Source organism: Lissotriton vulgaris, chromosome 7 (genome assembly GCF_964263255.1).
Source record: "Lissotriton vulgaris chromosome 7, aLisVul1.2, whole genome shotgun sequence".
Taxonomy (NCBI): Eukaryota; Metazoa; Chordata; class Amphibia; order Caudata; family Salamandridae; genus Lissotriton; species Lissotriton vulgaris.
This window is the reverse complement of record NC_141695.1, coordinates 1,627,962,803-1,628,539,518: the sequence shown is the minus strand read 5'-3', so window position 1 is coordinate 1,628,539,518 and position 576,716 is coordinate 1,627,962,803. Positions and strand designations below refer to the sequence as shown.

Here is a 576,716-nt window from a genome sequence, read left to right as displayed (position 1 = left end):
TTCTTGTTGTGATTCTCAATGTCTGGCATTCAATCATCTGAAATGGATGTATGATGTTAAAACACGATCAAAATGATCACTTCTTGCGCTATAGGGAGCTGGACTTAGGAATAGTAAGATTTACTATTCCAACTCCAGCCTACGTACAGTAGGGAAGGTGTTGGAATAGTAAATCTACTATTCCTTAGTCTAGAGCGCCCTCCAGCGCAAGTCGTGGTAACGACTTGCGTTGTAAAAGACGCATCGTAATAACACTGTGGTGTTTTGACCGCGTTGTAAAGAATGTTTACCATCTGAAATACATGATGGATCAACTAAAGTCTTCTCATGGACTTAATTGATATTTGGTCAGAAAATTGTCCTTAGCTGTTTGGATTGAACCAACTTCACTAGTGTACCCCCTGTCTGTCATGTGCTCTTTCAATAGACAAATCATTGAGAATAGAGGTTAACATTTCCAGTGAAGCATCTTGAATTGTAAGCTGTTGTGCAAGCGGTGTCACCGTAGAGGCCAGAACGTTTTGTATAGTGATCATTGTGGCTGATGTGGGAGTATATGTTGTTTTAGGCTAGGGTGCATTTAGGTGTGGTGCTGCGGCCAGGGCGACTGAAGCTGGAATCTTCGGATCACAGTTAAATCGCCGGCGGCAGATTAGCCCAGCACCATGTGACTCTGGGCAATAGCTTGCTTAATCTTCCTGACAGCCCCCAGCGCCTGGAGACCCTTACGGGTGATTGTTCGCGCTTTACAAATGTGGATTATTATTATTATAATATAGGGGCGGATAGTAATTCCGCGTTCTCTTTGGTAGCATGTAATTCACTGAGCCCATGTTTATAGCTGAATTGGAATTTATTGGCTTTTGAAAAGAAGTATGCCCCCTCAGGTACACTTGCTGTTATGATTGCTTGGTCTCATTATCAGATGATGAAAAATCCAGATGCCTTGTGGGCATTGGTCTGGCATTCAAGGTCCGTAGCTGCTCCCAAATTCTAGGACATTCACTTGGGTTCATTAAGCCCTCATGAATCAGAGTCCTGTTCCCATCCAATGGATCCGAAGCATTTGATGTTACAGATCTTTTCACCGGAGAACGATTGAAGTACTTAGGGATAGACAGTTTTCCTTTTTAAAGTGTTCTTTGGAGCATAAACAGGAGTTTTGTGTGTGAGGTCATGGGTTGGAGAAGGCGATATCTGCTCTTTCCGTGCAGAAATAAACAACAACCCTCTGTCTCAGAGGCCTTCCTTTAGAAAGAGACATGTCCATGGTGAAATAGAGAAACATGAGTCAAGAATCAGAAATAGATAAATACAAAAATAAAAAAGAACAACTAAGTGAATAGTAAAAAATAAGATAATGTAAATAATACTTAATATATAACATTTCATAAGTGGATTTTGCCTAACCAGAGATAAGGACATTGAGAGCTTGAAATACAGGAGGGGTTTGTTTTAAGTGAGTGTCCAAACAACATTTTTTTGCAAAATAAACAGGAAGTCTAGCATTTTGCAAAATCAAATAATTATAGCACCTATCTTGCTATCCTACATTCTCACATTTCTCCTAAAAACAGTACTCCACATGGGTGGGTAGCATACCAAGAAGACCAGGAGAGAGCCAACACTGCAACCCCGTCAAGTGATAACTTTATGAAGCAAAAATCAAAATCTCTATGAAGCAAAAATCAAACCAACGTGCCATTGGGGATAAATAGTATTTAGGTCCAGGGATATCCGACATAACAGGAACCCTACTATCCACAGAAAATTGAAAAAAACAGAAACTGGGGAGAATCCATTGAGGTGTGTTATGCATGGATCATGCCATATTTTGTTTCCCAGAATGTCCTGCAAAATGCAGCTAAAAGTTTAGTTTGCTCAACGTTGTTTGGCACATTTATTTGAATTTTGGTGGGGCACAAATGAAACAATTAACAGTTTATTTTACCAATAGTGCAATGTGCACCATACATCATTAAACAGTCAATAGTGTAACAGGTTACGATCCATCTTGACAGACAAACATCCCAGGGAACCAAAACTTTGTGGAAAAACATATGATACAATATATTTATCCCTTTTCTAGCTTTCAGGAAGAAGCAGAGGGAGAGCTAGGCTGAACTACACAATATATTCAGCTCTACCCTGAGCCTCGCTAATGAAAGCCAATGTTTTTTGATGTTAGTACAGGACAAAGCCCTATTGTTTCCAAATCTGCTTACCATACTGTTCTGTACAGAAGTAGGTTTTCCAATGGCTTACACCATGGGTACTCGCAAACATTTGCCCAGGGACCACAACGTACAGTCTGTGGTGTGACCGAGCCCCACACTGATGCCAGCAGGGTGACGGTAGGGAGCCTGGGTGGGTCAGGGATTGTGTAAGGAGGTCTAAAAAAAATTAAATAAACAGGCAAGCATTTATTTTCAGGTTAATAAATACTTGCCTGTTTTTTAAATATTTTTTTCTGAATATTAGTGTTCAGCAACTAAACAGCAGCTGGTGCTGCTGTACACCTGGGGGGCTGCATGTAAAAGTCAAGAAGGCCGCAAGCGCCCCCTGGACCGTAGTTTGAGTATCACTGGCTCATATCAACCATAGTTTGGATCACCACATTGATGCAGGAAACTTCCATGTGTACATAGATGTAAACCTTATGGCTAGCAAAATATGGGCGACAAGTGTCTCTGAAGACATAGGGAGAGGATCATCTGAATTGTCCACTGTGTCACCGAGCAACAGGATCACCAAGTCCATCCGTATATGAATGCCTGAGACATCCTTGAGGTGAGATAACATGTCTTTCCTACAAATTCCGACAGCTCTATAGGAGCACCTCATATGGACACCTGTGAATCGTACATCAATTTCTTTGCATTGGTAACATATTGAAAGCTGTCCTCCAACAAGAGAATTGACTAGGATGTGCTTTGTAAATAACAATACACACAAAGAGACATACATACATACATACATATATACATACATACATATAAACATATATTATTGTGACATCTTTTGGAGTTGTCGGTACGCTTCTTCTGATTGGTTTTTGCTGGGATTGATACTTTGGGCACTGTGACTGTCAATCAATGTCACATTGCTTCTGAGCTTCCCCTGTAATTAGTTCACTTACAAAATGAGGTTAAAGTGAATACACCCAACTGTCCTGCCTAACTTTCCAGTGAAGAAGTATTACGACATCACAGGGAATTTCACAGTGGTGTGAAAATTGAATCACACACGTAGGCTCGAGTGGATATTGGCGCAACCGTTATTGTTTTGCACCATTGTGAGCAGGTTAGCTGCAGTTTAAAATCATGCACTAACATATGTCAGAGCAATGGATATGGACATGCAGAAAATCCTACTTTAAACATTAGCTATGTCACCAGAAAGTGTACCCTGCAAAGTCACAGGTTTGTATTGTAATAAATATGTAAATAAGTGTGCCCCTCCAGGGAATAACTGTCAGATGCTGTTTGTCACTGATTAGATAAAGTAGCATTTTCATTAGACCTGGCTTAACGGTGAATATGTGTCTATTTTTACATTTTTACAGAGTAAAATCATAGACACTTAAAAATGAATTTCAATAATTTATCAATAATCTAGTTCAGTGATTGACCTACATTTCTGTTATCCCAGGGGGAAATTAACTTTAAAAAATACAGTTTCTGTTTCCTTTGAGCCTAGTAAAGTTAAACCACTCTTGGAACAACACATTGGAAGCACACATTCCAAATATATGTGAAGAGTTGTGCTACCTGGAAAGAAAACAGTAACTTCAAAAGGCACGAAGACTATTTAAGGTCAAACCCTGAAATATTTGGCTGAGACACACCATTTTGGAGGGTACAGGAATTGTCCAAGAAATATTTTCTTCTCAAACTAGAATCCTTCTGTTACTTTGCATTGCCTTTTAATGTGAGTTACGCCCTCACAAGGAAAAAACATACCTTGAATAAAAGTCATATGAGGTACTGGCAAACCACTTTTCATATTAGAAATTTAATTTTGCCAATTTTTCACAAAAGTTTGCAAAATGTCATAAAAAATTATGACATTTTGTACAATTCATGAGGGATGGGCTTGAAGATTCACAAAACAGAAGTTTTTTCATCCAGATTCGTTTCTCAGAAATATGTTTCAGACCACACTAGACGAGACAGATCAGCAAGACAGGATTTTTCCTCATTTGTATAGGGCTCGATCTAGGAAGTGGATCAGAAATTCTTAGAGGGAACCCTGACTTGTGGCCATTTTGGAAAAAGGCATCAGCAAAGATTACAGGTGCATGTGATAGGAAGGTCTGAAAGACAGTCATATTCAGACTAATAGCGAGCAGGAACAAGGCCCAAAGTCTTTCCATGATAGATGTGACCTGGCTGGCAATAAATTGCTAGTTTGTCCCACACTGAGCTTCTTCCACTGGAGTTCAATGATACCACTCGCTTAAGATGTTTAAAAATGTACTCATCTCCTGAAAAGTAAACTGGAGTGGAGTGGTGTGGCTCACTGGTTGTGGAGTGGTGTGGCTCACTGGTTAGAGGCGGCAGACCCGGGAGCAGAAGTCGGCCAGGACCAGAGTTCAATTCCTGACGCGTCAGGGTCGTGGACTTGGGTCAGCGGACTCAATATTTCTCGCTTCGGTGCCTACTCTAATCAGGGGTCCCACTCGGCAACTCTGGGCATTAGCTTGCCTAATCTCCACAACGGCCCCCACAACGCCGGGGATGTCTGGCTCCACCTTGGGGACTCCCAGCAGGGACCATCCCACAGGGAAAGCCAGGACGGGTTCCCCAGCGTTATACAGCGCCAGGAAACCTACGGGTAGCAGTGCGCTTTACAAGCTCAAACATTAATTAAACTGCACTCCATTATCAGTAAGTAAGGTTTCAGGAATGCCTGCAAATGAAAATTCATTACTCAAAACCTCTATCACCCTTATAATCTTCCAAGGAATGTAAGACCAACCAAGCTAGCGCAGTTTGTGAATGCCTACCTTGACACTGTTCTGTAATCGAAGAGTGTAATGTAGTCAAGACTGCAATGCCCATTGGCTCATTGTGGAGCCGGGCATCATCCTTACTGCGGGCAGAACTACAGTGTTTGCCGCCTGTACTGCAGAATTCAAGCACCATCTTCAATTGGGGCAGTATTTGGAAGTTAGCTGCCTTATTACCAGCTGACACTGATGTCAGGCACCATCTTTGGGAGAAAAGTTGTCAAGTGTCTATCCTCCTGTTTTGCTTCACTTCTCTGTGTACTCAAGTCTTTCCCATTCCTGTTTTCTGCAGCACCATATCATTTGGATCTGCTCACAGGAGACACCTCAAGCAAGTATGGAAAGGGGCGACCATTCGGTCCCCCCGAACGTATGGTTGAGTACCACGAGCCCCCCGGGAAGCCATTTTTGGGCGGGAGGCGAGCCTCGGCTGGTATGCCCGAAGCGGCGTAGCCGGGGCGCGTTTTTTCCCGCCCTTAGAGTGGGCTGGCCTAGACACGGACGCGGCCGGCCACGCCCTAGGGGCAGGCAGGGGCGGGTTTACGCCCGCCCTGAAGACGGATAAAAGGAGCAACAAGCCAAGAACGCATCCTCTTGTTCCTGTGCTCTGAAGCTGCACCCCCTCGCTGCACGTGAGCTCGAGACGGAACGAAGAGCCAATTTTGAGTGTGGTAATCTTTCTCGTTTATTTTACAGATACTCTGTTGGAGAATGCCTAAGAAGGTCGGAAAGCGAATGACTACCGACCAGATGCTGCGTGTTCTTATGAAGGAGGTGACTGACCTAAAGAAGCGAATGGCGGAGAAAGATGGCGAAGAGGGACCGAAACGTCCGTTGGCCGGAACTGCTCCGGGAGGAAAAGGCAAGAGGCCCAGAAGGGGAGCAGCTGGAGGGGACATCCCGGTTCCCTGCACCCCACTCCAAGAGCCAACTCCGGTGCCGGCGGAGGGGAATCCGATTCCCATGGTGGTCACCCCTGTGTCCGGCGAGGATATGCCGCCCGAGCTGGCAGCACAATTAGCAGCGTGGTTGGGAAAAAATAACGAGGGCGCCACGGCTGATGACGCACGGGTTTTGATGAGGCAACTGCGTGAAACAAGAGAGGCGGCGAAGGCAGCATCGCCAGTTATCGCGCCGGCCGCGGCAGGAGGAAAGCCACCTGGGATAGGCTCAGCCGCAGATACAGCTTCCGGTTCAGGTAAGCGGCCATTGCCGATTGCGAGGGATGAGTCTGCCCCGTCACGAAGGGAAAAGTTGGGTCAACATGTCCCTCTAGCTATTAAGGAGAAGATATGGGCAGATGAGTATGTAAACATCTTCTCGTTGCTTACCGATCATTATGAGATGGAATATGTTAAGAGCCAAGAGGAGCTCATGCATCCGGGTGTTTGGCGCGCAAAGATGGCCGCCTTCAAGGTAAATGAAAACATTGGCAATTGGGGCAAAGCATGGGGGATTTTTACATCCATCCTGGGCGAACGTAGGCCCGAATTGCTGTCTGAATTGCCGATTTATCAGTCACGGATCATGGGGTATTCTGTGTCGCATGGGGGCAATCAGTGGTTCTGTTACGATAATATTTTCAGAAAAGCGAAAGAACATGATAAAAACTTAACTTGGGATTGTTACGATTCTGTGTCTTGGTCAAAAATGGCGGATACTGGTATGTTGAATTTGCCATTGGTGGGGAGTAATGGGGGGGAGTCCTCCCGCCAATATTCTGGGACCCCCTTTCGATCAGGCGCGAGTAACGAATGCCACTCCAGGCCGAACGGCACCACAGGTAAAAAGGGGAGTTGTTGGAATTTTAACAGGGGAAAATGTACGAGGCCCCAGGGGTCATGCAAATTTAGGCACGAATGTAGTGGGTGTGGGCAAGCGTCCCATCCTGAGTCCATGTGCAGAGCCAAAACGGGTGATAACGGGGGTAGAGGAGGCGCCAAACAGGTCTTAAATAGTCCGAGGGGCGCCTTTACCTACTCCGATTGATACCATGGCAATGATTCCTTGGCTCAGCGAATACCCGGATCACGCTTCCGCTGGGGTGTTGCGAAACGGGTTTTCATATGGTTTCCGCATCCCAGTGGGGGAGTTTCAGGGTTTAGCGAAATGTAAAAACCAAATATCAGTCTTGCAGCACACGACCGTGGTACAAGAGAAGATTGGGAAAGAGGTGGCTCGAGGTCGAGTCGCCGGTCCGTTTCACGTTCCACCGGTCGCCAACTTTGTTTGTTCCCCTTTAGGGGTGGTCCCCAAGAAGGACCCGGGTGAGTTTCGGCTGATACATAATTTGTCGGCCCCACGTGGTCTTTCCGTAAATGATGCGATAGACCCGGCAGTATGTTCAGTACGGTATGCATCTTTCGATGAGGCCGTAGCCATATTGAATCGCCTAGGGCCCGGTGCGCTGATGGCAAAATCTGATATCGAGTCAGCGTTCCGGTTGCTCCCGGTACATCCAGACGATCAGCGTCTTCTTGGTTTCAAGTTTCAGGGACACTATTACATGGATAGATGTATGCCAATGGGGTGCTCTATATCTTGTTCCTATTTTGAGCAGTTCAGTTGTTTCCTGCAATGGGTCTTCACAAGGAAGACGGGGTTTCATCAGGTTATGCATTATCTCGATGACTTTTTGTTTCTAGGGGCAGCCGGGGATCCGGAATGTGGTCAGGCCTTGAATGAATTTTGTGCCTTAATGAATCATTTTGGTGTGCCATTGGCACCCGGTAAGACAGTGGGTCCTTCGACTTGCCTGGAGTTTCTGGGGATCGAGCTCGACTCGGAGGAGGGTTGTTTTCGTTTACCAAGAGAAAAAGTGCTCAGGTTCAGGGCATCCCTGGAGACGTGTATTAGTCAGTCTAAGGTTAAGTTGCAGCAATTACAACAATTGGTGGGACAGCTGAATTTTGCCCTGAGAATAATGCCGATGGCCCGCCCCTTTTCCCGCTCGATCGCTCAGGCCATGGTCGGCCTGAAGGAGGGTCACCATCGCACGAGGCTTTCGGCCGAGGTTCGCCAGGACATGCGCATTTGGTTAGCATTTCTGGCGGATTTCAATGGTCGAGTTGTCTGGAACAAACCGGCGGTATCCTCTGAGGAGCTGGGCCTGTGGACAGACTCGGCAGGGAGCATTGGTTTTGGCGCCATATTTGGCACACAATGGTCAGCTCAAAAATGGCCGTCATGGTGGCATGAGGGTGGGCTGACGAGTAACATTGCTTTTCTTGAACTGTTCCCCATTCTGGTGGCCCTGAAAACTTGGCCGGAGGGGTTGAGAGATCACTCTGTGGTATTCTGGTCTGATAACATGACCGTGGTTGAGTGTATCAATAGCCAGGCGGCACGATGCAAATGGATCCTGAGGCTGCTCAAAGAAATTGTCTTGTTATGTATGCAATTGAATGTCCTATTTAAAGCAAGACACGTGCCGGGGGTGATGAACCAAGCGGCTGATGCGCTTTCTCGTTTCCGTATGCAGGCCTTCTGGGGTTTTCTGCCCACAGCGGACCCGGTGGCGGCACCCTTTCCCGAAGCTCTCTGGTCTCTCGGTGCCCCGAACTACGAAACCTCGTGGGAGAGAGTTTAGCACCCAGGACAAGGAAGGCATATGAAGGGGCGTTCCGTTCCTATTTGGCCTTTTTGGGGACTACTGGAGAGGAGCTTTGGGGCCAGGAGGAGTGGGTGGTAAATTTTTTGCTGTCTTTACATCAGGCAGGCAAATCTGTGGCTACGGCCCAGAGGCATCGGGTAGCCATTTCCTTTGTGGCAAGGGCTTATGGGATCCAGGACCCGACAGCGTCTTTCGTTGTACAAAAAGCGCTACGTGGGTGGCAACGCCTTGAGGGTCGCAGAGTAGATGAAAGGCGCCCGATAGGTCTGGATAGGTTGGCCCTGTTATTATCTGTACTCCCTTCAACGTGTTCATCCCAGTATGAAACAGTGTTATTCCGAGCCGCTTTTGCGCTGGCATTCCATGGGGCTATGCGGGTAAGCGAACTAGTGGCGAGGAACAAGCGGGATGTGACGGGGGGACTGTGCCGAGAGCACGTTCAGTCAGAGGGGAGACAATGTCCATCTCATTTGTCAGGTCCAAGTCCGACCAGGGGGCGGTGGGGGACTGCATAATCATACAAAGGATTCCCGGGTCCTCCATGTGCCCAGTAAGTTGCGTGGAGGAATATTTAGCGCAAAGGGTGGCATTATGGGGGGGGGACCTTGTTGAGACACGCTGACACCACCCCATTGACGAGGTTTCAGTTTCAGCGGGTGCTTGCGATGTCAATTTCCGCTGCGGGCTTGAACCCCGGCGAGTTTGGGACCCATTCCTTTCGGATAGGGGCTGCTACTGAGGCTACAGCCAGGGGTCTGAATGTCGAACAAGTTAAACGAGTGGGGCGTTGGTCCTCGAACTGTTATAAAAGGTATGTGCGGTTGCACATGTTGTGAAGCTGTAATGATGTACTCACGCTTCTTGTTTTTGTTTGGTTTTCAGTTGCGCAAGCCTACGAGGTGGGGCGGACTGTGCAGTCGACCCAACACCGGGTCAGCGGTCAGACATCACCGGCTGTGAAAAAGGAGGTGTGGGTCGTGGGCCACTCATACGTGAGGCGGGCCGCGACGTATTCAAAGCAGGTGACATGATTCACGTGGCTGGGGAATACGGGTACAGTGTGTCCTTCTACGGAAAGGGCGGGCTCTGTATTGACCAATTTCAATCATTTTTTGAGGGTTTATTAGGGCGGACGAGGTCACCGCCGGCTATAGTCATAGTACATCTCGGAGGCAACGATTTGGTGTCCACTGGTAGACGACTACTTCTTGAGGCAATGCTTTCCACTGTAAGTTGGATAGCGAGAAGAGTTCCAGGGTGCACAATCGCATGGTCCCATTTGATCCCGCGAAAAGTGTGGCGGGGGGCTCTTTCAGTTTCTGCTCTGAATCATTCAGTAAGGAAGATTAATAATAAAGTGAGTCGATTGTTCCGTTCAGGTACACTGCATTCTATTTCGCATGGTTGTATTATAGGGGACAGTATGTATTTGGGTGATGGTGTTCATTTGTCCCGGGTCGGGAACGAGTTACTCATAGGAGACCTGATAGCTTGGCTGGGGACTTTAAGACATGACCTTTAGGTAGGAGTGTGTGGGGGGTCCGGATAGCCGGTCAACTATCCGGCCTGTGGCGGTAAGGTCATGATCGGTGAGCACTAATTGGTAGATCCCTATGAGTGGGCGTCACCCATTACGGATGGGAGCGCTCGAGGGAGGTGGCCATTGGCCCCTCAACGGGTAGGCGGTCCCTTCTAAGGATGGGACGCCGAAAGGAAAGGAAAGGCGGTCAAGGCCCCTTCCTGGGTAGGAGGGGCTACAGCCCCCTCCTGGGGAATTTCCCGGGGCCAGGATATCTGCGACGGCAGATGTGGTAAGTTGTGTGGGGTTTGGGAGGGGGTCTACGCTACCTTCTAGATACCTCACACGAGTCCTCGGACGACCTTTAAGTGGCGTCGAGTTTATTGGGGCCCCCGTCAAGTCAAGGGAAATTGGTAGTTGCACTTGAGGTACACCTCTGTGCGGTCGCCCCTCACAAGTGAGGGGGATATTTCTGGTTTAGGGATCTTGACACCGGTTACGACCTTGCCGTTGGCCCTTAAACGTTAGGATGTACAATTTCAAAATGTCAAGTTAATGTTTTGTAGGATGTTAGTTCGGCTAGGAGAACCTTTGTATTAGAGAATATGTTAAGGTGAGCCAAACATCGCAATGTGGTAATGAAATTGTACATAATATGAAACTGTTATTTTAATGTTTTAATTTTGTTTCATATTTTAATAAATACGGCCGGGAGGGTCACTCCCTCCCGTCTTCCAAAAGTTCAGAACTGTTTCCGGTTTCCCATCCTTGGGGAGTGTGTTGAGAGGGGGTGGCGGGTATCTCGGCCATATGGAAAGGGGCGACCATTCGGTCCCCCTGAACGTATGGTTGAGTACCACGAGCCCCCCGGGAAGCCATTTTTGGGCGGGAGGCGAGCCTCGGCTGGTATGCCCGAAGCGGCGTAGCCGGGGCGCGTTTTTTCCCGCCCTTAGAGTGGGCTGGCCTAGACACGGACGCGGCCGGCCACGCCCTAGGGGCAGGCAGGGGCGGGTTTACGCCCGCCCTGAAGACGGATAAAAGGAGCAACAAGCCAAGAACGCATCCTCTTGTTCCTGTGCTCTGAAGCTGCACCCCCTCGCTGCACGTGAGCTCGAGACGGAACGAAGAGCCAATTTTGACCCACCCACCGGCCCCTGAGGACAGCCAGTTGTTTTGAATAAAGCTTTGATGTGGTAATTCTATTTTTTGCAGGTTGTGGTGATGGTCGTGTTATTTTGAATATGCAATAAAGAATGGTCAGCTACAGTATGTTTTTCAAATAAAGTTATTCTGCACTAATATTTGATCAGTAATCACATATGAAATGGTCATGGTGTTTTGTAATTGAGTGATTTTAGCTAAATTGTCGTATTTATTTTTGGTCGGGCGGAAAGGTCATGATCGGTGAGCACTAATTGGTAGATCCCTATGAGTGGGCGTCACCCATTACGGATGGGAGCGCTCGAGGGAGGTGGCCATTGGCCCCTCAACGGGTAGGCGGTCCCTTCTAAGGATGGGACGCCGAAAGGAAAGGAAAGGCGGTCAAGGCCCCTTCCTGGGTAGGAGGGGCTACAGCCCCCTCCTGGGGAATTTCCCGGGGCCAGGATATCTGCGACGGCAGATGTGGTAAGTTGTGTGGGGTTTGGGAGGGGGTCTACGCTACCTTCTAGATACCTCACACGAGTCCTCGGACGACCTTTAAGTGGCGTCGAGTTTATTGGGGCCCCCGTCAAGTCAAGGGAAATTGGTAGTTGCACTTGAGGTACACCTCTGTGCGGTCGCCCCTCACAAGTGAGGGGGATATTTCTGGTTTAGGGATCTTGACACCGGTTACGACCTTGCCGTTGGCCCTTAAACGTTAGGATGTACAATTTCAAAATGTCAAGTTAATGTTTTGTAGGATGTTAGTTCGGCTAGGAGAACCTTTGTATTAGAGAATATGTTAAGGTGAGTCAAACATCGCAATGTGGTAATGAAATTGTACATAATATGAAACTGTTATTTTAATGTTTTAATTTTGTTTCATATTTTAATAAATACGGCCGGGAGGGTCACTCCCTCCCGTCTTCCAAAAGTTCAGAACTGTTTCCGGTTTCCCATCCTTGGGGAGTGTGTTGAGAGGGGGTGGCGGGTATCTCGGCCATATTGTATTGCATTTACTTAACTCTTGCAAGCAGTTTCAATTACGAAGACTGTAAACCTTTGAATGGATTTTTCTGTGTATACTGTGTTCCATTTAGCAGCTATTATTCTTTCGATCTATTGGCTTGGAGATTCTGCTGGTCTGTGTTGTGGCATAGTTTTGATGATAATCAACCATTCTTGGTGAAATGATACAGTCATTTGCTAGCATTGAGTGCTTCAAGTATGGCAGCTTCAAACATGTTCCAGCCACTGCAATTCTTATGAAACAAAGGTGATCCAATTCTACCCTGGAAATGATGGAAACAGATTTTTGACTCATAATTATTAGCTGTAGGTGGTGAAAAATCGTCTGAGGTCAGGAAACAAGCTGTCTTACTCCATAACCTTGGTGTGAAGGGTAGAAATATATGGACATTTAGATGAAATTCAATTAGGAACTGCAGAAGGTGATCCTAGTAATGTTTATGAAATGTCAGTTTGTATGCAGGGACAACATTTTGAGTCAAAAATTAATGTGGTCCTAGAAAGACACAAGTTTTTCACAAGGGCTCAAGAGAAAACGTCAAAGATTGGAAATTAAACTTGTATTTACTGTCAAACGTCATGATACCTTGTCCATTGTATAATGTGAGGTTGCTAATAACATCTGCTGTCAGCAAATCTGTTTTGTTAAAAAATAAAAAAAAGCCAAAAAAATAAAAAGATTGGATAATACGTAGCTTCCTTGAAGACACTGGTGCAAACTGTGATTTTGATAATCGTATTGACTTAGAGACCAGTTATTGAGGTGGCCAATAACCACAGAGTGCAGGACAAGCTTTTTACTTTTCCTGCATTTTTTGAAATTGATGGTAAGAATGGTCTTGTAGAATCAGGATCATCTTATATCATGATCGGAAATAAGAATCCAGATAGTATATTTGGAGGGGAGGTCATAGAATTGTCTCCTCTCGATAATAATCCTATTGGCTATTGTTATGAGAAAAATGATTTCCTGAGTTTTTCTGTAATGAAAATTCGGTTTGAAGACAAGAAAACTGTGGGGCAGGTGTATGTGGCCAGACACAGTGAAAATATACTGGGATCGAGACACCAGGGTAATATAGGAATAACATTGAATCCTTATTCACTGCAGTGTGTGAGACTGGTGTCGCATTGTGAGATGCCATGTACATTTATGGATGAGATCCTGAGTGTGTTTGATGAGAAATTGGTCATGGTAAAGCAATTTGAACATAAGGTCATATTGAAATAAAGGTCAGTTCCGTGTGCATATAAGATGAGGAAGGTACAGCATATGATGTTGCAACCAGTTAAGGAGGAACAACAGACATTGCTTGATATTAGATTGATTGAGGAGGCTTGGCCCTGTAGTATTGGCACCAAAGGATGGTGGTAAGAAGATAAGAATGCATGGGATTCTCAGAAGATTGAACAAACTCATTTGGGTGGATTGCCATCCAGTTTTCAATATGTCTGAAACCTTGGCTTTGATAAAAGATGCAAAGTTTTTTAGAGTGAAGGACCTGTCATCAGCCTACCATCAGGTTCCACTACATCCAGAGTCGAGGCATCTTACATCATTCTTGACTCCCTCGGGGACTTGCACATTTATCAAAATACCTTTTGGCATGGCTTTGGCTGCAGCATGCTTCCATAGGGTGATAAGGAGGATATTGGAAGGTCTCTCTATGGTGTTAGTCCTTCAGGATGACATTGTGGTTTATGGGAAGGATTAGAGAGAATATGATGCAATACTCAGATCTGTTTTTATAAATTACGAGAAGCAGACTTACTTTTAAAAAGAAAAATTTAGATTAGGGTACCAACAGTTACGTATCTTGGTCACACTATATCTGGTTAAGGAGTCAGTCCTAAGTTAGATTTGGCTAAAAGCATTGTACATGCACCCATACCAGTCAACAAGGACCAAGCTCGTTCCTTCCTTTGGCTGGCAGAATTTTTTTCTAAACTTATTGCCAGTTTTTCTAGGCTGTCACTACCATTAAGAACGTTGTTAAAGGAAAATGTGAAGTTTGACTAGACTATTGACTGTGAAGCAGCGTTCAAATGTATAAAGAAGAATACTGGAGCTTTACCAACATTTGGTCATTTTGACCCTTGAAAGAAAGTTGTTGGGGATTGGGTGCAGTATTGACTCAACATGTGGATGGGAAAGAGAGGGTAGTAGCATTTGCATCGGGCTCTCTTAAGGGTGCAGAGGAACGTTATTCAGTTATTGAGCATGAGGCACTGCCAGTTTATTGGTCAGTATTGCACTTAAAATTTCACTTATGGAGATCACCCTTCATTCTGAGGCCTTCTCGTCTTCCTACGACACAAATTTCACCTGCAGGTCATCTAATTTTATTTCACCTAGATTAAAAAGGTGGAAGGAGGGCCTAACAGAATTTAATTTTGTTGTGGAATACTTCCCTGGATCTAAAAATTACACTGCTAATTGCTTGCCATATTACCTATTGAGAGTGACAGTACATTGAATGATGGATGTTTGGTGGGATGGATAGGTGAGAATATGGTAAATGATGGTGAGTGGACTGATGACTTAGTGAAGAATGAAGTGTTGCAAGTGCTGAAGGGATAAATATTAAAAGGATGGCTATAATTTAAGACTGTATCTCTGGAGTTGAAGGGATTCTCGAATGTGCTTGAGGAACTTTGCATTTGGAATGACAAGATGTGGAGGGGTGACACAGAAATTCCTTTGGTAGCCTGAGGAAAAAACTGGTCAATCTAGCACCATGGTCATCTGGATAGAAACATGAGCAAGTCTAGACTTTGTGAGTGGTCTTGGTGGTATGAATGGATCACAATGTTGAATCTGTTTTTATACAGTGTTTGGTATTTGTTCAAAATTACAAGAACAAAATTGGTACATAATGCACTCTTAGCCCCAGTGGAGATTTTGTCCAAGCCATGGACGAAAGTAGGTCTTCACATTGCAGGAACATTTGATTTGTTAGCCCATAATGAGAGGTTTGTATTCTTGTTGGTAGATTACACATCAAACTGGGTAGCAACCAGGTGTGTGCCTGGAGGGGATGCAAGTGTGGGGATAGAGTTTTTGTGTGAAGGTATTCCTGAAACCCTAATAACTGATAATGGGGTGCAGTTTATTTCTCAGGAGATGAGTACATTTTTATCAGGATTGTCAGTAAAACATCTGAAGACAGCGTTGTTCTTTCCTAAAGCCAATGGACTAGCAGAAAGGATGACCAGGTTGGAGAAAAGTTGTGTTCAGGGGGCAGTGGACAGGACAGGAAGCTGTCATTGAAGGAAGTTTTACTTGCGATATGGTGAGCTTTTAACCTACTTACCTATTTAGTAGAGTTTCTTCAGTGTAACACACTCCTTCACTCAAAATAAGTAAATGATCCTCATTGACTACAGGCTTTTATCTTGCACTGCTGAAGAAAAATAAGAACTAAAAAATACAGAACTAAGCAAGAACCCAGGACTTGGGCAAAGAACACATTAATCTCTGTTGTGAAACTGCTTCGGCTGCTACAAAATTCCTTTTTGTCCCATTCAGAGTTTTTGGTGTCAAAGCTGAAGACTTTGAGAGGAGCCTGAAAATAGTGTATCAGACTAGACGATCGCAAAAAAAAAATTCTGTGTATCAGAGGTCTTCCTTTAGAAGGAGACGTCCATGCTAAAATAGATACATTTAAAATAAAAAAAGAACAATTAAGTGAATAGAAAATAAATGAATAAATGAGATATGATGAATCTGAATTAAAACATAACAGTGGGTACTGCATAAAAAGAGAGAAGGACTTTGAGTAGTGGAAGAACAGGTGAGTTTTACTGTAAGTAACTGTCTAAATACACATTTTTTGCTTACTCGCTTAAAACACACAGGAAGTCAAAAAGTTTGCAAAATCAAATGATAATAGCATCTTCCCGACCATTATGTATTCACGCGTTTCTCTTTAAAAAAAAGTACTCCACATGTCTAGGTAGGCATATCAAACTGGACAAGAGAGAGTTAGTCTGCAGCCCCCTCAAATGTTCTAAGAAGCAAAAACTGTACCAAAGTACCATGGGGGATAAATGCAGTATTTAGGTACAGGGACAGCTGACAACACAGGAGCCTTACAATTCACAAACAATTATGAAAATGATAAACTCAGGTGAATCCATTGAGGTGTGGATGAATGGATCATATCATATTATGTTTCCCAAAATGGCCTGCAAATTACAGCTAACAAATACAATTTTCTCAACATTGTTTGACAACTTTAAATTTCAAGGGGAGAAATTGAACAACTAACAGCTTATTTTACCAATAGCACAAGCGGGAGCTGGATTTGGCAGAAAGACTGGAGAGATGGGAAAATATGTCTAGGAGGAATAACATTAGGACCCTAGAACTAAAGGAGGGGTTGGAAGGAGCTAACCTAAAGTCTTACGTTGTTAACATCCTGACCAATGCCTTCCCGCAGATTGCGTCCGCCTCAGTCTGGGATGTAGAAATACAGCGAATGCACAGAGACCCCTTTAGGCTAAATCCTGCTCGGAAAAAACCCAGAAAGATCTGGTATTCATACAGTCTTACACTCTTAAAGAGCAGCTTTTGGGGACGGCTCTTAAACTTGAGTCTATTCAGGTGCAAGGTGCCTCCTTCAGAGTTCGTTCAGATATCTCCCGGGTTACTGAGGACAGAAGATGGGAGCTGGGAAAAAGGATGGATGCTCTAAAGGATTTAGGGGCCCAGGTGCAGTTGCGTTTTACAGCTTTTCTGAAAGTAGTCCTCGCAAATAGGATGTATAACTTTAGGTTTCCGGAGGAGGTAGACAGTTTTTTGGCACAACATAATGTAGATGTCTGAGGGGGTCAGGGATCCGGCATCCATTATTTCCTTTCTTTAAAGTTATCTATACTAATATAATAAAGAGAGAGCCCAAACCTTTGAGGCGGGTAATCTCAGGAACCACAGCACCAATCACAACACCCAATACAGCGTTGGAAAGGGCAGTTGCAGCAGAAGGACATAGGCTATGCAGACGCCCACCATATACATTTAAAAGGTAAACGAACCATGCCAGCAAAGTAGTCCCTTGTGGGCATGTCTGTGTTGTGCTGTGGGCGTGTGCTGGGGGCGTGACAAACGATGGGGGCGTGTGGTACGTTCCGCCCTTCATGCCATGCCTCATATCGTGTACTGTGGGCGTGTGCTGGGGGCGTGAGCGTGTGCAGGGTGCGGGATTACAGAAAAAAAAGCGAGCGTTGTGCCCAATATTTCATTGTTTTTTCTTCCCAGATTCTGTACATTCCAGCTCCGGGTGTCCACCCTGCTCCCTTTAAATACCCCTGCACCCCATAATCATAACCCACCCTTACTCCTTAAAATACCCCAACACCCTTAAACACTAACCCATCTTAACACTATAAATATACCCTGTACCCCAAAACCCAAACCTATCCGTAAACCCTAAAAATACCCCTGTACCCCAAAACCCAAACCTAGCCCTGAACCCTATAAATACCACTGTACCTCAAAACCCAAACATACCCCATAACCCTAAAAATACCCCTGTACCCCAACACCCAAACCTAGCCCTGAACCCTAAAAATACCCCTGTACCCTAAAACCCAAACCTAGCCATGAACCCTTAAAATACCCCCGTACCCCAAAACCCAAACCAACCCCTGAACCCTAAAAATGCCCCTATACCCCAAAACCCAAACATAGCCCTGAACCCTAAAAATACCCCTGTACCCCAAAACCCATACCTATCCCTAAACCCTAAAACTACCCCTGTACCCCATAACCAAAAACTATATCTGAACCCTTAAAATACCCAAACACCCCAAAACATATACCTCAGTACCCCAAAACATATACCCCTATACCCATACTTACCATATCCAAACATTAAAAAAACATGCTTTTACCAATCATGTATTTACAACGAATTTCGTTGTAAATGTATGCGTGGTAAAAGCATATAAAATGTAATGCCATGCGTTATAATGGCATTGCGGAGTCATGGTACTTTCGTAATGAAAGTATGCGGAGTGATGGTATGCGGAAAGAAAGTTGCGGAATAATGGGTGTTTACCCTCCCCCAGTAAGTACATAGATGGCACTACGGCCCACATCCCCAGCAACATACTCATATTTTTTCACCACCGATTTGAAAAATGCACAGGTCTCTTTCATTGATGGCCAGCACCGACATACACTTTTAGACACACCTCCCGCCACAAGTTCTAGAATTGCGAACTTCAGAGCTGGGGAGCTACGTTCGAATCTCGGCATCAGCTCAACATCCTGTGATTCCAGGCAAATTGCTTTGTCTCCCCGTGCCTACCACAAATCTTATCTTATCTTATCTTAAGGGGGATTTCTATAGCGCTCTGACACCATGAGTTTCCTGGCGCTGATTCGGTGCTGGGAGATACGAGGGAGGGAGTCTAACCGGACTGTGTGAAGAGACTAGTTTTCAGGAGTTTTCTGAATTCGAGAAAGGAGTTAGAAGATTTAAGCAGGGGGGGGCAGAGGGTTCCAGAGTTTGGGGACCAAGTGAGCAAATCTACGACCGCTGAATTTTTTGAGTTTGATTGGGGGAGCGACTAAAAGCTGACGATGAGAAGACCGTAGGTTGCGTGCCGGACAGTAGAGGGTGATCAGGGATTTAAGAAAAGCAGGAGAGGTCCAGAAAATAGCTTTAAATGTCAGGCAGCCGATCTTAAAAGCAGCCCTCTGTTCAACCGGCAGCCAAAGGAGTTTGCAAAATACCACAAATGAATGTGTTCTTCTGTAATGTAAATTGTGCTCATGCCATGTTGTCGAGTTCGCGCTATATAATATTGCAAGGAAAAATAAAGTAGGGAAACTCGAGTTCACACACTACTGAATGCGTACTCTTAAGTGCATCAGCAGTGCACTGTGAATCGGAGCGTTTCACAGGCCTGTCACAGATAAGAAATGCTATCAAAACGAAATCCTACAAAGCAATATATTACTGGCCGGCAGCAATTCATACTTGGACAACGTCGGGACGGGCTGCTAGTGTATATATACAGAGGCGATGGGCTCTAGGCTCAAATAGGCAATACTTATTGCCAGTAGGTAGTATGGGAGGGTTCCCAAGGGGAGGGGGGTGGTTGGGGGGGTTGGGGAGTTTCAGGAGTTTTCACGTTCGTTGGTGGGGAGCATTGGGAAAAAATAAAAAAATATTTAATAAAGTCATGTGACATTACAATCTCTAGTAGCTACGGTAGAAAGTAGATCCAGTTTAATGTTGGTGGATAGTACTACCCAGGTGGGGACTCAACAACTTGAATGTCCCAGCTGGAACGTCAATGGATTGAGGGTAACTAGAAGACAACGTCTTATTTTTCAGTATTTAAGGAATAGTCCAGCAAAAATCCTTCTGCTCCAGGAGACTCATCTCATGCAAGCAGAGTGTAAAGCTTTATTTGGCAAATATAAATGGGTGGACACAATTGTCGCATTGGATCAACAATGCTGTTCAAAGGGGACAGCGATAATACTGAAGAGGAATTCTGGTTTGGAGGTAACTAAGTCCCACGTAGATTGCAAAGGACGTTGAGTCATCGCAGAGATTAAGTTTAGGGGGATAAAACAGACTTTTGTGAGCTTTTACAGGCCTAACATAGATGATATCTCCCCTCTGAATACTCTATGTTTGGCCCTCGCAGACTTCAAGGCTCCGCTCATCTTGGCTGGAGATTTTAACGTCCTGCTGGATAATAGGTTAGATAGGTCCTCCCCTCGTATTCAGATAGCTGTTCCCCGGGTAAAAGCGCATCTTCTGATCATCCTGAAAAGTTTCAACTTATGTGATGTATGGAGGAAAAAACATGGCGAGGTTAAGGAGTACTCCTTCTACAGTAAGAAGAACTCCCATTATTCTAGACTAGACTATGTATTTATGGAACAGGCTGATATCCATAGGGTCCTCTTAATTAAACACATGCCCATTCGTCTATCCGATCATTGTGCATTGGCCCTTAATCTAGACTTTCCTCCAGATTTCTCAATCAGGAGGTGGACACTGAATAGGCAGTTTCTCTTATTAACCACCACGCCTGGCTTCTTGAAATTAGAAACCGATATGTTCTTCCAGAATAATCTTGGATCTGCCCCACTCTATATCGTTCGGGATACCTTTAAGGCGTGGCTTAGAGGGACACTAAAATGGGCGGTCTCAGGCTGGGCCAGGGCAGAGAGGGAAGAAGGGGCCAATTTAGAACTGCAGATAGCAAGGGCCGAAGCCGAGCTTAGGGTAAGATCTCCTGAAGATCCGGGGTATGAGCACTGGATAAAGAAGGCGGAGGACTGCCAATTAAAATTTAAAGTAAAATCAGAAGAAATTTTGCGCCAAAAATGGGAGCTCAGTACAATGAGGGAGTTTGATCAAGGGGAAAACTGCGGCAAGCTTCTTGCTATGAAGTCTAGGTTTTTATAGAGCTAACACGTATATAAGTAAGATCAAGAAGGGCACCCAAATAATAGAGGAAAAAGATGAAATAGCCCAGGTTTTCACAGGGTTCTTTCAGGATTTATACCATAAAGATCTCCTAGGGGTTGATGAGTTTACAGACAACTGGCTTAAGGCGAAGCAACTCCTGCGGTTAACAGAGGCTAGTCAAGAATTTCTCTCTCTCTCTCAAGATATATCAGGGAGTGAGATACTGGATGTGTTAAACCTGGCCAAAAAGGGGAAAGCTGCGAGCCCAGATTCAATCCCGATCGAGGTCTATATTATGCTTCAACATGAAATCATTCCGGTCTGGCTGGTTCTGTTTAATGAAATATTAAAGGGCGCTTCTCCTCTACCTAAGTCATGGTCTGATGCAGTTATTACCCTGATCCTGAAGTCAGATAAGGACCAGCTGGAGTGTCAATCGTATCGTCCAATATCTTTATTAAATGTGGACTATAAAGTATTTGCAGGGATTTTGAAAAAACGGCTCTGCAAGATTATACTCCAGATAATCAACGAAGACCAGAAGGGTTTTCTACCGGGTAGGCAAATGTCAGAGCTGGTGTATACTCTGATTGGTTCTGTGGATCTGGCCTTAGCTTCGGGTTGCCCCATGTCAATTATTACAGTCGACGTGGCCAAAGCTTTTGACTGCGTCAACTGGCATTTTCTGGACAGAACCTTGAATGTTATGGGCTTTACTGGAGCCTTTAGAGAGGTAATCAAAAATATCTACAGCTCACCTCATGCACGCATTTTAGTTAACGGTGGTCTATCCCCGATTGTGAACATAGAACGTGGAACGAGGCAGGGTTGCCCGCTGTCCCCCATCCTATTTGATATATATTTGGAACCTTTTGCTCAGAGTTTACGGTTAAATGAAAAGATTACCTCATTTAAAGTGGGCTGGCTTGCTAGGAAACTTGCAATTTATGCAGATGATCTAGTCCTAGTCTCCTCGTGTGTGGATCTAACCCTGCATGAGCTTATAAATGAATCTGATACCTTCGGGAAGTTCTCAGGTTACGAGATCAATAAAGATAAAACAAAGTTAATGGCCTGGAATATAGCCAATCAGGGGGAAGTCTATGAGACAGAATTAAGATACCTTGGGATCACAATAACCCAAGATATCAGGAAAATTCCAACGGTGAATTTAGCTAGAATCTTAGGGGAAGTGGAGATTCTTTTAAAGAGATGACAGAACATACCATTATCACGTTATGGTCGTGTTAATCTAATTAAGATGTGTGTTCTCCCTAAACCTATCTTTTTAATAACATACCTTTGGAGTTTCCAAAAATCGAGATCCTGAAAATCCAGGGTAGGATTTCTTCCTTTATTTGGGCAGGAAGGGGGATTAGATTATCATGGAAAAAACTTAGCTACAAACTTTCACAGGGTGGTTTGGGTTTACCGGATTTTCTATTTTATTGCTGGGCCTACCAACTAAAAAATGCTCAGATGTTATTACACTCCCCGGATAAGTCCCTCATTGGTAGCATGTTTAAAGTCATGTTGGAGGGGGTGGGGGAATCTGGTTTTATGTATAAATTTGGGCCCCCCAAATTCTACAAAAAGGTGCGGCTGAATTCACTAGGGATGGCGGCCAAATTGTGGTCGGACTGTCGTTTCTGTCTTGGGCTTTCCTAATATAGCAAGTGGGCCCCTGTGTGGGGCTCTCCTGGAACACCGGACTGCCTTTTAAACGCCCTATCTTACCCATTAAAAGCAGCAGGAGTCCTGGTATGGGGGGACCTGGTACAGGACAGTAAATGTCTTCCCAGGAAATTCTGGAACCAAACCACTGCTGGTACTCTCTAGATTCAAGTACTACCAACTCACGCCATGGTGTAAGTCTCAAAGTTGGTCCGGTAGTCGGGAAGATGATATGGAAAATGATCTGCAAAACTGACCGTTAAGGAAGAAAGAAGTCACTCTTTGGTACTCCCTTGTTGTGGCTGCTGCAGAAAAAAGAATGGATAAGCCGTATCGGGTCCGGGAGAGTTACTTGCCGGATGAAGACTGAATGGAGTTATGGCAAGTATCTATTGACATGCTTTATTCCGTGAATAAATCTGCTGCTCTCAGAAGAAATCATGTTTTTTACAATACATAGGATATACTGGACCCCGCTAAAGATCTCTAAACTGAAGAGTCGTGATGCTGCAACTTGCTGGAGGTGTGGTTTTCAGAGCGCGGATGACGTCCATATTTTCACTTCCTGCCCCAGAATACATAAATTCTGATTGGATGTCGGTAAGACCATCTCCAGGGTCATGGGTCTAGAAATAGAGGTAAGCCCAATTCTTATTCTTTTTGGTGTGGTAGACAGGATGGCTGGGACATGTACTCATTCTGGGTCTCAATGAAAATTGGTGTTTTATTTGATATTGTTGGCAAGGAGGGAGATCTGCCTGTTGTGGCGACAAGAAACAACCCCTAGCTGGAATGATTGGTGGAACTCTCTTAAATATTATCGAGCCATAGACCAGAGGGTTACTATCTCAAGGGGTAGGCCTGAGTTGGGGTTATTCTGGAACTGGCTGGACGATCCCCAGACTGAAGACTAGAATATAGATCATGGCTTAAATTGGTTAGACCGAGACCTAACACACTTCCAATGATTAATACCTCTGGGTTAGCTTAAGTTGAGTATAAACGGGTAATCCCTGTTTAAAATAAATCAGCTGAGACTAAGTATCAACCAAGAGCTATTTGCGCCAGTGACAGGTCGAGAGGTGGCAGTAGCTACGGAGGTCATAGGAGGAAAAAAAATAGCGCAATCTTAACACAGCATTAGGCAGTCAATAGAGTAGAGACAAGTTATTTCCCAATGTGACTGACACACAGCTGAGAAACAAAATTGTGTGACACAACATATCAATAAAATATATGCATTGTATTTTGTCAGAACTAAAGAAGTCTCAGAGGGAAAACTAAGCTGATAAATAGCTAAACTACCCTTTATATTTAGTATCTACCCCGAGCCTCGTTGATAAGGGCCTGTACTCTTGATGTAAGCACGGAACGAAATCCTAGTTTTTCAAATCTTACCCTATTGTACACTACAGAAGTAAGTTTCCCCATTGGGTATACCCACCATAGTTTGGACTACCACATTGATGCAGGCAACTTTCATGCGTGTTGGTGAACGTAAATCTTATGGCTAGCAGAATATGGGTGAGAAGTGTATCAGATGACAAAAGGAGAGGATACGTTGAATTTTCCATCTTTATCTCAAGGCCTGTGATATCCTTGATGTGAGATGAAATTTCCCTCCTCTACATTTTAATTGCTCCACAGGAGTGGCATGTATGGGTGCCTAAGAATCGTATATCAATGTCCTTGTATTGAGTTTACATTGAATACTGCCTTCAAAAACAGACTTGACTCGAAAGTACTTTGTAAATCAATCAATCAATCGGATTAGTAGAGCGCGGCTGCTTCACCTGTGAGGGTCTTGAGGCGCTGGGAGATAGAGCCGCCTGGTCTCCTGTTTGTTGAACATCCAAGTCTTGAGATCCTTAAATAACAATACCCACAAACATGCATACATATGTACATACATATGTACATATATTATGAAAAAGAGCATCTTGGGAGTAGTCGGCCCACTTATTCTGGTTGGTTTTTGTTGGAATTGAGATTCTGGGTGCTGTGACTGCCATTCAGTGTCCCAATGTATCTGTTCATTCTCATACTTTCTTTTCCTAAAGGATTGTCTGGAGTCGTGAAGAACATTCAGGGCAAGTCTGGGAGCCAAAACCCAAATCCCATAATATTTCATGTACAAAGTATGCAATATATAGTTGATAATTTGATAAGGTCCAGCATCCATTGGCTGTGTGGATGGCATTTATGCTTCTTAAATGTAACTCTTCTTCATTTACAGTCTGCCAATCGCTAACAGTTCATACATTCTCCGAAATTCAGTTTTACATCAGGCCTCACCAGAATATGTTATGTTACAGCATTGGACATAAGTGAAATATAAGTGCAATAGCTCAGTGAGGTAAGCACCAGCAGATGTTATATGTATGTCAGTCACTGGATCAGGCTCCCGTCTAGGTTGACCTTGTCTTTCCTCCTAAGAAGGTCAATTAAATGAGAACTAATTTCTGTTCAAAATAAAAACATTCACTGTGAGTAACCTTAGGACAAGTGCTTGTTCAGGAGCAAAATGCTATTTTACATTATAAATCAACTGTAGCAGATATAGATTACTGTTGTTTCTGTCATGCATGATATGATCTTCGAGCTGATGTATAGAGATTTCTGTCAGTCCCTACGAGCAGTAGATCTCTGCAGTGTAATATTCACCTATATCTTCAGAGTGAGAGTAAAACATAGACATTGGTTCCACCTTCGAGGTTTCCTTGGCCAATGCAGAGCTCCAGACAGACCTAACATGGATTTATAACTAAAGCAAATGTTGAGTTCCTTCCATCGTTCCTCCTGACATGTCCCGCTAGTGAAACACTACTTAATACGTTTTCACTTCTGCAAGGCATAAGTCTCCAATAGGATAACACTGAAATTATCTTATTACATTTTAGAAGTATAATTGTCAATTGGGAACAGGTAGCCTTTTTGTGTTTGGTGTCATTGAAATCGAAATTTAAAATACTAGCTTATGGTGAAGTCAGATTTTAAATTACAATTCTGCATATAGCACTTTGAGAATGTTGGCATTTTCTTACCTTAGCCAGTTGATGCCTGCAGCCTGTCTCTGGGTAACATGACTAAGTGTAGTGGACAGTTGGGCTTTGTGAATTCCTCCTTGACAGACACACATAATGGGGAGCTTAGGTGTGACTGAATGAGCCATCACATGCAGGATGGGAAGGTGGAGCTGGACATAGCCCTGCCTACACTGTAATAGGTTGTGTCCTGTCTCCACACAAAGGGCTGCATACACCCTGTAGTTAGTCTGGAGCCAGGGCCAGGAAAACAGGGCACTCATGCACTTAAAAGACAAACCTCCCGAAACTTTGTCCACTTTGAAACACCAACTGGGTATATATACTGGACCCAAGGCACCACCATTTCTGTACATTTCTGGGCCTGTAGATACTCTGCCAGGATGAAGGACTGATGTGCTACTACATGGACTGCCACTCTACTGGACTACTGCTCTGAAGGAACTGTTGCCCTCTGTGCTGACTTGTTGACTGTGTCCTCTTGCCTGGGTGAGAAGGACAGGAACTGCATCTCTTGAACCCAGACCCAAGGGTGACTCCAAGGGCTAGTTGCCTGCCTCCTGATCTGAAGCTTTAGAGACATACCAGGCTTCAAACTACCTTGTACCTGTACCTGGACTCTGCCATTTGTGAGCCCAAGTGGTGCTATCCTAATCTAGGACCAGCCACGGCCCATGGAGGGAGTTTTGGTGGGGCGGAGAGGCGGGGCGGGGGAGGGACAGGGTGGGGGGTGCTAAAAACCGGAGAATGGATAATTGAAGGTAAGTAAACAATTTAATTAATTAATCAAATTTCGTAGCGCGCCCTGCATCGCAAAATGTGATGCAGGGTGTGCTACGAAATTTGTTTTATTAATTAAATTGTTTACTTACCTTCATTTATCCATACTCCGGTTTTTAGCAACCCCGCCCCACCTTTCCGCCCCACCGAAACTCCCTCCACGGGCCGTGGCTGTCCAGGACCCTTGGAAAGTGGGCGTAGGGTGCTCTTCCTGCCTCTGTGGATCCAGCAGAACCGAGGCATCTCCTATGCTGTGCAGTCCAAACCTGAGCAGATCCAATGCATCGCTGCTGCTGTGAGGATTTGACCCATCACAAAGATCCGAATCGCATTGCAGCCCTTTGGAACCAACTCATCACCTGACTGCGTGATGCATCCAAGGCTCAGGCCCTCGCATCTCATCAATGACAGCGTTGACAACAACGTTGGAAACCGTAGTGCAGCCTCACAGCTCTTCAGAACCAATGCATTGCCCCGACTGTGTGCCGCTTCCTTGACGCCAGACTTTACACCGCAAGCTCTGTCGACACTATCCTCAGTGAGAACGGAGGCCCTTGCATCAAGCCCTCACCGCATCTCTGAACAAAAGCATTGCTTAAATTGTGTGATGCATCTTTAACGCTGACCCTGTCACCAGGCAGGTCACTCCCCTCACTGCCATGCAGCCCCCTGTGTGACCTGAGCTCCCTTGTGCTGCTGCCACTCGTTTTTGTTGTATCTACTGCCCGCACTGTTCTGTAATTTTACCACAGTGTACCACAGTGCTCCCTCAATTTTTCTCTACCTGCTTCCAGCCTTGTGCTCCCTTGCCCCCCTTGTGTTGCTGCCACTTGTTTTTGGTTTTTGTGCCTACTGCCTGCTTTATCTCATGGTGGACCATATCGACGGCGGCCTTCGATACGGTCCACCATGAGATATTGGTGGACCGGTTGAGGGCTGCAGGGATTCAGGGCAAAGCACTTAAGATCTTGAAGGCCTTCCTTTCTAACAGAACTCAGATAGTGACACTGGATGACCAAGAATCCTGCCCGTTCATGCTTCCTTGTGGGGTGCCCCAGGGCTCTTCACTGAGTCCAACGCTCTTTAACGTTTATGTCTCCTCCTTAGCACCCGTGATCAGAGCCTTTGGTTTTCACCTAACCTCATACGCAGACGACACACAGATTGTGGTGTCGCTGCTACCAGGAGATGAGGAAAGCACGGCTAGCAGATTTAAAGACTGCATGCTTGCGGTCAGTGATTGGATGGCAGGGAATTGCCTAAAACTGAACTCGGCTAAGACCGAAGTTCTCCCGTTTTTTGGGCCAAGGAGAACTTTTGGTCTCCGAGTTGGTGGCCGGAAGAACTGGGCACCCCTCCCGCACCAGCCGCAAAGGTTAAAAACCTCGGGGTCCTAATGGATGAAGAACTATCCTTTAGGCCTCAAGTAAATGCACTGTCCTCAGCTACTTACTTTGTTCTAAAGACTCTTCGCAAGATCCTGCCCTTTCTTCCAGACGAGCATAGGAAAATGGCAATATCAGGATTAATCCTGTCTCGACTGGATTACTGCAACGGATTACTGCTTAGTGCTCAACAGGGTCTTTTAAATAAATTACAAACGCTGCAAAATGCAGCAGCCCGCTTGATTACGGCACTCCCAAATTCGCGTCGTTCGCCCACGAGCTGGTGAAACTGCACTGGCTGCCTGTGCGCAAACGCATTGCATTTAAGGCACTATGTCTGGTCTTTAAGGCCTTGAAAGGGCTGGGTCCGCAGTGCATGACCCAGTACTTCCAATGGTACAAACCTGTAAGATCACTGAGATCAAACAATCAAGTGCTGATAGTGATCCCAAGAATTAAAAAAGCCCGCTGAGGAGGCAGAAGTTTCTCCTTGGGAGCAGCAAAAGCCTGGAACGCCCTGCCAGCGGACATCAGACAGATACCAGATCTGATGTCCTTTCGGAAGGTACTGAAAACTTGGCTATTCAGGCAATAAGCAGGCTAGCTTTCCGGGAGTGGTCAACCAGCGCCAGGACACCATTTGGTAACAGTGCGCTTTATAAATGTTGAAAATAAAGAAATAAATAAATAAACTGTTTTACTGTGCCCCCCTGTCTTTCTTTTCCTTTTTTTCCACCCTTTGCCCCTTTTTCTCGTGCCTCTATTTTTTCCCTTGTGTCCCCTTGCCTTCTGTGACCCCCGCCCACTCTCCCCTTCAGGATTCCCGCAGCTGAGACCCCTGTGACCAGCCCTCTACAAGCCCATTCGCCACCCCGCCACCCTGCTCCCGCCTCCCAGCTGCTCCTCCCTCCCACATCCCCTCATATGGAGCCCGCACATCGGCCGCGCGATGGCACGCCTAAGGCAAGCCCATCTGCGCCCATCCATGCCTGGACCGCGCACAGCACCAGGGGCCAGATGTAGGTGGCCATTTACCGACCGGTAACGGCCGATTTCGGCCGTTACCGACTGGTAAATGGTCATTCCATATGTAGGTGGCCTATTTTACCGATTCGGTAAATTTACCGAATCGGTAAATTTTCCGAATCGGTATTTTTACCGATTTGGTAATTTTGAAATGTAGGTGGGACTCTTCTGAGTCCCACAGGCCTTACTGAATCGGTATTTTACCACCCAATCCAAGTGCATGCACACCTATGGCATGTGACAGACAGACATGCCCTTAGGGCATGTCTGTGTGCCACATGTCACACATGCCTTAAATCGGGGTGCTAGAGGGTGTCAAAGTGACACCCCCTGCACCCTTGCAAAATTTGGTATTTACCGAATCGGTAAATACCAATTCGGTAATGCCCATTGATTCCTATGGGCTTCAATGCCCATAGGAATCAATGGGCATTACGGAATCGGTATTTACCTATTCGGTAAATACCAAATTTTGCAAGGGTGCAGGGGGTGTCACTTTGACACCCTCTAGCACCCCGATTTAAGGCATGTGTGACATGTGGCACACAGACATGCCCTAAGGGCATGTCTGTCTGTCACATGCCATAGGTGTGCATGCACTTGGATTGGGTGGTAAAATACCGATTCAGTAAGGCCTGTGGGACTCAGAAGAGTCCCACCTACTGATTCTATCTACATCTCCCCCCTTCTACTTTACCGATTCATAAATACCGAATCGGTAAAATTCGGTATTTATGAATCGGTAAAATATACTTACCTACATCTGGCCCCAGGACCCCTGGCCCCCACAAACACCACGATGCCCACCTCCACTACAACTCCAGCACCCTCCACTAACTCAACGCCGGACGATCACGCACCTGCTGCCTGGCCACCCCGAAGCACACCCAAGGACACTTTTCCTGCCGGAACTGAGGCTTCAACAGCATCCGGCCTGCCAAGCCACCCACCGAAGAACCCAACTTCCTCAGATGCATCCTGCTCAACACCTGCTCCGCCCGCAAACATGCCATCGAAGTCTGGGACCTACTCAATACCTACACCCCAGATATCGCCCTCCTGGCGGAGACCTGACATCACCATAGCCATCTCGGAAGGCTAAAGATCACCCGCAAGGACCGCACCAACGGAACAGAGGGAGGAATTGCCATCGTCCACAGAAACACTCTCAAAATCTCGACAGACACCAACGACACCCTCAACACCACCCTCAGTGGCACCCTCATCTACAGACCTCCCGGACCCTGGATGCAGTTCAGCGACTCCATCGCCAACTTTATCAGCACACAAGCCCTCGCCACCATGGACTACATCCTCCTTGGGGACCTGTACTTCCACCTCGAGAACAACAATGACCCCAACACCTCCACCCTGATCGACAACCTCGGAAACCTCGGACTGCCACAACACCCACCCACTCCGCCGGCCACGCGCTCAACCCCATCTTCTCAGCAAGCACCCACGTCTTCTTCAATCCCACCACCGAACTCCACTGGACCGACCATTGCTTCATCCACTTAACCTTCCAGTAACCCACCACACACCAACGCACCCAGAAGATGCCTCACCGAAGCTGGAGCAAGGTCACCGAGGACCAGCTAACTACCGCCCTCACCCACAACCCACCCGCAGACCCGACCGACCTCGACGCCGCAGCCCAAGACTATGGATCGACAACTGCGCCAACACCCTTGCCCCGCTCAAGAAGCCCCTTACACCCACATCAGCAAGAGAGCCAGCTTGTGCACCAAAGACCTCCAGGCCTCCAAGCGAACCTGCCAAAAGCTAGGAAAAAAACTGGACCCGCGAAACAACACCGGACAGCTACACAGCGCACAGGAACGCTACTCGCCAACACCACCACCTCATTAGATCCGAAAAAAGAACCGCCTTCAAAGACCGCCTAGGCAACAACGCACACAACAGCAAAGAGCTCTTCAGCATCATGAAGGAACTCTCCAACCCCAGCTCCAACACTTCTTCAATCGCAACATCACAGACATCCACAACAGCTTCGACGTCGTCACAGCCCGGGCAACCGCCAACAGCCCCGCTCCCATGACCACCACATGCACCAACCGCCTGCTCGCCTGGACCAACATCAAGAACGGCAACACCATCAAGATCATGAACACCGTCCACTCCGGATCCCGGAAGACCCCTGCATACACCACATCTTCAACAAAGCAATGCAGCACCATCGCACCCACCTCTGGAAAATCATCAACATCTCCTTCGAGACAGCAACCTTACCGGAGAGCTGGAAGCACGCAGATCTCAACACCTTACTCAAGAAACCCAAGGCAGACCCCAAGGACCTCAAGAAATTCCGATCCATCTCCTTGCTCCTGTTCCCGGCAAAGGTCATCAAAAAGGCCGTCAACAAACAACTGACCAGCTTCCTCAAAGAGAATAACATCTTGGATCCGTCCCAGTCCGGGTTACGCAGCAACCACAGCACAGAAACTGCCCTCATCGCCTCCACAGACGACATCAGGACCCTGCTCAACAACGGAGAAACCACGGCCCTCATCCTCCTGGACCTATCAGCGGCCTTCGACGCGGTTTGCCACCGCACACTAAAAGCATGCCTCCACGATGCACGAATCAAAGAAAAGGCACTGGGCTGGATCACCTCCTTCCTCTCTAGCAAAACTCAGAGCATTCGCCTCTCCTCCTTTCGGTCCGAAGCCACCAAAATCATCTACGGCGTACCCCAAGGCTCATCCCTCAGCCCCACATTGTTGAACGTTTACATGGCTCCGCTCACCCATGTCGACCGTCGGCACAAACTCAACATCATCTCCTATGCCAACGACACCCAGCTGATCCTCACCCACACCAACGACCCCCACACCGCCAAAACCAACCTCCACGAAGGAATGAAGGCCGCCGCCGACTGGATAAGAAACAGCCGACTGAAGCTGAACTCGGACAAGACGGAGGTCCTCATCCTCAGTCCCACCCCCTTGGCCTGGGATGACTCCTGGTGGCCGACTGCACTAGGAGCACCTCCTACACCCACCGACCATGCACGCAACCTAGGGGTCATATCGACTCTACCCTCTCATGACAAAACAGGTCAATGCCGTCTCCTCCTGCTTCAACACCCTCCGCATGCTTCGCAGGATCTTCAAGTGGATCCCCAACAAAACTGTTTCTGAGCCTTGGCCAGGCTCAGAAACAGGAGCCACAGCACCAAAGTGAGGAAAGGGAGAGGTTCCACTTTGCAGCAGTTAAAGTTGGGTGTATTCATTTTACTTGTATCCAGATGCAGAGCCCCATTTGAGGTCAGTGGCTTGAGCATGGGGCATTCTACAGAACTTAAAAGGGCAGGGTATTTCTGAGCTCAGAATTATCATATCAATAACCAGACAAATTCAATATGCACAGAGCAATCCCACAAGGTTCATATTTGTCTTCCTATGTGAACCTGCATCTCATCGCTGTTTATTGATCTCTGATGGCAATTAGAAAGGGGTTTTGGTGGGCGAACAGTCACTTCCACCTATGTTCATCAATCCTTTAGGAGTTAAAAAGTTTGCACAGAAGCTATTGTGTTTCGGTTTGGTAGCTAAATGTGGCCTGATAGGAATATGCGGCAAAACAGTTTAGCCAAGCTGTATAGCATCAAGCGATGCTATGTCGCATGGCTAAACTAAAAATCAAAAAAGCTTTTGATGTGGTCTATGTCATTTTATAGGCATGCACAACAAACATGTGCACGCCTATAAAATTACACAGGTGCTTTTTTAGCTTTGTTAGTAGTCCAAGTTGGATCAGTAATTAAAAAATAAAATGTGTAAAAGTGTTCTTTATTTTTAAAAATGGATGTTGGGAGGAGCAACACCTGGAGGGTATGAAGCAACACGTGGTGCTCCGGTGGGGCGGTAGAAACCAATCAATCAATCACTGCATTTGTAAAGCGTGCTACATACCCAAGAGAGTCTCAAGGCGCTGGGGAGGGCGGTACTGATCGAAGAGCCAGGTCTTGAGGAGTCTTCTGAAGGCCAGAAGGTCCTGGGTCTGTCGTAGGATGGTGGGGATACTGTTCCAGGTTTTGGCAGCGAGGTAGGAGAAGGATCTGCCGCCGGTGGTGGTTTTCTGGATGCGGGGGACTGTGGCGAGGGCGAGGTTGGCTGAGCGGAGGTTTCAGGTGGGGGTGTGGAAGCTGAGTCGGTTGTTGAGGTAGGTGGGTCCGGTGTTGTGTAGTGCTTTGTGTGCGTGGATGAGGAGTTTGAAGGTGATCCTTTTGTTGACGGGGAGCCAGTGAAGGCCTCTCAGGTGGGGTGTGATGTGGCTGCGGCGGGGGACGTCGAGGATGAGTCGGGCCGAGGCGTTCTGGATTCGTTGGAGTCATCTCAGGAGCTTGTTTGTTGTTCCTGAGTAGAGGGCGTTCCCGTAGTCGAGTCTGTTGGTGATGAGGGCCTGGGTGACGGTTTTTCCCATGTCGAGGGGGATCCATTTGAAGATCCTGTGGAGCATGCAGAGGGTGTTGAAGCAGGACACGGAGACGGCGTTGACTTGCCTGGTCATGGAGAGAGTGGAGTCGAGGATGACCCCCAGGTTGCGTGCGTGGTCCGTGGGTTCCGGGGCTGTGCCTTGCGATGTGGCCCACTAAGAGTCGTCCCAGGCTGATGGGGTGAGCCCGAGAATGAGGACTTCCCTCTTGTCTGAGTTCAGCTTCAGTCTGCCTTCCTTCATCCAGTCAGCTACGGCTTTCATTCCTCTCTGGAGGTTGGCTTTTGCGGTGTGGGGGTCTTCAGTGAGGGATATGATCAGCTGGGTGTCGTCAGCGTAGGAGATGATGTTGAGGTTGTGTTGTCGTGCGACGTGGGCGAGAGGTGCCATGTTGATATTGAACAGTGTTGGGCTGAGGGAGGATCCTTGTGGGACACCGCAGATGATCTTGGTGGTTTTGGAGCGGAAGGGTGGGAGGCGGTCGCTCTGGGTTCTGCCAGAGAGGAAGGATGTGGTCCAGGCCAGGGCCTTCTCTTGGATACCGGCGTGGTGGTGGCGTGCTGATAGGGTGCGGTGGCAGACCGTGTCGAAGGCTGCTGATAGGTCTAGGAAGATGAGGGCGGCTGTTTCTCCTTTGTCCATCAGGGTCCTGATGTCGTCAGTGGCGGCAATGAGGGCGGTCTCGGTGCTGTGGTTGCTGCGAAAACCGGATTGGGAAGGGTCCAGGATGTTGTTGTCTTCAAGGTAGCGGGTCAGCTGTTTGTTGACGATCTTCTCCGTCACTTTTGCCGGGAATGTGAGCAGGGATATGGGCCAGAAGTTCTTGAGGTCCTTGGGGTTTGCCTTGGGCTTTTTCAGAAGGGTGTTGATCTCGGCGTGCTTCCAGCTTTCTCGGAAGGTTGCTGTCTTGAAGGAGCAGTTGATTATTTTCCAGAGGTGGGGCGCGATTGTTGTGCTGGCTTTGTTGAAGACGTGGTGAGGGCAGGGGTCCGATGGGGATCCGGAGTGGATGGAGTTCATGGTTTTGATGGTGTCTTCGTTGCTGACGCTGGACCAGATGGTCAGGCGACTGGTGCGGGTGGTAGTCGCAGGGGTGGTGGACTCGGTGGTGGGTGCGGGGGGGTCAGAGTTGAAGCTGTTGTGGATGTCGGTGATCTTGCGGTGGAAGAAGGTGGCCAGGGAGTCGCACAGGTCTTGTGATGGCGGGATGTCGTTGGTGTTGGAGCTGGGGTTGGAGATTTCTTTCACAATGCTGAAGAGCTCTTTGGTGTTGTGTGCGTTGTTGTCTAGGCGGTCTTGAAGGTGGTCTTCTTGGCGGTCCTGATGAGTTGGTGTTGTCTGCAGGTGACACTCTTGAGGGCTGTGTGGTTGTCTGGTGTTTGGTCGTGGAGCCATTTCTTCTCCAACTTCCGACAGGTGTGCTTGGAGATCCAGAGGTCCTCGGTGAACTAGGCGGCTTTCTTGTTGGTGTGGTTGGTTGTGGGGGTCTTGAGAGGGGCGAGGGTGTTGGCGCAGTCGTTGATTCACTGTGTGAGGTTGGTCGTGGCGGTGTCTGGGTCGGTGGGGTCTGTGGGTGGTCTCAGGGCGAGGGCGGTGGTCAGTTGGTCCTCGGTGACCTTTCCCCAGCAGCGGCGTGGTAGCTGTTGGGTTCTGTGGTGAGTGGTGGGTTTCATGAAAGTGAAGTGGACGCATCTGTGGTCGGTCCAGTGGGGTTTGGTGGTGTGGTTGAAGGAGACGTGGGGGCTTGCGGAGAAGATGGGGTCGAGCGTGTGTCCAGCGGCGTGAGTAGGTGTCATTACGAGCTGTTTGAGTCCGAGGTTGGCGATGTTGTCGATCAGGGCGGTGGTGTTGGCGTTGTTGTTGTTCTCGAGGTGGAAGTTCAGGTCCCCGAGGAGGATGTAGTCAGTGGAAGCGAGGGCGTGGCAGCTGATGAGGTCTGCGATGGTGTCGCTGCATTCGACACAGTCTGCCACAGCACCCTTTTACAACGCCTCAGAAACATCGGAATTCAAGGAAAGGCACTGGAATGGATCACCTCGTTCCTCACCGGAAGAACCCAGAGAGTCCGCCTCCCACCATTCAAGTCCGAGGCATCTGAAATCATCTGCGGCGTACCACAAGGATCCTCACTCAGTCCCACCCTCTTCAACGTATACATGAGCCCCCTCGCGGCCATAGCCCGCCAACACAACCTCAACATCATCTCTTACGCGGATGACACTCAACTGATCCTATCTCTCACCAAGGACCCCAGCACCGCCAAAACTAACCTACACGAAGGAATGAAAGAAGTCGCCGAATGGATGAAACAAAGCCGTCTGAAACTGAACTCAGACAAAACAGAAGTCCTCATCTTAGGTAAATCCCCCTCTGCATGGGACGACTCTTGGTGGCCGGAAGCCCTCGGAAAAGCACCCATCCCGACAGACCACGCACGGAACCTAGGCGTCATCCTGGATTCTTCACTCTCAATGAACAGACAAGTTAACGCCGTATCCTCTTCCTGCTTCAACATTCTTCGCATGCTCAGAAAAACATTTCGCTGGATCCCCTCCGAAACAAGGAAAACAGTCACCCACGCTCTAGTCACGAGCCGACTGGACTACGGTAACACCCTCTACGCAGGTACCACCGCTAAACTCCAGAAAAAACTACAACGAATCCAAAACGCCTCAGCCAGGCTCATATTAGACATCCCACGCAACGAACACATCTCCGGTCACCTTAAAGACCTCCATTGGCTACCCGTCAATAAGAGGATTACTTTCCGACTGCTTACCCACGCACACAAATCACTCTACGACATCGGACCAGACTGCCTCAACTCTCGACTGTCCTTCTACACCCCCTCCCGCCAACTTCGCTCTTCCAGCCAAGCCTTCGCCACTGTACCTCGCATCAACAAGACCACCATGGGAGGCAGATCCTTCTCATACCTGGCTGCCAAAACATGGAACTCACTCCCCGCTTACCTTCGCCTCACCCAGAATCACCTAGCGTTCAGAAAGCAGCTTAAAACGTGGATATTTGACAAATAATCCTCCTCCCCTTCCTAAGCGCCTTGAAACCCTCTGGGTATGTAGTGCGCTATATAAATATTATGACTTGACTTGACTTGACTTGGGCGTGGTCCGGGGGGTCTTTAGATGAGTGTTCCTCTGAGGGTGTTGTTGGGGTCGATGTGGATCTGGAAGTGCATGTGCTCGGCGGTGGTGAGGGTGTCGTCTGTGTTTGTTGAGATTTTGATGGAGTCTTTGTGGATGATGGCGATTCCTCCTCCCACTCTGTTGGTGTGGTCTCTGCAGGAGATCTTGTAGCCCGGTGGGATGGCTATCGCGATGTCTGGTGCTGAGGTGGCGTTCAGCCAGGTCTCTGTCAGGAAGGCGACGTCGGGGGCGGTGGAGTTTAGGAGGTCCCAGAGTTCGATGGCGTGCTTGCGAGCGGAGCGGGTGTTGAGGAGGATGCCGCGGAGGTGGTTGGGTTCTCTGGCTGTAGGTTTGGAGGGTTGGATGCTGGTGAATCTGCAGTTCCGTGGTGGAGGGCGATACCTTAGGAGCACCTATTTAAACTTGAATAACGTTTCATTGAACTCAATTCAAACACAGTCTGTGCACGGGCCAATCAAATTCTATAGTGAATCTGCAGTTCCGGGAGGTGAAGGGCCCTTGGGTGCGCTTCGGGGTGGCCCGGTAGCAGGGGTGGTCTCGTTCGGTATTGAGTGCGTGGAGGGTGCTTGCATCGTAGTGCAGTCTGGCGTTGCGGGGGATGCAGGGGGTGCGGGGTCCAGGTTTCTGGCGCTGGGCGCGGTCCAGGCAGGACGGGTGCAGACAGGGAATGGGAGGCATGCGCAATACTGAGAACTGGCGGGGCTAGGTAGTCATGTTTGCACCACGCAATGCTGTGCATTGTAGTGCAAGAGGCACTCTTATGTTCTGACAACACGTGATGACCTTTGACTACCATTATTTTAATTGACTTTGATGTTTCATTTTATTCTAGCCTGAATGTATGTCCTGCATATGCCTTGTTTCTCTTGAATATTTCTTCTCGTAGTTTGGAAGTGGGAGCTGTCACAGTAGAACAACCTCACCAAGAATAGAACTTGTGGGATGTGCATTTGAAAGCAAGAGAGAGAGAGGTGTGGAATGTACGTTTTGGTCTCAAAATGCAGTGTTATGAGCAGTGGTGCACACATGTGCATTGTGTTGAACATTGAGAGATGAAGTATGTGATGCTATAAGCAGTGGTGCACAAATGTACATTGTTTTCTACATTGAGAGATGAAGCATGTGATGGTTTAGGCAGTGGTGCACAAATGTGCATTGTGTTGTACATTGCCAAGTATTATGAAGTTCTTACTATTGGCTTTGACATGGCCTCATGTCATTGTGAAATCTGACTCTGCCTTGATTGAGCTTTTCTGCCTGCACAGACAGACTTGCAAGTTGTTTGGGTTAATCATGATCAAGGTTTGTTTTGTGAGAGATTGTTTAATGTACCCTGGAAGGCTTTCTTAAGCTTCGTTAAGATAACGGCTGGAACATGTGAATATGTAGAGGGAACATGGGAACTCCTTCTTGCTGTGGAATGCTTGCCTGGAAACTGGCCAGTTCCAGTAATTTTCCTTGGCGCAGAGGGGAAGACTCTCGAACCTTCTAGTGTGATTTGAGATCATAAAGCTGAGGGTTGTTGACTGAGTAACCGGGATTTTGGAATCCGAAAGGGGAGGGACGCGTCTACTTTGGTGCAGCGGAACCCTGGTTGCTGAGGCTCCTATCCCCGGCTGTTAAATTCCCCAGTCTGGAGTGGGCCAAGATGCAGTGTTTGCACCAGGTGAAGTGTTGAGTTTTGATTATTGCCATTGTGATGTGTGGCCAGTGGCTTTGATCATTTGAGGTGTTTTCTTTGTGATGTCTGAGTGAATCAAGATGCACATCCAAACTAATCATTTCAGCTATTTAGTGTGCATATATCTTTCTGATCTCTTGCTGGACACCCAGTATTATTTTCTTGAGTTTTACCTCATTATTTTCTACTTGTATTTCATATTACTATTAGCCATGCATGTAACTGTTGCAGTTATCAAGTGTGTTATTATTGCTTGCATATAAATATATATTTCTCTATATACATTTAAATGTTATTCATTTGGCATCTGGGAAAGCCCTTCTGTTAGGCTGCATTAGATAAATAAGATACTAAGCCTTATTCTGAAAAGAGAGTATTTGCATTTTGTAAAGTGAAACCCCTTTCTAGGTGTTGTTGTGTTTTATGTCTCCTGCTTCGCCGTGTTTGAGCCACTTTGTGGTAGTGGTCTGTATCATCTGAAAGGCGAAGCAAGACATGCATGCACAACACAACCTCTTATTCATATTTATGAAGTCATGCAAAGACACTTTGCATGGCTTTGAATATCTTCAAAAATATGGAGTACTGCAACACTGCACAAATTGTTGTGTTACGTTACTCTGCACAAGAGAGGCATTCCATGGGGGTTGCAGTGGGTTTTCCCATGCAAATCCGATGGTTTTTGACTCATTCAGATATTTACCAAACCTGGTAAACCTGGGAGTGTGCCAAATAGATACTCCTCTCAGTTGAGGAGTAACAAGGAGAAATATCTTTATTTCTCTGTTTTTTCCTCTTTCCATGTGAGCTGTGTTCTGTAGCACACATAGAAAGAGGAAAACGCTTCTATGGATTGGTTTTGTGCATGAATGTGCTCCTTCCTGCACAAAAGCAATCCCGTCTACAACACAGGCACCCTTGCATCATGGCGAAAGGGTGCCTGCGTTGACTCTGGGATGCTGAAACAATGCCAACACAGGGGGAAAGGAGAGGAATTCGTTGTATTGGAGAAATATGGCACATTCCTGCCCTTTACCTGTGACACAGAGCAGCACAGAAAGGTAACTTGCTGTGCTGCCCTGTGCCACTATTCCCATAAATATGCCCCTAAACTCCTCCATCCACGTTGCCAAAGTCCCGCACAATCTGTGTCTGCACCAAGTTTTTGATTGGATGGAAAAGAATCATTTCACCACCCCACGATTTTACTCACTACCATTTCTCCAGGAATTTTTGTAATGTATTTCCTCCTCTTTTATATGTCAACAGTGTAGAAAACATGCAAAGGAAGCATGTGGTGGAACTAGATCTGCAGATTGTTCTTCATTCTTATATGCTAAACTGAGATGTAAAATGCTGTAATATTTTTTCCTGTGCAATATAACAGGGTAACTATCAGAACAGCGAGGGCTCAGCCATGCGCGTCCCAACATCTCAAGCGCAACCATGCTTGCCTTAACCACGCTTGCCTTAACCACGCATATGCCTTAACCACACATATGCGTGGTTAAGGCAGAGAGTGGTCTAGCTGCTGGAATGAGCAGGCTGAAGAAGAAGAAGGAAGACCAAAGATAGGGAAGAACGTGATGAGGTAAAAGGGGCTGGGTTTTTAAGGGGTGGGATAGTTTCAGGGCTGGGGTTTGAGGTTGTTTTCGGGGCTGGGGAGGAGGAGTCTGGGAAGATATTTGGGCTCAGGGGGGCTTGGGGTAGTTTTTAGGGCTCGGGCGTCAGGGTAGTTTTTAAGACTCTTTGGAGGTCAGGGCAGTTTTTAGGGCTTATGGTCCTAGTTTATAGGGCTCGGGGGAGGGAGTTGGTTTTCAGGAGGGAGGGGGCTAGTTTTAGATCTCATGGCTTTGGGCCGTTTCATGGCTCAGGGCGGGGGCTGAGATCTGAGTACTGTTTATGAAAGGGGCAGATACGTTTTTAGATCCACGGGGAAAAGGTTTGGCTTGCAGGAGGGGAGGAGAAAGGGTTATTACACATACCTAATAAGTCTTAACCACACATATGTCTTATCTGTACATGCCTTAACAATGCTTTTTTTCATTGCAAAGGCATGCTTGGTAAAGGCATTCGCCCCACCACTGTTACCTGCATGGACCGCAGCTGCCGCAGAACCCTTTCATATAAAATAATAGAGGTATGGACTTATAAAATATATAAAGCTGATTTATTGTTAATAAAGTTATATGTAAATAATAAATAATATTTTGTTTTAAAATAGTGTAATAAACTTTTGTAAAAAGATTTGTTTTTAATAATTACATTAATTTAAATTGGTTCTAACTTTTGGTAACTTTTAATATCTATAAATAAATATAAATATTTTAATTTTGGTGGGTATATTTGATTTAATGTACTTAAATCAATCACAAACTTAATTCAAAATGTAATCAATATTTCTATAGTTTAATTTGCTTTTTACAATTTCCCTACATCTTACCATAGGGAGACATTAGCTCTAAGGCAGCGACCTCTGTCAACCTTCGCTTACATGTGAAAGGTTAATGGTAGTGAAGTGGTAGGGTAGTGGCAGTAGAGATGTAACTCTCCACATTTGTGATAACTTTATATTCGGAAATGATGACCAGTAAAAAAGGAGTAAAGGTGCTAAAAAGTGTAAGGTTAAATTGACATATGTAGATTTACGCACATTTAAATTTACCTTTGTGAGTTGGCCTCTATATATTTAATCACTTTATACACATGGCAAAAGACCCAGTGGGCTAGAGAATAGCTTTATGTAACCAGTCAAATTTCTTCCTAAACTTAAGCCCGGTATCCCTGAAACATGGATGCTGAGATAGCAGAGGCACGCTCTAGGTATTAATCCACACCATAGTGAAATAAATGATTAGATCAAAGGAAAGCCTTGAGTCTAGTGTTTGGGACTGGGATTGAGTACACAAGCAAGTAGTTATAAGGAATACAGGGGCATATTACCAAGCAATAGCGATAATTATCGCTATTGCTTGGTTAGAGACAAAAATTTACAGCTGAGCTACGTCGATTTTTATCGCAAATAAACCTTGGTATTACCAAGGTTTATCGCAAATGCGATAAAAATCACTGCAATGCATGAATATCGCTGAAAAGTCAGAGATATTCATGCATTACCGAGCTAATGCTCTTAGCCATGTTATCCACCTCCCATTGGATAACATGGCTAACAAGCACTGGCGTTGCCAATAGGTCTCGCAGTAGGAAAGTTGGAGCTATTACAATTGCACATAACAATGCCTTTTATTTTTATTTTGCATGTTAAAAACATAAAGGGCTTTGTCATTTACAAAACCAATATCTCCAACTTTCCTACTGCGAGACCTATTGTGCACTGCACAGTGTGTGTGAAAGTGGCACTGCGTGGGTGTGAGTGGCTTTGAGTGAGTGTTGTTGCGTGGGTGAGTGGCGTTGCATGTGTGAGTGGCGTTGCATGTGTGAGTGGCGTTGCATGTGTGAGTGGCGTTGCGTGTGTGATTTGCGTTGCGTGTGTGATTGGCATTGCGTGTGTGAGAGTGGGCTTGCGTGGGTGTGAGTGGCGTTGTGTGTCTGAAAGTGGCGCTGCGTGGGTAAAAGTGGCGCTGCGTGGGTGTGAGTGGCGTTGCGTGGGTGTGAGTGGCGTTGCGTGGGTGTGAGTGGCGTTGCGTGGGTGTGAGTGGCTTTGCGTGGGTGTGAGTGGCGTTGCGTGGGTGTGAGTGGCGTTGCGTGTGTGAGTGGCGTTGCGTGTGTGAGTGGCGTTGCGTGTGTGAGTGGCGTTGCGTGTGTGAGTGGCGCGTTGCGTGTGTGAGTGGCGCGTTGCGTGTGTGAGTGGCGCGTTGCGTGTGTGAGTGGCGCGTTGCGTGGTTGAGTGGCGCGTTGCGTGGTTGAGTGGCGTGTTGCGTGGTTGAGTGGCGTTGCGTGGTTGAGTGGCGTTGCGTGGTTGAGTGGCGTTGCGTGGTTGAGTGGCGTTGCGTGGTTGAGTGGCGTTGCGTGGTTGAGTGGCGTTGCGTGGTTGAGTGGCGTTGCGTGGTTGAGTGGCGTTGCGGCGTTGCATGGTTGAGTGGCGTTGCGGCGTTGCGTGGTTGAGTGGCGTTGCGGCGTTGCGTGGTTGAGTGGCGTTGCGTGGTTGAGTGGCGTTGCGTGGTTGAGTGGCGTTGCGTGGTTGAGTGGCGTTGCGGCGTTGCGTGGTTGAGTGGCGTTGCGGCGTTGCGTGGTTGAGTGGCGTTGCGGCGTTGCGTGGTTGAGTGGCGTTGCGTGGTTGAGTGGCGTTGCGTGGGTGTGAGTGGCGTTGCGTGTGTGAGTGGCGTTGCGTGTGTGAGTGGCGTTGCGTGTGTGAGTGGCGTTGCGTGTGTGAGTGGCGTTGCGTGTGTTGAGTGGCGTTGCGGCATTGCGTGGTTGAGTGGCGTTGCGTGGTTGAGTGGCGTTGCGTGGGTGTGAGTGGCGTTGCGTGGGTGTGAGTGGCGTTGCGTGTGTGAGTGGCGTTGCGTGTGTGAGTGGCGTTGCGTGTGTGAGTGGCGTTGCGTGTGTGAGTGGCGCGTTGCGTGTGTGAGTGGCGCGTTGCGTGTGTGAGTGGCGCGTTGCGTGTGTGAGCAGCGGGACAGCATGCCAGGTCATTTGGGGGAAGTGCGCAGAGCGGCACACTGGTGAGAGCCATAAAAGCACAGATGCAGGGGGGAAGAGCAACAGCAGGGAGACAGCTGAAGCAGCCCTGCCGCTGCGCCTTGGGGTTAAACTAACGCCAATTAAGTCATTTTCGCTGCATTCCAACACAAAAACAAGACTAAAGCGTGTGAAATGTAAGCAGAAACCGCAAGCTCTTTTTCATGGAACCAATTTAGCTCATTGGATAGTGTGTAGAGCATAAAAAGATCACAAGTAAAGCTATCAGGCTACTGTGTGTTCACCGCTAACCAAAACACTGGAGTAGATTTAAAGGAAATAAAAAGTTTTCCTAACAGTCCAGTAACTCTGAAAGGTTTAAAAACAAAAGCAAGAGTCCGTGAAAAGAAAATTCGTGAGCGCAGGGGTGGAAGACCAAATACTGTGGTAGGCGATTAGCAGTGTTGTATTGACCTCATGTCCAGCCAATGACCTCTTGGGTAACTTCGCTTCCTTAAGCAGACTAGCCCTGAAATGGCAGTACTCCTTGCAGGCAAGGATGGCAAGTCTATTTGTCTGCTCGCCGTTTGTTTGCACGCTACCCCATGAGTTAAATAGCACTTATCTAAAAGGACAGCTTTGCTCAAGTCTCTCGTTCTCTTTTCACCATGTCACGAGGCCGACACTGAGTGCCAGTTCTGGGGACACCCACAAGTTGATTCAGGAAGAATGTGAAAGTATTTCTTCGCGGCTCTGGCAGTTCACATGCTAAAGTTCACGCACTACAATATTTATTTACCATTAGTGACCGAGCATTTACAAACTGCAATGTGTACACACACTACTCTTTTGAAAATAGAAATGCTACAGCTGCGAAGCCCGAATGGAAATGTTACACACTCTGCTTTTAAAAAATATAAATGCCGCTGCGAAGCTCGTACTTTGTAGGTGCCCGCTGGATCTGTGTAGGGAGTCAGGGAGGGTTGGGCAGACCAGGGAATGGAGGACGAATAAGGAAGCATTAACACTTGCTTAAGAAAGGCTCCGTTTGTGCTCAGAGTGTGGGGACGGCTGCTAATGCGAAGCAGGAGGGGGGAAGCAATATTATAATGCCGAAGCGGAGGTCAGCACTCACAGACATTATCTTCGGTCCGTACCGTATTGATGCGGACTACGGACCCGTTTGAGTCTCCCTTTCTCCCAATGTCTATAAAAAATATAACAATCCTTGGCCACTTAAAATAAAACAAGACGGCGAGCTGGCAGCGAAGGAATAAACACAACGACGCGATGCTTCCGAGAAATGCAAGGCAGAAGCCGTCTGGCCTGCCGTGACGTTCAATAGACTGTCTGGGGAATGCGGCAGGCTGCAGCAGTCCTGTCGATACTGCGAACGCTTCCGACCAACCACCCCTCCTGCCCCCACCCAGCGTACAGACTGGTTACTGTGTAGAACCTGAAGCATGTCAGCCAGGGTCTCACATGCAAGCAGTCCTCGTTCCTCGGAATTCGAAGTGAGGGGCGGAATGAATGTAGATCACACAACGGCTTTGGGAGCGGTGTTTGGTGCGAGTTGAGTTTAGTGCCAGGAGTCCTTTCCCTACAGAGAGCGCAAGACCTAAAGAGAAATCAACTTATAAAATGGAAAGGAGTAAAGCAAACACCCTAACCCTGGAACCAGGGCAGAGATTCCAAAAGACAGCATGGCAGGGTAAAACAACAAGAAAATACGAAAAGGGAGGGGGGAGGAGAGAGTGCGATGCGAGAAGCCGGATGGGGGCGGGAGAGCCTGGAGGGGGAGCGTGAATGCGCGGATTGGGAGGGAAGCCTGATGGGGGCGGGAGAGCCTGGTGGGTGGGCGTGAATGCGAGAGAGGGGAGGTGCTGGTGTGGGAGGGGGGAGATGCTGGTGTGGGAGGAGTGCTGCTAGGGGAGGAGAAGCCGGATGGCGCGAATGCGAGAGAGGGGAGGTGCTGGTGTGGGAGGGGGGAGTTGCTGGCGTGGGAGGAGTGCTGCTAGGGGAGGACTGGGCTGGGCTTGGATGCGATGCGCGTGCATGTACACGGGCACTGCATGAAAACCGCGGGGCTGAAAGCCCTTTGGTTTGAAGATGTTTTCGCCGACATGAATTCTCGCTACGCTCGATGCGCTTGCGCGCATCGATAGGTCGCGAGACCTAAAAACTGCTCAGGCAGGTGTTAGCTTTTGGAGATATTCGCGCTTAGCGCGAATATCTCCAAGAGTTGGTAAAAGGAGATAGCGATGTTAGCGACTGTTTTCAGTCGCTAACATCTTGGCACGCCCACTTTGCATGTCATTAGTGATAAATATCACTGACATGCAAAGTGGGGCCCAAGATGATCCCTATCTCCTACTAGCTGTCGCTAACTGGTGTTAGCGACAGCTAGGTAATAGGGAGATAATTTTATCTTCGCTTTCTTGGCTTTTAAAGCCAAAAAAGCGGAGATAAACCCCCTTGATAATATGCCCCACAATTCCAATGACCTGTATGTATAAGAATGTGGTTGCAGTCTCCCAGTTTGCCAAGACTAACTCTGTTAATTCTTAACCATGGTGGTCAGTGGCGGAAAATGATGTCCCTCCTCCGCCTCCTGCAGAATGTGAAGAGGGGACCCTGAGTCTCCCATATCATACAGATATTGCTCTGCTTTTGTCTGAATGGGGGGGGGGGGGTAAAAAGGTTATAGGAGCCCCAGAATGGTTAGGGGCTATCATGCATTGCATTACGCCCCTGCTGGTAGTCGTGGGCTACTTCTAACTTTTTCGAATGTGAGCAGAACATTTTAAAGTGAGTGCCTTTCACTTATCACGGATATCAGCATATTATTGAGGGTGGAAAAATATATTTCCATAATAGCAAATAGAACTCAAATTTGTGCTGAGCTTTCAATGGAGGGTGAGAAGACACTTTATGGGACAACATGTCTCATGAGGTCTAATCCCCAATATGTAAAGTAGATGATTTTAAAGCAATGTGTGGCTATGCAGTTCAAATAACATTGATGAGGAACACCGTCGGTTTCAATTCAGAGAAAGCAAGAATCCAAAGTAAAGGAACATGATTTGGTATAAAAGGAAACCTCCTTAGTTATGTTAGAAAAAAATATATCAGAAGTAGCCATGACTGCCTGCACAGACTAGACAGAGGTATTAAATGTACACTTCCTTGCCCTTTGGCACTGGTGCTGAGAATTAACTTCAGGGTCATATTACTTCAGAACAAATCTTGGGAGAATCATTTTAGAATAAATGCAATTTCCATTGGCACCTGTAGATGGCGCTGTTGTGTTATCAAAGGGCATTACTTTTTAAATATATATTTAGAAAACAAATTAAAGCTCATTTTACTTTTTTTCTGTATGGGGGAGACCCCCACAGCCCCCATTTTAACCATTCCCTTCTCTCCTATTCTTTAGCTCTATTTATTTACTAAACCATTAACACAATTTATAGTGCAGCTATGTTATTTTCACTACCAATAATTTTATTATTTCAATGGTAATACTGCGAGATATAAATGTATTGAGCCAAAAAACAAGATCTCGCCTTTGGCACCATTGGCTCAGCACCTTCTACCCCCGGTCTCAGATGTCATGGAGGCAGTAACACGCACAAGAAGTAAACAGGGCTCAAAGTACCACGCCTGTTTACTTGATTACCATTCCTTTGCCTTCCCACAGACCCTCAGAAGAATAGAGGACGGTGTTGAGGGTCTACCGATACTAGAATGAGTCATCCCTCCTATTTCATCAAGATCAAACGTTTCAGGATGCCACCCACCCCCACTGTCATATCATGCTACCTAAGAGATAGGAAACATAAGCATCTTACAAATAAGAAACAACCTTTTACCTGTTAAAGTGGGAATGTTGGCTATTGAGGATATTCATAAAAAAGATGGTGGAGACTCCTGGAACGTGAATGTAAAGTTAATTCTGTTTGTCTTAGCCCCTTCGCTGCTAGGCCTTCCCCAATGTGCTAAGACTTTTTGTTTTTTTTGGGTACCTCACGCTTAGGCCCCTGTAACTTTTTGACCACAGAAGGTATCCACGCCACATTTGCGTCCTTTTCTACCAACGTCATGTGGATTATATAGGTACCCAGGGTTTGTGGATTTCCCTAGAGGGGACTCAGAAATTAGCCAAAATACAGCTAAATTCTGTATTTTGGGGGTAAAATGGGAAAAAAGTGCTGTAAATTAAAGCATCGAGGGGCATATTACCAACAACTAGCGATAATTATCGCTATGTTGGCTTAGCGGCAATATTTTTCTTGCCGAGCTGCGGCGATTTTTATCGCTTAGGAACCTTGCTATTATCAAGGTTTATCTCCTAAGCGATAAAAATCGGCCGAAATGCATGAATATCGCTGAAAAGTCAGCGATATTCATGCATTACCGAGCTAATGCTCTTAGCCATGTTATCCAGCTCCCATTGGATAACATGGCTAAGAACTGCTCAGGGGCAGGTGTTAGCTTTTGGAGATAATCGCGCTTAGCGCGAATATCTCCAAAAGTTGGTAATAGGATATAGCGATGTTAGCGACTGTTTCCAGTCGCTAACATCTTGGCACACCCACTGTGCATGTCATTAGTGATAAATTTCACTGACATGCAAAGCGGGGCCTAAGATGGTCACTATCTCCTACTAGCTGTCGCTAACTGGTGTTAGCGACAGCTAGGTAATAGGAAGATAATTTTATCTCCGCTTTCTTGGCTTTTAAAGCCAAAAAAGCGGAGATAAACTCCCTTGATAATATGCCCCCTTGTTTTTTACCTGCAAATGGTATCAATGAAGGTTTTGTGGGGCTGAAATCACCATTTTTCCAGGTTTTAGGGACTGACAGACTTTTGTCGGAAAACCAACATTTTTTACACAGTTTTTGCATTTTACTGGGAAATAGCATATTTTTGCTATTTTTTGTGCTTTCAACCTTCTTCCAGTTATGGTAGAAATGGGTATGAAAGCAACAATGGATCCTGGAAAACTATACATTATAGAAAATGAGAAACCATCCTGAATTCAGAAAGGGGTAATTTGTGTAGATCCTTTAAGGTTTCTTTATGGAAACTAACAGTTGAATATAGGAAAAATTGAAAATTAATTAAAAAAAACAGCCATTTGTGCAACGTTTTCGCCTGTAACTTCTTCTAATTATGACAACTAGTTGAAAGCAATATACCGTTACATCCACTGGACCTTTCTGGTTGTGGGGATATATAGGACTTGTAGGTTCACCAAGAACCCGACTAACCCACAGCCAATAACTTAGCAGCATCTTGCAATAATTTGTATTATGTACCGGGTATATAGCAATTTATTTGGGAAATATATACATGGAAAAATCGGTATGAAAGACACCTATGTATTTTTGAAATTTGAACAAAATATAAAGTTTAGAAACAGTAGATATTTGCACATTTCCAAAATTGTGAGTACCCACACTAGAATAGAATTATAGGACATTTTTCAAAGTGACTTCTTTTTTACACATTATCTTTCATTTGGAAGGCAGAAATGCATGGAAAGTCAATAGGTAATAACAGTTGCTCTACAATTCTGTAAAAATGGCACCTCACCTGTGTGGGTAGGCCTAGTGCCCGTGACAGGAAACGGCTCAAAATGCAACTGGACACACTTTATTTTTACAGTGAAATTGTAGAGTGCCTAGCCGTAGATTTTGAACCCTAGCTCTGCAGGCACCTAGGGAAATCTAGTAAACCTATATATTTTTAAAATCTAGACACTCAGGGAAATCCAGGATGGGGTGACTTGACTGGCTCTCTCCTGGCTCTCTTCTGGTTCTATTACCCAGAATCCCTTGCAAACCTCATAATCTGTCCAAAAAAACAAATTCTCCTCACATTTCTGTGGTGGAAACCTCTGGAATCTGCGTGGATCCACAAAATTGAACCCACCCTGCATACCCCAAAGTCTTCAGAGAAAAAAGGTACCTCCCTTGTTTGGTTAGGCCTAGAGCCCGGACGGACAATGGCCCAAAACGTAACGTGGACACACCACATTTTCATAGTGAAAACTGACCCTTTTTTTGCAAAGTGCCTAGCTGTAGATTTTGAACCCTAGCTCTGACACACCCCGATTGGGCTACGGTATAGGCAGATACATAATACGGTACAACAGGAATAGTATTGATACATGAGCTTAGGCAACATAGACACAGGACTACTTGTCATTAGTCTGGCCTCTGCCCAGTTTAAAGCGACCCCAGAATTACCACCATTGAAGCCCTTGTTATAAAGTTTGTAACCTCTTAATAGAATGTAATGGTATTTAGTAATATTGACACGTTCCGTTGTGACACGTAAAAAAAGTCATGCGGTACACTGGGAACCAAACTTCCCAGCATACCCAGTGGCCTCGTCACACAGCCAGTACGTGGCCCGTACAATGAGCATATCTAGCCCTGTCTCTCTTAACGTAGACTGGGGCCAGTTTTTTTTAATATGTTAGCACCTGAGTACAACAGCCAGTGTATTAAAACCCTGGATCTTATACTTGTAACCACGGATCGGTTTATGACATTACTGCTTTCCGATTCTAGTACCGAACATACACATGCATGATATAGAATACAGGGGACTACACTTCCCTGTGACGCAGTCAGTACGCGACCCCGGAAGTAGGCTTATCCATCCCAGCCTCTTCCGCGCTTGTGTGATTCGTCTTAATCATCTCGCTCCGGTCACTTATAGCGAAGAGCCGGTCGGACCCACACCAAATAGGATACACTATGGGGCAGGACCCTTGGAGGCGTAACTATGAGCATGGTTGCAGAATGCAGGTACGAGTGTAATTCTCTCCTGAACGGAGGACATATACTACTAATATTAACCTGATGCTTTGTTTTGTTTTGTTTCTCACCTTTATTTTTGTTTCATGCACAAATATGACTATATGGTGGCCTTTTTACAACTATTATGCAATAGGGTGTGACTACAGGGCTACCCCAGCATATTGTGAGGTCCCACGTGAAGTACAACCTCTCCCACAATGGAGTAAGGTTTGAAAGTTGATTGTTCTGGGTGTATGAGTTTCACGGCGAATGATAGCAGTGGTTGCCGCTTTGAGTGGATGACACGATGTCTCACAGTGATTTACACGCACTAGTATGCAGTTACTGGCAGGATGCGACAAATTGTCGCCACTACACATTTTTAACCACATAGTGGAGTGTGGTAAAGTTGAACATATTTGTTTTACAGACACCGAATAAGTGTGTTGGATGTTGTGTTCGTGGCAGCGGCACAACTCACAGCGTGAAATAACAATTGGTAAAAGAACGCTACCCTAGGTCTGGTTTTGTTCTTTTCTATCTTTCCACAGATGGAGTGATCAAAAATAAATAATAGGAAAAGGGGCAACTATTTGCCCTTATTATAAATAGTATAGGGAAATTCCCTCACTATTGTTAATTCCAGGGGGTACTACGTCATCGCCCTGAAGAAAGTCCAGCACCCTCTAGGGGCTCAAGCAGACTGAAAGATGTTGGCCCTAGGGTCCTAGGACCATAATATACCAAAGGAAAACTGGGATCTGCCTATGGATTTTTTATCTTTATTCTCCCTGGCCAAAGACTTCTCCAAGAGCTCCCTGAAATATGCTTGAGCCCACCCTGACTTTTAGGCGTCAGGGTGACCCAAAGATGAAGCATGACACCACTAAGGTGTGTGAGGGTATAATTAGCAAAAGGACTTGCTTCCTTTCCCACTTCCTAGAGGCATACTATTCGTAGCTTCACATAGGGATTTCCCATCACTGTTTGATCAGGATTCATCCAAAACAATAATTGTGGAATACGATTAAGGTATATGGGGAGTACTTTTTGTGATTAAGTCTCCTTTAATTTAACCAGTACGAAAAGGTTGCATTCTGATAAAACAAGCTGCTTAACATTCCTTCAAGACTAAGCCTGAAGGCTGCTCTCCACAGCTACCACTAGGATAGTGTTCTAATGTTGTCTCTGACCTCTTAAATCACCATAATGGTAGTTTGGACTGGTACAGGGTGCCCACTTTAATTAGTGGATAGCTTATACCATGCCAACTTCTCACACTGTACTTATCAACATCTGTTTTAAAGAGCGATAATGCTTGCCCATTAATACTCATATGTGAGAGCCCACCTGCACTTTAGAGGCAATCTCTGCCATCTTCCTGTGCTTCCAATCACACAAGGCAAACATCCCAAATTTTGATTGCATTTATATAGTGCTTACTACTCATGTCAGGGGTAATAAGAGCTAAATAAATGTTAAAAAGGGAAGAAAGAGCTTTTTTGTTTTTTAAATGCAATGACCATCCAGCGATCAAGACTTTTCTGTCAACAGCAAGGGGGAGGGGTGGAATTTGTGGTCTTGGTTCAAAAAGTGGCAGGTACTGATGAAAAACAGAAGAACATGCAACATTATATTGGCAAAATAGGGGTGGGGTGGATGGATAGCAAAGAGGGTAGCAGTCCCTGTTCCTGGCGCCCTGTCGTTTTTTATTTGTGCAGTTTTATATCAGGCAAACATGAACCAAATGCATCAGAGTGCTTTACATGAGTACCAGATCATATTACACAAAATATTGCTTTTTTAGACACAGAGAGATTAAGTGATTTGTCTAAGATCACAAGATGTTGAGCTGACGCTGGGATTTAGATCCAAAGTTGGCAGCTCAGGACATTAGGCTGCATCTCTTGACTTAGTATTGGCTGCTGTACCCACATATGTGGGCAAAATTCCCAATGTTCCCGTAATCTGAAATAGAACTAGAGTTGTGGGATTTTCTCTGATTCCTAGTCTTTAGCTTTACACTATTGTTAAAGGATTTAACAACACAGACAGATTCATGAGATTATGTGTAAGCTGTTCCATGAAGGTCTCAAGTTTGCATGGGGGGCCATAATTCTCAATGTCGCACCATGCAGGTCAGCAGTCTGCCCACACGTCGCCCTTATCAAAAACGTGGATATTGAAAATATTTTCCTATCTAATTACCATCTCCTGCTACTCATCATATTATGCCTCTGCTGGAGGACTACAGATGATGCTTCAAAAACGCCCCACTGGCTCAGAGCCAGCAGGTGAAAAATAAAACGATATACTATCATCGTTTTATTTTTTGTTTCCCGTGTCTGAGCCAGCGTGTGCAGGGAGGAGTGGTGCCGGGCCATGGGAGGGGGAGAAGGACTGGTTTGTGCACTAAAAAGTGTGCAGGTGTGCTTGGCCTGCACCTCCGGCTGACCAAACACACATGCTCACTTAGGTTTCTCCTACTGAGCTGTATTGAACATCCGGGTTGGAGATACAGCACAGACTCCCTGTCCCGAGCAGAGCGTCAAACCAGCCCACTCAGGCCAATCCCACACTGCTCTCAGAACATGAGAGCAGTGCAGGGATTGCACAGATAGTCTCTGCTGCTCTCCCAGTGTCTGCTGGGACCCAGAAGCAGCAGAACACCAAGGCGTGAGGAGCGATGCTGCCGGCAGCTTCAAGTAAGTGGTTTTTTCATTTATCAACCTCCCCCCACCTCCTCCACCCGCCCCACCACTCCTTCATTGTGTCGGCCGCCACTGCAGAGATGCCCTAAAAATTGGTCAAGTCCTTGAAAGTAATGTACATGGATTGTAACAGTGTTGAAATTGATACCTAAAACCGCTGGGATTAAGGACAAGGTGATGTCTAACAGAGTAATGGTCCTCGTGTTTTTTACTCATAAACAATTCAGTACTCTTTGCAACCCTACAGGGTGCTCTCATCTTGCACGCATTGCACCAGCACATGGTGTAGACAGTACTAAGGATGCGTCTACTGCATAACATTCCCAAACGAAGATGACACTGTAGTGTTGGATTCTTATCCATTGAGATGTGATGGCTGATCAGGCAACCAGAGGTAGCTGCATATTGACCTGCAGTGATTAACCAGCCTGTTGTGTTCTCGATTTTGGCAGTCTTTTAGAGTTTGTATAGATGGGGAAAGTTCTACTCTGCCACCTAAGTGGTGGTTTCTAGGATCATTTTGACGTTTGGTAACTACTGGTAGACCCCTGGTAGAGCCTATTTATTCACAGCAATCCTTCTGGTACATATCACCTCTGCGAGACCCATCGGGGCACACCTGGGCTTGTAGAACAAAAAGTCATGCCTCAGGCGGTTGTCTCTGAAAAATGAACGGTGAACGGGCAAAGAAAGACTTCACACTGGGCATTCATCTTGTCTGAAAGTGCACCCGCTGCACCGGAGGATTCCCTCTGGGGAATGAGATCTCAACAGGCAGGAAACTATCTCCCAATATGGAGGACAGCCCACTGTCGCGTGGTATACGATTTGCCATCTTGTTAGATCATATACCAATCAGATGTGTGTCTGTTTTGTCTACTAAAAGAGAACAGGCAGTCAGAATCCCTCGAGGTACTTGTGCTGCTGAAAATGTGTCTGGGAAAGATATGGCTTGGTAGTTCGGACTGGACAGGGTCAGAGTTGATTTGCATATAGCCAGTGTCTAACCCAGGGTGGTGCGGAGTGCAAAAAAACGATGGATTTAGGCCCAGATCCTTGTACTGGGGTGAATGTATGACATTGTTCTACATTCTGTCCATCAACTGTGTTTTTTGCAATTTTCAGCCGAGTGTGCTGGGTATACTCAGACGTGAGTCCCAGGCTCTCCACACCACTGGAGTCAAGCTATCCAGGCTGATGAAGGCTGATAGCCAGAAACCGGTCCTTGGATGCTTGATTCCGGTCTGGGAAAGACATGGCTTGGTAGTTCGGACTGGACTGTTCCCATGAGGCACAGGGTCAGAGCTGATTTGCATAGAGCCAGTGTCTAACCCAGGGTGGTGTGGAGTGCAAAAAAACGATGGATTTAGGCCCGGATCCTTGTACTGGGGTGAATGTATGACATTGTTCTACATTCTGTCCATCAACTGTTTTTTTTGCAACTTTCACCCCGAGTGTGCTGGGTATACTCAGACGTGAGTCCCAGGCTCTCCACACCACTGGAGTCAAGCTATCCAGGCTGATGAAGGCTGATAGCCAGAAACCGGTCCTTGGATGCTTGATTCCGGTCTGGGAAAGACATGGCTTGGTAGTTCGGACTGGACTGTTCCCATGAGGCACAGGGTCAGAGCTGATTTGCATATAGCCAGTGTCTAACCCAGGGTGGTGTGGAGTGCAAAAAAACGAATGATTTAGGCCCAGATCCTTGTATTGGGGTGAATGTATGACATTGTTCTACATTCTGTCCATCAACTGTGTTTTTTGCGAAAATGTGTCTGGCACGTGCCTTGTCTTGTCTATGTTATCATGCATAGGAAGTAATGGACTCTCCTCATTGATGGTGCATATTTACAAGCACCACTTAAAAGGCAGAAAACTGAGGCAACCAGAAAGAGAGAGTTTGACAACCCCATGGACTAACGAGTTAGAGGAAGTCATACTGTATAAGGGATTGAGCTAGAAGTAAAGTCAAACCATATCTGCCATCATGAAAACATCCCACAACAGAAACTACAGCGAGCAGCAGGTAGCATAGGCTTTGTGTGGTTTGCTTGTCAGCAATATTGATTGAGAAGAGATGGATGTGTTAATGAAGAAGCACTTTAATCTACCCATAAATGTGAGAAAGAATGTACATCTTCATGTCCCAAGTGGCCGATTCAACTGCCTTCCAGTAAGCTATGACTAAATATATTTCACATTCCTACAATAACAATTCTATCCAATACCACTAAATCAAGGAGATATTCCATTACTCAGCAGACATGGCAGACAGGCACAACAGAAAGAAAAAGCAACAAATCTGGGTAAAAGAGAAGTCGTTTAATCCGATGCACTTCAACATCAGGAACAGTGATTGACAATGGCACCAAATTTGAAGGATTCCCACATCAGGCAATATGCTTCAACAGCAGGAGGACAGTTCAGGTATCAACTTCAACACATAAACCATCAGAGATTTTGCGAAATGAAGGTCTAATTCATCGATGGCCAGTGAGGATATAAGGAGGAAGAGAGGAGAAGGTTTAAGGTGTAAATCCAGAATTGCATATGAAAATCAACAAAAAAGGCAACAGCATGCAAAAGAATAATAATTAAATGTCGATAAGCCAAGCAAATACCACTTGCCAAACCATTTTTCACCTTCTCTAGTCTCCTGTCTTAAGAAATGGGAAGTTACTATTTGTTGTGTACAGAGGGACAGCTGTGATGTAGTCAGAAAGAAAGCAATGGGTGGAAATTGTGGCTTGGAGTATTTGCCCCCTTCTATTTCATTTAATTTTGATTTTCTCTGCACGGCCTACAACAAATTCTTATGCACATTCAAAGTCTATCACGCACCAAGGCATCCTATTTGTTTAATGGGGTTGAAATAAGGCTTTGGAAGCCATTGTGCCACTGGCATAATTAGGGCCAAGCCTTGGTACATTGATTACTGCTTCACCCATGAAGCAGTGGATCCTTCATGCGATGGTAGGTGTCAGATGGCCTGTTGAGGCTTCCAATAAGACACTGGAACTATAGAGAATGATAAAGAGTGAGGACAGCCTTTCACATCTCCATCTCATACAATATATAATGTGAGGCAGTCTGGGAAGTAACAGCGGGAAACAGAACTGCACCAAGTTTTTGTATTCCTATAAATTACACCCTTCGAGATTCTTTTAATCAAACTCAAGCTCAACACCCTAGCCAGCCTGGCGAAGAGTTCTTTCAGAGTGAGGTTGGTACCGAAGGCCTGCAGGCCAGAACGAAGAGTCATATTGACACTGAAGGTTGAGAAATATCCTGGCACTAGAGGTAGGCTCCCTCCAAGAGTCTGCAGGTGAAGGAGTCCTACAGGCTCATGTCCAGAGATAGCTGAGAGGGAGACATTAATGGTAAGGTAGGGTATTCTCTTGTCATAAAGTGAAGCTAACCTGTGCCCAACTTGGAAGGAAAGGAGCCAAAGTGATGCAAACTCCATTCCAAGAACAAATTAAACATAACAAACGCGCTTCAGTGGTACGCCTTCCTCAGTGTAGGTGGCCGCCACGTTTTGCCTCATTAAATACATCGTCATAAACACCACGCAAGTACAGTGGGACACATAGTTTCCATGCCCAGCGAAGTTAGCAGAGGTATGTTCCTGGGGGAGGTGCTGCCTATACAGATGATGGGGGTGAATGTTTTGCCATTGTGCAACATTCCGTCCATCATCTTGTGTGTTTTGCCCATACAGGCATGCTTGCAGAATTCCGCTGCATCAACGAGGTGAGGTATTTAATGTTGTTCCGCCATTTAAACAGTCTGGGTATGCAGGCCTTGAATGAGAGGTGCTCACAGAGGGGGCTCACGTTCAATTTATGTAATGATGATGTAACACACCACTCAAGTAAGGAGGTTCATATAGTTTCTATGCCTGACCTTTGTTATGATGCTCTGCCTGACTTCCAATTACTGTGTATGACAATGTATCTAATGAGGCAAAAACGTGGCGGCCGCCAACACTGAGGAAGGCATACCACTGAAACTGGTTTGTTTTGTTATCTGTGCTAATAAATCTGAAGAAGGATTACCCCTGAGAGGGCCTGTGACTTATTTCTGGAGCGGGATATATATATATATATATATATATATTCACTGAAAAAACCATAGGTTATAGACCATATATAGTTAGGAATTCGCATTTACAAAACCTTATTTTACTCACACAAAACCATTGAAATTCCATATATAGTTAGTTGCACTAACTATATATCGCGCACCCGCAATCCACTGCTGATGATGTCACATATTACATCATTCATGACATGGTCAGTGACATCACTGATGACATCACTGATGACATCTCAAATGACATCACTGATGACATCTCAAATGACATCACTGATGACATCACTGATGACATCTCATTTGACATTACTGATCACATCACTGATGATATCATTCATGTGATAATACGATGAACCTCTTCAGACTCTAATATAACTTTAGATACAATCAGTGTAAACAGACACTCACAGACTGTCACTCATCCATGGAGTTACTCACACACCTAGTCAGTCATGCAAAGAATCAATCACACCTCCATTTCCTCAACTATACAGTTATACAAACTTTACTTATTCAAACATATACTAACACATATTTACTCTCTTATACAATCCCTGATACAAGTTCACAATGATCCATACAGCCACTCACACATTCACTGGCTCTTATGCACAGTTATTTATATATGTCAACTCTCACATGTAATGTGTTTTACATATGTACTTACTTTGACATGTAGCCCTGAGATATCCATTCACTCACCAATACACTCATGCACACAGTCAACCGCCCATACAGCTGTTTCCACATGCACTTTTGAAACCATACATCTAGTGTATCAACTGCTCACACATCTATGCACAGAGTCATACACCTCCCAGCCACCCACACACACACTCAGTCTCCCATACAAATACTTGGGCAACCAATCAATAACCCATATAGTTACTCATATAGCTACTTATCAACACATGCAACAGTTTACAGAACAACAGACATAATGATGCACAAATTAAGACAGTTTAGTCACTAACCCATGCACTCAGTGAGACACATTTAATCACTCACTCATACAGTCAGTCATGCACCTACTAAATCCTTCATCCAGACACTTATACATCCACTCATTCTTCAATATGTAAGACATATTTTAACTTTACAGAAACATACAGTCACTGGATGTTGTCATCAGTGATGTCATTTGAGATGTCATCAGTGATGTCATCAGTGATGTCACTGACCATGTCATGAATGATGTAATATGTGACATCATCAGCAGTGGATTGCGGGTGCGCGATATATAGTTAGTGCAACTAACTATATATGGAATTTCAATGGTTTTGTGTGAGTAAAATAAGGTTTTGTAAATGCGAATTCCTAACTATATATGGTCTATAACCTATGGTTTTTTCAGTGAATTTTCAAGGTTTTGTAAATGCTAATTCCTAACTATATATGGTCTATAACCTATGGTTTTTTCAGTGAATTTTCAAGGTTTTGTAAATGCTAATTCCTAACTATATATGGTCTATAGCCTATGGTTTTTTCAGTGAATATATATATATATACATACATATATAAACATATATCATCTGTATATCTATATAAATACACACATAAATGCATGCATACATATACTTATATGCATACAGATGCATGTTATTTACATGAAAGTTGAAAAAACACTAATAAAAGCAAAGCTAAAAAGCCACCTCATTACAAACAGAATGGCTTTAACTTAAATGAGGGCGAGATCTATTGCATTTTCAATGCTTGTTTACTTTGGTTCCATCAAGAAGGCATTCAGATGTGTCACACATTTGCCATAAATTCTGAATGTTAGCACTCTAGTTGCTCATTAGATCACTGTAGTAAAGCTACTGCTCACCAGGGACGTCTGCTGCTGGTATTCAAAGTGCATGTTTCAGTCTGCATGTCAGAATTTTTTTAATGAAATAGAAGAGGATTTGAGAAGTCACTCAAAATGACCCCTAATTTTTCTTTCTGAAGCACTAATCATACTTTCTATGGCAAAATTAACCCCCTCATGTTGTTCCTTTTTAAATTGAGTGTTTTCAGACTTACCACTTCATTCCAATCAAGATGGCTTCTGGTGTGCCATACTTTTGTCATAAGTAAGACTGTTAGCGCTCTAGTTGTTCTTTAGAACAGTCTGGGACATTCTGTCATTGGGCTATACTTGGGGTACATCTGGGTGATATTTGGGCTACATTTAGGCTCTTTTGTCTCTGGTGGCCATCTTGGAAGACTGTATGTCAGAATTTTTTAATGAAATTGAAGAGGGTTTGAGAAGTCACTCAAAATGTGCCCTAATTTTTCTTTCTGCAGCACTAATCATAATTCATATGGCAAAATACACCCCCTCATTTTGTTCCTTTTTAAATTAAATGTTTTAAGAGTTACCACTTTATTCCAATCAAGATGGCTTCAGGTGTGCCATACCTTTGTAATAAGTAGGACTGTTAGCGCTCTAGTTGTTCTTTAGAACACTCTGGGACATTCTGTCATTGGGCTATACTTGGGCTACATCTGGGTGATATTTGGGCTACATTTAGGCTCTTTTGTCTCTGGTGGCCATTTTGGGAGACTGCATGTCAGAATTTTTTAATGAAATAGAAGAGGATTTGAAAAGTCACTCAAAATGTGCCCTAATTTTTCTTTCTGCAGCACTAATAATACCTTCTATTGCATAATATACCCCCTCATTTTGTTCCTTTTTAAATTAAATGTTTTAAGAGTTACCACTTTATTCCCATCACGATGGCTCCAGGTGTGCTATACCTTTGTAATAAGTAGGACTGTTAGCGCTCTAGTTGTTCTTTAGAACACTCTGGGACATTCTGTCATTGGGCTATACTTGGGCTACATCTGGGTGATATTTGGGCTACATTTGGGCTCTTTTGTCTCTGGTGGCCATTTTGGGAGACTGCATGTCAGAATGTTTTAATGAAATAGAAAAGGATTTGAGAAGTCACTCAAAATGTGCCCTAATTTTTCATTCTGCAGCACTAATCATACTTTCTATGGCAAAATATACCCCCTCATGTTGTTTCTTTTTAAATTAAATGTTTTAAGAGTTACCACTTTATTCCAATCAAGATGGCTTCAGGTGTGCCATACCTTTGTAATAAGTAGGACTGTTAGCGCTCTAGTTGTTCTTTAGAACACTCTGGGACATTCTGTCATTGGGCTATACTTGGGCTTCATCTGGGTGATATTTGGGCTACATTTGGGCTCTTTTGTCTCTGGTGGCCATTTTGGGAGACTGCATGTCAGAATGTTTTAATGAAATAGAAAAGGATTTGAGAAGTCACTCAAAATGTGCCCTAATTTTTCATTCTGCAGCACTAATCATACTTTCTATGGCAAAATATACCCCCTCATGTTGTTTCTTTTTAAATTAAATGTTTTAAGAGTTACCACTTTATTCCAATCAAGATGGCTTCAGGTGTGCCATACCTTTGTAATAAGTAGGACTGTTAGCGCTCTAGTTGTTCTTTAGAACACTCTAGGAGGCTGCAGTAGAACTCAAAGGAATCAACTGACAGTCTCTGTCCTTGTTGGATGTACATGTTTTACTGAGAATGTCAGACTTAATTTTCACATGACTGAGAAAGATAATGTGAATTTTCCAGAAAATATGCTTTCAGTTTAGCTTATAGATCCCCTTCCAAACCACTGTGGGAAAATCATGAGATATTAGTTTTCTTTCAAACAATATTCATGATATCACAGCAGAAGGTTTTTTCACATGGTAAAATCACCTTAGAACCCACCACAATTCCTAAAACGAGTATGGTACCATCAACAAATGATTTATAATGTAACTAAAGTCCTAAAACCCTCTATTAACTACAATGCTTTTTAATGAGGTGCTATCATGTATATTGGTCCCAAGATAGCTGCCAACACTTCTTGGATGAAGTGCTGACAGCCAATCAGATCAGATGTGTGGTTAGGCTCCGCCCAGATATATATCTTTTTTGGAACCTAAATTACTAAAAATCCACTGGAGCACATATATTGAGACCTAGCAAAGGCACATCGGGCTAACAGTCCCTACAATTTTGCCAATTTTTGTGCAAATCCATTCAGCCGTTCGAGCTAAAAGTGAGGCCAACCGCCCTATGGAAATTAACATGGGAAAAACGCGTTTTGGGACCCCCTTTTTTCTCGGCCCCCCCTTGATGAAACCCCCCCAAATTGTCAGGGGCTGCTCAGAAACAAAATGTTCCATTTTCCTGAAAATTTCAGCCAATTCCGTCCACAAACACCAAAGTTATTAGACATAGAATTTTCAAAAATCCCATAGAGAAAAAATCCTAACTATATATACCTACTGGCGACCGCCAGCAGGTAATATATATATATATATATATATATATATATATATATATATATATATATATATATATATATATATATTCACTTAAAAAAACATAGGTTTCAGGCCTTGTATAGTTAGAAATTAGCATTTAAAAAGCCATTGAAATTGCTCCTATATAGTTAGTTGTACTAACTATATTTTGCGCGCCCGCAATCCACTGCTGATGATATCACATATTACATCATTCATGACATGGTCAGTGACATCACTGATGACATCTCAAATGACATCACTGATGACATCACTGATGACATCTCATTTGACATCACTGATGACATCACTGATGACATGATCCAGTGACTGCGTGTTTCTGTAAAGTTTAAATATGTTTTACATATTGAAGACTGAGTGGATGTATAAGTGTCTGGATGAAGAATTTAGTAGGTGCGTGACTGACTGTATGAGTGAGTGATTAAATGTGTCTTACTAAATGCATGGGTTAGTGACTAAACTGTCTGAATGTGTGCATCAGTATGTCTGTTGTTGTGTAAGCTGCTGCATGTGTTGATCAGTAGCTATATGAGTGGCTATATGGGTTATTGATTGGTTGCCCAAGTATTTGAATGGGAGACTGGGTGTGTGTGTGGGTGGCTGGGAGGTGTGTGACTCTGTGCATAGATGTGTGAGCAGTTGATTCACTAGGTGTATGAGTTCAAGAGTGCATGTGGAACAGCTATATTGGCGGTTGACTGTGTGCATGGGTGTGTTGGTGAGTGAAAGTATTTCTCAGTGCTACATGTGCAAGTAAGTACATATGTAAAACACAGTGCATGTGAGAGTTGGCATATATAAATGACTATACATGAGAGCCAGTGAATGTGCGAGTGGCTATATGGATCATTGTGTACTTGTATCAGTGATTGTATAAGAGAGTAAGTATGTGTTAGTTTTTGTTTGAATAAGTAGGGTGTTGTGTGTGTAACTGTATAGTTGAGGAAATGGAAGTGTGATTGATTCTTTGCATGACTGACTAGGTGTGTGATTAACTCCATGGATGAGTGGCAGTGTGTGAGTGTCTGTATAGGTGTATGAGTGCATATGATAGTGTTGTATTGATGTATGAGTGATTCTATGAGTGAATGAGTGAATGTGTGTGTAGCCCTAGGAATCAGTGAGTGCGTATGTAGTAACTGGTATTGGTGTGTCAATGGTTTCAAGAATGGTAGTCTGTATTTAACACTGGGTGTATCAAAGGTTATATTAGAGTGTGAGGAGGTGCATCGTATTATCACATGAATGATATCATCAGTGATGTGATCAGTGATGTCAAATGAGATGTCATCAGTGATGTCATCAGTGATGTCATTTGAGATGTCATCAGTGATGTCATCAGTGATGTCACTGACCATGTCATGAATGATGTAATATGTGACATCATCAGCAGTGGATTGCGGGTGCGCGAAAATTAGTTAGTACAACTAACTATATAGGAGCAATTTCAATGGTTTTTAAATGCTAATTCCTAACTATACAAGGCCTGAAACCTATGGTTTTTTAAGTGAATTTGTAAGGTTTTTAAAATGCTAATTCCTAACTATATAAGGCCTGAAACCTATGGTTGTTTAGGTGAAATTGCAAGGTTTTTTAAATGCTAATTCCTAACTATATCAGGCGTGAAACCTATAACTTTTTTCAATAAATTTCAAAAGTTTTGTAAATGCTGATTCTATTAGCGGATAACGTTTATATATGTTATTATCCTTCTGGGACCACCTGAGCAGCCATCTTGTTTCTCAGGAGAAGTGAGGCACAAGAGAGCACAAAACAAGAGTGGAAAATGCGAAAAGGGGGCAGGGTTGAGACACCCTGACCCCCTAGCCCTTCTCAGGGGGGTCCCAGAAATGTTTTCTTTTTAAATCGCGGGGTACGCGTACCCTATGCGTACAGTGCGCGTAATCTTTTTGCCCTTGGGGGTCCTTTTGGGACCCCCTGAGAAGGGCTAGAGGGTTGGGTGGTCTCTACCCTGCCCCCTTTCGTGTTTTCCACTCTTGTTTTGGGCTCTCTCGTACCGTACACGTACGGTGCACGTACGGTGAGCGCATATAGATATATAATTTGATCAAATTCAATTTTCTTAACAACTACTGGAGGGATTTTCACCAAATATAGAAAAGGCACTACTGCATACCTATCCCTACCATTTTGCCAAGTTTGGTGTAATTCCGTTCAGCCGTTCGGGCTGTAGCCGTGTCTAAAGGTCCCATAGAAAATGCCATTTGAAAAATTTCAAATTCAATTTTCTCAAGAACTAAAGGAGGGATTTTCACCAAACATAGCAAAGGCACATCTGCATACCAGGCCCTACCATTTTGCCAAGGTTGGTGTTATTCCATTCAGTCGTTCGGGCTGTAACCGTGTCTAAAGGTCCCTATGGAAATTAACATGGGGAAAACACTTTTTGGGACCCCCCTTTCGACCCCCGCTTGACAAATCCCCCCGAAACTTTGAGGGAAGGAGCGGAGCTGGCCAAAATTCTGGAAAATACACACAGATTCTTCAATCGGCGCCAAAGTTATTCCCAATAGAATGTTGAGCGCATATAGATATGTAATTTGCTCAAATTCATTTTCTCAACAACTACTGGAGGGATTTTCACCAAACATAGAATAGGCACTACTGCATACCTGTCCCTACCATTTTGCCAAGTTTGGTGTAATTCCGTTCAGCCGTTCGGGCTGTAGCCGTGTCTAAAGGTCCCATAGAAAATGTCATTTGAAAAATTTCAAATTCAATTTTCTCAAGAACTACTGGAGGGATTTTCACCAAACATACAAAAGGCACTGCTGCATACCAGTCCCTACCATTTTGCCAAATCTGGTATAATTCAGTTCAGCCGTTCGAGCTGTAGCCTTGTCAGAATGTCCCTATGGGAATTAACATGGGGAAAACACGTTTTGGGACCCCTGCTTGACAAATCCCCCCGGAACTTTCAGGGAAGGAGCGGAGCGCAGCGAGGCAAATTTAAGGAAAATTACAGGCAGATACCTCAATCGGCGCCAAAGTTATTCTTAATAGAATGTTCGGAATTTCCTATGGTAACTTGGTCCTAACTATATATACCTACTGGCGACCGCCAGTAGGTAATAAGGTAATATATGTAATGAATTATCTGAAAGCAACGAGCTGCAGAAAAAGTCAAGTGCCGATTTTAATTCACTGCGCAGGCGCAAATGAAATGACACACAGGCATTGTGAATCAAGCCATTAAGGAACTGTTTATAAAACACGGTCATTTCTGAAAAGCAACGTTTATTTCCCGTGAGCAAGGCTTGATACTGGAGCTGAAACGCGTTGGGACAGACAATAACTGCAGGCAGTTTTGAATATTGCACAAATAAAGCGCTTTGATTACCAAGAATCATGGCATCAATGTCTTTTTCTGGTGCAGAGAAAGGTTTGGTTGGATTGAAGGCAGGAGTTCCGTGCCTGCCACATTGAAGCCGCCCTGATTGAGCAAGAGGCCTCTTTTACGGAGCAACTTGGAGATGGTTTATGAATACTAAGAGGCCCAGCTCCCTCGTGTGTTTTCCTGGATTAAGACGGGACTTCCCAAACAAACACCAGTGAAATGCGAGGAAGGGGTGTGAGCTGGAAATGCCTTTTCAGCTCACGGATTCCGGTGGACACAAGACGCTGTGTTTAAAATTGATAACAAAGACTGCCTGCAATCTGGTGAATATGACTTTTATTTTTTGCGCACTGAAGGGGCATGTAATGAATTATCTGAAAGCAACGAGCTGCAGAAAAAGTCAAGTGCCGATTTTAATTCACTGCGCAGGCGCAAATGAAATGACACACAGGCATTGTGAATCAAGCCATTAAGGAACTGTTTATAAAACACAGTCATTTCTGAAAAGCAACGTTTATTTCCCGTGAGCAAGGCTTGATACTGGAGCTGAAACGCGTTGGGACACACAATAACTGCAGGCAGTTTTGAATATTGCACAAATAAAGCGCTTTGATTACCAAGAATCATGGCATCAATGTCTTTTTCTGGTGCAGAGAAAGGTTTGGTTGGATATATATATATATATATATATATATATATATATATATATATATATATATATATATATATATATATATATATATAGATATATAAAATCAAATCTTTGCTAGTCCTCTTCATCCAGTGAGAATTCACGGCACCACAACAAAAGTACATTTTCAAAAGTTATTTATTGGCACACCAAAGTGCAAAAAACAGGTTGTAAGGATGGTCTATTTTATATATATATATATATATATATATATTTATGTATATATGTATATATGTATTTGTTGTAAACAAAGAGGCAGGCTGTACACAAGTGTCGCTTGGGTTAGGTGCTTTATTAGGAGCAGACGTAGAAAACCCAATCAGCAAGACCGGGACCAAACGGGCATCTAACTGCCGTTGGACCGAACGCTCAACTCGTGAACGATTTATCGTGCGTGAAGCGTGACGGAGCCCTGACTATAAATCTTCAGCCCGTCAACACAGACAACAGCGCCCCTAATGCATCACAGTTAAAAGGGAAATACCATTAAAGCAGAAACGCACTATCAGCGGGCCCCACTGTTGGAAAAACCAATTTAAAAGGGAAACGTACTTGAGCTGTATTCCAACTGAAGAAATGCAGTACCACTAACATTAACACTAGCGTCATTTGAGGAAAACGGCTATAATTGGAATTAAACTTAGACTACAGTGATACACACACTTTAAAATAATTTCTTTACACAGTGTGTCACACAATTATAACTACAGACAGTATGGCAACAGTGACACACACACTATAAATTGGTGTATCACGAATATTATAGATCTACAACAGTGATACACTCACTTGTGAAAAGACTTTCATCCTGATTTATATTTTGTCTTAATATTGTTGCTTAAACTGACTATATTGCTGTAAGGATTAGTCTAAAGTGTTCATAATGAATGTAAATAATACCATCCAAGCCCCTGTCCCTTTCCTAAGTGTCCCGGGTGAACCATCCATGGAATGGGATGATTGGTGTGAGGCATTTGAGAATTACATTGTAGCGTTGGATGGCACAAAGTTTTCTGCTATCAGGAAGAAGGTTTTGCTACTGGGTGCTTTAGGGAAGGAGGGACAGAGAATCTTCAAGTATTTACCAAGTCCGCCTTTAGACATTGATGATGTTTATAAAGACGCTTTGTTTAGATTGTATACAAGATTTGCTAAGCAGGAAAATGTAGTAATGCGCAGCCTTAAATTTTACACTGCTCCTCAAAGGGAAAATGAAACAATTGATGAGTTTGTCTCTAGGTTGAGAGAACTTTCAGTGAAATGTCAGTTTGGAAACATACAGGATGAAATGATCCGTGATCAGTTAATTGTGCAATGTCTTAGCAAGAAAACACAAGAAAAATTGTGGGTAGCTAAAAAACCCACTCTGACAGAGGCTATTACTATTGCTAAAGTTGCTGAAGAGAGTGATAGATGTATGAAAGAACTGAAGAGAATACAACATGGGCATACAAATAGTCAGGAAATTGCAACTTTGCAAGGGGATGTTTCAGAAGGCATTGGTTTAATACAAGGGAGGCAAGCAAATAAAGGGGGGAAAGCCACAACCTCGTTTAATAAAAGTGGAACAACAAACAAGTTCAGACAGACCACACGTTCTTGCAACAGATGTGGTAGCCCTTTTCACCTAGCCGATTCCAAGAATTGTACAGCTTTGTCTAAAGATTGTTTGAAATGTGGGAAAAAAAGGGCATTTTGCACGTATGTGTAGAACCAATAGTTCAAGAAAGATTGCTATGGTTGAGAGTGAAACCACAGATGAGGAGGCGGAGGTAATGATGATTACAGGTGCTTGGCGCCAACAGATAACAGAAGGTGTTATTCTGTCTCGACCTAAAGCAGATTTTGAAGTGAATGGGGGTATAGTGAACCTAGTGGTGGATACCGGATCGCTTTATACTATTATCCCAAGGAAATTGTATGATTCTTCATGCACCAAATCGAATCTAATCAAATCTGACATCACTCTGAGAGGCTATCAAGGGGTGAGCATTGGTGTTCTTGGGTTCTTTGAGGCCAGTATTAAGTTTAAGGGGAGGACTACTCAAGGTAAAGTTTATGTATCCCCACATGGTCCTGCAATACTGGGATGGTTACATCAGTACGAATTAAACATTAGAGTGAATCCGAGGGCAGATCCGCCAGTAATGAGTGTAGATGGTGAAAACGAATGCTATAGCGTCCAAGGGGATTTAGAAACTATTCTCAAAAGGCATGAGAACATCTTTAGTGAGAAATTGGGAGAGGCTATTGGTTACCAACATATTATAAAAATCAAGAAGAGCGTTGCACCTGTAAAACACACCGCGAGGAAAATACCTTTATCCGCTAGGGATGAGGTCAGAAAGATAATTAAACAGTTATTGGATGATAACATAATTGAACCTGTAGAGGCTACACAGTGGTTGAGTCCAGTAGTGATCACTCAGAAACCGGACAAATCTTTGCGTTTCTGTGTGGACATGCGAAGTCTTAATAAGGCTGTGATAATGGATAACTTTCCGCTTCCCAATATAAACGAAATTGTCTTAAGTTTGGGTGGAGGAAAGATCTTCTCTAAATTGGACCTTCGCAGCGCATACCACCAGGTAAAACTTCATCCGGACTCCAAGCAATTCACATCGTTCATCACTCCGGAAGGGACTTACCAATTCAAGAGACTTCCTTTTGGCCTGTGTTCAGCAGCGAGTGCATTTCAGAGAATCATCACTGATGTTCTCAAAGACATTGAAAGAGTAGTATTTTTCCAGGACGATATCCTGATTCATGGTTTGAACATTGATGATCATAATGTAATTTTGGATAAAGTCCTAACCACTCTTTCAAGGGTTGGTTTAACGTTGCGAAGGCAGAAATGTGTATTTGCTGTTGAGGAAGTAGATTATTTGGGATACCATGTGTCTGACCGTGGGATACAACCAAAACAAGATCTTGTCAGTGCAATATGTAATGTGTCTGAACCTGATGATAAAGATAAATTGAGATCTTTTATGGGCATGGTGGAGTACTATGCAAAATTCGTAAAAATTTTTGCAGAAAAAGTAGAACCTTTGAGAATTATCTTGAGAAAAGGGAAGGGCTTTACTTGGGGAATTGAACAGAAAAATGCATTCTTGTTGATCAAACAGAATATTTTGGATGCTAATATACTTTCTAGTTTTGTACAGTCACTACACACCATTCTCACTGTAGATGCAAGCTCTGTTGGGATCGGAGCGGTTCTGACACAAAAGGGTCATGGTAAACAAAACACGGTTGCGTTTGCTTCGCGTTCTCTGACTGAGACCGAAAGAAATTACTCGGTCATAGAGCGTGAAGCATTAGCGGCTGCATGGGCAACCCGCTATTTCCGAGTGTATTTATGGGGAATCTCATTTACACTTAGAACTGACCACAAGCCCCTGTTGAAGGTTCTAGCCCCGGGGGGAATTACAAATTGCTCAGGGAGGTTGGCAAGGCTTGCAGTTAGTGTCCAAGAGTTTACATGCAATGTGGAGTACTTACCTGGTTGGTGCAACAGTGTTGCGGACTGTTTATCAAGGTTGCCAGACACTAAGATAGAGCCTAAAGAGATGGTGACCGAGAGTGTGGTCGCATTTTTAGATGACTTGGAAAGTGATTTACCCAGTTCTATATCTAAGCGGGAGTGGATGGAAGAAATGAAAAAGGATCTTGTCATGGAAAGTTTAATTAAGATGTGTAGGGAAGGTGTATCCAGGCAAAGTACGGTCTCACCTACTCTTAGGCCTTATGTTCAGTTACAAGATGAAATTTCTTTACAGGGCGAGTTCATTCTAGTGCGGGGTGAAAAATATATACCACCTGCATCTCTTAGACCCCGTATCATTGCCTTGGCGCATGAGGGCCATCTAGGCCAAACCCTCACTGGCAAACGCATTAAAGCTGACTTTTGGTGGCCGGGAATAGATGCACAGATAAAGAGTTGGGTTGAACAATGTCAGCCTTGCAAAGAATCTGAGAAGAGGTTACAGGTTCGTACAAGTAAGGATACTATGGGACAGATTGTTTCTGAGGATGGTGCGTGGCAGAAGGTTTGCGTTGACTTCATAGGTCCTTTTCATGACTTATTGGATTCTGAGAAATTTGCTTTGGTATTAGTGGATTCGGCCTCTAGGTGGGTAGAGGTTGCCTTTATGAAAAGTATCACTGCTGAATCCACTGTCAAGGTTCTTGATGAGATCTTTAGACGTGAAGGGATCCCTTCTATGGTTTTGACAGATAATGGCACACAGCTTACTTCTGCTGTTATGGAGGATTATTTTGTTTTTTTGGGTTTAAAGCATTTGCGTACTTCGCTTTACAGCCCACAAGGAAATGGACTATGCGAGAGGGTAAACAGGCTTGTTAAGGGCACTATGCAGCTTGCTTTAGCCTCAGGTTGTTCAGTACAGAAAGAAATAAAAGAAATGCTGTGGGCATACCGCACAACGATACAAAGCAACATGTCCATGACGCCTTTTGAACTCATGAGGGGGAGATCAGCGGGTACGAAACTGATTCCTACTTGGCTACATGAGAAAGTGGTGAAGGTGGGTTGCAACATCCCAAAAAATCACAGTACTTCAACTAATATAGCTGAAGGGGACTTGGTTAAAGTGAAACCAGGCGGAAATCAGAGAATGTTTAACAAATTTAGAGGGCCTTACCAAGTTAAATCGGTTGTTGGTAACTACATAAAGTTACAGAATGGACAAACTTGGAATCTCCGCAGGGTAGCACTTTACCAAAAGAAAGACAAGCCAACAATTTCAGTGCCGGCCACTAAAAAGGTTGTTGGAGAAAAGATTTGCAGACCACTTCGTAAAAGGGTTGCACCTGCTTATTTAAAAGACTTTGTGTAATATAGCTTGTTTAAGGAAGGGTGTGGGGTTACATGGTCCATTGTGATCTCGAGGGAAAACTGAGGGTTGAATGTAGTATCGTAATTTTTGTGCTTCATTTGACCTTTGCAGTATGTTGATGTAAGTTCTTGCCTAATTTGATTTTGTTACTTTCTGTTTGTTTATTGTTTAAGGAAAAGAGATGTGTTATATTCACCCTATGCCTTTATCTGCCTCAGCTTGTGTCTCGCGCTGAGCTAATGCTATGTTATTCTGTTCACGAGTTGAGCGTTCGGTCCAACGGCAGTTAGATGCCCGTTTGGTCCCGGTCTTGCTGGTTGGGTTTTCTACGTCTGCTCCTAATAAAGCACCTAACTCAAGCGACACTTGTGTACAGAATAACATAGCACGAGCTCAGCGCGAGTCACAAGCTGAGGCAGATAAAGGCATAGGGTGAATATAACAGTATTGCTAGGTATTGTTATGATTTTAACAATGATACCAGTATTTATTGTTTTAATATGAATAGTGCAATGAAATCACAATGTGGAAATTGTCGTTATAAAGCAGTTTATGTGTACTGTGTATGTACTTATACAGATATCAACTCAATTGCAACAGCTAATACTTAGAAACAGACGAAATTTGAGTCTGTCTTCTATTGCTATGCAGTGATGACTAATGGTCATGTGACCTATGATAGAAAGTGCTGTAATTGGTGTTTCACTATTTTAAATACTTTGCAATCACAAACGCTTGTATCTGGTGAGCAAGGCGACAGGTTCGCCGAAACGCCTCGGATCGCGGCACCTTTTGACACTATGCTAAAGAAAAAAGAAAAAAACTCTGCTGCATCTACCACTGAACTCGGTGTCCGTTTTTCTCCTGGGGAGTGCTGACTTGTGCGGTGCGCTGCGGGAGTGCTGGCGCATATATATATATATATATATATATATACACTTACACAAATTGGACTGTGCCACTAAAAATATTCAGACGGTGACAAATTCTCCACAGGAATAATAAAGCAAAGAGATGGATTTCACTCATTATGTGAAAAACATATATCTTATATTATTTGTTTTATTTTAAACAATTCATCCTATCATTACATACTCTCTAAATGCCTATATAAGTGCATATCTGCCTCCCTCTGTTACAAACCTTTTATCTCTGTACCAGCTGACAAAACCTCCTCTATGCATGAAACTATGTATGAAACTCTTTACGAAACTAAATACAACCTAAAGAAATACCTCCACTCAGCACTACTATTTGCCCCTGTTGGTTGAATGAATGAATGAACAAATGAATATATAGAGCGCAACTGCTCTTTCATAAGAGGCGTCCTGGCGCTTACATAAGTTGAGTAGGAACATATTTACAACTCCCCAAACAGAGCTGTCTTCACCTGTGCCTTAAACACACTTTTGCTAGAGATGGAGTGGACAAAGGGTGGAATGACATTCCAGAAACTGGGGGCCAGAAGTGAGAAGTCTCTTCCCCCAGATCTGATGTCAATAATGATCAAATAGATGCTCCTAGAGAGTTCCAGCATAAGGTAATGGAAGAATATTTCCTATGCCCACTTAACTGAAATAATATTCAAGTTGCCATTTCTCAGTGTCAATCAGTGTGATTTTTCTTGTTGGCAGGTCTATTTGTAGGTGTACTCACATCTCACACTTGGAGGGTTATTCCCCCTGAATAGGACACGTTACAAAGCAAACATTTACAACGCATGCTTTTACAACATGGTTTTTACATTGCAACATCCATTACAACGCATGATTTTACAACGCATGCCATCACAACGCATTTTTAGCAACTACATTTACAAAGCATTCTACTACAATGCATACCACGGATGTATGATGGTACAACGCGATCAAAATGATCGCGGTACATCACAACGCATCTTTTACAATGCAAGTCATTACCATGACTTGCGCTGTGGGGACTTAGGAACAGTAAGATTTACTATTCCAACTCCAGCCTACGTACAGTAGGGAAGGTGTTGGAATAGTAAATCTACTATTCCTTAGTCTAGAGCGCCCTCCAGCGCAAGTCGTGATAACGACTTTCGTTGTAAAAGACGTGTAGTGATGGCACTGCGGTGTTTTGACGGCGTTGTCCCGTCTGCTCACCCATACCACTTTTAGGGCAACAGTAGGGTAAGTGTTGTGTAGTGTAGGGGGGAAATTACTATTCCCACTCCAGTGAGTTCAACCGTAGTGTAAGTGTTGGATAGTGTAGGGGTGAAACATACTATTCCCACTCCAGTGAGTGCAACAGGAGGGTAAATGTTGGATAGTGTAGGGGTAATAATTACTATTCCTATGTACTCCAAAACACATACCCACCCGAAAACGTAAAAAATCCCCATTACTTCCCTTATAATGCGCTGTAATGGTATGCGTTGTAGTGACATGCATTGTAATGGTTGCGTTGTAATGGCATGCTATGTAATGCTGTTGCGTTGTAAAAGGCACGTTGTAAAGGTAGTGCGTTGTAATGACTGTGTTGTAATGGATGTTTCCCTTTCCCCTTCCTACAATGGTCAGTTATCTTCTGATTCCTTTCAAAGCAGAATTCTAGTACAATGCACTGCTCAGCAGAAATAGAAACCATTATTTCCACACTTGTTACATTTCGCAAAGGTTAGCATGCATTGAAAAAAACGTAAATTTGTATACTGCTATGAATGAGATTGGATATTATAGTGACCAGACAGTACTGATCAAACTGTCATTTCAAAAGTAATGAAGATGGTAGCAGGTACTGGTACTGAACATATAGGCACCTGTGTCTGCTGGAAGTACTGAGAAAGCAGGACTGACAATAACTGAAGGTGCTGATACCGGAAATACTCACTAAAGGTACCAACAAGTGGAAATACTAGTAATACTGAACACTGGAGGTATTGGCACTGGGCATACTGGTAATACTGATAATTGGAAGTACTGGTACTTTAAATACCTATAATACTGATCACTGGAGGTACTGATACTGGAAATACTGGTAATACTGATTATTGGAGGTACTGGTACTGGAAATACAGGTAATACTGATCACTGGAGGAATTAACACTGGGAATATTGGTAATACTGATTATTGGAGGTACTGGTACTGGAAATACAGGTAATACTGATCACTGGAGGAATTAACACTGGGAATATTGGTAATACTGATTATTGGAGGTGCTGGTACTGGAAATACAGGTAATACTGATCACTGGAGGAATTAACACTGGGAATATTGGTAATACTGATTATTGGAGGTACTGGTACTGGAAATACAGGTAATACTGATCACTGGAGGAATTAACACTGGGAATATTGGTAATACTGATTATTGGAGGTACTGGTACTGGAAATACAGGTAATACTGATTATTGGAGGAATTAACACTGGGAATATTGGTAATACTGATTATTGGAGGTGCTGGTACTGGAAATACAGGTAATGCTGATTATTGGAGGTACTGGTGTGTCGGGCATAGACCTCATTGGCACCAACAGTGGCAGCAGATACTGGAACTTGGAACATTAGCATTAACATTATCTTTGTGAATATATTTTCTTTGCCTTTTAGTGCTTCTAGCTCTAGAGGTTGAGGATTTTGGAATTACTATGAATCCATAACTATAGAATAAAAGGGCATACTACTAGGGTGTGACCTACCGCTGTATCGCTGCTAGTTTATTATCTGTAAATGAATACTGTACCTTATCTTGGCCGCACACATTCCGTTCCACACTGAGATGTGCAGCACTTCAGGTTTCCTTCGCACCCGCTGTCGCTATCACATGTCTGACGAGCAGCACGGAGGCAAAATATTTCAAACAATGGACATTTACCAGGTTTAGCTGAAATACAGAAGCATCAGAGACAGTGCATTCACAGTGGAGTAACAAAGTGTCATAAGCCCTAATGCGAGACAGGAACAAGACCCTCTTCTCCTGGTTTACTAGTGACATATAGCCAGATTTGATGTGTAGGAGACATCTCTACACCATAGGCTATGGTACCACTGTACCTGCTGCACTTGATAGCTACACCCCTGCCCTCCTTTGCACTTCATAAGTCAATACTTCTCAAATCAGATGACTGTATAGGCTGCCCATGAATGCACGAGTGATTACACTTTCTCCTACACCACAAGCCTTTTGTCACTTCATATTTTCAACAAGAAAAACAGAAATGAGGAAGGTAAACTGGTTATAGTTAAAAAAAGCTTACATTTATAGGTAGCTCTGTGCACCTGAGCACATTGAAGTGAGTATTATATTAGAGAATACTAGTTTGCCATCACTCTCTGAATGAAGCTCATTGTGATTGTATTGCAATTAGATTTGTATAGTGATTACTACCCATGATGAGGCGTTGACACACTTTTTATAGGCAGCACACTGCTCCGGAAGCCAAGGTTTGGGGTTAGGGCAGCGTCATTGGATACTGCACTCAGCAAACCATTCTATGCATTCACTACAGTTTCTTTGTGGTGGATTAAATTAATAGGAGTTAATTGTGATCATTAGTTGGGGTGGGATTTAACAGATGCCCGTGGGATTAATAGGTGAGCCTGGGGAGGTTTAGGCATTGTTAGGTTGCAGGGGTATGAATTTAAAAAAAGGAGAGGTTCTGACCTTATAAAGGAGTTGTGGGCACTTTGCAGAAATACATTGATAGGCATTAAGACAAACATGCATGTAATAGAGTAGGCTGTGCTCAAAGAGAAGAGGCATGAAGGGGATGGACGGGAAGGAGAGAGCCATTTGAAAGAAAAAAAGGGTGGAGACAATCAGAAAGTTTTAAGTAAAGATCAGTTTTTCATGCAAGGTTTTAGCAATATATAGGTTTTTTTTTAGATAGCATGCAATTTAAGGCAGTAAGACTGTAGAAAGAAACATTTGCATGTGAATATAGTGCTATCTATATTAGGCGTATTGGAGGGATTAGAATGAGGCAAACAGCCTGTCCACTGCCAGGCTCCTTCTAGGCCGTCATTGCAGCAAGAACAGCTGATGAGCTCAAGGGCTGAAAGTGAAATTTAACAGCTGCATCATAGTTTTGGAAATATATAATGTTTTAGGCTGTGTAAAGGAAACAGTAACCTCAAGATCATAGGAATTTAAGAAAATATATGCGTAATGAATGCAAACATTAAGCTAGCATCCTCGTCAACTTGTATGTAATTGAGAAGGTTACAGTGAGAGGCTCTACCCTTAGGTGGCCTCTTTGCATGTCTCTTTGAGGCGGGCTTGTACAAGAATTCTGATAAGATTCACTAGGTTTCGGAGGACACAAATCTCAATTTGTGAAGACACTGGGCAGTATTGAGGCAAGTGATTTCACTCAAAATAGACAGTCTTCTAAACATACAAGACAGCTTCTAGAATTACAGGACAAACACGTTTCTAAAGACACAAAGAACACAGGGTTCTGAGGCAAAGACCACATAGAGTTCAAAACTCATTAGAGGGAGACATAAACAGGCATCCACAGAGTCAGACATACCACAGGTGCTGGAAATTACCGTCTTTTGTGTGGTAATCTACCAGATTTATGCATTCACTACCTATTTTTGCAGAAATCATTTTGTTGGCATTAGCACTCTGCACATTTTACTCCTGCTCCCTATTCAAAGTATGGTAGGATTGGTATACACCTCATTGGTACCTTTAATTTGCTTATATGTCCATAGTCGATGTTATCACATGTACACAGGACCTGTAAAGTAAAGTAGCACTGTAAAATATGTCTCAGGCCTGCCATTGCAGCCTCTGTGTGAAGTTCTAAAACTGCTATTTCCATCTGGCAAAAGAAACAATTTTTCACGTTTAAGCCTTCCTTTTTAACCCCGTCCATGCTGATGACAGCCGGGAGCCGTCATGGCACACAATGCTCGTGTGCTGATGATGGCTCCCAGCCGTCATGACCGCACAGGCGCAGAATCGTGGCTGCGCCCAAGGGGTTAATACTCATAAAACACCCCTAAGGTAGGCCCTAAAGGCTCACAGGTCAAGGTGCATGGTATTTAAAAAGTGAGACATGTGTAATTAAGTTTTACATGTCCTAGCAGTGAATAGAGCCCAAAGTCATTTTTCACTTTAGCAAGGCTAGCCTCCCACAGGCTAACACTAGTTTACCTTAATACTTTTAATAAGTGAAAAATTCTGTATGGGAGTATCTAGAAAAATACTTATTATACTCATTCTAATTGTAATCTAAAATTCTCTTTAATGGTAAACTCTGATTTTAACTTACTGTTTTCGAATATGCCATTTTTAGAAAGTTGGAATTTTCCTCCCTCAACCAAATGTGCCTTTCTAACTGTGTCCAGGGTCACATTACCAAGAAAGGTCTCCGGTGGTGTGATGTGTAGTCCTCCCAAGAAGTGGATAAAAGGGCGCTGGGTGTAGGGAAGTGTACTGAGCAGTATGACCTAGGCGTCTGTACCCTGCCCCTCTGTGAGCTTCAAAGGTTGCCCTGAGGGTTGTTCCCATCCCTTTCCTTCCTACTCTGACCCTGGCATATGCAGCTCACACTTGGGGTTTCCTGCCCTCTGTTTCCCCATACAGACAGGAACCAAGACCAGGGAAAAGGTAAAAACTGATCAGATCCAGTTACAGGCTTAGACAAAGTGGTGACCTCCACCCACAGGTTGCCAATACGTATACAAGTGGTACCCTCAGAACCTGAAATTTGAATACTCCTTGTCCTGAAAAGATTCTAAAAGAGGACTGCCAGACTGTCTGCAGAAGGACATGCTTGCCCTGAATCCATGACCTCACAAGTGACTCCAAGGGTCAATTGGTTGACGTAAAGGCCATTGAAGTACTTAAGCATGCCATTCGACTTAGCTTTGCTTGCACCGTCTTTCAATAACTCACTTGGCTCCTCTGTGGAAAAATAGAGAAATTGGTGGCTTTCCAAGAAAATATCTTGGTGTTTGTAAAACTATTGAAGACATAATCAGATTTTAGGAAGTGTATTGGCGACCCAACAGGATAGAGGTCTGACTCTGCAATAGGGACATGTGCATATTTGTTTTAGAAGTTGTATTTTTGGGACATTAAATTACATCGAATGGTCTGTCACACAAGACAAATCTACTTCAGGCCATTGTTCAAATCAAGACAGAAAAGATTTGTCTCCAATCATCTGCATGAGCATGTCTGCAATGTGCGGACCAGGATTTCTTTCCCTCTCAATTGCCTGGTTGGCCTGGTGCATATCCATGCAAATCTACATTGCACCTCCACTGTCATTTTTTGGCACTACCACTACGGGTGACACCCATGGCATGGTACCGGTAGAGTGCTTGATGGTGTTGTGTTTCAACAGGTATTCTAGTTCTTTTTTAGCAGGTTCTTGTAGGTGAAATGCACATCTGCAGTACCGCTGTGCAACAGCCTGGATGTCTTCGTTAATGTGAAGTTGCACCTTCATTGTTTTGAGCCTTCCTAGGGAATTGACTCACAATTTCAGATTGCGTATTTATTTTTTAATTGATAGATATTAGTCCCATGTCAGCAACAGTTTCAAAACTAATTAGACATGCGCTGGTCAAAATACCTTGAAGAATGTGGATTGGGGCTTGCACAGACGTCTTTTTATGCTGCAAAGTCACTGTGAATGATCCTTGACTCAGCAACAGTTTGGGTGCAGGTCAGGTGTACACCTTTGTGTTTGACACTTTGAATTGCAGTACGGGTGACAAATTGTTAAATTGTTTGATTGGCATGCTGGTAATTTATTCACCACTGTCAACTACAAAGTTTATGTGGCAACCAGTGACTTTCAGTGTGATCTTGGGGCAATGTCCATATGAATTATTTTGTTTTGTTGATTCACTTGTTTTTGTTATGCATTTGTCTTCTTTGCAATCAGCAAGGCCTACGTGTGCATGTTTGTTTCTTTTTATATATAATGCTTGCACATTCCCCCTCTTCAGCGTTACTCGATGGTGACATCGAGGAACTCTTGCAGGTTGAACTTGATGACAATCGACTTTGTTTAGTTTACACCTATAGCAGTTGAGGTTGCTTTTTGTCTTTGTGAGTGTAGTAAGAATGCTTCTGGAACCTTCTGGTACCCACTTTCTTGTCTCGCCGTAACGCAATTGTTTTCTCATTTGATCTGCAAACCAACATAAAGTGGTTCTTTCTGCAATCTTTTCACTTCAATCCGATGGCTGGACATTTACTTCCCATCGTAAACACAGTTTTTCTCTCTTCGAGGATGTCAACTTACGTGCATTCACTTTATACTTGTGTTTGCTCTTCATGATTAATGCCAAGCCACCATTTCCTGCTCCAGCTTCCATTTTGGAAGCTTGTCTTTCTGCTCTTTTCTCAGTTCTTGTAGCCAGTCGTACTTTTTTCTAAGTTAAGAGTCACTCTCAATATGCGTCTTCTGAACCAATCTGAAAGACAGCTATCAATGAATCTGAGATGCATAGATTCTTTATCAGTAAACTTACTAAACTTACAGTGTTTGAAAAGCACATCAAGTCTCTCAACAAACTCATCCATAGTTTCACCAACGTGTTGTCTCGCTTAATTGAAAATGTACATTTCACAGTCCACATTGTCATTGGATTGAACTTGGCTCCTAGTGCTTATTTGATCTCATGGTACGATATTGTCCCAATCTGTGAGATTATCTTTATCACTTCTTTAACTCCATCACCAGTAACATTCTTTGAGTAGGTAATGATTTATTTAATCATTTACTTCTTCCAGAGCATCAATGAAGTCATAGAAAGTCTCAAACCATGTGGTCCATCTGGCCCCAAAACCCCGCTAACTGGTGGTATTGAACAGTGGTATTGAATGGTGTGGGGGCTTAAAATGTGGCAGGACCATTTTCCATATGTCTTGTGGCAGCAACTAGAAGGTTTTGTTATCTTGAAGGCTTTTTTAGTTGTACTGAAAGCCACTGGCTGCTGACTTACCCTGCCCTCGGCACCTTCCCTGGCGGCCAACAACCTTGCAAGCACAACCCCAGTATTTGCTCTTGAGTCACCTCGCCCGAATTTGAGGTCATGAGTCCGGTGAATATATTTTACTACATATACTTGGATGCCAAAGCCTTTTAGCATATTCGGTTTTCACAGCCTTTTATGTTGTTACCTCATTGTCATTGCCTTTAGCGTCCTACCTGGTTGTCGCTGCCTTTAGAGTTCTCTTTGTATGAACGATGGCTCAGCTCATCTGCTAGGCCTTCAACTTCACCAAGAGGACTTGTAAGGGCTGGAGTGGAGCTTGCACTCCTCAAGCCAACTGCAGAATATTTTGCACTGGCTTGGGGCTTATGTGGCATGCACAGTTGGTTGTATCTTTGCAAACTCAATCTTGTTTCTTCGGGCATGTATTCCACCTTTGTCGCCAGTTGTTGTGTCCTCCACAGCCCGGGAGCATGCACAAGAAAACGCCACACACGGAGCTCATAAACAGCATCTTTATTCATCAATTAATCAACCAAAGACATTTATAGAGCGCGCTACCTACCCGTAGGGTCTCGAGGCGCTGGGGGGGGGGTGCCGCTACTGCTCGAACAGCCAGGTCTTGAGCTTCTTCCTGAAGGAGAGGTGGTCTTGGGTCAGGCGCAGGTCGGCCGGGAGGGAGTTCCAGGTCTTGGCGGCCAGGTAGGAGAAGGATCTTCCTCCTGTGGTGGCTCTGCGGATGCGTGGGACGGCGGCGAGGGCGTGGCTGGCGGATCGGAGGTGGCGTTTGGGAGCGTAGAAGTTGATTCGGTTGTTGAGGTAGTTCGGGCCTTGGCCGTGGAGAGCTTTGTGTGCGTGGGTAAGGAGGCGGAAGGTGATTCTCTTGTTGACCGGGAGCCAGTGCAGGTCTCTTAGGTGTCCGGAGATGTGGCTGTGTCGTGGGATGTCGAGGATGAGTCTGGCTGAGGCGTTCTGGATGCGCTGGAGCCTCTTCTGGATCTTGGCGGTGGTTCCGGCGTAGAGTGCGTTGCCGTAGTCCAGTCGGCTAGTGACGAGGGCCTGGGTGACGGTCTTCCTGGTCTCTGTGGGGATCCACCGGAAGATCTTCCGCAGCATGCGCAGGATGTTGAAGCATGACGAGGAGACAGCGTTGACTTGCCTGGTCATGGAGAGGGAGGAGTCCAAGATGAAACCCAGGTTGCGTGCGTGGTCCGTCGGTTTGGGTGCGGTGCCCAGGGCGGGGGGCCACCAGGAGTCGTCCCAGGCGGAGGGCGAGGAGCCCAGGATGAGGACCTCCGTCTTATCTGTGTTCAGCTTCAGGCGGCTCATCGTCATCCACTCGGCTACCTCTCTCATCCCTTCGTGCAGGTTGGCTCTGGCGGCGGCGGGTCGTTGGTCAGGGAGAGGATCAGCTGGGTGTCGTCGGCGTAGGAGATTATGTTGAGGTTGTGTTGGTGTGCGATGGCCGCGAGGGGGCTCATGTAGACGTTGAAGAGAGTCGGGCTCAGTGAGGATCCTTGAGGGACGCCGCAGATGACTTTGGTGGCCTCTGACTTGTTCGGTGGTAGGCGGACTCTTTGTGTTCTTCCGTCGAGATTTTCATCAGCATACAACTTTCAAACTGAAACTTTTCATTATCTCATAACCATTAAGAAACACCATTAACACCTCCCAAATGATTAAGGAATTCTCTCATTGAGTCCTCCAGGGACACGGGGTCCAAATGCCCACAGCTCTAATACACTACAGAGACCAGACGAGGGTTCCGTGAGATGTAACCATGGTTACCCTTGAATGCATTACACAAGGCATTATCATCTTATCTATTTTTAGTTGGACTTATATATGTAACTACCACTGTAACAATAAACCCATCAATCTAGTCTAAATTTCTTGTATTAGCTCAGAGACATGCAAGAGGGATCAGCATAATGCACAAAAGGATGCATTAAGAAGCACAACACTTGGCACTTTATTGATACTTCATACATTAGGAGGCCACTATCCAGGGCAGAGACTCTCTATGCATTAAACACTTTCACTCTCACTAGAACATTCCTGTTTCTAACCCCCTGCACATGACTAATATGGCAATAACACAAATGCAGCATTTTGCAGGGGGTTTAGTTGGGGGGTTTGGTCAAGTGCATTTCTTTTGCTCATGCCTCTTGATTGATTTGATGATTTTATTAACTGTTACTTTTATCTACCACATTTACATGTGTATTATTGTAATGGTGATTTATTAACCCAACAATAATTGTTTTATTTAACCAAATGATCCCATCAACAAAATCAACAGGAAAACAAAGGGGAAGCATCCTCTAAACCTTTACATTGACAGACTGCCCGTCCACAGAAGCCACAGAGGGCTGATCCAAAGCCCACCCTCTCTCAACTTCTTTTTCATTTACTGAAATCATCATCTCTCACATCAAGATGATGTTAGGGTACTGCACTATTGGAAAAAGGCTTTAAAAACAGCCCCCTAACATCATCTTGATGCACGAGAAAATCAAAACTCTATCTCCTAAGTGAACATAGAAAGTACCATAGGGAGAATGAAGACAGAAGCTGCACCACTTGTGTGTGCCACACACATAGACACAAGCCATCACAAACACACAAAGGAGATTTCACAAATATTTCTCTTTGCAGCACAGTATCTTCAGCCACATACCTTTGAAAGATGGCTCACACTTGCGTCCTGTCTTCGTGAGGCAGCACTTTAGTCCTCTCGCGCACTCACTGTCTGAGCTGCAAAAATCCTTTCTGTTTTTAATGCTAGCCTCTTTGAAATGAACAATTGGGCACTTGCCAGGCCGTTCTAAATAGAAAAAGAATGGAAACAGAAGCTTAGAAAGTCCAGCATTAAAACTTTTTTTTTAGTCTTGTTATGTTCATTCATTTCATTTCTGCTATTTTCTCTTTTTAACCCCTTGCCCGCGGCCGGAATTCCGCTCCTGTGCGGCACATTCCGACTGCGGGCGTGGTCATGACGGCTGGTAGCCGTCATCAGCACACGAGCACTGTGTGCCATGACGGCTCCCAGCCGTCATCAGCATGGAAAGGGTTAAAGGATGGGGATAAATTATCCTTGGGTGCTTTGAGCAGTGAAGTCCATATTACCAAATGGAACAGACAGATCTGAGTTTGTTCTGCACTTTGTTCTTTCTAGGCTACGCTTCATGAACCTTGAGTTCATGTTCCTCATTCCAGTGAGGAGTTCCTTTGCTCAGTGGCAGTCATTGTCCAAGATGAAGGCTGAAAGGAAGGCTATTTTCTTTATATTCTTTCTACATTATAGATCTTACTTTGCTCCTCATTCCTATAATGCCATCCCACTGATTCCAACCACACTTGAATACCAAGTTTACAGAATATCTGATCAGGTCCTAAGTGTTAGAGGTGAAAGAAGGCAAGTAGATGAAGACTAAGACTTTGAGTAAGGACGAATGGATGATTACTGATGAACATTCACTAACAAGTATCAGCATCTATTGTATCGCAAGCTAACATTACTTGGCTGGTTCAAAGTTACTATTCCTTGGAGGGCTGACAGCTAAGGGGACCAAGAATGGATTGATTAAGACAGGAGCACAACTCAAACATACATTGGTGGTTAAAAAGATCAGACGCCTACGGCTGTAGTGTAACTACATAACATACCCAAGGGCTGGACTTTCCTTGCAAAGAAGCCACAAATGTAAAGTGCACTGACCTAAAGTAACATCGAAGTCCTTGAGGAGACATCAAATATTTTCAAGGTGGGTAGCTGCCAGGACGTCAGAACTACTGTCTACAAGGAACAATGGTACCATGGGGTCTTCTTTATATGTCTTAATTACTCGTGATCTATCGTAGCACAGCATAAAATAAAGTAGATAAGCGAGCCTGCAGCCTATTCTTATTCCTCTGGTTTACCGTCCCCTTGTTCTTAGTACTGTTGACCCTGGAAGTGGTCATCAATGGCATCCAGTTGGGTTAAGGACCTGTGGAACCAGAGGTCTCTTCAAAGTCCTGGCTTCACACTCTACAGTAACTGTGGAAAATACCACCTGACCTGTGAAAGGGTAAACAAAGACATGAACTACATGCATTATTTCTGATTCACTTCTCTGCAGACATGTGGTTCTTCAGCTAAATCAAAAGAGTTCAGTGTTTACTGCCAGGCTACCTGCAATCTTCCCACAAGCGGCATGATCTAGGCCCACGCAACCTCTGTGGCGTAGACTGGCACATCCCTCTACAGGCACACAATCTACTCCGGAAATTTGGACATCTTTGAGGCTGCCACTTTGAATTCAATTTATGAGGAATTCACCATGGAGGACTCATTTCGTATTGTGCCACCCTTTGACGTGAGGAGGGGTTGCATCTGCAGTCTACTAAGACACACTATTTCCATTTAGGCAATGCATTAGATGAGGCATGATTGATCTATTTCTAAGATGGGAGGAAGAGGAAGAACTTTGATATCACGAAGCAACATTGGTTAAATGACTAAGGATTGGGATGAAAGCATGGAATAAATGCAAATGTTTAATGGGTGTCCCTTAGAAGATGGTAAGAGTGATCAAATGAGTGAGTGTATCCTTTGAATTTGGTAATACAGGGCCATCCTGTATTGTCAGATTTTGCATCTCTCCTGGCCTATTATTTCACAGGCCAGAAGAAGGCGTTGTTGTTCTAGGGACACACTGATGGGGATAAGTTGCCCACCAGAAGCTGGGCAGATAACTCTTCAAATAAAAGCCATGGTCTGGGATAGCAGAAATGATTTCACTGCAACAGAAATGGGTACTCACCCTTGTGATCAGATAAAATACAAAGCAGAAGCCTGGGAGCTACCGTAGCACTTTGGATAATTCTACTAGAGGAAGAGACTGTACTACATTTTGCTCCTTTTGTAGATTTGTGCATTGAACTTATGCTTTTGTAAAGAAGCCAGACAAGTCCTGGGGGGAACTAAGACCTTCATGCGATGACAGGGAGATATTTGTCACTGTACCTCCTTTAGGGCTTAAAGCCAGAGATCTGCACAACTCTAAAATGCAGCCTGTGCTTCTGGATCACACTGACCTGCATTTCCATCTTTCTTCTGAAGTTGATCACTAAAGTACTAGGAAGAACGTTATTTTTACATAATTTGTGTGACAAGTTTGTTCCCGCTATTAGGAGCACAGAAAGTATAGGGCATCCATCCTGGGTACTTTATGACCACACTGCTACCTGTACTGTGATGTATGGGCGGATCACTGACATAATAACGAATACAAAAATATAGACTTACCAAAATATCGATGCCAAAATATAGAATGCAAAAATATCGAATTCCTTTTCACAAACAGGTAAGTACAAAAATATTGAATCAAAAATATTGTTTTAAAAAATATAGTTAGTCAAAATATCGAACTTTTTTAAATGTCTTAAAAGTAATTTAAAATTATTGAAATAATACATATAATTAACTAAAAGATACTTAAAAATACTTAAATACCTTTAAAATTATTAAATAAATAATTTATTACCATTCCAGTGAGTGCAACAGTAGGGAAAACGTTGGATAGCGTAGGGGTAAAAATTACTATTCCCACTCCAGTGAGTGCAACAGTAGGGAAAGCGTTGGATAGCGTAGGGGTAAAAATTACTATTCCCACTCCAGAGAGTGCAACAGTAGGGAAAATGTTGGATAGCGTAGGGGTACAAATTACTAAATCAATATTATATTACTTACATTCAATTCGATATTTTTCACCACTATATTCTGTACATTCAATATTTTGTCCATTCTATATTTTGACTTCGATATTTTGGTAATTCGATATTTTGAATTCGATATTTTGTCTGTTTACCGTATGGACAGATTCAATTCACATAACAGGTAATTATGCTTCCTGACAGTGCTTAATCTAGTCCTAGTAACTATTGTGTGTGTGCGAGAAAGTAGGTTCTACAAAGAGAGTTAGACTGAACGTTCTCAATAACCAAATCTGTCAAGCACAGTCAAGTGTATCTGTTTCTCAGAACCTTCATTTCTACTACACATTTCCTACCACCATCACACCACATGCTCAACAAAAAGTTGCACACTATGATCTGAACTACAAAGAGATGCCTACCAAGGCTAGATGGAAACCTAATGATGAGGTATGCCACACTAGGTGGTCGAGGCTCACTCCAGTGGAGTATTCATCTCTCACCTAGTTCTGTTGGAGCATTTTGGGAATATCCTTCTACCTTCACTCGAGCAGCGGTACTGAACTGCATGGAAGCATGTAATACTCTAGCCCTTCCTGCCACCACCAGGGGTCTTTAATGTGCGTTCGGTGCATATTTTAGCACATTTAACCAATGCCTCTTGACTTTGTTTACTGTTTTGACAGGAAGGACGTGACCAAAATTTGCTGTTGGGATATAGGAGCGTATAACTTTGTGGATTCTTGCACAAATACTTTTTTCTTGCCTCTGTTTGGATGGACCTATCTATTGTTCATTAATATGTTGATATTTGCCAAGCTGGAGATGAGTTTAAATTTGCAGAAAATATTGCAAAAGCTGAGTGTTATCCCTGTAGCCAATAGGCCATGGATGTTCATGCCTAATGCGACAGAGAGTTCGGAACAGAAATTCAAACTCCCCCGCATAAACAATTCCCAAGAGATTGTACACCAACTTGGGAGGTCCCGGCTGTGAACCTTGTTCGAGAGCTTAAAGTAAATTGTGGTGTTTTATACAGCACAAACTAGACCCAAAGGTATCAGAGCAATTTACCTGAGCACCAGTTACGTTACAGCTGGACACATTCATTTATTTTTTGTTAGGCACGGGGAGAATACGTGATTTGTCCAGAATCACAGAATGTTGAGCGTCCCTGCCGAGATTCGAACCCGGCTCCCCAGCCCTGAGGTCCACTGCCCAAACAGTTAGGCCACATCCTCAGGCTGTAAAGGTGCAAAGCTCCATTGTGGTACAGGTTGCTTTTTCTGCGTAGAGGAGAAGCAACTTTCAAACATGGCGATCATCAACTTCAGAAATTTTCCATGGGGAGTGGAAAAGCATCCAGCATGAAGCAAGAGCTTATTTAATCTAAGTGATTATTCTTTGCGTTTAGAGAGGGATAAGAAAATTCCAGCAAGGCTGAATACCAGAGGACGATCTGGCAAATCCAAACACGCTCAAGTAGACCTCACTCAATGACAGTGGCACAGAGAAAGGGGACTCCCAGTAAAACACAGACATTAGCAGGCACAAGATTGAAAACAACAAGGAATGGTAAAGCTCAAGTGGAAGAAAAAGAGGGTTACAGCAATGTTTTCACTGAATTAAAAGCTTTTACTCATTTGAGTGCAGCCTTGAGTTCATCCTACGAGTTAAGATGCTTCAGAGCTTCAAGTGGATCCCCACCACAACTAGAAGGATGGTCACCCAGTCCCTCGTCAGCAGTAGACTGGACTACGGCAATGCACTCTACGCAGGAGCCCAAGCCAAACTCCTGAAACGGCTCCAATGCATCCAGAATGCCTCCACATGCCTGATCCTCGACATCTCGCACCACAGCCACATCACACCTCACCTGAGAGACCTGCACTGGCTCCCCATCAACAAGAGGATAACCGTCAAGCTTCTCACCCACGCACACAAGGCACTCCATGACACCGGACCAGCGTACCTCAAAAGCCGACTCAGCCTCAACACCCCGTCCTGCCAGCTCCGCTCTGCAGACCACGCCCTCGCCACTGTCTCCCACATCCGAACAGTTACCGCCGGCAGCAAAACATTCTCCTACCTCGCCGCCAAGACGTGGAACACCCTACCCATCCGCCTACGGCAGACCAAAGACCTCCTAACCTTCAGGAGACTCCTCAAGACCTGGCTCTTCGAACAGTGGCAGCTTTTCCCCCTAGCTCCTTGAGACCCTCAAGGGTATGTAATGCGCTTTATAAATGCTATGATTGATTGATTGATTGCTACCTTTTTAATAGTCTCTGAGATGTTTCTATGAGACAAAGAGATCAAATTGAGAGCTTTTTATATGCATTTTCCTCTCTAGCCTGCGTAATTCTCATTTAAATGCTTTCAGCTTATTGGAAACTGAGATGCCTGAATGTGTCTGAATCTGCTATCTTTTCATGGCGTATGCATGGAAAGAATGAAGTTGCAAATAAAATAACAGTTGAAACACCACATGTTTTAGATAAGTGTGCACCACAACTTAGCAAACGCGCTGGTGGAACTGAATGCTAACACTGATGTATGCCCTGTGAGTACCCTGATTTTAAATAAGGCTGATAGGCTGACCCATGAGACTCAGTGAAAGCCTGAAAAATCTGCGTTCAATTCATAGTTCATTTTTTTGCATGTATCAAAAAGAGAAATAGAAACAACGAAAAATAGAAAGCACAGTGCCTCATATCCATTATAGTGAGAGACTTTCCTTTGTAACACCCAATGCTGCAAGTTCTAGTGAGAAAGAGGGAGAGAGAGAAAAACAGAATGAGGGTGGGAAGACTAAGAGTAAGGAAGATAGAAAAAGGAAGCGAAGAAGAGCAAAAGAGAGGGAGAGAAAGACAAGGGAAGAGAGTGTGACAGAGAAAGAAACAGAGAGAGAGAGCTATTGACCGAAGGTCAATTCTTCTAGTGCTCCAGGCAGTGGTAGAGATCACAAAGAGTCCATCTTTAGAGGGATCTCTGGGTTGAGGCACCCATAGGAGTCATCATGCCCTGATGCTAAGATATGCCAGGGTTTTGCTCAAAGTGCTCTCTGAACGTAGACATCAGATCATGTCAATGCTTCTAGAATGAGATCACCTGGAGCAAACTTGATAGTCAAAGCCTGGAAAGAACATTTCAAGCTAGGCCGAGCATCTTCCTGTATCACTAGTATACAGCCTCGGTCTGGTCTTCTTCACTGAAGCTCAAATCAATTCAAAGACTAAACCAGACTACTCACAATTTATTACAGTGGAAATGGATGAAAAGCGCAAAATTCCTGAGAGGTTTCACCCTGCAAGTCAGGACTTTTCGATGTTGCTCTATTGGTTCGACCCTACCTGGAGAAACTTACGTATTACAGTGATAGAAGACTCATCGCACAAACTAGAACTGGCACTCTCCCTTTGAAAACTATGAAAACAAAAGAAAGCAATTTACCACAGCAGAGTGTCTTTGCAGTGAAACTGAACACATCATTAGTTTTCTGGTAAGATGTCCCCCTAAATGCTAATTTCAGACGGAGTACCCTCGGATTCATTCTAGAAAAGAACTACTTGAATAGGAGCATGAATGCATTTTCTTTCTTCTAAGTGATATCTTTGAGGATGTAACTAGAAGCACAAGAAGATATTTTGCTGAAAGTTGGAACCTAAGAGAAAAGAACGTGAGAAAAAAACATAGGTACTCAATATGATCCTCTCAATGTCACTCCCGGGAACGTCAGTTCAACTGATAAACTACTTTATATGATATGTTGTATGTTTTGCTAATATACCATTGTGTATAAGGTGATTTTGGGCAGTCTTTTTATCTACTGCTTTAGATTTTTGTGATACGGCTATCCCAAGCGCATAAAGTAATCTTTGTATCGCGAAAGCACCAATAAAATACATTCAAACTCAATGCATCTAGAGCACACTGGATGCCCCATTTTGTTCACATATGTGTTGGTGGTGCTATTGTGAGATGGCATCAAACCCAGGTCTGAAATTCTAAAATGGTGCCTCCTAAAAATGTAATCTCATGAATACTTTAATCTGAACTCACATATATCCATATTGCAGTATTCAGAAAGGTACGAAGACAAAATGCTGAATTCATATGTACCTTTAGCGGGCGTCTTGCAAAACTTGTCCTTATTGTCCAAGCAGCACTTCTGAACCAGAGGGCAGTCTTCATCCTTCTGACAGAACGAATCCTTGAATTGGTCTTGAAGATTGCCCTTACGCTCGCGTGGACACACTCCAGACCTCCCTGTCAGAACACAACAGCAATAAGAGACATGCATCAGTACATTGACAATTCAGGTGTGGTTTTATATGGAGACAGAACTTGGGCAGCAGACACTGGATTCTTCACCTTGGAAGACAGCATCAGGAGGTGGGAGACAAGGAATGAGTTCAAGTTTTTATTTTTATGATAACGGAACTCTGTCGAGATCCACATAACAGTTTAGCAATAAAGTAAAAAAAGAAAAGAAACAATTTTCAATACATATTTAAATAGAAATGTCAATACAGTGTTAAAAAACATTTAAAGAAGGAAAACAATTTAAAGCAAAACATTTCGTTAGGAGGATTAAACATAGCTACAATGAAATCATAAGCAGTAAAAATACCCAGCTGAAAACACAGAGGTTTTACCCATTTTCGTCTGTGTACCATAAGGGCTGGGCAAACAAAAACTACATGGTATAAATCCTGGGGATAGAGTTTACAGAGGTCACAGATATCTGTACCACCATGCCATTTAGACAATAAACAATTCAATGGGAGTAAATCATATCTTAACAGTAAGATAAATCGCCTAACTGCATGAGGAAGATTCCAACCTAAATATGGTTGAAATTTTTTAATTTCACAAGAGTTACCGAGGGTGAACATTCCTCTCTTAGACTTTCGGATCGTACTATCAGCTCTAAAACTCAACTCCCAAGATGAGGTTTTTAAAGATAATTTTAATTGGGGAGTTGATAGTGTAAAAAGACTTTGTTCATCAATCTGTAATAGAGAAATTGCCTGTCTGAAGTTTTTTACTATAGAGGAGTAAACATTATAGGAACCCAGCAGTTCTTTTTTTATTTGAAACCTCAGGGTGCCAGGTTTTCCTTCAGCAATATAAAAAACCCATCTCACAACACTCGCCACTGCCTGGGACCGTGCACTACGTAGACCAAACTCTTGTCGCAACGATGACGTAGAGCTTGCAGTATTTACAGAGGCTAGATTACGAAGAATTCTTCCCTCAATAGAATCCAGGAATTTCCAGCATGCCATGTCCACTATTTCTAGTCCGAAGATTAGAGATGCGGGGATTTTTGCCCGATAGACTTCGAGCAATATAGAAAAATGCCTCCGACCTGTCGCTTTGTATAAGGAGATAAGACTCCTCCCTTGAGCGAGAATGAGAAAGCTGTTCCTTTCAATTGGAGGTGGCATTGCCTCACAATAACTTGCACTCTCAACTCTCTAACAAAGACAATGCCCTCACACATAGCTCTCAACCAAAAGTCTACAGAGGGTTTCTGTAGGAAGCTGGCCCTGTATATGCTACACCAAAATGAGTTATCAGGGGATTGTAAAGCGCACTACTCACAGTGAGGGTCTGAAGGCACTGGGGGGGAGGGTGGTCAATGGATCTACTTAGCTTTAGAGCCAGGTCTTAAGGGTCTTCCTTAAGGTGTTCAGGGAGGGGGCGCGTCTAATGTCTGCCAGCAGCTTGTTCCAGATCTTGGCTGCAATGTGAGAGAAGGATCTTCTGCCTGCTCTGGCTCTGAGGATGCACGGGGTTTCAGGCAGTGCAAGGTTGGTAGATCGGAGGTTTCTCTTGCGTACGTGGAAGTTGATTCTGTCGTTGAGGTATTTAGATCTGTTGTTGTGAAGGCATTTGTAGGCATGAGTGAGTATTTTGAAAGTGACTCTTTTCCCTACGAGGAGCCAGTGGAGTCTTTGTAGGTGTTGGCTGATGTGTTTGTGCCGGGGGATGTCTTAATGTCTTAAACGAGTCTGGCGGTGGTGTTCTGCATTGTCTGGAGTTTGTCGAGTAGGGACTTGTTGATGCCGGTGTTTCCATAGTCCAGTCCACTGGTGAGGAGTGCGTGGGTGACTGTCTTCCTTGATTCTGGGGGGGATCCATTTGAAGGTCTTGCAGAGGATACGGAGTGTGTTGAAACAGCTGGAGGTGACTGCGTGACCTATCGGGTCATGGTGAGTGATGAGTCGAGTTCGATGCCGAGGTTTTTGGCGTGGTCTGAGAGGGTGGGTGGGCTTCCGAGGGCGGTCGGCCACCAGGTGTTGGCCCATGCCGAGGGGTGCTTCAGAGAACAAGGACTTCAATCTTCTCTTCATTGAGCTTCAGGCAGCTGTTGGTCATCCAGACTGCGACGTCTTGCATGGGAGCTGCAGAGTGGCCTTGGTACAGGAGGGTATGGATGTCATCAGTGCGGGTGAGTAGGGCAGTCTCGGTGCTGTGGTTGCTTTGGTATATGGACTGGGCCTCCAGGGTTCCTGGCACTGGTCACGGACTATCGCAGACCGCAGATTGAGGGTCAGAGGTCTTGCACACTGCTAGAATAGAAGAATAAAACAATGATATGGGCACACTGCAAGGAGAAAGAATAAAAACAATACCGGCACAACCAGATGGCAAGCGCAGCAACGAGCACCAGCGAGGTGCGCGAGGGTTGGCGTGGTTTCGAACGCTGCCTGGGTGGGATCAGAGGCAGAACATGGCACAGCAGAGCTGCTGGGGGGAGTAGATCTCAGACCGAGAACCAGAGGTCTTGCTCACGTTCCCCTGCAGCGGCCGCCATTAAGTAGGGGAGGGAGGGGCTTGCAGCTGGGAGGTGGGGGTGGTCAGGCAGGCAGGGGTTTCAGCGGGAACGGGGGACACGAACAGCAAACAGCACAACAAACGATAGGTGGGCACAGAAGCGGGTTACACAAAATGGGCAAATATGTCAGCACAACAATAAGAGGAAACTGCTAGGAGAAAAGCATAAAAACAACAATATGGGCACACTGCTAGGAGAAAAGAATAAGACAATGATATGGGCACACTGCGAGAACAGAAAAAAACAATAACGGCAAGACCAGCAACAGGTACCACTGAGGTGCATAAGGCACGTTGTGGTCTTGAACCCTGTCTGGGTGGGATCAGAGGCAGAGCACGGCACAGTGGAGCTGCTGGGGAGGAGCAAAGCTCAGCCCGAGTGTGGACAGAGTCCACTGTAACCCCAAAGGTAGGCAGAGGTAAAAGTAGTTAGCACCTTACTCTTTATTAGTGGTAGTGTGGGCAAGAAGTAAGGCTTTATCAGAAGGTAGTTCACACACTCAAAGACTGAACTCAGACCAATTTGTTTGTATAAAATACATTATTTTGTTATTTTAGTTCTAGAATCAAGCCAAGCCTGATACAGGTAAGTGAAAAAATACTTTGCAAAATCTTATTCAGGGATTTAAAATTGAATGCAGGTCCAAATGCAGTTGAACTGCTACTAAATCCTCCATCCAAATATTTATTTATATATATCCACTCATTCATCAATGCAAATTGCTATATATATAATGCATATTTAAATAAAGAAGCAAACCAAATTCACTGGATGATGTCATCAGTGATGTCATTTGAGATGTCATCAGTGATGTCACTGACCATGTCATGAATGATCTAATATGTGACATCATCAGCAGTGCATTGCGGGTGCACAAAATATAGTTAGTCCAACTAACTATATAGGAGCAATTTCAATGGTTTTGTATGAGTGAAATGTCCAGCAAACTATAACACCCCTAAAACTTTTTTTGAGTGAATTTCAAAGTTTTTTTAAAGCTAATTCCTAACTATATAAGGCCTGAAACCTATGGTTTTTTTCAGTGCATTTCAAAGGTTTTTTTAATGCTAATTCCTAACTATATAAGGCCTGAAACCTATGGTTTTTTAAGTTAATTTGCAAGGTTTTTTAAATGCTGATTCCTAACTATATAAGGGCTGAAACCTATGGTTTTTTAAGTGAATTTGCAAGGCTTTTTAAATGCTAATTCCTAACTATATAAGGCCTGAAACTTATGGTTTTTTAAGTGAATTTTCAAGGTTTTTTAAATGCTAATTCCTAACTATCTGGCGTGAAACCTATATTTTTTTTTAAAAACTTCAAAGGTTTTGTAAATGCAAATTCTATTAGCGAATAACGTTTTTATATGTTAATATCCTTCTGGTACCACCTGAGCAGCCATCTCATTTCTCAGTAGAACTGAGGCACAAGAGAGCTCAAAACAAGAGTGGAAAACGAAAAAAGGGGGCAGGGTAGAGACTCCGTGACCCCCTAGCCCTTCTCAGGTTGTCCCAGAAGGACCCCAAGGGCAAAATTATTATTTTTTTTGTTTTTTTTATAAAATCACAGGGTACGCGCACGGTACTCGCACGGTACACGTACGTACGCGCGCCTGTACGCGTACCGTGCGCGTACGCCGCGATTTTTTGATTTTTTTAGGTCTTTTTTGTCCTTAGGGGTCCTTCCGGGACCCCCTGAGAAGGGCTAGGGGGTTGGGGGGGTCTCTACCCCGACCCCTTTTCGTGTTTTCCACTCTTGTTTTGGGTTATCTTGTGCCTCAGTTCTCCTGATAAACAAGATGGCGGCCAACTCTTCCTGGTTTGGACAGTTTGGAATGTTGACAGTCGACTGCCAGCCAATCAGGATCGCGCTCACGCACGTAAGGGTACGCGCACGTACGTGTACGGTATGCGTACGGTACGCGTACGGTGCGCGGACCCGTAAGCTCATATAGTTATATATGTGTTTTTGAACCTAATTTTCATAAAAACCACTGGAGCAATTTTCACCAAACATAGCAAAGGCACATCTGCGTACCAGTCCCTATAATTTTGCAAAGTTTGGCGTTATTCGGTTCAGCGGTTCGGGCTGTAGACTTGTCAGACCGTCCTATGGAAATTAATGTGGGGAAAACACGTTTTGGGACCCCCCTTTTTTCTCAGCCCCCACTTCACGAATCCCCCTGAAACTTTCAGGGAAGGAGTGGAACGGAGCGAGACCATTTTAAGGAAAATTACAGGCAGATTCCTCTACCGGCACCTAAGTTATTCCCAATAGAATGTTGCGGATTTCCTATGGTAGCCAATCCTAACTATATATACCTTCTGGCTATCGCCAGTAGGTAATATATATATATATATATATATATATATATATATATATATATATATATATATATATATATATATATATATATACATATATATATATATATATATATATATGTAACAATGCAGCTCCTCCTCGAATCTCTTGGCGTCTCAGGCACAGCCTCGCACACCAGCAAACAAGGGAGACGGACCACAACGAATCAGCATAAGTGAGTTTATTAGTTCACAGAGATCAGCTACGCATTTCTGGCAAGTTATGCCCTTGATCACGCTGCAACATGAACAATAGACGGAATGCTTTTTTTATGCAGTGTTAAGGAAACACCCCCTCACAATGACGTCATGCATCATGTGATAAATGAACAGTGAAAGAATACTACCACTGAAAGCTAATGCAATATAAACAGCACATATACCTGGATAAATCCATAAAATTGCGCAAGTTGATTTCAAAGGTATTGATGGTATATGTGTATACAACTACATCATAAAGGTCAAAAGAAATTAACTGTATAAATACAGAAACAGCAACATAAAATACCATAGACATATACAATGTGCCGATTGATACAGCCTTATTGTAGTGAGCCTGTAATAATTCATAGGCTATAGAATATGTGCAAATCTAGCTTAAAAACAATGGTAGATAATAAAGTGCTAAGTGAGAGTAAAATGTGTGCAAAAAGTGTGAGAGAAAAAGTGCAATAAAATTCATCAAAGAAGAGATAAAAACATCATGATATAACAAACTTCTCAGATCCCTGAGATCAGTAGATTGCATATCATCCATGAGTATAAATCATCTCTTAACAATAAATAGTATAAGAATATCAAAAATGCGTTAAAAACCCAATAAATACACCTAAATCGTAATAGAATAATATATGTACATATACAATAAAATATAAACATATATACATAAGAATCAAAAATGTGATACATAATCATGACTTAATCCCATCAATAAATAAGCAGTCGATATATATATATATTACTTATAGTTCAAATATATACACTCCTTATATTTATGCTTAAAATGTATATAGGTCATTACATATATAGCATAAGTATTTGACTAAATGCTTACAGACCTTTATTTAGTATGATCACTTATATCACAACATATAAATATGATTGTACAGAAAGTATGTGTAAAAGTTAAATATGCAATATATTACTTTAAAAAGTCATTTATACATAAATCAATATAATTAAATATAAAAAAATAATACTAATTAATTAACAAAAAAGATAAAGCAAGCAAAAGATTATATGTGTATAATATATATTTATATATATAAAGTTGATACTTAGAGGAATGAAAATAAATTATTAACTATTTTTTGTTAAATAGTATATACATACATATATGTATAACCATGTCATTAAATCCATATATAAGTAGATCAATACATCAATAACATATATGATGATTAGTGTATGATTATGAATTTACTTTCCTATAATACGATCATAATGTGTAAATCATATATATACGTGCTCGGCAGAAAGATATAAAAAATAATATTATATAAAATTTAATCAAAACTTTAATTTACAGCCAAAGCGAAAATCCTGAGTTGAAAAATATTTACCCATGCATGTACTTATGGGACTTTATCCAGAACAATTTTATATTGCCTGATTTTTTCTATATCATTTTAAAATATCTAGGTATGCATACCTTTTTGGTGTGGTCATGCATCTACATATTAACATATGTTCCTCCCACTGCAGAGGGGAAAAAATGTAACTCATTTCCCTTTGATACTTCGATTATTCAAGATGCATACTTTCCACCGCGTTACACACAATATCGGCCCCCATCACACGATCTCCCGGTGGGGAGACGATATCACACGGTGGCACGAAAACCAGCTGAGAAACACAGTAAATAGTGGCTTTCCATGTCCTTTTCCAAGGCTTTGAACTGCTGACGTCCATTGAGGGGTGTGAAAACACCCCATGACATTGGCACCAGCCTCAGCCCCCTCCTAACTCACGGTGAGGTTCTTCTGCAAGTTGGCAGTCATGAAGATGGCAGATAAATTATCTCCAGGTGGGAGGCTCAGACTATGAGCACTGGGAGGAAAATAAGGGGATAGTATGTGGCGTAACGCTCTGAGCTGCCAAGTTTTGAGCTGGGGAGCCAGGTTTCAGTGTCAGTGTTGGCCCAACAACCTGTGATTCTGGACAAATCACTCAGGGGCAGATTTATGATGCCCTTGTGCCGCAATTGCGTCACTTTATTTGACGCAACTGCGGCGCAAACAATGCGCCCTATTTACAACGTGACGCATCTAGGAGATGCATCACGTTGCAAACCCCTGCGCCATAAGGAGGCGTTCCTGCGCAGGGGGGGGCGTTCCTGCACAGGAACGCCTCCTGAAAGTGGCTGAGTGAAATCTATGAGATTTCACTCAGTCACTTTCAGGCCAATGCTCAGGGCCGTTTCTAGGTGTTGTGCCGCCCTAGGCGAGAATTAAAAAATGCCGCCCCCTCCCTTTTTCTACCATCACTCTCTCACCATTGCCTTTGTAACGTTTGGTCTTTGAGTGTCCTCCATATATTGCAGTATTATACCGCTATGTTTACTGTGTACGCTTTTGTAACCTGCACACATGTCACTTTTTCCTCCTGTAATGCACCGTTTGCTACCTATTGTATTTTGTTGGCTCACGATTGTCACTTTTGCGGCCTCATTCAATGTAACGTTTGCTTTTGTAATTTGTTCACTTGTAATGTTCTCATGTATCAGTTCTGTTCCTATTGTGAAGCGCTCTGACACCTTCGGGTAAAGTCCGCCCTATATAAAAACGCATTAATAAGGTAAGGGGTCCTCTGCTCTTAAGTTCTGCACTGTGCACACTCTCTTCGTGCTTCCTTGACCCTCCCTCCCGTGTTCTACTACTCCTCCAGGCTCCTCCAGGCTCTAGCCTCGCTCACATGCAGGGACTTGGAGATCATAGATTCATTCCATCATCACCTCACGTCCTCAGTCACAGGCCTCACAGGCCGGAGGCCTGGACATGGGGCCGCCACCAACGTCATCTTATCTACTCTCAGATGTTTTTAGCCTGCCTGGCCTGCTGCAGCAAACAGACCCGCCCCGCCCATGCCACCACCATCAAACCGTCCTCACTCGGACACAGGGCGTCACCTCATCACCCCTAAGCATGGGCGAATTTTGCGGATCTCGCGTTCGCGAATTTTGCGGATTTGCGAACTCGCAATCCGCAAAATCCGCGAATTCTTGCGAATTTGCGGATTTTTTTTTTTTGTGTTCGCAAGGATTTCTGCCAGTTCGCGAGGGTTTCGTACCAGTTCGCAATTGCGAACTTACATTTCGTCGCGCAACGGTCGCGAATTATGTTGTTTCTACGTCTGGTTCATCATCACAGGTTCCCAGCACCCTCTGTTTCACCACTGCAACCCTCTGTTACATCAATGCCACCCTCTGGTTCATCATTACTGTAGATTATGGGGGGGAAAAGCAAGCACACCATCCCTGCTTCAACTCAGATGAATTAATTTGGGGTTAGTTTATTAATGTGTCACTGTTTTAAAATTCCAGTCTGGCACCTGCTTCCTTATCTGTAATTTTGCTTTCTGTTGCAGTGCATTTTTTTTCCCCAGGACCTTCTTTGTGGCCTACTTGTAGCTATTGTATGAGCCTGCTGTGAGGGTCAGAGCAGGGTCATACAATTGTTGCAACTAGCAACTGAATTCTGGAGGGGCCCCAGTCAGGAAGCACTACCGGGAATTGTTACTAATGATGAGTTTGAACTCTTGCCCCTGCCGAGTGCTTTCACTTTTGAAAAACTCGTTTTTCTGCTATTTCGCGGGGTGCGCGGGGTGCGAACACGCGCAAGATCGGATTCGGAAGCCGCAAATTCATGCGAATATGCAATTTGTTTTTTTTGCGGCGTGTTAGTTGGCAAGGTTTTGTGCGTTTTTGCGAGCCGCTCGTAGCGCAAGACGCGAAGTTACCCTCGCGGTCGTTCAAGGGCGCAGCCATCTTGTTTGCCTGACGTATTTCCGTTTCCGGGCGCGAAGTGTAATCTCGCAAAGTCCGCGGCTTGCCAGTACAGTCTCGCGCGTGTTCGCAAGGAAAATCTCGCGCGAACTTACCCGCGCGGTCGTGAACGGGCGCGGCCATCTTGTTTCTCATTCATTGCTATGGTTCTGGGCATGGTCTTTGTATCCTCTGTCAATCTCTGCCATCCTTTGCTTGTTTGAAGTTTTTTTTTATCTATTTTACTTATTATCTATCCCTCTATTTTTCTAGCCCTATATTTTTGTGTTTACTGCTACTTTTGGTTAATTTTAAACTACTTTTGTAAACTCTTTTCTTTTCTTCTCTTCCCTATTCTATTTTCTTTATTCCTTTCCGCCCAGACCATGGTGAAGGGAGCCGGGAAGCATCCCGAGAAGGGGAAGGGTCCCGCACCCCGTGTCCGGCTCCCGTGCGGGCGTTTGAGGGGGGAGCTAGTGATGCCACGGGAGATCTTTACCCCGGAGGAGGTGGCCCAACTCATTTTTTATGTTCAGCGCCGCCTCCCCAGGACCATCATGGGAGGCGGCAAGATCAGTGCCGGGTACGGGGCCCGGGAGCGCCGGAAGCGGTGGGAGAAGGTGTGCCAGGCCATTTACCACCACTCTCGGGTCTGGCGCACCTACAACCAGGCCACCCACCGCTGGACGGATGTCCTGACCCGTGAGCGAGATCTGCTCGACCTCCTTGGCCTTGAGATCCCCGGGCTTGGTGAGTAGTAGTAGCTATGTCTTTACTACTATGTTTTCTCCTGCTGTGTTATTATATTGCAAATTTTTGTTTTTTACCAAGAGCAATAATGCTGCTCATTACATTGTAGGTACATTTTATTTCAAAATCTTCTGTGCATTTCAGGTACACTGCTCTCCTTCTCAGTAGTGTTGCTACTATGCTTATTTGTTTTAGATTTTGTGTTCATTTCATTGGCCTGTGAAATTATGTATGAGTGTAGTTGAAAGAACTGCGCAATGCTACACACTAAGGTTCAGATTTTTAATTAATTTAATTAATAGTTTGAGTATTTTAATGACTGGTGAATGTAGTAGGAAACTTTAGTGTTGTCGCTGATCTTCAATCACGATGGACTTTGGCTGTCACTTTGCGTGCTGCGGACTGCTGCCTGCCAATCCTAGGCAAACCTTTTTAGTACTTTGTTTAGTGAGTTACATAGGGTAGTTTCCAATTCGACGGTCCGCAAATCAAGCAATACTAAAGTAATGACGTAGTCGCCCACATGAGATTGGTCAATAATATATCCCGTGGAGTCGTTCCCTATTTGCTATTTCGCAAAAATATTTTGTTACTTTGTTAGTTCTTTTTTAAATGTTTGATTTGGTTGAGAAATAAATATCATCCATGTTTTCTGTTTTTCTTTCTTTCATGTTGTACATCAGCTTCCCCCAGGGGCAAGAGGAGGACACAGGAGGAGGAGGAGGGTGCTGTTGTCGATGCAGGCCAGGACCGGGCAGTCGAGGGCTCCTTTGCTGGCCCCAGTAAGTTTTAATTTTAATATAGAGTACTTATTTTTTCCTAGCGTTCCTCATTCGATTTTTTCTAAATCGTCTTTGATCTTCTTGTAGACAGGATCTAAATTCTTATCCCTATGACTCCGTGTGGTATTACTAGATTATTCTTATTAGTCTGTCTGTGTAGCTAACTAAGATTGCACATTTGGCATTTCCATTGGACTCCCATTCTAGTCAGCAATAGCTCTATGCACTGAGTGTAGTCCTCTGGGATTGTCCATAATGTCTTTTCAAGTATTCTAAATGTTTATGCTTTGACCATTGCCAACAATAAAAAGGTGAATGACCACCACCAAGAAATAATAAGATACTACTTTACTTTTGGTTTGGATAGGACAATCCATTCTACTACTGTTGCAGGGACAAATCTGCACAAACAGAACTATGGACACTAAATAATGCATCGCTTAGCTTATCAATTATAATAGGTGCTGTAACTGTTAGACTTTCCACATACCTCAGTGATAACAGACTTTGTAGTTGAACCCCCAATCTCCTTACTGACTAGATAGTGTGGCAGAGTCATTTAGCTCCCAAAGTCACCGATGGCAGAGGCACGGACTCATGCTTGCAAAAATTCGAAAACCTTTAGCTCATCCACTCTAGTCTGGAGGACCAAAAACCACAGAGTCTATTTAAGTTTAAAAGCTTTATTAAAAGTAAACACATTTATTAAATTCAAGTTTGTCATAAAAGTGAACGTGTAACTGAAAATGGAAAAGTGCTTAGTGCTGACGATTAATTGGACACATTTCTTGTGGTCGAGCCGAGCTCTCACCTGGTTTGAACTTGATCCTGCTCGTGTTCTTAGAAGTCAAGGTTCTGTCTGTTAGGAGAAAAAGTGGTGCGTGTTAAAAAGTAAAAAGCAAACATTCATCAGTTGTGCCAAAAAGTGCAGCAAGACAACAGCCTTCCCTGGAAAAAGGGACATTTTTACTCTAGAGTACACAGTCAAAAATTATTAAATTGTACACTTTTTTCACATTTCTTTCTTCCTCCTAGACCAAATATTATATAGTAGTGAGTGGTGTATTCTAACATTATTAAATGTACTTTGTAGGTGGAACATCTGGAGACGGGGCCAGCGCGGAGGTGGTGGCATTGGACGAGGAGGACAACTCTGGGGAGGAGGCGGTGCAAGTGCCGGAAAAGGACATGCCTGTGAGGGTTCACACGGTGGTGGCGGGCAGAGGTAAGCTATACATTCCTTAGTCATTGAGATTGAAGACTGCAGAGTGTGCTTTCTGCACGGGTGTATTATAAAAAAAGCAGGTAGTAGCCTCCTCTAAATGTACTTCGACTTAGCTGTGAAGTTTTTGGCGAGAAGAATCCCAATCAGATCTGAGGTGAACTTGATGGATGGGATGAACGAAAAGCGAAAGAAGGGTGTAAGTAAGTGTGGAAGCACGAGAAATGTATTGATGACTGGCAAAGAAGAATGATATGTGTTTGCTTGGTCCCCGAGGTGGCTGGGAAGGTAAGAAAATGGTATGGTGCATGGCTGGGTGAATGATGAAGCAAGGATGGGTGGAAGGAGAACAGCCTGGGTGGGTGAGACAGAAACTGTATGTGTGCAATATACTTTGAATGGATGGATGCCTGGATCATTCATGGTACTATCTGACTCTTAGATAGCATATGTGAATCTAGAGAGAGTAGACGGTCACTGGATGAACTAAGTGTTACTTTGAAGAGCATGTAACACCGCACCCGCACGTCCGTTCCAGTGTAGGAAAGGCAAGGAAAAGAAGTTGTAACGTTGTCCAAAGACTACCATGAATAGTAGCAGTAGTTTGTATTGCAACTGCAAGCACAGCATATATCCAGTTATTACGGTGGGCACTCCCTACCTCCCTTAATAACTTTAGTTTAGTAGTAGTACGTCATTCATGTGTGGGGGTATCACTGTTCACTCAATAATAAGCAAAGCACCTAAAGTCATCCCATATGTCATCAAATACATCCCATGTGAAGTGATAGATAATCAGATAATTTAGCTTCTTCATTTTCCTTTTCTAATACTCATTTGCACTGTAGGGTGAAAGCTAAATTAATTAAGCAGTAGCCCTTTTAACAGAGTATTCTCAGTGCCACCCGTAATAGAAAAGTAAGAGCTTCACCACCTGCATGAACTGGACCGGTACAGTAACGCAAGTCTGTCTCACTCACCATGGTGTGCGGCTGTTTTTCTCGGGTGCAAGTTCACTGCGCTGGCATTATGCCGGCTTGCATAAGATAACGTACCAATTTTCCTAAACAAGAGAGAAGAAGAAGAATAAGAGTGGTGTACTGTCATAGTCGACTGTAATAGAAGTCCATAGTGCTCGTAGAATTTGTTCCTTAAACTCCCACTAATGTTAGAGCAAGGATGAAGAAGTCGGAGGTTACATAGATACTGTCCTCAATAGTTATGCACTGTGCTTTCAATTTGCTACTTGTACTGTGACAACTTTCTGCTCAATCATTTTGTGTTAATCTTAAGGAGCATTGGTTACAGACTATGTCTTTCTTTTTTCATGTAGTTGCTCCTTCCAAATCCAAGACACCATCAAGGAGGAAGGAGCTGGCTCGAATGGCCCGGCAACGGAGGCTGGATGCCACTGTTGCTGAATATCGGCGGCTGGTGGCCCTGGAGGAGGAGGAGACGCAGTCTGGAACAACAACAACGTCCACTGGGACAGCTGCCTCCTCCTCCGTGCGGGCTGCCAGCCAGCGCAGTGCTCCAGCGGTACGGAGCCGGGCTACCAAAGCCAAACGCCACCGCCCAGCAGCAAAGAAAGCAGCTGCCCCTCACAGGATTTGCAAGGCACACCGGCGCCGCTTATCCCTCAGACTGTCCTACCTGGAGCAGGAGGTCCATAATTATAAGAACGTGGTGGAGGGCCTCCGCTTCGAACTTGCCACCCTCCGCAAGGAGCATGATGCCCTGGCTGCTAATTCCAACAGCACCCTGCCATAGTGTCCCTTGCCCCTTTTTTAGAGACTTTTGGGGGGTGGGAATTGGGAGTTGTGATTTTTGGGGACTTTTGAAGGACAATCGTTGGGGTTAGGGAGGGTCTTGCGGGAGATTCTTTTGTTAGGGCTATAAAAATATACTTTTTGAAACTTTATCTGACCATACCTGTTTTTTACTGCTTTTGAGTCTGGTGGGTGGGGGTTTAACATAACAGTAAGTTTGTTTTCCTGAATAGTCCTAGGACTTTAGTAGTACTACCGTCAATCAAATCTCTCGTCTCTCCTAATACTCCATTATACTACCTCCAACCAAACGCCTATCTTACCTGTAATTTCTGTTTGCAAGTAGGGCTAGGCCCAGGGCTGGCTCCACGGGAAACAGCAAATAAGGTTGGCAATCCTGGGCGGATAAAATTTCCTCATAGCGGTGGTACTAGTGGTGTGACACAGTGGCAGTTGCTTGCCTATGAAAAAAAGAAAATGAAATCTGGTTTGTCCTCCTGAGCAATACAAAGGTACAATACAGAATATAGCAGGTGACAGAAGTACACTAGAACAGTGCCACGTTGTAGCCTAACAAATGTTAAAGTATAACTAATTCGGTTGAAGTTCTTTGACATTAGCCATGGGTCTTTGTCAAGCAGAGTAAGAATATATCCTCGGATTTCTTCACCAGCCTGTTGCTATCACCTTATCCTCCCCAGCAAGTGTGTGGATTTATTGCTGTAATTTAGTCACACATCAATCAAAACCACACAGCCCGGGGGGAGAGGGTTAGGGTTTGAAAAATGGATGGGTACGGGGGTTTTTGGGAAAGGTTTTGGGAGACAAGAAAAAGTAGCACAGCATGGACGAACAATTGTGAACATAAACAAATCTTTGGGTACAAACCTATCCATCAATCTTTGAAAGTGCATACACTACTGTAACTGCATGCATGTCAGTTAAAAGTAAGTAGTACTTTCGACAACTGTGGAAGAAAGAATGCGACAGTACAGGGCGTGGGTGGAAATATTGATAACTATATTCAACATAAGGTCTCTGTAGCCAGATACCTGAGAGCCTTGCTGGTCACTATAAATCCATTCACAACAACACTCAATGGGGTTGGTCTGGAAGGTGTCAGGTTTACTCCCCGTGATCCAGTCGATGCAAATATGGTTCCACCTCCAAATGTCACCAACACCCAGAAGTGTAAACACAGGGTGTTCGAGGCATTAGGCGGGGGAGAAAAATAACAAACTAAAATAAAAAATGTGGGATGGGTAAAGGTAGGGTCAGCAGGGAAAGGATACCTGTAACAGAAGACAAGACAGGCATCAGTGAAGTGCTGTCCTAACATACAAGGGTACTCTCATATAGTCTCACTAAATAGTCTGCAAGTCTCCCGCCTACTCATGGGAAATGTAGTTTCATAGTACGGTAGGCGCTTAGGGGCTGCGTAACCTGACAGAAGGTATAGTAGATAGAAAAGGAGAAATTGCTTTTTTTCTAGGTGTCCCCTCACTCACCAGGGTTGCCCCTTGGTGACATGCTTCATCATTGGGGCCATCCCAGTCCTCTACGGCCTGGGGCGTGCTGCGACTTGCGAATTACGTAGGAGCACTTACAAATGACTATGTGTGGTGCAGATGTGATAGTGGAGTGGACTAAGTGATGTGTTAAGGGATCAATGTAGAAGCAGAGAGAGAGCCAAGAAATGCAGTCACAGTCAGAGAAAAAGGCAAGGGATACTGTATCTATGTGGTTGTAGTGGTCCTGTTGGAAGTGGTAAGTAAGTTGCCCGCAGAAAAAAAATCCTCCTATTAGCGGCACTCCTCCATTGCAGCCGACGCTTCGTCCATCGATGTTGGTCACCAGAAGACACCCTGTCCACTGCCTGCCTGATGCTGAATTGTGGCTCGCTACTGTGAAGCCTGACTCCATCCTTTTTTCCCCATTGCAGAGACTGAAACCCGGCCTGTAATTATTCAACGAAAAACAGGAAGTGATATAATATTACAACACCACTGATAAATAAATATAAGGTATGTAGGCTGTGGAGTGCAAAAAGTCACAATTTGTTTTTCCTAGTAGACAGTACAATGTTTTCGAAAGTGCGTACTCTGAGTCACCTTTTGAAGGATAAATAAGTATGGGCAAATTAATGTATCGGATCTTGCCCCTCAAGCTAGGTGTACTTGAAACTGTGTTTTAGAACAAAATTAGATCTTCCTAGCAGTGCTCCCACCCAGACCCTTACTAAAGCCAGTCGCAAAAATGTAGAAGACCCCCAATCAAATCTCAAAAAACGAGGCCTAGCAGAAAACTGGTGACAAAACTTACTTTGAAAGTAAAAGTAGGCCGAAGTACCCTAATTACCCATTACCCACCGTGGATTGCATTCAAACCACTTGCAAGCAACCAAGCAAAAGTAGCCATAGCCAGCATCGCTCCAAGACTCGAAATCCCCCCCACTCAAACACATGCAATAGAAATACTGCTAACCCTAACGAACCCTAAGTTAAGAATAGTGGCAAAGGCTTTCTTTAACTATGCCAAATCCCCCCTTTCCCACCATGGATTTTCTTTAAATGACTTGCAACCAAAATTACACATTCTCACGAGTGCTCTAAGACCCCAGAACTCAGTTTGAAAAATCTAGAACACCCCGAAACACATGCAATCCTGCTGCTAGGGCTAACCCTAACGAACGCTAAGTTACAAAAAGTGCCAAAACTAAAGGCTTTTCCGCGCGGATTTTGTCCCAACCACTTCTACCCGGTATTAGACCTTCCCAGGAATGCCCCAAGACCCGGCAACCCACCCGCCAAGAAGCGTAACACCCCCAAACAGGCCAAAAGCAAAATCTCATACTTGCAATATTTCTGGGCCTTCGGTCCAAACGCGCTGCGTAGCTAGGCCATAAGTCGGGGTTGGCACGACGGATTTCCTGAAAAGCAAATGCAATCAAGATTAGAGTGTCCCAGCAGTGCTCCCAGACCACGAAACTCACCCGCAAACAGACGGAACCCCCCCTAAGAGCACCTCAAAGGCAAGCAAGTCATCAAAAACACAAAAAAAATTCCGCCTGGGATTTGGTCCAAAACACTTTTATCCGGTATTAGAGCTTCCCAGCAATGGCCCCAGAGCCGTCAACCCAGGAGAAAACGAGTAGAAGACCCCCAAACAGCCAAAGAGCAAAAGTACAAAAATGGGGACTTAGTCACTTTTTCACAAATTTCCCAAATCACTCTGCGCGCGCTCTGCAGCTAGGCCCTAAGTCCCCTCTGCCACCATGGATTTGCTTCAAACCTCTTGCAAAGTAAAGTATATATAGCCAGCAGTGCTCCCAGACCACGAAACTCACCCACAAACACCAGGAAGCCCGCCAAACAGGCCCCCGAAAACGCTACATAGAGCAAAATGTCAGAAATAGCCAAAAAAAAAATCGGCCTGGATTTTGTCCCAACCACTTCTACCCGGTATTAGACCTTCCCAGGAATGCCCCAAGACCCGGCAACCCACCCGCCAAGAAGCGTAACACCCCCAAACAGGCCAAAAGCAAAATCTCATACTTGCAATATTTCTGGGCCTTCGGTCCAAACGCGCTGCGTAGCTAGGCCATAAGTCGGGGTTGGCACGACGGATTTCCTGAAAAGCAAATGCAATCAAGATTAGAGTGTCCCAGCAGTGCTCCCAGACCACGAAACTCACCCACAAACACCAGGAAGCCCCCCAAACAGGCCCCCGAAAACGCTACATAGAGCAAAATGTCAGAAATAGCCCCAAAAAAAAAATCGGCCTGGATTTTGTCCCAACCACTTCTACCCGGTATTAGACCTTCCCAGGAATGCCCCAAGACCCGGCAACCCACCCGCCAAGAAGCATAACACCCCCAAACAGGCCAGAAGCAAAATCTCATACTTGCAATATTTCTGGGCCTTCGGTCCAAACGCGCTGCGTAGCTAGGCCATAAGTCGGGGTTGGCACGACGGATTTCCTGAAAAGCAAATGCAATCAAGATTAGAGTGTCCCAGCAGTGCTCCCAGACCACGAAACTCACCCGCAAACACCAGGAAGCCCCCCAAACAGGCCCCCGAAAACGCTACATAGAGCAAAATGTCAGAAATAGCCAAAAAAAAAATCGGCCTGGATTTTGTCCCAACCACTTCTACCCGGTATTAGACCTTCCCAGGAATGCCCCAAGACCCGGCAACCCACCCGCCAAGAAGCATAACACCCCCAAACAGGCCAAAAGCAAAATCTCATACTTGCAATATTTCTGGGCCTTCGGTCCAAACGCGCTGCGTAGCTAGGCCATAAGTCGGGGTTGGCACGACGGATTTCCTGAAAAGCAAATGCAATCAAGATTAGAGTGTCCCAGCAGTGCTCCCAGACCACGAAACTCACCCGCAAACAGACGGAACCCCCCCTAAGAGCACCTCAAAGGCAAGCAAGTCATCAAAAACACAAAAAAAATTCCGCCTGGGATTTGGTCCAAAACACTTTTATCCGGTATTAGAGCTTCCCAGCAATGGCCCCAGAGCCGTCAACCCAGGAGAAAACGAGTAGAAGACCCCCAAACAGCCAAAGAGCAAAAGTACAAAAATGGGGACTTAGTCACTTTTTCACAAATTTCCCAAATCACTCCGCGCGCGCTCTGCAGCTAGGCCCTAAGTCCCCTCTGCCACCATGGATTTGCTTCAAACCTCTTGCAAAGTAAAGTATATATAGCCAGCAGTGCTCCCAGACCACGAAACTCACCCACAAACACCAGGAAGCCCCCCAAACAGGCCCCCGAAAACGCTACATAGAGCAAAATGTCAGAAATAGCCAAAAAAAAAATCGGCCTGGATTTTGTCCCAACCACTTCTACCCGGTATTAGACCTTCCCAGGAATGCCCCAAGACCCGGCAACCCACCCGCCAAGAAGCGTAACACCCCCAAACAGGCCAAAAGCAAAATCTCATACTTGCAATATTTCTGGGCCTTCGGTCCAAACGCGCTGCGTAGCTAGGCCATAAGTCGGGGTTGGCACGACGGATTTCCTGAAAAGCAAATGCAATCAAGATTAGAGTGTCCCAGCAGTGCTCCCAGACCACGAAACTCACCCACAAACACCAGGAAGCCCCCCAAACAGGCCCCCGAAAACGCTACATAGAGCAAAATGTCAGAAATAGCCCAAAAAAAAAAATCGGCCTGGATTTTGTCCCAACCACTTCTACCCGGTATTAGACCTTCCCAGGAATGCCCCAAGACCCGGCAACCCACCCGCCAAGAAGCATAACACCCCCAAACAGGCCAAAAGCAAAATCTCATACTTGCAATATTTCTGGGCCTTCGGTCCAAACGCGCTGCGTAGCTAGGCCATAAGTCGGGGTTGGCACGACGGATTTCCTGAAAAGCAAATGCAATCAAGATTAGAGTGTCCCAGCAATGCTCTCAGACCACGAAACTCACCCACAAACAGACGGAACCCCCCCTAAGAGCACCTCAAAGGCAAGCAAGTCATCAAAAACACAAAAAATTTTACGCCTCGGATTTGGTCCAAACCACTTTTAGTGCTTCCCAGCAATGGCCCCAGACCCGTCAACTCACCTGCAAAGAGGTAGAACAACACCCCCACAAGTGCTGAGTCTTTCTTCATTGGGCGTAAACCAGCCCTCTGCTTTGATGGAAATAGGAGTCTGGAGGAGGAGGATAGAGGAGCATGTTCTTCTGAACTTGTGAACCTGAGGAATGCAGACTGCGGCACCTTCAAATAAATTAGCAAACAAGTGAAGACAGTTCTGCTGATGGGCTTGTTTTTGTGATTATCTGATTAAAGTTTGAATTATATTAACTGTGCACAACAAAGAAAGACAGACACACAGGAATAAAAGTGAATAAGGATGAAAAAGAAAGTTATTGATTCGTTGTCTCATTTTCAGGGCTCGAAGTCGGTATCACGGTCCAGGAATAAGAATAAGGCTTCGTCATCATACTCTGCGAATTCAGCCAGGGTGAGGTCAGTGCCACCTGACAGAGTAGAAATTCCCTCATCTATGTTGCTGGCCACCTCCTCTTCATCCGGCACGCTCTCTCGTACTCTTATATCTGGTGGTATGAGGTGCTGATTCATCTTGATCATTGTTAACCTCTCCACATTTTTGGGCGAGAGGCGGCTCCGTTTGGGAGTTACAATCCCACCAGCCGCACTGAAAACCCGTTCAGAAGACACACTTGCGAGTGGGCAAGACAAGTAGTTTATAGCCAGGTTGGTGAGCTGTGGCCACAATTCTTTTTTCCCATGCCAATACGCCAATGGGTCAGAATTAACATAGACCTCTGTGGAGTCATTCAGATAGTCCTTCACCATCGACTCAAGGTCCTCCTCCAAGGTTCCTCCACTTTGCGTAGCTCTTGCTGTGCCTCTGACCTTTTGAGAACCAAACCCACGCAGAGCTAGCCAATCCTCTTCAGCCTCCAATGTTTCTGTTGTCTTTCGTGCAGATGATCCGGTTGCCGGTGTCTTTAACGGCTGAGAGGTCACTTGTGCCACAGCCACAGGTGCAGAAGTGGATTGTTTTGACTGGGGATGGCCTGCTGATGTACTGCCATTTCCTTCAATTTCCAGCCGTTCTGTTTCAAACTTCTTGGCTGACAAGGCTAGCCAACGTTTGTACTTTGTAACATCTTCATCACCAAAAGGAAAGAATGCTCTGCCTGCCAGCGCCTTTTTGTAGCGTGGATCCAGAATAGTAGCACAAATGTAATGCTGTTCTGAGTGGATCTTTTTAAGACGTTCATCACCTTGTAGGAGCTCTAATAATTGCTCAGCCAGAAGCAAAGAGTCTTTCTTTTTGTCATCTTTTCGAAACACAGAACACACCTCCTTCAGTTGGTCCTCCAGCATGTACAACAATGGGATAGCTTTTCCCAAATTAGAGTCCTCCTTGCTGACTGCACGCGTGAAGACCTCAAAAGGACGAAGCATGCGTGTTAGGCTTTCAACTATGTTCCATTGCGGCCCACCCATCCTCAGCTCCTCTATACCCTCTTTCAAGAAATATTGATCGAGTTGCGTATACTGCTCATACAGACGCTCAAGCATGTAGAAGGTTGAGTTCCAACGTGTTACCACCTCCTGGATGAGTGCTTTCACTGGCATTTGACATTGATATAGCATGCTCCTCAGCTGCTTCCGGGCCTTAAAAGAATGCCTGAAATGCTTGCAAATTTTTCGGCAGTTCTCCAATACACTGTACGCTGCACTGCGTTTATTACCCAAGAATTTTTAGACAACCAGGTTTATACAGTGCGCCAAACACGGCACTCTGAAATAGTAACCGTCCCTCATGGCCTTAACTATATTGGAGCCATTGTCCGTGGAAACATAACCAACCTTGCGTTTTAGTGGGGACAGACAGTTAAGGACCTTTGTGTTAAAGACATACAAAATGTTTTCTGCTGTGTGACGTTTCTCCAAACCAAACATGGCTAGTGTTGCATGTTTCCGAGCACCTTTAAAAACAATGTTAGTGTCAACACCTGAGTTTAGCTTTGCTTTAGCCCCTGAAAAAGAGACCCAGTGTGCAGTGATGCACATGTAATCAGCGCCTGCGCCACTGGTCCACATGTCTGTTGTCAGATGTATAGTGTGAACAGCACTCTTCTGCAAAGCTGCCCCAATCACCTTCAGAACATCTTCATGTAGTGCTGGAACCGCAACTCGGGCAAAATAGAACCGGCTAGGAACCTTCCATTTAGGGCAGAGCGCTGTCACTAATTCTAGAAAACCAACCCCTTCTACAAAAGAAAAAGGGAGAAGGTCCAGAGCTAGCATTTTAGCCAGCTTAGTGTTATACAGACGGGTCATTGGGTGGTTGCGTTCATATTGCGCTTCTGTAAACAACATCTTTTTAATGTTGCCCTGGACCAATGATTTACGGGATGATGATGATCTCTTCGACCCAGTTACGCTCGCTGATGAACTTTTCCGCATTGATGTCTCACTCTCTCCCACACTCTTAGTGTGGCTCCCATGGGGTGTGCTGCTGACATGGGAACTGGGTGTAAGTGAAGTGTTTGAATCGTCTTCTTCTACCTCCTCGTCATCAGCAGATGACAAATCAACGTTTTCATTACGTGCAATTCCGGCTTTCTTGACCGCCTCTAGGTGCGGAAACCATTCGACAGCGTGCCTTCTCTCAAGATGACCTCTCTGGCCTCCGGTACCATAGTTAGAACCAAGCTTACCACGACTAAATCGAAGCTTACAAAGGCTACAAATGGCTACGTTTTCCTTTTTTGGGCAAACACTAAAGAAGTCCCAAACTGGAGACTTGAAATGTCTTCGGGGGCCGGAGGAGGCGGCGATACTGGTGGTGGTGGTCCTGCTGCTAATGACAGATGAAGTGGAGGATGTGGATTGCCGAACTTCAGTACGTTTTGCACTTTCACCACCACGAATTGAGGTCGAGGACGAGGTGGGTACCTTCTTGCGAAGAAATATGGAAGCGGTAGGTTTTGGTGTACTACTTAACTCCAAATCTAATGATTCCATTTCCATTGCCTCCTCGCCGACATCATCATCACGCTCAGCAGCTTCTCGGGATAGGGTCAAAATGTCTCTTTGCTGCATGCCCGGTGGGGCTGCAGTGACCTTTGTGATGACTGGCTCGTCGTCATCGTGAGAGGCTTCATCACCAGCAGTATCTGTCACTTCTTGTTGAGCCTCATCACACTCCATAGGTTTGAGTTTTTGGACGACCTTCCTTTTACGCTTAGGTACCGGTGTCAGATCATGGTGTGCCTCTGCCTCACTGTCAGACCGCAGTTGTGGTTCCCAAGACAGATCACTTGCACCAGAACGAGGTGGGCTTGAAGAAGATGTAGACACCCCCCTTGATCTTTTCCTTGCTAGGGATGTGGAAGACAATGAATGATCATCAGGAGGAGTGGCTTCCAATGATACCTCAGCTTCAATGTCGATTTCCAAATGTGCCCCTACTTCGGGAGGAACAACTATTGTGGGCACTTGTGAACCTCCATGCACCTTTGCTTGCGCATCTCCTTTTGCTGCCTCTCCTTCCACATGTACTTGGGCGTGTACTTGCACATGGTGTTGTTGTTGCGGCTGTGGTTGTTCAACACTTGTCAGATGAGTTACAACAACCTGTGTTGATTCAGGGACATTGCTGCTACTTTCTTGCGATGAGCCAACATCACTGGTCGATGGTGATTGGAGAAGTACACTGACTGCCTCTGAAGCACTCAAGGGCTTTGACTTAAGTTGGCGTGGTGGTGGAGGCACTGAACCCAATGGAGCAGGGGTGCTGCTCTCAGGTTGGTCCCCAGCAGATCCTGCTGCTGCAGGCGTACTTTTTTTTTTGCTCCCAAAAAAAGTGGCGGGTGGCACACCAGCCTCCTTGGTAACTTGCTTCTTCTGCTCCTTACTAGCAACTTTCTTGCTAGAGGAGCTACGGAGAACTTTCTTTGGGGGCGGGGCCATCTTCTTCAGAGCAGGTCAGACAGCAGGCCGCAGTTGCACGAATTGTAGAGTTGTCTGAGGCCAGACGTGACGTCGCGTGACGTTATGCTGCACACACACACCGCTGCAGGACTTCTTCCTGGCACTGGTGGTTCTCTTGAGTCTTGTGCACCTAAAAAAAATGGAAGACAGAGGAACATCAGTTCAGTTATAGAGCACAAAAAAATCGAAAAACACTGCAAAATCAGCACAATCCCAATCCATCCATGCCCTCCATAATGTTTAAATTCAAGACAACCCACAGAAAGACTAGGCCCATGCAAGACTCACTACCCCTGGGCATAAATAAAGGTTGAAAAGTAGGCAAAATGGTTGGAGGCCTAACAACAAAGCCTGCATTCAAAATGGCCACTTGCCTGCCAGCACATGGCCAGTGCCTGTAGCTGCACTCAAAATGGCCACCAGCCACATGGCATGTCCCTCCCCATGAACACACCCAAAAATCGAAAAACACTGCAAAATCAGCACAATCCCATTCAATCCATGGCCTCCATGATGTTTAAATTCAAGACAACCCACAGAAATACTAGGCCCATGCAAGACTCACTACCCCTGGGCATAAATAAAGGTTGAAAAGTAGGCAAAATGGTTGGAGGCCTAACAACAAAGCCTGCATTCAAAATGGCCACTTGCCTGCCAGCACATGGCCAGTGCCTGTAGCTGCACTCAAAATGGCCACCAGCCACATGGCATGTCCCTCCCCATGAACACCCCCAAAAATCGAAAAACACTGCAAAATCAGCACAATCCCATTCCATCCATGGCCTCCATGATGTTTAAATTCAAGACAGCCCACAGAAAGACTAGGCCCATGCTAGACTCAAATACCCCTGGTGAAAAGGCCACAAGTACAGGCCCAAAAATCGAAAAACACTGCAAAATCAGCACAATCCTATTCCATCCATGGCCTCCATGATGTTTAAATTCAAGACAGCCCACAGAAAGACTAGGCCCATGCTAGACTCAAATACCCCTGGTGAAAAGGCCACAAGTACAGGCCCAAAAATCGAAAAACACTGCAAAATCAGCACAATCCCATTCAATCCATGGCCTCCATGATGTTTAAATTCAAGACAACCCACAGAAATACTAGGCCCATGCAAGACTCACTACCCCTGGGCATAAATAAAGGTTGAAAAGTAGGCAAAATGGTTGGAGGCCTAACAACAAAGCCTGCATTCAAAATGGCCACTTGCCTGCCAGCACATGGCCAGTGCCTGTAGCTGCACTCAAAATGGCCACCAGCCACATGGCATGTCCCTCCCCATGAACACCCCCAAAAATCGAAAAACACTGCAAAATCAGCACAATCCCATTCAATCCATGGCCTCCATGATGTTTAAATTCAAGACAACCCACAGAAAGACTAGGCCCATGCTAGACTCAAATACCCCTGGTGAAAAGGCCACAAGTAGCTGCCCAAAAATCGAAAAACACTGCAAAATCAGCACAATCCTATTCCATCCATGGCCTCCATGATGTTTAAATTCAAGACAGCCCACAGAAAGACTAGGCCCATGCTAGACTCAAATACCCCTGGTGAAAAGGCCACAAGTACAGGCCCAAAAATCGAAAAACACTGCAAAATCAGCACAATCCTATTCCATCCATGGCCTCCATGATGTTTAAATTCAAGACAGCCCACAGAAAGACTAGGCCCATGCTAGACTCAAATACCCCTGGTGAAAAGGCCACAAGTACAGGCCCAAAAATCGAAAAACACTGCAAAATCAGCACAATCCTATTCCATCCATGGCCTCCATGATGTTTAAATTCAAGACAGCCCACAGAAAGACTAGGCCCATGCTAGACTCAAATACCCCTGGTGAAAAGGCCACAAGTACAGGCCCAAAAATCGAAAAACACTGCAAAATCAGCACAATCCCATTCAATCCATGGCCTCCATGATGTTTAAATTCAAGACAACCCACAGAAATACTAGGCCCATGCAAGACTCACTACCCCTGGGCATAAATAAAGGTTGAAAAGTAGGCAAAATGGTTGGAGGCCTAACAACAAAGCCTGCATTCAAAATGGCCACTTGCCTGCCAGCACATGGCCAGTGCCTGTAGCTGCACTCAAAATGGCCACCAGCCACATGGCATGTCCCTCCCCATGAACACCCCCAAAAATCGAAAAACACTGCAAAATCAGCACAATCCCATTCAATCCATGGCCTCCATGATGTTTAAATTCAAGACAACCCACAGAAAGACTAGGCCCATGCTAGACTCAAATACCCCTGGTGAAAAGGCCACAAGTACAGGCCCAAAAATCGAAAAACACTGCAAAATCAGCACAATCCTATTCCATCCATGGCCTCCATGATTTTTAAATTCAAGACAGCCCACAGAAAGACTAGGCCCATGCTAGACTCAAATACCCCTGGTGAAAAGGCCACAAGTACAGGCCCAAAAATCGAAAAACACTGCAAAATCAGCACAATCCCATTCAATCCATGGCCTCCATGATGTTTAAATTCAAGACAACCCACAGAAATACTAGGCCCATGCAAGACTCACTACCCCTGGGCATAAATAAAGGTTGAAAAGTAGGCAAAATGGTTGGAGGCCTAACAACAAAGCCTGCATTCAAAATGGCCACTTGCCTGCCAGCACATGGCCAGTGCCTGTAGCTGCACTCAAAATGGCCACCAGCCACATGGCATGTCCCTCCCCATGAACACCCCCAAAAATCGAAAAACACTGCAAAATCAGCACAATCCCATTCCATCCATGGCCTCCATGATGTTTAAATTCAAGACAGCCCACAGAAAGACTAGGCCCATGCTAGACTCAAATACCCCTGGTGAAAAGGCCACAAGTACAGGCCCAAAAATCGAAAAACACTGCAAAATCAGCACAATCCCATTCCATCCATGGCCTCCATGATGTTTAAATTCAAGACAGCCCACAGAAAGACTAGGCCCATGCACCACTCACTACCCCTGGTCAAGGCCCCAACAACAGGTCAAAAATCGAAAAACACAAAATTTTACAAAAAAAAAAAATCGAAAAACACAGAAAAATCAGCACAATCCCAATTCATCTATGGCCTCCATGATGTTTAAGTTCAAGACAACCCACAGAAAGAATCAGTCCACCCACCACTGAGTACCCCTGGGCAAAAGGCCCCAAAACAGCCCAAAAATCGAAAATCCCAAAATTTTAGTTGCAGCAACTGTAATGCCCCAAACAAACTTACTTGTAAAATTTCTAATCCAACAGTGATCCAAACAAAGTCAAAAAGGCCTCAAATCCAAAGATCCAGCAGCATCCACAAAAAGTAATCCTTCCAGGTCCACATCCAAATGAAAAGTGACCAGGAGATGGACAAAGCACTGGGAGGAGCCTGCTGAACAGGAACAGGAAGTTGAAGACTATGGGGCACTTCCTTCCTCCCACCCCCCTGCCCCCTCCCCAAAATGGACTCCTCGCTAAAAAAGTGCAGGCAAATGTCAAACTAAGGAGTTATTCACATAAAAATCATCATTTCTAGAAGGTTTATGCTGCTTGCTGGTGGATTTCTTGTGCAGAATTGCAAATTTATATTTTCGCTCGCCGCATCTCAAATCTCGCAATTGCGAAGTACCGCGAGACGTGATCTCGCCGTACTCGCGTTGACAAACTATCGCTGGCAAGCCGCGATGACGTAATCGCGCTCGCCAATTCCCGCGGGATCACACAGCAAGATCCAAAATGGCGCAGCACTCGCAAACTATCGAAAAAAACAACTCGGCAAACGATGATAAACGCCGCGCGCCGCAAAAATTGTATCACCAACGCCGCGCGCCGCCAAAAAAATCCGCTCTGTGCGAATTTGCGGATTTTGCGGGAAATCCGCAAATCTCGCGGATTGCGGATTTCCCGAAAATCCGCAAAATCCGCGAGCGGAACGGATTTTCCGCCCACGCTTAATCACCCCTCACAGTGCTGCCTGCTACCCAGCTCCTGCTCACTCAGTGACAGTGTTTTTTGCGCCACTCTCCAGCGACCATGAGGACGGGCTGGGTCCGCAGTCGGAGTGGAGTAGATAACAGATAATGATTCACCCGCCAGCCTCCGCCTCATTTACAACAAATGTAGGCCAGAGTGATGAACGTCTTAAAATCCTTTGTCATCAACACTAATGTTGATGCCAATTTATGGAAAGTTACCAAAGAATCAGAAACAGCTCTCCAGCGCTCTGTGCACCGTACACAATTCAAGAAAAGCTGCAGCTGCTAAAAGTGAAAACGACATTATTTTACACATTATTCTGTTGGGAAGTCGTAAAATGGAAGCTGCTCCTCGTTTCCGCATTAATTAAATGTATCCGTCTGTAATGCAAATGGTGCTCATGTAAAGCGCTCTGATACCTTCGGATCAAGTTCTCTCTATATTAAATTGTGGGATATATTTGTTTTTATCTATAATGTGCATACGAAGAGTAAGGTGCAACAGCCACTTTCTCGTACTTGCCAAAGGCATCTAAAAGATCAGAATTCAAAAGGATTCCCTCCCTCCAGATAATATCGACTTGTAATTTTGCTAGTGCTTTGTGCACCATATGTGCAGTTTCTATGCTTTGTAAATAGCATGCATTACCGGTATGACACACCAACATCAGAAGAATGGTGTGGGGACCCACACTTACACTAATGTGTCTCGCACCCCGCTCTACACACATGCCATTAATCTGGGTGCTGCGGCGCTCGGCAGCCTCTGCTAAACGCGAAACAAGCAATTGCAAACAGACAGTCAGCAGGTGCGCTTCACTTGCACAGTGCACTCCAGACTCCACTGCATGATTACAACAAAATGCCGCCCTCATCATTTTGCCGCCCTAGGCGGCCGCCTAGTCCTGCCTAATGGCAGAAACGGCCCTGCCAATGCTGCGTTAAAACCCTGCGCCTGCTTGAAGCAGGCGTAGGTCTTGATGCAGCATTGTGTAGATGGGGCACCCCCCGAGCCTTGCTGGAGCTGCGTCGTGCTTGCGGCGCAATTCCAGCAATGCGCCACATTTCCGGCACAGATGCGTCACGCATCTGTGCCGTTTTTGCACCATGATGCGCCGCATTATAAATGCGGCGCACCATGGGTGGCGGAGCTGTGGCGCACTGTGGCGCACGTTAACTGGCGCATCCTTGGGGATGCGCCAGTTAACATAAATCTGCCCCTCAATCCTCCTGTGCTTAAAACCGAAAAAATGTATGTCCTTGTTTAATGTAACTGGTACTCAGATAAAGCGCTCTTATACCGTCGAGTCGACTTCGCGCTGCATAAAACTGCAAAGCTGACCCTTCAATTAAGAGAGGCTTTCCGAGTTATGCCGTCACCCCAGTACAGATACCACCTTGTCTCACAGAGACTCTCCTCCCGCTTACAGTCACTGCCCGTCAGACTCCGACAGTCTCCTCGGCCTCCCCTCACCCACCTGGAAGTCTCAAAAGGTAATGGGCTCTGACACGTCAGCAATGAGGCTTTGAGGCAGTACTCACCTCCCCGTGCCGCGTGGAGCACGCAGAGGGCGAGGGCCGCTGCCAGCAGCAAGAAGGATGCGCCGCACCCTGGCTTCATGGTGACGCTGTGACCCGTTTGACTGCAGGCCTCACCGAGTCTGGGCTTTTATACCCTGAAGCTGAGCTCGCGCTGCGTGCGAACCAGCGGAAAGACGCAGCTGAATAACAATTCATCGGACGTTCACCTGTCAGGCACGGGGACATTTCCTATTTCGCGATGTAGCATTCAACTCTGACAACGAATCGCACATTTTTAATTATCTTTTTGTTGGCCTTTCCACTTCCCGCATGCCTCAAGAAGCTGAAAATGACCACACTGTGCAATGGCCGCCTTGTCCTCTAAAAGTAGAAATATTCTTTTTCCAGAATGCAGGATTTTTCTGGGAAACCTCAGGATGCTGGTACCCGAGGCCCTGCTGGGGTAGGTAGACCTGAACTAGAAGCCAAGACCGGAGCTACAGTAGGTCTGCAGGAGGCAGTTGCCTTGAGCGCCCTGCTATGGCCCCAGATGGCACATAATTGCTGATGCCAGGGGAGAAGGAGCAGACAAAGCAGCAACAACACATCTTTCTTTACTGGGATGCAAATGCCTTTTTCCTAAAGCTGCTAAATGCCCACCCAAACCCACCTAACCACACTCACGCGCACACCAAGGACAGCAATAGTTAAGTTGCAAGTTTTATTAAACACATTATGACAAGACTTAAATGCAAAACTTTAAAATAAAAAAATCACAATTCTTTAACTTGTCTGTTATTAAAGTATGATAATTGGCGACACATTTTTTAAGCTCTTTCAAAATAAATGTCGAACCTGGTCTGACATGATGAGCATAGATTATATCTGAAACTATTTTAATTACAAAGTCAAAACCCCCTAGACCATGGCTTTCTGGTTTTGTCTCCAAATAAAAGTAGTAAGGAGTTGAGCCAGGCTTCAAGGTTATTTTAAGTAAGCACGGTCACTTGAAGTGCCTATCCTGTAATGGAGGCGCTTCATCTACCCATACAATACCAAAGCATGAACAATGGTGGATTTTAGCAAACCTAGACCCCAAGGAGGGGTGCCTGGTATCACCCCACACAACACAATTTATTAGAGTTGACTTTACCTGTAGTGCTCAATTTAGTAAGGATTTACCTTTGACATGAAATCGAATTATATAGCAATATTACTTTATATCCCGATGCCGGGGGCTAAAACCAGTTGTTAAAGGCTCTGAGCCCCAGTTATAGGCCTGAGCCGCAGACGAGGAACTGTAGCGAGGGAGAGGGCCTTTAACAAATGGTATAGCCCGAGGCTGGCAGGCTATAAGGCTATTAGAAAAATCCACCCACTGAGGGTAGAATGTTCTCGCTGAATAATAAAGAAACAGAAAGACACACATTGGAATGTTGGAGCAGAAGGCTTACGCCAACCATCATCATCCCGAGCCACTCCATTGTATTCAATGGAGATCCTGATAATCTAATGTTAGGGTAGGGAATATAGTCCCAAAATCTCACACAACTCGCATTGGGGTGTCCTAGTGTGTGGGGATGATGTTACAAAAGCATTACAATTGACCACAATATCCGTAAAAAAGTTGGGTGCATGTTCATTATTCTACAGAGCGCGACCATAGTCTCCTCTGACTTGGAATCATAGCAACTGCCTGGTGGCATGTGCATGTTAAAGGCCACTACAGAAGAGATTGTAGATCTATCTTTTTTCAAAGCAATCATAGATTTTAAATCACAGACAACATGCTACCAATGCCAACTAACATTTTTATCTAGTAGTTTAGCTGTGCCCCGCTTCACAAGGCCGAGCCTAAAGAAAATTGCATTGTTATAATACACTATTTAATCAGCAATCCCTTGGTCCTGTGTTAACCAGGTTTACCAAAAATTAACATTACGTTGAGGACAGTAGGATGATCTAAATGGGTCTACTTACTAGTTTATTCAAATCTGTCATGTTCCAGGAGGTAAGGTTGATTTAGAATCAGGCGTATGACTCACATCTCTGTGATTGTGGTGACAGCATTTATATAAATCAGAAAAAATGCTTAATTTAGACAAGGTTTAGTAGACAAGGTTTAGTTAGAATGACTAGGCCTCACACAGCATTGATATTAATTAGGTAAATGGAGAGCCTCTGTTACTTGCTGGCAATCTGTCATTGTCTTAGAGATGGAATAGATTTTTATGACCCCTCTCCAGGCAGCTGTTCTCCAACAAGTAGCATCGGATAGGTTGGGTGTTGAAGTGTGCTTGGAGAAGTACAGATGGAATTCATTCAGAGAAGCCAAATGAGGAATGATGAACATCTGTAACACTCTTACATAGGTTGTCAACGCAAACTCAAAACATAGCACATAGTGCATCAGAAGAGAATGTAACTGGAGCACGAGTCCATGTTAAAGCATCATATTTCATGATCTCTACAAGATTAAGCATGAGCGGGAAATCCGTTACGTTCGCGGATTTTTGGGAAATCCGCAATCCGCGAATTTTGCGGATTTCCCGCAAAATCCGCAAAAAAAATCAGCGAGCGTAACGGGTTCAAAAGTTGAACCCCCACTCATGCAACTATTTTACAATGGCGCCAGCAAGCTGCCAGCGCCATTGTAAAATAGTTACAAAGTTAGCTTGCACAGGATCCACTAGATAAAACGAAGCAGGTGCTGCTTTATTTTATCTAAGTGCTTCCTGTGCAAGCTAACTTTGTAACTATTTTACAACAGCGCTGGCAGCTTGCTGGCGCCATTGTAAAATAGTTACAGGCACAGCCTTACACAGGTCACTCAAGGGACCCCTGCGCCCTTCAGGGCGATTGCATAGTAAGTAACACACACATGGTCACTCGAACTAGTTGATGCTTAAATTCAGTGACTCATTCATTAGCCCAAAAACAATCATGAGCGTCTTCGAGGCTGGACAGGTGTGCCTCTTCCCAAATCTACAGTGGAAAATCAGCTGTGATGCTGGGTAGAGGGCGGCCTTTGCATGGTCGCTCGAACTAGTTGATGCTCAAAATCAGTGACTCATTCATTAGCCCAAAAACAATCATGAGCGTCTTCGAGGCGGGACAGGTGTGCCTCTTCCCAAATCTACTGTGGAAAATCAGCTGTGATGCTGGGTAGAGGCCTTTGCATCCTTGACTTTCATGAGCGCAATCCCCGTGCTGTTCCTGTGACCAGGAGCTTGTTTCTCTTCATATAATTGTGTTCGCACGGGTTGCTGCAAGTTCGCACGCGTTTTGTACAATTTCGCAATTTGCGAAATTGTACAAAACCCTCGCGAACTTGCAGAAACCCGTGCGAACATAAAAAAAAATCCGCAAATTCGCGAGAATTCACAGATTTTGCGGATTGCGAGTTCGCAAATCCGCAAAATTCGCGAACGCGAGATTCGCAAAATTCGCCCATACTTATACAAGATCTATATCAGTTGACTAAATTAATCATAAGTTAGGGGTCATCTGGAGAACTTCGAGCACTTTAGATAGAGTTGTAGAAGCTCAGTATTTAACTGTGAAAATAAAAAGATCAATGACAATAGTGAAATAAACAATTCGCTCTCAGCACATTTGTTTGCAAGATTTATTGGGAACCCAATCAGAATGCAATCACAATGCAATATACGTGCAGCACGGAGACCTCCGCAAAGCTTACTGAGTGCCCAATTGGCATGACAGTGCAGAGACATTTTATAGGCAGAGAACTCTACCGGATGGGCATCATAGCATACGTAACCTAAATCAGAATATGTCCTGCTGGACCAATCAATGAAGGGTGATTGTGGCATGATACCCTTTTAAGGCTCGAAGTATGTCTATACCCTAGTGTTGCTGCCCACGTGTCATCTACAAGAGCAGATTTGGGTTTTCCCCTAAAGGTGAAATCTGTGTCTCTGGTATACGTGGACTTGGCAGTTACGTACGTGACCGGCCAGGCCTGCAGGTCATGTCGACATGATTTACTGAAAATGTGCGGTTTTACAATAGCTAGCTGAAAGCTGGAAGCTGGCATGTTTATTCTCGGAAAAGCCTTGCGTTGCTTGCACGTTGCAGCTGACTGAGACTGACTGACACTCAAAATGGAGCGTGCGACCATTTTGTGGATTTCTGCTGGTGTCTTTCTTTAGTAGCTCAAAGAAGGCTATAGGCCTGAAAACATATGTATTTGGTATCATATAAATGTCCGCTTCCTCAGAGTCATGAAGGAACAAACCAACTCATCTGGAGATACATTTGCGAATATGTGCTTAGTAGTATGTACTGTTAGAAGATAAACAACCTCCATCGTATCCACGACGGCACCAGGCAGTTTAAACGTTCACTTCTTGGCCCAGATCCTTTTGTGGCCGGGCAAGCAGAGACTCCAGAAAGACCTTCCAGGCCTGAATAAAAGATTTAACTGAAGGATAAAGTTATGTGACTACAGGATTAGGTGGTGATTTGTGCATCTGGGCCAGGTCTTCAGCCAGGCTGGGCAATTTGACCTTCCAAGAGCTCTTTTCTTGTAATTCTACTCCTATTAGATCAAGTAGGCTCAAACACATTTTACGTCATTTTTTACGCTGACTGAACAGAATTTTTGGTCATACTGGTCGTGTCATCGTTAGGAATTGCCCCCTAAGGTACACTTGCTGTTATGATTGCTTGGACTCATTATCAGATGATGACAATCAAGATGTCCTGTGGGCATCGGGTGCCTTCAAGGACTGTAGCTGCTCCCAAATTCTAGGACCTTCACTTGGGTTCATTAAGCCCTCATGAATCGGAGTCCTGTTCCCATCCAATGGATCTGAAGCATTTGATGTTACAGATCTTTTCACCCGAGACCGTTTGAAGTACTTATGGATAGTCAGTTTTCCTTTTTAAAGTGTTCTTTGGAGCATAAACAGGAGTATTGTGTGTGAGATCAGGGGATGGGGAGGGCAATCTCTGCTCTTTCAGTGCAGAAATAAACAACAACGCTGTGTCTCAGAGGCCTACTTTTAGAAAGAGACATGTCCATGGTGAATTAGAAAAACATGTGTCAAAAATCAGAAATAGATGAATACAAAAATAAAAAAAGAACAACTAAGTGAATAGTAAATAAATAAATAAGATAAATATGAATAATAGTTAAAATATAACATTTCCTAAGTGGATTTTGCATACCCAGAGATAAGGACATTGAGAGCTAGAAATACAGCAGGGATGTGTCAGTCAGTCAAATTTGCTTTTTTCGAGGTTCACTCATAAAAGCATAACAATTCCATTATGATACAGTAAAATAGAGACTGGTTAAAATTTGATGTACAAGCAAGTAACTTAAAAACATAGTATAATTGCATCATAAAAATTACACATAAAATGCAGATACTCATTTAATACATTATTTTACCAGATCAGTGATCATTTAGAAAGAAGACAGACTTAGTGATCTAGGAGCTTCTGTCTAACAATCCATGCCCATCCTAAATATTTAGCAGTAGCTATTGATATAGGAAGTAAAGTGCTTGTGCGTATGATTCGTAAAGCTTCAGTACTACTAGTAGTACCGAAAGACTTACACAGTGGAGTTAACCAGATGCATCTTGGTATTACATAGCCTGAGCAAGCAAATGGAAAATGGCCAGTTCTTTCCTTATGTACTCCACATGCCGGACAATTGCTGGTAGACGGATTGCCCCACCTACCAGTCAAAGATCTAAGGGGTAGGGCACCTGCTCTAAGTTGGAAGAGGAGCTTCTTATCCCTTGGTATAGTTATAGCATCCCAATAAAGCTCTAAGCTGGGGTTGGGATTTGCTTCTAAAAATCCTCCAGCCATAGTCGAGGAGCTGGTACCACTCCAGTTTCGATAGGCCACCTTTTTTGATGGAAATAGTGCTGTCTCTGGGTGTTCCCACAGCATTTGGAGACCTAGACCACCCAGCGTTTCTCTGATTACATTTAACCAACTAACTTTATGGAAAACGTCAGACTTGATAATGTCTAGGAATCCTACCGGGAAACATCACTTACAACGCAACTTTTACAACGACATACCATTACAACGGAACTTTTACAACGCAAAAACTTTTACAACGCATGTATTTACAACGCATTTTTTTACAACGCAGGTACCTTTACAACGCATACCATTACAACGTAAGTATTGGTAAGTATATAATTATATTTTAAATGTTATATGTTTGGGGTAAAGGGGTATTTTTAGGGTTCAGGGTCAGTTTTGGGTTTTTGAGTAAAGGGGTATTTTTGGGGTTCAGGGTCAGTTTTTAGTTTTTGGGTAAAGGGGTATTTTTGGGGTTCAGGGTCAGTTTTTAGTTTTTGGGTAAAGGGGTATTTTTGGGGTTCAGGGTCAGTTTTTAGTTTTTGGGTAAAGGGGTATTTTTAGGGTTCAGGGTCAGTTTTTATTTTTTGGGTAAAGGGGTATTTTTGGTGTTCAGGGTCAGTTTTTAGTTTTTGGGTAAAGGGGTATTTTTGGGGTTCAGGGTCAGTTTTTAGTTTTTGGGTAAAGGGGTATTTTTGGGGTTCAGGGTCAGTTTCTAGTTTTTGGGTAAAGGGGTATTTTTAGGGTTAAGGGTCAGTTTTTAGTTTTTTGGGTAAAGGGGTATTTTTGGGGTTCAGGGTCAGTTTTTAGTTTTTGGGTAAAGGGGTATTTTTGGGGTTCAGGGTCAGTTTTTAATTTTTGGGTAAAGGGGTTTTTTTGGGGTTCCGGGTCAGTTTTTAGTTTTTGGGTAAAGGGGTATTTTTAGGGTTCAGGGTCAGTTTTTAGTTTTTGGGTAAAGGGGTATTTTTGGGGTTCAGGGTCAGTTTTTAGTTTTTGGGTAAAGGGGTATTTTTGGGGTTCAGGGTCAGTTTTTAGTTTTTGGGTAAAGGGGTATTTTCGGGTTTCAGGGTTAGTTTTGGGTTTTTGGGGTACAGGGGTACAGGGTAAAAATAAATTAAAATTAAATTTAAATTAAATTAATTAAATGAAATTAAATTAAATTAAATTAAATTACATTAAATTATATTTTTTTCAATTAATTTACGATTATAAAATTAATATATATTTACCAATACTTACGTTGTAATGGTATGCGTTGTAAAGGTACCTGCGTTGTAAATGCATGCGTTGTAAATACATGCGTTGTAAAAGTTTTTGCGTTGTAAAAGTTCCGTTGTAATGGTAGGTCGTTGTAAATGTATGCGTTGTAATGACACCAATCCATCCTACCGCAGAGTGCGAAAGTTCTGGAGTGGTCCAGAGCCTACGCCAATGCAAGATTGGACGGAGCCTAGCTAAATCTACAATAGCCTTCCTGCCAAGATCGTACTTAAGTGGCAGCAAGGGAGTACTTGTGGCAAGACCAGTAATAGATCGGAAAAATTTGTTTTCTGAAATTTGAAGTGGCTGTAATTTCTCAAAACCCCACAGTTCAGCGCCGTACAGCGCTGAGCTGAGGACATTAGCCTCATAGACCTGAAGTGCTGACTTTATTGGTTTAGTTAAAGATTTTCTATGTTCTATTCCAAGCGCTCCTGCTGTTTGCCTATGCCTTAGTACCGCAGTGTCTATGTGTTGGGCCCATCTAAGATCCTTTGCCACATGAATCCCTAGGTATGCAAAGGCATTAACCACCTCTAGATGGCGACCATTCATGGTAAGTTTAATTTTAAAACTACGATGAGGATTAAAAATCATGAGCTTAGTTTTGGTAACATTAACTTCTAAACCATAATCCCCACAACATTTTTCAAAAATTGATAAGGCATGTTGCAGACCACTCGGGGTCTTTGATAAAATCAGAGTATCATCTGCAAACATTAAAATAGGTGTCTTAATGCCAGCCAAAGAGGGAGCATCCACATTTGCAGAGAGCATACGGGCAACAACACCATTAATGTACAGCGTAAAAAGCGTGGGAGCCATCGCACACCCTTGGCGGACACCACGCTGCACTGGGAAGTCTGAGGTAAACATACCCTGCCATCCCCACTGTATCTTAGCAAAGTTTGCTACATGGAGCCTCATCAGCATTGTTAGCAGTTCTACGGGTAGGCCCAGGTTCTTCAGAACTAGCCACAACTGAGACCTAGGGACTAGATCAAAGGCAGCCCGCAGATCGACAAATGCCGCGTCAAGGCTGCCCTTGCCCAGTAACACAGTCTTCTATTGCAGTAGAGTGAAGCGGAAGACCTGATCTACCGTGCTGGTAAACTTTCAAAACACTGCCTGGAAGGGCGACAGAGCGTTATTCTCCTCGGCCCAATCAAGTATCCTGTTGACTACCATCCTCCCAACCACCTTTTGGATAGTATCGATAAGGCTAATGGGCCTGTAATTTCCTGGCTGTGATTTGTCTCCTTTCCCAAATACAGGGATTATCACAGCGCCCTGCCATGATATCGGGATAGCAGCACCCTGAGCCACTGCATTGGCGAGGAGAACAATATACTTGCCCCAGCGCTCTTTATCATGAATAAAGACGTCCGCCAGTTCCCCGTCTAAACCCGGTGCTCTACCGCTAGCCACTGTGCTAAGAGCCATTGTGACTTCATTAATGCTGAAAGAATTTCCTTTATAAAAGACAGGCCTGAAGCCATCCATCATATTATCAAGCTGATTTTGGGCGTACTGAGGTTTAAAATAATTCACCCAGTCCTCCTGTGATACATTGTTATTTGGAGGGTCAGATACACACCCTCTACCCCACTTGACGATATTCCAGAATTGCCTAGAATCTTTTCCATCACTGGCTTCCTTTAGATCTTGCCAATGGAGCTCGTCCCACAGTTTCTTGGCTTTTGTTATGCACTTCCTATACTCCTTTCTGGTGATGCGAATGGTCTCCAATTGTCTCCCCTTGATAGCTGAGCCTAGGGTAAATCTGGCCTTCCTACATTCAGCATTGTACCACTTAACCGGCTTGGAGGTTACACCAATATTCTTCTTAGCTGGATTTAGAAAATGATCCCTAATGCTTGAAAAGAGGCTGACATGGATTTTGGTTACATCATCTGAACCTAAATCAGATATATTTATTTTCTCAATGGCCAATATGGCTTTATCAGCCTTCTCAGCAATACTATCCAAAATCTGTTGGTTGGCCATGACATGCACCCATTTTAGCCTGCGCATATCATTTGTCGGGACAATTACAGGTGTGCATACCACGTCCAAGTTCGATTCTACTTGTTCAGAATTCCACCAATTATGCACTACACACAGCAGATTATGGTCACTTTCAATTCGCCATTTGACCTCCATGTCCCCAACCAGATTCCACAATTTCATGCTACAGAGGACATAATCAATTCTACTGCCATGATGCCCATTGTCAAAAGTATTTACCCCTATCTTATCGCTCTCAGTCCTCCCGTTTAACACCTTGGCTGCTAAGGGGTTTTCCCGCTGGGTGCTGCAGTACCAGATTTTCCATTGTTCATGACAAGGTCAACTCGTCATAAGCACAGGGCAGGTAAAACCCATGACGAGTTGACCTTGTCATTAGCATGGAAGTGGTTAATGCCCTTAGTCCCCTTTCATAGTAGATCGCATTTATACATATATCATCCTCAGACCAGCGAATAACAGGTTTCAAATCCAATTTGGGAACACCCCATTGCCTATCCGCCTCGTCTCCAGGAAAATCATCATAGGTAACCAAAGGCTTAAAAGGTTGATTCAAAGCTGCTAAAACTTCTGACCTCCCTCCCTTGTTACCCCTAACATAAACATTGCAAATATCAAGCCATCCCAAGGGACCCAAGTCAGCTCTAATGAGTTGGATGTCTTTACTTTTGGTGGCTACCTCTTTGATATGGAGTGATAAACTCTGCCGGACTCTTATGACCAAGCCACCCATTGGTCGCCCCTTGGGTCCTTTAGTTGCCGGGACAAAGTAATTTAAATAACCATGGGCAAAATGAGGTTCGCACAGCCAAGTCTCCTGGAAAATACACACATCGAATTTGTTAATGAATGTTAACCAATCCGGAGACTGCTGTCTAGAGAGCAAACCAGCAATGTTCCATGAGATTAGCTTACCCACACCAACCCTATTGCTGGCAATTGTGGTTGAGGAAGTGGCAATGGCAGGGATACTACATGGCACCCTCTCTACCTCACAACTAGATCCTGGATATAAACAAGTTGGAGGATTCTCCATACTTTCCTCACTTATCTTCGTATTAGAATTTGGAGGGTAGTCAACACCCATAGTTTCACTACCAGTAGTCAGTATTACCCCTGTCACTCTCTCCCAGAAAATGGCCGCCATATTACCACTAATGCCTTGGTTCAGGTCTGATGTGCGTCAATCGTTATTATCCAACCCGGAGCCATTTCACCCACCCATGCTACTCGGTCTGTAAAGAGAACACTCCTGAGGTGGAGAATACGACTTCATTAGCTGAATCATTGAGTGTGCCGGTGCGCTAGTTCTAAACTCCAATGCAAAAAGATTTTCCGCAAGAGACGCTGACTTCAGAGTTAACTCAATAGAATCATATTTATCGTGTGGGGGGCTTAACCTTGATGTCTCCAGGAAATCCTCCCTAATCACGGAACGGCAGCCTCTAATGTGGCACAGCCAGTGAATTGCTTTATTAATTAGGGAATCTGCGTGCTCTCTGTTGCCACTTATACCTCTAGTTAATTTAGGGACATTAGTCAAGTATATTTTATTTGGGCAATAGACATTATTGGCGTAAGTATCCCCCCTCTTTCTGGAGTTGGTATCTTGTTAGGAAGAATGTTTGATCCCTCCTCTGGGACGTTACCAATCATATTTGTTAAGTTTATAATTAGTGACTTTAATGATTCTATTTCGTCTTGTAAAAGGGTAACTAGATTAGTTAAAGTACGATCTTCTTCAGATGCTTTTTTCCCCTGTTAATATTAATATTAGAATCCGTAGCCAAACTGGCTGCAGATAGTGTCATAGGGATCGTACATGACCCTTCAGCCCCTTCTGCCTGCATCATTTGTGTGATTGGGGGCTCGTCATGTATAACAGCCAAAACTGCAAGTCTATTACCACAAGGTATCAAGGGGGCAGGGGCTGATGAGCATTTCTCAGTAGGAGCGATAGGGGGCATATTGTGGCCCTCATCAGCATGACTCTCACCAGTTGGAGCTGACCAGCTGCTACTTTCATTGTTACTTCCATCCATAACTCTTCTTTTTGCCCGAAACTTGGCAGGGATTATAGGGGAATCAATAGCATCAGTTACAGGTCTTGATAGAGCTCTACTCTTCTCTCTGTAATCCTTACCATTAGTGTATCCTTGATCGGCCACAAGAATCTCCCTACAATCTTCCACAAGATTACTAATACGATCAATTGCACAATTTGCAGCGGCATACCTTGTCACTTTTTGCGATTTTCTTCCCTTTCTATGTTTTGGGGTGTTACCATCCCCACCCCCCTTCTATGGATTTCTGTTTCCCCCTACCACTAATATGTATAGCCTATTCAGCGATCACAATAGTACTAACAGTGATTTTAAGATAGCTATATACAATGTAAGAATAGACTTAGTCCAGACCTTGTATGAAACGTCCTCAGTCCTCTTTTTATATTGCGAATCCTGCGGGTTACATCAGGCCACCAGCATGTTTGGGGTATCAGATGTTATGGAGTTGGCCCTGCCCTGCCTCGTCCAGCACCGGACGGCCACAGACGGCCCGCCCTTTGTCCGGGCTTAGTCCGGCTAGTCCCGCGCGCGTCCTGCGATGCGGGAGGAGCGCCGATGTTTTAACACCTTGGATGCTTGAGTCTTTTTTCTCCTGTGCTGAGAGTTATTGATTCCCATGGTTCATGAAGAGCTCAGCTCGTCATGAGCACAGCTCCACTGTGCCTTGAGCATGGAAGGGGTTAAGCGCCGTCGTGGTGCGGAGATGGGCGGAGGTGGGCGGGGTGATGGTGCGAGGTTGCCTGGGGGCTGTAGTCTCCCGCTCGATGGCCGTGAGATCTTCCTGGGTGGCAGCGGGGGCGACCAGCGACCACCTACGGGCACAGGTGGGCTCTAACGCTGAACAGCGAAAATGTGGCAGGTTCTGGCCCCAAAACTGTTAATGTCGTCCAGAGCAAGTAAGGCAAGTGACTCTTGAAGGCTCCCGCTCCACCGAAGGAGCGGCGATGTTTTAAGCGCCTTCCTGGCGCGGAGATGGGCGGAGGTGGGTGGGGTGATGGTGCAAGGTCGCCTGGGGGCTGTAGTCCCCCCGCTCGGCGGCCGCAAGATATTCCTGGGTGGCAGCGGGGGGCCCAGCGGGCACCTACGGGCACAGGTGGGCTCTAGCGCTGAACAGCGCAAATGCGGCAGGTTCTGGCCCCAAAACTGTTAATGTCGTCCAGAGCAAGTAAGGCAAGCGACTCTTGGAGGCTCCCAGCAGGGATTTGCTTTAAGTGAGTGTCAAAATGGTATGCAGACATACAATTAAGTTTTTATTATCGACCTACACTAATATCGAGTTTTAAATATCGTAGGGACAGAATATCGAGGTCAAGAATATAGTTGACCAGACTATCGACCTTAAGGTAAGTAATATCGTTTTTTTATATTGAGGTACGTAATATCGAAGTAAGTAATTTCGTTAGCCAAAATATTGTTGTTAATAAGATCAATATTTATATTAGTGTTATGTATTTTAGTATGTATTTTATATGTATGTGTTTAACATTTTTGTAATGGTTTTCTAATTATTTTTAAATATATCTATTAAATGTTTAGAAATGAGTACATTTTGTGTTTTAGTATCAGAGCGGGTTGTGGGTGTATAGAGGCATAGGGTGGGAAGTAATTTAAATATAATTTATTAATTACTATTTTTTATTTATTGCTATTGATGATTAATTTATTGTTAATTATTAATTGGTAATTCATGTTTATTAATTAATCAATGTATAATTAAATTAATTATGATTCATGTATTATTACTTTGTGTTTATTGTTATTATTAATTAATGTATTGTTAATTATTATTACTCAATTTTTATTAATTGATTAATTGATTGATAATTAAACTAAATGTCTTATTTTTTATGTGTGGTGGGCTGTGGGTTTATAGAGGAATAGGGTGGGAAGTAATCTATACTACTATTATAAAGAGAGAACACAAACCTTTGAGCCAGGTAAACTCGAAAAGTACACCACCAATCAAAACACCCAAGACATCGTTGAAAACCTCAGGTCAAGCAGAAGGACATAGGCTATTAAAAATAAAAAATATACGTTGTTTAAAAAATTTCGAAATAAAAATAAAGTAGCCCCTTGCAAGTAGCGCCAGCCGCGACATCTGCCTGATGATATCATTTGCGTTTGCGCTCCCTGGCAACACTTCCGGAAATGCCGCTGAAGATCGTGACCTGCTGGGAGGACTGCAGCGGCCCTGCTTGCTGCTGTGCGAAGTGGCGGCCTGTGCGGGCGAAGCGCCTGGAGAGTAGCAGGCCTGTGCGGGCGGGGCGCCTGGAGAGTGGCGGCCTGTGCGGGCGAAGCGCCTGGAGCGGGACCGGCGGCTGAGGTAAGGATCTCCGGGACACGGGCGGGAGGGGGCCGGGGTGGGAGGGGGCTGGAGGGGCCTGGGGCGGGAGGGGCTGGGGGCAGAAGTGCACGCAAGCCTCAAATGCTGCCCCAGCCCCTTTCTGCCCCAGGCATTGCTGGGGCGGGCTGCTAGTGTATTATAATTAGGTACTTTTTAATTTTTATTAATTGGTATTGATTATTAATTTTTTGTTAATGGATTATTAATTGGTAATTATTTGTATTAATTGATTAATTGATAATTGAATTAATTGTGTTATTTTTCATGTGTAGCGGATTGTGGGTTTATTGGGGAATAGGGTGGAACGTCATTTATTATAATTAAGTAAACTTAAATTTATATTAATTGGTATTGGTTATTAATTTATTGTTATTTAATTATTAATATGTAATTCGTTTTTATTAATTTATTAATTGATATTTTATTAATTGTGTTATTTGTTTATGTGTAGCGGGTTGTTCGTTAATAGGGGAATAGGATGGGAAGCAATTTAATGTTATTCAAGTAAATATTTAATGTTATTGGTATTTATTATACATTTTTTTGTTATTTAATTATTATGTTATTAACTATTTAATTAATAATGCCTACACTATCCTACATTTTCCACACTGTCACACTCACTGGAGTTGGAAAGGTAATTTTAACCCTAACGCTATCCAACACTTTACTTACTATTGCAATCACTGGAGTGGGAATTGTAATTTTTACTCCTACCCTATCCAACATTTTCCCTATTGTTGCACTGTTTGGAGATGGAAGTTTAATTTTATTCCCTTAGTTATCTAATATATTTTGTATTATTTTAGTTAATGTTAATTAATTAAAAAAATAATTGTAATTTTTTTAATTTGCTATATATATTTATTTAATTTTTATTCATATTATTGTTTTATGTGTAGAGATGTATTCGTAATTTATAAAATAGTTTTGAACAATTTATATTTCAATAAAATAATTATTAAAAAATATTATTAAGTATATTTATTATATCAAATCAAAAGAGACTTTATTTCGGTTTGATTCAACCATAAAAGCACACATTACGTACAGTACATATATACACGTCATAAAAAATATTTACAAAACGGCTTCCTTTGTCAACATTAATTACATGAACTGGAATTCATTAAATGTTAATAATCATTGATCCAGACAGATTCTCAGTTTAACCCCTTCGCTGCTGGCCCGTTTCCGCCGCTGTGCGGTAAACAAACGAACAGGGGCGGGCCATGACGAACCCCAGCCGTCATCAGCACACGAGCACCGTAGTGCATGCCGGCTGGGGTTCGTCATCAGCATACAAGGGGTTAAGAGACAGTTTTAAAAATTCAATAGTTTGAAGGACACTATCACTGTGCAACAGTTGCAAATATAAAAAGGCTGGACGAATCTGATTAAAATTAAGTTTTTTTAAAAGAGCAATCAGATAACGTTTTCGAGGATAGTCATAAAATTTACATAAAAACATAAAATGCAACATATCCTGTGGAGACTTTCCATCGCAGCCACAGGATACAGGCAATTTGCTAAAAGCATCTTTTTTTGGTCTTATAAGCAGGTGATGAAACAAATTCAATCTGAATCTTGTTAAAAGGAACTTTTCATGGGTACTAAATGTGCCGAGTAAATAAGGCTCCATTGTCAGACAGGTTTTAACCATAATGTATTTCCTTACAGTTATTTTCTGAGACTCTGCACCCTCCCTCAAGGCCTTCCGCCGTTGAAGGAAAGACTGCTTAATGGCTTCCACATTCCCTTTTACAATTTTAGTCGGATGTTCAAATAAATCAGGGCGACCCAGCTCACTGAAGCTTGTTTTTAAATACCTTAGCCATGGAGTGCCTAATGCCTTCTCATGTGAGATAAGATCATTTACAATTAAGTGTGTCAGTGGGATATCTTGGCTCAGCCATAGTTTCAACCAGCATGTCAATGGGCGCAGGGAGAGAGTATCGCTCAAATACTCTACTCCTAGCTCCTCATGTACCGCAAAGTTGGAAGTGGCGGCTGGGACACACAGAAGGCGTTTGAGGAATGTATTTTCAGCAATCTGTAATTGTTCACATGCCAGATAGCCCCAGAGTTCACTGCCATATGCTGCAGTTGCAACTGATTTTGCATCATATAATTTTGTCATTGCAAGGGTTGGTTTTTTGCCTAGTTTTGAAGCAAAATTAAAAATAGAGGCATTAACCCTAACCACATCCCCTCTTTTCTTTGCAAGTTGAGGGCCCCAAGACAATTTGGAGTCAAAAAGAACTCCTAGGTAAGAAAATGTATCAGAGAATGGAATTACTACATTATCTAATTTGAATGTATAATGTCTTTTAGGGCGACTACCGACTTGCATGATGAAGGATTTGGAGTTATTAACCAGCAGATCTCTTTCTTCCATAAACTGTTTAAAAACATTAAGTAGCGATTGAAGGCCCCTTTCAGTTCTTGATATTAGAACCGCATCATCTGCGTATAAGAGGACGGGGATACTCCTTCTCCCCACCCGAGGACAGTCAGCTTTTACATCCTGTAGGACGCTATCTAGCTCGTTTATATAAAAATTAAAAAGGAAAGGGGCTAATATACAGCCTTGACGCACTCCCTTTCCAGTTCTAAAATTCTCCGTTACACGCAGTTCTTGCGAGTACCTAACATTTGCGCTTGTGTTGCTGTGTAAATCAACAAGAAAATCTACAATCCCACTATCTACACCCTTCTCCCTCATGGACCTCCACAGCCTTCCCCTGTTCACACAGTTAAAGGCTGAAGAGAGGTCCATGAAGGCCAAGTGGACAGTGCCTTTTTGGGCAATGCTGTATTTGCTCAATATGGAGTATAAATTTATACACTGAGTTATGGTAGACCGACCACTACAGAATCCCTATTGTGAGATAGACATAATATTGTTGTCCATTATCCAATCCGACAGTCTCTGCAGTACGATTCTACCCACTATTTTGGCCATAGAATTTCTTAGGGAGATGGGCCTATAGCAAAGTGGACTATCCCTGTCCCCCTTTTTAAAGATCGGGACTATGGTGGAGGTCCCCCATGAGAATGGGCACCCTATCATAGCGGCTGCATTGATAACAGCCTCTACAATTGGTGCCCAAAAATTGGGGTCAGATTTAAAAAGGTCAGGGGGTAGTCCATCTGGACCTGGCGCTTTACCAGCTGTCAGCCCCTCTATCCCCACCATTACCTCTCCTCTACTTACTCTGAATGGGGCTACCCCATTATAGGAGTCTGTATTCTCAGTATTATCTGACTTGCCCCCATACAGTTGCTTGAAGTGTGCTACCCACTCCCCCTCGGTTATAACGCATTCAAGTCCCTCACCTGGGTCTTGCACCAGAAAGGGTTTTTTGATTACAGCCCAAAACCGGGCACTATTTTTCAGAGTTTGAGGATCCAAGATCTCATCCCATGCCTCATTCCTTAGAGATTCTTTGCGATTAGCAGTGGCTAATTTATAATCTCTGCGACAGCATTTGACCAAATCTTTATTTCGTTTTTTTTTTGCCAAAGCAGATCTTAGGTTACGTGCTGCTATAGAGCATTCTTGGTTGAACCAACGCGGACCATTATTCATAGACTTCTTTACTCGGTCTGTCATTAGAATGGATACTTTGTCTGTTAAATTTTGAAAGGCAGACAAGATATGTAAAGGATCTGAATCAACCTGAGTGCAACTACTTATCTCTTCGCTAGAGGTGTCTTTGATCTTTTTATATATCAGATCCGGTGAACACATGGGCCATTTTAGTCGGCGTCTTCCATCCGTTGCCCTTACACTCCCCACGGTCTGACTGCAACTTGTATTAGCCACCCAAGGACCTCTAAGATGGATAGTTAGCGGGTTGTGATCACTAAATTCATTATTTTCAATTGCAAAGCAGTCCACAAAAATCTGCATAGGGGAGGTAAGTAATATATAGTCTACAAATGTCCCTTTCCCATGGCCTTTAAAAGTTGGGATATCATAGCGTTTCCTGGGGTCACACAGTGCCATTGCTAGAGTGAGGTCATGATCATTTAAAAAATCATTAAAGAGCTCCCCCTCCATTGTATGTTCTAAGTGGAGGCCCTCAAGTCTATCACAGTGAATTTTCTGAAGATTTTTCATCAGAGGGTCCCCACAGGGATGTACATTGAAATCACCCATAATCATTAAATTATGTGAGCAATCCTTCATTGTTGAGCTAACATACTCATTTAACATTTTTAGGTTATTCGTTTCTGTGCATGTGTTAGTCGCATTATAAAAGTTAATCATACCAGCCATACAGTTATCTTTAGCTAAAACCAAGCCTAAAATGCCATAATTACTAGAGGCCCTTCTTTGTACACTGCATGACATAGCTACAGAGATAAACGTAACAAGCCCCCCTTTTGGTCTGCCCCTGCCTACCGCAGTTGCAGGTACATAGAAAGCCTTGTATCCTTCAATAAAAAGGTCACACTTTACTGACTAAGTCTCTTGTAAACATATGATTTGAAAACATTTAATATACTTAATCCAGGTTTCATCTTGTAATTTACTGGCCAGCCCAGCAACATTCCAGCTAATAACATTATTTTTTTGGGTAGTAGACTGATTTGCCTCTATAGGCTGGTCCGCTGGAACATGTACAATACTTTGATCCTCCTGCTCCATTAGTCAGTCGCATGCATCCAGGCCGGAGAATACTTCAAATCTGTTCTGTGTGGCCACATTACTCCCTCTCGAACCATGATTAATGTTATAATGATATTGGGCCGGTATCTGCCATCCATTACCCCCTTGGCTAGCAGTATTACATGTATATGGTCCTGCCGATGGGGGATCACGAGTTTGGGTCATTTGCCTGAAACCTCGAGGTTCTCTTGGTGTACTTGGCCCAGGCGCATAAAAGTATCCTAATGGGCACACACAAACACTGTTTGGACTATACACTAGTGCCGATGCACGCAATAGCACTGTGGCAACATGTTGTGGATGTTTAAAATTAATTACCACACAATCCCCTGATGATGTTTTGCGAGAAGGGCCAACCCGATTGACCCTTTCTGTTGAAATGATTTGGTCATAAAAGTGTGTTGGAAACCCACGATTTTTGTTGAGCCAGGCTACTGTTCTATTTTTCAGTGAGTCCTGAGACTCCCCACGTGGCAGAGCAGGGTGTTCTTCAAAACATGGAACATTTGTTAATACTAACACATAGGGTACACAGTCTGGCGGGAGATTAACATTTCTAAGTTTTTTCCTATAAGTTGACACAGAACTGTTAGACAGTGTTTTTGGCGCTTGATTACTCACTTGGTTTACTAGAGGTGGATTTTCAGCAATCCTACTTTGTAACAAACCTGGGACACTTTGCTTCTGTGCACTCTCCGCCCCAACGGCCTTCCCCTTAGTAGCTTTATTGGAGGTATTGCTAGTGTTAATATTTGGGACGGTTGCTTTTATAGCGTTAACAGGAGCCAGATGGGCCTCCACCAGTGCTCCCAGCCTTTCTACCTCTGAAGCTACTACTTCTAATCTTGTTAGCAGTGGCATCATTAACTCTGTTATTTTCTCCTCCATTTTAGCTAATAGTGTGCTGATTAAGGTCTCAAGGTGGTTAGAGTTTAAACCTAACCCTCCCTCACTATTTCCATCCCCGTCGCTAACACTTATAACTGGAATACCAGCATTTTTAGCGTTGGGACGGCAAGTATCAGCTCTTTTTTTTGTATTCTTCACTCCACGTTTCGCCGGATTCTTCCTGCACTTCCTTATAGGTCTTGGTATTGAACGGGCCGAATCGGACTCTTCGCTGGAGGAATTTTGCGGACCTGAGTGGACCTCAGCTTGTACTTGAGATTGAGCTTGAACCACAGGCCTATATGCCCCTTCATAGCTAGAGTTTGGATTCCCTTCTGTGTTTCCCTCTGACCCTACTACAACCTGGGTGGGCATTATTTCAGATGGTGCAGGAAGATTACTACTGCGTCCTAATGAAGCCCTACGCTCATTGTTAATTTGATTAACTTTTTTAACCAGAAAATTATCCATAGTATTCAACCCAATGACCGACGTGTCCTTGTTAAGTCTGGGCATTATGATGTAAGTTTTAGTTACAATTTCACACAGAAAACCGGTGAGTATGCCGTACAGCCACTATTAAAAACATAAACCTTTAAGACAAATATTAAACTTAGTGTTAAAGTCTCACATGAATAATGAAGGTCTTTCAGCCTTGCAAAGTTAGTCCTGGGTCTATGGCCCGGCCCGTCCTCCACTGGCCTCTGAGGGCCACAGAGGGCCCGCCCTTTGCCCGGGCTTCGCCCGGCGCCGTCCGCGCGCGTCCCGCGGGCCGGAACCTTTTGCCGGTAATATCCGGTTTGTTGGGGGCGTGGCCGGGTAGCGCTGGTGCCTCTCGCGCTCACCCCGGTGCTCTCCTCACTGCTCCCTCCCTATATATTTATTATATATTATATGTATATGTTTAATAATTTTTTGACATTATATATTAGTTATAATTTTTTAATATTTAAAAATATTTTTAACTAAGTTTATTTTAATTATATGTATTCTTTATTTTACATTATTTTTGTTCTTCAAAAAAACAATATTTTTAACAACGATATTTTTGACATCGATATTATTTTTTTGATATTTTTGTACTTACCATAATGTAGATAAGCTGTTGATATTCTTGACTTTGATATTTTTGCATTGATATTTCTGTAAGTCGATATTCTGACTCTTGAGATTCTGTCAGTGATTCTGTCCAAACAACATTCTTTTGCATACTTGCTTAAAATAAACAGGAAGGCTAGCATTTTGCAAAATCAAATAATTATAGCATCTATCTTGCTATCTTGCGTTCTCACATTTTTCCTGAAAACAGTACTCCACATATGTGGGTAGTATATCAAACCAGACCAGGAGAGAGCCAAAAATGCAACCCCGTCAAGTGATAACTTTATGAAGCAAAAATCGAAACCTCTATGAAGCAAAACCAACATGGCATTGGGGATAAATGCAGTATTAAGGTCCAAGGATATCCGACATAACAGGAACCCTACTATCCACAGAAAATTGTAAAAACCAGAAACTGGGGAGAATCCATTGAGGTGAGTTATGCATGAATCATGCCATATTTTGTTTCCCAGAATGTCCTTCAAATTGAAGGTAAAAGTATAATTTTCTCAACGTTGTTTGGCAAATTTATTAGAATTTTGGTGGGGCACACATGAAACAATTAACAGTTTATTTTCCTATAGTGCAATCTGCACCATACATCATTAGACAGTCAATAGTGTAATAGGTTACGATCCAACTTGACAGACAAACATCCCAGGGAACCAAAACAGTGTGAAAAAAACAGACGATAAAATATATTTATCACTTTTCTAGCTTTCGGGAAGAAGCAGAGGGAGAGCTAGGCTGAACTACACAATATATTCAGCTCTACCCTGAGCCTCGCTAATGAGTGCCCATGTTTTTGATGTTAGTACGGAACAAAGCCCTATTGTTTCTAAATCTGCTTTCCCGATTGTTCTCTACTGAAGTTGGTTTTCCGATAGCCTATACCATGGGTACTCGCAAACATTTGTCCAGGGGCCACAACGTACGGTCTGTGGTGTGACCGAGCCCCACACTGATGCCAGCAGGGTGACGGTAGGGAGCCCGGGTGGGTCAGGGATTGTGTAAGGAGGTCTAAAACAATTAAATAAACAGGGCAAGCATTTATTTGCAGGTTAATTCAGGTTCAGGTTTCAGGTTCAGGTTTTAAAGTCTTTATTTCGATTAAAAAAAAATCATAAAAGACAAATAATAACAGACATTAAATGACGATAAATACATATTCATTGACCTTAAAATAAGCATTAAACAGTGTAAAGACAGTCCTGAAACAAGTTTTCCATGTACGGAGAAAGGTTTACAAAGAAGGGACAATGCGATTAGAAAATATAGATTAAATCAACGGCAATCAATATCAGGAGCAGATAAACAAACTTACAAAAGGAATGCTCGAACCATCAGTACATTAAAACAATCCAAGGTTGGACTATTGTTTTGCCCTGAGTATCCAGGCCCAGCCCAAGTATTTGGCCATACACACTGTAATAATTTCTAATGTATTAGTTTTTAATACATGAATGGCCTCTTCAGATTTTCTAATAGGCAGGCGCTGAAACAGTGGTTTTAACCATTTGGCCCTTGGTGCCTGATATCTAGGACAAGCAAACAGAAAGTGACCCACAGTTTCCTTGTGGCCTGGGCACCATTTGCAATGATCCGTGGTGCTTGATGGCCAATTTTTCGTAAAGGTGTTCAGTGGCAATGTTCCCACCCGGAACTGGTGATAACGTTTCCTGTCTATGGATTTGGAAACTGTATCCCAATATTGTTCGCGGGAAGGGTCCAACTTAAAGGAAAGGAACCTACCCGTGAGATTAGTAGAGCTGGAGGCATTGATTCTATTCCGACGGAACGTAGCCCAATACAATTCTTTAAGTGCCAATTTAGTTGGAAAGATACTGGTGGCAGGGGATATCCAGAGCTGCTCTAAACCCATATCCATCAGGATGGATTTTACCATTTGGAACCAGGGGATTTTCCCCGAACCCCTGATTGACATAATTTCTGCTACCCCGTTTGCAAATAAGGTAAGGTCAGGGGAGGTCCATAGGCGCCTCCAGAAGGCGACCAGTCTAAATCTGGCTAACTCATTAATTGGGAGACATCCCAGATCCAGGCAAAGGGGAATGGAAGGGGACGACTGAGGCAGACCTACCAAATTTCGGAGGAATTTACACTGTATTTTAAACAGACCCGTAAGATCCATATGGCCCCACAGATCTGCACCATATAAAATCGCTGGATTGATTTTTGCATCATAGATTTTGAGTGCTGGGGTAACCCGCTTGGTGATAGATTTTCTTTGCTCACTAAGGAGGCAGCCAGTGAGTCGGGCAAGTTTTAGATGTTGAGCACCAACTTGGGCTTTCCATTTCAAGCGACTGTCTAACGTGACCCCCAGATAGATCATATTCTCTACTTGGTCCAAATTGACACCACCCATAATTAATTAATTAATACTTGCCTGTTTATTTCATATTTTTTTCTGCATATTAGTGTTCAGCAACTAAACAGCAGCTGGCGCTGCTGTACAGGGGGGGGGCGGGGGGGGGGGGGCTGCATGTAAAAGTCACGCGGCCCCTGGACCGTAGTTTGAGTATCACTGGCTCATATCTACCATAGTTTGGATCACCACATTAATGGAGGAAACTTCCATGTGTAGGTTAATGTAAGCCTTATGGCTAGCAGAATATGGGTGAGAAGTGTATCTGATGACATAGGGGGAGGATCATCTGAATTGTCCACTGTGTCACCCGAGCAACCGGATCACAAAGTCCATTTTTATTTTGCCTGTGACATCCTTGATGTGAGATAAAATTCTACAGGAGCACCTCCTATGGACACCTGTGAATCGTACATCAATTTCCTTATATTGGTAACATATTGAAAGCTGCCCTCCAAAAACAGAATTGACTTGGATGTGCTTTGTAAATAACAATACACACAAAGAGACATACATACATACATACATAGGTACATATATTGCAGCATCTTTTGGAGTAGTCAGTACGCTTCTTCTGTTTGGTTTTTGCTGGAATTGAGACTTTGGGCACTGTGACTGTCAATCAATGTCACATTGCTTCTGAGCTTCCCCTTTAATTAGTTTCCTCATAAAATTAGGTTAAAGTGAGTACACCAAATTGTCTTGCCTAACTTTCCAGTAAGGAAGTATTACGACATCACAGGGAATTCCCCAATGATGTGGAGACTGAATCACACACGTATACTCCAGTGGATATTGGCACAACCGGTTTTGTAGGACACCATTGTGAACCGGTTGGCGGCACTTTAAAATCATGCACTAACATATGTCAGAGCAATGGATATGGAGATGCAGAAAACCCTACTTTTAAACATTAGCTATGTCACCAGAAAGTGTACCCTGCAAAGTCACAGGTTTGTATTGTAATTAATATGCAAATAAGTGTGTCCCTCCAGGGAATAAATGTCAAATGCTGTTTGTCACTGATTGGATAACGTAGCATTTTCATGGGAACGGGCTTAATGGTGAATATGTGTCTATTTCTACATTTTTACAAAGGCGAATCATAGACACTTAAAAATTAATTCTAGTAATTTATCAATAATTTAGCTCAGTGATTGAGCTACATTTTTTATATCCCAGGAAGGAAATTAACTTTAAAAAAATACAGTTTCTGCTTCCTGTGAGCCTAGTAAAGTTCAACCACTCTTGGAACAACACATTGGAAGCACACATTCCAAATATATGCGAAGAGTTGTGCTACCTGAAAAGAAAACAGTAACTGCAGAAGGCAGGAAGAGTGTTTGCGGGCAAAACACTAGAAAATTTGTCTGGGACACACCATTTTGGAGGGTACAGGAATTGTCCAAGAAATATCCTCTTCTCAAACTAGTATCCAGCTGATATTTTGCATTGTGGTTTAATGTAAGTTATGTCCTTACAAGAAAAACACATACCTTGCATAAAAGAGTCATAAGAGATACTGGCAAACCACTTTTCATATTAGAAATGTAATTTTGTGAAATTTTCACAAAAGCTTGCAAAATGTTATAGAAAAAATTATGACATTTTTTACAATCCATGCTAGGAATGGACTTGAAGATGCCCTGAGAAGATACATAAAACAGAAGTTGTGTAATCCTGATTTGTTTCTCAGAAATATGTTTCTGACCAAAGCAGACGGGGCAGGTGTTCTCAGGTCAGCAAGACAATATTTTTCCTCATTTGTACAGGGCTAGATCAGTGAAGTGGTTCAGAGCTCCTTAGAGGGAACCCTAACTTTTGTCCATTTTGGTCAGAGGCATCTGCAAAGGTGCACAGATGCATGTGACAGGAAGTTCTGAAAGACTAGACAGTGTTGATGTTTAGTGGGAAATCTGTGGATATTGGGTATAGGGACATCTACATTGCTTGCTAGTGCACGATATGATAAATAGCACCCTTTCACAAGCTCTTCAGGCATTCTGGAACTTGGCGAAAAACATTTGAGGTTAAAAGAATACTGGCCAATCTAATTGGGAAGATGCCGAGAGGGACTCTTGCTCTTCACTTGCAACGAGAAGCTGGAATTGCTCTGAAAGTGTTGTCTGGCTGGCCGATTGTTGTCTACCTCTAGAGCACAAAAGGCTGATAAAGGGCTCCACCCTCTATGGGAGAACCATTTGCTCAGTTGGGAGTTGACTGGACCTTTAGGACCCCTGTCTGCAAGGAGAACTAAACCCTAGAACCTTCTGTGAACCTGAGAGATAGATAAAGATTCACCCAGAGTGACTTTCCCAGCATAAAGAAATACTGGAATTTAGGGTCGTATGTAGAGCTTGGCATTAACAAAAATAGCAGATATCACATCTGCTGCATTACAGGTGTATTATAGTCATTGAGACTCTAAATAAAGTAGATAAGACATACTACTTTTTCATGGAATCCTTTGTTAACCAAACTTTATACGAGTCTCTCAGTCACAAATGGAGAGCTGGAACAAGGGCCAAAATCTCTCCAAGATAGGTAATAGCACATCTTTTTATGTAGGTGGTTTTTGCATTGTGTGTTCAGAGGCCATTTTATTAGAAGTGGCTGCGTTTTTGTGCTCTGATATTTCTGTGTGTCTCTGTCTGGTTGTGGATTGACTGGATTTGAAAGCAGTAGGATCTGGGGAATGTCTTGACCCAGTTGAGGAGGTGAGACAGCAACAGGCTAATCTGCATCTGGAGTGTAGGGGAGGAGAAGCCCCTAGAGGTAAAGAGGCCTGGGCTGCTGCTATAAAAAAAACTGTCCCATCTCCTGCTGAGTGATTGAGAATCAAGACCCCCACTAATCACAGGATGAGAGGTGTCACTGGCAGGGAGGCACCGAGGACTGGTTTGAGCAGGAGTCAGTGCCCAGTGAAGCACAAAAACCTCAAAGCCATTGAGGGGTGTAACTAAGCGAACTGAAGCCCCTGAACTTTGGAGAATGGCTTGATCAAGTGTGAACAAGACTGGAGCTACAACGTGGTCAAGAGGACCTTTGCCAAGGAAGAAACAACTGAAGAGACTGATGGATAGGACAGCTCTTGCTGTATGATCTGGGGCTGGCCTTCAGTTTGCTGTGACAACCAAGGAAAGGCAAAAAGACTTTGCTGGGTGTCGTGCCCCCCTGCTTGAAGGACTTTGTGGTGTACTGTGTCCTGAAATAACTATCCCCAAGGCCCTGAGGTGAGCTGGCTCCCTGTTCAGAAACACAGGAACGTAAAAGTTTCCAGGCTAGTCTCAGCGGGGCTGTGTGAGTGAGCCTGTTGCAGTCTGAGACCCACTTAAAGTCTACCTCTGATTGTAGGCGCCTGGCGTCCAAATGAGTCTCAGTGGCACTGTGTGTGAGTGCTTTGTGCAGCCTGAGATATTCAAGAGGATTGTCCAGTGATAGTTTGCACTGGAATCCAAGTGACTCTCAAAGCAGTTCTGTGCGGGTGCATTGGGCACTGTGAGACCTTCGTGAGGATTTGCCGTATTCTAGTGGGCACCGGAAGCCAAGTTAGTCTCAATGCCGTTGTGTGCGAGTGCGTAGCACCGCAAGACTTTAGTGAGGATTGTCGTTGTCATCGTGTGCACCGGAATCCAAGTGAGTCTAAACGCTGTTGAGTGCGGGTGCGTTGTGCACTGTGAGGCCTTCATGAGAATTTGCTGTGTTATCGTGTGCACCAGTGTAAAGTGAATCTCAGCTATGCTGTGCGGGTGATATCCGTGCAGCCGGAGACTCGTGTGTGGAGTGCCCAGTGATAGTGCACCCAGAGTGAAACAAGATTCAGCGATGCTGTGTGCGTGTGCTTTGTGGCAGCCTGAGATCTTCGTAATTGAAGCAGTCCAGAAGGGCAGTCCCGGTGGAGCTGAGTTGCCGGCCAGAGCCGCTTTGCCATTTCACAAAGCTGCATTGGAGGCCCAGCCATGACTGAGGAGAAGAGAGTGAGTTTGCGCCTCCCAGGTAACGTGTGTCCGCTCCTAGGGCGGGGCGCAGGCTCGGAGGGAGAAGCTCTCAGCCTCTCTCTCTTGTTGGCAGCACGAGCCTCTGCTTCGGCTCGCGTGCCTGCCCTTATCGCCAAAGGAGTGGTGGTGCAGGAGCCGGAGTGTACAACTGCACTTTGGGATTATATCGTACTGTGTGAGGGGCAACTATGAGAGGCGGAGAGACCGCCTAAGGCCTGGTGATAGGGGCCTGAGTGTATTATGCATTAATCCTTTTCTGAAGAACGGAGTACCTGACTGTCGTATTACACATTGCATCATTTCTGTCTAATGAAGTACCTGATTAGAGTATTATGCATTGCATTATCCATGCATACCAAACTACCTGATTAGTGTATGACTCATGGAATTTTTATCTGCATAACAAACTAGGTGATTGCCATATGACGCATCATATTGTTTCTGAATAACGATCTACCTGATTAGCGTATTGCACATTGCATTGCTCCTGCATAACAAATTACCTGATTAGTGTATATGCATTGTCTTATTTTTGCAGAATGACATATCTGGCGGTGGTATCACGCATTGCATTACTGATCTTGTAAAGTGCCTGATTGTTATGTTATGCATGACAGTATTATTATATAGCAAAAGTATCTGATTCCACCATTACGGCTGAATTAAATGATTTTACGAGTACAGGAGAATGTTTAGACGTGCTCATTGATATCACCAGCACTTACAAGGGCTGGCTGGCCTAATAACCGGCCAGGAGAAATATTACACAACCTCATATGTTGGTTTTATATTGCGTGGTCTTATCGTATACCTTTTCACATAAAGTTTATACTTGTTTTTACAAAACTTGTGTGGAGTCTACTTGTGGTGTCATCATTGGGTTTGTTGCAGAGATTCTGCTTATGCACAGAACTATGCGCAGGAAACCAGGACCTCAGTGAATTGTAGTGGAAAAGAAACTCACCTCAGAACCCAGAACCCCTATCCAACTAGCATCAGTGTCTCATAAGCTCTCCGTTCTAGAGCGAAGGTACCAATGATTAGACAACCCAGAACATGCGACTTAGGGTACTCTAAAGAATTGGGGGAATCAAGAACATTCTTTCATTTTTATTCTCATACCAGTCCACAACGTGAGTAATTAGAGACACGAAAACGTTTCAAATGTTTATTTTAACAATGTGCTCTAAGATGCACTGTTTTTCCTAACATAAGCAGGCATAGAAATAAAAATAATATGATCAGCATTGTTACAATTCCATAAAACACAAAGAGAGAAATCATAATATAATGATAGTGGAAACAGGTCCTATAGTGCCTTGTATGCATCCCTCCCCTGCTAGGAACTAGGTTTAATATTAATAGAAGGTCTCTTAGGCTTGAATGGGAAACCCCATACCTCCAAGATCAGCAGAGGTGTATCACATCTCGGGATCAGCAAAGCTCTCTGTCTCTGGAAAGGATATTCTTCCAAGTGCCCAACTAATCCATGCAGTGCAATATTAAAGGCACTAGAATTTCAGTTAGCTGCAACTGTGTTCATGTTGTGTCTAGAGCGTGGGCTGATCAACCTGAATAACAGCATACATTGTTATGGTAAACTCGAAGGCTTCTGCATGCACTGTACAGACGAAGGTCGCGAAGTAAGTCTAGAGATGTTAAAAATAAGCTGTGTAGAAATCATGCAGTCTAACTTACAACAACAGTTACATGTAGTGTTGTGTGCAAAAGCTGCAAAGTGGCAAAATAGCGTTTAAACTTCTAATAAGCTTATGCTAACATGGAAATGTGTGCAAGTAGGGCCATGTCCTCACTACACCCTCCCCTGATTGGAACACAAACAAGAAGGGAGGCAATTCAGGAACGCGGAGTTCAAGTTCGAGTGAGACAGAATCAAGTTCAAAATTTGCCAAACTGGATAATTGGAAGCAATACGTTTGGAACATTTAAAAAAAGTAAAAATCAAAAAGGGGCAGTATAATGCCCATCATGGAAATGGAAAAAAACATGTTGGGGTACGCAGTGAAGCTGGAAAAATGCCAAATCAATCCACCAGGGCATAGGCACTGTAGGTTGCAACTGCCTCCAATAGGAAGACATTGTTCTCATCAGAAAATAATTCAGCCATCCAATTTAACAGCGTGAAGGAACATACATGTTCTTCGATAACCGGATCCTCTAGCACCATCAAAGGAAAACTTGGGTATTCTTCCAGATAACTGCGTGCCAGAAAGTCATGGGCTGCAGCCCATATGTTTCAATTTCCATGGACTCCATGCGCCGCTCCACAGGCCATAATTCTGATACCAGACAGTCTAACTCATGAGCAACTATGGGACTCATCAGTAGATCATAATCCGGGTTAGGAGACACAATGTTACAGAGAAACAAATCCAGAGCCCATTCAGAACAGCAATACAGGCATTGGAAAACAGGTTGCACACATGTAAAGTAGGAAAACCGGAAGAACAAACCATATGCTACACTCAAGGTGGCCAGGGGTATCGATCCATAGTATTCAAGCATACGGTTGCGAAGGTAGGCAGCCGGGGCAGGTTGTTTTGTGCCACAGAATCTGCAGCCATTTTTGAGCATGCAAATCAATAGGAGGACACCGGCAGCTAAGGCGGGAATTATTGGTAAACTGCTGAAGATGCTGGAAAAAATAGAATGAAAAAACCCTGGTATCACACCCAATATAGTCTGGAATGAAGTCACAAGGCCAGAGCTAACTACTTTAAAAAAATGCGCCAAGACTTGTCAATGCCTTGTCAACACAAGGCATTGAAAATTGTGTGAATCAAAGCGCCGAAATGTAGTGGGAGATCAGTATTTAAAAGCGCATGCACCTCGGTGTGGGTGTTTGCTACGTGAAAAACAAATGTTACACGGGATGAAGTAAGGGTAACTTCTTTTTGTGACAATAGAGCCCTTATACGACTCATCTTGTTGAACTCTGCTTTCAAGGTCTGAATGGAAGGCCAGATGGATATATCGAGTTCCCCATGCGGGGCAGGAAAAGCACATTTTTACAGCAGACTACACATTGGGAGACGGTCACAATGTACGGAATCCCTTCCAGCATACCGTAGCAATCTTCATTATTTAAAAGTAAATAGCCACCATTAGCTAGCAACGTGAATGTTGGTGTTATGCTGAGACTAGATTACCTTTTAAAATGCATGCTAAATTTGGAGCTTGCGTGTTACACGAGCCGTGCAATTGCATGTTCTTGCATACCAGTGAGTGATCAGGAGTAGAAGTGCACTCTTCTCCCTTTATATAAACTTCTTTACCCTTCCTCAGGCACCTATAGGTAAATGACAAAGACCACACTTCATGGAGATAGGCTTCCCCAAGGTTTGTATCTGCCTATAGCATAGTGCTTCATACATGAATTGAACTTTAACAAGGGGAAGGGCAGTGCTATTAACCTATGAATGAACCATACAGCTGAATTAGATCCGGCAACAGAAAAAGGTAAAGGTTCCAAATTTTCAATATGCAAAAGTCAATATGTAGCATCCTTCATAGACATAAACTGTTGTTTGGCAATCAAATTAAATGGGAAAATAGGGAAGAGGTATTCATGTAGTCCCAAGGCACCTTCCCTTGTTTTAAAGTTTGTAAAGTCCATGCAAACTGCATAATGGAACGTAATTGATTTTGACCATGCTCCAAAAGAGACACTTCATCCTGTAAAATATCAACAGCAGGTGAAAGAATGTTATCTAATATGTAAATTTGAGAAGAATGAGTATTAATGCTATTAGCAACAACTGCAAGCACTTTTTCTAAATTATCTTGATCAATAGCTCTCAATCTAGAAGCAGCTTCAATTTTAGACAGTTCCCAAACTTCGTTGTAAACAGCATATATCCATCTTTTTGACCTGCCTCCTACAGGGCCTTTAACAAAGTAATTCAAATCAACATTGTCAGTCAATTTGGACAAATGAAGTTTAACTGACGCTAAAGTGGAATGTTTAAGCCAGTTCTGACATAATGTTCCTACTGAATAGGTAGTAACAGAATGGTCTCTTTCAAAACGGGGATCCACCCCAACCTGTGTATAGTCAGAGGCCAGACCCAGAAAACGATGTTGACATGAGTCCAAACTTTTCTGCCATAATAACCAACCTTCAGGATCTAAGCTGGAAATAACAAAATTTAGCATGAGGTACTGCAATTCATCAATGGACCTATCGATGTGATTGTACCATGTAAGGTATTCCCCCAAATCAGAAATTGAAGGGGCATTTCATTTTTTAGATGTAGCTAATCCAAAGCAAGTAGTTTGCAAATCCTTAGTGCCATGCACTTCCCAGATTTTAGAACCCCAAACAGATTTAAGATCTTTAGTATCTTTCCACAGCTCATAGCCCCCTATAGCTAACTGATCAATAAAGGACTTTGAATACAGTAATTTAGTGTGGGTAAGTCTAACTTTGGAAGAGGACTTAGCAGCCATCCTAAAATAAAGAGCGACAGGATTGGACTGATTAAAATTAGTAAAATAAGTAAACTTTTTCAAAAGAGTTTTCAAGCTGCCTTCAATGGGAGCTGGACAATTTTCTCAGTGTGTGTAATTAACCACAGTTCTAAATGTGTTTGCTTTATGCAGAAAATGATTGCTGTAATGTTGGTAGCAGAATAAGTCTGCAGAATTAGCCGAGTCTAAGAACAAATCTTCAGCATCAAAAGCAGCATAATATTTCAAATCAGAAAACAAAGCCTCTACGGCTTGGACATTCAAATCATTAGAGCGTATGTTTTGTTTTACAACATCCCCCATTGAAACACAAAGTACATTGGGGACATTTATAAGCTCTGTAGGATGTGAATCTGAAATTTAACAGCATCCCACACAATCCCACTTATTACAGGTCAAGCTGTGATGTTGACAAAAGTCTGGTCCCTTTTAATTCTATGCGACGAGGAGTGGGGTGCCAAAGTTCCATCAATTAACCTAGATGTAGATCTCTCTTTAACATAATGTCCATTTACTAGATGAAAAAATACAACCACAAATCCAACAGACATGAAAAATCTTTTGACAAAAGCATCAGCCAAATGTAGGTCCAATGGGGTATTAAAAAATGGCTTTTGAACTAAACATCAAAAATAGAAACTTTCGATGGTGACTTTGATGTTGTAGAGTCAGTGTCAAATTAAAAGTGTGACTGGTTAACAGCACTTATTTGCACACCAGGCAACGACCCCCCAGGGGTAAGAATATTCAGTATCATCATGGGGATCACCAGCCGGTAGATTCAATAAAGGATTAGTACTGTATTCATCTCGATGGCAATGTCAGGCCGGTTGGTACTCGCCGGAGCCAAAACAGAATTTCCCAGCATTGCTAGACAAGAGACCATTGAAGTCATACTAAGAAGAATCAGCCACTCGCTGTAATTTGACATTGTCAATTGAGATGTACCTGTTATCTTTGCGACCAGGAAGTGGAGGTAAAATTACTGTTCTGATGCTCTGCACTACAAGCACAGGGACTGGTGCACTACATGAGGGGCTGAACTTCTTCTTGTTCTCCGCCTTCTCATGGACCAGGTCACCGACTCGGGGTAGCCAGCCTACTACCGTAATCTGAAGAGTAGCTTGAGATGTGGAGGGCAAATGTTCTGTAATACAGTAAAATGATCATCTACGTCAAAGGGTGCCACTGACGCCGTCATATCTAGACCCTCGAAGTCCGAAACAAACATTTTGATGCCAAAGAGCATTTCGTATGGGGTCGGCCCACCCAGAGACCTTCTAGGAAGATTAAGTGCACGTTGAACGCTATACAAATGGGCCAACCAGTTCCTGCCAGTGCCTAAAACCCTAGCTGTCAAGGATTGCTTTAAGTTATGGTTCATCTGCTCCACAACACTATTGCCCTTAGGCCGGTATGGCGACGAAAATTTGACCTGCACCCCCAAAGACCTCATGGCTTCTTTGCACGCCTTAGAGGCAAACGCCGGGCCGGGGTCAGAATGAAGGGTGCCACATGCAAAAATTCCCAAAAAAGACACGCAAATACCTGATGACAGCTCGAGCATCAAAGCTACATTGTGGCAAGACCCATACAAAGCGTGTGCACAAATCCACTGCAACTAAGATGAGCTTATACACAGCATCAGAGGAGAAAGGACTGCAGTGATTTAAATAAACACACCCAAAAGGTTTATTAGATATATACAACTGTGTTTGTGGTGGTGGACGTGCAGCAGTTGAAGGTTTAATCTGCTGGCAAATGTCACAAGTAAGGACATACTCGCGAATCTGTTTATACAATATGCACCGCCAGTAAAGTTGCTGTAAGATAGAGACAGTCGCTGAAACGCTGGCATGAGCCAAGGCCAAGCCCTCATGAGCGGCTGTTATCAAGGAAAGCCTGCGGTCTGCGTTGGGAATCAACCTGTCACCAACGTCATTAATTCTCGCATAGGGAACTTTATCAGGGCTTAAATGATAAGAGTATTTAGAAGGGAAACCCCTAAGGTAATTACTTCCCTTCTCTGTTGCAGCAATGGCTGCCAAGATGTCATCATCAATCTTACTTTTGGAACGTGTAACTGCTGCTACTACATATGTTGCTACTGCTGTCTTTGCTACTTCATCAGCAAGACAGTTACCAACAGCGTGTACTCCTACGCGCTGGTGACCAAGAGTATGAGTTACATTTACGAGAGGCAGACACTCTTTTAGTTCTGCAACTCTCACCCAAAGCAGTTTGTGTTTATTTGCGCTTCCTTTGAAATCACAATAGTCATTTTGAGTCCCAAAAAATAAATTGTCATTGAAAGACTGAACACAGTAGTAAGAGTCACTTACAATGAGAGTAGTCACACGGTGATCAGCATACTCTAGTGCAAGCACCAGAGCACATAGCTCTGCTAACTGGGCGGTACAGTCCCCTAATTACTGCATGTGCACGACATCAGACTTGAATTCTCCATTTACCATGGTACCAACCACTATTGTGCAGGCTGCTGAATAAGCATGATTTGATCCTGTCGCGCCGAACCATCAGTATAAATAATACAGTGGTAGTCCTCAAGCGGGAGCAAGGACAGAGGAACAGAAGGAAAACATTCATACTGTAAGAACTCCTGTGTCTGTAATGAGGGATCAAAAATAAACGTGACATCCGGAGACGTCAGTGAAGTGGCCCACTGTATCAAACGTGGATGCAAAGCTTTAGCATTAGGCACACTGGCTTTTGTCACTGCCTCAAGTGCAGGATACGGTGTCACAACCAACATGCGTTTCCCCTGTGACAGTGCTCTTTCCTTTAGAATCGCCATCTGCACTGTTGTCAATACTTTCTCGACAGCAGAAAATCACATTTCAGACAATGTGTACAAGTGTGACTTGTAAGCTATGGCATTCGTGTCTCCCTCATTAAACGTCAAGTATGTGAAACCCACTGCGCCCAGCACAATTCGTATTAACAGGTTTGTGTGGTTGTCATGCATCAGGAAGAACTTAGATTCAAGAAGATCAGCCTACAAGGATTGCAGTATAGCCGAGTGCTCAGGTAGCCAGCAAGATTTGGTAAAAGTAGGTTGCATCAAAGTATTTAGCGGCTCCATACCCTGGGCCTAATCGGGAATGTATGTACGCCCAAAATTTTAAAAAACCAGCAAAGATTGTAACTTTTTCAGAGTTGACGGAGCGCGTAAACAAGCGCATTTCTCCAGAAAGTGAGGGGCTAAACCTCGACCGTCATTGTTGAGCTCATAACCCGAAAACAACACTGTCTACTCTGCAATGTGTAATTTTGCAAAGTTAAATTTGTAACCTTAGTCCACGAACATAACAATGATGTGCTCAACGCGACACAGATGCGGCCACAATTCTTAGTCCCTGAGATAAATATCATCAACGTACGAATACGCATCAGGGTGGAGTCTCTGTAACAGAGAGACTACACGAGTGGCAAAAATGCTTTGGATGTTTTTGAAGCCTATGGCTAATCTTTCGAATTGTCTCTATTTGCCACCCGAGGTAAAGGCTGTCCATTGACTACTAATCAAGGCTCTGGGTCACATGACTGAGTGTAGTTGACAGTTGGGTTTTGTGTATTCCTCCTTGACAGTCACACATAATAGGGAGCTTAGGTGTGTCTGGGTGAGCCATCACATGCAGGATGGGAAGGTGGAGCTGGACCCATCCCTGCTTACACTTGAATAGGTTGTGTCCTGTCTCCACACAAAGGGCTGCATACCCCCTGTGGTTAGTCTGGAGCCAGGGCCAGGAAGACAAGGAACTGGTGCACTTAAAAGGCATACCTCCCGAAGCTTTGTCCACTTTGAAAGACCAACTGGGTATATATACTGGACCCAAGGCACCACCACTTCAGTACATTTCTGGCCCAGTGGATACTCTGCCAGGATGAAGGAGTGATGCGCTACTACATGGACTGCCACTCTGCTGGACTACTGCTCTGAAGGAACTGCTGCCCTCTGTGCTGACTTGTTGACTGTGTCCTCTTGCCTGGGTGAGATGGACAGGAACTGCATCTCTTGAACCTAGACCCCAGGGTGACTCCAAGGGCTAGTTGCCTGGCCTCCTGATCTGAAGCTATAGGCACATAACAGGCTTCCAACACCATTGTACCTGTACCTGGCCATTTGTAAGCTCAAGTGGTGCTATCCCAGACCCGGACCCTTGGAAAGTGGGCGTAGGGTGCTCTTCCTGCCTCTGTGGATCCAGCAGAACCAAGGCATCTCCTATGCTGCGCAGTCCAAACCTGAGCTGATCCAATGCATCGCTGCTGCGAGGATTGGACCCATCACAAAGACCCAAATCACATTGCAGCCCTTCGGAACCAACTCATCACCCGACTACGTGATGCATTCAAGGTTCAGGCCCTCGCATCTCATCAACGGCAGCCTTGACAACAACGTTGGAAACCGTAGTGCCCATTTTTCTCATGCCTCTATTTTTTACTTTGCGTCCCCTTGACTTCTGTGACTCCGCCCGCTCCACCTTCAGGATTCCCGCTGCTGCATCCCCTGCGGCCTCGCTCCCTACAAGCCCATTCACCACCCCACTCCCGCCTCCCAGGTGCTCCTCCCTTCAACATCCCCTCATGTGCAGCCCCTGCAGCGGCCGCGCGATGGCGCGCCTAAGGCAAGCCTGTCTTCGCCCGTCCATGCCTGGACTGTGCACAGCGCCAGGACCCCTGGCCCCCGCTAACGCCACGACGCCTGCCTCCGCTATGACTCCAGCACTCTCCACTAACTCAACGTCGGACGATCACGCACCTGCTGCCTGGCCACCCCAAAGCACACCCAAGGACCCTTCTCCTGTCAGAACTGCAGCTTCAACAGCATCTGGCCCGCCAAGCCACCACCGAAGAACCCAATTTCCTGAGATGCATCCTGCTCAACACCTGCTCCGCCCGCACACACGCCATCGAACTCTGGGACCTACTCGACACCAACGCCCTAGACGTTGCCTTGCTGACGGAGACCAGGTTGACCCCCTCCTCGACACCCAACATCGCCATAGCCATCCCGGAAGGCTACAAGGTCACCCACAAGGACCGCACCAATAGAGCAGGAGGAGAAATTGCCATCGTCCACAGAAACACTCTCAAAATCTAGACAGGCGCCGACGACACCCTCAGCACCGCCGAACACCTGCACTTCCAGATCCACACCGACCCTAACACCACCCTCAGAGGCACCCTCATCTACAGATCGCCCCTGGCGCAGTTCTGCGACTCCATCGTCCAACTTTATCAGCTCACACGCCCTTGTCACCATGCACTACATCCTCCTCGGGGACCTGAACTTCCACTTCGAGAACAACAATGACCCCAACACCTCCACCCTGATCGACAACCTCGGAAACCTCATACTCAGGCAACTCCTCACAACTCCCACCCCTCCGCGGCCACACGTTCGACCCCATCTTCTCAGCAAGCACCCACATCTTCTTCAACCACACCACCGAACTCCACTGGACAGACCACCGCTGCATCCACTTCACCTTCCAGAAACTCACCACACACCACCGCACCCAGCAGATGCATCGCCGAAGATGGAGTAAGGTCACCGAGGACAGCTAACCACCGCCCTTGCCCACAACAAACCCGCAAACCCGACCGACCTCGACGCCGTAGCCCGCAGCCTAAGAATATGGATCGACAACTGCGCCAACACCCTTGCCCCGCTAAAGAAAACCCCCAACACCCACATCAGCAAGAGAGCCAGCTGGTTCACCGAAGACCTCCAGGCCTCCAAGCGAACCTGCTGAAAGCTAGAAAAAAACTGGACCCGCGAAAGAACACCGGACAGGTACACAGCCCACACGAACGCCACACGCCGACACCACCACCTCATTAGATCCGTCAAAAAGACCGCCTTCAAAGACAGCCTAGGCAACAATGCACACAACAGCAAAGAGCTCTTCAGCATTGTGAAGGAACTCTCCAACCCCAGCTCCAACACCAACGACATTCCACCGTCACATGACCTGTGCGACTCACTTGCCACCTTCTTCTATCGCAAGATCACAGACATCCGAAACAGCTTCGACGTCATCACAACCCTGGCAACTGCTGACACCCCTGCTCCCATGACAGCCACCCGCACCAACCTCCTGATCGCCTGGACCAACATCAACGACGATGACACCATCAAGATCATGAACACCGTCCACTCCCGATCCCTGGAAGACCCCTGCCCACACCGCATCTTCAACAAAACCAGCAGCACCATTGCACCCCGCCTCCAGAAAACCATCAGCATCTCCTTTGAGACAGCGACCTTCCCGGAGAGGTGGAAGTATGCAGAGATCAACGCCTTACTCAAGAAACCCAAAGCAGATCCCAAGGACCTCAAGAACTTCCAACCCATCTCCCTGCGCCCGTTCCCGGCGAAGGTCATGGAAAAGGCCGTCAACAAACAACTGACCAACTTCCTCGAAGAGAATAACATCTTGGATCCATCCCAGTCCAGGTTCCACAGCAACCACAGCACAGAAACTGCCCTCATCGCCTGCACCGACGACATCAGGACCCTGCTCAACAAAGGAGAAACCGCAGCCCTCATCCTCCTGGACCTATCAGCTGCCTTTGACATGGTCTGCCACTGCACACTAAGAGCACGACGCCAGAATCCAAGAAAAGGCACTGGACTGGACCACCTCCTTCCTTTCCGGCAGAAGTCAGAGTGTCCGCCTCTCCCCTTCCGGTCCGAAGCCAGCTAAATCATCTGCGGAGCACCCCAAGGCTCATCCCTCAGCCCCACACTGTTCAATGTTTACATGGCTCTGCTCACCCACGTCGCCCGTCGGGACGACCTCAACATCATCTCCTACGCTGATGAAACCCAGCTTATCCTCTCCCACACCAACACCCCCACACCGCCAAAACCAACCTCCACGAAGGAATGAAGGCAGTTGCCGACTGGATAAGAAACAGCCGACTGAAGCTAAATTCGGACAAGACGGAGGTCCTCATTCTCGGTCCCACCCCCTCCGCCTAGGATGAGTCCTGGTGTCTGACTGCACTAGGAGCACCTCCTACACCCACCGACCACGCACGCAAACTAGGGGTCATCCTCGACTCTACCCACTCCATGACGAAATAGGTCAACGCTGTCTCCTCCTACTGCTTCGACACCCTCCGCATGCTTCGCAGGATCTTCAAGTGGATCCCCACCGAAAGTAGAAGGACAGTCACCCAGGCCCTCGTCAGCAGCAAACTGGACTACGGCAATGTACTCTATGCAGGAGCCTCGGCCAAACTCATCCAGAAGAACGCCTCCGCACGTCTAATCCTTGACACCCCCCAACCGCAGCCACATCACACCCCACCTGAGAGACCTGCACTGGCTCCCTATCAACAAGAAGATAACATTCAAGCTCCTCACCCACGCACACAAGTCACTCTATGACACCAGACCAGCATAACTCAACAGCCGACTCAGCCTCTAAACGCCCACCCACCAGCTCCGCTCTGCAGACCACGCCCTTGCCACTGTCCCCCGCATCCGAAGAGCGACCGGCAGCGGCAGATCTTTCTCCCACCTCACCGCCAATACGTGTAACACCCTCCCCATCTGCCTACCGCAGACTAAAGACCTCCTACCCTTCAGGAAACTCCTCAAGACCTGGTTCTTCGAACAGTAGCAGCACTCCTGCCCCCCTAGCGCCTTGAGACCATCACGGGTATGTAGTGCGCGTTACAAATGCTATGATTGATTGATTGATTGATCCTTGCAATGCTTGGCACACCCACATTTAGGGTACTTTGTTAAACGCGCCGCGCCTAACTGGGCTCAGGTATCCTGCCCGTGCTCCATCATGGTTGGCTTGATCTTGGAACTTTGTCAGGGTCTTGCGTGAGCAGATATCCCCGGGTGTTGCTTTGTGCTTTTTGGTGCTATCCTTACTCAAATCTTCGAAACTGAATATTTCCAGTTTTACTGATTGTATTTTTGCTGTTTTGGCTTTGTTTTATTTATTAAAGAAGTTTCTAATTTTCTAACTTGGGGTGGGAACCTTTTTTTGTCTGTTGTCTTCACTTTATTACTGTATGAAGTGTTGTGCAAATACTTTACACATTGCATCTAAGTAAAGCCTGAATGCTCTGTGCCAAGCTACCAGAGGGTTGTCCACCCTGACTAGAATTTTGTTTGCTGTCTGATAAGGGTTCACACCCTAGTCAACCAACAACTCCTTTGCTCAGAAGGGAGTTGAGCAGAAGATTTCGGATTCGAAAGAGGAAGAGCAAGAATGAAAGTGAAAGATAAATCAAGACAGAATCAAAGAGAACGAGATAGAAACAGTTAGAGAAGAAATGATGAAATGGAAAAGAGGAGCGTGCTTTTATGGGGGCAGAAGTAACCTTTTCCACAACCATCAGCCTGGATGATATAATTAAAAAGACAGCTGCGTAAAAAAAGATTACAATGATTTATCAATTACCATGATAAAACCTCATGTTGCAAGCTACCTGGTCACTACAGTGGCCTGATACCTTCTGAAAAGGAGATATGGTGTTTTCTTTAGTGCTTCCAGATTTCAGACATACAGGAATCTAAGAAAGCAATGTTTCTGCCTAGGAAAGAGTGTAATTCTGGATGAAGCCAGGAAAAGCAGCTGAGTCTTATTTCCACTTTCACACGTGTTTCCTTTGTCTTTTCCAAAGGCTCTTTCTCTGAAGAACTGCCCCTCTCACACTTACCACAAATATAACAGAACTGGCCAGTGCCTTGCCCAGGCTCAGAAAAAGGAGCCACAGCACCGAAGTGAGGAAAGGGAGAGGTTCCCCTTTGCAGCAGTTAACGTTGGGTGAATTCATTTCATTTGTATCCAGATGCAGAGCCCCATTTGAGGTCAGTGGCTTGAGCATTGGGAATTCTACAGAAATGAAAAGGGCAGGGTATTTCTGATCTCAGAATTATCATATCAATAACCAGACAAATTCAATATACACAGAGCAATCCCACAAGGTTCATATTTGTCTTCCTATGTCAACCTGCGTCTCATCGCTGTTTATTGATCTCTGATGACAATTAGAAAGTGGTTGAGGTGGGCGAACGTCACTTCCACCTATGTTCATCAATCCTTTAGAAGTTAAAACGTTTGCACACAAGCTATTGTGTTTAGGTTTGGTTGCTAAATGTGGCCTGATAGGAACATGCGGCAAAACAGTTGAGCCAATCAAATTGGATTTGATGGTAAAATACCGATTCAGTAAGGCCTTTGGGACTCTGAAGAGTCCCACCTACATCTTGGTGGCTCACATTCAGTAAATTTACCGATTTTTTTATTTTACAGAATCGTTAAAATTACTGAATCGGTGATTTTACCGATTCGGTAAAATAACGCCCCCTACATAGCGATCACCTATTTACCGATCAGTAATGGCCAAAAATACCGATTTTCGGCCGTTACCGACCGACCTACATCTGGCCCCAAGTCTTATTCTGAAATGAGAGTCTTTGCATTTTGTAAAGTGAAACCCCTTTCTAGGTGTTGTTGTGTTTTATGTCTCCTGCTTAGCTGTGTTTGAGCCACCGTGTGGTAGTGGTCTGTATCAACTGAAAGGCAAAGCAAGACATGCATGCACAACACAACATCTTAGTCATATTCATGAAGTCATGCAAAGACACTTTGCATGGCTTGGAATATCTTCAAATATATGGAGTAATGCAACATAGCACAAATTGTTGTGTTGCGTTACTCTGCACAAGAGAGGCATTCCATGGGTGTTGCAGTGGGTGTTCCCATGAATTTTGACTCATTCCCATATTTACCAAACCTGGTAAACCTGGGAGTGCGCCAAATGGATACTCCTCCCCAGTTGAGGCGTAACAAGGAGAAATATCTTTATTTCTCTGTTTGTTCCTCTTTCCATGTGAGCGGTATTCTACAGCACACATAGAACGAGGTAAACGCTTCTATGGATTGGTTTTGTGCATGAAGGTGCTCCTTCCTGCACAAAAGCAATCCCGTCTACAACACAGGCACACATGCATCATGGCATAAGGGTGCCTGCGTTGGCTCTAGGATGCTGAAACGATGCCAGCACAGAGGGAAAGGAGAGGAATTTGCTGTATTGGAGAAATATGGCGCATTCCTGCCCTTTCCCTGTGACACGTGGCAGCACAGCAAGGTAACTTGCTGTGCTGCCCTGTGCCACTATTCCCATAAATATGCCCCTAAACTCCTCCATCCACATTGCCAAAGTCCCGCAAAATCTGTGTCTGCACCAAGTTTTTGATTGGATGGAAAAGAATCATTTCACCACCCCACGATTTTACTCACTACCATTTCTCCAGAAATCTTTGTTTCCGTTGTGACACGTATCAAAATTCATGCGGTACATTGGGAACCACACTTCCCAGCATACCCAGTGGTCATGTCACACAGCCAGTACGTACCCGTACAATGAGCATATCTAGCCCTGTCTCTCTAAACGTAGACTGGGACCAGTTTTTTCAATATGTTAGCACCTGAGTACAACAGCCAGTGTATTCAAACCCTGGATCTTATTCTTGTAACCAAGGATCGATTTATGACATTACTGCGTTCCGATTCTGGAACGAAACATACACATTCATGATATAGAATACAGGGGACTCGACTTCTCATTATACTCGGGGGTCGTGTGACGCAGTCAGTACGCAACCCCTGAAGTAGGCGTATACATCCCAGCCTTTTCCATGCTGGTGTGATCCGTCTTAATCTGCTTGCTCCGGTCACTTATAGCGAAGAGCCGGTCGTACCCACACCAAATAGGATAAACTATGGGGCTGGACCCTTGGAGGCGTATCTATGAGCATGGTTGCAGAATGCAGGTACGAGTGTAATTCTCTCCTGAACGGAGGACATATACTACTAATATTAATCTGATGCTTTGTTTTGTCTCTCACCTTTATTTTCGTTTCATGCACAAATATGACTATATGGTGGCCTTTTTACAACTATAATGCAATAGGGTGTTACTACATGGCTACACCATCATAACGTGAGGTCCCACATGAAGTACAACCTCTCCCACAATGGGGTAAGGTTTGAAAGTTGATTGCTCTGGGTGTATGAGTTTCACGGTGAATAATAGCAGTGGTTGCCGCTTTGAGTGGATGACACAGATGTCTCTCAGTGATTTGCACGCACTAGTATGCAGTTACTGGCAAGATGCGACAAATTGTCACCACTACACATTTTTAACCACATAGTGGAGTGTGGTAAAGTTGAACATATTTGTTTTACACACACCTAATAGGTATGTTGGATGTTGTATTTGTCACCTTCTGGCCATTGTGACACACGGGGCAGCGGCACAACTCACACAGTGAAATAACAATTGTTAAAAGAATGCTACCCTAGGTCTGGTTTCGTTGTTTTCTATCTTTCCACAGATGGAGTGATCAAAAATAAATGCCTTTGCTAATAGGAAAAGGAGCAGCTATTTGCCCTTATTATAAATAGTATAGGGAAATTCCCTCACTATTGTTGATTCCAGGGGGTACTACGTCAACGCCCTGAAGAACGTCCAGCACCCTCTATGGGCTTAAGCAGACTGAAACATGTTGGCCCTAGGGTCCTAGGACCATAATATACCAAAGGAAAACTGGGATCTGCCTGTGGATTTTTAATATTTATTCCCCCTGGCCAAATATTTCTCTAAGAGCTCCCTGAAATATGGTTGAGCCCACCCTGACTTTTAGGCGTCAGGGTGACCCAAAGATGAAGCATGACACTACTAAGGTATGGAGGGTATATAAAACAAAAGGACTTGCCTCCTTTCCCACTTCCTAGTGGCATACTATTCGTAGCTTCACATAGGGATTTCCCATCACTGTTTGATCAGGATTCATCCAAAAACATTAATTGTGGAATACGATTAAGGTATCAGGGGAGTACTTTTTGTGATTAAGTCTCCTTTAATTTAACTAATACAAAAAGGTTGCATTCTGATAAAACAAGCTGCTTAACATTCCTTCAAGATTAAGCCTGAAGTATGCTCTCCACAGCTACCCCTTGGATAGCTTTCTAATGTTATCTCTGACCTTTTAAATCACCATAAGGGTTGTTTGGACTGGTACAGGGTGCCCACTTTAATTAGTGGATAGCTTATACCAGGCCAACTTCTCACAACACCTTACTTATCAACATCTGTTTCAAAGAGCGATAATGTTTGCCCATTAATACTCATATGTGAGAGCCCACCTGCACTTTAGAGGCAATCTCTGCCATCTTCCTGTGCGTCCAATCGCACAAGGCAAACATCCCAAATTGTAATTGCATTTATATAGTGCTTACTACTCATGTCAGGGGTAATAAGCGCTAAATAAATGTTAAAAAGGGAAGAAAGAGCTTTTTTGTTTCTTAAATGCAATGACCATCCAGTGATCCAGACTTTTCTGTCACCAGCAAGGGGAAGGGGAGGGGTGGAATTTGTGGCCTTGGTTCTAAAAGTGGCAGGTACTGATGAAAAACATAAGAGCATGCCAAATTATGTTGGCAAAAGGGGGGTGGGGTGGATGGATAACAAAGAGGGTAGCAGTCCCTGTTCCTGGCTCCCTGGCATTTTTTATTTGTGCAGTTTTATATCAGGCAAACATGAACCAAAGGCATCAGAATGCTTTACATGAGTACCAGATCATATTACACAAAATATTGCTTTTTTAGGCACAGAGAGATTAATTGATTAGTCCAAGATCACAAGATGTTGAGCTGACGCTGGGATTCAGATCCAAAGTTGGCAGCTCAGAACATTAGGCTACATCTCTTCACTTAGTATTGGCTGCTGTACCCACATATGTGGACAAAATTCCCAATGTTCCCGTTGTCTGAAATAAAAGTAGAGTTGTGGGATTTTCTCCGAATCCTAGTCTTTAGCTTTACACTATTGTTAAAGGATCTAACAACACAGGCAGATTCATGAGATTATGTGTAAACTGTTCCATGAAGGTCTCAATTTTGCAAGGGGGGGGATAATTCTCAATGTCAGCCGCTCGTGGCAGGAGGAGTAGGAGATCTTTGTTTTGGGCACTACAGACCCCAGGAGCCATCGGGAGACGCTGCAGCCTGCACACCTGTGCTGACCTGTCCACGCCGCTGCCGCTACTTCACTCCTCGCGGCCCCTGCTTCGCAGGAGCCGCTCGTGGCAGGAGGAGTAGGAGATCTTTGTTTTGGGCACTACAGACCCCAGGAGCCATCGGGAGACGCTGCAGCCTGCACACCTGTGCTAACCCGCCCACGCCGCTGCCGCTACTTCACTCCTCGAGGGACGCGCGCGGGCGTGTGCCGGGCTAAGCCCGGGACAAGGGCGGGCCCGTCCTCGCCCGTCACAGCCCGGAAGAGCCAGGGCAGGGCCACCCCCCTGACGTCTGCTGCCTGTTACCTCCTGGAGTAAACCATTGCAGCTCTGACCCACTAACTGAGGTACCCATAACCCTTTATTGGCATGGGGAAGCAGAAATCTATGGAGGGCCAAGGGGGGGGCTTAGGAATTAACTCTGTAGGGGGCACAAGGAAATAGAAGAAGGCTAAGAAAAGTAGCAAGAAAACGCCACTTAGCGACTGCGTTATGGACAGGATTGATGAACTTCTAGATGACTGTGAAGCAATCTTAGTGGAGGACCCTGCTTCGGGGGCTGAAGCTACACTTGCACAAACTAGTAAAGCTAACAAAAATGGCAAGTGCAAGCAGGCTACAAACCCCAAAATACCTGAAATGTTCTCCAAATCACTTAACTTAAAGCCATCCAGCGATATCATCGACCCCCCCCCCTCTGGACCCCTTACTCTTGACCTTGTTGGCTCCACGAATAATCAAATGCCTTTCCCAATTTTATCCCAGTCAACCCGTGCCCCCTTGAACCCTCTGTTGTAGTGTGCACTAATCGATATTCAGCCCTGAGTATCGACCCAGAGGCATTGGATAATCAGCCTAGTGCTCCTGAACCACAGGTACTGACTCAACTTCAGATGGAGGGGATTATGGTGCCGGGCGCAAATGGTCCGATGCTAATAGCTTTAATAAATAGCCTAACTATCCAGGTGAGAGATCTGAAAGATATAGTATTGGAACTATCAGCAACTGTCAAGAAATTGCCGTCCCCCCAGTTGCCAATCAATCTCCCTGCCAAATTGCACCCTTCAAAAGTGGCAAATCCAGAAATTTAACCAGCTAGATCGGCAGGTCATCCCCAGCCTCGCACCATATGCCCCACTTTACCCCTTCCAGCTACGGGCCCTGCCATACCACCACCTCTGAGTCAAAACAGAAGGCCTACAAGCACCGCTGCAGAAACCACTCACAGCAAAAACGCCCATTCTCCAGCCTTGCATCGTTCCAATTCCACCTTAAGACCTGTCCAAAAACTTCTAGTGCCACGGGGCCTTTCTGGTAAGCACATTGTATACATGTATCTGGGTCAGGAACAGGAAGACTCTCTTATTAATAAGGTTACCCACTGGATTAGACATGTCAGGGGATGCCGATCATTGATAAGAGAGGACATCCTAAAAGCTAGGAGGATTTCAGCCCATAATCACCATGTAGATGCAGTTGAACTTACACTGGCTTCTCATTTTTTGGCTGAGAGTCTCTTGGCTTTGGAATTCAGGACTTGTGCTCCCAGTACTTCAAATATCCAATTTAGAGCATCCACAACTATTTTGGGTACAAATGTAGTGGCATCTCCCCCAGCACCTAATTCTCCAAGGGGATCCGACCTAAGTGAAATTGATTGACTAACAAATACCCCCAACTGTACCCGTGGGCACACTTTACTTAAGCCGTTGATTAGGAATGATTCCGGAACGGGTAGTCTCTTCACTGCACACGTTCAGGCCCTTGCACATAAACCTGAGCCTTCCCACACTGCATATAGATCTACCAATCCGGGGAATCTAGGCATTTCATCCATCACACGCACAGCAATATGTAGTACAACTGAAATTACCCCAATGCAGACCACCTGGGGGCCCACCAAGAGTGATACAGGAGCCATCATTCCAACCTTTAACATCTTGTCTTGGAACATTGCTGGGCTACAAAAGAATCTAGCTCTGCCTGAATGGAACAGTTTTGTCGGTACATACGACATCTGTCTCTTTCAGGAGACTTGGAGCCTGGTAGCCCACCATAAAGTAGGTTTGGCTACTTACCACATTCCAGCAGTTCCATCAATTTCTAAATAGGGGCGGCCATCTGGTGGTCTGCTGATTTGGATCAACATCTCACTCGATTGCTCAGTCCAGCAGATAGACTGCAATTGCCCTGACCTCCTCAGGATAACTTTGAAGGACAATAAGACCTCAAAGATACTTGAGATCTTTGATATTTATGTTCGCGGTAGAAGGGGTGGCGCGCAATCTCTCATCATTGCGTGCCTGGAAGCTGAACTCTCCTGCTGCCTTGTGGGATCCTACACCCTGGTAGTGGGAGACTTCAATTGTACTTTTGAACCGTTAGCCTCGGATGACATCTTGGGCACAGATGAGGAAGATGCTAAATTGGGAATCCCCCTATTGAATCTACCGCATGTGAAAAAGTGGTCCCAAGTAGCGATACAGATGAACTTCTTATGCTTGGAATATGGGCTAAGGGCAACCAATGGAAGGTCAAAGTCGGATTTGTCGGGAACCCATACATTCAATAGGCCTGGGCATTCCTCCAGGATTGACTACATCTTACTTGATTGTACCTCCTGGAGGAACTTACTGGATATGGAGGTTCTCCCAACTGTTGACAGCGATCATAATCCCATAAACCTTTCGCTTAAATTGCAATGGTCGACTAAGCATGTTAATTCCGCAAAAACCAACCCAACACAGACTAGAGAAATAATTCCATCTAATTCTGGGAGGCACCTTAAATGGAGTAAAGTTGCCCTTGACAAATTAAAACTATCGGGCATTAGATCTACTTTATCCAGAGTCTTGCTAGGGTTACAAACTATCTCAAACGATAGTGATGCCACGCAGAAGATACCTATAATCTACGAGGAAACCATAAAAACCCTGGGCTCTTTTTTTAACACAAATAGCAATAAAATACAGCCTAGGAGTAATTCTAGTGGCACATGGTTTACGGCATCTTGTAGGCAGAAAAAAACGGCACTGATAAAGGCCGTTAAAACTAAGTCTAGAACTGGCATAACGTTAGCAAGAAGGGAGTATAAGGAGGCAGTCCTAAAGGCAAAAAAAGATTTTGAGGAGCAGCACTGGCAGACCCTTTCGGCTGCTAGCCTGGGAAGGGATGCCAACTTATTCTGGGATTTACTGAGGAAAAAAATGTGCCCTGACTCTGAGCTTATCACTAATAATATCACTTGCAAAGTGTGGTTTGACCATTTGAAGAGTCTTTACACTGACGATGGAGAAGCTATTTTAGATGGCCCGCCAGTCGATCCTCGACTAAGCCTAGGGCATGGGTACTCACAAACGTTCTCTCGGGGGCCAAAGTTACAGTGTGGTATGTGTCCGAGGGCCGCACCGGTGGGGGCGGGGTCGGCGGGGCGGGGCGGGCGGGAGCAACAAAAAAACTGTGACCATGAGTTTGAACACAAGTCCCTGCAGCGGACGCCTTCATCCACTGAGCTACAAGACCCGGCATACACACCTCTCTCTCTCCCCCTCCTCTATCTCTCTCTCTCTCTCTCTGCCTCCCTCCCTCCATCCCTCTATCTCCCTCTCTCCCTCTCTCCCTCCCCGGTCTCCCTCTGTCTCACTCACTCTGACTGTATCACTCACTCTCCCTCTCTCCTTCCCCCTATTCCCTCTCCCTCCCTCACTCCCCTTCCCTCACCTTCACTCCCTCCCCTCTCTCCCTCCCTCACTCCCCTTCCCTCCCTCCCCTTCCTCACTCCCCTTCCTCACTCCCCTTCCTCACTCCCCTTCCTCACCCCCTCCCCTCACTACCTTCCCTCACTACCTTCCCTCACTCCTTTCCCTCCCTCACTCCCCTTCCCTCACTCCTTTTCCTCCCTCACTCCCCTTCCCTCACTCCCTTCCCTCCCTCACTCCCCTTACCTCACTCCCTTCCCTCCCTCACTCCCTCCCCTTCCCTCACTTCCTCCCCTTCCCTCACTCCCTCCCCTTACCTCACTCCCTCCACTTCCCTCCCTCCACTTCCCTCTCTCCACTTCCCTCCCTCCACTTCCCTCACTCCTTTTCCTCACTCCCTTCCCTCCCCCACTCCCCTTCCCTCACTCCTTTCCCTCCCCCACTCCCCTTCCCTCACTCCCTTCCCTCCCCCACTCCCCTTCCCTCACTCCCTTCCCTCACTCCCTTTCCTCCCTCACTCCCTTCCCTCACTCCCTTTCCCCCCCCACTCCCCTTCCCTCACTCCCTTCCCTCACTCCCCTTTCCTCACTCCCTTCCCTTACCTCACTCCCTTCCCTCACTCCCTTCCCTCACTCCCCTTCCCTCCCTCACTCCCCTTTCCTCACTCCCTTCCCTCGCTCACTCCCCTTTCCTCACTCCCTTCCCTCACTCCTTTCCTTACCTCACTCCCTTCCCTCACTCCCCTTCCCTCACTCCCTTTCCCTCACTCCATCTCCCTCACTCCATCTCCCTCACTCCATCTCCCTTGATCGCCCTCCTCCCTTTCTCTGTCTCCATTTCTCGGTCTCCCTTTCCCTCCTTCTCCCTCTGTCTCTGTCTTCCCTCCCTTTCCCTCCCTCCCTCTGTCTCTGTCCTTCTAACTCCCTCTGTCATCCTCTGTCATCTCACCCTGCCTGTGTGTCACGGGCTCAGACAGCTTCCCCAGCGCGCACAGACACAGCCCCCACCCGAGCACTTCACAGCACTTCACAGGTCATACTAACTCTGCCTTGTCCATGTTCACTCTGGCACTGAGATACCCCTTCTGGGGTGATTCAAGTGCCCTACAGCTTAAATGAACATAACATAGCCACCTCTTGTACTTTGGTGACATTGAATGCGTGGTTTGAGCATATCACCTTGAAGGCCCACCACCATCAGTGATTGTTTTGTTTTTCTGATCAAAGCAGCATTTCTAAAGCAATAACACACTGGGTTTGGTGTTTCCTCGTTAATGTCCTTTATTGCTGGACTGCCCAACTCTCTGTGGTTAGGATACCCTTCCCTCACTCCATCTCCCTCGGTCGCCCTCCTCCCTTTCTGTCTCCATTTCTAGGTCTCCCTTTCCCTCCCTCTCCCTCTGTCTCTGTCACGGGCTGAGACAGCTTCCCCAGCGCGCACAGACACACAGCCCCCACCGGAGCACTTCACAGCACTTCACAGAACATTTGCATTTGAATTCTCCTCCTCTTAGCGCCCCTGCAGCTCCATTCTGGCCTCCCTCGATTGAATCGACGGGCCCCCACAGAGCAGCAGAGTGTTTGCAGACATTCTGAAAACACGGCTAGGATGTCTCATGGTCCGCGGGCCGCCACGGAAGGCTTGCCGGGCCGCCACCAGCCTGCGGGCCGTACTATGAGTACTCGTGGCCTAGGGGATTCCAACCCATTTCCGTTTACAGAAAAGGAGGTAGAAACAGCCATTTGCCGAATAGTCCCAGCAAAAGCTGCTGGGCCTGACGGCCTACCAGGATATCTCCTTCGAGCTGATCCCACAACCTGGGCCAAATTTCTAGTACTACTTCTGAATTCAATTGATAGGGGTTGTCCGATTCCGGACTCCTGGAAAGGGGCGGAAGTGGTGCCAATCTTTAAGAAGGATGCTAGGGATAATCCCGCAAATTATCGCCCTAGAAGCCTCTTAGACTCCACGCAAAAGGTGGTAGGACGTGTTTTGCTGGAAAGAATCCTAGCCTGGGCAGATGAAAATCAAGTCCTTTTGGACTACCAGGCTGGTTTTAGAGCAGGCATGGGGACTATCGAGCAGGCATTCAGGTTGCTCCTCCTTTATTGGAAGGTGGTGAGAATTGGCAAAGGCAGTCTTTATCTTGCTTTTATCGATCTTAAGACTGCCTTTGACCTGGTCCCACGTGAGTGCCTGTGGCAGGTCCTGGTAGAGCAGGGGGTCCCAATGTATATTGTAAGTATACTAATCTGCCTACACAGGGGCAATTTTGCCCAAGTGAGATGGGGGCCACAGGGGGAAAAAAGATCTCGAATACCGGTGAACAGGGGAGTTCGCCAGGGATGTGTGCTAGCTCCCACCCTATTCTCTCTGTACGTGAATGGGGTGGTTGATTTTTTGCAGCAAACACCATCTGATGCCCCATCCCTGGCGGGCGGGAAGATTCCAACACTCCTGTTTGCCGACAATACCCTGCTCCTCTCCAAAACCTCCAGCGGATTGCAGACCCTCCTTGACCATTTCCAACGCTTCTGCACAATGAGAGGGCTTTCTATTAATACCACAAAAACGAAGTTCCTCACCCTCAATCCATCTAAAACTTTTAGAAACCCCCAGTGTTAAATACCGTCCAGTTAGAAAGGGTAACCACCTTTGACTATTTGGGCATTCGTATTTCCGATTCAATGAGTTGGTCTTCACACACCCAGAAAATGCTCCTGGCCCATAAAAGGGTGGTAGGGTCATTACTAAAAGAACATCGCTCTTCGGTGAGCAGACCAATCGCCCCCGCCCTCACAATCTACAAGGCCAAGGCAGTAAGTTCAGCCCACTATGGTGCTGAACTGTGGGGTTTTTCTAACATAGACCAAATCACTCAATCGGAGAACAAATTCCTAAAGGGTCTAATGATGCTCCCCCAGAGGGCTCCCACTAAGCCCCTTCTATATGATTTAGGCTGCCATTCAATTAGGGATACGGCACGACTCCGCCCACTCTTGCTCTGGGTACGCCTGTGGCGGACCCAAGAGTTATCAAAGTATGCAATGGGTCTGGGCGAGATCATGGGCATGGATGGGTGGCAGAAAATCCCCTGGCTCATTAATGTAAAGAAACTTCTCTGTGATTTGGGCCTTAGTGAGGATTGGAAGAACAGATCTGCCCCTCCTAAGGCCGAGGTCAAGAGGCTGTACTGGCAGTGGGTTACTAAAAATGAAGGTCTAAACACAAGATTAGTCAGGTTCTCAGAAGAGTTTTTGCAGCACAAGACTTCCCCCTGCTATGAGCCTTACCTAGATTTCGTCCAGCAGCCACACGACAGAGCTCTATATTTTAAGTTTAGGGTAGGCACCTTGCGATTAAGAGAAATGACTGCGCAGTGGTCGCCTCCATACCAAACCTCAGCTTCTTGCCCATGTTGTGATGCCTTGTCTGAGACAATTGCCCACTTCATGTTCTTCTGCCCAGCCTACAAGGCCCCCAGGAGGTGCTGGCTGAAGCCAGTCTGCATCCACCTGGGTACCGGCAGCCACTTAGCCGCTTTGCGCATCTTAAAATCAGATTCCCGGGATCTCTATGCGTGTGGCCTTGCCAAATACCTCAAGTGGGCATGGGGCATTAGAGCAAGGATTTTAAAGCCTAAACCATGAACTTTGAAAATGGACTCTGTTTTATATTGTTCCACTCCCCTTCGTCATTACACTGGTGCACACCAAGTTTTTATAATATCCAAAAAATTCTAACTTCATTGACTATTCTTTGTGCACAAATTCTTTTTAAACATTTTATATAATGTATTTTATGATCTTTTTAAGAAGTGTATTGTATGCCTTTTTCATGCATTTTTTATCCAAATTTGCCCAGCTTTAATGGTATTTATTTATCGAAATAAAGCTTTTGGCCATGAACATGAACAATGCCACACCATGCACGACAGCATTCTGCCCATGTGTCGCCCTTATCAAAAACGTATGTATTTTTACTATCAGACAGGACTGGACATTGAAAATCTTTTCCTCCCTAATTACCATCTCCTGCTATGCATCATATTACGCCTCTGCTGGAGGACTACAGATGATGCTTCAAAAACGCCCCACAGGCTCAGAGCAAACAGGTGAAAAATTAAACGATATACTATCATCGTTTTATTTTTTGTTTTCCGTGTCTGAGCCAGCGTGTGCAGGGAGGAGTGGTGTCGGGCCATGGGAGGGGGAGGAGGACTGGTTTGTACACTAATAAGTGAGCAGGTGTGGTTGGCCAGCACCTCCGGCTGACTAAACACACATGCTCACTTAGGTTTCTCCAACTGGGCTGTATTGAACATCCGGGTTGGAGAAACAGCACAGACTCCCTGTCCTGAGCAAGGTGTCATACCAGCCCACTCAGGCCAATCCCACACTGCTCTCATAACATGAGAGCAGTGCAGGGATTGCACAGATAGTCTCTGCTGCTCTCCCAGTTCTGCTGAGACCTGGAAGCAGCAGAACACCAAGGCGTGAGGAGCGATGCTGCCGGCAGCTTCAAGTAAATGTTTTTTTTTAATTATCAACCTCCCCGCTCCTCCTCCACCTGCCTCACCACTCCTTCATTGTGTCGGCCGCCACTGCAGAGATGCACTGAAAATTGGTCAGGTACTTGAAAGTAATGTACATGGATTCTAACAGTGTTGAAATATACATAAAACCGCTGGGATTAAGGACAAGGTGATGTCTAACGTAATGGTTCTCGTATTTTTTACTCATAAACAATTCAGTACTCTTTGGAACCCTACAGGGTGCTCTCATCTTGCATGCATGGTGGGGGATAATGCTGTACAGAAAATTCCATTGTACCAGCACATGGTGAGACAGTACTAAGGATGCGTCTACTGCATAACAATCCCAAACGAAGATGGCACTGTAGTGTTGGATTCTTGTCCATTGAGATGTGATGGCTGATCAGGCAACCAGAGGTAGCTGCATATTGACCTGCAGTGATTAACCAATCGCCTGAGCCTCTGACTGAAATATGTCTGTTGTTTTCTCGATTTTTTTAGTCTATTGGAGTTTGTATAGATGGTGAAGGTTCTACTCTGCCACCTAAGTGGTGGTTTCTAAGATCATTTAGACGTTTGGTAACTACTGGTAGACCCCTGGTAGTGCCTATTTATTTACAGCAATCCTTCTGGTACATAATACCTCCGCAAGACCCAGCGTGGCATACCTGGGCTTGAAAAACAAAAAGTCATGCCTCAGGCGGTTGTCTCTAAAAAATGAACGGGGAACGGGCAAAGAAAGACATCGCACTGGGCATTCATCTTGTCTGAAAGTGCACCCGCTGCAACTGAGGATCCCCTTTGAGAAATGAGATCCCAACAGGCAGGAGGCTATCTCCCAATAGGGTGGAGCGTCCACTGTCGCGTGCGCAGTAGCAAAGGCCTCCGCCATCTTGTTAGATCATATACCAATTAGATTTGTGTCTGTTTTGTCTAGTAAAAGAGAACAGGCAGTCAGAATCCCTCGAGGTACTTGTGCTGCTGAAAATGTGTCTGGCACGTGCCTGATCTTGTCTATGTTATCATGCATAGGAAGTAATGGACTATCCTCATTGAGGGGGCATATTTACAAGCACCACTTAAAAGGCAGCAAAACTGAGGCAAACAGAATGAGAGACTTTGACAACCCCATGGACTAACGGGGGAGAGGAAGGCACACTGTATAAGGGATTGAGCTAGAAGTAAAGTCAAGCCATATCTGCCATCATGTAAACAACCCACAACAGAAACTACAGCGAGCAGCAGGTAGCATAGGCTTTGTGTGGTTCGCTTGTCAGCAATATTGATTGAGAAGAGATGGATGTGTTATTGAAGAAGCACTTTAATCTACCCATAAATGTGAGAAATTATGTACATCTTCATGTACCAAGTACCAGATTCAACTGTCTTCCAGTTAGCTATGGCTAAATATATTCCACATTCCTACAATAACAATTCTAACCAATCCCACTAAATCAAGGAGATATTCCATTACTCAGCAGACATGGCATACAGACACAACAGAAAGAAAAAGCAACAAATCTGGGTAAAGGAGAAGTTGTTCAATCCGATGCACTTCAACATCAGGAACAGTGATTGACAATGGCACCAAATTTGAGGATTCCCACATCAGGCTATATGCTTCAACAGCAGGAGGACAGTTCAGGCATCAACTTCAACACATAAACCATGGGAGATTTTGCGAAAGGAAGGTCTAATCCATCTATGGCCAGTGAGGCTATAAGGAGGAAGAGAGGAGAAGGTTTAAGGTGTAATTCCAGAATTGCATGTGAAAAACAACAGAAAGGCAACAGCATGCAAAAGAACAATAATTAAATGTCAATAAGCCAAGCAAATACCACTTGCCAAACAATTTTTCACCTTCTCTAGTCTCCTGTCTTAAGAAATGGGAAAGTTACTATTTGTTGTGTACAGAGGGACAGCTATGATGTAGTCAGAAAAAAAGCAATGGGTGGAAATTGTGGCTTGGAGTATGTGCCACCTTCGATTTCATTTAATTTTGATTTTCTCTGCACGGCCTACAAAAAATTCCCTTTGCACATTCAAAGTATATCAAGCACCAAGGCAGCCTATTTGTTTAATGGGGTTGAAATAAGGCTTTGGAAGCCATTGAATCACTGGCCAAGTAAGGGCCAAGCCTTGGTACATTGATTACTGCTTCACCCCCAATCAAACAGCTTGGATGGCATATAATATAAATTAAATAAGGTTTTAAGATGTTGAGCTCTAAGATTGGAGGAGCTGAGGAATCTTTTGTCCAGTGAAAGGGCCCTATCCAGATCAATCTCTGGGTCCCCCAATTTCAACGCCCAAGCAGCCTCAGTCTTGACCATGTCGTCTGGAGAGCTTTCCATAAAAATGTTATACAGTCCATTTATTCTGCGCCCCCCACCCTTCAGATAATCCAGAAGTGCACTCCTTTTCCCCAAAATTATTCGGGGTCTTACTGCTCTAATTGTGTTTACCACCTGAAGATATTTATATTCTTGCCCTTCCCATAATGAATATCGCATCCTTAGGTCCTGCAGTGATCCACATACATCTTTCATTATTATTTGCCCCAGTGTTACAATGCACTGCTGCTCCCAATGCCTCCAAGATCCATCCATACACAAATTTGGGAAAAGTCCAGAATTCCACAGAGGAGTATGGTGATTATACCTAGAAATTCCCATTATATCTTTGAGCAGTTTATACCGGGTTTTCTTATAATACCTTCTTTCGTTTTCCGCAAGAGTACCCCGAAAGCTTCATTGCCCAATGCCAGCTGGAATATAGATGGAATGTCATCTTGGCCCCTTCCCTGTCCCGCCCCCCCGATCAAACAGTATTGCCATTTCTATAAGGAGACAGGACCAGTGATAATTCCTGATATTTGGCATATCCAAACCTCCCCTTTCCTGAGGTAAAGACATAAATTTATTTGATCTTCTGATCTTGCCGTATTGACATATAAATTTCATAAAAATTGCTTCAATTTCCTTTATTAGTTTATCCTCTATTTTAAAAGGGATAGACCTAAACTTGTACAAAATCTTGGGAAACATAGTCATTTTAATGGCATTAGCCCTACCTATTATCGTTAGATGTAAAGTATCCATCCTTTTTAAATCTTGTTCCATTGATTTCAGAAGTGGTGTAAAATTATCTCTAATTATATTTCCTGGTTGTGAATTAAGTGTTATACCAAGATACACCACCGAATTGACATATCTAGCATCCCGTTTAATTATATTTTTAGAGCACAGAATTTGGGTTTTAGCCTCATTTAATCTGTATCCTGAGCATTCCCCGAACGAGTTTGTCAAAGTCACTATTTCCCTCATAGTAGATTCGGGATCATTTGTGATAATGGCAAGGTCATCCGCATATGCGAGCAGTTTTGTTTGGAATCCTTTTATAACTCCAGGTTTTATCAATGTATTAGACATTATTTGAATTATTAAAGGGTCGATGTACAACGCAAATAAAATGGGAGAGCAGGGGCAACCCTGTCTGGTCCCCCTCGTTATACTAAATTTTTCTGAGCTCCCCCCCATCAATTGGATCCTAGCTGAAGGAGTAGAATACATTCCCTGTATGGCTTGTCGGAACCTTGGTCCGAACCCTCTCTCCTCCAGCACTTTCTACAAGAAAGATCACCTTACCCGGTCAAATGCCTTTTCCGCATCGAGGAGGACCATCGCGGCCCCCTCCCCACTGGCAGCACAGATATCAAACACAGTGATAGCCCTTCTGATGTGATCCGTCGTACCTCTCCCTGGGATGAACCCATGCTGCCAGGGCGATACAAGAGCTGCGATGACCCTCCCAAACCGGGTAGCCAGGATCTTAGAATATAACTTGTTATCAGCATTGACTAGGGAGATAGGCCGATAGGACCCCGGGTTTTCTTTAGGTTTGCCCTTCTTGTGGAACACCACGAACATAGTGATTGCCCTAGATGTGGTAGAGGACCAGCGGATATTGTGCACATGTTTCATGGGTGTGAGAAATTGGAATTAATCAAATCAGAGATAGCGGCTTTTCTAGAGGGACTTTTAGACGTCAAATTGAATTTATCCCCAACATTACTGATTATTGGGTGTGATGTTAAATTGAATTTAAGCATCGAGAAGGAAGCCTTAGTTTTTATAGCGGCAGCTGTACTCCGGATATTATTATCAGCCGCCTGGAAAGAGAGAGAGGCTCCAACTTTTCAAATGTGGATGTGTAGGCTTCTCGGCATCCATAACATTGAGGGTGCCCTATATGAGCTCAAGGGCTTAAAAACCAAAGAAATGGGGCTACGGCTGTGGGCACCAGTAGCCAGATGGAGAGCGGCAAGGATGGGGGGGTCTCTCAAGTGGGTCTGTAAATGTTATGCCTTAGGATTCTCTTTTCTGTATAGCTTACTTTATTTAGAATGTGATTTGTGGCTACATGAAATGCAAAGAACTGGCTTTGATTTTGACCATTATTTGTTCTTATATGTCAATGGGCATACTGCATTTTCTGGATTGAATTGCTTTTTGTTACGTGATACGTGTACACAAACTCTCAGTAATAAAAAAAATTAAAAAAAAAAAAAAGATTACTGCTTCACCCATGAAGCGGTGGATCCTTCATGCAATGGTAGGTGTCAGAGGGCCTGTTGAGGCTTCCAATAAGACACTGGAACTATAGAGAATGATAAAGAGCGAGGACAGCCTTTCACATCTCCATACCTCCTACAATATAAATGAGGCAGCCTGGGAAGTAACAGCAGGAAACAGAACTGCACCAAGTTTTTGTATTCCTACAAATTACACCCTTTGAGATTCTTTTAATCAAACTCAAGCTCAACACCCTGGCCAACCTGGAGAAGAGTTTTTTCAGAGTGAGGTTGGTATTGAAGGCCTTAGGGCCAGAACGAAGAGTCATATTGACACTGAAGGTTGAGAAATATCCTGGCACGAGAGGTGGGCTCCCTCCAAGAGTCTGCAGGTGAAGGGTGCTTACAATGCCATCCTACAGGCTCATGTCCAGAGATAGCTGAGAGAGAGACATTAATGGTAAGGTAGGGTATTCTCTTGTCATAAAGTGAAGCTAACCTGTGCCCAACTTGGAAGGAAAGGAGCCAAAGTGATGCAAACTCCATTCCAAGAACAAATTAAACATAACAAACGCGCTTCAGTGGTACGCCTTCCTCAGTGTAGGTGGCCGCCACGTTTTGCCTCATTAAATACATCGTCATAAACACCACGCAAGTACAGTGGGACACATAGTTTTCATGCCCTGCGAAGTTAGCAGAGGTAGGTTCCTGGGGGAGGTGCTGCCTATACAGATGATGGGGGTGATTGTTTTGCCAATGTGCAACATTCCGTCTATCATCTTGTGTGTTTTGCCCATACAGGGCATGCATGCAGAATTCCGCTGCATCTACGAGGTGAGGTATTTAATGTTGTTCTGCCATTTAAACAGTCTGGGTATGCAGGCCTTGAATGAGAGGTGCTCACAGAGGGGGCTCATGTTCAATTTATGTGATGATGATGTAGCACACCACTCAAGTAAGGCGGGTCATATAGTTTCTATGCCTGACCTTTGTTATGATGCTCTGCCTGACTTCCAATCACTGTGTATGACAATGTATCTAATGAGGCAAAACGTGGCGGCCGAAGGCACACCGCTGAAACAGGTTTGTTTTGTTATCTGTGCCAATAAATCTGAAGAAGGATTACCCCTGAGAGGGCCTGTGACTTATTTCTGGAGCTGGATATATATATAGGGGGCGGGGACTCAAATTGATTAATAAAGGAGTGTTCTTCTAAACCGGTTCCTGTCCCTCTGTGCCAGTGATCAAGGGCGTCCAGCCCGAAACGCGTATGGCTGAACTGGAGCGCGGAGTGCCTGCCCTGCTCTCTTCCACCCACGTGGCGCTGTGAGTCTGAAGGTGTGTGGCTCCCCACATGGGCAACTGTGGTGTTTTTATATATATATATATATATATATATTGTTATTGTTATTGTTATTTGTATTTGTATAGCGCAACACTCATCCTACAAGGATATCACGGCGCTGCAAAAAATAACAGTAGAACCAAGGCAGAGACCTGGGAGCAAATTAATTATTCTGAAGTGGGGAATAGTGCAGTTTTTAGTTTCTTCTTGAAGGTGGGGTAGGAGTCTGTGAGTCTGAGGTTAATCGGTAGTTCATTCCAGCTTTTCGCAGCAATATGTGAAAAGGCATTTCCGCCCATTCTGGAAAGCTTAATCCGAGTAGTGGCAGCTTTGGCAGAGGCTTGTGAACGTAAGTTCCGCGCTGGGACATAGAACTTAATTTTATTTCGAAGAATGTAAGGGCCTGTATTGTGAAGCGTTTTATAGGCAATACATAGCATCTTGAACGTAGCTCTTTGTCTCATGGGCAGCCAGTGTAAAGCTCTCAGACAACTTGTGGCAGAATCGTACTTTTTTTTGTTGCAAACAGCTTTTGCTGCGGCATTCTGGACCAGTTGTAATTTCCTAAATAAGTAGTCCGACATACCTACAAATAGTGAGTTGCCATAGTCCAGCCTGCTAACTAGTAACGACTGGACTAGGATCTGTCGACATTCAAGTGGGATCCAGGGGAAAACCCTTTTCAATCTTTTTAATATGGCAAATCCTTTTCCACATATTGAAGAGACATGGCTTTTCATTGATAGAGTGGTGTCCATCTGAATTCCTAGATTTCTAGCAGACGATGTGGGGATTGGTGGAGAACCTAAAGAAGTTGGCCACCAGGTGTTGTCCCAGAGCTGTTTGGCCCCGCCAAAGAGTAGAATTTCTGATTTGTCAGCGTTCAGTTTTAAATAATGGCCGTGCATCCAGTTGGATAGTTCTGACAAACAGTTATGTAATCTACTTTTGGCGTTGTTATCTCCATTTAGGGTAACCATCAGCTGAGTATCGTCAGCGTAGGAGCAGATATTAATGCCCCATTTCTTGCCAATCGATGCCAAAGAGGAGACATATACATTGAACAATATTGGGCTCAATGTAGCTCCTTGGGGAACTCCATATTTAATCTTACGAGGGGAGGAGGTAAAGTTGCCTAAACAAATAGACTGGGATCTATTGGATAGAAAGGACTCCAGCCAGTTTAGGGCTTTACCTTGTATTCCTTTTGTGGCAAGTATGTGGATAAGCAGTTTATGGGACACGGTATCAAATGCCGCTGATAAATCGAGGAGTATCAGGGCGACCGTTTTGCCTTTATCGACCTGCATGCGAATGTCGTCCATTACAGCTAGTAGCGTTGTTTCTGTGCTGTTATTAGATCTAAAACCTGTTTGGGAAACATCGAGAAGTTTGTTGATCTCTAGATAACTTGACAGTTGTTTTGTTACCAGTCTTTCTAAAACCTTCGATAAAAAGGGGAGCTGTGAGATGGGGCGGTAGTTTGCTGAGTCGTTTATATCCGCACCCGCCTTTTTTAGTAAAGGAATTACTGCCGATTTTTTCCAAATTTCTGGGAAGACAGCTTGCTCCAGAGACTGGTTAAGCACTTTTGTGACTGCGGGGCCAATTATGGGAGTCAGTTGGGAAAAAATAAAGTGTGGGCAAACATCCCATGGTGAGCCAGATTTAATTTCAGACATGGCTTTAGTGACCTCGTCTTCAGAAAATGGGCCAAAGGTAGAGCAGTTGGTTTGCAGAGTAGGGTCAATCCGATATTCCACAGGGGCCTGTCCGTTGTTTATGAAAGAGATATATATTTTATCAATTTTATCACAAAAAAAATCACTGATTTTTGTGCAGTTCTCTTGTGATGGTGTCAGGTTGGATGTAAGACAGGGAGGATTACACAGTTCTTTTACAATTTTAAAGAGCTCCTTAGACGAATTTTTATTCTGTAGAATTTTTTGAGAAAGATAGTCTTTCTTTGCTTTGCGTATGGCCGTGTGATAAATTTTCAACTGAGTTTTATATATGGCTCTATCATCGGCGTTTTTACTTATTCGCCATTTATGCTCCAGTGAGGTGCATTTTCTTCTTTCAATTTTTAGGTCTGGGCCATACCATTTCTCGGAGGTTTTTGATTTTAATCGATTTGTTACGAGAGTTCGTGAACAGTGGTCAAGTGCTCTCTCTATGTTTTCTCGTAAGAGACAAATTTCTTCTTCGCATGTCTTTTCAGAGCTAGAAAAAAAGGAAAAATCTTCCTTAAATTTTTCCAAAGAGAATTTACTCCAACATTTAGTGGGGTTGGCCGACTGGGCTAGCGATCTATTTGTTTTTAAAGGTAGGTTTAAGGTAAAATCTATCCTGTAGTGGTCTGTCCATGTCAAAGGGGTTATATCCGTAATGTTGGTCCTTGATATGTTTGTAAATATGAGATCTAACGAGTGCCCCGCTCTGTGAGTGGGGCGAGCTATTTTCTGAGATAATTGTAGGATTTCCATGTCTGTGGTAAGTTGTTTAGTTAGAAAATTATCAGCTAAATCGAAATGAACATTGAAGTCCCCAATGACTACAATGTTTTTATGGTTGAGGCAGAATGGAAGGATTTGTTCGAGGAGTTGAGTGCTAAAGTCAGTTGTGCTGTTTGGGGGATTGTAGATGATTGCACATCCAAAAATAACCTGGGTATTGATGGAGATGGAGATGGTTAACACATCGTGTTTACCTAGTTGAGTGACTCTTTCTTGATGACATGAAAAGCTATCTTTAAATATCATGGCCACTCCGCCTCCTCTCTTAATTTGTCGATTTAGATTAATGATTTTGTACCCAGTAGGAAGGGCTGCGGTAATATCCGGGGTATTATTCTCACCGAGCCAAGTCTCCGAAATGAAGGCAAAATCCGGTCGACTATCATGTAACATGTCCCATATCTCAGTAGAATGTTTAGGGAGGGACCTAGCATTGACATAGATGCATGTGTAGTCCTGTGTAGGTGTGACTTCCAATGAGGGTGGCTCCGAGAGGTTACAATTCCATCTACAAAAGCGGCAGCTAAAGGGGCCCATAGTGTAGGAGGGTCCAGCTTTGGCACAAAGGGGGGATGTTAAAGAAGTATTAAACCTAAGCAGCTCATCACGCGAGTATACCAATGAAGGAATGGCAGGACTACCTGTAGTTGTTGAAACAGGGGTTGTGGCCCCAGGTCCCGGCCTGTCGCGGACGGGCGCAGACGGGCTCGCCTTTGGCGAGCCTTCGGTCGCATTCGTCGCGCCCGCTGCGCACGTCCGCTGCGCTTCCTGTAAGGACACATCTTTTATGTAAGAAGTAGATGGAGGGGTGTGTCTCTAGGCAGGGGGCGTGGCCTTCAATCGGCCAATGGCGTTCTCGTTTTCGCTTCAGAGCGAAGGCAATGCTCGTTTCATTAAAATGCTGAAAGATCACAAATATAGTACAATTTTTAAAAAAATGAACAGAGGATCCTACTCCCGGCTGTGCCTCAGGAGGGACTGCAATTTTAGAGCGCAGCGCTCGAGTTCAGCGCGTGTTTTCTAGTGCAGAGGGGCGTGTCTCTAGGCAGGGGGCGTGGCCTTCAATCGGCCAATGGCGTTCTCGTTTTCGCTTCAGAGCGAAGGCAATGCTCGTTTCATTAAAATGCTGAAAGATCACAAATATAGTACAATTTAAAAAAAAATGAACAGAGGATCCTACTCCCGGCTGTGCCTCAGGAGGGACTGCAATTTTAGAGCGCAGCGCTCGAGTTCAGCGCGCGTTTTCTAGTGCAGAGGGGCGTGTCTCTAGGCAGGGGGCGTGGCCTTCAATCGGCCAATGGCGTTCTCGTTTTCGCTTCAGAGCGAAGGCAATGCTCGTTTCATTAAAATGCTGAAAGATCACAAATATAGTACAATTTTTAAAAAAATGAACAGAGGATCCTACTCCCGGCTGTGCCTCAGGAGGGACTGCAATTTTAGAGCGCAGCGCTCGAGTTCAGCGCGCGTTTTCTAGTGCAGAGGGGCGTGTCTCTAGGCAGGGGGCGTGGCCTTCAATCGGCCAATGGCGTTCTCGTTTTCGCTTCAGAGCGAAGGCAATGCTCGTTTCATTAAAACGCTGAAAGATCACAAATATAGTACAATTTTTAAAAAAATGAACAGAGGATCCTACTCCCGGCTGTGCCTCAGGAGGGACTGCAATTTAGAGCGCAGCGCTCGAGTTCAGCGCGCGTTTTCTAGTGCAGAGTGGCGTGTCTCTAGGCAGGGGGCGTGGCCTTCAATCGGCCAATGGCGTTCTCGTTTTCACTTCAGAGCGAAGGCAATGCTCGTTTCATTAAAATGCTGAAAGATCACAAATATAGTACAATTTTTAAAAAAATGAACAGAGGATCCTACTCCCGGCTGTGCCTCAGGAGGGACTGCAATTTAGAGCCATATATATATATATATATATTCAAACAAAGAGTTTAGCCCTCAGTGGAAGAAGCCACAAGAATGGTAAAATTTGGATCCATTTCTTTAAGGAGCAGCTGCAACAGGAGACGCAGAGAGAACAGTCACCATCTGTTCGTGCACAGCCAGACCGGTTTCGGGAGTCTATCCATTCTTCAATGGCTCCTTCTTGGCAATGATGATGCAGTATGCACTCGTGATATTAAAGCCTGCCTTCAAGGGCGTGGTCAGATGAAATGGCCTTCTGGGTCTTGTAGTGCATACACCATTTACCTCGTGTGAGTTCATCATTGTGGCAGTTAATAAAAGTTCGATTAAAACCCATGTGGGCTAGTCACCCCCTCTTTTGTTGGTCACTACCGCATCGATGACAAAATATTTCAGGTCTGACAAGTTCTTATTATGTACATCCTGAAAATGCCGAGCTACCGGGTAGCATTGGTCTGCGTGTAGGATCGCTCGTAAATGCTGCAAAATGCGCTGGTGCACAGGTAGCTTCGTGCTGCCAAAGTATTGTAAATTGCAGCTACAGGAAAGGACATAGACTGCTAATTCAGTGCGGCAAGTATAGTGGTCACGTAGAGGAATGGGGTTAGACTCAAATGGAGTCTCGTAAAATCTAGTATTCACTCCAAACTTGCACGCTCGACACGAGCTGCAGCGAAAAAACCCATTTCGAGGGGATAACCAGTTGTTGGTCTTGATTGTCTCAAGGCTGTTCTTTACCAGATCATTTCTCATCGCATATGCACGTCTAAATGTGACGGTTGGTGTTTTGGGCATAATGTCTCTGAGAACTTGGTCTGTCAAAATGATAGGCCACTGTTGTTTAATGATCTTGGTGACTTCTTTAGCTTGACGACTGTAACAAGTGATTAGTCTAAGGCTACTGCTATCGTCTGTCTGTGTGGCATTGCTGTCCATCCCCCTATTGGGGTTGAGCAGATCATTTCTACATATTCGGTTAGCTTTCCTCATTGCTGTTTCTAGCAAAGCTGGTTTATTTCCACGGCTGATTAATCTTTTCTTTGCCTCCTGCTGACATTTATCTCTTAAATCTGGGCAACTACATGTCCTGTGGATACGCAGGAACTCCCCATAGGGGATGCTCCTGATGGTGTGCTGAGGATGAAAACTGGCCGCGTGGAGGATTGAGGATTGAGGATTTTATATATATATATATATTTATATATATATAAAATCAAGTCTTTGCTAGTCCGCTTCCTCCAGTGAGAATTCACGGCACCACAACAAAGGTACATTTTCAAAAGTTATTTATTGGCACACCAAAGTGCAAAAACAGGTTAAAAGGATGGTCTATATATATATGAAATATTTGCTGCTGAGGCCTGAGTTTCCTTCTTCGCCAGGTGTTTGTCTGGAAGTGGTGGGAATCGTTTCGAATATATTTATGTATATATATATATATATATATATATATATATATATATATATATATATATATATATATATATATATATATATATATATATATATATATATATATATATACACTTACACAAATTGGACGGTGACACTAAAATTATTCAGACGGTGACAAATTCTCCACAGGAATAATAAAGCAAAGAGATGGATTTCACTCATTATGTGAAAAACATATATCTTATATTATTTGTTTAATTTTAAACAATTCATCCTATCATTACATACTCTCTAAATGCCTATATAAGTGCATATCTGCCTCCCTCTGTTACAAACCTTTTATCTCTGTACCAGCTGACAAAACCTCCTCTATGCATGAAACTATGTATGAAACTCTGTACGAAACTAAATACAACCTAAATAAATACCTCCACTCAGCACTACTATTTGCCCCTGTTGGTTGAATGAATGAATGAACAAATGAAATTGAATTTATAGAGCACAACTGCTCTTTCATAAGAGGTGTCCTGGCGCTTACATAAATTGAGTAGGAACATATTTACAACTCCCCAAACAGAGCTGTCTTCACCTGTGCCTTAAACACACTTTTGCTAGAGATGGAGTGGACAAAGAGTGGATGGACATTCCAGAAACTGGGGGCCAGAAGTGAGAAGTCTCTTCCCCCAGATCTGATGTGAATAATGATCAAATAGATGCTCCTAGAGAGTTCCAGCATAAGGTAATGGAAGAATATTTCCTATGTCCACTTAACTGAAATAATATTCAAGTTGCCATTTCTCAGTGTCAATCAGTGTGATTTTTCTTGTTGGCAGGTCTATTTGTAGGTGTACTCACATCTCACATGTGGAAGGTTATTCCACCTGAATAGGACACGTTACAAAGCAAACATTTACAACAATGCTTTTACAACATGGCTTTTACATTGCAACATCCAGTAGAACGCATGATTTTACAACACATGCCCTCACACAACGCATTTTTAGCAACTACATTTACAAAGCATTCTACTACAATGCATACCACGGATGTATGATGGTACAACGCGATCAAAATGATCGCGGTACATCACAACGCATCTTTTACAATGCAAGTCGTTACCACGATTGCGCTGTAGGGTGCTGGACTTCGGAACAGTAAGATTTACTATTCCAACTCCAGCCTACGTACAGTAGGGAAGGTGTTGGAATAGTAAATCTACTATTCCTTAGTCTAGAGCGCCCTCCAGCGCAAGTTGTGATAACGACTTGCGTTGTAAAAGACGCGTTGTAATGGCACCGCAGTGTTTTGACTGCGTTGTGCCGTCTGCTCACCCATACCACTTTTAGGGCAACAGTAGGGTAAGTGTTGTATAGTGTAGGGGGAAAATTACTATTCCCACTCCAGTGAGTTCAACCGTAGTGTAAGTGTTGGATAGTGTAGGGGTGAAACATACTATTCCCACTCCAGTGAGTACAACCGTAGTGTAAGTGTTGGATAGTGTAGGGGTGAAACATACTAGTCCCACTCCAGTGAATGCAACAGTAGGGTATGTGTTGGATAGTGTAGGGGTAATAATTACTATTCCCATGTACTCCAAAACCAATACCCACCCGAAAACTTAAAAAATCCCCATTACTTCCCTTATAATGCGTTGTAATGGTATGCGTTGTAGTGGCATGCATTGTAATGGTTGCGTTGTAATGGTATGCTATTTAATGCTGTTGCGTTGTAAAAGGCACGTTGTAAAGGTAGTGCGTTGTAATGACTGCGTTGTAATGGATGTCTCCCTTTCCTCCTCCCACAATGGTCAGTTATCTTCTGATTCCTTTCAAAGCAGAATTCTAGTACAATGCACTGCTCAGCAGAATAAGAAACCATTATTTCTGCACTTGTTACATTTCGTAAAGGTTAGCATGCATTGAAAAAAACGTAAATTTGGATACTGCTATGAATGAGATTGGATAATATAGTGACCAGACAGTACTGATCAAACTGTCATTTCAAAAGTAATGAAGATGGTAGCAGGTACTGGTACTGAACATATAGGCACCTGTGTCTGCTGGAAGTACTGAGAAAGCAGGACTGACCATAACTGAAGGTGCTGATACTGGAAATACTCACTAAAGGTACCAGCAACTGGAAATACAAGCAATACTGAACACTGGAGGTACTGGCACTGGGCATACTGGTAATACTGATAATTGGAAGTACTGGTACTTTAAATACCTATAATACTGTTCACTGGAGGTACTGACACTGGAAATACTGGTAATACTGATTATTGGAGGTACTGGTACTGAAAATACAGGTAATACTGATTATTGGAGGAATTAACACTGGGAATATTGGTAATACTGATTATTGGAGGTACTGGAAATACAGGTAATACTGATTATTGGAGGAATTAACACTGGGAATATTGGTAATACTGATTATTGGAGGTGCTGGTACTGGAAATACAGGTAATGCTGATTATTGGAGGTACTGGTGTGTCGGGCATAGACCTCATTGGCACCAACAGTGACAGCAGATACTGGAACTTGGAACATTAGCATTACCATTATCTTTTGTGAATATATATTTGCTTTTAAGTGCTTCTTGCTCTAGAGGTTGAGGATTTTGGAATTACTATGAATCCATAACTGTAGAATAAAAGGCCATACTACTAGGATGTGACCTCCCGCTGTATCGCTGCTAGTTTATTATCTGTAAATGAATACTGTACCTTATCTTGGCCGCAGACATTCCGTTCCACATTTAGATGAGCAGCACTTCAGGTTTCCTTCGCACCCGCTGTCGCTATCACAAGTCTGACGAGCAGCACGGAAACATCTTATTGCATTCAATGGACATGAACCAGGTTTAGCTGAAATACAGACGCATCAGAGACAGTGTATTCACAGTGGAGTAACAAATATGCTCTACTGCAAGACAGAACTAGCCCCTCCTCTCCTGGTTTACTAGTGACATATAGCCACATTTGATGTGTAGGAGACATCTCTACACCATAGGCTGAGGTGCCACTCTACCTGCTGCACTTGATAGCTGCACCCCTGTCCTCCTTGGCACTTCATAAGTCCATACTTCTCAAATCAGATGATCGCATAGGCTGCCTATGAGCGGCCCATGGCAGCACGTGTGATTACACTTTCTCCTACACCACAAGTCTTTTGTCACTTCATATTTTCAACAAGAAAAACAGAAATGATGAAGGTAAACTGGTTGTAGTTAAAAAAAAGCTTACATTTATAGGTAGCTCTGTTCACCTGAGCACTTACTAGTTTGCCATCACTTTCTGAATGAAGCTCATTGTGATTGAATTGCAATTAGATTTGTATAGTGATTACTACCCATGGTATGGTGTTGCCCAATGCTGGCGCCATTTTGGAAGGGGGTGGAGCTCGAGCTTACGCAGGCCTTGGGATGGGAGGTTCTACACGATCCATTGCGTATTCTGTTAGGGGTCTTTGACGGCCTGGATGGCTCCAGGATGGACAAACGTCTCTTAGGGACAGCGGTGGCCAAAAGTGACATAACAGCGCTTTGGTCGTAAGCCAAGGCCCCTACGGTGCAGAGATGGCAAAGGGGAGTGGACTGGTGTGGGATCTAGGAAGAGGCCCTATTCGAGGCTCGGGGATGTCTTGATTTATTTACCATAGCGTGGGGTAAATGGTTTAATATGCTGCCACCATGATGATCTGTTTTCCTTTTATTCTATGCCGCACTGTAACCACCATACAAACTGCTGTGTTATACTCTGACGGACCGCCCTCTTTATGCCACCAATGTACCCTGGCATGTTCCCTTTAATGCTTAATGAACTGCAACCAATGAATTTCTCTGTTTTTATAAAATTAATAAAGTTGAATATCAAAAATAAAATAATTAATAGGAGTTACTTGCAAACATTAGTTGGGGTTTATTTATTTATTTATTTTATTTTAGCTGTTTTATAGCGCGCTCAGATACTACCAGAGTGTCCTGGCGCGTGTTGGGTGTAACAGATGCCCATGGGATTAATAGATGAGCCTGGGGAGGTTCAGGCATTGTTATGTTGCAGGGATATGCAGGGATATGACTTTCAGAGGAAGAGAGGTTCTGACCTTGTAAATGAGTTGTGGGAAGTTTTCAGAAATACATTGATAGGCATTAAGACAAACATGCATGTAATAGAGTAGGTTGTTCTCAGAGAGAGGAGGCATGCAGTGGATGGTCAGGAAGGAGAGAGCCATTTGAAAGAAAAAAAGGGTGGAGATAATCAGAACGTTTTAAGTAAAGATCAGTTTTTCATGCAAGGTTTTAGCAATATAAAGGGAGTAAGACTGTGGAAAGAAGCATTTGTATGTGAATACAGTGCTATCTATATTAGGCATTTTAGAGGGATTAGAATGAGGCAAACATCCTGTCTACTGCCAGGCTACTTCTAGGCCGCCATTGCAGCAAGAACAGCTGAAATATGTAGTGCTTTAGGCTGTGGAAAGGACACAGTAACCTCAAGATCATAGGAAATATATGCGTAATGAATGCAAACATTAAAAATGCCTGTGCTGATGTATTCAGATGTTCATCCATAAGTTTGCCTCCCAGTATTAAATATGAAAGCAAAGTGGGATTCATTTGGTTGTGTCCGGTTTACCATTGTACAAGATGTAGGGTGAGGATAAGTTCACCAGACAGTAAAGAGTATCGCTCACATTTCTGTGGCTGGAGGGTGGAGATCGAGAAACTGATGTTTGGAGGATGGCAACTGGGCTACATTTAGAAATTCAATAAAGGCTTTGTTAAAAAGAGGATACTGATTAGACTTCCTGAAGGACTGCCCTTTGCTAGATAGTAGGGGTCAGGGGTGGAACTGCAGATTCTATTGTAAAAGGTGAAAAGGCCCCCTTTGTGTGGCCTAGTCATTTTTCTGCCCCCCCCCCCAGATCACACTTTAAATTGCTTTGCTGACAGACAAGTGCAGACAACATACACTGCTTTAAGCCTTTTTTGTGGGTGCTCCAGGATGACGACTATCCAACAGAAAGGGCCCTGACTACAAAAAGGTTGTGTTTTGAGAACAGCCAGGAAAGGACATTTAAAAGGAGGATTACCCCCAAACCGGTTCAGATGCATAAACAGTGGATGCACTTGCATCCACTGTAAAGTTACATACCAATAGAAGCGGCTAGCAGCCTCGTCAACTTGTACGTAATTGAGAAGGCTACATTGAGAGGCTATACCCTTAGATGGCCTCTTTGCATGTCTCTCTGAGGTAGGCTTGTACAATACAAGAATTCTGATAGCAAGATTCACTAGCTTTCGGTGGAGACAAATCGCAATTTGTGAAGACACAGGGCAGTATTGAGGCAAGGGATTTCACTCAAAATGGACAGTCTCCTAAACACACAAGACAGCTTTCTAGAATTACAGGACAAACAAGTTTGTAGATACACAAAGAACACAGGGTTCTGAGGCAAAAGACCACATAGAGTTCAAAACTCAGTGGAGAGAGACCCAACAGAACACACAGCCATCTACAGAGTCAGACGACACACTATTCTACAAACATACAAGACATACCACAGGTGCTGGAAATTACTGTCTTTTGTGTGGTAATCTCCCAGATTTTTGCATTCACTGCCTATTTTTGCTGACTCATTTTGTTGGCATTAGCACTCAGCACACTTTACTTCTGCTCCCTATTCCAAGCATGGTAGGATTGGTATACACCTGATTGGTGCCTTTAATTTACTTATATGTCCATAGTAGAAGTTATCACATGTACACAGGACCTGTAAAGTAAAATATGTCTCAGGCCTGCCATTGCAGCCTCTGTGTGAAGTTCTAAAACTGCCATTTCAATCTGGCAAAATAAACCTTTTTTCATGTCTAAGCCTTCCTTTTTAATACTCATAAAACACCCCACAGGTAGGCCCTAAAGGCTCATAGGACAGAGTGCATGGTATTTAAAAAGGGAGACATGTGTACTTAAGTTTCACATGTCCTAGCAGTGAATAGGGTGTTACAAAAGGGGGGTTTTACCCATGCAGTCGCGGGGACCTGGGCGCTATGTGGTATGTGTAAGGAAGGGTCCCCGCAAGGAGAACGTGTTATGTACAACACACACTAACACTGAGTAACACAACCATTAATCAAGGGAAATAAATCAAATTAGTAACGAGCATTGTCCTTTATTTTACAATACCGGAAATGGCTAATCCATGTGTAATCCTTTGACAGAGACGAGCCTCCGAATAAATTGATTCGGGTACAGTGGTACTCCTTTAAACTACAGCTCCAGCGCGTGACCCGAGTGTCTGATTTAATCACCGCTGAAGTTTATTGTACACGGAAATGGCTATTTCACGTGTAATCCTTTGACAGAGATGAGCCTCCGAATAAATTGATTCGGGTATAGTGGCACTCCTTTAAACTACAGCTCCAGCGCGTGACCCGAGTGTCTGATTTAATCGCCGCTGAAGTTTATCATACACAGAAATGGCTATTTCATGTGTATTTTTCTAGTGCGACGCCATGGAAACTGGTTTCTAATCACTTTAGAGTGACCTATAACGTTTTCATCTTTTACGACACCCTAAGTGCCAAGTTGAACGCCTCTCACCTGTGTATCCAATACAGAATTGCCCCTCGTTTCTCCTCCCCTCTCCTGCACACGTCCTGATGAAGACCCCATATAAGGATTTAACGTAGCATACGGCTAAGGGTCGAAACGTCGACGGCCTTTTCTCTTCAGACCTCCGGCACATGCCCCTGATCATTTGAAACTGTGTATGTGTCCATTGAATGTCCACAATATAACAGTTGTTTAGTGGATGCCAAAAATGTAGGCTTTTTGTATCAGATTTGTTTTGACTCTGAATTGCAAACTGTTATAATTTGTAATTCTTTATGACTGTGTGTACCTTTTTCTGACTTGACACCGCCCTGAGCACATTCTTTCCTCCCCTCCTTTCCTTCCCCCATTGGGGCTATCGATTAGATATGAATTTTTCTATATTGATTGTAATCCGGTATTGTAAAATAAAGGACAATACTCGTTACTAATTTGATTTATTTCCCTTGATTAATGGTTGTGTTACTCAGTGTTAGTGTGTGTTGTACATAACACGTTCTCCTAGCAGTGAATAGAGCCCAAAGTCTTTTTTCACTTTAGCAAGGCTAGCCTCCCACAGGCTAACACTAGTTTACCTTAATACTTTTAATAAGTGAAAAATTCAGTATGGGAGTATCTAGAAAAATACTTTTTGTACTCATTCTAATTGTAATCTAAAATTCTCTTTCATTGTAAACTCTGATTTTAACTTACTGTTTTCGAATATGCCACTTTTAGAAAGTTGGAATTTTCCTGCCTCAACCAAATGTGCCTTTCTCTCAGTGTCCAGTCCAGGGTCACATTACCAGGAAAGGTCTCCAGTGGGGTGATGTGTATTCCTCCCAAGCAATGGATAAAAGGGCGCTGGGTGTAGGGAAGTGTGCTGAGCAGTTTGACCTACATGTCTGTACCCTGCCCCTCCTGAGCTTCAAAGGTTGCAGGAGGGTTGTTCCCATTCCTTTCCTGCCTACCCTGACCCTGGCATATGCAGCTCACACTTGGGTTTTCCTGCCATCTGTTTCCCTATACAGACAGGAACAAAGACCAGGGAAAAGGTAAAAACTGATCAGGTCCATTTATAAGGTTAGACAAAGGGGTGACCTCCACCCACAGACTGCCAATACGTATACAAGTGGTACCCCAAGAACCTGAAATTTGAATACTCCTTGATCTGAAAAGATTCTAAAAACGGACTGCCAGACTGTCTGCAGAAGGACATGCTTGCCCTGAACCCAAGACCTCACAAGTGACTCCAAGGGTCAATTGGTTGACGTAAATGGCATTGAAGTACATAAGCATGCCATTCGACTTAGATTTGCTTGCACCGTCTTTCAAGAACACACTGTGTCCCTCTTTGGAAAAATAGATAAATTAGCGGCTTCCAAGAAAATATCTTGGTTTTTGTAAAACTATTGAAGACATCATCAGATCTTAGGAAGTGCATTGGCAACCCAACAGAGGTGCGACTCTGCAATAGGGACAGGTGCATATTTGTTTTAGAAGTTGTATTTTTGGGACATTAAATAACAGCCAATGGTCTGTCACACAAGACAGATCTACTTTTGGCCATTGTTCAAGTCAAGACTGAAAAGATTTGATTCCAATCATCTGCATGAGCATGTCTGCAATGTGCGGACCAGGATTTCTTTCCCTCTCAATTGCCTGGTTGGCCTGGTGCATATCCACACAAATGTACATTGCACCTCCACTGTCATTTTTTGGCACTACCACTATGGGCGACACCCATGGCATGGGACTGGTAGAGCGCTCATTGATGTTGTGTTTCAACAGCTATTCTAGTTCTTTTTCAACCGCTTCTTGTAGGTGAAATGCACATTTGCAGTACCGCTGTGCAACAGCCTGGATGTCTTCGTTAATGTGAAGTTGCACCTTCATTGTTTTGAGCCTTCCTAAGGAATTGACTCACAGTTTCAGATTGCGTATTTATTTTTTAATTGATAGATATTAGTCCCATGTCAGCAGCAGTTTCAAAACTAATTAGACATGCACTTGACAAAATACCTTGAAGAATGTGGATTGGGGCTTGCACCGATCTCTTTTCATGCCACAAAGTCACTGTGAATGATCCTTGACTCAGCAACGGTTTAGGCCCAGGTCAGGTGTACACCTTTGTGTTTGACACTTTGAATTGCAGTTCGGGTGGCAAATTGTTAAATTTTTTGATTGGCATGATGTTAATTTTTGCACCACTGTCAACTACAAAGGTTATGGGGCAATCAGTGACTTTCAGTGTGATCTTAGGGCAATGTCCATATGAATTATTTTGTTTCGTTGATTCACTTGTTTTTGGTATGCGTGTGTCTTCTTTGCAAGCAGCAAGGCCTAGGTGTGCATGTTGTTTCTTTATAGATATAATACTTGCACATTCCCCTTCTTCAGTGTTCCTCGATGATGACATCGATAACCTCTTGCAGGATGAATTTGATGACAATTGACTTTGTTTAGTTTTCAGCTATCGCAGTTGAGGTTGCTTTTTTGTCTCGCCGTGACGCAATTGGTTTCTCATTTGCTCTGCAAACCATTATGAAGTGGTTCTTTTTGCAATCTTTGCACGTCTACCCGATGACTGGACATTTACTTCAAATCGTAAACACAGTTTTTCTTACTTCAAGGATGTCAACTTTTGTGCATTCACTTTGTGCTTGTGTTTGCTCTTTATGATTAATGCCAAGCCACCATTTGCTGCTCCAGCTTCCATTTTGACAGCTTATCTTTCTGCTCTCTCCTCATCTCTTTCAGCCAGTAGTACTTTTTTCTAAGTTAAGAGTCTCTCTCAACATGCGTCTTCTGAACCAGTCTGAAAGACAGCCATCAATGACTCTGAGATGCATGGATTCGTTATCAGTAAACTTACAGTGTTTGATAAGCTCATCAAGTCTCTCAACAAACTCATCCATAGTTTCACCAACTTGCTGTCTCGTTTAATTGATTATGTACATTTCACAGTCCACATTGTCATTGGATTGCACCTGGCTCCTAGTGCTTATTTGATCTCATGGTACGATATTGTCCCAGTCTGTGAGATTATCTTTATCCCTTATTTTACTCCATCACCAGCAACAATCTGAGCTTTTAATGATTTATTTAATCATTTACTTCTTCCAGAGCATCAATGAAGTCATAGAAAGTCTCAAACCATGTGGTCCATCTGGCACCACAACTCTGCTAACTGGTAGTATCGAACAGTGGTATTGAAGTGTGTGGGGGCTTAAAATGTGGCAGGACCATATTAGATGTGTCTTATGGCAGCAACTAGAAGGTTTTATTATCTTGAAGACTTTTTTTGTTGTACTGAATGCCACTGGCTGCAGACTTACCCTGCCCTCGGCACCTTCTCCGGGGGCCAACAATCTTGCAAGCACAACCCCAGTATTTGCTCTTGAGTCACCTCGCCCGATTTTGAGGTCAAGAGGCCGGTGAATACATTTAACTACTTATACTTGGTTGCCAAAGCCTTTTAGCATATTCGGTTTTCACAGCCTTTTATGTTGTTACCTCATTGTCACTGCCTTTAGCGTCATACCTGGTTGTCGCTGCCTTTAGAGTTCTCTTTGTGTGAATAAAGGCTCAGCACATCTGCTAGGCCTTTAACTTCTCCAAGAGGACTTGTAAGGGCTGGAGTGGAGCTTGCACTCCACAAGCCAACTGCAGATTCTTTTGCACTGGCTTGGGGCTCATGTGGCATGCACAGTTTGTTGTATCTTTGCAAACTCTCGGGCACAGCAATCTTGTTTCATCGGGGCATGTATTCCACCTTCGTCGCCAGTTGTCGTGTCCTCCACAACCCTGGAGCATGCACAAGAAAATGCCACACACGGAGCTCATGAACAGCATCTTTATTCATCAGCCTAAAACATTTAAACTGAAACTTCTACAGTGACCAGAATGAGGGATCCGCGAGATGTAACCTTGGTTGCACTTGAATGCAAGGCATTATCATCTTATCTATTTTTAGTTGGACTTATATATGTAACTACCACTTTAACAATAAACCCATCAATCCGGTCTGAATTTCTGGTATTAGCTCAGAGACATGCAAGAGGGATCAGCATAATGCACAAAAGGGTGCATTAAGAAGCACAACACTTGGCACTTTATTGATACTTCATGCATTAGGAGGCCACTTGCCAGGCCAGAGACTCTCTATGCATTAAACACTTTAACTTTCACTTGAATATTCCTGTTGCTAACCCTCTGTACATGACTGATATGGCAGTATTACAAATGCAGCATTTTGCAGGGGGTTTAGTTGGGGGTTCGGTCAAGTGCATTTCTTTTTCTCATGCCTCTTGATTGATTTGATGATTGTATTAACTGTTACTTTTATCTACTACATTTACATGTGTTTTATTGTAATGTTTATTTATTAACCCACCAATATTTGTTTTATTTAACTAAATGATCCCATCAACAAAGTCCAACAGGGAAACAAAAGGGAACCATCCTCTAAACCTGTGCGTTGACAGACGGCCTGTCCAAGCAATAGAGAAGCATGAAAATCACATTTAAGACAGTAGCCGAAGAGGGCTGTTCCAAATCCCACCCTCTCGCTAACTTCTTTTTCATTTACTGAAATCATCAGCTCTCACATCAAGATGATGTTAGGGTGCTGTGCTGTTGGAAAAAGACTTAACAAGCAGCACCCTAACATCATCTTGATGCACGAGAAAAGGAAAACTCTATCTCCTAAGTGAACATAGAAAGTACCATAGGGAGAATGAAGCCAGAAGATGCACTACTTGTGTGTGCCGCACACATAGACACAAGCCATCACAAACACACAAAGGAGAGTTCACAAATATTTTGCTTTGCAGCACAGTATCTTCAGCCACATACCTTTGAAAGACGGCTCACACCTGCGTCCTGTCTTCGTGAGGCAGCACTTTAGTCCTCTCGCGCACTCACTGTCTGAGCTGCAAAAATCCTTTCTGTTTTTAATGCCAGCCTCTTTGAAATTAACAATTGGACACTTGCCAGGCCGTTCTGAATAGAAAAGAACGGAAACAGAAGTTTAGTAAGTCCAGCATTGAAACTTTTTTTTGTCTTGTTATGTTCATTCATTTCAGTTCTGCCATTTTCTCTTTTTAAAGGATAAATTATCCTTGGGTGCTTTGAGCAGTGAAGTCCATATTACCAAATGGAATGGACAGATCAGAGCTTGTTCTGCACTTTGGGCCAGATGTAGGTAGGCTATTACCGGTCAGTAAATAACAAATCAGTATTTACCGATTCAGTATTTACCGAATCATCATTTACCGATTCGGTATTTACCGAATCGGTAAATGAGACGTAGGAAGCACTTTAAAGAGTGCTTTAAGGATTTGTTATTTACCACTAACTATTGGTTGGTGGTAAATAAGGAATTCCTCTGTAAATGCAAATCTGTGCATTTACACCTGTGCCATGTGACAGACATACATGCCCTTAAGGCATGTATGTATGGGAAGACATACATGCCCTTAGGGCATGTATGTATGACACATGTGCACACCAGCACTATTCAGGGGTGCAGATAAGGTAGCAAAGGTCCAGGGATTTTAAGGCTTTGGACAACACTTGAATAAGTAAGATTAATCCACCCAGCTGGATCGGTGACGGACTCCAGCAAGGACGAAGGCTCTGTGGATGACTGCAGGACGATTTATTATGATTGTCCTTCTTGTTGGAATTTATATTCAAGAGTCATTTGCTGTGCTCTGGTCACACCCTTGAGAAAGCCCCGGCGCAAATCGCCAAGAGGGGGCGAAACACGTGTCGGCTGTCCTTGTTCTATGAATAAAAATAAAGAAACCTCGCTGCAAACAAAAATGTTTTTGTCCTCTATATCACGATCTGGAAAGAATGGATATTAATCTTGGAAAACTGATTTAATTTTATGTGGAGATCACACTTACCACTTCTCAAAACTATTCAGGGGTACCACAGGGTGTCAAAGTGACACCCTGCCACTCTTGACTATTTCCCTATTTTACCAAATCGGTATTTGACATTCATTCCTATGGGCCTATGGCAATTACCGAATCGGTAAATACTGATTCCGTAATTACCGAATCTTAACGATTCGGTAATTTTTACTGAATTATTACCTACAAAGGATTTACCGATTCTAAAATACCGAATTGGTAAAATTCAGTATTTTAGAATCGGTAAATCCTATTTACCAACATCTAGCCCTCTGTTCTTTCTTGGCTACGCTTCATTAATCTTGAGTTCATGTTCCTTGTTCCAGTACCTATTTATGCGAGGAGTTCCGTTGCACAGTGGCCGTCATTGTCCAAGATGAAGGCTGAAAGGAAGACTATTTTCTTTATATTCTTTCTACATTAGAGATCTTAAATTGCTCCTCATTCCTATAATTCCATCCCACTGATTCCAACCACACTTGAATACCAAGTTTACAGAATATCTGATCAGGTCCTAAGCGTTAGAGGAGAAACAAGGAGGGAAAGAAGGCGAGAAGATGAAGACTAGGACTTTGAGTAAGGACGAATGGATGATTACTGATGAACATTCACTAACAAGTATCAGCATCTATTGTATCGCAAGCTAACATTACTTGGCTGGTTCAAAGTTACTATTCCTTTGAGGGCTGACAGCTAAGGGGACCAAGAATGGATTGATTTAAGACAGGAGCACAAACCAAACATACATTGGTTGTTAAAAAGATCAGACGCCTAGTGCTGTAGTGTAACTACATAACATACAAGGGCTGGGCTTTCCTTGCAAAGAAGCCACAAATGTAAAGTGCACTGACCTAAAGTAACATCAAAGTCCTTGGGGAGACATCAAATACTTTCGAGGTGGGTAGCTGCCAGGGCGTCAGAACTACTGTCTACAAGGAACCGTGGTACCAGGGCGTCTTCTTTATATGTCTTAATTACTCATGATCTAGCATAAAATAAAGTAGATAAGCGAGCCTGCAGCCTATTCTTATTCCTCTGGTTTACCGTCCCCTTGTTCTTAGTCCTGCTGATCCCGGAAGACGTCATCAATGGCACCCAGTTGGGTTAGGGACCTGTGGACCCAGAGGTCTCTTCAAAGTCCTGGCTTCACAATCTACAGTAACTGTGGAAAATACCACCTGAACTGTGAAAGGGTAAACAAAGGCATGAACTACATGCATTATTTCTGATTCACTTCTCTGCAGACATGTGGTTCTTCAGCTAAATCAAAAGAGTTCAGTGTTTACTGCCAGGCCACCTGCAGTCTCCCCACAAGCGACATGATCTAGGCCCCGCAGCCTCTGTGACGCAGACTGGCACATCCCTCTACAGACACACAATCTACTCAGGAAATTTGGACATCTTTGAGGCTGCCACTTTGAATTCAATTGATGAGGAATTCACCATGGAGGACTCATTTCGTATTGTGCCACTCATGACGTGAGGAGAGGTTGCATCTGTAGTCTACTAAGACACTATATTTCCATTTAGGTAATGCATTAGATGAGGCATGATTGTCCTATTTCTAAGATGAGAGGCAAAGGAGCAACTTTGAGATCATGGAGCAACATTGGTTGAATGACTAAGGATTGGGATGAAAGCATGGAATAAATGGAAGTGTTTAATGGATGTCCCTTAAAAGACGGCAAGAGTGATCAAATGAGTGAGTGTTACCTTTGAATTTGCTAATAAAGGGCCATCTTGTATTATCAGCTTTTGCACCTCTCTTGGCCTATTATTTCACAGGCCAGAAAAAGGCGTTGTTGTTCTAGGGACACACTGATGAGGATAAGCTACCCACCAAAAGCTGGGCAGACAACTCTTCAAATAAAAGCCATGGTCTGGGATAGCAGAAATGATTTTGCTGCAACAGAAATGGCAAAGAAATGGGTACTCACCCTTGTGATCAGATAAAATACAACGCACAAGCCCGGGAGCTACAGTAGCACTTTGGACAATTCTACTAGAGGAAGAGGCTGTACTACATTTTGCTCCATTTGTAGATCAGTGCATTGAACTTATGCTTTTGTAAAGAAGTCAGACAAGTGCTGGGGGGAGCTAAGACCTTCATGTGATGACAGGGAGATATTAGTCACTGTACCTCCTTTAGGGCTTAACCCGTTTACTGCACCGGTGATTTTGCAGAAGTGCGGCACTTCCACAAAACGGGCGGGCCGCGTCGGCCATTGGCCGACGGCAGCACCAGCGAGGTAGTGTTGCGGTCGGCCATTGAAGGGTTTAAAGCCAGAGATCTGCACAACTCCACGAATGTCTGACTTAATATCGACAGACAAAATATCTACATACAAAAATATCGAAATCAAAAATATCGGAGTTATATCTTTATAAAGGTAAGTATAAAATATCAGGAAAAAAATATCATAGTACAAAAATATCGAAATTAAAAATATCGTTTTTTAAAATGTATTAATAATAATGTAAATATAATTTAAAAATACATATAATTTTACAAATATTAAATAAAAACATTAAAACATATTTAAACAATAATAAGTAATACATGTACATTTAAAATAAATTAAAAAGTCTACATATAAATTAATATAAATACTTACTCCACATATTGCAACAGTAGGAAAAGTGTTGGATAGCGTAGGGGTTTAAATTACTATTCCCACTACAGAGGGTGCAACAGTAGGGAAAGCGTTGGATAGCGTAGGAGTTAAAATTACTATTCCCACTCCAGAGGGTGCAACAGTAGGGAAAGCGTTGGATAGCGTAGGGGTTTAAATTACTATTCCCACTCAGAGGGTGCAACAGTAGGGAAAGCGTTGGATAGCGTAGGGGTTAAAATTACTATTCCCACTCCAGAGGGTGCAACAGTAGGGAAAGCGTTGGATAGCGTAGGGGTTTAAATTACTATTCCCAGTCCAAAGGATGCAACAGTAAGGAAAGCGTTGGATAGCATAGGGGTTTAAATTACTACTCCCACTCCAGAGGGTGCAACAGTAGGGAAAGCGTTGGATAGCGTAGGGGTTAAAATTACTATTCCCACTCCAGAGGGTGCAACAGTAGGGAAAGCGTTGGATAGCGTAGGGGTTTAAATTACTATTCCCACTCCAGAGGGTGCAACAGTAGGGAAAGCGTTGGATAGCGTAGGGGTTTAAATTACTATTCCCACTCCAGAGGGTGCAACAGTAGGGAAAGCGTTGGATAGCGTAGGGGTAAAAATTACAATTCCCACTCCAGAGGGTGCAACAGTAGGGAAAGCATTGGATAGCATGGGGGTAATAATTACTTCACACACTACTCCCCCTATAACACACAACACAGTACACATACAAAAAAACACAATTAATATAAATATCAATTAATTAATTAAAAACAATTAATATTATTAAATTGATGTAATTTGAATTGAACTAATTAACACATATTAATTACCAATTAATTAACAATAAATACCAATACAGAAATACAATCTCTTTATTTAATTACATTTAAATGTATGACACCCTATTACCCTATAAACACACAAGCCACTACACATAAAAAAATCATATAATTTAACACTTAATAATTATTAATTACCAATCAATTATTAATTAAAAATAACAAAAAATAAATATATTGGCACATCAACTCTAACTAATTTAATTAAATAATTAATATTCTTTTATTACTAATTAATTATTTAACAAAAAATTACTTTTATTACCACATTAACTCTAATTATTGTAATTAACTAATTATTATTAATTAATTACCAATTAATTATGAATTACCAATAAGAAAAAAATCAATATATTTGCACAATAACTCTAATTAATGTCATTAACTAATTAATATTAATTAATTACCAATTAATTATTAATTAACAATAACAAAAAAATTAATATATTAGCACATTAACGCAAATTAATTTAATTAACTAATTAATATTAAATAATTACCAATTCATTATTATTTAAAAATATTTAAATAAATATATAAATTAATCAATTATTATTAAATTACTTCCCACCCTATTCCCCTATAAACCCACAACCCGCTCTGATACTAAAACGCAAAATGTAAACTAAATTACTAATTTTCAAACATACATTTAATAACATATTTAACAAACATATAAACAACATAATAAAATACATAACACTAAACATAATTTAGATATTAGTAAATTTCGATATTAGTAACATACATAACATAAAAGCGATATTCTGTCTGTCGATATTTTGGACATCGATATTCTTTACCATCGAAATTAAAACTTCGATAATATTGTATATCGATATTTAATTTTCGATATTTTATATCCCTACCCAACTCCACAATGCAGACTGTGCTTCTGGATCACATTTACCTGCATTTCCATCTTTCTTCTGAAGTTGATCACTAAAGTACTTGGAAGAACGTTATTTTTACATCATTTGTGTGACAAGTTTGTTCTCGCTATTAGAACAGAAAGAATGGGGCATCCATCCTGGGTACTTTATGAGAACACTGCTTCCTGTTCTCTCATTTATGGGCAGATTCAATTCACATAACAGATAATTACGCTTCCTGACAGTGCTTAATCTAGTCCTAGTAACTATTGTGTGTGTGCGAGAAAGTAGGTTCTACAAAGAGAGTTAGATTGAACGTTCTCAATAACCAAACCTGTGAAGCACAGTCAAGTGTAACTGTTTCTCAGAACCTTCATTTTTCCTTCCCTACACATTTCCTACCACCATCACAAAAAGTTGCACGCTATGATCTGGACTACAAAGAGATGCCTACCAAGGCTAGATGGAAAACCTAATGATGAAGCATGCCACACTAGGTGGTCGAGGCTCACTCCAGTGGAGCATTCATCTCTCACCTAATTATGTTGGAGCATTTTGGGAATATCCTTCTACCGCCACTTGAGCAGCGGTACTGAACTGCATGGGGGCATTTACAACTCCAACACTCCCTGCCCCCACCAGGGGTCTTTAATGTCCTTTCAGTGGCTGTTGTAGCACATTTAACCAATGCCTCTTGGCTTTGTTTACTGTTTTGACAGGAAGGACGTGACCAAAATTTGCTGTTGGGATAAAGAAGGGTATAACTTTGTTGATTGTTGCACAAATACTTTTCTCTTGCCTCTGCTTGGATGGAGCTATCTCTTGCTCATCAATATGTTGATATTTGCCAAGCTGGAGATGAGTTTAAATTTGGAGAAAATATTTCAAAAGCTGAGTGTTATCTCTGTAGCCAATAGGCAATGGACGTTTGTGTTGAATGCGACAGAGAGTTCGGAACAGAAATTCAAGCTCCCCCGCATAAATATTTCCCAAGAGATTGTACACCAACTAGGGAGGTCTTGGCCTGTGAACCTTGTTCGAGAGCTTAAAGTAAATTGTGGTGTTTTATATAGCACAAACTAGACCCAAAGGTATCAGAGTTCTTTACATGAGCACCAGTTACGTTACAGACGGACAAATTCATTTATGTTTTGTTAAGCACGGGGAGATTAAGTGATTTGCCCAGAATCACAGAATGTTGAAAGTCCCTGCCGAGACTCAAACCCGGTTCCCCAGCCCTGAGGTCCACTGCTCTAGCCGTTAGGCCACATTCTCAGGCTGTAAATGTACAAGGCTCCATTGTGGCACAGATTGCTTTTTCTGCGTAGAGGAGAAGCAACTTTCAAACATGGCGATCATCCAATTCAGAAATTTTCCATGGGGAGTGGAAAAGCATCCAGCATGGAGCAGGAGCTTAATTAATCTAAGTGATTATTCTTTGCGTTTAGAGAAGGATAAGAAAATTCCAGCAAGGCTGAATACCTGAGGATGATCTGGCAAATCCAAACACGCTCAAATAGACCTCATTCAATGACAGTGGCACAGAGAGAGGGGACTCCCAGTAAGACACAGATATTAGCAGGCACATGATTGAAAACAAAAAGGAATGGTGAAGCTCAAGTGGAAGAAATAAAGGGTTACAACAATGTTTTTACTGAATTAAAAGCTTTTACTCATTTGAGTGCAGCCTTGAGTTCATTTTACGAGTTAAGATGCTTCAGAGCTTCAAGTGGATCCCCACCACAACTAGAAGGACGGACACCCAGGCCCTCGTCAGCAGTAGACTGGACTACGGCAATGCACTCTCCGCAGGAGCCCCGGCCAAACTCCTGAAACGGCTCCAATGCATCCAGAACGCCTCCACACGCCTGATCCTCGACATCCCGCAAAGCAGTCACATCACACCCCACCTGAGAGACCTGCACTGGCTCTCCATCAACAAGAGGATAACCTTCAAGCTCCTCACCCACGCACACAAGGCACTCCATGACACTGGACCAGCGTACCTCAACAGCCGACTCAGCCTCTACACCCTATTCTGCCAGCTTTGCTCTGCAGACTGCGCCCTCGCCACTGTCCCCCGCATCCGAAGAGAGGCAGCTGGCAGCAGATCATTCTGCCACCTCGCCGCCAAGACGTGGAACACCCTCCCCATCCGCCTACGGCAGACCGAAGACTTCATAACCTTCAGGAGACTCCTCAAGACCTGGCTCTTCGAACAGTAGCAGCATTTCCCCCCCTAGCGCCTTGAGACCCTAACGGGTATGTAGTGCGCTTTACAAATGCTATGTTTGATTGATACATTTTTAATAGTCTTGAGATGTTTTTATGAGACAAAGAGATCGACATGAGAGCTTTTTATATGCATTTTCCTCTCTAGCCAACGTAATTCTTATTTAAATGCCTTCATCTTGTTGGAAATCAAGATGCCTGAATGTGTCTGAATCTGCTATCTTTTCATGGCGTACCCATGGAAAGAATGAAGTTGCAAATAGCGATAACAGTTGAAACACCACATGTTTTAGATAAGTGTGCACCACTTCTTAGCAAATGCGCTGTTGGAACTGAATGCTAACACTGATGTATGCCCAGTGAGTACCCTGATTTTAAATAAGGCTGATAGGCTGACCCATGAGACTCACTGAAAGCCTAACAATTCTGCATTCAATTCATAGTTCATTTTTTTGCATGTGTCAAAAAGGTTATTTGGAACGCACAGTGCCTCATATCCTTTATATTGAGAGACTTTCTTTTGTAACTACCAATGTTGCTAGTTCTAGAGAGAAAGAGAGAGAGCGAGAAAGACAGAATGAGGATGGGAAGACTAAGAGTAAGGAAGATAGAAAAGGGAAGCGAAGAAGAGCAAAAGAGAGGGAGAGAAAGACAAGGGAAGAGAGTGCGACAGAGAAAGAAACAGATAGAGAGAGCTATTGACCGAAGGCCAATGCTTCTAGTGCTCCAGACAGTGGTAGAGATCACAAAGAGTCCATCTTTAGAGGGATCTCTGGGTTGAGGCACCCATAGGAGTCATCATGCCCTGATGCTAAGATATGCCAGGGTTTTGCTCAAAGTGCTCTCTGAACGTAGACATCAGGTCATGTCAATGCTTCTAGAATGAGATCACCTGGAGCAACCTTGATAGACAAAGCCAGGGAAGAACATTTCAAACTAGGCCGAGCATCTTCCTGTATCACTAGTATAAAGCCTCGGTCTGGTCTTCTTCACTGAAGCTCAAGTCAATTCAAAGACTAAACCAGACTACTCACAATTTATTACAGTGGAAATGAATGAAAAGCGCAAAATTCCTGAAAGGTTTCACCCTGCAATGCAAACAGGACTTTTCGATGTTGCGCTATTGGTTCGACCCTACCAGGAGAAACTTACGTATTACAGTGATAGGAGACTCATCGCACAATCTAGAACTGGCAATTTCTCTTTGAAAACTGTGTAAACAAAAGAAAGCAATCTACCACTGCAGAGTGTCTTTGTAGTGAAACTGAACACATCGTTAGTTTTCTGGTGTCCCCCTATATGCTAATTTCAGACAGAGTACCCTCAGATTCATTCTAGAAAAGAACTACTTGAATAGGAGTATGAAGGCATTTTCTTTCTTCTAAGTGATATTTTTGTGGATGTAACTAGAAGCACAAGAAGATATTTTGCTGAAAGTTGGAACCTAAGAGAAAAGAACATGAGAAAAAAAACATAAGTACTCAATATGATCCTCTCAATGTCACTCCCGGGAACGTCAGTTCAACTGATAAACTACTTTATATGATATGTTGTATGTTTTGCTACTATACCATTGTGTATAAGGTGATTTTGGGCAGTCTTCTTATCTACTGCTTTAGATTTTTGTGATACGGCTATCCCAAGCGCATAAAGTAATCTTTGTATCGCGAAAGCACCAAAAAAATACATTCAAACTCAATGCATCTAGAGCACACTGGATGCTCCATTTTGTTCACATATGTGTTGGTGGTGCTATTGTGAGATGGCATCAAACCTGGTCTGAAATTCTAAAATGAGACCTCCTAAAAATGTAATCTCATGAATACTTTATTCTGAACTTACATATATCCATATTGCAGTATTCAGAAAGGTAAGAAGACAAAATGCTGAATTCATATGTACCTTTAGCGGGCGTCTTGCAAAACTTGTCCTTATTGTCCAAGCAGCACTTCTGAACCAGAGGGCAGTCTTCATCCTTCTTACAGAACGAATCCTTGAATTGGTCTTGAAGATTGCCCTTACGCTCGCGTGGACACACTCCAGACCTCTCTGTCAGAACACAACAGCAATAAGAGACATGCATCAGTACATTGACAATTCAGGTGTGGTTTTATAAGGAGACAGAACTTGGGCAGCAGACACTGGATTCTTCACCTTGGAAGACAGCATCAGGAGGTGGGAGACAAGGAATGAGAAAGCTGTTCCTTTCAATTGGAGGTGGCATTGCCTCACAATAACTTGCACTCTCTACTCTCTAACAAAGACAATGCCCTCACACATAGCTCTCAACCAAAAGTCTGCAGAGGGTTTCTGTAGGAAGCTGGCCCTGTATATGCTGGATGTATGACGTTAGCACGCATACTATTACCACGCATACCTTTACCACGCGGTATTTACAACGAATACCGTTACAACGCATAGCGCTTTGAGGTGCTGGATAGTGGTAAGTATAATTTTATATTCCAACTCCAGTCCCCGTGGACACTAGGGAAGGAGTTGGATATAAAATTATACTTATTCCCTATCCTAGAGCGCCCCCCAGCGCAATGCGTTGTAATGGTATGCGTGGTAATGCCTGCGTTGTAATGGTAGTGCGTGGTAAAAAATGCGTGCTAAACGTTGTATACCGTATATGCTACACCAAAATGAGTTATCAGGGGATTGTAAAGCGCACTACTCACCGTGAGGGTCTGAAGGCACTGGGGGGGAGGGTGGTCAATGGATATACTTAGCCAAAGAGCCAAGTCTTAAGGGTCTTCCTTAAGGTGTTCAGGGAGGGGACGCAATGTCTGCCGGTAGCTTATTCCAGGTCTTGGCTGCAATGTGAAAGAAGGATCTTCAGCCTGCTCTGGCTCTGTGGATGCGCGGAGTTTCAGGCAGTGCGAGGTTGGTAGATCGGAGGTTTCTCTTGCGTACGTGGAAGTTGTTTCTGTCGTTGAGGTATTTAGATCTGTTGTTGTGAAGGCATTTGTAGGCATGAGTGAGTATTTTGAAGGTGACTCTTTTCTCTATGGGGAGCCAGTGGAGTCTTTGTAGGTGTTGGCTGATGTGTTCGTGCCGGGGGATGTCTAAGACGAGTCTGGCGGTGATGTTCTGTATTGTCTGGAGTTTGTGGAGTAGGGACTTGTTGATGCTGGCGTAGAGTGTGTTTACATAGTCCAGTCTACTGGTGATAAGTGTGTGGGTGACTGTCTTCCTTGATTCGGGGGGGGATCCATTTGAAGGTCTTGCAGAGGATGCGGAGTGTGTTGAAACAGCTGGAGGTCACTGTGTGACCTATCGGTTCATAGTGAGTGATGAGTCGAGTACGATGCCGAGGTTTTTGGCGTGTTCTGAGTGAGTGGGTGGGCTTCCGAGGGCGGTCGGCCACCAGGTGTTGGCCCATGCTGAGGGGTGCTTCCAAGAACAAGGACTTCAGTCTTCTCTGCATTGAGCTTCAGGCATCTGTTGGTCATCCAGACTGCGATGTCTTGCATGGGAGCTGCAGAGTGGCCTTGGTCCAGGAGGGTATGGATGTCATCAGTGCGGGTGAGTAGGGCAGTCTCGGTGCTGTGGTTGCTTTGGTATATGGACTGGGCCTCCAGGGTTCCTGGCACTGGTCGCGGGCTATCGCAGTCCGCAGATTGAGGGTCAGAGGTCTTGCACACTGCTAGAATAGAAGAATAAAACAATGATATGGGCACACTCCAAGGAGAAAAGAATAAAAATAATGCCGGCACAACCAGATGGCAAGCACAGCAACGAGCACCAGCGAGGTGCGCGAGGGTTGGCGTGGTTTCGAACGCTGCCTGGGTGGGATCAGAGGCAGAACATGGCACAGCAGAGCTGCTGGGGGGAGTAGATCTCAGACCGAGGGTCAGAGGACTTTCTCGCGTTCCCCTAAAGCGGCCTCCATTAAGTAGGGGAGGGGAGGGGCTTGCAGCTGGGAGGTGGGGTGGTCAGGCAGGCAGGGGTTTCAGCGGGAACGGGGGACACAAATAGCAGACAGCTCAACAAAAAACAGATGGGCACAGGCACAGAAGCGGGTTACACAAAATGGGCAAATATGTCAGCACAACAATAAGAGGAAACTGCTAGGAGAAAAGCATAAAAACAACAATATGGGCACACTGCTAGGAGAAAAGAATCAGACAATGATATGGGCACGCTGCGAGAACAGAAAAAAACAATAACAGCAAGACCAGCAACAGGTACCACTGAGGTGCATGAGGCACGTTGTGGTCTTGAACACTGTCTGGGTGGGATCAGAGGCAGAGCACGGCACAGTGGAGCTGCTGGGGAGGAGCAAATCTCAGCCCGAGTGTGGACAGAGTCCACTGTAACCCCAAAGGTAGGCAGAGGTAAAAGTAGTTAGCACCTTACTCTTTATTAGTGGTAGTGTGGGCCTGAAGTAAGGCTTTATCAGAAGGTAGTTCACACACTCAAAGACTGAACTCAGACCAATTTGTTTGTATAAAATACATTATTTTGTTATTTTAGTTCTAGAATCAAGCCAAGCCTGATGCAGGTCAGTGAAAAAATACTTTGCAAAATCTTATTCAGTGATTTAAAATTGAATGCAGGTTCAAATGCAGTTGATTGAAATACAGGTTAGTCAATATGTCGAAATTACTTTTTAGTTACTTTTCAGATTACTTTGTACTTTATTTTTTAGATTACTTTTGAAGTTACTTTCTCTACTCATTGTGATATGCCTAGATATCACACTGGGACATTTTCTAGAGAAAAGGTAAGTAAAAAAATCAGTTTTTGTACGTTTACAGTTTTTCAGTGTATCATACAAACCAACTCCACACGTAGAACAATTTTCAAAGGACAAACGGTCAATGTATTCCTGCGGAAAGAAATTAAGTTAACGGTTTGCAGGTGAGTACAAGTTTGTAGGAGTTGTTATGCTGGGGTTAGAACCAGGGTTCCCCCAGGGTCGAGGAAGCACTCTCAGAACACCCTCAGCGGCACTAGGTGCAGGTGCAGAATGCTGAGGCCCAATGGGTGATAGGGGGCCTCGGGTTGGTGGCTGCTCACGAGCAAGCCACAAGGTTGTGGGAGCTTTACTCCTCCTGGTTTTAGGCTCAGGGTAAAGGGGGATCTGAGTTAGCACACAAGGTGCACCTGCTGAGGCAAAGGGGCAGCTGGGTGCAGGGTGCTGTTTTCGCATCGGCTGCCCTGTTGTTTTCAATGGGGATTGTTTGTTTTGTTTTCTAGCTGCAGGCTCAGTTCAGGAAGTCTTCCAGGAGGATTCAACAGCTTCGCAGGTAGGTTGGAGGGCTCGGGGATATAGGTGCACCTCAGGTTTTTTTCCCCAGGGCAGCTGGATGCAGGGGTGTCTGTTGAGGTCGGATTTCACCTTACCGGGCCACTCGCGATTAGGGGGTCTTCATGCAGAGGCTGCAGGCGATGTCGGGTGTCCTGGAGTGGTCAACCTACGGTGGACTCGGACTCTGGAGCACTAGGAGACCTTTTTGGGACCATTGGGCCACCCGGATTTGGGCTGTAGGGGTCGGGTGTAGTGGTGGTTCCAGGTGTTGGGTTTCTTTGTCCTCAACAGGCTCAGAGTCTGTCTTGGGAGTTTCTTTTGAACAGAGTTGCTGTTCACAAGAGATCTAGTCTTTGTTGAAGGCAGTCAGTCCTCCCACAGTTTCTGGAGGTCACTGGATGCAGGACAAGGTGACTTTTGGGTCAGGGTCTCTGGAAGCTGCAGATGGGCAGGTAGGGCTGGGGCCAAGCCAGTGCTGCTTTACAGTCTCCTCTGCTGGACATATTTTCTTTTATCCTTCTTCTTCGTAAGTTGCGGGAATCTGTCTTCTTGGTTCAGGGCTACCCCCTAAATACTGTATTTTTGGGGAGGTTTAGGGGTCTCGAGGTCAGTAGCCAATGGGCTACTGACCTTAGGGTGACTACACCCTTGGTGTGTTCACCCCACATGGGGGAGTGGCCACAGTGCCCTTGGCACCCATGGTACCTTTTACAAGAAACTGACAAGTGGTCAGAGAGGTGCTAATTGGGGGTACAAGGTACAGTTTTGGGAAAGAACACATGCCCTGGGAACCTTAATGGCAAGGACCCAGGGCTCATCAAGTCAAAATGCATCAGTAGTCTGGCAAAATATGGGGGGTTACTGCAACAGAAACCCAGCTTCCTACAGTCTCCAGGAATTAGGCTGGTCCAACTTGAACCTTAGATCCGCATGGTCCACCTCCGCACCACCTTCCTCGCTCGAAGAGTCGACCTCCAATAATCCCTCTCCTTCTCATACATGTATGCATAAAAAATGTATGTATTACTTATAGTTCAAATATATACACTCCTTATATTTATGGTTAAAATGTATATAGGTCATTACATATATAGCATAAGTATTTGACTAAATGCTTACAGACCTTTATTTATTATGATCACTTACATCACAACATATAAATATGATTATACAGAAAGTATGTGTAAATGTTAAATATTCTATATATTACTTTAAAAAGTCATTAATACATGAATCAATATAATTAAATATAAACAAATAATACTAATTAATTAACGTAAAAGATAAAGCAAGCAAAATATGATATGTGTATATATATGGATGGAATTTGTGCTGTTAAACATTTCTTGGGTACAAGAGCAATTAGCTTGTGGTCACACACACAAATGCTCCTGAGAATGGTGGACAAGTGTCTAACTAGCAATTTCTTTCTATTCTATGGCCAACTATTTCATCAAACCTGTGGTAATGCCATGGGCACCTGCTTCGCCCCCAGCTATGCTAATTTGCATATGGGCTGGTGGGAGGAGCAGGTGGTCCGGACGCAGTACCAGAAAGAGTGGGAAGAAAATATTATTCACTGGAGTCGTTTTATCGATGATCTATTTTTGGTCTGGAAAGGTACTGAGTTTGAGGCTAACAAATTCATATCAAATCTCCAGAAGAATGATCTCAATCTATCCTTTACCAGTACCATTAGCAAAGATAGTGTCAACTTCTTAGATCTAACAGTGTATGTTGATAATGGTAAAATACAAACCAAACTTTACAGAAAACCTACCAGTGGCAACACTTTGTTGCATGCAAAAAGTTTTCACCCCAAGGCCCTCAAGAGCAGTATACCCTATGGGGAAAGCCTAAGAGTCATGCGGAACTGTAGTACTCCCAGGGAAACTGAAAAAGAACTAGGGATACTCAGTACTAGATTCAAAGAACGGGGCTATCCTGACACCTGGATAGCAGAGGGAGTAAATAAAGCCTCCAAACTGAAGAGAGAGAAAATCCTCTTCAGTGATAAAAAGGAAATTGATGATGGAAACCAATGCAGATTCATAACAGGTTTCTGCAACCAACATGTTGAGGTAAGAAGAATACTCAACAAGCATTGGCACATCATTAAAAATGACCCCGTGCTAGGGAAAGAAGTCCCCAAGAGACCTCAAATCACTTTTAGGAAAGCGAAATCCTTCAAAGACTGTTTAGTAAGCAACACCTTGAAGAAACCCCAACCCAAAAAGACTTGGCTTGATAAAAATGGTTTCGTTAAGTGCACAAAATGCAAGGCGTGTAATCATGGCGTAAACTGTAGTAAGTACAGATTGGGCCTTTCCAACAGAATGGAAAAGATAAAGAACAAATATACATGCAAGACTGATTATGCTATCTACGTCCTCGAGTGCCCGTGCGGGCTTCGATACGTGGGCAGCACAATCAACGAAGCCTATAAAAGGATATTACAACACCTGCGAGCGATAAAAAATGCGGACAGGGCTTATCCTGTAGCCAGGCACTTTGAAATAATGCACAATAAGGACACAAAAGGACTAACATATTGTGTAATTGACTCTATTCCAGCTAGTCAAAGAGGGGGCAATAGACTCAACAAGTTGAGGAGGCTTGAATCACGTTATATAATCAAGCTAAATACTAAGCAGCCTAACGGTCTGAATATTGAAGAAGATTTGCATAGACATTTATGATTTCAGTTAGTCGGTAACGACAAGTAGCACCTGCTGTAAATAATGTTGATATTTATTTTGATCAGGCACAATTTTGTGGACAGTACTTCTTATAATGTGAATTACACTTGGCAGTCAACAACTGTTTGAAAATGATCGTAGTGCCAGTTTGTTTATAAATTTTTAATCTATATGTTTGCTCACTTGAGCACTATTAGAGCCACTTATACGGTGCAATTGGTATATGTGCATGTAAAACTCAAAACTGCGCAATAATGAAAAAGCTTCTTTTTAAATATGCCGATAAGGTTGATTGTTAATAGGGAGTATAATATCCCAATTGTTTGGAACATTATGGTTTATTCTATGATGGGACAACCACTTTAACATGATTCGGCAGGCCCACGTGGGCGGGATTGTTTGGTATTTGATATGTGCAGGAAGCGAGCGCAGTATGTCAATGCTCAGAGTGCATTTTCAGAGTCGCTTGTTAGTTTCGATAAAGTTTTGTTGACATTGAGTTGGATTTTAGTATCACACGCACCGTATAATTTAACAAACATATAGCTATGCTCAAAATAATGAATTGATACACACGATGCAAAACAATTTTTTTTTAAATGTATTTATTTAAGTTGAGGCAAAGGTGTAATACGACATTCACGATCAAAGCAAATTGAAAGTCTGTCTTTCCTGTCGATTGACAGGTAGTCCCGATGACGTTGTATGAATGTTTTTTCTTTAAATAGTGGCTGCGCGCTTTTCAAAACCGTAACCAGTGATCAAGGCTACTGTGTAGTCGAAACGCGTATGGCAGCGGCTAAATAAAGAAATCCTTTGAAAATCTCACACGGCGTGGTCGTTTAATGGAGGTGTAAGCGAGACTCAGTTCAAGGAGTCTCTTGGTGACGACGCAACTCTCGATACGGTGGAAGCAGGGAATGCTTGGGCATTTGGAACATATATATATATATTTATATATATATAAAGTTTATACTTAGAGGAATGAAAATAAATTATTAAATATGTTTTGTTCAATAGTATATACATACATATATGTATCACCTTGTCATTACATTCATATATAAGTAGATCAATACATAAATAACATATATGATGATTAGTGTATGATTATGAATTTACTTTCCTATAATACGATCATAATTTGTTAATCATATATATACGTGCTCTACTATTGAAATATTGGCAGAAAGATGTAAAAAATAATAACATATACAATTTAATCAAAACTTTAATTTACAGCCAAAGTGGAAATCCTGAGTTGAAAAATATTTACCCATGCATGTACTTATGGGACTTTATCCAGAACAATTTTATATTGCCTGATTTTTTCTATATCATTTTAAAATATCTAGGTATAAATACCTCTTTTGTGTGGTCTGCAGAGGTGAAAAATGTAACTACTTACCTTTGATACTTCGATTATTCAAGATGCATACTTTCCACCACGTTACATACAATATCGGCACCCATCACACGGTCTCCCGGTGGGGAGACGATATCACACGGTAGAACGTAAAAACAGCTGAAAAACACAGTAAATGGTGTCTTTCCAGGTCGATTTCCAAGGCTTTGAACTACCGACGTCCATTGAGGGGTGTGAAAAAACCTCATGACTTTGGCACCAGCCTCAGCGAGATTTGTTTATGTTTTGTGGGAAGGGGTTTGGGGCAGGGTGCGGTTTGAAATTCCCTCATAGAAACTTCTCGGCTTGAGGCCCCGCTGCTTTCAAGTCCCCGTCCCCTCCTAACACACGGTGAGATTGTTCTGCAAGTTGGCAGTCATGAAGATGGCAGATAAATTACCTCCAGGTGGGAGGCTCAGACTATGAGTACTGGGAGGAAAAATAAGGGGATAGTGTGTGGCGTAACGGTCTGAGCTGCCGAGTTTGGAGCTGGGGAGGCAGGTTTCAGTGTCGGTGTTGGCCCAACATCCTGTGATTCTGGACAAATCACTAATCCCCCTGTGCTTAAAACCAAAAAAAATGTATGTCCTTGTTTAATGTAACTGGTACTCAGATAAAGCGCTCTTATACCGTCGGGTCGACTTCGCGCTACAGAAAACTGCAAAACTGACCCTTCAAATAAGAGAGGCTTTCAGAGTTATGCCGTCACCCCAATTCAGATACCACCTTGTCTCACAGAGACTCTCCTCTCGCTTACAGTCACTGCCCGTCAGACTCCGACAGTCTCCTCGGCCTCCCCTCACCCACCTGGAAGTCTCAAAAGGTAATGGGCTCTGACACGTCAGCAATGAGGCTTTGAGGCAGTTCTCACCTCCCCGTGCCGCGTGGAGCCCGCAGAGCGCGAGGGCCGCTGCCAGCAGCAAGAAGGATGCGCCGCACCCTGGCTTCATGGTGACGCTGTGATCCGTTTGACTGCAGGCCTCACAGAGTCTGGGCTTTTATACCCTGGAGCTGAGCTCGCGCTGCGTGCGAACCAGCCGAAAGTCGCAGCTGAATAATAATTCATCGGACGTTCACCTGTCAGGCACGGGGACATTTCCTATTTAGCGATGTAACATTCAACTCTAACAACGAATCACACATTTTTAATTATCTTTTTTTTTGCCTTTCCACTTCCCGCATGCCTCAAGAAGCTGAAAAAGACCACACTGTGCAATGGCCGCCTTGTCCTCTAAAGGTAGAAATATTCTTTTTCCAGAATGCAGGATTTGTCTGGGAAACCTCAGGATGCTGGTACCCGAGGCCCTGCTGGGGTAGGTAGACCTGAACTAGAAGCCACGGCCGGAGCTGTAGTAGGTCTGTAGGAAGCAGTTGCCTTGGACGCCACTGCTATGGCCCCAGATGGCACATAATTGCTGATGCCAGGGGAGAAGGAGCAGCAAAGCAGCAACAACACATCTTTCTTTACTGGGATGCAAATGCCTTTTTCCTGAAGCTGCTAAATGCCCACCCGAACCCGCCTAACCACACTCACGCGCACCCCAAGGGACAGCAATAGTTAAGTTGCAAGTTTTATTAAACACATTATGACAAGACTTAAATGCAACACTTTAAAATAAAAAAAATCACAATTCTTTAACTTGTCTGTTATTAAAGTATGATAATTGGCGACACATTTTTAAGCTCTTCCAAATTAAATGTCGAACCTGGTCTGACATGATGAGCATAGATTACATCTGAAACTATTTTAATTACAAAGTCAAAACCCCTAGACCATGGCTGACTGGTGTTGTCTCCAAATAAAAGTAGTAAGGAGTTGAGCCAGGCTTCAAGGTTATTTTAAGTAAGCACGGTCACTTGAAGTGCCTATCCTGTAATGTAGGCGCTTCATCTGCCCATACAATACCAAAGCATGATCAATGGTGGATTTTAGCTAACCTAGACCCAAGGAGGGGTGCCTGGTATCACCCCACACAACACAATTTATTAGAGTTGACTTTACCTGTAGTGCCCAATTGAGTAAGGAATTACCTTTGACATCAGAAATGAAATGATATAGCAATATTACTTTATAGCCCGCTGCCGGGGGCTAAAACCAGTTATTAAAGGCTCTGAGCCCCAGTTATAGGCCTGAGCCGCAGACGAGGAACTGTAGCGAGGGAGAGGGCCTTTAACAAATGGTATAGCCCGAGGCTGGCAGGCTATTAGAAACCCACTGAGGGTAGACTGTTCTCGCTGAATAATAAAGAAACAGAAAGACGCACATTGGAATGTTGGAGCAGAAGGCTTACGCCAACCATCATTATCCCGAGCCACTCCATTGTATTCAATGGAGCTCCCAGCAATCTAATGTTAGAATGGGGAATATAGTCGTAAAGTCTCACACAACTCCCATTGGGGTGTCCTAGTGTGCGGGGATCATGTTACAAAAGAATTACAATTGTCCACAATATTAGCAAATAAGTTTGGTTGCATTTTCATTATTCTACAGAGCACGACCATAGTCTCCTCTGACTTGGAATCATAGCCACTGCCTGCTGGCATGTGCGTGCTAAATGTCAATACAGGAGAAATTGTAGATCTATCTATTATCAAAGCAATCATAGATTTTAAATCACAAACAACATTCTCACAATTCCAATTAACATTTTTATCTATTAGATTAGTTATGCTCCTTCTTCACATGGCCAAGCCTAGAGAAAATTGCATTGTTATAAAATACTATTTAATCAGAAATACCTTGGTTCTGAGTTAACCAGGTTTACCAAAAATGAACATTACGCTGAGGACAGTAGGATGGCCTAAATGGGCCCTATTTATTAGTTCATACAAGGTTGATTTAGAATCAGGCGTATGACACAAATCTCTGTGATTGTTGTGACAGCATTTATATAAATCAGAAAAATGCTTAATTTAGACATGGTTTAGTTAGCATGACTAGTCTTCACAGCATTGACATTAACTAGGTAAATGGAGAGCCCCTGTTACTTGCTGCCAATCCATCATCATCATAGAGATGTGTTGGAGTTGGGGGTCTCTAGTTGGCATAGGTAGGAACCTGTGACAAATAGGGACCCCTGAATCTAGTCAGGGTAAGGGGGTATGTTCCTAAAATAGCCCATGCTCACCCCCTTGGTAGCTTGGCACGAGCAGACAGGCGTATCTCAGAGGCAGTGTGTAAAGCATTTGTGAACACATACAGTAATCAAGTGACAACACTACAGATGGACACCACACAGTTTTGTATATTAAAAATAAGTATTCTTTATATAGTTTTAACACAAGACCAAAAACGACAAAAATCCACAATACTGTACTTAAAATGGTAGAATTAGCTTAGTTCTCTTAAGATGGTAAATGCGACACTCTGAGTTCAATATACAAAAGTGTTGTTAGGACGGTGATGCATTGAAAATCTGGTGCAATGAAATAAAGATGTCATCTTCTTCTTGGTGTGATACGATGCGAGCCGCGACAGGCCCGGCGACACGCTTCCCGGTGATGCGGTGGAATCTGCTGCGACGTCGATCCTCTTCTCCGGGGTTGCGCGGTGCTTCAACAACGATGCAAGCCACGACAGGCCCTGCGACACACTTACCGGTGATGCAGCGGCATCTGCTGCGACTTTGATCCTCTTCTCCGGCGATGCGAGGCGCTCTTGTGTTGTGAAGCGGCAGCGGCAGTTCGGCATCACGCTTCATGCTCTTGAGTCGCGCTTCCAGCTCCTTGCGACACGCAGATCCGCAGAAAGTCCAGCACAACTGCAGGCACTTCCAAAGAACTCTTGGGGAGCTGTTGGGTGAAGTCTGTTGTCCCTGAGACTTCAGCAGGAGGAAAGCTCTTTTCTCAAGCCCTTGGAGATCTTACAAGTTGATGAAAGTACACACAAAGTTCCTCTCTCCTTTCTTTGGCAGTTAGGCAACCACTGCAGGCCAATCCCCCAAGCAGCACTACAGCTTAGGGACAGTCTCTCATCAGTCTCTCTGGTTCCGCTCCTCAGGAAAGGTTTCTTCTTCTTGTCCAAAGTGATGTAAAATTCTGGGGTTTTTGTTCCCTCTTTTATACACAGTTTCGCTTTGTTCTCTGAAGGCAAAGAGGTCTTTGCCTAGTCCAAACCAGTTCTGGTCAGTCCTGTAGCACTCTGTTTACATGACTCCTTCTTTCCTTTCACAGAGACATCAGACACACCACAGGAGGTGGAGCCAGCATTGTGGCGGGAAGGCACAGCCCTATTCAGGTTCCAGGTGCAACTCCTCCCACCCATCTAGATGCAGATCTCTCTATTCAGCACTGGGCGACTCACCCTGTTTCCTGGAATACCCCAGCCCCTGTCACTCAAACTTCAGACAAGGAATACACAACCTAGCAGAGGCAGGCTTGGATAGTTAGACAAGAAAATACCTACTTTCTAAATGTGGTATTTCTGAACACAGAATGTTACAACCAACTTCACTAAAAGATGTATTTTATCATTCTAAGTTCAGGCATACTAAACTCTAATTTCTATACTAAACTCGAATTTCTACTTAGTTCCCTGAGTCAGTTAGGATTATAAGATGTAATAATCTAACTGCCCATTCTGGCCTATGGGGAATAGGTAGCCTTGCAAAAGTGAAAAACGAAAATGGCTGTAATTCATTATTAAGACATGCCACACACATCAGGGCTTGTCCTTCATTATACTTACAATGTACCCTGCCCTTGGGCCTACGATAGGGGTGTCTGACATGAAGAAAAGGGAAGGTTTAGGGACTGGCAAGTGGGTGCACTTGCCCAGTCAACATGGCAGTACCAGACTGCACACAGGCTCTGCAAAGGCAGACCTGAAACACACGTTTACAGGCTGCTTCTGTGGGTGGCACAACCAGTGCTGCAAGCCCACTAGCAGCATTTGGTTTAAAAGCCCTGTACACTGTACTAGGGCCTGACAAGTAAACTAAAAACCAGCCAATCATGGATTCACTAATCCATACATCTATTTTCAATAGGGAGACCATATGGGTTGTCAATGCAAACTCAAAACATAGCACATAGTGCGTCAGTAGAGAATGTAACTTGAGCCCGAGTCCATTTTAAAGCGTCATATTTCATGAACTCTACAATATATATATCAGTTAACTAAATTACTCATAAGTTAGGGGTCATCTGGAGAACTACGAGAACATGAGATGTCATGGAGGAACAAACGTCCTCCTCTGGGTATACATTTGCAAATATGTGCTTAGTTGTATGTACTGTTAGACGATAAACAACCTCCATTGTATCAACAACTACACCAGGCAGTTTAAACTTTCACTTCTAGACCCAGATCCTTTTGTGGCCAGACAAGCAGAGACTCCAGAAAGATCTTCTAGGCATGAATAAAACATTTAAATGAAGGATCAAGTTCAGTGACTAAAGGATTAGGCTGTGATTTGTGTAGTTTCAGTGTACGTGATAAAGAAGGGCTGTATGTTCAATGTAAAAAGAAAAATATTTTTTCTTTTTTATGAAGCCCTCACCCACCAACCTAGTTGGTGGCATGTTTCATCATTGGGCCCACCTGGTGACACTGAGTGTGTCCCTGGTGTGCTACAACGCCTGTTTACAGCGGAGCAGGTATTTTACTGAGTGTACAGTGAGGTGGTGTGAAGGTGACATTTAAAAACTGTACATTGGTCCCATTACCCACAGGGGCTTATTTGGGCCACTGGCAGTAGTAAAAGAAAGGCAGTGGATTTGGGTGGAGAAATGACAAGGAACTCCTACATCCAACAGACGCCCTACATGTTTCAGCCAGGCCTTGGGTATGTACTGGCTTTCCTTAGGACCTTAAAGTGAAAGTGTGGGATCTAAACTTAAGTGTAGTATTAGACCAAAAAATGTGATGCACGCTCTAAGGTGCACTAAGTGTAAGAGGGGGATTTCCTCTCGGAGCAGTCCTATAAGGCAAAGACATGGAAGCAAGAACAAACAAAAACATACAGACATACAAATATTTGCGAAACTTAGCAATTGTGCTGAAAATCACATACAAAGTGACACTGCTGCGGTGACCTGCAAGGATGCGGAAAGAACGGCGGTGTAATGCCAAGTTGAAGGCAATATGTGACATTTACTGAGTTATGCGCTACTGTGTTAACGGTTGTGCATCTCAGCGGGCAACTGTGCTATAATTCTTACATTTGCGATTAGCAGGAAACGCCTCATGAGATCCCGGCAGGGGTTTCAGGCTGTTGGTTAAATCTCAGAAAAGAAAAGGAAAAAACGGGCGTCAGGGTGGCCGTAGTGAAGCACTGGAAGAGAAGGGCTTACCCGGATAGTAGCAGAAAAACAATCTCGGTGGCCCCACTTACTACATGTCAGCTCAGCACCCGTGTGAAAACCTAGTCGGCTGCTGCGGGTCTCCGTTGGTAGTACGGCCATGTCTGTTGCATCCTTAAATATGCCCCATGATTGGCCGGTATGGCAGGTGTGCTTAATTCCTACTGGGTTCTGTGAACAAGAGGGGAGGGGGAGAAGGACATAGACAAAAGACTATCAGGAGCCCTCATGATGAATGAGGCTGTCTAAGATGACGTGGGGAAGATGCGCCCGGTCGTCATGGAAATGGAGTAACCTATTCTGAAGATGGGCCTGGCCATGTTTCAAGGCCGTTCAGCGTATTTCGCCTGCTTGGAGCATTAGTGCTGTAACGAAGCCCTATATAGAGGGAGTGACTGAGAAAAAATGCATAGGGAAATAAAACCATTGGGAGAAGTATTTCTGGAGGCAGAGCGGTTGACATTGTGTTTGTGTCAATCATGCATATCATCAGGTCAGGTTGACTGGAACTAAGGGTGTTATGCCTTCTTGGGACGGGGGAACATGGTGCGGTGTTGGGCGCACAGTGTCTGAAGGGGTCAATGCATCATACGTTCAGAGGGGAATGGAATTTGATGCATCTGTGTCCAGTCAGGGTGACTGGGACTAGGAATCTGATATGCCCTCTTGGGACAGGGAAACAAGGTTCGGTGCTGGGCGTGCAGTGTCTTAAGGAATTAAATGCGTCATACGTTTAGTCGGAAATGGATCTTGATGCCCCTGTGTCCAGTGTATATAGATGGCCAAGTAGAGATGGGGGATCTACCGTGCTTTTCATGATCCCGCCTCGCCACCCCTTGTTTAGGTAGTTACTGGTCAATAGTTAAGGCTGTGCCAAGGGATAGAGTCATTTAAACCATGTAGCTGGGTGGATAGGTGGTAAATCCACCTTTGTTCTTTGTTGAGTAGGAACTTTTCATTGTTAGTGTTGTTATAGTCAAAGTGTTTGATCACTGTCCAGGACATGTCATTTGTAGTGTGTCCCAGTTGTAAGTAGTGATCTGTTAAGCGACTGATGTTTTTCTTACACCGGATTGTGCTGCGGTGCTCTACTAGGCCGCATGGACATTCAATAGATCACGCTTGCAGAGGTGCAGTTGGTGTGTCGTAACTGCTTCCAGGTCGCCCCAGGTTCCAGATCGAATGTCTTGGATGGTCGTGTGAGATGGCACACGCTGTAATTGTTGCATGGGTAGTGTCCTGTGGCATTGGGCAAACCCCAACTGTTTAGTACAGTGTTTTTGGTTGGTTTTTTAGTTAGTCTGGGCCGTGTGGATACTAGTCGATCCTTGAGGTTGCTGGCACGCTTGTAGGCAAAGAGTGGAGGTTCCCAGTTTCTGCTGCCTGAGTTAAGTATCCGCCAGTGCTTGTGGATGTTGTTTGTCACTTTGTTGGAGGCATCAGTGTAGGTAGTGACACATGTTATGGGTTAGGTGAGCTTTTCACGTGTTGTGTCTTCTAAGAGGGCCTCTCGATTTTTATTGCGGGCTCTTTTTTTACATTTTTTGGACAATCTTGCGTGGGTAGCCTCTGTCGTATAGTTTGGAGACTAGTGCCATTGATTGTTTATGGTAATCAATTATTTGGCTGCAATTTCTCCGTATTCGCAAAAATTGGCCAAAGGGAAGGTTCTCCCTGAGGGCTCGAGGGTGGAAGCTATCGAACCGGAGAAGGGAGTTCCTGGCCGTCGGTTTGTAGTGTGAGGTGGTTTTCAGACACCATCCTCTGCTGTTATATTGAGGCCCAGAAATGCCAGGGTCGTGGGGCTTGATGAGCACTTGAATCTTAAGTATGGGTTCCTTTCATTAAGCCACAAGAGGAACCTAGTCAACGATGCTGGGGTGCCTCTACAGGTCATGAAGATATCGTCAATGTAATGACCCCACACTTGAATGTTGGGAGTGTGTGGGTTGCTGGGGGTGGATATGTGTATCGGTTCAAAATGGTGGACATAAAGTCCTGCCACGCTGGGGGCAAAAACGTTCCCCATTGAAGTACCATTGGTTTGGAGGTAGAACCGCCCCTCATATTCAAAATAGTTTTCCTTTAAGGCCAGAGTTGCACAGTTGAGGATAAATTCTCTGGGTGTGTGGTATTCTCAGGGCATGTCCATAAGAACGTCATGCAGGACTGTAAGGTGGCATCCTGCGGCATACTCGTATAGAGACTTTCGATGTCCAACCCCACTAGTAGTTGGGAAATGGGGTCAAAGGTCAGATCATTGATGACGTTGAGGAGATGTTTAGTGTCTTTGATGCATGTGGTTGTCCTCTGCACCAGGGGGTTCAGGAATAAATTGCAGTATCTGGACAGAGGCTCTAGAAAGGAGCCAATTCCTGACACAATTGGGCGCCCTGGTGGGGCTCTTGCTTCCTTGTGAATCTTTGGTACAGTGTAAACGTATGGCACTTTCGCGTTTTTGGTGCACAGGTAATTTGCTTCCTGCTTTGAAATCTGTCTGGCCTCTTCTGCTTGCTCGACTAGGGCTTGGATTGTTGATTCCTGGGTCTTGGTTAGGTCCGTCTTTAGAAGTTTGTAATTCCGTCTGTTACTCAGGAGTCTGCGGCATTCATTGTCGTAGTCTGTTTTATCTTGTAGGACAATGCCTCCACCCTTGTCCACCGGTTTTCTGATCAATGTGGGGTTATTCTGCAGTTTATGGATGACCTCCCTATCTTCTTTGGAGAGGCTGTTAAAGGTTTCAGTTTTTTCCATGTTTTCTATGTCATGGTAGACAGCTTGTTCATATGTAGTGATTTCTGCTGGGGTGCTGGCAGGTGGAGGCATGAAGGTGGATTTTAGTTTCAAGCCTGTTTCATTGGTCTTGATGTCATTTTGGTCATTCCTTCCTCAAAAAAGACTTTGAGCTTGAGTTTCATTACAATAAAACGTGTGAACCCACGACCCCAGCGCGAATTGCGCCGATTTTTTTTTTTTTAATTCTTTCTTTGGCTCTGGGAGTCCTTGTGGGACCCCCTGACACGGCCTAGGGTTTCTAACCCTCCCCCTTCTCTTGTTATATATCTTTATTTCTCTGTTTTCTGGTGACTCGCTTCTACCGAGTCACAAGATGGCTGCCAACACTTCCTAGTTTGGAGTGTTGGCAGCCAATTACAGTGAAGCTCGTGCTCAGGACTTAGGCTCCGGCCAGATATCGAAACTTTTATTTTTTCTAATTCCATTCAGTAGTTTCGGCTGTAGCCTTGGACAAAGTTTCCTATGGGAAATTGATTTGTTGACTCTTATTTTTTTGAATTTCTCAAAAACTACTGACCTCGATAGACTTTTTTTTAGGAGAATTTCGCAAAGATTCGTCAAACGACACCAAAGTTAATAGCAAATCAAAAAATGCTTTTCTTATGGAAACTAGGCTCTATCTATAAATACCTACTGGCAACCGCCAGTAGGTAATATATATAAATATATATATTAACTGAAAAAAACATAGGTTTCAGGGGCGTTTTAGTTAGTTAGACATTTCACTCGTACAAAACCATTGAAATTCCCCTGTTATAGTTAGTTCAGCTAACTATAACTTGTGCACCCTCAATGCACTGCTGATGACGTCACATATTACATCACTCATTACATGGTCAGTGACATCACTAATGACATCACTGATAACATTTCAAATGACATCACTGATGACATCAGCCAGTGACAGTGTGTTTTTCTGAAAATTAAATATGTTTTATATATGTGTATCTCAAGGTCGATGGAAGAATAAATGGGTATATAAGTGTCTAAATGGATGATTTTTTCAATTGATTGTATAACTAAGTGTATCTTATGTGAATAAAGGGGTTTCTGAGTAATGTTTAAATAAATAAATATCTGTATCAGTCTCTCACTTTGTGTATAAGTGGCTGCATGGGTTAGTGAGTTGCTACATGAGTGTCTATATAGGTTATTAGTTGTTTTTTTGAGTATCAGTATGAGTGTCTGAGTGTCTGTATGGTTCAGTGGGGGGTATTACATAGTGTATAGATGCATGAATGAGAGACTCACTATTTGTATGTGTTGAAGACAGCATGTGTGCAGGACTGTATGGGTGGATGAGTGTGTGTATGGGTGTGTTAGTGAATGAATGACTGTCTCAATAGTGTCTTTATGAGTAACTACATATGTTTTAAACTAGTATATGTGAGTACTGGTGTATATAAGTGAGTATGTGTGAGAGTGAGAGATTGGAAGAGTTTCTGTATAAATTAGTATGTGTTTCTATAAGTGATTGCTTAAGAGAGTAGGTATGTGTAAGTTTCTGTAGCAGTAAGTGTAGTGGTGTGTGTATAACTGTATATGCAATTTAAAGGATGTTTGATACTTTGTTTGCATGTGTGACTGTGCGTGAGTAACTCTGAGAATGAGTGTCAGTGTGTAACAGGATGTATAGGTGTATGAGTACGTATGAAAAGTGAGTAAATGTATGAGTGACGGTATAGGACTGTTGGTGAATGAGTGGATGTGTGTGTAGATCTTGGAATTACTAAATAGGTGTGTTGTAAGTGATATTGGTATGTCCATTGTTTTGAAAATGTTAGTTTCTATTTTTGAGTGTGTGTATTAAAGGTTATATTAAGGTTAGAGGAGGGCTGCCACTCGATCTCAAGGATGATGTCATCACTGATATCATTTGAGATATCATCATTGATGACATGAGTGATGTCACTGACCATGTCATGAGTGATGTAATATGTGACATCATCAGCAGTGCATTGCAGGCGAGCAAGTCATAGTTAGCTGAACTAACTATAACGGGGGAATTTCAATTGTTTTGTACCCTATGCATTGGGGTACCCCTGTGATTACCACTCTGTGGGACCCTAGTACATAATAGGTCAGGGGGATTGAAACTACCTCTTAAAATGCACCACAGTGCTCGTTTGCACACTGGTGATGGGGGGGGGGGGGTTGAGCTGACATGTGCAAACATGCCCTGTGGCCGTTTTAATTTGGGGGATAAAGTCCCCGTGAGTCCTGAGTGAGGGCGATAGATAGATAAATAAATAGATAGATAGATAGATAGATAGATAGATAGATAGATAGATAGACTGATAGATAGACTGATAGATAGATAGATAGATAGATAGATAGATAGATAGATAGATAGATAGATAGATAGATAGATAGATAGATAGATAGATAGATAGATAGATAGATAGATAGATAGATAGATAGATAGATAGACAGATAGACAGATAGACAGATAGACAGATAGATAGATAGATAGATAGATAGATAGATAGATAGATAGATAGATAGATAGATAGATAGATAGATAGATAGATAGATAGATAGATAGATGGCGATAGATAGAGTGAGGGCTACAGATAGAGTGAGGGCTACAGATAGAGTGAGTGCGACAGATAGAGTGAGGGCGATAGATAGAGTGAGGGTGATAGATAGAGTGAAGGCGATAGTTAGATAGAGTGAGGGCGATAGATAGAGTGAGGTGGCCTTGTGGTAGACGTGGTGGTGGCTGGGGTGGTGGCCGTGGTGGTGGTGGGTGGATGTGGTGGTGCTGGACATGGTGGTGGTGGAGGTGGTGGTGGTGGATGTAGTGGGGGTGGATGTGGTGGTGGTGGACGTGGTGGTGGAGGTGGTGGATGTGGACGTGGTGGTGGTGGTGGTGGTGGGTGTGGTGGTGGATGTGGTGGTGTTGGTGGTGGACATGGTGGTGGTGGATGTGGTGGATGCGGTGGGGGGGATGGGATGGTGGTGGTGGACGTGGTGGTGGTGGAGGTAGTGGTGGATGTGGTGGTGGGCTTGGTGGTGGACTTGGTGGTGGACATGATGGTGGGCGTGGTGGTGGTGGTACTGGTGGTGGATGTGGTGGTGGTGGAGATGGGTGTGGTGGTGGTGGATGTGGTGGCGGTGGACATGGTGGTGGTGGACGTAGTGGTGGTGGACGTAGTGATGGTAGACGTGGTGGTGGTGGAGGTTGTGGTGGTGGAGGTGGTGGCTGTGGAGGTGGTGGTGGTGGACGTGGTGGTGGACGTGGTGGATGTGGTGGTGGATGTGGTGGTGGATGTGGTGGTGGATGTGGTGGTGGTGGTGGTGGACATGGTGGTGGTGGATGTAGTCGTGTGTGTAGTGTAGTGTATTTTGTAAAGCGCACAGCTGCCCCAACGGGGCGTCCCGACGCTGTATAACGCTGTGGAACCCTTCCTGGCTCTCCCTGTGAGATGCCCCTCCTGGGCACCCCTAAGGTGAAGCCAGGCATCCCAGTGTTGTAGGGGCCATTGTGGAGATTAAGCAAGCTATTGCCCAGAGTTACAGCGTGGGACACATGATTAGAGTAGGCGTCGAGGCGAGAATTATCGAGTCCGCGGACATTGAGCCCAAGACCCTGCCGCGTCGGGACTTGAACCCTGGTCCCGGGCCTGATCTCTGCTTCAGAGTCTGCCGCTCTAACCAGTGAGCCACACTTCTCCACTTCCCTGTGGTGGTGTTGGATGTAGTGGTGGTGGACATGGTGGTGGTGGACGCAGTGGTGGTGGACATGATGTGGTGGTGGACATGGTAGTGGTGGACATGGTATTGGTGGACGTGGTAGTGGTGGACGTGGTAGGGGTGGATGTGTTGGTAGTGGACATGGTGGTGGTGGTCATGGTGGTGGTGGTGGACATGGTGGTGGTGGACATGGTGGTGGTGGACATGGTGGTGGTGGTGGACGTGTTGGTGGTGGTGGACGTGGTAGTGGTGGACGTGGTACTGGTGGATGTGGTGGTGGGCGTTATAGTGGTGTTGGACGTGGTGGTGGGGGTGGACGTGGTGGTGGTGGACATGGTGGTTGTGGACATGGTGGTGATGGATGTGCTGGTGGTGGAGGACGTGGTGCTGGACATGGTGGTGGTGGACGTGGTGGATGTGGTGGTGGAAGTGGTGGTGGACGTGGTGGTGGTGGAGGTGGGTGTGGTGGTGGTGGGCATGGTGGTGGTGGACATGGTGGTGGTGGACGTAGTGGTGGTGGATGTGGTGGTGGTGGATGTGGTGGTGGTGGACATGGTGGTTGTGGACATGGTGGTGATGGTGTGCGCTTACTCACGGTGGTGGACGTGGTGGTTGTGGACATGGTGGTGATGGTGTGCGATTACTCACAGCTTCGATATCCGTGCAGCGGGCACACAGCCGAGGTGATCTGTGCTCAGTGGCGGCTAGTGACATTTGAAAGTAGTGAGGCGTAAAAGTTCAGGACGACTGGGTAAGCGAGTGAGCCCGACCTTCATAAGTTGGGTTCAGGAGGGTTGTTCCCTTCAGAAATTTATGAAAAAAGAGTGAGTAAATGGTGCATACTTGAGAAAGCAAGTTGGTCGATAATCAATTGTGAAAGTGTAAATAGTCGTGCATGTGTCATCAAACACTTACCATATGCTTTTGTAATCTGGGACCGGATCTGTAAGCAGAGAACATGGGCCATCCTGGCATTTCAGTCCTGGTCGATTAGACATAGCTTCTGACCATGTATTGCAAGCAGTTAAATACATTCCATTCTAGTAGGTTTGAGAGGGGGGTAGGAGCCGGATTACACTGCATTTCCATTGTGGGCACTGCCTGTTCATATAGAACATGGGCAGGTAATGACATTTCAGTTCTAGAGTACTTTTAAATGTGCACTGCGGCCGTGGATGCAAAACACTCTCCTATAAATCACCATGAAGCAGTGTAACAAAAACTGCAAAGTTGGGGAAAAAACAGGGCAAATCGATTTGCACAAATGTTGATTCTGGTGCAAACTGAATATAAAGAAAACTGGCTCTGCTTTACAGCACAGAAAAACATTGTTCAAGCGAAAACATCGAGGAAACCGATTCTGAAACACAATTACCACATCCATCTCTAGTAATAAGTTGAATGAATAACAGAGATGTTAGCAAAGAAATCCTAAACCACAATAACTCTTTTAAAAAAAAATATTTTGCACTATGTTCAACTGCTCATTCAAGAAAAACAATATCTCAAACCTAGTCCAATTCTTTACGTTTTTAAAAGTTGAAAATATATTTAATCTGTTCCTAATTATGTAAGTACAGCAAAACTAGAGTTAAATCAGTTTGTGGCATGTTTGTCCGGATGCGAGTATTGTTTGTAATCTATGTGACAAGAATTCAAATATGAAACACACTGCACACATATAACAATAACAAAAGCTGTGCATATGAAGTGGAATGGACGGTTTGTGTATGTCCCAGATCAAAGTTTTTCTAATGTATTTAATAAAAAATTGACACACACGCAGGCAGCCACAACTTTTCCACAACCATGGTTTACGGCCACACTCGTGACACAAAAATCTGCCCTGATAGAACATATTAAGACCACAGACCAATCCAACCGCACATACAGGTCCGCCTGTAATTACCCTCAACCGGTCACCCCGAGAGTTTAAGTACCATGAAACCCCACTGGTGACAGCTATGTGCTATAGGAATGCTAAAACACATAATATGGTGTCATGTCATGGGGTGCTTTAGATCTAAGGATATGGCACTGGGCAACAACAACATACTTGGTGCGCGTATGCCAGTTGCTGAATGCACTTATGCAGAGTTCTGTTGGTTTACCTTGGGAACTGGCTGGAAGGGTCTGGAATTATGTGGGAAGAGGAGGCAGCGATGACATCGATCTAAGCCATGTTATGTAAGGCGGAGGACACTCCCAGCTTTAGGACCAACCCGGCAGAGTAAACTCTGGCGCTTGGGCTTCCAGGAGAAAAGCTACATGAACACAGTTATAGCCTACTTGACACACAAGTCCCTCTCAAATGCATATTTTGAATAAGAGGCATTCTAGTGTTCCGCGCAAAGGATGTGTTACAGTGGCGGCTCGCAGGGGTCGCGCGGGGGGTATTAAAATACATTTAAAAATCCTACCTGAGGACGTCCTGAGCAGGTCCGCGCCGCCCGAGTCCGTTGGTACATACAGCCTCTCTCAGTCAATCCTGGCGCTGCCAGCAGTGCCAGGATTGTCTTAGGGCACAGCTATTCTTCGCCCGCAGCACGCCCATTAGGAGCCCGAAGGGCTCCTAATGGGCATGCACAAACAAGTCAAAACACAAGTGCGCATGAGTGGGCATGGTGCGAAAATTCGCCCTCCGTCCCCACTCATGCGCACTTGTGTTGTGCTGCTGCCTGTTGCCCCCCACTGTCTGACAATCATGTCAGTCAACATGAAGCCAGACCGCCCACTCCCTTCAGACTCTGAAGGGGTGGGTGGTCCGATGTCATGCTGACTGACATGTTTGTCAGTTATCCCTCGGGTCTTTGAACTTAAATAAACTGAATCAGTTTACTTAAGATCAAAGACGCCGAGGGAGCTGCAGGCGGGGGGGGCTATGCCCCCATGCCCCAATGGATGCACTGCGCCTGTCTGTGCGCAAGGAAGGAAATGAGTGAACTGGGGCAATAATTAGGGTTCAGTGGGCCCTCGGGTCAAGTTGCCAGTGCACCTGCTGCACCAAATGGAAGCTAGGCCCCAACACTGGAAGAAAGCTGTAAGGAGCCTGCTTCCGGGCACACAGGTGTGCACTGTGCACCACGAAGATCACAGGTACAAACCGAGGTAAACTAGACTCCTATGCATAGCTGAGAGGCAGTGACTTCGATTGCAAATGTTCCCCTATTTTGAGAAGCGAGATCCCCAGAGACCAGCCCTAGTTGTCCCACAAAGCCCGTGCCAGAGTGACTAAGCACACACCGCTTGCTCGCGGGTCACGGGGCACTGTTCTGTCCTTTAAATGAAGTGTATTAGAAGTTAATAGTTCATTACATTTTAAGAGTCTCTTAATGTTCCGTTCGGTGACCGGCGCATTCCAGCACCTTAATGAGTCGAGAGCCTATCTCAGGGCACACAGAGGGCCGGAGACACAGGCAGAAAGGGATAGAGTGGGAAGAAAAACGATCAGGGGTGGTTAAAAGAAAGGAAGAAAAGAGAAACAGGGAGGAAAAATGGTAAGTGACGTGAAAAAGAAGAAATGGTGCAAAAGAGAAGTTAAAAAGGGGGTACATTAGGGACGAAGGACAGAAGAGGAAAAACAAACGAGCATGGAAAGATAGCAAACAGGGGGTGGGATAAAAAAACAGCGCAATAAAGAGCGAGGGGCGGGAGGAGACACAGAAGTTGAGAAAACGGGGACGGACGCACGTGGAAAACAGAAGAAAAGGTGGGGGTAGGGAGAGAAGGGTGTTTAGAGAGGGACAGAAATCGAAAGAAGGGAGAGGATGGTAGAGGGGAAGGAGAGAGACGCTACGGGAAGAAAGTTGGAAAGCAGAGATACAGAGGGAAGAGAATCGTGGAAAGCAGGGTAGTACGAGTAGCAGAGAGGGAGTAAAATGGAACAAGCTCTCGGCATTGTGTGGCAGAGGCGGGGGAGCGGATTCCTTGTGTTGAGGAGCTTTCCGGAGGAGCGGCTCCTTTAACAAGCTCTCGGCATTGCATGGCGGGAGCGAGGGAGCGGATTCCTTTGAAATCTGATGCTGAGGTTCACAGACTGCCAAATGGTGTGCAATGTGCACACGCCCAGCTCACATGCACTGTAGGCAATCCGCCTTTGGGTGCATTTTTCAGAACCCTTACTTTAATCTCGCCAAGCATCCCTAACGGGATGGCTTAGGCGAGACCTAAAAAGGGATCTTTATGAACCAATGGCTACCTTTTTGCCAAATTTGGTGTAATTCCGTTCAGCAGTTCGGGCTGTAGCCGTGTCTAAAGTTTCCTATGGGAAGTTGCATGGGGAAAACACGTTTTGGGACCCCCCTTTTTTCTCGGCCCCCCCTTGACGAATCACCCCGAAACTTTCAAGATCGGAGCGGGCCACAAGTTTTATAAATTTTGCGAAGATTTGTCAATCTGCGCCAAAATTATTGGGAATAGAATGTTACTATTTTCCTATGGAAACTAGGTCCTAACTATAAATACCTACTGGCGACCGCCAGTAGGTAATATATGTATATATAAATATATGTATATATATAGTTTATACTTAGAGGAATACAAATAAATTATTTTAAAAAATTAAATAGTATATACATACATATATGTATAACTTTTTCCTTACATCCATTTATAAGTAGATCACTATATCAATAACATATATGATGATTAGTGTATGATTATGAATTTACTTTCTTATAATAACACATATCTGTTACAATGTGTAAATTGTATATATACAGGCCTCCACTATTGAACTATTGGGAGAAAGATGTAAAAAATAGTAATATATACAATTTCATAAAATGTTTAATTTACAGACAAAGCGGAAATCCTGAGTTGAAAAATATGAATCCATGCATGCACATATGGGACTTTATCCAAAGCAATTTTATATTGCCTGATTTTTTCCATATCAATTTAAAATATCTAGGTATGAATACCTCTTTTGTGTGGTCATGTATCTACATATTAACATATTTTCCTCCCACTGCAGAGGGGAAAAAATTTAACTCATTTACCTTTGATACTTCGGTTATTCAAGATGCATACTTTCCACCCCGTTACACACAATATCGGCCCCCATCACACGGTCTCCCGGTGGGGAGACGATATCACACGGTGGCACGGAAAAACAGCTGAAAAACACAGTAAATAGTGGCTTTCCAGGTCGTTTTCCAAGGCTTTGAACTACCGACGTCCATTGAGGGGTGTGAAAACAACCCATGACATCTGCACCAGCCTCAGCGAGATTTTTGTATTTTTTGTGGGGAGAGAGTTTGGGGCAAGGTGTGGTTTGAAAGTGCCTCATAGGCACTTCTCGGTGTGAGGCCCCGCCGCTTTCAAGTTACCGTCCCCTCGTAACTCACGTGAGGTTGTTCTGCAAGTTGGCAGTCATGAAAGTGGCAGATAAATTATCTCCAGGTGGGAGGCTCAGACTATGAGTACTGGGAGGTAAAAAATAAGGGGATAGCATGTGGCGTAACGGCCTAAGCTGCCGAGTTTGGAACTGGGGAGCCAGGTTTCAGTGTCGGTGTTGGCTCAACATCCTGTGATTCTGGACAAATCACTTAATCCCCCTGTGCTTAAAACCAAAAAAATGTATGTCCTTGTTTAATGTAACTGGTACTCATGTAAAGCGCTCTTATACCGCCGGGTCGACTTCGCGCTGCATAAAACTGCAAAGCTGACCCTTCAAATAAGAGAGGCTTTCCGAGTTATGCCGTCACCCCAGTATAGACACCACCTTGTCTCACAGAGACTCTCCTCTCGCTTACAGTCACTGCCCGCCAGACTCCGAAAGTCTCCTCGGCCTCCTCTCACCCACCTGGAAGTCTCAAAAGGTAATGGGCTCTGACACGTCAGCGATGAGGTTGAGGCAGTACTCACCTCCCCGTGCCGCGTGGAGCCCGCAGAGCGCGAGGGCCGCTGCCAGCAGCAAGAAGGATGCGCCGCACCCTGGCTTCATGGTGACGCAGTGATCCGTTTGACTGCGGGCCTCGCCGAGTCTGGGCTTTTATACCCTGGAGCTGAGCTCGCGCTGCGTGCGAACCAGCCGAAAGTCGCAGCTGAATAATAATTCATCGGACGTTCACCTGTCAGGCACGGGGACATTTCCTATTTCGCGATGTAACATTCAACTCTGACAATGAATCACTTAATTATCTTTTTGTTGGCCTTTCCACTTCCCGCATGCCTCAAGAAGCTGAAAATGACCACACTGTGCAATGGCCGCCATGTCCTCTAAAAGTAGAAATAATCATTTTCCAGAATGCAGGATTTGTCTGGGAAACCTCAGGATGCTGGTACCCGAGGCCCTGCTGGGGTAGGTAGACCTGAGCTAGAAGCCAAGACCGGAGCTACAGTAGGTCTGCAGGAGGCAGTTGCCTTGGGCGCACTGCTATGGTCTCCAGATGGCACTTAATTGCTGATGCCAGGGGAGAAGGAGCAGCAAAGCAGCAACAATACATCTTTCTTTACTGGGATGCAAATGCCTTTTTCCTGGAGCTGCTAAATACACACGCACGCACGCACACACACACATAGTTAAGTTTCAAGTTTTATTAAACACATTATGACACATGACTTGAATGCAACACTTTAAAACAAAAAAATCAAATTTCTTTAACTTGTCTATTATTAAATTATGATAATTGGTGGCACATTTTTAAGCTCTTCCAAATTAAATGTCGAACCTGGTCTGACATAAGGAGCATGGATTAAATATATCTGAAAATAAATACTTTAATCACAAAATCAAAACCCCCTAGACCATGGCCTTCTGGTTTTGTCTCCAAATAAAAGTAGTAAGGCGCTGAGCCAGGCTTCAAGGTTATTTTAAGTAAGCACGGTCACTTGAAGTGCCTATCCTGTAATGGAGGCGCTTCATCTACCCATACAATACCAAAGCATGATCAATGGTAGATTTTAGAAAACCTGGGCCCCAAGGAGGAGTGCCTGGTATCACCCCACACAACACAATTTATTAGACTTGACTTTACCTGTAGTGCCCAATTGAGTAAGGATTTACCTTTGACATCAGAAATGAAATGATATAGCAATATGACTTTATATCCCGATGCCGGGGGCTAAAACCAGTGGTTAAAGGCCCTGAGCCCCAGTTATAGGCCTTAGTGCCAATATCGGCCCGTACCCGCTTACCTTACACACAACCCCCCCCCCATCCCACAATAACGGACACCACACAAGTTGATGGAGAAAGTTGTTGCAGTTTTATTAGCATATACATTATGCCAACATGTTGGGTTAACTTACGGGCGATCCAGAACAGGCCGCCCCTCGCGACCCGCCCACCTGACCGAGCTATAACCCCCCGCGGTGTTAAACCTTAGGGGCGTTATCAGTTTGGGGGGGGAAGGTCTAACCCCTACCCCCGGCGAACCTCTCGTTCGCCCATTTACTCAAACCCCCCCCCCTCGGGGGGCAGAGCGTTGGCAACCCCCGGTTGCTCAGGTACACAACCGCCCGAAGGACTAACGGGGCGCCGTCAGTCCCCCAGGATCCTTTTACTGTGGATCTCACTGGGGGATATATCGCTCACGCACCCTTCCGGTGCTCCTGTAGAGGGTACCCTTCTGTACCTTCCTGTACTGGATCGCCCTGTAACTCCGCCTGCAACACAAAAACAATTCATTAATAGAAGCCCCCCCCCCCAACCCCGATCTGCCCAAGAGCAGGGTAAGCGGATGGGAGGGAAAAGAACGCCGGGCAGTCAGGGTCCGCGCTGCGGGATTCACCAGAGGTGGGGGGCGAGGGTCTACACGCCGCTGCACAGGAACAAAAGAGGACGCCAGACCCTCACCCCCCGGGCTATATAGCCCTCCCCCCTCTACCCCAGGACAGGAAATGACCTCACGTGTGGGGGGAATCCCAGGTTGACCACTGGCTGACCACCTAGTCAGCCAACGACTAGAACGCTCAGGGTCCGTTCCATCCCATGGCACTAAGGATGGCCGCCCTCGCAGGTAGCCACCTTTGGTGTCCCGGGGCAGCCTGTCATAGTGCCAATATCGGCCCGTACCCGCTTACCTTACACACAACCCCCCCCATCCCACAATAACGGCACCACACAAGTTGATGGAGAAAGTTGTTGCAGTTTTATTAGCATATACATTATGCCAACATGTTCGGTTAACTTACGGGCGATCCAGAACAGGCCGCCCCTCGCGACCCGCCCACCTGACCGAGCTATAACCCCCCGCGGCGTTAAACCTTAGGGGCGTTATCAGTTTGGGGGGGGAAGGTCTAACCCCTACCCCCGGCGAACCTCTTGTTCGCCCATTTACTCAAACCCCCCCCCCCTCGGGGGGCAGAGCGTTGGCAACCCCCGGCTGCTCAGGTACACAACCGCCCAAAGGACTAACGGGGCGCCGTCAGTCCCCCAGGATCCTTTTACTGTGGATCTCCCTGGGGGATATATCGCTCACGCACCCTTCCGGTGCTCCTGTAGAGGGTACCCTTCTGTACCTTCCTGTATTGGATCGCCCTGTAACTCCGCCAAGGCTCCCGGTGCGGCAGCCGCCGTCCGAGAGTCCCCCCATCCCTTATCTGTCCTCTATTTACAACCCGCTGCTCCCATCGCTTCAGATAGGTCCAGCAGGAAAATGGCTATCCCTACTTCTGATAGATGGACGCCATCCTCATCAAAACAACCCGTACATTTGGTGTGCAGCAAACTGTGTCTTATGAAGCCGAATCCCCTCTGCTCTGTGAATTTGCGCATGGCACTGTTCACTCGTCTGCGGGAAGTTTCGATGGCCACCCCTGATCTAGCGCCCTTCCAATGCAGTCTTGGAGTGATCTCGGACCACCATACTTCGCACAGCCCCAACAAATTGCTCAAATTGCTCAGCGTGCCCCTCATTAACTGCAGCAGGGCCCTGCGCTCCAAGGGGACCAATTCCTCGCCTCCCAAATGCACAATTAGTACGTCTGGTGGAGATTCGCCCCCGTCCAATAGTTGCTGAAATACGTGCTGCACGCTACTCCAATGCAAATCGTGCGACACTATCCACCTGATTTTTGTTGTTGCAAAACCATGCTTCCATTTTCCGCTATCGGCCCACCGGGCTACCCTTTGGATTCTTACATTTCCTGCCACCCAGACCGATTTACCTAACAAATAAAAGATGCAGATGTGTAAAACACGTTTATTACATATCCGATTATACACTGCAAACAAAACATTGCATCAATGTCACAAACATATTACCCAAAAATTGCCCGCCAACCAGTCCTGTTTTAACCCTCTCATGAGCGTATGTACCATTTGTAACAGCTGGACTCCCAGCGCCCCACCTGCTTTATATTTGCCACTGGCAGCCCTGCCTGAAAAGCTGTAGTCGCAGCACCTATCCTAAATGAATGAGTACAAAAACCCTTTTCCCTGTCTGTTGCAGCCCGCTAATTCTAAGCAAGTGTTCATGACGCGCCGCAGTTGGTACTTGGTCAGGGGGGTTTCATCTGCATGAATCAGAAGGTAACCTTCCCCCGGCGGGCGCCGCGCAAGATAAGTTTCCACCAGTCGTACGGGGCAATACCTGGCGATTCCCAATTTGTTCAGCACTATTACCTTGCCTGCACCTCCTTGGTCTGTTTTAGATTGCCTCAACCTTATAGACAAGCAGTCCCCAACCAATGTGGCGTCCTGCCTACCCAAAGCGATACCTGATTTGTCATTCTTTGATGCAGCCACAATCTCCCCTATTCTGAAGGCCCCAAAGAATGCTAGCGCAAAGGTAGCGGAAAAAAGTGCTGCCTCAAATGCGGAGCTGGTGGCCCTCTCTGTGTTGTCCAGCATCCCTTTCAAAGTTGCAAAGTCAATCGCTGCCCTGTTATCAGGAGCTCGGGGCTCACTTCTCGACCAACCTTTCAGCGCTGACCGTATTAAAAAGGAATTGGTTGGGTCAGGCTGTCCCCTCAGCCTAGCGCGGTGACTAATGGCCGACAAATGGCCCACCACCCAAGATTGTGACTTGCCCTCATCCTTCGCCCACATGATAAAGTCCTGAGTCCTGGCCTCCAAAGTTGGCAGCACCTGCTCCCAATCCCCGGTGACTGCACAGAACTTCTCCACACCTGCCCGGTAACGCTTGACTGTTCGCGGTGCCAAAGCCAGCTCGCCTAGACCTCTCAATCGCTTCTCAGATTCAGAATGAACCACAGGTGCTCCGGGAATCTTGTCATCTCTTCCTTTGCCCTCGGCCACTCCTCCCGAAACCTGTGCCACTGAAAGCGAGAAAGAGCGTCAGCAGCTGTGTTCTGGACCCCTTGGATGTGCAGCGCTCTAAATTCTACATTACAGACCAGACAAACCCTCATCAACTCCCTGAGTAAGCATAAAACTAGAGGGTAAGACGCAGACTGAGAATTGATGGCCTGTACCACAGCCAGATTATCCGACCACATCAAGACCCTACGCGCGGCTAACTTCGCTGGCCAAAGGTGAAAAGCTACAACAATGGGGAACAGTTCCAGCACCGTGATGTTGGAGGTCACTCTCTTTTTTCGCCAGACGTTCGGCCACTTTTGCGCGCACCAGTCAGTGTCAAGAATAACCCCAAATCCTTCCCTGCCAGAAGCATCTGTGAACATGGCCAGTTCAGGCGACCCTGCCCACGGCGCCCTCCAAACCACAGAGCCGTTGAAATCAGCGAGAAACACTGCCCACATCCTGAAATCCTCCTTCATGCCCTTACTAAGTCTCACCAAATGATAACTCTTACTGCCTTTCGCGCATGCCCTAGCTAGCCTGCGCGCGAAGACCCTTCCCACCAGAATGATTCTGGCGGCAAAGTAAAGTTTCCCCAGCAGCCCTTGCAAGGAACTTAGCGTCACTTTGTCCTGACCTAGAGCCAAAACAATGGACTGCTCCAGGTCCCGAACCTTGTCCGCTGGTAACCTACACTCCCCCTTCACCGTGTCAATCTCAATCCCTAGAAAAGTCAACACCTGCGCAGGCCCCACTGTTTTACCAGGAGCTAATGGAACCCCCAAAGTAGTGGTGAGTTCCTCAAATTTCTGCAATGCCTCGCTGCACTCCATAGACCCTTGAGTCCCTACAAAAAGGAAGTCGTCCAGGTAGTGTGACACCCCTTTTATTCCGTAGCGAGATTGTAACGCCCACTGCAGGAAGCTGCTGAATGCTTCGAAGTATGCGCACGACACTGAGCACCCCATCGGCATGCATCGATCATAGTAGTACATTCCATCCAACTTGAAACCTAGCAGGTGTTGACTGCTGGGGTGCACCGGCAACAACCTAAAGGCTGACTCTATGTCTGCTTTCGCCAGCCACGCCCCCACACCTGCTCTCCTGACTAAATCCAAGGCCACATCCAGTGAGCAGTAAGAGACGGAGCAAGACCCTTCCTCCAACCCATGGTTAACTGATGCTCCTTCAGGATGAGAAAGATTGTGAATCAGCCTGAACGCCCCTGGCTCCTTCTTAGGGACCACCCCCAGTGGCGACACCACAAAGTCTTTTAACGGTGGACTTGCAAAAGGGCCCGCTACTCTCCCCAGCAATCTCTCCTTCTCCACTTTGGATCTCACCACTAGAGGCAAATCCCTAGCGGATCTAAAATTCTCAGCCTCTCTGGGGGCCTCACAACCCACATATGGAATCCTGAAACCCTCGCTAAATCCCGCCAGCAACAGTAGCCTGTCACGCACGAGCGGATATTCCTGCAAGAGGGGCAACAAATTGTTCAAAATCACAGGCGAGGGTCCCTTGCACGCCCCTGCTGAACTGCGTGCACATTCATCCAGAATCAAATCAGGGGAGGGAGGGGGGTTGGAGTGGGAGTGAAGAGGCGGCGCGCTGGAGTTATTGCTTGCTACCTGCCTCCTTTGTAGGCTTGGGAGCGCCCCCTTGCAGAGTGGTGCACGATCCTGCTGCATGAGAGCCTCCACACTTGTTGCATGAATGCCCAAACTTACAAGACTTCCCCCAGGCGCAAAAACCGGCGTTGAAAGATCGACAAATACCCGGGGATGATCTCTTAAAGAAGCCTTTGTTACCCCCTCTATTCCTGTATCCACCCCGAAAGGACTGTCTGTCCTGCTGCTGCTCGCTCCGCTGCGAGGCGTTGTTCGAGTACTTGCCTCCCTGCTTCTTGTCTAAGGCCCCCCCATTACGAAGCAGGTTGGAGCCCATATGGTCTAGCCACAACTGAACCTCTTTCTGGTCCCATCTCATCTCTGGACACAAGGACATCCTCCGCCTAAAATACCCATACTTACCTTATCCAAACATTAAAAAAAACATGCTTTTACCATTCATGCATTTACAACGAATTTCGTTGTAAATGTATGCGTGGTAAAAGCATATAAAATGTAATGCCATGCGTTATAATGGCATTGCGGAGTCATGGTACTTTCGTAATGAAAGTATGCGGAGTGATGGTATGCGGAAAGAAAGTTGCGGAATAATGGGTGTTTACCCTCCCCCGGTAAGTACATTGGTGGCACGGCGGCCCACATCTCCAGCAACATACTTATATTTTTTCACCATTCATTTAAAAAATGCACAGGTCTCTCTCATTGATGGCCAGCACCGACATACACTTTTAGACACACCTCCCGCCACAAGTTCTAGAATTGCAAACTTTAGAGCTGGGGAGCTACGTTCTAATCTCGCCATCAGCTCAACATCCTGTGATTCCAGGCAAATCGCTTTGTCTCCCCGTGCCTACCACAAATAAATGTGTTCTTCTGTAATGTAAATTGTGCTCATGCCATATTGTCGAGTTCGCGCTATATAATATTGCAAGGAAAAATAAAGTAGGGAAACTCGAGTTCACACACTACTGAACGCGCACTCTTAAGTGCATCAGCAGTGCACTGTGAATCCGAGCGTTTCACAGGCCTGTCACAGATAAGAAATGCTATCAAAACAAAATCCTACAAAACAATATACTACTGTCCGGCAGCAATTCATAGACGGACAACGTCGGGACGGGCTGCTGGTGTTACATAAATGAATTAATGCAATGATTTCAGTTTAGGACTAACAGTAATTATACATATATTTTTTTTAAATGATATACCTTGTCTAGTGTAATTACTAAATGATACTGAATTTAAATTATTAATAAAATGTGTAATGCATATGTTTATAATTTGATAGTTTACGAAAAAATGAGGAAACATACCTGTAGAAACACATTATGAATTTTGTTTAATGTCATCTTTTGTGTAAGTGTCCATGGTCGTGAAGGAAGCTTGCACCAAATTTGACAATAATAACATTCATTTAATATAGATGTGTTTCTTTAAATATCTTAAATGACAGCATTACACACTTAAGCATTTCACATTGGAAAATTATTACTTGTTAGAAAGATTTCCAAATGCACTAGCCCAGAGCTAATGCAAACAGACAATTCAAACTGTAATAAGTAAAAAAGAATCGTATCTTCGATTCTGGTGTCAACAGGGTTGGTTTGCTTCGTGGTCAAGTAGAAACATCAAACGGAGGGCTTGGCCGATCAGGTTCATGGCAGAAAAGAAAGTAAATACAAAAGGTACATTTCTACCTTATATCCCTTCAAAACCGCCTACTAAGGTCTGGAGGTTTACCCTCCATAGTTACATCAATGGTAAGGCCCATTGTAACTGGCCCAGCGGAAAAATGCGCTGAAGTACCTCCAACAGTAGCCTTTGATGCAGTGGAAATTCTGGTGGAGTCAGTGAGACTCGTCCATATACCTGCCATCATCTAAATAGAGTGGACAGCCAAGTAGGGGGCAGAGAAACTGAGAGAAAAGTGACGGTGGGACCAGATACGCCAAGATCTAAATCAAGATAGAAGATTAAATAAAGCTTTTTTTTTAAATGCAGCCTGTTTTCCCTAAAGCAAAATGTGATGCATTTAAAAAAGAAAAATGAAAAGATTCCTCTGCATTTTTAGGGCTCGCCTGCTGTGCGCATGCGCATAGCTGGCGAAGCTTCTATAGGGGCTTAAATAAGCTTTACCTAGACTGGCGATTGACTGGCGATTTGATGCTGTGCCCGTGCGCTTTTAGGTCAATGCGCAAACGCATTGACCTAAAATGCGCGTGCACATCATCAAATCGCCAGTCAATCGCCAGCAGCACTCCTCCCCTGCTGCTTTACACCCTCATGCCGCTCTCCCCGCTCCGCCCCCTCCCCTGCCTGCCGTGTCGCATTTCTCATCCCCCCTCCCCACAGCAATGCCCTCAGCCGGCCGTACTTTCACTTTGACGGCCGTCTCTCGTGTTTCTCCTTGTTTCGCTCTGTCTCAGGGCACATTACTGCTGTCTCTTTCTTCTTGAACACCTTTTGCAGGCAGCATTGCTGCTGTTCCTACTCATAATTCCTCGCACTACTGTTGCCATGCTGTTTGTTTGCACACTCTGCAGATACTGTTGCTGTCAGACTGTTTCTAGACACACATCGGGCTGTCATTCTGTCCTCAGACACCTTCTGCTGGAAGTAGTAAGCAGTGAGAATTATATTGCAATTTGCTTGTTTTTTCACTCATCTGGACATGTATTTAGAAATGATGACATTGATAATCCATATTTGCAGACAATCCATCGATTGTCATTAGTAAGTACTGATCCCTGCGTGAAGCACGACTGAGCCACCGGATCCTTGGAGCCCTCAATGAGGAGGAAGGTGGCCCCAGCCCCGCCGGCTCTATCTCGGGTGGTTCTGGCTAGCACCGCCGATCTGACCTTTACTCCGAGCGGACTAGCAGCTCTCCGTCACCCGGTCAAGGACAGGCAGAGCTGGCCGTGTGCTATCATGTCCAGAGCCTCCCACGAGAATCTGAGGTCTGTGGGTTCAGACGTCTCCGAGTTACAGGTGGAGAGCAGACCCTCTCTGGGGATCACAACCTGCAAGAGGAAAAATACTCGCGCTGCTTTGCTTCTCGCCCGTTCCAAAAATATATATTATTTTATTTGATTCCTTTTGGGGGGGAAATTCCATTCCGAAATTCTCTGGGACTAGAAACCCAACCGGATCTTTACCGTCTGGGGCAAGTCCTGGGTGGCAGGGTGAGCTTGTTTACGGCTGAAGGTCTGGGTGGAAGCGCCAGCCCCGAATAAACAATCGTACATTCAGAAAACGCAAAATTAACGGTGCACACCCGCTTGTAAAGAGAATTCACATCTTTTGCCCCAACATAAAATGTTTGTTCCACGTCCTTTCTGCAAAAGTACAAAACAAGAACGTCACAGTTGCAAGTTATGGGGGATAGAAAGTGCCCCAGACACCCCGTCTTTAGGGGTTGGAAATGTTGAAATGCTGAGCAGCGCAAGTGGATGTTAAATAAACTCTACTCCACAGAATAGATGTTTTCATTTCATGTTAATATCTATTTGTTTTAATGACTAAAAAGATGCCCGTCTGTGCATTGGGGCTGGTGCAGCTGTTGCCATTGCTCAGAACTGACGAAAATGACTTGTATTAAAAGTGCCACAACTCTGCCCTCAGCTGATGAATCTGAGCGAAAAACAAAAAAATGCACCCCTGGCCCCTATATCTCACACTCTGGGGTCTCGGGGGCCGTGAAAGTTTAAATAATTTAAAATAAACGAGCAAGGACCACCGCCATTCTGAAACGTTCCTATACCGCTCTTTAAAGGGAACGGATGCGGACAATGCTTGACTCATAAAATAGATTCAAATGATCACAGTAACCTTCCACTGGCCTCTTCGGGTACTCAACAACAACTGGGAAAGTTAGTAAGAAGCACTTGCTTTTAATTACTAGGAAAATACACTTGCTTCTAATTACGTTACCTATGATGCACCACTGAAAACAAAAACAACAGCCCATCCACCACCACCACCGCATCCACCACCACTGCATCCGCCACCACCACCACACCCACCACCACTACATCCACCACCACATCCACTACAACAACCACCCCATCCACCACTACCACCACTGCATCCACCACCGCATCCACCACCACCACATCCACCATCCCCTCCACATCCACCATGACATCCACCGCCACATCCACCACATCCACCACCACCACATCCACCACCGCCACATCCACCACCACTTCCACCACCACCGCATCCACCACATCCACCACCACCACTGCATCCACCACCACCACATCCACCGCATCCACCACCGCATCCACCACCGCATCCACCACCGCATCCACCACCACATCCACCACCACATCCACCACCGCAACCACCACCGCATCCACCACCGCATCCACCACCACATCCACCATCACCACCACATCCACCATCACATCCACCATCAAATCCACCACCACCACCACATCCACCACCACATCCAACATCACATCCACCATGACATCCACCGCCACATCCACCACCACATCCACCACCTCCACATCCGCCACCACATCCACCACCACTTCACCACCGCATCCACCACCACATCCACCACCACCACCACCACATCCACCGCATCCACCACCACATCCACCACATCCACCACCACATCCACCACTTCCACCACCACCACCACATCCACCACCACCACATCCACCACTGCATCCACCACCACCACATCCACCACCACATCCACCACCACATCCACCACCACATCCACCACCTCATCCACCACCTCATCCACCACCTCATCCACCAACGCATCCACCACCACCACATCCACCACCACTGCATCCACCACCACCGCATCCACCACCACCGCATCCACCACCACATCCACCACCACATCCACCACCACATCCACCACCGCATCCACCACCGCATCCACCACCGCATCCACCACCACATCCACCATCACCACCACATCCACCATCACATCCACCACCACCACCACATCCACCATCACATCCACCATGACATCCACCATGACATCCACCGCCACATCCACCACCACATCCACCACCACCACATCCACCACCACATCCACCACCACTTCACCACCGCATCCACCACCACATCCACCACCACCACCACATCCACCGCATCCACCACCACATCCACCACATCCACCACCACATCCACCACTTCCACCACCACCACCACATCCACCACCACCACATCCACCACCACCACATCCACCACCACCACATCCACCACTGCATCCACCACCACCACATCCACCACCACATCCACCACCACATCCACCACCTCATCCACCAACGCATCCACCAACGCATCCACCAACACCGCATCCACCACCACCGCATCCACCACCACCGCATCCACCACCACCACCACACCCACCACCACTACATCCACCACCACATCCACTACAACCACCACCCCATCCACCACTACCAGCACCACCGCATCCACCACCACATCCACCATCAACACCACATCCACCACCACCACCACATCCACCAACACATCCACCATCACCTCCACATCCACCATGACTTCCACCGCCACCGCATCCATCGCCACCGCATCCACCACCACCGCATCCACCACCACCGCATCCACCACCACCGCATCCACCACCACCGCATCCACCACCACCACATCCACCACCACCACTACATCCACCACCACATCCACTACAACCACCACCCCATCCACCACATCCACCACCACCGCATCCACCACCACATCCACCATCAACACCACATCCACCATCACATCCACCACCACCACCACCACATCCACCAACACATCCACCAACACATCCACCATCACCTCCACATCCACCATGACATCCACCGCCACAGCCACCACCACATCCACCACCAACACATCCACCACCACCGCATCCACCACCACCACCACCACACCCACCACCACGACACCCACCACCACATCCACTACAACCACCACCCCATCCACCACTACCACCACCACCGCATCCACCACCACTGCCGCATCCACCACATCCACCACCACCACATCCACCATCACCACCACATCCACCATCACATCCACCATCAAATCCACCACCACCACCACATCCACCACCACATCCACCATGACATCCACCATGACATCCACCGCCACATCCACCATCACATCCACCACCACCACATCCACCACCACCACATCCACCACCACTTCACCACCGCATCCACCACCACCACATCCACCACCACCACCACATCCACCGCATCCACCACCACATCCACCACCACATCCACCACTTCCACTGCATCCATCACCACTACATCCACCACCACTGCATCCACCACCACCACATCCACCACCACCACATCCACCACCACCACATCCACCACCACCACATCCACCACCGCATCCACCACCACCGCATCCACCACCACCGCATCCACCACCACCGCATCCACCACCACCGCATCCACCACCTCATCCACCACCTCATCCACCACCTCATCCACCAACGCATCCACCACAACCACCACATCCACAACCACCACATCCACCACCACCACATCCACCACAACACCACCACATCCACCATCACCACCACATCCACCATCACCACCACATCCACCATCACATCCACCACCACATCCACCATCACATCCACCACCACATCCACCACTTCCACCGCATCCACCACCACCGCATCCACCACCACTGCATCCACCACCACTGCATCCACCACCACCACCACACCCACCACCACTACATCCACCACCACATCCACTACAACCACCACCCCATCCACCACTACCACCACCACCGCATCCACCACCACATCCACCATCAACACCACATCCACCACCACCACCACATCCACCACCACCACCACATCCACCAACACATCCACCATCACCTCCACATCCACCATGACTTCCACATCCACCATGACTTCCACCGCCACCGCATCCACCGCCACCGCATCCACCACCACCGCATCCACCACCACCGCATCCACCACCACCGCATCCACCACCACCGCATCCACCACCACCACATCCACCACCACCACATCCACCACCACCACTACATCCACCACCACATCCACTACAACCACCACCCCATCCAACACATCCACCACCACCGCATCCACCACCACATCCACCATCAACACCACATCCACCATCACATCCACCACCACCTCCACCACATCCACCAACACATCCACCAACACATCCACCATCACCTCCACATCCACCATGACATCCACCGCCACAGCCACCACCACCAACACATCCACCACCACCGCATCCACCACCACCACCACAACACCCACCACCACCACACCCACCACCACATCCACTACAACCACCACCCCATCCACCACTACCACCACCACCGCATCCACCACCACCGCCGCATCCACCACATCCACCACCACCACATCCACCATCACCACCACATCCACCATCACATCCACCATCAAATCCACCACCACCACCACATCCACCACCACATCCACCATGAAATCCACCATGACATCCACCATGACATCCACTGCCACATCCACCATCACATCCACCACCACCACATCCACCACCACCACATCCACCACCACTTCACCACCGCATCCACCACCACCACATCCACCACCACCACCACATCCACCGCATCCACCACCACATCCACCACCACATCCACCACTTCCACTGCATCCACCACCACTACATCCACCACCACTGCATCCACCACCACCACATCCACCACCACCACATCCACCACATCCACCACCACCACATCCACCACCGCATCCACCACCACCGCATCCACCACCTCATCCACCACCTCATCCACCAACGCATCCACCACAACCACCACATCCACAACCACCACATCCACCACCACCACATCCACCACAACACCACCACATCCACCATCACCACCACATCCAACATCACCACCACATCCACCATCACCACCACATCCACCATCACATCCACCACCACATCCACCATCACATCCACCACCACAACCACCACTTCCACCGCATCCACCACCACCGCATCCACCACCACCACCACATCCACCACCACCACCACATCCACCACCACCACCACATCCACCACCGCATCCACCACCACCTCATCCACCACCTCATCAACCACCGCATCCACCACCACCACATCCACCACCGCATCCACCACCGCATCCACCACACCCACCACCATCACTTCCACCACCACATCCACCACCACTTTCACCACATCCACAACCACCACATCCACCACCACCACATCCACCACATCAACACCACATCGACCACCTCCACCATCACCACCACATCCACCACCACCACCACCACATCCACCACCACCCCACATCCACCACCACATCCACCCCCACATCCACCACCATCACCACCACATCCACCACCACCACCACCACCACATCCACCACCACATCCACCACCACATCCACCACCACCACCACATCCACCACCACCATATCCCCCAGATCCACCACCACCACATCTACATGTGTGTGGCTCTGTGTGTGTAGGTGCAAATGCAATGTTCTTGGATTGTCGTCACAATAAAATACACTGAACATAATCTTCACAAAAGTTATTTACAAACGTTTAAGCTATAGGTGTCACATTTGCAAAAGTTAAAACTATTGACATTGTAACTGACATAGCTATTAATTTTGCTACTTTCAAAACCAACACATAAATAAAAAAAAGTGTCATTTACAATACCAATAGCTCAAACTTTCCTAATGCGAGACCTATTGCATTTCCAATGCTTGTTTAAGAGTAGGCAGTGGTCCATGGGACCACTGTCGGCTCTTAAAAAATGGTTTTGCTACCATTCACAAAGGGGAGAAGGTCCCCCTGGGACCCTTTCCCGTTTTCGACTGGCTTACAACCTACTTGAAGTAGGCGGTAAACTGCGATTAGTTTACGACCGCATTCCGGTCGCAAAACAATTGTACTTCCCCCTGCAATTTGCTATTATGAACGCATGCCCTTGGCACGCCCCTTCCTAATAGTGACTCACAAGCCATTTTTTGCGAGTCAATAATAAGAAAATAGGGTTGGTATATGGCAAAATCCGTTTTAGCGGTCACAAAAGGCCGAATATCCATTTGCAACCTCTAAAAACGGCCTCTTTGTTTCAAGCATAGAGTTTATTTTATCCATGTAGTAAGATGCCTTTGTGATTTGTATTATGATCAGTGAGCCAGAAGGCTTTTAGTGCTAAAAAATAATTTAGCTGTATATTGTCTTCATGGCATATTTATTTATTTATTTTTAGAGTTTTATATAGCGCGAACTTGAACCGATTAGGTTATCAGAGCGCTTTACATAGCATCAGTTCCGTTACATGTTATCAAAGCACTTTCCATAGAATCAGTTACGTTACATAAGGAACACATTTCTTTTTGTTCTAGTGAATAGGGTTATCTCTTCACACGGGGGAAGGGATACACCTGGCTATACTCCAACAGTCACATAGGCGACTAGTCGTTAAAGCTATATCTCTAAACACAGGGAGGGGATACACATAGATACAATCTAAAAATCACATAGGATACTAGTCATTAGAGTTATCTTCTATCTACACAGGAGGGATATGACTGGAAATACTCAGTAGTTGTATTTTGTATTTTGTATTGTCTTCATGCATAATCCCTTCATATATACACGCAATCATTCTCAGCAGGAAAGCTTTTTTTAAAAGCAACATGTGTCTCTGTAAGCATCAAGTCCTGCTTTTAAAATAAAAATGTTTTTCAATCAGGATTACTTATGGATGACTGGTGCAGCCTGCACGTCTGCAGCACTGTGTTTACTGCCACTCAGGTTTCTACTTAGTAGCTAATTTAACGACCTTTCCTTAGCACACATTTAAAGTATGTAATTAATTCTTCTACTGTGGCTTACTGATATCGACTACAGTTCAACAAGTAAACTTTTGACATTGTGCAATGTGCCCGACTTAGATCCAGGCTCAAGAAAATCTTGCAGTTACCTACGTTCCTTCTTGCTGTACGATTGGACTGGTGGCCAGGTACTCTTAAATTGGGTTTGCATAATTTTATGTAATTTTGTTATATCGAGGTTAAACAACGTTGGAAGTGCATAATGAAAACTGTGGTAACTGTGGGTCTGAGTACAGTGGGGGCGGGTTCAGTGAGTGTGAGGGGCGGGGTCAGAGACATGGCTAAAAAGAACCAAATATTAACTATTTTGTTGACCTTTCACCTACACTGGTATAAATTATAATGCACACACCTTAAATGAAAAATAAATGCAGTCTGCATTTATCTGTGGGAAATGCCTTTTTCGGGTAGGAAAGCTTGGTTGGTTAATGCGATTGCTTCACATTCCCGTGGGTGTAACAGGACGGTCACTGATTCGAATCCTGGTCAGTGCACTAGAAAAGTAGTGATGTGTATTTATAGTGCTAAGAGTTCTACACCTGTGGCAGAAAGCACTGTGAATGAGTCATTAGTTTAAAAAGGACATCGCATACAATATAAGGTTGCACACAGCGTGAATAGGTTGTCGTAAAATGTGCAAAAGGATTGTTTAAATGTTTATAGTGCTTTCAAAAGTTATGTTTCGCATTTCCATATTCACAAAGGATTTTGCTAGAGAGGGTCGGAGAAACCGAGAGATGGTCGGAAACAGCGTGAGGGTCGGACAAACCGAGGGTGGGCCGGAGAAACCGAGGGTGGGTCGGAAAAACCGAGGGTAGGCCGGAGATACCGAGGGTGGGTCGGAAAAACCGAGGGTGGGTCGGAAAAACCGAGGGTAGGCCGGAGATACCGAGGGTGGGTCGGAAAAACCGAGGGCAGGCCGGAGATACCGAGGGTGGGTCGGAAAAACCGAGGGTAGGCCGGAGATACCGAGGGTGGGTCGGAGAAACCGAGGGTGGGTCGGAAAAACCGAGGGTGGGTCGGAAAAACCGAGGGTGTCGGAAAAACCGAGGGTAGGCCGGAGATACCGAGGGTGAGTCGGAAAAACCGAGGGTTATGGATGACTGGTGCGGCCTGCACGTCTGCAGCACTGTGTTTACTGCCACTCAGGTTTCTACTTAGTAGCTAATTTAACGACCTTTCCTTAGCACACATTTAAAGTATGTAATTAATTCTTCTACTGTGGCTTACTGATATCGACTACAGTTCAACAAGTAAACTTTTGACATTGTGCAATGTGCCCGACTTAGATCCAGGCTCAAGAAAATCTTGCAGTTACCTACGTTCCTTCTTGCTGTACGATTGGACTGGTGGCCAGGTACCCTTAAATTGGGTTTGCATAATTTTATGTAATTTTTTTTATATCGAGGTTAAACAACGTTGGAAGTGCATAATGAAAACTGTGGTAACTGTGAGTCTGAGTACAGTGGGGGCGGGTTCAGTGAGTGTGAGGGGCGGGGTCAGAGACATGGCTAAAAAGAACCAAATATTAACTATTTTGTTGACCTTTCACCTACACTGGTTATAAATTATAATGCACACACCTTAAATGAAAAATAAATGCAGTCGGCATTTATCTGTGGGAAATGCCTTTTTCGGGTAGGAAAGCTTGGTTGGTTAATGCGATTGCTTCACATTCCCGTGGGTGTAACAGGACGGTCACTGATTCGAATAGTGGTCAGTGCACTAGAAAAGTAGTGATGTGTATTTATAGTGCTAAGAGTTCTACACCTGTGGCAGAAAGCACTGTGAATGAGTCATTAGTTTAAAAAGGACATCGCATACAATATAAGGTTGCACACAGCGTGAATAGGTTGTCGTAAAATGTGCAAAAGGATTGTTTAAATGTTTATAGTGCTTTCAAAAGTTATGTTTCGCATTTCCATATTCACAAAGGATTTTGCTAGAGAGGGTCGGAGAAACCGAGAGATGGTCGGAAACAGCGTGAGGGTCGGAGAAACCGAGGGTGGGTCGGAAAAACCGAGGGTGGGCCGGAGAAACCGAGGGTAGGCCGGAGATACCGAGGGTGGGTCGGAAAAACCGAGGGTAGGCCGGAGATACCGAGGGTGGGTCGGAAAAACCGAGGGTTGGTCGGAAAAACCGAGCGTGGGCCGGAGATACCGAGGGTGGGTCGGAAAAACCGAGGGTAGGCCGGAGATACCGAGGGAGGGTCGGGAAAACCGAGGGTGGGTCGGAAAAACCGAGGGTAGGCCGGAGATACCGAGGGTGGGTCGGAAAAACCGAGGGAGGGTCGGAGATACCGAGGGTAGGCCGGAGATACCGAGGGTGGGTCGGAAAAACCGAGGGTAGACCGGAGATACCGAGGGTGGGTCGGAAAAACCGAGGGTTATGGATGACTGGTGCAGCCTGCACGTCTGCAGCACTGTGTTTACTGCCACTCAGGTTTCTACTTTTTAGCTAATTTAATGACCTTTCCTTAGCACACATTTAAAGTATGTAATTAATTCTTCTACTGGGGCTTACTGATATCGACTACAGTTCAACAAGTAAACTTTTGACATTGTGCAATGTGCCCGACTTAGATCCAGGCTCAAGAAAATCTTGCAGTTACCTACGTTCCTTCTTGCTGTACGATTGGACTGGTGGCCAGGTACCCTTAAATTGGGTTTGCATAATTTTATGTAATTTTGTTATATCGAGGTTAAACAACGTTGGACGTGCATAATGAAAACTGTGGTAACTGTGAGTCTGAGTACAGTGGGGGCGGGTTCAGTGAGTGTGAGGGGCGGGGTCAGAGACATGGCTAAAAAGAACCAAATATTAACTATTTTGTTGACCTTTCACCTACACTGGTTATAAATTATAATGCACACACCTTAAATGAAAAATAAATGCAGTCGGCATTTATCTGTGGGAAATGCCTTTTTCGGGTAGGAAAGCTTGGTTGGTTAATGCGATTGCTTCACATTCCCGTGGGTGTAACAGGACGGTCACTGATTCGAATCCTGGTCAGTGCACTAGAAAAGTAGTGATGTGTATTTATAGTGCTAAGAGTTCTACACCTGTGGCAGAAAGCACTGTGAATGAGTCATTAGTTTAAAAAGGACATCGCATACAATATAAGGTTGCACACAGCGTGAATAGGTTGTCGTAAAATGTGCAAAAGGATTGTTTAAATGTTTATAGTGCTTTCAAAAGTTATGTTTCGCATTTCCATATTCACAAAGGATTTTGCTAGAGAGGGTCGGAGAAACCGAGAGATGGTAGGAAACAGCGTGAGTGTCGGAGAAACCGAGGGTGGGCCGGAGAAACCGAGGGTGGGTCGGAAAAACCGAGGGTAGGCCGGAGATACCGAGGGTGGGTCGGAAAAACCGAGGGTGGGTCGGAAAAACCGAGGGTAGGCCGGAGATACCGAGGGTGGGTCGGAAAAACCGAGGGTGGGCCGGAGATACCGAGGGTGGGTCGGAGAAACCGAGGGTGGGTCGGAGAAACCGAGGGTGGGCCGGAGAAACCGAGGGTGGGCCGGAGAAACCGAGGGTGGGTCGGAGAAACCGAGGGTGGGTCGGAAAAACCGAGGGTAGGCCGGAGATACCGAGGGTGGGTCGGAAAAACCGAGGGTGGGCCGGAGATACCGAGGGTGGGTCGGAGAAACCGAGGGTGGGTCGGAAAAACCGAGGGTGGGTCGGAAAAACCGAGGGTAGGCCGGAGATACCGAGGGTGGGTCGGAGAAACCGAGGGTGGGTCGGAAAAACCGAGGGTAGGCCGGAGATACCGAGGGTGGGTCGGAAAAAACGAGGGTGGGTCGGAAAAACCGAGGGTAGGCCGGAGATACCGAGGGTGGGTCGGAAAAACCGAGGGTTATGGATGACTGGTGCAGCCTGCACGTCTGCAGCACTGTGTTTACTGCCACTCAGGTTTCTACTTAGTAGCTAATTTAATGACCTTTCCTTAGCACACATTTAAAGTATGCAATCAATTCTTCTACTGGGGCTTACTGATATCGACTACAGTTCAACAAGTAAACTTTTGACATTGTGCAATGTGCCCGACTTAGATCCAGGCTCAAGAAAATCTTGCAGTTACCTACGTTCCTTCTTGCTGTACGATTGGACTGGTGGCCAGGTACCCTTAAATTGGGTTTGCATAATTTTATGTAATTTTGTTATATCGAGGTTAAACAACGTTGGACGTGCATAATGAAAACTGTGGTAACTGTGAGTCTGAGTACAGTGGGGGCGGGTTCAGTGAGTGTGAGGGGCGGGGTCAGAGACATGGCTTAAAATAACCAAATATTAACTATTTTGTTGACCTTTCACCCACACTGGTTATAAATTATAATGCACACAGCTTAAATGAAAAATAAATGCAGTCGGCATTTATCTGTGGGAAATGCCTTTTTCGGGTAGGAAAGCTTGGTTGGTTAATGCGATTGCTTCACATTCCCGTGGGTGTAACAGGACGGTCACTGATTCGAATCCTGGTCAGTGCACTAGAAAAGTAGTGATGTGTATTTATAGTGCTAAGAGTTCTACACCTGTGGCAGAAAGCACTGTGAATGAGTCATTAGTTTAAAAAGGACATCGCATACAATATAAGGTTGCACACAGCGTGAATAGGTTGTCGTAAAATGTGCAAAAGGATTGTTTAAATGTTTATAGTGCTTTCAAAAGTTATGTTTTGCATTTCCATATTCACAAAGGATTTTGCTAGAGAGGGTCGGAGAAAACGAGAGATGGTCGGAAACAGCGTGAGGGTCGGAGAAACCGAGGGTGGGCCGGAGAAACCGAGGGTGGGTCGGAAAAACCGAGGGTAGGCCGGAGATACCGAGGGTGGGTCGGAAAAACCGAGGGTGGGTCGGAAAAACCGAGGGTGGGCCGGAGATACCGAGGGTGGGCCGGAGAAACCGAGGGTGGGTCGGAAAAACCGAGGGTAGGCCGGACATACCAAGGGTGGGTCGGAAAAACCGAGGGTGGGTCGGAAAAACCGAGGGTGGGCCGGAGATACCGAGGGTGGGTCGGAAAAACCGAGGGTGGGCCGGAGATACCGAGGGTGGGTCGGAGATACCGAGGGTGGGTCGGAAAAACCGAGGGTAGGCCGGAGATACCGAGGGTGAGCCGGAGATACCGAGGGTGGGTCGGAAAAACCGAGGGTGGGCCGGAGATACCGAGGGTGGGTCGGAGAAACCGAGGGTGGGCCGGAGAAACCGAGGGTGGGTCGGAGAAACCGAGGGTTGGCCGGAGATACCGAGGGTGGGTCGGAAAAACGGAGGGTTATGGATGACTGGTGCAGCCTGCACGTCTGCAGCACTGTGTTTACTGCCACTCAGGTTTCTACTTAGTAGCATTTAATGACCTTTCCTTAGCACACATTTAAAGTATGTAATTAATTCTTCTACTGTGGCTTACTGATATCGACTACAGTTCAACAAGTAAACTTTTGACATTGTGCAATGTGCCCGACTTAGATCCAGGCTCAAGAAAATCTTGCAGTTACCTACGTTCCTTCTTGCTGTACGATTGGACTGGTGGCCAGGTACCCTTAAATTGGGTTTGCATAATTTTATGTAATTTTGTTATATCGAGGTTAAACAACGTTGGACGTGCATAATGAAAACTGTGGTAACTGTGAGTCTGAGTACAGTGGGGGCGGGTTCAGTGAGTGTGAGGGGCGGGGTCAGAGACATGGCTAAAAAGAACCAAATAGAGCTGGGGAGCTACGTTCTAATCTCGCCATCAGCTCAACATCCTGTTATTCCAGGCAAATCGCTTTGTCTCCCCGTGCCTACCACAAATAAATGTGTTCTTCTGTAATGTAAATTGTGCTCATGCCATGTTGTCGAGTTCGCGCTATATAATATTGCAAGGAAAAATAAAGTAGGGAAACTCGAGTTCACACACTACTGAACGAGCACTCTTAAGTGCATCAGCAGTGCACTGTGAATCAGAGCGTTTCACAGGCCTGTCACAGATAAGAAATGCTATCAAAACGAAATCCTACAAAACAATATACTACTGTCCGGCAGCAATTCATAGACGGACAACGTCGGGACGGGCTGCTGGTGTTACATAAATGAATTAATGCAATGATTTCAGTTTAGGACTAACAGTAATTATACATATATTTTTTTTAAATGATATACCTTGTCTAGTGTAAATACTAAATGATACTGAATTTAAATTATTAATAAAATGTGTAATGCATATGTTTATAATTTGATAGTTTACGAAAAAATGAGGAAACATACCTGTAGAAACACATTATGAATTTTGTTTAATGTCATCTTTTGTGTAAGTGTCCATGATCGTGAAGGAAGCTTGCACCAAATTTGACAATAATAACATTCATTTAATATAGATGTGTTTCTTTAAATATCTTAAATGACAGCATTACACACTTAAGCATTTCACATTGGAAAATTATTACTTGTTAGAAAGATTTCAAAATGCACTAGCCCAGAGCTAATGCAAACAGACAATTCAAACTGTAATAAGTAAAAAAGAATCTTATCTTCGATTCTGGTGTCAACAGGGTTGATTTGCTTCGTGGTCAAGTAGAAACATCAAACGGAGGGCTTGGCCGATCAGGTTCATGGCAGAAAAGGAAGTAAATACAAAAGGTACATTTCTACCTTATATCCCTTCAAAACCGCCAACTAAGGTATGGAGGTTTACCCTCCATAGTTACATCAATGGTAAGGCCCATTGTAACTGGCCCAGCGGAAAAATGCGCTGAAGTACCTCCAACAGCAGCCTTTGATGCAGTGGAAATTCTGGTGGAGTCAGTGAGACTCGTCCATAGACCTGCCATCATCTAAATAGAGTGGACAGCCTAGTAGGGGGCAGAGAAACTGAGAGAAAAGTGACGGTGGGACCAGATACGCCAAGATCTAAATCAAGATAGAAGATTAAATAAAGCATTTTTTTTAACTGCAGCCTGTTTTCCCTAAAGCAAAATGTGATGCATTTAAAAAAGAAAAATGAAAAGATTCCTCTGCATTTTTAGGGCTCGCCTGCTGTGCGCATGCGCATAGCTGGCGAAGCTTCTATAGGGGCTTAAATAAGCTTTACCTAGACTGGCGATTGACTGGCGATTTGATGCTGTGCCCGTGCGCTTTTAGGTCAATGCGCAAGCGCATTGACCTAAAATGCGCGTGCACATCATCAAATCGCCAGTCAATCGCCAGCAGCACTCCTCCCCTGCTGCTTCACACCCTCATGCCGCTCTCCCCGCTCCGCCCCCTCCCCTGCCTGCCGTGTCGCATTTCTCATCCCCCCTCCCCACAGCAATGCCCTCAGCCGGCCGTACTTTCACTTTGACGGCCGTCTCTCGTGTTTCTCCTTGTTTCGCTCTGTCTCAGGGCACATTACTGCTGTCTCTTTCTTCTTGAACACCTTTTGCAGGCAGCATTGCTGCTGTTCCTACTCATAATTCCTCGCACTACTGTTGCCATGCTGTTTGTTTGCACACTCTGCAGTTACTGTTGCTGTCAGACTGTTTCTAGACACACATCGGGCTGTCATTCTGTCCTCAGACACCTTCTGCTGGAAGTAGTAAGCAGTGAGAATTATATTGCAATTTGCTTGTTTTTTCACTCATCTGGACATGTATTTAGAAATGATGACATTGATAATCCATATTTGCAGACAATCCATCGATTGTCATTAGTAAGTACTGATCCCTGCGTGAAGCACGACTGAGCCACCGGATCCTTGGAGCCCTCAATGAGGAGGAAGGTGGCCCCAGCCCCGCCGGCTCTATCTCGGGTGGTTCTGGCTAGCACCGCCGATCTGACCTTTACTCCGAGCGGACTAGCAGCTCTCCGTCACCCGGTCAAGGACAGGCAGAGCTGGCCGTGTGCTATCATGTCCAGAGCCTCCCACGAGAATCTGAGGTCTGTGGGTTCAGACGTCTCCGAGTTACAGGTGGAGAGCAGACCCTCTCTGGGGATCACAACCTGCAAGAGGAAAAATACTCGCGCTGCTTTGCTTCTCGCCCGTTCCAAAAATATATATTATTTTATTTGATTCCTTTTGGGGGGGAAATTCCATTCCGAAATTCTCTGGGACTAGAAACCCAACCGGATCTTTACCGTCTGGGGCAAGTCCTGGGTGGCAGGGTGAGCTTGTTTACGGCTGAAGGTCTGGGTGGAAGCGCCAGCCCCGAATAAACAATCGTACATTCAGAAAACGCAAAATTAACGGTGCACAACCACTTGTAAAGAGAATTCACATCTTTTGCCCCAACATAAAATGTTTGTTCCACGTCCTTTCTGCAAAAGTACAAAACAAGAACGTCACAGCCGCCATTGCAAGTTATGGGGGATGGAAAGTGCCCCAGACACCCCGTCTTTAGGGGTTGGAAATGTTGAAATGCTGAGCAGCGCAAGTGGATGTTAAATAAACTCTACTCCACAGAATAGATGTTTTCATTTCATGTTAATATCTATTTGTTTTAATGACTAAAAAGATGCCCTTCTGTGCATTGGGGCTGGTGCAGCTGTTGCCATTGCTCAGAACTGACGAAAATGACTTGTATTAAAAGTGCCACAACTCTGCCCTCAGCTGATGAATCTGAGCGAAAAACAAAAAAATGCACCCCTGGCCCCTATATCTCACACTCTGGGGTCTCGGGGGCCGTGAAAGTTTAAATAATTTAAAATAAACGAGCAAGGACCACCGCCATTCTGAAACGTTCCTATACCGCTCTTTAAAGGGAACGGATGCGGACAATGCTTGACTCATAAAATAGATTCAAATGATCACAGTAACCTTCCACTGGCCTCTTCGGGTACTCAACAACAACTGGGAAAGTTAGTAAGAAGCACTTGCTTTTAATTACTAGGAAAATACACTTGCTTCTAATTACGTTACCTATGATGCACCACTGAAAACAAAAACAACAGCCCATCCACCACCACCACCGCATCCACCACCACTGCATCCGCCACCACCACCACACCCACCACCACTACATCCACCACCACATCCACTACAACAACCACCCCATCCACCACTACCACCACTGCATCCACCACCGCATCCACCACCACCACATCCACCATCCCCTCCACATCCACCATGACATCCACCGCCACATCCACCACATCCACCACCACCACATCCACCACCGCCACATCCACCACCACTTCCACCACCACCGCATCCACCACATCCACCACCACCACTGCATCCACCACCACCACATCCACCGCATCCACCACCGCATCCACCACCGCATCCACCACCGCATCCACCACCACATCCACCACCACATCCACCACCGCAACCACCACCGCATCCACCACCGCATCCACCACCACATCCACCATCACCACCACATCCACCATCACATCCACCATCAAATCCACCACCACCACCACATCCACCACCACATCCAACATCACATCCACCATGACATCCACCGCCACATCCACCACCACATCCACCACCTCCACATCCGCCACCACATCCACCACCACTTCACCACCGCATCCACCACCACATCCACCACCACCACCACCACATCCACCGCATCCACCACCACATCCACCACATCCACCACCACATCCACCACTTCCACCACCACCACCACATCCACCACCACCACATCCACCACTGCATCCACCACCACCACATCCACCACCACATCCACCACCACATCCACCACCACATCCACCACCTCATCCACCACCTCATCCACCACCTCATCCACCAACGCATCCACCACCACCACATCCACCACCACTGCATCCACCACCACCGCATCCACCACCACCGCATCCACCACCACATCCACCACCACATCCACCACCGCATCCACCACCGCATCCACCACCGCATCCACCACCACATCCACCATCACCACCACATCCACCATCACATCCACCATCAAATCCACCACCACCACCACATCCACCATCACATCCACCATGACATCCACCATGACATCCACCGCCACATCCACCACCACATCCACCACCACCACATCCACCACCTCCACATCCGCCACCACATCCACCACCACTTCACCACCGCATCCACCACCACATCCACCACCACCACCACCACATCCACCGCATCCACCACCACATCCACCACATCCACCACCACATCCACCACTTCCACCACCACCACCACATCCACCACCACCACATCCACCACTGCATCCACCACCACCACATCCACCACCACATCCACCACCACATCCACCACCACATCCACCACCTCATCCACCACCTCATCCACCACCTCATCCACCAACGCATCCACCACCACCACATCCACCACCACTGCATCCACCACCACCGCATCCACCACCACCGCATCCACCACCACATCCACCACCACATCCACCACCACATCCACCACCGCATCCACCACCGCATCCACCACCGCATCCACCACCACATCCACCATCACCACCACATCCACCATCACATCCACCATCAAATCCACCACCACCACCACATCCACCATCACATCCACCATGACATCCACCATGACATCCACCGCCACATCCACCACCACATCCACCACCACCACATCCACCACCACATCCACCACCACTTCACCACCGCATCCACCACCACATCCACCACCACCACCACATCCACCGCATCCACCACCACATCCACCACATCCACCACCACATCCACCACTTCCACCACCACCACCACATCCACCACCACCACATCCACCACCACCACATCCACCACCACCACATCCACCACTGCATCCACCACCACCACATCCACCACCACATCCACCACCACATCCACCACCTCATCCACCAACGCATCCACCAACGCATCCACCAACACCGCATCCACCACCACCGCATCCACCACCACCGCATCCACCACCACCGCATCCACCACCACCACCACACCCACCACCACTACATCCACCACCACATCCACTACAACCACCACCCCATCCACCACTACCAGCACCACCGCATCCACCACCACATCCACCATCAACACCACATCCACCACCACCACCACATCCACCAACACATCCACCATCACCTCCACATCCACCATGACTTCCACCGCCACCGCATCCACCGCCACCGCATCCACCACCACCGCATCCACCACCACCGCATCCACCACCACCGCATCCACCACCACCGCATCCACCACCACCACATCCACCACCACCACTACATCCACCACCACATCCACTACAACCACCACCCCATCCACCACATCCACCACCACCGCATCCACCACCACATCCACCATCAACACCACATCCACCATCACATCCACCACCACCACCACCACATCCACCAACACATCCACCAACACATCCACCATCACCTCCACATCCACCATGACATCCACCGCCACAGCCACCACCACATCCACCACCAACACATCCACCACCACCGCATCCACCACCACCACCACCACACCCACCACCACGACACCCACCACCACATCCACTACAACCACCACCCCATCCACCACTACCACCACCACCGCATCCACCACCACTGCCGCATCCACCACATCCACCACCACCACATCCACCATCACCACCACATCCACCATCACATCCACCATCAAATCCACCACCACCACCACATCCACCACCACATCCACCATGACATCCACCATGACATCCACCATGACATCCACCGCCACATCCACCATCACATCCACCACCACCACATCCACCACCACCACATCCACCACCACTTCACCACCGCATCCACCACCACCACATCCACCACCACCACCACATCCACCGCATCCACCACCACATCCACCACCACATCCACCACTTCCACTGCATCCATCACCACTACATCCACCACCACTGCATCCACCACCACCACATCCACCACCACCACATCCACCACCACCACATCCACCACCACCACATCCACCACCGCATCCACCACCACCGCATCCACCACCACCGCATCCACCACCACCGCATCCACCACCACCGCATCCACCACCTCATCCACCACCTCATCCACCACCTCATCCACCAACGCATCCACCACAACCCCCACATCCACAACCACCACATCCACCACCACCACATCCACCACAACACCACCACATCCACCATCACCACCACATCCACCATCACCACCACATCCACCATCACATCCACCACCACATCCACCATCACATCCACCACCACATCCACCACTTCCACCGCATCCACCACCACCGCATCCACCACCACTGCATCCACCACCACTGCATCCACCACCACCACCACACCCACCACCACTACATCCACCACCACATCCACTACAACCACCACCCCATCCACCACTACCACCACCACCGCATCCACCACCACATCCACCATCAACACCACATCCACCACCACCACCACATCCACCACCACCACCACATCCACCAACACATCCACCATCACCTCCACATCCACCATGACTTCCACCGCCACCGCATCCACCGCCACCGCATCCACCACCACCGCATCCACCACCACCGCATCCACCACCACCGCATCCACCACCACCGCATCCACCACCACCACATCCACCACCACCACTACATCCACCACCACATCCACTACAACCACCACCCCATCCAACACATCCACCACCACCGCATCCACCACCACATCCACCATCAACACCACATCCACCATCACATCCACCACCACCTCCACCACATCCACCAACACATCCACCAACACATCCACCATCACCTCCACATCCACCATGACATCCACCGCCACAGCCACCACCACCAACACATCCACCACCACCGCATCCACCACCACCACCACAACACCCACCACCACCACACCCACCACCACATCCACTACAACCACCACCCCATCCACCACTACCACCACCACCGCATCCACCACCACCGCCGCATCCACCACATCCACCACCACCACATCCACCATCACCACCACATCCACCATCACATCCACCATCAAATCCACCACCACCACCACATCCACCACCACATCCACCATGAAATCCACCATGACATCCACCATGACATCCACTGCCACATCCACCATCACATCCACCACCACCACATCCACCACCACCACATCCACCACCACTTCACCACCGCATCCACCACCACCACATCCACCACCACCACCACATCCACCGCATCCACCACCACATCCACCACCACATCCACCACTTCCACTGCATCCACCACCACTACATCCACCACCACTGCATCCACCACCACCACATCCACCACCACCACATCCACCACCACCACATCCACCACCACCACATCCACCACCGCATCCACCACCACCGCATCCACCACCTCATCCACCACCTCATCCACCACCTCATCCACCAACGCATCAGCCACAACCACCACATCCACAACCACCACATCCACCACCACCACATCCACCACAACACCACCACATCCACCATCACCACCACATCCAACATCACCACCACATCCACCATCACCACCACATCCACCATCACATCCACCACCAATTCCACCATCACATCCACCACCACAACCACCACTTCCACCGCATCCACCACCACCGCATCCACCACCACCACCACATCCACGACCACCACCACATCCACCACCACCACCACATCCACCACCACCACATCCACCACCACCACCACATCCATCACCGCATCCACCACCACCTCATCCACCACCTCATCCACCACCGCATCCACCACCACCACATCCACCACCGCATCCACCACCGCATCCACCACACCCACCACCATCACTTCCACCACCACATCCACCACCACTTTCACCACATCCACAACCACCACATCCACCACCACCACATCCACCACATCAACACCACATCGACCACCTCCACCATCACCACCACATCCACCACCACCACCACCACATCCACCACCACCCCACATCCACCACCACATCCACCCCCACATCCACCACCATCACCACCACATCCACCACCACCACCACCACCACATCCACCACCACATCCACCACCACATCCACCACCACCACCACATCCACCACCACCATATCCCCCAGATCCACCACCACCACATCTACATGTGTGTGGCTCTGTGTGTGTAGGTGCAAATGCAATGTTCTTGGATTGTCGTCACAATAAAATACACTGAACATAATCTTCACAAAAGTTATTTACAAACGTTTAAGCTATTGCCATTATAAATTACAATAGCTTTTATTTAAGTATTAATTATTTACAAAATTAAAAGCCATTGTTATTTGTAATATCAATACATCTAAGTCACGTAAATACAACACACATTGCATTACAAATGCTATAGGTGTCACATTTGCAAAAGTTAAAACTATTGACATTGTAACTGACATAGCTATTAATTTTGCTACTTTCAAAACCAACACATAAATAAAAAAAAGTGTCATTTACAATACCAATAGCTCAAACTTTCCTAATGCGAGACCTATTGCATTTCCAATGCTTGTTTAAGAGTAGGCAGTGGTCCATGGGACCACTGTCGGCTCTTAAAAAATGGTTTTGCTACCATTCACAAAGGGGAGAAGGTCCCCCTGGGACCCTTTCCCGTTTTCGACTGGCTTACAACCTACTTGAAGTAGGCGGTAAACTGCGATTAGTTTACGACCGCATTCCGGTCGCAAAACAATTGTACTTCCCCCTGCAATTTGCTATTATGAACGCATGCCCTTGGCACGCCCCTTCCTAATAGTGACTCACAAGCCATTTTTTGCGAGTCAATAATAAGAAAATAGGGTTGGTATATGGCAAAATCCGTTTTAGCGGTCACAAAAGGCCGAATATCCATTTGCAACCTCTAAAAACGGCCTCTTTGTTTCAAGCATAGAGTTTATTTTATCCATGTAGTAAGATGCCTTTGTGATTTGTATTATGATCAGTGAGCCAGAAGGCTTTTAGTGCTAAAAAATAATTTAGCTGTATATTGTCTTCATGGCATATTTATTTATTTATTTTTAGAGTTTTATATAGCGCGAACTTGAACCGATTAGGTTATCAGAGCGCTTTACATAGCATCAGTTCCGTTACATGTTATCAAAGCACTTTCCATAGAATCAGTTACGTTACATAAGGAACACATTTCTTTTTGTTCTAGTGAATAGGGTTATCTCTTCACACGGGGGAAGGGATACACCTGGCTATACTCCAACAGTCACATAGGCGACTAGTCGTTAAAGCTATATCTCTAAACACAGGGAGGGGATACACATAGATACAATCTAAAAATCACATAGGATACTAGTCATTAGAGTTATCTTCTATCTACACAGGAGGGATATGACTGGAAATACTCAGTAGTTGTATTTTGTATTTTGTATTGTCTTCATGCATAATCCCTTCATATATACACGCAATCATTCTCAGCAGGAAAGCTTTTTTTAAAAGCAACATGTGTCTCTGTAAGCATCAAGTCCTGCTTTTAAAATAAAAATGTTTTTCAATCAGGATTACTTATGGATGACTGGTGCGCCTGCACGTCTGCAGCACTGTGTTTACTGCCACTCAGGTTTATACTTAGTAGCTAATTTAATGACCTTTCCTTAGCACACATTTAAAGTATGCAATTAATTCTTCTACGGTGGCTTACTGATATCGACTACAGTTCAACAAGTAAACTTTTGACATTGTGCAATGTGCCCGACTTGGATCCAGCCACAAGAAAATCTTGCAGTTACCTACGTTCTTTCTTGCTGTACGATTGGACTGGTGGCCAGGTAGCCTTAAATTGGGTTTGCATAATTTTATGTATTTTTTTTTATATCGAGGTTAAACAACGTTGGAAGTGCATAATGAAAACTGTGGTAACTGTGAGTCTGAGTACAGTGGGGGCGGGTTCAGTGAGTGTGAGGGGCGGGGTCAGAGACATGGCTAAAAAGAACCAAATATTAACTATTTTGTTGACCTTTCACCTACACTGGTTATAAATTATAATGCACACAGCTTAAATGAAAAATAAATGCAGTCGGCATTTATCTGTGGGAAATGCCTTTTTCGGGTAGGAAAGCTTGGTTGGTTAATGCGATTGCTTCACATTCCCGTGGGTGTAACAGGACGGTCACTGATTCGAATCCTGGTCAGTGCACTAGAACAGTAGTGATGTGTATTTATAGTGCTAAGAGTTCTACACCTGTGGCAGAAAGCACTGTGAATGAGTCATTAGTTTAAAAAGGACATCGCATACAATATAAGGTTGCACACAGCGTGAATAGGTTGTCGTAAAATGTGCAAAAGGATTGTTTAAATGTTTATAGTGCTTTCAAAAGTTATGTTTCGCATTTCCATATTCACAAAGGATTTTGCTAGAGAGGGTCGGAGAAACCGAGAGATGGTCGGAAACAGCGTGAGTGTCGGAGAAACCGAGGGTGGGTCGGAAAAACCGAGGGTAGGCCGGAGATACCGAGGGTGGGTCGGAAAAACCGAGGGTAGGCCGGAGATACCGAGGGTGGGTCGGAGAAACCGGAGGTGGGTCGGAAAAACCGAGGGTAGGCCGGAGATACCGAGGGTGGGTCGGAAAAACCGAGGGTAGGCCGGAGATACCGAGGGTGGGTCGGAAAAACCTACCGAGGGTGGGTCGGAAAAACCGAGGGTGGGTCGGAAAAACCGAGGGTAGGCCGGAGATACCGAGGGTGGGTCGGAAAAACCGAGGGTGGGCCGGAGATACCGAGGGTGGGTCGGAAAAACCGAGGGTGGGCCGGAGATACCGAGGGTGGGCCGGAGAAACCGAGGGTGGGCCGGAGAAACCGAGGGTGGTTCGGAAAAACCGAGGGTAGGCCGGAGATACCGAGGGTGGGTCGGAAAAACCGAGGGTGGGTCGGAAAAACCGAGGGTAGGCCGGAGATACCGAGGGTGGGTCGGAAAAACCGAGGGTAGGCCGGAGATACCGAGGGTGGGTCGGAGAAACCGGAGGTGGGTCGGAAAAACCGAGGGTAGGCCGGAGATACCGAGGGTGGGTCGGAAAAACCGAGGGTAGGCCGGAGATACCGAGGGTGGGTCGGAAAAACCGAGGGTGGGTCGGAAAAACCGAGGGTAGGCCGGAGATACCGAGGGTAGGTCGGAAAAACCGAGGGTGGGCCGGAGATACCGAGGGTGGGTCGGAGAAACCGAGGGTGGGCCGGAGAAACCGAGGGTGGGTCGGAAAAACCGAGGGTGGGTCGGAAAAACCGAGGGTAGGCCGGAGATACCGAGGGTGGGTCGGAAAAACCGAGGGTGGGCCGGAGATACCGAGGGTGGGTCGGAGAAACCGAGGGTGGGCCGGAGAAACCGAGGGTGGGCCGGAGAAACCGAGGGTGGGTCGGAAAAACCGAGGGTGGGTCGGAAAAACCGAGGGTACGCCGGAGAAACCGAGGGGGGGTCGGAAAAACCGAGGGTAGGCCGGAGATACCGAGGGTGGGTCGGAAAAACCGAGGGTAGGCCGGAGATACCGAGGGTGGGTCGGAAAAACCGAGGGTAGGCCGGAGATACCGAGGGTAGGCCGGAGATACCGAGGGTGGGTCGGAAAAACCGAGGGTAGGCCGGAGATACCGAGGGTGGGTCGGAAAAACCGAGGGTTATGGATGACTGGGGCAGCCTGCACGTCTGCAGCACTGTGTTTACTGCCACTCAGGTTTCTACTTAGTAGCTAATTTAATGACCTTTCCTTAGTACACATTTAAAGTATGTAATTAATTCTTCTGCTGTGGCTTACTGATATCGACTACAGTTCAACAAGTAAACTTTTGACATTGTGCAATGTGCCCGACTTAGATCCAGGCTCAAGCAAATCTTACAGTTACCTACGTTCCTTCTTGCTGTACGATTGGACTGGTGGCCAGGTATCCTTAAATTGGGTTTGCATAATTTTATGTAATTTTGTTACATCGAGGTTAAACAACGTTGGAAGTGCATAATGAAAACTGTGGTAACTGTGAGTCTGAGTACAGTGGGGGCGGGTTCAGTGAGTGTGAGGGGCGGGGTCAGAGACATGGCTAAAAAGAACCAAATAGAGCTGGGGAGCTACGTTCTAATCTCGCCATCAGCTCAACATCCTGTGATTCCAGGCAAATCGCTTTGTCTCCCCGTGCCTACCACAAATAAATGTGTTCTTCTGTAATGTAAATTGTGCTCATGCCATGTTGTCGAGTTCGCGCTATATAATATTGCAAGGAAAAATAAAGTAGGGAAACTCGAGTTCACACACTACTGAACGCGCACTCTTAAGTGCATCAGCAGTGCACTGTGAATCGGAGCGTTTCACAGGCCTGTCACAGATAAGAAATGCTATCAAAACAAAATCCTACAAAACAATATACTACTGTCCGGCAGCAATTCATAGACGGACAACGTCGGGACGGGCTGCTGGTGTTACATAAATGAATTAATGCAATGATTTCAGTTTAGGACTAACAGTAATTATACATATATTTTTTTTAAATGATATACCTTGTCTAGTGTAATTACTAAATGATACTGAATTTAAATTATTAATAAAATGTGTAATGCATATGTTTATAATTTGATAGTTTACGAAAAAATGAGGAAACATACCTGTAGAAACACATTATGAATTTTGTTTAATGTCATCTTTTGTGTAAGTGTCCATGATCGTGAAGGAAGCTTGCACCAAATTTGACAATAATAACATTCATTTAATATAGATGTGTTTCTTTAAATATCTTAAATGACAGCATTACACACTTAAGCATTTCACATTGGAAAATTATTACTTGTTAGAAAGATTTCAAAATGCACTAGCCCAGAGCTAATGCAAACAGACAATTCAAACTGTAATAAGTAAAAAAGAATCTTATCTTCGATTCTGGTGTCAACAGGGTTGATTTGCTTCGTGGTCAAGTAGAAACATCAAACGGAGGGCTTGGCCGATCAGGTTCATGGCAGAAAAGGAAGTAAATACAAAAGGTACATTTCTACCTTATATCCCTTCAAAACCGCCTACTAAGGTCTGGAGGTTTACCCTCCATAGTTACATCAATGGTAAGGCCCATTGTAACTGGCCCAGCGGAAAAATGCGCTGAAGTACCTCCAACAGCAGCCTTTGATGCAGTGGAAATTCTGGTGGAGTCAGTGAGACTCGTCCATAGACCTGCCATCATCTAAATAGAGTGGACAGCCTAGTAGGGGGCAGAGAAACTGAGAGAAAAGTGACGGTGGGACCAGATACGCCAAGATCTAAATCAAGATAGAAGATTAAATAAAGCATTTTTTTTAACTGCAGCCTGTTTTCCCTAAAGCAAAATGTGATGCATTTAAAAAAGAAAAATGAAAAGATTCCTCTGCATTTTTAGGGCTTGCCTGCTGTGCGCATGCGCATAGCTGGCGAAGCTTCTATAGGGGCTTAAATAAGCTTTACCTAGACTGGCGATTGACTGGCGATTTGATGCTGTGCCCGTGCGCTTTTAGGTCAATGCACAAGCGCATTGACCTAAAATGCGCGTGCACATCATCAAATCGCCAGTCAATCGCCAGCAGCGCTCCTCCCCTGCTGCTTCACACCCTCATGCCGCTCTCCCCGCTCCGCCCCCTCCCCTGCCCGCCGTGTCGCATTTCTCATCCCCCCTCCCCACAGCAATGCCCTCAGCCGGCCGTACTTTCACTTTGACGGCAGTCTCTCGTGTTTCTCCTTGTTTTGCTCTGTCTCAGGGCACATTACTGCTGTCTCTTTCTTCTTGAACACCTCTTGCAGGCAGCATTGCTGCTGTTCCTACTCATAATTCCTCGCACTACTGTTGCCATGCTGTTTGTTTGCACACTCTGCAGTTACTGTTGCTGTCAGACTGTTTCTAGACACACATCGGGCTGTCATTCTGTCCTCAGACACCTTCTGCTGGAAGTAGTAAGCAGTGAGAATTATATTGCAATTTGCTTGTTTTTTCACTCATCTGGACATGTATTTAGAAATGATGACATTGATAATCCATATTTGCAGACAATCCATCGATTGTCATTAGTAAGTACTGATCCCTGCGTGAAGCACGACTGAGCCACCGGCTCCTTGGAGCCCTCAATGAGGAGGAAGGTGGCCCCAGCCCCGCCGGCTCTATCTCGGGTGGTTCTGGCTAGCACCGCCGATCTGACCTTTACTCCGAGCGGACTAGCAGCTCTCCGTCACCCGGTCAAGGACAGGCAGAGCTGGCCGTGTGCTATCATGTCCAGAGCCTCCCACGAGAATCTGAGGTCTGTGGGTTCAGACGTCTCCGAGTTACAGGTGGAGAGCAGACCCTCTCTGGGGATCACAACCTGCAAGAGGAAAAACACTCGCGCTGCTTTGCTTCTCGCCCGTTCCAAAAATATATATTATTTTATTTGATTCCTTTTGGGGGGGAAATTCCATTCCGAAATTCTCTGGGACTAGAAACCCAACCGGATCATTACCGTCTGGGGCAAGTCCTGGGTGGCAGGGTGAGCTTGTTTACGGCTGAAGGTCTGGGTGGAAGCGCCAGCCCCGAATAAACAATCGTACTTTCAGAAAACGCAAAATTAACGGTGCACAACCGCTTGTAAAGAGAATTCACATCTTTTGCCCCAACATAAAATGTTTGTTCCACGTGCTTTCTGCAAAAGTACAAAACAAGAATGTCACAGCCGCCATTGCAAGTTATGGGGGATTGAAAGTGCCCCAGACACCCCGTCTTTAGGGGTTGGAAATGTTGAAATGCTGAGTAGCGCAAGTGGATGTTAAATAAACTCTACTCCACAGAATAGATGTTTTCATTTCATGTTAATATCTATTTGTTTTAATGACTAAAAAGATGCCCTTCTGTGCATTGGGGCTGGTGCAGCTGTTGCCATTGCTCAGAACTGACGAAAATGACTTGTATTAAAAGTGCCACAACTCTCCCCTCAGCTGATGAATCTGAGCGAAAAACAAAAAAATGCACCCCTGGCCCCTATATCTCACACTCTGCGATCTCGGGCGCCGTGAAAGTTTAAATAATTTAAAATAAACGAGCAAGGACCACCGCCATTCTGAAACGTTCCTATACCGCTCTTTAGAGTACATTGTCCGCCCTGCAGGGAACGGATGCGGACAATGCTTGACTCATAAAATAGATTCAAATGATCACAGTAAACTTCCACTGGCCTCTTCGGCTACTCAACAACAACTGGGAAAGTTAGTAAGAAGCACTTGCTTTTAATTACTAGGAAAATACACTTGCTTCTAATTACGTTACCTATGATGCACCACTGAAAACAAAAACAACAGCCCATCCACCACCACCACCACCGCATCCACCACCACCGCATCCACCACCACCACCACACCCACCACCACTACATCCACCACCACATCCACTACAACAACCACCCCATCCACCACTACCACCACTGCATCCACCACCGCATCCACCACCACATCCACCATCCCCTCCACATCCACCATGACATCCACCGCCACATCCACCACATCCACCACCACCACATCCACCACCGCCACATCCACCACCACTTCCACCACCAACGCATCCACCACATCCACCACCACCACCGCATCCACCACCACCACATCCACCACCACATCCACCGCATCCACCACCGCATCCACCACCGCATCCACCACCGCATCCACCACCGCATCCACCACCGCATCCACCACCACATCCACCACCACATCCACCACCGCAACCACCACCGCATCCACCACCACATCCACCACCACATCCACCATCACCACCACATCCACCATCACATCCACCATCAAATCCACCACCACCACCACATCCACCACCACATCCACCATCACATCCACCATGACATCCACCGCCACATCCACCACCACATCCACCACCACCACATCCACCACCACTTCACCACCGCATCCACCACCACATCCACCACCACCACCACCACATCCACCGCATCCACCACCACATCCACCACATCCACCACCACATCCACCACTTCCACCACCACCACCACATCCACCACCACCACATCCACCACCGCAACCACCACCGCATCCACCACCGCATCCACCACCACATCCACCACCACATCCACCATCAAATCCACCACCACCACCACATCCACCACCACATCCACCATCACATCCACCATGACATCCACCGCCACATCCACCACCACATCCACCACCACCACATCCACCACCACATCCACCACCACTTCACCACCGCATCCACCACCACATCCACCACCACCACATCCACCGCATCCACCACCACATCCACCACATCCACCTCCACATCCACCACTTCCACCACCACCACCACATCCACCACCACCACATCCACCACTGCATCCACCACCACCACATCCACCACCACATCCACCACCACATCCGCCACCACATCCACCACCACATCCACCACCTCATCCACCACCTCATCCACCACCTCATCCACCAACGCATCCACCACCACCACATCCACCACCACCGCATCCACCACCACCGCATCCACCACCACCGCATCCACCACCACATCCACCACCACATCCACCACCACATCCACCACCGCATCCACCACCGCATCCACCACCGCATCCACCACCACATCCACCATCACCACCACATCCACCATCACATCCACCATCAAATCCACCACCACCACCACATCCACCATCACATCCACCATCACATCCACCATGACATCCACCGCTACATCCACCACCACATCCACCACCACCACATCCACCACCACATCCACCACCACTTCACCACTGCATCCACCACCACATCCACCACCACCACCACCACATCCACCGCATCCACCACCACATCCACCACATCCACCACCACATCCACCACTTCCACCACCACCACCACATCCACCACCACCACATCCACCACCACCACATCCACCACTGCATCCACCACCACCACATCCACCACCACATCCACCACCACATCCACCACCTCATCCACCACCATCACCACCACATCCACCACCACCACCACCACCACATCCACCACCACATCCACCACCACATCCACCACCACCACCACATCCACCACCACCATATCCCCCAGATCCACCACCACCACATCTACATGTGTGTGGCTCTGTGTGTGTAGGTGCAAATGCAATGTTCTTGGATTGTCGTCACAATAAAATACACTGAACATAATCTTCACAAAAGTTATTTACAAACGTTTAAGCTATTGCCATTATAAATTACAATAGCTTTTATTTAAGTATTAATTATTTACAAAATTAAAAGCCATTGTTATTTGTAATATCAATACATCTAAGTCACGTAAATACAACACACATTGCATTACAAATGCTATAGGTGTCACATTTGCAAAAGTTAAAACTATTGACATTGTAACTGACATAGCTATTAATTTTGCTACTTTCAAAACCAACACATAAATAAAAAAAAGTGTCATTTACAATACCAATAGCTCAAACTTTCCTAATGCGAGACCTATTGCATTTCCAATGCTTGTTTAAGAGTAGGCAGTGGTCCATGGGACCACTGTCGGCTCTTAAAAAATGGTTTTGCTACCATTCACAAAGGGGAGAAGGTCCCCCTGGGACCCTTTCCCGTTTTCGACTGGCTTACAACCTACTTGAAGTAGGCGGTAAACTGCGATTAGTTTACGACCGCATTCCGGTCGCAAAACAATTGTACTTCCCCCTGCAATTTGCTATTATGAACGCATGCCCTTGGCACGCCCCTTCCTAATAGTGACTCACAAGCCATTTTTTGCGAGTCAATAATAAGAAAATAGGGTTGGTATATGGCAAAATCCGTTTTAGCGGTCACAAAAGGCCGAATATCCATTTGCAACCTCTAAAAACGGCCTCTTTGTTTCAAGCATAGAGTTTATTTTATCCATGTAGTAAGATGCCTTTGTGATTTGTATTATGATCAGTGAGCCAGAAGGCTTTTAGTGCTAAAAAATAATTTAGCTGTATATTGTCTTCATGGCATATTTATTTATTTATTTTTAGAGTTTTATATAGCGCGAACTTGAACCGATTAGGTTATCAGAGCGCTTTACATAGCATCAGTTCCGTTACATGTTATCAAAGCACTTTCCATAGAATCAGTTACGTTACATAAGGAACACATTTCTTTTTGTTCTAGTGAATAGGGTTATCTCTTCACACGGGGGAAGGGATACACCTGGCTATACTCCAACAGTCACATAGGCGACTAGTCGTTAAAGCTATATCTCTAAACACAGGGAGGGGATACACATAGATACAATCTAAAAATCACATAGGATACTAGTCATTAGAGTTATCTTCTATCTACACAGGAGGGATATGACTGGAAATACTCAGTAGTTGTATTTTGTATTTTGTATTGTCTTCATGCATAATCCCTTCATATATACACGCAATCATTCTCAGCAGGAAAGCTTTTTTTAAAAGCAACATGTGTCTCTGTAAGCATCAAGTCCTGCTTTTAAAATAAAAATGTTTTTCAATCAGGATTACTTATGGATGACTGGTGCGCCTGCACGTCTGCAGCACTGTGTTTACTGCCACTCAGGTTTATACTTAGTAGCTAATTTAATGACCTTTCCTTAGCACACATTTAAAGTATGCAATTAATTCTTCTACGGTGGCTTACTGATATCGACTACAGTTCAACAAGTAAACTTTTGACATTGTGCAATGTGCCCGACTTGGATCCAGCCACAAGAAAATCTTGCAGTTACCTACGTTCTTTCTTGCTGTACGATTGGACTGGTGGCCAGGTAGCCTTAAATTGGGTTTGCATAATTTTATGTATTTTTTTTTATATCGAGGTTAAACAACGTTGGAAGTGCATAATGAAAACTGTGGTAACTGTGAGTCTGAGTACAGTGGGGGCGGGTTCAGTGAGTGTGAGGGGCGGGGTCAGAGACATGGCTAAAAAGAACCAAATATTAACTATTTTGTTGACCTTTCACCTACACTGGTTATAAATTATAATGCACACAGCTTAAATGAAAAATAAATGCAGTCGGCATTTATCTGTGGGAAATGCCTTTTTCGGGTAGGAAAGCTTGGTTGGTTAATGCGATTGCTTCACATTCCCGTGGGTGTAACAGGACGGTCACTGATTCGAATCCTGGTCAGTGCACTAGAACAGTAGTGATGTGTATTTATAGTGCTAAGAGTTCTACACCTGTGGCAGAAAGCACTGTGAATGAGTCATTAGTTTAAAAAGGACATCGCATACAATATAAGGTTGCACACAGCGTGAATAGGTTGTCGTAAAATGTGCAAAAGGATTGTTTAAATGTTTATAGTGCTTTCAAAAGTTATGTTTCGCATTTCCATATTCACAAAGGATTTTGCTAGAGAGGGTCGGAGAAACCGAGAGATGGTCGGAAACAGCGTGAGTGTCGGAGAAACCGAGGGTGGGTCGGAAAAACCGAGGGTAGGCCGGAGATACCGAGGGTGGGTCGGAAAAACCGAGGGTAGGCCGGAGATACCGAGGGTGGGTCGGAGAAACCGGAGGTGGGTCGGAAAAACCGAGGGTAGGCCGGAGATACCGAGGGTGGGTCGGAAAAACCGAGGGTAGGCCGGAGATACCGAGGGTGGGTCGGAAAAACCTACCGAGGGTGGGTCGGAAAAACCGAGGGTGGGTCGGAAAAACCGAGGGTAGGCCGGAGATACCGAGGGTGGGTCGGAAAAACCGAGGGTGGGCCGGAGATACCGAGGGTGGGTCGGAAAAACCGAGGGTGGGCCGGAGATACCGAGGGTGGGCCGGAGAAACCGAGGGTGGGCCGGAGAAACCGAGGGTGGTTCGGAAAAACCGAGGGTAGGCCGGAGATACCGAGGGTGGGTCGGAAAAACCGAGGGTGGGTCGGAAAAACCGAGGGTAGGCCGGAGATACCGAGGGTGGGTCGGAAAAACCGAGGGTAGGCCGGAGATACCGAGGGTGGGTCGGAGAAACCGGAGGTGGGTCGGAAAAACCGAGGGTAGGCCGGAGATACCGAGGGTGGGTCGGAAAAACCGAGGGTAGGCCGGAGATACCGAGGGTGGGTCGGAAAAACCGAGGGTGGGTCGGAAAAACCGAGGGTAGGCCGGAGATACCGAGGGTAGGTCGGAAAAACCGAGGGTGGGCCGGAGATACCGAGGGTGGGTCGGAGAAACCGAGGGTGGGCCGGAGAAACCGAGGGTGGGTCGGAAAAACCGAGGGTGGGTCGGAAAAACCGAGGGTAGGCCGGAGATACCGAGGGTGGGTCGGAAAAACCGAGGGTGGGCCGGAGATACCGAGGGTGGGTCGGAGAAACCGAGGGTGGGCCGGAGAAACCGAGGGTGGGCCGGAGAAACCGAGGGTGGGTCGGAAAAACCGAGGGTGGGTCGGAAAAACCGAGGGTACGCCGGAGAAACCGAGGGGGGGTCGGAAAAACCGAGGGTAGGCCGGAGATACCGAGGGTGGGTCGGAAAAACCGAGGGTAGGCCGGAGATACCGAGGGTGGGTCGGAAAAACCGAGGGTAGGCCGGAGATACCGAGGGTAGGCCGGAGATACCGAGGGTGGGTCGGAAAAACCGAGGGTAGGCCGGAGATACCGAGGGTGGGTCGGAAAAACCGAGGGTTATGGATGACTGGGGCAGCCTGCACGTCTGCAGCACTGTGTTTACTGCCACTCAGGTTTCTACTTAGTAGCTAATTTAATGACCTTTCCTTAGTACACATTTAAAGTATGTAATTAATTCTTCTGCTGTGGCTTACTGATATCGACTACAGTTCAACAAGTAAACTTTTGACATTGTGCAATGTGCCCGACTTAGATCCAGGCTCAAGCAAATCTTACAGTTACCTACGTTCCTTCTTGCTGTACGATTGGACTGGTGGCCAGGTATCCTTAAATTGGGTTTGCATAATTTTATGTAATTTTGTTACATCGAGGTTAAACAACGTTGGAAGTGCATAATGAAAACTGTGGTAACTGTGAGTCTGAGTACAGTGGGGGCGGGTTCAGTGAGTGTGAGGGGCGGGGTCAGAGACATGGCTAAAAAGAACCAAATAGAGCTGGGGAGCTACGTTCTAATCTCGCCATCAGCTCAACATCCTGTGATTCCAGGCAAATCGCTTTGTCTCCCCGTGCCTACCACAAATAAATGTGTTCTTCTGTAATGTAAATTGTGCTCATGCCATGTTGTCGAGTTCGCGCTATATAATATTGCAAGGAAAAATAAAGTAGGGAAACTCGAGTTCACACACTACTGAACGCGCACTCTTAAGTGCATCAGCAGTGCACTGTGAATCGGAGCGTTTCACAGGCCTGTCACAGATAAGAAATGCTATCAAAACAAAATCCTACAAAACAATATACTACTGTCCGGCAGCAATTCATAGACGGACAACGTCGGGACGGGCTGCTGGTGTTACATAAATGAATTAATGCAATGATTTCAGTTTAGGACTAACAGTAATTATACATATATTTTTTTTAAATGATATACCTTGTCTAGTGTAATTACTAAATGATACTGAATTTAAATTATTAATAAAATGTGTAATGCATATGTTTATAATTTGATAGTTTACGAAAAAATGAGGAAACATACCTGTAGAAACACATTATGAATTTTGTTTAATGTCATCTTTTGTGTAAGTGTCCATGATCGTGAAGGAAGCTTGCACCAAATTTGACAATAATAACATTCATTTAATATAGATGTGTTTCTTTAAATATCTTAAATGACAGCATTACACACTTAAGCATTTCACATTGGAAAATTATTACTTGTTAGAAAGATTTCAAAATGCACTAGCCCAGAGCTAATGCAAACAGACAATTCAAACTGTAATAAGTAAAAAAGAATCTTATCTTCGATTCTGGTGTCAACAGGGTTGATTTGCTTCGTGGTCAAGTAGAAACATCAAACGGAGGGCTTGGCCGATCAGGTTCATGGCAGAAAAGGAAGTAAATACAAAAGGTACATTTCTACCTTATATCCCTTCAAAACCGCCTACTAAGGTCTGGAGGTTTACCCTCCATAGTTACATCAATGGTAAGGCCCATTGTAACTGGCCCAGCGGAAAAATGCGCTGAAGTACCTCCAACAGCAGCCTTTGATGCAGTGGAAATTCTGGTGGAGTCAGTGAGACTCGTCCATAGACCTGCCATCATCTAAATAGAGTGGACAGCCTAGTAGGGGGCAGAGAAACTGAGAGAAAAGTGACGGTGGGACCAGATACGCCAAGATCTAAATCAAGATAGAAGATTAAATAAAGCATTTTTTTTAAATGCAGCCTGTTTTCCCTAAAGCAAAATGTGATGCATTTAAAAAAGAAAAATGAAAAGATTCCTCTGCATTTTTAGGGCTTGCCTGCTGTGCGCATGCGCATAGCTGGCGAAGCTTCTATAGGGGCTTAAATAAGCTTTACCTAGACTGGCGATTGACTGGCGATTTGATGCTGTGCCCGTGCGCTTTTAGGTCAATGCACAAGCGCATTGACCTAAAATGCGCGTGCACATCATCAAATCGCCAGTCAATCGCCAGCAGCGCTCCTCCCCTGCTGCTTCACACCCTCATGCCGCTCTCCCCGCTCCGCCCCCTCCCCTGCCCGCCGTGTCGCATTTCTCATCCCCCCTCCCCACAGCAATGCCCTCAGCCGGCCGTACTTTCACTTTGACGGCAGTCTCTCGTGTTTCTCCTTGTTTTGCTCTGTCTCAGGGCACATTACTGCTGTCTCTTTCTTCTTGAACACCTCTTGCAGGCAGCATTGCTGCTGTTCCTACTCATAATTCCTCGCACTACTGTTGCCATGCTGTTTGTTTGCACACTCTGCAGTTACTGTTGCTGTCAGACTGTTTCTAGACACACATCGGGCTGTCATTCTGTCCTCAGACACCTTCTGCTGGAAGTAGTAAGCAGTGAGAATTATATTGCAATTTGCTTGTTTTTTCACTCATCTGGACATGTATTTAGAAATGATGACATTGATAATCCATATTTGCAGACAATCCATCGATTGTCATTAGTAAGTACTGATCCCTGCGTGAAGCACGACTGAGCCACCGGCTCCTTGGAGCCCTCAATGAGGAGGAAGGTGGCCCCAGCCCCGCCGGCTCTATCTCGGGTGGTTCTGGCTAGCACCGCCGATCTGACCTTTACTCCGAGCGGACTAGCAGCTCTCCGTCACCCGGTCAAGGACAGGCAGAGCTGGCCGTGTGCTATCATGTCCAGAGCCTCCCACGAGAATCTGAGGTCTGTGGGTTCAGACGTCTCCGAGTTACAGGTGGAGAGCAGACCCTCTCTGGGGATCACAACCTGCAAGAGGAAAAACACTCGCGCTGCTTTGCTTCTCGCCCGTTCCAAAAATATATATTATTTTATTTGATTCCTTTTGGGGGGGAAATTCCATTCCGAAATTCTCTGGGACTAGAAACCCAACCGGATCATTACCGTCTGGGGCAAGTCCTGGGTGGCAGGGTGAGCTTGTTTACGGCTGAAGGTCTGGGTGGAAGCGCCAGCCCCGAATAAACAATCGTACTTTCAGAAAACGCAAAATTAACGGTGCACAACCGCTTGTAAAGAGAATTCACATCTTTTGCCCCAACATAAAATGTTTGTTCCACGTGCTTTCTGCAAAAGTACAAAACAAGAATGTCACAGCCGCCATTGCAAGTTATGGGGGATTGAAAGTGCCCCAGACACCCCGTCTTTAGGGGTTGGAAATGTTGAAATGCTGAGTAGCGCAAGTGGATGTTAAATAAACTCTACTCCACAGAATAGATGTTTTCATTTCATGTTAATATCTATTTGTTTTAATGACTAAAAAGATGCCCTTCTGTGCATTGGGGCTGGTGCAGCTGTTGCCATTGCTCAGAACTGACGAAAATGACTTGTATTAAAAGTGCCACAACTCTCCCCTCAGCTGATGAATCTGAGCGAAAAACAAAAAAATGCACCCCTGGCCCCTATATCTCACACTCTGCGATCTCGGGCGCCGTGAAAGTTTAAATAATTTAAAATAAACGAGCAAGGACCACCGCCATTCTGAAACGTTCCTATACCGCTCTTTAGAGTACATTGTCCGCCCTGCAGGGAACGGATGCGGACAATGCTTGACTCATAAAATAGATTCAAATGATCACAGTAAACTTCCACTGGCCTCTTCGGCTACTCAACAACAACTGGGAAAGTTAGTAAGAAGCACTTGCTTTTAATTACTAGGAAAATACACTTGCTTCTAATTACGTTACCTATGATGCACCACTGAAAACAAAAACAACAGCCCATCCACCACCACCACCACCGCATCCACCACCACCGCATCCACCACCACCACCACACCCACCACCACTACATCCACCACCACATCCACTACAACAACCACCCCATCCACCACTACCACCACTGCATCCACCACCGCATCCACCACCACATCCACCATCCCCTCCACATCCACCATGACATCCACCGCCACATCCACCACATCCACCACCACCACATCCACCACCGCCACATCCACCACCACTTCCACCACCACCGCATCCACCACATCCACCACCACCACCGCATCCACCACCACCACATCCACCACCACATCCACCGCATCCACCACCGCATCCACCACCGCATCCACCACCGCATCCACCACCGCATCCACCACCGCATCCACCACCACATCCACCACCACATCCACCACCGCAACCACCACCGCATCCACCACCACATCCACCACCACATCCACCATCACCACCACATCCACCATCACATCCACCATCAAATCCACCACCACCACCACATCCACCACCACATCCACCATCACATCCACCATGACATCCACCGCCACATCCACCACCACATCCACCACCACCACATCCACCACCACTTCACCACCGCATCCACCACCACATCCACCACCACCACCACCACATCCACCGCATCCACCACCACATCCACCACATCCACCACCACATCCACCACTTCCACCACCACCACCACATCCACCACCACCACATCCACCACCGCAACCACCACCGCATCCACCACCGCATCCACCACCACATCCACCACCACATCCACCATCAAATCCACCACCACCACCACATCCACCACCACATCCACCATCACATCCACCATGACATCCACCGCCACATCCACCACCACATCCACCACCACCACATCCACCACCACATCCACCACCACTTCACCACCGCATCCACCACCACATCCACCACCACCACATCCACCGCATCCACCACCACATCCACCACATCCACCTCCACATCCACCACTTCCACCACCACCACCACATCCACCACCACCACATCCACCACTGCATCCACCACCACCACATCCACCACCACATCCACCACCACATCCGCCACCACATCCACCACCACATCCACCACCTCATCCACCACCTCATCCACCACCTCATCCACCAACGCATCCACCACCACCACATCCACCACCACCGCATCCACCACCACCGCATCCACCACCACCGCATCCACCACCACATCCACCACCACATCCACCACCACATCCACCACCGCATCCACCACCGCATCCACCACCGCATCCACCACCACATCCACCATCACCACCACATCCACCATCACATCCACCATCAAATCCACCACCACCACCACATCCACCATCACATCCACCATCACATCCACCATGACATCCACCGCTACATCCACCACCACATCCACCACCACCACATCCACCACCACATCCACCACCACTTCACCACTGCATCCACCACCACATCCACCACCACCACCACCACATCCACCGCATCCACCACCACATCCACCACATCCACCACCACATCCACCACTTCCACCACCACCACCACATCCACCACCACCACATCCACCACCACCACATCCACCACTGCATCCACCACCACCACATCCACCACCACATCCACCACCACATCCACCACCTCATCCACCACCGCATCCACCAACGCATCCACCACCACCGCATCCACCACCACCGCATCCACCACCACCACCACACCCACCACCACTACATCCACCACCACATCCACTACAACCACCACCCCATCCACCACTACCACCACCACCGCATCCACCACCACATCCACCATCAACACCACATCCACCACCACCACCACATCCACCACCACCACCACATCCACCACCACCACCACCACATCCACCAACACATCCACCATCACCTCTACATCCACCATGACTTCCACCTCCACCACATCCACCGCCACCGCATCCACCACCACCGCATCCACCACCACCACATCCACCACCACCACTACATCCACCACCACATCCACTACAACCACCACCCCATCCACCACCACCGCATCCACCACCACATCCACCATCAACACCACATCCATCATCACATCCACCACCACCACCACCACATCCACCAACACATCCACCAACACATCCACCATCACCTCCACATCCACCATGACATCCACCGCCACAGCCACCACCACATCCACCACCAACACATCCACCACCACCGCATCCACCACCACCACCACCACACCCACCACCACGACACCCACCACCACATCCACTACAACCACCACCCCATCCACCACTACCACCACCACCGCATCCACCACCACCGCCGCATCCACCACATCCACCACATCCACCACCACCACATCCACCACCACCACATCCACCACCACATCCACCATCACCACCACATCCACCATCACATCCACCATCAAATCCACCACCACCACCACCACATCCACCACCACATCCACCATGACGTCCACCATGACATCCACCATGACATCCACCGCCACATCCACCATCACATCCACCACCACCACATCCACCACCACCACATCCACCACCACTTCACCACCGCATCCACCACCACCACATCCACCACCACCACCACATCCACCGCATCCACCACCACATCCACCACCACATCCACCACTTCCACTGCATCCACCACCACTACATCCACCACCACTGCATCCACCACCACCACATCCACCACCACCACATCCACCACCACCACATCCACCACCACCACATCCACCACCGCATCCACCACCACCGCATCCACCACCACCGCATCCACCACCTCATCCACCACCTCATCCACCAACGCATCCACCACAACCACCACATCCACAACCACCACATCCACCACCACCACATCCACCACAACACCACCACATCCACCATCACCACCACATCCACCATCACCACCACATCCACCATCACCACCACATCCACCATCACATCCACCACCACATCCACCATCACATCCACCACCACATCCACCACTTCCACCGCATCCACCACCACCGCATCCACCACCACCACATCCACCACCACCACCACATCCACCACCACCACATCCACCACCACCACATCCACCACCACCACCACATCCATCACCGCATCCACCACCACCTCATCCACCACCTCATCCACCACCGCATCCACCACCACCACATCCACCACCGCATCCACCACTGCATCCACCACACCCACCACCATCACTTCCACCACCACATCCACCACCACTTTCACCACATCCACAACCACCACATCCACCACCACCACATCCACCACATCAACACCACATCGACCACCTCCACCACCACCACCACATCCACCACCACCACCACCACATCCACCACCACCCCCACATCCACCACCACATCCACCCCCACATCCACCACCATCACCACCACATCCACCACCACCACCACCACCACATCCACCACCACATCCACCACCACATCCACCACCACCACCACATCCACCACCACATCCATCACCACCATATCCCCCAGATCCACCACCACCACATCTACATGTGTGTGGCTCTGTGTGTGTAGGTGCAAATGCAATGTTCTTGGATTGTCGTCACAATAAAATACACTGAACATAATCTTCACAAAAGTTATTTACAAACGTTTAAGCTATTGCCATTATAAATTACAATAGCTTTTATTTAAGTATTAATTATTTACAAAATTAAAAGCCATTGTTATTTGTAATATCAATACATCTAAGTCACGTAAATACAACACACATTGCATTACAAATGCTATAGGTGTCACATTTGCAAAAGTTAAAACTATTGACATTGTAACTGACAAAGCTATTAATTTTGCTACTTTCAAAACCAACACATAAATAAAAAAGTGTCATTTACAATACCAATAGCTCAAACTTTCCTAATGCGAGACCTATTGCACTTCCAATGCTTGTTTAAGAGTAGGCAGTGGTCCATGGGACCACTGTCGGCTCTTTAAAAATGGTTTTGCTACCATTCACAAAGGGGAGAAGATCCCCCTGGGACCCTTTCCCGTTTTCGACTGGCTTACAACCTACTTGAAGTAGGCGGTAAACTGCGATTAGTTTACGACCGCATTCCGGTTGCAAAACAATTGTACTTCCCCCTGCAATTTGCTATTATGAACGCATGCCCTTGGCACGCCCCTTCCTAATAGTGACTCACAAGCCATTTTTTGCGAGTCAATAATAAGAAAATAGGGTTGGTATACGGCAAAATCCGTTTTAGCGGTCACAAAAGGCCGAATATCCATTTGCAACCTCTAAAAACGGCCTCTTTGTTTCAAGCATAGAGTTTATTTTATCCATGTAGTGAGATGCCTTTGTGATTTGTATTATGATCAGTGAGCCAGAAGGCTTTTAGTGCTAAAAAATAATTTTGCTGTATATTGTCTTCATGGCATAGTAGTTGTATTTTGTATTTTGTATTGTCTTCATGCATAATCCCTTCATATATATATTATTGCATAATTTTATGTAATTTTGTTACATCGAGGTTAAACAACGTAATCTAAACGCGAACCCACGAGTGCTTGCACGATGTTCTTGCGATATTGAAAGGAAAGCAGTGGGAGAAATTTCCTCACCATCTTCAATATACCAAAACATTTCCCCGCCAGGCCCGTGATGTGGGGACGAAAAGAAAGACTGTCGTCGAATACCACACCCAGATTTTTTACTTGGGCAGATGGTTTCTCAGGGGGGAACATGTCGGAAGGCCACCATGATTTCCAGCCAGGGTCCTCAGCGCAACCAAAAAAGAGCAACTCGGACTTATCCGAGTTACATTTCAGGTTCTGGTGCTGAAACCATGCAAAAACAGCACTCAGGCAGTCTCTGATTCTGTCGCCATTAAAAACCTCTCCCTTCCTGCAGGTGAACAGGAGCTGGGTGTCGTCAGCGTATGAAATGACCTAAAATGCGCGTGCACATCATCAAATCGCCAGTCAATCGCCAGCAGCACTCCTCCCCTGCTGCTTCACACCCTCATGCCGCTCTCCCCGCTCCGCCCCCTCCCCTGCCCGCCGTGTCGCATTTCTCATCCCCCCTCCCCACAGCAATGCCCTCAGCCGGCCGTACTTTCACTTTGACGGCCGTCTCTCGTGTTTCTCCTTGTTTCGCTCTGTCTCAGGGCACATTACTGCTGTCTCTTTCTTCTTGAACACCTCTTGCAGGCAGCATTGCTGCTGTTCCTACTCATAATTCCTCGCACTACTGTTGCCATGCTGTTTGTTTGCACACTCTGCAGTTACTGTTGCTGTCAGACTGTTTCTAGACACACATCGGGCTGTCATTCTGTCCTCAGACACCTTCTGCTGGAAGTAGTAAGTGTGAGAAGGTGGCCTGATATGCAGTGCTCACTATTCTAGTGAACACTATGTATCAGTCCAGCAACCCTTATTGATGATTGGTTGTAAGTCAACCTTATAGACCAGCTATCCTAGTAGCGTGGATACGAGCAGTCTAAGGCTAAAGACTCGAGAGGGCGTGTTAAGCCAGCTGTTATACCACACATATACCCCTTGAACACCAAGTGAAGGACACCACACAAGTGTTATGAAAATAAACAGTTATTTATTAAGTATCACAACAGCCCTGTACTCTTTATGAGGACAGGGTACTAAGCACAAACCAAAACTCTTACAAAAATACTTAAGTTAGCACAGTATGTGAGAAGGTGGCCTGATATGCAGTGCTCACTATTCTAGTGAACACTATGTATCAGTCCAGCAACCCTTATTGATGATTGGTTGTAAGTCAACCTTATAGACCAGCTATCCTAGTAGCATGGATACGAGCAGTCTAAGGCTAAAGACTCAAGAGGGCGTGTTAAGCCAGCTGTTTACCACACATATACCCCTTGAACACCAAGTGAAAGGACACCACACAAGTGTTATGAAAATAAACAGTTATTTATTAAAGATCACAACAGCCCTGTACTCTTTATGAGGACAGGGTACTAAGCACAAACCAAAACTCTTACAAAAATACTTAAGTTAGCACAGTATATACAAATGCCCGAGGGGCACGGAAAACCATATACTCTGAAAGTGGAATGTGAAATTCCTAGCAGGTAAGTACAGTACTAATAGCTTTTGGAATCGCTAGGACTTGACTAGGGAATCGTTAGATTACTTCTAGGAGGCCTAGGGGACTCGGGTGCGGTGTGTGCACTCTCACGCGAGATGCGGACAAAAGTCTATGGTAGCTAGGAAGTAGAAAGTTAGTGTTCTCGGGCGAACCCGACCTGGTAGGGAGAAAACGAAAGTAGATTCTGACCCTTGGATAGTGAGGCTATGCTGGGGCACCGAAATGCCGAAGTTACCTAGCCCAGGGGCTGCAGCTGCATAGGTCTGTAAAGACGTCGGGAATCCTCGTAGACGGACCAGGAGCCGGAAGAAAAGATGCTGGCCGGTGACCAGTGAAGAAAGTTCAGTTGGATCCAAGCCTGGATCTCGAAGATAGATGACACCTGAAAGCAGAGGGGACCAAGTTCGAGACTACTAGCCAGTAGTCAGTGGGCACCAGGAGGGCACCGGATGGTAGCCACCTCGACAAGGTGAGTGGGTGACGCTGGAGCTCGAAGACCTCACGGACCAGGAGGAGTTGTCGGCGACCAGGATGGAGGATCGAGCTGTCCCACGAAGATAGAAGCTGTCGGCGTCGCTGGACCCAGGATTGGGCAACAAAGCCTTGGCAAATTCAAGCCCACGCGGTGGACTTAAAATGGCGTCTGGAGTGGACCAGGAGGGTCCGGGGTGCCTCTCTTCAAGAAGGAAGCAGGGGCCAGTCTGGAGCAACCAGACCAGCAGTCGTGAAGTCGTTGGGCGTCGTTCAGAAGGCCACAAGCCAGCCGGCTAGTAGCCAAACAACGCGGTGCACAGCAAACAGCAGAAGGGCCCCACGCAGATCGTGGAGATGCAGGGAGGCTGACCTTGGGTGCTGGAGCTGCGCAGGGTCGGGGCTTCTCGGACCCCAAAGCACTCACCAGTGGAGGACACGGTGGGCTTGCAGTAAAGATGTCGTGCAGTCTTGGCGATCGTCGGTCCCTCGAGGTCTCGTCGCACTCACGGTTCTCAGCTTGGCTGTAGAGGTGAGTAGAGGTCAGAGGTGCCAGGGAAGCCGGGTCTCGTCGAGCTGGGTCGTCGGATTCGTGATGAAGGACTTGCAGCAGACCGCAGTGTTCTTTAGGATGGTGCCCGCTTGATGCAGGGTGACTACTCCTTAGCCACAAGGGAGAATCTTGAAGAAGAAATCGTGAAGTCCTTTCGAAGAAAGTGGTATCTTGATTCCAAAGATGATCTAGTTTGAACAGGGGGCCCGCTCCTATCTTTATACTAAAAAAGGGGGCTGACCCGGTGACCAGGTCCTGCCTATGGGTGGGACCAGGAGGGGGGTGGTTACACCCCTCTCCCCTGCCGGACTTCCCCAGGCCAGGGGCTGGTGTGCCCCTGGAACTGGTTCTGACTGGCCTATGCGTAGTGAGCACCGGGGTGCCACTCAGCAGTCACCTTCCTGAAAAGCCCTGCCTACCCAGGATACACAAACCATGTCTGGGACGGGGCTAGCACCGCCCCGGACAGGAAACCCTTTGTACAGGCCTCCCTCGCTGAAAGGACTCCCAGCAGCAGGAGGTCAGACTCGTGTCTGTGGTGGCAGCATCCATTTTGTGGAACTGAGGCTTCAGTTAACTTTAACCGGGGTTCACAGTTACATACATGTCGTGTCCCTCTAGAAGGGTGGAATGCTAACCCCGTCACCAGAATTGGCGAGGGGTTAGTATTCCAATTCGTATGACACCTTACTCGACATGTTTTGATAAAGCAATACCAAAGATAGCATTTAACCGCGAGGATTATAATGCACTTAAGAGTATATGGTATGCGATATCATGGAACAGCTATTAGGACTTGATTCCGCAAGCTGCAGACAGGCTCAGCTCATGCCAGAGCACCATCTCACACGATTCCAAGCACTCTGCCTTCAGGATTGTTAAGGCCTGCCATAGGAGTGACTGATAGGAATCTGTGTGTCCATTTTAGGGTTAGGTATAGGTATACTACATCTACAGCAAAGGGTGATTACACGACTTTGCCCCAGCTGTCATGCAGCCAGTTGTGTCAAATTTAGGAGGCCAGCCAGGGGTGGCATAATACATGCTGCAGCCCCTGGCAGCCCTGGGTACACCTATGCCCTGAGTTACAGGGTCTGATAAGGTGGCCCAGTACCAATTGGTAGATGCACCTAGGGTACATGAGGTAATTTAGAAAGAGAACAGCCAGGCTGTGGGTCTGATTGGCAGGCCCACAGCCAGAGAAAGTCGTAAACCAGTGAAACAAAAGCAAAAAATCTGGGTGATCATAGGATTGCAGACCCTACTCTCCTACATGACCCCCCCCCCAAACTTTGGGACAATAAGCTAACCTTGACCAGGTGAGTCTTCTTGTTCTAAGTGGAAATATCTGGAGAGCCCATCGGCATTGCCATGATCAGTACCAGGTCTATGTTCCACTGTAAAGTCCATCCCCTGTAGGGAAATGGACCACCTAAGCAGTTTGGGGTTTTCACCCTTCATCTGATTTAGCCATAAGAGGGGCTTATGGTCGGTCTGAATCTTGAAGTGAGTGCCAAACAAGTATGGCCTCAGCTTCTTCAGGGCCCAAACCACAGCAAAGGCCTCCCTCTCAATAGCTGACCAATTCTTCTCTCTGGGGGTCAGCCTTCTGCTTATAAAAGCAATGGGCTGATCCTGACCATCAAAATTCAGTTGAGAAAGAACAGCTCCCACACCCAACTCAGAAGCATCTGTTTGGACAATGAATGGTTTGGAGTAGTCTGGACTCTTAAGGATAGGTGCTGTGCACATGGCCTGCTTTAGGTCATCGAATGCTTTTTGACAGCCTGCTGTCCACTGAACCTTTTTTGGCATTTTCTTACTTGTCAGTTCATTTAATGGTGTCACAATTGAACCATAGTTCCTGACAAACTTTCTGTAGTATCCAGTCAGGCCCAAGAAAGCTCGAACCTGAGTCTGGGTGGTTGGAGGAGCCCAGTCCCTGATTGACTGTATTTTGCTCTCCAGTGGCTGAACCTGGCCTCCACCTACAAGGTGGCCCAGGTATACAACCTGTGTCTGCCCTATCTGGCACTTGGTGGCCTTGATAGTGAGGCCTGCTGCTTGCAGAGCCTCTAACACTTTCCTCAGGTGGACCAGGTGATCCTCCCAGGTGGAGCTAAAGACAGCAATATCATCTAGATATGCTGCACAGAAGTCATCCAGCCCAGTAAGGACTTGATTCACCAACCTTTGGAAGGTGGCAGGTGCATTTTTCAGACCAAAGGGCATTACCACAAATTGATAATGCCCACCAGGGGTTGAAAATGCTGTCTTGGGCTTGGCATCCTCAGCTAACCTGATTTGCCAATACCCAGCTGTTAAGTCAAATGTACTTAAGTAGTTGGCAGAAGCCAATCTATCTATAAGTTCATCTGCCCTTGGTATTGGATGGGCATCAGTCTTAGTGACTGCATTGAGACCCCTGTAGTCTACGCAAAACCTCATCTCTCTCTTACCATCTTGGGTGTGAGGCTTTGGCACTAGAACTACTGGACTAGCCCAAGGGCTATCTGAGGGTTCAATGACTCCCAATTCCAACATTTTCTGCACTTCAGTTTTTATGCAGTCTCTAACATGATCAGGCTGCCTGTAGATCTTACTCTTGACTGGCAGGCTGTCACCAGTGTCAACCTCATGGGTGCACCAATTGGTCTGACTGGGTGTCAGAGAGAACATATGTCTGAAAGACTGAAGAACCTGTTTACAGTCTTTCTGCTGATGTTCAGAGAGGCTGCCACAAAAGACAACACCATCTACTGACCCATCATCAGGATTCGGAGTGAGCAGGTCTGGGAGAGGGTCACTCTCTTCCTCCTGTCCCTCATCTATGGCCATGAGCAAGCTCATGTCCTTCCTGTCGACATATGCTTTGAGCCTGTTGACATAGAGTACCCTGTGTGGACTCCTGGGAGTTCCAAGGTCCACCAGGTAGGTGACCTCTCCCTTTTGCTCAAGAATTGTGTGGGGCCCAGACCATTTGTCTTTGAGTGCTGCTGGGGCCACTGGCTCCAACACCCACACCTTCTGTCCAGGCTGGTAAACAGTCAGGACAGCCTTCTGGTCATGCCAAGCTTTTTGAAGTTCTTGACTGGCCTTAAGGTTTTCAGATGCCTTCTCCATATACTCAGCCATCCTGGAGCGGAGACCAAGTACATAGTCCATTATGTTGGTTGCAGGCTTTTTGAGAGGTCTCTCCCATCCTTCCTTCACCAAACACAAGGGGCCTCTCACAGGATGCCCATACAAAAGTTCAAAAGGGCTGTAGCCAACCCCCTTTTGTGGGACCTCTCTGTAAGCAAACAGAAGGCAGGGCATCAGGACATCCCATCTACGCCTGAGGGTTTCAGGTAGTCCATGAATCATCCCTTTTAGGGTCCTGTTGAACCTTTCAACAAGCCCATTGCATTGTGGATGATAGGGTGTAGTGAATTTGTAATTGACACCACACTCCTTCCACATAGCAGTTAAGTAGCTTGACATGAAGTTTGCACCTCTGTCAGAGACAACCTCCTTAGGGAAGCCCACTCTGGAGAACACTCCAACTAGGGCCCTTGCCACCACAGGTGCTGTGGTGGTCCTAAGTGGAATAGCTTCAGGATACCTGGTGGCATGATCCACTACCACCAGTATAAACTTGTGCCCTGATGCTGTCTGGGGTTCCATTGGACCAACAATGTCAATCCCCACTCTTTCAAAGGGCACCCCCACCACAGGCATTGGTATAAGGGGGGCCTTTGTTGTGCCACCTGACTTACCACTGGCTTGGCAAGTGACACAGGAGCGACAAAACTCCTTGGTATCCTCATTCATGTGAGGCCAGTGAAAGTGTGAGACAAGTCTGTCCCAAGTCTTTGTCTGGCCTAAGTGACCTGCTAAGGGAATCTCATGGGCCAAGGTAAGTAGGAAACCTCTCTGAGACAAGGGTACAACCAGCCTCCTGGTCATGCCAGGCTTGGGGTCTCTTGACTCAGTGTACAGGAGTCCATCTTCCCAGTATACCTTGTGGGTACCTGTGGCGTTCCCAGCAGCCTCAGCAGCAGCCTGCTGTCTGAGGGGTTCAAGAGAAGGGCAGTCTAACTGGTCCTTCCCCAGGTCTTCCCTTGAGGGTCCCCCTGAACCCAAGAATTCAACTTGATCAAGTTCAAACTCTCTAGGCTCAGTTTCCCTCAATTCCTGTAGGTCAGCCTCCTCTGAGACTTGATCCACAACCTGGGGCAAGGGGGAAGGCACAGCCCTAACCCTACTGCTCTTTTTCTTGGAAGGTGTCTGGTCCATTGTTCCAGGATCCAGCACCTGTTCAGTGGGGCATTTTCTGGCCTGTGACCTGGTCACAGCAAACACATGTGCTGGCAAGCCTAACATTTCCAGATGAGTCCTCTGCTCCACTTCTGACCATTGTGATGACTCCAAATCATTGCCCAACAAACAATCCACTGGGAGGTCTGAACTAACTACAACCTTCTTTTGGCCAGTTACCCCTCCCCAGGAGAAAGCTACAATTGCCATACTGTGATTGGTAGTGACATTGCTTGCATTGGTCACCAGGAATTATGTACCTGGCATGATCTGTCCAGGGTCCACAAAGCTAGGTGTCACCATTGTGACACTGGCACAAGTGTCCCTATAGGCCTGAGCCATCTTTCCATTAATGAAAGGTGTCTGTCTGTATTTGCCCAAAGTATTGGGACTGATGTCAGGGGACATATCCATATCCCCTGTACTGACAAGGACAGCCTGAGTAAGGGTGCCAACTAAGTTGTCACTCCCCTCAGAACCCAGGGTTAACCCTACTAAACCCTTGGGAGGTGCACTACCACTGCTGACTGTACTAGGGGGCACAGGTGCCTTAGGGGCTGCAGTGGCAGGAGTCTGCCCTCCTCCTTTCTTGGTGCACTCACTAAACCAGTGAGTTTTACTTTTACAGTATTGGCACCACCTTTTAGATTGGCCTTCTTTCTTCTTTTGGGGAGCCTGACCCCCACCCTCTTTGGGTTGTTGGGGACCTGTCGAAGACTTCTGGTCATTTTGTTCCCCCTTAGAATCTTTACCCTTCTGGTCTGCTTTCTTCTGACCACCTTGATTCTGGCCCTGGTTCTGTTTAACTCTTGTTCTAACCCATCTGTCTGCCTTCTTTCCCAATTCTTGGGGAGAGGTCAGATCTGAGTCAACAAGATGCTGATGCAACAACTGGTTCTGACAATTGTTTAAAATTTGTTCTCTCATCATCAAATTGTACAATCCTTTATAATCAGTAACCTTACTGCCCAGCAACCAGCCCTCAAAAGCCTTAGTGGCACAATCTACAAAGTCAGCCCAATCTTGAGACTGAGTTTTCTGGGTATCCCTGAACAGCACCCTGTACTGCTCAGTGGTTAGGCCAAACCCATCAACCAGTGCATTTTTCAAGACTTGGTAATCATTAGCATCCTCTACCCTTGTGGTGAGGAGCTTGTCTCTTCCTTTACCCTCAAAGGAGAGCCACAAGATAGCTGCCCACTGACTTGGGGGAACACCTTGCACAGTGCAGGCCCTCTCCAAAGCAGTAATCAATTTGTGGATGTCATCCCCTTGTTTAAAGGGGGGCACTATCTTACCAAGGTGTTTTGTGTCAAAACTCCTTTCCCTATTGCTAGGTACTATGCTGCCACCAGTGGGGACTGTCCCACTCAATTGTTGCTCTCTAGCAAAGGCAAGCCTTTCTTTGGCCAGGGCAAGTTCTTCCCTTTCAATCCTCAGATTGGCTGCCTTTTCCTTAGCTTCATACACTCTCCTCTGGGGAGATGTCATTCCCCTTTGAGAGGAACGTTGAGAGCCATTGGTATGGAGGGATCTGTTAGAGCCTCTAGATAGAGACCTAACTCGTCCACTCCCAATGTTAAGCTGACCTTATATTGCAATTTGCTTGTTTTTTCACTCATCTGGACATGTATTTAGAAATGATGACATTGATAATCCATATTTGCAGACAATCCATCGATTGTCATTAGTAAGTACTGATCCCCGCGTGAAGCACGACCGAGCCACCGGCTCCTTGGAGCCCTCAATGAGGAGGAAGGTGGCCCCAGCCCCGCCGGCTCTATCTCGGGTGGTTCTGGCTAGCACCGCCGATCTGACCTTTACTCCGAGCGGACTAGCAGCTCTCCGTCACCCGGTCAAGGACAGGCAGAGCTGGCCGTGTGCTATCATGTCCAGAGCCTCCCACGAGAATCTGAGGTCTGTGGGTTCAGACGTCTCCGAGTTACAGGTGGAGAGCAGACCCTCTCTGGGGATCACAACCTGCAAGAGGAAAAACACTCGCGCTGCTTTGCTTCTCGCCCGTTCCAAAAATATATATTATTTTATTTGATTCCTTTTGGGGGGGAAATTCCATTCCGAAATTCTCTGGGACTAGAAACCCAACCGGATCTTTACCGTCTGGGGCAAGTCCTGGGTGGCAGGTTGAGCTTGTTTACGGCTGAAGGTCTGGGTGGAAGCGCCAGCCCCGAATAAACAACCGTACATTCAGAAAACGCAAAATTAACGGTGCACACCCGCTTGTAAAGAGAATTCACATCTTTTGCCCCAACATAAAATGTTTGTTCCATGTCCTTTCTGCAAAAGTACAAAACAAGAACGTCACAGTTGCAAGTTATGGGGGATGGAAAGTGCCCCAGACACCCCGTCTTTAGGGGTTGGAAATGTTGAAATGCTGAGCAGCGCAAGTGGATGTTAAATAAACTCTACTCCACAGAATAGATGTTTTCATTTCATGTTAATATCTATTTGTTTTAATGACTAAAAAGATGCCCTTCTGTGCATTGGGGCTGGTGCAGCTGTTGCCATTGCTCAGAACTGACGAAAATGACTTGTATTAAAAGTGCCACAACTCTGCCCTCAGCTGATGAATCTGAGCGAAAAACAAAAAAATGCACCCCTGGCCCCTATATCTCACACTCTGGGGTCTCGGGGGCCGTGAAAGTTTAAATAATTTAAAATAAACGAGCAAGGACCACCGCCATTCTGAAACGTTCCTATACCGCTCTTTAGAGTACATTGTCCGCCCTGCAGGGAACGGATGCGGACAATGCTTGACTCATAAAATAGATTCAAATGATCACAGTAAACTTCCACTGGCCTCTTCGGGTACTCAACAACAACTGGGAAAGTTAGTAAGAAGCACTTGCTTTTAATTACTAGGAAAACACACTTGCTTCTAATTACGTTACCTATGATGCACCACTGAAAACAAAAACAACAGCCCATCCACCACCACCACCACCACCACCGCATCCACCACCACCGCATCCACCACCACCACCACACCCACCACCACTACATCCACCACCACATCCACTACAACAACCACCCCATCCACCACTACCACCACTGCATCCACCACCGCATCCACCACCACCACATCCACCATCCCCTCCACATCCACCATGACATCCACCGCCACATCCACCACATCCACCACCACCACATCCACCACCGCCACATCCACCACCACTTCCACCACCACCGCATCCACCACATCCACCACCACCACCGCATCCACCACCACCACATCCACCACCACATCCACCGCATCCACCACCGCATCCACCACCGCATCCACCACCGCATCCACCACCGCATCCACCACCACATCCACCACCACATCCACCACCGCAACCACCACCGCATCCACCACCGCATCCACCACCACAACCACCATCACCACCACATCCACCATCACATCCATCATCAAATCCACCACCACATCCACCACCACATCCACCATCACATCCACAATGACATCCACCGCCACATCCACCACCACATCCACCACCACTACATCCACCACCACATCCACCACAACTTCACCACCGCATCCACCACCACATCCCCCACCACCACCACCACATCCACCGCATCCACCACCACATCCACCACATCCACCACCACATCCACCACTTCCACCACCACCACATCCACCACATCCACGACTGCATCCACCACCACCACATCCACCACCACATCCACCACCACATCCACCACCACATCCACCACCACATCCACCACCTCATCCACCACCTCATCCACCACCTCATCCACCAACGCATCCACCACCACCACATCCACCACCACCGCATCCACCACCACCGCATCCACCACCACCGCATCCACCACCACATCCACCACCACATCCACCACCACATCCACCACCGCATCCACCACCACATCCACCACCGCATCCACCACCACATCCACCACCGCATCCACCACCACATCCACCATCACATCCACCATCAAATCCACCACCACCACCACATCCACCATCACATACACCATCACATCCATCATGACATCCACCGCCACATCCACCACCACATCCACCACCACCACATCCACCACCACATCCACCACCACTTCACCACCGCATCCACCACCACATCCACCACCACCACCACCACATCCACCGCATCCACCACCACATCCACCATATCCACCACCACATCCACCACTTCCACCACCACCACCACATCCACCACCACCACATCCACCACCACCACATCCACCACTGCATCCACCACCACCACATCCACCACCACATCCACCACCACATCCACCACCACATCCACCACCTCATCCACCAACGCATCCACCAACGCATCCACCACCACCGCATCCACCACCACCGCATCCACCACCATCACCACACCCACCACCACTACATCCACCACCACATCCACTACAACCACCACCCCATCCACCACTACCACCACCACCACCACCGCATCCACCACCACATCCACCATCAACACCACATCCACCACCACCACATCCACCACCGCCACATCCACCACCACTTCCACCACCACCGCATCCACCACATCCACCACCACCACCGCATCCACCACCACCACATCCACCACCACATCCACCGCATCCACCACCGCATCCACCACCGCATCCACCACCGCATCCACCACCACATCCACCACCACATCCACCACCGCAACCACCACCGCATCCACCACCGCATCCACCACCACATCCATCATCACCACCACATCCACCATCACATCCACCATCAAATCCACCACCATCACCACATCCACCACCACATCCACCATCACATCCACCATGACATCCACCGCCACATCCACCACCACATCCACCACCACCACATCCACCACCACATCCACCACCACTTCACTATTGCATCCACCACCACATCCACCACCACCACATCCACCGCATTCACCACCACATCCACCACATCCACCACCACATCCACCACTTCCACCACCTCCACCACATCCACCACCACCACATCCACCACTGCATCCACCACCACCACATCCACCACCACATCCACCACCACATCCACCACCACATCCACCACCTCATCCACCACCTCATCCACCACCTCATCCACCAACGCATCCACCACCACCACATCCACCACCACCGCATCCACCACCACATCCACCACCACATCCACCACCACATCCACCACCGCATCCACAACCGGATCCACCACCGCATCCACCACCACATCCACCATCACCACCACATCCACCATCACATCCACCATCAAATCCACCACCACCACCACATCCACCATCACATCCACCATCACATCCACCATCACATCCACCATGACATCCACCGCCACATCCACCACCACATCCACCACCACCACATCCACCACCACATCCACCACCACTTCACCACCACATCCACCACCACATCCACCACCACCACCACCACATCCACCGCATCCACCACCACATCCACCACATCCATCACCACATCCACCACTTCCACCACCACCACCACATCCACCACCACCACATCCACCACCACCACATCCACCACCACATCCACCACCACATCCACCACCTCATCCACCAACGCATCCACCAACGCATCCACCACCACCGCATCCACCACCACCGCATCCACCACCACCACACCCACCACCACTACATCCACCACCACATCCACTACAACCACCACTCCATCCACCACTACCACCACCACCGCATCCACCACCACATCCACCATCAACACCACATCCACCACCACCACCACATCCACCACCACCACCACATCCACCAACACATCCACCATCACCTCCACATCTACCATGACTTCCACCACCACCGCATCCACCACCACCGCATCCACCACCACCACATCCACCACCACCACTACATCCACCACCACATCCACTACAACCACCACCCCATCCACCACATCCACCACCACCGCATCCACCACCACATCCACCATCAACACCACATCCACCATCACATCCACCACCACCACCACCACATCCACCAACACATCCACCAACACATCCACCATCACCTCCACATCCACCATGACATCTACCGCCACAGCCACCACCACATCCACCACCAACACATCCACCACCACCGCATCTACCACCACCACCACCACACCCACCACCACGACACCCACCACCACATCCACTACAACCACCACCCCATCCACCACTACCACCACCACCGCATCCACCACCACCGCCGCATCCACCACATCCACCACCACCACATCCACCACCACATCCACCATCACCACCACATCCACCATGACATCCACCATCAAATCCACCACATCCACCACCACATCCACCATGACATCCACCATGACATCCACCATGACATCCACCGCCACATCCACCATCACATCCACCACCACCACATCCACCACCACCACATCCACCACCACTTCACCACCGCATCCACCACCACTACATCCACCACCACCACCACATCCACCGCATCCACCACCACATCCACCACCACATCCACCACTTCCACTGCATCCACCACCACTACATCCACCACCACTGCATCCACCACCACCACATCCACCACCACCACATCCACCACCACCACATCCACCACCACCACATCCACCACCGCATCCACCACCACCGCATCCACCACCTCATCCACCACCTCATCCACCAACGCATCCACCACAACCACCACATCCACAACCACCACATCCACCACCACCACATCCACCACAACACCACCACATCCCCCATCACCACCACATCCACCATCACCACCACATCCACCATCACCACCACATCCACCATCACATCCACCACCACATCCACCACCACATCCACCACTTCCACCGCATCCACCACCACCGCATCCACCACCACCACATTAACCACCACCACCACATCCACCACCACCACCACATCCACCACCACCACCACATCCATCACCGCATCCACCACCACCTCATCCACCACCTCATCCACCACCGCATCCACCACCGCATCCACCACCGCATCCACCACCACATCCACCATCACCACCACATCCACCATCACATCCACCATCAAATCCACCACCACCACCACATCCACCATCACATCCACCATCACATCCACCATGACATCCACCGCCACATCCACCACCACATCCACCACCACCACATCCACCACCACATCCACCACCACTTCACCACCGCATCCACCACCACATCCACCACCACCACCACCACATCCACCGCATCCACCACCACATCCACCACATCCATCACCACATCCACCACTTCCACTACCACCACCACATCCACCACCACCACATCCACCACCACCACATCCACCACTGCATCCACCATCACCACATCCACCACCACATCCACCACCACATCCACCACCACATCCACCACCACATCCACCACCTCATCCACCAACGCATCCACCAACGCATCCACCACCACCGCATCCACCACCACTGCATCCACCAACACCACCACACCCACCACCACTACATCCACCACCACATCCACTACAACCACCACCCCATCCACCACTACCACCACCACCGCATCCACCACCACATCCACCATCAACACCACATCCACCACCACCACCACATCCACCACCACCACCACATCCACCACCACCACCACATCCACCAACACATCCACCATCACCTCCACATCCACCATGACTTCCACCTCCACCGCATCCACTGCCACCGCATCCACCACCACCGCATCCACCACCACCACATCCACCACCACCGCATCCACCACCACCACATCCACCACCACCACTACATCCACCACCACATCCACTACAACCACCACCCCATCCACCACATCCACCACCACCGCATCCACCACCACATCCACCATCAACACCACATCCACCATCACATCCACCACCACCACCACCACATCCACCAACACATCCACCAACACATCCACCATCACCTCCACATCCACCATGACATCCACCGCCACAGCCACCACCACATCCACCACCAACACATCCACCACCACCGCATCTACCACCACCACCACCACACCCACCACCACGACACCCACCACCACATCCACTACAACCACCACCCCATCCACCACTACCACCACCACCGCATCCACCACCACCGCCGCATCCACCACATCCACCACCACCACATCCACCACCACATCCACCATCACCACCACATCCACCATCACATCCACCATCAAATCCACCACCACATCCACCACCACATCCACCATGACATCCACCATGACATCCACCATGACATCCACCGCCACATCCACCATCACATCCACCACCACCACATCCACCACCACTTCACCACCGCATCCACCACCACCACATCCACCACCACATCCACCGCATCCACCACCACATCCACCACCACATCCACCACTTCCACTGCATCCACCACCACTACATCCACCACCACTGCATCCACCACCACCACATCCACCACCACCACATCCACCACCACCACATCCACCACCACCACATCCACCACCACCACATCCACCACCGCATCCACCACCACCGCATCCACCACCTCATCCACCACCTCATCCACCACCTCATCCACCAACGCATCCACCACAACCACCACATCCACAACCACCACATCCACCACCACCACATCCACCACAACACCACCACATCCACCATCACCACCACATCCACCATCACCACCACATCCACCATCACCACCACATCCACCATCACATCCACCACCACATCCACCATCACATCCACCACCACATCCACCACTTCCACCGCATCCACCACCACCACCACATTAACCACCACCACCACATCCACCACCATCACCACATCCACCACCACCACATCCACCACCACCACCACATCCATCACCGCATCCACCACCACCTCATCCACCACCTCATCCACCACCGCATCCACCACCACCACATCCACCACCGCATCCACCTCCGCATCCACCACACCCACCACCATCACTTCCACCACCACATCCACCACCACTTTCACCACATCCACAACCACCACATCCACCACCACCACATCAACACCACATCGACCACCTCCACCACCACCACCACATCCACCACCACCACCACCACATCCACCACCACCACCACATCCACCACCACCCCCACATCCACCACCACATCCACCCCCACATCCACCACCATCACCACCACATCCACCACCACCACCACATCCACCACCACATCCACCACCACCACCACATCCACCACCACATCCACCACCACCATATCCCCCAGATCCACCACCACCACATCTACATGTGTGTGGCTCTGTGTGTGTAGATGCAAATGCAATGTTCTTGGATTGTCGTCACAAAAAAATACACTGAACATAATCTTCACAAAAGTTATTTACAAACGTTTAAGCTATTGCTATTATAAATTACAATAGCTTTTATTTAAGTATTAATTATTTACAAAATTAAAAGCCATTGTTATTTGTAATATCAATACATCTAAGTCACGTAAATACAACACACATTGCATTACAAATGCTATAGGTATTACATTTGCAAAAGTTAAAACTATTGACATTGTAACTGACAAAGCTATTAATTTTGCTACTTTCAAAACCAACACATAGATAAAAAAAGTGTCATTTACAATACCAATAGCTCAAACTTTCCTAATGCGAGACCTATTGCATTTCCAATGCTTGTTTAAGAGTAGGCAGTGGTCCATGGGACCACTGTCGGCTCTTAAAAAATGGTTTTGCTACCATTCACAAAGGGGCGAAGGTCCCCCTGGGACCCTTTCCCGTTTTCGACTGGCTTACAACCTACTTGAAGTAGGCGGTAAACTGCGATTAGTTTACGACCGCATTCCGGTCGCAAAACAATTGTACTTCCCCCTGCAATTTGCTATTATGAACGCATGCCCTTGGCACGCCCCTTCCTAATAGTGACTCACAAGCCATTTTTTGCGAGTCAATAATAAGAAAATAGGGTTGGTATATGGCAAAATCCGTTTTAGCGGTCACAAAAGGCCGAATATCCATTTGCAACCTCTAAAAACGGTCGTACATGTGCCTCTTTGTTTCAAGCTTAGAGTTTATTTTATCCATGTAGTAAGATGCCTTTGTGATTTGTATTATGATCAGTGAGCCAGAAGGCTTTTAGTGCTAAAAAATAATTTAGCTGTATATTGTCTTCATGGCATAGTAGTTGTATTTTGTATTTTGTATTGTCTTCATGCATAATCCCTTCATATATACACGCAATATCATTCTCAGCAGGAAAGCTTTTTTTAAAAGCAACATGTGTCTCTGTAAGCATCAAGTCCTGCTTTTAAAATAAAAATGTTTTTCAATCAGGATTACTTATGGATGACTGGTGCAGCCTGCACGTCTGCAGCACTGTGTTTACTGCCACTCAGGTTTCTACTTAGTAGCTAATTTAATGACCTTTCCTTAGCACACATTTAAAGTATGCAATTAATTCTTCTACTGTGGCTTACTGATATCGACTACAGTTCAACAAGTAAACTTTTGACATTGTGCAATGTGCCCGACTTAGATCCAGGCTCAAGAAAATCTTGCAGTTACCTACGTTCCTTCTTGCTGTACGATTGGACTGGTGGCCAGGTACCCTTAAATTGGGTTTGCATAATTTTATGTCATTTTGTTACATCGAGGTTAAACAACGTTGGAAGTGCATAATGAAAACTGTGGTAACTGTGAGTCTGAGTACAGTGGGGGCGGGTTCAGTGAGTGTGAGGGGCGGGGTCAGAGACATGGTTAAAAAGAACCAAATATTAACTATTTTGTTGACCTTTCACCTACACTGGTTATAAATTATAATGCACACAGCTTAAATGAAAAATAAATGCAGTTCTGCGTTTATCTGTGGGAAATGCCTTTTTCGGGTAGGAAAGCTTGGTTGGTTAATGCGATTGCTTCACATTCCCGTGGGTGTAACAGGACGGTCACTGATTCGAATCCTGGTCAGTGCACTAGAACAGTAGTGATGTGTATTTATAGTGCTAAGAGTTCTACACCTGTGGCAGAAAGCACTGTGAATGAGTCATTAGTTTAACAAGCATTTACAATGCAATGGTTTTGCCTTTGTTAAAGTTAGAGCTATTGGCATTGCTCTTGACACTCTGAAGCTCCACTCTGCACTCTGAAGCTCCACTCTGCACTCTGAAGCTCCACTCTGCACTCTGAAGCTCCACTCTGCACTCTGAAGCTGCACTCTAAAGCTGCACTCTGAAGCTCCACTCTGAAGCTCCACTCTGAAGCTGCACTCTGAAGCTCCACTCTGAAGCTCCACTCTGAAGCTCCACTCTGAAGCTCCACTCTGAAGCTCCACTCTGCACTCTGAAGCTCCACTCTGCACTCTGAAGCTCCACTCTGCACTCTGAAGCTCCACTCTGAATCTCCACTCTGAATCTGCACTCTGAAGCTCCACTCTGCACTCTGAAGCTCCACTCTGAATCTGCACTCTGAAGCTCCACTCTGCACTCTGAAGCTCCACTCTGCACTCTGAAGCTCCACTCTGAAGCTCCACTCTGAATCTGCACTCTGAAGCTCCACTCTGCACTCTGAATCTGCACTCTGAAGCTCCACTCTGCACTCTGAAGCTCCACTCTGAATCTGCACTCTGAAGCTCCACTCTGCACTCTGAAGCTCCACTCTGAATCTGCACTCTGAAGCTCCACTCTGCACTCTGAAGCTCCACTCTGCACTCTGAAGCTCCACTCTGCACTCTGCACTCTGAAGCTCCACTCTGCACTCTGAATCTCCACTCTGCACTCTGAAGCTCCACTCTGCACTCTGAATCTCCACTCTAAAGCTCCACTCTCCACTCTGAAGCTCCACTCTGAATCTCCACTCTGAATCTCCACTCTCGACTCTGAATCTCCACTCTGAATCTCCACTCTGAAGCTCCACTCTGAAGCTCCACTCTGCTCTCTGAATCTGCACTCTGAAGCTCCACTCTCCACTCTGAATCTGCACTCTGAAGCTCCACTCTCCACTCTGAATCTGCACTCTGAAGCTCCACTCTCCACTCTGAATCTGCACTCTGAAGCTCCACTCTGCACTCTGAAGCTCCACTCTGAATCTGCACTCTGAAGCTCCACTCTGCACTCTGCACTCTGAATCTGCACTCTGAAGCTCCACTCTGAATCTGCAGCTCCACTCTGCACTCTGAAGCTCCACTCTGCACTCTGAAGCTCCACTCTGATGCTCCACTCTGAAGCTCCACTCTGAAGCTCCACTCTGAAGCTCCACTCTGAAGCTCCACTCTGAAGCTCCACTCTGCACTCTGAAGCTCCACTCTGCACTCTGAAGCTCCACTCTGCACTCTGAATCTGCACTCTGAATCTGCACTCTGAAGCTCCACTCTGAAGCTCCACTCTGAAGCTCCACTCTGAAGCTCCACTCTGAAGCTCCACTCTGAAGCTCCACTCGGCACTCTGAAGCTCCACTCTGAATCTGCACTCTGAAGCTCCACTCTCCACTCTGAATCTGCACTCTGAAGCTCCACTCTGCACTCTGAAGCTCCACTCTGAATCTGCACTCTGAAGCTCCACTCTGCACTCTGCACTCTGAATCTGCACTCTGAAGCTCCACTCTGAATCTGCAGCTCCACTCTGCACTCTGAAGCTCCACTCTGCACTCTGAAGCTCCACTCTGAAGCTCCACTCTGAAGCTCCACTCTGCACTCTAAAGCTCCACTCTGCACTCTGAAGCTCCACTCTGCACTCTGAAGCTCCACTCTCCACTCTGAATCTGCACTCTGAAGCTCCACTCTGAAGCTCCACTCTGAAGCTCCACTCTGAAGCTCCACTCTGAATCTGCACTCTGAAGCTCCACTCTGAAGCTCCACTCTGAAGCTCCACTCTGCACTGTGAAGCTCCACTCTGAATCTGCACTCTGAAGCTCCACTCTGAATCTGCACTCTGAAGCTCCACTCTGCACTCTGAAGCTCCACTCTGCACTCTGAAGCTCCACTCTGAAGCTCCACTCTGAAGCTCCACTCTGAAGCTCTACTCTGAAGCTCCACTCTGAAGCTCCACTCTGCACTCTGAAGCTCCACTCTGCACTCTGAAGCTCCACTCTGAAGCTCCACTCTGAAGCTCCACTCTGAAGCTCCACTCTGAAGCTCCACTCTGCACTCTGAAGCTCCACTCTGCACTCTGAAGCTCCACTCTGCACTCTGAAGCTCCACTCTGAATCTGCACTCTGAATCTGCACTCTGAATCTGCACTCTGAATCTGCACTCTGAAGCTCCACTCTGAAGCTCCACTCTGAAGCTCCACTCTGAATCTGCACTCTGAAGCTCCACTCTGCACTCTGAAGCTCCACTCTGCACTCTGAAGCTCCACTCTGAAGCTCCACTCTGAATCTCCACTCTGAAGCTCCACTCTGAAGCTCCACTCTGAAGCTCCACTCTGAAGCTCCACTCTGAAGCTCCACTCTGAATCTCCACTCTGAATCTGCACTCTGAAGCTCCACTCTGCACTCTGAAGCTCCACTCTGCACTCTGAAGCTCCACTCTGCACTCTGAAGCTCCACTCTGCACTTTGAATCTCCACTCTGAAGCTCCACTCTCCACTCTGAAGCTCCACTCTGAAGCTCCACTCTCCACTCTGAATCTGCACTCTGAAGCTCCACTCTCCACTCTGAATCTGCACTCTGAAGCTCCACTCTCCACTCTGAATCTGCACTCTGAAGCTCCACTCTGCACTCTGAAGCTCCACTCTGAATCTGCACTCTGAAGCTCCACTCTGCACTCTGCACTCTGAATCTGCACTCTGAAGCTCCACTCTGAATCTGCAGCTCCACTCTGCACTCTGAAGCTCCACTCTGCACTCTGAAGCTCCACTCTGATGCTCCACTCTGAAGCTCCACTCTGAATCTGCAGCTCCACTCTGCACTCTGAAGCTCCACTCTGCACTCTGAAGCTCCACTCTGATGCTCCACTCTGAAGCTCCACTCTGAAGCTCCACTCTGAAGCTCCACTCTGAAGCTCCACTCTGAAGCTCCACTCTGCACCCTGAAGCTCCACTCTGCACTCTGAAGCTCCACTCTGCACTCTGAAGCTCCACTCTGCACTCTGAATCTGTACTCTGAATCTGCACTCTGAAGCTCCACTCTGAAGCTCCACTCTGAAGCTCCACTCTGAAGCTCCACTCTGAAGCTCCACTCTGAAGCTCCACTCGGCACTCTGAAGCTCCACTCTGAATCTGCACTCTGAAGCTCCACTCTCCACTCTGAATCTGCACTCTGAAGCTCCACTCTGCACTCTGAAGCTCCACTCTGAATCTGCACTCTGAAGCTCCACTCTGCACTCTGCACTCTGAAGCTCCACTCTGAATCTGCAGCTCCACTCTGCACTCTGAAGCTCCACTCTGCACTCTGAAGCTCCACTCTGAAGCTCCACTCTGAAGCTCCACTCTGAAGCTCCACTCTGAAGCTCCACTCTGAAGCTCCACTCTGCACTCTAAAGCTCCACTCTGCACTCTGAAGCTCCACTCTGCACTCTGAAGCTCCACTCTCCACTCTGAATCTGCACTCTGAAGCTCCACTCTGAAGCTCCACTCTGAAGCTCCACTCTGAAGCTCCACTCTGAATCTGCACTCTGAAGCTCCACTCTGAAGCTCCACTCTGAAGCTCCACTCTGAAGCTCCACTCTGCACTGTGAAGCTCCACTCTGAATCTGCACTCTGAAGCTCCACTCTGAATCTGCACTCTGAAGCTCCACTCTGCACTCTGAAGCTCCACTCTGCACTCTGAAGCTCCACTCTGAAGCTCCACTCTGAAGCTCCACTCTGAAGCTCTACTCTGAAGCTCCACTCTGAAGCTCCACTCTGCACTCTGAAGCTCCACTCTGCACTCTGAAGCTCCACTCTGAAGCTCCACTCTGAAGCTCCACTCTGAAGCTCCACTCTGAAGCTCCACTCTGCACTCTGAAGCTCCACTCTGCACTCTGAAGCTCCACTCTGCACTCTGAAGCTCCACTCTGAATCTGCACTCTGAATCTGCACTCTGAATCTGCACTCTGAATCTGCACTCTGAAGCTCCACTCTGAAGCTCCACTCTGAAGCTCCACTCTGAATCTGCACTCTGAAGCTCCACTCTGCACTCTGAAGCTCCACTCTGCACTCTGAAGCTCCACTCTGAAGCTCCACTCTGAATCTCCACTCTGAAGCTCCACTCTGAAGCTCCACTCTGAAGCTCCACTCTGAAGCTCCACTCTGAAGCTCCACTCTGAATCTCCACTCTGAATCTGCACTCTGAAGCTCCACTCTGCACTCTGAAGCTCCACTCTGCACTCTGAAGCTCCACTCTGCACTCTGAAGCTCCACTCTGCACTTTGAATCTCCACTCTGAAGCTCCACTCTCCACTCTGAAGCTCCACTCTGAAGCTCCACTCTCCACTCTGAAGCTCCACTCTCCACTCTGAATCTCCACTCTGAATCTCCACTCTCCACTCTGAAGCTCCACTCTGAAGCTCCACTCTGAAGCTCCACTCTGAAGCTCCACTCTCCACTCTGAATCTCCACTCTGAAGCTCCACTCTCCACTCTGAAGCTCCACTCTCCACTCTGAATCTCCACTCTGAATCTCCACTCTCCACTCTGAAGCTCCACTCTGAAGCTCCACTCTGAAGCTCCACTCTCCACTCTGAATCTGCACTCTGAAGCTCCACTCTGCACTCTGAAGCTCCACTCTGAATCTGCACTCTGAAGCTCCACTCTGCACTCTGAAGCTCCACTCTGAATCTGCACTCTGAAGCTGCACTCTGCACTCTGAATCTGCACTCTGAAGCTCCACTCTGAAGCTCCACTCTGCACTCTGAAGCTCCACTCTGCACTCTGAAGCTCCACTCTGCACTCTGAAGCTCCACTCTGCACTCTGAAGCTCCACTCTGCACTCTGAAGCTCCACTCTGAAGCTCCACTCTGAAGCTCCACTCTGAAGCTCCACTCTGCACTCTGAAGCTCCACTCTGAAGCTCCACTCTGCACTCTGAAGCTCCACTCTGAAGCTCCACTCTGCACTCTGCACTCTGAATCTGCACTCTGAAGCTCCACTCTGCACTCTGAAGCTCCACTCTGAATCTGCACTCTGAAGCTCCACTCTGAAGCTCCACTCTGAAGCTCCACTCTGAAGCTCCACTCTGAAGCTTCACTCTGAAGCTCCACTCTGAAGCTCCACTCTGAAGCTCCACTCTGAATCTGCACTCTGAAGCTCCACTCTGAAGCTCCACTCTGAAGCTCCACTCTGAAGCTCCACTCTGAAGCTCCACTCTGAAGCTCCACTCTGAAGCTTCACTCTGAAGCTCCACTCTGAAGCTCCACTCTGCACTCTGAAGCTCCACTCTGAAGCTCCACTCTGAAGCTCCACTCTGAAGCTCCACACTGAAGCTCCACTCTGAAGCTCCACTCTGAAGCTCCACTCTAAAGCTCCACTCTGAAGCTCCACTCTGAAGCTCCACTCTCCACTCTGCAGCTCCACTCTGCACTCTGAAGCTCCACTCTGAAGCTCCACTCTGCACTCTGAAGCTCCACTCTGAAGCTCCGCTCTGCACTCTGAAGCTCCACTCTGCACTCTGAAGCTCCACTCTGCACTTTGAATCTGCACTCTGAAGCTCCACTCTGCACTCTGAAGCTCCACTCTGAATCTGCACTCTGAAGCTCCACTCTGCACTCTGAAGCTCCACTCTGCACTCTGAAGCTCCACTCTGAAGCTCCACTCTGAATCTGCACTCTGAAGCTCCACTCTGCACTCTGAAGCTCCACTCTGCACTCTGAAGCTCCACTCTGAATCTGCACTCTGAAGCTCCACTCTGCACTCTGAAGCTCCACTCTGAATCTGCACTCTGAAGCTCCACTCTGCACTCTGAAGCTCCACTCTGCACTCTGAAGCTCCACTCTGCACTCTGCACTCTGAAGCTCCACTCTGCACTCTGAATCTCCACTCTGCACTCTGAAGCTCCACTCTGCACTCTGAATCTCCACTCTAATGCTCCACTCTCCACTCTGAAGCTCCACTCTGAATCTCCACTCTGAATCTCCACTCTCGACTCTGAATCTCCACTCTGAAGCTCCACTCTGAAGCTTCACTCTGAAGCTCCACTCTGAAGCTCCACTCTGAATCTGCACTCTGAAGCTCCACTCTGAAGCTCCACTCTGAAGCTCCACTCTGAAGCTCCACTCTGAAGCTCCACTCTGAAGCTTCACTCTGAAGCTCCACTCTGAAGCTCCACTCTGCACTCTGAAGCTCCACTCTGAAGCTCCACTCTGAAGCTCCACTCTGAAGCTCCACTCTGAAGCTCCACACTGAAGCTCCACTCTGAAGCTCCACTCTGAAGCTCCACTCTAAAGCTCCACTCTGAAGCTCCACTCTGAAGCTCCACTCTCCACTCTGCAGCTCCACTCTGCACTCTGAAGCTCCACTCTGAAGCTCCACTCTGCACTCTGAAGCTCCACTCTGAAGCTCCGCTCTGCACTCTGAAGCTCCACTCTGCACTCTGAAGCTCCACTCTGAATCTGCACTCTGAAGCTCCACTCTGCACTCTGAAGCTCCACTCTGCATTCTGAAGCTCCACTCTGAAGCTCCACTCTGAATCTGCACTCTGAAGCTCCACTCTGCACTCTGAATCTGCACTCTGAAGCTCCACTCTGCACTCTGAAGCTCCACTCTGAATCTGCACTCTGAAGCTCCACTCTGCACTCTGAAGCTCCACTCTGAATCTGCACTCTGAAGCTCCACTCTGCACTCTGAAGCTCCACTCTGCTCTCTGAAGCTCCACTCTGCACACTGCACTCTGAAGCTCCACTCTGCACTCTGACTCTCCACTCTGCACTTTGAAGCTCCACTCTGCACTCTGAATCTCCACTCTAAAGCTCCACTCTCCACTCTGAAGCTCCACTCTGAATCTCCACTCTGAATCTCCACTCTCGACTCTGAATCTCCACTCTGAATCTCCACTCTGAAGCTACACTCTGAAGCTCCACTCTGCACTCTGAATCTGCACTCTGAAGCTCCACTCTCCACTCTGAATCTGCACTCTGAAGCTCCACTCTCCACCTTGAATCTGCACTCTGAAGCTCCACTCTCCACTCTAAATCTGCACTCTGAAGCTCCACTCTGCACTCTGAAGCTCAACTCTGAATCTGCACTCTGAAGCTCCACTCTGCACTCTGCACTCTGAATCTGCACTCTGAAGCTCCACTCTGAATCTGCAGCTCCACTCTGCACTCTGAAGCTCCACTCTGCACTCTGAAGCTCCACTCTGATGCTCCACTCTGAAGCTCCACTCTGAAGCTCCACTCTGAAGCTCCACTCTGAAGCTCCACTCTGAAGACCCACTCTGCACTCTGAAGCTCCACTCTGCACTCTGAAGCTCCACTCTGCACTCTGAATCTGCACTCTGAAGCTCCACTCTGAAGCTCCACTCTGAAGCTCCACTCTGAAGCTCCACTCTGAAGCTCCACTCTGCACTCTGAAGCTCCACTCTGCACTCTGAAGCTCCACTCTGCACTCTGAATCTGCACTCTGAAGCTCCACTCTGAAGCTCCACTCTGAAGCTCCACTCTGAAGCTCCACTCTGCACTCTGAAGCTCCACTCTGAATCTGCACTCTGAAGCTCCACTCTCCACTCTGAATCTGCACTCTGAAGCTCCACTCTGCACTCTGAAGCTCCACTCTGAATCTGCACTCTGAAGCTCCACTCTGCACTCTGCACTCTGCACTCTGAATCTGACCTCTGAAGCTCCACTCTGAATCTGCAGCTCCACTCTGCACTCTGAAGCTCCACTCTGCACTCTGAAGCTCCACTCTGAAGCTCCACTCTGAAGCTCCACTCTGAAGCTCCACTCTGAAGCTCCACTCTGCACTCTGAAGCTCCACTCTGCACTCTGAAGCTCCACTCTGCACTCTGAAGCTCCACTCTCCACTCTGAATCTGCACTCTGAAGCTCCACTCTGAAGCTCCACTCTGAAGCTCCACTCTGAAGCTCCACTCTGAATCTGCACTCTGAAGCTCCACTCTGAAGCTCCACTCTGAAGCTCCACTCTGAAGCTCCACTCTGAAGCTCCACTCTGCACTCTGAAGCTCCACTCTGAATCTGCACTCTGAAGCTCCACTCTGAATCTGCACTCTGAAGCTCCACTCTGCACTCTGAAGCTCCACTCTGCACTCTGAAGCTCCACTCTGAAGCTCCACTCTGAAGCTCCACTCTGAAGCTCCACTCTGAAGCTCCACTCTGAAGCTCCACTCTGCACTCTGAAGCTCCACTCTGCACTCTGAAGCTCCACTCTGAAGCTCCACTCTGAAGCTCCACTCTGAAGCTCCACTCTGAAGCTCCACTCTGCACTCTGAAGCTCCACTCTGCACTCTGAAGCTCCACTCTGCACTCTGAAGCTCCACTCTGAATCTCCACTCTGAATCTGCACTCTGAATCTGCACTCTGAATCTGCACTCTGAATCTGCACTCTGAAGCTCCACTCTGAAGCTCCACTCTGAAGCTCCACTCTGAAGCTCCACTCTGAAGCTCCACTCTGCACTCTGAAGCTCCACTCTGAATCTGCACTCTGAAGCTCCACTCTGCACTCTGAAGCTCCACTCTGAATCTGCACTCTGAAGCTCCACTCTGCACTCTGAAGCTCCACTCTGCACTCTGAAGCTCCACTCTGAAGCTCCACTCTGAAGCTCCACTCTGAAGCTCCACTCTGAAGCTCCACTCTGAAGCTCCACTCTGAATCTCCACTCTGAATCTGCACTCTGAAGCTCCACTCTGCACTCTGAAGCTCCACTCTGCACTCTGAAGCTCCACTCTGCACTCTGAAGCTCCACTCTGCACTTTGAATCTCCACTCTGAAGCTCCACTCTCCACTCTGAAGCTCCACTCTGAAGCTCCACTCTCCACTCTGAAGCTCCACTCTCCACTCTGAATCTCCACTCTGAATCTCCACTCTCCACTCTGAAGCTCCACTCTGAAGCTCCACTCTGAAGCTCCACTTTGAAGCTCCACTCTGAAGCTCCACTCTCCACTCTGAATCTCCTCCCTGAAGCTCCACTCTCCACTCTGAAGCTCCACTCTCCACTCTGAATCTCCACTCTGAATCTCCACTCTCCACTCTGAAGCTCCACTCTGAAGCTCCACTCTGAAGCTCCACTCTGAAGCTCCACTCTCCACTCTGAATCTGCACTCTGAAGCTCCACTCTGCACTCTGAAGCTCCACTCTGAATCTGCACTCTGAAGCTCCACTCTGCACTCTGAAGCTCCACTCTGAATCTGCACTCTGAAGCTGCACTCTGCACTCTGAATCTGCACTCTGAAGCTCCACTCTGAAGCTCCACTCTGCACTCTGAAGCTCCACTCTGCACTCTGAAGCTCCACTCTGCACTCTGAAGCTCCACTCTGAAGCTCCACTCTGAAGCTCCACTCTGAAGCTCCACTCTGAAGCTCCACTCTGCACTCTAAAGCTCCACTCTGAAGCTCCACTCTGCACTCTGAAGCTCCACTCTGAAGCTCCACTCTGCACTCTGCACTCTGAATCTGCACTCTGAAGCTCCACTCTGCACTCTGAAGCTCCACTCTGAATCTGCACTCTGAAGCTCCACTCTGAAGCTCCACTCTGAATCTGCACTCTGAAGCTCCACTCTGAAGCTCCACTCTGAAGCTCCACTCTGAAGCTCCACTCTGAAGCTCCACTCTGAAGCTTCACTCTGAAGCTCCACTCTGAAGCTCCACTCTGAAGCTCCACTCTGAATCTGCACTCTGAAGCTCCACTCTGAAGCTCCACTCTGAAGCTCCACTCTGAAGCTCCACTCTGAAGCTTCACTCTGAAGCTCCACTCTGAAGCTCCACTCTGCACTCTGAAGCTCCACTCTGAAGCTCCACTCTGAAGCTCCACTCTGAAGCTCCACTCTGAAGCTCCACACTGAAGCTCCACTCTGAAGCTCCACTCTGAAGCTCCACTCTAAAGCTCCACTCTGAAGCTCCACTCTGAAGCTCCACTCTCCACTCTGCAGCTCCACTCTGCACTCTGAAGCTCCACTCTGAAGCTCCACTCTGCACTCTGAAGCTCCACTCTGAAGCTCCACTCTGCACTCTGAAGCTCCACTCTGCACTCTGAAGCTTCACTCTGCACTTTGAATCTGCACTCTGAAGCTCCACTCTGCACTCTGAATCTGCACTCTGAAGCTCCACTCTCCACTCTGAATCTGCACTCTGAAGCTCCACTCTCCACTCTGAATCTGCACTCTGAAGCTCCACTCTGCACTCTGAAGCTCCACTCTGAAGCTCCACTCTGAAGCTCCACTCTGAAACTCCACTCTGAAGCTCCACTCTGCACTCTGCACTCTGAAGCTCCACTCTGCACTCTGCACTCTGAAGCTCCACTCTGCACTCTGAAGCTCCACTCTGAAGCTCCACTCTGCACTCTGAAGCTCCACTCTGAAGCTCCACTCTGAAGCTCCACTCTGAAGCTCCACTCTGAAGCTCCACTCTGCACTCTGCAGCTCCACTCTGCACTCTGAAGTTCCACTCTGAAGCTCCACTCTGAAGCTCCACTCTGAAGCTCCACTCTGAAGCTCCACTCTGAAGCTCCACTCTGCACTCTGAAGCTCCACTCTGCACTCTGAAGCTCCACTCTGCACTCTGAAGCTCCACTCTGAATCTCCACTCTGAATCTGCACTCTGAATCTGCACTCTGAATCTGCACTCTGAATCTGCACTCTGAAGCTCCACTCTGAAGCTCCACTCTGAAGCTCCACTCTGAAGCTCCACTCTGAAGCTCCACTCTGCACTCTGAAGCTCCACTCTGAATCTGCACTCTGAAGCTCCACTCTGCACTCTGAAGCTCCACTCTGAATCTGCACTCTGAAGCTCCACTCTGCACTCTGAAGCTCCACTCTGCACTCTGAAGCTCCACTCTGAATCTCCACTCTGAAGCTCCACTCTGAAGCTCCACTCTGAAGCTCCACTCTGAAGCTCCACTCTGAATCTCCACTCTGAATCTGCATTCTGAAGCTCCACTCTGCACTCTGAAGCTCCACTCTGCACTCTGAAGCTCCACTCTGCACTCTGAAGCTCCACTCTGCACTTTGAATCTCCACTCTGAAGCTCCACTCTCCACTCTGAAGCTCCACTCTGAAGCTCCACTCTCCACTCTGAAGCTCCACTCTCCACTCTGAATCTCCACTCTGATTCTCCACTCTCCACTCTGAAGCTCCACTCTGAAGCTCCACTCTGAAGCTCCACTTTGAAGCTCCACTCTGAAGCTCCACTCTCCACTCTGAATCTCCTCTCTGAAGCTCCACTCTCCACTCTGAAGCTCCACTCTCCACTCTGAATCTCCACTCTGAATCTCCACTCTCCACTCTGAAGCTCCACTCTGAAGCTCCACTCTGAAGCTCCACTCTGAAGCTCCACTCTCCACTCTGAATCTGCACTCTGAAGCTCCACTCTGCACTCTGAAGCTCCACTCTGAATCTGCACTCTGAAGCTCCACTCTGCACTCTGAAGCTCCACTCTGAATCTGCACTCTGAAGCTGCACTCTGCACTCTGAATCTGCACTCTGAAGCTCCACTCTGAAGCTCCACTCTGCACTCTGAAGCTCCACTCTGCACTCTGAAGCTCCACTCTGCACTCTGAAGCTCCACTCTGCACTCTGAAGCTCCACTCTGAAGCTCCACTCTGAAGCTCCACTCTGAAGCTCCACTCTGAAGCTCCACTCTGCACTCTAAAGCTCCACTCTGAAGCTCCACTCTGCACTCTGAAGCTCCACTCTGAAGCTCCACTCTGCACTCTGCACTCTGAATCTGCACTCTGAAGCTCCACTCTGCACTCTGAAGCTCCACTCTGAATCGGCACTCTCAAGCTCCACTCTGAAGCTCCACTCTGAATCTGCACTCTGAAGCTCCACTCTGAAGCTCCACTCTGAAGCTCCACTCTGAAGCTCCACTCTGAAGCTCCACTCTGAAGCTTCACTCTGAAGCTCCACTCTGAAGCTCCACTCTGAAGCTCCACTCTGAATCTGCACTCAGAAGCTCCACTCTGAAGCTCCACTCTGAAGCTCCACTCTGAAGCTCCACTCTGAAGCTCCACTCTGAAGCTCCACTCTGAAGCTTCACTCTGAAGCTCCACTCTGAAGCTCCACTCTGCACTCTGAAGCTCCACTCTGAAGCTCCACTCTGAAGCTCCACTCTGAAGCTCCACACTGAAGCTCCACTCTGAAGCTCCACTCTGAAGCTCCACTCTAAAGCTCCACTCTGAAGCTCCACTCTGAAGCTCCACTCTCCACTCTAAAGCTCCACTCTGCACTCTGAAGCTCCACTCTGAAGCTCCACTCTGCACTCTGAAGCTCCACTCTGAAGCTCCACTCTGCACTCTGAAGCTCCACTCTGCACTCTGAAGCTTCACTCTGCACTTTGAATCTGCACTCTGAAGCTCCACTCTGCACTCTGAATCTGCACTCTGAAGCTCCACTCTCCACTCTGAATCTGCACTCTGAAGCTCCACTCTGCACTCTGAAGCTCCACTCTGAAGCTCCACTCTGAAGCTCCACTCTGAAACTCCACTCTGAAGCTCCACTCTGCACTCTGCACTCTGAAGCTCCACTCTGCACTCTGCACTCTGAAGCTCCACTCTGCACTCTGAAGCTCCACTCTGAAGCTCCACTCTGCACTCTGAAGCTCCACTCTGAAGCTCCACTCTGAAGCTCCACTCTGAAGCTTTACTCTGAAGCTCCACTCTGAAGCTCCACTCTGCACTCTGCAGCTCCACTCTGCACTCTGAAGTTCCACTCTGAAGTTCCACTCTGAATCTCCACTCTGAAGCTCCACTCTGAAGCTCCACTCTGAAGCTCCACTCTGAAGCTCCACTCTGCACTCTGAAGCTCCAATCTGCACTCTGAAGTTCCACTCTGAAGTTCCACTCTGAATCTCCACTCTGAATCTCCACTCTGAATCTCCACTCTGAAGCTCCACTCTGAAGCTCCACTCTGAAGCTCCACTCTGAAGCTGCACTCTGAATCTTCACTCTGAAGCTCCACTCTGCACTCTGAAGCTCCACTCTGCACTCTGAAGCTCCACTCTGCACTCTGAAGCTCCACTCTGAAGCTCCACTCTGCACTCTGAAGCTCCACTCTGAAGCTCCACGCTCCACTCTGAAGCTCCACTCTGAAGCTCCACGCTCCACTCTGAAGCTCCACTCTGAAGCTCCACTCTGCACTCTGAAGCTCCACTCTGAAGCTCCACTCTGCACTCTGAAGCTCCACTCTGAAGCTCCACTCTGCACTCTGAAGCTCCACTCTGAAGCTCCACTCTGCACTCTGAAGCTCCACTCTGAAGCTCCACTCTGCACTCTCAAGCTGCACTCTCAAGCTCCACTCTGCACTCTCAAGCTGCACTCTCAAGCTCCACTCTACACTCTGAAGCTCCACTCTGAAGCTCCACTCTGAAGCTCCACTCTGCACTCTGAAGCTGCACTCTGAAGCTCCACTCTGCACTCTGAAGCTCCACTCTGAAGCTCCACTCTACACTCGGAAGCTCCACTCTGAAGCTCCACTCTGCACTCTCAAGCTGCACTCTCAAGCTCCACTCTGCACTCTCAAGCTGCACTCTCAAGCTCCACTCTGCACTCTCAAGCTGCACTCTCAAACTCCGCTCTGCACTCTGAAGCTCCACTCTGAAGCTCCACTCTGAAGCTCCACTCTGAAGCTCCACTCTGAATCTGCATTCTGAAGCTCCACTCTGAAGCTCCACTCTGAAGCTCCACTCTGAAGCTCCACTCTGCACTCTGAAGCTCCACTCTGAAGCTCCACTCTGCACTCTGAAGCTCCACTCTGAAGCTCCACTCTGAAGCTCCACTCTGAAGCTCCACTCTGAAGCTCCACGCTCCACTCTGAAGCTCCACTCTGAAGCTCCACTCTGCAGCTCCACTCTGCAGATCCACTCTGCAGCTCCACTCTGCAGCTCCACTCTGCACTCTGAAGCTCCACTCTGCACTCTGAAGCTCCACTCTGAAGCTCCACTCTGAAGCTCCACTCTGAAGCTCCACTCTGCAGCTCCACTCTGCAGCTCCACTCTGCAGCTCCACTCTGCAGCTCCACTCTGAAGCTCCACTTTGCACTCTGAAGCTCCACTCTGAAGCTCCACTCTGAAGCTCCACTCTGCACTCTGAAGCTCCACTCTGCACTCTGAAGCTCCACTCTGAAGCTCCACTCTGCACTCTGAAGCTCCACTCTGAAGCTCCACTCTGAAGCTCCACTCTGCACTCTGAAGCTCCACTCTGAGGCTCCACTCTGCACTCTGAAGCTCCACTCTGAAGCTCCACTCTGAAGCTCCACTCTGAAGCTCCACTCTGCACTCTGAAGCTCCACTCTGAAGCTCCACTCTGCACTCTGAAGCTCCACTCTGAAGCTCCACTCTGCACTCTCAAGCTCCACTCTGAAGCTCCACTCTGCACTCTCAAGCTGCACTCTCAAGCTCCACTCTCAAGCTGCACTCTCAAGCTCCACTCTGCACTCTCAAGCTCCACTCTCAAGCTCCACTCTGCACTCTCAATCTCCACTCTGAAGCTCCACTCTGAAGCTCCACTCTGAAGCTCCACTCTGAAGCTCCACTCTGAAGCTCCACTCTGAATCTGCATTCTGAAGCTCCACTCTGAAGCTCCACTCTGAAGCTCCACTCTGAAGCTCCACTCTGAATCTGCATTCCGCAGCTCCACTCTGAAGCTCCACTCTGCAGCTCCACTCTGAAGCTCCACTCTGAAGCTCCACTCTGAAGCTCCACTCTGAATCTCCACTCTGAAGCTCCACTCTGAAGCTCCACTCTGCAGCTCCACTCTGCAGCTCCACTCTGCACTCTGAAGCTCCACTCTGCACTCTGAAGCTCCACTCTGAAGCTCCACTCTGCAGCTCCACTCTGCAGCTCCACTCTGCAGCTCCACTCTGCAGCTCCACTCTGCACTCTGAAGCTCCACTCTGCACTCTGAAGCTCCACTCTGAAGCTCCACTCTGAAGCTCCACTCTGAAGCTCCACTCTGAAGCTCCACTCTGCACTCTGAAGCTCCACTCTGAAGCTCCACTCTGCACTCTGAAGCTCCACTCTGAAGCTCCACTCTGAAGCTCCACTCTGCACTCTGAAGCTCCACTCCGAGGCTCCACTCTGCACTTTTAAGCTCCACTCTGAAGCTCCACTCTGCACTCTGAAGCTCCACTCTGAAGCTCCACTCTGAAGCTCCACTCTGCACTCTGAAGCTCCACTCTGAAGCTCCACTCTGCACTCTGAAGCTTCACTCTGCACTCTCAAGCTCCACTCTGAAGCTCCACTCTGCACTCTCAAGCTGCACTCTAAAGCTCCACTCTGCACTCTCAAGCTGCACTCTCAAGCTCCACTCTGCACTCTCAAGCTCCACTCTCAAGCTCCACTCTGCACTCTCAAGCTCCACTCTCAAGCTCCACTCTGAAGCTCCACTCTGAAGCTCCACTCTGAAGCTCCACTCTGAATCTGCATTCTGAAGCTCCACTCTGAAGCTCCACTCTGAAGCTCCACTCTGAAGCTCCACTCTGAATCTGCATTCTGAAGCTCCACTCTGAAGCTCCACTCTGAAGCTCCACTCTGAAGCTCCACTCTGAAGCTCCACTCTGCAGCTCCACTCTGCAGCTCCACTCTGCAGCTCCACTCTGCACTCTGAAGCTCCACTCTGCACTCTGAAGCTCCACTCTGAAGCTCCACTCTGGAGCTCCACTCTGAAGCTCCACTCTGAAGCTCCACTCTGAAGCTCCACTCTGCACTCTGAAGCTCCACTCTGAAGCTCCACTCTGCAATCTGAAGCTCCACTCTGAAGCTCCACTCTGCACTCTGAAGCTCCACTCTGAAGCTCCACTCTGCACTCTGAAGCTCCACTCTGAAGCTCCACTCTGAAGCTCCACTCTGCACTCTGAAGCTCCACTCTGAGGCTCCACTCTGCACTCTGAAGCTCCACTCTGAAGCTCCACTCTGCACTCTGAAGCTCCACTCTGAAGCTCCACTCTGAAGCTCCACTCTGCACTCTGAAGCTCCACTCTGAAGCTCCACTCTGCACTCTGAAGCTCCACTCTAAAGCTCCACTCTGCACTCTGAAGCTCCACTCTGAAGCTCCACTCTGAAGCTCCACTCTGAAGCTCCACTCTGCACTCTGAAGCTCCACTCTGAAGCTCCGCTCTGAAGCTCCGCTCTGAAGCTCCACTCTGAAGCTCCACTCTGAAGCTCCACTCTGAAGCTCCACTCTGCACTCTGAAGCTCCACTCTGCACTCTGAAGCTCCACTCTGCACTTTGAATCTGCACTCTGAAGCTCCACTCTGAAGCTCCACTCTGCACTCTGAAGCTCCACTCTGAAGCTCCACTCTGCACTCTGAAGCTCCACTCTGAAGCTCCACTCTGCACTCTGAAGCTCCACTCTGAAGCTCCACTCTGCACTCTCAAGCTGCACTCTCAAGCTCCACTCTGCACTCTCAAGCTGCACTCTCAAGCTCCACTCTGCACTCTCAAGCTGCACTCTCAAGCTCCACTCTGCACTCTCAAGCTGCACTCTCAAGCTCCACTCTGCACTCTGAAGCTCCACTCTGAAGCTCCACTCTGAAGCTCCACTCTGAAGCTCCACTCTGAATCTGCATTCTGAAGCTCCACTCTGAAGCTCCACTCTGAAGCTCCACTCTGAATCTGCATTCTGAAGCTCCACTCTGAAGCTCCACTCTGAAGCTCCACTCTGCCCTCTGAAGCTCCACTCTGAAGCTCCACTCTGAAGCTCCACTCTGAAGCTCCACTCTGAAGCTCCACGCTCCACTCTGAAGCTCCACGCTCCACTCTGAAGCTCCACGCTCCACTCTGAAGCTCCACTCTGAAGCTCCACTCTGCAGCTCCACTCTGCAGCTCCACTCTGCAGCTCCACTCTGCACTCTGAAGCTCCACTCTGCACTCTGAAGCTCCACTCTGAAGCTCCACTCTGAAGCTCCACTCTGAAGCTCCACTCTGAAGCTCTGAAGCTCCACTCTGAAGCTCCACTCTGAAGCTCCACTCTGCAGCTCCACTCTGCACTCTGAAGCTCCACTCTGAAGCTCCACTCTGAAGCTCCACTCTGAAGCTCCACTCTGCACTCTGAAGCTCCACTCTGAAGCTCCACTCTGCACTCTGAAGCTCCACTCTGAAGCTCCACTCTGCACTCTGAAGCTCCACTCTGAAGCTCCACTCTGAAGCTCCACTCTGCACTCTGAAGCTCCACTCTGAAGCTCCACTCTGCACTCTGAAGCTCCACTCTGAGGCTCCACTCTGCACTCTGAAGCTCCACTCTGAAGCTCCACTCCGAAGCTCCACTCTGAAGCTCCACTCTGCACTCTGAAGCTCCACTCTGCACTCTCAAGCTCCACTCTGAAGCTCCACTCTGCACTCTCAAGCTCCACTCTGAAGCTCCACTCTGCACTCTCAAGCTCCACTCTCAAGCTCCACTCTGCACTCTCAAGCTGCACTCTCAAGCTCCACTCTGCACTCTCAAGCTGCACTCTCAAGCTGCACTCTCAAGCTCCACTCTGAAGCTCCACTCTGAAGCTCCACTCTGAAGCTCCACTCTGAAGCTCCACTCTGAAGCTCCACTCTGAATCTGCATTCTGAAGCTCCACTCTGCAGCTCCACTCTGCAGCTCCACTCTGAAGCTCCACTATGAAGCTCCACTCTGAAGCTCCACGCTCCACTCTGAAGCTCCACGCTCCACTCTGAAGCTCCACTCTGCAGCTCCACTCTGCAGCTCCACTCTGCAGCTCCACTCTGCAGCTCCACTCTGCACTCTGAAGCTCCACTCTGCACTCTGAAGCTCCACTCTGAAGCTCCACTCTGCAGCTCCACTCTGCAGCTCCACTCTGCAGCTCCACTCTGCACTCTGAAGCTCCACTCTGCACTCTGAAGCTCCACTCTGCAGCTCCACTCTGAAGCTCCACTCTGAAGCTCCACTCTGAAGCTCCACTCTGCACTCTGAAGCTCCACTCTGCACTCTGAAGCTCCACTCTGAAGCTCCACTCTGCACTCTGAAGCTCCACTCTGAAGCTCCACTCTGCACTCTGAAGCTCCACTCTGAAGCTCCACTCTGCACTCTGAAGCTCCACTCTGAAGCTCCACTCTGAAGCTCCACTCTGCACTCTGAATCTCCACTCTGAGGCTCCACTCTGCACTCTGAAGCTCCACTCTGAAGCTCCACTCTGCACTCTGAAGCTCCACTCTGAAGCTCCACTCTGCACTCTGAAGCTCCACTCTGAAGCTCCACTCTGAAGCTCCACTCTGCACTCTGAAGCTCCACTCTGAAGCTCCTCTCTGCACTCTGAAGCTCCACTCTGAAGCTCCACTCTGCACTCTGAAGCTCCACTCTGAAGCTCCACTCTGAAGCTCCACTCTGAAGTTCCACTCTGCACTCTGAAGCTCCACTCTGAAGCTCCACTCTGAAGCTCCACTCTGCACTCTGAAGCTCCACTCTGAAGCTCCACTCTGAAGCTCCACTCTGAAGCTCCACTCTGAAGCTCCACTCTGAAGCTCCACTCTGCACTCTGAAGCTCCACTCTGAAGCTCCACTCTGCACTCTGAAGCTCCACTCTGAAGCTCCACTCTGCACTCTGAAGCTCCACTCTGAAGCTCCTCTCTGCACTCTGAAGCTCCACTCTGAGGCTCCACTCTGCACTCTGAAGCTCCACTCTGAAGCTCCACTCTGCACTCTGAAGCTCCACTCTGAAGCTCCACTCTGAAGCTCCACTCTGAAGCTCCACTCTGAAGCTCCACTCTGCACTCTGAAGCTCCACTCTGAAGCTCCACTCTGCACTCTGAAGCTCCACTCTGAAGCTCCACTCTGCACTCTGAAGCTCCGCTCTGAAGCTCCGCTCTGAAGCTCCGCTCTGAAGCTCCACTCTGAAGCTCCACTCTGAAGCTGCACTCTGCACTCTGAAGCTCCACTCTGAATCTGCACTCTGAAGCTCCACTCTGAAGCTCCACTCTGAAGCTCCACTCTGAAGCTCTACTCTGAAGCTCTACTCTGAACCTCCACTCTGAAGCTCCACTCTGAAGCTCCACTCTGAAGCTCCACTCTGCACTATGAAGCTCCACTCTGAAGCCCCACTCTGCACTATGAAGCTGCACTCTCAAGCTCCACTCTGCACTCTCAAGCTGCACTCTCAAGCTCCACTCTGAAGCTCCACTCTGAAGCTCCACTCTGAAGCTCCACTCTGAAGCTGCATTCTGAAGCTCCACTCTGAAGCTCCACCCTGGAGCTCCACTCTGAAGCTCCACTCTGAATCTGCATTCTGAAGCTCCACTCTGCAGCTCCACTCTGCAGCTCCACTCTGCAGCTCCACTCTGAAGCTCCACTCTGAAGCTCCACGCTCCACTCTGAAGCTCCACTCTGCAGCTCCACTCTGCAGCTCCACTCTGCAGCTCCACTCTGCAGCTCCACTCTGCAGCTCCACTCTGCACTCTGAAGCTCCACTCTGCACTCTGAAGCTCCACTCTGAAGCTCCACTCTGCAGCTCCACTGTTGGACAGGCCACGTGACGGGCCGCTCTCCCCCGGCTCGACCAAGCCCGAGCCAGTCATACAAGCACCACACCCCACCATTGCACGTCCTACGTCCCCTCAGGGACACCTGCCCCCGAGCATGGTAACCTCGTGGGTCCGATCCACGGCCGACCCACGCGCCCAGCCCGGGCCGCCATCTTGGACACTTCGCCACGAGGCCGCCTGGCCCCCGATCGACCTCAACCCTGGGCCTAGCCCGGCCTCAGACATTCCGGCACCACCCTCCACCCAGGAGGTGAGCGAGCTACTTGGCCAGTCAATGGGAGAAAGAGGTGTCGATGGTTCTCCCCCGGCCAGTGCCGCTCGCCCATCGCCTCCCCGGGCGCTGGCTCCACCCCCCTGCTGGGTGTCTGGACTCCCTCATCCCGGACCTCCCGACCTCCAAGTGCGAGGGTCCGGACATCAAAGCACGCCAGCCCTATAACTGGGGCAGCTCCAGAACAGGAAGGCAGTTGTATCTTGGAGTCGAGAGACGAAAGAAGAACTCATCCTGGACGGACTACTGGCGCTGCCGTAGCTCTGTCCTGTGCACCATCATCCTGCCTGGTGGCGCTGCCACAGCCGTCGTAACCTTCATCCTTCACCGTCGTCCGGATCTGCTGGCGAGGCCGCGGACCGTTGTAACTGTCATCTGCATCGGGACCTGCTTGGCTTCTCCACGGCCCGTCGACCATCCTTCATCCATCTCGGGACCTGCTTGGCTTCTCCACGGCCCGTCGACCACCCTTCATCCATCTCGGGACCTGCTTGGCTCCTCCACGGCCCGATCAGCAACCACGCCGAGCTCGAGGATTGAGAGCTATTGAACTCATTGGTAACTAAGACTGTCCCGCTACCCTTTTCCTCAACCAGAGATCAGAGCCGAGGGGACCCCTGAGTCCAGACCTCCTTGTATTATATCAACGTAACCTAAGAAGTGCATATAAAGTCTCGTTAACCTTCAATCTGGTGTGGTGTCCGTCTGTGGGGGGGGAAGTTACTTATCTGTACAGTCGTTGGAGACGGCTCTCCCTGGAGACCTCTCCCCGTAATCTCGGCCGACCCTCCCGGTCCGTCTAACATTGGTGGCCAGCGGCGCGATCCGAATCACCGCATAACGTACAGAGAGTAGCTCACCCCACAACGAACAACAATGTCGACTAAAGAGAGCGGATCAACTGAGAAGTTCCAAATGGAAAAGCTAGAGGAATACAGCCATCGTGAACTAAAACAGTTCTGCATCGAACTAGGTATCGCTACCACCGGACTAAGTACCAAGGACGATTTTAAGCATGCCCTAGAATCTTGGGCAGAGACCGGGGATGTCGAAGCCCCGGAGCAAAGCACCGCGAAAAAGACCAACACGGCCCCTGAAGAGCAAAGAACGGGTCTCTCGCAAGACGAGATCCAAGAAAGAGAAAAAGCCCGACTACACGAACTTGAAATGGCCCGACTCAAGATGGACATAGAACTCAAATTGGCCGAGCAAAAAATAAACTTAGAGCACCTTCGCCTCCGAGAAGAAAGAGAGGAGAAACAGAGGCAAAGGGAGCTCGAGGAAAAAAGACTAACGTACGAGCACGAGCGGAACCTAGCCGAGATCAACCTGCGCAAACAGAATAAAGAATTAGGGGTGCCCGACAGACCGTCCACCCCCGGGACCACGGACAAAAAAGTGCACATCCCCAAGGATGTGGTCCGAGAATATTTTCGAGAAGACGACATCCAGCAATGGTTTAAAGCATATGAAATCGCGATGACTGCGCACCGGATCGATAGAGCCGACTGGGGAGCCGGCCTATGGGGCAAATTCCTCAATGAGGGCCGCGATACTCTGTTACAGCTCCCAGACCACCAGATGACCTCCTACGACCATATGAAAGCGGCCCTCCTCACTCGCTATGGCCTCACGCCCGAGATGTACCGTCAGAGGTTCCGAGACTGCACACGCATTCCAGGTACAACTTGGGTGGACTATGTAACGTACTTTAGCCGAGCCTTCGAAGGCTGGATCAGAGGGAACAACGTCACGACCTACGAGCAGTTGTTCAATCTGATGGTATGGGAGCATCTGTCCAACAACTGCTTCATTGAACTACGCCAACACCTCCTCGACAGCAAGTTAACCGACCCCCGGCAGCTCGCAGCCGAAGCTGACCGGTGGGAGATCACCCGAGTGGGCCGGAATGGGTCCTACGAGCAGAACAGGAACAACAATGGTCACCACCGATCCAGAGGAGGAGGAGGGGGCCAAGGACGAGGAAGAGACAACACTCCGGCCGCCCCCACTACCAGCACCACCCCCCCGGCCAACCGGGGCAGCACCCCGGCGCGACCGGGATACAGAGCCAATGTTACATGTCACCGATGCCAACGAGTCGGCCACTATGCAAATGACCCAAGCTGCCCGCAGTATCAGAGCCCAAGACCCCGCCAGGTGACCGCCGCGGCACTAGGGGAAGAACAGATCTCCGAGGAACAAGAAACAGACGAGCAAGAGTATCAAGGGTGGGAGCCAGCCGCCATGACTCTCGCGTGCTTAGGGGGAAGAGACATGGTCCCGCGGGTCCCCCTACCCGCTAACACCCAGAAGTACGGCCAATGGGTGAGCATCAATGGACAACGGGCCGAAGCCCTTCGAGACACCGGGGCCAGTGTGACAGCCGTCCGCTGTCATCTGGTGACCCCAGAGCAATATCTACCGAACATTCTCTGCCCTGTACGATCAGCCGACAACTCGGAGAGTCTGTGTCGGATGGCCTGCGTCCCCTTTGAGTGGGGAGGGGTCTCCGGCATGTTGAAAGTAACGGTCCGAGACGACGCCCCCGTGGACTGCCTCCTCGGAAATGACCTGGAAAGCTCCCCGTGGGCAGCCGTGGAGCGAAAAGAACACTTGGGGATGTTGGGCGTCCCAGACTGGGCGTGCGTCACCACCCGGTCTATGGCCGCCCGTGCCAACCATCACCCGGAAGAACCAGAATGGCCGGCGCCTCCGCCTCCGGTCGCCCCCGCCGAGACCCCCGACCAGTGCATCCCCCTCGAACCTGCTCAACCTTCCGACCTTGCTAATCTCGACCAGTGGGCTCAAGAAGGGGGGCCCACACAAGAACAATTTCGTCAGGAGCAGAAGACCTGTCCCTCCCTTGAGGGACTCCGACAACAAGCGCTCGCCCAAAGCGCAGGGGATACCTCCGGAGCTCATTGGGTCTACTGGGACAATGACCTACTGTACAGCGAGCAACGAATCGCCGAGCTGGGGGCCAACCGAGTACTAGTGGTGCCACTCCGCTTTAGAGACTTCCTGCTAAATCTGGCCCACGATGTCCCCCTGGCAGGGCACCTGGGACAAGATAAAACCTACAGCCGCCTAGTGACCCACTTCTTCTGGCCAAAAATGAGAAACGATGTGCACCAGCATTGCCGATCTTGCCCCACGTGCCAAGCCAGTGGGAAGAGCGGCCGCAAATTAAAGGCCCCCCTGCAACCCTTTCCCGTAGTCACAACCCCATTTGAGAGGGTCGGAATAGACATTGTGGGACCCCTAGACCCACGTACAAGACAAGGCCATCGTTTCATCCTAGTACTAGTGGACCACGCCACCCGCTACCCTGAGGCTATTCCTCTCCGGACCGTCACAGCCCCAGTGGTCGGCAGGGCCCTGATGGGGATCTTCTCCCGTGTGGGGTTCCCCCGAGAAGTCGTCAGTGACAGAGGCACGAACTTTATTTCCAAATACATGAAGTCCCTCTGGCAACAGTGTGGGGTCACCTACCGCTTCACGACCCCCTATCACCCCCAAGGAAACGGACTTGTTGAGCGGTTCAATCGCACACTAAAAGGGATGATCGGGGGATTGGAAGAACCCCTCCGTCGCCAGTGGGACGTGCTGCTGCCGTGCCTCCTCTTCGCCTACCGGGAGGTCCCACAGAAGTCCCTAGGCTTCAGCCCATTCGAGCTGCTCTATGGGCACCCAGTACGGGGGCCACTCAGCCTGATCAAAGAAGGCTGGGAGTTGCCTCCGGCCAAGAGTCCTCCAGATGTCTTCCGGTACCTCCTCACCCTCCGCAACCAGTCCCAGCGGTTCAGAGACCTAGCGAAAGCCAACCTAGAGGCCAGTCAAGAGGACATGAAGAGATGGTATGACCAGAACGCCTCATCTATTGAATTCGAGCCGGGGCAACAGGTCTGGGTAATGTCCCCCACAGAACCGTGCGCTCTCCAAGACAAATGGACGGGACCCTTCAAGGTAATCGAGCGCAAGGGACCCGCCACCTATCTGATCGATATGGAGTCCGCCCGGAATCCGCTCCGAGTCCTCCACACCAACAGACTGAAACCCCACTTTGCACGAACAGAACTCAGCCTCTTGATGGCCACAGACAACGGGGTTGAGGACGACTCCGAGCCTCTCCCTGACCTCTTGCGGACCCAGGAGCAAGACGGCTCCGTGGATGGGGTCCGACTCTCGGAGACCCTCACCCAGGAACAACGCCAAGAGTGCCAAGCCCTCCTATCACGATTTGCCAGCCTGTTCTCCCTCACCCCAGGTGTCACTTCCTGGTGTGTGCACGATGTGGACACCGGAGACAGCCCTCCTATCCGCCACCGGGCCTACCGCGTACCTGATCGGGTACGGGCCTGCATCCAGGCGGAAGTAACTAAGATGCTCACGCTCGGGGTCATCGAGCCCTCCGACAGTCCATGGGCCAGCCCGGTCGTACTGGTCCCCAAAGCAGCCGCCCCCGGAACCACACCCGAACTCCGGTTCTGTGTCGACTACCGGGGCCTGAATGAAGTCACCAGAACGGACGCACACCCCATCCCCCGGGCAGATGAACTGGTCGACCGAATGGGCGCTGCCCGCTACCTCAGCATCTTCGATCTAACGGCAGGCTATTGGCAGATCGGCCTCACACCCCGAGCACAAGAACGTTCTGCCTTCTCCACCCCCGATGGCCACTATCACTTCACGGTCATGCCCTTCGGCATGAAAAATGCCCCAGCGACTTTCCAACGGCTCGTCAATCAGGTCCTGGCGGGGCTCGAAGAGTTCAGCGCCGCCTACCTGGACGACATCGCTGTGTACAGCCACCACTGGACCGAGCACCTCCACCACCTCCAAGCAGTGTTGCAAGCCCTTCAGCGAGCTGGCCTCACGATCAAGGCCAGCAAATGTCAAATTGGACAAGGGTCAGTGACCTACCTCGGACACCAAGTGGGAAGCGGTCTAGTGGCCCCTCTTCAACTGAAAATTGCCGCCATCCAGAACTGGCAACCCCCTAACACTCAAACTGAGGTGCGAGCCTTCCTGGGCCTCACGGGCTACTACCGAAGGTTCGTGAAAGACTATGGTACCATCGTGGGGCCTCTCACCGAACTCACGTCGAAAAATCAGCCCAAGAAGGTGAACTGGACCCCAGAGTGTCAAGCGGCCTTCGAACAGCTAAAGGCCGCCATGTGTTCCGCTCCTGTACTCCAGGCCCCAGACTACAGCCGGGAGTTCGTCGTCCAGACGGACGCCTCCGACCAGGGCATTGGGGCGGTCCTGTCCCAGGTGAACACCGAAGGCCTTGATCAACCGGTGGCCTTCATCAGCCGGAGACTCCTACCCCGGGAGCAACGCTGGAGCACCATAGAGAGGGAAGCCTTCGCTGTGGTATGGGCCCTCAAGAAGCTCCGACCCTACCTTTTTGGCACCCACTTCCGGGTGCAGACTGACCACCGACCCCTGCAGTGGTTGATGCATATGCGGGGGGAAAACCCAAAACTGCTACGCTGGTCCATCTCCTTGCAAGGTATGGACTTTACCGTTGAACACCGGCCTGGGTCTGACCACGCCAACGCGGATGGCCTGTCCCGGTTTTTCCGCCTCGACGAAGAGAGTCCCCAAGAGGATGGGTAACTCTCCCCGCCTTCAGCTGGGGGGGACGCATGTTGGACAGGCCACGTGACGGGCCGCTCTCCCCCGGCTCGACCAAGCCCGAGCCAGTCATACAAGCACCACACCCCACCATTGCACGTCCTACGTCCCCTCAGGGACACCTGCCCCCGAGCATGGTAACCTCGTGGGTCCGATCCACGGCCGACCCACGCGCCCAGCCCGGGCCGCCATCTTGGACACTTCGCCACGAGGCCGCCTGGCCCCCGATCGACCTCAACCCTGGGCCTAGCCCGGCCTCAGACATTCCGGCACCACCCTCCACCCAGGAGGTGAGCGAGCTACTTGGCCAGTCAATGGGAGAAAGAGGTGTCGATGGTTCTCCCCCGGCCAGTGCCGCTCGCCCATCGCCTCCCCGGGCGCTGGCTCCACCCCCCTGCTGGGTGTCTGGACTCCCTCATCCCGGACCTCCCGACCTCCAAGTGCGAGGGTCCGGACATCAAAGCACGCCAGCCCTATAACTGGGGCAGCTCCAGAACAGGAAGGCAGTTGTATCTTGGAGTCGAGAGACGAAAGAAGAACTCATCCTGGACGGACTACTGGCGCTGCCGTAGCTCTGTCCTGTGCACCATCATCCTGCCTGGTGGCGCTGCCACAGCCGTCGTAACCTTCATCCTTCACCGTCGTCCGGATCTGCTGGCGAGGCCGCGGACCGTTGTAACTGTCATCTGCATCGGGACCTGCTTGGCTTCTCCACGGCCCGTCGACCATCCTTCATCCATCTCGGGACCTGCTTGGCTTCTCCACGGCCCGTCGACCACCCTTCATCCATCTCGGGACCTGCTTGGCTCCTCCACGGCCCGATCAGCAACCACGCCGAGCTCGAGGATTGAGAGCTATTGAACTCATTGGTAACTAAGACTGTCCCGCTACCCTTTTCCTCAACCAGAGATCAGAGCCGAGGGGACCCCTGAGTCCAGACCTCCTTGTATTATATCAACGTAACCTAAGAAGTGCATATAAAGTCTCGTTAACCTTCAATCTGGTGTGGTGTCCGTCTGTGGGGGGGGAAGTTACTTATCTGTACAGTCGTTGGAGACGGCTCTCCCTGGAGACCTCTCCCCGTAATCTCGGCCGACCCTCCCGGTCCGTCTAACATCCACTCTGCAGCTCCACTCTGCAGCTCCACTCTGCACTCTGAAGCTCCACTCTGCACGCTGAAGCTCCACTCTGAAGCTCCACTCTGCACTCTGAAGCTCCACTCTGAAGCTCCACTCTGCACTCTGAAGCTCCACTCTGAAGCTCCACTCTGCACTCTGAAGCTCCACTCTGAAGCTCCACTCTGAAGCTCCACTCTGCACTCTGAATCTCCACTCTGAGGCTCCACTCTGCACTCTGAAGCTCCACTCTGAAGCTCCACTCTGCACTCTGAAGCTCCACTCTGAAGCTCCACTCTGCACTCTGAAGCTCCACTCTGAAGCTCCACTCTGAAGCTCCACTCTGCACTCTGAAGCTCCACTCTGAAGCTCCACTCTGCACTCTGAAGCTCCACTCTGAAGCTCCACTCTGCACTCTGAAGCTCCACTCTGAAGCTCCACTCTGAAGCTCCACTCTGCACTCTGAAGCTCCACTCTGAAGCTCCACTCTGAAGCTCCACTCTGAAGCTCCACTCTGAAGCTCCACTCTGCACTCTGAAGCTCCACTCTGAAGCTCCACTCTGCACTCTGAAGCTCCACTCTGAAGCTCCACTCTGCACTCTGAAGCTCCACTCTGAAGCTCCACTCTGCACTCTGAAGCTCCACTCTGAAGCTCCACTCTGCACTCTGAAGCTCCACTCTGAGGCTCCACTCTGCACTCTGAAGCTCCACTCTGAAGCTCCACTCTGCACTCTGAAGCTCCACTCTGAAGCTCCACTCTGAAGCTCCACTCTGAAGCTCCACTCTGAAGCTCCACTCTGCACTCTGAAGCTCCACTCTGAAGCTCCACTCTGCACTCTGAAGCTCCACTCTGAAGCTCCACTCTGCACTCTAAAGCTCCGCTCTGAAGCTCGGCTCTGAAGCTCCACTCTGAAGCTCCACTCTGAAGCTGCACTCTGCACTCTGAAGCTCCACTCTGAATCTGCACTCTGAAGCTCCACTCTGAAGCTCCACTCTGAAGCTCCACTCTGAAGCTCCACTCTGAAGCTCTACTCTGAAGCTCTACTCTGAAGCTCCACTCTGAAGCTCCACTCTGAAGCTCCACTCTGAAGCTCCACTCTGCACTATGAAGCTCCACTCTGAAGCCCCACTCTGCACTATGAAGCTCCACTCTGAAGCTCCACTCTGCACTATGAAGCTCCACTCTGAAGCTCCACTCTGAAGTTCCACTCTGAAGCTCCACTCTGAAGCTCCACTCTGAAGCTCCACTCTCCACTCTGAAGCTCCACTCTGAAGCTCCACTCTGCACTCTGAAGCTCCACTCTGAAGCTCCACTCTGCACTCTGAAGCTCCACTCTGAAGCTCCACTCTGAATCTGCACTCTGAAGCTCCACTCTCCACTCTGAATCTGCACTCTGAAGCTCCACTCTCCACTCTGAAGCTCCACTCTGAAGCTCCACTCTCCACTCTGAAGCTCCACTCTGAAGCTCCACTCTGAAGCTCCACTCTGAAGCTCCACTCTGCACTCTGAAGCTCCACTCTGAAGCTCCACTCTGCACTCTGAAGCTCCACTCTGCACTCTGAAGCTCCACTCTGCACTCTGAAGCTCCACTCTGCACTCTGAAGCTCCACTCTGAAGCTCCACTCTGCACTCTGAAGCTCCACTCTGCACTCTGAAGCTCAACTCTGAAGCTCCACTCTGCACTCTGAATCTGCACTCTGAAGCTCCACTCTGCACTCTGAAGCTCCACTCTGATGCTAAAAAAAGTATTTCACAGTGCAGAGTAACAGTCCTAAAATCCTGGCTGAACATAACAGTCTGCAGTTTCACACGTTACATTTGTGTTAGCTGCATTACGTCATAATTTATTGTCAAAGGCGAAATTCTGATTTAAATGGTGTATTCTGCAAACCGGACCCCGTTGTCTCCACTGCCCAGTGATATGATCAAATGCTTTCAGATGTTAAATCTACAGAAAGTTAAGCACTCCATTGATAGGATTCTCGTAGAATGGCCTGTCATTCATTTGGCCTCCAGGTTCGGAAGCATTCTTGAACTGCAGCAGGTATTAATGAGCGGGAGGGCGGGAGGGGGCGGGAAAGGGGGAGGAGAGACGCAGAAGACGGCCGGAGCAGGAAGGCGGGTGCCGGCAATGCCGGACCAGAATCGGGGGCGTTCCCGGCTTTCGGCTGACGTCGCGTGACGTCGGCAAAAGCCAAAGAATCTCGGGAACGCCCCCGTGTCTGGTCTGGCATTGACGGACAGGCCCGTCTTCCAATGGCTAGTCTCCATTTATGGAGCTAGCCAATGAAAGACGGAGGCCGTTCCTGTCTCCCATATAGATCTCAAGAGGTTTTTGCCTGCGCAAAAAAAGATGCGCAGAGCGCATCTTTTTCGCGAGGCAAAACCTAACAAGCATTTACAATGCAACGGTTTCGCCTTTGTAAAAGTTAGAGCTATTGGCATTGTAAATGACAACTTTTTTATTTATGTGTTGGTTTTGAAAACAGATAAATAAATGGCATTGCCATTTACAATGCCAATAGCTTAATCTCTCGCAAACAGTAACAATGATTAATAATAACTAACCTTCTTATCAAAGGACCAAAAACCCTGCCTTAAGTTGCAGTCATTAAAGAGCTTGCTGACAATTGGTAGCTCCCTGAGTAATGGTGTGTGGATTGTAGGTGTGTGTGTGTGCTGTGTGCACATGTGTATTGCTGACATGCAATGCTCACATTCAATTAGGAGCTCCCTGAGTGATGGTGTGTGTGTTTGTAGGTGTGTGTGCGCGTGTGCACATGAGTATGCACATGTGCACAGGTGTGTGTGCATGATCCTTGTGTGAATGAACGTTCACGAGTGTGTATGAATGTGCGCATGTGAGTGTGCATATGCATGGATCCACAAGGCATGAAAATGTATGTGCCACTCTAGTTTGTTGGTCTGCAAGGATTTTTTCATAATGCCCTCTGAGGCAATCATGGACCAGAAACAATGTTTACTGCATGTGTGAGTGAAAGCAAGTGAATGTCAGAATGCATATGTTTATATCTGTGGCAATGTGTTGAAAGTGGTACTTTGACTGAGAGAGGCAGTGACACTGGGAGTGGTACATTCTGTTTTACTTTAGTCAGTTGCACTGTAGAGTCTTCTTGCGTTTGGTGACAAAGTTTAGCTTTGTGGTCCCCCTAAACATCGATCTCAGGTGTCAGACAAACTTCATGAGAGTCCATTACAGATATCTGTTTGTAACAGTCTTCTACATAGTTTGAACCCCATCATCGTCGGGGTTTAATTTTTAGCCTTGAGAACAAGGAAAAGCTTTGAATCGGTTTCTGTTTGTGCAGAAAGAAAGGAGCGGACGTCAGATAGCATGGCTAGTGCTTGAATGCAGCTTTGCTATTCACTTTCGGAGCGATATTATGTCAGCGTGGAGCAGTTTGACACCGTGGTGTACAAGAGTACTGCTTTAAAGTTTACGGATCCAGTCTGATGCTGCCCTGGGGAATATTCACACAGTGAAGATTTGCAGTTAGAAATATTCAGAAACATCCATCAGAAATGCACATCTCTGCCTTGCTGTAAGGGTTCACTATGCGGTGCAATACAATGAGAGCAAAGGCTAAAAGAGGTCTCTTCACAGGAACTTATGTTTTTCTGGCATTTTAAATTCAGATGATGTCACATGTGAGACCAGAGCCCCATCTGAAACCAATTATCTCACAGACTTGAATGGTATTACTCTGTTATAATAGAGGAAGCAGGCATATTTTGGAACCTATTAGTATTAGTGCATTTTAACTTTAGAAACTGCATCAAATAAGAATCTTACTTTAGAAACTGCGCCAAATGAGAAACATTAATTACCCGAAAATGTAGTTCTCCAGTGCTCAAACGTCTCAAAGATTCACGTTTTGGATATTGCCCATCAGACTACAAATTTTTGGTATACAAATACCTATCAGTTTCAGAAACAACACTAAATCAATCCGGATTTGCAGAGAAAGCAGTGAAAAACGAGGCAAAAGCAGGAGAAAGCATTCAGAAAACTGGGGAGGAAGGAGAAAGCAGAGAAAAAAATGCTAATTTCAGAAACAACACTAAATCAATCCGGATTTGCAGAGAAAGCAGTGAAAAACGAGGCAAAAGCAGGAGAAAGCATTCAGAAAACTGGGGAGGAAGGAGAAAGCAGAGAAAAAAATGCTAAAGCATAAGTAAGCACTCAGAAAAACGGGGAGAAAGGACGGAGAAAGCAGTGAAAAAGGAGGCAAAAGGAGGCAAAAGCACTGTCATTGAATTCCATCATCGCTGGCTTACTTGGGGCCATTTCAATTCACTGCATATACACCCCACCACCTGAAGCGAGCATGGAAGGTCGCCGATAGGTGCTCTTAACAGAACACGCGAAGGTATTCATGCATTGCCACAACACACGGGCTTTTCATCAAATCAGTACCAAGGCGGAGTACAAATGAGGGTGATGCTGTGTGCAGCCAGCGGCACACGCCGCCACCCCCTAGAAATAGATCGTGATACAATAAACATGGCAGGGACAAAGCGGAAGAAATGCGGGTGTCACAGCTGCGGGCCGGCGACCGGCTGCAGAGGGAGGCATTGGAGAGCGGTGAATGTGCTGTAGAATGCGGCTCACCCCCAGGGCCTGCCGGGCATCCCAATGACCGCCCCACGCTGTGACATGCTGCCTGCCCCGGCCCCCCTCGGGAGACCCTGCCATCTGACACCCCACGGCAGCGCACGAGCCACCGAGCATCCTCGGTTACTTACGGCAGCAGGCAGGTCCTTGACGCCTCAGGCTCTCCGCACGTCCCCCGGGGCTGGGGTGTCCGCCGGCTCCTCCCGCTGCCAAGGGCCTGCAGCCACCGTCCGGCAGTCTGCGCCGCTCTCGTACCCCATTGCATCTTTTACATGAAGCCAATGCCCGATCTATCTCAAACAGTTGAGACACACACTTACATACAGCTCATTTCAATGTGTGATCGTGGCAGGTTTGCCAAACCCAAAGGAATGTGAACTGTATCAGCTGGCATGGGTAGGCAGCTTGAGTACAAGGCTCAAAGATAAATAAACTTAAAATCTGACCTCTCTAAAAACAATTAACACCAGAGGGTGGTCACCCTTCCTCGCACCCGCCCTCCCCTAGCGGAGACCTGAAAGGCGATGGAGGTGATGGAAGAATCCACGTGATTCTAACGAATGAGTGCATTTAAGACACGGGCCCTCAGCTCAAAGGGCAGTGCCCAGTTTGTTAATGTTGGAGTCTAACAGTTTTGAGAGCTCTCGGTCGTGATAATTCATAAAACATTTGCTAAATGAAAAGCTCAGTACTACAAAGTTTGGTCAACTGGAGAATTGTCATTGAATTCCATCATCGCTGGCTTACTTGGGGCCATTTCAATTCACTGCATATACACCCCACCACCTGAAGCGAGCATGGAAGGTCGCCGATAGGTGCTCTTAACAGAACACGCGAAGGTATTCATGCATTGCCACAACACACGGGCTTTTCATCAAATCAGTACCAAGGCGGAGTACAAATGAGGGTGATGCTGTGTGCAGCCAGCGGCACACGCCGCCACCCCCTAGAAATAGATTGTGATACAATAAACATGGCAGGGACAAAGCGGAAGAAATGCGGGTGTCACAGCTGCGGGCCGGCGACCGGCTGCAGAGGGAGGCATTGGAGAGCGGTGAATGTGCTGCAGAATGCGGCTCACCCCCAGGGCCTGCCGGGCATCCCAATGACCGCCCCACGCTGTAACATGCTGCCTGCCCCGGCCCCCCTCGGGAGACCCTGCCATCTGACACCCCACGGCAGCGCACGAGCCACCGAGCATCCTCGGTTACTTACGGCAGCAGGCAGGTCCTTGACGCCTCAGGCTCTCCGCACGTCCCCCGGGGCTGGGGTGTCCGCCGGCTCCTCCCGCTGCCAAGGGCCTGCAGCCACCGTCCGGCAGTCTGCGCCGCTCTCGTACCTCCTCCCCGGCTCCCTGTCCGCAGTCTCCTCCCCGACAGCCCGGAGCAGCCACTCAGAGCCGGGCGGACTGTGCTGCCGCCGCCGCTTCTAATCAGATGTTGGCAGCTGAAGGAGAAGCAGGAATGCGCGCTCATGTTTTTGCTGCTGCCTAGGCCAGGCAACTCCCCCTCCGCGGCGCTGCTCGCCGAGATTAACTATTTCTGTCCTAGGAGAGCGGCCGGCCGGGTCTGCACTGCTGCGGCACGCGCGGCCAGGCTGACACCCGATAGCTGCCGCGGCTCGTGTTGCTCAGGCCCAGTGACTAACTGCAAAGAAATGCAATGCTTGCTGCTGACAGAAAACAATCATTGCACTGGCGTTTCGCTTTCTGCTTTAAATTAATTACGCCCAGTCCTCTGAGAAAGGAGGGGATTATTTTCAGGATTGAAAGAGCCTCCCCGAGCCCGTTATTCTGCCTTTTTTTTTGGTTCTAAAATGGATCCAGTGGAATGACATACTCATCTCCAGGAATACGCATTACGCAATACGCGGGAGGGGGCGGGAAAGGAGAGGCCGGAGCAGGAAGGCCGGCATCAGAGAGAAGCGGGAGGGGGCGGGAAAGGGGGAGGAGAGAGCTGACGACGGCCGGCCGGAGCAGAAGACGGGCACCAGGAAACAAGCGGGAGGGGGCGGGAAAGGGGGAGGAGAGGCCGGAGCAGGAAGGCGGGCATCAGGAAACAAGCGGGAGGGGGCGGGAAAGGGGGAGGAGAGACGCTGACGACGGCCGGCCGGAGCACGAAGGTGGGCACCAGGAAACAAGCGGGAGGGGGCTGGAAAGGGGGAGGAGAGGCCGGAGCAGGAAGGCAGGCATCAGGAAACAAGCGGGAGGGGGCGGGAAAGGGGGAGGGGAGACGCTGACGATGGCCGGAGCAGGAAGGCGGGTGCCGGCAATGCCGGACCAGATTCGGGGGCGTTCCGGCGTCGCGTGACGTCGGCAAAAGCCAAAGAATCTCGGGAACGCCCCCGAGTCTCCTCCGGCCATGACGGACGCCTCTCTGTTCCAATGGCTAGCCTCCATTTATGGAGCTAGCCAATGGGACAGGGGGGCGTATTCCAGAGTCCTTACTGTAATCAAGAGATTTCTCTGGAGGCGGAGCCTAAAGGCTCCGTTCCCCAGCGAAACCTAAAAAGGACATCGCATACAATATAAGGTTGCACACAGCGTGAATAGGTTGTCGTAAAATGTGCAAAAGGATTGTTTAAATGTTTATAGTGCTTTCAAAAGTTATGTTTCGCATTTCCATATTCACAAAGGATTTTGCTAGAGAGTGTCGGAGAAACCGAGAGATGGTCGGAAACAGCGTGAGGGTCGGAGAAACCGAGGGTGGGCCGGAGAAACCGAGGGTGGGTCGGAAAAACCGAGGGTAGGCCGGAGATACCGAGGGTGGGTCGGAAAAACCGAGGGTAGGCCGGAGATACCGAGGGTGGGTCGGAAAAACCGAGGGTAGGCCGGAGAAACCGAGGGTGGGTCGGAAAAACCGAGGGTAGGCCGGAGATACCGAGGGTGGGTCGGAAAAACCGAGGGTGGGTCGGAAAAACCGAGGGTAGGCCGGAGAAACCGAGGGTGGGTCGGAAAAACCGAGGGTAGGCCGGAGATACCGAGGGTGGGTCGGAAAAACCGAGGGTAGGCCGGAGTAACCGAGGGTAGGCCGGAGATACCGAGGGTGGGTCGGAAAAACCGAGGGTTATGGATGACTGGTGCAGCCTGCACGTCTGCAGCACTGTGTTTACTGACACTCAGGTTTCTACTTAGTAGCTAATTTAACGACCTTTCCTTAGCACACATTTAAAGTATGTAATTAATTCTTCTACTGTGGCTTACTGATATCGACTACAGTTCAACAAGTAAACTTTTGACATTGTGCAATGTGCCCGACTTAGATCCAGGCTCAAGAAAATCTTGCAGTTACCTACGTTCCTTCTTGCTGTACGATTGGACTGGTGGCCAGGTACCCTTAAATTGGGTTTGCATAATTTTATGTAATTTTGTTACATCGAGGTTAAACAACGTTGGAAGTGCATAATGAAAACTGTGGTAACTGTGAGTCTGAGTACAGTGGGGGCGGGTTCAGTGAGTGTGAGGGGCGGGGTCAGAGACATGGTTAAAAAGAACCAAATATTAACTATTTTGTTGACCTTTCACCTACACTGGTTATAAATTATAATGCACACACCTTAAATGAAAAATAAATGCAGTCTGCATTTATCTGTGGGAAATGCCTTTTTCGGGTAGGAAAGCTTGGTTGGTTAATGCGATTGCTTCACATTCCCGTGGGTGTAACAGGACGGTCACTGATTCGAATCCTGGTCAGTGCACTAGAAAAGTAGTGATGTGTATTTATAGTGCTAAGAGTTCTACACCTGTGGCAGAAAGCACTGTGAATGAGTCATTAGTTTAAAAAGGACATCGCATACAATATAAGGTTGCACACAGCGTGAATAGGTTGTCGTAAAATGTGCAAAAGGATTGTTTGAATGTTTATAGTGCTTTCAAAAGTTATGTTTTGCATTTCCATATTCACAAAGGATTTTGCTAGAGAGGGTCAGCGTGAGGGTCGGACAAACCGAGGGTGGGCCGGAGAAACCGAGGGTGGGTCGGAAAAACCGAGGGTAGGCCGGAGATACCGAGGGTGGGTCGGAAAAACCGAGGGTAGGCCGGAGATACCGAGGGTGGGTCGGAAAACCGAGGGTAGGCCGGAGATACCGAGGGTGGGTCGGAAAAACCGAGGGTAGGCCGGAGAAACCGAGGGTGGGTCGGAAAAACCGAGGGTAGGCCAGAGATACCGAGGGTGGGTCGGAAAAACCGAGGGTAGGCCGGAGATACCGAGGGTGGGTCGGAGAAACCGAGGGTGGGTCGGAAAAACCGAGGGTTATGGATGACTGGTGCAGCCTGCACGTCTGCAGCACTGTGTTTACTGCCACTCAGGTTTCTACTTAGTAGCTAATTTAACGACCTTTCCTTAGCACACATTTAAAGTATGCAATTAATTCTTCTACTGTGGCTTACTGATATCGACTACAGTTCAACAAGTAAACTTTTGACATTGTGCAATGTGCCCGACTTAGATCCAGGCTCAAGAAAATCTTGCAGTTACCTACGTTCCTTCTTGCTGTACGATTGGACTGGTGGCCAGGTACCCTTAAATTGGGTTTGCATAATTGTATGTAATTTTGTTATATCGAGGTTAAACAACGTTGGAAGTGCATAATGAAAACTGTGGTAACTGTGAGTCTGAGTACAGTGGGGGCGGGTTCAGTGAGTGTGAGGGGCGGGGTCAGAGACATGGTTAAAAAGAACCAAATATTAACTATTTTGTTGACCTTTCACCTACACTGGTTATAAATTATAATGCACACACCTTAAATGAAAAATAAATGCAGTCTGCATTTATCTGTGGGAAATGCCTTTTTCGGGTAGGAAAGCTTGGTTGGTTAATGCGATTGCTTCACATTCCCGTGGGTGTAACAGGACGGTCACTGATTCGAATCCTGGTCAGTGCACTAGAAAAGTAGTGATGCGTATTTATAGTGCTAAGAGTTCTACACCTGTGGCAGTAAGCACTGTGAATGAGTCATTAGTTTAAAAAGGACATCGCATACAATATAAGGTTGCACACAGCGTGAATAGGTTGTCGTAAAATGTGCAAAAGGATTGTTTAAATGTTTTTAGTGCTTTCAAAAGTTATGTTTCGCATTTCCATATTCACAAAGGATTTTGCTAGAGAGGGTCGGAGAAACCGAGAGATGGTAGGAAACAGCGTGAGGGTCGGACAAACCGAGGGTGGGCCGGAGAAACTGAGGGTGGGTCGGAAAAACCGAGGGTAGGCCGAACATACCGAGGGTGGGTCGGAAAAACCGAGGGTAGGCCGGAGATACCGAGGGTGGGTCGGAGAAACCGAGAGTGGGTCGGAAAAACCGAGGGTAGGCCGGAGATACCGAGGGTGGGTCGGAAAAACCGAGGGTGGGCCGGAGAAACCGAGGGTGGGTCGGAAAAACCGAGGGTGGGTCGGAAAAACCGAGGGTAGGCCGGAGATACCGAGGGTGGGTCGGAAAAACCGAGGGTAGGCCGGAGATACCGAGGGTGGGTCGGAGAAACCGAGGGTGGGTCGGAAAAACCGAGGGTAGGCCGGAGATACCGAGGGTGGGTCGGAGAAACCGAGGGTGGGTCGGAAAAACCGAGGGTAGGCCGGAGATACCGAGGGTGGGTCGGAGAAACCGAGGGTGGGTCGGAAAAACCGAGGGTGGGCCGGAGAAACCGAGGGTGGGTCGGAAAAACCGAGGGTTATGGATGACTGGTGCAGCCTGCACGTCTGCAGCACTGTGTTTACTGCCACTCAGGTTTCTACTTAGTAGCTAATTTAATGACCTTTCCTTAGCACACATTTAAAGTATGTAATTAATTCTTCTACTGTGTGTAGGAGAGTAGGGTCTGCAATCCTATGATCACCCAGATTTTTTGCTTTTGTTTCACTGGTTTACGACTTTCTCTGGCTGTGGGCCTGCCAATCAGACCCACAGCCTGGCTGTTCTCTTTCTAAATTACCTCATGTACCCTAGGTGCATCTACCAATTGGTACTGGGCCACCTTATCAGACCCTGTACCACAGGGCATAGGTGTACCCAGGGCTGCCAGGGGCTGCAGCATGTATTATGCCACCCCTGGCTGGCCTCCTAAATTTGACACAACTGGCTGCATGACAGCTGGGGCAAAGTCGTGTAATCACCCTTTGCTGTAGGTGTAGTATACCTATACCTAACCCTAAAATGGACACACAGATTCCTATCAGTCACTCCTATGGCAGGCCTTGACAATCCTGAAGGCAGAGTGCTTGGAATCGTGTGAGATGGTGCTCTGGCATGAGCTGAGCCTGTCTGCAGCTTGCGGAACCAAGTCCTAATAGCTGTTCCATGATATCGCATACCATATACTCTTAAGTGCATTATAATCCTCGCGGTTAAATGCTAACTTTGGTATTGCTTTATCAAAACATGTCGAGTAAGGTGTCATACGAATTGGAATACTAACCCCTCGCCAATTCTGGCGACGGGGTTAGCATTCCACCCTTCTAGAGGGACACGACATGTATGTAACTGTGAACCCCGGTTAAAGTTAACTGAAGCCTCAGCTCCACAAAATGGATGCTGCCACCACAGACACGAGTCTGACCTCCTGCTGCTGGGAGTCCTTCCAGCGAGGGAGGCCTGGACAAAGGGTTTCCTGTCCGGGGCGGTGCTAGCACCGTCCCAGACATGGTTTTGTGTATCCTGGGTAGGCAGGGCTTTTCAGGAAGGTGACTGCTGAGTGGCACCCCGGTGCTCACTACGCATAGGCCAGTCAGAACCAGTTCCAGGGGCACACCAGCCCCTGGCCTGGGGAAGTCCGGCAGGGGAGAGGGGTGTAACCACCCCCCTCCTGGTCCCACCCATAGGCAGGACCTAGTCACCGGGTCAGCCCCCTTTTCTAGTATAAAGATAGGAGCGGGCCCCCTGTACAAATTAGATCATCTTTGGAATCAAGATACCACTTTCTTCGAAAGGACTTCACGATTTCTTCTTCAAGATTCTCCCTTGTGGCTAAGGAGTAGTCACCCTGCATCCGCAGGCACCATCCTAAAGAACACTGCGGTCTGCTGCAAGTCCTTCATCACGAATCCGACGACCCAGCTCGACGAGACCCGGCTTCCCTGGCACCTCTGACCTCTACTCACCTCTACAGCCAAGCTGAGAACCGTGAGTGCGACGAGACCTCGAGGGACCGACGATCGCCAAGACTGCACGACATCTTTACTGCAAGCCCACCGTGTCCTCCACTGGTGAGTGCTTTGGGGTCCGAGAAGCCCCGACCCTGCGCAGCTCCAGCACCCAAGGCCAGCCTCCCTGCATCTCCACGATCGGCGTGGGGCCCTTCTGCTGTTTGCTGTGCACCGCGTTGTTTGGCTACTAGCCGGCTGGCTTGTGGCCTTCTGAACGACGCCCGACGACAACTCTTCTGCTGGTCTGGTTGCTCCAGGCTGGCCCTTGCTTCCTTCTTCAAGAGAGGCACCCCGGACCCTCCTGGTCCACTCCAGACGCCATTTTAGGTCCACCGCGTGGGCTTGAATTTGCCAAGGCTTTGTTGCCCAATCCTGGGTCCAGCGACGCCGACAGCTTCTATCTTCGTGGGACAGCTCGATCCTCCATCCTGGTCGCCGACAACGCCTCCTGGTCCGTGAGATCTTCGAGTCAAGCGTCACCCACTCACCTTGTCGAGGTGGCTACCATCCGGTGCCCTCCTGGTGCCCACTGACTACTGGCTAGTAGTCTCGAACTTGGTCCCCTCTGCTTTCAGGTGTCATCTATCTTCGAGATCCAGGCTTGGATCCAACTGAACTTTCTTCACTGGTCACCGGCCAGCATCTTTTCTTCCGGCTCCTGGTCCGTCTACGAGGATTCCCGACGTCTTTTCAGACCTATGCAGCTGCAGCCCCTGGGCTAGGTAACTTCGGCATTTCGGTGCCCCAGCATAGCCTCACTATCCAAGGGTCAGAATCTATCTTCGTTTTCTCCCTACCAGGTCGGGTTCGCCCGAGAACACTAACTTTCTATTTCCTAGCTACCATAGACTTTTGTCCGCATCTCGCGTGAGAGTGCACACACTGCACCCGAGTCCCCTAGGCCTCCTAGTCGTAATCTAACGATTCCCTAGTCAAGTCCTAGCGATTCCAAAAGCTATTAGTACTGTACTTACCTGCTAGGAATTTCACATTCCACTTTTAGAGTATATGGTTTTCCGTGCCCCTCGGGCATTTGTATATACTGTGCTAACTTAAGTATTTTTTGTAAGAGTTTTGGTTTGTGCTTAGTACCCTGTCCTCATAAAGAGTACAGGGCTGTTGTGATCTTTAATAAATAACTGTTTATTTTCATAACACTTGTGTGGTGTCCTTTCACTGGGTATTCAAGGGATATATGTGTGGTAAACAGCTGGCTTAACACGCCCTCTCGAGTCTTTAGCCTTAGACTGCTCGTATCCATGCTACTAGGATAGCTGGTCTATAAGGTTGACTTACAACCAATCATCAATAAGGGTTGCTGGACTGATACATAGTGTTCACTAGAATAGTGAGCACTGCATATCAGGCCACCTTCTCACATTGGTGAGCAGCGGTTGGGATTTGAGCTTGCTGTTGTTTTACCACACGTATCCTAAGAATATCTTGTTGAAAGATCACATAAGTACTGTTAGGTACATATAACTAAAGCTTAGAATACTCTGAGTTCTACTGAACCAGCTGTTGTAGCTCCTCAAGGCTTAGCACACCTTGGCTGCAACTCTAGCAAGGGATCAGTAGGTAACACATAGTGTAGGTAGGTGCATCACTTACACCACACTAGAATCAGCATGTCAGACAAAGGAGGAAACACTGAGTCTCCCCTTGTGTCAGTTGACCCTCCACAGGTCATACCTTCAAGATATGCTGTGCTTAGCTTCCAGGAGTTACGACAAGTATGTACCTCTAGGAAGATTAAGCAGGGGTCTAACCCCACAACTGCTTTTCTGATTGGTCTCTTAGAGACTCATGATGCAAGGAGGGCTGGTAACCCAGACCCTTCTACTTCAGAAGGCAACATGCCCTCCCTACGGGGTCCCTTTGATAGCCAAGACCATCCCCTTCAGGAAGCAGATGATGCTGATGATGAGGATGATGACTTGGAGTCTAGGCGTGAGGCAGACCAGGGACAGGTAGAAGTCGTTAGACTAACCCGGACCAACTTAAGCAGACATGAGAGGGACTCTAGGGGAGCCCTGGGGCCACTCTCAGGTCAGCTTAACATTGGGAATGGACGAGTTAGGTCTCTATCTAGAGGCTCTAACAGATCCCTTCATACCAATGGCTCTCAACGTTCCTCTCAAAGGGGAATGACATCTCCCCAGAGGAGAGTGTATGAGGCTAAGGAAAAGGCAGCCAATCTGAGGATTGAAAGGGAAGAACTTGCCCTGGCCAAAGAAAGGCTTGCCTTTGCTAGAGAGCAACAATTGAGTGGGGCAGTCCCCACTGGTGGCAGCATTGTACCTAGCAATAGGGAAAGGAGTTTTGATACAAAACACCTTGGTAAGATAGTGCCCCCCTTTAAACAAGGGGATGACATCCACAAATGGATTACTGCTTTGGAGAGGGCCTGCACTGTGCAAGGTGTTCCCCCAAGTCAGTGGGCAGCTATCTTGTGGCTCTCCTTTGAAGGTAAAGGAAGAGACAAGCTCCTCACCACAAGGGTAGAGGATGCTAATGATTACCAAGTCTTGAAAAATGCACTGGTTGATGGGTTTGGCCTAACCACTGAGCAGTACAGGGTGCTGTTCAGGGATACCCAGAAAACTCAGTCTCAAGATTGGGCTGACTTTGTAGATTGTGCCACTAAGGCTTTTGAGGGCTGGTTGCTGGGCAGTAAGGTTACTGATTATAAAGGATTGTACAATTTGATGATGAGAGAACAAATTTTAAACAATTGTCAGAACCAGTTGTTGCATCAGCATCTTGTTGACTCAGATCTGACCTCTCCCCAAGAATTGGGAAAGAAGGCAGACAGATGGGTTAGAACAAGAGTTAAACAGAACCAGGGCCAGAATCAAGGTGGTCAGAAGAAAGCAGACCAGAAGGGTAAGGATTCTAAAGGGGAACAAAATGACCAGAAGTCTTCGACAGGTCCCCAACAACCCAAAGAGGGTGGGGGTCAGGCTCCCCAAAAGAAGAAAGAAGGCCAATCTAAAAGGTGGTGCCAATACTGCAAAAGTAAAACTCACTGGTTTAGTGAGTGCACCAAGAAAGGAGGAGGGCAGACTCCTGCCACTGCAGCCCCTAAGGCACCTGTGCCCCCTAGTACAGCCAGCAGTGGTAGTGCACCTCCCAAGGGTTTAGTAGGGTTAACCCTGGGTTCTGAGGGGAGTGACAACTTAGTTGGCACCCTTACTCAAGCTGTCCTTGTCAGTACAGGGGATATGGATATGTCCCCTGACATCAGTCCCAATACTTTGGGCAAATACAGACAGACACCTTTTATTAATGGAAAAATGGCTCAGGCCTATAGGGACACTTGTGCCAGTGTCACAATGGTGACACCTAGCTTTGTGGACCCTGGACAGATCATGCCAGGTACAGAATTCCTGGTGACCAATGCAAGCAATGTCACTACCAATCACAGTATGGCAATTGTAGCTTTCTCCTGGGGAGGGGTAACTGGCCAAAAGAAGGTTGTAGTTAGTTCAGACCTCCCAGTGGATTGTTTGTTGGGCAATGATTTGGAGTCATCACAATGGTCAGAAGTGGAGCAGAGGACTCATCTGGAAATGTTAGGCTTGCCAGCACATGTGTTTGCTGTGACCAGGTCACAGGCCAGAAAATGCCCCACTGAACAGGTGCTGGATCCTGGAACAATGGACCAGACACCTTCCAAGAAAAAGAGCAGTAGGGTTAAGGCTGTGCCTTCCCCCTTGCCCCAGGTTGTGGATCAAGTCTCAGAGGAGGCTGACCTACAGGAATTGAGGGAAACTGAGCCTAGGGAGTTTGAACTTGATCAAGTTGAATTCTTGGGCTCAGGGGGACCCTCAAGGGAAGACCTGGGGAAGGACCAGTTAGACTGCCCTTCTCTTGAACCCCTCAGACAGCAGGCTGCTGCTGAGGCTGCTGGGAACGCCACAGGTACCCACAAGGTATACTGGGAAGATGGACTCCTGTACACTGAGTCAAGAGACCCCAAGCCTGGCATGACCAGGAGGCTGGTTGTACCCTTGTCTCAGAGAGGTTTCCTACTTACCTTGGCCCATGAGATTCCCTTAGAAGGTCACTTAGGCCAGACAAAGACTTGGGACAGGCTTGTCTCACACTTTCACTGGCCTCACATGAATGAGGATACCAAGGAGTTTTGTCGCTCCTGTGTCACTTGCCAAGCCAGTGGTAAGTCAGGTGGCACAACAAAGGCCCCCCTTATACCAATGCCTGTGGTGGGGGTGCCCTTTGAAAGAGTGGGGATTGACATTGTTGGTCCAATGGAACCCCAGACAGCATCAGGGCACAAGTTTATACTGGTGGTAGTGGATCATGCCACCAGGTATCCTGAAGCTATTCCACTTAGGACCACCACAGCACCTGTGGTGGCAAGGGCCCTAGTTGGAGTGTTCTCCAGAGTGGGCTTCCCTAAGGAGGTTGTCTCTGACAGAGGTGCAAACTTCATGTCAAGCTACTTAACTGCTATGTGGAAGGAGTGTGGTGTCAATTACAAATTCACTACACCCTATCACCCACAATGCAATGGGCTTGTTGAAAGGTTCAACAGGACCCTAAAAGGGATGATTCATGGACTACCTGAAACACTCAGGCGTAGATGGGATGTCCTGATGCCCTGCCTTCTGTTTGCTTACAGAGAGGTCCCACAAAAGGGGGTTGGCTACAGCCCTTTTGAACTTTTGTATGGGCATCCTGTGAGAGGCCCCTTGTGTTTGGTGAAGGAAGGATGGGAGAGACCTCTCAAAAAGCCTGCAACCAACATAATGGACTATGTACTTGGTCTCCGCTCCAGGATGGCTGAGTATATGGAGAAGGCATCTGAAAACCTTAAGGCCAGTCAAGAACTTCAAAAAGCTTGGCATGACCAAAAGGCTGTCCTGACTGTTTACCAGCCTGGACAGAAGGTGTGGGTGTTGGAGCCAGTGGCCCCAGCAGCACTCAAAGACAAATGGTCTGGGCCCCACACAATTCTTGAGCAAAAGGGAGAGGTCACCTACCTGGTGGACCTTGGAACTCCCAGGAGTCCCCACAGGGTACTCCATGTCAACAGGCTCAAAGCATATGTCGACAGGAAGGACATGAGCTTGCTCATGGCCATAGATGAGGGACAGGAGGAGGAGAGTGACCCTCTCCCAGACCTGCTCACTCAGAATCCTGATGATGGGTCAGTAGATGGTGTTGTCTTTTGTGGCAGCCTCTCTGAACATCAGCAGAAAGACTGTAGACAGGTTCTTCAGTCTTTCAGACGTATATTCTCTCTGACACCCAGTCAGACCAATTGGTGCACCCATGAGGTTGACACTGGTGACAGCCTACCTGTCAAGAGTAAAATCTACAGGCAGCCTGACCATGTTAGAGACTGCATAAAAACTGAAGTGCAGAAAATGTTGGAGTTGGGAGTCATTGAACCCTCAGATAGCCCCTGGGCTAGTCCAGTAGTTCTAGTGCCAAAGCCTCACACCCAAGATGGTAAGAGAGAGATGAGGTTTTGCGTAGACTACAGGGGTCTCAATGCAGTCACTAAGACTGATGCCCACCCAATACCAAGGGCAGATGAACTTATAGATAGATTGGCTTCTGCCAACTACTTAAGTACGTTTGACTTAACAGCTGGGTATTGGCAAATCAGGTTAGCTGAGGATGCCAAGCCCAAGACAGCATTTTCAACCCCTGGTGGGCATTATCAATTTGTGGTAATGCCCTTTGGTCTGAAAAATGCACCTGCCACCTTCCAAAGGTTGGTGAATCAAGTCCTTACTGGGCTGGATGACTTCTGTGCAGCATATCTAGATGATATTGCTGTCTTTAGCTCCACCTGGGAGGATCACCTGGTCCACCTGAGGAAAGTGTTAGAGGCTCTGCAAGCAGCAGGCCTCACTATCAAGGCCACCAAGTGCCAGATAGGGCAGACACAGGTTGTATACCTGGGCCACCTTGTAGGTGGAGGCCAGGTTCAGCCACTGGAGAGCAAAATACAGTCAATCAGGGACTGGGCTCCTCCAACCACCCAGACTCAGGTTCGAGCTTTCTTGGGCCTGACTGGATACTACAGAAAGTTTGTCAGGAACTATGGTTCCATTGTGACACCATTAAATGAACTGACAAGTAAGAAAATGCCAAAAAAGGTTCAGTGGACAGCAGGCTGTCAAAAAGCATTCGATGACCTAAAGCAGGCCATGTGCACAGCACCTATCCTTAAAAGTCCAGACTACTCCAAACCATTCATTGTCCAAACAGATGCTTCTGAGTTGGGTGTGGGAGCTGTTCTTTCTCAACTGAATTTTGATGGTCAGGATCAGCCCATTGCTTTTATAAGCAGAAGGCTGACCCCCAGAGAGAAGAATTGGTCAGCTATTGAGAGGGAGGCCTTTGCTGTGGTTTGGGCCCTGAAGAAGCTGAGGCCATACTTGTTTGGCACTCACTTCAAGATTCAGACCGACCATAAGCCCCTCTTGTGGCTAAATCAGATGAAGGGTGAAAACCCCAAACTGCTTAGGTGGTCCATTTCCCTACAGGGGATGGACTTTACAGTGGAACATAGACCTGGTACTGATCATGGCAATGCCGATGGGCTCTCCAGATATTTCCACTTAGAACAAGAAGACTCACCTGGTCAAGGTTAGCTTATTGTCCCAAAGTTTGGGGGGGGGTCATGTAGGAGAGTAGGGTCTGCAATCCTATGATCACCCAGATTTTTTGCTTTTGTTTCACTGGTTTACGACTTTCTCTGGCTGTGGGCCTGCCAATCAGACCCACAGCCTGGCTGTTCTCTTTCTAAATTACCTCATGTACCCTAGGTGCATCTACCAATTGGTACTGGGCCACCTTATCAGACCCTGTACCACAGGGCATAGGTGTACCCAGGGCTGCCAGGGGCTGCAGCATGTATTATGCCACCCCTGGCTGGCCTCCTAAATTTGACACAACTGGCTGCATGACAGCTGGGGCAAAGTCGTGTAATCACCCTTTGCTGTAGGTGTAGTATACCTATACCTAACCCTAAAATGGACACACAGATTCCTATCAGTCACTCCTATGGCAGGCCTTGACAATCCTGAAGGCAGAGTGCTTGGAATCGTGTGAGATGGTGCTCTGGCATGAGCTGAGCCTGTCTGCAGCTTGCGGAACCAAGTCCTAATAGCTGTTCCATGATATCGCATACCATATACTCTTAAGTGCATTATAATCCTCGCGGTTAAATGCTAACTTTGGTATTGCTTTATCAAAACATGTCGAGTAAGGTGTCATACGAATTGGAATACTAACCCCTCGCCAATTCTGGCGACGGGGTTAGCATTCCACCCTTCTAGAGGGACACGACATGTATGTAACTGTGAACCCCGGTTAAAGTTAACTGAAGCCTCAGCTCCACAAAATGGATGCTGCCACCACAGACACGAGTCTGACCTCCTGCTGCTGGGAGTCCTTCCAGCGAGGGAGGCCTGGACAAAGGGTTTCCTGTCCGGGGCGGTGCTAGCACCGTCCCAGACATGGTTTTGTGTATCCTGGGTAGGCAGGGCTTTTCAGGAAGGTGACTGCTGAGTGGCACCCCGGTGCTCACTACGCATAGGCCAGTCAGAACCAGTTCCAGGGGCACACCAGCCCCTGGCCTGGGGAAGTCCGGCAGGGGAGAGGGGTGTAACCACCCCCCTCCTGGTCCCACCCATAGGCAGGACCTAGTCACCGGGTCAGCCCCCTTTTCTAGTATAAAGATAGGAGCGGGCCCCCTGTACAAATTAGATCATCTTTGGAATCAAGATACCACTTTCTTCGAAAGGACTTCACGATTTCTTCTTCAAGATTCTCCCTTGTGGCTAAGGAGTAGTCACCCTGCATCCGCAGGCACCATCCTAAAGAACACTGCGGTCTGCTGCAAGTCCTTCATCACGAATCCGACGACCCAGCTCGACGAGACCCGGCTTCCCTGGCACCTCTGACCTCTACTCACCTCTACAGCCAAGCTGAGAACCGTGAGTGCGACGAGACCTCGAGGGACCGACGATCGCCAAGACTGCACGACATCTTTACTGCAAGCCCACCGTGTCCTCCACTGGTGAGTGCTTTGGGGTCCGAGAAGCCCCGACCCTGCGCAGCTCCAGCACCCAAGGCCAGCCTCCCTGCATCTCCACGATCGGCGTGGGGCCCTTCTGCTGTTTGCTGTGCACCGCGTTGTTTGGCTACTAGCCGGCTGGCTTGTGGCCTTCTGAACGACGCCCGACGACAACTCTTCTGCTGGTCTGGTTGCTCCAGGCTGGCCCTTGCTTCCTTCTTCAAGAGAGGCACCCCGGACCCTCCTGGTCCACTCCAGACGCCATTTTAGGTCCACCGCGTGGGCTTGAATTTGCCAAGGCTTTGTTGCCCAATCCTGGGTCCAGCGACGCCGACAGCTTCTATCTTCGTGGGACAGCTCGATCCTCCATCCTGGTCGCCGACAACGCCTCCTGGTCCGTGAGATCTTCGAGTCAAGCGTCACCCACTCACCTTGTCGAGGTGGCTACCATCCGGTGCCCTCCTGGTGCCCACTGACTACTGGCTAGTAGTCTCGAACTTGGTCCCCTCTGCTTTCAGGTGTCATCTATCTTCGAGATCCAGGCTTGGATCCAACTGAACTTTCTTCACTGGTCACCGGCCAGCATCTTTTCTTCCGGCTCCTGGTCCGTCTACGAGGATTCCCGACGTCTTTTCAGACCTATGCAGCTGCAGCCCCTGGGCTAGGTAACTTCGGCATTTCGGTGCCCCAGCATAGCCTCACTATCCAAGGGTCAGAATCTATCTTCGTTTTCTCCCTACCAGGTCGGGTTCGCCCGAGAACACTAACTTTCTATTTCCTAGCTACCATAGACTTTTGTCCGCATCTCGCGTGAGAGTGCACACACTGCACCCGAGTCCCCTAGGCCTCCTAGTCGTAATCTAACGATTCCCTAGTCAAGTCCTAGCGATTCCAAAAGCTATTAGTACTGTACTTACCTGCTAGGAATTTCACATTCCACTTTTAGAGTATATGGTTTTCCGTGCCCCTCGGGCATTTGTATATACTGTGCTAACTTAAGTATTTTTTGTAAGAGTTTTGGTTTGTGCTTAGTACCCTGTCCTCATAAAGAGTACAGGGCTGTTGTGATCTTTAATAAATAACTGTTTATTTTCATAACACTTGTGTGGTGTCCTTTCACTGGGTATTCAAGGGATATATGTGTGGTAAACAGCTGGCTTAACACGCCCTCTCGAGTCTTTAGCCTTAGACTGCTCGTATCCATGCTACTAGGATAGCTGGTCTATAAGGTTGACTTACAACCAATCATCAATAAGGGTTGCTGGACTGATACATAGTGTTCACTAGAATAGTGAGCACTGCATATCAGGCCACCTTCTCACACTGTGGCTTACTGATATCGACTACAGTTCAACAAGTAAACTTTTGACATTGTGCAATGTGCCCGACTTAGATCCAGGCTCAAGAAAATCTTGCAGTTACCTACGTTCCTTCTTGCTGTACGATTGGAATGGTGGCCAGGTACCCTTAAATTGGGTTTGCATAATTGTATGTAATTTTGTTACATCGAGGTTAAACAACGTTGGAAGTGCATAATGAAAAGTGTGGTAACTGTGAGTCTGAGTACAGTGGGGGCGGGTTCAGTGAGTGTGAGGGGCGGGGTCAGAGACATGGCTAAAAAGAACCAAATATTAACTATTTTGTTGACCTTTCACCTACACTGGTTATAAATTATAATGCACACACCTTAAATGAAAAATAAATGCAGTCTGCATTTATCTGTGGGAAATGCCTTTTTCGGGTAGGAAAGCTTGGTTGGTTAATGCGATTGCTTCACATTCCCGTGGGTGTAACAGGACGGTCACTGATTCGAATCCTGGTCAGTGCACTAGAAAAGTAGTGATGTGTATTTATAGTGCTAAGAGTTCTACACCTGTGGCAGAAAGCACTGTGAATGAGTCATTAGTTTAAAAAGGACATCGCATACAATATAAGGTTGCACATAGCGTGAATAGGTTGTCGTAAAATGTGCAAAAGGATTGTTTAAATGTTTATAGTGCTTTCAAAAGTTATGTTTCGCATTTCCATATTCACAAAGGATTTTGCTAGAGAGGGTCGGAGAAACCGAGAGATGCTCGGAAACAGCGTGAGGGTCGGAGAAACCGAGGGTGGGTCGGAAAAACCGAGGGTAGGCCGGAGATACCGAGGGTGGGTCGGAAAAACCGAGGGTAGGCCGGAGATACCGAGGGTGGGTCGGAAAAACCGAGGGTGGGTCGGAAAAACCGAGGGTGGGCCGGAGATACCGAGGGTGGGCCGGAGAAACCGAGGGTGGGTCGGAAAAACCGAGGGTGGGCCGGAGATACCGAGGGTGGGTCGGAAAAACCGAGGGTTATGGATGACTGGTGCAGCCTGCACGTCTGCAGCACTGTGTTTACTGCCACTCAGGTTTCTACTTAGTAGCTAATTTAATGACCTTTCCTTAGCACACATTTAAAGTATGCAATTAATTCTTCTACTGTGGCTTACTGATATCGACTACAGTTCAACAAGTAAACTTTTGACATTGTGCAATGTGCCCGACTTAGATCCAGGCTCAAGAAAATCTTGCAGTTACCTACGTTCCTTCTTGCTGTACGATTGGACTGGTGGCCAGGTACCCTTAAATTGGGTTTGCATAATTTTATGTAATTTTGTTATATCGAGGTTAAACAACGTTGGAAGTGCATAATGAAAACTGTGGTAACCGTGAGTCTGAGTACAGTGGGGGCGGGTTCAGTGAGTGTGAGGGGCGGGGTCAGAGACATGGCTAAAAAGAACCAAATATTAACTATTTTGTTGACCTTTCACCTACACTGGTTATAAATTATAATGCACACACCTTAAATGAAAAATAAATGCAGTCTGCATTTGTCTGTGGGAAATGCCTTTTTCGGGTAGGAAAGCTTGGTTGGTTAATGCGATTGCTTCACATTCCCGTGGGTGTAACAGGACGGTCACTGATTCGAATCCTGGTCAGTGCACTAGAAAAGTAGTGATGTGTATTTATAGTGCTAAGAGTTCTACACCTGTGGCAGAAAGCACTGTGAATGAGTCATTAGTTTAAAAGGGACATCGCATACAATATAAGGTCGCACACAGCGTGAATAGGTTGTCGTAAAATGTGCAAAAGGATTGTTTAAATGTTTATAGTGCTTTCAAAAGTTATGTTTCGCATTTCCATATTCACAAAGGATTTTGCTAGAGAGGGTCGGAGAAACCGAGAGATGGTCGGAAACAGCGTGAGGGTCGGAGAAACCGAGGGTGGGCCGGAGAAACCGAGGGTGGGTCGGAAAAACCGAGGGTAGGCCGGAGATACCGAGGGTGGGTCGGAAAAACCGAGGGTAGGCCGGAGATACCGAGGGTGGGTCGGAAAAACCGAGGGTGGGCCGGAGAAACCGAGGGTGGGTCGGAAAAACCGAGGGTAGGCCGGACATACCAAGGGTGGGTCGGAAAAACCGAGGGTAGGCCGGAGATACCGAGGGTGGGTCGGAGAAACCGAGGGTGGGTCGGAAAAACCGAGGGTAGGCCGGAGATACCGAGGGTGGGTCGGAAAAACCGAGGGTGGGCCGGAGAAACCGAGGGTGGGTCGGAAAAACCGAGGGTGGGTCGGAAAAACCGAGGGTAGGCCGGAGATACCGAGGGTGGGTCGGAAAAACCGAGGGTAGGCCGGAGATACCGAGGGTGGGTCGGAGAAACCGAGGGTGGGTCGGAAAAACCGAGGGTAGGCCGGAGATACCGAGGGTGGGTCGGAGAAACCGAGGGTGGGTCGGAAAAACCGAGGGTAGGCCGGAGATACCGAGGGTGGGTCGGAAAAACCGAGGGTTATGGATGACTGGTGCAGCCTGCACGTCTGCAGCACTGTGTTTACTGCCACTCAGGTTTCTACTTAGTAGCTAATTTAATGACCTTTCCTTAGCACACATTTAAAGTATGTAATTAATTCTTCTACTGTGGCTTACTGATATCGACTACAGTTCAACAAGTAAACTTTTGACATTGTGCAATGTGCCCGACTTAGATCCAGCCACAAGAAAATCTTGCAGTTACCTACGTTCCTTCTTGCTGTACGATTGGACTGGTGGCCAGGTACCCTTAAATTGGGTTTGCATAATTTTATGTCATTTTTTTATATCGAGGTTAAACAACGTTGGAAGTGCATAATGAAAACTGTGGTAACTGTGAGTCTGAGTACAGTGGGGGCGGGTTCAGTGAGTGTGAGGGGGGGGGTCAGAGACATGGTTAAAAAGAACCAAATATTAACTATTTTGTTGACCTTTCACCTACACTGGTATAAATTATAATGCACACAGCTTAAATGAAAAATAAATGCAGTCTGCATTTATCTGTGGGAAATGCCTTTTTCGGGTAGGAAAGCTTGGTTGGTTAATGCGATTGCTTCACATTCCCGTGGGTGTAACAGGACGGTCACTGATTCGAATCCTGGTCAGTGCACTAGAAAAGTAGTGATGTGTATTTATAGTGCTAAGAGTTCTACACCTGTGGCAGAAAGCACTGTGAATGAGTCATTAGTTTAAAAAGGACATCGCATACAATATAAGGTTGCACACAGCGTGAATAGGTTGTAGTAAAATGTGCAAAAGGATTGTTTAAATGTTTATAGTGCTTTCAAAAGTTATGTTTCGCATTTCCATATTCACAAAGGATTTTGCTAGAGAGGGTCGGAGAAACCGAGAGATGGTCGGAAACAGCGTGAGGGTCGGAGAAACCGAGGGTGGGCCGGAGAACCCGAGGGTGGGTCGGAAAAACCGAGGGTAGGCCGGAGATACCGAGGGTGGGTCGGAAAAACCGAGGGTAGGCCGGAGATACCGAGGGTGGGTCGGAAAAACCGAGGGTAGGCCGGAGATACCGAGGGTGGGTCGGAAAAAACGAGGGTACAGTGGGGGCGGGTTCAGTGAGTGTGAGGGGCGGGGTCAGCGACATGTCTAAAAAGAACCAAATAGAGCTGGGGAGCTACGTTCTAATCTCGCCATCAGCTCAACATCCTGTTATTCCAGGCAAATCGCTTTGTCTCCCCGTGCCTACCACAAATAAATGTGTTCTTCTGTAATGTAAATTGTGCTCATGCCATGTTGTCGAGTTCGCGCTATATAATATTGCAAGGAAAAATAAAGTAGGGAAACTCGAGTTCACACACTATTGAACGCGCACTCTTAAGTGCATCAGCAGTGCACTGTGAATCGGAGCGTTTCACAGGCCTGTCACAGATAAGAAATGCTATCAAAACAAAATCCTACAAAACAATATACTACTGTCCGGCAGCAATTCATAGACGGACAACGTCGGGACGGGCTGCTGGTGTTACATAATGAATTAATGCAATGATTTCAGTTTAGGACTAACAGTAATTATACATATATTTTTTACATATATTTTTTTTAAATGATATACCTTGTGTAGTGTAATTACTAAATGATACTGAATTTAAATTATTAATAAAATGTGTAATGCATATGTTTATAATTTGATAGTTTACGAAAAAATGAGGAAACATACCTGTAGAAACACATTATGAATTTTGTTTAATGTCATCTTTTGTGTAAGTGTCCATGATCGTGAAGGAAGCTTGCACCAAATTTGACAATAATAACATTCATTTAATATAGATGTGTTTCTTTAAATATCTTAAATGACAGCATTACACACTTAAGCATTTCACATTGGAAAATTATTACTTGTTAGAAAGATTTCAAAATGCACTAGCCCAGAGCTAATGCAAACAGACAATTCAAACTGTAATAAGTAAAAAAGAATCTTATCTTCGATTCTGGTGTCAACAGGGTTGATTTGCTTCGTGGTCAAGTAGAAACATCAAACGGAGGGCTTGGCCGATCAGGTTCATGGCAGAAAAGGAAGTAAATACAAAAGGTACATTTCTACCTTATATCCCTTCAAAACCGCCAACTAAGGTCTGGAGGTTTACCCTCCATAGTTACATCAATGGTAAGGCCCATTGTAACTGGCCCAGCGGAAAAATGCGCTGAAGTACCTCCAACAGCAGCCTTTGATGCAGTGGAAATTCTGGTGGAGTCAGTGAGACTCGTCCATAGACCTGCCATCATCTAAATAGAGTGGACAGCCTAGTAGGGGGCAGAGAAACTGAGAGAAAAGTGACGGTGGGACCAGATACGCCAAGATCTAAATCAAGATAGAAGATTAAATAAAGCATTTTTTTTAAATGCAGCCTGTTTTCCCTAAAGCAAAATGTGATGCATTTAAAAAAGAAAAATGAAAAGATTCCTCTGCATTTTTAGGGCTTGCCTGCTGTGCGCATGCGCATAGCTGGCGAAGCTTCTATAGGGGCTTAAATAAGCTTTACCTAGACTGGCGATTGACTGGCGATTTGATGCTGTGCCCGTGCGCTTTTAGGTCAATGCGCAAGCGCATTGACCTAAAATGCGCGTGCACATCATCAAATCGCCAGTCAATCGCCAGCAGCACTCCTCCCCTGCTGCTTCACACCCTCATGCCGCTCTCCCCGCTCCGCCCCCTCCCCTGCCCGCCGTGTCGCATTTCTCATCCCCCCTCCCCACAGCAATGCCCTCAGCCGGCCGTACTTTCACTTTGACGGCCGTCTCTCGTGTTTCTCCTTGTTTCGCTCTGTCTCAGGGCACATTACTGCTGTCTCTTTCTTCTTGAACACCTCTTGCAGGCAGCGTTGCTGCTGTTCCTACTCATAATTCCTCGCACTACTGTTGCCATGCTGTTTGTTTGCACACTCTGCAGTTACTGTTGCTGTCAGACTGTTTCTAGACACACATCGGGCTGTCATTCTGTCCTCAGACACCTTCTGCTGGAAGTAGTAAGTGTGAGAAGGTGGCCTGATATGCAGTGCTCACTATTCTAGTGAACACTATGTATCAGTCCAGCAACCCTTATTGATGATTGGTTGTAAGTCAACCTTATAGACCAGCTATCCTAGTAGCGTGGATACGAGCAGTCTAAGGCTAAAGACTCGAGAGGGCGTGTTAAGCCAGCTGTTATACCACACATATACCCCTTGAACACCAAGTGAAAGGACACCACACAAGTGTTATGAAAATAAACAGTTATTTATTAAGTATCACAACAGCCCTGTACTCTTTATGAGGACAGGGTACTAAGCACAAACCAAAACTCTTACAAAAATACTTAAGTTAGCACAGTATATACAAATGCCCGAGGGGCACGGAAAACCATATACTTGAAAAGTGGAATGCGAAATTACTAGCAGGTAAGTACAGTACTAATAGCTTTTGGAATCGCTAGGACTTGACTAGGGAATCGTTAGATTACTTCTAGGAGGCCTAGGGGACTCGGGTGCAGTGTGTGCACTCTCACGCGAGATGCGGACAAAAGTCTATGGTAGCTAGAAATTGCAAAGTTAGTGTTCTCGGGCGAACCCGACCTGGTAGGGAGAAAACGAAAGTAGATTCTGACCCTTGGATAGTGAGGCTATGCTGGGGCACCGAAATGCCGAAGTTACCTAGCCCAGGGGCTGCAGCTGCATAGGACTCAAAAGACGTCGGGAATCCTCGTTGACGGACCAGGAGCCTGGAAGAAAGAAGTTGCTGGCAGGCGACCAGTGAAGAAAGTTCGGTGGATCCAAGCCTGGATCGATGGAAGATGACACCTGAAAGCAGAGGGGACCAAGTTCGAGACTACTAGCCAGTAGTCAGTGGGCACCAGGAAGGCACCGGATGGTAGCCACCTCGACTAGGTGAGTGGGTGACGCTGTGCTCGAAGATCTCACGGACCAGGAGGCGTTGTCGGCAACCAGGATGGAGGATCGAGCTGTCCCACGAAGATAGAAGCTGTCGGCGTCGCTGGACCCCCGTTTGGGCAACAAAGCCTTGGCAAATTCAAGCCCACGCGGTGGACTCAAAATGGCGTCTGGAGTGGACCAGGAGGGTCCGGGGTGCCTCTCTTCAAGAAGGAAGCAAGGGCCAGTCTGGAGCAACCAGACCAGCAGCAGTGATGTCGTCGGGCGTCGTTCAGAAGGCCACAAGCCAGCCGGCTAGTAGCCAAACAACGCGGTGCACAGCAAACAGCAGAAGGGCCCCACGCAGATCGTGGAGATGCAGGGAGGCTGACCTTGGGTGCTGGAGCTGCACAGGGTCGGGGCTTCTCGGACCCCAAAGCACTCACCAGTGGAGGACACGGTGGGCTTGCACTAAAGATGTCGTGCAGTCTTGGCGATCGTCGGTCCCTCGAGGTCTCGTCGCACTCACGGTTCTCAGCTTTGCTGTCGAGGTGAGTAGAGGTCAGAGGTGCCAGGGAAGCCGGGTCTCGTCGAGCTGGGTCGTCGGATTCGCGAAGAAGGACTTGCAGCAGACCGCAGTGTTTCTTAGGATGGTGCCCGCTTGATGCAGGGTGACTACTCCTTAGCCACAAGGGAGAATCTTGATGAAGAAATCGTGAAGTCCTTTCGAAGAAAGTCGTATCTTGATTCCAAAGATGATCTAATTTGAACAGGGGGCCCGCTCCTATCTTTATACTAAAAAAGGGGGCTGACCCGGTGACTAGGTCCTGCCTATGGGTGGGACCAGGAGGGGGGTGGTTACACCCCTCTCCCCTGCCGGACTTCCCCAGGCCAGGGGCTGGTGTGCCCCTGGAACTGGTTCTGACTGGCCTATGCGTAGTGAGCACCGGGGTGCCACTCAGCAGTCACCTTCCTGAAAAGCCCTGCCTACCCAGGATACACAAAACCATGTCTGGGACGGTGCTAGCACCGCCCCTGACAGGAAACCCTTTGTCCAGGCTCCCCTCGCTGGAAGGACTCCCAGCTGCAGGGGGTCAGACTCGTGTCTGTGGTGGCAGCATCCATTTTGTGGAGCTGAGGCTTCAGTTAACTTTAACCGGGGTTCACAGTTACATACATGTCGTGTCCCTCTAGAAGGGTGGAATGCTAACCCCATCGCCAGAATTGGCGAGGGGTTAGTATTCCAATTCGTATGACACCTTACTCGACATGTTTTGATAAAGCAATACCAAAGATAGCATTTAACCGCGAGGATTATAATGCACTTAAATATGGTATGCGATATCATGGAACCGCTATTAGGACTTGGTTCCGCAAGCTGCAGACAGGCTCAGCTCATGCAGAGCACCATCTCACACGATTCCAAGCACTCTGCCTTCAGGATTGTCAAGGCCTGCCATAGGAGTGACTGATAGGAATCTGTGTGTCCATTTTAGGGTTAGGTATAGGTATACTACACCTACAGCAAAGGGTGATTACACGACTTTGCCCCAGCTGTCATGCAGCCAGTTGTGTCAAATTTAGGAGGCCAGCCAGGGGTGGCATAATACATGCTGCAGTCCCTGGCAGCCCTGGGTACACCTATGCCCTGAGGTACAGGGTCTGATAAGGTGGCCCAGTACCAATTGGTAATGTACCTAGGGTACATGGAATCCATTTTAAAGAGAGAGCAGTAGGCCTGGGGTCCTGATTGGCAGGGTCCCAGGTCGACTATGTCCAAAACCAGCTAAAACACAGGGCAAAAAGTTGGGGGAAACCATAGTCAGGATGTACCTTCCTACACAACCCCCCCCCAAACGAAAGGAGATAAGGCTATCCTTGTCCAGGTAAGCCTCTATTACCTAAGTGGCCATATAAGGAAGGACCAGCTCTGGCTTGGTTTCCCCCTGTGTCATGGTCCACTAGGCAACCCCTCACCCTAAGGGTATCTGAGGGTCTCCACCATAGGGAATCTTTGTCTCTGGTGTGTCTTGGGAAAGAAGAAGGCTGATGCTGGGATGGAGTACTGAAGTGAGGCTCCTCTACCTTTGGGCTCAACTTCCTCCAATCACCATCCATCATGTGTGCCTTTCTTTCTTTAGCTGAGATGCACTGAGCTCTCAGGGTCAGCCTCTGGCTACCTAAAGCTGGAGGCTGAGTCCCTCTGTTTGGCTTACTGGAGGGACAGGTCAGGTCTGGGGTTTTTAGGCCCCATGTTTGGCTGTGCCCAACAGTGTCCAGCTGTGGGAGTTCCCTAACTACTTTTGAGGGGGATCCCTCAGGAGTCTTACTTATTTTCACTTGGCTAGGTTTACCAGCTTCAGTGATCCTAATCTGCTGATTAAGGGGTTCTTTTGGACAGGGGGCCCTTTGGGGTCCACCACTGGCCTCCCTGACCTCCACAGCCCTGGGCTGACTGAGGCAGGGTAGAGAGGTGCAGGTTACCTGCTCCAGACTGGGTCCCACCTGGGAAGGGTCCACTGCCATCAGGGGCTCTGCCAGGCTAGGCCTGGCTACCTCTGGGGCAGTTCCTTCAACAGGGGTAGAGTCAGTTCCCTGAGGAGGCTGGCTCTCACCTAGTGTCTGGGAGGGGGAAGACTCTTCTTCCTCCTCAATGCTCTCTGTCTGAGTGGAGTGATCCATTGTTTCAGGCTTCACAACCTCACTATCTGTTTGAGTAGAGGCTGAGACCATTTCAACCTTGCCAACCTTTTCAGGAGGGCACTCAGTTTGTGTTTGGGCTGTGACTGTCACAGCCCTCCTATCCTGTTCTGGAAAGTTTGTCTGAGCCTGGGCAGTGGCTACCACTGCCCTTCCAACCTTTTCAGGGAGGAATGGTGCTTGGACTGGGGCTGTAGCTATTACTGCCCCACTAACCTGTCTGGATAGGCCTATCATTCTGGAGTGAGTTTCTTGCTCCACCTCAGCCCATGCTGAGAGTTCGAGGTCATTCCCCAGTAAGCAATCTACAGGTAGGTTATCTGTCACTGCCACTCTCATGGGCCCTGTGACATTACCCCAACTGAGCTTGACTACTGCCATGGGATGCCTTCTCTTCACTCCATGAATGTCTGTCACCTGATAAGTAAAACCAGGGGTCAGTTGGGCAGAGGGGACCAGATGGTCACTGACCATGGTGAGGCTGGCCCCTGTGTCTCTGAATGCCTCAACTTTCTGACCATTCACTAAAACTTCTTGTCTATACTTTCCCAAAATGTGGGGTCCAGTAGTGAAGTTGGCAAACCCCATGCCAGTCTCACAGACAAGAGTGTGGTCAGGGAACCTGGCTAGGCCATAGTCCTCCGGATTGCCCAAAGTAATGCCCACCACATTCTTGGGGGCACTCCCACCACCTGGGGGATTACCACTAGTGGTAACAGGAGGTTTAGGAGTATTACCTGGGGGTATATTTCCCTTATTACCATTTTTAGGGCAACTGGCATCACTTTTGTAATGACCCACCTGTTTACAGGTATGGCAATAAGGTTTCTTCTGTTCTGAAGGAGTGTTCTGGGACCCACCACCCTTGTTGGAGTTTTGGGGCCCTTGGGAAGTCTTCTCTGTGGATTTATCCCCACCCTTCTCCTGAGGCTTGGTTGATTCCTTTTTCTGGTCACCACCCTGGTTTTTAGGCCTAACCCTGGTTCTGACCCATTTGTCTGCCCTCTTACCCAATTCCTGTGGAGAGGTCAGATCAGAGTCTACCAGGTGCTGATGTAATAACTGGTTCTGACAATTATTTAAGATTTGCTACCTCATAATTAGATTATACAATCCTTTAAAATCAGTAACCTTACTACCCAGTAGCCAGCCTTCAAAAGCCTTAGTGGCACAATCAACAAAGTCAGTCCAATCTTGAGACTGAGTTTTCTGGGTGTCTCTGAACAGCATCCTGTATTGTTCAGTGGTTAAACCAAACCCATCAACCAGTACATTCTTCAAGACTTGGTAATTGTTAGCATCCTCCACCCTTGTGGTGAGGAGCTTATCTCTACCTTTACCATCAAAGGAGAGCCACAAGATAGCTGCCCACTGACTTTGGGGAACACCCTGCACAGTGCAGGCTCTCTCCAAAGCAGTAATCCATTTGTGGATGTCATCCCCTTCTTTAAAGGGGGGCACTATCTTATTCAGGTGCTTCGTATCAAAACTCCTTTCCCTATTGCTAGGTTTATTGCTGCCACCAGTGGGCTGTAGCCCACATAATTCTTGCTCTCTAGCAAGGGCAAGTCTCTCTTTGGCCAGGGCAAGTTCTTCCCTTTCAATCCTCAGTTTGACTGCCCTTTCTTCAGCTTCATACACTCTTCTCTTAGGGGAAGACATCCCTCTGTGAGAAGAGTTGAGAGAGCCATTGGTTCGAAGGGATCTGTTAGAGCCTCTTGATAGAGACCTAACTCGTCCATTCCCAATGTTAAGCTGACCTGAGAGTGGGCCCAGGGGTCCCCCAGTACCAATCTCATGTCTGCTTAAGTTGGACCTGGTTAGTCTTCTGACTTCTACCTGTCCCTTATCTGCCTCATCCCCTGACAACTGGTCATCATCCTCATCCTCAGCATCATCTGCTTCCTGGAGGGGATGGTCCTGGCTATCAAAGGGTCCCTGTAAGGAGGGCAAACTTCCTTCTGGATTAGAAGGGTCTGGGTTACCAGCCCTACTGGCACCATAAGCCTCTAAGAGACCAATCAGAAAGGAAGTGGTGGGGTTAGACCCCTGTCTTAGTTTCCTGAGAGTACACACTTGTCTCATCTCATGGAAGCTAAGAGCAGCATATTTTGAAGTAAGGACCTGTGGAGGGTCCACTGACACAAGGGGATACTCAGAGTTTCCTCCTTTGTCTGACATGCTGATTCTAGTGTGGTGTAAGTGATGCACCTACCTACACTATGTGTTACCTACTGATCCCTTGCTAAGAGTTGCAGCCAAGGTGTGCTAAGCCTTGAGGAGCTACAACAGCTGGTTCAGTAGAACTCAGAGTATTCTAAGCTTTAGTTATATGTACCTAACAGTACTTATGTGATCTTTCAACAAGATATTCTTAGGGTACGTGTGGTAAAACAACAGCAAGCTCAAATCCCAACCGCTGCTCACCAATGTGAGAAGGTGGCCTGATATGCAGTGCTCACTATTCTAGTGAACACTATGTATCAGTCCAGCAACCCTTATTGATGATTGGTTGTAAGTCAACCTTATAGACCAGCTATCCTAGTAGCGTGGATACGAGCAGTCTAAGGCTAACGACTCGAGAGGGCGTGTTAAGCCAGCTGTTATACCACACATATACCCCTTGAACACCAAGTGAAAGGACACCACACAAGTGTTATGAAAATAAACAGTTATTTATTAAGTATCACAACAGCCCTGTACTCTTTATGAGGACAGGGTACTAAGCACAAACCAAAACTCTTACAAAAATACTTAAGTTAGCACAGTATATACAAATGCCCGAGGGGCACGGAAAACCATATACTTGAAAAGTGGAATGCGAAATTACTAGCAGGTAAGTACAGTACTAATAGCTTTTGGAATCGCTAGGACTTGACTAGGGAATCGTTAGATTACTTCTAGGAGGCCTAGGGGACTCGGGTGCAGTGTGTGCACTCTCACGCGAGATGCGGACAAAAGTCTATGGTAGCTAGAAATTGCAAAGTTAGTGTTCTCGGGCGAACCCGACCTGGTAGGGAGAAAACGAAAGTAGATTCTGACCCTTGGATAGTGAGGCTATGCTGGGGCACCGAAATGCCGAAGTTACCTAGCCCAGGGGCTGCAGCTGCATAGGACTCAAAAGACGTCGGGAATCCTCGTTGACGGACCAGGAGCCTGGAAGAAAGAAGTTGCTGGCAGGCGACCAGTGAAGAAAGTTCGGTGGATCCAAGCCTGGATCGATGGAAGATGACACCTGAAAGCAGAGGGGACCAAGTTCGAGACTACTAGCCAGTAGTCAGTGGGCACCAGGAAGGCACCGGATGGTAGCCACCTCGACTAGGTGAGTGGGTGACGCTGTGCTCGAAGATCTCACGGACCAGGAGGCGTTGTCGGCGACCAGGATGGAGGATCGAGCTGTCCCACGAAGATAGAAGCTGTCGGCGTCGCTGGACCCAGGATTCTGCAACAAAGCCTTGGCAAAATCAAGCCCACGCGGTGGACTCAAAATGGCGTCTGGAGTGGACCAGGAGGGTCCGGGGTGCCTCTCTTCAAGAAGGAAGCAAGGGCCAGTCTGGAGCAACCAGACCAGCAGCAGTGATGTCGTCGGGCGTCGTTCAGAAGGCCACAAGCCAGCCGGCTAGTAGCCACACAACGCGGTGCACAGCAAACAGCAGAAGGGCCCCACGCAGATCGTGGAGATGCAGGGAGGCTGACCTTGGGTGCTGGAGCTGCGCAGGGTCGGGGCTTCTCGGACCCCAAAGCACTCACCAGTGGAGGACACGGTGGGCTTGCAGTAAAGATGTCGTGCAGTCTTGGCGATCGTCGGTCCCTCGAGGTCTCGTCGCACTCACGGTTCTCAGCTTTGCTGTAGAGGTGAGTAGAGGTCAGAGGTGCCAGGGAAGCTGGGTCTCGTCGAGCTGGGTCGTCGGATTCGTGAAGAAGGACTTGCAGCAGACCGCAGTGTTTCTTAGGATGGTGCCCGCTTGATGCAGGGTGACTACTCCTTAGCCACAAGGGAGAATCTTGATGAAGAAATCGTGAAGTCCTTTCGAAGAAAGTCGTATCTTGATTCCAAAGATGATCTAATTTGAATAGGGGGCCCGCTCCTATCTTTATACTAAAAAAGGGGGCTGACCCGGTGACTAGGTCCTGCCTATGGGTGGGACCAGGAGGGGGGTGGTTACACCCCTCTCCCCTGCCGGACTTCCCCAGGCCAGGGGCTGGTGTGCCCCTGGAACTGGTTCTGACTGGCCTATGCGTAGTGAGCACCGGGGTGCCACTCAGCAGTCACCTTCCTGAAAAGCCCTGCCTACCCAGGATACACAAAACCATGTCTGGGACGGTGCTAGCACCGCCCCTGACAGGAAACCCTTTGTCCAGGCTCCCCTCGCTGGAAGGACTCCCAGCTGCAGGGGGTCAGACTCGTGTCTGTGGTGGCAGCATCCATTTTGTGGAGCTGAGGCTTCAGTTAACTTTAACCGGGGTTCACAGTTACATACATGTCGTGTCCCTCTAGAAGGGTGGAATGCTAGTCCCATCGCCAGAATTGGCGAGGGGTTAGTATTCCAATTCGTATGACACCTTACTCGACATGTTTTGATAAAGCAATACCAAAGATAGCATTTAACCGCGAGGATTATAATGCACTTAAGAGTATATGGTATGCGATATCATGGAACCGCTATTAGGACTTGGTTCCGCAAGCTGCAGACAGGCTCAGCTCATGCCAGAGCACCATCTCACACGATTCCAAGCACTCTGCCTTCAGGATTGTCAAGGCCTGCCATAGGAGTGACTGATAGGAATCTGTGTGTCCATTTTAGGGTTAGGTATAGGTATACTACACCTACAGCAAAGGGTGATTACACGACTTTGCCCCAGCTGTCATGCAGCCAGTTGTGTCAAATTTAGGAGGCCAGCCAGGGGTGGCATAATACATGCTGCAGTCCCTGGCAGCCCTGGGTACACCTATGCCCTGAGGTACAGGGTCTGATAAGGTGGCCCAGTACCAATTGGTAATGTACCTAGGGTACATGGAATCCATTTTAAAGAGAGAGCAGTAGGCCTGGGGTCCTGATTGGCAGGGTCCCAGGTCGACTATGTCCAAAACCAGCTAAAACACAGGGCAAAAAGTTGGGGGCAACCACAGTCAGGATGTACCTTCCTACACAACCCCCCCCCCAAACGAAAGGAGATAAGGCTATCCTTGTCCAGGTAAGCCTCTATTACCTAAGTGGCCATATAAGGAAGGACCAGCTCTGGCTTGGTTTCCCCCTGTGTCATGGTCCACTAGGCAACCCCTCACCCTAAGGGTATCTGAGGGTCTCCACCATAGGGAATCTTTGTCTCTGGTGTGTCTTGGGAAAGAAGAAGGCTGATGCTGGGATGGAGTACTGAAGTGAGGCTCCTCTACCTTTGGGCTCAACTTCCTCCAATCACCATCCATCATGTGTGCCTTTCTTTCTTTAGCTGAGATGCACTGAGCTCTCAGGGTCAGCCTCTGGCTACCTAAAGCTGGAGGCTGAGTCCCTCTGTTTGGCTTACTGGAGGGACAGGTCAGGTCTGGGGTTTTTAGGCCCCATGTTTGGCTGTGCCCAACAGTGTCCAGCTGTGGGAGTTCCCTAACTACTTTTGAGGGGGATCCCTCAGGAGTCTTACTTATTTTCACTTGGCTAGGTTTACCAGCTTCAGTGATCCTAATCTGCTGATTAAGGGGTTCTTTTGGACAGGGGGCCCTTTGGGGTCCACCACAGCCTCCCTGACCTCCACAGCCCTGGGCTGACTGAGGCAGGGTAGAGAGGTGCAGGTTACCTGCTCCAAACTGGGTCCCACCTGGGAAGGGTCCACTGCCATCAGGGGCTCTGCCAGGCTAGGCCTGGCTACCTCTGGGGCAGTTCCTTCAACAGGGGTAGAGTCAGTTCCCTGAGGAGGCTGGCTCTCACCTAGTGTCTGGGAGGGGGAAGACTCTTCTTCCTCCTCAATGCTCTCTGTCTGAGTGGAGTGATCCATTGTTTCAGGCTTCACAACCTCACTATCTGTTTGAGTAGAGGCTGAGACCATTTCAACCTTGCCAACCTTTTCAGGAGGGCACTCAGTTTGTGTTTGGGCTGTGACTGTCACAGCCCTCCTATCCTGTTCTGGAAAGTTTGTCTGAGCCTGGGCAGTGGCTACCACTGCCCTTCCAACCTTTTCAGGGAGGAATGGTGCTTGGACTGGGGCTGTAGCTATTACTGCCCCACTAACCTGTCTGGATAGGCCTATCATTCTGGAGTGAGTTTCTTGCTCCACCTCAGCCCATGCTGAGAGTTCCAGGTCATTCCCCAGTAAGCAATCTACAGGTAGGTTATCTGTCACTGCCACTCTCATGGGCCCTGTGACATTACCCCAACTGAGCTTGACTACTGCCATGGGATGCCTTCTCTTCACTCCATGAATGTCTGTCACCTGATAAGTAAAACCAGGGGTCAGTTGGGCAGAGGGGACCAGATGGTCACTCACCATGGTGAGGCTGGCCCCTGTGTCTCTGAATGCCTCAACTTTCTGACCATTCACTAAAACTTCTTGTCTATACTTTCCCAAAATGTGGGGTCCAGTAGTGAAGTTGGCAAACCCCATGCCAGTCTCACAGACAAGAGTGTGGTCAGGGAACCTGGCTAGGCCATAGTCCTCCGGATTGCCCAAAGTAATGCCCACCACATTCTTGGGGGCACTCCCACCACCTGGGGGATTACCACTAGTGGTAACAGGAGGTTTAGGAGTATTACCTGGGGGTATATTTCCCTTATTACCATTTTTAGGGCAACTGGCATCACTTTTGTAATGACCCACCTGTTTACAGGTATGGCAATAAGGTTTCTTCTGTTCTGAAGGAGTGTTCTGGGACCCACCACCCTTGTTGGAGTTTTGGGGCCCTTGGGAAGTCTTCTCTGTGGATTTATCCCCACCCTTCTCCTGAGGCTTGGTTGATTCCTTTTTCTGGTCACCACCCTGGTTTTTAGGCCTAACCCTGGTTCTGACCCATTTGTCTGCCCTCTTACCCAATTCCTGTGGAGAGGTCAGATCAGAGTCTACCAGGTGCTGATGTAATAACTGGTTCTGACAATTATTTAAGATTTGCTACCTCATAATTAGATTATACAATCCTTTAAAATCAGTAACCTTACTACCCAGTAGCCAGCCTTCAAAAGCCTTAGTGGCACAATCAACAAAGTCAGTCCAATCTTGAGACTGAGTTTTCTGGGTGTCTCTGAACAGCATCCTGTATTGTTCAGTGGTTAAACCAAACCCATCAACCAGTACATTCTTCAAGACTTGGTAATTGTTAGCATCCTCCACCCTTGTGGTGAGGAGCTTATCTCTACCTTTACCATCAAAGGAGAGCCACAAGATAGCTGCCCACTGACTTTGGGGAACACCCTGCACAGTGCAGGCTCTCTCCAAAGCAGTAATCCATTTGTGGATGTCATCCCCTTCTTTAAAGGGGGGCACTATCTTATTCAGGTGCTTCGTATCAAAACTCGTTTCCCTATTGCTAGGTTTATTGCTGCACTAGTGGGCTGTAGCCCACATAATTCTTGCTCTCTAGCAAGGGCAAGTCTCTCTTTGGCCAGGGCAAGTTCTTCCCTTTCAATCCTCAGTTTGACTGCCCTTTCTTCAGCTTCATACACTCTCCTCTTAGGGGAAGACATCCCTCTGTGAGAAGAGTTGAGAGAGCCATTGGTTCGAAGGGATCTGTTAGAGCCTCTTGATAGAGACCTAACTCGTCCATTCCCAATGTTAAGCTGACCTGAGAGTGGGCCCAGGGGTCCCCCAGTACCAATCTCATGTCTGCTTAAGTTGGACCTGGTTAGTCTTCTGACTTCTACCTGTCCCTTATCTGCCTCATCCCCTGACAACTGGTCATCATCCTCATCCTCAGCATCATCTGCTTCCTGGAGGGGATGGTCCTGGCTATCAAAGGGTCCCTGTAAGGAGGGCAAACTTCCTTCTGGATTAGAAGGGTCTGGGTTACCAGCCCTACTGGCACCATAAGCCTCTAAGAGACCAATCAGAAAGGAAGTGGTGGGGTTAGACCCCTGTCTTAGTTTCCTGAGAGTACACACTTGTCTCATCTCATGGAAGCTAAGAGCAGCATATTTTGAAGTAAGGACCTGTGGAGGGTCCACTGACACAAGGGGATACTCAGGGTTTCCTCCTTTGTCTGACATGCTGATTCTAGTGTGGTGTAAGTGATGCACCTACCTACACTATGTGTTACCTACTGATCCCTTACTAAGAGTTGCAGCCAAGGTGTGCTAAGCCTTGAGGAGCTACAACAGCTGGTTCAGTAGAACTCAGAGTATTCTAAGCTTTAGTTATATGTACCTAACAGTACTTATGTGATCTTTCAACAAGATATTCTTAGGGTACGTGTGGTAAAACAACAGCAAGCTCAAATCCCAACCGCTGCTCACCAATGTGAGAAGGTGGCCTGATATGCAGTGCTCACTATTCTAGTGAACACTATGTATCAGTCCAGCAACCCTTATTGATGATTGGTTGTAAGTCAACCTTATAGACCAGCTATCCTAGTAGCGTGGATACGAGCAGTCTAAGGCTAAAGACTCGAGAGGGCGTGTTAAGCCAGCTGTTATACCACACATATACCCCTTGAACACCAAGTGAAAGGACACCACACAAGTGTTATGAAAATAAACAGTTATTTATTAAGTATCACAACAGCCCTGTATCTTTATGAGGACAGGGTACTAAGCACAAACCAAAACTCTTACAAAAATACTTAAGTTAGCACAGTATATACAAATGCCCGAGGGGCACGGAAAACCATATACTTGAAAAGTGGAATGCGAAATTACTAGCAGGTAAGTACAGTACTAATAGCTTTTGGAATCGCTAGGACTTGACTAGGGAATCGTTAGATTACTTCTAGGAGGCCTAGGGGACTCGGGTGCAGTGTGTGCACTCTCACGCGAGATGCGGACAAAAGTCTATGGTAGCTAGAAATTGCAAAGTTAGTGTTCTCGGGCGAACCCGACCTGGTAGGGAGAAAACGAAAGTAGATTCTGACCCTTGGATAGTGAGGCTATGCTGGGGCACCGAAATGCCGAAGTTACCTAGCCCAGGGGCTGCAGCTGCATAGGACTCAAAAGACGTCGGGAATCCTCGTTGACGGACCAGGAGCCTGGAAGAAAGAAGTTGCTGGCAGGCGACCAGTGAAGAAAGTTCGGTGGATCCAAGCCTGGATCGATGGAAGATGACACCTGAAAGCAGAGGGGACCAAGTTCGAGACTACTAGCCAGTAGTCAGTGGGCACCAGGAAGGCACCGGATGGTAGCCACCTCGACTAGGTGAGTGGGTGACGCTGTGCTCGAAGATCTCACGGACCAGGAGGCGTTGTCGGCGACCAGGATGGAGGATCGAGCTGTCCCACGAAGATAGAAGCTGTCGGCGTCGCTGGACCCAGGATTGGGCAACAAAGCCTTGGCAAAATCAAGCCCACGCGGTGGACTCAAAATGGCGTCTGGAGTGGACCAGGAGGGTCCGGGGTGCCTCTCTTCAAGAAGGAAGCAAGGGCCAGTCTGGAGCAACCAGACCAGCAGCAGTGATGTCGTCGGGCGTCGTTCAGAAGGCCACAAGCCAGCCGGCTAGTAGCCACACAACGCGGTGCACAGCAAACAGCAGAAGGGCCCCACGCAGATCGTGGAGATGCAGGGAGGCTGACCTTGGGTGCTGGAGCTGCGCAGGGTCGGGGCTTCTCGGACCCCAAAGCACTCACCAGTGGAGGACACGGTGGGCTTGCAGTAAAGATGTCGTGCAGTCTTGGCGATCGTCGGTCCCTCGAGGTCTCGTCGCACCCACGGTTCTCAGCTTTGCTGTAGAGGTGAGTAGAGGTCAGAGGTGCCAGGGAAGCCGGGTCTCGTCGAGCTGGGTCGTCGGATTCGTGAAGAAGGACTTGCAGCAGACCGCAGTGTTTCTTAGGATGGTGCCCGCTTGATGCAGGGTGACTACTCCTTAGCCACAAGGGAGAATCTTGATGAAGAAATCGTGAAGTCCTTTAGAAGAAAGTCGTATCTTGATTCCAAAGATGATCTAATTTGAACAGGGGGCCCGCTCCTATCTTTATACTAAAAAAGGGGGCTGACCCGGTGACTAGGTCCTGCCTATGGGTGGGACCAGGAGGGGGGTGGTTACACCCCTCTCCCCTGCCGGACTTCCCCAGGCCAGGGGCTGGTGTGCCCCTGGAACTGGTTCTGACTGGCCTATGCGTAGTGAGCACCGGGGTGCCACTCAGCAGTCACCTTCCTGAAAAGCCCTGCCTACCCAGGATACACAAAACCATGTCTGGGACGGTGCTAGCACCGCCCCTGACAGGAAACCCTTTGTCCAGGCTCCCCTCGCTGGAAGGACTCCCAGCTGCAGGGGGTCAGACTCGTGTCTGTGGTGGCAGCATCCATTTTGTGGAGCTGAGGCTTCAGTTAACTTTAACCGGGGTTCACAGTTACATACATGTCGTGTCCCTCTAGAAGGGTGGAATGCTAACCCCATCGCCAGAATTGGCGAGGGGTTAGTATTCCAATTCGTATGACACCTTACTCGACATGTTTTGATAAAGCAATACCAAAGATAGCATTTAACCGCGAGGATTATAATGCACTTAAGAGTATATGGTATGCGATATCATGGAACCGCTATTAGGACTTGGTTCCGCAAGCTGCAGACAGGCTCAGCTCATGCCAGAGCACCATCTCACACGATTCCAAGCACTCTGCCTTCAGGATTGTCAAGGCCTGCCATAGGAGTGACTGATAGGAATCTGTGTGTCCATTTTAGGGTTAGGTATAGGTATACTACACCTACAGCAAAGGGTGATTACACGACTTTGCCCCAGCTGTCATGCAGCCAGTTGTGTCAAATTTAGGAGGCCAGCCAGGGGTGGCATAATACATGCTGCAGTCCCTGGCAGCCCTGGGTACACCTATGCCCTGAGGTACAGGGTCTGATAAGGTGGCCCAGTACCAATTGGTAATGTACCTAGGGTACATGGAATCCATTTTAAAGAGAGAGCAGTAGGCCTGGGGTCCTGATTGGCAGGGTCCCAGGTCGACTATGTCCAAAACCAGCTAAACCACAGGGCAAAAAGTTGGGGGCAACCATAGTCAGGATGTACCTTCCTACAGTAAGCAGTGAGAATTATATTGCAATTTGCTTGTTTTTTCACTCATCTGGACATGTATTTAGAAATGATGACATTGATAATCCATATTTGCAGACAATCCATCGATTGTCATTAGTAAGTACTGATCCCCGCGTGAAGCACGACTGAGCCACCGGCTCCTTGGAGCCCTCAATGAGGAGGAAGGTGGCCCCAGCCCCGCCGGCTCTATCTCGGGTGGTTCTGGCTAGCACCGCCGATCTGACCTTTACTCCGAGCGGACTAGCAGCTCTCCGTCACCCGGTCAAGGACAGGCAGAGCTGGCTGTGTGCTATCATGTCCAGAGCCTCCCACGAGAATCTGAGGTCTGTGGGTTCAGACGTCTCCGAGTTACAGGTGGAGAGCAGACTCTCTCTGGGGATCACAACCTGCAAGAGGAAAAACACTTGCGCTGCTTTGCTTCTCGCCCGTTCCAAAAATATATATTATTTTATTTGATTCCTTTTGGGGGGGAAATTCCATTCCGAAATTCTCTGGGACTAGAAACCCAACCGGATCTTTACCGTCTGGGGCAAGTCCTGGGTGGCAGGGTGAGCTTGTTTACGGCTGAAGGTCTGGGTGGAAGCGCCAGCCCCGAATAAACAATCGTACATTCAGAAAACGCAAAATTAACGGTGCACACCCGCTTGTAAAGAGAATTCACATCTTTTGCCCCAACATAAAATGTTTGTTCCACGTCCTTTCTGCAAAAGTACAAAACAAGAACGTCACAGTTGCAAGTTATGGGGGATGGAAAGTGCCCCAGACACCCCGTCTTTAGGGGTTGGAAATGTTGAAATGCTGAGCAGCGCAAGTGGATGTTAAATAAACTCTACTCCACAGAATAGATGTTTTCATTTCATGTTAATATCTATTTGTTTTAATGACTAAAAAGATGCCCTTCTGTGCATTGGGGCTGGTGCAGCTGTTGCCATTGCTCAGAACTGACGAAAATGACTTGTATTAAAAGTGCCACAACTCTGCCCTCAGCTGATGAATCTGAGCGAAAAACAAAAAAATGCACCCCTGGCCCCTATATCTCACACTCTGGGGTCTCGGGGGCCGTGAAAGTTTAAATAATTTAAAATAAACGAGCAAGGACCACCGCCATTCTGAAACGTTCCTATACCGCTCTTTAGAGTACATTGTCCGCCCTGCAGGGAACGGATGCGGACAATGCTTGACTCATAAAATAGATTCAAATGATCACAGTAAACTTCCACTGGCCTCTTCGGGTACTCAACAACAACTGGGAAAGTTAGTAAGAAGCACTTGCTTTTAATTACTAGGAAAATACACTTGCTTCTAATTACGTTACCTATGATGCACCACTGAAAACAAAAACAACAGCCCATCCACCACCACCACCACCACCACCGCATCCACCACCACCGCATCCACCACCACCACCACACCCACCACCACTACATCCACCACCACATCCACTACAACAACCACCCCATCCACCACTACCACCACTGCATCCACCACCGCATCCACCACCACCACATCCACCATCCCCTCCACATCCACCATGACATCCACCGCCACATCCACCACATCCACCACCACCACATCCACCACCGCCACATCCACCACCACTTCCAACACCACCGCATCCACCACATCCACCACCACCACCGCATCCACCACCACCACATCCACCACCACATCCACCGCATCCACCACCGCATCCACCAGCGCATCCACCACCGCATCCACCACCGCATCCACCACCGCATCCACCACCACATCCACCACCGCAACCACCACCGCATCCACCACCGCATCCACCACCACATCCACCATCACCACCACATCCACCATCACATCCATCATCAAATCCACCACCACCACCACATCCACCACCACATCCACCATCACATCCACCATGACATCCACCGCCACATCCACCACCACATCCACCACCACATCCACCACCACTACATCCACCACCACATCCACCACAACTTCACCACCGCATCCACCACCACATCCACCACCACCACATCCACCGCATCCACCACCACATCCACCACATCCACCACCACATCCACCACTTCCACCACCACCACATCCACCACATCCACGACTGCATCCACCACCACCACATCCACCACCACATCCACCACCACATCCACCACCACATCCACCACCACATCCACCACCTCATCGACCACCTCATCCACCAACGCATCCACCAACGCATCCACCACCACCACATCCACCACCATCGCATCCACCACCACTGCATCCACCACCACCGCATCCACCACCACGTCCACCACCACATCCACCACCACATCCACCACCGCATCCACCACCGCATCCACCACCGCATCCACCACCACATCCACCATCACCACCACATCCACCATCACATCCACCATCAAATCCACCACCACCACCACATCCACCATCACATACACCATCACATCCACCATGACATCCACCGCCACATCCACCACCACATCCACCACCACCACATCCACCACCACATCCACCACCACTTCACCACCGCATCCACCACCACATCCACCACCACCACATCCACCGCATTCACCACCGCATCCACCACCGCATCCACCACCGCATCCACCACCACATCCACCATCACCACCACATCCACCATCACATCCACCATCAAATCCACCACCACCACCACATCCACCATCACATACACCATCACATCCACCATGACATCCACCGCCACATCCACCACCACATCCACCACCACCACATCCACCACCACATCCACCACCACTTCACCACCGCATCCAACACCACATCCACCACCACCACATCCACCGCATCCACCACCACATCCACCACATCCACCACCACATCCACCACTTCCACCACCACCACCACATCCACCACCACCACATCCACCACCACCACATCCACCACCACATCCACCACCACATCCACCACCTCATCCACCAACGCATCCACCAACGCATCCACCACCACCGCATCCACCACCACCGCATCCACCACCACCGCATCCACCACCACCGCATCCACCACCACCACCACACCCACCACCACTACATCCACCACCACATCCACTACAACCACCACCCCATCCACCACTACCACCACCACCGCATCCACCACCACATCCACCATCAACACCACATCCACCACCACCACATCCACCACCGCCACATCCACCACCACTTCCACCACAACCGCATCCACCACATCCACCACCACCACCGCATCCACCACCACCACATCAACCACCACATCCACCGCATCCACCACCGCATCCACCACCGCATCCACCACCGCATCCACCACCACATCCACCACCACATCCACCACCGCAACCACCACCGCATCCACCACCGCATCCACCACCACATCCACCATCACCACCACATCCACCATCACATCCACCATCAAATCCACCACCATCACCACATCCACCACCACATCCACCATCACATCCACCATGAAATCCACCGCCACACCCACCACCACATCCACCACCACCACATCCACCACCACATCCACCACCACTTCACCACCGCATCCACCACCACATCCACCACCACCACATCCACCGCATCCACCACCACATCCACCACATCCACCACCACATCCACCACTTCCACCACCTCCACCACATCCACCACCACCACATCCACCACTGCATCCACCACCACCACATCCACCACCACATCCACCACCACATCCACCACCACATCCACCACCTCATCCACCACCTCATCCACCACCTCATTCACCAACGCATCCACCACCACCACATCCACCACCACCGCATCCACCACCGCATCCACCACCACATCCACCACCACATCCACCACCACATCCACCACCGCATCCACAACCGCATCCACCACCGCATCCACCACCACATCCACCATCACCACCACATCCACCATCACATCCACCATCAAATCCACCACCACCACCACATCCACCATCACATCCACCATCACATCCACCATGACATCCACCGCCACATCCACCACCACATCCACCACCACCACATCCACCACCACATCCACCACCACTTCACCACCGCATCCACCACCACATCCACCACCACCACCACCACATCCACCGCATCCACCACCACATCCACCACATCCATCACCACATCCACCACTTCCACCACCACCACCACATCCACCACCACCACATCCACCACCACCACATCCACCACTGCATCCACCACCACCACATCCACCACCACATCCACCACCACATCCACCACCTCATCCACCAACGCATCCACCAACGCATCCACCACCACCGCATCCACCACCACAGCATCCACCACCACCACCACACCCACCACCACTACATCCACCACCACATCCACTACAACCACCACTCCATCCACCACTACCACCACCACCGCATCCACCACCACATCCACCATCAACACCACATCCACCACCACCACCACATCCACCACCACCACCACATCCACCACCACCACCACATCCACCAACACATCCACCATCACCTCCACATCCACCATGACTTCCACCTCCACCGCATCCACCGCCACCGCATCCACCACCACCGCATCCACCACCACCGCATCCACCACCACCGCATCCACCACCACCACATCCACCACCACCACTACATCCACCACCACATCCACTACAACCACCACCCCATCCACCACATCCACCACCACCGCATCCACCACCACATCCACCATCAACACCACATCCACCATCACATCCACCACCACCACCACCACATCCACCAACACATCCACCAACACATCCACCATCACCTCCACATCCACCATGACATCCACCGCCACAGCCACCACCACATCCACCACCAACACATCCACCACCACCGCATCTACCACCACCACCACCACACCCACCACCACGACACCCACCACCACATCCACTACAACCACCACCCCATCCACCACTACCACCACCACCGCATCCACCACCACCGCCGCATCCACCACATCCACCACCACCACATCCACCACCACATCCACCATCACCACCACATCCACCATGACATCCACCATCAAATCCACCACATCCACCACCACATCCACCATGACATCCACCATGACATCCACCATGACATCCACCGCCACATCCACCATCACATCCACCACCACCACATCCACCACCACCACATCCACCACCACTTCACCACCGCATCCACCACCACCACATCCACCACCACCACCCTATCCACCGCATCCACCACCACATCCACCACCACATCCACCACTTCCACTGCATCCACCACCACTACATCCACCACCACTGCATCCACCACCACCACATCCACCACCACCACATCCACCACCACCACATCCACCACCACCACATCCACCACCACCACATCCACCACGGCATCCACCACCACCGCATCCACCACCACCGCATCCACCACCTCATCCACCACCTCATCCACCACCTCATCCACCAACGCATCCACCACAACCACCACATCCACAACCACCACATCCACCACCACCACATCCACCACAACACCACCACATCCACCATCACCACCACATCCACCATCACCACCACATCCACCATCACCACCACATCCACCATCACATCCACCACCACATCCACCATCACATCCACCACCACATCCACCACTTCCACCGCATCCACCACCACCGCATCCACCACCACCACATTAACCACCACCACCACCACCACATCCACCACCACCACCACATCCACCACCACCACCACATCCATCACCGCATCCACCACCACCTCATCCACCACCTCATCCACCACCGCATCCACCACCGCATCCACCACCGCATCCACCACCACATCCACCATCACCACCACATCCACCATCAAATCCACTACCACCACCACATCCACCATCACATCCACCATCACATCCACCATGACATCCACCGCCACATCCACCACCACATCCACCACCACATCCACCACCACTTCACCACCGCATCCACCACCACATCCACCACCACCACCACCACATCCACCGCATCCACCACCACATCCACCACATCCATCACCACATCCACCACTTCCACTACCACCACCACATCCACCACCACCACATCCACCACCACCACATCCACCACTGCATCCACCACCACCACATCCACCACCACATCCACCACCACATCCACCACCACATCCACCACCTCATCCACCAACGCATCCACCAACGCATCCACCACCACCGCATCCACCACCACCGCATCCACCACCACCACACCCACCACCACTACATCCACCACCACATCCACTACAACCACCACCCCATCCACCACTACCACCACCACCGCATCCACCACCACATCCCCCATCAACACCACATCCACCACCACCACCACATCCACCACCACCACCACATCCACCACCACCACCACATCCACCAACACATCCACCATCACCTCCACATCCACCATGACTTCCACCTCCACCGCATCCACCGCCACCGCATCCACCACCACCGCATCCACCACCACCGCATCCACCACCACCGCATCCACCACCACCACATCCACTACCACCACTACATCCACCACCACATCCACTACAACCACCACCCCATCCACCACATCCACCACCACCGCATCCACCACCACATCCACCATCAACACCACATCCACCATCACATCCACCACCACCACCACCACATCCACCACCAACACATCCACCACCACCGCATCTACCACCACCACCACCACACCCACCACCACGACACCCACCACCACATCCACTACAACCACCACCCCATCCACCACTACCACCACCACCGCATCCACCACCACCGCCGCATCCACCACATCCACCACCACCACATCCACCACCACATCCACCATCACCACCACATCCACCATCACATCCACCATCAAATCCACCACCACATCCACCACCACATCCACCATGACATCCACCATGACATCCACCATGACATCCACCGCCACATCCACCATCACATCCACCACCACCACATCCTCCACCACCACATCCACCACCACTTCACCACCGCATCCACCACCACCACATCCACCACCACCACCACATCCACCGCATCCACCACCACATCCACCACCACATCCACCACTTCCACTGCATCCACCACCACTACATCCACCACCACTGCATCCACCACCACCACATCCACCACCACCACATCCACCACCACCACATCCACCACCACCACATCCACCACCACCACATCCACCACCGCATCCACCACCACCGCATCCACCACCACCGCATCCACCACCTCATCCACCACCTCATCCACCAACGCATCCACCACAACCACCACATCCACAACCACCACCTCCACCACCACCACATCCACCACAACACCACCACATCCACCATCACCACCACATCCACCATCACCACCACATCCACCATCACCACCACATCCACCATCACATCCACCACCACATCCACCATCACATCCACCACCACATCCACCACTTCCACCGCATCCACCACCACCGCATCCACCACCACCACCACATTAACCACCACCACCACATCCACCACCACCACATCCACCACCACCACCACATCCATCACCGCATCCACCACCACCTCATCCACCACCTCATCCACCACCGCATCCACCACCACCACATCCACCACCGCATCCACCTCCGCATCCACCACACCCACCACCATCACTTCCACCACCACATCCACCACCACTTTCACCACATCCACAACCACCACATCCACCACCACCACATCAACACCACATTGTCCACCTCCACCACCACCACCACATCCACCACCACCACCACCACATCCACCACCACCCCCACATCCACCACCACATCCACCCCCACATCCACCACCATCACCACCACATCCACCACCACCACCACCACATCCACCACCACATCCACCACCACATCCACCACCACCACCACATCCACCACCACCATATCCCCCAGATCCACCACCACCACATCTACATGTGTGTGGCTCTGTGTGTGTAGGTGCAAATGCAATGTTCTTGGATTGTCGTCACAATAAAATACACTGAACATAATCTTCACAAAAGTTATTTACAAACGTTTAAGCTATTGCTATTATAAATTACAATAGCTTTTATTTAAGTATTAATTATTTACAAAATTAAAAGCCATTGTTATTTGTAATATCAATACATCTAAGTCACGTAAATACAACACACATTGCATTACAAATGCTATAGGTATTACATTTGCAAAAGTTAAAACTATTGACATTGTAACTGACAAAGCTATTAATTTTGCTACTTTCAAAACCAACACATAAATAAAAAAAGTGTCATTTACAATACCAATAGCTCAAACTTTCCTAATGCGAGACCTATTGCATTTCCAATGCTTGTTTAAGAGTAGGCAGTGGTCCATGGGACCACTGTCGGCTCTTAAAAAATGGTTTTGCTACCATTCACAAAGGGGAGAAGGTCCCCCTGGGACCCTTTCCCGTTTTCGACTGGCTTACAACCTACTTGAAGTAGGCGGTAAACTGCGATTAGTTTACGACCGCATTCCGGTCGCAAAACAATTGTACTTCCCCCTGCAATTTGCTATTATGAACGCATGCCCTTGGCACGCCCCTTCCTAATAGTGACTCACAAGCCACTTTTTTGCGAGTCAATAATAAGAAAATAGGGTTGGTATATGGCAAAATCCGTTTTAGCGGTCACAAAAGGCCGAATATCCATTTGCAACCTCTAAAAACGGTCGTACATGTGCCCCTTTGTTTCAAGCTTAGAGTTTATTTTATCCATGTAGTAAGATGCCTTTGTGATTTGTATTATGATCAGTGAGCCAGAAGGCTTTTAGTGCTAAAAAATAATTTAGCTGTATATTGTCTTCATGGCATAGTAGTTGTATTTTGTATTTTGTATTGTCTTCATGCATAATCCCTTCATATATACACGCAATATCATTCTCAGCAGGAAAGCTTTTTTTAAAAGCAACATGTGTCTCTGTAAGCATCAAGTCCTGCTTTTAAAATAAAAATGTTTTTCAATCAGGATTACTTATGGATGACTGGTGCAGCCTGCACGTCTGCAGCACTGTGTTTACTGCCACTCAGGTTTCTACTTTTTAGCTAATTTAATGACCTTTCCTTAGCACACATTTAAAGTATGTAATTAATTCTTCTACTGGGGCTTACTGATATCGACTACAGTTCAACAAGTAAACTTTTGACATTGTGCAATGTGCCCGACTTAGATCCAGGCTCAAGAAAATCTTGCAGTTACCTACGTTCCTTCTTGCTGTACGATTGGACTGGTGGCCAGGTACCCTTAAATTGGGTTTGCATAATTTTATGTAATTTTGTTATATCGAGGTTAAACAACGTTGGACGTGCATAATGAAAACTGTGGTAACTGTGAGTCTGAGTACAGTGGGGGCGGGTTCAGTGAGTGTGAGGGGCGGGGTCAGAGACATGGCTAAAAAGAACCAAATATTAACTATTTTGTTGACCTTTCACCTACACTGGTTATAAATTATAATGCACACACCTTAAATGAAAAATAAATGCAGTCGGCATTTATCTGTGGGAAATGCCTTTTTCGGGTAGGAAAGCTTGGTTGGTTAATGCGATTGCTTCACATTCCCGTGGGTGTAACAGGACGGTCACTGATTCGAATCCTGGTCAGTGCACTAGAAAAGTAGTGATGTGTATTTATAGTGCTAAGAGTTCTACACCTGTGGCAGAAAGCACTGTGAATGAGTCATTAGTTTAAAAAGGACATCGCATACAATATAAGGTTGCACACAGTGTGAATAGGTTGTCGTAAAATGTGCAAAAGGATTGTTTAAATGTTTATAGTGCTTTCAAAAGTTATGTTTCGCATTTCCATATTCACAAAGGATTTTGCTAGAGAGGGTCGGAGAAACCGAGAGATGGTAGGAAACAGCGTGAGTGTCGGAGAAACCGAGGGTGGGCCGGAGAAACCGAGGGTGGGTCGGAAAAACCGAGGGTAGGCCGGAGATACCGAGGGTGGGTCGGAAAAACCGAGGGTGGGTCGGAAAAACCGAGGGTAGGCCGGAGATACCGAGGGTGGGTCGGAAAAACCGAGGGTGGGTCGGAAAAACCGAGGGTGGGCCGGAGATACCGAGGGTGGGTCGGAGAAACCGAGGGTGGGTCAGAGAAACCGAGGGTGGGCCGGAGAAACCGAGGGTGGGCCGGAGAAACCGAGGGTGGGTCGGAGAAACCGAGGGTGGGCCGGAGAAACCGAGGGTGTGTCGGAGAAACCGAGGGTAGGCCGGAGTAACCGAGGGTGGGCCGGAGAAACCGAGGGTGTGTCGGAGAAACCGAGGGTGGGTCGGAGAAACCGAGGGTGGGCCGGAGAAACCGAGGGTGTGTCGGAGAAACCGAGGGTAGGCCGGAGTAACCGAGGGTGGGCCGGAGAAACCGAGGGTGTGTCGGAGAAACCGAGGGTGGGCCGGAGAAACCGAGGGTGGGCCGGAGAAACCGAGGGTGTGTCGGAGAAACCGAGGGTAGGCCGGAGTAACCGAGGGTGAGTCGGAAAAACCGAGGGTTATGGATGACTGGTGCAGCCTGCACGTCTGCAGCACTGTGTTTACTGCCACTCAGGTTTCTACTTAGTAGCTAATTTAATGACCTTTCCTTAGCACACATTTAAAGTATGTAATTAATTCTTCTACTGTGGCTTACTGATATCGACTACAGTTCAACAAGTAAACTTTTGACATTGTGCAATGTGCCCGACTTAGATCCAGGCTCAAGCAAATCTTGCAGTTACCTACGTTCCTTCTTGCTGTACGATTGGACCTGTGGCCAGGTACCCTTAAATTGGGTTTGCATAATTTTATGTAATTTTGTTACATCGAGGTTAAACAACGTTGGAAGTGCATAATGAAAACTGTGGTAACTGTGAGTCTGAGTACAGTGGGGGCGGGTTCAGTGAGTGTGAGGGGCGGGGTCAGAGACATGGCTAAAAAGAACCAAATATTAACTATTTTGTTGACCTTTCACCTACACTGGTTATAAATTATAATGCACACACCTTAAATGAAAAATAAATGCAGTCTGCATTTGTCTGTGGGAAATGCCTTTTTCGGGTATGAAAGCTTGGTTGGTTAATGCGATTGCTTCACATTCCCGTGGGTGTAACAGGACGGTCACTGATTCGAATCCTGGTCAGTGCACTTGAAAAGTAGTGATGTGTATTTATAGTGCTAAGAGTTCTAGACCTGTGGCAGAAAGCACTGTGAATGAGTCATTAGTTTAAAAAGGACATCGCATACAATATAAGGTTGCACACAGCGTGAATAGGTTGTCGTAAAATGTGCAAAAGGATTGTTTAAATGTTTATAGTGCTTTCAAAAGTTATGTTTCGCATTTCCATATTCACAAAGGATTTTGCTAGAGAGGGTCGGAGAAACCGAGAGATGGTCGGAAACAGCGTGAGGGTCGGAGAAACCGAGGGTGGGCCGGAGAAACCGAGGGTGGGTCGGAAAAACCGAGGGTAGGCCGGAGATACCGAGGGTAGGCCGGAGATACCGAGGGTGGGCCGGAGAAACCGAGGGTCGGTCGGAAAAACCGAGGGTAGGCCGGAGAAACCGAGGGTGGGTCGGAAAAACCGAGGGTGGGTCGGAAAAACCGAGGGTTATGGATGACTGGTGCGCCTGCACGTCTGCAGCACTGTGTTTACTGCCACTCAGGTTTCTACTTAGTAGCTAATTTAACGACCTTTCCTTAGCACACATTTAAAGTATGTAATTAATTCTTCTACTGTGGCTTACTGATATCGACTACAGTTCAACAAGTAAACTTTTGACATTGTGCAATGTGCCCGACTTAGATCCAGGCTCAAGAAAATCTTGCAGTTACCTACGTTCCTTCTTGCTGTACGATTGGACTGGTGGCCAGGTACCCTTAAATTGGGGTTGCATAATTTTATGTAATTTTGTTATATCGAGGTTAAACAACGTTGGAAGTGCACAATGAAAACTGTGGTAACCGTGAGTCTGAGTACAGTGGGGGCGGGTTCAGTGAGTGTGAGGGGCGTGGTCAGAGACATGGCTAAAAAGAACCAAATATTAACTATTTTGTTGACCTTTCATACACTGGTTATAAATTATAATGCACACACCTTAAATGAAAAATAAATGCAGTCTGCATTTATGTGTGGGAAATGCCTTTTTCGGGTAGGAAAGCTTGGTTGGTAAATGCGATTGCTTCACATTCCCGTGGGTGTAACAGGACGGTCACTGATTCGAATCCTGGTCAGTGCACTAGAACAGTAGTGATGTGTAATTATAGTGCTAAGAGATCTACACCTGTGGCAGAAAGCACTGTGAATGAGTCATTAGTTTAAAAAGGACATCGCATACAATATAAGGTTGCACACAGCGTGAATAGGTTGTCGTAAAATGTGCAAAAGGATTGTTTAAATGTTTATAGTGCTTTCAAAAGTTATGTTTCGCATTTCCATATTCACAAAGGATTTTGCTAGAGAGGGTCGGAGAAACCGAGAGATGGTCGGAAACAGCGTGAGGGTCGGAGAAACCGAGGGTGGGCCGGAGAAACCGAGGGTGGGTCGGAAAAACCGAGGGTAGGCCGGAGATACCGAGGGTGTGGCGGAAACACCGAGGGTAGGCCGGAGATACCGAGGGTGGGTCGGAAAAACCGAGGGTAGGCCGGAGAAACCGAGGGTGGGTCGGAAAAACCGAGGGTGGGCCGGAGAAACCGAGGGTGGGTCGGAAAAACCGAGGGTAGGCCGGAGATACCGGGGTGGGTCGGAAAAACCAAGGGTGGGTCGGAAAAACTGAGGGTAGGCCGGAGATACCGAGGGTGGGTCGGAAAAACCGAGGGTAGGCCGCAGAAACCGAGAGATGGTCGGAAACAGCGTGAGGGTCGGAGAAACCGAGGGTGGGCCGGAGAAACCGAGGGTGGGTCGGAAAAACCGAGGGTAGGCCGGAGATACCGAGGGTGGGTCGGAAAAACCGAGGGTGGGCCGGAGAAACCGAGGGTGGGTCGGAAAAACCGAGGGTAGGCCGGAGATACCGGGGGTGGGTCGGAAAAACCGAGGGTGGGTCGGAAAAACCGAGGGTAGGCCGGAGATACCGAGGGTGAGTCGGAAAAACCGAGGGTTATGGATGACTGGTGCAGCCTGCACGTCTGCAGCACTGTGTTTACTGCCACTCAGGTTTCTACTTAGTAGCTAATTTAATGACCTTTCCTTAGCACACATTTAAAGTATGCAATTAATTCTTCTACTGTGGCTTACTGATATCGACTACAGTTCAACAAGTAAACTTTTGACATTGTGCAATGTGCCCGACTTAGATCCAGGCTCAAGAAAATCTTGCAGTTACCTACGTTCCTTCTTGCTGTACGATTGGACTGGTGGCCAGGTACCCTTAAATTGGGTTTGCATAATTTTATGTAATTTTGTTATATCGAGGTTAAACAACGTTGGAAGTGCATAATGAAAACTGTGGTAACTGTGAGTCTGAGTACAGTGGGGGCGGGTTCAGTGAGTGTGAGGGGCGGGGTCAGAGACATGGCTAAAAAGAACCAAATATTAACTATTTTGTTGACCTTTCATACACTGGTTATAAATTATAATGCACACACCTTAAATGAAAAATAAATGCAGTCTGCATTTATGTGTGGGAAATGCCTTTTTCGGGTAGGAAAGCTTGGTTGGTTAATGCGATTGCTTCACATTCCCGTGGGTGTAACAGGACGGTCGCTGATTCGATTCCTGGTCAGTGCACTAGAACAGTAGTGATGTGTAATTATAGTGCTAAGAGATCTACACGGGTTCAGTGAGTGTGAGGGGCGGGGTCAGAGACATGGCTAAAATGAAGCAAATAGAGCTGGGGAGCTACGTTCTAATCTCGCCATCAGCTCAACATCCTGTTATTCCAGGCAAATCGCTTTGTCTCCCCGTGCCTACCACAAATAAATGTGTTCTTCTGTAATGTAAATTGTGCTCATGCCATGTTGTCGAGTTCGCGCTATATAATATTGCAAGGAAAAATAAAGTAGGGAAACTCGAGTTCACACACTACTGAACGCGCACTCTTAAGTGCATCAGCAGTGCACTGTGAATCGGAGCGTTTCACAGGCCTGTCACAGATACGAAATGCTATCAAAACAAAATCCTACAAAACAATATACTACTGTCCGGCAGCAATTCATAGACGGACAACGTCGGGACGGGCTGCTGGTGTTACATAAATGAATTAATGCAATGATTTCAGTTTAGGACTAACAGTAATTATACATATATTTTTTTTAAATGATATACCTTGTCTAGTGTAATTACTAAATGATACTGAATTTAAATTATTAATAAAATGTGTAATGCATATGTTTATAATTTGATAGTTTACGAAAAAATGAGGAAACATACCTGTAGAAACACATTATGAATTTTGTTTAATGTCATCTTTTGTGTAAGTGTCCATGATCGTGAAGGAAGCTTGCACCAAATTTGACAATAATAACATTCATTTAATGTAGATGTGTTTCTTTAAATATCTTAAATGACAGCATTACACACTTAAGCATTTCACATTGGAAAATTATTACTTGTTAGAAAGATTTCAAAATGCACTAGCCCAGAGCTAATGCAAACAGACAATTCAAACTGTAATAAGTAAAAAAGAATCTTATCTTCGATTCTGGTGTCAACAGGGTTGATTTGCTTCGTGGTCAAGTAGAAACATCAAACGGAGGGCTTGGCCGATCAGGTTCATGGCAGAAAAGGAAGTAAATACAAAAGGTACATTTCTACCTTATATCCCTTCAAAACCGCCAACTAAGGTATGGAGGTTTACCCTCCATAGTTACATCAATGGTAAGGCCCATTGTAACTGGCCCAGCGGAAAAATGCGCTGAAGTACCTCCAACAGCAGCCTTTGATGCAGTGGAAATTCTGGTGGAGTCAGTGAGACTCGTCCATAGACCTGCCATCATCTAAATAGAGTGGACAGCCTAGTAGGGGGCAGAGAAACTGAGAGAAAAGTGACGGTGGGACCAGATACGCCAAGATCTAAATCAAGATAGAAGATTAAATAAAGCATTTTTTTTAACTGCAGCCTGTTTTCCCTAAAGCAAAATGTGATGCATTTAAAAAAGAAAAATGAAAAGATTCCTCTGCATTTTTAGGGCTCGCCTGCTGTGCGCATGCGCATAGCTGGCGAAGCTTCTATAGGGCTTAAATAAGCTTTACCTAGACTGGCGATAGACTGGCGATTTGATGCTGTGCCCGTGCGCTTTTAGGTCAATGCGCAAGCGCATTGACCTAAAATGCGCGTGCACATCATCAAATCGCCAGTCAATCGCCAGCAGCACTCCTCCCCTGCTGCTTCACACCCTCATGCCGCTCTCCCCGCTCCGCCCCCTCCCCTGCCCGCCGTGTCGCATTTCTCATCCCCCCTCCCCACAGCAATGCCCTCAGCCGGCCGTACTTTCACTTTGACGGCCGTCTCTCGTGTTTCTCCTTGTTTCGCTCTGTCTCAGGGCACATTACTGCTGTCTCTTTCTTCTTGAACACCTCTTGCAGGCAGCATTGCTGCTGTTCCTACTCATAATTCCTCGCACTACTGTTGCCATGCTGTTTGTTTGCACACTCTGCAGTTACTGTTGCTGTCAGACTGTTTCTAGACACACATCGGGCTGTCATTCTGTCCTCAGACACCTTCTGCTGGAAGTAGTAAGTGTGAGAAGGTGGCCTGATATGCAGTGCTCACTATTCTAGTGAACACTATGTATCAGTCCAGCAACCCTTATTGATGATTGGTTGTAAGTCAACCTTATAGACCAGCTATCCTAGTAGCGTGGATACGAGCAGTCTAAGGCTAAAGACTCGAGAGGGCGTGTTAAGCCAGCTGTTATACCACACATATACCCCTTGAACACCAAGTGAAAGGACACCACACAAGTGTTATGAAAATAAACAGTTATTTATTAAGTATCACAACAGCCCTGTACTCTTTATGAGGACAGGGTACTAAGCACAAACCAAAACTCTTACAAAAATACTTAAGTTAGCACAGTATATACAAATGCCCGAGGGGCACGGAAAACCATATACTTGAAAAGTGGAATGCGAAATTACTAGCAGGTAAGTACAGTACTAATAGCTTTTGGAATCGCTAGGACTTGACTAGGGAATCGTTAGATTACTTCTAGGAGGCCTAGGGGACTCGGGTGCAGTGTGTGCACTCTCACGCGAGATGCGGACAAAAGTCTATGGTAGGTAGAAATTGCAAAGTTAGTGTTCTCGGGCGAACCCGACCTGGTAGGGAGAAAACGAAAGTAGATTCTGACCCTTGGATAGTGAGGCTATGCTGGGGCACCGAAATGCCGAAGTTACCTAGCCCAGGGGCTGCAGCTGCATAGGACTCAAAAGACGTCGGGAATCCTCGTTGACGGACCAGGAGCCTGGAAGAAAGAAGTTGCTGGCAGGCGACCAGTGAAGAAAGTTCGGTGGATCCAAGCCTGGATCGATGGAAGATGACACCTGAAAGCAGAGGGGACCAAGTTCGAGACTACTAGCCAGTAGTCAGTGGGCACCAGGAAGGCACCGGATGGTAGCCACCTCGACTAGGTGAGTGGGTGACGCTGTGCTCGAAGATCTCACGGACCAGGAGGCGTTGTCGGCGACCAGGATGGAGGATCGAGCTGTCCCACGAAGATAGAAGCTGTCGGCGTCGCTGGACCCAGGATTGGGCAACAAAGCCTTGGCAAATTCAAGCCCACGCGGTGGACTCAAAATGGCGTCTGGAGTGGACCAGGAGGGTCCGGGGTGCCTCTCTTCAAGAAGGAAGCAAGGGCCAGTCTGGAGCAACCAGACCAGCAGCAGTGATGTCGTCGGGCGTCGTTCAGAAGGCCACAAGCCAGCCGGCTAGTAGCCAAACAACGCGGTGCACAGCAAACAGCAGAAGGGCCCCACGCAGATCGTGGAGATGCAGGGAGGCTGACCTTGGGTGCTGGAGCTGCGCAGGGTCGGGGCTTCTCGGACCCCAAAGCACTCACCAGTGGAGGACACGGTGGGCTTGCAGTAAAGATGTCGTGCAGTCTTGGCGATCGTCGGTCCCTCGAGGTCTCGTCGCACTCACGGTTCTCAGCTTTGCTGTAGAGGTGAGTAGAGGTCAGAGGTGCCAGGGAAGCCGGGTCTCGTTGATCTGGGTCGTCGGATTCGTGAAGAAGGACTTGCAGCAGACCGCAGTGTTTCTTAGGATGGTGCCCGCTTGATGCAGGGTGACTACTCCTTAGCCACAAGGGAGAATCTTGATGAAGAAATCGTGAAGTCCTTTCGAAGAAAGTCGTATCTTGATTCCAAAGATGATCTAATTTGAACAGGGGGCCCGCTCCTATCTTTATACTAAAAAAGGGGGCTGACCCGGTGACTAGGTCCTGCCTATGGGTGGGACCAGGAGGGGGGTGGTTACACCCCTCTCCCCTGCCGGACTTCCCCAGGCCAGGGGCTGGTGTGCCCCTGGAACTGGTTCTGACTGGCCTATGCGTAGTGAGCACCGGGGTGCCACTCAGCAGTCACCTTCCTGAAAAGCCCTGCCTACCCAGGATACACAAAACCATGTCTGGGACGGTGCTAGCACCGCCCCTGACAGGAAACCCTTTGTCCAGGCTCCCCTCGCTGGAAGGACTCCCAGCTGCAGGGGGTCAGACTCGTGTCTGTGGTGGCAGCATCCATTTTGTGGAGCTGAGGCTTCAGTTAACTTTAACCGGGGTTCACAGTTACATACATGTCTTGTCCCTCTAGAAGGGTGGAATGCTAACCCCATCGCCATAATTGGCGAGGGGTTAGTATTCCAATTCGTATGACACCTTACTCGACATGTTTTGATAAAGCAATACCAAAGATAGCATTTAACCGCGAGGATTATAATGCACTTAAGAGTATATGGTATGCGATATCATGGAACAGCTATTAGGACTTGGTTCCGCAAGCTGCAGACAGGCTCAGCTCATGCCAGAGCACCATCTCACACGATTCCAAGCACTCTGCCTTCAGGATTGTCAAGGCCTGCCATAGGAGTGACTGATAGGAATCTGTGTGTCCATTTTAGGGTTAGGTATAGGTATACTACACCTACAGCAAAGGGTGATTACACGACTTTGCCCCAGCTGTCATGCAGCCAGTTGTGTCAAATTTAGGAGGCCAGCCAGGGGTGGCATAATACATGCTGCAGTCCCTGGCAGCCCTGGGTACACCTATGCCCTGAGGTACAGGGTCTGATAAGGTGGCCCAGTACCAATTGGTAATGTACCTAGGGTACATGGAATCCATTTTAAAGAGAGAGCAGTAGGCCTGGGGTCCTGATTGGCAGGGTCCCAGGTCGACTATGTCCAAAACCAGCTAAAACACAGGGCAAAAAGTTGGGGGCAACCATAGTCAGGATGTACCTTCCTACACAACCCCCCCCCCCAAACGAAAGGAGATAAGGCTATCCTTGTCCAGGTAAGCCTCTATTACCTAAGTGGCCATATAAGGAAGGACCAGCTCTGGCTTGGTTTCCCCCTGTGTCATGGTCCACTAGGCAACCCCTCACCCTAAGGGTATCTGAGGGTCTCCACCATAGGGAATCTCTGTCTCTGGTGTGTCTTGGGAAAGAAGAAGGCTGATGCTGGGATGGAGTACTGAAGTGAGGCTCCTCTACCTTTGGGCTCAACTTCCTCCAATCACCATCCATCATGTGTGCCTTTCTTTCTTTAGCTGAGATGCACTGAGCTCTCAGGGTCAGCCTCTGGCTACCTAAAGCTGGAGGCTGAGTCCCTCTGTTTGGCTTACTGGAGGGACAGGTCAGGTCTGGGGTTTTTAGGCCCCATGTTTGACTGTGCCCAACAGTGTCCAGCTGTGGGAGTTCCCTAACTACTTTTGAGGGGGATCCCTCAGGAGTCTTACTTATTTTCACTTGGCTAGGTTTACCAGCTTCAGTGATCCTAATCTGCTGATTAAGGGGTTCTTTTGGACAGGGGGCCCTTTGGGGTCCACCACTGGCCTCCCTGACCTCCACAGCCCTGGGCTGACTGAGGCAGGGTAGAGAGGTGCAGGTTACCTGCTCCAGACTGGGTCCCACCTGGGAAGGGTCCACTGCCATCAGGGGCTCTGCCAGGCTAGGCCTGACTACCTCTGGGGCAGTTCCTTCAACAGGGGTAGAGTCAGTTCCCTGAGGAGGCTGGCTCTCACCTAGTGTCTGGGAGGGGGAAGACTCTTCTTCCTCCTCAATGCTCTCTGTCTGAGTGGAGTGATCCATTGTTTCAGGCTTCACAACCTCACTATCTGTTTGAGTAGAGGCTGAGACCATTTCAACCTTGCCAACCTTTTCAGGAGGGCACTCAGTTTGTGTTTGGGCTGTGACTGTCACAGCCCTCCTATCCTGTTCTGGAAAGTCTGTCTGAGCCTGGGCAGTGGCTACCACTGCCCTTCCAACCTTTTCAGGGAGGAATGGTGCTTGGACTGGGGCTGTAGCTATTACTGCCCCACTAACCTGTCTGGATAGGCCTATCATTCTGGAGTGAGTTTCTTGCTCCACCTCAGCCCATGCTGAGAGTTCCAGGTCATTCCCCAGTAAGCAATCTACAGGTAGGTTATCTGTCACTGCCACTCTCATGGGCCCTGTGACATTACCCCAACTGAGCTTGACTACTGCCATGGGATGCCTTCTCTTCACTCCATGAATGTCTGTCACCTGATAAGTAAAACCAGGGGTCAGTTGGGCAGAGGGGACCAGATGGTCACTCACCATGGTGAGGCTGGCCCCTGTGTCTCTGAATGCCTCAACTTTCTGACCATTCACTAAAACTTCTTGTCTATACTTTCCCAAAATGTGGGGTCCAGTAGTGAAGTTGGCAAACCCCATGCCAGTCTCACAGACAAGAGTGTGGTCAGGGAACCTGGCTAGGCCATAGTCCTCCGGATTGCCCAAAGTAATGTAATGCCCACCACATTCTTGGGGGCACTCCCACCACCTGGGGGATTACCACTAGTGGTAACAGGAGGTTTAGGAGTATTACCTGGGGGTATATTTCCCTTATTACCATTTTTAGGGCAACTGGCATCACTTTTGTAATGACCCACCTGTTTACAGGTATGGCAATAAGGTTTCTTCTGTTCTGAAGGAGTGTTCTGGGACCCACCACCCTTGTTGGAGTTTTGGGGCCCTTGGGAAGTCTTCTCTGTGGATTTATCCCCACCCTTCTCCTGAGGCTTGGTTGATTCCTTTTTCTGGTCACCACCCTGGTTTTTAGGCCTAACCCTGGTTCTGACCCATTTGTCTGCCCTCTTACCCAATTCCTGTGGAGAGGTCAGATCAGAGTCTACCAGGTGCTGATGTAATAACTGGTTCTGACAATTATTTAAGATTTGCTCCCTCATAATTAGATTATACAATCCTTTAAAATCAGTAACCTTACTACCCAGTAGCCAGCCTTCAAAAGCCTTAGTGGCACAATCAACAAAGTCAGTCCAATCTTGAGACTGAGTTTTCTGGGTGTCTCTGAACAGCATCCTGTATTGTTCAGTGGTTAAACCAAACCCATCAACCAGTACATTCTTCAAGACTTGGTAATTGTTAGCATCCTCCACCCTTGTGGTGAGGAGCTTATCTCTACCTTTACCATCAAAGTAGAGCCACAAGATAGCTGCCCACTGACTTTGGGGAACACCCTGCACAGTGCAGGCTCTCTCCAAAGCAGTAATCCATTTGTGGGTGTCATCCCCTTCTTTAAAGGGGGGCACTATCTTATTCAGGTGCTTCGTATCAAAACTCCTTTCCCTATTTCTAGGTTTATTGCTGCCACCAGTGGGCTGTAGCCCACATAATTCTTGCTCTCTAGCAAGGGCAAGTCTCTCTTTGGCCAGGGCAAGTTCTTCCCTTTCAATCCTCAGTTTGACTGCCCTTTCTTCAGCTTCATACACTCTCCTCTTAGGGGAAGACATCCCTCTGTGAGAAGAGTTGAGAGAGCCATTGGTTCGAAGGGATCTGTTAGAGCCTCTTGATAGAGACCTAACTCGTCCATTCCCAATGTTAAGCTGACCTGAGAGTGGGCCCAGGGGTCCCCCAGTACCAATCTCATGTCTGCTTAAGTTGGACCTGGTTAGTCTTCTGACTTCTACCTGTCCCTTATCTGCCTCATCCCCTGACAACTGGTCATCATCCTCATCCTCAGCATCATCTGCTTCCTGGAGGGGATGGTCCTGGCTATCAAAGGGTCCCTGTAAGGAGGGCAAACTTCCTTCTGGATTAGAAGGGTCTGGGTTACCAGCCCTACTGGCATCATAAGCCTCTAAGAGACCAATCAGAAAGGAAGTGGTGGGGTTAGACCCCTGTCTTAGTTTCCTGAGAGTACACACTTGTCTCATCTCATGGAAGCTAAGAGCAGCATATTTTGAAGTAAGGACCTGTGGAGGGTCCACTGACACAAGGGGATACTCAGAGTTTCCTCCTTTGTCTGACATGCTGATTCTAGTGTGGTGTAAGTGATGCACCTACCTACACTATGTGTTACCTACTGATCCCTTGCTAAGAGTTGCAGCCAAGGTGTGCTAAGCCTTGAGGAGCTACAACAGCTGGTTCAGTAGAACTCAGAGTATTCTAAGCTTTAGTTATATGTACCTAACAGTACTTATGTGATCTTTCAACAAGATATTCTTAGGGTACGTGTGGTAAAACAACAGCAAGCTCAAATCCCAACCGCTGCTCACCAATGTGAGAAGGTGGCCTGATATGCAGTGCTCACTATTCTAGTGAACACTATGAATCAGTCCAGCAACCCTTATTGATGATTGGTTGTAAGTCAACCTTATAGACCAGCTATCCTAGTAGCGTGGATACGAGCAGTCTAAGGCTAAAGACTCGAGAGGGCGTGTTAAGCCAGCTGTTATACCACACATATACCCCTTGAACACCAAGTGAAAGGACACCACACAAGTGTTATGAAAATAAACAGTTATTTATTAAGTATCACAACAGCCCTGTACTCTTTATGAGGACAGGGTACTAAGCACAAACCAAAACTCTTACAAAAATACTTAAGTTAGCACAGTATATACAAATGCCCGAGGGGCACGGAAAACCATATACTTGAAAAGTGGAATGCGAAATTACTAGCAGGTAAGTACAGTACTAATAGCTTTTGGAATCGCTAGGACTTGACTAGGGAATCGTTAGATTACTTCTAGGAGGCCTAGGGGACTCGGGTGCAGTGTGTGCACTCTCACGCGAGATGCGGACAAAAGTCTATGGTAGCTAGAAATTGCAAAGTTAGTGTTCTCGGGCGAACCCGACCTGGTAGGGAGAAAACGAAAGTAGATTCTGACCCTTGGATAGTGAGGCTATGCTGGGGCACCGAAATGCCGAAGTTACCTAGCCCAGGGGCTGCAGCTGCATAGGACTCAAAAGACGTCGGGAATCCTCGTTGACGGACCAGGAGCCTGGAAGAAAGAAGTTGCTGGCAGGCGACCAGTGAAGAAAGTTCGGTGGATCCAAGCCTGGATCGATGGAAGATGACACCTGAAAGCAGAGGGGACCAAGTTCGAGACTACTAGCCAGTAGTCAGTGGGCACCAGGAAGGCACCGGATGGTAGCCACCTCGACTAGGTGAGTGGGTGACGCTGTGCTCGAAGATCTCACGGACCAGGAGGCGTTGTCGGCGACCAGGATGGAGGATCGAGCTGTCCCACGAAGATAGAAGCTGTCGGCGTCGCTGGACCCAGGATTGGGCAACAAAGCCTTGGCAAAATCAAGCCCACTCGGTGGACTCAAAATGGCGTCTGGAGTGGACCAGGAGGGTCCGGGGTGCCTCTCTTCAAGAAGGAAGCAAGGGCCAGTCTGGAGCAACCAGACCAGCAGCAGTGATGTCGTCGGGCGTCGTTCAGAAGGCCACAAGCCAGCCGGCTAGTAGCCAGACAACGCGGTGCACAGCAAACAGCAGAAGGGCCCCACGCAGATCGTGGAGATGCAGGGAGGCTGACCTTGGGTGCTGGAGCTGCGCAGGGTCGGGGCTTCTCGGACCCCAAAGCACTCACCAGTGGAGGACACGGTGGGCTTGCAGTAAAGATGTCGTGCAGTCTTGGCGATCGTCGGTCCCTCGAGGTCTCGTCGCACTCACGGTTCTCAGCTTTGCTGTAGAGGTGAGTAGAGGTCAGAGGTGCCAGGGAAGCCGGGTCTCGTCGAGCTGGGTCGTCGGATTCGTGAAGAAGGACTTGCAGCAGACCGCAGTGTTTCTTAGGATGGTGCCCGCTTGATGCAGGGTGACTACTCCTTAGCCACAAGGGAGAATCTTGATGAAGAAATCGTGAAGTCCTTTCGAAGAAAGTCGTATCTTGATTCCAAAGATGATCTAATTTGAACAGGGGGCCCGCTCCTATCTTTATACTAAAAAAGGGGGCTGACCCGGTGACTAGGTCCTGCCTATGGGTGGGACCAGGAGGGGGGTGGTTACACCCCTCTCCCCTGCCGGACTTCCCCAGGCCAGGGGCTGGTGTGCCCCTGGAACTGGTTCTGACTGGCCTATGCGTAGTGAGCACCGGGGTGCCACTCAGCAGTCACCTTCCTGAAAAGCCCTGCCTACCCAGGATACACAAAACCATGTCTGGGACGGTGCTAGCACCGCCCCTGACAGGAAACCCTTTGTCCAGGCTCCCCTCGCTGGAAGGACTCCCAGCTGCAGGGGGTCAGACTCGTGTCTGTGGTGGCAGCATCCATTTTGTGGAGCTGAGGCTTCAGTTAACTTTAACCGGGGTTCACAGTTACATACATGTTGTGTCCCTCTAGAAGGGTGGAATGCTAACCCCATCGCCAGAATTGGCGAGGGGTTAGTATTCCAATTCGTATGACACCTTACTCGACATGTTTTGATAAAGCAATACCAAAGATAGCATTTAACCGCGAGGATTATAATGCACTTAAGAGTATATGGTATGCGATATCATGGAACAGCTATTAGGACTTGGTTCCGCAAGCTGCAGACAGGCTCAGCTCATGCCAGAGCACCATCTCACACGATTCCAAGCACTCTGCCTTCAGGATTGTCAAGGCCTGCCATAGGAGTGACTGATAGGAATCTGTGTGTCCATTTTAGGGTTAGGTATAGGTATACTACACCTACAGCAAAGGGTGATTACACGACTTTGCCCCAGCTGTCATGCAGCCAGTTGTGTCAAATTTAGGAGGCCAGCCAGGGGTGGCATAATACATGCTGCAGTCCCTGGCAGCCCTGGGTACACCTATGTCCTGAGGTACAGGGTCTGATAAGGTGGCCCAGTACCAATTGGTAATGTACCTAGGGTACATGGAATCCATTTTAAAGAGAGAGCAGTAGGCCTGGGGTCCTGATTGGCAGGGTCCCAGGTCGACTATGTCCAAAACCAGCTAAAACACAGGGCAAAAAGTTGGGGGCAACCATAGTCAGGATGTACCTTCCTACACAACCCCCCCCCCCCCCCCCAAACGAAAGGAGATAAGGCTATCCTTGTCCAGGTAAGCCTCTATTACCTAAGTGGCCATATAAGGAAGGACCAGCTCTGGCTTGGTTTCCCCCTGTGTCATGGTCCACTAGGCAACCCCTCACCCTAAGGGTATCTGAGGGTCTCCACCATAGGGAATCTCTGTCTCTGGTGTGTCTTGGGAAAGAAGAAGGCTGATGCTGGGATGGAGTACTGAAGTGAGGCTCCTCTACCTTTGGGCTCAACTTCCTCCAATCACCATCCATCATGTGTGCCTTTCTTTCTTTAGCTGAGATGCACTGAGCTCTCAGGGTCAGCCTCTGGCTACCTAAAGCTGGAGGCTGAGTCCCTCTGTTTGGCTTACTGGAGGGACAGGTCAGGTCTGGGGTTTTTAGGCCCCATGTTTGGCTGTGCCCAACAGTGTCCAGCTGTGGGAGTTCCCTAACTACTTTTGAGGGGGATCCCTCAGGAGTCTTACTTATTTTCACTTGGCTAGGTTTACCAGCTTCAGTGATCCTAATCTGCTGATTAAGGGGTTCTTTTGGACAGGGGGCCCTTTGGGGTCCACCACTGGCCTCCCTGACCTCCACAGCCCTGGGCTGACTGAGGCAGGGTAGAGAGGTGCAGGTTACCTGCTCCAGACTGGGTCCCACCTGGGAAGGGTCCACTGCCATCAGGGGCTCTGCCAGGCTAGGCCTGACTACCTCTGGGGCAGTTCCTTCAACAGGGGTAGAGTCAGTTCCCTGAGGAGGCTGGCTCTCACCTAGTGTCTGGGAGGGGGAAGACTCTTCTTCCTCCTCAATGCTCTCTGTCTGAGTGGAGTGATCCATTGTTTCAGGCTTCACAACCTCACTATCTGTTTGAGTAGAGGCTGAGACCATTTCAACCTTGCCAACCTTTTCAGGAGGGCACTCAGTTTGTGTTTGGGCTGTGACTGTCACAGCCCTCCTATCCTGTTCTGGAAAGTCTGTCTGAGCCTGGGCAGTGGCTACCACTGCCCTTCCAACCTTTTCAGGGAGGAATGGTGCTTGGACTGGGGCTGTAGCTATTACTGCCCCACTAACCTGTCTGGATAGGCCTATCATTCTGGAGTGAGTTTCTTGCTCCACCTCAGCCCATGCTGAGAGTTCCAGGTCATTCCCCAGTAAGCAATCTACAGGTAGGTTATCTGTCACTGCCACTCTCATGGGCCCTGTGACATTACCCCAACTGAGCTTGACTACTGCCATGGGATGCCTTCTCTTCACTCCATGAATGTCTGTCACCTGATAAGTAAAACCAGGGGTCAGTTGGGCAGAGGGGACCAGATGGTCACTCACCATGGTGAGGCTGGCCCCTGTGTCTCTGAATGCCTCAACTTTCTGACCATTCACTAAAACTTCTTGTCTATACTTTCCCAAAATGTGGGGTCCAGTAGTGAAGTTGGCAAACCCCATGCCAGTCTCACAGACAAGAGTGTGGTCAGGGAACCTGGCTAGGCCATAGTCCTCCGGATTGCCCAAAGTAATGCCCACCACATTCTTGGGGGCACTCCCACCACCTGGGGGATTACCACTAGTGGTAACAGGAGGTTTAGGAGTATTACCTGGGGGTATATTTCCCTTATTACCATTTTTAGGGCAACTGGCATCACTTTTGTAATGACCCACCTGTTTACAGGTATGGCAATAAGGTTTCTTCTGTTCTGAAGGAGTGTTCTGGGACCCACCACCCTTGTTGGAGTTTTGGGGCCCTTGGGAAGTCTTCTCTGTGGATTTATCCCCACCCTTCTCCTGAGGCTTGGTTGATTCCTTTTTCTGGTCACCACCCTGGTTTTTAGGCCTAACCCTGGTTCTGACCCATTTGTCTGCCCTCTTACCCAATTCCTGTGGAGAGGTCAGATCAGAGTCTACCAGGTGCTGATGTAATAACTGGTTCTGACAATTATTTAAGATTTGCTCCCTCATAATTAGATTATACAATCCTTTAAAATCAGTAACCTTACTACCCAGTAGCCAGCCTTCAAAAGCCTTAGTGGCACAATCAACAAAGTCAGTCCAATCTTGAGACTGAGTTTTCTGGGTGTCTCTGAACAGCATCCTGTATTGTTCAGTGGTTAAACCAAACCCATCAACCAGTACATTCTTCAAGACTTGGTAATTGTTAGCATCCTCCACCCTTGTGGTGAGGAGCTTATCTCTACCTTTACCATCAAAGGAGAGCCACAAGATAGCTGCCCACTGACTTTGGGGAACACCCTGCACAGTGCAGGCTCTCTCCAAAGCAGTAATCCATTTGTGGATGTCATCCCCTTCTTTAAAGGGGGGCACTATCTTATTCAGGTGCTTCGTATCAAAACTCCTTTCCCTATTGCTAGGTTTATTGCTGCCACCAGTGGGCTGTAGCCCACATAATTCTTGCTCTCTAGCAAGGGCAAGTCTCTCTTTGGCCAGGGCAAGTTCTTCCCTTTCAATCCTCAGTTTGACTGCCCTTTCTTCAGCTTCATACACTCTCCTCTTAGGGGAAGACATCCCCCTGTGAGAAGAGTTGAGAGAGCCATTGGTTCGAAGGGATCTGTTAGAGCCTCTTGATAGAGACCTAACTCGTCCATTCCCAATGTTAAGCTGACCTGAGAGTGGGCCCAGGGGTCCCCCAGTACCAATCTCATGTCTGCTTAAGTTGGACCTGGTTAGTCTTCTGACTTCTACCTGTCCCTTATCTGCCTCATCCCCTGACAACTGGTCATCATCCTCATCCTCAGCATCATCTGCTTCCTGGAGGGGATGGTCCTGGCTATCAAAGGGTCCCTGTAAGGAGGGCAAACTTCCTTCTGGATTAGAAGGGTCTGGGTTACCAGCCCTACTGGCATCATAAGCCTCTAAGAGACCAATCAGAAAGGAAGTGGTGGGGTTAGACCCCTGTCTTAGTTTCCTGAGAGTACACACTTGTCTCATCTCATGGAAGCTAAGAGCAGCATATTTTGAAGTAAGGACCTGTGGAGGGTCCAATGACACAAGGGGATACTCAGAGTTTCCTCCTTTGTCTGACATGCTGATTCTAGTGTGGTGTAAGTGATGCACCTACCTACACTATGTGTTACCTACTGATCCCTTGCTAAGAGTTGCAGCCAAGGTGTGCTAAGCCTTGAGGAGCTACAACAGCTGGTTCAGTAGAACTCAGAGTATTCTAAGCTTTAGTTATATGTACCTAACAGTACTTATGTGATCTTTCAACAAGATATTCTTAGGGTACGTGTGGTAAAACAACAGCAAGCTCAAATCCCAACCGCTGCTCACCAATGTGAGAAGGTGGCCTGATATGCAGTGCTCACTATTCTAGTGAACACTATGTATCAGTCCAGCAACCCTTATTGATGATTGGTTGTAAGTCAACCTTATAGACCAGCTATCCTAGTAGCGTGGATACGAGCAGTCTAAGGCTAAAGACTCGAGAGGGCGTGTTAAGCCAGCTGTTATACCACACATATACCCCTTGAACACCAAGTGAAAGGACACCACACAAGTGTTATGAAAATAAACAGTTATTTATTAAGTATCACAACAGCCCTGTACTCTTTATGAGGACAGGGTACTAAGCACAAACCAAAACTCTTACAAAAATACTTAAGTTAGCACAGTATATACAAATGCCCGAGGGGCACGGAAAACCATATACTTGAAAAGTGGAATGCGAAATTACTAGCAGGTAAGTACAGTACTAATAGCTTTTGGAATCGCTAGGACTTGACTAGGGAATCGTTAGATTACTTCTAGGAGGCCTAGGGGACTCGGGTGCAGTGTGTGCACTCTCACGCGAGATGCGGACAAAAGTCTATGGTAGCTAGAAATTGCAAAGTTAGTGTTCTCGGGCGAACCCGACCTGGTAGGGAGAAAACGAAAGTAGATTCTGACCCTTGGATAGTGAGGCTATGCTGGGGCACCGAAATGCCGAAGTTACCTAGCCCAGGGGCTGCAGCTGCATAGGACTCAAAAGACGTCGGGAATCCTCGTTGACGGACCAGGAGCCTGGAAGAAAGAAGTTGCTGGCAGGCGACCAGTGAAGAAAGTTCGGTGGATCCAAGCCTGGATCGATGGAAGATGACACCTGAAAGCAGAGGGGACCAAGTTCGAGACTACTAGCCAGTAGTCAGTGGGCACCAGGAAGGCACCGGATGGTAGCCACCTCGACTAGGTGAGTGGGTGACGCTGTGCTCGAAGATCTCACGGACCAGGAGGCGTTGTCGGCGACCAGGATGGAGGATCGAGCTGTCCCACGAAGATAGAAGCTGTCGGCGTCGCTGGACCCAGGATTGGGCAACAAAGCCTTGGCAAATTCAAGCCCACGCGGTGGACTCAAAATGGCGTCTGGAGTGGACCAGGAGGGTCCGGGGTGCCTCTCTTCAAGAAGGAAGCAAGGGCCAGTCTGGAGCAACCAGACCAGCAGCAGTGATGTCGTCGGGCGTCGTTCAGAAGGCCACAAGCCAGCCGGCTAGTAGCCAAACAACGCGGTGCACAGCAAACAGCAGAAGGGCCCCACGCAGATCGTGGAGATGCAGGGAGGCTGACCTTGGGTGCTGGAGCTGCGCAGGGTCGGGGCTTCTCGGACCCCAAAGCACTCACCAGTGGAGGACACGGTGGGCTTGCAGTAAAGATGTCGTGCAGTCTTGGCGATCGTCGGTCCCTCGAGGTCTCGTCGCACTCACGGTTCTCAGCTTTGCTGTAGAGGTGAGTAGAGGTCAGAGGTGCCAGGGAAGCCGGGTCTCGTCGAGCTGGGTCGTCGGATTCGTGAAGAAGGACTTGCAGCAGACCGCAGTGTTTCTTAGGATGGTGCCCGCTTGATGCAGGGTGACTACTCCTTAGCCACAAGGGAGAATCTTGATGAAGAAATCGTGAAGTCCTTTCGAAGAAAGTCGTATCTTGATTCCAAAGATGATCTAATTTGAACAGGGGGCCCGCTCCTATCTTTATACTAAAAAAGGGGGCTGACCCGGTGACTAGGTCCTGCCTATGGGTGGGACCAGGAGGGGGGTGGTTACACCCCTCTCCCCTGCCGGACTTCCCCAGGCCAGGGGCTGGTGTGCCCCTGGAACTGGTTCTGACTGGCCTATGCGTAGTGAGCACCGGGGTGCCACTCAGCAGTCACCTTCCTGAAAAGCCCTGCCTACCCAGGATACACAAAACCATGTCTGGGACGGTGCTAGCACCGCCCCTGACAGGAAACCCTTTGTCCAGGCTCCCCTCGCTGGAAGGACTCCCAGCTGCAGGGGGTCAGACTCGTGTCTGTGGTGGCAGCATCCATTTTGTGGAGCTGAGGCTTCAGTTAACTTTAACCGGGGTTCACAGTTACATACATGTCTTGTCCCTCTAGAAGGGTGGAATGCTAACCCCATCGCCATAATTGGCGAGGGGTTAGTATTCCAATTCGTATGACACCTTACTCGACATGTTTTGATAAAGCAATACCAAAGATAGCATTTAACCGCGAGGATTATAATGCACTTAAGAGTATATGGTATGCGATATCATGGAACAGCTATTAGGACTTGGTTCCGCAAGCTGCAGACAGGCTCAGCTCATGCCAGAGCACCATCTCACACGATTCCAAGCACTCTGCCTTCAGGATTGTCAAGGCCTGCCATAGGAGTGACTGATAGGAATCTGTGTGTCCATTTTAGGGTTAGGTATAGGTATACTACACCTACAGCAAAGGGTGATTACACGACTTTGCCCCAGCTGTCATGCAGCCAGTTGTGTCAAATTTAGGAGGCCAGCCAGGGGTGGCATAATACATGCTGCAGTCCCTGGCAGCCCTGGGTACACCTATGCCCTGAGGTACAGGGTCTGATAAGGTGGCCCAGTACCAATTGGTAATGTACCTAGGGTACATGGAATCCATTTTAAAGAGAGAGCAGTAGGCCTGGGGTCCTGATTGGCAGGGTCCCAGGTCGACTATGTCCAAAACCAGCTAAAACACAGGGCAAAAAGTTGGGGGCAACCATAGTCAGGATGTACCTTCCTACACAACCCCCCCCCCCCAAACGAAAGGAGATAAGGCTATCCTTGTCCAGGTAAGCCTCTATTACCTAAGTGGCCATATAAGGAAGGACCAGCTCTGGCTTGGTTTCCCCCTGTGTCATGGTCCACTAGGCAACCCCTCACCCTAAGGGTATCTGAGGGTCTCCACCATAGGGAATCTCTGTCTCTGGTGTGTCTTGGGAAAGAAGAAGGCTGATGCTGGGATGGAGTACTGAAGTGAGGCTCCTCTACCTTTGGGCTCAACTTCCTCCAATCACCATCCATCATGTGTGCCTTTCTTTCTTTAGCTGAGATGCACTGAGCTCTCAGGGTCAGCCTCTGGCTACCTAAAGCTGGAGGCTGAGTCCCTCTGTTTGGCTTACTGGAGGGACAGGTCAGGTCTGGGGTTTTTAGGCCCCATGTTTGGCTGTGCCCAACAGTGTCCAGCTGTGGGAGTTCCCTAACTACTTTTGAGGGGGATCCCTCAGGAGTCTTACTTATTTTCACTTGGCTAGGTTTACCAGCTTCAGTGATCCTAATCTGCTGATTAAGGGGTTCTTTTGGACAGGGGGCCCTTTGGGGTCCACCACTGGCCTCCCTGACCTCCACAGCCCTGGGCTGACTGAGGCAGGGTAGAGAGGTGCAGGTTACCTGCTCCAGACTGGGTCCCACCTGGGAAGGGTCCACTGCCATCAGGGGCTCTGCCAGGCTAGGCCTGACTACCTCTGGGGCAGTTCCTTCAACAGGGGTAGAGTCAGTTCCCTGAGGAGGCTGGCTCTCACCTAGTGTCTGGGAGGGGGAAGACTCTTCTTCCTCCTCAATGCTCTCTGTCTGAGTGGAGTGATCCATTGTTTCAGGCTTCACAACCTCACTATCTGTTTGAGTAGAGGCTGAGACCATTTCAACCTTGCCAACCTTTTCAGGAGGGCACTCAGTTTGTGTTTGGGCTGTGGCTGTCACAGCCCTCCTATCCTGTTCTGGAAAGTCTGTCTGAGCCTGGGCAGTGGCTACCACTGCCCTTCCAACCTTTTCAGGGAGGAATGGTGCTTGGACTGGGGCTGTAGCTATTACTGCCCCACTAACCTGTCTGGATAGGCCTATCATTCTGGAGTGAGTTTCTTGCTCCACCTCAGCCCATGCTGAGAGTTCCAGGTCATTCCCCAGTAAGCAATCTACAGGTAGGTTATCTGTCACTGCCACTCTCATGGGCCCTGTGACATTACCCCAACTGAGCTTGACTACTGCCATGGGATGCCTTCTCTTCACTCCATGAATGTCTGTCACCTGATAAGTAAAACCAGGGGTCAGTTGGGCAGAGGGGACCAGATGGTCACTCACCATGGTGAGGCTGGCCCCTGTGTCTCTGAATGCCTCAACTTTCTGACCATTCACTAAAACTTCTTGTCTATACTTTCCCAAAATGTGGGGTCCAGTAGTGAAGTTGGCAAACCCCATGCCAGTCTCACAGACAAGAGTGTGGTCAGGGAACCTGGCTAGGCCATAGTCCTCCGGATTGCCCAAAGTAATGTAATGCCCACCACATTCTTGGGGGCACTCCCACCACCTGGGGGATTACCACTAGTGGTAACAGGAGGTTTAGGAGTATTACCTGGGGGTATATTTCCCTTATTACCATTTTTAGGGCAACTGGCATCACTTTTGTAATGACCCACCTGTTTACAGGTATGGCAATAAGGTTTCTTCTGTTCTGAAGGAGTGTTCTGGGACCCACCACCCTTGTTGGAGTTTTGGGGCCCTTGGGAAGTCTTCTCTGTGGATTTATCCCCACCCTTCTCCTGAGGCTTGGTTGATTCCTTTTTCTGGTCACCACCGTGGTTTTTAGGCCTAACCCTGGTTCTGACCCATTTGTCTGCCCTCTTACCCAATTCCTGTGGAGAGGTCAGATCAGAGTCTACCAGGTGCTGATGTAATAACTGGTTCTGACAATTATTTAAGATTTGCTCCCTCATAATTAGATTATACAATCCTTTAAAATCAGTAACCTTACTACCCAGTAGCCAGCCTTCAAAAGCCTTAGTGGCACAATCAACAAAGTCAGTCCAATCTTGAGACTGAGTTTTCTGGGTGTCTCTGAACAGCATCCTGTATTGTTCAGTGGTTAAACCAAACCCATCAACCAGTACATTCTTCAAGACTTGGTAATTGTTAGCATCCTCCACCCTTGTGGTGAGGAGCTTATCTCTACCTTTACCATCAAAGTAGAGCCACAAGATAGCTGCCCACTGACTTTGGGGAACACCCTGCACAGTGCAGGCTCTCTCCAAAGCAGTAATCCATTTGTGGGTGTCATCCCCTTCTTTAAAGGGGGGCACTATCTTATTCAGGTGCTTCGTATCAAAACTCCTTTCCCTATTTCTAGGTTTATTGCTGCCACCAGTGGGCTGTAGCCCACATAATTCTTGCTCTCTAGCAAGGGCAAGTCTCTCTTTGGCCAGGGCAAGTTCTTCCCTTTCAATCCTCAGTTTGACTGCCCTTTCTTCAGCTTCATACACTCTCCTCTTAGGGGAAGACATCCCTCTGTGAGAAGAGTTGAGAGAGCCATTGGTTCGAAGGGATCTGTTAGAGCCTCTTGATAGAGACCTAACTCGTCCATTCCCAATGTTAAGCTGACCTGAGAGTGGGCCCAGGGGTCCCCCAGTACCAATCTCATGTCTGCTTAAGTTGGACCTGGTTAGTCTTCTGACTTCTACCTGTCCCTTATCTGCCTCATCCCCTGACAACTGGTCATCATCCTCATCCTCAGCATCATCTGCTTCCTGGAGGGGATGGTCCTGGCTATCAAAGGGTCCCTGTAAGGAGGGCAAACTTCCTTCTGGATTAGAAGGGTCTGGGTTACCAGCCCTACTGGCATCATAAGCCTCTAAGAGACCAATCAGAAAGGAAGTGGTGGGGTTAGACCCCTGTCTTAGTTTCCTGAGAGTACACACTTGTCTCATCTCATGGAAGCTAAGAGCAGCATATTTTGAAGTAAGGACCTGTGGAGGGTCCACTGACACAAGGGGATACTCAGAGTTTCCTCCTTTGTCTGACATGCTGATTCTAGTGTGGTGTAAGTGATGCACCTACCTACACTATGTGTTACCTACTGATCCCTTGCTAAGAGTTGCAGCCAAGGTGTGCTAAGCCTTGAGGAGCTACAACAGCTGGTTCAGTAGAACTCAGAGTATTCTAAGCTTTAGTTATATGTACCTAACAGTACTTATGTGATCTTTCAACAAGATATTCTTAGGGTACGTGTGGTAAAACAACAGCAAGCTCAAATCCCAACCGCTGCTCACCAATGTGAGAAGGTGGCCTGATATGCAGTGCTCACTATTCTAGTGAACACTATGAATCAGTCCAGCAACCCTTATTGATGATTGGTTGTAAGTCAACCTTATAGACCAGCTATCCTAGTAGCGTGGATACGAGCAGTCTAAGGCTAAAGACTCGAGAGGGCGTGTTAAGCCAGCTGTTATACCACACATATACCCCTTGAACACCAAGTGAAAGGACACCACACAAGTGTTATGAAAATAAACAGTTATTTATTAAGTATCACAACAGCCCTGTACTCTTTATGAGGACAGGGTACTAAGCACAAACCAAAACTCTTACAAAAATACTTAAGTTAGCACAGTATATACAAATGCCCGAGGGGCACGGAAAACCATATACTTGAAAAGTGGAATGCGAAATTACTAGCAGGTAAGTACAGTACTAATAGCTTTTGGAATCGCTAGGACTTGACTAGGGAATCGTTAGATTACTTCTAGGAGGCCTAGGGGACTCGGGTGCAGTGTGTGCACTCTCACGCGAGATGCGGACAAAAGTCTATGGTAGCTAGAAATTGCAAAGTTAGTGTTCTCGGGCGAACCCGACCTGGTAGGGAGAAAACGAAAGTAGATTCTGACCCTTGGATAGTGAGGCTATGCTGGGGCACCGAAATGCCGAAGTTACCTAGCCCAGGGGCTGCAGCTGCATAGGACTCAAAAGACGTCGGGAATCCTCGTTGACGGACCAGGAGCCTGGAAGAAAGAAGTTGCTGGCAGGCGACCAGTGAAGAAAGTTCGGTGGATCCAAGCCTGGATCGATGGAAGATGACACCTGAAAGAAGAGGGGACCAAGTTCGAGACTACTAGCCAGTAGTCAGTGGGCACCAGGAAGGCACCGGATGGTAGCCACCTCGACTAGGTGAGTGGGTGACGCTGTGCTCGAAGATCTCACGGACCAGGAGGCGTTGTCGGCGACCAGGATGGAGGATCGAGCTGTCCCACGAAGATAGAAGCTGTCGGCGTCGCTGGACCCAGGATTGGGCAACAAAGCCTTGGCAAAATCAAGCCCACTCGGTGGACTCAAAATGGCGTCTGGAGTGGACCAGGAGGGTCCGGGGTGCCTCTCTTCAAGAAGGAAGCAAGGGCCAGTCTGGAGCAACCAGACCAGCAGCAGTGATGTCGTCGGGCGTCGTTCAGAAGGTCACAAGCCAGCCGGCTAGTAGCCAGACAACGCGGTGCACAGCAAACAGCAGAAGGGCCCCACGCAGATCGTGGAGATGCAGGGAGGCTGACCTTGGGTGCTGGAGCTGCGCAGGGTCGGGGCTTCTCGGACCCCAAAGCACTCACCAGTGGAGGACACGGTGGGCTTGCAGTAAAGATGTCGTGCAGTCTTGGCGATCGTCGGTCCCTCGAGGTCTCGTCGCACTCACGGTTCTCAGCTTTGCTGTAGAGGTGAGTAGAGGTCAGAGGTGCCAGGGAAGCCGGGTCTCGTCGAGCTGGGTCGTCGGATTCGTGAAGAAGGACTTGCAGCAGACCGCAGTGTTTCTTAGGATGGTGCCCGCTTGATGCAGGGTGACTACTCCTTAGCCACAAGGGAGAATCTTGATGAAGAAATCGTGAAGTCCTTTCGAAGAAAGTCGTATCTTGATTCCAAAGATGATCTAATTTGAACAGGGGGCCCGCTCCTATCTTTATACTAAAAAAGGGGGCTGACCCGGTGACTAGGTCCTGCCTATGGGTGGGACCAGGAGGGGGGTGGTTACACCCCTCTCCCCTGCCGGACTTCCCCAGGCCAGGGGCTGGTGTGCCCCTGGAACTGGTTCTGACTGGCCTATGCGTAGTGAGCACCGGGGTGCCACTCAGCAGTCACCTTCCTGAAAAGCCCTGCCTACCCAGGATACACAAAACCATGTCTGGGACGGTGCTAGCACCGCCCCTGACAGGAAACCCTTTGTCCAGGCTCCCCTCGCTGGAAGGACTCCCAGCTGCAGGGGGTCAGACTCGTGTCTGTGGTGGCAGCATCCATTTTGTGGAGCTGAGGCTTCAGTTAACTTTAACCGGGGTTCACAGTTACATACATGTTGTGTCCCTCTAGAAGGGTGGAATGCTAACCCCATCGCCAGAATTGGCGAGGGGTTAGTATTCCAATTCGTATGACACCTTACTCGACATGTTTTGATAAAGCAATACCAAAGATAGCATTTAACCGCGAGGATTATAATGCACTTAAGAGTATATGGTATGCGATATCATGGAACAGCTATTAGGACTTGGTTCCGCAAGCTGCAGACAGGCTCAGCTCATGCCAGAGCACCATCTCACACGATTCCAAGCACTCTGCCTTCAGGATTGTCAAGGCCTGCCATAGGAGTGACTGATAGGAATCTGTGTGTCCATTTTAGGGTTAGGTATAGGTATACTACACCTACAGCAAAGGGTGATTACACGACTTTGCCCCAGCTGTCATGCAGCCAGTTGTGTCAAATTTAGGAGGCCAGCCAGGGGTGGCATAATACATGCTGCAGTCCCTGGCAGCCCTGGGTACACCTATGTCCTGAGGTACAGGGTCTGATAAGGTGGCCCAGTACCAATTGGTAATGTACCTAGGGTACATGGAATCCATTTTAAAGAGAGAGCAGTAGGCCTGGGGTCCTGATTGGCAGGGTCCCAGGTCGACTATGTCCAAAACCAGCTAAAACACAGGGCAAAAAGTTGGGGGCAACCATAGTCAGGATGTACCTTCCTACACAACCCCCCCCCCCCAAACGAAAGGAGATAAGGCTATCCTTGTCCAGGTAAGCCTCTATTACCTAAGTGGCCATATAAGGAAGGACCAGCTCTGGCTTGGTTTCCCCCTGTGTCATGGTCCACTAGGCAACCCCTCACCCTAAGGGTATCTGAGGGTCTCCACCATAGGGAATCTCTGTCTCTGGTGTGTCTTGGGAAAGAAGAAGGCTGATGCTGGGATGGAGTACTGAAGTGAGGCTCCTCTACCTTTGGGCTCAACTTCCTCCAATCACCATCCATCATGTGTGCCTTTCTTTCTTTAGCTGAGATGCACTGAGCTCTCAGGGTCAGCCTCTGGCTACCTAAAGCTGGAGGCTGAGTCCCTCTGTTTGGCTTACTGGAGGGACAGGTCAGGTCTGGGGTTTTTAGGCCCCATGTTTGGCTGTGCCCAACAGTGTCCAGCTGTGGGAGTTCCCTAACTACTTTTGAGGGGGATCCCTCAGGAGTCTTACTTATTTTCACTTGGCTAGGTTTACCAGCTTCAGTGATCCTAATCTGCTGATTAAGGGGTTCTTTTGGACAGGGGGCCCTTTGGGGTCCACCACTGGCCTCCCTGACCTCCACAGCCCTGGGCTGACTGAGGCAGGGTAGAGAGGTGCAGGTTACCTGCTCCAGACTGGGTCCCACCTGGGAAGGGTCCACTGCCATCAGGGGCTCTGCCAGGCTAGGCCTGACTACCTCTGGGGCAGTTCCTTCAACAGGGGTAGAGTCAGTTCCCTGAGGAGGCTGGCTCTCACCTAGTGTCTGGGAGGGGGAAGACTCTTCTTCCTCCTCAATGCTCTCTGTCTGAGTGGAGTGATCCATTGTTTCAGGCTTCACAACCTCACTATCTGTTTGAGTAGAGGCTGAGACCATTTCAACCTTGCCAACCTTTTCAGGAGGGCACTCAGTTTGTGTTTGGGCTGTGACTGTCACAGCCCTCCTATCCTGTTCTGGAAAGTCTGTCTGAGCCTGGGCAGTGGCTACCACTGCCCTTCCAACCTTTTCAGGGAGGAATGGTGCTTGGACTGGGGCTGTAGCTATTACTGCCCCACTAACCTGTCTGGATAGGCCTATCATTCTGGAGTGAGTTTCTTGCTCCACCTCAGCCCATGCTGAGAGTTCCAGGTCATTCCCCAGTAAGCAATCTACAGGTAGGTTATCTGTCACTGCCACTCTCATGGGCCCTGTGACATTACCCCAACTGAGCTTGACTACTGCCATGGGATGCCTTCTCTTCACTCCATGAATGTCTGTCACCTGATAAGTAAAACCAGGGGTCAGTTGGGCAGAGGGGACCAGATGGTCACTCACCATGGTGAGGCTGGCCCCTGTGTCTCTGAATGCCTCAACTTTCTGACCATTCACTAAAACTTATTGTCTATACTTTCCCAAAATGTGGGGTCCAGTAGTGAAGTTGGCAAACCCCATGCCAGTCTCACAGACAAGAGTGTGGTCAGGGAACCTGGCTAGGCCATAGTCCTCCGGATTGCCCAAAGTAATGCCCACCACATTCTTGGGGGCACTCCCACCACCTGGGGGATTACCACTAGTGGTAACAGGAGGTTTAGGAGTATTACCTGGGGGTATATTTCCCTTATTACCATTTTTAGGGCAACTGGCATCACTTTTGTAATGACCCACCTGTTTACAGGTATGGCAATAAGGTTTCTTCTGTTCTGAAGGAGTGTTCTGGGACCCACCACCCTTGTTGGAGTTTTGGGGCCCTTGGGAAGTCTTCTCTGTGGATTTATCCCCACCCTTCTCCTGAGGCTTGGTTGATTCCTTTTTCTGGTCACCACCCTGGTTTTTAGGCCTAACCCTGGTTCTGACCCATTTGTCTGCCCTCTTACCCAATTCCTGTGGAGAGGTCAGATCAGAGTCTACCAGGTGCTGATGTAATAACTGGTTCTGACAATTATTTAAGATTTGCTCCCTCATAATTAGATTATACAATCCTTTAAAATCAGTAACCTTACTACCCAGTAGCCAGCCTTCAAAAGCCTTAGTGGCACAATCAACAAAGTCAGTCCAATCTTGAGACTGAGTTTTCTGGGTGTCTCTGAACAGCATCCTGTATTGTTCAGTGGTTAAACCAAACCCATCAACCAGTACATTCTTCAAGACTTGGTAATTGTTAGCATCCTCCACCCTTGTGGTGAGGAGCTTATCTCTACCTTTACCATCAAAGGAGAGCCACAAGATAGCTGCCCACTGACTTTGGGGAACACCCTGCACAGTGCAGGCTCTCTCCAAAGCAGTAATCCATTTGTGGATGTCATCCCCTTCTTTAAAGGGGGGCACTATCTTATTCAGGTGCTTCGTATCAAAACTCCTTTCCCTATTGCTAGGTTTATTGCTGCCACCAGTGGGCTGTAGCCCACATAATTCTTGCTCTCTAGCAAGGGCAAGTCTCTCTTTGGCCAGGGCAAGTTCTTCCCTTTCAATCCTCAGTTTGACTGCCCTTTCTTCAGCTTCATACACTCTCCTCTTAGGGGAAGACATCCCCCTGTGAGAAGAGTTGAGAGAGCCATTGGTTCGAAGGGATCTGTTAGAGCCTCTTGATAGAGACCTAACTCGTCCATTCCCAATGTTAAGCTGACCTGAGAGTGGGCCCAGGGGTCCCCCAGTACCAATCTCATGTCTGCTTAAGTTGGACCTGGTTAGTCTTCTGACTTCTACCTGTCCCTTATCTGCCTCATCCCCTGACAACTGGTCATCATCCTCATCCTCAGCATCATCTGCTTCCTGGAGGGGATGGTCCTGGCTATCAAAGGGTCCCTGTAAGGAGGGCAAACTTCCTTCTGGATTAGAAGGGTCTGGGTTACCAGCCCTACTGGCATCATAAGCCTCTAAGAGACCAATCAGAAAGGAAGTGGTGGGGTTAGACCCCTGTCTTAGTTTCCTGAGAGTACACACTTGTCTCATCTCATGGAAGCTAAGAGCAGCATATTTTGAAGTAAGGACCTGTGGAGGGTCCAATGACACAAGGGGATACTCAGAGTTTCCTCCTTTGTCTGACATGCTGATTCTAGTGTGGTGTAAGTGATGCACCTACCTACACTATGTGTTACCTACTGATCCCTTGCTAAGAGTTGCAGCCAAGGTGTGCTAAGCCTTGAGGAGCTACAACAGCTGGTTCAGTAGAACTCAGAGTATTCTAAGCTTTAGTTATATGTACCTAACAGTACTTATGTGATCTTTCAACAAGATATTCTTAGGGTACGTGTGGTAAAACAACAGCAAGCTCAAATCCCAACCGCTGCTCACCAATGTGAGAAGGTGGCCTGATATGCAGTGCTCACTATTCTAGTGAACACTATGTATCAGTCCAGCAACCCTTATTGATGATTGGTTGTAAGTCAACCTTATAGACCAGCTATCCTAGTAGCGTGGATACGAGCAGTCTAAGGCTAAAGACTCGAGAGGGCGTGTTAAGCCAGCTGTTATACCACACATATACCCCTTGAACACCAAGTGAAAGGACACCACACAAGTGTTATGAAAATAAACAGTTATTTATTAAGTATCACAACAGCCCTGTACTCTTTATGAGGACAGGGTACTAAGCACAAACCAAAACTCTTACAAAAATACTTAAGTTAGCACAGTATATACAAATGCCCGAGGGGCACGGAAAACCATATACTTGAAAAGTGGAATGCGAAATTACTAGCAGGTAAGTACAGTACTAATAGCTTTTGGAATCGCTAGGACTTGACTAGGGAATCGTTAGATTACTTCTAGGAGGCCTAGGGGACTCGGGTGCAGTGTGTGCACTCTCACGCGAGATGCGGACAAAAGTCTATGGTAGCTAGAAATTGCAAAGTTAGTGTTCTCGGGCGAACCCGACCTGGTAGGGAGAAAACGAAAGTAGATTCTGACCCTTGGATAGTGAGGCTATGCTGGGGCACCGAAATGCCGAAGTTACCTAGCCCAGGGGCTGCAGCTGCATAGGACTCAAAAGACGTCGGGAATCCTCGTTGACGGACCAGGAGCCTGGAAGAAAGAAGTTGCTGGCAGGCGACCAGTGAAGAAAGTTCGGTGGATCCAAGCCTGGATCGATGGAAGATGACACCTGAAAGCAGAGGGGACCAAGTTCGAGACTACTAGCCAGTAGTCAGTGGGCACCAGGAAGGCACCGGATGGTAGCCACCTCGACTAGGTGAGTGGGTGACGCTGTGCTCGAAGATCTCACGGACCAGGAGGCGTTGTCGGCGACCAGGATGGAGGATCGAGCTGTCCCACGAAGATAGAAGCTGTCGGCGTCGCTGGACCCAGGATTGGGCAACAAAGCCTTGGCAAAATCAAGCCCACTCGGTGGACTCAAAATGGCGTCTGGAGTGGACCAGGAGGGTCCGGGGTGCCTCTCTTCAAGAAGGAAGCAAGGGCCAGTCTGGAGCAACCAGACCAGCAGCAGTGATGTCGTCGGGCGTCGTTCAGAAGGCCACAAGCCAGCCGGCTAGTAGCCAAACAACGCGGTGCACAGCAAACAGCAGAAGGGCCCCACGCAGATCGTGGAGATGCAGGGAGGCTGACCTTGGGTGCTGGAGCTGCGCAGGGTCGGGGCTTCTCGGACCCCAAAGCACTCACCAGTGGAGGACACGGTGGGCTTGCAGTAAAGATGTCGTGCAGTCTTGGCGATCGTCGGTCCCTCGAGGTCTCGTCGCACTCACGGTTCTCAGCTTTGCTGTAGAGGTGAGTAGAGGTCAGAGGTGCCAGGGAAGCCGGGTCTCGTCGAGCTGGGTCGTCGGATTCGTGAAGAAGGATTTGCAGCAGACCGCAGTGTTTCTTAGGATGGTGCCCGCTTGATGCAGGGTGACTACTCCTTAGCCACAAGGGAGAATCTTGATGAAGAAATCGTGAAGTCCTTTCGAAGAAAGTCGTATCTTGATTCCAAAGATGATCTAATTTGAACAGGGGGCCCGCTCCTATCTTTATACTAAAAAAGGGGGCTGACCCGGTGACTAGGTCCTGCCTATGGGTGGGACCAGGAGGGGGGTGGTTACACCCCTCTCCCCTGCCGGACTTCCCCAGGCCAGGGGCTGGTGTGCCCCTGGAACTGGTTCTGACTGGCCTATGCGTAGTGAGCACCGGGGTGCCACTCAGCAGTCACCTTCCTGAAAAGCCCTGCCTACCCAGGATACACAAAACCATGTCTGGGACGGTGCTAGCACCGCCCCTGACAGGAAACCCTTTGTCCAGGCTCCCCTCGCTGGAAGGACTCCCAGCTGCAGGGGGTCAGACTCGTGTCTGTGGTGGCAGCATCCATTTTGTGGAGCTGAGGCTTCAGTTAACTTTAACCGGGGTTCACAGTTACATACATGTCGTGTCCCTCTAGAAGGGTGGAATGCTAACCCCATCGCCAGAGTTGGCGAGGGGTTAGTATTCCAATTCGTATGACACCTTACTCGACATGTTTTGATAAAGCAATACCAAAGATAGCATTTAACCGCGAGGATTATAATGCACTTAAGAGTATATGGTATTCGATATCATGGAACCGCTATTAGGACTTGGTTCCGCAAGCTGCAGACAGGCTCAGCTCATGCCAGAGCACCATCTCACACGATTCCAAGCACTCTGCCTTCAGGATTGTCAAGGCCTGCCATAGGAGTGACTGATAGGAATCTGTGTGTCCATTTTAGGGTTAGGTATAGGTATACTACACCTACAGCAAAGGGTGATTACACGACTTTGCCCCAGCTGTCATGCAGCCAGTTGTGTCAAATTTAGGAGGCCAGCCAGGGGTGGCATAATACATGCTGCAGTCCCTGGCAGCCCTGGGTACACCTATGCCCTGAGGTACAGGGTCTGATAAGGTGGCCCAGTACCAATTGGTAATGTACCTAGGGTACATGGAATCCATTTTAAAGAGAGAGCAGTAGGCCTGGGGTCCTGATTGGCAGGGTCCCAGGTCGACTATGTCCAAAACCAGCTAAAACACAGGGCAAAAAGTTGGGGGCAACCATAGTCAGGATGTACCTTCCTACAGTAAGCAGTGAGAATTATATTGCAATTTGCTTGTTTTTTCACTCATCTGGACATGTATTTAGAAATGATGACATTGATAATCCATATTTGCAGACAATCCATCGATTGTCATTAGTAAGTACTGATCCCCGCGTGAAGCACGACTGAGCCACCGGCTCCTTGGAGCCCTCAATGAGGAGGAAGGTGGCCCCAGCCCCGCCGGCTCTATCTCGGGTGGTTCTGGCTAGCACCGCCGATCTGACCTTTACTCCGAGCGGACTAGCAGCTCTCCGTCACCCGGTCAAGGACAGGCAGAGCTGGCCGTGTGCTATCATGTCCAGAGCCTCCCACGAGAATCTGAGGTCTGTGGGTTCAGACGTCTCCGAGTTACAGGTGGAGAGCAGACCCTCTCTGGGGATCACAACCTGCAAGAGGAAAAACACTCGCGCTGCTTTGCTTCTCGCCCGTTCCAAAAATATATATTATTTTATTTGATTCCTTTTGGGGGGGAAATTCCATTCCGAAATTCTCTGGGACTAGAAACCCAACCGGATCTTTACCGTCTGGGGCAAGTCCTGGGTGGCAGGGTGAGCTTGTTTACGGCTGAAGGTCTGGGTGGAAGCGCCAGCCCCGAATAAACAATCGTACATTCAGAAAACGCAAAATTAACGGTGCACACCCGCTTGTAAAGAGAATTCACATCTTTTGCCCCAACATAAAATGTTTGTTCCACGTCCTTTCTGCAAAAGTACAAAACAAGAACGTCACAGTTGCAAGTTATGGGGGATGGAAAGTGCCCCAGACACCCCGTCTTTAGGGGTTGGAAATGTTGAAATGCTGAGCAGCGCAAGTGGATGTTAAATAAACTCTACTCCACAGAATAGATGTTTTCATTTCATGTTAATATCTATTTGTTTTAATGACTAAAAAGATGCCCTTCTGTGCATTGGGGCTGGTGCAGCTGTTGCCATTGCTCAGAACTGACGAAAATGACTTGTATTAAAAGTGCCACAACTCTGCCCTCAGCTGATGAATCTGAGCGAAAAACAAAAAAATGCACCCCTGGCCCCTATATCTCACACTCTGGGGTCTCGGGGGCCGTGAAAGTTTAAATAATTTAAAATAAACGAGCAAGGACCACCGCCATTCTGAAACGTTCCTATACCGCTCTTTAGAGTACATTGTCCGCCCTGCAGGGAACGGATGCGGACAATGCTTGACTCATAAAATAGATTCAAATGATCACAGTAAACTTCCACTGGCCTCTTCGGGTACTCAACAACAACTGGGAAAGTTAGTAAGAAGCACTTGCTTTTAATTACTAGGAAAATACACTTGCTTCTAATTACGTTACCTATGATGCACCACTGAAAACATAAACAACAGCCCATCCACCACCACCACCACCACCACCGCATCCACCACCACCGCATCCACCACCACCACCACACCCACCACCACTACATCCACCACCACATCCACTACAACAACCACCCCATCCACCACTACCACCACTGCATCCACCACCGCATCCACCACCACCACATCCACCATCCCCTCCACATCCACCATGACATCCACCACCACATCCACCACATCCACCACCACCACATCCACCACCGCCACATCCACCACCACTTCCACCACCACCGCATCCACCACATCCACCACCACCATCGCATCCACCACCACCACATCCACCACCACATCCACCGCATCCACCACCGCATCCACCACCGCATCCACCACTGCATCCACCACCGCATCCACCACCGCATCCACCACCACATCCACCACCACATCCACCACCGCAACCACCACCGCATCCACCACCGCATCCACCACCACATCCACCATCACCACCACATCCACCATCACATCCATCATCAAATCCACCACCACCACCACATCCACCACCACATCCACCATCACATCCACCATGACATCCACCGCCACATCCACCACCACATCCACCACCATCACATCCACCACCACATCCACCACAACTTCACCACCGCATCCACCACCACATCCACCACCACCACCACCACATCCACCGCATCCACCACCACATCCACCACATCCACCACCACATCCACCACTTCCACCACCACCACATCCACCACATCCACGACTGCATCCACCACCACCACATCCACCACCACATCCACCACCACATCCACCACCACATCCACCACTACATCCACCACCTCATCGACCACCTCATCCACCACCTCATCCACCAACGCATCCACCACCACCACATCCACCACCACCGCATCCACCACCACCGCATCCACCACCACCGCATCCACCACCGCATCCACCACCGCATCCACCACCGCATCCACCACCACATCCACCACCACATCCACCACCGCATCCACCACCGCATCCACCACCGCATCCACCACCACATCCACCATCACCACCACATCCACCATCACATCCACCATCAAATCCACCACCACCACCACATCCACCATCACATACACCATCACATCCACCATGACATCCACCGCCACATCCACCACCACATCCACCACCACCACATCCACCACCACATCCACCACCACTTCACCACCGCATCCACCACCACATCCACCACCACCACCACCACATCCACCGCATCCACCACCACATCCACCACATCCACCACCACATCCACCACTTCCACCACCACCACCACCACCACATCCACCACCACCACATCCACCACCACCACATCCACCACTGCATCCACCACCACCACATCCACCACCACATCCACCACCACATCCACCACCACATCCACCACCTCATCCACCAACGCATCCACCAACGCATCCACCACCACCGCATCCACCACCACCGCATCCACCACCACCACATCCACCACCACCACCACACCCACCACCACTACATCCACCACCACATCCACTACAACCACCACCCCATCCACCACTACAACCACCACCGCATCCACCACCACATCCACCATCAACACCACATCCACCACCACCACATCCACCACCGCCACATCCACCACCACTTCCACCACCACCGCATCCACCACATCGACCACCACCACCGCATCCACCACCACCACATCCACCACCACATCCACCGCATCCACCACCGCATCCACCACCGCATCCACCACCACATCCACCACCACATCCACCACCGCACCCACCACCGCATCCACCACCGCATCCACCACCACATCCACCATCACCACCACATCCACCATCAAATCCACCACCACCACCACATCCACCACCACATCCACCATCACATCCACCATGACATCCACCGCCACATCCACCACCACATCCACCACCACCACATCCACCACCACATCCACCACCACTTCACCACCGCATCCACCACCACATCCACCACCACCACATCCACCGCATCCACCACCACATCCACCACATCCACCACCACATCCACCACTTCCACCACCTCCACCACATCCACCACTGCATCCACCACCACCACATCCACCACCACATCCACCACCACATCCACCACCACATCCACCACCTCATCCACCACCTCATCCACCACCTCATCCACCAACGCATCCACCACCACCACATCCACCACCACCGCATCCACCACCACCGCATCCACCACCACTGCATCCACCACCACATCCACCACCACATCCACCACCACATCCACCACCGCATCCACCGCCGCATCCACCACCGCATCCACCACCACATCCACCATCACCACCACATCCACCATCAAATCCACCACCACCACCACATCCACCATCACATCCACCATCACATCCACCATGACATCCACCGCCACATCCACCACCACATCCACCACCACCACATCCACCACCACATCCACCACCACTTCACCACCGCATGCACCACCACATCCACCACCACCACCACCACATCCACCGCATCCACCACCACATCCACCACATCCATCACCACATCCACCACTTCCACCACCACCACCACATCCACCACCACCACATCCACCACCACCACATCCAACACTGCATCCACCACCACCACATCTACCACCACATCCACCACCACATCCACCACCACATCCACCACCTCATCCACCAACGCATCCACCAACGCATCCACCACCACCGCATCCACCACCACCGCATCCACCACCACCACCACACCCACCACCACTACATCCACCACCACATCCACTACAACCACCACCCCATCCACCACTACCACCACCACCGCATCCACCACCACATCCACCATCAACACCACATCCACCACCACCACCACATCCACCCCCACCACCACATCCACCACCACCACCACATCCACCAACACATCCACCATCACCTCCACATCCACCATGACTTCCACCTCCACCGCATCCACCGCCACCGCATCCACCACCACCGCATCCACCACCACCGCATCCACCACCACCGCATCCACCACCACCACATCCACCACCACCACTACAACCACCACCACATCACTACAACCACCACCCCATCCACCACATCCACCACCACCGCATCCACCACCACATCCACCATCAACACCACATCCACCATCACATCCACCACCACCACCACCACATCCACCAACACATCCACCAACACATCCACCATCACCTCCACATCCACCATGACATCCACCGCCACAGCCACCACCACATCCACCACCAACACATCCACCACCACCGCATCTACCACCACCACCACCACACCCACCACCACGACACCCACCACCACATCCACTACAACCACCACCCCATCCACCACTACCACCACCACCGCATCCACCACCACCGCCGCATCCACCACATCCACCACCACCACATCCACCACCACATCCACCATCACCACCACATCCACCATCACATCCACCATCAAATCCACCACCACATCCACCACCACATCCACCATGACATCCACCATGACATCCACCATCACATCCACCGCCACATCCACCATCACATCCACCACCACCACATCCACCACCACCACATCCACCACCACTTCACCACCGCATCCACCACCACCACATCCACCACCACCACCACATCCACCGCATCCACCACCACATCCACCACCACATCCACCACTTCCACTGCATCCACCACCACTACATCCACCACCACTGCATCCACCACCACCACATCCACCACCACCACATCCACCACCACCACATCCACCACCACCACATCCACCACCGCATCCACCACCACCGCATCCACCACCACCGCATCCACCACCACCGCATCCACCACCTCATCCACCACCTCATCCACCACCTCATCCACCAACGCATCCACCACAACCACCACATCCACAACCACCACATCCACCACCACCACATCCACCACAACACCACCACATCCACCATCACCACCACATCCACCTTCACCACCACATCCACCATCACCACCACATCCACCATCACATCCACCACCACATCCACCATCACATCCACCACCACATCCACCACTTCCACCGCATCCACCTCCACCACCACATTAACCACCACCACCACATCCACCACCACCACCACATCCACCACCACCACATCCACCACCACCACCACATCCATCACCGCATCCACCACCACCTCATCCACCACCTCATCCACCACCGCATCCACCACCACCACATCCACCACCGCATCCACCTCCGCATCCACCACACCCACCACCATCACTTCCACCACCACATCCACCACCACTTTCACCACATCCACAACCACCACATCCACCACCACACACATCAACACCACATCGACCACCTCCACCACCACCACATCCACCACCACCACCACATCCACCACCACCCTCACATCCACCACCACATCCACCCCCACATCCACCACCACCACCACCACATCCACCACCACATCCACCACCACATCCACCACCACCACCACATCCACCACCACATCCACCACCACCATATCCCCCAGATCCACCACCACCACATCTACATGTGTGTGGCTCTGTGTGTGTAGGTGCAAATGCAATGTTCTTGGATTGTCGTCACAATAAAATACACTGAACATAATCTTCACAAAAGTTATTTACAAACGTTTAAGCTATTGCTATTATAAATTACAATAGCTTTTATTTAAGTATTAATTATTTACAAAATTAAAAGCCATTGTTATTTGTAATGTCAATACATCTAAGTCACGTAAATACAACACACATTGCATTACAAATGCTATAGGTATTACATTTGCAAAAGTTAAAACTATTGACATTGTAACTGACAAAGCTATTAATTTTGCTACTTTCAAAACCAACACATAAATAAAAAAAGTGTCATTTACAATACCAATAGCTCAAACTTTCCTAATGCGAGACCTATTGCATTTCCATTGCTTGTTTAAGAGTAGGCAGTGGTCCATGGGACCACTGTCGGCTCTTAAAAAATGGTTTTGCTACCATTCACAAAGGGGAGAAGGTCCCCCTGGGACCCTTTCCCGTTTTCGACTGGCTTACAACCTACTTGAAGTAGGCGGTAAACTGCGATTAGTTTACGACCGCATTCCGGTCGCAAAACAATTGTACTTCCCCCTGCAATTTGCTATTATGAACGCATGCCCTTGGCACGCCCCTTCCTAATAGTGACTCACAAGCCATTTTTTGCGAGTCAATAATAAGAAAATAGGGATGGTATATGGCAAAATCCGTTTTAGCGGTCACAAAAGGCCGAATATCCATTTGCAACCTCTAAAAACGGTCGTACATGTGCCTCTTTGTTTCAAGCATAGAGTTAATTTTATCCATGTAGTAAGATGCCTTTGTGATTTGTATTATGATCAGTGAGCCAGAAGGCTTTTAGTGCTAAAAAATAATTTAGCTGTATATTGTCTTCATGGCATAGTAGTTGTATTTTGTATTTTGTATTGTCTTCATGCATAATCCCTTCATATATACACGCAATATCATTCTCAGCAGGAAAGCTTTTTTTAAAAGCAACATGTGTCTCTGTAAGCATCAAGTCCTGCTTTTAAAATAAAAATGTTTTTCAATCAGGATTACTTATGGATGACTGGTGCAGCCTGCACGTCTGCAGCACTGTGTTTACTGCCACTCAGGTTTCTACTTAGTAGCTAATTTAATGACCTTTCCTTAGCACACATTTAAAGTATGTAATTAATTCTTCTACTGTGGCTTACTGATATCGACTACAGTTCAACAAGTAAACTTTTGACATTGTGCAATGTGCCCGACTTAGATCCAGGCTCAAGAAAATCTTGCAGTTACCTACGTTCCTTCTTGCTGTACGATTGGACTGGTGGCCAGGTACCCTTAAATTGGGTTTGCATAATTTTATGTAATTTTGTTACATCGAGGTTAAACAACGTTGGAAGTGCATAATGAAAACTGTGGTAACTGTGAGTCTGAGTACAGTGGGGGCGGGTTCAGTGAGTGTGAGGGGCGGGGTCAGAGACATGGCTAAAAAGAACCAAATATTAACTATTTTGTTGACCTTTCACCTACACTGGTTATAAATTATAATGCACACACCTTAAATGAAAAATAAATGCAGTCTGCATTTATCTGTGGGAAATGCCTTTTTCGGGTAGGAAAGCTTGGTTGGTTAATGCGATTGCTTCACATTCCCGTGGGTGTAACAGGACGGTCACTGATTCGAATCCTGGTCAGTGCACTAGAAAAGTAGTGATGTGTATTTATAGTGCTAAGAGTTCTACACCTGTGGCAGAAAGCACTGTGAATGAGTCATTAGTTTAAAAAGGACATCGCATACAATATAAGGTTGCACACAGCGTGAATAGGTTGTCGTAAAATGTGCAAAAGGATTGTTTAAATGTTTATAGTGCTTTCAAAAGTTATGTTTCGCATTTCCATATTCACAAAGGATTTTGCTAGAGAGGGTCGGAGAAACCGAGAGATGGTCGGAAACAGCGTGAGGGTCGGAGAAACCGAGGGTGGGCCGGAGAAACCGAGGGTGGGTCGGAAAACCGAGTGTAGGCCGGAGATACCGAGGGTGGGTCGGAAAAACCGAGGGTAGGCCGGAGAAACCGAGGGTGGGTCGGAGAAACCGAGGGTGGGCCGGAGAAACCGAGGGTGGGTCGGAAAAACCGAGGGTAGGCCGGAGATACCGAGGGTGGGTCGGAAAAACCGAGGGTAGGCCGGAGATACCGAGGGTGGGTCGGAGAAACCGAGGGTGGGTCGGAAAAACCGAGGGTTATGGATGACTGGTGCAGCCTGCAAGTCTGCAGCACTGTGTTTACTGCCACTCAGGTTTCTACTTAGTAGCTAATTTAATGACCTTTCCTTAGCACACCTTTAAAGTATGTAATTAATTGTTGTACTGTGGCTTACTGATATCGATTACAATTATAATGCACACACCTTAAATGAAAAATAAATGCAGTCTGCATTTATCTGTGGGAAATGCCTTTTTCGGGTAGGAAAGCTTGGTTGGTTAATGCGATTGCTTCACATTCCCGTGGGTGTAACAGGACGGTCACTGATTCGAATCCTGGTCAGTGCACTAGAAAAGTAGTGATGTGTATTTATAGTGCTAAGAGTTCTACACCTGTGGCAGAAAGCACTGTGAATGAGTCATTAGTTTAAAAAGGACATCGCATACAATATAAGGTTGCACACAGCGTGAATAGGTTGTCGTAAAATGTGCAAAAGGATTGTTTAAATGTTTATAGTGCTTTCAAAAGTTATGTTTCGCATTTCCCTATTCACAAAGGATTTTGCTGGAGAGGGTCGGAGAAACCGAGAGATGGTCGGAAACAGCGTGAGGGTCGGAGAAACCGAGGGTGGGCCGGAGAAACCGAGGGTGGGTCGGAAAAACCGAGGGTAGACCGGAGATACCGAGGGTGGGTCGGAAAAACCGAGGGTAGGCCGGAGATACCGAGGGTGGGTCGGAAAAACCGAGGGTAGGCCGGAGAAACCGAGGGTGGGTCGGAAAAACCGAGGGTAGGCCGGAGATACCGAGGGTGGGTCGGAAAAACCGAGGGTAGGCCGGAGATACCGAGGGTGGGTCGGAAAAACCAAGCGCATTGACCTAAAATGCGCGTGCACATCATCAAATCGCCAGTCAATCGCCAGCAGCGCTCCTCCCCTGCTGCTTCACACCCTCATGCCGCTCTCCCCGCTCCGCCCCCTCCCCTGCCCGCCGTGTCGCATTTCTCATCCCCCCTCCCCACAGCAATGCCCTCCGCCGGCCGTACTTTCACTTTGACGGCCGTCTCTCGTGTTTCTCCTTGTTTCGCTCTGTCTCAGGGCACATTACTGCTGTCTCTTTCTTCTTGAACACCTCTTGCAGGCAGCATTGCTGCTGTTCCTACTCATAATTCCTCGCACTACTGTTGCCATGCTGTTTGTTTGCACACTCTGCAGTTACTGTTGCTGTCAGACTGTTTCTAGACACACATCGGGCTGTCATTCTGTCCTCAGACACCTTCTGCTGGAAGTAGTAAGCAGTGAGAATTATATTGCAATTTGCTTGTTTTTTCACTCATCTGGACATGTATTTAGAAATGATGACATTGATAATCCATATTTGCAGACAATCCATCGATTGTCATTAGTAAGTACTGATCCCCGCGTGAAGCATGACTGAGCCACCGGCTCCTTGGAGCCCTCAATGAGGAGGAAGGTGGCCCCAGCCCCGCCGGCTCTATCTCGGGTGGTTCTGGCTAGCACCGCCGATCTGACCTTTACTCCGAGCGGACTAGCAGCTCTCCGTCACCCGGTCAAGGACAGGCAGAGCTGGCCGTGTGCTATCATGTCCAGAGCCTCCCACGAGAATCTGAGGTCTGTGGGTTCAGACGTCTCCGAGTTACAGGTGGAGAGCAGACCCTCTCTGGGGATCACAACCTGCAAGAGGAAAAACACTCGCGCTGCTTTGCTTCTCGCCCGTTCCAAAAATATATATTATTTTATTTGATTCCTTTTGGGGGGGAAATTCCATTCCGAAATTCTCTGGGACTAGAAACCCAACCGGATCTTTACCGTCTGGGGCAAGTCCTGGGTGGCAGGGTGAGCTTGTTTACGGCTGAAGGTCTGGGTGGAAGCGCCAGCCCCGAATAAACAATCGTACATTCAGAAAACGCAAAATTAACAGTGCACACCCGCTTGTAAAGAGAATTCACATCTTTTGCCCCAACATAAAATGTTTGTTCCACGTCCTTTCTGCAAAAGTACAAAACAAGAACGTCACAGTTGCAAGTTATGGGGGATGGAAAGTGCCCCAGACACCCCGTCTTTAGGGGTTGGAAATGTTGAAATGCTGAGCAGCGCAAGTGGATGTTAAATAAACTCTACTCCACAGAATAGATGTTTTCATTTCATGTTAATATCTATTTGTTTTAATGACTAAAAAGATGCCCTTCTGTGCATTGGGGCTGGTGCAGCTGTTGCCATTGCTCAGAACTGACGAAAATGACTTGTATTAAAAGTGCCACAACTCTGCCCTCAGCTGATGAATCTGAGCGAAAAACAAAAAAATGCACCCCTGGCCCCTATATCTCACACTCTGGGGTCTCGGGGGCCGTGAAAGTTTAAATAATTTAAAATAAACGAGCAAGGACCACCGCCATTCTGAAACGTTCCTATACCGCTCTTTAGAGTACATTGTCCGCCCTGCAGGGAACGGATGCGGACAATGCTTGACTCATAAAATAGATTCAAATGATCACAGTAAACTTCCACTGGCCTCTTCGGGTACTCAACAACAACTGGGAAAGTTAGTAAGAAGCACTTGCTTTTAATTACTAGGAAAATACACTTGCTTCTAATTACGTTACCTATGATGCACCACTGAAAACAAAAACAACAGCCCATCCACCACCACCACCACCACCACCGCATCCACCACCACCGCATCCGCCACCACCACCACACCCACCACCACTACATCCACCACCACATCCACTACAACAACCACCCCATCCACCACTACCACCACTGCATCCACCACCGCATCCACCACCACCACATCCACCATCCCCTCCACATCCACCATGACATCCACCGCCACATCCACCACCACCACATCCACCACCCCCACATCCACCACCACTTCCACCACCACCGCATCCACCACATCCACCACCGCATCCACGACCACCACATCCACCGCATCCACCACCGCATCCACCACCGCATCCACCACCGCATCCACCACCGCATCCACCACCACATCCACCACCACATCCACCACCGCAACCACCACCGCATCCACCACCGCATCTACCACCACATCCACCATCACCACCACATCCACCATCACATCCACCATCAAATCCACCACCACCACCACATCCACCACCACATCCAACATCACATCCACCATGACATCCACCGCCACATCCACCACCTCATCCACCACATCCACCACCACATCCACCACCACTTCACCACCGCATCCACCACCACATCCACCACCACCACTACCACATCCACCGCATCCACCACCACATCCACCACATCCACCACCACATCCATCACTTCCACCACCACCACCACATCCACCACCACCACATCCACCACTGCATCCACCACCACCACATCCACCACCACATCCACCACCACATCCACCACCACATCCACCACCACATCCACCACCTCATCCACCACCTCATCCACCACCTCATCCACCAACGCATCCACCACCACCACATCCACCACCACTGCATCCACCACCACCGCATCCACCACCACCGCATCCACCACCACATCCACCACCACATCCACCACCACATCCACCACCGCATCCACCACCGCATCCACCACCGCATCCACCATCACATCCACCATCACCACCACATCCACCATCACATCCACCATCAAATCCACCACCACATCCACCATCACATCCACCATCACATCCACCATGACATCCACCGCCACATCCACCACCACATCCACCACCACCACATCCACCACCACATCCACCACCACTTCACCACCGCATCCACCACCACATCCACCACCACCACCACCACATCCACCGCATCCACCACCACATCCACCACCACCACATCCACCACATCCACCACCACCACCACCACATCCACCACCACCACCACATCCACCACCACCACATCCACCACCACCACATCCACCACTGCATCCACCACCACCACATCCACCACCACATCCACCACCACATCCACCACCACATCCACCACCTCATCCACCAACGCATCCACCAACGCATCCACCAACACCGCATCCACCACTACCGCATCCACCACCACCGCATCCACCACCACCGCATCCACCACCACCACCACACCCACCACCACTACATCCACCAACACATCCACTACAACCACCACCCCATCCACCACTACCACCACCACCGCATCCACCACCACATCCACCATCAACACCACATCCACCACCACCACCACATCCACCACCACATCCACCAACACATCCACCATCACCTCCACATCCACCATGACTTCCACCGCCACCGCATCCACCACCACCGCATCCACCACCACCATATCCACCACCACCACTACATCCACCACCACATCCACTACAACCACCACCCCATCCACCACATCCACCACCACCGCATCCACCACCACATCCACCATCAACACCACATCCACCATCACATCCACCACCACCACCACCACATCCACCAACACATCCACCAACACATCCACCATCACATCCACCATGACATCCACCGCCACAGCCACCACCACATCCACCACCAACACATCCACCACCACCGCATCCACCACCACCACCACCACACCCACCACCACGACACCCACCACCACATCCACTACAACCACCACCCCATCCACCACTAGCACCACCACCGCATCCACCACCACCGCCGCATCCACCACATCCACCACCACCACATCCACCACCACATCCACCATCACCACCATATCCACCATCACATCCACCATCAAATACACCACCACCACCACATCCACCACCACATCCACCACCACATCCACCATGACATCCACCATGACATCCACCGCCACATCCACCATCACATCCACCACCACCACATCCACCACCACTTCACCACCGCATCCACCACCACCACATCCACCACCACCACCACATCCACCGCATCCACCACCACATCCACCACCACATCCACCACTTCCACTGCATCCACCACCACTACATCCACCACCACTGCATCCACCACCACCACATCCACCACCACCACATCCACCACCACCACATCCACCACCACATCCACCACCACCACTTCCACCACCGCATCCACCACCACCGCATCCACCACCTCATCCACCACCTCATCCACCACCTCATCCACCAACGCATCCACCACAACCACCACATCCACAACTACCACATCCACCACAACCACATCCACCACAACACCACCGCATCCACCATCACTACCACATCCACCATCACCACCACATCCACCATCACCACCACATCCACCATCACATCCACCACCACATCCACCATCACATCCACCACCACATCCACCACTTCCACCGCATCCACCACCACCGCATCCACCACCACCGCATCCACCACCACCGCATCCACCACCACCACCACACCCACCACCACTACATCCACCACCACATCCACTACAACCACCACCCCATCCACCACTACCACCACCACCGCATCCACCACCACATCCACCATAAACACCACAACCACCCCTACCACCACATCCACCACCACCACCACATCCACCACCACCACCACATCCACCAACACATCCACCATCACCTCCACATCCACCATGACTTCCACCGCCACCGCATCCACCCCCACCGCATCCACCACCACCGCATCCACCACCACCGCATCCACCACCACTGCATCCACCACCACCGCATCCACCACCACCACATCCACCACCACCACTACATCCACCACCACATCCACTACAACCAACACCCCATCCACCACATCCACCACCACCGCATCCACCACCACATCCACCATCAACACCACATCCACCATCAACACCACATCCACCATCACATCCACCACCACCTCCACCACATCCACCAACACATCCACCAACACATCCACCATCACCTCCACATCCACCATGACATCCACCGCCACAGCCACCACCACATCCACCACCAACACATCCACCACCACCGCATCCACCACCACCACCACCACACCCACCACCATGACACCCCCCACCACATCCACTAAAACCACCACCCCATCCACCACTACCACCACCACCGCATCCACCACCACCGCCGCATCCACCACATCCACCACCACCACATCCACCACCACATCCACCATCACCACCACATCCACCATCACATCCACCATCAAATCCACCACCACCACCACATCCACCACCACATCCACCACCACATCCACCATGACATCCACCATGACATCCACCGCCACATCCACCATCACATCCACCACCACTACATCCGCCACCACCACATCCACCATCACTTCACCACCGCATCCACCACCACCACATCCACCACCACCACCACATCCACCGCATCCACCACCACATCCACCACCACATCCACCACCACTGCATCCACCACCACCACATCCACCACCACCACATCCACCACCACCACATCCACCACCACCACATCCACCACCACCACATCCACCACCGCATCCACCACCACCGCATCCACCACCACCGCATCCACCACCACCGCATCCACCACCTCATCCACCACCTCATCCACCAACGCATCCACCAACGCATCCACCACAACCACCACATCCACAACCACCACATCCACCACCACCACATCCACCACAACACCACCACATCCACCATCACCACCACATCCACCATCACCACCACATCCACCATCACCACCACATCCACCATCACATCCACCACCACATCCACCATCACATCCACCACCACAACCACCACTTCCACCGCATCCACCACCACCGCATCCACCACCACCACCACATCCACCACCACATCCACCACCACCACCACATCCACCACCACCACATCCACCACCACCACCACATCCATCACCGCATCCACCACCACCTCATCCACCACCTCATCCACCACCGCATCCACCACCACCACATCCACCACCGCATCCACCACCGCATCTACCACACCCACCACCATCACTTCCACCACCACATCCACCACCACTTTCACCACATCCACAACCACCACATCCACCACCACCACATCCACCACATCAACACCACATCGACCACCTCCACCACCACATCCACCACCACCACCACCACATCCACCACCACCCCCACATCCACCACCACATCCACCCCCACATCCACCACCATCACCACCACATCCACCACCACCACCACCACCACCACATCCACCACCACATCCACCACTACATCCACCACCACCACCACATCCACCACCACATCCACCACCACCATATCCCCCAGATCCACCACCACCACATCTACATGTGTGTGGCTCTGTGTGTGTAGGTGTACATGCAATGTTCTTGGATTGTCGTCACAATAAAATACACAGAACATAATCTTCACAAAAGTTATTTACAAACGTTTAAGCTATTGCCATTATAAATTACAATAGCTTTTATTTAAGTATTAATTATTTACAAAATTAAAAGCCATTGTTATTTGTAATATCAATACATCTAAGTCACGTAAATACAACACACATTGCATTACAAATGCTATAGGTGTCACATTTGCAAAAGTTAAAACTATTGACATTGTAACTGACAAAGCTATTAATTTTGCTACTTTCAAAACCAACACATAAATAAAAAAAAGTGTCATTTACAATACCAATAGCTCAAACTTTCCTAATGCAAGACCTATTGCATTTCCAATGCTTGTTTAAGAGTAGGCAGTGGTCCATGGGACCACTGTCGGCTCTTAAAAAATGGTTTTGCTACCATTCACAAAGGGGAGAAGGTCCCCCTGGGACCCTTTCCCGTTTTCGACTGGCTTACAACCTACTTGAAGTAGGCGGTAAACTGCGATTAGTTTACGACCGCATTCCGGTCGCAAAACAATTGTACTTCCCCCTGCAATTTGCTATTATGAACGCATGCCCTTGGCACGCACCTTCCTAATAGTGACTCACAAGCCATTTTTTGCGAGTCAATAATAAGAAAATAGGGTTGGTATATGGCAAAATCCGTTTTAGCGGTCACAAAAGGCCGAATATCCATTTGCAACCTCTAAAAACGGTCGTACATGTGCCTCTTTGTTTCAAGCATAGAGTTTATTTTATCCATGTAGTAAGATGCCTTTGTGATTTGTATTATGATCAGTGAGCCAGAAGGCTTTTAGTGCTAAAAAATGGTTTTGCTGTATATTGTCTTCATGGCATATTTATTTATTTATTTTTAGAGTTGTATATAGCGCGAACTTGAACCGATTAGGTTATCAAAGCACTTTCCATAGAATCAGTTACGTTACATAAGGAACACATTTCTTTTTGTTCTAGTGAATAGGGTTATCTCTTCACACGGGGGAAGGGATACACCTGGCTATACTCCAACAGTCACATAGGCGACTAGTCGTTAAAGCTATATCTCTAAACACAGGGAGGGGATACACATGGATACAATCTAAAAATCACATAGGATACTAGTCATTAGAGTTATCTTCTATCTACACAGGAGGGATATGACTGGAAATACTCAGTAGTTGTATTTTGTATTTTGTATTGTCTTCATGCATAATCCCTTCATATATACACGCAATATCATTCTCAGCAGGAAAGCTTTTTTTTAAAGCAACTTGTGTCTCTGTAAGCATCAAGTCCTGCTTTTAAAATAAAAATGTTTTTCAATCAGGATTACTTATGGATGACTGGTGCGCCTGCACGTCTGCAGCACTGTGTTTACTGCCACTCAGGTTTCTACTTAGTAGCTAATTTAATGACCTTTCCTTAGCACACATTTAAAGTATGTAATTAATTCTTCTACTGTGGCTTACTGATATCGACTACAGTTCAACAAGTAAACTTTTGACATTGTGCAATGTGCCCGACTTAGATCCAGGCTCAAGAAAATCTTGCAGTTACCTACGTTCCTTCTTGCTGTACGATTGGACTGGTGGCCAGGTACCCTTAAATTGGGTTTGCATAATTTTATGTATTTTTTTTATATCGAGGTTAAACAACGTTGGAAGTGCATAATGAAAAGTGTGGTAACTGTGAGTCTGAGTACAGTGGGGGCGGGTTCAGTGAGTGTGAGGGGCGGGGTCAGAGACATGGCTAAAAAGAACCAAATATTAACTATTTTGTTGACCTTTCACCTACACTGGTTATAAATTATAATGCACACACCTTAAATGAAAAATAAATGCAGTCTGCATTTATGTGTGGGAAATGCCTTTTTCGGGTAGGAAAGCTTGGTTGGTAAATGCGATTGCTTCACATTCCCGTGGGTGTAACAGGACGGTCACTGATTCGAATCCTGGTCAGTGCACTAGAAAAGTAGTGATGTGTATTTATAGTGCTAAGAGTTCTACACCTGTGGCAGAAAGCACTGTGAATGAGTCATTAGTTTAAAAAGGACATCGCATACAATATAAGGTTGCACACAGCGTGAATAGGTTGTCGTAAAATGTGCAAAAGGATTGTTTAAATGTTTATAGTGCTTTCAAAAGTTATGTTTCGCATTTCCATATTCACAAAGGATTTTGCTAGAGAGGGTCGGAGAAACCGAGAGATGGTCGGAAACAGCGTGAGGGTCGGAGAAACCGAGGGTGGGCCGGAGAAACCGAGGGTGGGTCGGAAAAACCGAGGGTAGGCCGGAGATACCGAGGGTGTGGCGGAAACACCGAGGGTAGGCCGGAGATACCGAGGGTGGGTCGGAAAAACCGAGCGTAGGCCGGAGAAACCGAGGGTGGGTCGGAAAAACCGAGGGTGGGTCGGAAAAACCGAGGGTAGGCCGGAGATACCGAGGGTGGGTCGGAAAAACCGAGGGTAGGCCGCAGAAACCGAGAGATGGTCGGAAACAGCGTGAGGGTCGGAGAAACCGAGGGTGGGCCGGAGATACCGAGGGTGGGTCGGAAAAACCGAGCGTAGGCCGGAGAAACCGAGGGTGGGCCGGAGAAACCGAGGGTGGGTCGGAAAAACCGAGGGTAGGCCGGAGATACCGGGGGTGGGTCGGAAAAACCGAGGGTGGGTCGGAAAAACCGAGGGTGGGCCGGAGATACCGAGGGTGAGTCGGAAAAACCGAGGGTTATGGATGACTGGTGCAGCCTGCACGTCTGCAGCACTGTGTTTACTGCCACTCAGGTTTCTACTTAGTAGCTAATTTAATGACCTTTCCTTAGCACACATTTAAAGTATGCAATTAATTCTTCTACTGTGGCTTACTGATATCGACTACAGTTCAACAAGTAAACTTTTGACATTGTGCAATGTGCCCGACTTAGATCCAGGCTCAAGAAAATCTTGCAGTTACCTACGTTCCTTCTTGCTGTACGATTGGACTGGTGGCCAGGTACCCTTAAATTGGGTTTGCATAATTTTATGTAATTTTGTTATATCGAGGTTAAACAACGTTGGAAGTGCATAATGAAAACTGTGGTAACTGTGAGTCTGAGTACAGTGGGGGCGGGTTCAGTGAGTGTGAGGGGCGGGGTCAGAGACATGGCTAAAAAGAACCAAATATTAACTATTTTGTTGACCTTTCATACACTGGTTATAAATTATAATGCACACACCTTAAATGAAAAATAAATGCAGTCTGCATTTATGTGTGGGAAATGCCTTTTTCGGGTAGGAAAGCTTGGTTGGTTAATGCGATTGCTTCACATTCCCGTGGGTGTAACAGGACGGTCGCTGATTCGATTCCTGGTCAGTGCACTAGAACAGTAGTGATGTGTAATTATAGTGCTAAGAGATCTACACGGGTTCAGTGAGTGTGAGGGGCGGGGTCAGAGACATGGCTAAAATGAAGCAAATAGAGCTGGGGAGCTACGTTCTAATCTCGCCATCAGCTCAACATCCTGTTATTCCAGGCAAATCGCTTTGTCTCCCCGTGCCTACCACAAATAAATGTGTTCTTCTGTAATGTAAATTGTGCTCATGCCATGTTGTCGAGTTCGCGCTATATAATATTGCAAGGAAAAATAAAGTAGGGAAACTCGAGTTCACACACTACTGAACGCGCACTCTTAAGTGCATCAGCAGTGCACTGTGAATCGGAGCGTTTCACAGGCCTGTCACAGATACGAAATGCTATCAAAACAAAATCCTACAAAACAATATACTACTGTCCGGCAGCAATTCATAGACGGACAACGTCGGGACGGGCTGCTGGTGTTACATAAATGAATTAATGCAATGATTTCAGTTTAGGACTAACAGTAATTATACATATATTTTTTTTAAATGATATACCTTGTCTAGTGTAATTACTAAATGATACTGAATTTAAATTATTAATAAAATGTGTAATGCATATGTTTATAATTTGATAGTTTACGAAAAAATGAGGAAACATACCTGTAGAAACACATTATGAATTTTGTTTAATGTCATCTTTTGTGTAAGTGTCCATGATCGTGAAGGAAGCTTGCACCAAATTTGACAATAATAACATTCATTTAATATAGATGTGTTTCTTTAAATATCTTAAATGACAGCATTACACACTTAAGCATTTCACATTGGAAAATTATTACTTGTTAGAAAGATTTCAAAATGCACTAGCCCAGAGCTAATGCAAACAGACAATTCAAACTGTAATAAGTAAAAAAGAATCTTATCTTCGATTCTGGTGTCAACAGGGTTGATTTGCTTCGTGGTCAAGTAGAAACATCAAACGGAGGGCTTGGCCGATCAGGTTCATGGCAGAAAAGGAAGTAAATACAAAAGGTACATTTCTACCTTATATCCCTTCAAAACCGCCAACTAAGGTCTGGAGGTTTACCCTCCATAGTTACATCAATGGTAAGGCCCATTGTAACTGGCCCAGCGGAAAAATGCGCTGAAGTACCTCCAACAGCAGCCTTTGATGCAGTGGAAATTCTGGTGGAGTCAGTGAGACTCGTCCATAGACCTGCCATCATCTAAATAGAGTGGACAGCCTAGTAGGGGGCAGAGAAACTGAGAGAAAAGTGACGGTGGGACCAGATACGCCAAGATCTAAATCAAGATAGAAGATTAAATAAAGCATTTTTTTTAAATGCAGCCTGTTTTCCCTAAAGCAAAATGTGATGCATTTAAAAAAGAAAAATGAAAAGATTCCTCTGCATTTTTAGGGCTCGCCTGCTGTGCGCATGCGCATAGCTGGCGAAGCTTCTATAGGGCTTAAATAAGCTTTACCTAGACTGGCGATAGACTGGCGATTTGATGCTGTGCCCGTGCGCTTTTAGGTCAATGCGCAAGCGCATTGACCTAAAATGCGCGTGCACATCATCAAATCGCCAGTCAATCGCCAGCAGCACTCCTCCCCTGCTGCTTCACACCCTCATGCCGCTCTCCCCGCTCCGCCCCCTCCCCTGCCCGCCGTGTCGCATTTCTCATCCCCCCTCCCCACAGCAATGCCCTCAGCCGGCCGTACTTTCACTTTGACGGCCGTCTCTCGTGTTTCTCCTTGTTTCGCTCTGTCTCAGGGCACATTACTGCTGTCTCTTTCTTCTTGAACACCTCTTGCAGGCAGCATTGCTGCTGTTCCTACTCATAATTCCTCGCACTACTGTTGCCATGCTGTTTGTTTGCACACTCTGCAGTTACTGTTGCTGTCAGACTGTTTCTAGACACACATCGGGCTGTCATTCTGTCCTCAGACACCTTCTGCTGGAAGTAGTAAGTGTGAGAAGGTGGCCTGATATGCAGTGCTCACTATTCTAGTGAACACTATGTATCAGTCCAGCAACCCTTATTGATGATTGGTTGTAAGTCAACCTTATAGACCAGCTATCCTAGTAGCGTGGATACGAGCAGTCTAAGGCTAAAGACTCGAGAGGGCGTGTTAAGCCAGCTGTTATACCACACATATACCCCTTGAACACCAAGTGAAAGGACACCACACAAGTGTTATGAAAATAAACAGTTATTTATTAAGTATCACAACAGCCCTGTACTCTTTATGAGGACAGGGTACTAAGCACAAACCAAAACTCTTACAAAAATACTTAAGTTAGCACAGTATATACAAATGCCCGAGGGGCACGGAAAACCATATACTTGAAAAGTGGAATGCGAAATTACTAGCAGGTAAGTACAGTACTAATAGCTTTTGGAATCGCTAGGACTTGACTAGGGAATCGTTAGATTACTTCTAGGAGGCCTAGGGGACTCGGGTGCAGTGTGTGCACTCTCACGCGAGATGCGGACAAAAGTCTATGGTAGGTAGAAATTGCAAAGTTAGTGTTCTCGGGCGAACCCGACCTGGTAGGGAGAAAACGAAAGTAGATTCTGACCCTTGGATAGTGAGGCTATGCTGGGGCACCGAAATGCCGAAGTTACCTAGCCCAGGGGCTGCAGCTGCATAGGACTCAAAAGACGTCGGGAATCCTCGTTGACGGACCAGGAGCCTGGAAGAAAGAAGTTGCTGGCAGGCGACCAGTGAAGAAAGTTCGGTGGATCCAAGCCTGGATCGATGGAAGATGACACCTGAAAGCAGAGGGGACCAAGTTCGAGACTACTAGCCAGTAGTCAGTGGGCACCAGGAAGGCACCGGATGGTAGCCACCTCGACTAGGTGAGTGGGTGACGCTGTGCTCGAAGATCTCACGGACCAGGAGGCGTTGTCGGCGACCAGGATGGAGGATCGAGCTGTCCCACGAAGATAGAAGCTGTCGGCGTCGCTGGACCCAGGATTGGGCAACAAAGCCTTGGCAAATTCAAGCCCACGCGGTGGACTCAAAATGGCGTCTGGAGTGGACCAGGAGGGTCCGGGGTGCCTCTCTTCAAGAAGGAAGCAAGGGCCAGTCTGGAGCAACCAGACCAGCAGCAGTGATGTCGTCGGGCGTCGTTCAGAAGGCCACAAGCCAGCCGGCTAGTAGCCAAACAACGCGGTGCACAGCAAACAGCAGAAGGGCCCCACGCAGATCGTGGAGATGCAGGGAGGCTGACCTTGGGTGCTGGAGCTGCGCAGGGTCGGGGCTTCTCGGACCCCAAAGCACTCACCAGTGGAGGACACGGTGGGCTTGCAGTAAAGATGTCGTGCAGTCTTGGCGATCGTCGGTCCCTCGAGGTCTCGTCGCACTCACGGTTCTCAGCTTTGCTGTAGAGGTGAGTAGAGGTCAGAGGTGCCAGGGAAGCCGGGTCTCGTCGAGCTGGGTCGTCGGATTCGTGAAGAAGGACTTGCAGCAGACCGCAGTGTTTCTTAGGATGGTGCCCGCTTGATGCAGGGTGACTACTCCTTAGCCACAAGGGAGAATCTTGATGAAGAAATCGTGAAGTCCTTTCGAAGAAAGTCGTATCTTGATTCCAAAGATGATCTAATTTGAACAGGGGGCCCGCTCCTATCTTTATACTAAAAAAGGGGGCTGACCCGGTGACTAGGTCCTGCCTATGGGTGGGACCAGGAGGGGGGTGGTTACACCCCTCTCCCCTGCCGGACTTCCCCAGGCCAGGGGCTGGTGTGCCCCTGGAACTGGTTCTGACTGGCCTATGCGTAGTGAGCACCGGGGTGCCACTCAGCAGTCACCTTCCTGAAAAGCCCTGCCTACCCAGGATACACAAAACCATGTCTGGGACGGTGCTAGCACCGCCCCTGACAGGAAACCCTTTGTCCAGGCTCCCCTCGCTGGAAGGACTCCCAGCTGCAGGGGGTCAGACTCGTGTCTGTGGTGGCAGCATCCATTTTGTGGAGCTGAGGCTTCAGTTAACTTTAACCGGGGTTCACAGTTACATACATGTCTTGTCCCTCTAGAAGGGTGGAATGCTAACCCCATCGCCATAATTGGCGAGGGGTTAGTATTCCAATTCGTATGACACCTTACTCGACATGTTTTGATAAAGCAATACCAAAGATAGCATTTAACCGCGAGGATTATAATGCACTTAAGAGTATATGGTATGCGATATCATGGAACAGCTATTAGGACTTGGTTCCGCAAGCTGCAGACAGGCTCAGCTCATGCCAGAGCACCATCTCACACGATTCCAAGCACTCTGCCTTCAGGATTGTCAAGGCCTGCCATAGGAGTGACTGATAGGAATCTGTGTGTCCATTTTAGGGTTAGGTATAGGTATACTACACCTACAGCAAAGGGTGATTACACGACTTTGCCCCAGCTGTCATGCAGCCAGTTGTGTCAAATTTAGGAGGCCAGCCAGGGGTGGCATAATACATGCTGCAGTCCCTGGCAGCCCTGGGTACACCTATGCCCTGAGGTACAGGGTCTGATAAGGTGGCCCAGTACCAATTGGTAATGTACCTAGGGTACATGGAATCCATTTTAAAGAGAGAGCAGTAGGCCTGGGGTCCTGATTGGCAGGGTCCCAGGTCGACTATGTCCAAAACCAGCTAAAACACAGGGCAAAAAGTTGGGGGCAACCATAGTCAGGATGTACCTTCCTACACAACCCCCCCCCCCCAAACGAAAGGAGATAAGGCTATCCTTGTCCAGGTAAGCCTCTATTACCTAAGTGGCCATATAAGGAAGGACCAGCTCTGGCTTGGTTTCCCCCTGTGTCATGGTCCACTAGGCAACCCCTCACCCTAAGGGTATCTGAGGGTCTCCACCATAGGGAATCTCTGTCTCTGGTGTGTCTTGGGAAAGAAGAAGGCTGATGCTGGGATGGAGTACTGAAGTGAGGCTCCTCTACCTTTGGGCTCAACTTCCTCCAATCACCATCCATCATGTGTGCCTTTCTTTCTTTAGCTGAGATGCACTGAGCTCTCAGGGTCAGCCTCTGGCTACCTAAAGCTGGAGGCTGAGTCCCTCTGTTTGGCTTACTGGAGGGACAGGTCAGGTCTGGGGTTTTTAGGCCCCATGTTTGGCTGTGCCCAACAGTGTCCAGCTGTGGGAGTTCCCTAACTACTTTTGAGGGGGATCCCTCAGGAGTCTTACTTATTTTCACTTGGCTAGGTTTACCAGCTTCAGTGATCCTAATCTGCTGATTAAGGGGTTCTTTTGGACAGGGGGCCCTTTGGGGTCCACCACTGGCCTCCCTGACCTCCACAGCCCTGGGCTGACTGAGGCAGGGTAGAGAGGTGCAGGTTACCTGCTCCAGACTGGGTCCCACCTGGGAAGGGTCCACTGCCATCAGGGGCTCTGCCAGGCTAGGCCTGACTACCTCTGGGGCAGTTCCTTCAACAGGGGTAGAGTCAGTTCCCTGAGGAGGCTGGCTCTCACCTAGTGTCTGGGAGGGGGAAGACTCTTCTTCCTCCTCAATGCTCTCTGTCTGAGTGGAGTGATCCATTGTTTCAGGCTTCACAACCTCACTATCTGTTTGAGTAGAGGCTGAGACCATTTCAACCTTGCCAACCTTTTCAGGAGGGCACTCAGTTTGTGTTTGGGCTGTGACTGTCACAGCCCTCCTATCCTGTTCTGGAAAGTCTGTCTGAGCCTGGGCAGTGGCTACCACTGCCCTTCCAACCTTTTCAGGGAGGAATGGTGCTTGGACTGGGGCTGTAGCTATTACTGCCCCACTAACCTGTCTGGATAGGCCTATCATTCTGGAGTGAGTTTCTTGCTCCACCTCAGCCCATGCTGAGAGTTCCAGGTCATTCCCCAGTAAGCAATCTACAGGTAGGTTATCTGTCACTGCCACTCTCATGGGCCCTGTGACATTACCCCAACTGAGCTTGACTACTGCCATGGGATGCCTTCTCTTCACTCCATGAATGTCTGTCACCTGATAAGTAAAACCAGGGGTCAGTTGGGCAGAGGGGACCAGATGGTCACTCACCATGGTGAGGCTGGCCCCTGTGTCTCTGAATGCCTCAACTTTCTGACCATTCACTAAAACTTCTTGTCTATACTTTCCCAAAATGTGGGGTCCAGTAGTGAAGTTGGCAAACCCCATGCCAGTCTCACAGACAAGAGTGTGGTCAGGGAACCTGGCTAGGCCATAGTCCTCCGGATTGCCCAAAGTAATGTAATGCCCACCACATTCTTGGGGGCACTCCCACCACCTGGGGGATTACCACTAGTGGTAACAGGAGGTTTAGGAGTATTACCTGGGGGTATATTTCCCTTATTACCATTTTTAGGGCAACTGGCATCACTTTTGTAATGACCCACCTGTTTACAGGTATGGCAATAAGGTTTCTTCTGTTCTGAAGGAGTGTTCTGGGACCCACCACCCTTGTTGGAGTTTTGGGGCCCTTGGGAAGTCTTCTCTGTGGATTTATCCCCACCCTTCTCCTGAGGCTTGGTTGATTCCTTTTTCTGGTCACCACCGTGGTTTTTAGGCCTAACCCTGGTTCTGACCCATTTGTCTGCCCTCTTACCCAATTCCTGTGGAGAGGTCAGATCAGAGTCTACCAGGTGCTGATGTAATAACTGGTTCTGACAATTATTTAAGATTTGCTCCCTCATAATTAGATTATACAATCCTTTAAAATCAGTAACCTTACTACCCAGTAGCCAGCCTTCAAAAGCCTTAGTGGCACAATCAACAAAGTCAGTCCAATCTTGAGACTGAGTTTTCTGGGTGTCTCTGAACAGCATCCTGTATTGTTCAGTGGTTAAACCAAACCCATCAACCAGTACATTCTTCAAGACTTGGTAATTGTTAGCATCCTCCACCCTTGTGGTGAGGAGCTTATCTCTACCTTTACCATCAAAGTAGAGCCACAAGATAGCTGCCCACTGACTTTGGGGAACACCCTGCACAGTGCAGGCTCTCTCCAAAGCAGTAATCCATTTGTGGGTGTCATCCCCTTCTTTAAAGGGGGGCACTATCTTATTCAGGTGCTTCGTATCAAAACTCCTTTCCCTATTTCTAGGTTTATTGCTGCCACCAGTGGGCTGTAGCCCACATAATTCTTGCTCTCTAGCAAGGGCAAGTCTCTCTTTGGCCAGGGCAAGTTCTTCCCTTTCAATCCTCAGTTTGACTGCCCTTTCTTCAGCTTCATACACTCTCCTCTTAGGGGAAGACATCCCTCTGTGAGAAGAGTTGAGAGAGCCATTGGTTCGAAGGGATCTGTTAGAGCCTCTTGATAGAGACCTAACTCGTCCATTCCCAATGTTAAGCTGACCTGAGAGTGGGCCCAGGGGTCCCCCAGTACCAATCTCATGTCTGCTTAAGTTGGACCTGGTTAGTCTTCTGACTTCTACCTGTCCCTTATCTGCCTCATCCCCTGACAACTGGTCATCATCCTCATCCTCAGCATCATCTGCTTCCTGGAGGGGATGGTCCTGGCTATCAAAGGGTCCCTGTAAGGAGGGCAAACTTCCTTCTGGATTAGAAGGGTCTGGGTTACCAGCCCTACTGGCATCATAAGCCTCTAAGAGACCAATCAGAAAGGAAGTGGTGGGGTTAGACCCCTGTCTTAGTTTCCTGAGAGTACACACTTGTCTCATCTCATGGAAGCTAAGAGCAGCATATTTTGAAGTAAGGACCTGTGGAGGGTCCACTGACACAAGGGGATACTCAGAGTTTCCTCCTTTGTCTGACATGCTGATTCTAGTGTGGTGTAAGTGATGCACCTACCTACACTATGTGTTACCTACTGATCCCTTGCTAAGAGTTGCAGCCAAGGTGTGCTAAGCCTTGAGGAGCTACAACAGCTGGTTCAGTAGAACTCAGAGTATTCTAAGCTTTAGTTATATGTACCTAACAGTACTTATGTGATCTTTCAACAAGATATTCTTAGGGTACGTGTGGTAAAACAACAGCAAGCTCAAATCCCAACCGCTGCTCACCAATGTGAGAAGGTGGCCTGATATGCAGTGCTCACTATTCTAGTGAACACTATGAATCAGTCCAGCAACCCTTATTGATGATTGGTTGTAAGTCAACCTTATAGACCAGCTATCCTAGTAGCGTGGATACGAGCAGTCTAAGGCTAAAGACTCGAGAGGGCGTGTTAAGCCAGCTGTTATACCACACATATACCCCTTGAACACCAAGTGAAAGGACACCACACAAGTGTTATGAAAATAAACAGTTATTTATTAAGTATCACAACAGCCCTGTACTCTTTATGAGGACAGGGTACTAAGCACAAACCAAAACTCTTACAAAAATACTTAAGTTAGCACAGTATATACAAATGCCCGAGGGGCACGGAAAACCATATACTTGAAAAGTGGAATGCGAAATTACTAGCAGGTAAGTACAGTACTAATAGCTTTTGGAATCGCTAGGACTTGACTAGGGAATCGTTAGATTACTTCTAGGAGGCCTAGGGGACTCGGGTGCAGTGTGTGCACTCTCACGCGAGATGCGGACAAAAGTCTATGGTAGCTAGAAATTGCAAAGTTAGTGTTCTCGGGCGAACCCGACCTGGTAGGGAGAAAACGAAAGTAGATTCTGACCCTTGGATAGTGAGGCTATGCTGGGGCACCGAAATGCCGAAGTTACCTAGCCCAGGGGCTGCAGCTGCATAGGACTCAAAAGACGTCGGGAATCCTCGTTGACGGACCAGGAGCCTGGAAGAAAGAAGTTGCTGGCAGGCGACCAGTGAAGAAAGTTCGGTGGATCCAAGCCTGGATCGATGGAAGATGACACCTGAAAGCAGAGGGGACCAAGTTCGAGACTACTAGCCAGTAGTCAGTGGGCACCAGGAAGGCACCGGATGGTAGCCACCTCGACTAGGTGAGTGGGTGACGCTGTGCTCGAAGATCTCACGGACCAGGAGGCGTTGTCGGCGACCAGGATGGAGGATCGAGCTGTCCCACGAAGATAGAAGCTGTCGGCGTCGCTGGACCCAGGATTGGGCAACAAAGCCTTGGCAAAATCAAGCCCACTCGGTGGACTCAAAATGGCGTCTGGAGTGGACCAGGAGGGTCCGGGGTGCCTCTCTTCAAGAAGGAAGCAAGGGCCAGTCTGGAGCAACCAGACCAGCAGCAGTGATGTCGTCGGGCGTCGTTCAGAAGGCCACAAGCCAGCCGGCTAGTAGCCAGACAACGCGGTGCACAGCAAACAGCAGAAGGGCCCCACGCAGATCGTGGAGATGCAGGGAGGCTGACCTTGGGTGCTGGAGCTGCGCAGGGTCGGGGCTTCTCGGACCCCAAAGCACTCACCAGTGGAGGACACGGTGGGCTTGCAGTAAAGATGTCATGCAGTCTTGGCGATCGTCGGTCCCTCGAGGTCTCGTCGCACTCACGGTTCTCAGCTTTGCTGTAGAGGTGAGTAGAGGTCAGAGGTGCCAGGGAAGCCGGGTCTCGTCGAGCTGGGTCGTCGGATTCGTGAAGAAGGACTTGCAGCAGACCGCAGTGTTTCTTAGGATGGTGCCCGCTTGATGCAGGGTGACTACTCCTTAGCCACAAGGGAGAATCTTGATGAAGAAATCGTGAAGTCCTTTCGAAGAAAGTCGTATCTTGATTCCAAAGATGATCTAATTTGAACAGGGGGCCCGCTCCTATCTTTATACTAAAAAAGGGGGCTGACCCGGTGACTAGGTCCTGCCTATGGGTGGGACCAGGAGGGGGGTGGTTACACCCCTCTCCCCTGCCGGACTTCCCCAGGCCAGGGGCTGGTGTGCCCCTGGAACTGGTTCTGACTGGCCTATGCGTAGTGAGCACCGGGGTGCCACTCAGCAGTCACCTTCCTGAAAAGCCCTGCCTACCCAGGATACACAAAACCATGTCTGGGACGGTGCTAGCACCGCCCCTGACAGGAAACCCTTTGTCCAGGCTCCCCTCGCTGGAAGGACTCCCAGCTGCAGGGGGTCAGACTCGTGTCTGTGGTGGCAGCATCCATTTTGTGGAGCTGAGGCTTCAGTTAACTTTAACCGGGGTTCACAGTTACATACATGTTGTGTCCCTCTAGAAGGGTGGAATGCTAACCCCATCGCCAGAATTGGCGAGGGGTTAGTATTCCAATTCGTATGACACCTTACTCGACATGTTTTGATAAAGCAATACCAAAGATAGCATTTAACCGCGAGGATTATAATGCACTTAAGAATATATGGTATGCGATATCATGGAACAGCTATTAGGACTTGGTTCCGCAAGCTGCAGACAGGCTCAGCTCATGCCAGAGCACCATCTCACACGATTCCAAGCACTCTGCCTTCAGGATTGTCAAGGCCTGCCATAGGAGTGACTGATAGGAATCTGTGTGTCCATTTTAGGGTTAGGTATAGGTATACTACACCTACAGCAAAGGGTGATTACACGACTTTGCCCCAGCTGTCATGCAGCCAGTTGTGTCAAATTTAGGAGGCCAGCCAGGGGTGGCATAATACATGCTGCAGTCCCTGGCAGCCCTGGGTACACCTATGTCCTGAGGTACAGGGTCTGATAAGGTGGCCCAGTACCAATTGGTAATGTACCTAGGGTACATGGAATCCATTTTAAAGAGAGAGCAGTAGGCCTGGGGTCCTGATTGGCAGGGTCCCAGGTCGACTATGTCCAAAACCAGCTAAAACACAGGGCAAAAAGTTGGGGGCAACCATAGTCAGGATGTACCTTCCTACACAACCCCCCCCCCCCCAAACGAAAGGAGATAAGGCTATCCTTGTCCAGGTAAGCCTCTATTACCTAAGTGGCCATATAAGGAAGGACCAGCTCTGGCTTGGTTTCCCCCTGTGTCATGGTCCACTAGGCAACCCCTCACCCTAAGGGTATCTGAGGGTCTCCACCATAGGGAATCTCTGTCTCTGGTGTGTCTTGGGAAAGAAGAAGGCTGATGCTGGGATGGAGTACTGAAGTGAGGCTCCTCTACCTTTGGGCTCAACTTCCTCCAATCACCATCCATCATGTGTGCCTTTCTTTCTTTAGCTGAGATGCACTGAGCTCTCAGGGTCAGCCTCTGGCTACCTAAAGCTGGAGGCTGAGTCCCTCTGTTTGGCTTACTGGAGGGACAGGTCAGGTCTGGGGTTTTTAGGCCCCATGTTTGGCTGTGCCCAACAGTGTCCAGCTGTGGGAGTTCCCTAACTACTTTTGAGGGGGATCCCTCAGGAGTCTTACTTATTTTCACTTGGCTAGGTTTACCAGCTTCAGTGATCCTAATCTGCTGATTAAGGGGTTCTTTTGGACAGGGGGCCCTTTGGGGTCCACCACTGGCCTCCCTGACCTCCACAGCCCTGGGCTGACTGAGGCAGGGTAGAGAGGTGCAGGTTACCTGCTCCAGACTGGGTCCCACCTGGGAAGGGTCCACTGCCATCAGGGGCTCTGCCAGGCTAGGCCTGACTACCTCTGGGGCAGTTCCTTCAACAGGGGTAGAGTCAGTTCCCTGAGGAGGCTGGCTCTCACCTAGTGTCTGGGAGGGGGAAGACTCTTCTTCCTCCTCAATGCTCTCTGTCTGAGTGGAGTGATCCATTGTTTCAGGCTTCACAACCTCACTATCTGTTTGAGTAGAGGCTGAGACCATTTCAACCTTGCCAACCTTTTCAGGAGGGCACTCAGTTTGTGTTTGGGCTGTGACTGTCACAGCCCTCCTATCCTGTTCTGGAAAGTCTGTCTGAGCCTGGGCAGTGGCTACCACTGCCCTTCCAACCTTTTCAGGGAGGAATGGTGCTTGGACTGGGGCTGTAGCTATTACTGCCCCACTAACCTGTCTGGATAGGCCTATCATTCTGGAGTGAGTTTCTTGCTCCACCTCAGCCCATGCTGAGAGTTCCAGGTCATTCCCCAGTAAGCAATCTACAGGTAGGTTATCTGTCACTGCCACTCTCATGGGCCCTGTGACATTACCCCAACTGAGCTTGACTACTGCCATGGGATGCCTTCTCTTCACTCCATGAATGTCTGTCACCTGATAAGTAAAACCAGGGGTCAGTTGGGCAGAGGGGACCAGATGGTCACTCACCATGGTGAGGCTGGCCCCTGTGTCTCTGAATGCCTCAACTTTCTGACCACTCACTAAAACTTATTGTCTATACTTTCCCAAAATGTGGGGTCCAGTAGTGAAGTTGGCAAACCCCATGCCAGTCTCACAGACAAGAGTGTGGTCAGGGAACCTGGCTAGGCCATAGTCCTCCGGATTGCCCAAAGTAATGCCCACCACATTCTTGGGGGCACTCCCACCACCTGGGGGATTATCACTAGTGGTAACAGGAGGTTTAGGAGTATTACCTGGGGGTATATTTCCCTTATTACCATTTTTAGGGCAACTGGCATCACTTTTGTAATGACCCACCTGTTTACAGGTATGGCAATAAGGTTTCTTCTGTTCTGAAGGAGTGTTCTGGGACCCACCACCCTTGTTGGAGTTTTGGGGCCCTTGGGAAGTCTTCTCTGTGGATTTATCCCCACCCTTCTCCTGAGGCTTGGTTGATTCCTTTTTCTGGTCACCACCCTGGTTTTTAGGCCTAACCCTGGTTCTGACCCATTTGTCTGCCCTCTTACCCAATTCCTGTGGAGAGGTCAGATCAGAGTCTACCAGGTGCTGATGTAATAACTGGTTCTGACAATTATTTAAGATTTGCTCCCTCATAATTAGATTATACAATCCTTTAAAATCAGTAACCTTACTACCCAGTAGCCAGCCTTCAAAAGCCTTAGTGGCACAATCAACAAAGTCAGTCCAATCTTGAGACTGAGTTTTCTGGGTGTCTCTGAACAGCATCCTGTATTGTTCAGTGGTTAAACCAAACCCATCAACCAGTACATTCTTCAAGACTTGGTAATTGTTAGCATCCTCCACCCTTGTGGTGAGGAGCTTATCTCTACCTTTACCATCAAAGGAGAGCCACAAGATAGCTGCCCACTGACTTTGGGGAACACCCTGCACAGTGCAGGCTCTCTCCAAAGCAGTAATCCATTTGTGGATGTCATCCCCTTCTTTAAAGGGGGGCACTATCTTATTCAGGTGCTTCGTATCAAAACTCCTTTCCCTATTGCTAGGTTTATTGCTGCCACCAGTGGGCTGTAGCCCACATAATTCTTGCTCTCTAGCAAGGGCAAGTCTCTCTTTGGCCAGGGCAAGTTCTTCCCTTTCAATCCTCAGTTTGACTGCCCTTTCTTCAGCTTCATACACTCTCCTCTTAGGGGAAGACATCCCCCTGTGAGAAGAGTTGAGAGAGCCATTGGTTCGAAGGGATCTGTTAGAGCCTCTTGATAGAGACCTAACTCGTCCATTCCCAATGTTAAGCTGACCTGAGAGTGGGCCCAGGGGTCCCCCAGTACCAATCTCATGTCTGCTTAAGTTGGACCTGGTTAGTCTTCTGACTTCTACCTGTCCCTTATCTGCCTCATCCCCTGACAACTGGTCATCATCCTCATCCTCAGCATCATCTGCTTCCTGGAGGGGATGGTCCTGGCTATCAAAGGGTCCCTGTAAGGAGGGCAAACTTCCTTCTGGATTAGAAGGGTCTGGGTTACCAGCCCTACTGGCATCATAAGCCTCTAAGAGACCAATCAGAAAGGAAGTGGTGGGGTTAGACCCCTGTCTTAGTTTCCTGAGAGTACACACTTGTCTCATCTCATGGAAGCTAAGAGCAGCATATTTTGAAGTAAGGACCTGTGGAGGGTCCAATGACACAAGGGGATACTCAGAGTTTCCTCCTTTGTCTGACATGCTGATTCTAGTGTGGTGTAAGTGATGCACCTACCTACACTATGTGTTACCTACTGATCCCTTGCTAAGAGTTGCAGCCAAGGTGTGCTAAGCCTTGAGGAGCTACAACAGCTGGTTCAGTAGAACTCAGAGTATTCTAAGCTTTAGTTATATGTACCTAACAGTACTTATGTGATCTTTCAACAAGATATTCTTAGGGTACGTGTGGTAAAACAACAGCAAGCTCAAATCCCAACCGCTGCTCACCAATGTGAGAAGGTGGCCTGATATGCAGTGCTCACTATTCTAGTGAACACTATGTATCAGTCCAGCAACCCTTATTGATGATTGGTTGTAAGTCAACCTTATAGACCAGCTATCCTAGTAGCGTGGATACGAGCAGTCTAAGGCTAAAGACTCGAGAGGGCGTGTTAAGCCAGCTGTTATACCACACATATACCCCTTGAACACCAAGTGAAAGGACACCACACAAGTGTTATGAAAATAAACAGTTATTTATTAAGTATCACAACAGCCCTGTACTCTTTATGAGGACAGGGTACTAAGCACAAACCAAAACTCTTACAAAAATACTTAAGTTAGCACAGTATATACAAATGCCCGAGGGGCACGGAAAACCATATACTTGAAAAGTGGAATGCGAAATTACTAGCAGGTAAGTACAGTACTAATAGCTTTTGGAATCGCTAGGACTTGACTAGGGAATCGTTAGATTACTTCTAGGAGGCCTAGGGGACTCGGGTGCAGTGTGTGCACTCTCACGCGAGATGCGGACAAAAGTCTATGGTAGCTAGAAATTGCAAAGTTAGTGTTCTCGGGCGAACCCGACCTGGTAGGGAGAAAACGAAAGTAGATTCTGACCCTTGGATAGTGAGGCTATGCTGGGGCACCGAAATGCCGAAGTTACCTAGCCCAGGGGCTGCAGCTGCATAGGACTCAAAAGACGTCGGGAATCCTCGTTGACGGACCAGGAGCCTGGAAGAAAGAAGTTGCTGGCAGGCGACCAGTGAAGAAAGTTCGGTGGATCCAAGCCTGGATCGATGGAAGATGACACCTGAAAGCAGAGGGGACCAAGTTCGAGACTACTAGCCAGTAGTCAGTGGGCACCAGGAAGGCACCGGATGGTAGCCACCTCGACTAGGTGAGTGGGTGACGCTGTGCTCGAAGATCTCACGGACCAGGAGGCGTTGTCGGCGACCAGGATGGAGGATCGAGCTGTCCCACGAAGATAGAAGCTGTCGGCGTCGCTGGACCCAGGATTGGGCAACAAAGCCTTGGCAAAATCAAGCCCACTCGGTGGACTCAAAATGGCGTCTGGAGTGGACCAGGAGGGTCCGGGGTGCCTCTCTTCAAGAAGGAAGCAAGGGCCAGTCTGGAGCAACCAGACCAGCAGCAGTGATGTCGTCGGGCGTCGTTCAGAAGGCCACAAGCCAGCCGGCTAGTAGCCAAACAACGCGGTGCACAGCAAACAGCAGAAGGGCCCCACGCAGATCGTGGAGATGCAGGGAGGCTGACCTTGGGTGCTGGAGCTGCGCAGGGTCGGGACTTCTCGGACCCCAAAGCACTCACCAGTGGAGGACACGGTGGGCTTGCAGTAAAGATGTCGTGCAGTCTTGGCGATCGTCGGTCCCTCGAGGTCTCGTCGCACTCACGGTTCTCAGCTTTGCTGTAGAGGTGAGTAGAGGTCAGAGGTGCCAGGGAAGCCGGGTCTCGTCGAGCTGGGTCGTCGGATTCGTGAAGAAGGACTTGCAGCAGACCGCAGTGTTTCTTAGGATGGTGCCCGCTTGATGCAGGGTGACTACTCCTTAGCCACAAGGGAGAATCTTGATGAAGAAATCGTGAAGTCCTTTCGAAGAAAGTCGTATCTTGATTCCAAAGATGATCTAATTTGAACAGGGGGCCCGCTCCTATCTTTATACTAAAAAAGGGGGCTGACCCGGTGACTAGGTCCTGCCTATGGGTGGGACCAGGAGGGGGGTGGTTACACCCCTCTCCCCTGCCGGACTTCCCCAGGCCAGGGGCTGGTGTGCCCCTGGAACTGGTTCTGACTGGCCTATGCGTAGTGAGCACCGGGGTGCCACTCAGCAGTCACCTTCCTGAAAAGCCCTGCCTACCCAGGATACACAAAACCATGTCTGGGACGGTGCTAGCACCGCCCCTGACAGGAAACCCTTTGTCCAGGCTCCCCTCGCTGGAAGGACTCCCAGCTGCAGGGGGTCAGACTCGTGTCTGTGGTGGCAGCATCCATTTTGTGGAGCTGAGGCTTCAGTTAACTTTAACCGGGGTTCACAGTTACATACATGTCGTGTCCCTCTAGAAGGGTGGAATGCTAACCCCATCGCCAGAGTTGGCGAGGGGTTAGTATTCCAATTCGTATGACACCTTACTCGACATGTTTTGATAAAGCAATACCAAAGATAGCATTTAACCGCGAGGATTATAATGCACTTAAGAGTATATGGTATTCGATATCATGGAACCGCTATTAGGACTTGGTTCCGCAAGCTGCAGACAGGCTCAGCTCATGCCAGAGCACCATCTCACACGATTCCAAGCACTCTGCCTTCAGGATTGTCAAGGCCTGCCATAGGAGTGACTGATAGGAATCTGTGTGTCCATTTTAGGGTTAGGTATAGGTATACTACACCTACAGCAAAGGGTGATTACACGACTTTGCCCCAGCTGTCATGCAGCCAGTTGTGTCAAATTTAGGAGGCCAGCCAGGGGTGGCATAATACATGCTGCAGTCCCTGGCAGCCCTGGGTACACCTATGCCCTGAGGTACAGGGTCTGATAAGGTGGCCCAGTACCAATTGGTTATGTACCTAGGGTACATGGAATCCATTTTAAAGAGAGAGCAGTAGGCCTGGGGTCCTGATTGGCAGGGTCCCAGGTCGACTATGTCCAAAACCAGCTAAAACACAGGGCAAAAAGTTGGGGGCAACCATAGTCAGGATGTACCTTCCTACAGTAAGCAGTGAGAATTATATTGCAATTTGCTTGTTTTTTCACTCATCTGGACATGTATTTAGAAATGATGACATTGATAATCCATATTTGCAGACAATCCATCGATTGTCATTAGTAAGTACTGAACCCCGCGTGAAGCACGACTGAGCCACCGGCTCCTTGGAGCCCTCAATGAGGAGGAAGGTGGCCCCAGCCCCGCCGGCTCTATCTCGGGTGGTTCTGGCTAGCACCGCCGATCTGACCTTTACTCCGAGCGGACTAGCAGCTCTCCGTCACCCGGTCAAGGACAGGCAGAGCTGGCCGTGTGCTATCATGTCCAGAGCCTCCCACGAGAATCTGAGGTCTGTGGGTTCAGACGTCTCCGAGTTACAGGTGGAGAGCAGACCCTCTCTGGGGATCACAACCTGCAAGAGGAAAAACACTCGCGCTGCTTTGCTTCTCGCCCGTTCCAAAAATATATATTATTTTATTTGATTCCTTTTGGGGGGGAAATTCCATTCCGAAATTCTCTGGGACTAGAAACCCAACCGGATCTTTACCGTCTGGGGCAAGTCCTGGGTGGCAGGGTGAGCTTGTTTACGGCTGAAGGTCTGGGTGGAAGCGCCAGCCCCGAATAAACAATCGTACATTCAGAAAACGCAAAATTAACGGTGCACACCCGCTTGTAAAGAGAATTCACATCTTTTGCCCCAACATAAAATGTTTGTTCCACGTCCTTTCTGCAAAAGTACAAAACAAGAACGTCACAGTTGCAAGTTATGGGGGATGGAAAGTGCCCCAGACACCCCGTCTTTAGGGGTTGGAAATGTTGAAATGCTGAGCAGCGCAAGTGGATGTTAAATAAACTCTACTCCACAGAATAGATGTTTTCATTTCATGTTAATATCTATTTGTTTTAATGACTAAAAAGATGCCCTTCTGTGCATTGGGGCTGGTGCAGCTGTTGCCATTGCTCAGAACTGACGAAAATGACTTGTATTAAAAGTGCCACAACTCTGCCCTCAGCTGATGAATCTGAGCGAAAAACAAAAAAATGCACCCCTGGCCCCTATATCTCACACTCTGGGGTCTCGGGGGCCGTGAAAGTTTAAATAATTTAAAATAAACGAGCAAGGACCACCGCCATTCTGAAACGTTCCTATACCGCTCTTTAGAGTACATTGTCCGCCCTGCAGGGAACGGATGCGGACAATGCTTGACTCATAAAATAGATTCAAATGATCACAGTAAACTTCCACTGGCCTCTTCGGGTACTCAACAACAACTGGGAAAGTTAGTAAGAAGCACTTGCTTTTAATTACTAGGAAAATACACTTGCTTCTAATTACGTTACCTATGATGCACCACTGAAAACATAAACAACAGCCCATCCACCACCACCACCACCACCACCGCATCCACCACCACCGCATCCACCACCACCACCACACCCACCACCACTACATCCACCACCACATCCACTACAACAACCACCCCATCCACCACTACCACCACTGCATCCACCACCGCATCCACCACCACCACATCCACCATCCCCTCCACATCCACCATGACATCCACCACCACATCCACCACATCCACCACCACCACATCCACCACCGCCACATCCACCACCACTTCCACCACCACCGCATCCACCACATCCACCACCACCATCGCATCCACCACCACCACATCCACCACCACATCCACCGCATCCACCACCGCATCCACCACCGCATCCACCACTGCATCCACCACCGCATCCACCACCGCATCCACCACCACATCCACCACCACATCCACCACCGCAACCACCACCGCATCCACCACCGCATCCACCACCACATCCACCATCACCACCACATCCACCATCACATCCATCATCAAATCCACCACCACCACCACATCCACCACCACATCCACCATCACATCCACCATGACATCCACCGCCACATCCACCACCACATCCACCACCATCACATCCACCACCACATCCACCACAACTTCACCACCGCATCCACCACCACATCCACCACCACCACCACCACATCCACCGCATCCACCACCACATCCACCACATCCACCACCACATCCACCACTTCCACCACCACCACATCCACCACATCCACGACTGCATCCACCACCACCACATCCACCACCACATCCACCACCACATCCACCACCACATCCACCACTACATCCACCACCTCATCGACCACCTCATCCACCACCTCATCCACCAACGCATCCACCACCACCACATCCACCACCACCGCATCCACCACCACCGCATCCACCACCACCGCATCCACCACCGCATCCACCACCGCATCCACCACCGCATCCACCACCACATCCACCACCACATCCACCACCGCATCCACCACCGCATCCACCACCGCATCCACCACCACATCCACCATCACCACCACATCCACCATCACATCCACCATCAAATCCACCACCACCACCACATCCACCATCACATACACCATCACATCCACCATGACATCCACCGCCACATCCACCACCACATCCACCACCACCACATCCACCACCACATCCACCACCACTTCACCACCGCATCCACCACCACATCCACCACCACCACCACCACATCCACCGCATCCACCACCACATCCACCACATCCACCACCACATCCACCACTTCCACCACCACCACCACCACCACATCCACCACCACCACATCCACCACCACCACATCCACCACTGCATCCACCACCACCACATCCACCACCACATCCACCACCACATCCACCACCACATCCACCACCTCATCCACCAACGCATCCACCAACGCATCCACCACCACCGCATCCACCACCACCGCATCCACCACCACCACATCCACCACCACCACCACACCCACCACCACTACATCCACCACCACATCCACTACAACCACCACCCCATCCACCACTACAACCACCACCGCATCCACCACCACATCCACCATCAACACCACATCCACCACCACCACATCCACCACCGCCACATCCACCACCACTTCCACCACCACCGCATCCACCACATCGACCACCACCACCGCATCCACCACCACCACATCCACCACCACATCCACCGCATCCACCACCACATCCACCACCGCATCCACCACCACATCCACCACCACATCCACCACCGCACCCACCACCGCATCCACCACCGCATCCACCACCACATCCACCATCACCACCACATCCACCATCAAATCCACCACCACCACCACATCCACCACCACATCCACCATCACATCCACCATGACATCCACCGCCACATCCACCACCACATCCACCACCACCACATCCACCACCACATCCACCACCACTTCACCACCGCATCCACCACCACATCCACCACCACCACATCCACCGCAACCACCACCACATCCACCACATCCACCACCACATCCACCACTTCCACCACCTCCACCACATCCACCACTGCATCCACCACCACCACATCCACCACCACATCCACCACCACATCCACCACCACATCCACCACCTCATCCACCACCTCATCCACCACCTCATCCACCAACGCATCCACCACCACCACATCCACCACCACCGCATCCACCACCACCGCATCCACCACCACTGCATCCACCACCACATCCACCACCACATCCACCACCACATCCACCACCGCATCCACCACCGCATCCACCACCGCATCCACCACCACATCCACCATCACCACCACATCCACCATCAAATCCACCACCACCACCACATCCACCATCACATCCACCATCACATCCACCATGACATCCACCGCCACATCCACCACCACATCCACCACCACCACATCCACCACCACATCCACCACCACTTCACCACCGCATGCACCACCACATCCACCACCACCACCACCACATCCACCGCATCCACCACCACATCCACCACATCCATCACCACATCCACCACTTCCACCACCACCACCACATCCACCCCCACCACATCCACCACCACCACATCCAACACTGCATCCACCACCACCACATCTACCACCACATCCACCACCACATCCACCACCACATCCACCACCTCATCCACCAACGCATCCACCAACGCATCCACCACCACCGCATCCACCACCACCGCATCCACCACCACCACCACACCCACCACCACTACATCCACCACCACATCCACTACAACCACCACCCCATCCACCACTACCACCACCACCGCATCCACCACCACATCCACCATCAACACCACATCCACCACCACCACCACATCCACCACCACCACCACATCCACCACCACCACCACATCCACCAACACATCCACCATCACCTCCACATCCACCATGACTTCCACCTCCACCGCATCCACCGCCACCGCATCCACCACCACCGCATCCACCACCACCGCATCCACCACCACCGCATCCACCACCACCACATCCACCACCACCACTACATCCACCACCACATCACTACAACCACCACCCCATCCACCACATCCACCACCACCGCATCCACCACCACATCCACCATCAACACCACATCCACCATCACATCCACCACCACCACCACCACATCCACCAACACATCCACCAACACATCCACCATCACCTCCACATCCACCATGACATCCACCGCCACAGCCACCACCACATCCACCACCAACACATCCACCACCACCGCATCTACCACCACCACCACCACACCCACCACCACGACACCCACCACCACATCCACTACAACCACCACCCCATCCACCACTACCACCACCACCGCATCCACCACCACCGCCGCATCCACCACATCCACCACCACCACATCCACCACCACATCCACCATCACCACCACATCCACCATCACATCCACCATCAAATCCACCACCACATCCACCACCACATCCACCATGACATCCACCATGACATCCACCATGACATCCACCGCCACATCCACCATCACATCCACCACCACCACATCCACCACCACCACATCCACCACCACTTCACCACCGCATCCACCACCACCACATCCACCACCACCACCACATCCACCGCATCCACCACCACATCCACCACCACATCCACCACTTCCACTGCATCCACCACCACTACATCCACCACCACTGCATCCACCACCACCACATCCACCACCACCACATCCACCACCACCACATCCACCACTGCATCCACCACCACCGCATCCACCACCACCGCATCCACCACCACCGCATCCACCACCTCATCCACCACCTCATCCACCACCTCATCCACCAACGCATCCACCACAACCACCACATCCACAACCACCACATCCACCACCACCACATCCACCACAACACCACCACATCCACCATCACCACCACATCCACCTTCACCACCACATCCACCATCACCACCACATCCACCATCACATCCACCACCACATCCACCATCACATCCACCACCACATCCACCACTTCCACCGCATCCACCTCCACCACCACATTAACCACCACCACCACATCCACCACCACCACCACATCCACAACCACCACATCCACCACCACCACCACATCCATCACCGCATCCACCACCACCTCATCCACCACCTCATCCACCACCGCATCCACCACCACCACATCCACCACCGCATCCACCTCCGCATCCACCACACCCACCACCATCACTTCCACCACCACATCCACCACCACTTTCACCACATCCACAACCACCACATCCACCACCACACACATCAACACCACATCGACCACCTCCACCACCACCACATCCACCACCACCACCACATCCACCACCACCCTCACATCCACCACCACATCCACCCCCACATCCACCACCACCACCACCACATCCACCACCACATCCACCACCACATCCACCACCACCACCACATCCACCACCACATCCACCACCACCATATCCCCCAGATCCACCACCACCACATCTACATGTGTGTGGCTCTGTGTGTGTAGGTGCAAATGCAATGTTCTTGGATTGTCGTCACAATAAAATACACTGAACATAATCTTCACAAAAGTTATTTACAAACGTTTAAGCTATTGCTATTATAAATTACAATAGCTTTTATTTAAGTATTAATTATTTACAAAATTAAAAGCCATTGTTATTTGTAATGTCAATACATCTAAGTCACGTAAATACAACACACATTGCATTACAAATGCTATAGGTATTACATTTGCAAAAGTTAAAACTATTGACATTGTAACTGACAAAGCTATTAATTTTGCTACTTTCAAAACCAACACATAAATAAAAAAAGTGTCATTTACAATACCAATAGCTCAAACTTTCCTAATGCGAGACCTATTGCATTTCCATTGCTTGTTTAAGAGTAGGCAGTGGTCCATGGGACCACTGTCGGCTCTTAAAAAATGGTTTTGCTACCATTCACAAAGGGGAGAAGGTCCCCCTGGGACCCTTTCCCGTTTTCGACTGGCTTACAACCTACTTGAAGTAGGCGGTAAACTGCGATTAGTTTACGACCGCATTCCGGTCGCAAAACAATTGTACTTCCCCCTGCAATTTGCTATTATGAACGCATGCCCTTGGCACGCCCCTTCCTAATAGTGACTCACAAGCCATTTTTTGCGAGTCAATAATAAGAAAATATGGATGGTATATGGCAAAATCCGTTTTAGCGGTCACAAAAGGCCGAATATCCATTTGCAACCTCTAAAAACGGTCGTACATGTGCCTCTTTGTTTCAAGCATAGAGTTAATTTTATCCATGTAGTAAGATGCCTTTGTGATTTGTATTATGATCAGTGAGCCAGAAGGCTTTTAGTGCTAAAAAATAATTTAGCTGTATATTGTCTTCATGGCATAGTAGTTGTATTTTGTATTTTGTATTGTCTTCATGCATAATCCCTTCATATATACACGCAATATCATTCTCAGCAGGAAAGCTTTTTTTAAAAGCAACATGTGTCTCTGTAAGCATCAAGTCCTGCTTTTAAAATAAAAATGTTTTTCAATCAGGATTACTTATGGATGACTGGTGCAGCCTGCACGTCTGCAGCACTGTGTTTACTGCCACTCAGGTTTCTACTTAGTAGCTAATTTAATGACCTTTCCTTAGCACACATTTAAAGTATGTAATTAATTCTTCTACTGTGGCTTACTGATATCGACTACAGTTCAACAAGTAAACTTTTGACATTGTGCAATGTGCCCGACTTAGATCCAGGCTCAAGAAAATCTTGCAGTTACCTACGTTCCTTCTTGCTGTACGATTGGACTGGTGGCCAGGTACCCTTAAATTGGGTTTGCATAATTTTATGTAATTTTGTTACATCGAGGTTAAACAACGTTGGAAGTGCATAATGAAAACTGTGGTAACTGTGAGTCTGAGTACAGTGGGGGCGGGTTCAGTGAGTGTGAGGGGCGGGGTCAGAGACATGGCTAAAAAGAACCAAATATTAACTATTTTGTTGACCTTTCACCTACACTGGTTATAAATTATAATGCACACACCTTAAATGAAAAATAAATGCAGTCTGCATTTATCTGTGGGAAATGCCTTTTTCGGGTAGGAAAGCTTGGTTGGTTAATGCGATTGCTTCACATTCCCGTGGGTGTAACAGGACGGTCACTGATTCGAATCCTGGTCAGTGCACTAGAAAAGTAGTGATGTGTATTTATAGTGCTAAGAGTTCTACACCTGTGGCAGAAAGCACTGTGAATGAGTCATTAGTTTAAAAAGGACATCGCATACAATATAAGGTTGCACACAGCGTGAATAGGTTGTCGTAAAATGTGCAAAAGGATTGTTTAAATGTTTATAGTGCTTTCAAAAGTTATGTTTCGCATTTCCATATTCACAAAGGATTTTGCTAGAGAGGGTCGGAGAACCCGAGAGATGGTCGGAAACAGCGTGAGGGTCGGAGAAACCGAGGGTGGGCCGGAGAAACCGAGGGTGGGTCGGAAAACCGAGTGTAGGCCGGAGATACCGAGGGTGGGTCGGAAAAACCGAGGGTAGGCCGGAGAAACCGAGGGTGGGTCGGAGAAACCGAGGGTGGGCCGGAGAAACCGAGGGTGGGTCGGAAAAACCGAGGGTAGGCCGGAGATACCGAGGGTGGGTCGGAAAAACCGAGGGTAGGCCGGAGATACCGAGGGTGGGTCGGAGAAACCGAGGGTGGGTCGGAAAAACCGAGGGTTATGGATGACTGGTGCAGCCTGCAAGTCTGCAGCACTGTGTTTACTGCCACTCAGGTTTCTACTTAGTAGCTAATTTAATGACCTTTCCTTAGCACACCTTTAAAGTATGTAATTAATTGTTGTACTGTGGCTTACTGATATCGATTACAATTATAATGCACACACCTTAAATGAAAAATAAATGCAGTCTGCATTTATCTGTGGGAAATGCCTTTTTCGGGTAGGAAAGCTTGGTTGGTTAATGCGATTGCTTCACATTCCCGTGGGTGTAACAGGACGGTCACTGATTCGAATCCTGGTCAGTGCACTAGAAAAGTAGTGATGTGTATTTATAGTGCTAAGAGTTCTACACCTGTGGCAGAAAGCACTGTGAATGAGTCATTAGTTTAAAAAGGACATCGCATACAATATAAGGTTGCACACAGCGTGAATAGGTTGTCGTAAAATGTGCAAAAGGATTGTTTAAATGTTTATAGTGCTTTCAAAAGTTATGTTTCGCATTTCCCTATTCACAAAGGATTTTGCTGGAGAGGGTCGGAGAAACCGAGAGATGGTCGGAAACAGCGTGAGGGTCGGAGAAACCGAGGGTGGGCCGGAGAAACCGAGGGTGGGTCGGAAAAACCGAGGGTAGACCGGAGATACCGAGGGTGGGTCGGAAAAACCGAGGGTAGGCCGGAGATACCGAGGGTGGGTCGGAAAAACCGAGGGTAGGCCGGAGAAACCGAGGGTGGGTCGGAAAAACCGAGGGTAGGCCGGAGATACCGAGGGTGGGTCGGAAAAACCGAGGGTAGGCCGGAGATACCGAGGGTGGGTCGGAAAAACCAAGCGCATTGACCTAAAATGCGCGTGCACATCATCAAATCGCCAGTCAATCGCCAGCAGCGCTCCTCCCCTGCTGCTTCACACCCTCATGCCGCTCTCCCCGCTCCGCCCCCTCCCCTGCCCGCCGTGTCGCATTTCTCATCCCCCCTCCCCACAGCAATGCCCTCCGCCGGCCGTACTTTCACTTTGACGGCCGTCTCTCGTGTTTCTCCTTGTTTCGCTCTGTCTCAGGGCACATTACTGCTGTCTCTTTCTTCTTGAACACCTCTTGCAGGCAGCATTGCTGCTGTTCCTACTCATAATTCCTCGCACTACTGTTGCCATGCTGTTTGTTTGCACACTCTGCAGTTACTGTTGCTGTCAGACTGTTTCTAGACACACATCGGGCTGTCATTCTGTCCTCAGACACCTTCTGCTGGAAGTAGTAAGCAGTGAGAATTATATTGCAATTTGCTTGTTTTTTCACTCATCTGGACATGTATTTAGAAATGATGACATTGATAATCCATATTTGCAGACAATCCATCGATTGTCATTAGTAAGTACTGATCCCCGCGTGAAGCATGACTGAGCCACCGGCTCCTTGGAGCCCTCAATGAGGAGGAAGGTGGCCCCAGCCCCGCCGGCTCTATCTCGGGTGGTTCTGGCTAGCACCGCCGATCTGACCTTTACTCCGAGCGGACTAGCAGCTCTCCGTCACCCGGTCAAGGACAGGCAGAGCTGGCCGTGTGCTATCATGTCCAGAGCCTCCCACGAGAATCTGAGGTCTGTGGGTTCAGACGTCTCCGAGTTACAGGTGGAGAGCAGACTCTCTCTGGGGATCACAACCTGCAAGAGGAAAAACACTCGCGCTGCTTTGCTTCTCGCCCGTTCCAAAAATATATATTATTTTATTTGATTCCTTTTGGGGGGGAAATTCCATTCCGAAATTCTCTGGGACTAGAAACCCAACCGGATCATTACCGTCTGGGGCAAGTCCTGGGTGGCAGGGTGAGCTTGTTTACGGCTGAAGGTCTGGGTGGAAGCGCCAGCCCCGAATAAACAATCGTACATTCAGAAAACGCAAAATTAACGGCGCACACCCGCTTGTAAAGAGAATTCACATCTTTTGCCCCAACATAAAATGTTTGTTCCACGTCCTTTCTGCAAAAGTACAAAACAAGAACGTCACAGTTGCAAGTTATGGGGGATGGAAAGTGCCCCAGACACCCCGTCTTTAGGGGTTGGAAATGTTGAAATGCTGAGCAGCGCAAGTGGATGTTAAATAAACTCTACTCCACAGAATAGATGTTTTCATTTCATGTTAATATCTATTTGTTTTAATGACTAAAAAGATGCCCTTCTGTGCATTGGGGCTGGTGCAGCTGTTGCCATTGCTCAGAACTGACGAAAATGACTTGTATTAAAAGTGCCACAACTCTGCCCTCAGCTGATGAATCTGAGCGAAAAACAAAAAAATGCACCCCTGGCCCCTATATCTCACACTCTGGGGTCTCGGGGGCCGTGAAAGTTTAAATAATTTAAAATAAACGAGCAAGGACCACCGCCATTCTGAAACGTTCCTATACCGCTCTTTAGAGTACATTGTCCGCCCTGCAGGGAACGGATGCGGACAATGCTTGACTCATAAAATAGATTCAAATGATCACAGTAAACTTCCACTGGCCTCTTCGGGTACTCAACAACAACTGGGAAAGTTAGTAAGAAGCACTTGCTTTTAATTACTAGGAAAATACACTTGCTTCTAATTACGTTACCTATGATGCACCACTGAAAACAAAAACAACAGCCCATCCACCACCACTGTAGGAAGGTACATCCTGACTATGGTTGCCCCCAACTTTTTGCCCTGTGTTTTAGCTGGTTTTGGACATAGTCGACCTGGGACCCTGCCAATCAGGACCCCAGGCCTACTGCTCTCTCTTTAAAATGGATTCCATGTACCCTGGGTACATTACCAATTGGTACTGGGCCACCTTATCAGACCCTGTAACTCAGGGCATAGGTGTACCCAGGGCTGCCAGGGACTGCAGCATGTATTATGCCACCCCTGGCTGGCCTCCTAAATTTGACACAACTGGCTGCATGACAGCTGGGGCAAAGTCGTGTAATCACCCTTTGCTGTAGGTGTAGTATACCTATACCTAACCCTAAAATGGACACACAGATTCCTATCAGTCACTCCTATGGCAGGCCTTGACAATCCTGAAGGCAGAGTGCTTGGAATCGTGTGAGATCGTGCTCTGGCATGAGCTGAGCCTGTCTGCAGCTTGCGGAACCAAGTCCTAATAGCTGTTCCATGATATCGCATACCATATACTCTTAAGTGCATTATAATCCTCGCGGTTAAATGCTATCTTTGGTATTGCTTTATCAAAACATGTCGAGTAAGGTGTCATACGAATTGGAATACTAACCCCTCGCCAATTCTGGCGACGGGGTTAGCATTCCACCCTTCTAGAGGGACACGACATGTATGTAACTGTGAACCCCGGTTAAAGTTAACTGAAGCCTCAGCTCCACAAAATGGATGCTGCCACCACAGACACAAGTCTGACCCCCTGTGTGAGAAGGTGGCCTGATATGCAGTGCTCACTATTCTAGTGAACACTATGTATCAGTCCAGCAACCCTTATTGATGATTGGTTGTAAGTCAACCTTATAGACCAGCTATCCTAGTAGCATGGATACGAGCAGTCTAAGGCTAAAGACTCGAGAGGGCGTGTTAAGCCAGCTGTTTACCACACATATACCCCTTGAACACCAAGTGAAAGGACACCACACAAGTGTTATGAAAATAAACAGTTATTTATTAAAGATCACAACAGCCCTGTACTCTTTATGAGGACAGGGTACTAAGCACAAACCAAATCTCTTACAAAAATACTTAAGTTAGCACAGTATATACAAATGCCCGAGGGGCACGGAAAACCATATACTCTGAAAGTGGAATGTGAAATTCCTAGCAGGTAAGTACAGTACTAATAGCTTTTGGAATCGCTAGGACTTGACTAGGGAATCGTTAGATTACGTCTAGGAGGCCTAGGGGACTCGGGTGCAGTGTGTGCACTCTCACGCGAGATGCGGACAAAAGTCTATTGTAGCTAGAAATTGAAAAGTTAGTGTTCTCGGGCGAACCCGACCTGGTAGGGAGAAAACGAAAGTAGATTCTGACCCTTGGATAGTGAGGCTATGCTGGGGCACCGAAATGCCGAAGTTACCTAGCCCAGGGGCTGCAGCTGCATAGGTCTGAAAAGACGTCGGGAATCCTCGTAGACGGACCAGGAGCCGGAAGAAAAGATGCTGGCCGGTGACCAGTGAAGAAAGTTCAGTTGGATCCAAGCCTGGATCTCGAAGATAGATGACACCTGAAAGCAGAGGGGACCAAGTTCGAGACTACTAGCCAGTAGTCAGTGGGCACCAGGAGGGCACCGGATGGTAGCCACCTCGACAAGGTGAGTGGGTGACGCTTGAGCTCGAAGATCTCACGGACCAGGAGGCGTTGTCGGCGACCAGGATGGAGGATCGAGCTGTCCCACGAAGATAGAAGCTGTCGGCGTCGCTGGACCCAGGATTGGGCAACAAAGCCTTGGCAAATTCAAGCCCACGCGGTGGACCTGAAATGGCGTCTGGAGTGGACCAGGAGGGTCCGGGGTGCCTCTCTTCAAGAAGGAAGCAAGGGCCAGTCTGGAGCAACCAGACCAGCAGCAGTGTTGTCGTCGGGCGTCGTTCAGAAGGCCACAAGCCAGCCGGCTAGTAGCCAAACAACGCGGTGCACAGCAAACAGCAGAAGGGCCCCACGCAGATCGTGGAGATGCAGGGAGGCTGATCTTGGGTGCTGGAGCTGCGCAGGGTCGGGGCTTCTCGGACCCCAAAGCACTCACCAGTGGAGGACACGGTGGGCTTGCAGTAAAGATGTCGTGCAGTCTTGGCGATCGTCGGTCCCTCGAGGTCTCGTCGCACTCACGGTTCTCAGCTTTGCTGTAGAGGTGAGTAGAGGTCAGAGGTGCCAGGGAAGCCGGGTCTCGTCGAGCTGGGTCGTCGGATTCGTGATGAAGGACTTGCAGCAGACCGCAGTGTACTTTAGGATGGTGCCCGCTTGACGCAGGGTGACTACTCCTTAGCCACAAGGGAGAATCTTGAAGAAGAAATCGTGAAGTCCTTTCGAAGAAAGTGGTATCTTGATTCCAAAGATGATCTAATTTGAACAGGGGGCCCGCTCCTATCTTTATACTAAAAAAGGGGGCTGACCCGGTGACTAGGTCCTGCCTATGGGTGGGACCAGGAGGGGGGTGGTTACACCCCTCTCCCCTGCCGGACTTCCCCAGGCCAGGGGCTGGTGTGCCCCTGGAACTGGTTCTGACTGGCCTATGCGTAGTGAGCACCGGGGTGCCACTCAGCAGTCACCTTCCTGAAAAGCCCTGCCTACCCAGGATACACAAAACCATGTCTGGGACGGTGCTAGCACCGCCCCGGACAGGAAACCCTTTGTCCAGGCCTCCCTCGCTGGAAGGACTCCCAGCAGCAGGAGGTCAGACTCGTGTCTGTGGTGGCAGCATCCATTTTGTGGAGCTAAGGCTTCAGTTAACTTTAACCGGGGTTCACAGTTACATACATGTCGTGTCCCTCTAGAAGGGTGGAATGCTAACCCCGTCGCCAGAATTGGCGAGGGGTTAGTATTCCAATTCGTATGACACCTTACTCGACATGTTTTGATAAAGCAATACCAAAGTTAGCATTTAACCGCGAGGATTATAATGCACTTAAGAGTATATGGTATTCGATATCATGGAACAGCTATTAGGACTTGGTTCCGCAAGCTTCAGACAGGCTCAGCTCATGCCAGAGCACCATCTCACATGATTCCAAGCACTCTGCGATCAGGATTGTCAAGGCCTGCCATAGGAGTGACTGATAGGAATCTGTGTGTCCATTTTTAGGGTTAGGTATAGGTATACTACACCTACAGCAAAGGGTGATTACACGACTTTGCCCCAGCTGTCATGCAGCCAGTTGTGTCAAATTTAGGAGGCCAGCCAGGGGTGGCATAATACATGCTGCAGCCCCTGGCAGCCCTGGGTACACCTATGCCCTGAGTTACAGGGTCTGATAAGGTGGCCCAGTACCAATTGGTAACTGCACCTAGGGTACATGTGGTAATTTAGAAAGAGAACAGCCAGGCTGTGGGTCTGATTGGCAGGCCCACAGCCAGAGAAAGTCGTAAACCAGTGAAACAAAAGCAAAAAATCTGGGTGATCATAGGATTGCAGACCCTACTCTCCTACATGACCCCCCCCAAACTTTGGGACAATAAGCTAACCTTGACCAGGTGAGTCTTCTTGTTCTAAGTGGAAATATCTGGAGAGCCCATCGGCATTGCCATGATCAGTACCAGGTCTATGTTCCACTGTAAAGTCCATCCCCTGTAGGGAAATGGACCACCTAAGCAGTTTGGGGTTTTCACCCTTCATCTGATTTAGCCACAAGAGGGGCTTATGGTCGGTCTGAATCTTGAAGTGAGTGCCAAACAAGTATGGCCTCAGCTTCTTCAGGGCCCAAACCACAGCAAAGGCCTCCCTCTCAATAGCTGACCAATTCTTCTCTCTGGGGGTCAGCCTTCTGCTTATAAAAGCAATGGGCTGATCCTGACCATCAAAATTCAGTTGAGAAAGAACAGCTCCCACACCCAACTCAGAAGCATCTGTTTGGACAATGAATGGTTTGGAGTAGTCTGGACTCTTAAGGATAGGTGCTGTGCACATGGCCTGCTTTAGGTCATCGAATGCTTTTTGACAGCCTGCTGTCCACTGAACCTTTTTTGGCATTTTCTTACTTGTCAGTTCATTTAATGGTGTCACAATTGAACCATAGTTCCTGACAAACTTTCTGTAGTATCCAGTCAGGCCCAAGAAAGCTCGAACCTGAGTCTGGGTGGTTGGAGGAGCCCAGTCCCTGATTGACTGTATTTTGCTCTCCAGTGGCTGAACCTGGCCTCCACCTACAAGGTGGCCCAGGTATACAACCTGTGTCTGCCCTATCTGGCACTTGGTGGCCTTGATAGTGAGGCCTGCTGCTTGCAGAGCCTCTAACACTTTCCTCAGGTGGACCAGGTGATCCTCCCAGGTGGAGCTAAAGACAGCAATATCATCTAGATATGCTGCACAGAAGTCATCCAGCCAGTAAGGACTTGATTCACCAACCTTTGGAAGGTGGCAGGTGCATTTTTCAGACCAAAGGGCATTACCACAAATTGATAATGCCCACCAGGGGTTGAAAATGCTGTCTTGGGCTTGGCATCCTCAGCTAACCTGATTTGCCAATACCCAGCTGTTAAGTCAAATGTACTTAAGTAGTTGGCAGAAGCCAATCTATCTATAAGTTCATCTGCCCTTGGTATTGGGTGGGCATCAGTCTTAGTGACTGCATTGAGACCCCTGTAGTCTACGCAAAACCTCATCTCTCTCTTACCATCTTGGGTGTGAGGCGTTGGCACTAGAACTACTGGACTAGCCCAAGGGCTATCTGAGGGTTCAATGACTCCCAACTCCAACATTTTCTGCACTTCAGTTTTTATGCAGTCTCTAACATGATCAGGCTACCTGTAGATTTTACTCTTGACTGGCAGGCTGTCACCAGTGTCAACCTCATGGGTGCACCAATTGGTCTGACTGGGTGTCAGAGAGAACATATGTCTGAAAGACTGAAGAACCTGTTTACAGTCTTTCTGTTGATGCTCAGAGAGGCTGCCACAAAAGACAACACCATCTACTGACCCATCATCAGGATTCTGAGTGAGCAGGTCTGGGAGAGGGTCACTCTCTTCCTCCTGTCCCTCATCTATGGCCATGAGCAAGCTCATGTCCTTCCTGTCGACATATGCTTTGAGCCTGTTGACATGGAGTACCCTGTGGGGACTCCTGGGAGTTCCAAGGTCCACCAGGTAGGTGACCTCTCCCTTTTGCTCAAGAATTGTGTGGGGCCCAGACCATTTGTCTTTGAGTGCTGCTGGGGCCACTGGCTCCAACACCCACACTTTCTGTCCAGGCTGGTAAACAGTCAGGACAGCCTTTTGGTCATGCCAAGCTTTTTGAAGTTCTTGACTGGCCTTAAGGTTTTCAGATGCCTTCTCCATATACTCAGCCATCCTGGAGCGGAGACCAAGTACATAGTCCACTATGTTGGTTGCAGGCTTTTTGAGAGGTCTCTCCCATCCTTCCTTCACCAAACACAGGGGGCCTCTCACAGGATGCCCATACAAAAGTTCAAAAGGGCTGTAGCCAACCCCCTTTTGTGGGACCTCTCTGTAAGCAAACAGAAGGCAGGGAATCAGGACATCCCATCTCCGCCTGAGCTTTTCAGGTAGTCCATGAATCATCCCTTTTAGGGTCCTGTTGAACCTTTCAACAAGCCCATTGCACTGTGGATGATAGGGTGTAGTGAATTTGTAATTGACACCACATTCCTTCCACATAGCAGTTAAGTAGCTTGACATGAAGTTTGCACCTCTGTCAGAGACAACCTCCTTAGGGAAGCCCACTCTGGAGAACACTCCAACTAGGGCCCTTGCCACCACAGGTGCTGTGGTGGTCCTAAGTGGAATAGCTTCAGGATACCTGGTGGCATGATCCACTACCACCAGTATAAACTTGTGCCCTGATGCTGTCTGGGGTTCCATTGGACCAACAATGTCAATCCCCACTCTTTCAAAGGGCACCCCCACCACAGGCATTGGTATAAGGGGGGCCTTTGTTGTGCCACCTGACTTACCACTGGCTTGGCAAGTGACACAGGAGCGACAAAACTCCTTGGTATCCTCATTCATGTGAGGCCAGTGAAAGTGTGAGACAAGCCTGTCCCAAGTCTTTGTCTGGCATAAGTGACCTGCTAAGGGAATCTCATGGGCCAAGGTAAGTAGGAAACCTCTCTGAGACAAGGGTACAACCAGCCTCCTGGTCATGCCAGGCTTGGGGTCTCTTGACTCAGTGTACAGGAGTCCATCTTCCCAGTATACCTTGTGGGTACCTGTGGCGTTCCCAGCAGCCTCAGCAGCAGCCTGCTGTCTGAGGGGTTCAAGAGAAGGGCAGTCTAACTGGTCCTTCCCCAGGTCTTCCCTTGAGGGTCCCCCTGAACCCAAGAATTCAACTTGATCAAGTTCAAACTCTCTAGGCTCAGTTTCCCTCAATTCCTGTAGGTCAGCCTCCTCTGAGACTTGATCCACAACCTGGGGCAAGGGGGAAGGCACAGCCTTAACCCTACTGCTCTTTTTCTTGGAAGGTGTCTGGTCCATTGTTCCAGGATCCAGCACCTGTTCAGTGGGGCATTTCCTGGCCTGTGACCTGGTCACAGCAAACACATGTGCTGGCAAGCCTAACATTTCCAGGTGAGTCCTCTGCTCCACTTCTGACCACTGTGATGACTCCAAATCATTGCCCAACAAACAATCCACTGGGAGGTCTGAACTAACTACAACCTTCTTTTGGCCAGTTACCCCTCCCCAGGAGAAAGCTACAATTGCCATACTATGATTGGTAGTGACATTGCTTGCATTGGTCACCAGGAATTCTGTACCTGGCATGATCTGTCCAGGGTCCACAAAGCTAGGTGTCACCATTGTGACACTGTCACAAGTGTCCCTATAGGCCTGAGCCATTTTTCCATTAATGAAAGGTGTCTGTCTGTATTTGCCCAAAGTATTGGGACTGATATCAGGGGACATATCCATATCCCCTGTACTGACAAGGACAGCCTGAGTGAGGGTGCCAACTAAGTTGTCACTCCCCTCAGAACCCAGGGTTAACCCTACTAAACCCTTGGGAGGTGCACTACCACTGCTGGCTGTACTAGGGGGCACAGGTGCCTTAGGGGCTGCAGTGGCAGGAGTCTGCCCTCCTCCTTTCTTGGTGCACTCACTAAACCAGTGAGTTTTACTTTTACAGTATTGGCACCACCTTTTAGATTGGCCTTCTTTCTTCTTTTGGGGAGCCTGACCCCCACCCTCTTTGGGTTGTTGGGGACCTGTCGAAGACTTCTGGTCATTTTGTTCCCCCTTAGAATCTTTACCCTTCTGGTCTGCTTTCTTCTGACCACCTTGATTCTGGCCCTGGTTCTGTTTAACTCTTGTTCTAACCCATCTGTCTGCCTTCTTTCCCAATTCTTGGGGAGAGGTCAGATCTGAGTCAACAAGATGCTGATGCAACAACTGGTTCTGACAATTGTTTAAAATTTGTTCTCTCATCATCAAATTGTACAATCCTTTATAATCAGTAACCTTACTGCCCAGCAACCAGCCCTCAAAAGCCTTAGTGGCACAATCTACAAAGTCAGCCCAATCTTGAGACTGAGTTTTCTGGGTATCCCTGAACAGCACCCTGTACTGCTCAGTGGTTAGGCCAAACCCATCAACCAGTGCATTTTTCAAGACTTGGTAATCATTAGCATCCTCTACCCTTGTGGTGAGGAGCTTGTCTCTTCCTTTACCTTCAAAGGAGAGCCACAAGATAGCTGCCCACTGACTTGGGGGAACACCTTGCACAGTGCAGGCCCTCTCCAAAGCAGTAATCCATTTGTGGATGTCATCCCCTTGTTTAAAGGGGGGCACTATCTTACCAAGGTGTTTTGTATCAAAACTCCTTTCCCTATTGCTAGGTACAATGCTGCCACCAGTGGGGACTGCCCCACTCAATTGTTGCTCTCTAGCAAAGGCAAGCCTTTCTTTGGCCAGGGCAAGTTCTTCCCTTTCAATCCTCAGATAGGCTGCCTTTTCTTTAGCTACATACATTCTCCTCTGGGGAGATGTCATTCCCCTCTGAGAGGAACGTTGAGAGCCATTGGTATGAAGGGATCTGCCAGAGTCTCTGGATAGAGACCTAGCTCGTCCATTCCCAATGTTAAGCTGACCTGAGAGTGGCCCCAGGGCTCCCCTAGAGTCCATCTCATGTCTGCTTAAGTTGGACCTGGTTAGTCTACCGACTTCTACCTGTCCCTTATCTGCCTCTTCCCCAGACACCAAGTCATCATCCTCATCATCAGCATCATCTGCTTCCTGAAGAGGATGGTCCTGGTTATCAAAGGGACCCTGTAGGGAGGGCATATTGCCTTCTGAAGTAGAAGGGTCTGGGTTACCAGCCCTCCTTGCATCATAAGTCTCTAAGAGACCAATCAGAAAAGCAGTTGTGGGGTTAGACCCCTGCTTAATCTTCCTAGAGGTACATACTTGTCGTAACTCATGGAAGCTAAGCACAGTATATCTTGAAGGGATGACCTGTGGAGGGTCAACTGACACAAGGGGAGACTCAGTGTTTCCACCTTTGTCTGACATACTGTTTCTAGTGTGGTGTAAGTGATGCACCTACCTACACTATGTGTTACCTACTGATCCCTTGCTAGAGTTGCAGCCAAGGTGTGCTAAGCCTTGAGGAGCTACAACAGCTGGTTCAGTAGAACTCAGAGTATTCTAAGCTTTAGTTATATGTACCTAACAGTACTTTATGTGATCTTTCAACAAGATATTCTTAGGATACGTGTGGTAAAACAACAGCAAGCTCAAATCCCAACCGCTGCTCACCAATGTGAGAAGGTGGCCTGATATGCAGTGCTCACTATTCTAGTGAACACTATGTATCAGTCCAGCAACCCTTATTGATGATTGGTTGTAAGTCAACCTTATAGACCAGCTATCCTAGTAGCATGGATACGAGCAGTCTAAGGCTAAAGACTCGAGAGGGCGTGTTAAGCCAGCTGTTTACCACACATATACCCCTTGAACACCAAGTGAAAGGACACCACACAAGTGTTATGAAAATAAACAGTTATTTATTAAAGATCACAACAGCCCTGTACTCTTTATGAGGACAGGGTACTAAGCACAAACCAAATCTCTTACAAAAATACTTAAGTTAGCACAGTATATACAAATGCCCGAGGGGCACGGAAAACCATATACTCTGAAAGTGGAATGTGAAATTCCTAGCAGGTAAGTACAGTACTAATAGCTTTTGGAATCGCTAGGACTTGACTAGGGAATCGTTAGATTACGTCTAGGAGGCCTAGGGGACTCGGGTGCAGTGTGTGCACTCTCACGCGAGATGCGGACAAAAGTCTATGGTAGCTAGAAATTGAAAAGTTAGTGTTCTCGGGCGAACCCGACCTGGTAGGGAGAAAACGAAAGTAGATTCTGACCCTTGGATAGTGAGGCTATGCTGGGGCACCGAAATGCCGAAGTTACCTAGCCCAGGGGCTGCAGCTGCATAGGTCTGAAAAGACGTCGGGAATCCTCGTAGACGGACCAGGAGCCGGAAGAAAAGATGCTGGCCGGTGACCAGTGAAGAAAGTTCAGTTGGATCCAAGCCTGGATCTCGAAGATAGATGACACCTGAAAGCAGAGGGGACCAAGTTCGAGACTACTAGCCAGTAGTCAGTGGGCACCAGGAGGGCACCGGATGGTAGCCACCTCGACAAGGTGAGTGGGTGACGCTTGAGCTCGAAGATCTCACGGACCAGGAGGCGTTGTCGGCGACCAGGATGGAGGATCGAGCTGTCCCACGAAGATAGAAGCTGTCGGCGTCGCTGGACCCAGGATTGGGCAACAAAGCCTTGGCAAATTCAAGCCCACGCGGTGGACCTGAAATGGCGTCTGGAGTGGACCAGGAGGGTCCGGGGTGCCTCTCTTCAAGAAGGAAGCAAGGGCCAGTCTGGAGCAACCAGACCAGCAGCAGTGTTGTCGTCGGGCGTCGTTCAGAAGGCCACAAGCCAGCCGGCTAGTAGCCAAACAACGCGGTGCACAGCAAACAGCAGAAGGGCCCCACGCAGATCGTGGAGATGCAGGGAGGCTGATCTTGAGTGCTGGAGCTGCGCAGGGCCGGGGCTTCTCGGACCCCAAAGCACTCACCAGTGGAGGACACGGTGGGCTTGCAGTAAAGATGTCGTGCAGTCTTGGCGATCGTCGGTCCCTCGAGGTCTCGTCGCACTCATGGTTCTCAGCTTTGCTGTAGAGGTGAGTAGAGGTCAGAGGTGCCAGGGAAGCCGGGTCTCGTCGAGCTGGGTCGTCGGATTCGTGATGAAGGACTTGCAGCAGACCGCAGTGTTCTTTAGGATGGTGCCCGCTTGACGCAGGGTGACTACTCCTTAGCCACAAGGGAGAATCTTGAAGAAGAAATCGTGAAGTCCTTTCGAAGAAAGTGGTATCTTGATTCCAAAGATGATCTAATTTGAACAGGGGGCCCGCTCCTATCTTTATACTAAAAAAGGGGGCTGACCCGGTGACTAGGTCCTGCCTATGGGTGGGACCAGGAGGGGGGTGGTTACACCCCTCTCCCCTGCCGGACTTCCCCAGGCCAGGGGCTGGTGTGCCCCTGGAACTGGTTCTGACTGGCCTATGCGTAGTGAGCACCGGGGTGCCACTCAGCAGTCACCTTCCTGAAAAGCACTGCCTACCCAGGATACACAAAACCATGTCTGGGACGGTGCTAGCACCGCCCCGGACAGGAAACCCTTTGTCCAGGCCTCCCTCGCTGGAAGGACTCCCAGCAGCAGGAGGTCAGACTCGTGTCTGTGGTGGCAGCATCCATTTTGTGGAGCTAAGGCTTCAGTTAACTTTAACCGGGGTTCACAGTTACATACATGTCGTGTCCCTCTAGAAGGGTGGAATGCTAACCCCGTCGCCAGAATTGGCGAGGGATTAGTATTCCAATTCGTATGACACCTTACTCGACATGTTTTGATAAAGCAATACCAAAGTTAGCATTTAACCGCGAGGATTATAATGCACTTAAGAGTATATGGTATGCGATATCATGGAACAGCTATTAGGACTTGGTTCCGCAAGCTGCAGACAGGCTCAGCTCATGCCAGAGCACCATCTCACATGATTCCAAGCACTCTGCCTTCAGGATTGTCAAGGCCTGCCATAGGAGTGACCGATAGGAATCTGTGTGTCCATTTTTAGGGTTAGGTATAGGTATACTACACCTACAGCAAAGGGTGATTACACGACTTTGCCCCAGCTGTCATGCAGCCAGTTGTGTCAAATTTAGGAGGCCAGCCAGGGGTGGCATAATACATGCTGCAGCCCCTGGCAGCCCTGGGTACACCTATGCCCTGAGTTACAGGGTCTGATAAGGTGGCCCAGTACCAATTGGTAACTGCACCTAGGGTACATGTGGTAATTTAGAAAGAGAACAGCCAGGCTGTGGGTCTGATTGGCAGGCCCACAGCCAGAGAAAGTCGTAAACCAGTGAAACAAAAGCAAAAAATCTGGGTGATCATAGGATTGCAGACCCTACTCTCCTACATGACCCCCCCCAAAACTTTGGGACAATAAGCTAACCTTGACCAGGTGAGTCTTCTTGTTCTAAGTGGAAATATCTGGAGAGCCCATCGGCATTGCCATGATCAGTACCAGGTCTATGTTCCACTGTAAAGTCCATCCCCTGTAGGGAAATGGACCACCTAAGCAGTTTGGGGTTTTCACCCTTCATCTGATTTAGCCACAAGAGGGGCTTATGGTCGGTCTGAATCTTGAAGTGAGTGCCAAACAAGTATGGCCTCAGCTTCTTCAGGGCCCAAACCACAGCAAAGGCCTCCCTCTCAATAGCTGACCAATTCTTCTCTCTGGGGGTCAGCCTTCTGCTTATAAAAGCAATGGGCTGATCCTGACCATCAAAATTCAGTTGAGAAAGAACAGCTCCCACACCCAACTCAGAAGCATCTGTTTGGACAATGAATGGTTTGGAGTAGTCTGGACTCTTAAGGATAGGTGCTGTGCACATGGCCTGCTTTAGGTCATCGAATGCTTTTTGACAGCCTGCTGTCCACTGAACCTTTTTTGGCATTTTCTTACTTGTCAGTTCATTTAATGGTGTCACAATTGAACCATAGTTCCTGACAAACTTTCTGTAGTATCCAGTCAGGCCCAAGAAAGCTCGAACCTGAGTCTGGGTGGTTGGAGGAGCCCAGTCCCTGATTGACTGTATTTTGCTCTCCAGTGGCTGAACCTGGCCTCCACCTACAAGGTGGCCCAGGTATACAACCTGTGTCTGCCCTATCTGGCACTTGGTGGCCTTGATAGTGAGGCCTGCTGCTTGCAGAGCCTCTAACACTTTCCTCAGGTGGACCAGGTGATCCTCCCAGGTGGAGCTAAAGACAGCAATATCATCTAGATATGCTGCACAGAAGTCATCCAGCCAGTAAGGACTTGATTCACCAACCTTTGGAAGGTGGCAGGTGCATTTTTCAGACCAAAGGGCATTACCACAAATTGATAATGCCCACCAGGGGTTGAAAATGCTGTCTTGGGCTTGGCATCCTCAGCTAACCTGATTTGCCAATACCCAGCTGTTAAGTCAAATGCACTTAAGTAGTTGGCAGAAGCCAATCTATCTATAAGTTCATCTGCCCTTGGTATTGGGTGGGCATCAGTCTTAGTGACTGCATTGAGACCCCTGTAGTCTACGCAAAACCTCATCTCTCTCTTACCATCTTGGGTGTGAGGCTTTGGCACTAGAACTACTGGACTAGCCCAAGGGCTATCTGAGGGTTCAATGACTCCCAACTCCAACATTTTCTGCACTTCAGTTTTTATGCAGTCTCTAACATGATCAGGCTGCCTGTAGATTTTACTCTTGACTGGCAGGCTGTCACCAGTGTCAACCTCATGGGTGCACCAATTGGTCTGACTGGGTGTCAGAGAGAACATATGTCTGAAAGACTGAAGAACCTGTTTACAGTCTTTCTGTTGATGCTCAGAGAGGCTGCCACAAAAGACAACACCATCTACTGACCCATCATCAGGATTCTGAGTGAGCAGGTCTGGGAGAGGGTCACTCTCTTCCTCCTGTCCCTCATCTATGGCCATGAGCAAGCTCATGTCCTTCCTGTCGACATATGCTTTGAGCCTGTTGACATGGAGTACCCTGTGGGGACTCCTGGGAGTTCCAAGGTCCACCAGGTAGGTGACCTCTCCCTTTTGCTCAAGAATTGTGTGGGGCCCAGACCATTTGTCTTTGAGTGCTGCTGGGGCCACTGGCTCCAACACCCACACCTTCTGTCCAGGCTGGTAAACAGTCAGGACAGCCTTTTGGTCATGCCAAGCTTTTTGAAGTTCTTGACTGGCCTTAAGGTTTTCAGATGCCTTCTCCATATACTCAGCCATCCTGGAGCGGAGACCAAGTACATAGTCCACTATGTTGGTTGCAGGCTTTTTGAGAGATCTCTCCCATCCTTCCTTCACCAAACACAGGGGGCCTCTCACAGGATGCCCATACAAAAGTTCAAAAGGGCTGTAGCCAACCCCCTTTTGTGGGACCTCTCTGTAAGCAAACAGAAGGCAGGGAATCAGGACATCCCATCTCCGCCTGAGCTTTTCAGGTAGTCCATGAATCATCCCTTTTAGGGTCCTGTTGAACCTTTCAACAAGCCCATTGCATTGTGGATGATAGGGTGTAGTGAATTTGTAATTGACACCACATTCCTTCCACATAGCAGTTAAGTAGCTTGACATGAAGTTTGCACCTCTGTCAGAGACAACCTCCTTAGGGAAGCCCACTCTGGAGAACACTCCAACTAGGGCCCTTGCCACCACAGGTGCTGTGGTGGTCCTAAGTGGAATAGCTTCAGGATACCTGGTGGCATGATCCACTACCACCAGTATAAACTTGTGCCCTGATGCTGTCTGGGGTTCCATTGGACCAACAATGTCAATCCCCACTCTTTCAAAGGGCACCCCCACCACAGGCATTGGTATAAGGGGGGCCTTTGTTGTGCCACCTGACTTACCACTGGCTTGGCAAGTGACACAGGAGCGACAAAACTCCTTGGTATCCTCATTCATGTGAGGCCAGTGAAAGTGTGAGACAAGCCTGTCCCAAGTCTTTGTCTGGCCTAAGTGACCTGCTAAGGGAATCTCATGGGCCAAGGTAAGTAGGAAACCTCTCTGAGACAAGGGTACAACCAGCCTCCTGGTCATGCCAGGCTTGGGGTCTCTTGACTCAGTGTACAGGAGTCCATCTTCCCAGTATACCTTGTGGGTACCTGTGGCGTTCCCAGCAGCCTCAGCAGCAGCCTGCTGTCTGAGGGGTTCAAGAGAAGGGCAGTCTAACTGGTCCTTCCCCAGGTCTTCCCTTGAGGGTCCCCCTGAACCCAAGAATTCAACTTGATCAAGTTCAAACTCTCTAGGCTCAGTTTCCCTCAATTCCTGTAGGTCAGCCTCCTCTGAGACTTGATCCACAACCTGGGGCAAGGGGGAAGGCACAGCCTTAACCCTACTGCTCTTTTTCTTGGAAGGTGTCTGGTCCATTGTTCCAGGATCCAGCACCTGTTCAGTGGGGCATTTCCTGGCCTGTGACCTGGTCACAGCAAACACATGTGCTGGCAAGCCTAACATTTCCAGGTGAGTCCTCTGCTCCACTTCTGACCACTGTGATGACTCCAAATCATTGCCCAACAAACAATCCACTGGGAGGTCTGAACTAACTACAACCTTCTTTTGGCCAGTTACCCCTCCCCAGGAGAAAGCTACAATTGCCATACTATGATTGGTAGTGACATTGCTTGCATTGGTCACCAGGAATTCTGTACCTGGCATGATCTGTCCAGGGTCCACAAAGCTAGGTGTCACCATTGTGACACTGTCACAAGTGTCCCTATAGGCCTGAGCCATTTTTCCATTAATGAAAGGTGTCTGTCTGTATTTGCCCAAAGTATTGGGACTGATGTCAGGGGACATATCCATATCCCCTGTACTGACAAGGACAGCCTGAGTGAGGGTGCCAACTAAGTTGTCACTCCCCTCAGAACCCAGGGTTAACCCTACTAAACCCTTGGGAGGTGCACTACCACTGCTGGCTGTACTAGGGGGCACAGGTGCCTTAGGGGCTGCAGTGGCAGGAGTCTGCCCTCCTCCTTTCTTGGTGCACTCACTAAACCAGTGAGTTTTACTTTTACAGTATTGGCACCACCTTTTAGATTGGCCTTCTTTCTTCTTTTGGGGAGCCTGACCCCCACCCTCTTTGGGTTGTTGGGGACCTGTCGAAGACTTCTGGTCATTTTGTTCCCCCTTAGAATCTTTACCCTTCTGGTCTGCTTTCTTCTGACCACCTTGATTCTGGCCCTGGTTCTGTTTAACTCTTGTTCTAACCCATCTGTCTGCCTTCTTTCCCAATTCTTGGGGAGAGGTCAGATCTGAGTCAACAAGATGCTGATGCAACAACTGGTTCTGACAATTGTTTAAAATTTGTTCTCTCATCATCAAATTGTACAATCCTTTATAATCAGTAACCTTACTGCCCAGCAACCAGCCCTCAAAAGCCTTAGTGGCACAATCTACAAAGTCAGCCCAATCTTGAGACTGAGTTTTCTGGGTATCCCTGAACAGCACCCTGTACTGCTCAGTGGTTAGGCCAAACCCATCAACCAGTGCATTTTTCAAGACTTGGTAATCATTAGCATCCTCTACCCTTGTGGTGAGGAGCTTGTCTCTTCCTTTACCTTCAAAGGAGAGCCACAAGATAGCTGCCCACTGACTTGGGGGAACACCTTGCACAGTGCAGGCCCTCTCCAAAGCAGTAATCCATTTGTGGATGTCATCCCCTTGTTTAAAGGGGGGCACTATCTTACCAAGGTGTTTTGTATCAAAACTCCTTTCCCTATTGCTAGGTACAATGCTGCCACCAGTGGGGACTGCCCCACTCAATTGTTGCTCTCTAGCAAAGGCAAGCCTTTCTTTGGCCAGGGCAAGTTCTTCCCTTTCAATCCTCAGATAGGCTGCCTTTTCTTTAGCTACATACATTCTCCTCTGGGGAGATGTCATTCCCCTCTGAGAGGAACGTTGAGAGCCATTGGTATGAAGGGATCTGCCAGAGTCTCTGGATAGAGACCTAGCTCGTCCATTCCCAATGTTAAGCTGACCTGAGAGTGGCCCCAGGGCTCCCCTAGAGTCCATCTCATGTCTGCTTAAGTTGGACCTGGTTAGTCTACCGACTTCTACCTGTCCCTTATCTGCCTCTTCCCCAGACACCAAGTCATCATCCTCATCATCAGCATCATCTGCTTCCTGAAGAGGATGGTCCTGGTTATCAAAGGGACCCTGTAGGGAGGGCATATTGCCTTCTGAAGTAGAAGGGTCTGGGTTACCAGCCCTCCTTGCATCATAAGTCTCTAAGAGACCAATCAGAAAAGCAGTTGTGGGGTTAGACCCCTGCTTAATCTTCCTAGAGGTACATACTTGTCGTAACTCATGGAAGCTAAGCACAGTATATCTTGAAGGGATGACCTGTGGAGGGTCAACTGACACAAGGGGAGACTCAGTGTTTCCACCTTTGTCTGACATACTGTTTCTAGTGTGGTGTAAGTGATGCACCTACCTACACTATGTGTTACCTACTGATCCCTTGCTAGAGTTGCAGCCAAGGTGTGCTAAGCCTTGAGGAGCTACAACAGCTGGTTCAGTAGAACTCAGAGTATTCTAAGCTTTAGTTATATGTACCTAACAGTACTTTATGTGATCTTTCAACAAGATATTCTTAGGATACGTGTGGTAAAACAACAGCAAGCTCAAATCCCAACCGCTGCTCACCAATGTGAGAAGGTGGCCTGATATGCAGTGCTCACTATTCTAGTGAACACTATGTATCAGTCCAGCAACCCTTATTGATGATTGGTTGTAAGTCAACCTTATAGACCAGCTATCCTAGTAGCATGGATACGAGCAGTCTAAGGCTAAAGACTCGAGAGGGCGTGTTAAGCCAGCTGTTTACCACACATATACCCCTTGAACACCAAGTGAAAGGACACCACACAAGTGTTATGAAAATAAACAGTTATTTATTAAATATCACAACAGCCCTGTACTCTTTATGAGGACAGGGTACTAAGCACAAACCAAATCTCTTACAAAAATACTTAAGTTAGCACAGTATATACAAATGCCCGAGGGGCACGGAAAACCATATACTCTGAAAGTGGAATGTGAAATTCCTAGCAGGTAAGTACAGTACTAATAGCTTTTGGAATCGCTAGGACTTGACTAGGGAATCGTTAGATTACGTCTAGGAGGCCTAGGGGACTCAGGTGCAGTGTGTGCACTCTCACGCGAGATGCGGACAAAAGTCTATGGTAGCTAGAAATTGAAAAGTTAGTGTTCTCGGGCGAACCCGACCTGGTAGGGAGAAAACGAAAGTAGATTCTGACCCTTGGATAGTGAGGCTATGCTGGGGCACCGAAATGCCGAAGTTACCTAGCCCAGGGGCTGCAGCTGCATAGGTCTGAAAAGACGTCGGGAATCCTCGTAGACGGACCAGGAGCCGGAAGAAAAGATGCTGGCCGGTGACCAGTGAAGAAAGTTCAGTTGGATCCAAGCCTGGATCTCGAAGATAGATGACACCTGAAAGCAGAGGGGACCAAGTTCGAGACTACTAGCCAGTAGTCAGTGGGCACCAGGAGGGCACCGGATGGTAGCCACCTCGACAAGGTGAGTGGGTGACGCTTGAGCTCGAAGATCTCACGGACCAGGAGGCGTTGTCGGCGACCAGGATGGAGGATCGAGCTGTCCCACAAAGATAGAAGCTGTCGGCGTCGCTGGACCCAGGATTGGGCAACAAAGCCTTGGCAAATTCAAGCCCACGCGGTGGACCTGAAATGGCGTCTGGAGTGGACCAGGAGGGTCCGGGGTGCCTCTCTTCAAGAAGGAAGCAAGGGCCAGTCTGGAGCAACCAGACCAGCAGCAGTGTTGTCGTCGGGCGTCGTTCAGAAGGCCACAAGCCAGCCGGCTAGTAGCCAAACAACGCGGTGCACAGCAAACAGCAGAAGGGCCCCACGCAGATCGTGGAGATGCAGGGAGGCTGATCTTGAGTGCTGGAGCTGCGCAGGGCCGGGGCTTCTCGGACCCCAAAGCACTCACCAGTGGAGGACACGGTGGGCTTGCAGTAAAGATGTCGTGCAGTCTTGGCGATCGTCGGTCCCTCGAGGTCTCGTCGCACTCATGGTTCTCAGCTTTGCTGTAGAGGTGAGTAGAGGTCAGAGGTGCCAGGGAAGCCGGGTCTCGTCGAGCTGGGTCGTCGGATTCGTGATGAAGGACTTGCAGCAGACCGCAGTGTTCTTTAGGATGGTGCCCGCTTGACGCAGGGTGACTACTCCTTAGCCACAAGGGAGAATCTTGAAGAAGAAATCGTGAAGTTCTTTCGAAGAAAGTGGTATCTTGATTCCAAAGATGATCTAATTTGAACAGGGGGCCCGCTCCTATCTTTATACTAAAAAAGGGGGCTGACCCGGTGACTAGGTCCTGCCTATGGGTGGGACCAGGAGGGGGGTGGTTACACCCCTCTCCCCTGCCGGACTTCCCCAGGCCAGGGGCTGGTGTGCCCCTGGAACTGGTTCTGACTGGCCTATGCGTAGTGAGCACCGGGGTGCCACTCAGCAGTCACCTTCCTGAAAAGCACTGCCTACCCAGGATACACAAAACCATGTCTGGGACGGTGCTAGCACCGCCCCGGACAGGAAACCCTTTGTCCAGGCCTCCCTCGCTGGAAGGACTCCCAGCAGCAGGAGGTCAGACTTGTGTCTGTGGTGGCAGCATCCATTTTGTGGAGCTAAGGCTTCAGTTAACTTTAACCGGGGTTCACAGTTACATACATGTCGTGTCCCTCTAGAAGGGTGGAATGCTAACCCCGTCGCCAGAATTGGCGAGGGGTTAGTATTCCAATTCGTATGACACCTTACTCGACATGTTTTGATAAAGCAATACCAAAGTTAGCATTTAACCGCGAGGATTATAATGCACTTAAGAGTATATGGTATGCGATATCATGGAACAGCTATTAGGACTTGGTTCCGCAAGCTGCAGACAGGCTCAGCTCATGCCAGAGCACCATCTCACATGATTCCAAGCACTCTGCCTTCAGGATTGTCAAGGCCTGCCATAGGAGTGACCGATAGGAATCTGTGTGTCCATTTTTAGGGTTAGGTATAGGTATACTACACCTACAGCAAAGGGTGATTACACGACTTTGCCCCAGCTGTCATGCAGCCAGTTGTGTCAAATTTAGGAGGCCAGCCAGGGGTGGCATAATACATGCTGCAGCCCCTGGCAGCCCTGGGTACACCTATGCCCTGAGTTACAGGGTCTGATAAGGTGGCCCAGTACCAATTGGTAACTGCACCTAGGGTACATGTGGTAATTTAGAAAGAGAACAGCCAGGCTGTGGGTCTGATTGGCAGGCCCACAGCCAGAGAAAGTCGTAAACCAGTGAAACAAAAGCAAAAAATCTGGGTGATCATAGGATTGCAGACCCTACTCTCCTACATGACCCCCCCCAAAACTTTGGGACAATAAGCTAACCTTGACCAGGTGAGTCTTCTTGTTCTAAGTGGAAATATCTGGAGAGCCCATCGGCATTGCCATGATCAGTACCAGGTCTATGTTCCACTGTAAAGTCCAATCCTGTAGGGAAATGGACCACCTAAGCAGTTTGGGGTTTTCACCCTTCATCTGATTTAGCCACAAGAGGGGCTTATGGTCGGTCTGAATCTTGAAGTGAGTGCCAAACAAGTATGGCCTCAGCTTCTTCAGGGCCCAAACCACAGCAAAGGCCTCCCTCTCAATAGCTGACCAATTCTTCTCTCTGGGGGTCAGCCTTCTGCTTATAAAAGCAATGGGCTGATCCTGACCATCAAAATTCAGTTGAGAAAGAACAGCTCCCACACCCAACTCAGAAGCATCTGTTTGGACAATGAATGGTTTGGAGTAGTCTGGACTCTTAAGGATAGGTGCTGTGCACATGGCCTGCTTTAGGTCATCGAATGCTTTTTGACAGCCTGCTGTCCACTGAACCTTTTTTGGCATTTTCTTACTTGTCAGTTCATTTAATGGTGTCACAATTGAACCATAGTTCCTGACAAACTTTCTGTAGTATCCAGTCAGGCCCAAGAAAGCTCGAACCTGAGTCTGGGTGGTTGGAGGAGCCCAGTCCCTGATTGACTGTATTTTGCTCTCCAGTGGCTGAACCTGGCCTCCACCTACAAGGTGGCCCAGGTATACAACCTGTGTCTGCCCTATCTGGCACTTGGTGGCCTTGATAGTGAGGCCTGCTGCTTGCAGAGCCTCTAACACTTTCCTCAGGTGGACCAGGTGATCCTCCCAGGTGGAGCTAAAGACAGCAATATCATCTAGATATGCTGCACAGAAGTCATCCAGCCAGTAAGGACTTGATTCACCAACCTTTGGAAGGTGGCAGGTGCATTTTTCAGACCAAAGGGCATTACCACAAATTGATAATGCCCACCAGGGGTTGAAAATGCTGTCTTGGGCTTGGCATCCTCAGCTAACCTGATTTGCCAATACCCAGCTGTTAAGTCAAATGCACTTAAGTAGTTGGCAGAAGCCAATCTATCTATAAGTTCATCTGCCCTTGGTATTGGGTGGGCATCAGTCTTAGTGACTGCATTGAGACCCCTGTAGTCTACGCAAAACCTCATCTCTCTCTTACCATCTTGGGTGTGAGGCTTTGGCACTAGAACTACTGGACTAGCCCAAGGGCTATCTGAGGGTTCAATGACTCCCAACTCCAACATTTTCTGCACTTCAGTTTTTATGCAGTCTCTAACATGATCAGGCTGCCTGTAGATTTTACTCTTGACTGGCAGGCTGTCACCAGTGTCAACCTCATGGGTGCACCAATTGGTCTGACTGGGTGTCAGAGAGAACATATGTCTGAAAGACTGAAGAACCTGTTTACAGTCTTTCTGTTGATGCTCAGAGAGGCTGCCACAAAAGACAACACCATCTACTGACCCATCATCAGGATTCTGAGTGAGCAGGTCTGGGAGAGGGTCACTCTCTTCCTCCTGTCCCTCATCTATGGCCATGAGCAAGCTCATGTCCTTCCTGTCGACATATGCTTTGAGCCTGTTGACATGGAGTACCCTGTGGGGACTCCTGGGAGTTCCAAGGTCCACCAGGTAGGTGACCTCTCCCTTTTGCTCAAGAATTGTGTGGGGCCCAGACCATTTGTCTTTGAGTGCTGCTGGGGCCACTGGCTCCAACACCCACACCTTCTGTCCAGGCTGGTAAACAGTCAGGACAGCCTTTTGGTCATGCCAAGCTTTTTGAAGTTCTTGACTGGCCTTAAGGTTTTCAGATGCCTTCTCCATATACTCAGCCATCCTGGAGCGGAGACCAAGTACATAGTCCACTATGTTGGTTGCAGGCTTTTTGAGAGATCTCTCCCATCCTTCCTTCACCAAACACAGGGGGCCTCTCACAGGATGCCCATACAAAAGTTCAAAAGGGCTGTAGCCAACCCCCTTTTGTGGGACCTCTCTGTAAGCAAACAGAAGGCAGGGAATCAGGACATCCCATCTCCGCCTGAGCTTTTCAGGTAGTCCATGAATCATCCCTTTTAGGGTCCTGTTGAACCTTTCAACAAGCCCATTGCATTGTGGATGATAGGGTGTAGTGAATTTGTAATTGACACCACATTCCTTCCACATAGCAGTTAAGTAGCTTGACATGAAGTTTGCACCTCTGTCAGAGACAACCTCCTTAGGGAAGCCCACTCTGGAGAACACTCCAACTAGGGCCCTTGCCACCACAGGTGCTGTGGTGGTCCTAAGTGGAATAGCTTCAGGATACCTGGTGGCATGATCCACTACCACCAGTATAAACTTGTGCCCTGATGCTGTCTGGGGTTCCATTGGACCAACAATGTCAATCCCCACTCTTTCAAAGGGCACCCCCACCACAGGCATTGGTATAAGGGGGGCCTTTGTTGTGCCACCTGACTTACCACTGGCTTGGCAAGTGACACAGGAGCGACAAAACTCCTTGGTATCCTCATTCATGTGAGGCCAGTGAAAGTGTGAGACAAGCCTGTCCCAAGTCTTTGTCTGGCCTAAGTGACCTGCTAAGGGAATCTCATGGGCCAAGGTAAGTAGGAAACCTCTCTGAGACAAGGGTACAACCAGCCTCCTGGTCATGCCAGGCTTGGGGTCTCTTGGCTCAGTGTACAGGAGTCCATCTTCCCAGTATACCTTGTGGGTACCTGTGGCGTTCCCAGCAGCCTCAGCAGCAGCCTGCTGTCTGAGGGGTTCAAGAGAAGGGCAGTCTAACTGGTCCTTCCCCAGGTCTTCCCTTGAGGGTCCCCCTGAACCCAAGAATTCAACTTGATCAAGTTCAAACTCTCTAGGCTCAGTTTCCCTCAATTCCTGTAGGTCAGCCTCCTCTGAGACTTGATCCACAACCCGGGGCAAGGGGGAAGGCACAGCCTTAACCCTACTGCTCTTTTTCTTGGAAGGTGTCTGGTCCATTGTTCCAGGATCCAGCACCTGTTCAGTGGGGCATTTCCTGGCCTGTGACCTGGTCACAGCAAACACATGTGCTGGCAAGCCTAACATTTCCAGGTGAGTCCTCTGCTCCACTTCTGACCATTGTGATGACTCCAAATCATTGCCCAACAAACAATCCACTGGGAGGTCTGAACTAACTACAACCTTCTTTTGGCCAGTTACCCCTCCCCAGGAGAAAGCTACAATTGCCATACTATGATTGGTAGTGACATTGCTTGCATTGGTCACCAGGAATTCTGTACCTGGCATGATCTGTCCAGGGTCCACAAAGCTAGGTGTCACCATTGTGACACTGGCACAAGTGTCCCTATAGGCCTGAGCCATTTTTCCATTAATGAAAGGTGTCTTTCTGTATTTGCCCAAAGTATTGGGACTGATGTCAGGGGACATATCCATATCCCCTGTACTGACAAGGACAGCCTGAGTGAGGGTGCCAACTAAGTTGTCACTCCCCTCAGAACCCAGGGTTAACCCTACTAAACCCTTGGGAGGTGCACTACCACTGCTGGCTGTACTAGGGGGCACAGGTGCCTTAGGGGCTGCAGTGGCAGGAGTCTGCCCTCCTCCTTTCTTGGTGCACTCACTAAACCAGTGAGTTTTACTTTTACAGTATTGGCACCACCTTTTAGATTGGCCTTCTTTCTTCTTTTGGGGAGCCTGACCCCCACCCTCTTTGGGTTGTTGGGGACCTGTCGAAGACTTCTGGTCATTTTGTTCCCCCTTAGAATCTTTACCCTTCTGGTCTGCTTTCTTCTGACCACCTTGATTCTGGCCCTGGTTCTGTTTAACTCTTGTTCTAACCCATCTGTCTGCCTTCTTTCCCAATTCTTGGGGAGAGGTCAGATCTGAGTCAACAAGATGCTGATGCAACAACTGGTTCTGACAATTGTTTAAAATTTGTTCTCTCATCATCAAATTGTACAATCCTTTATAATCAGTAACCTTACTGCCCAGCAACCAGCCCTCAAAAGCCTTAGTGGCACAATCTACAAAGTCAGCCCAATCTTGAGACTGAGTTTTCTGGGTATCCCTGAACAGCACCCTGTACTGCTCAGTGGTTAGGCCAAACCCATCAACCAGTGCATTTTTCAAGACTTGGTAATCATTAGCATCCTCTACCCTTGTGGTGAGGAGCTTGTCTCTTCCTTTACCTTCAAAGGAGAGCCACAAGATAGCTGCCCACTGACTTGGGGGAACACCTTGCACAGTGCAGGCCCTCTCCAAAGCAGTAATCCATTTGTGGATGTCATCCCCTTGTTTAAAGGGGGGCACTATCTTACCAAGGTGTTTTGTATCAAAACTCCTTTCCCTATTGCTAGGTACAATGCTGCCACCAGTGGGGACTGCCCCACTCAATTGTTGCTCTCTAGCAAAGGCAAGCCTTTCTTTGGCCAGGGCAAGTTCTTCCCTTTCAATCCTCAGATTGGCTGCCTTTTCTTTAGCTACATACATTCTCCTCTGGGGAGATGTCATTCCCCTCTGAGAGGAACGTTGAGAGCCATTGGTATGAAGGGATCTGCCAGAGTCTCTGGATAGAGACCTAGCTCGTCCATTCCCAATGTTAAGCTGACCTGAGAGTGGCCCCAGGGCTCCCCTAGAGTCCATCTCATGTCTGCTTAAGTTGGACCTGGTTAGTCTACCGACTTCTACCTGTCCCTTATCTGCCTCTTCCCCAGACACCAAGTCATCATCCTCATCATCAGCATCATCTGCTTCCTGAAGAGGATGGTCCTGGTTATCAAAGGGACCCTGTAGGGAGGGCATATTGGCTTCTGAAGTAGAAGGGTCTGGGTTACCAGCCCTCCTTGCATCATAAGTCTCTAAGAGACCAATCAGAAAAGCAGTTGTGGGGTTAGACCCCTGCTTAATCTTCCTAGAGGTACATACTTGTCGTAACTCATGGAAGCTAAGCACAGTATATCTTGAAGGGATGACCTGTGGAGGGTCAACTGACACAAGGGGAGACTCAGTGTTTCCACCTTTGTCTGACATACTGTTTCTAGTGTGGTGTAAGTGATGCACCTACCTACACTATGTGTTACCTACTGATCCCTTGCTAGAGTTGCAGCCAAGGTGTGCTAAGCCTTGAGGAGCTACAACAGCTGGTTCAGTAGAACTCAGAGTATTCTAAGCTTTAGTTATATGTACCTAACAGTACTTTATGTGATCTTTCAACAAGATATTCTTAGGATACGTGTGGTAAAACAACAGCAAGCTCAAATCCCAACCGCTGCTCACCAATGTGAGAAGGTGGCCTGATATGCAGTGCTCACTATTCTAGTGAACACTATGTATCAGTCCAGCAACCCTTATTGATGATTGGTTGTAAGTCAACCTTATAGACCAGCTATCCTAGTAGCATGGATACGAGCAGTCTAAGGCTAAAGACTCGAGAGGGCGTGTTAAGCCAGCTGTTTACCACACATATACCCCTTGAACACCAAGTGAAAGGACACCACACAAGTGTTATGAAAATAAACAGTTATTTATTAAAGATCACAACAGCCCTGTACTCTTTATGAGGACAGGGTACTAAGCACAAACCAAATCTCTTACAAAAATACTTAAGTTAGCACAGTATATACAAATGCCCGAGGGGCACGGAAAACCATATACTCTGAAAGTGGAATGTGAAATTCCTAGCAGGTAAGTACAGTACTAATAGCTTTTGGAATCGCTAGGACTTGACTAGGGAATCGTTAGATTACGTCTAGGAGGCCTAGGGGACTCAGGTGCAGTGTGTGCACTCTCACGCGAGATGCGGACAAAAGTCTATGGTAGCTAGAAATTGAAAAGTTAGTGTTCTCGGGCGAACCCGACCTGGTAGGGAGAAAACGAAAGTAGATTCTGACCCTTGGATAGTGAGGCTATGCTGGGGCACCGAAATGCCGAAGTTACCTAGCCCAGGGGCTGCAGCTGCATAGGTCTGAAAAGACGTCGGGAATCCTCGTAGACGGACCAGGAGCCGGAAGAAAAGATGCTGGCCGGTGACCAGTGAAGAAAGTTCAGTTGGATCCAAGCCTGGATCTCGAAGATAGATGACACCTGAAAGCAGAGGGGACCAAGTTCGAGACTACTAGCCAGTAGTCAGTGGGCACCAGGAGGGCACCGGATGGTAGCCACCTCGACAAGGTGAGTGGGTGACGCTTGAGCTCGAAGATCTCACGGACCAGGAGGCGTTGTCGGCGACCAGGATAGAGGATCGAGCTGTCCCACAAAGATAGAAGCTGTCGGCGTCGCTGGACCCAGGATTGGGCAACAAAGCCTTGGCAAATTCAAGCCCACGCGGTGGACCTGAAATGTCGTCTGGAGTGGACCAGGAGGGTCCGGGGTGCCTCTCTTCAAGAAGGAAGCAAGGGCCAGTCTGGAGCAACCAGACCAGCAGCAGTGTTGTCGTCGGGCGTCGTTCAGAAGGCCACAAGCCAGCCGGCTAGTAGCCAAACAACGCGGTGCAGAGCAAACAGCAGAAGGGCCCCACGCAGATCGTGGAGATGCAGGGAGGCTGATCTTGGGTGCTGGAGCTGCGCAGGGTCGGGGCTTCTCGGACCCCAAAGCACTCACCAGTGGAGGACACGGTGGGCTTGCAGTAAAGGTGTCGTGCAGTCTTGGCGATCGTCGGTTCCTCGAGGTCTCGTCGCACTCACGGTTCTCAGCTTTGCTGTAGAGGTGAGTAGAGGTCAGAGGTGCCAGGGAAGCCGGGTCTCGTTGAGCTGGGTCGTCGGATTCGTGATGAAGGACTTGCAGCAGACCGCAGTGTTCTTTAGGATGGTGCCCGCTTGACGCAGGGTGACTACTCCTTAGCCACAAGGGAGAATCTTGAAGAAGAAATCGTGAAGTCCTTTCGAAGAAAGTGGTATCTTGATTCCAAAGATGATCAAATTTGAACAGGGGGCCCGCTCCTATCTTTATACTAAAAAAGGGGGCTGACCCGGTGACTAGGTCCTGCCTATGGGTGGGACCAGGAGGGGGGTGGTTACACCCCTCTCCCCTGCCGGACTTCCCCAGGCCAGGGGCTGGTGTGCCCCTGGAACTGGTTCTGACTGGCCTATGCGTAGTGAGCACCGGGGTGCCACTCAGCAGTCACCTTCCTGAAAAGCCCTGCCTACCCAGGATACACAAAACCATGTCTGGGACGGTGCTAGCACCGCCCCGGACAGGAAACCCTTTGTCCAGGCCTCCCTCGCTGGAAGGACTCCCAGCAGCAGGAGGTCAGACTCGTGTCTGTGGTGGCAGCATCCATTTTGTGGAGCTAAGGCTTCAGTTAACTTTAACCGGGGTTCACAGTTACATACATGTCGTGTCCCTCTAGAAGGGTGGAATGCTAACCCCGTCGCCAGAATTGGCGAGGGGTTAGTATTCCAATTCGTATGACACCTTACTCGACATGTTTTGATAAAGCAATACCAAAGTTAGCATTTAACCGCGAGGATTATAATGCACTTAAGAGTATATGGTATGCGATATCATGGAACAGCTATTAGGACTTGGTTCCGCAAGCTGCAGACAGGCTCAGCTCATGCCAGAGCACCATCTCACATGATTCCAAGCACTCTGCCTTCAGGATTGTCAAGGCCTGCCATAGGAGTGACCGATAGGAATCTGTGTGTCCATTTTTAGGGTTAGGTATAGGTATACTACACCTACAGCAAAGGGTGATTACACGACTTTGCCCCAGCTGTCATGCAGCCAGTTGTGTCAAATTTAGGAGGCCAGCCAGGGGTGGCATAATACATGCTGCAGCCCCTGGCAGCCCTGGGTACACCTATGCCCTGAGTTACAGGGTCTGATAAGGTGGCCCAGTACCAATTGGTAACTGCACCTAGGGTACAGGTGGTAATTTAGAAAGAGAACAGCCAGGCTGTGGGTCTGATTGGCAGGCCCACAGCCAGAGAAAGTCGTAAACCAGTGAAACAAAAGCAAAAAATCTGGGTGATCATAGGATTGCAGACCCTACTCTCCTACACCCTGCAGCTGGGAGTCCTTCCAGCGAGGGGAGCCTGGACAAAGGGTTTCCTGTCAGGGGCGGTGCTAGCACCGTCCCAGACATGGTTTTGTGTATCCTGGGTAGGCAGGGCTTTTCAGGAAGGTGACTGCTGAGTGGCACCCCGGTGCTCACTACGCATAGGCCGGTCTGAACCAGTTCCAGGGGCACACCAGCCCCTGGCCTGGGGAAGTCCGGCATGGCAGAGGGGTGTAACCACCCCCCTCCTAGTCCCACCCATAGGCAGGACCTAGTCACCGGGTCAGCCCCCTTTTTTAGTATAAAGATGGGAGCGGGCCCCCTGTTCAAATTAGATCATCTTTGGAATCAAGACACGACTTTCTGCGAAAGGACTTCAAGATTTCCTTCTTCAAGATTCTCCCTTGTGGCTAAGGAGTAGTCACCCTGCATCAAGCGGGCACCATCCTAAGAACACTGCGGTCTGCTGCAAGTCCTTCTTCACGAATCCGACGACCCAGCTCGACGAGACCCGGCTTCCCTGGCACCTCTGACCTCTACTCACCTCTACAGCAAAGCTGAGAACCGTGAGTGCGACGAAACCTCGAGGGACCGACGATCGCCAAGACTGCACGACATCTTTACAACAAGCCCACCGTGTCCTCCACGGGTGAGTGCTTTGGGGTCCGAGAAGCCCCAACCCTGCGCAGCTCCAGCACCCAAGATCAGCCTCCCTGCATCTCCACGATCTGCGTGGGGCCCTTCTGCTGTTTGCTGTGCACCGCGTTGTTTGGCTACTAGCCGGCTGGCTTGTGGCCTTCTGAACGACGCCCGATGACATCACTGCTGCTGGTCTGGTTGCTCCAGGCTGGCCCTTGCTTCCTTCTTCAAGAGAGGCACCCCGGACCCTCCTGGTCCACTCCAGACGCCATTTTAGGTCCACCGCGTGGGCTTGAATTTGCCAAGGCTTTGTTGCCCAATCCTGGGTCCAGCGACGCCGACAGCTTCTATCTTCGTGGGACAGCTCGCTCCTCCATCCTGGTTGCCGACAACGCCTCCTGGTCCGTGAGATCTCCGAGCATAGCGTCACCCACTCACCTTGCCGAGGTGGCTACCATCCGGTGCCCTCCTGGTGCCCACTGACTACTGGCTAGTAGTCACGAACTTGGTCCCCTCTGTTTTCAGGTGTCATCTTCCATCGATCCAGGCTTGGATCCACCGAACTTTCTTCACTGGTCGCCTGCCAGCAACTTCTTTCTTCCAGGCTCCTGGTCCGTCTACGAGGATTCCCGACGTCCTTTGAGTCCTATGCAGCTGCAGCCCCTGGGCTAGGTAACTTCGGCATTTCGGTGCCCCAGCATAGCCTCACTATCCAAGGGTCAGAATCTACTTTCGTTTTCCTCCTACCAGGTCGGGTTCGCCCGAGAACACTAACTTTTCAATTCCTAGCTACCATAGACTTTGTCCCGCATCTCGCGTGAGAGTGCACACACTGCACCCGAGTCCCCTGGGTCTCCTAGAAGTAATCTAACGATTCTATAGTCAAGATCTAGCGATTCCAAAGCCTATTAGTACTGTACTTACCTGCTAGTAATTTCGCATTCCACTTTTCAAGTATATGGTTTTCCGTGCCCCTCGGGCATTTGTATATACTGTGCTAACTTAAGTATTTTTGTAAGAGTTTTGGTTTGTGCTTAGTACCCTGTCCTCATAAAGAGTACAGGGCTGTTGTGATACTTAATAAATAACTGTTTATTTTCATAACACTTGTGTGGTGTCCTTTCACTTGGTGTTCAAGGGGTATATGTGTGGTAAACAGCTGGCTTAACACGCCCTCTCGAGTCTTTAGCCTTAGACTGCTCGTATCCACGCTACTAGGATAGCTGGTCTATAAGGTTGACTTACAACCAATCATCAATAAGGGTTGCTGGACTGATACATAGTGTTCACTAGAATAGTGAGCACTGCATATCAGGCCACCTTCTCACATTGGTGAGCAGCGGGTGGGATTTGAGCTTGCTGTTGTTTTACCACACGTATCCTAAGAATATCTTGTTGAAAGATCACATAAGTACTGTTAGGTACATATAACTAAAGCTTAGAATACTCTGAGTTCTACTGAACCAGCTGTTGTAGCTCCTCAAGGCCTAGCACACCTTGGCTGCAACTCTTAGCAAGGGATCAGTAGGTGACACATAGTGTAGGTAGGTGCATCACTTACACCACACTAGAAACAGCATGTCAGACAAAGGAGGAAACTCTGAGTATCCCCTTGTGTCAGTGGACCCTCCACAGGTCCTTACTTCAAAATATGCTGCTCTTAGCTTCCATGAGATGAGACAAGTGTGTACTCTCAGGAAACTAAAACAGGGGTCTAACCCCACCACTTCCTTTCTGATTGGTCTCTTAGAGGCTTATGATGCCAGTAGGGCTGGTAACCCAGACCCTTCTAATCCAGAAGGAAGTTTGCCCTCCTTACAGGGACCCTTTGATAGCCAGGACCATCCCCTCCAGGAAGCAGAAGATGCTGAGGATGAGGATGATGACCAGTTGTCAGGGGATGAGGCAGATAAGGGACAGGTAGAAGTCAGAAGACTAACCAGGTCCAACTTAAGCAGACATGAGATTGGTACTGGGGGACCCCTGGGGCCACTCTCAGGTCAGCTTAACATTGGGAATGGACGAGTTAGGTCTCTATCAAGAGGCTCTAACAGATCCTTTCGAACCAATGGCTCTCTCAACTCTTCTCACAGAGGGATGTCTTCCCCTAAGAGGAGAGTGTATGAAGCTGAAGAAAGGGCAATCAAACTGAGGATTGAAAGGGAAGAACTTGCCCTGGCCAAAGAGAGACTTGCCCTTGCTAGAGAGCAAGAATTATGTGGGCTACAGCCCACTGGTGGCAGCAATAAACCTAGCAATAGGGAAAGGAGTTTTGATACAAAGCACCTGAATAAGATAGTGCCCCCCTTTAAAGAAGGGGATGACATCCACAAATGGATTACTGCTTTGGAGAGAGCCTGCACTGTGCAGGGTGTTCCCCAAAGTCAGTGGGCAGCTATCTTGTGGCTCTCCTTTGATGGTAAAGGTAGAGATAAGCTCCTCACCACAAGGGTGGAGGATGCTAACAATTACAAAATCTTGAAGAATACACTGGTTGATGGGTTTGGTTTAACCACTGAACAATACAGGATGCTGTTCAGAGACACCCAGAAAACTCAGTCTCAAGATTGGACTGACTTTGTTGATTGTGCCACTAAGGCTTTTGAAGGCTGGCTACTGGGTAGTAAGGTTACTGATTTTAAAGGATTGTATAATCTAATTATGAGGGAGCAAATCTTAAATAATTGTCAGAACCAGTTATTACATCAGCACCTGGTAGACTCTGATCTGACCTCTCCACAGGAATTGGGTAAGAGGGCAGACAAATGGGTCAGAACCAGGGTCAGGCCTAAAAACCAGGGTGGTGGCCAGAAAAAGGAATCAACCAAGCCTCAAGAGAAGGGTGGGGATAAATCCACAGAGAAGACTTCCCAAGGGCCCCAAAACTCCAACAAGGGTGGTGGGTCCCAGAACACTCCTTCAGAACAGAAGAAACCTTATTGCCATACCTGTAAACAGGTGGGCCATTACAAAAGTGATGCCAGTTGCCCTAAAAATGGTAATAAGGGAAATATACCCCCAGGTAATACTCCTAAACCTCCTGTTACCACTAGTGGTAATTCCCCAGGTGGTGGGAGTGCCCCCAAGAATGTGGTGGGCATTACTTTGGGCAATCAGGAGGACTATGGCCTAGCCAGGTTCCCTGACCACACTCTTGTCTGTGAGACTGGCATGGGGTTTGCCAACTTCACTACTGGACCCCACATTTTGGGAAAGTATAGACAAGAAGTTTTAGTGAATGGTCAGAAAGTTGAGGCATTCAGAGACACAGGGGCCAGCCTCACCATGGTGAGTGACCATCTGGTCCCCTCTGCTCAACTGACCCCTGGTTTTACTTATCAGGTGACAGACATTCATGGAATGAAGAGAAGGCATCCCATGGCAGTAGTCAAGCTCAGCTGGGGTAATGTCACAGGGCCCATGAGAGTGGCAGTGACAGATAACCTACCTGTAGATTGCTTACTGGGGAATGACCTGGAACTCTCAGCATGGGCTGAGGTGGAACAAGAAACTCATTCCAGAATGATAGGCCTATCCAGACAGGTTAGTGGGGCAGTAATAGCTACAGCCCTAGTCCAAGCACCATTCCTCCCTGAAAAGGTTGGAAGAGCAGTGGTAGCCACTGCCCAGGCTCAGACAGACTTTCCAGAGCAGGATAGGAGGGCTGTGACAGTCACAGCCCAAACACAGACTGAGTGCCCTCCTGAAAAGGTTGGCAAGGTTGAAATGGTCTCAGCCTCTACTCAAACAGATAGTGAGGTTGTGAAGCCTGAAACAATGGATCACTCCACTCAAACAGAGAGCATTGAGGAGAAAGAAGAGTCTTCCCCCTCCCAGACACTAGGTGAGAGCCAGCCTCCTCAGGGAACTGACTCCACCCCTGTTGAAGGAACTGCCCCAGAGGTAGTCAGGCCTAGCCTGGCAGAGCCCCTGATGGCAGTGGACCCTTCCCAGGTGGGACCCAGTCTGGAGCAGGTAACCTGCACCTCTCTACCCTGCCTCAGTCAGCCCAGGGCTGAAGAGATCAGGGAGGCCAGTGGTGGACCCAAAAGGGCCCCCTGTCCAAAAGAACCCCTTAATCAGCAGATTAGGATCACTGAAGCTGGTAAACCTAGCCAAGTGGAAATAGAACAGACTCCTGAGGGATCCCCCTTAAAAGTAGTTAGGGAACTCCCACAGCTGGACACTGTTGGGCACAGCCAAACATGGGGCCTAAAAACCCCAGACCTGACCTGTCCCTCCAGTAAGCCAAACAGAGGGACTCAGCCCCCAGCTTTAGGTAGCCAGAGGCTGACCCTGAGAGCTCAGTGCATCTCAGCTAAAGAAAGAAAGGCACACATGATGAATGGTGATTGGAGGAAGTTGAGCCCAAAGGTAGAGGAGCCTCACTTCAGTACTCCATCCCAGCATCAGCCTTTTACTTTCCCAAGACACACCAGAGACAGAGATTCCCTATGGTGGAGACCCTCAGATACCCTTAGGGTGAGGGGTTGCCTAGTGGACCATGACACAGGGGGAAACCAAGCCAGAGCTGGTCCTTCCTTATATGGCCACTTAGGTAATAGAGGCTTACCTGGACAAGGATAGCCTTATCTCCTTTCGTTTGGGGGGGGGGGGGGGGTTGTGTAGGAAGGTACATCCTGACTATGGTTGCCCCCAACTTTTTGCCCTGTGTTTTAGCTGGTTTTGGACATAGTCGACCTGGGACCCTGCCAATCAGGACCCCAGGCCTACTGCTCTCTCTTTAAAATGGATTCCATGTACCCTGGGTACATTACCAATTGGTACTGGGCCACCTTATCAGACCCTGTAACTCAGGGCATAGGTGTACCCAGGGCTGCCAGGAACTGCAGCATGTATTATGCCACCCCTGGCTGGCCTCCTAAATTTGACACAACTGGCTGCATGACAGCTGGGGCAAAGTCGTGTAATCACCCTTTGCTGTAGGTGTAGTATACCTATACCTAACCCTAAAATGGACACACAGATTCCTATCAGTCACTCCTATGGCAGGCCTTGACAATCCTGAAGGCAGAGTGCTTGGAATCGTGTGAGATGGTGCTCTGGCATGAGCTGAGCCTGTCTGCAGCTTGCGGAACCAAGTCCTAATAGCTGTTCCATGATATCGCATACCATATACTCTTAAGTGCATTATAATCCTCGCGGTTAAATGCTATCTTTGGTATTGCTTTATCAAAACATGTCGAGTAAGGTGTCATACGAATTGGAATACTAACCCCTCGCCAATTCTGGCGACGGGGTTAGCATTCCACCCTTCTAGAGGGACACGACATGTATGTAACTGTGAACCCCGGTTAAAGTTAACTGAAGCCTCAGCTCCACAAAATGGATGCTGCCACCACAGACACGAGTCTGACCCCCTGCAGCTGGGAGTCCTTCCAGCGAGGGGAGCCTGGACAAAGGGTTTCCTGTCAGGGGCGGTGCTAGCACCGTCCCAGACATGGTTTTGTGTATCCTGGGTAGGCAGGGCTTTTCAGGAAGGTGACTGCTGAGTGGCACCCCGGTGCTCACTACGCATAGGCCGGTCTGAACCAGTTCCAGGGGCACACCAGCCCCTGGCCTGGGGAAGTCCGGCATGGCAGAGGGGTGTAACCACCCCCCTCCTAGTCCCACCCATAGGCAGGACCTAGTCACTGGGTCAGCCCCCTTTTTTAGTATAAAGATGGGAGCGGGCCCCCTGTTCAAATTAGATCATCTTTGGAATCAAGACACGACTTTCTGCGAAAGGACTTCAAGATTTCCTTCTTCAAGATTCTCCCTTGTGGCTAAGGAGTAGTCACCCTGCATCAAGCGGGCACCATCCTAAGAACACTGCGGTCTGCTGCAAGTCCTTCTTCACGAATCCGACGACCCAGCTCGACGAGACCCGGCTTCCCTGGCACCTCTGACCTCTACTCACCTCTACAGCAAAGCTGAGAACCGTGAGTGCGACGAGACCTAGAGGGACCGACGATCGCCAAGACTGCACGACATCTTTACAACAAGCCCACCGTGTCCTCCACGGGTGAGTGCTTTGGGGTCCGAGAAGCCCCAACCCTGCGCAGCTCCAGCACCCAAGATCAGCCTCCCTGCATCTCCACGATCTGCGTGGGGCCCTTCTGCTGTTTGCTGTGCACCGCGTTGTTTGGCTACTAGCCGGCTGGCTTGTGGCCTTCTGAACGACACCCGACGACATCACTGCTGCTGGTCTGGTTGCTCCAGGCTGGCCCTTGCTTCCTTCTTCAAGAGAGGCACCCCGGACCCTCCTGGTCCACTCCAGACGCCATTTTAGGTCCACCGCGTGGGCTTGAATTTGCCAAGGCTTTGTTGCCCAATCCTGGGTCCAGCAACGCCGACAGCTTCTATCTTCGTGGGACAGCTCGCTCCTCCATCCTGGTCGCCGACAACGCCTCCTGGTCCGTGAGATCTCCGAGCACAGCGTCTCCCACTCACCTTGCCGAGGTGGCTACCATCCGGTGCCCTCCTGGTGCCCACTGACTACTGGCTAGTAGTCACGAACTTGGTCCCCTCTGCTTTCAGGTGTCATCTTCCATCGATCCAGGCTTGGATCCACCGAACTTTCTTCACTGGTCGCCTGCCAGCAACTTCTTTCTTCCAGGCTCCTGGTCCGTCTACGAGGATTCCCGACGTCCTTTGAGTCCTATGCAGCTGCAGCCCCTGGGCTAGGTAACTTCGGCATTTCGGTGCCCCAGCATAGCCTCACTATCCAAGGGTCAGAATCTACTTTCGTTTTCCTCCTACCAGGTCGGGTTCGCCCGAGAACACTAACTTTTCAATTCCTAGCTACCATAGACTTTGTCCCGCATCTCGCGTGAGAGTGCACACACTGCACCCGAGTCCCCTGGGTCTCCTAGAAGTAATCTAACGATTCTATAGTCAAGATCTAGCGATTCCAAAGCCTATTAGTACTGTACTTACCTGCTAGTAATTTCGCATTCCACTTTTCAAGTATATGGTTTTCCGTGCCCCTCGGGCATTTGTATATACTGTGCTAACTTAAGTATTTTTGTAAGAGTTTTGGTTTGTGCTTAGTACCCTGTCCTCATAAAGAGTACAGGGCTGTTGTGATACTTAATAAATAACTGTTTATTTTCATAACACTTGTGTGGTGTCCTTTCACTTGGTGTTCAAGGGGTATATGTGTGGTAAACAGCTGGCTTAACACGCCCTCTCGAGTCTTTAGCCTTAGACTGCTCGTATCCACGCTACTAGGATAGCTGGTCTATAAGGTTGACTTACAACCAATCATCAATAAGGGTTGCTGGACTGATACATAGTGTTCACTAGAATAGTGAGCACTGCATATCAGGCCACCTTCTCACATTGGTGAGCAGCGGGTGGGATTTGAGCTTGCTGTTGTTTTACCACACGTATCCTAAGAATATCTTGTTGAAAGATCACATAAGTACTGTTAGGTACATATAACTAAAGCTTAGAATACTCTGAGTTCTACTGAACCAGCTGTTGTAGCTCCTCAAGGCCTAGCACACCTTGGCTGCAACTCTTAGCAAGGGATCAGTAGGTGACACATAGTGTAGGTAGGTGCATCACTTACACCACACTAGAAACAGCATGTCAGACAAAGGAGGAAACTCTGAGTATCCCCTTGTGTCAGTGGACCCTCCACAGGTCCTTACTTCAAAATATGCTGCTCTTAGCTTCCATGAGATGAGACAAGTGTGTACTCTCAGGAAACTAAAACAGGGGTCTAACCCCACCACTTCCTTTCTGATTGGTCTCTTAGAGGCTTATGATGCCAGTAGGGCTGGTAACCCAGACCCTTCTAATCCAGAAGGAAGTTTGCCCTCCTTACAGGGACCCTTTGATAGCCAGGACCATCCCCTCCAGGAAGCAGAAGATGCTGAGGATGAGGATGATGACCAGTTGTCAGGGGATGAGGCAGATAAGGGACAGGTAGAAGTCAGAAGACTAACCAGGTCCAACTTAAGCAGACATGAGATTGGTACTGGGGGACCCCTGGGGCCACTCTCAGGTCAGCTTAACATTGGGAATGGACGAGTTAGGTCTCTATCAAGAGGCTCTAACAGATCCTTTCGAACCAATGGCTCTCTCAACTCTTCTCACAGAGGGATGTCTTCCCCTAAGAGGAGAGTGTATGAAGCTGAAGAAAGGGCAATCAAACTGAGGATTGAAAGGGAAGAACTTGCCCTGGCCAAAGAGAGACTTGCCCTTGCTAGAGAGCAAGAATTATGTGGGCTACAGCCCACTGGTGGCAGCAATAAACCTAGCAATAGGGAAAGGAGTTTTGATACAAAGCACCTGAATAAGATAGTGCCCCCCTTTAAAGAAGGGGATGACATCCACAAATGGATTACTGCTTTGGAGAGAGCCTGCACTGTGCAGGGTGTTCCCCAAAGTCAGTGGGCAGCTATCTTGTGGCTCTCCTTTGATGGTAAAGGTAGAGATAAGCTCCTCACCACAAGGGTGGAGGATGCTAACAATTACAAAATCTTGAAGAATACACTGGTTGATGGGTTTGGTTTAACCACTGAACAATACAGGATGCTGTTCAGAGACACCCAGAAAACTCAGTCTCAAGATTGGACTGACTTTGTTGATTGTGCCACTAAGGCTTTTGAAGGCTGGCTACTGGGTAGTAAGGTTACTGATTTTAAAGGATTGTATAATCTAATTATGAGGGAGCAAATCTTAAATAATTGTCAGAACCAGTTATTACATCAGCACCTGGTAGACTCTGATCTGACCTCTCCACAGGAATTGGGTAGGAGGGCAGACAAATGGGTCAGAACCAGGGTCAGGCCTAAAAACCAGGGTGGTGACCAGAAAAAGGAATCAACCAAGCCTCAAGAGAAGGGTGGGGATAAATCCACAGAGAAGACTTCCCAAGGGCCACAAAACTCCAACAAGGGTGGTGGGTCCCAGAACACTCCTTCAGAACAGAAGAAACCTTATTGCCATACCTGTAAACAGGTGGGCCATTACAAAAGTGATGCCAGTTGCCCTAAAAATGGTAATAAGGGAAATATACCCCCAGGTAATACTCCTAAACCTCCTGTTACCACTAGTGGTAATTCCCCAGGTGGTGGGAGTGCCCCCAAGAATGTGGTGGGCATTACTTTGGGCAATCAGGAGGACTATGGCCTAGCCAGGTTCCCTGACCACACTCTTGTCTGTGAGACTGGCATGGGGTTTGCCAACTTCACTACTGGACCCCACATTTTGGGAAAGTATAGACAAGAAGTTTTAGTGAATGGTCAGAAAGTTGAGGCATTCAGAGACACAGGGGCCAGCCTCACCATGGTGAGTGACCATCTGGTCCCCTCTGCTCAACTGACCCCTGGTTTTACTTATCAGGTGACAGACATTCATGGAATGAAGAGAAGGCATCCCATGGCAGTAGTCAAGCTCAGCTGGGGTAATGTCACAGGGCCCATGAGAGTGGCAGTGACAGATAACCTACCTGTAGATTGCTTACTGGGGAATGACCTGGAACTCTCAGCATGGGCTGAGGTGGAACAAGAAACTCATTCCAGAATGATAGGCCTATCCAGACAGGTTAGTGGGGCAGTAATAGCTACAGCCCCAGTCCACGCACCATTCCTCCCTGAAAAGGTTGGAAGAGCAGTGGTAGCCACTGCCCAGGCTCAGACAGACTTTCCAGAGCAGGATAGGAGGGCTGTGACAGTCACAGCCCAAACACAGACTGAGTGCCCTCCTGAAAAGGTTGGCAAGGTTGAAATGGTCTCAGCCTCTACTCAAACAGATAGTGAGGTTGTGAAGCCTGAAACAATGGATCACTCCACTCAAACAGAGAGCATTGAGGAGGAAGAAGAGTCTTCCCCCTCCCAGACACTAGGTGAGAGCCAGCCTCCTCAGGGAACTGACTCTACCCCTGTTGAAGGAACTGCCCCAGAGGTAGTCAGGCCTAGCCTGGCAGAGCCCCTGATGGCAGTGGACCCTTCCCAGGTGGGACCCAGTCTGGAGCAGGTAACCTGCACCTCTCTACCCTGCCTCAGTCAGCCCAGGGCTGAAGAGATCAGGGAGGCCAGTGGTGGACCCAAAAGGGCCCCCTGTCCAAAAGAACCCCTTAATCAGCAGATTAGGATCACTGAAGCTGGTAAACCTAGCCAAGTGAATATAGAACAGACTCCTGAGGGATCCCCCTTAAAAGTAGTTAGGGATTTCCCACAGCTGGACACTGTTGGGCACAGCCAAACATGGGGCCTAAAAACCCCAGACCTGACCTGTATATGGTTTTCCGTGCCCCTCGGGCATTTGTATATACTGTGCTAACTTAAGTATTTTTGTAAGAGTTTTGGTTTGTGCTTAGTACCCTGTCCTCATAAAGAGTACAGGGCTGTTGTGATACTTAATAAATAACTGTTTATTTTCATAACACTTGTGTGGTGTCCTTTCACTTGGTGTTCAAGGGGTATATGTGTGGTAAACAGCTGGCTTAACACGCCCTCTCGAGTCTTTAGCCTTAGACTGCTCGTATCCACGCTACTAGGATAGCTGGTCTATAAGGTTGACTTACAACCAATCATCAATAAGGGTTGCTGGACTGATACATAGTGTTCACTAGAATAGTGAGCACTGCATATCAGGCCACCTTCTCACAACCACCACCACCACCACTGCATCCACCACCACCGCATCCACCACCACCACCACACCCACCACCACTACATCCACCACCACATCCACTACAACAACCACCCCATCCACCACTACCACCACTGCATCCACCACCGCATCCACCACCACCACATCCACCATCCCCTCCACATCCACCATGACATCCACCACATCCACCACCACCACATCCACCACCACCACATCCACCACCGCCACATCCACCACCACTTCCACCACCACCGCATCCACCACATCCACCACCACCACCGCATCCACCACCACCACATCCACCGCATCCACCACCGCATCCACCAGCGCATCCACCACCGCATCCACCACCGCATCCACCACCGCATCCACCACCACATCCACCACCACATCCACCACCGCAACCACCACCGCATCCACCACCGCATCCACCACCACATCCACCATCACCACCACATCCACCATCACATCCACCATCAAATCCACCACCACCACCACATCCACCACCACATCCACCATCACATCCACCATGACATCCACCGCCACATCCACCACCACATCCACCACCACCACATCCACCACCACATCCACCACCACTTCACCACCGCATCCACCACCACATCCACCACCACCACCACATCCACCGCATCCACCACCACCACATCCACGACTGCATCCACCACCACCACATCCACCACCACATCCACCACCACATCCACCACCACATCCACCACCACATCCACCACCTCATCCACCACCTCATCCACCACCTCATCCACCAACGCATCCACCACCACCACATCCACCACCACCGCATCCACCACCACCGCATCCACCACCACCACATCCACCACCACATCCACCACCGCATCCACCACCGCATCCACCACCGCATCCACCCCGCATCCACCATCACCACCACATCCACCATCACATCCACCATCAAATCCACCACCACCACCACATCCACCATCACATCCACCATCACATCCACCATGACATCCACCGCCACATCCACCACCACATCCACCACCACCACATCCACCACCACATCCACCACCACTTCACCACCGCATCCACCACCACATCCACCACCACCACATCCACCACATCCACCACCACCACCACATCCACCACCACCACATCCACCACCACCACATCCACCACTGCATCCACCACCACCACATCCACCACCACATCCACCACCACATCCACCACCTCATCCACCAACGTAATCCACCAACGCATCCACCACCACCGCATCCACCACCACCGCATCCACCACCACCGCATCCACCACCACCACCACACCCACCACCACTACATCCACCACCACATCCACTACAACCACCACCCCATCCACCACTACCACCACCACCGCATCCACCACCACATCCACCATCAACACCACATCCACCACCACCACATCCACCACCGCCACATCCACCACCACTTCCACCACCACCGCATCCACCACATCCACCACCACCACCGCATCCACCACCACCACATCCACCACCACATCCACCGCATCCACCACCGCATCCACCACCGCATCCACCACCGCATCCACCACCGCATCCACCACCGCATCCACCACCACATCCACCACCACATCCACCACCGCAACTACCACCGCATCCACCACCGCATCCACCACCACATCCACCATCACCACCACATCCACCATCACATCCACCATCAAGTCCACCACCACCACCACATCCACCACCACATCCACCATCACATCCACCATGACATCCACCGCCACATCCACCACCACCACATCCACCACCACATCCACCACCACTTCACCACCGCATCCACCACCACATCCACCACCACCACCACCACATCCACCGCATCCACCACCACATCCACCACATCCACCACCATATCCACCACTTCCATCACCACCACCACATCCACCACCACCACATCCACCACTGCATCCACCACCACCACATCCACCACCACATCCACCACCACATCCACCACCACATCCACCACCTCATCCACCACCTCATCCACCAACGCATCCACCACCACCACATCCACCACCACCGCATCCACCACCACCGCATCCACCACCACTGCATCCACCACCACATCCACCACCACATCCACCACCGCATCCACCACCGCATCCACCACCGCATCCACCACCACATCCACCATCACCACCACATCCACCATCACATCCACCATCAAATCCACCACCACCACCACATCCACCATCACATCCACCATCACATCCACCATGACATCCACCGCCACATCCACCACCACATCCACCACCACCACATCCACCACCACATCCACCACCACTTCACCACCGCATCCACCACCACATCCACCACCACCACCACCACATCCACCGCATCCACCACCACATCCACCACATCCATCACCACATCCACCACTTCCACCACCACCACCACATCCACCACCACCACATCCACCACCACCACATCCACCACTGCATCCACCACCACCACATCCACCACCACATCCACCACCACATCCACCACCACATCCACCACCTCATCCACCAACGCATCCACCAACGCATCCACCACCACCGCATCCACCACCACCGCATCCACCACCACCACCACACCCACCACCACCACATCCACCAACACATCCACCATCACCTCCACATCCACCATGACTTCCACCTCCACCGCATCCACCGCCACCGTATCCACCACCACCGCATCCACCACCACCGCATCCACCACCACCACCACTACATCCACCACCACATCCACTACAACCACCACCACATCCACCACCACCGCATCCACCACCACATCCACCATCAACACCACATCCACCATCACATCCACCACCACCACCACCACATCCACCAACACATCCACCAACACATCCACCATCACCTCCACATCCACCATGACATCCACCGCCACAGCCACCACCACATCCACCACCAACACATCCACCACCACCGCATCTACCACCACCACCACCACACCCACCACCACGACACCCACCACCACATCCACTACAACCACCACCCCATCCACCACTACCACCACCACCGCATCCACCACCACCGCCGCATCCACCACATCCACCACCACCACATCCACCACCACATCCACTATCACCACCACATCCACCATCACATCCACCATCAAATCCACCACCACCACCACATCCACCACCACATCCACCATGACATCCACCATGACATCCACCGCCACATCCACCATCACATCCACCACCACCACATCCACCACCACCACATCCACCACCACTTCACCACCGCATCCACCACCACCACATCCACCACCACCATCACATCCACCGCATCCACCACCACATCCACCACCACATCCACCACTTCCACTGCATCCACCACCACTACATCCACCACCACTGCATCCACCACCACCACATCCACCACCACCACATCCACCACCACCACATCCACCACCGCATCCACCACCACCGCATCCACCACCACCGCATCCACCACCACCGCATCCACCACCTCATCCACCACCTCATCCACCACCTCATCCACCAACGCATCCACCACAACCACCACATCCACAACCACCACATCCACAACCACCACATCCACCACAACACCACCACATCCACCATCACCACCACATCCACCATCACCACCACATCCACCATCACCACTACATCCACCATCACATCCACCACCACATCCACCATCACATCCACCACCACATCCACCACTTCCACCGCATCCACCACCACCACCACATTAACCACCACCACCACATCCACCACCACCACCACATCCACCACCACCACATCCACCACCACCACCACATCCATCACCGCATCCACCACCACCTCATCCACCACCTCATCCACCACCGCATCCACCACCCCCACATCCACCACCGCATCCACCACCGCATCCACCACACCCACCACCACCACATCCACCACCACCACATCCACCACCACATCCATCACCGCATCCACCACCACCTCATCCACCACCTCATCCACCACCGCATCCACCACCACCACATCCACCACCGCATCCACCACCGCATCCACCACACCCACCACCATCACTTCCACCACCACATCCACCACCACTTTCACCACATCCACAACCACCACATCCACCACCACCACATCAACACCACATCGACCACCTCCACCACCACCACCACATCCACCACCACATCCACCACCACCCCTACATCCACCACCACATCCACCCCCACATCCACCACCATCACCACCACATCCACCACCACCACCACCACATCCACCACCACATCCACCACCACCAGCACATCCACCACCACATCCACCACCACCATATCCCCCAGATCCACCACCACCACATCTACATGTGTGGCTCTGTGTGTGTAGGTGCAAATGCAATGTTCTTGGATTGTCGTCACAATAAAATACACTGAACATAATCTTCACAAAAGTTATTTACAAACGTTTAAGCTATTGCTATTATAAATTACAATAGCTTTTATTTAAGTATTAATTATTTACAAAATTAAAAGCCATTGTTATTTGTAATATCAATACATGTAAGTCACGTAAATACAACACACATTGCATTACAAATGCTATAGGTATCACATTTGCAACTATTGACATTGTAACTGACAAAGCTATTAATTTTGCTACTTTCAAAACCAACACATAAATAAAAAAAAGTGCCATTTACAATACCAATAGCTCAAACTTTCCTAATGCGAGACCTATTGCATTTCCAATGCTTGTTTAAGAGTAGGCAGTGGTCCATGGGACCACTGTCGGCTCTTAAAAAATGGTTTTGCTACCATTCACAAAGGGGAGAAGGTCCCCCTAGGACCCTTTCCCGTTTTCGACTGGCTTACAACCTACTTGAAGTAGGCGGTAAACTGCGATTAGTTTACGACCGCATTCCGGTCGCAAAACAATTGTACTTCCCCCTGCAATTTGCTATTATGAACGCATGCCCTTGGCACGCCCCTTCCTAATAGTGACTCACAAGCCATTTTTTGCGAGTCAATAATAAGAAAATAGGGTTGGTATATGGCAAAATCCGTTTTAGCGGTCACAAAAGGCCGAATATCCATTTGCAACCTCTAAAAACGGTCGTACATGTGCCTCTTTGTTTCAAGCATAGAGTTTATTTTATCCATGTAGTAAGATGCCTTTGTGATTTGTATTATGATCAGTGAGCCAGAAGGCTTTTAGTGCTAAAAAATAATTTAGCTGTATATTGTCTTCATGGCATATTTATTTATTTATTTTTAGAGTTTTATATAGCGCGAACTTGAACCGATTAGGTTATCAGAGCGCTTTACATAGCATCAGTTCCGTTACATGTTATCAAAGCACTTTCCATAGAATCAGTTACGTTACATAAGGAACACATTTCTTTTTGTTCTAGTGAATAGGGTTATCTCTTCACAGGGGGAAGGGATACACCTGGCTATACTCCAACAGTCACATAGGCAACTAGTCGTTAAAGCTATATCTCTAAACACAGGGAGGGGATACACATGGATACAATCTAAAAATCACATAGGATACTAGTCATTAGAGTTATCTTCTATCTACACAGGAGGGATATGACTGGAAATACTCAGTAGTTGTATTTTGTATTTTGTATTGTCTTCATGCATAATCCCTTCATATATACACGCAATATCATTCTCAGCAGGAAAGCTTTTTTTAAAAGCAACATGTGTCTCTGTAAGCATCAAGTCCTGCTTTTAAAATAAAAATGTTTTTCAATCAGGATTACTTATGGATGACTGGTGCAGCCTGCACGTCTGCAGCACTGTGTTTACTGCCACTCAGGTTTCTACTTAGTAGCTAATTTAATGACCTTTCCTTAGCACACATTTAAAGTATGTAATTAATTCTTCTACTGTGGCTTACTGATATCGACTACAGTTCAACAAGTAAACTTTTGACATTGTGCAATGTGCCCGACTTAGATCCAGGCTCAAGAAAATCTTGCAGTTACCTACGTTCCTTCTTGCTGTACGATTGGACTGGTGGCCAGGTACCCTTAAATTGGGTTTGCATAATTTTATGTAATTTTTTTATATCGAGGTTAAACAACGTTGGAAGTGCATAATGAAAACTGTGGTAACTGTGAGTCTGAGTACAGTGGGGGCGGGTTCAGTGAGTGTGAGGGGCGGGGTCAGAGACATGGCTAAAAAGAACCAAATATTAACTATTTTGTTGACCTTTCACCTACACTGGTTATAAATTATAATGCACACACCTTAAATGAAAAATAAATGCAGTCTGCATTTATCTGTGGGAAATCCCTTTTTCGGGTAGGAAAGCTTGGTTGGTTAATGCGATTGCTTCACATTCCCGTGGGTGTAACAGGACGGTCACTGATTCGAATAGTGGTCAGTGCACTAGAAAAGTAGTGATGTGTATTTATAGTGCTAAGAGTTCTACACCTGTGGCAGAAAGCACTGTGAATGAGTCATTAGTTTAAAAAGGACATCGCATACAATATACGGTTGCACACAGCGTGAATAGGTTGTCGTAAAATGTGCAAAAGGATTGTTTAAATGTTTATAGTGCTTTCAAAAGTTATGTTTTGCATTTCCATACTCACAAAGGATTTTGCTAGAGAGGGTCGGAGAAACCGAGAGATGCTCGGAAACAGCGTGAGGGTCGGAGAAACCGAGGGTGGGTCGGAGAAACCGAGGGTAGGCCGGAGATACCGAGGGTGGGTCGGAGAAACCGAGAGTGGGTCGGAAAAACCGAGGGTGGGTCGGAAAAACCGAGGGTAGGCCGGAGATACCGAGGGTGGGTCGGAGAACCGAGGGTGGGTCGGAAAAACCGAGGGTGGGTCGGAAAAACCGAGGGTAGGCCGGAGATACCGAGGGTGGGTCGGAGAAACCGAGAGTGGGTCGGAAAAACCAAGGGTGGGTCGGAAAAACCGAGGGTAGACCGGAGATACCGAGGGTGGGTCGGAAAAACCGAGGGTTATGGATGACTGGTGCAGCCTGCACGTCTGCAGCACTGTGTTTACTGCCACTCAGGTTTCTACTTAGTAGCTAATTTAATGACCTTTCCTTAGCACACATTTAAAGTATGTAATTAATTCTTCTACTGTGGCTTACTGATATCGATTACAGTTCAACAAGTAAACTTTTGACATTGTGCAATGTGCCCGACTTAGATCCAGGCTCAAGAAAATCTTGCAGTTACCTACCTTCCTTCTTGCTGTACGATTGGACTGGTGGCCAGGTACCCTTAAATTGGGTTTGCATAATTTTATGTAATTTTGTTACATCGAGGTTAAACAACGTTGGAAGTGCATAATGAAAACTGTGGTAACTGTGAGTCTGAGTACAGTGGATGCGGGTTCAGTGAGTGTGAGGGACGGGGTCAGAGACATGGCTAAAAAGAACCAAATATTAACTATTTTGTTGACCTTTCACCTACACTGGTTATAAATTATAATGCACACACCTTAAATGAAAAATAAATGCAGTCTGCATTTATCTGTGGGAAATGCCTTTTTCGGCTAGGAAAGCTTGGTTGGTTAATGCGATTGCTTCACATTCCCGTGGGTGTAACAGGACGGTCACTGATTCGAATCCTGGTCAGTGCACTAGAAAAGTAGTGATGTGTATTTATAGTGCTAAGAGTTCTACACCTGTGGCAGAAAGCACTGTGAATGAGTCATTAGTTTAAAAAGGACATCGCATACAATATAAGGTTGCACACAGCGTGAATAGGTTGTCGTAAAATGTGCAATAGGATTGTTTAAATGTTTATAGTGCTTTCAAAAGTTATGTTTCGCATTTCCATATTCACAAAGGATTTTGCTAGAGAGGGTCGGAGAAACCGAGAGATGGTAGGAAACAGCGTGAGGGTCGGACAAACCGAGGGTGGGCCGGAGATACCGAGGGTGGGTCGGAAAAACCGAGGGTAGGCCGGAGATACCGAGGGTGGGTCGGAAAAACCGAGGGTAGGCCGGAGATACCGAAGGTGGGTCGGAAAAACCGAGGGTAGGCCGGAGATACCGAGGGTAAGTCGGAAAAACCGAGGGTAGGCCGGAGATACCGAGGGTGGGTCGGAGAAACCGCGGGTAGGCCGGAGATACCGAGGGTGGGTCGGAAAAACCGAGGGTAGGCCGGAGATACCGAGGGTGGGTCGGAGAAACCGCGGGTAGGCCGGAGATACCGAGGGTGGGTCGGAAAAACCGAGGGTAGGCCGGAGATACCGAGGGTGGGTCGGAAAAACCGAGGGTAGGCCGGAGATACCGAGGGTGGGTCGGAGAAACCGCGGGTAGGCCGGAGATACCGAGGGTAAGTCGGAAAAACCGAGGGTAGGCCGGAGATACCGAGGGTGGGTCGGAGAAACCGCGGGTAGGCCGGAGATACCGAGGGTGGGTCGGAAAAACCGAGGGTAGGCCGGAGATACCGAGGGTGGGTCGGAAAAACCGAGGGTAGGCCGGAGATACCGAGGGTGGGTCGGAGAAACCGAGGGTAGGCCGGAGATACCGAGGGTGGGTCGGAGAAACCGAGGGTAGGCCGGAGATACCGAGGGTGGGTCGGAAAAACCGAGGGTTATGGATGACTGGTGCAGCCTGCACGTCTGCAGCACTGTGTTTACTGCCACTCAGGTTTCTACTTAGTAGCTCATTTAATGACCTTTCCTTAGCACACCTTTAAAGTATGCAATTAATTCTTCTACTGTGGCTTACTGATATCGACTACAGTTCAACAAGTAAACTTTTGACATTGTGCAATGTGCCCGACTTAAATCCAGGCTCAAGAAAATCTTGCAGTTACCTACGTTCCTTCTTGCTGTACGATTGGACTGGTGGCCAGGTACCCTTAAATTGGGTTTGCATAATTTTATGTAATTTTGTTATATCGAGGTTAAACAACGTTGGAAGTGCATAATGAAAACGGTGGTAACTGTGAGTCTGAGTACAGTGGGGATGGGTTCAGTGAGTGTGAGGGGCGGGGTCAGAGACATGGCTAAAAAGAACCAAATATTAACTATTTTGTTGACCTTTCATACACTGGTTATAAATTATAATGCACATGTGAGAAGGTGGCCTGATATGCAGTGCTCACTATTCTAGTGATCACTATGTATCAGTCCAGCAACCCTTATGGTGATTGGTTGTAAGTCAACCTTATAGACCAGCTATCCTAGTAGCGTGGATACGAGCAGTCTAAGGCTAAGACTCTAGAGGACGTGTTAAGCCAGCTGTTATACCATCACATATACTCCTTCAACACCAAGTGAAAGGACACCGCACAAGTGTTATGAAAATAAAACAGTGTATTTATTAGAATCACAACAGCCCTGTACTCTTTATGAGGACAGGGTACTAAGCACAAAACAAAACTCTTATAAAAATACTTAAGTTAGCACAGTAAACACAGATGCCCGAGCGGCACGGAAAACCATATACTATGGAAGTGGAATGCGAAATTACTAGCAGGTAAGTACTGGACTAATAAACTTTGGAATCGCTAGGACTTGACTATAGGATCGTTAAATTACGAATAGGACCGCCTAGGGGACTCGGGTGCAGAGTGTGCACTCTCACGCGGGATGCGGGACAAAGTCTATGGAGGCTAGTAAATGCAGAGTTAGTGTTCTCGGGCGAACCCGACCTGGTAGAAAGAAAACGACAGTGGATTCTGACCCTTGGATAGTGAGGCTATGCTGGGGCACCGAAATGCCGAAGTTACCTAGCCCAGGGGCTGCGGCTGCATATGTCTCAAAAGACGTCGGGAATCCTCGTTGACGGACTAGGAGCCTGAAGAAAAGATGCTGGCAGGCGGCCAGTGAAGAATGTTCGAAGTGATCCAAGCCCGGATCTGGAAGATGGATGACACCTGAAAGCAGAGAGGACCAAGTTCGTGACTACTAGCCAGTAGTCAGGTGGCACCAGGAGGGCACCGGATGGTAGTCACCTCGACTAGGTGAGTGGGCGACGCTGTGCTCTGCAGATCTCACGGACCAGGAGGCGTTGTCGGCGACCAGGATGGAGGAGCGAGCTGTCCCACGATGGATGATGCTGTCGTCGTCGCTGGACCCAGGATTGGGGCAACAAGACTTGGCAAATTCAAGCCCACGCGGTGGACTCAAAATGGCGTCTGGAGTGGACCAGGAGGGTCCGGGGTGCTCCTCTCTTGGGAGGGAGCAAGGGCCAGTCTGGAGCAACCAGACCAGCAGTGGTGATGTCGTCGGGCGTCGTTAGGAAGACCACAAGCCAGCGGGCTAGTAGCCAAACAACGCGGTGAGCAGCAAAAAGCAGAAGGGCCCCACGCAGATCGTGGAGATGCTGGGAGGCTGTACTTCGGTGCTGGAGCTGCTCAGGGTCGGGGCTTCTCGGACCCCAAAGCACTCACCAGAGGATCCCTCGGCGGTCGTGCTGGAAAGAAGTCGTGCAGTCTTGAAGATGGCCGGTCCCTCGAGGTCTCGTCGCACCCACGGGTCTCAGCTTAGCTGTAGAGGTGGGTAGAGGTCAGAGGTGCCAGGGAAGCCGGTTCTCGTCGAGCTGGGCAGTCGGATTCCGGAGGAAGGACTTGCAGCAGACCGCAGTGTTCTTAAGATGGTGCCTGCGGATGCAGGGTGACTACTCCTTAGTCACAAGGGAGAATCTTGAAGAAGAAATCTTGAAGTCCTTTCGTAGAAAGTCGTGTCTTGATTCCAAAGATGATCTAATTTGGAAGGGGGCCCGCTCCTAACTTTATACTAGGAAAAGGGGCTGACCCGGTGACTAGGTCCTGCCTATAGGTGGGACTAGGAGGGGGGTGGTTACACCCCTCTCCCATGCCGGACTTTCCCCAGGCCAGGGGCTGGTGTGCCCCTGGAACTGGTTCTAGCCGGCATATGCGTAGTGAGCACCGGGGTGCCACTCTACAGTCACCTTCCTGTAAAGCCCTGTCTACCCAGGATACACAAAATCCTGTCTGGGATGGTGCTAGCACCGCCCCTGACAGGAAACCCTTTGTCCAAGCTCTCCTCACTGGAAGGACTCCCAGCAGCAGGAGGTCAGACTCGTGTCTGTGGTGGCAGCATCCATTTTGTGGAGCTGAGGCTTCAGTTAACTTTAACCGGGGTTCACAGTTACATACATGTCGTGTCCCTCTAGAAGGGTGGAATGCTAACCCCGTCACCAGAATTGGCGAGGGGTTAGTATTCCAATTCGTATGACACCTTACTCAACATGTTTTGATAAAGCAATACCAGAGATAGCATTTAACCGCGAGGATTATAATGCACTTAAGAGTATATGGTATGCGTTATCATGGAACAGCTATTAGGACTTGGTTCCGCAAGCTGCAGACGGGCTCAGCTCATGCCAGAGCACCATCTCACACGATTCCAAGCAGTCTGCCTTCAGGATTGTCAAGGCCTGCCATAGGAGTGACTGATAGGAATCTGTGTGTCCATTTTAGGGTTAGATATAGGTATACTATATCTACAGCAAAGGGTGATTACACCACCTTGCCCCAGCTGTCGTGCAGCCAGTTGTGTCAGATTTAAATGGCCATCTAGGGGTGGCATAATACATGCTTCAGCCCCTGGGAGGCCCTGGGTACACCTATGCCCTGAGTGACAGGGTCTGATAAGGTGGCCCAGTCCCAATTGGATAATGCACCTAAGGTACACATGTCAATTTAGTGAGAGAACAGCAAGGCTGTGGGTCTGATTGGCAGGCCCACAGCCAGAGAAAGTCGTAAACCAGTGAAACAAAAGCAAAAAATCTGGGTGATCATAGGATTGCAGACCCTACTCTCCTACATGACCCCCCCCCAAACTTTGGGACAATAAACTAACCTTGACCAGTTGAGTCTTCTTGCTCTAAGTGGAAATACCTGGAGAGCCCATCTGCATTGCCATGATCAGTGCCAGTTCTATGCTCCACTGTAAAGTCCATCCCCTGTAGGGAAATGGACCACCTAAGCAGTTTGGGGTTTTCACCCTTCATCTGATTTAGCCACAAGAGGGGCTTATGGTCGGTCTGAATCTTGAAATGAGTGCCAAACAAGTATGGCCTCAGTTTCTTCAGGGCCCAAACCACAGCAAAGGCCTCCCTCTCAATAGCTGACCAACTTTTCTCTCTGGGGGTCAGCCTTCTACTTATACAAGCAATGGGCTGGTCTTGACCATCAAAATTCAGTTGAGATAGAACAGCTCCCACACCCAACTCAGAAGCATCTGTTTGGACAATGAATGGTTTGGAGTAGTCTGGACTCTTGAGGATAGGTGCTGTGCACATGGCCTGCTTTAGGTCATCGAATGCTTTTTGACAGCCTGCTGTCCACTGAACCTTTTTTGGCATTTTCTTACTTGTCAGTTCATTAAGTGGAGTCACAATTGATCCATAATTCCTGACAAACTTTCTGTAGTAACCAGTCAGGCCCAAGAAAGCTCGAACCTGAGTCTGGGTGGTTGGAGGTGCCCAGTCCCTGATTGACTGTATTTTGCTCTCCAGTGGCTGAACTTGGCCTCCACCTACAAGGTGGCCCAAGTATACAACCTGTGTCTGCCCTATCTGGCACTTGGTGGCCTTGATAGTGAGACCTGCTGCTTGCAGTGCCTCTAACACTTTCCTCAGGTGGACCAGGTGATCCTCCCAGATGGAGCTAAAGACAGCAATATCATCCAGATATGCTGCACAGAAGTCATCCAGCCCAGTGAGAACTTGATTCACCAGCCTTTGGAAGGTGGCAGGTGCATTTTTCAGACCAAAGGGCATTACCACAAACTGATAATGCCCACCAGGGGTTGAAAATGCTGTCTTGGGCTTGGCATCCTCAGCTAACCTGATTTGCCAATACCCAGCTGTCAGGTCAAATGTACTTAAGTAGTTGGCAGAAGCCAATCTATCTATAAGCTCATCTGCCCTTGGTATTGGGTGGGCATCAGTCTTAGTGACTGCATTGAGACCTCTGTAGTCTACGCAAAACCTCATCTCTTTCTTACCACCCTGGGTGTGAGGCTTTGGCACTAGAACTACTGGACTAGCCCAAGGGCTATCTGAGGGTTCAATGACTCCCAACTCCAACATTTTCTGTACCTCAGTTTTGATGCAGTCTCTAACATGATCAGGCTGCCTGTAGATTTTACTCTTGACTGGCAAGCTGTCACCAGTGTCAACCTCATGGGTGCACCAATTGGTCTGACTGGGTGTTAGAGAGAACATATGTCGAAAAGACTGAAGAACCTGTTTACAGTCTTTTTGCTGATGCTCAGAGAGGCTGCCACAAAAGACAACACCATCTACTGACCCATCATCAGGATTCTGAGAAAGCAGGTCTGGGAGAGGGTCACTCTCTTCCTCCTGTCCCTCATCTGTGGCCATGAGCAAACTCATGTCCTTCCTGTCAACATATGCCTTGAGCCTGTTAACATGAAGCACCCTGTGGGGGCTCCTGGGAGTTCCAAGGTCTACCAGGTAGGTGACCTCTCCCTTTTGCTCAATGATTGTGTGGGGCCCAGACCATTTGTCTTTGAGTGCTGCTGGGGCCACTGGCTCCAACACCCACACCTTCTGTCCAGGCTGATACACAGTCAGGATAGCCTTTTGGTCATGCCAAGCTTTTTGGAGTTCTTGGCTGGCCGTAAGGTTTTCAGATGCCTTCTCCATATACTCAGCCATCCTGGAGCGGAGACCAAGTACATAGTCCACTATGCTGGTTGCAGGCTTTTTGAGAGGTCTCTCCCATCCTTCCTTAACCAAACACAGGGGTCCTCTAACAGGATGTCCATACAAAAGTTCAAAAGGGCTGAAGCCAACCCCTTCTGTGGGACCTCTCTGTAAGCAAACAGAAGGCAGGGAATCAGGACATCCCATCTTCGCCTGAGCTTTTCAGGTAGTCCATGAATCATCCCTTTGAGGGTCCTGTTGAACCTTTCAACAAGCCCATTGCATTGTGGGTGATAGGGTGTGGTGAACTTGTAGTTGACACCACATTCCTTCCACATAGCAGTTAAGTAGCTTGACATGAAGTTTGCACCTCTGTCAGAGACAACCTCCCTAGGGAAGCCCACTCTGGAGAACACTCCAACTAGGGCCCTTGCCACTACAGGTGCTGTAGTGGTCCTAAGTGGAATAGCTTCAGGATACCTGGTGGCATGATCCACTACCACCAGTATAAACTTGTGCCCTGATGCTGTCTGGGGTTCCATTGGACCAACAATGTCAATCCCCACTCTTTCAAAGGGCACCCCTACCACAGGCATTGGTATAAGGGGGGCCTTTGTAGTGCCACCTGACTTACCACTGGCTTGGCAAGTGACACAGGAGCGACAAAACTCCTTGGTATCCTCATTCATGTGAGGCCAGTGAAAGTGTGAGACAAGCCTGTCCCAAGTCTTTGTCTGGCCTAAGTGTCCTGCTAAGGGAATCTCATGGGCCAAGGTAAGAAGGAAACCTCTCTGAGACAAGGGGATAACCAGCCTCCTGGCCATGCCAGGCTTGGGGTCTCTTGCCTCAGTGTACAGGAGTCCATCCTCCCAGTATACCTTGTGGGTACCTGTGGCGTTCCCAGCAGCCTCAGCAGCAGCCTGCTGTCTGAGGGGTTCAAGGGAAGGGCAGTCTAATTGTTCCTTCCCGAGGTCTTCTCTTGAGGGTCCCCCTGAGCCCAGAAATTCAACTTGATCAAGTTCAAATTCTTTAGGCTCAGTTTCCCTCAATTGCTGTAGGTCAGCCTCCTCTGAGACTTGATCCTCAACCTGGGGCAAGGGGGAAGGCGAAGCCTTAACCCTACTGCTCTTCTTCTTGGAAGGTGTCTGGTTCATTGTTCCAGGATCCAGCACCTGTTCAGTGGGGCATCTTCTGGCCTGTGACCTAGTCACAGCAAGCACATGTGCTGGCAAGCCTAACATCTCCATGTGAGTCCTATGCTCCACTTCTGACCATTGTGATGACTCCAAATCATTGCCCAACAAACAATCCACTGGGAGGTCTGAACTAACTATAACCTTCTTTTGGCCAGTTACCCCTCCCCAGGAGAAAGCTACAATTGCCATACTATGACTGGTAGTGACATTGCTTGCATTGGTCACCAGGAAATCTGTACCTGGCATGATCTGTCCAGGGTCCACAAAGTTATGTGTCACCATGGTGACACTGGCACAAGTGTCCCTATAAGCCTGAGCCATTTTTCCATTGATAAAAGGTGTCTGTCTGTATTTGCCCAAAGTATTGGGACTGACATCAGGGGATATATCCACATCCCCTGTACAGACAAGGACAGCCTGAGTGAGTGTGCCAACTAAGTTGTCATACCCCTCAGAACCCAAGGTTAACCCAACTAATCCCTTGGGAGGCGCACTACTACTGCTGGCTGTACTAGGGGGCACAGGTGCCTTAGGGGCTGCAGTAGTAGGAGCTTGTCCACCTCCTTTCTTGGTGCACTCACTAAACCAGTGAGTTTTACTTTTACAGTATTGGCACCACCTTTTTGATTGGCCTTCTTGATTCTTCTTTTTCTGGGAAGCCTGACCCCCACCCTCTTTGGATTGTTGGGGACCTGTCGAAGACTTCTGGTCATTTGTTTCACCCTTAGAATCTTTACCCTTCTGGTCTGCTTTCTTCTGACCACCCTGGTTCTGGCCCTGGTTTTGCTTAACTCTTGTTCTGACCCATCTGTCTGCCTTCTTTCCCAATTCTTGGGGAGAGGTCAGATCCGAGTCAACAAGATGCTGATGCAACAACTGGTTCTGACAATTGTTTAAAATTTGTTCTCTCATGATCAAATTATACAATCCTGTGTAATCAGTAACCTTACTGCCCAGCAACCAGCCCTCCAAAGCCTTAGTGGCACAATCTACAAAATCAGACCAATCCTGAGACTGAGTTTTCTGGGTATCCCTGAACAGCAACCTGTACTGCTCAGTGGTTAGGCCAAACCCATCTATCAGTGTGTTTTTCAGGACTTGGTAATTATTAGCATCCTCAGCTCTAGTAGTGAGGAGCTTGTCTCTTCCTTTACCTTCAAAGGAGAGCCACAAGATAGCTGCCCACTGACTCTGGGGGACACACTGTACAGTGCAGGCCCTCTCCAGAGCAGTTATCCATTTGTGGATGTCATCCCCTTGTTTAAAGGGGGGCACTATCTTACTCAGGTGCCTTGTATCAAAACTCCTGTCCCTATTGCTAGGTATAATGCTGCCACCAGTGGGGACTACCCCGCTCAACTGTTGCTCTCTAGCAAAGGCAAGTTTCTCTTTGGCCAGGGCAAGTTCTTCCCTTTCAATCCTCAGATTGACTTCCCTTTCTTTAGCTTCATACACTTTCCTCTGAGGGGATGTCATCCCTCTGTGAGAAGAGTTGTGAGAGCCATTGGTTCGAATGGATCTGTTAGAGCCTCTGGATAGAGACCTAACTCGTCCATTCCCAATGTTAAACTGGCCTGAGAGTGGTCCCAGGGGTCTCCTAGTGCCATCCTCATGCCTGCTTAAGTTGGACCTGGTTAGTCTGCTGACTTCTACCTGTCCCTTTTCTGCCTCATCCTCTGATGGCTCTTGATCCTCATCCTCCTCTTCACCTTCTGCAGAGAGATGGATAAGGTCAGGGTCACCTGGGGTTCCCTCTAGGGGAGGCATGGTACCCTTTTGGATTAGAAGGTTCTGTGTTACCAGCCCTCCTAGCATCATAGGTCTCTAAGAGACCAATCAGGAATGGGATTGTGGGGTTAGACCCCTGTTTTAGCTTCCTGGAGGTACACACTTGTCTCATCTCCTGGAAGCTAAGAGCTGCATATCTGGACATGACCTGTGGAGGGTCAACTGACACAAGGGGAGACTCAGAGTTTCCTCCTTTGTCTGACATGCTGCTTCTAGTGTGGTGTAAGTGATGCACCTACCTACACTATTTGTTTGCCTACTGATCCCTTGCTAAGAGTTGTAGCCAAGGCGTGCTAAGCCTTGAGGAGCTACAACAGCTGGTTCAGTAGAACTCAGAGTATTCTAAGCTAAGTTATATGTACCTGGAGTACTTATGTGATCTTTCACAAGATATTCTTAGGATACGTGTGGTAAAACAACAGCAAGCTCAAATCCCAACCGCTGCTCACCAATGTGAGAAGGTGGCCTGATATGCAGTGCTCACTATTCTAGTGATCACTATGTATCAGTCCAGCAACCCTTATGGTGATTGGTTGTAAGTCAACCTTATAGACCAGCTATCCTAGTAGCGTGGATACGAGCAGTCTAAGGCTAAGACTCTAGAGGGCGTGTTAAGCCAGCTGTTTACCACACATATACCCCTTGAACACCAAGTGAAAGGACACCGCACAAGTGTTATGAAAATAAAACAGTGTATTTATTAGAATCACAACAGCCCTGTACTCTTTATGAGGACAGGGTACTAAGCACAAAACAAAACTCTTATAAAAATACTTAAGTTGGCACAGTAAACACAGATGCCCGAGGGGCACGGAAAACCATATACTATGGAAGTGGAATGCAAAATTACTAGCAGGTAAGTACTGGACTAATAAACTTTGGAATCGCTAGGACTTGACTATAGGATCGTTAGATTACGAATAGGAGGCCTAGGGGACTCGGGTGCAGAGTGTGCACTCTCACGCGGGATGCGGGACAAAGTCTATGGAGGCTAGTAAATGCAGAGTTAGTGTTCTCGGGCGAACCCGACCTGGTAGGAAGAAAACGACAGTGGATTCTGACCCTTGGATAGTGAGGCTATGCTGGGGCACCGAAATGCCGAAGTTACCTAGCCCAGGGGCTGCGGTTGCATATGTCTCGAAAGACGTCGGGAATCCTCGTTGACGGACCAGGAGCCTGAAGAAAAGATGCTGGCAGGCGGCCAGTGAAGAATGTTCGAAGTGATAAAAGCCTGGATCTGGAAGATGAATGACACCTGAAAGCAGAGGGGACCAAGTTCGTGACTACTAGCCAGTAGTCAGGTGGCACCAGGAGGGCACCGGATGGTAGTCACCTCGACTAGGTGAGTGGGCGACGCTGTGCTCTGCAGATCTCACGGACCAGGAGGCGTTGTCGGCGACCAGGATGGAGGAGCGAGCTGTCCCACGATGGATGATGCTGTCGTCGTCACTGGACCCAGGATTGGGGCAACAAGACTTGGCAAATTCAAGCCCACGCGGTGGACTCAAAATGGCGTCTGGAGTGGACCAGGAGGGTCCGGGGTGCTCCTCTCTTGGGAGGGAGCAAGGGCCAGTCTGGAGCAACCAGACCAGCAGTGGTGATGTCGTCGGGCGTCGTCAGGAAGGCCACAAGCCAGCGGGCTAGTAGCCAAACAACGCGGTGAGCAGCAAAAAGCAGAAGGGCCCCAGGCAGATCGTGGAGATGCTGGGAGGCTGTACTTCGGTGCTGGAGCTGCTCAGGGTCGGGGCTTCTCGGACCCCAAAGCACTCACCAGAGGATCCCTCGGCGGTCGTGCTGGAAAAAAGTCGTGCAGTCTTGAAGATGGCCGGTCCCTCGAGGTCTCGTCGCACCCACGGGTCTCAGCTTAGCTGTAGAGGTGGGTATAGGTCAGAGGTGCCAGGGAAGCCAGTTCTCGTCGAGCTGGGCAGTCGGATTCCGGAGGAAGGACTTGCAGCAGACCGCAGTGTTCTTAAGATGGTGCCTGCGGATGCAGGGTGACTACTCCTTAGTCACAAGGGAGAATCTTGAAGAAGAAATCTTGAAGTCCTTTCGTAGAAAGTCGTGTCTTGATTCCAAAGATGATCTAATTTGGAAGGGGGCCCGCTCCTAACTTTATACTAGGAAAAGGGGCTGATCCGGTGACTAGGTCCTGCCTATGGGTGGGACTAGGAGGGGGGTGGTTACACCCCTCTCCCATGCCGGACTTTCCCCAGGCCAGGGGATGGTGTGCCCCTGGAACTGGTTCTAGCCGGCAGATGCGTAGTGAGCACCGGGGTGCCACTCTACAGTCACCTTCCTGTAAAGCCCTGCCTACCCAGGATACACAAAACCCTGTCTGGGATGGTGCTAGCACCGCCCCTGACAGGAAACCCTTTGTCCAAGCTCTCCTCGCAGGAAGGACTCCCAGCAGCAGGAGGTCAGACTCGTGTCTGTGGTGGCAGCATCCATTTTGTGGAGCTGAGGCTTCAGTTAACTTTAACCGGGGTTCACAGTTACATACATGTCGTGTCCCTCTAGAAGGGTGGAATGCTAACCCCGTCGCCAGAATTGGCGAGGGGTTAGTATTCCAATTCGTATGACACCTTACTCGACATGTTTTGATAAAGCAATACCAGAGATAGCATTTAACCACGAGGATTATAATGCACTTAAGAGTATATGGTATGCGTTATCATGGAACAGCTATTAGGACTTGGTTCCGCAAGCTGCAGACGGGCTCAGCTCATGCCAGAGCACCATCTCACACAATTCCAAGCACTCTGCCTTCAGGATTGTCAAGGCCTGCCATAGGAGTGACTGATAGGAATCTGTGTGTCCATTTTAGGGTTAGATATAGGTATACTATATCTACAGCAAAGGGTGATTACACCACCTTGCCCCAGCTGTCGCGCAGCCAGTTGTGTCAGATTTAGATGGCCATCCAGGGGTGGCATAATACATGCTTCAGCCCCTGGGAGGCCCTGGGTACACCTATGCCCTGAGTGACAGGGTCTGATAAGGTGGCCCAGTCCCAATTGGATAATGCACCTAAGGTACACATGTCAATTAAGTGAGAGAACAGCAAGGCTGTGGGTCTGATTGGCAGGCCCACAGCCAGAGAAAGTCGTAAACCAGTGAAACAAAAGCAAAAAATCTGGGTGATCATAGGATTGCAGACCCTACTCTCCTACAGCACACACCTTAAATGAAAAATAAATGCAATCTGCATTTATCTGTGGGAAATGCCTTTTTTGGGTAGGAAAGCTTGGTTGGTTAATGCGATTGCTTCACATTCCCGTGGGTGTAACAGGACGATCACTGATTCGAATCCTGGTCAGTGCACTAGAAAAGTAGTGATGTGTATTTATAGTGCTAAGAGTTCTAGACCTGTGGCAGAAAGCACTGTGAATGAGTCATTAGTTTAAAAAGGACATCGCGTACAATATAAGGTTGCACACAGCGTGAATAGGTTGTCGTAAAATGTGCAAAAGGATTGTTTAAATGTTTATAGTGCTTTCAAAAGTTATGTTTCGCATTTCCCTATTCACAAAGGATTTTGCTAGAGAGGGTCGGAGAAACCGAGAGATGGTCGGAAACAGCGTGAGAGTCGGAGAAACCGAGGGTGGGCCGGAGAAACCAAGGGTGGGCCGGAGAAACCGAGGGTGGGCCGGAGATACCGAGGGATGGTCGGGAAAACCGAGGGAGGGTCGGAAAAACCGAGGGAGGGTCGGAGAAAGCCAGAGAGGGTCGGTGTGTAAACGTTACTTCTTGCTGTACGATTGGACTGGTGGCCAGGTACCCTTAAATTGGGTTTGCATAATTTTAGGTAATTTTTTTATATCGAGGTTAAACAACGTTGGAAGTGCATAATGAAAAGTGTGGTAACTGTGAGTCTGAGTACAGTGGGGGCGGGTTCAGTGAGTGTGAGGGGCGGGGTCAGAGACATGGCTAAAAAGAACCAAATATTAACTATTTTGTTGACCTTTCACCAACACTGGTTATAAATTATAATGCACACACCTTAAATGAAAAATAAATGCAGTCTGCATTTATCTGTGGGAAATGCCTTTTTCGGCTAGGAAAGCTTGGTTGGTTAATGCGATTGCTTCACATTCCCGTGGGTGTAACAGGACGGTCACTGATTCGAATCCTGGTCAGTGCACTAGAAAAGTAGTGATGTGTATTTATAGTGCTAAGAGTTCTACACCTGTGGCAGAAAGCACTGTGAATGAGTCATTAGTTTAAAAAGGACATCGCATACAATATAAGGTTGCACACAGCGTGAATAGGTTGTCGTAAAATGTGCAAAAGGATTGTTTAAATGTTTATAGTGCTTTCAAAAGTTATGTTTTGCATTTCCCTATTCACAAAGGATTTTGCTAGAGAGGGTCGGAGAAACCGAGAGATGGTCGGAAACAGCGTGAGGGTCGGAGAAACCGAGGGTGGGCCGGAGAAACCGAGGGAGGGTCGGAAAAACCGAGGGTAGGCCGGAGATACCGAGGGTGGGTCGGAAAAACCGAGGGTGGGCCGGAGAAACCGAGGGTGGGTCAGAGATACCGAGCGTGGTTGGGAGATACCGAGGGAGGGTCGAAAAAACCGAGGGAGGGTCGGAAAATCCGAGGGAGGGTCGGAAAAACCGAGGGAGGGTCGGAGAAAGCCAGAGAGGTCGGTGTGTAAACTAATCGGTGCATTTTTTGTTACCCCTCCCACCCCCCTATATAAAATTTCGCCGAAGCAGTGTTGTAGGGAAAGGCAATATGCAAATGTGGGCCACTTTTTTTTTGCATGCCCAGGCCGATTTTGAATCCCAATCCAACCCTGCTGGCCAGCCACTGCTTCAGTTATTCAGGCTGCCAATCATCAGCAGAGGACAATATGTCTCTGGCCTCTTGGTAGCCTGGCTGCTGCTGAAATCTTTTCATTGCCATTTTTTTCCTGCACAGGTCGCAGCGGGCAAACAGTCCTAAATCTCTGTAGTCAAAAACTGTAGCTGCAGTTTGTAACAAAAAACAGTTTCATGTCTACTGCAAAATGTAGGTGTTTGAATAAACATTGCAAAACAGACACTTCAAAAGACATCTTTATGTCGCATTCTACATTTGGTCTTCTTCCTGTCCTTGGCCCACTTTGCAGAGCTTTGGTAGGGTGGGCTCTGGAACATCAGACGCACGCAAACACCCCCAGCCCCCACGGAAGAGGCCAGCAGTCTCTGGTTGTCCTGTGCCCTCCTCCCCTCCTGAAGGCAGTCTGACTACCAAACACCGTACAGCAGCAACGAGTACGGGAGTGCATCACCCATTTGCCCGCTGCGACCTGTGCAGGAAAAAAATGGCAATGAAAAGATTTCAGCAGCAGCCAGGCTACCAAGAGGCCAGAGACATGCAGGGCATGTCCTCTGCTGATGATTGGCAGCCTGAATAACTGAAGCAGTGGCTGGCCAGCAGGGTTGGATTGGGATTCAAAATCGGCCTGGGCATTTATTTATTTTATTTATTTATTTAGGTTTCTTGTAGAGCGCTAACAATCATCCCAAAGGGATATCACGGCGCTGAAATTGCTAAAGTGCGGGTGCAGTGGGTATCGTAGAATTTAGTCGGAGTGGGGGAAGAGGAAGGTTTTTAGTTGCTTCCTAAATGCCAGGTGGCATTCTGTGCGTCGGAGGGCCACAGGCAATTCGTTCCACTTCCTTGCAGCGACATGGGAGAAGGCTCGTTCACCCATCCTGGCATGCAAAAAAAAGTGGCCCACATTTGCATATTGCCTTTCCCTACAACACTGCTTCGGCGAAATTTTATATAGGGGGGTGGGAGGGGTAACAAAAAATGCACCGATTAGTTTACACTGTTGAACCACACCTGAAACAAGTGAGGCCACTTTTGCTCAGGCCCCCTGCCCCCGCCCAATCAGCATTTATTAATCGACCGGCCCAGGGAGAGAAAGGGAGTGACACCTCTGCCAATTGATGCAAGGAAGGTAATGGAGGCCCATCTGCCTCCAGAAAGGCCACTGGAGCACCCGCTGGGCCGCTGGCGGCATCCTGACAGTGCAGAAACTGCCTAAATCGGCCCCCAGGCTGCTCAAAAAAGCAGCCCACAGCTGCAGCTCAGACACCGGCCCCTCGGGCATTGCCCGACTGCCCGCGTTACCAATCCGACGCTGAGCGTGTTCGGCCCTGAGGGCTGGGGCGCCTCATACCCCCGCTGCCCCCAGGTCATGTGTGTGGACAAAAAACACATCACACAAAACCCGCGAGCCCAGCACCCTTCTGCTGCCGTCATTTGAAACAGTGCATTCGCCCAATAACCGGCGTGATTGATGTGAGGCCTGGTTACAAACCTCCCGGCCTGCTCTTCTCCCATCTCGCTCTAGGCAGGACTCTGGGGCACAGGCCTCGGGGACACAGGCCTCGGGGGCACTGGCCTTAGGGGCACAGGCCTCAACGACCCTGTCATTTTTCACCTGAACAAAACAGCATTGTACCTGTACAACTGGCTTAGAACATCATTTAAACAAGCATTGGAAATGCAATAGGTCTTGCATTAGGAAAGTTTGAGCTATTGGTATTGTAAATGACACTTTTTTATTTATGTGTTGGTTTTGAAAGTAGCAAAATTAATAGCTATGTCAGTTACAATGTCAATAGTTTTAACTTTTGCAAATGTGACACCTATAGCATTTGTAATGCAATGTGTGTTGTATTTACGTTACTTAGATGTATTGATATTACAAATAACAATGGCTTTTAATTTTGTAAATAATTAATACTTAAATAAAAGTTATTGTAATTTATAATGGCAATAGCTTAAACGTTTGTAAATAACTTTTGTGAAGATTATGTTCAGTGTATTTTATTGTGACGAAAATCCAAGAACATTGCATTTGCACCTACACACACACACAGAGCCACACACATATAGATGTGGTGGTGGTGGATCTGGGGGATATGGTGGTGGTGGATGTGGTGGTGGATGTGGTGGTGGTGGTGGTGATGGTGGATGTGGTGTTGGTGGTGGTGATGGTGGATGTGGTGGTGATGGTGGTGGATGTGGTGGTGGATGTGGGGGTGGATGTGGGGGTGGATGTGGGGGTGGATGTGGGGGTGAATGTGGTGGTGGATGTGGTGGTGGTGGATGTGGTGGTGATTTGGTGGTGGTGGATGTGGTGGTGGATGTGGTGGATGTGGTGGTGGTGGATGTGGTGGTTGTGGATGTGGTGAAAGTGGTGGTGGATGTGGTGGTGGAAGTGATGGTGGTGGGTATGGTGGATGTGGTGGTGCTGGAAGTGGTGGTGGATGTGGTGGTGGTGGATGCGGTGGTGGTGGAAGTGGTGGTGGATGTGGTGGTGGTGGTGGATGTGGCGGTGGTGGATGTGATGGTGGTGGATGTGGTGGTGGATGTGGCGGTGGATGTCATGGTGGATGTGGAGGTGATGGTGGATGTGGTGGTGGATGTGGTGGTGGTGGTGGATGTGATGGTGGATGTGGTGGTGATGGTGGATGTGGTGGTGTATGCGGTGGATGTGGTGGTGGATGCAGTGGATGAGGTGGATGCGGTGGTGGATGCGGTGGTGGTGGTAGTGGTGGATGGGGTGTTGGTTGTAGTGGATGTGGTGGTGGATGTAGTGGTGGTGGTGGATGCAGTGGTGGTGGATGCGGTGGTGGTGGATGTGGTGGATGTGGTGGTGGTGGATGTCATGGTGGATGTGGAGGTGATGGTGGATGTGGTGGTGGTGGATGTCATGGTGGATGTGGTGGTGATGGTGGATGTGGTGGTGGATGCGGTGGTGGTGGATGCGGTGGATGTTGTGATGGTGGATGCGGTGGTGGTGGTGGATGCGGTGGTGGTGGTGGATGGGGTGGTTGTGTATATTGTCTAGAAGCCTTGTATCAGCAGAGCTGGGCATTATTGACATAACAGCAGTGGCACACAGGTGGGTAACATGCACGTGACCTGGTGACCCTGGAGGCGTGAGTGGTAGGACATTGTTACACCCTTACAGTGTGCGTCTGTGTGGTGTGTCCTGGTGCGTGTCTTTCCGTTTTCACGTGCATTTATTCTGGGAAGGTCTGTGTGTCTCTGTCAGTCTTTGTTAGAAAATGGTTGATGGGACATCTGTTGTAGAAGTGTTTGTGTGTTTGCGACTGTTTCCGTGTGAATGCGTGCCTGCGGGTATTTATCATCATCTGTGGGAGCTTTGAAGTGAAGCTTCACTTGTGCGTGAGAGGTGTGGGAGGAGTGCGGCTCGGCTGAGCCAGAGCGCACGCTGGAGGAAGCTTGTGGGGCGGAGCATGATAACGCAGCATTACATACTGAAGATATAGTTGAAAAGTGACGGTATCTCGATAAAAGACTGGTTTCTCTAATGAAAACAGGTTTAAATATTTTTCAGAGAGCGTGAGTCTATGCTGTCAGGAACACAATAATGTATCTGCCCAGAATGTGGAGGCTCAAAACTAATCAACGTGCGGGTCTTAAACCTGTTCAAAGATTGCACACGGGCTTTGTGAAAAAACGAGCAAAGTGAAAAACGAATAATAATAAATAATCAATGAGTGGAAAAAAAATCATTTGGCTATTTCTTAGGGAATTTACTGGACTTTCTCAATATGTGGATGAAATGTATTTTTCAGTTGATATCATAATTTGCAGGCAAAACGGAGTTATGTGGTAATAAAATCTGAGATAAGAATGGGTGCTCTAGATTTTTCGAACAAATGCCCATTATTTTCAGTAAATACACGGAGTATGGAGAGAAAAATTCGTTAGCTTCAGAGGTCAAAATAGGTGAGATCTGTGTGAAAAGATGTTTGTTTATAAAAACAGCCCCCAAGAATTTTGTTTAAAAAACAAGCCTCCCAAAAATAGTTAAAGCCGACCTTCAGGTGCGTCTGCCTTAAAGCAACAAGGTGGGGGGTCTTTGTGCTGTGAAGCCAAGCAAGGGTCAGAGTATTAAAAATGAAAAACAAGCAGTATAAAAACTGCAACAACAAACAAGGAAGAGGGAAAGAAAGGATGGAGGCTAACGGGCCAAAAGAAGGAAAGGAAAGAACGAAGGAAGAAAGGGAGCAGGGTGAACAGGGCACGCTGAAGGGCGAGGGAGGCGAGGGAGGGAGGAGAAATGCGAGAAACGTGAGAAGCAGGGGGCGGGGGTAGCGGATACCTTTGAAGTGAAGCTTCACTTCAAAGGCTTGTTGGCACAGCGCACGCTGGGGGATGACTGTGGGAGGGGGGCTGGTGGCTGTGCACGCGCTTTTTATGGCAATGCGCATGCGCATTGAGCGAGCTTTCACGGGCACTGCAAGAAATCGCCTGGGAATCGCCTGATCTCGGTAAGCTCTGTTTAAGTCCCTATATATCGAGCTCCCGCTCAATGCACATGCGCATTGAGATAGGTCGCTCGACCTAAAAAGGACTTTCAGTGGTCAAGGCCTTTTTTTCCCATTGTGAATTCAATGCTGCACACTGACAAAACTAGTAAGGGACTTGAGAAAAGTTTCACAAAAGCTTGAAGCATTAACAGTCACGAAACCCCATTTTATACTCCCTGAGTCTGTTATTCCAGTGCAGAGTTTGAGAGCTTCCAGCTTGCATGTTCCTTATATAACAAAGAGTTATTTTTGCTGCCAGAACACGCAATGCGAAAGGATGTCACTAGTTACAATAACTATGTTATGCAAAAAGACTGTAACAAAGAGACCTGTCGAAAGCAACACAAGGCAAAGACATCTTGTGCGAATGCACCACTTCCTGGAAATAGGTACAATTGCTAGCGCCTCCTGGAACACCTGGGGCTCGTGACAGAAACCGAGACAGCTGTAAAAGAGAGATTACTCAGAAAAAACATGCAAGTTATATAGTATGGTTCCGTCTTTAGTACATATAGAAAAATAGTTCGATTTATGCAAGGATTAAGGAATCCAAACTTTTTGAGGTCGCTTTAGGTAATCGCTGGGTGAGGTGACGTTTATAAGTGTATATTTCAAATATCTGAAAGTATTTTTACAGTTTACAGAAGAGTCTGTACCAGCCTACAGTAAAGGCCCGCAATAATTATCTACGTATATATTTGTGTATGTATATATTAACTTATTTGTTTACATATGTATGTATTTGTTTTTGTGTTTATTTGAGTCATTTGTAGAGAGCTGCAGATTGACTTTGAACTCTCACAAACAACGTTCATCAGTTGCTGCCCAGGGGTCATTTTCTTAACCGAACATCTGCCACAACAGCTCAGTTTGAGAAGCCTCCTGAACTGAGTAGATCCTTTCGGCCCCCAGCCTGGCTGGCAGTGGCACCTCACTGGATGGCATGTGATGCTCTCGTTCAACTCCCACCCAAGCCTCTCTTCTCCCATCTCACTCTAGGCAGGCCTCGGGGGCACAGGCCTCGGGGACACAGGCCTCGGGGGCACAGGTGTCGGGGGCTCAGGGGCCTCGGGGGTTCTTGGGCACAGACCGGTCTCTGGGTTCGAGGGCACAGGCCTCGGGGGCACAGGCCTCCGTGGCTCAGGCCTTCTGTTGTATTCATCTGTGAGTTCACGGCACAGACCCTGCTTTCAGTTTCAGTCCAGCGTGTTCCGCCCTGAGGGCTGGGGCGCCTCATACCCCTGCTGCCCCCAGGGAGGGCGCTCATGTGTAGACAAGAAACACATCACACAACCCGCGAGCCCAGCACCCTTCTGCTGCCGTTCATTTGAAACAGTGCATTCGCCCAATAACCAGAGTGATTGATGTGAGGCCTGGTTAAAAACCTCCCGGCCCGAGAGATTATAACTTATCATCAGGTACATAGTCAGCGCTGCTTGCTTGCTTCTTTGAAATAGAACTGTGCAATTAGGTTCGCACTCGTCTCGCAACTCGCTAGCTGCCTAAGTTATAACCTGACCAGGCCTGGTTAAAAACCTCCCGGCCCGAGAGGTTATAACTTACTTGTCATCAGGTACATAGTCAGCGCTGCTTGCTTGCTTCTTTGAAATTAGGTTCGCACTCGTCTCGCAACCGAGTCGCAAGCTGCCTGTAAAAAAACGGTACCACTACTGAAGCGGCCATCATTTTATTCAACTAGCGCCACCTAGCCCGACCTCCCCCTGTGTCTGCCAGTGTCACCAACAGCATTCCGCAGGTCCGTTTTTCCGCCCCGACTCCCGAGACTGAAAGAAGCAAACGTGTTACATGACTGACTATGTACCTGGGTTGCTTGCTTCTTTCAATTAGAAATGCAATTGCAGCCTCATATTGATATGCACTACCGTACTCTGTGCATATTGGAAAATGTTGAATAAAAAATAAAAAAGGGAATTAGAATAGTCATAAGATTTAACAGTAGGCAATCCATGATGACTTGGTTTAAGTGCATGCATGCTTGCAGTGTTGTTTGGCTCACCATGTGTGTGTGTCTGAATTTCTGTGCATGCACATGCTTGTAATGTTGGCATGTATTCTTAAATATAGGCTTTTTATGTTTGTCTGTTAACCCGTACGGTGCGGCGGATTTTCCCGCTGTGCGCGGCTTTTAAAAAAAAGCCACGTTACAGGACGAGCTGGGCTCGTCGTCAGCGCACGACCGGTGTGCGCCATGACAAGCCCAGGTCGTCATCAGCCCCGAAGGGGTTATGTTGCTGGTGAATGCCATGCATTGCCTATTGGCTGTGGCAATACTTGTTTTGTTTTCCAAGGGAGATTCCTACATTAAAATTCAGAGAAACTCTCCATTCAACAGGGAACGAACCATAGACGCTGGTGTTTTGCTAGTTACCAATGGGGAACTGATTTGGATAGAACATGTCTGTACTCAAGCCAGTCTCCTCATGAAACATTTTTTTCATTAGATGCATGTTCACTTAAAAAAGTTGTGCAAGATACGGGCAAGCTTCATTTTTGCTGTGAATGCCTCATTTTGCAATCGTCTCATGGAATTTCAGGAAATTTCAATAATACACAATTTTGCCCATAACAACTTTCAGTATGATTACACTGATTTTGAAAACGGCGGGCATTCCTTTTAAATGATGTCAAAATGATCAGACATGATCATTGCAGGCTGTCGATTATGGAGTAAAAATCAAACTCACTATGTCACTAGGTAACCACATGAATGTATTAAAACTTTAATTAAAGGGAGTTAGCCTGTGCTTATATATATCTGGTATTTGCTCTATGTCTGTCCCAGCAATTCTACAGTTTTCATTACCTCCTATAATTTCTGAGCACTGCAGAATAATGTCTCAAAGTGCTGTACCATCACCAACATTCATGACAAAGCAGACTGTTTTGAATGCTGCTCCAAATGCCACTGGAGTCGAGACTGATTTGCATATGGCTGGGTTCAAACTGGAATGGCATGGGGAGCAAAACAAATGATGGATTTAGGCCCAGATCTTTGTACTCGGTGAATGTATGACATTGTTCTGCATTCTGTCCAACAATTGTTTTTGCATTTGTCACCCGAGTGTGAAGGGTATGCCCAGACGTTGGTCCCGTGCTCTCCATGCTACTGGAGTCATGCTATCCTGGCTGATGAAGGGTGAAACCCCAAAACCGGTCCTAGGATGCTTGTTTCCAGGCCAGGGAGGACCTGGCCTGGCAGTTCAGGCTGGACTGTTCCCATTGGGCGCAGGGTCAAGACTGATTACATTTATGGCTGTGTTCAAACTGGAAAGGCATGGGGAGCAAACAAACTGTGGATTTAGGCCCAGACCTCTGTACTGGGGTGGATGTCTGACATTGTTCTGCATTCTGTCCATCAAGTCTTGTTTTTGAATTTGTCAGCCCGAGTGGGAAGGGTATGCCCAGACGTGGGTCCCATGCTCTCCATGCTACTGGAGTCATGCTATCCTGGCTGATGATGTGCTCACTGTGAAAATGGCAAGGACGTGTGATACCTGGAACCGCGCATTATTGAAAGTGGCAATTGTGAGATAACTTAGTTGTGGCTACAAATTCAGTTGTGTTTAAATCTTGGAGGTAATCATATGATCACACATTTGTTTGTACTTTGAGGAGCAAAGGAAAGTGAGGCTGACATACATAATGTCAAAAAAGCTGTCTCTTCCTTTTGATCTGCTGCACATTACAACAAGTTTTGAAATGCTGACTCAGAGGCGTCCAAGTTTGGTCCAGGAAGGCTGGATCCTTGGCTGGTGTTGGGATAAGCACAGACTGTGTAATGTGTTCCATTTCACTTTCAGACTCGGTGGATGTGCATTTATCTCATGTCCATAACCTTAAAACGTCTGTATGACTATGAACCTTTTGGTTTAAGTGTTGTCTGCTGTCAATATTGGGACGGGTAGTCCCAATGGGTAGTAGTGCTCTGTCTGGAATGCATGTTGCCCCATAGTTGGCTGAAGCGGAGCCAGTTGGGGGTGTAGAGATAAAAGGTAGAAGAAAAGACAAATGCGGACAGAAAAGGGAACAGTGTGATCTCTCTCTCTCTCTCTCTCTCTCTCCCTCTCTCTCTCTCCTACCATGTTTCCCCCTCTGTCTTTGTATGCCTCTCTTTCTCTATCCCTCTCCCTCTCTCTCTGTCTCTTTCGCGCCCCATCTCTTTCACCCGCCTTCTCCCTCCCTCCCACTCTTTCTTTCTCTCGCCCCCTCTCTCTCCCTTTCTCTCTCTCCCTCTCTTGCTACCTCCCACTCTCTCTCTATCCCTCCCTCTCTCTCCCTCTCTATTCCTCTATCCCTCTCTCTCTCTCCCTCACACGCTCTTTTTATCCCTCTCAATCTCTCTATACCTATCCCTCTCTCTCTTTCACTCCTCCCTCTATCCCCCTTCTCTCCCTCTATCCCCATATCTCTCTCAGTTCCTCTCTCACTCTCTATCCCTTTCTCTCTATCCTTTTCTCTCTCTCTCTATCCCTCCCTCTCTTTTCTATCCCTGCATTTCTCTCCCCCCTCTCTCCCTCTCCCCTCCCCTCTCTATCTCTATTCTCTTCTCTATCTCTCTCCCTCCCTCCCACTCTTTCTTTCTGTTGCCCCCTCTCTCTCCCCTTTCTCTCTATCCCTTTCTTGCTCCCTCCCTCTGTCTATTTCTCTCTCGCTCCCTCACGCGCTCTTATTTATCCCTCTCACTCTCTCTATACACCAACCTATCCCTCTCTCGCTCTCTCACTCTCCCCCTCTCTCTATCCCCCCTCTCCCCCTCTCTCTCCCCATATCTCTCTTGGTTCCTCTCTCACTCCCTATCCCTTTCTCTCTATCCTTTTCTCTCTCTCCCTGGCCTCTCTCTCTATCCCTCCCTCTCTTTTCTACCCCTGTCTTTCTCACCCCCCCCTCTCCCTCTGCCTCTCTTCCCTCTCTATCTCTATTTTCTCCTCTCTCTCTCTCTCCCTCCCACTTTCTTTCTCTCGCCCCTCTCTTTCCATCCCTTTCCCCATCTTTCTCATTCCTCTCCTTCCTCTCTCTCATTCTCTTCCTCTTTTTCTCCCTCTACTTCTCCCTTTCTCTTCTTCTGTCTCCCTCTCTCTCTCTCCCCTTAAATTCCCCCCTCTCTCTCCTCCCCACATAAAAACATAGCCAGACCTATTCCCGCAGTCAGTGCTTGTTCATCCTCCCAGCGTTTCTATACAATATGTTTTGTCAATGAATGTATTATGCAGACGTCTTCATTTGTTTTTCATGAGTGTTCAGACCTCTTGGCAGATCCGCCTGGGGGTTGGGGTAGAAGGGGCAGGGAACCTGATTCACTACTTGTGTCTATTTTTGGTGCTCTCTGAAAGAATGCCTATGGGTACATATGACTGGGTGGGTAACCTGATGTTCTTTAACCCCTTCAGTGCTGATGACAAGGTCAACTCGTCATGGGTTTTACCTGCCCTGTGCTTATGACGAGTTGACCTTGTCATGAACAATGGGGATACTCAATGGGCAGCGCACAGCGGGAAAACCCCTTAGCAGCCAAGGTGTTAAGGTCATCATCTACTATTTTCTGTGCTTTGAAAGTTGATACAATTTGAATATGTAATCAAAAATGTGCTGTAAAATTCACCATTTTGGTCTGTCGTTTTCCAAAAATTTCTTGGGGGGGAAACCCCCCCTAACCCCCCTAGTGGCGGTCGGGCTCGCTCGCTGCGCTCGCTCGCTCCCCGTCGGACGGGGCTGGTCTGGCAAAACTTGCCAGGGCTGCTTACAGTTCCCAGTCCGGCCCTGGTTTCAGTAGGACATTAAATGTACCTATTGTAAACCTTTTTATAGGTTTCCAATAAAAGGACCAATTCCAGGGGCATATTACCAAGCAATAGCGATAATTATCGCTATTGCTTGGTTAGAGACAAAAAGTTACCGCTGAGCTGCGGCGATTTTTACCGCAAATAAACCTTGGTATTACCAAGGTTTATCGCAAATACGATAAAAATCACCGCAATGCATGAATATCGCTGAAAAGTCAGCTATATTCATGCATTACCGAGCTAATGCTCTTAGCCATGTTATCCACCTCCCATTGGATAACATGGCTAAGAACTGCTCAGGGCAGGTGTTAGCTTTTGGAGATATTCACGCTTAGCGCGAATATCTCCAAAAGTTGGTAATAGGAGATAGCGATGTTAGCGACTGTTTCCAGTTGGTAACATCTTGGCACTCCCACTTTGCATGTCATTAGTGATAAATATCACTGACATGCAAAGCGGGGCCCTAGATGGTCGCTATCTCCTACTAGCTGTCGCTAACTGGTGTTAGCGACAGCTAGGTAATAGGGAGATAATTTTATCTCCGCTTTCTTGGCTTTTAAAGCCAAAAAAGCAGAGATAAACCCCCTTGATAATATGCCCCCCAGTTTCTATCATTTTAAAGCCTGTACTGCCTCCCATCTAGCCTTTGTATTTGCTGATTAACCAATTGCCACCCATATACATTTCTTTCGAAGAGCAGGCATCCCGGAGAGAGAGCTGGCTTCTCTTCCAGCTGCCTTTCCCGTCTCTCACTTCCCAATCGAGTAGACGGTTCTTTTCTCCCATTAAGACCCTATAAAAACTCAACCACTCATGGACAGTACCGTATACTAGGGACTTAGAAGGGTATATCAGTGGCTAATTGGGAAGGTACCAAAGTACTTACCACTGTCCAATTTAGGGAGATAGCACATTGACTGCGGTCCTGATTAGCAGGATCCCCGTCAGACTAGTCCAAAACACACTGACACCAGGCAAAAAGTGGGGGTAACCATGCTAGAAGGATCCTACCTTCCTACACAAATGATTCCATGACAGAGGCTCAGCAGTAAGGTATACCATAATGGTTTATATGATTTCTTAGATGCTGAGTAGCAACAAGACCTGGAAATTTTATTATCTTGTACGTTCTTTTATTATGTGAAATTTGTAATAATTTTAAATAATTATGCAATAAATCTTTTTGACTTTGACTTTGTATACCATAATGGTTTATGCATATCTGTTTTTATTGAATGCCAGCGAATCACTTCTTATGTAAACCCTACAGGCCCGGTGGTGCATCACCCAAATCTGTCAATTTGCTGGCGAACCAAAGCGGCTGTGGGATGTTTCCGTTCATGTACTGTTGGCTATGTTCAGTGGAGCAACACCAGCCAGAAGGACCACCGCCGTCCCTGAGCAACTGCACTGAAAGAGGCTTCCACACTCACTGCTGGAAGCATAAACACCAGAGCCCTAATCTGAACGTACAAATCTCCAGGATGCAGATACGGCATCAAACCTATGGCTGATGACAGCTGGGCGTATTAAGTGTCTTCGAAAGGCCGGTCAGTCTCTGTAAGAGGGAAACCTTGTATTCGCTTAATAATAAAGCATGTAGAGTGGTGCGCAAGAAGGTAGCTCCCTAGAACCCATGAACCCATCTAATGTGAAAGACCTCCATCCCCACGTGTTTCACAGTAGCCTGAGCATCATATACCTTGTTTGGCAGTGACCCCAGAACTAAGCACTGTTCCCTTTCCAGCTGGGAAGGAAATGCCCTTGATAACTGATACAATTATGGCACGCCTTCTCCACCATCTATTGGCTTTCTGCCTTAAAAGAGCAATGATGAGGGTTTTGTTGGTGATTGTGAGGCATGAGCTGGTGTTGGTGGGTTACAGTAACTTTCCTGCAGGTGACTGCCAGTTTATGCTCTTTCCTGTATTGGCTGAAAAGCCAGCCTGCTTGCTAATGGACACAAAGCATTTGAATTGTCACAGCAAACAAAAGCCAGTGGGCCAGATGAGGAAGCCACTGCATTGATTTAACGGAATTGTGAACAGTGGGTGGTTCCTCTTGCACCCCCTCCCCCGTTTCAGCTGTTTTCCAACATTTGGATAAGCTTCGTGAGCGGTCAAATATTGAGTTTAGCTGTAAATTTGTTAACAGGTCTATTCCCTAAAACATGGCAAGGAAGTATCATTACTCTGATCCTTAAGGAAGGATGCCAGAACCAAGAGTGTATCTTTGTAAGTGAAATTCGGGCAATGTGAGTCCAAGATTTCCCAACAATTTCCATGGCTAGCCAACTAAAACAAGCATTGGCATAGCCAATAGGTCTCGCCTTTGGGACCTGCTGCATAACTAAAAACGTATAAGGTCCCAAAGGCGAGACCTATTGGCTATACCAATGCTTGTTTTGAAAGTGGTGTCTGCAAAGAGCAAAGTGTGGATTTTGCTTCGCCATTTCGTTCTTCTTTCCCATGTTCAACACTTCAGATTTTCTCTAGAGCTGGCTGTCTGGTATAAAAAAAAAGGTAAAGTGTTGGCTGGTAATACAAAGGGATAGCATGCTACGCCGTTTTTCTAAAACACGACAATAGTAGTGTTTACAGAAACATAAACCCCGCAGAAATATCAATTAAGGGTGTTAATAAGTGCGATAAAGAATCAAGGGACAGTGAAAGAACTGAAGGGAACAAAACAGGCGTGGAAAGATCGAGAAGCAAAGGAAACAAAACAAATCCAAGGGCTAAAAGAGAATCATAGAACAGAAAAAGACTTGGATAACAACCGATTCTAAGGGCAGAAAAATAAATGAATAGGAAAAGAATCAAAGGTGACAACGACGGAAGATTAAAATAAGAGAAAAGTAAAAAAAAACAATAGAAAGAACAAACAAAAACTGGAGAGAAAGTAGTTCAAAGGTGATGGTGATAAAAAGAACTGGAAAGAAAATTATTCAAAGAAGATGAAATAAATCAAAGGAGAAAAAGTAAAATAAAAGAATCAAAAAGGTGAAAAGGAGCCAAAACCTTGCTTAGTAAAAGAATGAAAAGAGGGAGAATAATAATGAAATACGCCAGAGAAGTGGTTATGAACGAAGTTATGCTGCGAGAGTAGGAGAGCACACTGTTTACAACTTAAGGTGAAGGCAAAGATTTGATTCATTACTCCTCCTTCACCCAAGAGACTTCCGTCTATTTGAGAGAGCAGTAAAAACCATGAGAAAATAAGTACGCATGAGAATTCAAACTTTGTACAAGGAGGGGTGGAAAACAACATATATATGGTCTTTTAAAGACCTGTGAAGTACTCGGTCGAGGCTGTGGGGGAACATCCTTTACAACCCAGTAATGACACTGCAGTGCCATTACAATGCGGGTTTCACAACGCAAGTCGTTACCACGACTTGCGCTGGAGGGCGCTCTAGGACAAGGAATAGTATAATTTACTATCCAACACCTTCCCTACTGTATGTAGACTGGAGTTGGAATAGTAAATTATACTACTCCTAAGTCCAGCGCCCTCCAACGCAAGTCCTTGTAACGACTTGCGTTGTAAAACCTGCGTTGTGATGGTCTGCGGTGTTTTATACCGCGTTGTACCGTCATACATCCGTGGCTGTGTGTGTGCCCAGGAAGCTGTCTCAGTCTGGGCTGACACACATGATGGGGGGTGGGGGGCTGAAGCCCTTTCTTCCCAATGGGCGTTGCATGCCTGATCTACAGCGTGCTTAAAGGTCAGCGGCCTCAGGATCTAGCCTGGCAATTCCAGATAGAGAAAAATAAGACTGGTGCAAAAAAAAAAAAAAAAAAAAAGAAAATGGACTACGACTTGGAGGCCCAAAAATTGAGCCCAATAGAGACCTGTTTCGAGGTCCCCTGAATATAACTGCCTGTTCTCAGACCAGGACTGACCCGGCCCACTTAAAGCCCTTATCATAACTGTAATTGTACTTCAACCAGGCATGTGCTTCAGCCCCCCGCCCCCTGTTTTTTCATACCCTGAGCTGAAGCTGTGTGGGTGTCTGTCCTAGCGAAAGTCTAGGTGATGTACAGCTGGAGAAGAGTGCGTTGGAATAAATATTTTCTTATCTCCGACAGACACTTTCAGCTTATCTTGCTGCTGCAGTGTCTTCAAAGGAAGCAATGGGGGGGGGGGTACAGGTGATTCACAAGATCCATGGCAAAAACATCCCATAGTGGGGGATCAAACTGTGCATGGCAGTGCACCTGTAGGAAAGCAGGTGTGATTCCACCCCTCAAACGGGCTGTTCGGTCCCTGGTCCAAGCTCAAGCAGAAAAATGGTGGAACAATAGGCATCCAGACAGGATTTAGTGTATTAAGGCTGGGTGGGTGTGCTTGCCAGCGACCGAAAGTCTGAATGATGGGCACATTTGGTGTCCCTGTACATAGTCCAGTTCAAACCAGTCTTGGGAGCCATTAGCGGCTGCTCTGGAGCGAAAGTGGACAAAGGACATGGGAGTAACCTCCCCTGAATCTGTCCATCCCTCTCCCTTGGGTACAAAAGGGCTTACCTGGCTGTAGGACCCTAGGTTCAATGTGGACATGATTCTGGACAAGATACCACTGAATTTCGACCGTCTGGACACTCTGGACTTCGCTGCACTTTGTTTGCGCCCAACTTTATCTCCCCTGCAGTCTGAAGCATCGTCTGTGCCTTTGCTCCATACAGGCTCTGTGCTGAACCTGTGGAGCATCAAGGACAACTGAAGATATCTCTCTTGGTGTGAAGGAGTCACTCCCCTGCATCTCAGGCACCACATCCCGACTGACCGGTCTGCTGATCCTAAGCTCCAATGGACTTCTAAGGCTCCAGTGCACAGGAGGTGGGTGTCTATGTCCCTTGAGGTCATAGCTGCCCTCTTAACAAGCTTGAGGCCAGAATCCCTTGTGGGGGCTGCAATACCTGTACCCCTGAGCATCGCAATAATTTGCAAGTGCATATGCTTGCTGGCAGTTCCTAAGCAAGTGCATTTGGCTCAGAGTAGCCCCAACCTCTGGCACTATTTCCTACTAAGAACTCCATGCTCCACGCACCAATTGCTCCGTGGGCTGCTGTTTGTTGAAATGACTCGAGGTCCTCTCTCGACTCCTGTGCCTCTGGCCAGTGGATCCATTTGAGGGTCAACTTATCTTTTCCTGGGCTTTCTTGGTTGCTCCAGGCCTGCCCTGAATCCCCTTGCTGTGGTGAGTCTCCTGGATCTTGCTAGTCCGAACCGTAAACTTCTTTGACCTTCTGCGTGGGTTGCCATTGCCAAGGCTTGTTGGTGCTCCTGTCGGACACTGACCCCTCAGCACTTGACATCCTTTGTGGGACAGCTCGTATCCGGCTCCTGGTTGCCCTGGACACCTCCTGGTCCCCCTAACTGCTGAGTCAAGAACTCCATCAACGCACCTGAAGCACCTGACATCAGTGGGCATTTGTCTACCGAGTCCCTGATCACTCCTGAGTGCTGATCTGCTGTGACAAGAATACACCTTTGGATTCCCACAGTGGCTCTTCTTTGAAGGCCCCATTGAGATTGACAGTGGTTTCCGATGCCTTTTCAGACATATGCACCCGGATCCCCTGGGATAGGTAACTCTGGTACTACAGTATCCATGGGTGGGGTGGCTCTCCAACCTACTAAGTTCCATGGGGTTTCTTCAAAGTCCAGTGGGAAGGGTCCTGCAACTTTAAAACTCCAACCGCGACTCTCCCATAGAATTGTACGGAGAACGTTGTTGTGTTCCCACACTGCACCGGTCATCCGTGGGGTCCCTACTTACTCACCTTGGGTGGGTCCTTGGGGTCCCAGTGATTCTACACCCTCTAGACACTGTCTTGACTCAAGTGGTGGTTCTTATACCACTATTTTAGTATATGGTTTGGTCCCACCCTGGGGCTCACTGTGTATTAGTGCTATTTACTGTTGTTTCCATGCTACAGTGTTGTGTGCTTTGTGATTATCTTCATTTCGAAGATACTGTGTCATACTAGAGAGTGTTATATTAATAAATACATATTTTTATAACTACTGCGGGTTCTCCTTTCATTTAAGCAATACTATATGGTTGCATTCTGGTACAACAAGCTGCTTAACATTTCTTCAAGACTAAGCCTGAAGGCTGCTCTCCACAGCTACCACTTGGATAGCTTTCTAAGGTTATCTGTGACCTTTTAAATCACCACAAGAGTTGTTTGGACTGGTACAGGGTGCCCACTTTATTTAGTGGACAGCATATACCAGGCCAACGTCTCACAGCACGTTACTGATCAACCTCTGTTTTAAAGAGCGATAATGCTTGCCCAATAACACTGGTATGTGAGAACCCACCTGCACTTTAGAGGCAATCTCTGCCATCTTCCTGTGCTTCCAATCAAACAAGGCAAAAATCCCAAATTGTAATTGCATTTCTATTGTTCTTACTGCTCATGTCAGCGGTAATAAGCACTAAATAAATGTTAAAAAAGGGATGAAAGAGCTTTTCTGTTTTTTAAATGCAATGACCATCCAGCGATCTAGATTTTTCTGTCAATAGCAAGGGGGGAGGGGTAGAATTTGTGGTCTTGGTCCTAAAAGTGGCAGTGACTGACAAAAAACTCAAGAACATGCAAAATGAAGTTGGCAAAATAGGGGTGGGGTGGATGGATAGCAAAGAGGGTAGCAGTCCCAGTCCTCTGGGTAAACTGTTCCCGACTGTCGTTTTTTATTTGTGCAGTTTTATATCAAGCAAACATGAACCAAAGTCATCAGAGTGCTTTACATGAGTTTCAGATTATATTACACAAAATATATTTTTTAGACACAGGGAGATTAAGTGATTTGTCCAAGACCTCAAGATGTTGAGCAGACGCTGGGATTCAGTTCCAAAGTTGGCAGCTCAGGGCGTTAGGCCACATCTCTTCACTTAGAATTGGCGGCTGTACCCACATATGTAGGCAAATTGCCCAAAGTTCCTGTAGTCTGAAATAGAAGTAGAGTTGTGGGATTTTCTCAGAATCCTAGATTCATCAGATTATGTGTAAGCTGTTCCATGAAGATCTCACGATGGCATGGTGGGACCACAATTCTCAATGTCGCACCATGCAGGTCAGCAGTCTGCCCACTCGTCGCCCTTATCAAAAACATATGTATTTTTACTACCAGACCGGACTGGCAGTGGTGTCACTAGGGTTGGTGTCACCCGGTGCGGGTAACTCATGGTGTCACCCCCTCACGACTTACCGCATGGACCTCCTTGGCTCCGAGTCCGCCAGTGGACACAGATGGCAAATATATATATGTTGATACAGTTTCTCTTTACTGCGGCATGTGATGAAATCACAGAACCATATTTTCATCTTGTGATTGACTGTCTCTTTCACTTTAAAATCTGGTTCCTCTCTTCTCTTTGTGGGCACTTGAAAGGCACAGCATGAATGCTCTATTTTCTAACTGGTAACCCCATAACGCCAATTTTACCTCCAACAGACCAGAAACTCAAAAGAGAAATGGCACAGCCAGTGTACCCAGAGAAGCAGGGCCCCAACCGAGGGAATGACCAAAATAACAAATCACAAGTCAGCAGAAACACAAATCCACAGCCAAAAGCACAGGGACGTAAAAGCTGCCACTGCCAGGATGGACAATAAGGCAGCAGGATGAAGACCGGCCAGCAAAGCAGGCATATTTCAGCCAAAGCAGTTCACTTCATAGTATACGTATGAGGTGAACTAACTGTGAAGTGAACCACCTGCAAGTGAAGTGACGAGTTTAAGGAAAGGCCTTGCCTGCTCCCTGCCTTGAGCAATGAATCATGCAGCCGGCGGTGTGCAACTGCAAGCACAATGCGCTGCCCTGGTCAGGACTAGCCTAGGAGGCTAGAAGGGCGGGGCCGGACAGGGTCTTCTATTTATTTATGCGTTTTTATATAGCGCAGATTTTACCCGAAGGCGTCAGAGCGCTTCATAATAGGAACAGTAATGAAACATGAGGAGAAAATTACAAGTGAACAAATTACAAAAGCAAACATTAAGTTACAAGAGGCAAAAGTGACAATTGTGAGCAAACAAAATACATGAGGTTGCAAACGTGCATTACAGGAGGAAAAAGTGACATGTGTGCAGGTTACAAGTGCTTAAAAGATAAACTATGACTGAAGGCAGGTTTGGAACTTTCCAATCCCTGAATGTAAGAGCTTCACATCCACTGTCTGAATGCCAGATCATTATCTACACGAGTTTAAACTAATAACAGTGTATAAAAGCAATTACTAATGCGTCTTTATTACTAAAGGAACACTTTTGTGAATAATGAAATACAGAGCAAAAAAAGCACTGTTTCTAAACTTATACCTTGCAGTTAGCATGCAATTCCTTAAAGATGGTTCATAATTCATTAAGCAGGTATATTACAAGGATGGTAACCTGAGACCTATCTCACTCAAGAATGTCTGCAATGAAAGCAGTAACTCGCTGAGCTTCCTACGTAAAATACAAATCTGTGACCTGCATGGTGCATGCTTCACTTTGCAGCTGGGACATCACATTAACTCTTTATACTTTGTATGAGTCAGGCCGGCATGTAACTAGACTGGACACAGATCTCGCCAGCAAGTGTATTCACCACCAAAGTTATCTTACAGCTACAATGCTTTGGAATTTGTTGGGTAAACAAAGATCTCTGCACCAGGTGTCTACAGTAGTCTAATCCCAATAAACTATTTTAAAGTGAAGTCTGCTCGAGAGAAAACAAAGTAGGTATAATACTGCAATATATGGTAGACAGTGACACTCAAGCACAACAACAAACGTTACATAGACAATGGTGGCACACTTGCGCAAGTATCTAAAGCAAACAAAATGTAGGAGGTAGCAAACAGTGTGTTACAACAAGAGAAAAGTGACGTGTGCATCATCATGTTACAAAGGAGTACCAAACGCAGGTAGAAGGATAATACTGCAATGGCAGACACTCAAACAAAAGAGCAAACGTTACGTTCGTAGGCAATGGTGGCACTTGTGCAATGATTGATGACGTGCAATTATCAAACCAAAGAAAATGCCATTAACGCGCAGTCCCCAATCCTATCGTGACTGCCCAAGCCTAGGAAGGAAGAAAGCTTAGCCTGGTGCACCGTACACCCGCCTGGAGAGGGCCGTGTTTTCGTTTGTACCAGTAAAAAAATCAAATGTACTGAATCTGAGTTCATTTGAGTGCCACTGCACTGCCACATTAACTTACTTAGTTCATAAGTATTCATATCATATTATAAATAAATCAATAAATGATATTATTTAAAATTCTCAGTCTCACTGTCTCACCGTCCCAAATTTGAGGAGAGAGACCACCGACCACGACGGCGCTTGGCTCGCGAATCGCGATATCAGACAGAAGATGGTGGTGCAGATGATGTCGTCGTATTTTAATTCACCACCGCGCACCGCGCACGCGCTCTCCCTCGTCTCTCCGATCTTCAGGGCGGGCGCGTGACCGCGCCGTGACGCGTCAGCAGGTCAGTGCGCACAGCGCACGGGGGCTGTCCCAGGTCCGTCATTGGTAGAGCTAAGATTGACGGCCTTGGGACCAAAGTGCTGGCCTGGGGTAGTGGTACGCCGCTCGCATCCGCATCGCACCACCAGTGACGAACATCCCTGGTGCGGTGCGTGCGTGGCGCGGTGGCGTGCGCTTGCACTAAAGGCTTAAAGCAGTGAGTCAGTCACTGTCAGTGCACTACTACACTACACTAGTGGCCAGGCACTCAGGCAGGCAGTTGAGCGCTAACTAACACTAACTAGACTAACTAGATTGGTGTCACCCCCAGAGGGGGTGACACCCGGTGCGGTCCACACCCCCCGCACCCCCTTAGTGACGCCACTGCGGACTGGACATTGAAAATCTTTTCCTATGTAATTACCATCTCCTGCTATTCATCATAATAGCCCCTCTGCCAGAGGTCTACAGATGATGCTTCAAAAACGCCACACTGGCTCAAAGCCAGCAGGTGAAAAATAAAACGATATACTATTATCGTTTTATTTTTCGTTTGCCCGCTCTGGGCCAGCATGTGCAGGGAGGGGTGGTGCCAGGGCCATGGGAGGGGAGGACTGGTTTGTGTGCGCATGTGTGTTTGGACGGCCATCTCAGGCCGACCAAACACACATGATCACTTAGGCTTCACCAAATGGGCTGTATTGAACATCCGGGTTAGAGAAACAGCACAGACTCCCTGTCCTGAGCAGAGCGTCATACCAGCCCTCTCAGGCCAATCCCACACTGCTCTCATACCATCAGAGCAGTGCAGGGTTTGCACAGGTACTCTCTGGAGCAGAACACCAAGGTGTGAGGAGCGATGCTGCCAGCAGCTTCAGGTGGTTTTTTTTCATTATTAACCTCCCCCGCACTCCCCCGTACCTCCTCCACCTGCCCCACCACCCCTTCATTGTGTCGGCCGCCACTGCAGCGATGCCCTAAAAAGTGGTCAGGTCCTTGAAAGTAATGTACATGGATCATAACAGTTTTGAAATTGATACCTAAAACCACTGGGATTAAGGACAAAGTGATGTCTAAGGCGTTCAACAGGAGTAACCTAAGAGTAATGGTACTCGTTTTTTTACTCATAAACAATTCCGTACTCTTTGGAACCCTACAGGGTGCTCTCATTTGGCAAGCATGGTGGGGCATAATGCTACACAGAAACTTTCATTGCACCGGGGCATGGTGTAAGCAGTACTAAGGAAACGTCCACTGTATAAAAATCCCAAAAGGAACATGGCACTGTAGTGTTGGGTTCTTGTCCATTGAAATTTAATATGTGATCAGGCAACCAGGGGTAGCTGCAGGTAGACCTGCAATGATTAATCAATCGCCTAAGTCTCGGTCTGAAATATGTCTGTTGTTTTCTCGACTTTGGCAGTCTTTTGGAGTTTATCTGGATGGTGAAAGTGCTATAAATAGGTGGTTCTACTCTGCCACCTAAGTGGTGATTTCCATGACCATTTAGAGGTGTGGTAACTGTGACGTGTGGGGAGATACGCTATGGGCAAATTACAGTAAATGTAAATGTACATGTATTTATATAGCGCAAATCACCCACACCGCAGGTATCTAAGCGCTTGCTTAGGGAACCCGTCCTGGTATTCCCCTGTGAGATAACCCTGGCAGGGTATCCACAAGGTGAAAGCCAGGCATCCCGCCGCGAGGGGCCGTTGTGGAGATTAAGCAAGCTATTGCCCAGAGTCGCAGAGTGTGAACCCGTGAGTCGAGTAGGCACCGGAGCGAGAATTATCGAGTCCGTGGAATTATTGAGCCCAAGCCCCATCAAGGCGGGGAATTGAACCCTGGTCCAGGGCCGATCTCAGCTTCCGGGTCTGCCGCCTCTAACCCCTGAGCCACGCTTCTCCACCCAGTAGGGGCACAGTATCAGGGAAACACAAGAGACACAGCACTCAGATTACTATTTGAGACCGGATGTCACGAGCGACCCCGGCCCATTTATTTATAGCTCCCTGGCCACGCCCGGCCAGAGAGTGCTACAATGTGTGGTAGTCTTTCCGGGGTCTCGCCCGGCCGGGCTCAACCACTAGAACGTTACATCCCTTATCAGGTTGGATTTTGAAAAAAAATTAAAGTCAGCACATAAATTCCGCCAGTCTCTGGTTTGGTCGTGGATTTAGCCGGAGGCCATATGTATGGCGGTGCATGTTGCGTTGAACACCAGGGCTTGGATACCTTGCACCCGCATCTTGGAGGTCCGGGCTATGGGCTTTGTGGACCGTGATCTCATCGGGCTGGATGGCGCCCTGTCCGCAGCTTCCTGCTCAGCTTCATGCAGTGTCGTCTCTAAAGACCCTGGCTGTTCTGTTGGGGTCTGGTCTCTGGCTGTGTCTGGGATTTTCTTGAACCACAAGATGTTTCTCGTCACAGTCTCCCCATTTCTTTCCACTGTGACTGCCGTTCCATGGGTTGATTTCACCACCCATGCACCTGGTTCGTAGGGGGTCCGGAATTTTCCAGTGTTCCACCTGTTTCTGATCAGTGCAGAGTCTCCAGGGTGTAACATCCGGATCTTCGCTCTGCGCCTTCTGCTCACTTTGTCATTAGTGTTGCGTTGTCTTACTTGTGCAGTTATGGGGTCATATGACTTTTGTCACCAGCCTTCGGCTCTTGGCAGCATGTCTCTGCGGGGCCCGGCCAGCATCAGTGACCACGGGGATACTTGAGTCGTGCAGTGAGGCGTACTACGGTAGTCTCTCAGAAACCGCTGTAGTGTGTTTTCGGGGTCTGTGCCTTCCACTGTGGCAATGCGTAGCACCTTGTTGATGGTCCGCATAAAGCGTTCCACTTCACCGTTTGCCTGCGGGCACTGCAGGGTCACTCGGTGATGCTTGATCCCAAGGCGCGTCAAGAACTCCCTAAACTCGCTGGCCTGCAAAGGGGGTCCATTGTAGGTCCTGATGATGTGTGGTATGCCGAATAGGGCGAACGCCTTCTCTAGCACCGGCTGGAGGTTGGTGAATGATGTTGAGGGGAGGACCTCCACTAGTGGATATTTAGTGTAGCTGTCCACGATGGCCGCGGTGACCCTTCCGTCTGGAAAACTCCCAAAAACGAGACTTAGCCATTCCCATGGTGATGGCGCTGGCTCTTCGGTTATAACAGGTGCTGGGGCCTCGGTACTTCCTGTTAGCTGGCACCCTTGGCACTTGCGTACCACGGATTCGATGTGATCTTCCAGGTCCAGGAACTATACCTTCTCCCTCATCCGGAATTTCATCCGCCCGATTCCTTGGTGCCCTTCATGGGCCAGGACTGTTGCCCTTTCCTGCAGACTGAGCGGTATTACGATGCGTGAGCCTCTTAGGATGATCCCATCTTCTGTTGAGCTGAGTTCATTCCTAACACTCCAAATTTTCCCGAGACGATTTCGATCAGTCTCGCTCCATCCTTGGAGGTCTCTGAGAAAACGGTCCCATGATCCTCCCTTCAATGCGCTTGACACTCGCGGAAGACAGGCGTCTTTACCAAGGTGTTCCTTCACTTCTTCCAACGACAAGGCTTGGGGACATGACCATTGCAACACCATGTTGATGAAGTCTTCTGTTTGCATTTCCTGTTCTACGTTGATCACTGCCTCTGCCGCTGGGTGGTGTGACAGGAAGTCTGCCGGGTTTTTGGCACCGGGTCGGTGCACCAGCTCCATTTGATACTGTTGCAATTGTATTGCCCATCTTTCAATTCGTGGAGGAGGATGTGGGGCTGTCCCTTTGAACAGTGGCTGGAGTGGTTGGTGGTCGGTCACCACTCGAAATGGGTTTCCACTGACATAAAGGTGAAAATGATTACATGCCCATTTGATTGCGAGCGCCTCCCGTTCTATCTGGTTGTAGTGAGTCTCAGTTGCGGTGAGCGCTTTGCTCACAAATGCGAGCGGAACCCATGTACCTGGTTCTGTTTCTTGGGTCAACAAAGCGCCCAGGCCGACTGGGCTTGCATCTACAACTAGCTCCGTGGGACGAGACGTGTCAAAATATGCCATCATTGTGCTGTCTAGGAGAGCTGCTTTGACTTGCTTGAAAGCTTTCTCTTCTGCTGCGGTCCACTGCCAGGGATTTTCCTTCTTCGTCAGATTGCGCAGAGGCTCCGCGATGGTCGCTAAGTTCGGAATGAAACGACCGCAGTATGTCTCCATTCCCAAGAAGCTTCTCACTTCCGACACGGTCTTCAGTGCAGGGGCAAGATGTATTGCCTGGGACTTGCGGGGGGTCCACTTTGACTCCATCAACGCTGAACACATATCCGAAGAAATCGATGGATCGCCTGAAGAACTGGCACTTGTCTTTGTGGAGCGTCACTCCGTGCTCCGCCAGTCGCTGGAGGGTGGCTCGCAATAGTCGGTGATGTTCCTCAATGGTTTTGGAGTGTATTAAAATGACATCACTCATATTAAGGACTCCACCAAGGTCGGATAGTATGTCTCGTACTGTATTCTGAAAGATCTCCGCGGCAGATGATATCCCAAAATGTAGTCTTTTGTAATGTCTGAGTCCAAGGTGGGTTGAGAAGGTCGTTATATATCTGCTCTCTTCGGCCAACGTGAGCTGGTGGTAGCCGGTGTTCAGATCTAACTTTGAGAACCATTGGGCACCGTTGAGGTCAGCCAGGATATCGTCCACCGTCGGTGTTAGATATGCTATGGGCAAATTACAGTAGGGGCACAGTATCAGGGAAACACAAGAGACACAGCACTCAGATTACTATTTGGGACCGGAAGTCACGAGCGACCCCGGCCCATATATTTATAGCTCTCTGGCCACGCCTGGCCAGAGAGTTCAACAATATGTGGTAGTCTTTCAGGGGTCTCGCCCGGCCAGGCTCAACCACTAGAACGTTACAGTAACTACTGGAAGTACCCTTGTAGAGCTTATTTATTTACAGCAATCCGTCTGATAGCTATTACCCCTGGCACGACACTTGGCAACACTCCTGGGCATGGAAAAGCAAAAAGCCATGGTAAGGGGTTTGTCTCTAAAAAATGAATGGCATCACACTGGGTATTCATCATGTCAGATAGTGCAACCGCTGCACCAGAGTATTCACTTTGAGGAAAGAGATCCAAACAGGGAGGAAGCAATCTCCCAATAGGGTGGATATGCAGTCTACTACCGCATGGGCAGTAGCAAAGGCCTCTGCCATCTTGTTAGACTATATACCAATTGGATTTCTGTCTGTTTTGTCTAGTAAAAGAGAACAGGCAGTCAGAATCCCTCGAGGTACTTGTGTTGCTGAAAATGTGGCTGGCACGTGCCTGATCTTGTCTATGTTATCATGCATAGGAAGTAATGGACTCTCCTCATTGATAGTGCATATTTACAAGCACCACTTTAAAGGCAGCAAAACGGAGGCAAACAGAATGAGAGAGTTTGACAACCCCATGGACTAACGAGAACGAGGAAGTCATACTGTATAAGAGATTGAGCTAGAAGTAAAGTCAAGCCATATCTGCCATCCTGTAAACAACCCACAACAGAAACTACAGCGAGCAGCAGGTAGCATAGGCTTTGTGTTGTTCGCTTGTCAGCAATAATGATTGAGAAGAGATGGATGTATTATTGGAGATGCACTGTAATCTACCCATAAATGTGAGAAAGAATGTACATCTTCATGGCCCAAGTGCCAGATTCAACTGCCTTCCAGTCAGCTATGGCTAAATACATTCCACATTCCTACAATAACAATTCTATCCAATAACACTGAATCAAGGAGGCATTGCCATACTCAGCAGACATGGCAGACAGGCACAACAGAGAGGAAAACAACAAATTTAGGTAAAATAGAAGTTGTTTAATGTTTAATCCGATGCACTGTAACATCAGGAACAGAGAGTGACGAGGGCATCAAGTTTGATGGATCAGGCAATATGCTTCAACAGCAGGAGGACAGTTCAGGTATCAACTTCAACACATAAACCATGGGAGATTTTGAGGAAGGAAGGTCTAATCCATCAATGGCCAGTGAGGCTACAAGCAGGAAGAGAGGAGAAGGTTTAAGGTGTAATTCCAGAATTGCATATGTAAAACAACAGAAAGGCAACAGCATGCAAAAGAACAATAATTAAATATCAATAAGTGAAACAAATACCACTTGCCAAACAATTTTCTGGCTTCTCTCGTTCTCCTGTTTTTTAGAAATGGGTAAGTTACTATTTATTGTGTACAGAGGGCCAGCTAGGATGTAGTTAGAAAAAAGGCAATGGGGGGAAATGGTGTTTTGCAGTTTGTGCCTCCTTCTACTTAATTTAATTTTGTTTTTCTCTGCACAGGCTGTGAAAATTTCCATTTGCACATTCAAAGTCTATCAAGTACCAATGCATCCTATTTGTTTATTGGGGTTGAAATAAGGCTTTGGAAGCCATTGTGTCACTGGCCGAGTAAAGGCCAGGCCTAGGTATATGGATTACTGCTTCACTCATGAACTAGTGGAGCCTTCATGCAATTGTAGGTGTCAGAGGGCCTGTTGAGGCTTCCAATAAGACACTGGAATATAGAGAATAATGAAGAGTGAGGACAGGCCTTTCACATTTCCATACCTCATTCAATACATAATGTGAAGCAGTCTGGGAAGTAACAGTGGGAAACAGAACAGCACCAAGTTGTTGCATTCCTATTGATTATATTCTCTGGCAGATTAGTATTTGAGATCCTTTTAGTCAACCTCAACAGCCTGGACAGCCTGGTGAAGAGTTCTTTTAGAGTGAGTTTGGTATCAGTGAGCCAGCAGGCCAAAACACAAAAGACATATTAACACTGAAGGATGAGAAATATCCTGCCACGAGAGGTGGGCTCCCTCCAAGAGTCTGCAGGTGAAGGAGTGCTTACCAATGCCATCCTACAGGCTCAAATGCAAAGATAGCTGAGAAGGAGACATTAATGTTAAAGTAGGATATTCTCATGCCATGAAGTGAAGGTAAACTGTGCACAACTTGGAAGGAGAGGGGCCAAAGTGAGACACACTCCAATTCATGAACTAGTCCACCCAGCTCTTTTATATTGTGGTTCTGGGGGTTCTGAACCTGTGTTTTAAATGTCATGATTCTGTTATGAATTTGGTATCAGTGAACCGCAAATAATGAATGCGTTATTCATGAGTATTTTCATCATGTTACACCAATGGATTCACTGTGCATTTGAAGGTTTTGCATTGAACACTTGGGTTTCATCTTGTAAATAGCACCCATGTTATTCGTTGCCCTTACAGTAGGCTCTCCCCATGGCAGAGCAAGCATTTAAAGGACATAACCTTAGCATGGGTTTGTGCTGACTTCTGCATGACCTGACGACAGCTGACCCTGTTGCTTGAGGCTAACCTCCCAAGCCAGTTCCTTGTTCAGCAGCTGGCGCAATAAAGTTCAAAGAGCAGGACATGTCCGACCTTTTATGGCACCGTTCCCACCGCTTCTATCTCCGTCCCATCTGTTGCTGCCTTTCCTTTACAACATGTTCATCGATCTGGGTTGAAGGTTTTATGGTGGGTTTGTCCGGCCTGATTGAACAGGAAACCAAGCATGTGTGCAATCCTTTTTTTAGCCTGGACTTATCTTGAAAGTGATGCTTTGTATGCACGTCCTGGGAATCTCCAACATAATGCACTTCAAAGCAGGAATGTGTGCTTAAGGCGAAATATTCTGTATAAAAGGCCTGTGCGAAGGCCATGCAGCAGACTCTCTCATCCAGTTGCTTTAAGAGTGGCTGGGCGACGGAGCCTCACAATTAATGATAATAAAGATGTCTTTTCATATTTCAGATTCTGTGTTGATTTCTTTGCCACTTTTGAATGGACTACTTATTGGTAAGACCCCTGAGAAGGAGTATTGTAAATATTTGGTTCTTCAGTTGGCGCCCAACGTGGGGCTCGAACCCACGACCCTGAGATTAAGAGTCTCATGCTCTACCGACTGAGCTAGGTTAAGGAAAATAATGTTTGCTAGCTGCGTTTATTTTACAGAAAATGAAGTGTTGCATTAAGTTTTAGATAGAAAATAACGTGCAGCCCTTTTTCAAATTTTGAAGGTTATAGGTTACAGGCCTACGTACAATACAGATTTGCTCATTAACAGTTAAGTAATAAACAGTTATTTTTTTTTGTGTATGTTGCAATTTTTTTGTGTTGTGTATTTGTTTGTTTTTGCCAACAGATTATTCATGGATTGTTCTTAAGAGGAGAAGACACGTGAGTTTGGCTAATTGACAAAAGATGTGTTTTTGCGTCATTTCTTTAACAGAAAGAAATGTACATGTTTCTGTTTGAGGTATTTACAGCTGTCATGACATATTATATTTGACAATGGACCTACAACTGCGTTGTGCTCAATGTCAAACTGAGGGTGTAGAGTTTGTATGGAGTTTGGACCTGACAATTTAGACTGGCCCAAATATTGGGTTTTTGGCTGCAGGTTTAAAGTGCAGAAAATACACATGCCATGGTGCTGCATTTTTGTATGTTTTGTTCATGTTGTTACCATCACAAGTTCTCCTGTGTTCTGAAGAGGTCCGTATGACGATACGTACCGCTACACAATTATTGGATGAATTTGGTATAATGATAAATTTCACAGATATGGTTTGCATACTGTGAGGAATAATGGCAGCACTTTTACCAGTGCATGCCTACCTTTGGCTATACATTTGGCTGTATTGGAAAAAAAACTAAACAAATATAACAGGTTCAAAGTGTATCACCTGATGTTACGTACTGCACATTCCCTTAAAGGAATAGGCAGCCCTAAATTGTTATGTATCCTTGATTGGACCTAAGGATAGAATTATAGATCTGTGACTCAAGGTGACCTAATTTTTATATTGCGTTATTTGATCATGTTTTGTTTCCCAAATAGCATATGGCTTTGTCCCTTGAAAGGAAGCCAGGTTTCATTTTTCCTCTCCCTGAAGAGAGAACAGGAACATAGAATTAGAATTTGTGTAACTTTGGTCTTTTGTGTATTCCCCGTTCTCTTGGTGCTGTGTCACATGTCTGAGGCACCCAAGCAAACTCTTGTTCTTGCTATAGATTTTTCTTTTGCTGTTTTCGCCCCTGACCAATGTCGCATTATGCTTAGTTATTAGTCATTTTAGTTGTGTCCTAATTCCATTTCCCCTTTTCCCATATTCCTTTCACCAGTCAGCCCATTTATTATTATGGGTGTATTGTTTATGTACACACTTCTAGACTGTAGTTATGTATTAGGGACCCCCCATGTTATGTAAAATGTTTTTTTCAGACTGACTGTCAAGGTAGTGATAGGCTGGTTCCAATGTCTATTTTTAATTTTTCAGTTCTCTTGTGTTCCTGCTGCTTTAATTTTTTGGTGGGATTAGATGTGTTCTAAACATGCAAATACCAGGACTTTCTAGTGTTTGTTCTTTGTCTTCACATTTGATCATTAGCCTTTTGTATTGCATAGTGCACTTAATGCACATTTTTTAAGGGACTTTTCTTCATGTCCTTGATAATATGAATCATGTTGTTTTTCTATTCGAGATGTTCTAGATAAGGAATTTAGGAACACCTAGGTTTAGTCATTGAGGGAACACATGTATTTACCCCATTAGACAATGCCACTGTGTGAGGAAATTCATTTGGATAGAATTCCTGTGTAGCTATAGATGACAGAGAATAATGAAAAGAACATAACTGAAGATTCTAAAGAAACTGTTTTGCCCTTTTGCCTTTGCTCTTGTATTTTATGCTCATGGCACATTGTCACTCCCTTGCAGATTGCAGGCCACCTGCTCACCAGTCCTCTTGTTAAAGCACATGAACTGTTTTTTGTGCTTGATTTGGAGGAAACTAACAATTGTGTTACATTCCCTGCTTCACTAGGCTCTGCTAAGATCTTCCGGAGTTAAAGGAAGAGTGATTCCCTGCAGACCTGTGATCAACACTAAGCTCACTCCCCATCAGTGACCGCTCCAAGATGAACAGATTTCCTGGCTCTACACTTCTTGCAAACAAGGAAGTCGCGAAGCTGGACAACGATCATCAGCGCGACATCGGTGATTCCTCCAAAGCAAGGCATTTGATTTGCGAAAGGCGTTGCAGAAGAAAGGAGGAGCTGATTCTTTTATTTGTTGTTTGGGCTCTGTACCTGTTATGTGCTGGAAACCTCTGTCAGTGTACATTCCCTTGAGCCATTGGCCCGAGTTTTGGCCACATTCACACTTTTGCTTTGCACCAGTGGAACGGCAGTGCACCCCAGCATCCACGTTTGGAAAAAGGCACTACATTCTGGTGCCCAGGAGAGAGCAGCTTGAGCGTCCTCTGACACTAACTGATGAGTGTTGGAGTCTGAAAGTGCTGCTGATTTTGCTAAGTAGTGCTTGGATCTGCACGAGATGCTTTGTGCCCTTGATCAATAAACAACACATCATTTGTAGTGTCTGCCACAAAGAAGAGACACTGGTGCATTGTTTTGAGACTTTGAGACTTTCGAGTGAGCTGTGAGTGTTTTGCCCGGAGAGCACTACAACTAAACAGTATTGTTTTCTCATGAAAAGCCTGACTTGGAGAGGCCCAACGCGAAGAAAACACTGGAAGCGGATTTGATGGACTTTGGGTATTTTCTGTGAGCTTGTATAGACTTGAAGTTTGGAAACTAATTTTTGCTGCTTTGCTGGCATTGTTTTAAAGTACTATTCTGTTTAGTAAAAGCAGAATAAAGTCCACTCTCTGTGGAACAGTATTCCTTTTTCATCTGAGAGCATTGATCAGGAACACTATTGTTTCACTTAAACATATAATGAATTACTGAAATGCATAGGAAGCTATATAAAACGTTATTAGATAATTCTAGGATTTGCTTTCTGCTTAGGACTGTGCAAGTACTACGCATTTGACCTTTTGTTGTTCTTTTTCTCTTGCTGAATTGTATTATGGTTTTTTGTTAAATTTTTGATTGGTTACCATTTGCCAGTTGCAGGGTCACGTAGGAGTACCAACGGTTCAGTTTGTGACCTGAGTAGTGGCAGTAGGCCTGCAGGACTTGCAGTGTCCCTATGACCTGCTAATAATCACAGCTGAAGTACTCTACCAAGATTGCGTGAGCGACATTAGAAAATGGAGATTGTATTGAGGAATGACGATAAAAAGCAAGAGATGAAAAACAGACATTATAGAATATTGTTCTCTAAGTGCGGTATAGCTCTATCTATTTTAATACTTTTATGTATTTTATTGGTTACTATATTTTGGTATGTTTCCCCCTACACTATTGACGTCTGCACCAACTTCCCAACATACTCTTTCTGTTTCTTCACATGAGCTTCATATTTTACCTGAACATGAACTGGTTAGGTCAGAGTTTACTGATAATTCCTTTGGTACAGTATTTACATCAACACCAGCTAGTGATGACTATAGACATGGATTCAGATTTAGCATGAGTATAGGTTATTGCCTATGTAAGGGCAAAAGGATGCTCTGTGGTTCTGGGGGTTCTGAACCTGTGTTTTAAATGTCATGATTCTGTTATGAATTTGGTATCAGTGAACCGCAAATAATGAATGCGTTATTCATGAGTATTTTCATCATGTTACACCAATGGATTCACTGTGCATTTGAAGGTTTTGCATTGAACACTTGGGTTTCATCTTGTAAATAGCACCCATGTTATTCGTTGCCCTTACAGTAGGCTCTCCCCATGGCAGAGCAAGCATTTAAAGGACATAACCGTAGCATGGGTTTGTGCTGACTTCTGCATGACCTGACGACAGCTGACCCTGTTGCTTGAGGCTAACCTCCCAAGCCAGTTCCTTGTTCAGCAGCTGGCGCAATAAAGTTCAAAGAGCAGGACATGTCCGACCTTTTATGGCACCGTTCCCACCGCTTCTATCTCCGTCCCATCTGTTGCTGCCTTTCCTTTACAACATGTTCATCGATCTGGGTTGAAGGTTTTATGGTGGGTTTGTCCGGCCTGATTGAACAGGAAACCAAGCATGTGTGCAATCCTTTTTTTAGCCTGGACTTATCTTGAAAGTGATGCTTTGTATGCACGTCCTGGGAATCTCCAACATAATGCACTTCAAAGCAGGAATGTGTGCTTAAGGCGAAATATTCTGTATAAAAGGCCTGTGCGAAGGCCATGCAGCAGACTCTCTCATCCAGTTGCTTTAAGAGTGGCTGGGCGACGGAGCCTCACAATTAATGATAATAAAGATGTCTTTTCATATTTCAGATTCTGTGTTGATTTCTTTGCCACTTTTGAATGGACTACTTATTGGTAAGACCCCTGAGAAGGAGTATTGTAAATATTTGGTTCTTCAATATCCCGTGTGTCATTTTATTTACACTTCCAAGATGTGTTAAACTCAAATCACACACACAGGAAATTCAGATAAGTTTGCATTTGACAACTTAACATCATTTTTCGCTCATAGAAAACAGCTTTGAGCAGAAATGTTCTGCTCCAGTGGTTCCCAGCCTGTGGAACATGACTGCTTCGAAAATTAAACAATATTAACAGATTAATAAAGTGTATATGAACAATGTAGATGAATGTACAATTGAAAGTTATAAAATGTGCTTTAAATGTGAAGGAATTTGAAATTGGAGGCAAAAAATTAAATTAGTATCCTCAAAATGATTCACAGAAGCAGTGCAGGTGCATCAAGCAGAATATAGTATGCATGCCTAGTGGCCCAAATTGAATTTAGAAAAGCTCCAACCTTTCAATTCAAAATCAAAATTTCATTGTTTTTATTTATTTATATGTGTTATCAAAGTAAATAAAATGTCTCATAATTTGGGTATTTGTTTGATGAATGATTTTTACTGTATTTTTGTGTATTGTTTTGGGGTTCAAAGAGGAACATCCTTTACAACGAGACTCTAACAACGCAGTATCATTACAACGCAGGTTTTACAACGAAAGTCGTTACGACTTTCACTGGAGGGTGCTCTAGGATAGGGAATAGTGTAATTTTCTATCCAACACCTTCCCTACTATCCACAGGGACTGGAGTTGGAATATTAAATTAAACTATTCACTATCCAGCGCCCCCCAACGCAAGTCGTTGTAACGACTTGCGTTGTAAAACCTGCGTTGTAATGGTACGCGTGGTAATACCAAACGTTGTACCGTCATACATCCCTCTTCCTTCATAGACCCAGAATGTAAAGAGTAAAGGTATGCAAAATACTGTTTTTTTCGTTGTAACGGTACGCGTGGTAATACCAAGCGTTGTACCGTCATACATCCCAAGCTAGCTTCCTCCCAATAGCTTGCAGGACTTTTTGCATAATTTGTGTGAAACTCTATAGAAAAAAACAGTATTTTGCATACCTTTACTCTTTAGATTCTGGGTCTATGAAGGAAGAGAGACCAGCAATGTGAGGTGGACTTGGAGGGCTAATTATGGGCGCTACTGCAAGAGTTGCAGAGGATGGCCGGGAACATAGACAACAGTTGGGGAATGTCTGTAACGTGTGACAGTACCATGCCTAAGACATATAGTACACACAAGTATATTTTCTCGCCAATAAATCTGTAATTGGATTGAAACTAACGAAAGTGATGGTCCATTCTACATTTGTGGAGAGCTGTAAGATATGTGTATATATATATATATATATATATATATATATATATATATATATATATATATATATATATATATATATATATATATATACACCGTTACACAAATAGGACGGTGTCACTAAAAAGATTCAGGCTGGGACAAATTCTCCACTGGAATAATCGAACAGAGATGGATTTCACTCATTATGTGAAAACATATATCTTATATTATTTGTTTTATTTTAAGCAATTCAGCCTATAATTACATACACTCTAAACGTCTTTATAAGTGCACATCTGTCTCACTCTGTTACAAACCTTTTATCTCTGTACCTGCTGACCGAAATTGCTCCTAGGCATGAAACACGATTTATGAAACTCTCTACGAAACTAAATACAACCTAAAGAAATACCTCCACTCAGCACTAGTATGTTCCACTGTTGGTTGGTTGAATGAATGAATGAATGAATGAATGAATGAATGAATGAATGAATGAATGAATGAATGAATGAAAAGGAATTTATAGAGCACGACTGCGGCTTCATAAGAAGCGTCCTGGCGCTTACATAAGTTGAGTAGGAACAGATTTACAACTCCCCAAACAGAACCGTCTTCAACTGTGCCTTAAACAAACTTTCGCTACAGATGGAGCGGAGAAAGAGTAGAACAGCATTCCAGAAACTGGGTGCCAGAAGAGAGCAGGCTCTTCCCCCCGTTTCTGATGTGAGTAATGATCAAATAGATGGTCCTAGAGAGTTCCACAATAAGGCAATGGAAGAATATTTCCTAAGTTCACTTAACTATTCTAGGGGGCATTTCTCAGTGTCAATCATTGTGATTTTTCTTGTTGACAGTTCTATCTGTAGGTGTACTCACAACTCACACTTGGAGGGTTATTCCCCTCTCCTACAATGGTCGGTTATCTTCTGATTCCTTTCAAAGCAAAATTCGAGTACAATGCACTGCTCAGCAGAAATAGATTATAGCAATAAAACACCACACTCCTTACAATTCCTGTAGGTTAGCATGCATTCAAAAAATCAAAGATGTGTGTACTGAGTGCACTACAGCTATGAATGAGATTGGATATTATAGTGATCAGAAAGTACTGATGCTGACTTCAAAAGTAATGAAGGTGGTGGCAGGTACTGGTACTGAACACATAGGGACCTGTGTCTGCGGGAAGTACTGGGAAAGCAGGATTGACCATACTGAAGGTGCTGGCACTAGAAATACTGGTAATGCTGTTCACTGGAGGTACTAGCAACCAGAAATACTTGTAATACTGCTCATTGGAAGTACAGGCAATTGAAAATACTTATAATACTAATAAATGGAGGTACTGGCACTGGGCATACTGGTAATACTGATCACTGGAGGTACTGACACTGGAAATACTTGCACTACTAATCACTGGAGGTGCTGGCACTGGGCATACTGGTAATACAAATCAGAGGAGGTACTGGTACTGGAAATGCAGGTAATACAGATCACTGGAGGTACTGGTGTGTCGGGCAGAGACGCAATTGGCACCAACAGTGATGGCAGATACTGGGATGTGGAACATCAGCATTAAAATTTTTCTTATTAAAAAAGTTATCTTTTGGTAATATATATTTGCTTTTCATTGCTTCTCGCTCTTGAGGATTTTTGAAATACATTGAATCCAAAATCGTCACATAACTGTAGAATAAAAGGGCATTCTACTAGGATGCGACCCTCCCGCAACATCGCCCCAATCCTCGTTTTCTATAAACTCCAGTGAATACTGTACCTTATCTTAGCTGCACACATTCCGTTCCACACTTAGACGGGCAGCACTTCAGGTTTGCTTCGCACCCGCTGTCGCTATCACAAGCCTCACGAGCAGCACGGAGGCAAAATATTTCATACAATGGACATTTACCAGGTTTAGCTGAAATACAGAAGCATCAGAGACAGTGTCTTCACAGTGGAGTAACAAAGTGTCATACACCCTAATGCGAGACAGGAACAAGGCCCTCTTCTCCTGGTTTGCTAGTGACAGGTAGCCACATCTGCTCTGTAGGAGACATCGCCACACCATAGGCTAAGGTGCCACTGTACCTGCTGCACTTTCGATAGCCACGCCCCTGATTTGTTTGGCACTTCATAAGTCGGCACTTCACAAATCGGATGACCGCAGAGGCTGCCCATGAGCGGCCCATGGCAGCACCTTTGATTGCACCTTCGTCTACACCACTAACCTTTTGTCACTTAATCTTATAGGTAGCTCTGATCACTAGAGAACATTGAAGCCAAATTTTATTTCAGACAATACTAGTTACCATAACTCTCCACAAGAAGCTCATTGTGATCGTATTGTAATTGCATTATATAGCTCTTACTATCCCTGACGAGGCGCTATCACACTGCATGGGGCAACGCGCTGCTCCCGAACCCAAGGATAGGGGTTAGTGTAGTGTTATTGCGATTAGTCTTGTGCAAACAGCAAACCATTCTATGCATTCACTACAGTTTATTTGTGGTGGATTATATTAATAGGAGTTACTTGTGATCATTAGTTGGGGGGGGGGGGGGTGTAACACATACCAGTTGGATTAATAGGTGAGCCTGGGGAGGTTTAGGCATTGTTAGGTTGCAGGGGTACGAATTTCAGAAAAGGAGAGGTTCTGACCTTATAAAGGAGTTGTGGGCACTTTGCAGAAATACATTAATAGGCATTAAGGCACACATGCATGTAATAGGGTAGACTGTGCTCAGAGAGAGGAGGCATGCAGTGGATGGACGGGAAGAAGAGAGCAATTTGAAAGGATAAAAGAGTGGAGGCAATCAGGAATTTTAAAGTAAAGATCAGTTTTTCATGCAAGGTTTTAGCATTATAAAGGAATTCTTTATAGATAGCATCCCCTTTGAGGGTGGCAAGACTGTAGAAAGAAACATTATTTGCATGTGAATATAGTGCTATCTATATTCAGTATTTTAGAAGAATTAGAATGAGGCGAACAGTCTGTCCACTGCCGGGCTACTTTTATAACGCCATTTCAGCAAGACCAGGTGGTGTGATAAAGATACTAATGGAAATATTTAGTGCTTTAGGCTGTTGAAAGAAAACAGTAACCTCAAGATCATAGGAATTCAAGAAAATATATGCATAAGGAATGTAAACATCTGGTGCCAATACTCAGCAAACTGGCACACTGGTGGTATCGAATGGTGGTATTGAATGGTGGTGGAGGCTTTAAAAATGCTGTAGCACCATATTCCATGTCTCTTGTGGCAGCAAGTGGGAGCTTTAGTTATCTTTAAGACTTTTTGAGTTGTACAGAAAGCCACTGGCTGCTGATTTCCCCTGCCCTCTGCACCTTCTCCGGAGACCAACAACCTTGCAAGCACAACCCCGATATTTGCTCTTGAGTCACCTCACCCGATTTTGAGGTCATGAGTCTGGTGAATAAATTTGATAACTCGAAGTTGGTTGCCACTGGCTTTTAGCATATTTGGTTTTTGCAGCTCTTTATGTTGTTACCTTGTTGTCACTGCCTTTAGCGTCATACCTGGTTGTCGCTGCCTTTAGCGTTCTCTTTCTATTAATGATGGCTCAGCTCATCTGCTAGGCCTTCAACTTCTCCAAGAGCCCATGTATGGGTTGGAGTGGAGCTTGCCCTCCACGAGCCAACTGCAGATTTCTTTGCACTGGCTTTGGGGGGCATGTGGCATGAACAAGCAGTATGCTGTATCCTTGCAAACTCTCAGGCACAGCAATCTTGCTTCTTCAGGGCATGTATCCCACCTTCGTCACCAGTTGTCATGTTCTTCCCAGCCCGGGGAAATGCACAAGAACATGCCAAACACAGAGCTCATAAACAAAGTCTTTATTTATCAGTGTACGACATTCAACCTGAAATTTCTCATTATCTCATAACTGGTAATAAACGCACCTTAACACCTCCCAAATGATTACGTAATTCTATCATTTAGTCCGCCAAGACACTACAGAGATCAGAACAAGGGCGCAGGGAGATGTACCTATGGTTACACTTGAATCTATGTTTAGTTGGATTTATGTATGTAACTAACCCTTTAACAATAAATCCAACAATCCGGTCTGAATTTCTGGTATTAGCTCAGACATGCAAGAGGAATCAGCATAATGCACAAAAGGGTGCATTAAAAAGCACAACACTTGGCACTTTATTGATACTTCATACATTAGGAGGCCACTATCCAGGCCAGAGACTCTGTATGCATTAAACACTTTAACTATCACTTCAATATTCCTGTTGCTAACCCACTGTACATGACTGATATGACAATAATACAAATGCATCATTTTGCAGGGGATTTAGTTGGGGGGGGGGGTTCGGTCAAGTGCATTTCTTTTGCTCATACCTCTTGATTGATTTAATGATTGTGTTAACTGTTACCTTTATCTACTACATTTACATGTGCTTTTATTGTACTGTTTTTTTAGTAAACCAACAATCATTTTTTTTATCTGACCAAATGATCAAATCAACAAAGTCCAACAGAAAAGGAAAGCTCTAACTTGTAAGTAAACATAGAAAATACCATAAAGAGGATGAAGCCAGAAGATGCACCACTTGTGTTTACTTCACACATAGACACTAGCCATCACAAGCACATGAAGGAGATGTCACAAATATTTTACTTTGCAGCACAGTATCTTCCGCCACATACCTTTGAAAGTTGGATCACACGTGCGTCCTGTCTCCGTGAGGCAGCATTTCAGGTCCCCCGCACACTCACTGTCTGAGCTGCAAAAATCCACTCTGTTCTTAATGTCAGCCTCTTTGAATGACACAATCGGGCACTTGCCAGGGCGTTCTGAGTGGAAAAAGAATGGAAACGGAAACTTACAAATTCCAGCCGGGAATCAATTTTTTTTTTAGTCTTTTTATATTTTTAATTTCTACCATTTTCTCTTTTTAAGGGGTGGAAATACATGATCAAGCTCTTTGAGTGCTTTGAGCCGTGAAGTCCAAATGGAAGGGAGAGATCATAGTTTGTTCTGGACTCTGTTCTTTCTTGGCTCCGCTTCATTAACCTTGAGTTCATTTTCCGCCTTCCAGTACCTATTTATGTGAGAAGTGGCTTCGCTCAGTGGCAGTCATTGTCCAAGCTGAAGGCTATTTTCTTTATATTCTTTTTACATTAGAGATCTTACTTTGCTCCCCATTCCTATAATGCCATCCCACCGATTCCAAAAACACTTGAAAACCAAGTTTAGAGAATATCTGATCAGGTCCTAAGTGTTAGAGGTGAAAGAAGGCAAGAAGATGAAGACTAGGACTCAGAGTAAGGACAATGGATGATTACTGATGAACATTCATTAACAAGTATCAGCATCTATTGTATCGCAAGCTAACATTACTTGGCTGGTTCAAAGTCACTATTCCTTTGGGGGCTGACAGCTAAGGGGACCAGGAATGCATTGATTCAAGACAGGAGCACAAACCAAACATACATTGGTGGTTATAAAGATCAGACGCCTACTGCTGTAGTGTAACTACGTAACATACCCAAGGGCTGGGTGTTCCTTGCAAAGAAGCCATTAAAGTAAAGTGCACTGACCTAAAGTAACAACAAAGCACTTGGGGAGACATCAAATACTTTCGAGGTGGGTAGCTGCCAGGGCGTCAGAACTACTATCTACAAGGAACCGTGGAACCAGGGGGTCTTCTTTGTATCTCTCAATTACTCGTGATCTATCGTAGCACAGCATAAAATAAAGTAGATAAGCGAGCCTGCAGCCTATTCTTATTCCTCTAGTTTACTGTCCCCTTGTCCTTGGTCCTGTTGCCCCTGGAAGTGGTCATCAATGGCATCCAGTTGGGTTAGAGGTCTGTTGACCCAGAGGTCTCTTCAAGGTCCTAGTTTCACATTCTACAGTAACTGTGGAAAATACCACCTGAACTGTGAAAGGGTTAACAAAGGCATGAAACACGTGCATTATTTCTGATTCACTTTATTGCAGACATGTGGTTCTTCAGCTAAATCAAGAGAGTTCAGTGTTTACTGCCAAGCCACCTGCAATATCCTCACAAGCGGCATGATCTAGGCCCACGCAGCCTCTGTGGCGCAGACTGGCACAACCCTCTGCAGGCACACAATCTACTCAAGGACTTTGGATATCCTTCAGGCTGCCACTTTGAATTCAATTTAAGAGGAATTCACCATGGAGGAATCATTTCTTATTATACCACTGGGGACATGAGGAGAAGTTGCATCTGCAGTCCACTAAGACACAATATTTCCATTTAGGTAATGCATTAGATGAGGCATGATTGATCCATTTCTAAAATGGGCGGCAAAGGAACAAAGTTGATATCACGGAGCAACATTGGTTTAACTAAGGATTGGAATGATAGAATTTCTAAAGGATGAGCAGAAGAAGGCATGGAATAAATGGAAGTGTTTAATGGGTGTCCCTTAAAAGATGGCAAGAGTGATCAACTGAGTGAGTGTTACCTTTGAATTTGGTAATACAGGGTCACCCTGTATTGTCAGCTTTTGCACCTGGCCTATTCACCACAGCCCGCAAGAAGGCTTTTTGTTCTTGGGACATATTGATAAGGATAAGCTGTCTGTCAGAAATCCTCGGCAGATAACTCTTCAAATAAAATCCATGGTCTGGGATAGCAGGAATGGCTTCACTGCAACAGAAATGGCAAAGAAATGGGAACCCACCCTTGTGATCAGATTAAATACAAAGCACAAGCCCGAGGAAAAGGCTATACTACCTTTTGCTCCATTTGTAGGTCCATGCAATTACCTCATTGTCGTGACGGAGAGGTTGGGATCCGACAGTGTGGGCGACTGACAGTAGGTAAAGAACCAACACACGTCCCAGAGGAAGCTAAGACCTTCATGTGATGGCAGGGAGATATTTGTCACTGTACCTCCTTTAGGTCTTACAGCCAGAGATCTGCACAGCTCCACCATGCAGCCTGTGCTTCTGGATCACACTGACCTGCATTTCCATCTTCCTTCTGCAGTTGATCACTCAAGTAACTGGAAGAATGTTATGTTTACATAATTTATGTGGCAAGGGGGGGCATCCATCCTAGGTACTTGTTGGCCACACTGCTTCCTGATCTGTGCTTTATGGGCAGATTCAATTCACATAATCGGTAATGTCGCTTCTTGACAGAGCCTAGTTTAGTCCAAGTAACTAGAGCGTGTGTGGGAGAAAGTAGCTTCTAGAAAGAGAGGTACAGTGGACGTTCTCAATAACCATACATGTCAAGCACAAAAGGTTCAGTCTATCTGATTTTTTGAACCAGAAAGTACATCAGGGACAGTAATTCTCTGGTAGTTAATTAACCCTCACCCACTTAGTATGGTATGCTTCACCACTGAGTTCTCCATTTACCACTGGCAGACGTCAATTTGCTGTCCAGTTTGTTGCATCATACATGGAGTGTTGGGGGTTAAATCTTAGTGTGAGAGATGTCCATGGAGAATTAATATTGAGTATGGGCAGGCCTGCTAATAGTGTCAACTTTATTCCTCAAACCCCATTCACAAGGTTAAAAATAAGTGCGTCTATTTCTCAGACCCTTCATGTCTCCTACACATTTTCCATCCCCATCACACCACCTGCTCAACAAAATGTGGCACAGTATGATCTGGACTACAAAGGGCTGCCTCCTGATGCTAGGTGGAGAACCTAATGATGAAGCAGGCCACACTAGGTGGTCGAGGCTCACTCCAGCGGCGTATTCATCGCTCACCTAATTCTGCTGGTGCATTGTGGGAATATCATTTTACCTCCAGTTGAGTGGCGGTACTGAACTGCATGGTGAGCATTTACAACTCTAGCCCTTCCTGCCACAACCAGTGGTCTTTAATGTGCTTTCAATGGAAGTTTTAGCACATTTAACCAATGGATTTTGGCTTTGCCAATGTTTCTTTACTGTTGTTTTGACTGGAAGGATGCGACCAAAGATTGCTGTTGGGATAAATAAGGGTATAACTTTGTTGATTGTTGCACAAATACCTTCCTTGTGTCTCTCTTTAGCTGGGACTATCTGTGGTCCATCAATATGTTGATATTTGCCATGCAGTAGATGATTTTACATTTGCAGAAAATATTGCAAAAGCTGAGTGTTATCTCTGTAGCCAATAGGCCATGGATGTTCATGTTGAATGCGACACAGAGTCCGGAGCAGAAACTCAAGCTCCCCCTCATAAATAATTCCCCAAGAGATTGTACACTAACTCAGGAGGTCTTGGCCTATGAATCTTGTTCAAGAGCTGAAAGTAAAGGGTGGAGTTTAATATAGCACACATTAGACCCGAAGGTATCAGAGCGCTTTACATGAGCACCAGTTCCGTTCATTTATTTTTTGTTAGGCATGGGGAAATTAAGTGATTTGTCCCGAATCACAGAATGTTGAGCATCCCTGCCGAGACTCGAACCCTGTTCCCCAGCTCTGAGGTCGCCCGCCCTTGCACATTTGGCCATATTCTCTCCCCTTGTGTCTCTATCTGGCAAGAAAGATCTTTCTTGAGTTTTTACCTCATAACAAGCAGACAAGCAGTTGACCTAAAGGTACAAGACTTCATTGTGATACCGGTTGCTTTTCCTGGGGAAACATCCTTTACGACGCAACTTTTACCACGCAGTACCTTTACAACGCAGGTTTTTTCAACGCAAGTCATTACAACGACTTGCGCTGGGGGGTGCTCTAAGAAAGGTAATAGTTTAATTTACTATCCAATCCCTTCCCTAATTTTCAACGGGACTGGAGTTGGAATAGTAAATTAAACTATTCACTATCCAGCACCCCCCAATGCAAGTCGTTGTAACGACTTGCGTTGAAAAACCTGCGTTGTAAAGGCATGCATGGTAAAAGCATGCGTTATAACGTACATCCCTTTTCCTGCATAAAGGAGATGCAACTTTCAAACATGGCGACCATCAACTTCAGAGATGTTCTCCGGGGAGTCAGTGGAGAAGCATCCAGCATGGAGCAGAAGCTCAATAAATCTAAGTGATACCAGAGGATGATCTGGCAAATCCAAACCTGCTCAAGTAGACCTCACTCGATGACAGTGGCACGGAGAGAGGGGACTCCCAGCAAAACACAGATATTACCAGGCACAAGATTGAAAAAGTCAAAGACTGGTAAAGCTCTTAAGTAGGGCTTTAAAGTCAAACGTTTCATAGTACATATCTGGATATCAACTACTTGTACTGCATTAGATTGGTAAATTGTACAATCTTTGTATTCCTTAATGTCCTGTTTTATCACATATACACACATACATAGCTGCTTTTCGGTAAAAAGACTAGTTGATAGGCATAGATGTGTGGATGTTGTATGATAAGGAATGTTGCATATTATAAATAGATGTATATGCCTGATACCTTCTGCTTTGACCAGAAAATAAAGCCATTCTTATTAAAAAAAAAAAAAGTAGGGCTTTAAAGTGGAAGAAAGAGAGGGTTACAACAATGTTTTCACGGAATTGAAAGCTTTTACTGATTTGAGTGCAGGCTTGAGTTTATTCTACGAGTTAATATGCTTCAGAGCTTCAATAGCTTTTTAATAGGCTCTTAGATGTTTTTACGATTCAAAGAGATCGACTTGAGAGCTTTTGTATGCATTTTCTTCACTAGCCTGCAACATTCCTATTTAAATGCTTTCAGCTTATTGGAAATCGAGAGGCCTGAATGTGTCTGAATCTGCTATCTTTTCATGGCGTAAGCATGGAAAGAATGAAGTTGCAAATAGCGATAACAGTTGAAACACCACATGTTTTGGATAAGTGTGCACCACCTCTTAGCAAACGCACTGTTGGAACTGAATGCTAACACTGATGTATGCCCCGTGAGTACCCTGATTTTAAATAAGGCTGATAGGCTGACCCATGAGACTCAGTGAAAGCCTAACAATTCTGCATTCAATTCATAGTTCATTTTTTGCATGTATCAAAAAGAGGTTAGTTAGAAAGCACAGTGCCTCATATCCTTTGTAGTGAGAGACTTTCCTTTGTAACACCCAATGCTGCAAGTTCTAGAGAGAAAGAGGGGGAGAGAGAGAGAAAGACAGAATGATGGTGGGAAGACCAAGAGTAAGGAAGATAGAAAAAGGAAGTGAAGAAGAGAAAAAGAGAGGGAGAGAAAGACAAGCGAAGAGAGTGTGACAGAGAAAGAAACAGAGAGAGAGAGCTATTGACCGAAGGCCAATTCTTCTAGTGCTCCAGACAGTGGGAGAGATCACAAAGAGTCCATCTTTAGAGGGATCTCTGGGTTGAGGCCCCCATAGGAGTCATCATGCCCTGATGCTAAGATATGCCAGGGTTTTGCTCAAAGTGCTCTCTGAACGTAGACATCAGATCATGTCAATGCTTCTAGAATGATATCACCTGGAGCAACCTTGATCGACAAAGCCTGGAAAGAACATTTCAAGCTAGGCCGAGCATCTGCCTGTATCACTAGTATTCAGCCTCGGTCTGGTCTTCTTCACAGAAAATGGAGCACTGAAGCTCAAGTCAATTCAAAGACTAAACCAGACTACTCACAATTTATTACAGTGGAAATGGATGAAAAGTGCAAAATTCCTGAGAGGTTTCACCCTGCAAGTCAGGACTTTTCGATGTTGGCTATTGGTTTGATCCTACCTGGAGACACGTATGTATTACAGTGATAGAAGACTCATCGCACAATTTAGAACTGGCACTCTCCCTTTGAAAACTGTGTAAAAAAAAGAAAGCAATCTACCACTGCAGAGTGTCTTTGTAGTGAAACTGAACACATCATTAGTTTTCTGGTAAGATGTCCCCCTATATGCTAATGTCATATGAAGTACCCTCAGATTCATTCTTGATAAGAGCTATTGGAATAGGACAGTGAATGCATTTTCTTTCTTCTAAGTGATATCTTTGAGGATGTAACTAGAAGCACAAGAAGATATTTTGCTCAAAGTTAGGACCTAAGAGAAAAGAACGTAAAAAATAACATAGGGACTCAATAAGGTCCTCTCAATGTCACTCCCGGGAACATCAGTTCAACTGACAAACGACTTTATACCATATGTTGTCTTTTTGCTAATATGCCTTTGTGTTTTAGGTGATTTCGGGCGGTCTTCATGTCTACTGTTTTAAATGTTTGTGATACAGTTATCCTGGCGCAAAAAGTAATCGTTGTATCCCGAAAGCACCAATAAAATACATTCAAACTCAATGCATCTAGAGCACCCTGGATGTCTCATTTTGTTCGCTAATATGAGATGTTATCAAACCTGGGCCTAAAATTCTAAAATGAGACCTCCTAAAAATATAATCTTGTAAATACTTAAATCTGAACTTTAAAATATTCATATTGCAGAATTCAGAAAGGTAAGAAGACAAAAAAGCTGAATTCCTATGTACCTTTAGCCGGAGGCTTGCAAATCTTGTCCTCATTGTCCAAGCAGCACTTCTCAGCCAGAGGGCAGCCTTCATCCTTCTCACAGTACCCATCCTTGAATTGGTCTCGAAGATTGCCCTTACGCTCGGGTGGACACACTCCAGGCCTCTCTGTCAGAGCACAATAGCAACAAGAGACATGCATAATTATATTGACAATTCAGGTGTGGTTTTATATGGACACAGCTCTTGTGCAACAGACACTGCATTCTCCACCTTGGAAGAGGGCATCAGGAGGTGGGAGCCAGCGAATGAGAAAACTGTTCCTTGCAAACAGAGGTGGCATTGCCTCGTAACAACTTGAACTCTCCAACGAAGTCAATGCCCCACCCATAGCTCTCAAAAAAATTCTAATAAGGGTCTCCAGGCATTATGCTGGTCCAACTTGAACCTTAGATCCGCAAGGTCTACATCTGCACCCCCTTCCTCGCTCAAAGAGTTGATCCCCATGAATCCCTCTCCTAGGTATGCAGCACATCCAAAAACCATTTCCACATAAACATAAGATCCATAGATAATCATCTTATCTTCAGAACAAGATTGCTCAATAGCTGGTCTTCCCTCCATGACCACCATATTCAAAATACAAATGTACAGCAATAGAATACACAAGACACCAATGGTGCATATACGTTTATTAATAAACTTGTATACTTTGCTTGTATGGATGTATTCAAATATGTCCATCCCTTTGTACAAATGCACATATTACTTATGAATAAAAATATATATATATTCTTGTGTATGTATTCATAACAAATGTATAGATTACTTATGGTTAAAATATATACACTCCTTATATGTATGCTGAAAATGTATATAGATCATTACATATATATAACATAAGTATTTATATAAATATCACACGGTGGCAGGGAAAACCAGCTGAAAACCACTGTAAATAGTGATTTTCCAGCTCTTTTTCCGAGGTTTTGAACTGGTGACGTCCATTGAGGGGTGTGAAAACACCCCATGACATTGGCACCAGCCTCAGCCCCCTCCTAACTCACGGTGAGATTGTTCTGCAAGTTGGCAGTCATGAAGATGGCAGATAAATTATCTCCAGGTGAGAGGCTCAGACTATGAGTACTTGGAGGGAACAAAAAAAAGGGGATATGATGTGGCGTAACGGCCTGAGCTGCCGAGTTTGGAGCTGGGGAACCGGGTTTGAGTGTCGGTGTTGGTTTAACATCCTGTGATTCTGGACAAATCACTTAATTCCCCTGTGCCTAAAATCTAAAAAATAATAATGTCCTCATCTAATGCAACTCTAAAGCGCTACTTGGGGTCGAGTTCACCTGTATAAAACTGCAAAACTGACCCTTCAATTAGGAGACTCTTTCAGAGTTATGCTGTCACCCACCCCAGTACAGATACTAACTTCTCTACTCTCAGAGACTCTCCTCTCGCTTACAGCCTGCCACCGTCTCCTCAAGTCTCCTCGGCCTCCTCTCACCGTCGTCTGAGCTCACCTGACACCCCAGAAGGCTATGGGGCGCTGAAACGTCCGCTATAAGGCTTTGAGACAGTACTCACCTCCCCGTGCCGCGTGGAGCCCGCAGAGCGCGAGGGCCGCTGCCAGCAGCAAGAAGGATGCGCCGCACCCTGGCTTCATGGTGACGCTGTGATCCGTTTGACTGCGGCCTCGCCGAGTCTGGGCTTTTATACCCTGGAGCTGAGCTCGCGCTGCGGGCGAACCCGCCGAAAGTCGCAGCTGAATAATAATTCTTGGGCGTTCACCTGTCAAGCAAGTGTCGGGAACAATGCCTATTTAGCGATATACATTCAACTCTGACAATGAATCACACGTTTAATTATCTTTTTTTGGCCTTTCCACTTCCCGCATGTCGCAAGAAGCTGAAAACGACCACATTGTGCAATGGCTGCCTTGTCCTCTAAAAGTAGACATGTTCCTTCTCCAGAATGCAGGACTATCCAGGGAAACGCCGGGATGCTGGTATCCGAGGCCCTGCTGGGGTAGGTAGACCTGAGCTAGAAGCCAAGGCCGGAGCTGTAGTAGGTCTGGAGGAGGCAGTTGCCTTGGACGCCACTGCTATGGCATCGTGATTTCACATAATTGCTGATGCCAGGGGAGAAGGAGCAGACAAACAGCAATATTACATCTTTACTGCGATGAAAAAGTCTTCTTCTGAGCTGCCTGCTAAATGCCCACCCAAACCCAACAAGTCACACATAGGCTCCAAGGGACAGAAATAGTTACGTTTCACACATGACTTGAATGCACCACTTTAAGACAAAAAAAATCACAATTCTTTAACTTGTCTATTATTAAAGTATGATAATTGGTGACACATTTTTAGTCTCTTTCAAATTAAATGTCGAACCTGTTCGGACATAAGGAGCATGGATTATATCTGAAACTATTTTAAACACAAAGTCAAAACCCCCTCGACCATGGCCTTCTGGTTTTGTCTCCAAAAAACATAATGAGGAGCTGAGCCAAGCTTCAAGGTTATTTGAATTAATCAAGATCACTTAAAGTGCCTATCCTGTAATGGAGGCGCTTCATAGTGTTGGCATACCCATTATATACCAAAGCATAGTCAATGGGGGCTTTTAGTGAACCTGGACCTCAAGTAGGGATACTAAGTGGGAGGAAGATTGATAAAGGAAGAGAGTGGGAGAAAGCTAATGGAAGAGAGGGTGAAAGAGAGAGAGGTATTGACAGAAGGGCAATCCTTCTTGTGCTCCAGGTAGTGGGAGAGATCTCATAGAGTCCATGTTAACATGGCTGTCTGGGTTGAAGCATCCTTAGGAGCCATCAAGTCATTACCCTGAGATATTCCAGGGTTTTGCTGAAAGTGCTCTCTGAATGTAGACATCAGATCATGTTGAGGGAGCAAGGTTTTACACGTAAAGTGACTTGCTCATACTCAACCCTCTCGGAAATAATATTAATGTACTAACTAACATGTTTTGTCTTATTAATATTGCATTACACGGCATAATAGGTATCTAAGGGAAGCTTGCCAATGTGCTTTTACTAACTATAATCCGCTTGCACTAAAATGGCTGCTGCTACGCGGGATTTTCTACTGCGCATGCGTCTGTCATGCCCACGTGATATTCTTGGTGGGAAAACTTCTGCTTCTGCGCAATAGAACTAAGATGGCCGTTATGTGTACTAACATGCAAGAAGCTTGCATCGCTGCTTTACTAAGCTGTTTGTTTTTGCTTAATTCTTAACGCAATAGTTTAAATAAAATAATGGGAGTAGAGTACAAAGAAGTGGTATACATTGTATTCATTTATTTTGTGTCTCTAAAACTGTTCTTTTCTATTTTTACATGCAAAAATAAATGGCCCTAAATGCTTTGCTGAACTCCATCTTTGTAGAAACTGCGTCTGCGCTACAAGTCCTGAAGTTACAGAAGCTGTAGCCTTGAATCATGGCCAAGACGAAAATGGAAGGCAGAGAAGAATGAACGCCTTGCCTTGACAGAGGAAGCGGAATTGAAAAAATTGTTTTTAAATAATAGTTGATACATTTCACTACCGGGAGGAATAAAGAACCTAAGTTGATCAAAGTTATGGGAGGAAACAAATTAAAATACATGATTGACAAGTTGCTTCAGAAAAACATGGTGTGATGGCTACTCCTCGGTCTTGTCCAATAAAATTGTGGGATTCACATATTTGCAACATTTAGGGGTGGTACACTGACCTGAAAAACATTATAACTAGGGTGGGCTTAGTTAGTTAGATTGTCCGACTTGTCCAAATAGCTGACCTGTCACTGACCCAACCCACTCAATAGGTGATCGAGAGCAGAGTTGCTGGTGGAGCACTGTCAGAAGATTCGATAACCCAATCGGGGTTATTGGGAAGGAGATCGATGACCCAATCGGGGTTCGACTGTTAGCTGCAGAGAGGGTTTTCAACGCTGGCATTTTGAACTTTAACTGTGGTGCAAGTCTTAGCCTGTGGTGGTCCTGTCCTGATCCAATTTGGTCCGTATCCTGTCCTGGTTCTGATTTCTGGCTTGCACCTGTTCTTACCTGCTGGCACCTGTACTTGGGATTATCTTACTCTTTGATTCGGCCCGTGGCCAGGATTGGTCATCACACTGAAATAGGTAACTATAAAGTGTGGGTTTGTCATTGTTTTGTTTCCCTTTCTCTTACCCACCCTCTGTCTAATGCTTAACGACATTTTCTCTCCAATGCATTTGCAATGTTTATTTTTCAAAAATCTACATTATTCTAAAGAATGAGAAGTTTAATCTGAAATTCATGTTATAATTTTCCAAAATACCTAGATAAAGATTTTAAAACTTTCCAGAGTTTGTGGTTATTCATGAAATGCTAAATGTTATTATTGCTACCTATTTTCTCTCTAACTCCTAGGTATCGGTGACTTTGGATTGGTAAGATAAATGGTATAAAATCCAAATGGTAAAAACCCCAATTGATTGGTTGTAGGTCTACCTGTTTAATGTATACATAGATATATGGGCCCAGGTGAGTATGTTGAGCAGGTGAGCCCGTGCTCTATCAATGTCAATCCTTCTAGAATGACACCAACTGGAACAATCCTGATAGACGAAGACTCCAGCTGGTATCAGCTCGAATATGATAATTTATTAGAGCCAAATTTAACTATGGTGCCCAATTGAGTAAGGATTTACCTTTGACATCAGAAATTGAATTATATAGGGACTTTACTTTATAGCCTGCTGCCGGGGGCTAATCCAGTTGTTAAAGGCTCTGAGCCCCAGTTATAGGACTGAGCCACAGGCGAGGGACTATAGCGTGGGAGAGACCCCTTAACAAACGGTATAGCCCGAGGCAGGCAGGCTATGAGGCTATTAGAAAATTCCATCCTCTGAGGGTAGAATGTTCTCAATGAAAATGTAAGAAACAGAAAGACACACATTGGAATGTTGGAGCCGAAATACACCAATCATCATTAGCCATGAGTCACTACATTGTATTCAATCGAGCTCCCGACAATCTAATGTTATATTGGGGAAAATAGTCCCAAAATCTCATACAACTCCCATAGGGGTGTCCAAATGTATGGGGATGATGTTGCAAAAGCATTACAACTGTCCACAATAATAGCAAATAAGTTAGGTTGCATGTTCATTATTCTACAGAGTGGCCATAGTCTTCTCTGACTTAGAATCATAGCAACTGCCTGGTGGCATGTGCGTGTTAAATGTCAATACAGGAGAAATTGTAGTTCTATCTATTTTCAAAGCAATCAATGATTTTAAATCACAAACTTGCTCACAATTCCAATGAACATTTTTATACAATAGTTTAGCTATGTTCCTCTTCACAATGTGAAGCCTAGAGAAAATTGTATTGTTATAACACACTATTTATTCAGAAATCCCTTGGTCCTGTGTCAATCAGGTTTACTGAAAACGAGCATTACTTGCTGCCAATCTGTCATTGTCTTAGAGATTGAATAGATTTGCCTGACCCCTCTTCATCTTCAACTAAATTAATCAGTCAGCATTTGTTAGTTAGACATATTTTGGCGCATGTACAAATCAATCTGCTCTATCCAATATATGCACATATTCATAAAGAGTCACACACTCACTCAAGTTGAGTAGGAAGGCCCTCACACACCGACCTAGTCAGGGTCATGCTTCATCACTGGGCCCCACCAAAGAGGCCGAGTGCCTCTTTGGTGTGCTGCGACGCCAGAAAGACTGCGGAGCTGGTTGTGTGAAAAGGGCGTGACGTGAAGGTTATTATAATTAAAAGTGCCTAAGAGGGTATCAAGAAAAAATTATTTTAATGAGTGATCCCTAAGACACAGGTGAAGAGTATTTATGTGTCTGAATTTACATGCCAAGGTTTTAGGATTGGTTAAATTCAGCTTAAATACAATCAGTCAGTCAACATGTTTCTGCCTTAAGGGTGGTTTAAATTTACCTAGGCATTCGTCAGGACTATACCCCGGCGGTATGGACTCTCTAATCGTCCACCCTAACCTGGGGGCGTAAAAGTGAAAAATAAAAAGGTGAAAAAAGTGCTTAAAAAATTAGAAGAGCAAATCGCTCATTCTAAAGAAAAAGAACTCCGAAATCAGGAGTCTCTCAGCACCTGTAAAGTGAAAATACACAGACAAACATACAAGGACATACATATAATTAATATAAGCCATTGCGATTGGTCATAGTGCTCCATAGTTGGTGGCAAATAATGGTGTGCCCACAGTAGACGCTATTTTTAGCACCATCCAAGTAGCCCTGTGGGGATGATAGCGATTAACTCTGGGAAGTGAAGTGCTAGAGGTGTTTTTTAAAACTACAACTGTAGATGTGGGGTTAAAAACACAATGTAAATTCTCCTTGAGGAGGGATCAATGGACCAAAGGGTCTGTGACCCCCCTAAGATGGTAATTTTGGGTGATATCTCACTTTAAAACAGGGCGCTACTTGCACCATGGGTCTCGGGAGGGGGGTTGGAGCGCACCTGGCACATCCTGAAAAGAAAGAGGTTTAGATGTAAATGCTTCCAAAGCAAGTGGTACTTAGCTCGTTATAGTGGGGTACCAGTAGTCCTGTGTCCAAAGTACACTCACGCCCTCAGCGCTCGCAGCCCGCTCTGAACCTACGGATCGCCTCAAAACCGGACCCCGACGATGGTAAGCGGGGCCGGTGAATGAGCATAAATGTGTTGTTGCTGCCGAGCGCGGTGTTCCGGGTGGGCGTGTCCCGCCCAAACGAGGTTTGAAACGCATACGCCCAGACTGAGGAGGCGCGGCCCGTCTCCAAAGCGAGGCTTGGAGACGGGAACCTATCGGCGCCCTGCCAGGATTTTAGCCGGTGGGCTCCTGTAATTATGAGGCTGTGTATTGGTAGTACATAGCGGTGTTAAGCAGAAAACGGGGGCATTTTGGAAATGAGATTGCCAATGATGTATGATGGCAATGGGTACTTTGTGCGGGTTTAACGCACTGAGTGTGATGAATTACTATGTAATCCCTCAACAGGGTTGCTCCTTCTTATTTATGCGGAGTGGGAAAGCGAGAGTGATATTGAGGAATTCCTAGGAAGGAATATCCTTACAGAAGGGTACATGGAAAGGGAAAAGGAAAGAAGACGCACATGTATTTAGAAATTTGGCACATGTTACTAGAATTATTGACATTGATTCAAGGACCCAAGCTGTTAGGTTCATGAGAGGACAGTGTTCCACGGGAAGTCGTTGTTGAGGCCGTTGATGTTAGTGCCTAAACGATACACCCAGCGCTGCTCTTTTTCGAACAGTCTGCTTGTTATGTTTCTTGTGCCGTCGATTGCTTCAATGATGGTCCACCTCATGTCATTAGTGGTGTGGTTATTGTCCAGGAAATGACGGCTTAGTTTGGTTGTTGCCTTTTTACACCTTACATTACTCCGGTGTTCGCAAATCCGTTGTTTTATCTTGCGTGTAGTCATGCCCACGTAGCGAAGCTGGCAAGGACAAGTGATTAGGTAGACCACATTCATTGAGTTGCAGTTAGTATGTTCCCGCTGAGTCCACACTCTACCTGCTTCCAATGACAGTGTTTTAGTTGCTTTTGTCAAATGGCAGACGCTACAGTCAGAGCAGGGATAATGCCCGGTGATTTTTGGCAAACTCCATGCCGCAGTCACTGTAGGCATCGTGTTAGATGGTTTTTCTTTTGGGCGAGTGTGGACCAATGCGTCCCGCAAACTGCGTCCTTTTTTAAAAGAAAATAGGGGTTTCTCCCAATTTTCTTTGCAAGATGTCAGGATGTTCCAATGTTTGTTAATGCTTTTTTTCATCGGATTAGAGAGGCTGCTAAATGTGGTAACACATGTAAGCGGTATTAGATCAGAGTTGTTCGTCTTTTCTTCCAAGAGTGCCTCCCTTGGCTGGTTTCTGGCTCTTTTAAATCCCTTGCTCAGGATAGATGCTGGGTAGCCTCTGTCTTTTAGTTTTTCTGTGAGATTCGCGGACTGATCTTTAAAGTCTGAAGTGGTACTACAATTCCTCCTTAGTCTCAGATATTGCCCGTAAGGGAGGTTCTCCTTTAGAGGGCGAGGGTGAAAACTACTGAATTCAAGGAGGTTATTTTTTGCAGTAGGTTTGTTATGGGTTTTGGTAGTAAGTCTAGTCCCATTCACAGAAATGACCACATCTAGGAAGACAATGTCTGTTCTGCTTATAGTGTTAGTAAACCTAAGATTGTGGTCTAAGGTATTGATCCATGTCAAAAAAGTTTCAAGGTCGCTGTTGTTGCCTGTCCAAATGAGCAGGACATCGTCAATATAGCGCTTCCATAGAAGCACTGACGATGAAAAAACTGCGCTAGGTGGCAAGATGTGTTTGGCCTCAAAGTCAGCTACATACAGCCCGGCCACACTAGGGGCAAAAGTACTGCCCATAGATGTCCCTGAGCATTGTAGGAATAGCTTATCTTTGAAAGAAAAAAAGTTTTCTTTTAATGCTATAGTGGCACATTCAATGATGAAGCTCTTCGGTGTCTGGTAATCCCATACGATAGAGTCTAGTACCTTGGCCAGGACTTCGATGGTATCATCCTGTGGAATACTTGTGTAGAGGCTTTCTACATCCAGGGTCACGAGAGTGATTGAGTTTTCTGGGAACGTGATCTCTGCTAGTAATCGTAATAGGCTCTTAGTGTCTTTCAGGTAGGTAGGGGTTGACTGTACTAGAGGCTTTAAGAAGTAGTCGCAAAACTGAGACAGGGGCTCCAAGAGAGAGCCAATCCCTGAGACGATAGGACGTCCGGGGGGTGGCAGTCTGTTTTTGTGCATCTTGGGCAAAGTGTAAAAGTAAGGTATGACACTACTTGTGTTGTTCAGAAATTCTGCTTCGTTTTTTGACAGGTGGCCTTGTTCCTCTGCTTGTTTTACCAAAGTAGTTATCCTTTTAGTAAGGTCAGCAGTAGGATCAGATGTAAGTAGGGTGTAATTTCTGGGATCCCCAAGTAAGTTGTTACAGGTGTTCTCGTAATCAGTTGTGTTTTGAATGACAATACCTCCGCCTTTGTCTGCAGGCTTTATAGTTATTGAGGTGTCATTCTGCAGTTGGTGTAGTGCTTGGAATTCAGCAGTACTAAAGTTCCCAAATGTTTTAGGGTTCTGACAGGCTTCTAGGTCTTCGAACACAGCCTGTTCAAAGGCGGTGATGGCCGCAGGTATTGTGTGCGGAGGAGGGGTGAAAGTGGAACTCGGTCTAAGTCCCGTATCACCTTTCCTGATTGCTTCCATTGGGTCTGTCTTGCCTTTGAAGAACGCTTTCAATTTCAATTTGCGAAAAAAGCCAGCAAGTTCGCAGTGCAGCTTGAACTTGTCAGGTCTCGCTGTTGGTACAAAACCTAAGCCCTTTTTGAGTACTTGGGTTTCTATTGGGGTTAAGGTCCTTACAGACAAATTTGTCACTAGGCTCACGTTCAGCTCGTTCCCGGCTGTTGGTTGCTGCGGGTGTGATTCGCTATCGAGTCGTCCTCTTCCCAAGATACTCTGTTGTTGCCTCTCCTTTTTCCTCGGCCCCTCCGGCCGCTCTCTAAAAAAGGCTGTCTGTATTGATTGTGGAAATTAGCCGGGGGCATGAAGCCCGGATTCCAGCCCATAAAGGGATATGGTGGCTGTTGGTAGGCATAAGGGTGTGGGCCTATCCCCATTTGCGGTGGGTACCATTGTTGATGGTTACCTTGATTACTTTGCCCACCTCTGTTATTCCTATTGCCACGGTTCCCTCTTCTCTTTGTTTGTTTAAAAGAGCTGCTGCTTGATCCACTGCTGTTAGAGGAGTCATCGTCTGAATAATCAGACTTGCTGGAACCAAACATTTTGCTTGCCCTGTTTTTATTGTCCTGATGAAGACTCGCATGGCCCAGGCATAATTTATTTATTTATTTATTTATTTTTGACACTTATAAAGCGCTACTTATACCCTTAGGCGTCAAGGCGCTGAAAACCATTATTGAAGAAAGTGGGAAAAGAAAGAATAAACAGAATTGACAGTTGGGCATGGTTAATGAGAGAAAAGCCAGGTTTTCAGGAGTTTACGAAACTGAAACAGCGTAGCACTTCGTCTGATGTTGAGAGGCAAGGTGTTCCAATGACCGATAGGCCCTAAAACGTGTCGAAACGTTGACGCTCTGTATATAAAAACCTGGACCATCTGCTTTTCATATTGATGTGCAAATATTAATGTTACATATTTGTTCTTGTGAAAATTTATGAAAAAGTTTTGGTTCATTGAATTCTGCAGTGGCCAGGTTGTACAGGACGGATGATTGTGGATCCGTACTGACTTGTATAGCTATTGTGAATATTTTATGTCACTACTTTATGAATTTCCCCTTTCTTTCTAACCACTGAATACGCTTTACTGCACCTCTTTTCTATTTTTGCACGCTTCGTTTGGGGCAACCAATATGATTCGTACTGAACAAACGCCCGGAAATGTGTGGCTTGGTTGACCTAGAGACAATGGATTAAAATTGCTCTTGGTCCCATATTGGTGCTGTTGCCTTCTTATGTTTCTTTATGAATATGTGCATATATTGGATAGAGCAGATTGATTTGTACATGCTCCAAAATATGTCTAACTAATGAATGCTGACTGATTAATTTAGTTGATGAAGTAGATAAGTCTTGGACCACTGTTTATTATTATCATATGATACCCGGGTCCAGTACCTTTGGATTACTCAATTATATTAAAGGTGACCCCTCTTCAGGCAGTTGTTCGAATAAGTTGGATTTTGAAGTGTGCTTGTAGAAGTATAGTTGGAATTAATACAGAAAAGCTAAAGGAGGAATGATGAACAACCGTAACACTCAAAACATAGCACATACTGTAGCAGAAGAGAATGTAACTCGAGCACAAATCCATGTTAAAGTGTCATATTTCATGACCTCTAGAAGATCTATATCAGTTGACTAAATTACTCTTAAGTTAGGGGTCATGTGGAGTACCTCGAGAACATGAGTTGGATTTATGGAGGATTAAACGTCCTCATACGGGGATACATTTTCAAATATTTGCTTAGTAGTGTGTAATGTTAGAAGATAAACAACCTCCATTATATCTACAACTGCACCAGGCAGTTTAAACTTTCACTTCTTGGCCCAGATCCTTTTGTGGCCAGACAAGCAGAGACTCCAGAAAGACCTTCTAGGCATGAATAAAAGATTTAGCTGAAGGATCAAGTTCAGTGACTACTGGATTGGGTGGTGATTTGTGTAATTGGGATGGTCTTTGGTTAGACTGGGGAATTTCACTTCCCAATTCTCCTCCTGAAAATTGTCCTCAGCTGTGTAAATGAATAAAATACTTTATTATATTAATCATTTGATTACAATAAAACAGAATCAAAAATGCGAGCATATAAAAATAAAATAATGTTAGTGATTAAAATTTCCTATAAAAAGAACGTACATATTTCATAATACCGTATTTATATGTGTATATATATATATATATATATATATTCACTGAAAAAACCATAGGTTTCAGGGGCGTTATAGTTAGCTGGACATTTCACTCGTACAAAACCATAGAAATTCCGCCGTTATAGTTAGTTCAGCTAACTATAACTCGCGCGCCTGCAATGCACTGCTGAGGACGTCACATATTACATCACTCATGACATGGTCAGTGACATCACTCATGACATCACTGATGACATCTCAAATGGCATCACTGATGACATCATCCAGTGAATGTGTGTTTTTCTGAAAATTAAATATATTTTATATATGTACTAGCAGCCCGTCCCGACGTTATCCGGGTATAAATTGCTGCCGGCAAGTAGTATATTATTTTGTAGGATTTAGTTTTGATAGTATTTCTTATCTGTGACAGGCATGTGAAACGCACCGATTCACAGTGCACTGCTGATGCACTTAAGAGTGCGCGTTCAGTAGTGTGTGAACTCGAGTTTCCCTACTTTCTTTTTCCTTGCAATATTATATAGCGCAAACTCAACAACATGGCATGAGCACAATTTACATTACAGAAGAACACATTCATTTGTGGTAGGACCGGGGAGACAAAGCGATTTGCCTGGAATCACAGGATGTTGAGTTGATGCCGAGATTCGAACGTAGCTCCCCAGCTCTAAAGTTCGCAATTCTAGAACTTGTGGCGGGAGGTGTGTCTAAAAGTGTATGTCGGTGCTGGGCATTAATCAGAGAGACCTGTGCATTTTTCAAATTGCTGGAGATGTGGGCCGCCGTGCCACCAATGTACTTACCGGGGGAGGGTAAACACCCATTATTCCGCAACTTTCTTTCCGCATACCATCACTCCGCATACTTTCATTACAAAAGTACCATTACTCCGCAATGCCATTATAACGCATGGCATTACATTTTATATGCTTTTACCAAGCCTACATTTACAACGAAACTCATTCTAAATGCATGATTGGTAAAAGCATGTTTTTTTTAATGTTTGGATAAGGTAAGTATGGGTATAGGGGTATATGTTTTGGGGTACTGAGGTATATGTTTTGGGGTGTTTGGGTTTTTTAAGGGTTCAGATATAGTTTTGGGTTATGGGGTACAGGGGTAGTTTTAGGGTTTAGGAATAGGTATGGGTTTTGGGGTACAGGGGTATTTTTTGGGTTCAGGGCTAGGTTTGGGTTTTGGGGTATAGGGGTATTTTTAGGTTTCAGGGGTAGGTTTGGGTTTTGGGGTACAGGGGTATTTTAAGCGTTCAGGGCTAGGTTTGGGTTTTGGGGTCCGGGGTATTTTTAGGGTTCAGGGCTAGGTTTGGGTTTTGGGGTGCAGTGGTATTTTAGGGTTCAGGGGTAGGTTTGGGTTTTGGGTTACAGGGTTATTTTTAGGGTTCAGGGCTAGGTTTGGGTTTTGGGGTACATGGGTATTTTTAGGGTTCAGGGGTAGGTTTAGGTTTTGGGGTACAGGGCTATTTTAAGGGTTCAGGGCTAGGTTTGGGGTTTGGGGTACAGGGGTATTTTAGGGTTCAGGGGTAGGTCTGGGTTTTGGGGTACAGTTGTATTTTTAGGGTTCAGGGATAGGTTTTGGGGTACAGGGGTATTTTTAGGGTTCAGGGGTAGGTTTGGGTTTTGAGGCATGAGGTATTTATAGGGTTCAGGGCAAGGTTTGGGTTTTGGGGTACAGGGGTATTTTTAGGGTTTAGGGATTGGTTTGGGTTTTGGGGTACAGGGTGTATATATAGTGTTAAGATGGGTCAGTGTTTAAGGGTGTTGGGGTATTTTAAGGAGTAAGGGTGGGTTATGATTATGGGGTGCAGGGGTATTTAAAGGGAGCAGGGTGGGATTAGCACATGATATGAGACATGGCATGAAGGGCGGAACGTACCACACCCCCCCAGCGTTTGTCACGCCCCCAGCACACGCCCACAGCACAACGCAGACACGCCCACAAGGGTGGTTCTTTTACTTTTAAATGTATATGGTGGGCGTCTGCATAGCCTCTGTCCTTCTGCTGCAAATGCCCTTTCCAACGCTGTATTGGGTGTTGTGATTGGTGCTGTGGTTCCTGAGATTACCCTCCTCAAAGGTTTGGGCTTTCTCTTTATTATATTAGTATGGATATCTCAAGCTCGAAGGAAGAATAAATGGGTAAATAAGTGTCTAAATGGATGATTTTGTTTGTAAAATTGATTGTATAATGGACTGATTAAGTGTATCTTAGTGAGTAGATGGGTTAGTGAGTAATGTTTAAATATGTAAATATCTGTATCAGTCTCTCACTTTGTATATAATTGGCTGCATGGGTTGGTGAGTAGCTAAATGAGTGTCTATATGGGTTATTGGTTGTTTTTTGAGTATCAGTATGAGTGTCTGAGTGTCTGCATGGTTCGGTGGGGGCTATTAATTACCGCATAGATGCATGAATGAGTGACTCACTGTTTGTTTGTGTTTTGAAGACAGCATGTGTGCAGGACTGGATGGGTGGATGAATGTGTGTATGGGTGTGTTAGTGAGTGAATGACTGTCTCAATAGAGTCTTTATGAGTAACTACATATGTTTTAAACTAGTATATGTGAGTATTGGTGTACATAAGTGAGTATATGTGAGAGTGGGAGTGAGAGATTGGAAGAGTTCCTGTATAAATAATTATATGTTTCTATAAGTGATTGTTTAACCCCTTGCATGCGTGGGATGGCCGCTGGCCATCCCACGCCATAAATCATCCGCACCGCGGCGAAAATTTTGCCGCGGTCAAGGGGTTAAGAGAGTAGGTATGTGTACCTTTCTGTAGAAGTAAGTGTAGTGGTGTGTGTATAATGGTATATGCAAGTAAATGTATATGTATATGCATATGTAATGGTATATGTCCAACCCCTCTGTCTCTCACTCAATAACTTTTTTATCGACAAGATTGCGAAAATTAAAGCTAACATTCCTACTGTGCCTCAGCCTATCCTCACTAGCCCTGCCACTCTCCCCTCTTCTTCCCTTGACATTTTCCCCCCTATCTCCCCTGACTTGTTTCACAACTATCTGTCTAAAGTTAAATCTGGCTCTCCCTTGGACGGTGTTCCCGCGCGTATCCTCAAAATCCTCTTCACTAATTGTCCTGGTCCTCCCCTCTCTCTTCTCAACTCCTCACTGGCCTCCGGTGCTGTTCCCTCTTCCTTTAAATCTGCTGTTGTTCTCCCCATTCTATAAAAACCTGGTCTAGATCCTTCCCTCCCCGCTAATTTCCGTCCTATCTCCCTCCTCCCCTACCTGGGTAAAATCTTAGAGACCCACGTTACCTCCTGCCTTTCCTCATACATCGAGGACAATGGTCTTTTAGCTTCCCACCAGGCGGGCTTCCGCCCTGGCCATTCTACAGAAGCGGTGGTTCTAGCGGTCTTGGATGAACTCAAGGGCAAGGCTGATGTTAACCTTCCCCAAGCCCTGGTGCTTCTCGACTTGTCCGCTGCGTTTGACACGGTCGACCACTCCATTCTGCTCGACCGTGTCCGCGCAGCGGGCATTCGGGGCGCGGCCTTCTCCTGGCTTTCATCCTTTCTTCAGGATAGGCATCAGGCTGTTCATCTCTCCGGTTTCTCTGCCCCTTTCTGTCCGGTCACCTGTGGTGTTCCTCAGGGCTCCTCTCTTTCCCCTCTCCTCTTTAATCTGTACATCTGTCCCCTTGTTTCCTCTCTTCTCAAGCTGGGGGTCTCTGTATATAATTACGCAGATGACCTCCAGCTTGTCTTTGATCTGTCTTCTTCTCCCGATTCTATTCCCAAGTTCAGTTCCACCCTTATCTTTATCTCTGAGTGGATGAGCGCCAACCATCTTAAGCTCAACCCCGATAAGACGGAACTTGTCCTCACGGGTGGCCCTTCTAACCCTTGGTCCCCTGCACATTGGCCCCCTTCTTTCGGTCCCCCCCCACGCCCTCTTCCTCTGTTCGTACCCTTGGCATTAAAGTCAGCTCTGACTTAACCATGCACAGCCAGATCAGCTCTGTTGTGTCTTCATGTTTCCTTTCCCTCCGTCTCATTCGGAAAATATCTCGCTTTTTTACCATTGACGCGCTTAAAACCATAGTCTTGGCTTTAGTCATCTCACGCCTCGACTATGGCAATGGCCTGTACGTGGGCATTCCTTCCCACGAGTCCCGACGCTTACAGGCCATTCAAAACCAGGCTGCCCGTCTCATTCTCTCCCTCCCCAAATCCTCTCACATTACCCCGGCTTTGAAATCCCTTCACTGGCTCCCTATCCGCTTTAGATCCCTCTTCAAACTTGCTTGCTTTGCCTTTCGTGCCCACTCTCGCTCTGCCCCTGCCTACATCACTTCCCTCATTTCTTCCTATTTCCCCAGTCGCACCCTCCGCTCTTCCTCTCTCTCCCTTCTCCACATTCCCCGCTTCCGTAAATCCAGATCTGGGGGCACTCGTCTTTCTGTCTTGGCTCCCCAGTTCTGGAATAGTCTCCCACTCCATCTTCGCTCCATTCCTATTTTTAGTCACTTCCGTAAAGCCTTAAAAACTTTTCTTTTCTCTTTGGCTTTCCCTCCTTAGGTTCCCTTGTGTTCCCCTCTGTGAGTTCTGATCCAGGTCCCCCAGCGCCAGGAAGCCGCTTGGCAGCAGTGCGCTTTATTAAATACTGTTTTTCATTTCATTTTCATTTCATTTCATTTCATTTCATTTCATTCTTTATTAGCATGAGTGACTATGTGTGTGAGTAACTATGAATGAGTGGCGGTTTTGTAACAGAATGTATAGGTGTATGAGTACATATGATGAGTGAGTACATGTATGAGTGAGTATATAGGACTGTTGGTGAATTTATGGATGTGTATGTAGATCTTGGAATTACTGAATAGGTGTGTTGTAACTGGTATTGGTATGTCCATTTTTTGAACATTTTAGTTTCTATTTTTCAATGTTTGTATCAAAGGTTATATTAGGGTGAGAGGAGGTCTGCCACTCTATCACAAGGATGATGTCATCAGTGATGTCATCAGTGATGTCATTTGAGATGTCATCAGTGATGTCATGAGTGATGTCACTGACCATGCCATGAGTGATGTAATATGTGACGTCATCAGCAGTGCATTGAGGGCGCGCAAGTTATAGTTAGCTGAACTAACTACAACGGGGGAATTTCTATGGTTTCGTACGGGATAAATGTCCAGCTAACTATGACGCCCCTGAAACCTATGGTTTTTTCAGTGAATTTCTAAGGTTTTTTAAATGCTAATTCCTAACTATAACGTGCTTGAAACCTATGGGTTTTTCAGTGAATTTCATAGGTTTTTTAAATGCTAATTTCTAACTTTAACATAACTGAAACCTATGGTTTTTCAAGTGAATTTCAAAGCTTTTTTTAATGCTAGTTTCTAACTATGCCTACAAAGGTAGGACATGTGAAGAAAGAAGAAAAAACACACAGAAAGACGAAAAAGAAATGCAGAAAGAAGCAACAGAAGTCCTCAAAGGCGAAGAAAAGTGCAGGAAGAAGGAAGACGTGCAGAAAGAACAAACAGAGGAGCAAACAGAGGCCTTTGTTGCAAAATCATCCTGTAACCTCAACTTTTTCAGATGGGTACTGCTGGTAACTGACTCTGACTAACCAGTCCTAGAGCCAGTGCTAAGCTAAAAGACACTTAAAATACAGTTAAAACACCTACATACACTAGGGAACACTATGCGTTAGGATACCCCTGTTATTAGCATGACCATCTCTGTAAGCCCCTAGTATATAATAGGGCAGGAGGATTAAAACTACCTCTTAAAACGCGCCACAGGTGACTGGTACACTGGTGAAGGGAGGGGGGACCTGAGATGACATGTGTGCAAACACGCCTTGTAGCCATTTTAATTTGGTGGATAAAGTCCCATTGAATCCTGAGTGTCCCTTTGGTACAACTAGCCCATCAGGTATCTCTAGTTAGCACCACAGAGCTGCGTTGCAGAAACAAATTGGTCACGGACTTTACCACCTCTCTGCAACGCAGCTCAGTAGCGCTTACTGGAAGCATCTGGTGGACTAGTTGGTCACCATGGACCCTCGGTATTGAATGGGAATTATTTCCTCAACTTAAAAGGAGCCATAGGGCGTGTTTGCACACCTCACCTTAGGCCCTGTCCCCTCATTTCTCCACTGTGTAAACATGTCCTGTGGCCATTTTAAGTTTGGAGATTAACTCCCCTTGAATCCTGAGGGTCCCTCGGGGCAAATTAGCCCACTAGGTACGTCCAGTAAGCACCATTGCAGAGAGGTGTAAAAAAGGGCACAGCCTGCACCACCTCTCTTCAATGCAGCGCAGTGGCGCTTTCTGGAAACACCCGGTGGGCTAGTTTGCCCCCATGGTCCCTCAGGATTGAAGGGGAATTATTTCCCCAACCTAATACTCTCCCCAGGGCGTGTTTGCACACGTCACCTCAGTGTCCGTCCCCTCCCTTCCCCACTGTGTAAACGCGCCCTGTGGCCGTTCTAAGTTGAGAGATTAAGTCCCCTTGAATCTTAAGGGTCCCTAGGGTCAAACTAGCCCACTACATACCTCCAGTAAGCACCACAGAGCTGTGTTCCAGAGAGGTGTTAAAAGGGGCATGGCCTCTGAACACCAGTCTACAACGCAGCTCCCTGGTGCACACTAGAGATACCTGTTGGGCTAGTTGGCCCTCAGGGACCCTCAGTATTGAAAGAGAGTTAATCCCTCAACTTAAAATGCACCACGGGCGCGTTTGCACAGTGGTGAAGGAAGGAAGCGTGGCCTGGGGTGACATGTGTGCATATACACCCAGTGGCGTGGTTTAAGTTGGGGAATTAATTCCTCCTCAATCCTGAGGGTCCCCGGAGACCAACTAGCCCACTAGGTACCTCCAGGCAACAACCCTTTTTACAACAGTCTGCAATGCAGCTCCTTGGCGCTTACTGGAGGTACCTGGTAGGATAGTTGCCCCCAGGAACCCTCAGTATTGAAGAGGAAGTAATTCCCCAACTTAAAGTGTGCCACAGGGTGTGTTTGCACACAGGTCAACTCAGGCCCGCCCCTCCCTTCACCACTGTGCAGATGCGCCCGTTGCACGTTTTAAGTTAGGTAATTAACTCTCCTTAAATAGTG

The 576,716-nt window shown here is 47.6% G+C and overlaps 2 protein-coding genes across 3 annotated transcripts; both read right to left on the bottom strand.

The window, feature by feature from the left end:
- Positions 1-54,379: 54,379 nt before the first annotated feature.
- LOC147706150 (uncharacterized) lies at positions 54,380-116,831 on the bottom strand. The gene is made up of 5 exons (XM_086928415.1): positions 116,753-116,831; positions 88,170-88,316; positions 81,028-81,174; positions 73,123-73,263; positions 54,380-54,547 (listed from the first exon to the last, which is right to left on the bottom strand). Exons 1-4 carry the CDS (start codon positions 116,829-116,831, stop codon positions 73,124-73,126), a joined length of 513 nt encoding a protein of 170 aa, XP_086784541.1. The 3' UTR covers positions 54,380-54,547; position 73,123.
- Positions 116,832-170,532: 53,701 nt separating this feature from the next.
- Positions 170,533-559,989, bottom strand: LOC147706149 (uncharacterized). Of its 2 annotated transcripts, none has more exons than XM_086932584.1 (5): positions 559,723-559,904; positions 558,151-558,297; positions 551,449-551,595; positions 548,543-548,683; positions 170,533-170,854 (listed from the first exon to the last, which is right to left on the bottom strand). In XM_086932584.1, exons 1-4 carry the CDS (start codon positions 559,799-559,801, stop codon positions 548,544-548,546), a joined length of 513 nt encoding a protein of 170 aa, XP_086788710.1. In that variant the 5' UTR covers positions 559,802-559,904; the 3' UTR covers positions 170,533-170,854; position 548,543. The 2 variants fall into 2 exon arrangements, with proteins under 2 accessions (XP_086788710.1, XP_086788709.1); XM_086932583.1 differs by lacking the exon at positions 170,533-170,854 and adding an exon at positions 539,024-539,214 and having other exon boundaries at positions 559,723-559,989.
- Positions 559,990-576,716: the final 16,727 nt, after the last annotated feature.

Coding starts and splice junctions, on each gene's coding strand:
- LOC147706150 (XM_086928415.1), bottom strand. CDS start 116,831: ATGAAGCCAGGGTGCGGCGCATCCTTCTTGCTGCTGGCAGCGGCCCTC. Junction 88,317..116,752: donor GCTCCACGCGGCACGGGGAG/GTGAGTACTGCC, acceptor GTGTTCTGACAG/GGAGGTCTGGAGTGTGTCCA. Junction 73,264..81,027: donor GTGTGAGCCATCTTTCAAAG/GTATGTGGCTGA, acceptor TCTGTATTTCAG/CTAAACCTGGTAAATGTCCA.
- LOC147706149 (XM_086932583.1), bottom strand. CDS start 559,801: ATGAAGCCAGGGTGCGGCGCATCCTTCTTGCTGCTGGCAGCGGCCCTC. Junction 551,596..558,150: donor TTGCAAGCCTCCGGCTAAAG/GTACATAGGAAT, acceptor TTTTCCACTCAG/AACGCCCTGGCAAGTGCCCG. Junction 548,684..551,448: donor GTGTGATCCAACTTTCAAAG/GTATGTGGCGGA, acceptor TCTGTATTTCAG/CTAAACCTGGTAAATGTCCA.